At 41.4% G+C, this 543,781-nt stretch overlaps 6 protein-coding genes across 7 annotated transcripts; 4 read left to right on the top strand and 2 right to left on the bottom strand.

Annotated features, from left to right (window-relative positions):
- Positions 1–87,807: 87,807 nt before the first annotated feature.
- ADSS2 (adenylosuccinate synthase 2) lies at positions 87,808–125,154 on the bottom strand. The gene is made up of 13 exons (XM_084203152.1): positions 124,846–125,154; positions 110,335–110,437; positions 107,821–107,889; positions 107,038–107,088; positions 104,749–104,815; positions 101,567–101,674; positions 101,215–101,296; positions 99,396–99,522; positions 96,478–96,632; positions 95,912–96,036; positions 94,815–94,912; positions 90,085–90,234; positions 87,808–89,264 (listed from the first exon to the last, which is right to left on the bottom strand). Exons 1-13 carry the CDS (start codon positions 125,005–125,007, stop codon positions 89,212–89,214), a joined length of 1,350 nt encoding a protein of 449 aa, XP_084059278.1. The 5' UTR covers positions 125,008–125,154; the 3' UTR covers positions 87,808–89,211.
- A 20,412-nt stretch (positions 125,155–145,566) lies between these two features.
- Positions 145,567–160,663, top strand: DESI2 (desumoylating isopeptidase 2). 2 transcript variants are annotated; one of them, XM_084201560.1, is made up of 5 exons: positions 145,567–145,982; positions 152,512–152,584; positions 154,477–154,570; positions 155,070–155,211; positions 157,059–160,663. In XM_084201560.1, the coding sequence occupies exons 1-5, from the start codon at positions 145,944–145,946 to the stop codon at positions 157,290–157,292; spliced, it is 582 nt and encodes a 193-aa protein (XP_084057686.1). In that variant the 5' UTR covers positions 145,567–145,943; the 3' UTR covers positions 157,293–160,663. The 2 variants fall into 2 exon arrangements, with proteins under 2 accessions (XP_084057686.1, XP_084057687.1); XM_084201561.1 differs by lacking the exon at positions 145,567–145,982 and adding an exon at positions 146,508–146,703.
- Positions 160,664–178,180: 17,517 nt separating this feature from the next.
- On the top strand, positions 178,181–181,805 carry COX20 (cytochrome c oxidase assembly factor COX20). The gene is made up of 4 exons (XM_084203050.1): positions 178,181–178,391; positions 179,867–179,981; positions 180,148–180,211; positions 180,671–181,805. The coding sequence occupies exons 1-4, from the start codon at positions 178,359–178,361 to the stop codon at positions 180,810–180,812; spliced, it is 354 nt and encodes a 117-aa protein (XP_084059176.1). The 5' UTR covers positions 178,181–178,358; the 3' UTR covers positions 180,813–181,805.
- Positions 181,806–192,488: 10,683 nt separating this feature from the next.
- On the bottom strand, positions 192,489–205,745 carry HNRNPU (heterogeneous nuclear ribonucleoprotein U). Its single transcript, XM_084203726.1, has 14 exons — positions 204,867–205,745; positions 203,950–204,061; positions 203,756–203,829; positions 201,242–201,381; positions 199,568–199,667; positions 198,381–198,493; positions 197,726–197,989; positions 197,342–197,461; positions 196,596–196,724; positions 196,058–196,226; positions 195,281–195,520; positions 194,843–195,045; positions 193,760–193,831; positions 192,489–193,338 (listed from the first exon to the last, which is right to left on the bottom strand). Exons 1-14 carry the CDS (start codon positions 205,597–205,599, stop codon positions 193,285–193,287), a joined length of 2,523 nt encoding a protein of 840 aa, XP_084059852.1. The 5' UTR covers positions 205,600–205,745; the 3' UTR covers positions 192,489–193,284.
- Positions 205,746–225,564: 19,819 nt separating this feature from the next.
- On the top strand, positions 225,565–254,580 carry DRC8 (dynein regulatory complex subunit 8; the record flags this gene model as incomplete). The annotated part of the gene is made up of 8 exons (XM_084202647.1): positions 225,565–225,743; positions 232,580–232,638; positions 243,651–243,723; positions 247,410–247,482; positions 251,534–251,613; positions 253,237–253,279; positions 253,380–253,446; positions 254,444–254,580. The coding sequence occupies 8 exons, from the start codon at positions 225,565–225,567 to the stop codon at positions 254,578–254,580; spliced, it is 711 nt and encodes a 236-aa protein (XP_084058773.1).
- A 20,436-nt stretch (positions 254,581–275,016) lies between these two features.
- On the top strand, positions 275,017–543,090 carry KIF26B (kinesin family member 26B; the record flags this gene model as incomplete). Its single annotated transcript, XM_084203673.1, has 15 exons — positions 275,017–275,079; positions 275,335–275,736; positions 359,848–360,381; positions 384,838–385,004; positions 444,216–444,399; positions 483,670–483,876; positions 485,440–485,533; positions 487,630–487,892; positions 490,521–490,704; positions 494,520–494,679; positions 522,667–522,829; positions 523,855–527,287; positions 539,895–540,097; positions 541,095–541,245; positions 542,790–543,090. The coding sequence occupies 15 exons, from the start codon at positions 275,017–275,019 to the stop codon at positions 542,936–542,938; spliced, it is 6,357 nt and encodes a 2,118-aa protein (XP_084059799.1). The 3' UTR covers positions 542,939–543,090.
- Between the last annotated feature and the right edge of the window lie 691 nt (positions 543,091–543,781).

The following is a 543,781-nucleotide window of genomic DNA, read 5'->3' as shown; positions in this document are numbered from 1 at the left end:
TGGACATGGCTCAAGACAGGTGGGCTGGGAGCCAGAATGAAGCAGGACTGACTGGGTGAAGGAGTCTGGAGAGCAAGAATGGGCAGCAGTGAAGAAAAAGTGGTGGAGAACTGGGGTTAACAGGAGGAATGGGGTGAGGAGCCCTGGTTGAAGCCCCTAGAAACAAACACCTGAGAGAGGAACAGGGTCAAGGGCTATAGGGGTCAGGCTAAGGGGAACTGAGACTTTAGTTTGGTCCTCAGCAGACCTTGAGGTCCACCACAGACCTTAGTGTGCACCTCTGCTCTGCCCCAGCCTCCCCAAATGGGAGGGAAGTGAAGCTGGGCTGCTGTGAGCAGTAGATCATCCAGCACAGCTGTAGCAATGCTTGTTTTACAATGTGATGAAGAAACAGTTAAAATTAAATTTCTCCAAGAGCATTTTTGGTGTGAAAGAGGAAGAAGGAGTAAGGAGATGGGGGGGATGGGGGGTTGGTCTGCCAGGGTTTCATGTTCTACCGCAAAGGCAGCCCATATGGGTAGTGGAGAGACTTTCCTTTATTGCTGTTTCTCAGACACTGCTGGCAGAAAATGTGCAAACTTATGTCTTAAAATTGGACTCTTTGGTGGACCACTGAGCAGCTCAGTATAAAAGCTGGGGTGGGAGGGGATGCCACCTCTGCAGCCCTGGGATTTTGGAGGGCTTCTTGCTACATGTGTGCTCCAGAACTGGCCATCTATGTGGGACAGTTCATTTTTATCTCTCCAGGTGATTTGATAAAAGAGAGCAAGACGCAAAACAAATCAGAAAAAAGAAGAGTAAATGAACAGTTCAGGGAAGCAAGCGAAAATTGTCCAACCTTTGTGAAATAAGGACGTTCAGGAACACGCAATGTTTTGTGAAAGATGTGGATGATCGTCGACATATGTTTTAAATTTAATTTTCACTGAAAAATATTATCTGCCTGTTTCAAATAATACAACATATTGTGAGTGTAAACTATTTCATCTCTGTAACTCAAAGGCTAAAGCCTACAGCTCTTGCTCATTCCTTACTCAAATAACACTCCTACTTACTTATGGATAAAGAAGAGATTAAGAAAGGGAATTGAATGCTTCATGGGCGAGAAGCAGGCCCAGATCTGGGAAATTAATGGTGTGTACTATGTGAGGTTAGGCTTGTTTTTTAAAGAATGGGCTACTCTGTTTGAAACATGTCAGAACTTCTTTGTGGTTTTTGCTTTCTTCAGGTAGAGTGAAAACTAGCAGCTGGAATGGGAAGATGAAATGTTGAACCAAAATGGCTAATTCTCTATTCAAAAGCAACAGGTGGCTTGCTGAAGGTGGCAGAGGCAGTTCCTCTTCTAGCTGGGAACTCATTTACTGGTTATTACATCCAAGAAAGCAATGTGCTTTGCACATGTAACCTCTCTGCACTTTAACATCCCCATCTGTAAAAGGAGAGCAGCTAAGCACAATACTCAGTTTGCTGAAGCGCTTTGGAGTCTCCAAATGAAAGCGTTGCATAGATACATCAGCGTGTGTGTGTGTGTGTGTGTGTGTGTGTGTGTGTGTGTGTGTGTGTGTGTGTGTGCAGCAAAATATACACACATATATGTGCAAATACACAGATGATGGGGATTTTTAAATTACATGTATTGCATATTTACTCTTTATATTTATATTTAATACAATTGTATACAATTGTATCTATATGTATTTATATTCAATTCCAGTTTCACTCATGTCACCTCTGTATAAATGCTCCTTTCAACCTATGTCTCACCATCTTTTCTAGATAATTTTAAAGTACTAAAATGTCTGAGTACATTATTCATTTCATGCAAAAGTCATCTCTTTGAGTACAAACTTAAAAATGTCTAGTTGAAAAATGCTTAAAGGAAGAAGAATTTTAATAGCAATAAAGACTGATTTCACTAAATTCTGTGCTGTTTTGATTACAGAAAAGATACACTTTCAAACAGTATCACGTCCTTTCTTTTCTCTGCTAACACTGAACTTCCTTGCAGTAGCATCAGGAGATTATTCTGTAGGAGATATTTCATGTTTTCTTACTATTTTAAACCAATTTGATTGTATTTGAAGACGTGTCCCCTACTCTATTTACATATGCAGCTGTCTCTGAAACATGAGTGAATTTGGCTAGCTGCTTTGGGAATAGGTCATGCTCCCACATAATTTTTTTTCTTCAAACTAGTGTATTTTTCATCAACGACACTTCACAACAGGGAAGAACGGGTGTCAGGTTTCAGTCTCATATGTTCTGTAATTTTACATTCTGTGGCAATGCCCACGGTGCTGGAATAATTTGAAACAGAACTACAATCTTTCCAAGTTTTGTAGAATAAATGTTTAGAATTGGTAAGAGTTTTGAAATGCAAATGTCAATTTTTTTTTTCAAACAGTATGTGATTAATTCTTACAGTACTAACAATGCTTGCCTATGCATGTAATCAGTGATGGGGAAGGAGATAAGAAAACTGCAGGTAAAAGAAATGTGGGTACAATTTTGGACAGTGAACCTGCAGTGCTCATTACTTAAAGGCTGAGACCCAGCTCCTAAGGAAGTGATGCCAAGTTTGGCAATTAAAAAACATTTCCATATCCCTGAGCTCCCTGGAAAAATGCTCCCCAGGACTGTTGCCATAAACCCAGTTCTGCCTCACCTCCATGGAGTAACTGCTGCAGACAGGGAGAACACAGAAACCAGCCTAGATGGAGTCTTCACAGAAGGACACCCGAGGACAACCTTAGCATTAAATTGCTAGTCATCTGGGGTCATTGGCACCAGAACCGCTGTGGTTCCATCTTCAGTCAGGGCTGTGGAAGGACAGGGAGGCACAGGCAAGGTGAAGTCTCATCAAGAGCTTTGACTCATCCCATTGTACTTAATTTTTCAATTAGAGGGGCTACTTGTACCTGCAAGCTGCCTCCAATCCTCTGGCAGCAATGGAATGGGCCAAGAGCATCCAGCACTGATGTCTTTTCTACCTGGTAATCTTGATGAGAATCACCACATAGGTGGGGAGCCTGATAGCCCTCGTCCTACCTGCAACAGCTGGGTTTTACTCCCCTGCACCACCTGGCTTTGCTTACCAAGACTCCAGGAAAAGGAGGAGTCCCCTGGCTCCAGCTGCCGTGTGGGTGGCCGGGGAATCAAGCTGTGTGCTAAGGACAGGTGATGCACAGGCTGCACACAGTAGAAAGACAGGAGATGAAACAGGAAGGGCAATAAGACTTCCTGGACATGAAGCATTGGAGTGGAGTCCCTGCTGTCCATGTGCTGTGACAGGTTCAACCACAAGACTGGGAGGGCCCAGTTCTAACACAGATGATGTCCAGAAAGTCCAGAGGATCACAAGAGGCTTGAAATGCCTTTTTAGCTGGACTGCTGCCATCAGTCTTTATAGGGAACACGGAGCCATGGACATGGCTTTCATGTCAGAACTCCTTTTAACTTTCCTTCCTTCTCCTGCTTCCTTCAACTGCAACAGAAGAAAGTATCTCCCACTGTTGTTCAAATAACCCCACCATGGTTTTGGTAGCAGCTGCCACCCTAAAGAGCCCCCTGTCATATCTTCTTGGGAAGAGTACTCAGCCTGCAAAAGCCATTAGCTCACATCTAAGCATCCTGAGTGCTTGTGCTCTCTGGAGACACTGCTGGGACACCTTCCTCTCCTGAGGGACTGCAGACAGCAGGCTATTACACACAGAGTGAGGAATGCACCAGTTCCTCCACTGCGCCGAATCTTTCCATTCCTGTCCCCTTTCCCATCCCTCACATTTGGGGATCATGCTTAAAACAGGGAAGCAAGTATGAAACTTGCTCCTGGCCCTCCCATTTGCATTTGCCAGTACAAAAAAAAAGTGAGGGTGGGCGTCAGAAATATACAGATTTCCACCAAATTTCTCTGGATTTCAGAATTTGTTTTAATGCTAATTCCATCATAGTCTGAGAACTTCTCCATTTAATACTTACTATGGCTGTAAAAACAAAAAGGGCCGTGTGGCAGGCAGAAATGTGACCTTTTAGTCTTTCTCCCACAATGTTTAAATAAAAATATTCAATCATATCTATGCAGACTGCGAGCCAGTGATGGGTCTTGCTGTGTCTGCTCCAAGTAGTGACTTCCAGAGGCCACAGCTGGAGTCCCTTCTTTGTAACCAAGCTGCTACACAGCAGTAAGCTTGGCTCTACCTGAATCTTTCCCCTTGGAGATGATGCCAGTTAACACAGCTTTCAAACACAGAGATCATCATCTGTAAATATAACATTTGTCATCTAAAGGCATCAAAAGTCCTTTATTTTTCTTGTAAAGGATGTTCAGTGTAAGAATCAAGAGAAATACATTAGAGATAAGTTGGTATTATTATCTACAAACATTAGCTTAAAAGAATAATCTTGTAAATTGCTAGCTGTTTATTTTATTGAAATCCATTGCAAATGTATCCCAAACCATGCTATCTATATGAAGAAGATTATAAATTGCTTTTTTTCATTTTAAGTTGCAAAATTTTGCATTTTAAAGTCCTTCAATGTGTTATTTGGGGATTTATCTTGATGACTTTCTTGATACTTGCAAGGAGTAAAGAATCTGTCTCTGCTTGTAAAGAGAAAGCAGCTCATGTGACATGAAGCTTTGTCAAATGCATGAAAAAGCTGCCTGGATTAATTACTCTACTTTTGCTAACACTGAATGCAAAATTAGTGATTTCAACTGTTTCTTTAAAATACAAAGAGGGTGAAAAAAAAAAAGGTTCAAATATAATACTGCTGTAAGTCTAGATCTACATGACTACAGTGTCATAGAACAGGATTTAACTGAAAAAAGGAGGAGTTCTACGTATAACTACAGACATTGAAATGTCTTCAATAAAGATATTGTAGTAATATAGGTTATTTCAAACCATAATGTAAGTGCAGGATAATTTAAATTAATATAAAAGATCCTTTGGGGGTTGTATTTTTTAATTGCAATTACACAATGAATATTCGATACCCATATTAGGTATATAACGAGGATTAAAGCTATATTCCCCAAACAGAGGTTTAATAACAATGTAAACTACTGAGAACTTCATTAGGGTGGCTAAGGTATTAGAAATTAGATTTAAAGGTGGCCGAGGGGAAAATCAGAAACTTCAAACACCTCTCGTAATATAAATTGCAATACCTAATATAAAACATGAAGAATTGATGCGAGCCTCGATCAAAGTGCTAAAAAGCTGCCTTTGAAACCAAGCCATCCCCGAATGAAAACCCTGTAGCTAGAGACCCTGCCCTCACCCCGAGGATTAGCGCGTGAAAGCCCAGCTCCGGTGGGAGCCCTGCACAGGGATCCACCGCCGGCCCCCTGGCCGGGCTCCCTCCTGCAGCTGCGGAGCGCTCGGAGCGGCTCAGGGCGGTGTCGGCGCTGCCAAGCATCCCCGCCAAGGCCGGGGACTGCACCACAGACCTTCTCAGCATAAGCCCCCACAGCTTTCGCTAAAGAGCAAGTCTCTTGGGCTGAGAACAAGAGCAGACTCCCACTGTACTGCGCAGCCGAAGAGCACGGTGTGCGATGCTCACTGACCTGTGGGTATATTATGTATTATGCAGAGCATTTGCATTTGCTCCTTCTCCCCGAGTCAGCCGTGAGTCAAATACCTGCCCTGATCCAACAGCAATGCCACTTGCCCAGGGCAGAAAGCTCAGCCACTGCAGCTCCCTCTCTGGGAGGGTGCTGTGTACACTGCATTGTGCCGAGGTACCAAACACTCTCTGTGGTGGCAAAGCACAATCCATCCTCTGTCTCATCCCATTTTACAGAGGCAGTTGCAATGCCTAAGGCACTGGTGCAGAGTTGAAGCAGAGTTGAAGAGCTGTGAGGTCCTAGACTTTTTTCCTATGGTTTCAGTCATTCAAAATGAAGGGTCACAATTTTCAGAAAAAAGACCTTCACAAAAGTCAGTCTTTGGGATCTAGACAGCTATTAGAAAACACAAAATAATTAACAACTCCCCTAAGGTTCAGTGGCCTTTCCAAACTCAGGCTACATATTTTCATAAATATGCCTGCATGCCAGCACCCAGCGTCAGGTGCCTTCCTCTGCCCATCTCAGGTCAAACAGAGCAGGTCACCTCCTACCAACCAGAAAAGTCTTCCCCACCAAAAACTGGGGACTCCTGTGCATCACAGTGAGGCCATAGGGCACACATTCCCACCTGCCGGAATCCCATCCTGCAGCAGGAGTTCCTCCTCCAGGTATTTCATGGTGGGATCAGTCTTACAGTAAATAATTATTCCCAGATGCAAATGCATCCAAGGTGTCTCACAGGTTGCTCCCCTCTCCTCTGACAAAGGCTTTGAGGCAGCTCACATCCCTCAAACACATTTTCTACCACATAAATAAGTCTAAGTACACGCCTGTCTTTTCATGAGCAGACAGTGTTATTTCCAGCTGCAGCAGTTTGCGTCACTTGACTAAAAAGCTAAATATACTTATCTATACATCTATATGTATAGATGTGTGCACGCATGTGAGTATATACATATGCTATATATGGATACATGCAGATCTACATGTATGCAATTGTGTGTATTTATGCATATATTTATTTGTCTGCCTTCACCTGTGTGCTGGCCAGGACAGGTCATCCAGAGCATGCATCCTGTCTTGCCATAGCAAATAGCATCATCTGGGCCCTGCCTGTCATGTGTCACATCCAGGAATGAATTATATACCTGCAAAGTGCAAAGCAGCGCCTTCTCTCAGCTCCAGTTGCTTTTGTTTTTACTTCTTTATTAATCATCTTCCGCTTATATGTGGGAGAAGATTCTGATGATGAATATGTGTTAAATAATTTGCAAGCATTCATTTTTTTGTCCTGGTTTTCCGATGTACCAAACTGGCATAAATATTGGCAAAATTTCCTTTAATCCTCCAAGGGATCCATGCCTTGCTCTCCATCCTGAGTCCTAATCTCTCTAATATGTTGTTGGGTCAGTTATCCAAGATGGAGTGCGCATATCCTTTCCTGATTAATTTTCTTTCTCTTTCCTTTTTGCCAACATTGCCTTTGATGGGAGAATTGCCCCCTCCCTCTCCACTCACCAGATAAATCTGCGTCCCACCCTAGACAGAGGGGAGAATGGATGGCGTAGCTAGAATTTTTAGACATGAAGTGCTACCTTTGCGGGTCTCTAATTCACCCTTCCAAGTCTCTTAATTGCCAACAGAGGTCTTTTTTCCTTCTCATAATGTACAAAATGATCTGCCCTTTTATGATTGCCTTGAGAATATCCCACAAAGCTGACGGTGAGGGAGCAGATGCCTCATTCAATTCCAAATAGAAGGAAATCTGTTGTCTCAAATAATCCCTAAATTCAGACACTTTCAGCCAGCTATTATCAAGAGACCACATTTTAAGAGCAGATGTGTTATTAAGGCTGAGAAATGTTATGAGTACTTCGTGATCTGACAAATGAATTCAGGCTATCCAGCATTCCAACATTTGATCTTTTAATAAGTCAAAAAATAAAATGGAAACTGCTGAGTTGGGGGGCGGGGGGGGGGGTGGGGGAGTGGGGGGGGTGGGGCAGTCCCTTCCACAAGACACTGACCTGGAATTTTAGGGCTCACATTTTCCAGACAACATTGCCAGTGGATATTCAGGGTGCCCGCTGCCTACACCAATACATAATTTCTTTCCTGTGATGGCTCGACCTCTGCCTTACGAGTCAATCTCATGTGTTTGCCACCCAGATTTGTTCTGCACACCCATCCAATGAAAGGGTTCATTTGGATACAGCGGCATTTAGAGGCTACTAAAAAGGCGAGTCTGGTTCTCATCTCACTTTGGCGTGTGTGACTGTGCTGCCTGCTATAGCACTTCTGCTTCCCACATGTGTGAGAGAGCTTAGACACAGGGCCGGGGTCGTGCCCAAAGGGCGTGAACAGTCCATAAAAGTTTCCCTTGCCAACCTAACAGCTAACTTGCATTTCACCAGGAGGCACATAAAAATTGCTGAAACCATCTTCAAGGGGTGTCTGGAGAAAGTGCTCATTTTCTCTCCTCATGTCGAGTTCCTCCCTCCAGCTGATGTTTGGGCTGGTGTCCTCAGGGGCAAATGAAACCTGGCTGCCTACATGGGCAGCAGGCAAGGAGTGAGCAGCACTGCAGTCTCATGCAATGGGGAAGCCCACAAGCAAATGTGTGCAAGAAAGGCAGGAAGGCACAGGGTAGGAGGTGCCGGGGCAGTGCCGTCTAGACAGCAACCAAATGAGCAGTCTGGGTCTGTGGAGAAGCGTGCGTGGCTGTTTACCTGGCTGCAGTACTTCAGCTCACTCGTCGCTGGCACTGCCCACAGAACAGCTTGCTGTGGGTTACTTGGCTCCAGGCTGGCACCAGGAATGTTTTGTCCTACTCACAGACACAAAAGTGAGGAAGTCTTTCCCTCACCACTTAGTTGCTGGGTTTGGTAGCATTGACTTCACAGGTTCCCCTTCCCCTTCTGAGTCATTTGAGCTTCCAGTACTCTATAGCTGCTATCTGGGGAGAAAAGCAAGCTGTGACAGACATACTGAGCCTTTCAGCACCCACAAACTCTCTGCTCCTCTTTGTGCAGCTCCAAGAGTATGAAAAAGTTTGCTGATTTTGAAAGTTTCCACAACTCTGCTGGGGTCTCTTTACAGAGAACTGCAAGTACATGCCACCACTGTCAGTGTGGAGATCAAAAAGCCATGGGTCTGTGAAGGTTAGTGGTTTCTCCAAGAAAGAAGTACCAGAGTTGGAAATCAGACTCTTACATCACCTGGGTTGCACTGCCACTCAACAAAACCACAAAATATGCAGAGTTCTTTCTGTTCACATGTCCTGGGCTACAAACTAGATATTTGCAGTGGGAAATCCTCAAGAGAGGAACGCATACAAATACCTCAAAAAAAAAAAATTCAGCTAACAACTGCATAGCCAGGGACCATCCCTTGATCAGGAAAGCTGCAGATAAAACTTTCAGTAGTGCCTAAGTGACACGGGTGCTCAGACTAAAAATACTTTTGTACACTTCTGGGATTCCTGCTCAACATTCCTACAGAAAAGCTTTCAGATTTTCTTCAATTCCCCCTTTGGCATTTTCTATTAACTTTGACACTTGCAGATTTGAGGATGGAGAAAGGGACCGAAGGTGACAAGTGAGGCAGGGGTGGAATGATCTTGGGGAGCCTTTAGAAATGTCTTGCAGCACCCACATCTCTAGTAGACTGGATTTACCAGCAGCAAGAACATGCTGCATTAGTGCAGGAACCAAAGCCAAATGCTGCTCAGACATGCCATCTGCAAAAAATAATGATGCCCTCCTCCACACCGTTCTGGGATTTTCACTTCAGTTTGGTCACTGAGCTTTTCTGATCAATAGAGAAAGCCTTCTGCCTCTAAGCAGGTTTGTTCAAAAAGCATATTTTGACATCTTTTACTTCTGAGCTGGGAAAGAGGCAGCCTGCATAGAAACCTAGTTTTCTTCACTCAGATGTACCACATTTTAAATTCAGAAACAAAGAGATGCACATGGATAAGCGAAAGCACATCTTGCAGAGATCATCCAAGAGCTCCTACATTTTTCAGACTACCACCATAAGCACAACTTGCCGACCACTTCATCTGAGGGAGGAAATGAGAAATTATGAGGGTCACCAAGCACTCCATGTATCTCCACTGCTGCAGTTATTTAACGAGATGTTTATGGTAGTGACGACCCCAGGAGAAGGGACGTGCTCCTCCGTGGGCTCCACACGCTACACTGCCTGTGCACTGAGGTGGCTCGGCCACCACGGAGAGGACGGGTTAGCAAACCCCCCCAAACAGAGACTGTTTCCCAACAGCCGGGACTGGGGTGTTATCCTCATGTTTGTAATTCTTTTTCACAGGAAGATTGCAATGTGTGGGGTTTTTTTTTTCCTTTCTTTTTAAATGCACATTTAGTCTGAGCAGTAATGCAGGAGATCTGAGGTGCTAATATATGATGTGAGGAAGGACTGAAGTCTCCTGGGGGGTGGGGGGGGCGGTCTTTTGGCAATGACTTGACTCAGTGAGGGATTTGAATGAGGAATGCTACGTGCATCAAATATCACTTACAGGACACATGCATGCAAAGGTGAAATCTTGGCTGGTGTACAGAGGGAGCTTCCCCTCTTCACAGGGCTCCACTCATGACCCCTTTTCCCCATCCTTGGGATGCTTGTCCCATCCTGGTTTCTCCATTCCTCTCTTCTCAGCAGCCACTCAATGCTTCCCCAGCAAATTCTTCAGCAGGTCAGAACTGCTGGTACACGTGGTGCTGCAGGGACAGGACTGGCACACATCCAGGTCATATCTCAAACAGACAGGATTTAATACGTGCATGAGGCTGGATTTGTGGGTGGGGGTTAGAAAAGCTATGATTTCCAAACTGGATTCCTTACTCCTCAGGACAAGCAATGATGCCAGGTTTTCTGCTGCAGACGAAACCGTCATGCCGTTGGCACAAGCAGCCTCACCAGGTTGTACCAGTTCTAAATCAGTTACTAAAATAAATAGCAGTACTAGTTAAATTACTTATTTCTGGTCAGAAAATGAAGACGAATTAGCAAAACCAAATCAAATACAGAAAAAAAACCATCCTGACATTTTAAATTAGGACTTTTTTTAAAGTCGAGATTCTGAAATGGAAAGTAAAGGTTTTAAAAAAGCAAGCGGTAGACATTTTTAAAAATGGATGAGCCTACACACACTAACTTTCCCCCTATATTCTACTATAATAAAAGACATCTCTGTGATCAAAGCTGATTCCATCAAGGGTGTTACAATAGGTGTCCTTGTAGCCTGCACATACACTCTTCACAGTATGAAAGCACAAAATCTTTCTAATTGCTTTGGAGGTTTACAAATGCTAGACTGCTTGGTCAGTACTTATCTGTAGGTTAAAACCAGGGCAATGCTTTGATTGCCAGGCAGCATATTTGACAGACAAGTTGCTTTTGGTTGCCCAGATGTTTCTGGATAGACCTGAGGAAGGAGTATGTGGAAAAGACACCTCTAGTCAGTAGGCTAGATTTCCTGCTCAACATGTTTAGTAGCATCACAGAATCACCATATGGGTGAGGTTGAAAGGACCTCTGGAAATCACCTTGTCCAATCCCCCTTTTCAAGCAGGGTCACCTAGAGCTAGTTTCCCAGGACCATGTCCAGTTGGTTTTTGAGTATCTCCATGGATGGAGATTCTACCACCTCTCTGGGGAGCCTGTGCCAGTGCTCAATCAACTGCACAGTAAAGAAGTGTTTCCTGATGTTCAGACAAAACCTCCTGTGTTCCAGTTTGTGCCCATTGTTAATGGTCTTGTAACTAGACACCACTGGAAATAGCCTGGCTCCATCTTCTTTACACCATCCCATCACACATTTGTATATATTGATGAGAATTTCCTCTGAGCCTTCTCTTCTCTGGACTGAATTGTCACAGCTTTTCAGCCTTTTCTCCAGCCCTTAATCATCTTTATGGCCCTTGTCTTCATCATCTTTGGTAACTCCATCTTTCTATTACCCTGGGGAGCCCAGACCTGGACACACAACTCTAGCTGTGGTCTCACCAGTGCTGAGGAGAGGAAGGATCACTTCCCCCAGCCTCAGGGCAACGCTCCTCCCAGTGCAGCCCAAGATATTTCCATCCACCTCTGCCATAGGGACCTGCTACAGTTGAACCAGGAATCTATCAGGTGCCCCAGGTCCTTTCCTGCAAAGCTGCTTTCCAGCCAGTGGCCCATGTTTGAAACACATGGAATGTTAGCAACTCTAGCAGGCAGTTTGCTGTGTTTAGAAGGGTTTTCTCAGTCATAATGTGCTGTGACACCTTGACTAGGCAATGTCCTCAGCAGTAGATATGCAGGGTACACTGCTCTCTGTAGTGATACATAGGGACTCTGCCATCAGTAGTGGTCAGAATTAAGGTTCCCAGAGCTCTAAGACCAAATATTTCAAGTATATTTTGAAGTATCTTGAAAACTTTGTCTTAGTTTAGAATTTCCAAACTGAATATGAAATAGACGCAACATAGGAGACTATTTTTTTCCTTGTAGTACATATCTGCATTTACAGCCTAAGTGTGTTAATTAAGCTTTTGATATACAATTTTTAGGGATTCCTTTCGCTACATTTTCTTCAAAATGGTCTTGGGTAAATCTTGCTTGTGAAGGGAGATCATCTTTATTCTAAGCAGAAAAATAAGGGGGAAAAAGTCTGTTCTGTGAAAAGCTTATGTGCTCTGCAGGAGTTTATTTGTGGCAGTAACAATCACAGAAGGAGTTCTGGGTGATAAATATGTCCAAGCCTTCAGTGGCAGATCTTTATCAGTGCTGTAATGCTACACAGTAATAATGCTCTATTGTCAAAGCATCTGGATTTTCCCATGGGTGGTGTTTCTTCATCTGTGAACTCCAAATTACACAAACCCTGTGGCCACTTGTTTCAATATGCAATAAAATTTGGTGACTTTAAGGCATATTTAAGGTATACACTTCCCTGAAATTTAAAATTTCAATGTCACTACAGTACCACCCAAAAGTCAGAGTGCTACGGCCACTATAAGTAAGAATACTTTTAACTCTTACGGCAAGGAAAACTTAGATAAGTATCAGAAAAAAAAAAAAATCTTTACTTTTTAAACTTGCCTGTTGTCAGGAAGGCAGGCCTTTCCAACACATTTCTAAAAATAAAACAAAATATCTATCAAAAGAGTAAATCTATACATTCATAAACCTATGATTATTAAGGTCAGTAGATGATGCTAGGATGATAGAAATTGCTTTTTTTCCCCAGCAATATAAGTACATTGTTATAATGTCCCATCTCTAGAAGTACACTAATTCCTTAAAAACAATCAGTTGTAAATTTGAATATAGCCAAATGCTGTAGGGAAAGATTTTATCTATGCATTATTTCCCAAGATTGCTCCCTTCTCTTTTTCTCTTTATTCCTGGTGATGGAAGACTTGGTGCAAAACCACACCAGGCAGGAGGACCTTTCTGCACTTTACCACAGACTCTGTATTGCACTGGGTTTGCACCTTTTTTGTGTGAAGAGGAGATCTTGCCTTCACAGCTTTGCATGCAGAAAGGCCTGTCTACAGCAAATCAAGTTACAATTTTGAGCCACATTCTGCTTTCCATGTTTGCATAAAACTCCCACTGACATGAATAAGAGTGCTGTGTATATCATGCTGTGTAATAAATAGCATTCAAAACAGAACCTATGCAAAGCTTTCTCACTGTTTTGGGCTACCAATTTATCCTTGTATTTACAGAATATTGATGTAAGCAGATGCCCAAACTGCCTGTCATTTTTAAAATATGCAGAGATGACTGGTGCAGTGGCTACTGACTACAAAAGCAGCACAAAGTTTCTGGGGCTGCAGTCTTGCTGGTCTCTCTCCCCTGCTCCCCCAGGACCTGGCAGAAGATGCCCTCACCCTGACTCAGCCCCATGCACACACACACTCTCACTGGCAAATGATGCACAACTGAGCTCACCCTTGCCTTCACTGGCACATCAATGTCCTCACAGCTCTGTTGCCTCTAAACTGGGGACGGGGGAGGAAAACGAAGCACAACTCCTGATCTACCCAGTTTTATGTGGAGGGGTTTAATACAGCTCTGCCTATTGAAAGGAGCAGATCCTTGCTGCTCCCTCAGGCTGTGAACCCAAAAGCAGAGCAGCAGTTTCCACAGTGATCAGACACAACAGAGCAGTTCTCTCTTCCCACAACATGTAGACCTCTGACTCTTCCATATTTCTAGCATCAGAGGGATGACTTTCCTTTCTCCCATCAACAAAGTTCTCCCAAAGTTTCCAGGTCTTAATAAGGCAATTGATGAATAGCATCAACACAGCATAAATCAAATGCTAAATATTTATGCGCCATATGAATCTCAGGAAGTGCTATCATCTTTTGTCTATCCATTTCAGAGCCTCAGCATGCCCATTACTTGTGCAAAGGGGGACAGAGAGAAAATTAGTAACTAAGCTGGCTACAAAAGCAGCCTTCCTCATAAAGGTCTAATATGCTTAATGAGAGGAAAGCAGGGCACACCAGATTTATGTATGGAGATTGTCATCAGTAAGCACTGTGCCTCAAAATGTAGGGATGCCTCTGCTAGGTATTACACCCAGCTTTCTCAATTTTTGTGAATATTATCCTTTGATTAAAGTTCTCCCTGATCAGTTTTGGCCTGGGGCATGAGTTCATGCCAGCTGCCACTCTCCCCTCCTGGAGGCCAGCACAACCCCCCAGTACACTGCTGGCACCTTCCTGTGCATTGTCCTCCACAGGGGATGCCAGTCCTGCCCATTCTTGCCCAGCTGGGAGTGGCAGGGCAGGACTGCTCTTCCCAGTTGTGGTGCACTCCCAGAACAGAAAAACAGAGAAACCCTTTTCAGCCTGGCAGCAGGCAGCACTGACTAGTGTCCTCCAACCCTTGACTTCTTCCCAGCCAGCAAAATAGAATAGCTTTGTGCCTGCAGTCCATGTGTGTGTGTTTGTGTGCACTTGCATGCCTGGGTGCATGCAAATAAGCTTTCCAAAAGCACCCTGTCCTCTCTGAGTGTGCTTTGGAGGTGTGCCACTCCACAAATATTGGAAAAGCCCTGTGGAGCTATTTATTTTATTTTTGAGCATTGCTAATATATGATGACATCATTTCCACACTTTGCAATTTTCCACAGATGACTTCTACATTATTTCATGTTGATTATAAAACCATTTAATAATGGATTTAGTAGGTTCCAATAATAAACAGAACTCAGATGTCTTGTGAAGGGAAATAAGAGGTTCTGCTGTCTTGGGGAAACCAGAGGAGGCAACTCCTAAAAGACATCTGAATCCACACTTTGTACTGAGGAAACAAGATTGCTGAGACAAGAGCAAAAAAACTGCATCTGGTAAATCAGAAATTAAAATTCAGTTCTCTGCACAGAAAAAGGCACTTTCAAGTCAATAAAGTTTTGGCTAAACAATACCTGCAGCAAGGTACCAAGCAATAACAGTGTATCACGAAAGGAAAGATAGTGCCACACAGTTGTAATGCTGTCATCGGTGACACCTCAAATTTTAGCAACTGGACACTTTCAGTTAGTGACTTTTGAGTGATAACGGGCCCTCAGTTGTCTGCACAAAACTGGTTCCCATAGAACTTTTTCATATCCAAATGTTTACAATTTTAGCTGGTGTGGATGTGGCAAATAATTTTGGAGCCAAAGAGACATTCCCATGCATTTCCATGAAAATAAGTCACTTTTTGTATGTTTACTCGGAAAAGGATGAAAAATATTTAGTGATTTTCTACACCTCACTTATTGATTGCACAGCTAAGAAATCTGACATTTGTGAGGTGTGTTTGGGGAATAAAAGACCAGCAAATTCCCAGTCCTATTTTTTGTTTTGCAATTTTGATTTTTGTTTTTGAAAGCAAAAGCACAGTTTCTAATTTTTTTTTTGCATATTTTAATGTGAAGTGTTGACCTTAAAGGATCTTTTAGGATGCATGAAAATCTGCTTTAACTGGTAAACAACAGGGGAAGACAGAAGTATACTAAAAATTAAAGAGGGGATAATAATGATTGCAAGTGATTTTGGCCAGCTTTGTATTATAAAAACTGCTCACATCTTTACATTACAAAATCATGGGTTTGGCATCTTACAGCTGTGCCAAACATTAATGATTTGAAGTTAAATTTGCCATACTGTTCAGGTTGATTGATTTATTTTTTTGGGAAAATTTCTGATCCGTCAGCTTTGGCTTTTCCAAGAACAAGGTTTGGGAAAATATGTTGTTTTGCCCAAATTTAAATGTTCTGGCAACTTTTTCTTGGAACCATTGCATCATTCCCATGCTTTGAAGCAGGGCTTGAAATCTGGCAGGGGTTTGGCCTTGACTTCAGGATATGCCTTGTATCACATTTCTGAAAAATCCACCTAATTTGGCCAACACATGCTTTTGAGAGAAAACCAAAAATCTCACTTCATAGCTGCTCAGCAGATACTCTCTAAATGTCAAACAGATAAAGACCCCAAGAATGCCACTGTCATGGTCCATGTTCCATCTCATCATTATCTCCAAGAGACAATAGAGGCTGAACATGTACCTCTCCATGAAATAGCTGAGCATGTCTGAGGCCAGTAGTACAGGAGCAGAAGCCAGTTTTCTCCTGTAACAACTCTTCTAGGCTGAGTTAGAGCCAGCACTGAGAAGAGGGGCCATATCTGTAGTGTACAGAACTTTAACCATACAACCGCTTAAAATGATGGACTGGCAAATATATCCAGCTTCTTGTAGGTGGATGGGTACTCATCAGGTTGCCACTCAACTGGCTTCCAGAGGGGTGGGCAGAGGCTCTGCCAAGGTCTCTGATGCAGTTAACTGGGGAATTGGGACTGCAAATGACAAAACCTTGAGCATTTCTGCTTAGTTCGCTTATTGCCTTAGTGACACTCCTGGTAAGTTTTGTTTAAGTAGGAGGCTTCGAATGCAGAGGAGACAGCAACTGGAATGAAGATGGCAAAAGGGATGGAAAAACTGAAACAAGGGATCTGTTGACCTAGAGAGCCAGGAGAGCAAGAACAACTAGGGTTGGGATTAGCTGCACAAGCAGGCTGAGAACTTCCAGAGGCAGGAAGTGAGCAAGCACTGGAGACAAACTGTGGACAGACAATGGGGTCACCTGTGTTGCTGAAGCACAGGGAAGGCTGGGTCTTAGGAAATGGTGAGACTAGTGGAAGTGGAGAACACAACTAGGGAAGGAAGACAAATTTGGTAAAGGGATTACAGAGGATGGTCTGGGAGCAAGAACTAAAAGTCCCAAAGTGGAGGTAGATAGGAGCACCAGAACTGGACAGAAAGCTCAGGAATGCTTAACTAGGCCTGTTGGCCAGTAAGAGAAAAAAGGTGTAGACCATAAAACACAGAGCAAGTTGTCAGGGAGAGACTGGATCCAGTGAGGTAAGGAGCTAAATAAACTTAAAGCCTAGAAGGCATGAATAGGGAGCAGAGAGGCTGGGGCATAAATCATTTTGAGGGCAGGAGCCCAAACAGGCCAAAGCATGAAGAGGAATGTGCAGACCAACCAACAAGCGGCAAAGGGCACTTCTTAGTGACTTTCCCACAACATCTGAAAAGAACTGTATTGTTATGAGGGATCCCAATGGATTCCATTTTGGAGAACTGTGTTGTCAGAAGAGCACTGTCACTGAGGCTTTCTTGATATGAGAGACATGGTAGCCAGCATGAGGGAATTCCAGTTTGGATTTCGTTATGGTGTGCGCAGATCGATGGACTGGAAGTTGGCGGTTGCTGAAGGACATTTTTCATGACCTGAATGCACTCACTACACCAGAGACAGTATCTCCAGTAGTACGTGTACTTGACATTTGAGAAGGGCTAATACCTCAGGGTGATAAGAAACGTGAGGAAAGCTAGGAGTAAAAATTTGCAAAGACACCAAGAAGGGTGTGTAAGAATACAGAGGTCATTATATGGTCAAGTGGTCAAGCTTTCACAATTAAGAAAAAGAAGGCAGATTTGCCTGACAACTCACTCCGTTTGCAAGGCAGAGAGGAGTCATAACTTAGGGGGGAAAATGCAAATGGAAGGGCAGGAGACAGCAAACAAGCAGCATTATAACCTAGCAAACTTAAAAGTAGATCCCAAAAGTAGATCCAAAGAGCGGAGGAAACAGCAGACTGAGGTCAAGAGCATTTTATTTTATATAGTGGAAGTTAAAGAAATTTGTGTTAGCCTTTTATTGGGGAAGAGGGGGGGGGATGCCAACCTTGTCAATAATGCAGAAACAATGAATATTTTCATTCTACTTGGGAAAAAATACAGCAACATATCAGTACCAAATGAAGATATTAAAGGTCTTTTCAATGTACAAATAACTGAAGGGTATACTAAATGACTCCTAAAGAGTTTAATATTTTAAAATCAGCTCTTCTGGAAACTAGCATGCAAGAGTTGTATAAAATTTGCTGAGAGAATCTCTCTGTCACTACTATTTTTGGCAAATATTTGTATATTGAGGGAATCCCAGAAAGCTCCAGAACATCCTACATTATATAAGGCAAATCATTGAAAGCAAATTTTCCACAGTGAATAGATGATAAAAGTGCCTACTACAGTCTTTTGTGTAGAACAACCAAGCTTTCACATGCAGGTGGGAGCCTGTGTGTGAAGCACAGAAAGTCCAGGAACCCCACAGGGGCCACCTTGAAGAACTGGAACCCTCTAAGCCCCCTATATAATCCACCATCTATAAATGGGAATAATTCCACCTTCTCATCTCCAAAAGGTTATTGAAATGTTACTGAAAGGTTATTGAAATGATGCCTACTGACACAACATTGGTAAGTATGCTAGAATCACAGAATGGTCTGGGTTGGAAAGAGCCTTAAAGATCCCTCAGCTCCAGGTGTCCAGGGACTACTTCCACTGCACCACGTTGCTCAAAGCCCTGTCCAACCTGGCCATGAACACTTCCAGGGTGGGGCATCCATAACCTCTTTGGGCAATTTGTTTCAGCGCCTCATCACCCTCAGAGTAAAGATTTAATATCTGATCTTAACTTACTCTCCTTCAGTTCAAAGCCATTCTCCTTTGTCCTATCATTACATGCCCTTGTAAAAAAGTTCCTCTCCAACTTTCTTGTAGGTACTGGAAGGATGTTATTAGGTCTGCCAGACCTTCTCTTCTCCAGGCTGAACAGACCCAGCTCTCTGCCTGTCCTCCTAGGACAGCAGAGCCTTCAGGAAAGTAAATTGCTCCATTTCACTGGGGTCTGAGCAGTATTCAGTGAACAAGGCATGGGGTCTTGTACTGAGCACAGACCCAGTATAAATAGCTGCTTGTTAATTGAGCACCACCTGCTCCATGAGCTGGATGAGGCAGGGGTTCTGTGGGACAAACGGTGTAGGATCATGCACGTGTAATTGAAGACTGCTGCAAAATGTGTAAGCACAGAGGGGCCAAACTGCACCTCCACAAGCCAGCTTGGTCGTGGCTTTTTCTAGTTTCTCAGTGTTGATTTTGTCACCCTAGTAATGATCTTTAGCTGTGGTTTGTATAATGTCATTATGCAGTCTTTGGTAAAGGACTGAAGCTGATGTGGCATTGTGGAACTCAGTGGAACTGCTTTTAATTGCTTCTGAAACATCACTGGTGTGAAGCAAGACAGGGTGGAAGCAGGAGTAGACAAAAGGAATTGCGAGACCTCTAATACCTCAGAACACATTCATTGAGAAAGTGGAAAGGAAAAAGAAAAAGAAAGAAGAAATGCCAAATGCCATGCTTGCATGCAAATGCAAACAAACCCCTTTTTCTCTCCCTAAGACCCCAAACTTTGGGGAATTTTGCCTTCTGATCATGGTTCTAGCTTTGTGACTCAAGCATCATTCTCCAGATCTGCAGTGTATCTTCCCATTTATCTCTAACTAAGACAATTTCTGAGTCCTATATGAGTCATAAGTGTGTTTTATATAGAAACCAAAGAAGGTTCTTCCAGTCTCTCAGTAAGATATGCCGTGCTGCCAGGGAAGCACTTTTGGTTGTTCTGACGAGCAATTGTGACTGCTCTGAATTGCCAGAAATACTGTCTGAAGAGCAAAAGGATCATTTGCCATCTAAATCCAAAAGGGTTTATAAGGCAATCTTTGTGTTGCCTGAATGTGTTGATCCCACCTTGCAATCACTGATATTAGGCTTTGCAAACTGGCCAGATCCCAGCGGGTATAATTTTCAGGCTGGCTAACTCGCAGGGTTCGAGTGATGCCACTCAGGGGCTCAGAGCCAGCGGAGCAGAGGGGGCGGCATGCAACACACGGGAAGGGGTCTGAGTCAGGGCTCCTGAGAGCAAGGAGACCTGCCTCCTCTCTCCTTCCTGCTTCTGGAAACCACTCCTCGCAAGCCGGGTCCGCTCACTGACAGCCACCTACCCTGCAGTTAGGTCCTGTCCTTTCTCAGCTGAGACAGGAGGGACAGGTGGCCCATGCCGGAAGCAGTGGCTGCGGCACAGGAGCAAGGGGGGGTTCCTGGTCCAGAGCCCAGAGCTGCCATGTGACAAACAGGAGGCCAGGTATTAACAGGTGGGTGAGAAGACAGGGGCTGGCTGCCTGCTCAGGGAAGCGGCCGTTTTAAAACCAAGGCGGCAAGGATCACAGGGAGAGCATGCACGGTGGGGAGGGCATATTTTGAAGAGGAGGAGGAAGGAGCTGTTTTGGAATTGGGTGTAAAGCCATTTGTTTGGAGGAATGCCAGGGTAACAGTAGGTGCCCAGAACAAACGCGCGCAGCCATCCCAGCACTCAGAGCCTGCATGCTCGTCCTTCGCAGTACCTAAGTAGGTCAGCCCGTTTCTTCAACCTTTCCTCTTCCCTTTCTCACTTGCTCTCTTTGTGGGAGGTGGTGGTGGCGGTAGCAGAGGGGCTACACCCGTTTTCACTGATTTCCAACACTGTCTACGTGTGAACAAGAGAAGCGGAGAAAAGCTAAAGCTGCTTTCTTATTAACAGCTGGTGACAGTCCCTTTACACAGTGCGTGTCGCATTTCTTAGCCGAGGTAGAAAGGAATGAAAGAGGAAGACAGTTATTTAAAGTTTAACATTACAGATGAATTACAAGGATATTCTGAGGCTCACAGTCCCCCTCAGCAATTCTGCGAGCCCTAAGGCTGGCCCCGCCACACCTTTGCAAGTGCCTATTTTAAGCAAGTGTGCTCATCGGGTTCGGGAGGACAAGTGCTCCAAGTAATTCTGGGATGCAGGTTTCGCACCACAGGATGCCAGCGGGATCCAGTGAAGGTTATGGACTGTCTAGCCTGAACTCCATCTGTGCCCTGAAGTTTCCTCTTGGCTGGGCACCGCTGAAGGACCAGAAGCAGCCAGTAGGAAGCAGTAGGCACAGGGGCTCTTGGGGAATTTAAGCCATCTGAACGTGGCACTCAGTTTTTTAAGACAGCGTTTTTTTAAGCGCTGTGAACATATTGCACCCAATTATAATTGCATTATGTACTCTGTGCCGTGCTATGAGTGCATGCCTCCTCCTAGCTATGGAGGGGCAAATCTGACATACATACAACAAGTGCTCTGTTTTCTCCTATGTAGCTTCTTCCAGCCTGTGTATCACGATAGTATTTGCATGCCTCCCAGTAGGGCACTGAACTGTGTGGCTAACATCTGCCACGTGTTGTTTGTTCTGTCCTCCTCTCCCAAGGAAGGAGGTGAGTGTAGTGGAGCATCTTGTTTTTGCAGCACATTTGTCTGGCTTTTGCTTTCCCTGCATGCAGAGCTATGTATTTGCGTTAGTAAAAGTAAGGACACAGAAATGTGTCCTGCAATTGAAAATGCCTTTATTTCAATAAGGGGAATTATGGCTAATTAAGTCAAATTAAAAAGGGAAGGCAGACTTGATTTTCCTTACTCTCAGCATACTCTGTTTGACAAATGGGTCTTAACCACAGATGACAGTATTAGCTTCAGCCTTTCAGACAAGGAAATCTTGGCTGCTATTCCCTCTGCCCATTTATCTATGATAAATTTAAAGACACATGTTCCCCCTTCCTGGACAAACACTTTTCAGCTGTTGGGGTTTTTTTTAATCTAACAGTAAAATCTCTTTACATATGTCTTTTTCTCCTTCTTTGAATGGGCAGCCTTCGATGTGATACCCCCTGTGGATCTTGCCATACAGTAACACTGGCTCTGGGCACAGCTCTATTCCACGGCACTTGGGGTCTGCACCTGGCTTAGTGGCAGGGGCACTTCTGAAGCCTAGGAGCCTGGCTTATATGTGCTTCCATCTCTAGGGCTTTATTTTAAGTATTTTCACCTTTCTCTTATGCTGGAGTTCATTAACAATCCTTACCCAAGCAAATAACTAGTATTAGTCAAAAAACTAATTCTAGGGGGCACTGAAACATACGACAAACTGACTTTTTGAAAAGAGAGGGAAAATCTGTATTTTGCTAGAAACTAAAACACCGTCTTGAGCCCAGAGGTAAAGTCCTACATACTGGGTTGTGTGTATTCATGTTGCTGTTAACACTAAGCAAATTTACACGTTTTCCATGTGTACTTTAAGATTACCTTATTTTGAAGTGTCAGAGTGGTAATTTCTTTCCCTTAATTTCCTGTAAAATGCTCAGTTTCTTATAATCCTTGCCACTGCCCTCCAGGGCGCTCTCTCTCATCCTGCACTTGCTGGCTTGGTGTTAGGACAAAAAGCAAACGCGGGTTCAGGAAAGCATTATAGGAAGCAAATAGTGCCTTTAATCCTGGAGCTGTGCCAGCCCAGCAGTATCAAAGTTGAGCCTTCCCTGACCTCTGTTCACGGGGCTGTGCGGCGGTCAGGAGCCAGGCTGCAGTGACGGGCCGGGACTCGGAATGCCCGGGGCACGTGTGCTGGCCAGGGCCGTGCCACCTCCCGGGCGCCCAGCATGGCATGTCGCGTTTCTGTGCATCCAGCGCCCATGAAAAGACTGAGTCCTGGGCTTTGCATGAACGTAAGACTGCCGTTTCCTCTCCGTGGCTGATACTTGAACGATAAAGTGATTTTCAGAGGAGGCAAAAGGAGTAGCAGTGAATACACTGAGCAGCAGGGCAGGGCAGTAGGAAGCTCACCCTGCAGTTTACCGGGGCTGGTAGGGCAGTGGGCGCTGAGGCCGCCCGGGCACGCTGCAGGGTGTGACACGGCCTCCTGCACCAGCCCTGTGCCCCTGGGACAGCCCTTCCCGACTGGACACCGCTCCGGGCACACTGGGCACAGCCCCGGCCGAAACACTGCCCAGGCTCTCGCTGGCTGCCCAGCCCAGCTCCGGCCGAGGGCAGGAACCAGCACCGCGCTCGGAAGGGCTGGATGGCGTCCACTCCTCGCCGCCTCCCCCACAAACAGTTGTTTGTCTTAAGTTGAGATTTTTTTTTTTTTTCCCTGGGGCTGCCACAGATTTTCCACCTCCGGGGCCAACCAACGGCCAGGGAGGGAGGCTCATTAGTGGCCATGAGGGCGGCCGTCCCTGCCCGTGCCAGGCCTGTCTGCTGAGGGAGGCGGGCGGCAGCTCCGCGTAAAATGCCAAACAACCGTCCTTGTTTTCCTTGGTTGCCAGGGTAGGAGTTGACATTGTCCCCAGCGGAGCACAAGGACTCCCCGTGACATGGCGGGGACAATGGGAAGGTATGTTTTCTTGACCCGCTGCAGGAAATCCTGTGCGTCTTGCCGGGGAACGCAGCATTTTCCTGCCCTGTCCGTGGCCGGGCTGTGGCGCCGGGGCTCCGCAGCCTGCTCGAACCCGCCGGGCTCCGAGCCTGTCCCGAATCCAGCAGAGCAGCCCTGCCGGGAGCCGGCTGGGCAGGACAGACCCTCCCTCCGGGGCTCCAAACAGCCCCGAGCTTCGCAGCTCCTACCTGCGGCCGTTCCTAGGGGCCACGCTGTGCCTCCTGGCTGGAGCAGAGCCCACCGCTCCCAGTCGGCAGCACTGTTGCTGTTGATTAACTGATTTGGGTTGTTGTTTTTCTTTAAAGAAACAATTCAGAAAGTGACGCATTACTTCTGCCTGTGGACAGAGGGAACAGCTGAAACGTGGGAGACCAGACTGCAGCTGTGTGACTACAGTTTGGGGTTTTTTTGCCTCTCTTTTTTTTTTCTTTTTTTCTTTTTTCTTCTTTTAAGCAACACATATTTTAGTGAATAAAAATTACTGATTCCTTCTGCTGGTGCTTTGGACCTTATTTACTTCCCAAGGTGGTGGTGGTGGTGGTACTCACCAGACTGTCTGTGAAAGGAAGAGTGAGACAACAGGAGAAGCCATAACCTCTTTGCTACCGGGAGGTGTTTAAACCACGGCAGTCACCCTGCTTGGCTTGGCTTGGCTCCCTTGCCCTGCTCCACTCATGCATCCTCATGTTCTCCTCTCCTCTCGGTCATCACTTAGGGTCCTGTCCTGCAAAGCAGCCTGACTGCCACAAATGATTGCATCCATCGGGGGGATGGGGACATTTATTGGAAGTAAATTTTCACATGGATAAATTAGCCTCAGAAGGGCTTCTGCAGCCCTTTGAAAAAACCTCACACTCCAAGACCCATCAAATGTTTAAGAAATATGTGTGAAATGGGAAAAAAATAGAACAAAACAATGTTTTTTTCTATACTGTGGCACGCACAGAGGCAATCCCATTAAGACTGGGTGTCATCCATCACAGAAACTGATTAGCAAAAACTTTAAATAACCGATTTAGTGGTAGGTCCAGGGTAGCATTTTCACATGTTTCTCCTTTTTTCCCCAAATTCCTTGCCAGGCAGTTATGAACAGGGGTGTGCCCAAAAACCTGGTGTAACCTGTGTGCAAAATTGATGTTGTGAAAAGGCTTCATTTGTTAAGAGAATTCATCTGCAAAAGCTACTGGGGCTGGCTGGAAGTCTCCCTCTACCTTTTCCTTTTTTTTTTTTTTTTTTTTCCCTTTGGAAGAGATGTGGGAAGAGCAACATCTCCTGGAAACATTTGTTCTGGAATCATGTGATTCCTTGCACTTCCAAAATAACCTCCCTTACAGAAATGCCTGCAATGGGTTCATGCAGTTGGAGCAAGAGGAACACCTCCTTGCCTACACACTGTCTCCCAGCAGCAGGGCAACCTGGCAGCTACCACAAGCATAATCTTACCATTAATCTGTGGATCAGGGACACACACAGGCACAAGCTGCTCAAGAATGAGAGTGCATGTTAGCAGGACCTCATGTAAACAACTCCACAGAAATGATGTGCAATGTGCCAGTGGAACATGGGAACATGGGAAGCTTTAATCATGCCTCAGGTGGGGCTGGCTTCTGGTCCAAGGGTCAGAGGACAAGGAAATCTGTGTTGCCTTTCTGGACATCAAGCTTTAAACCTAGCAGTGAGAGAGAGCAAAGGAGCTGAGACTTTCTTCAAGCATTTCTACTGATGTGGTGTACCAGAGAACATCTTTTGACATACCGATGTCTGATCATCTTCTTCTCCAGCTGTCCTTCCTACGGACTCTTTATCCATCCCTGTGCCCAGAAGATGCAGCACCTCTGGGAGGAAGTGTTTGCACAAGGATCCTACACATACATTTGGGAAGAGTTAGAAATGCTGAGAGGTTTTATGTGGCTTTTTGTCCCCCATCTGGTGGTTCTTCCCCTCTCTGCATCTCCTCACTTGCTCTCATTCCTCATCTGTACTTTGTCTCCCTCCGCACTGTATACCTTTGTTCATAAATCCCTGCCCTTGCTCTCTCTTTCTCAGCCTTTCTGCCTACTTCTGTAGTCCTGTAGCCTCTTCCTAGTGCTTGGAAAATGAATGTAAAAACTGCAATCTCGACAGGAAAAGAAAGCAAACAGTTGCAATAAGCAACTCTTCTTCTTGGGAGCAGTCTGACCAGTGAGTCATTCTCAGGGCTTTTGAAATGACAACAGGCATCTCCTGCCTTTGCTGTTTCTGCCGCTGTGTTCCTCACAGCAATGCTTACCAGCCAGTGGAGAATGGGGCCCCCTTATGCTTGGTGCTGCATAAATCATTTTCTTTAGCCTGGGGGAAAAAGAAAAAAAAACCCAAAAACCTAAAGAAGATGAATGCATGATTCAAGGATTTACTGCTCAGATTGCTTTGGGGGTCTTTTATTCCTCAACCTTTCCTGTGTTTCTCTCCCAGGCTGCCTCTCCTGCTGGCTTAGCCCTTAACCCCATCCCATCACTCTCTCTTATGTCTGGCTGCCCCCATCTGATTTACCTTCCACTTCACTTTGTCCCCTCCTTTGTCCATGCGCATGCTTCTCCTGCTGTCACTTACTCTCTCTCCCTTGTGGCCAGATCCCCTGATTGCCTTCTCCATTCTGCAGTACTGGGTAGCTTTTCATCACCTTGCTGGTGGAATCAAGAGATGCAAAATATTCAGTGTGAGGTAGACACTGAATGGTTAAAACTTGGCAAAGTTATAGAAAACTGAAAACAGGCTCTCATAGCAGAAAGTGTCAGGTACCACCAGCTCCAGCTAAATTAAATTCTGTCCCTGTAGTGTATATGCACAGAGACATTTATATTCATATTTTTAACAGCCTTCTAAACTCTGCAGTTCACTGACAAACCCTTCATGAAGCTATCATTCCTTTTTTAACACCTGAACTTTAAAATGTCACATATAGCATTTTAAAGGACAGGCAAATAACCAAGGAAACATCCTAGCATGCATTTTGCTTTCCCTCCTTCTGGTTGATCTAAAGTCCATGGAAATCAATGGCAATCTTTCCATCTAGTTCAGCAGAGTTCGCAGTCGGTAGGTTGTTTCCTCCTAAAATTTCAGACAAGAATGACCCCACACAAATGTGGGGTTTTTGAGTTTCCTTCTACTCATGTATCTGGCAAGACTGATGTGCTGTCAAATGATCTTTTCAGTGCTAAATATACACCATTAACTACTAATAAAAAAACCCCAGGCTTTAAACATTCAGCTCCTTTTGGCATCTGTACAGAGCATTCCACTTGATCTCACAAGATGTATGGTTTGCACTAGGATTGCAGTCACAGTTTTCTTGTTAAAGCTGTCAACCATTCCAGTGTCTATCTTTACAATGCAATTCAAACCTTAGTTAGGAAAATAGGCAGTTCTGCTTGAACTATGATATTAAGATCCTTTAGCAGTCCTTTTCTGTATCCATTTGCGGGATACAGCTCCTGTTAAAACTAGGTTGCAATGTGAAAACAAGGGAGGCAAGAGGCTGATCCCTTCTGTTTGAGACACTTCCTCTCAGTGGCAGAGAGTCTGTGGACATTTAATGCTTCCTTAAACATGCTATTTTTTGGAAAAAAACCATTTTGTTAGAACCACTTACAAGGCAAAACTTCACTGTCTCATCTTGTTAAAGTTACAGAGGTAACTCCAGGACAGAACAATGCCTTTTGACTGTCCTAAAATCAGTAGAGAAATTCTCTTGAACTTTAGATGATTTGCCATAGGATTGCATTGGTATCAGGCTGGACTCATTAGCAGATATTTGTTAGTGACATGGGAGAGATGGAATTGAGTTGATAGTTGTTTTCTTGAGAGAACTGATCCTCTTCTAAAGGTGAACGCCCAGAGCATTTCTGACAGGCTAGTAAAAACCGTCAGCCAATATTGCATGAAGTAACTCAAATGTAATGACATAAAGCAAAGAGAGAATACAGGTATGGGATAAACATATGTCTTCTAATGCTTAGGCTCCATGGGGAGCCCCCTTATCTGCTTCCATAAGGCGCCTTATTGTGCTTAAGTAATGGGTATTAGAAGCCAAGCAGTATGTTACATCTCCTCCTACATGGTACATTCCCATACTGCCTAGATACATATGAATCCTGCATGTCACATGTCATTACATTTTCTGAGACTTTATCCCCATCCATGCTAAAAATACACAGAGAGAAAGAGAGAGAGAACTTCAGTGTAAGCAACAGATACTTCTGCACAGACCCTTGGCAATTCCAAAGACTGAGAAATTTACACACGTATTTATTATTCACCATTGTTTGAGGAAGAGCTTTTGTGAAGACAACCAGCCCTAGGGGTTTTCATAGCAAGTGCCTTCTAGGGGCTGACACCCATCCCTTTCCAAGCTGGATATACTCAAGTGAAGCTCCCTTCACCTGCCTTTTCATCTACATGGTGGCCTGATTTTTTTTCTGAAGTGCTTAGTTACAGAGCCATTCCTGTAAAAATAACTCCAGAGCTATCCATAAATACTCTCACTCAGAAATTCCAAGCAGTGAACAAATCTGTGAAACTCGTGACCTGCTGATGCTCTGCTCCTCTGCTAGCGACATACAGGGACCACAGAGCCCCGAGCCTGCTGTGGAGATGAGCTACCTTCCAGCAGCCTCTGCACTGCCACCTCTCACCTCTCCTGTCACACAGAGAGGGTCCCCAGTGCTCAGCCACCCACCAGCAGTGTGTGGTGGCCTCCAGGAGTCCACGTTGCCATAAGGATGTGAGGCAGACCTCTTGGACCAGACTCCACTCCCCTCCCCCCAAGGCCAGGAAAATCATTAGCGGCCTAAAACCTCGCTCTAGCGGCTTCATTGCTGGCACTCTGGAGCTGGATTTGGTCTCCATATGAGAGACAGGGGAGGAGCAGTGGTCCCCTGGTGACATGTGTCAGGCAGGAACATGGCACATGCTCAGAGTCCCCCCAGTGTCCCGGGCTTTTGCACTTCTGCGTGAACAGCCGAATGGGCAGACCCCTCCTGCTCGGCTGCAGCAGATGGAGTGGTGAGGCAGGCTGCGTGTCTGCAGGGCTGGGCAGCAGAGCTGTGCTCTCGAGCTCCAACTAATGAAGCTGATTTGATGAGCTGATTATTCTTGTGTATTAGTGCATCGCTGACATGGTGCTCCATGCTGTACCAGACACAGAAGGAAGGGTACAACATGGGCCCCCTACTGAGCTTTCCACCTAGGCAAATGGACCAGCCGTTCCAGAAAGACAGGGTTCTGGATGACGAGGAGGAGACGGAGCCCTTCTTTGTAACAGAGCACTGCAGCTCTCTGAGCTGGAATGTAGCAGCATTCCTAATTTAGATACTCCGGTTGAATTTTAAGTGGAAGTGAACAAAACATTTGAAAAGCTGTCCCTGTTCTCTCAGCAGGGAGATTTCGAGAATTTTCTGGGTTTGGGGGAGAAATACTGGCACAAAAGCAGCCAGTTTTCCCAGGTAGAGATGTGGTTCCTGGTAGCAAGCACAGGCTTTCTAGATGTGATAAATGTAAACAAAGAGGGGTTGGTTATCAGTAGGTGATTCATGATGGGAGGGATAATGATGAATAGGTGTTATGACAACAACTGCTCTGCAGCTGTAGCTCTCTCTTCTGCCACAAACTGCCAAAAACTCACCAGCTTTCTCCTGGGACCTTCTAATGGCAGTAAACAAGGCTTGACAGTGTCCAACACAGAGGGTACACAACTGTTGACCTCCTCATGGCAGGGGAAAATTGGCTAAACAATATTAGGTCTCTGGGTTTTTGCAGACAGCAAAACATCCCCCAGAAAACATTCTTCCTGGTTTACATAAGCCATTAATTATGTTAATAATGTTTCTACCTATGCAGTTTCTCTAATTTTAGCCCAATATTCCTTCCTCAATATGCAAAAAAATTACCCTCTGGGAACACAAGGATGGCTTTTTATGTATTTTTGTTCATTTCTACTCCAAAATGAACAAGAACAAGCCCCAGCAGGTTTTTTTTTTTTTTTTCAGGCAGAGTGGCAGTTCTGCTCTTGCTGAATCATCTGTGACAATGATTAGGCAAGAACACAAGAATAAACATTTCTTGGCAGCCAGGCATCAATCTCCCCTACAAAGTACCAAACCCACCATTTAAAAATCAGAGGTAGAGTTTGAAAAATGCTGCTCTAGGTGACTTGGTCTGTGTTTGGCACAGTGAATAAGCTGTGCTGGATTTGGGGAAGCTCAGCACAGTCCGGAGGAGGGACCAGCTATACACTCGTGATCAGGTGCTTCAACAGAGCAATTGTGTAGTCTCCACCACAGTATCTGAACACAGACAGAATAAACAGGAGAGATTTGCTAGAGAGTCCAGTGTGAAGCTGAGTGCATACAGAGGTCTGCTGGAAAGCAAAACTGACATAATGGTAGTGTTGCTCATAGTATTTATGGTTTTGTATATATTTGAATATCTTTTCCAGATTCCTTTGCTTCAAGTGCCTTATTCATGTGAGTCCCAATGTGGGAATCTTCTGCCTGTCAGGTCCCCATCTCTGTCATTCCTCATTACAACAGTCACCTATGAGAATAGGTAGAGAAACAAAAGGCCAGATGCACAGCTGCACAGATGAGTGAAGCACGCTGCAACAAAGGAGAGCAACTCTCTTTGGACATAACTAACATGTGTGAACTTGCTTGACTGTTTGAAATCCCATTTCTTGTTGCCTGTTCTCACAGCTATGCTGAATTTAAAACATACAGTGTTTTCCAACTATGTGTCCTCTTCGTCATAAGGCCTATTTAATCTCTATGCTGAGGCATTAAGAAGAATGGGGATTCAGGGAGCAGAGATGAAGAGGAAGGAGTGGGGGTTATGGCAGAGAACTTCAAGCTGACTTCCTTTCTCAGTTCTACCAGAAATTTTCCTGCTCAATGTTGGATATGCCACTTCACCAACATGTGCCTCAATTGGGAAATCTGTCAAATTATGAAACCTGACAGCCCACACTATAAGGTCTTGATGGGTGTCTTGATGCATATTTGAGAGTTTCTGAGATCCTACTTAGGCTAGCACCATAGAGAAGCTTTTAACTAACCAGGCTGAAAAGGAAGCAGAGGCTCTGAGGTCTGGAAACATCGCTCTGAGGATTCATGCCTGGCAAAGAATGTCAGTGCTATTGCCAAGCCTATCCTGCTGAACTTTCTGTAAGGTGACCCTTGTTTCTACACAATGGCAAACGTCCCATGAAGTGTGAAAGATGACTGCTATTTACCTGCACCAGATTTCCACTGCAAACCAAAGTACTCACAAACTAATATTTTAGAGAAGTCATGGGATAATGCAAGGAGTGAGTTCAAGGGAAAATTCCAGTTTCCTGTACTAGTCTCAATCACTCTTTCAGACATTGTAGATCCAGTGGCTTTATAGCTGGATAGTTATGTTGCACTGAAAGGCTGGGTTTCCTACCCAGTATCTATAAACTAGAATTTCGTTTGTGGCAGAGAATCACTGGACACTACCTTCCTACCTTGTGCATTGGAAGCTGAGATAAGAATGAGGTGCCCAGACAGAAGCTGAGATAAGAATGAGGTGCCCAGAGATTTGCTGTCCAGGGGTCCCTCTGCTCTGCAAGGGGATGGGATTGGATTGGGCATACAGTCAGTCCTTATAACTCCATGGTGCAAGCCTTTCTGGCTCTCTTACTTCTGGAAGCAGAAGTCTGGATTACACAGACAGTCCTCTGGCTCAACAGCTCTGCTGCCAGTCCTGAGCTGTTGGCCCAGCACAGGACCTGCGCAGAGGAGTCACAGAGTCAGAGCACACCTCCCCTGCAGAGCCACAGTTACCACCTGCCTATGATATGATCCGGGAGCTCTTGCTCCACTCAGCTCCTACTATGTATGTTGTGATTCCATCTTAAGAGGATTTTGATATGAAGTTTTCTGAGCTAGGGAAGTTGGCTGTCTGCTACCTATCTGTGCTTTTGTGACAGTGATGGACCCCAGTTTTCATGCTGGACAGAAAGTGATAGATAGCTCCAGGAAACTCTCTTATCTGAGGCTTATTTAACTGTCTTATGAAATTGCTGCCCTCCAGTCTATCTGTCCATTGCCTTCGTGGGTTACCTAAGGTGTGTCTCAGTGAGGTATCTCAGGCCTCATCCCAAAGCTTTGGTAAGATAAAAGCAGACCTGAATATGCAATGCTCCCCACAGTGGTTAATAAGCTGGGGATCCCGTGCCTTGTCTCCTTGCACCTTCAGCTAGGCATTTCTGTATGCTGTGGATCACTCTTCCCCTCCTTCCTCTCTAGCTTCTTTTCTTTTCATCCCTTCCTTGAGGGATGAATACATAAGTCCCGATTTTTAAGGAGTTATACAACACATAGAACAACACCCACACACACAGTGTTCCCTGGTCCATGCTGGAGACCTCTCACTGCTCCTGTAGTCCCTTAATTCTGACCATCCAGAAGCACCAACAGCTTGTTCTGAGTCAGCTTCCTCTACCATCATCACATGCAAATTAAACATTTTTTTCTGCACAGCCCATCGAGAATAACATGAGTGCTTATTTTCTGAGCCATGCTATAGCTGTCTTCTTGGTAAAGCACAGACAGTTAAAAAACCCAATCATGCTCACTTTAAATGACTACTGAAGGAATGCCTAATGGATAAATTGGGCACATCTTGGCTGTGAAGATGGCACCTTTCAGCAACATCCCATAATGAATGCTTTGGGAGTGATGACCTGGTATGGTGGTAATGTGAACAGCTTCTCTCAGTTACACATTTTATGACAGGATCTGAAGACTGACGAATTAAGAATATATTAGATATCAAATGCTTTTCGGATGAGTTTCTTAGTACAATAAAATTTGAAGGCAAGCTGGTAGAGTGCTGTGTAATCTACAGATATTTATGAAACAGTGAACAAACCTAAAAGGCTGCATTTCTTGAATGTGATTTGGTAATTTTCTAGCAGAGTTACAAAACAGAAAAGATTTGCATTTGGATCATTGTTTTGAAGACTTGTTGCTTACCTAAATCTTGAGCCAAACTGTTTCTGGCATGGAAGCTGGGTGGGAGAAAATTCTCCTGCACCCTGTTTGCACCCCCTGTGCCCTGCGCTGGGGATGAGGTGTTGGTGAGAGTTGCCAAGAAAATGAGTGGCAGCATTTGGGGATAGAGAGGCAGAAACCTACGCCAGGACACCTGGGAGGTGCTCTGATCCAGCACATGCACCTCCCTGGCAGGGTGAACAAACATATCAGGAACAGACTCATGCCTTGTCTTTCCCTTGTCTTCTTCATTTCCCCAAACCCAAGTTTTGTCTTACATGTACAACCAAGCCCTAGAAAAGTTTGCTCTGATACCCTAATTCTGAATGTTGTTTTTCTCTCTAGGAAAGGAGGGCAAACACAATACAGCATGAAGGAGACTACAGCGTGAGTGGGGTAGAAGCTTGGGTAAAGAAGATTAATGCTGGAGAGCTGTCTAGGAAGGGGCCGGCATAAATTCTCAGAAAATTAAGCATATGCAAGGAGTAGCAGACAGTGACTATGGGAAAACCTGTCAGAACAAAGTAGCAGTCTTCCACTTTCTCCTACCTACTGACACAGCCAAACGCACAAGAATGGGGTTGGGGGTTGTTCATAAATAGTCTGGCTGCTGTTTGTCAGAGGCAACAGTTGAAATGTCCGTGCACAATTGCTACTTTAGCATGTGCTAAAAATGACAATGGCATCCAGTGGCAATGGCCCCGCTGAGAACTGTCGTTCCAAGTCACAGTCATAAAACTACTGGTGGGTGGTCTTCATCTCCGTTTGTCCTCATTATCATTTCATTGTGTTTCTGTGGCCCACTGCACCATGGCACTCCCTGCATTTTAAAGCATTTCATTGACGGGGCAGTTTGACATTCATATTTATATGTCCTTGTTGTATTGCAGTGGTTTCTTCTATTCTTGGGGTCCAAGCCTTTTGTGAAATGGTGCGAGGAAGATGTGTATTCAAATCTTGGACCAATGAATTGGGTATTGTCAGGAAATAACAGAAAGTATTGAGGATTTAAGCATCCAGGACCTTATCCTGCTTCTGAGGACCTAACAGAAAGGTTTTTCTTGCCAGGGACTGAAAGCAGGGTTGTGGAAGAGGTCAGATGGGCGGCACATACCTGGTTTGGGGTTCAAGAGCAAACTCCCTGGGTTACAATGTTAACAGGAGGCAGTCTGCTCTCCCTTCTCCTCTGCCAGAAGTGCAGAACAAAGCTCCTATTGACTCCAAAATCAGAAAGTCCAAACCCTAATAATATCTCTTTTATTTCCTAATTCTTGTTTAATATGCAAGACAAAAGCTAAGCAAAGCCTATATGCAGTTCTGTGACTGGGCAAAGCTTGAGCTGTAAAAGCAAAATGCTTGCCAAACCTGTGAAAAACAAAAACAAGAGACAGCTTACACAGTAGAAAAGGGGAAAAGAAAACAACAAAAAACCCAAACAAACTACTGAAACCTTAAGATTTACTTCAATTGTTTTATTTGTGCTCTTGGCTGGTGGCTCCTCTGCTTCAGGAACCGGGGCCAGAGCAGAGGATTTGTCCCCTGCTTCCCTCCCTTCCTCAGGCAGGATGGCCAGGGGCACCACAGAGACCTGACGCGTGCTGGGCTGCCTTGCCCTAGCTGGAGAGCTGAGTAAAGTGGGCAGGTGTAGAAGGCACGTAGGGCTTCTGCCATTTTGCAGGGCCAACATATACATGGCTGGCTTGCTGTGCAGCACATACCCCCATTCTGCATACATCGGGCTGCACTACACGGCTCTCCCGACTTTCCAAGCTTTGCTTGTTCCAGGCACATAAAGGAGCAGCTGCTGCTCATGTGTACATGCGTTGTTGCCCAGTGAGGAGTTGAGGATGTTTCTTGGCAAATGGCAAGAGCCTTAAGTATGCAGGTGAAATGCCACGGAAGGGAAATGAATAAGATAGGCTATAAATGTAAGGAGGGGTTTAAATGCTCTATAGATGTCTTCAAAGCACAGCGAAGCATGGCTTACAAGCCAAAGAAAGAATAAAATACCTAACATGGGTTTTCTGCAAATCTTCCCAAACAAAAAACTGTCCGTGGGCAAGAAATCAAGGGGATCGACCAATCTTCTCCAGAAGTTCCTCTTCCTGGACTATAGTTTTTATACCTGACCACTTTCTCAAACCATTAGCGAGAACGCCAGAATGTTAGACGGGTCCTCTTAGCCCTACAGGATCATAATTTCCTTCATTACCTAGAGAATAGGAGCATGCAAGAAAAAGTGTGCAGGCATCTCACGTTGCTCTTCCAGCATGGCTCAGTTCTGATCTGCAAGCTTTCAAAGCAGGATTCATCCCCTGTGCTCATTCAGCCCTTGGCCTCAGCAACTGGTGCCAGAAATGAAAGCAATGAGAGCCAAGTGGGATGACAGCTTTTGTACTGTGCTCTTTGGCCCACTAGAAACTGGACAGCGAAACAGCAATAAAGATGCCTTGCTCAACTGCTGTGCCTGGATCCACAGCAAGCCACCAGCAGTAATAACTGAATACTCTACTTTTTTACTTGTATAGCAAAGACCTGAGATGGGGGAGGTGGCTGTGGACACACGTCTCCGTGGAGCATCTCTGATATGCTCTAAACTCAGGGCAGGACATGCCTGCCTAACCCTCCTCTGTGAGACAGCGGCCATGCCCAACAGAGCTAGCAATAGTGATACTATTGTTTAAATATTTTTTGCCATGGTTGTAGCACTTCTGTTGGTGGGTGATTGATGGACATGCTGGAACTGCACTGAGCATATCCATTAAGCTTTTGGTATATTTTTACTTTTGGCTGTCAATGGTTTAGACTCATGATTTTCATCCTGTGCCTTATTTATGAGCTGTTTGGGTTGACAGTCTCCTATTTGCTACTCACCCCTCATTGAGCTGATCACCTAAAACACACAGTACCTTGTCTGTTTCTCTCTGGGTAGGTGAAACTTGTCAAAGGGAACAGTAAACAAGGAAATACCACAAGCTCATAAACATTTGTGGGTTTTATGTCAATAAGAACATTACAAAGAGCAACCAACCACTCTGACAATAGTCAACGCTCACTTCCTTGAGGAAACAACCAGAAAACACAGCAAGAAATGAGAATTCAAATAGCATTTAAGCAAATATTCACCAGTCCTGTTTTTCAGCACTTAACCTGCTCTGTTATTTGGACCCTCTGTCTTTGGTCGTGTTGGAGTCTTTCTTGGAGATAATATTAGCTTGTATTTTTAATGCCAGTGGGTGATTTCCTTAAGAATTCTATTGCTACTCATGCAGAAGAGGGGAGAGGTTCCCATTAAGGAGACTAGCTGATTATTTGGTTATTATTTTGATCTGTAATGTATGCTTTTAACAGCCTAAAATAGAAATTAACTTTAGACAAGGGCAAGACCTACATGTAAGAATGAGACCTGACATTTGAAACTTATTAAGCACTTTAATTTAAAAGGCAAGTTATTTCATCAAATGCAGGTAGCTTCCTCCCATATTTGGAACTGCACAGATGCTCAAGCCTTTCACCAGACTGGGAGTATAACTCATTTTAAAGGTGAATCGCTTCCCTTCTTCAAATAACCTACAAAAGAGAATCTGTAACAATTTTGTTGTGATTTAACTTTTTTACATTCTGCCTTGATCCATTTAAGAAAGGCTGCAAGAAAATAAGATTGTTACAAAGGATTGTGAAAAGATGAATCTTGGAAGAGACTTCACAAGAAAGACTGCTGCAAATCATGTGCAGAGACTGTCTATAGACTGCAGGGTAACATGTAAAGGCAAGAATCCTTCTTCCTAGGTACAGAAAAGACAGGTTTAAAAATGGAAGCAAGGGACACCAGAAACACTGCTGCTTTGAATGTTGTGTTACGTTTAGCTGGATTTCGTGTAACACTATGTGTCGCTGACATGACTCCTTCAGCATATATTCATAGGCATAAAATTTTCTGCACTGGTATTTTACACTCAGAATAGCAAAGAGAAAAATAGGAACACCCTTTTGAAAAAGTGTTGCTGGGCTTTTTTACTTTAATTTTCTTTTGTCATTATCAGTACTGGAACTTCTGCCTGTGGATCCTGTTGTAATTAGGAGAGGTTTTGCTGTGCATTGTCCCCACTGCCTGGCTGGCTGCTCAGAGCTTGCTTAGAAGCACTCAGCAGGGAAACAGGGTCATGTTGGGAATCAGCACCGACAGCTGTGACCCAGCATTGCCCAGTATCTGGCATCACTGAAAGGGCCCGGTTGTAGGCGGGGGAAATGCTCTGTTCCCCAGGCACTGTCACCTGTATTACCGTATGTACACTCTGATAGGGAGCCAGCAAGCTCCCCTGCTCCCTCCAACCCCATCCCACCCACTTTTTTGGGATGCTGGTCCCTGCATATCCCCTCACTCCATGGAATTGTTGCTTCCCGAGAGAATCAAGCTGCCTCAAATGCACTCATCCCAAGATGTCTGAAAGCAGCACGTCCAGCTCTGCATGAGGAGGTACAGGCACTGAAGTCTGGGGTCCAGGAAGGTTCCTTCCAAAATGCTAGGAGTCACATCATGTTTTGAAGGCTTAATTTGGTAATTGGGCATACCCCCCTGGCCATCTGTGCTGAGCAGTATCTGCACTCCCTGGCTGGGCAGATGCATTTGGCTCCCCCCTGACAACAGCCTTACACCTCCGATGAGGGAGCACAGCCTCCCCACACCCTGCTATCCCCCCACAGTCTCCAGGAGAGGCAGCTCTTGCCAAGAGGGGGTTTGGGTGCCCAAATCCAGGCCAAAGGGTGGCCAGATGGGGTCATGGCAGGAGTTGATAGCAAATACAGGAGGCAGATACATCACTTTCCTAGTGCACCCTCCCAGGCTTTGGGGATCTTGGGTCAGCGAGGCAGGAGGGCTGTGTTCATAGCCAAAGCTCCCTCAGTATCCACCAAGTCTCTGATTTCAAGGCTTTTCTTTGAGGCCTAGGCACCATTCTTGTACATGGCTCCAAAACAGCATTGAACCTCAGCACCCAGAAAAAACAAGGAGTGGGTTTTTTTTCCATACAGAGGTTTTTGGACATATGCTTGATGTAAGACTGTTGTGTCTTCAAAATTATCCCTCTGGAAGGAAGGGGAAGTGAGTGTGGGAATGCCTAGATGGTCTGAAAAAACGTTCAGTGTTGTTTTGATACAAGTGGCCGCATTGCATTTCATTCTGGGAGGAATATTCATGGCTAAGCTCTAAGCCTCTGATTTATAATGGAAATACTGATAGATCCAGATCCATTTGCAGATGCTATTATAATGTTTCATCCTGGGGAGGGGAGGGGGAAGGGAAACGGCCTCCTTCCCTTTTCATTTTAAATATTGGTACACTCTGATATTGGTTTCATGAAGCATTTGGATGGGTCCTTATTCACAAATGAATAAAAATGAGTAAAGTCCTCAGAATCAAAGGTAAGCCAAAACTGGCACCCATAAGCACAAGGCAACCCAGAGAGCCCATCTGCAGCCAAACCATGCAGCAGACCCAGACACAGCTTAAAGGCTGGCAACAAGACCGCCTGCAGAATCTGCCAAGGAACCAGATGCTGTTGCTTCCCAAGCTTGGCATGAGGGTTCCTGATTGCCATCCAACAAAGAGGAAAAAGAGGAATGATATAATGTGGTGGGATAAAACACATCCCACCTCAACCTCCTTTATTGCTCATTGAAAAAAAATTGTGGAAGATACTACTGGAAATGTATCATTGTTTTCAGAAATACATACATTAGCCACAACAATGGCCTTGCCAAATGGGAAAAGAAGGAGCTATTTAAATGTATGTGCCATTAAAAAAAAAATTAAATCTTCATATGCTGTTTTGGGTATGGATGTCTTTGTGTCTTTTGTTAACTGTTACAGTGATAACCACTAAAATGAATACAAGTGTGGCAAAAAACTTCCAATTTTTTACAGTAATATTTGAAAATCCCCTGTCTCTGCACAGCTGTCTAGATCAGATACACCACAATGATGGCTACTGAATGTAAAGAAGCCAGGATTGTAAAATGAGGTGCAGAGAAATAATAAAGGAAACTGTAAATAAAGATATGTGATGAGAAAGACATTATGAAAGAAAAGATATATCAAGGCACTCTACTGATAAGGGCTCTGCTTTTTCTTTAGTTGCACAAGTCTGTTGATGTAACTTGATTTCATTGGCATCACACCTGAGGAAAACCTGAGTAGATTTGGCCCAGGCAATATAAAAAGAAGTCATGAGTTGTGTGGCTGTGCACCTGAGGATATATAAGCCCATGAGGGCACCATCAAAAATTCCAGCAGAGAGAAGGAAACAAAATAAATAAGAAAATATATGCAAAATAATATGCTTCAGGCAGGCAAAAAAATAGGGAGCAGTATAAAAGTGATGTAAAAGAAAAAATAACAAAATACTCATAGTTACCTGAACAATAACAGCTGTTATCATTACTCTTATCATCATCATCAAATCATATTTTGGAAAATAGCAGGTGCTTCCACAAATGATCTTTCAGGGCAGCTCAAACATATTTACAAATTCAAGTCATTTTTGCCAGAGACTTTCAGCTGAAAGAAATGCATCAGAACATGGCAGACAAACTAGTCCCATAATTTTCATTGTTAGCTGGTTTAGCATAGTCAAAAGATTCAGGCACCTGTTAAAAAAAGACGAGGCTTCCTACAAAATCAAGGACAAGGGATCCCATTTCATTCAATAGCACAGTGGTTAGAGCTGTCAGTGAGGACAAGGAGATTCAGTTTCAATGAAACCTGTAGGGTTTCACATTTCCCACATCGGGGTGTTGTCTGAGCAGGGCTGTGATGTGGCTTCACATCTTTTCTGGGCATGGGAAAATATTGGATATTAAACATGAGTCCTCCACGTTAACAAAACTGTTCTGGCTGCTGTGATACTGGCTCGCTTCTCTCCCATTCTGTCTTCCCATCTTTTACATCCCTTACTTTTAATTAATATTTTTAATTGAAATCCTTTTATTGTAATTGTTTCAGCTTAGGAAGATGTGTCATTTTCTTTACCTCATTTATATCACTTTTATATTTTTTTTTTTTAATTCTTGTCTGTTTTGGTTCACTCTAACTAATTTTAATTCTTCATCAAATCAAATTATTCATACTTTCAAAAAACACATTCAGTAAAAACATTCAACAGATGCGCAAACCTTTTTACACATTTTCAACAGGTTAAGTTAAAAACATGGTGAAATATGAGGTATGGAAATATGATTATTGTAAACAAAGAATTTAAGATAGTGAGAAATATATAGTAAGTGTTACATACTAAGGGATATAAGGTTATTCTTGGTGCATCTAATTTCCAAATACATATTTATATTTACAGAGCATTATATGTGATAAATTTATTTTATGTGTAGAATCCCAGCTGTTACAAATTTAAGTGCCATCCATGTTTATACACTGGGAACTGAAGAAATGTGCTACCATGACAAGGTGCATCTCAAATGGTTTCTCTCACCTTTGCACACCACTGGGAGATGTTTCCTTTTCTGGAGTGAGATAAATATTTAAGACTAGTAATAAGGAAGGCTTTGGTTTGAAAGGCTGCTATGTGTTTTTATACCTGTGTCTGTGGCCTAAAAAGTCTTATGACACATCTGCTTCATGCTGAGTATAACTCTCTTCTTAGAGGACAGCACTGCCTACTGAAGTAGCATCATAATCATGGTATGATATTATAGAATGAATTACAGCATTACAGAAAACACAGGCACTAATGAGTACTGAAGACTGTAAGCAGCATTGCCCGAGACTTTCTATTCTAAAATCTTCTTTTGTTATATTCCGACTTGGCTGAACATTCACCATTTGAGGTAAAATTTTCCATGATGCTTGGCTGTCTCAGGCTGATAATTACAGCTCTTGTTTTGCTAAGTTTTACCAAAAAAAAAAAAAAAAAAAAAAAAAAGCTCCTTTCTTAAATAGGGCCCTGTTCTCCTGTGAAATGAGTTCTTACATTAATTGACTGGCTTACGACTTCTTTGATGGAAGAAACAGGAAAAAATATCAGTTCTCTGAGATTTGATACCAACATGGTGTGTCAGCAAAATGTCACATTACAGCTTTGAAGAAGCAATCAGGTTGGTCTTGTCCCGCAGAGATGGAGTGGCAAAGCCCCGAAATCCTGCGCACAGACCTCACTCCGGGCCGGTGTCCCTACCTCCCACTCCCTCACCTTTGCCTACCCTGGGTGCTGCTGCCGCTTGCAACACCTGCCCTTCCCAATTTGGAGAGTGGAGTCGCCTCCCCAGCTTCAGCCCTACACTGAAACCATGGGAAATCATCTTTCTCTGGGGACTACGGTCAAAGTGGCCTTCACGACGAGCTCCCCTGTGCTCCTCCAGCCGCCCGGACCACGGCACGGGGCTCAGGGAACAGCACCGTGCCCGGGGCTCAGGGAACAGCACCGTGCCCGGGGCTCAGGGAACAGCACCGTGCCCGGGGCTCAGGGAACAGCACCGTGCCCGGGGCTCAGGGAACAGCACCGTGCCCGGCTCCCGCAGCCGGAGGAAGTTGCGGGCCGGTGGTGCAGGCCGTGGAGCCGCTCCCCAGCCCTCCCTGCGACAGTCTGCTGCTCGGGCACAGCGAGCGTGCCGGGTGCCGGAGCTAGTCCCTCCGCCGAGGCCTTCTTGGCCGTGGGGGTGTCTCCAGCCGGTGGAGCACCTGGAGAGCTGGCGGCCGGCGGCAGCAGCTGTGGCAGAGCGGGGCTGGCGAGCCAGCAGGCCGGGCGGCGAGCGGCGGGGGGCACCCGAGGGGCCCCGGCCCCGCGAGCAGAGGGGAGAGCAGGCTCCGAGTTATTAACAGCTTCCCTGGAAGCCGAGCCGGGGCCGCGGCCAGGGCAGGCAGCCAGCCAGCCCAGCATCCCGGGAGGCTTCCTCGGCTGTCTTCGCCCACCTCTTTTGCTCCATCCAGTGGTGACGAGCCATCTTGGAGCCTCCAGGCTTTGAGAGTGAAGCCGAGGGCCACAGGGTGCCTCAGCCGCCCTGCCCGAGTTTCCTGCAGCCCTCAGAGCAGATGCCCCAGCTCCTCCCCGGGTACCAGAGTGCCGGGAGCGCATGCAGCCCCGCTGTGCATCCGTCAGCCTCACGAAGAACGGCGGGCTTAGGGCTCCAGCGCCGCTCCGACTGCAGGACAACATCGCTGCCTTACAGACCCGGCTTTTTGTCTGACCAGCTGCCTGACCAGGCTCTCCCTGGGGTGGCTGATTTCTTTGTCGCTTCTGGGGTGAGGAGAGCAACAGGAGCCGAGGGCAGGAGGGGCTCCTTCACTTCAGTCTGAGCCCAGCGGGGAGTGTTGGCTGCTGGAGTGATCCTAGGCCCCAGGTTTCCAGCTGTGTCCAAGGTGAAAGCAGCCCGCAGGGCCCCTCTACTACAGCCAGAGCAGCTTGTCAGGTGCTTAAGGTGCTCATCACTAAGGGCAGCATTTGGCCTCCTGTCATCTGTTTGGAATTTTCTCTTTTTTTATTTTTTCCCTTCTTCTCTTCCTTTTTTTTTTTTTGTGTGTGTGTATGTGTGTTCCTTTGTCATTCATGTCTATTTTACCAACCAGCAAACCTGTACTCTCACAATAATCTACATGTTGCCCTAAAAGGAATGCACATTGTCTCAGAGCAGGAACCCAGCAGCGAAGAATACAAACCTTCATCATCCCCCCTCCCCATTCCGTCCCCTCTTACCCAGGGGCATTTTGATGCCACAGGATAAAAATAAATAAAAGCAAGTACTTCCACTTCCTCGGAGCAGAGCTGATATGGCACTAGCTCACTGGATGAGAGCAGCTCAGACCTGAAACGCTTTCTTCTCTGTTGGGATCACAGCTTGAGCGTAGGCTTGTTGTGTCGGAATGGGCCTACTGTACCCAAACATCTGAGCTTTCTCCAGCTCCTAGAGGAACATTTTATACTCATTATACATGCAGCAGAATTTCAAAATATGTCCCTGGGACCAGAATGCGGGAGGAGGACATTAAAGGTTAGGAGGTAGTAGGGGAAAAGCAAAAGGAGTGAGTAATTCAGAGTTGTCTGATAACCCTTGGAGCCTTAGTCAGAATTAACCACATTGAGATGTTGTGAAAAGGGGAGATGCGCTACTTGACATATTGCTAACAAAGAGAGGCTTTCATTGCTTTAGGTAGCTTCTAGAAGTAAAAAGCAAAGGATCAGCTCCACATCCCAGGTTTCAAAATGTTATGATCTAAGCATAGGATTCATCACTGCCACCACTAAGAGATCATACATCCTGAAGTGTCATGAGCCATCCATGATTTGTGTCATTGCAGAGGATGATAAATCACTGCTAAAGACATAACAAGCAGCATCATCACTGCAACACAATACATCATGATGCATCAAGATCTTTGCTAGAATATTATTTACAGTTAGCAGGGGCTTGGAATGGCAAAGCAGAAGCTGATATTAATCTTCCCTGCATTGTGCCTTTGTGCACACTAAGGGCCCTCCCTGCCCTGGGAAAAATGGGATCTGTAACACTCGCTGATGCAATAGCCACTGATTGCATACAATGGGGCTGAGAGGGATTTTATATATAATCGTGTGTGTATATATATTTATGGAGAAAAGGAGCGACAGCAAGAGCAAGCAAAGTCCCATTCTTCAAAACTTATGCTGTTCAGAACCCATCTGTAAATGCAGACGTGTTAAGGTCTCTGTTCCTTGCAGTAACCTTGGGGAGAGAATATAGTCATAAAGCTTGAGCAGACAAGCGACTTACTTGTTTTCGAAAAAGCTCCAAAGGTCTGGAAAAGTCTTAGGAGTTCTTCCAGCTCTCACCCTATTCAGCACATGCAAAGACTTAAGCAAATTAAGCTTTACGCCCCAAACTACTTTGGGAATCACTTTAAGGGAGGCACAATTAATGTTTGGGGGGGGTTGCCTTGAAAATAAAATTATTCTAAAATCTCATACCCCTCAAGGACCACACAAAACCCCCCAAACCCAGACAATTCAAACTTCTAAAAACTACTAACAGCTATTTTTATAGGAGACTCTCTAGAAACAGACTCTCACTCTGTCAATCCAGTCAAGTGTTTCTGAGGCACTGGGGGTTGTGAGTTATTTCTCTTTCTTATGCAGGACATTGCTGATTTAGGTCACATCAACAGGACTAACAGTTCCATTTAAAGAAATGCTGAGATGGATAGAAAGTTGGGTTTTTTTAAAAAAAAAATCCCGCTGGAAAGAAATCTGCATTTCTGCTGTTGATCACCTTTTTGACAACAACGACAAAAAAAAATCTGTAGTGCTTTACAATAGTCTGCCCAACTCCAGCCTTACCCTGTCAGTGGAGGAATATTATCCCTCTTCTGCCATCCTAAAGACAAAAGACACAAGTAAAGTGCCTTTCAGTTTTATATCAGTTACTCATCCTGTGTTTGCTTCATGATGTGAAGCTGAACCCTCCCACAGACTTTAATTGAGTTAAATCATTGCCAGAACCTTTTAGGCTCCCTCTCGCACACACTTCAATGTGTGCATCTCTGATGAGGCATGTGAGCAGAGACGCGCTCCCAGGACATCTGGGCAGCAAGCCACCTACCTGTGGGCTCTAAATATTTCCATGAACTATATTTCACTTGAACATTTCTCTCCTGTTTAGACAATCATCAAAGTTGGGGAGGGGAATAAGGAGGAGCCATGAGCAATTTACTGGAATATATACAGGCATTCCCCAGATTTCCCATCCTCCTCCTTAATTGGATATTATCCCTCATTAATGACTCTGTGAGAGCCTGTAGAGTACTAATTGTCTGCAGTTCCTCTCTCTGTCCCTCCCCTCTCTCCTCACAGAAATTAGTCTTTTGTTCAAGTTCATGAAGTTTAATTTCTGTTCCTCTCACTGAGATGGGGAGCACATCCAACCTTTGTTCCACCAGAGCCCTCAGAACTTAGTGTCACCTCCCTGGGACGTTTTCTTAGGATAAGGGGAAAACCCAAAACCTCCTCCTCCTCCATTATGAATCACCAAAGCCCAGCTATGGCAATGCCCTCACAGCAGTCCAGCACAGCTGTGACCCACTGCCACCTTGAGCACCCACCATGTTCCTGTTTTGCATCTTGGGCAGGCTGAAACCCAGGAGAGTCAGAAGTTATCTAAGCCTTTAAAAAAAAAAGGCAAAGGCTGCGTGAACACTTGCAGCATGTCACCTCCATTTATCTTTTGAGGGGCTTGTGTTCTTTCAAAGTGAAACAGCTAATCCCAGAAGAAAAAACAAACAAACAAACAAAACATAAAGGTCTATTAATCAGGGACTGATGTGAAAAACAAATGGTTTTGAATGGCTGAATTATTTTGCATTAATGGGTGCCTTGGTAAGATTTTGGCTGGTTTTTGGCATTTTTCTGACTGGTATCCTGGTAGGATATTTTAGGTCCATATATCTAAAGGATGAAACCCAGTAAGCCTTCCCCTGGCACTAGCAAATCCCCTGACATGATTTTGGGTGTGATAGCCTGTTTTGACTTACAGTCTACTTGGTAAGGGCCAGGGAGCGTTCCTGCCATTGTCCTCCTCGTTGCTCTGGAGATGCTGGTCCCTCAGGCTCGTCCTTGTTAGTCTGCAACGCTGCCAGGAGCCATCGGGCTGTGACCCCAGAGCCTGGCAGAGCCCCACCAGGTCCGGCCATTCCCGCAGCCCTGTCCCGGCATTACAGGCACTCAGGGAAATGGGTGTCCTTTCTCTTAGACCTTATCTGGGATTTCTGCCATGTCTGTGAAGCACAGCCCTCCTGTCCCAGTTGCTTTTGTGACAGGAATACTGAAGCCAAAGCCTGGGCTGTGTAGGGAGGCAGGGGGACTTCTGCTGGTGTTTTCACCAGAGTTAAAGTGGCACTGTCTGCTTTCTGCTGTCCTAGGCACCTGCTAGCAGGAATCACAGGTACAATACCTGTGCTTACATTTTCCCCTCTCCTGTAACTCTCCTGCTGCTACAGCCAAAATTGCTGCTGCCTGCAGCCAGCACAGAGTGATACAGACCTTGGCAGTACACAGGGAACATGACTCTGTCTTTTAACCACTGCTACATAGGGAAGCCTCCCTTTCCAACAGGCATCAGATGATTTGAAGGCAATTCTTCAGGAAGACCTTCTATAACAGGAATCACAACTTGAAATCACAACTTGAAATCACAACTTGAAAAAACAGCAAACCTTTAAAAAAAAAATAAAACCACAGAATTGTTTGCTGCCTTTCTGCTTGCAAAACCAAACAGGTGAAGGTGATGGTAAGCTGTTTGTCCCAGGAGCTATAGGCTCTCCAGACACTAAGTCAGCCTGAAGTGGTTCAGTGCCCAGGTCATCCCAGGACACTGACAAGGTGAAGGCAAATGATTTGGCTCCCATCCAGAGGCCTCATGTTTCAGGCTGGTCTGTCAGGGAGGTCCTGCCAGTGCCTCATGGCTATCCATCCGTTCCACCTCAGCCAAGGTCAGCCCTGCCTAGGCTGCAGGCACACCTGCCACTTGGTCCCTGGTTTCCAGCCTCAGCATGGTTCCTGCCCCAGCTGCCAGGTCTCCATGCCTAGTGCTGAACAGGTCTCATGAGTCTTCCTCCTTGCCTTCCAGCCCCTGGCCGCAGGGTAACACCACAATCAGAGCACTTGCAGCTGCTTGGGCTTCATCCCATGCTTCCTGGGATCTGTCTTCTCCCCAGACTCTCATTCTTAGGACAGCAACATCTAGGCTGACCATTCTGCTTTTGCCTCATTCAGATGTGGAGAGAGCTTATTTTTCTGAAGATGACAGACAGAAAGGCAGACCTTCCTCGCACACATACCAGCACTGCCTCAGTTCCAGAGGTTTAGGACACCTGGAGCAGGAGCATTAGTGTTCCTCACTCTCATCCTGAGAAATATAGGACAACAGAGACTACACAGTGGTTAGAAACTCTGCTGTAAGGTCTGACCCATTTTTGTCCTCCGAAAGCAATCTAACATCTGCTCTCAGTATTTCTGTGTGCCATTTCAGAAATATCTTTGGAAGAGCCCTGCTAATTCATGCCCTGCCTACTTTCAAATCGTATTATTTCAGACTCTAGTTTATATATGCTTGGGGATGGATCTTTATATAAACTAAAACTTCCACTGAATATTATCTTGGGCATAAATTCAGTAAGAAAATGGACTTGCACCTGGCACTTAATTCTCAGCTTGGTCCATCTGTCCTGCAGATCCTGCTGCAGCTAAGTCAGAAAAAATCTTTGTTGTTCTGTGCTGAGGCAGTTTTTTTGGAGGCAGTGAGAAGAAAGGGCTTAGAAAAATGTCTCCCAGTGCTCCTCGACCAGTGTAGGTAGCAGGCAAGCCAGACCCGTGGGCTTGGTGGGGCAAGGGAAGAGAAGTAATGGAGATACCAAACATTGCTTCAGTGTCAAGACCTGGAACTGATGAACACAAATCCCTGTGGTTAGCCACCAAGGGAGTCTCTTCAGCAATGCACAGTCAAGAGGCAGAGGGGCTTGACTCCATGTATCAGGGGCTTTCATGGCCTGGAAGAAGACAACAAAATCCTTGTAGATCCCCTGTGCCAACATGAGGTCTGGGAGGCCTGGTGCCTCTCAGGGGCCGCTGCTTAAACTCTTCTCTTGTTTCTGAGTGAGAAGTTTTTGTTCTGCAGATATTATCTGCCAATAAATATTCCTCTAATTGGAGACCCATCAAAAACGCTGGCTCCGCTTATTTTAGAGTCCATGTTTGACCTTTACCACTGTGAAATACTTCTACTGATATTCCACCAGAGGCTATAAAACATCTGGCCTGACTGTGCACCAAATAGCTGGAATTTTCTAGCCATTTCAGTTGGTGGCATTGACCCCAAGCAGCAATTTATCTGCACCATTTATGAGTCCCCTGGAAGCCATGGGGACTGAGATGCTGAGGGAAGCTTGATCCATTGAGCAAGCCCAGTCCATGCCTGGGAGAATGGAGAAATCTGATTTTGAAGGAAGAACTCCAATATTACATAGCGTAATGCAGCAGCCTTCAAGGCAGGGCAGTGAGATTGAAGGATGTCTGCCCTTGCACACACCCTTCCCGCACCATGTCCCTGCTGGGTGGCAAAGCAACGGGAAAAGGCAGGAAGAATGTAGATGGCCAGGCAGGGTGACACCAGTTCCCCCTCAGAGGCTGGGTTTCATGGCCACTGTGGCTATGCCCCTGCCCCTCCAAACCTCTCTCAGGGGCCCTGAGCAGTACAGAAGGGAGCCAGGTGCAGGGGTTATTTACTCAGACAAACAAAAGCCATGAGTCTGGGCAGGCCTGGGAGCAGCAGTGAGGAGAATGACACCTGCGTGTCAGCAGGTGGGCTCAGCTGCTGCAGTGCTGCGCTTGCTGCAGCTGCAAAAGGCACATCACTGCCTTGGCTCAGGACACCCCCAAAACAGGCAATCAGCAGATGGTGCTTTGCTCCACACCCTTGTTATCTGACTCTGTCCCTTCCCCTGTCTCTTCTCCACAGACCATGGGGCTGCTGGCTGGTGAGGCTGGAGCAGACTGGCCATCATTTCAATGCAATTTTCTTGGAGAGCAAACAGCACTTGACCTTATTCCTCTCTTGGTGGGCTGCCAGGAAGGTCAGCTGCCCAGCAACATTTTTGGTGGTGGCAACCATAGCGGTGAGGCATTGCAGTATCTTCAAACTCACATCTAATTCCCTGAGCGTTCTGCTACAGATGAATAGACAAAAGACCTCCTGGGCAGAGAGGGGGCCCCTGCTCCACCAGAGTTTGGATTTTTCACTGTCAGCCAAGCAGAGGGTCCAAACTCCAACAATGAGCTCCCTACTCCAGACGAAAAGCATTTATAACCTCTCCAAGCCAGGCTCTGGCAGGGCAATACAAACTGTAAGCTCCACAAGTTAATGACCTTGAAAGTATCCATTTATCTTGGCCTTTCCCCCCAGCTTGAGATGCCACAGAAAATGTGAGGCTTGCTTTCTTCTTTCCTTTATTTTTTTTCTTTTCCTTTTTGAGCAAGAGGAATGAATATTCAGGGAATTCAGGCAATATGGAAATTGCTCAGTCTCACCTCTGGCTGGAGCTCACCACTGAGACCCTAGTGGAAATCAAGACTGAGGGACAGTTGGTCCTCCTGCCCTAGAGGGGCAATCGGTGGCAAAGGGACATCACTGCTTTGCCTCCATTACCTGATTGCTCCAGACTGGCTCTTCCCTCATTAATCTTCATATTAAACAATATTTACAACCAACAAAACCCAATCCTTTGAGCCCATTGTTCTTATTCACTAAAGGCATCTCCTTACTTGGTGTGATGTGACTGCCTGAACTGCATTAAAATCCAGACAACAGGTTAGATACGTCCCTGGAAGAAATGAAGCTGGTACACCATAAATGTTATTTCCTCAGGGAGAGCAGTGACTCCCTGGAGTGTTTTACTTTTCAATGTCGGTGTCTGTTTTCTATGCATTGCCACTGTATGGAAGCCATTGCCTGCCACAGCAGGGTGCTCCCTTTTTTATGGGATATACAACTTGGGTGTAAAATAATCCCACATCATTTCCTTTGGTGTTCGGTACAGACAGCTTAAAGTGAAAAGGGAAGTCACGCAAAGCAGCTGACAGCGGGCACAGGCAGAAGCTGCTACTAGGAAACATCCTTCTACTTACAGGGGAAAAAAATATTTGCCAAGATATTTTCTGATTGCTGAATGTTTTAGTCCTCTTACAGATGTGGTGGGATACGACCACTTTATTTGCAGATATCCTGCAGCAGATCTGGCTGCTGCTCTGCAGCACCTGCGGGCTGGGGCCTGCCTCTCACCTTTGTTCTCAGCCAGTAGAGCTGTGTGCTGGGATGAGCATTTGGGCTCCAGAGAGAATCTGCTGGCTGCTGCCTTTGAAGCAAGCACCAGCTCGTGTTTCCATTTTAGGCATACATGTAATGTACATCTTTGCTTACTGGGCACACTGCAATGCAATCCAGCCTCAGGAATTCTTGGCTTCCCTCTGGATTTTGATGACTTTATAAAAGGTGGTGTTGCACTGAAGGGGTCCATGGTAGTCATCTCCTGACTCACTGCCAGCAGGATGGAGACTCATGATGACTTAAAGAATAGAAGTTTTATTCCAGTAGACACACACCCAGAGCTGCCTGCGCAGTGCCATCACTGGACACGTGGGTGGAGGACCAGACCAAGGACACAAGACTCAGTGAGACCCTGCATTGCAAGTAAAGGCTTCCCATGGCTCCATGGGCCTGATATTTGGCGTGGTTTATTGGCAGGCCAGGGAGGTTGAGCCAACTCTTTGTACTTATCTGTCCCACCTCAAGTGCCTGGCTCCCCAGGATCAATGGATATGGCTCAGTTGGGCAAGATACTTCATCATCAGCAAGCAGCTAAAAATCTGAAAGTGTTTAGGGAAGTACTTCAAGGGACTGGCACAACCAGATCATATTTAGCTTGAATGTAACTATCAGAGTCAGGCTGCTTTAAAAGTACCTTTATGATATGCAGTTTTCTTTAAACTTTAACTATTTCTTTAAAAATAAAAATCCCATCACAGTAAAAGAAATGCCAAAGCCTTTTTGAAGCTCCTTAACACAGTGAATAAGAAATCAAGAGTTGATTTACATAACAGAGATATACATACGTATGTATACGTGACTGTACATTTGCATGAAAAGCATTTGCAGAGAATTCTAAAAATAGAAGACATTTCAGAGGTTTGTAGGCAAGCAAATCTTTTATGTTTTATTGCTTCCCTCCAATTAGTAGTTTAAATTAAGACCTAGTCCTCCTGTCTTCTACAGTCTGCAATCCAGTGAACCACAGATTTTCCTACAAACACCTCCTTCTAATTCCTCCACTGAAGGAGCAACCAGGAACTCCCACTGCTAGCAAAATGAAGGTCAGTAAAGGAGAGATGCCTTTGTCTCTAATCTTGCAGTTCTCCTAAAATGAAATTCACCCCTAATTTGGAGGGCAATTTTCCTCCAAGGAAGATAGGAAAATGATAATAGTTCCCTGTGAAACACTCACTATTTTAAGATGAAAATGTTTGGACCTTTGAGGTATCCTGGCAGAAATGAGAGGAGGTTGGAAACCAGCTCTTGTGAACTGTGTGCTCCAAATACTTGAAACGATGCTTAACCTCAAGCTTAGGCATACCCTTACTGAGTCAGGTGGAGTGGCTCTCCTGCTTCACGCTAAGCGTATGTTTAACTGCTCCTCTGGGTCAGGGCCCCAATTAGCACACCAAGATCTAATTTTATTCTCAGTTACAGCTGCATAAGACTATATTAAGCAAACCACCTTATACCAGTTTAAAAAATTAGATTAAGCTTTGGCTCAGGGTAGAAAGGGAGAGCATGACACAGAAAAAGGTATCTTCTTGGATGTTACTGCCTCTCTTATGTCCATACCCTGATAGCTCTTTGTCCTGTTAAAACACCTCTGCTCCAACCTTGTCTCTCTCAGACCAGTCTAATTTCTTCTGCAAAACAGCCTCTCAGCAGAAATTGTTTGCAAGCCAGTAAGAAAACGCCGTGACCACAGATCCCCCAATTCCTTAAACAAAGCTTGTTAGCCAAAATCTACACAAATCTATTGGTAAAATGCATGTGCTGTGCTTGTGTCCATGAGTAACCACATTACTGTCACTGTAATCTCTATTTCTTCATCCTTCTCTTCTCCATCAAGCCCTTTAGATCTTGATCCCAATGCTTCAGACACCAGGTCATGATACTAAGAAGTAAAGCCCATTGACTTCAGTTTAGCTTAAGTGTGTTCCTACAGCCCCTGTTTAGCAAAGCACCCCTTTTCGATGAGCTACACTAAATTATCCAGAATTACACTAAATTATCCACTTACAGATAAATACATGCTTTGGTGTTTTCCTGAGCAAAATGAACTTAAACATGAAATCAAGCTTATGACTGAGAATCTTATCCACCCAAGGTGCAAGCTCTTTGGAAGATCAGCCTTTAAATTTTGTGCACCCCAGTAGAGGCAGCTGCCTTCTGCATGGCAGCTTCCAAGTACCTCACACGCTGCTGGATCTGCAAGCACCAGCCAGTGATAAAGTATTTTGTTTGCCTGTCATTTGCACCTGTAAAAGTCAGGGGTAAATCCAGGAGAGACTATTAACAGGTAGTGGGATGCTGGCCAGTTTAGGGCTCCCAGCTTTCCTGCTCACTGGGAGCTGCAGCAGGACTGGGAGATCCCCTCAGCACAGCAAGGCCACCAGGTTTGGCCAAGGGCCCCACAAGGCTCAGGGTTGGCTTGGCCAAGCGTGTAGGAGCTGGTATGTGTGATGCAGTGTCAAACAGGCCCCGGTGACTCCCACTATGGCTGAGAGATGATGAATGCCCAAGTTAAAGCTGACATGTGGTTTACCCCAATCTGTAGCAGAAGCCACTCTGATTTTTAAAAATATAATTTTGTCTTCATACAAGGAAAGTAGGAAAAAGCAGCATGAAGAGAGGCACACTTTAGGATGAACAAAACAGAGTTCTTGTTTGGAGCACTGGCAGGAGCCCAGCATCGCTCAGGGCCAGACACTGGGGTCAGTCTTGTCTGGCTGTCCCTGCCAGGGACAGACAAGGAGCTTTACATTTTATTAAATATGGATCATTTCTTTTTTCTCTTAATGGCTTACCTTTTCTTTTTTTAATTTTTTTTTTTTTGCAACTGGCATTTGTGGTTGTGCTATGCAATATAAGCCAGAGGGTTTGTAGAATTACTGGTAGGACAGCATTGATATGGCAAGCCAAAAGTTTGAAGAAAAATTCATGCATGCAGGCTCCTAAATATGGATCTACATGGTTATTTTCAGCCAGAGTCTTGCACATCCATAGTTCTGGGTTAGAAAACATAAGCCCTAGGTGAAGTGCATTTGGATGATCTCTGCCATCTGATGTGAATGAAGACCCCTGTCACAAAGTCATCTGTATGACCTACTTGCTTGTCGCCGCTAAGGAATTGTCCAGGACTCATGTAACAACTTCAAACTCAGGCACATTCCTCGAGCTGTGTGAGGAAGCTTGCACATTGCCTGACCACATTATATCTGCCTCTAGGCAGTGTTATCACTCCTTCCCTTCCATATGCTTAAGCAGAATTTTTACAAAAATAAATGAAATACATATGTACATTATGCAAAGAGTGTTCTTGAGCCGTGCTATATTTGGTTTTGCATGATACGTATCCAGCGTGTAGACCATTGGCACTCGTTTTTTAACTGTTAGAGATAAGCAGAGTCACAGTAAGCTATAAAAGAGTGTAAAATATGCAGGGCCTGATTCTCCGGCTCGTGGAGGCCCCTTTACATCACGCTGGCACTGCACTGGAGTCTAAAAGCAAATGCACATGTGACTGGAATCCACTTTCAGGCCCTTTTATACTGCCAAGAGAGCTTAAAGTTGCCTGAATTCAAATGAGACTCAGATGCCTGTAGTACAAGCCAGTAGCCATCATTAAAATCTTCATTAATGCTGCTGCCCCTCTGCCCCCCAGCAGTGGGGTGAGCAGCAGCAGTCGGCCCTGGGCATGAGGCAGTGCTGGAATATTGGGGAACACTGTCCCTGTCACTATTCCCGGGGGTATGGGGGTGTTCCTGTGACCAGACACAGGGAGATGGATGCAGTGGGTGCCACCACAGGCAGGGAGATGCAGGGACAGAAGAACAGGGTGTGCATGGGCGGCTGAACAGAGAGGAGTTTGTGGGGCTGAGCACCCCACTTTTCCCAGATGGCTCCATGTCCAAACTGGGATCCATAACGTCTGAGTCTCCCTTTCCATGGCTGGTTTTTCTCCCTACAAAGAGCTGACACAGAACAAGCTGTATGTACAAGTGCAGGTACACCCGTCCTTAGTTTTAATCATTCAGCGCCAGCCAAAGTGGGAGGGACAGGAAGGCTCTGCCACCTTCCCGCTCTCCCTATGGCAGCCGCCTCCACCTCGGCCCAGGTTGGATGCAGCCACCCACCGTGCAGGCTCTGGCTCTGAGCACCTCGCCCCAGGGCCCAGACAGCCGCTTCTGCATCCAGGAGGGAAACCAGAGCTGCTGGCTCGTGACTGGCGTACAGATCACCAGTTCATGACTCTCTCCCGTGAAAAAAAAAAAAGTTGGTTTGCATTTAAAGTGTTAGGGGAAAGGATTTTTTTTCTTTCTTTTTTTTTTCTTTTCCAATCCCCAAAGTCACATGGCCAGACTATTTTAAACATTCCTGGCTATTCCCCCATGCACCAGCTCCCTTGGCTGGCACTGGGGTATTCTCGAAGCTCGGGTAGGAGAGTAAACTCTGCATGTATAATTTATCCATTGTAAAGGATGCAAAATCTACTGGGAACAGGAGGGGATAAGAAAGAGCGAAGACACTTGTGGATGCCAAGAATTCCAAGTGCCAGACCTTGCTAGCGCTCTTCCAAAATGGAGGGTCCTACACGGCTCCCGTTTAGCTAGAGCTGAGCCTAGCCTTGCCTGCTGTGTTGAGATTTGGCAGGCTGCAGCTCGCCATTGTTGCGAGCTCTCATCCAGGCGGCGGTGCCAAGCCTTCCCTCCGGCTGCAGCCCTTCCAGCGCGCGCTAATCCCCTAGTATCTGCCTCTCCCAGATCCAGCAGGGACACCCCTCAGAGCTGGGGAGGGAGAGGGGAGGGTCCTCTCTGCAGACAACCCTTTCCCAGCAAGCTTCATGAAGAAGCCCTATTTATTAACCCTAACAAAATGCCACTATCAACATAGCAGTGACATTACAAATAAGTAGGAGATCCACTTGCCCCTGGCTCCAGAGCTGGGCAGCTCAGTGCTCACTCTCTCACCAGGGAAAGCAAGGATGTCACAGTGAATCCTAACTTCTCATGCAATCTTTGGTTTGCAGTTTCTCCTCTAATAGCCTGCCTACATGGTGAGAGCTCATAGAGACACAGGCATGCCCAGCTATCCCATGGACAGTGTCAAAGTGGATGCAGCCAGTGATCCCAGCATTCCCAACAAGAGCAGGTTAGAAGCTCTTCACTACCAGGTGGCCCCACAGCACTTGAACCCCTCTCCCCTTCATCACCCGCACCTGGCTCAAGCACAAGACACAGCTGTCCCTTCCCTTCAGCAGAAGCCCTCAGGGCCCATGAAAGCTCTCATTCAGGGCAGGAGCCACAGCCCCCAGGCAGCCACAGAGGGAGCACCCTGCAGCCTGCAGTCCACAGCTGAGGCCAGCCCTCCCTGGGGCTCAGCCTTCGTAGCTGTGGGGGCTCCAATGCCATGGTTGTGCAATTGCTGAAATTGTATAGGTTTTCATATTTAACCCCATTCTACACTGGCATTGAACTGCATTTTGCAAAGTGTGAATTTTGTAAATGCAGTAACTAAGTTCTAGATGCTGTCCCCGCACCTTGGCTGCCATCCCAAGGAAATTCCTGAGGGAAGGGATGCAACAACCCCCCACTGCATCCCAAACTCATTCAAGAGCAAAACGGGGTCCAAGGCACTGGGCCCTCCTGCCGAGCCCTCTGCTTATTCCTGCAGAGTGGTCTGAGCTTTGTGCAAGGACAACAGGGTCCTGCCTATGGAGTGGGAAAGCATGGGCTTTCTGGCACCCCAACACAGGGAGGCAAAGAGCCTGCCATGGGTGCCACAGTGCTGTGGTAGCTCCAACCCACATCTGGGCTACATCACAGCAGCTTCAGGAGCTGGAGAGGAGCACTCACACAAATGACCCCTCTGCACCATCAAAGCCCTTGACCCTGAGCAGGATGGAAACAGCCCATGTGAGTGATTTTCAGAGAGGACTCTTTGTGCAACAGAGGTATTATCTCTGAGCAGGCTGTGCCCACCTGCATGCACAGATGTTTAAAATTTTAAGACCAGAGTGCTACTGATCTGACCACAGGGGTTGGAGTTGGCTTGAGGCAACTCCAAGGCATTGATGGCTTCCCTACTGGAGGGGCAGGAGATCAGTTCAGCCTCTCTCTCCTAGCAGGGCTAAAATCTGCCTTTTCCATCTGATGTGATCCCTACCTCCCCCAGCAAAGCATCTGTTTTTTTCTAGCACCATCACCACGATTCCCTAGCTACACGTGAAGCTGTGGCTTTGGCCACATCCGTGCTCCATGGGCCTGCTGTCAGTGTGTGTCCCAATGTTTTAGACAGTCCATGGGTGTCACAGGTGGAGTGGGAGCTTCAGACAAAGTTTAATTAAAGAAGCCCTGCTGCTGAATCACAAGGGGCCAAGAGGACCTCCTTGCTTTCTAAACTCATTCTCAGAGAGAGGAGCTTAGGGACAGCTGGATCTGATTTTAGCCTCAGACTGTCAATGGTTTAAACTTTATAACTTTGCCCCACAAGTTTTAATGGTGGCAAATCAGATGTATCTATAAAAGATGAGTTATTTATTAAGACAAATGAACAGTCTGAAGATCTTAATTAGAATTACTTACTACACAGTATAAAAGCTAGGCAACTGTGGTATAACATAAATGGTATAGTGCAATTAAAGCAATTATATTAAATCTAGCAATAGAAACATTAAGTTGAGGTTGATGTATCTCACCACACTTCTCTTTGTGGAGTACTTCTTCCTCTTTCTCTCAATCCCTGAGAAGCAACCATGAGGAGATGTCCCAAAACTCATGGGAGAAATGCCACACTTCCCACTTCAAGACAAGGATGTGGAAGAATCTAACTTGTATAAAAGTAGACTGGACTTTTATAGCCTAAAGAAGCTGGCTGTGAGTCATAGGCCTCCAGGTCAGTTTAGCAGCTTATCTGTCAAGTCTCACTTCAAAGGGGCAGATGTGTGTTTGAAGCTGGTAAGCCAGGCCAGCCTTTTAGCATATTCAGCACCAAAAAATACCACTATGGCACCATGGTAGCGCCCCGTAGAGAGCTTGCATTGCTTTGTCTTCTGACCAGATTCCAGGCCAAGCAGATCAGCTTTTTCAGGGCAAAGCATCCTGCTAAAATGGGAAGCTGTGCTGCAATTGAAGCCATGCTGCACCCCTTTACCCCTGCACACGTGGCCCAAGATTTACCTCAGTGCCTGCCAAGGTGCTGGTGCCAGCGTGCCGACTTTCACCCTGTCCCCAGACAGAGCAGAGAGGGCTCCCCTCCACGGGGTGCCAAGGACAGTGGGGGGATCCCTGTCCCAAACACCCCTGCAGGGCTTCCCTCCAGCCTTGCTGCTCTTACCATGGCACTGGGAAAGCCTTCCCACATGCTTCTGCCCAGTCACTTCAAAGATCTCAGCTTAATGTCCCCAGCTTGCACTTACTGTGGGAGTCAGTATTCCTGGACTACCCATGTCTGTCCTGTGCTTTCTGGGGAGGCCAGGCAATGCAAGAAAATTATTCTTTATTGTCTTATTTCACTTTGATAATCTGCAGTAAATCTATGAACTAAACAGAACAGCACCTCTGAGGCTAAACTCTGTAGCAACTTGCCTTAGTCCAGCTTCCAGTGGGACAGAAAGGGAGGCTTAGCAATTAAAAAGAACTTGCTCCATAAAGAAAAACAAACAAAAGCAATTTGAATGAGTCACACAGCCCTTTTGAAGGAAGGCAGTCTGCATCCTTCAGGAAGGGCAAAGCACTATCACTGCACAGCCTGGCTGAACCCTTAATTGCAGGCTATCAGGTACCATACATCTCCAAACTTTCTGAAGTGCAGGAGGTGGTGTGATGGGAATGGATAACACACCAACAGCACAGGCTGGGCAGAGTAATGGAAAGACAATGTGTAAGTGCTTGGCTCAGAATCTTCCTGTGTATCCAGGCTGAAAGGCCACAGTATGCAGGATGTCAACAGAGCATGGCCATCCTGCACAAGGTGCAGGGGGTTCACAGATAAAGCAAATGAATTTCATCTAATGGTTAGAAGCCAGCTAACTAAACTTATAAGTTCCCTTAGAATTCCTATTAGTGGCTTATGAGAAATCAAAAATCTCCAACAGCCTCTTTAAAAAGGAAAGGAGTAACCAAAATTAGGAAGGAGCAACCAAAATTACAAATTAGACCAGTCTAGAAAAATATGCATTTGCTTGCTGAGTCAGTGGAAGCCAATTGAGCATCTTGTTGAGCAGAAAACAAACATCATCTTGAGAGATTCTCCCAGATGTTGGTTAAAGTTGACTCTGTAGCAGGAGCTATTGATATCTCAGTTGTAACTGCTTATTGTACAAGCTGCACTTCAGAAAAAAACCTGCACTGTGAGTCCCATGAATACAACTCATGGTAAAAACAGCTCTCAAAGGACAGCCTCTAAATAATGTCCACTCCAGGCTGGTGAGGGCAGCCTCACCATCTTTGGGGTCAGCTGGCCTGGGGAAATCTGTCCCATTGTGCAAGCTCTGGTGGGTTTTGTCCAGGCAAGATGCAGAGGGGAGCAGCATGGACAGCCCTCCAAAGCACAGACCCTCTGCCGTCACCAGGGTCCCCCCCAGCAGGACTCTGCAAGCCTGGCTTGACAAAATACACGAAGCAGGATGGGGAGTGCATGTTTGTGGAAGGCCATCGCAGTGAACAGGACTGGAGACTGTGTGATCACAGCAGCAGCTGCCAGGGAGGTCTTTGGCCAAAGCCCTCATCACCCTGTGGAACTCTGCAGCACCCTGGAGCCCTGCAGAGATGGAGCCAACATGGAGCTGGAAAACAGACATCCTCATCATTGTCATCTTCTTGGGATGCAAATATCACGTATGTTCATTCCCAAATGCACAAAAGGAATATTTACTGGTTGCAAAGCCCTTGTTGTATAATGTTTGACTGACAGTTTATAATTCCTGTTGAGTGATAGAGTGTTATTCAGATTTCCTATGCTACTAATATGCTTTAAAAACCCCCACATTAATTGTCTTTAACTATAACTTTGTATAATTTTAATCCATTATTTTTTATTTTGCCAGTTCTGTGCTGTCTCTTGCCTCTTGGCAACATTCATTGCAACCCACTTTCCATTCTTCTGCTAATGTATGTAAGTCCATGTAACACAAACACCAACATTCCCAGACACATCATGATCAATGTGAGAGTGATTAAAGTGGGAAGGAAACCCTGAAACCCATTTCTCCTGTTGGCCATTCCTGAAGGCCACTCATGCTGACATCCAGTGTCCAGGGAAGACTCCACAGCATTTTGTCCCTTATTGGTTGGTTGCTATCTTCATTTATGTGTGTGTGCAAACATTCATATGTAGGCACACTTCACACATAACCCTCACAAACATATTTCTTTAGAAATATGTACACATAACTTCAGTTTTGTTCCTTTTTAATTGGGTTGGGCATAACCTCTAAATCCTTTGAGCTTAGGGATTTGGGCATTTAAGAAAATATCTTTCAGCAACAACAATTAACATTTTTCTTGTTTTCTCTGCCAGGCTATTCAGCCCATAATCTCTATCAATGTAAGCACCAAATGTCCCTAATTAGTACTGGGTTTTAACTTTTCTTTTTGCACCAAAAAAATGAGGTCATGATCATCTGGTACCTAACCAACTGCCAGCTTTTATTTCCATTATTCATTTCTCCATCTCTCAGGATGGCATCCAGTGGAGGACCCCTCTGGGAGCAGCAGGGCCACCTGACTCAGGAGATGGTCTCTTCCAATGTCCAGACTGCCCGCCTCCACCACAGGCATTCCAGGAGAGGACCTGCAGAGGCTTCCCTACCCTCAGTCATGCTCAGCTGTGGCCATGCCAGTTCAGCAGTGTCTGTGGGGCTGCCAGCACTCACCTGGTTTGCAAGGCAGCAGCAGACACCATGTCCAGCCCTTGGACCCTCCATGCCCTCCCTGGCAGAGTAATCTGGCCCTGAGGATCTTGGTGGGAAAATTTTGCTGCCTGCCACCAACTCCCCCAGCAAGGCTGCTTGCCTCGCTGTGCTCCAAGTGAGGAGGGAGACTCCTCTCCCCTTTAATGCCTTGGCCACAAATATCTGGGGGCTGCTGGGCAGCTGGCAGGCACTGGACCGACACCTGGGTGCCAGATCTGTCCAGCTGTGCCCGTGACACACCATCCATCTGGAGCACTTCTCACATGCTGCTGTCAGTTTCTTTCCCTGGGGCCAGCTGGGAGGGGAGACCGGGTCGGTGGGAGGGAGGGAGCGACAGTGAACTTTTATAACAATGCTTTGCATCCAAATTTATTCCCTCCTGTTGTCTCCTTGCACTGGGCAGGACTCACGGCTATTGTGACCCGAGGGTGCCGAGCCCAATGGGGCCAGGTGGTGCTGCCTGCTCCCCCCAGGGCCTGGGGCTGTGTCATAGAGCATTCCCGGTGGCTCTTTCCAGGGAGCTAGGGTTTCCCATAAAGATAATATGGCTGAGGTCCCTGGTGCAGATACCCAACACTATGCATGGCTCAGGCACTCCAGGGATTCACTGTGTGTTTTGTTTTCCCTGCCTCGCCCTGCTTTATTCCCAGGACAGTCAATGCCAGCAGCAAAACTTTCCCAGACTTTGCAAGGGCAGCTGTGAGCTCAGGGCTCTGGGTGGGCAGCATGGGAGAAGCAGACCATTGCTCTGAATTAATTTTGGAGTCTCACATTCACTGGAAACTGAGACCTACATTATTTTCCTCATCTTCAAAGACTCACAGGAAATGAAACAGTGCTTGAGCAGTAGTGTGCTCTTGGAGATTTGATGGAAAAGTTTTTTGTGACTGTATTGAGGGTCTCTGACCCACCACCTGGCACGCACAAGGTCTCTCTCTTGGCATGTGCCTCCCAGGGTGGCCACTCTCTGAATGTGCACCTCTCACTTGGGCACATGTCCAGGCAACTACAAAGGGCCTAGCAGAGAAAGGAGGATACTCCAGAAAAGTGCAAGATGTGGATAACTTGGTGCGAGCCAGGCAAGCAGTCACAGCGTGTACTGGCAGTGTCACCGTGGCCTTGCTTAACCCCTCTCGGAGCCAGGCTGGATGGTAATTAAAGGGATGCTGGGTGCCAGTGAAGCTGCTGATGTTACTGCTGATCTGGATCAGTTCAGTGGAAGATTCAACAAAGAAAACACCCTCAGCTTCCTCACTGCATTTGCTGCAGCAGAGGGGTTCACCCCTCACTGCCATGACCCACCTGCCCACCGCTCACCCCACGCTGTCCCAGGTGTTTGCTGGCACAAGATCCCTGGAATGGACAGATGGGAGCAGCCAGAGCAGCACTTAAGAACCTGCTCCTCCCCTGATGGGAATCCTCAAGTCTCCAATGCTTTTCCACAAACTCATCCACCACCCAAAAATTCTGCATCCTGCTTCTGCTTTTTCTTTGCAATCAAAAGGCAGGAAAATTCCTCCTCCTACCACCCCTACCCTGAATGGAAAAGTTCCTTCCCCCATGTTCACTGCTGCACTTCCCAAATGCCTTTTGCTTTCCTGCTTTTCTTTAAATACTTGCCCCAGTTGTCTCGTGTGGGTCAAACATGAACTCACTGGTTCCTACGTCATCGTGTTCCCAGCTCAGCACATCCTTCTCCTCATTGTCATGCAGAGCATAATTTTCACCTGTATTGAAAATTCAATATTGGGAGCTTTTAATTCCAAAGATTTTGATTTTTCAATAAAAAAGTGAAAATGAATCTCGGCAGGATTGCAGCAGAAACGTTGCAAATGAGCTGGTCACATAAGGCAGAGAGGGAAGAAAAACAAGGAGAAAGAGAAGGACAGAGTGAAGGAGAGGAATACACAGAGACTGCCCTTCCAGAAAAGAGCTTAAATAATTCAGGTGAAAAATATGACCAGCAGCAGTGATGAAGGGTTTTGGGCTGCTATGCACAATCCAATGGAATACAGTGCTGCTTGTGCTGCTTGCTGCCCTGTGAGTTGGCTGGACCGTATCCCACTGCCTCAACATCCCTGATCACCCTGCTTCCTTCAGTGCTCCTGTGCCAACTGCTCAGTTTAGGCCTCTCGTGTATCAGGGGCCCCCCCCAGATTTTGCAGTCATTCTATAGCATGTCTATAAGTCCTTGTCAATATTATCCTCATTAAATAGGATGGAACTTTTCTAACAGGGTTAATTGGATTGGTTAAAACAACAGAAAAGTGGTGTTTAAAAAAAAAGAGTCTAATAACCAAAGTTAAATATGGGCCTTCTTCCCCTATTATTTCGAATAAAATAGCTTATATTAAGTATTATTATATTTCTTTTTGGTCTTTATAGCTGGAAATCTCAATGGATGAAAGGGAAGGTGTTAGTCCTTCGTTAGCCATGAATACATTTTTTCTCCTAGCTCTGGTGCATTACTGGAGACGTCTCCTACCCAGATGAAAATCTGAAGTCTCATCCTTATGTGGACAAGCAGAAATCAGCTTGTACACAGCAAGGGTAAAACACTGCTTCACCCTTTTGCAGATGAATCCCTGATCCTGAGAGCTCTGCACAGCCTCATCCCTTCCCCCAGACACCCACCCAGCCCTCCGTCTCTCCCTCCATTCATGCTTCCATCCCTCACTCCTCACTGCCTCTCCAGAGTCACCTGGGCAGCGACTCCTGTGGGTGCCTCCCCCGGGCTCACATCCAAACTCTCTCTCTGCTGCTTGCAGATTCTTTCTGCATAACATCTCTGAGATATGGCCTTCCTTACCCATCTGTACAGCTAAAACTCTTGTCAAGACTCTCAGCATTTCACATCTCAATTACTGTAAAATCCTTCTCCTTGCTTGGCAAATGCAGCCTCATCCAGCGCTTCCTACTCCATCTCCCTGCCCAGCCACTACCATACCCGCCAACCACAGCTTAAAATCATTTATGCTCAAAAGGATCGCACACAAACACCTCCTGCAAGTTATTTTTCTTGCTGGCGATCACAAAACAACGGCGATGGCACACGCTCCCATCTGGATGTAATTTTACAGGTGCAGCCCTTGATGTTAGGAATGGTGAGCAGGAGCTGGCTCACACTTCTCACGTCACACCGAGATCAAATAAAGCACCTGGGGCCAAACTCGGCCGTGAAGTATCCCTGCCTCCAGTTCCTGCTGGGAATGCTGTGAGGGCGCTGCCTGGGGCTCAGAAAGGCCCCGTCCCGCAGTGGCACGTGCCACCCCCCAGCACTGCCCTGTCTCCAGCCCTACACCCCCCGACGCCTTTTGCCAAGTGCGAGTTGCTTCCCACGGATCGGCCCTTTCCCGTACCGTGTGTTTCATACTTACAAACCCTTTTGCTGTTGCTCTGTAGATTCTTATGTTTTCCTCCCTCATCCTCTCTTTCCTGAGCTGCTTTTCTTCTTCCTTCTCCTCCTGCAGCTTCTCTCTTCCCCTCCAGCTCCCCTCCACCTTGTGAGGAAGCCTGGAGCTGGCTCCCACATTTCACTCCTATTTATTTTCATGTCTGTGTGACTTTTACTTGGTGTTTTCTATTATGAAGATGACAGCAAACTGAGAGCTTAAACAAATCTGGCTTTAGGTGCTTTAATGAAAAATTAACAGGTTTAATACTGGCTTCAGCATCAAAAGAAGAACATAAATGTTTAATATTTAAACAATGCATCTTCACAATAATTCCATCACATTTCACATGGAGAACCCACAGCAAATGCCTGGGGTAAAGCAATAAAAATCCAAAACTGTAACACTATTTACTATTTTAACCATGTCTTTCACAGTTTATACATTACTCCTTTACAAAGAGAACAAAATAATTTTTTAATGACAACTCCCCCTGTCCTGTGCCACTGCAAAAGGTAAGAATATTAGATTTCAGATCACAGTCCTGGCTTCTTAAGCCTTTTTAAGACCAAGGATATGAAAATCTTATGCAAATGAGTTGCCCTTTAAATGTGTCTTTAGGAAAAAAAAAAAGCAACAACACCTCACTGAAGAATGATTGAGTTGACATTTCATCTACAGCACATGCTGTCCAGGTAGAGGTCTCAAAAAAAATCTTCAAATGATGAAGAGTGGCTCCAGCACCCAGAAATTTGTGACATCTCCCCAGACAACTGTACTAAAAGGATTTCTTGCCTTAAAATTGACCTCTGCCTTTTGCAGTGGTCAGAGCATCACCCCACGTGTGTCTGAAGTTGCCATGGCCAGGAGCTCCTTTCCTGGAAAGGGCAAATCCATCGAGAGTGCCGGTTCTTTGGGGCAGATGTTGATGGTGACACCTGGCCTCAGGAGGAGCTCTCTCCCCATTTTCCCTTCAGCTGAGGGACAAGACTTCTGTAAGCTCATTATTTATGAATAACCTTTTGACTACACGGGGCTCTCCCTGATACAACATAAACAACTTGAGAAAAAAACACCTCACAAAGGAGGAAACAACAATTACCTTGTATTGCCTGGATAGGCTTCAAGACACACCCTTTGCACATAAAATGAGAATGATTTCTTAAACTGAGATTATTTAATTGGAGAAAAAGTTCTCACTTCAGTAAATCTTCATCTATAAAAAATCATGATCCAGCTGCATAGGAAGAAAACAAATCACATGCACTGTAATACAGAGGAAAGAATCTACAATGCTTCCAGATGCGTATTACAGGAAAATAATTAAATAGCAGCCCTGGTAGGAGACATCATGTTTGAAGTTGATAAAGAAGAAAGCTCTGTTGACGTGCACCCAGAGATAAAGCAGAGGAGGAAAGCACTTAAATATAAAAAGTAATTAAAGAAGTTATGTGTCTGCCTTGATCGTGCTTCCAGAAAGTTTCTGGGTCATCTGTCCATGCAGTTTTCCTGCTTCCAAATCTAAATTCTGCAGCATAACAACTATTAGACAGGAAGAGCTGGACAGTGAAACAGGATGCAGACAAGGCTTCTGAAGCCAAGACAAGAAACATCTCCTGACAATGCCGATTAAAATGTCTCAGTGCCCTTTACCCGGCACACGTAAGAAGGCAAGTGCATCATTAGAAAAACCCTGGCATGTGACTTGCTCAGGCACAGAGCTGGGACCCCTGCTTGCACACACCCCCTGCTATCCCATACGCCATGAGGTCACGCGCTAGGATGTTTTGATTCCCCAGGTAAAAGACGTTAAGATCAAGAATGTTCTTCTAAAAGCTGCCACGTCCAGACAGTCATGGAGTATGTGTGCTGAAGGTTAATGTTGTTTTTAGTCATCCGTCTTCCTGGAGCAGCTTGGAGAACTGTTTGTATGAAGCCTAATAGCTTCCAGGTGTCACCCCCCAAAGTCCTGATGTCCCAGCACAGCCAGAGTCTTCTTGCTGATGGCTCCCACACACCCTCAGTCTGTGAGGCTGCAAGCAGTCAACACAGAGCCAACCCCTTCCACTCCTGTGCTCTGCAGCATTACCCAACTGCCTTTTTGGTTCTGCAGCTTTCTGTGATACCCTTCAGTTTTCCACAAACTGGGAGCGCTTCTTCCTGCTCTTCTCCCTGCGAACTGTGCCCTCCACTCCCAGCAGAGCCGGTTTCCCTCCCCCAGGCAGGCTGATGGGCTCTGGCTGGGGGCCATTTTGGCGGGGTGGGAGGAAGCACCCTGCTCAGATCGCAATCAAGTGGAGAACATGCCGTCCTGTAATTATGCAGTTGTGCATGGCACAGCGCAGAGGGTCCTGCAATTCAGACTGCAGCTGCAATTCAAATCACAAGTAAAATGAGTAAATTTTTCAAGGGGAAACAGTGACACGCAAGCCCTGGCTGCACGATGCCTAATTCCACTTTCCTTGGCTGCGGTTTATTCCCGCAGCAATTGCTGCCCCATCTGTGAGGTCTTCAGCAGGAGGAAGACCTCACGTCGAGGAGCTCAGAAGGGCAATGTGGGGACACACTGCGATGCTCAAGAAACTTGCCTCTGTGCTGAATGGCAGTTTTGTAACAGGCTCAGATTCTCGACGGTCTGTGTCGCATTCTGCAGCAGTGTTACATGTGCAAGATAAAGCCTTTTAACTCAGCTTTCTCACTTGTTTCCAGAAATTTTCACTTGTGGCAAGTACTATGAGAGGGAGATGCTGCTTCCCTGCAGGGGCAGGTGATACCTGCTAGTTTAGGACGGTTTCCATTAGCATACGAGGCCAGGAAAATGTCAAACTAGGAAGGAGAAGAGAAATGGCCTCAGATGCACTCGCTGCACTACTCTGGTAGGAAAAGCATTTACTTCATTCAGTTGCTTGTCACAGCTTTTTTGTGTTGGAGCCATACACAACTATGCATTTTGTGCCAATTTTTGCACACTCTTGCAGGCCCTTCACCTTGGGGACAGGAACCTGGACTTGCTGTTGGTGTGCAGCGCAAATAAACAGGGTTTTATCCAAGAACTTCTTGCTGTTTTGTAAGTTTGCAAAGAGCTTCACATGAAAGCCTACATTGTTTTGAAGTGCTAGACATTTTCCTGCTCTAAAGTTTCTAACAGGGAACTTCTGCTTGGTTTTGGATTCAGGTCTTGTCGGTTCCTTGGCTGCCAAAATGACTTTTGTGAGGCAGATAAAACTTGGAATAGATCTGGTTCAACCTTTGCAGCCAGCTCCTACGCCTATGAAGTTTCTGAAACAAAACCCAGAGTCTCTGCGGGAAGGAAAAAAAAAATTCCACCTCCAGCACTTTCGATTGTGGTTCAGTTCTCAGTCGGGTTTTATAGTTTGGTCTCGTCGCAGCCCTAAAATCGCCCAGCGAAGCCCCCTTTTGATCCGGCCATGGCTTTAATTCTTTTTCCCTTCGGAGCCGCGAGCCCCTGGCAGCGCGGGCAGGGTGTGCGCGGCGCTAACAAAGGGCCGAGCGCGGCCCGGGGCCGGCCGGGAGCGGGGGCAGCTCCGCGTCCCGGCACCGCCGCCGTTCCGCGTCCGCTCGGCACGGCGCGCCGGCGGCACGACCGGCACAACACGGTAGAAAAGAACAAGAAATAAAAATACGAACACAGGCTAACGCCCGGGGTGCTGACTCGCTTCGAAAGCCCCGTTCGGCCCCCGCTCCCTCCGCACGGTGCCCGCTGCCCCGCTCCGGCGGAGGCTCCGAGCGGAGCGCTCGGCGCGGCGGGAGCGGGCGGTGCTCGCGGCCGGCGGGCGGCGGAGCGGAGGCTCTGCCCCCGGGGCGGCGGGGAAGGGCAAGGCGGCGGCGGGGCCCCGGAGCTGCCGTCTCTCGGCCCCCGCCCGCTCCCGCCCGGCGCGGTCCCGCCGCCGCCGCCGCCGCAACCGTGAGCGGCGAGGGACCCCTGGCGGCCGCGGCCGCTCCGCTCCGCCCGCGCCGCGACCCCCGCCCGCCCCGCTCCGCTCCGCCCGCGGCCGCGCTGCCCCCGCGGCCCCGAGAGGGGGGAGGGACCCTCGCGGCCCCGTGAAGGGGTGCGGGGTCGCCCCTCGGGTTGGTCCCTGGCCTTGGACGGGAAAGGACGAACAAAAACAAACAATAAGTGTGGCCGGGTGCTCGTGTCAGCCCCTCGGGGATGTCCCGCCGGCGCCCAGCGCTCCAGAGGGGTCTGGCACGGCAACCGGGAGCCCAGGGGTTCTCTGCTTTTCTCGCAGAACCGAGCCCTTAGAGCCCCCCTCGCCCGCACCCAGCGCTTTCCCGGGGGCGCGGGGGGCGTAGGGGATGCCCGAGTTTGTGTCGGACCGTGCTTTTCTCTGCAGGGACAGAAGGAGAGTTGGTGTTTGGGCAGCTGCTGCTACTTTGCAAAACTTAAAACATTCAGCCCGTGTCCAAAAAGTACAAAACATGCCTTTGTATGTGTATGTACAAATAAATATATATTATAAATATATAGGTATATTTTTAAAGTATATTTTATATGTGCATTTTAATATGCATTTTAAAGTATGTATATAAGTATATATATACATTTAATATATTATACTTTTTAATATACAAAAGTATATTTTATATTATACGTAATGTAAAATATACTTTTGTATGGGGGCAGCTTTGAAGGCCTCTTGGCTTTTTCCCTCTGCAGTTCAATAACATCTTGTGTGCTTATGGCCTTCCCTGGCCCTTTGCCTGCCCCTGCCCTTGCTCCCTGCTGCATCCCCCTCCCTGGCCTCATCCCATGCCCACAGGGCTATGTGCAAAGCAGCAGAAGAGCAAAACCTGATGGGTTTCCCTCAAGGAAAACCAAAAGTAGCCTTAAATAGTAGAAAGGTTGCATTTGTATAACTCTGCACACAAACTGCAGAAGTGATGCTGTGGGAACCATCCCTTTCCCTCTTTCTGGCACATTCATCACCCCACCATGCACCAGCACCTCGCTTTTCCAAAAGCACAGCCCAAGACTGAGCCACAGCCAGCCTTGGCATGGGGAGCTGATGCCACTTCCACCGAGCCTTCAGCAGCGAGCAGCCACCACTTGTCAGGGATGGTCAAGGCACTGCATTCCTTTGCTCTAGAAATGAGGAGAGGGAGGGAGGACACGGTAATGAGGAAAGACAGAGGCAGTTTTTGATGCTGGCTGGAAGCACAGAGGGAAGTGGCACTCACAGACGTCTGCAAGGCAGGGTGTCACCCAGAGAGGTGCTGCTTCTTGGCTCAGCAAGCAGGCATTTGCTGTGCTCACCCTTTTTCTGGGAAAGGGCTTTTAAACGAGACCTGGGGAGCAAATATGCAGGTGCTCTTTGTGGAGGTTTCCCTGCCTTGCACAAGGATCAGCAGCGGTGTTTGGGCACCCACACATCCATGGATGGCTCCTGAACAAGCAAGAGAGGGGTTTGGTGGTTGTCCTGTGGGACCTCAAAGTGTGTGCATCTTGAGATTTGGGAGCCTGAGGAAAGCAGCAGCCTGGCAAGAGTCCCCAGCTGGTTTCACAAAACATCCAGCAGAGCTGCAGAACCAGCAGCAAATGCAGTGCCAGAGCTGGTGCACAGGCAGATGTTCTGCATCCTGGGCCTCTGGGCTCTGCCACTCGCTGTCTCTGCCCCTTCCACTCTCCCTACAGTCCAGACCCAGCCCCTGTTCCCTTTGCCCAAAATCTCTTTGCCCAAGATGACTGCCTCCCGAGCTCAGCCTGCAGGCAGTCAATGTTTGCCCTCCAAGGCAGTCATGCCCAAGCAGGTGTTGAGTACACTCTGAAATCACCACACCTATTTCTGGGTGTTTATGAGCTCTTTTACCTCTTTTGTCCTTCCTCTGCTGAAACATCCAGCACTACAATAAAGCTATTTCTGATTCTTGCTCTGTGTCTCCCCTTGCTTGAGTCTGCCAGGACTCAGATGCTGATGTACAAATGCATAACAATGTTATATTTCTTTTTTTTTATGTGAAAGAGAACTGGGAAAATCACCTACAATACAAAGAGGGGTCTGTTTTTCTACCATACAAGGTAATGTCTGCCTTGACCTGCTTTTTTTCTTGGAAGCCTGAATGGATGACAGAGGAGCTTGTCAGACTGGGACAGAAGAGAAAAAAATCAAGTGAAAATTGATTTGCAGGGGTTACTTAATCATATTTTTGTACTTTTCATTGTGCTGCAAGCTTTTGTTTATATCTGCATATTTCATCTATTTGGGAGATGCTGGAGATACGTGGCAGTCCTGTTGATGCATCAGTTAAGGACAACGGTGACAAGTGCCATGCTCTCTGAGGTGCCCTCTGAGCTTTCCAAGACAAGAATCAGTGTTCCTGGAAAATGAACCTCAAAAGGAAAACAAATGTTGTGACTGGGATACATTTTTAAATTTTACCTAGAAAAATAAAAAATGCTTTGCCCTCATGGCCATATATCATGAGCAATGAAGCAAGGGTGTCCTTTTATTTTTTCCCACAGAAAGCTGCCTCCAAAACAGGCAAAGAAGAGCTGAAGAACCTAAGTATGGAGGAGGAGAAGCAGAATTGTGCATGCCAATGCCATTGCACCCCAGTCAATCTTCCCACAGTTGTACAGAACGATGCAGACACACACACGTGGCTGCCTCTGAGCCAAGTACATCCTGAGTTATGCAGAGCCCTTGTGTCCTCCCTGCTGTGGAAGCTGTGCTGGACCCACTGTGCTCACGGCCTGAAAAACATCATCTTAAACACAAGGCAGCAAGACACCTCCTGGGGCTGAAACTTGCTGGAGACTCCTTGGGGACAGGGACCTGTCAGCCACCCTGAGGCAACACCCCCCAGGATCAGCAGCAGACAAGCAGAGGGACCATGTGCAGGGACGGGCCTGGGGTGGAGTCTATAGACCATTCCCAAATCGGCAGTGCCAAAACCTGCCAGTCTGGGAGGATAGGCTCAGGCTAGGAGATGAGTGCAGGAGGGGCATGGCATGAGTGCATGAGTGCAGGAATGAGTGCATGGAATCCAGGAGAGGAGGTGATGCCCGAGGGTACTGCAGACCAGAGAACGCAACCGAGACGTGATCTGCACACCGACACAGGACCCAGAAAGATTGCATGGGAGACTGGGTGAATTAGGAGGAAAAAATAAGTCACTGAAGGGCCAACCCGTGCCAAGTTACCAACAGTGGCTCCATCCCTGAGCTGCCAAGCAGTGGGCACAGGGGAAGCATTGCAAGGTAGGTGCTTGCCACCTGTCTCCTGGTATTGGAGGGACAGGCTGGAGAGCTGCGTGGACCACTCTGCTCCTGCCGGGGCAGCGCAGCACCTCACAGGGCCGGCACCACGGTCAGGGAGGAGCAGGGAAATGCCATCACTGGAGGTGAACAGAGCCAGCCTGCAGGGGAGATAGCAGTGGGTGAGGCTCAGCCTGCGTCGTGAGGGAATGCTGGGCTCCTTGTTAGCTCCACGTTTTCCTTTCCTCTCCCTGCTGGTGTGAGAAAACGCACGCTGCATTTGTCCGGCTGCCAGGAATATGGCAGCTCAAGCACCATCTTGTTAGCTTTGCTGTGTGTCTTTTCCCACAGCATTGCTTTAAATAATGAAGGGAGTCATGATCCACCAGCTGGATTAGACGTTATGAACTTATCTGGCTCAAATCCAATGGTGATATATTTGGCCTCATTATTTTATGCACAAATGCCACAAAACAGCGCAAGATTTTTTTTTCCTAAATACTCTTTTTCTTTTAGCACTGACATTTCTCTTATTTGCATTAAGATTTGCAATGAACAGCCTGTGCCAGACCAAATTTGTCAGATACTTCTGCTTTTATGGATGGTTTGTTCCAGGAAATCAGGGTTGGAATTGTATGCCCTGACCTCAGGGATAGGTCAGCGAGTACTCCCATGATGGAGAACATCTTCTCACTTTCAGAGACCTGCTGTGAGAGAAATGGTCTAACTGGTCTAACTGGGTCTTACTGGTGACTACATCATGGTGCCATGGCCAGGACATCAGCTCAGGAAAATTGAAAATGAGGTCCTCATGTGATGGGGCTTTCAGCAAGCATCTGAGCTGTAGAGGGAAGATAAAAACATTCAGCCTTCTTTATACTCAGAGGCTTCCAAGACATTTATTAAAATGTAGGTCTAGATGGAAGAGGTGGGAAGTGCTGTTGCAAGAACCACACCCATGCTGCTCGCCAGCACAGGGACCCAGCAACGCCCGTGCAGGGTGACTGATGCAGCGGGGCAGGGAAGCAGACACACAAGACTTTCTATCCCCTGCTGTGGGAATCAGCCCCACATCACTGGGAGATGGAGACAGGGCAGGTTTTGCAAGAGAGGACAACAGACTGCCTGCAAAAGCCAGAGATACAAGATCAGAGGTCAGGGATGGATGAGAAATGCTTTGAGCACACAAAGATTAGAGGGCAGAAGCCTTCACTGTGGATGCTTTGAGCTTGTAACAATACAGATCCTACAGAGTCTGGCTATACCTGAGAAGCATGAAATTGCTCCAGACCAGGCTCTTGATATTCTAGCAAAGTAAAATAAAAAATTCACAAAGAGATACCTTTGCTATTCTAGCAAAGTAAAATAAAAAATTCACAAAGAGATGCCAGCCACCTGGGATGTAAATGCCCATCAGCTTCAAAATGATGATTTCTTAGTGATAAAAGTTCAAGAAACGAGGGTGTTGTGTGGGATGCTTTACCTAGCCATCCTGGCAAGATCACGCTGTGTTACAATTCAATTCAGCCTTCAGGCAATGCACTCCCGCTCTGCTTCCAGAACCAGTCAATGTCTGCTCTGAGTATTTCATCTGACAATCCAGAGAAAACAGGAGATTAGAGAAGCAGAAACCTACAGCATTTAGGGGGGGGAAAGAGTCTTTTTCCCCCCCTTTTGTTTTGTGTTTCATACCGTGTTAGTCCTGTGCGCACCATTGTGTTGAGTCTGCTGTTCGAAGTAGCTTCCCAGAAGTTAAGACCAAGTTGCTGAGAATCTGGAAAAAACATGAACACGATGAACCTGAAAAGCAAAATCAGGCTCTCCCCATTTTGTTTTTCATTAAACAGAGAGAGGGAAGAGAGTGCTCCATGTATTCAGCCGTTCAAGTGCCATGTACTCAGATACCGTCTGGGTGAGCCGAAGCATCGCTCTGCAAATATTGACAGTCTCTTCATTTAAGCAAGAGCTCTCAGAGTCTAATTTTAAGTGCTCGTTTTGTCTATTCCTTGATAAAAGTCAGGCAATTAGGGGAAGAACAAGCCTGAGTGTGGTATCTCTTCCAGACATTTCACCCCTGTACCACAAAGCACCTACTCATGACACGGCTGCATCATTGCTGTTGTCAGAACCAAGCTTCCTCCCCCAAAGCTCAGCTCCTACATGGATGTTTTAGTCTCCCACATGAATAAAATTATTTAAAGTGAAACCTAGAAGTGCATTAATTTTGGGGGGTTTTTTTTGGCTAATCTTTTGGTCTTTAGCACACTCTGGGACATTTTACAACCTCATTAAAATGCCTGCTGAACTAAAGATTTCTTCTCAAGTCGGTAAGTGCTGTTCCCAGGCACTTCACAAACCAGAATGACACGTTTGGATCTTCTGAATTCACTGTGGAAAAATTCCCAGCTCTGGGACAACATGCAGAAACTGGTTGATTTCCTACAGTTTAATAACATTGGAACATTGGAAAACTCTGGGCAGGAAGAAGATAATGCCTCTTTCTTTCAAGGAAGTCAGGAAGTGGGATTTAGGAAGCTGGAGTGTACTTCCACCTGCACACACACACCACCCCCCACCTTGAATGTGCTCAGAACGTGGGGGTTAGCCCTGCAAAAAGCACCACTGGATGTTTAGTGGCCACAGGTGGCCGGGGTTTTGGCTCCACATCATTTGCAGACAGTTCAATAAAAGAAAGGCCAGTGAGCTTTCTCTGCTGGGACAGTCCCTAATCCCATGGCTCCTGACGTAAATCGCAGGCCATCTGTGCATTAAGATGGCCCTCTCTCTTTTCCTGGGTTACAGAAATGAGATACAATAATTAGATCCTTTGAGCTGAAAGGACACAGGGCTATGCCTGCTCCTTGATGCAATGATATGAGGCGACAGGCAGAGGTTTCAGCAGCATTTTAAAGCCACCAGATAATCAATAGGGAGGCCGAGGAGGAATGGTGGGGTTTGCAGCTAAACAGATAAGGTGTCGCATCACGTTTGACCTATTTCACAGCATAAGCATCACTTCTGCCCCAGTTGTCTTTTAAAAGATATCAGAGGATACTGCTACCACTGCAGAACTAGAGGTGAACATCATGGTCATCCAACAAGGTGTTAAATGGGCTCCCTCAAGGGTTAAATTACCCATCCCCAGTGCAATGTTCTTGTAATATTTCTTTAACACTGAAAGCAAAAACAGTCCAGTGGTTCAGTGGTTCAGGGCAGACTGTCAGCAGGGCAGACTGTCAGCAGGCTTCTGCTTTCACATACCCACTGGTCTACCCAGTCAGCATCAAGTGTGTTTAGGTCCCTCCCAGGCAGCCTCATCCCTATGGAAGGATGGGGCATCCCATTCCCACCCTCCCACAGTCACTACAGGCTGACTATTGCCAAATTCAGGCCCCTGCCAAGCTGCCAGACTGGAGCAGGCAGGCCCAACAATGCAGAGTGCAATCCTCCCAGTTCACCTTGTGAAATGAATCCTTGCTACTGCAGGGACAAAGCCATGCTGATCAGCAGGTATTTGTGTGTCGGGGTCCTGCCCCAAAGGGGGTGTTGGCTCACGAGCCTCCTGTCCCAGCACCTGTGGAAGGCCAAATGCCATCACATACCTCCAGGGAGAAGTTGCTAAGTCTGAACATTCCAGCCATTATCCTGCAAGTGTTGTGCTGGAGGTATAAGGCCACTAGGTCAGTAATGAGGAACCGGCCCAGGTTCTTCATATATGGGGCAGGAGGCAAAAGCAGCCTCAGGGGCAATTTTCCAGGTTGTCCCACTATCTGAATGGCTGGCGCTAAAACTGTCCCCCAGTTTTCATGTTTCAATGTACAGAAATACACAGATGATAGGTGGATCTTGTTCCCAGTGAGGGCACAGATCTGCCTTGGGTGAAATCCACGAGCATGCTAGAGAAGGACCATCCCTGACTCGGCACAGAGTGCTTTTCACCACTGGGACTCCATGCACCAAGTAATTTCCTCCTTAGCAAGCTGATCTTACACTGTGCTTCCAGGATCTCTTGCTGCAGGGCAAAGTCAAGGCCTGCACCAGGATATTTAGAAACAAAGGCAGCAATTTGTATCCCTCCTTTAATGAGCAAAGCCTTCATGCCAGATTGAAACATGAATTACATGGCTTGGATCCTCATCTGGCATTTAATGAGCTCTTCTCCCAATCCTACTGGCCAGGAAACAAGAATTTGGGGTATATGCTGTTTCACCTCAGTATCTGATTCATGGCTAGTGGGACTAGAAGTGCCTGAAGAGGATTTTCAGCCTCTCTGAGCCCCTAGCACATGGAGAGAGGTGAGGGTGGCAAGAGAACCTTCCTTCTGCTTTCAGGTTTGCGCACCTTTCCACCCTGCTCTCCCATGCAGTCTGGGCACTGCCATCCAGTGCAGTTCAGGACATCTCCTCATGTCCCCTCAACTCCATCCTGTCCATTTCAAAGTACACAAACATGTTTCAGTCCCTGGAGGGAGAAACTCATGGGAATTTCAGATTCAGTTTGAGACTAATTACAAATAAATGCTGCTGGGCAGATGAAATTCTGCAGGTTGGATCGGCAACTTCATGTCCTGCTCCTGAGTTACCTCGAGTCTAATGTGCTCCCTTTAGCAATTTCTCCATTTTGTGCTGCAGAAGGCAGACATCTGCTGCTTCAGTGTTTGTAAATCTTCTTTCTTCATGGCACCTGCTAATGCTGCTCCTGAGGTCCTGCAGGTCTGGGTTTTTGTTTTCTTCTCAGGTGCCCATTTGGACCAAGGAACCAAACTGCAGGGACTGAACATCTTTGAGAACATCACCTTCCTCAAACTGGGCAGAAAGTTTGGGACTCCTCTGGAGGGAGCTAACAGGATTATTGTCTTGGCCTTGTTTCCACATGAAACAAGGTTAAATAAAAGCCCTGCAGATACAAATGTATGGAAGTGTCTTTCAGCCTTAGAAGAATCCTTTGCCTGTCATCCCCAATACAGCCAGCTGGCGCTCTCACCCCTCCTCTCCTACTCACAGAAGTGTGCCAGACACCGAGACTATGACCTGTGTCTCTCAGGACTAAAATAGTCTCAATGTTTAGACTTCCTTCCCAGCCACCGTGTGTCCCTAGGGGGACCATCATCTTATTTTACAGTAACAGATTAGTTCCACCTGGTTTTCAAGTTGCTTCCATTTCCTGGGTCCTTTCCCCTTGCTGCCACAGCCAGAAAGCCACACAGGTTTCTCTGGGGTGGAAGCTGACTTCTTGCACCCTTTGTTTGCTCCTGCTTGTGCCTCCCTGCTCCCCCTCCAGCATGGAGCTACTATCCTAGCATCTTTCCATTCTGTGATAAGGGCAGCATATGTCTGGATTGCATATTTGGATCAAAGATCCAAGCTGTATCTTCAGGAATCGCCAAGAAAAGAGCACTCCTCCATCCAGCCCGGGTGTCGCTTCTCCGCCCTGCTGCCAGAGCGTGTGATTTGAGCGAGGCACCCACCTCACACCACCCCAGGAGGGCTCTGCACCAAAGTTACGCTCCTGCACGAGAGCTGAGAGCCCCACAGCGCTGCTCCTCTTCCTCTCTGGGAGGATCAGAGCCAGCCTGGCCCCCTCCTTCGCCCTTCCTGCAATGGTGGGTGTTTGTCCCTGCTGTTGTGGGGGGCAGACCATCTCCAGGTGTGCCCAGGTGACTGTCCCTCTGCAGAGCTCTGGGACGTTCTGCCTGAGTGAGCCTCGGAGAGCAGTTTTCCCAGAGCCACTGTTTATGTTAAACCACTTACTCTGTTATCTTCCAGAGGGAAATTATTTTTTTTTCCCCCGGATGAAGAACACTAATGCCATTAAAATAATAAGAGATTTGGAGCATCCCCCTGTTTATAGAGTGACATGCCACAGTGACAGGCACAATATAAATTGCTAAACACTGAGATAACCAAACACTTAGGCTGATGAAAAAAACCCAGCATTTTTCCCATTCCAAACTCTTTAGAGTAATCTGATTTGACCTCCAGCACAATGCATACTTTAATGATGCCTGAATAATGACTAGGCAAGGAATTAACTCCCACAGTGGGTTAATGCACTCACTTTCACCCAGAAGACCCAGGCTCAAATCCCAAATAAATCAAATGGATTTGGTGATCTCATTCCAGTTCCTCACAGTCCTTTGTTCACACTCTGTGATTTGATAGAGCCAGCCGTCCCTGCCTGCCTCCTGCAGAGAGGGACTGGCCTTTGGGGAGCAGAGATGGTGTGGGTTGGGGCAGGTGCAGTAGCAAAAACCAGCAAGTGCCTCTGATGCAGGGATCACAGCAACTGAGACAACAGGGACAGGAGTAGGGAGGGCTTCCACAGATCAACAGTGTTGCCACACCACTTCCTGGGTATGGGACATTAACTGCTGTCAAACACCTTGATGTTAAAAAACCCCATCTTTAACTGCATGACTGGTGCTCGAATATGAAGTGCCTCAGTGTGACCAACCACAGGTTTGTCTCTCCAGGTTTACACGTGGGAGAGTGAACATAATTCACTTAGACTCTGGCAGGGTCGAGGGAAGCCTTCAGTAGGAGCCTGTGCTGACAGTATTTATGCATCTAATGAGGGTGGTAGTGTCAGCAGGGTGGGATGAAACCATGCACCTATCAAACAGGGAACATGGAGAAAAGATATTTTTCTGGTGTCTGGTTTTCTGCATTACTTTTGTGATCATTGCTAAGGTCACTTGGATGACAATGGAACCTTTGGGTGGCATTTCCAAATCCTGTTACCAAAAGCCAGACTGCTGGCACCCATACTGGAGCCCACAAAATACAAGCTGTCTACAGCTGTGAAAATTCCATCACTCCTGCCTAGGCACTCCATCTTTGTTTAAAAAAAAAAAAAAAATTGAAAGGCTGCTTTGTTTTCTTCTATTTTTTTTAACTTTTCCTGCCAAGACTGTACCCAAGGCACAACGAGTAACACCACAGACAAGTCCCAAGGAAATAACTGAGTGAGAATATCCTATTACCTTTCCAAAAGTGGGCAGCAAAACATGAATGTTGATGAAACAAAGGCAGCTTATCCATGCAAATGTAACTGGTACTAAAAACACCATGTGTGTGCTCCATCCCAAACACGACAGAAAGAGAAACATTAGTAGGTTTCCATGAAGTCTGATTCAGCATGGAAATCTGAAATGACTAAGTGCTTTTTAAGAGATTGACATGGACAAGTTGTAACAAGTTTTACTGTGTTTCTCTCCAAGTGCCATTGACTGCAACGCAGAGGCCCCCAGAGGGATGTGAAGAGAGTTTGTGACAGCTGAGGAGCACCAGCCGGTGAAATCCTGGTTACACCAGCAGCCATGGAGGTTGTGCCATCATTTAAACAGTGACAGGATGTCATCCCGCGCTTTCAAATTCTCAGTGCATGTATTAATAATCCAGTCTCTGTGACGATGCCCATTACTGAAACACCAAGAAAAGAGTTTAGGCTTCAGTTAGGAAACCAGAGGGATGTTGCTAGCGCCAAGCAGGATGTCCTTCCTGTGCCGACTTGACAGAACATAGAGAGAAACTGTATTTCACATGTGGAATATACAGGACAAATCAATGCAGCTGAATTATGAAGCCCCAGTGGTGTCTGCCCAGTTGAGCAGGCGCAGTCCTCAGCCTTTGTCACATCAGTCCTATTTATTAGCAGTGGCAGAGGGGGTGTGCAGGGAAGGCTCTTTTCAAGCTGTAGCTCAGCAATTCATGCTTCTGGCCTTAGCTCAGTATTTGTGAGCCGTACCTGAGGCACAGATGCTCTGTGCTGACTGGAGTAAATGGAGGCACAAGGGATACCATGGCCTCTCCTCCTGATCCCCAGGAGTAGTCACATCTGGGGAGCAGAGCTGGGAAGCGATCCCAGCAGAGCACCACCCTCTTCCTACCTCCTGAATGCCAATGGCTCTTGCCTGGGAAGCGCAGGGAAATCCATGCTGCATCTCCACATATGGAAAACCACATCCAAAACCACATCCACTCTGTTACAGCTCACCACCCTAAGCCAGCACAGCCAGTCACCAAGCTCTGGTTACAGGCAGGAAGCAGGAGCTGGTAACCACTGAGGTGGGCTGGAAAGGTGGCAAAACCCCAGGGGTTTGTGAGACTCAAGTGAACCCACAAACACCCTGACCTCCAGCAGGGAGAACTCTGCCACACTGGGAAGTCCACAGCAGCTCCCAGGAAGTGACCCACGGGAGGTTGCAGCAGCAAAGGATGCGGAGGCTTTTAGAACGCCGCTCAGACCGGCAGGAGCGGATGGGGTCAGCCCGGCTGGGCAGCCAGAGGGGACAGAGAGGACACAGGCTGGCAGAGGTGCTCCTGCCGGCCCACAGCGATGAAGGCAGGAAAGTGCACGGCGAGAGACCAAGAGAAATTGACCCTGCCGGTGCACCCGGCACAGGCACCGGGGGCTGCTGCTCGCACGGAGGCCGGGAGTCAGGAGAGGCTCTTCAAAGCCTTCCTCTGCCAGGAGGGTTTGCGGCGCTGGGCTCAGCCCTGCAGCTCGAGGTGCAAGCCCGGGCCGATGGGTTCGCGGCAGGGCTTCCTGAAGCTCTCTGCCTCCCGAGGGATTTCCAGAGGCCACCAGGGCCAGGTAGGCTGGCAGCCGGGGAGCCTCTGCCTTCGCCCGTGCCCCCGGGACAGGCACCGCGCCCTCGGGAGCCGCGCACGCCGCTCTGTTTGCGCTCCCGCTGTTTACACACACGAATTTAAAGCATCTCCCCCGGTTTCTCCGCAAATTGCTGCATTCAGATGAAGTGGCAGCTGCTGTAATTAAGACACAGTTAATTACATATCCCCTTAATTGCAATGATAGGATTTTGTCAATTTGGTAAATAAGAATTGTTAGGTTTCTTCCGGCAAGCGCAGCCTCGGCAGGGCTCAGATGCGGCTCCCTTTGTCTGCCGGCCCCGGGCAGCGGCGGCCGCGCTCCGGTGCCAGCGGTGCCCGGCTCGGCCGGGGCTGCAGCCGGCCCCGAACAGCCCTTGCATGGGGCGGCGGGGAAGGGAAAGGCTGAGCCTGACATCCAGTGCAAGCGCGGCGCTGGGAAACTTCGGGGGCAGGGCGGGTAAGTTGGCAGGAGAGGCAAATTTTCTCAATTCTTTCTTTTTCCTTATTTAAGAGTGAAAAAGATAATGGAAATGAGTTGGATTCCTGGAATCTCCCGCTCACCTCCTGCTGGGCACAGACCATGGATAGCTGTCAGTACGAGTACTGTCACAACCTTTTAAATTCCAGCTCTGCTCCCAAGAGTGACTACAAAAAAACCCCTAAAAACCCTCTGCCTATTTCTTTATTTACTGTGTCTATTTTTCTTCCTTACTGACTGTGCTGAATTTGCGAGTTGTTCTCCTAACTGGCCTAGTCCAGGGCCGGCTCGAGCACATGCCCGCTGTCCCTGGCAGTTTCTGGCTCTCACATCCTGTGCAGCCCCACAGCTGGCAGGCTGCTCTTCCAGGGACAAGACTCCACCTGCACCAAGATCACCACGTTGGTATAATTTTGTCTGAAAGGAGAAAACAGGAAGACAGAAGGGTTGCTAAATGCCAGGGCTGAATCTGACCATCATCACCTGTCTCTGGATGAGAGCTGATCTGGGCTCCCGCAGGAATGGCCAGAGCCTGGAGTGAGCAAAGCAGTTGGCGTGAGAGACCCCTTTCCTTCTTGCTCTGGAGGCTGCTTGGTGCCAATGAGATGTATGTCCCTTTTGGAATTTCTGTTTAGTGATTCAGTACACAGAGCTGTCATCCATATTAATTAATGAACCGTGGTTGACTGAACAAGTATGTTCAGAGTGCTTGCACACAAAAAGGAAAAAAAATCATCTAACTGCAGACAATTATCTAAGATTACCCTAGACTTAGTAGTTAGCTATGATTAGCTAGAAATTAATGAAAATATTTTTTATTTGCCTCCCAATTCTTCATCCAACAGGCAAACCCAACCTTCCCCCTCATGGGAAGCAGCAAGCACCACCTTTAGATGAGCAAAGCAAACTGGTTTGGCACAAGGCTCAGCAGCCACAAAGCAAAGATCGAGATATTTTTTTGACAGCATTGGCACAGCTGTTGGGATCAGCTCAAATGGTGACATATTCAAACTTGTAGGATGTTTTCATAAGCCAGCAAAGGAATGTGGTTAGATGAAACTGCTTTGGAGTAGATTCAGACTTGGTCAGGCAACAAACAAAAAAATCACACCTAGAAAGTGATTCACCTTCAAACAAGCAATTCAGTGAATAGGTCCTGTTTTCATACAATTCAAATTTTTCATCAGTGAAGTCAGCAATGGTAAAAAGAGTGTTCTTAGTAAATATGCAGGTGATGCAAAGCTAAAAGGAGCAAAAAGTACATTAGAAAACAGGGTAAGAGTTCCAAATGATTTTAACAAATTAGAGAAATGGTCTGAGAAAAATAGGCCTCAATGCACTAGGGCTGTGGGCAAGTTTCTACGTGTAAGCAAAAAAAAAATCAATAAAGCAAATGCAAAATGGACTAGAATATGAATCAGCAAAGCTATGACATTGAAAAGCTGGAAAACATCATACCACAATCCATAATTAGATTTCCTGATACAAGATACTTGATGCCATCCATCCCTTACACTCACATGCAAACATCAGTGCACAAACTGTGACCATTTTCAGATCCCAACTCCCCAGGGACGGAAAAAAATAAACCAAACATACCGCCTTGGACATCTCTAAAAGTGACCTCCAAGCAGAGCCTCGGAGAATTGATTAGGCTGAGGAAAAAACTGGGACACAGCAAATACTCAAAAGAGTGCTGCAGGGAAAAAAGGCAATAACCTGTCCTCCCTATCCATAGCAAACAGCCCACAGAACAGCAAGGCCTAAACTTGCTGAGGAGAGATCAAATGGCTGGTAGGAGAAACCCTCCAAGGGTGAAACACTGGAGCAGATTAACACAGAGGGCTAAGAGGTCTCAGGGTAAGAGGTTAGGTCTGTCACTAAAGGCAGAAATCCTCCTCCTATCCTAGAACCTCATGGTCTCTCCTGGCTCTAGGACTCTGTGCTTCAGAAGAAAGCAAAGCTCTTCCTTCTTCCCTGCCCCACCTTGTGTTTCCTGAGGTCTCCCTATTCCAGTGCTGAGATGTAGGTCGTAGCTCATATGACAGAAGGGTGCATAAAAAAATCCAGACTCAAATTACACCTATGCTTCTAATTCCAGAAAGGTTAAAGAAAGCTTTACTTTCTGTCTACAGCTAGTAAGATGGCCTGGAGACTATGTCCAGTAAGACATCAGAAAAATATTTACCCTTTAAGACCCAACCCTAGGCTCCCTCCCAGATCTTTTTTATTTTCTCACCCTTTGACTTTCTTTAAACTTCACTCAGATCTAGGAGTAACTTGAGGAGAATGCAACCTGAGAACCAGCAGGTACTACAGTCTAATTTAGCAAAGTGCAGCAGCACTCAGTATGGTGGCTCAGGTGTGCAGGGCACAAGTTTCCAAGTGATTTGTTGACAGACCCTCTCCCCTGTCCAGCTCTTAGTCTCCCAAGACACCACTCTATTTTGTTGTGTGTATAGTCAACTGCAGCATTGCTAGTAACCTGGCTCAAACAGCACTCCAAAATGCACTCACAAGGCTGACACCTGTGAGACTGCTCCCCTTGCCCCTTGAAAAGCAGTAAGGAAAAGAGGAACTATCACAAAGCCACGCCTAGTGAGGCAGAGGGTCTTGCTCCCATCAGCTTAGCAAGGCAAAGGGAACCCCTGCTTGTACCTGCAAGATTTGCCTTTCCTGATCTTTATTCCATAATTTATCTAAGCCTGCATGGACCAGGAAAGGTAAGCTCACATTGCAGCCTCAGTCTTTGCCCAGGTCTGTAAGTAGAAATACCACCTACTTAAAAAACTTTACTGGTATGGCCTTCCCTGGTTCTCAAAAGCAGTACAGGCTTCATCCTGGAAAAACAATTCCTTTTCAGCATGTGAAGTTCTTTAAACTTCAAAACCAAGATTAGGTTATTTTTTAGTGGTTTGTTGTTGTTTAGCACAGCAAATAGATTACAGATGGTCCTGCAATTTTAATTGTATGGCTGTGGCATTTGGACCTACTGCTTCCCCTTGAGTGCACATGCTCCCTGCAGGTCCCTACATGAAGTATTTAACCTCTGCCTTAGGTTCCTCTCCTCCAGTGGGGCTGTCTGTTAAGATTGGAGCCACTCTTGCTCACAGCATGGTGAGGATTTTTAATACAGCAAAAAAAAGCTTCTGAGATTTGTAACTAAAGTTCTATGTGCAAAGTTACAAGAGAAAGATGCAACTCAAGCATTCTAATGGCAAATTTAAAAACTATTTCTGGATGTATATCCAGGGTGGAAGATAAATTCTGAAACGAGAGCCCTTGAATTGCACACCAGGAGACAGGCAAGCAACCCAAAGTTTGGAAGAAACCATGTAGATTCTGTAGTAGACACAGTCACTACTGGCATTCTCTCAGGTAGCTGGGCTGGCAACCTGAATGCATGACTCCAGCTGGAGGAAGGAAGATGCAACCTCCCCCTCTTCCCAAAGATGAGGGATGAGGAATGCTTCCCGCTGAAGCCACGCCAGGGTAAAACTGGAGAAGAATCACCCCCAGGGACGAGCTGGGGAGAGGAGAGGAATCTCTGTTGGTGCTGCTGACTATGATGAGGACAACAGTTGTGCAGAACTGGCTGACAGGGATATGGAAATGTTGGTAAATATAACAGTGATTCTCAACAGCTCATATTGTGTGTGAGTGTTGGAGTTGTCACTTTTGTATGTTGTATAGCTACATTTTCCAAGATTGACTGAAATTATCTAAAGCATGAAAATACATTCTTTTGTAGACTGGATTGGATAAGGAGTTTTTACATCGTGCTCTGCAACTAAGTGGAAGATGCAGTGGTCTTAGTTTCAGAAAAAAAAACTGAACTGTGGATGTGTTCAAGGAGTTTCTAAGATGGTTGTGTCATGATACTACTCAAAACAATACTCCTACTTAAGATCTCTGGTGAGAACCAATTTTAACATCAAACTCCTGGAGCTGCAATATTAATTCACACTCCAGTGAAGTAGTTGCCATGGAATAGCCAAAACATAATTCACTGACTTTGATGGGCAACAAAACACAGAAAACATCTACTTTGTTTTCCAAATACTGGTGAGTCAGTGTTTTACACACAGCAGCCAAATTTCACTCCTCAGGAGGTAGAATAAATTATTACTTAATTGTGACAAACAAGCAGACCATATCAGACCATGGATATAATTAATCAGTCTGTGAAGAAATTCTGCCTTGAGTCACAGAACAGCACATTTTTGTCCTGAAATAAAATACTCTTTCAATAAGTCAACTGGTTCCTGCATTAGTTTCTACTCTAAGACCTGCCACTAATATCGTGCAACTCATTCTAGAAATTCCCATGGTCTGCAAAATTTAACCTTTTGTAGAATCTTTACTATTACATGCAGACACTGCTTCTTTTCTTCCTGGGGGATTCCTAATAGGCATGCTATCCCACAGTGAATTTTGCTATCAAAATGGAGATTAATACATTCAAGCCACATAAGCAAATTATTTTAGACTCAGCAGCAGCTCCTTAACAAAAGCACAAACAATCAAAACACCCAGATATTTTACACCAATGCTTGTAGGAATTTGGCATGTTACACTCTGCAAAAGCTAAGGGAGTTTAGCAGATTTTGCCCCAGTCTTGCCACTAGCCTCCTAAACCACAGAGCACACACAGTATGTGCACAGGTCAAGCAGTCAGCTAGTTGCATAAAAAAATCCACTGAAAATTCTTAGCATTTCAGAGCAGTACTTTTTTGAGGGGAAAAAAAAAAGTCTGCCCAGCTTTTATTTCTTATATTAAAAAAAATGCAATAATCTGCATAAACTCACATTTTTTTCAACAGAGGCAAGATTTTGCCTTGTTATCAATGTCATCCCTTTATTCATTTTTAAGTTCTGTACTGGGACAAAAATATTTATTTTCCATGACTGTTATTAAAAAAAAAAACAAAACAAACACCTTTTACCACAGCTTGAGTGGGCTTCTTGCTCTCTAGTCTGCTGCTTGTACCTTCACTTCACTATCCTCTATTTGCTTGCTTCATCAGCTCAGCTGTTCATCCTGGAAAGGATGTCTGGTTTCTGTCATGGGCAGCTAGGATGGCTCCACAAGTCACATGCATCCAGAGGAGCTCCAGGGTAAGTCTGTGCATCAAAGTAAACCCATGAGACCTGTGGAAAAAGCCTTCCCCCTTTTATGCCTATTGTGGTCAACACTGCAACAACTTCTAGTGATTTTTTCATTACTTTGATCTACAAAAGGAACAGGAGAACCCAGGCAGAGCAAACCAAAGCTACATTCAAATATTTTTGGCCGTACCAGGAGTGCTGCATGGCCTCAATTTATCATATATTTGAGAATCTAGAGTGGAAATTGCTGCAAAAAAATCTGGATTTTTCTTCTCCCCTATGAAAATTTGTTGTATTGCACATTGACTTCAAAGTGTTTGATGAGAAAAAAAGGAGTAAAATGTTGTGGGCCATTTATTTTGGGTAGTCAAGGCTTTGAAAATTCTTTTGATACAGAACTAATGCAGTTAGTTGCTTGACTGCAGAAGGCACAATCCTTATTGGGCTAATTACAAGTCAGATGGAGCCAATTGAACAATACTGAATTATTAAGGTCTTACTGTACATTCTCAGGCTGTTAATATCTATTAGATTACAGCTGCATTATACTGAGTGCTCATTTCAGCAGGAGATTAGAAAGTACATTTATAATTCTGGCTACCCTTTGGGTGGATCATGGTATTTACATACCATATGTCAGCATGAGATTACAGAATGATTTATGCTTTTTGCCCAGACCTTTTGGTAAACTGCAACTGGCTTTGTAGTAAACTACAAAGCTGAAAACGCCCTTCCATCCTGACTCTGACAACTCAGCTCTCAGGAGAAGACCACCAGGGACTGGTACAATCACACTTCATTCAATGCAACAACTGACTTGCTTTTCTCAACACAACTGAGTGATCCATGCTGGTTTTCCTGTGAGGGGCACAGAAGATGAACTAGGGAAGTGTGCTTCACAATTAAAAAGCTAGTCCTAAGTTGCATGCAGGGAAAAAAAGTGAATAGTCATCTCATGTTTTGGAAAAAAGAGCCAACTACCAACACTCAGGTACCCCAGTTCCTTCTGTAAGAACCAGACCACCTTCTGTAACCACCAGACAATAATTGTCAACCAGGGAACAAGACAAGGAAAACCATCTGTACTTGGGCAACTGTTATCTAAGAACAGTTACTCAAATACACTATTGATAATTTCAGGAGCATGCATCAAAAGAGCTGAAGAGTAAGTACCTGGATGCATGCACAAATAAATTAATCAGTGAAAAAAATCTAATGGAGTATAAGAAAATACATTGCTTTGAAACACTTGACTAGTGATTCCAAAGTGGCAGTGAAGGACACTGGGATTTAACAGTGTTATCCGTCTAAAGCTGAATGGAAGATATTTGAATGTGTATATTGCAAGGTATTTTAAAGATGACATGTCAAATGAGTTGTTACACTCTGATCAACAAAAAATGGTGTAAAATTTTAAGTCAATAATGCATCATCTGCCAGGCATGCATGGCAGTCTATACCTTACCTTCAGTATGTAAAGCTGCCAAACACCAACAGTAAGTGTGTTGATTACTGTACCACCGGGTTTGCTAAGTTTCACTGTTTCAGAGACTACTAACAGTATGGGCAGGAGAAAAAACTCACCTGATTGCATTGTCTTTCCTTCCCAGCTATTTTGTCCTTTACTTTTTCTAAAATAGTCACACCTTTGATTATGTTTGAGTAAGAGAGCTGGATGTGACAGCAAAAGGAAACTATCATCTGCTTTAAAGCAGATTTCCAGGATGATGGTAGACAAAAGCAGCATGACATCAACATCATGTCTGCCCCTTCATCTGAAACTTTTGTCCATTAGCTAGCTGCATGTCAAAACCCAATTACACGTGGAACACAAATGGAAAAGCTAAGCAGCAGAAGTATCCCTCCCTTTCCCTTATTTAGTTAGTAAAGGAGGCTCACTAATCTGTAGGGACATAAGGGCTATTAATGCTGCAGTACAGCACAAGCCTGGAAGATTGAGCCTCGTAAATATTTCAGTGGCAGCAAGAAGAGAGTGAGATCAAAATACCTTGTCTGTCATCAGCCTTGTCTGGTCTAACAGGTATCTGTGCCTCCTGTAAACATCCCATTAGCAGGAGGGGACACTTGGAGGAGAATCAATTTCAACTACTATCTTATGCTGCCATCCTCTCTCCTTACATGGCAGTGACTGAAGAGCCTTCAGAGAGAGAGAACACAGAGGAAGGGCCCCAGAAATAGATCCTTGTCAAAATATGAAGGTTTTTCTTTTTACCACAGCTTACTACTAGCCTATGACAGATCACAAAAAGCCTTTTGCCAATGAAGTGGGGAAATTCCTTTGAGAATTAGTTCAAGTCCTTTCTTGACTAATGAAGTAGCAGGGAAGCAGAACACAGAATTTTATCTAGAGCTACAAAACTATGTGTGTCTTCAAAGCCATTTACCTTCGCCCCTGCTGGACACAGAAGTGAAGGTAAAGTATTAGGCTGCTGTTCTCTTCCTTCTTGCTTCCACAGGTGAACATGAAGTTTGAAAAAATCCCTGTAACTTATAGTATTTGTTCCCACCACACTCAGGTTGGTGACAACTTCCCATCTATTTCCCCATCTGTACAAGTGAAATAAGGGGGAGAAAAGGTAGCATCGGAGGAGGGGGAAATTTGGTAGGGGGTATAACCATTCTTTGACGCAAGGTAAGTGTGCACCAGTCTAAGAATTCACTCCAGGAAAATTCAGACTAAACTAGCATCCAGGGACAACATAAAACACTTTACAGATGCCAAGTTTAACCACCTGAAACGGAGAAATTCTTTGTTCCAGGTCATGGAAGTAAACACAAACCAAGAGATCCTAGACCATATATATCCTGGACCAGTATTGGTAGGAGAATGTTCACAATTTTCCAGGCCTGCCCTTGAATGGAAGACTCAAAAGAAAAATCTCAGCTGAATTAAAGAGACAGCAAAAGAGTATAAATCAGTATTGCACCCAAAGAAATTCTGTTTTGTTTCTTTCAACATACTGCACAAATACTTTGTATCATTTTAGACTACAGCTGTATTGCTCAGAAATACTGCTGCATCTGGCAATATGAATTCCTACACTGAAAAACAATCGTAGTTTGTACAGTGGGGTTATAACTGTGAAAAAATCAAAACCTTGAACTTGAAGGTCTCTGCTTGGCAGAAGTGAAACACAGCTCCCTGGATGTGTTTTATTTATTCACTGACTGTAGAAGGAAACATGCCCTCATTTATTTATTTATTCACTTATTGAACCAGCTAGGCCCACAGTCTTTGGCTGGTAGTTTCACTGACAGCACAAATCGCCTTGGTGCCTCCTACAGCTATATGGGAACAAGAATACTCAGTAATTATTACCTATTGTTCACATTGCAACATCAATTCCCTCAACCGCCTAGAAAAAGTAACTTTTATCCTTCTAAATAAACACTGGAATTTACATTTCTTACAGTTCTAGCCCTCCTTCTCTCCATCTGGGAACTAGGAAAATATTTTCAATTCAAGATGTCCTTTAGCTAGGGAGGGATGGTATGGTTCTCTCCTGGACTGCAAGGCTGACAGCAAAACTAGAGCTTCATCTTCTCCAGGGGGAAAAAAAAAATGTTTTTTTAAAAAGCAAGATCAGCTTGCTTTTTCATGCTGATGAGAATGATCTTTACATGCAACACTGATACAAAGGTTTCTCACTGTATTTGCCAATTTTCTAGCATTCTGTGGCATCCACCTCTTTCCTCACATTATGCAAGTAAAATACAGACCCCAGTAACTGCTCTGTCACATGCAAGCAATTCAATAGAAAACGCTCCTTAAAAATCAGTTGTTTTATCCTTCAACCCTCCTGTCTCTCCTCTTATGACAAGCAAGTTTATTTTGCGTCAATTTAGAATATAAAAATTGTGCTAACCACCTCAGCAGCAGCATAGTCCAACAAATTATTCCATTTCAGGTAACATGTGCTTACTCAAGACAAACAAAAAGGCCTCATATTTTATTTTGCATTAGAATTTTCTTATATTCATTCATATATTCTTATATGCAGCCAAAATCTACTAAACTAAATCTAAAACTATTGCCCCCCCGATACAAACTTTGGTTTAGGAAACAAAGTAAGTTTTATTTGAAGTTAAAAAGAAGCACATGAACACTACAGCACAGTGTGTAAAAACAGAGTCATTCTCAGTAATCTGCAAAGGGAAAATATAATTACTGGCTTGTTGCAAAAAGAAATCAGATTCTTTGGAATAGATAATAATGGTTATAAATTTAAATAGTTCTGGAACATTTCCACATTTCCCAAAAATAATCCAAAATATGTCAGATGTCTTGAGGTGAACACTTGTTATTTACCCCACAACCAAAGCAAATACATGGAATACATTAAATGTTATTTCTACAGCATCTTCAACTTATAAATACAGATATGTCTGCACTTTGGTAATCCTCCAGAGAAGGATCTTCAATTGACTCTGAAGAAAGGAATTTAAAAGGGCATCAAAATGTTAGACTTCTCACAAAATATAAATATAAACCCACTTAATTAGAAGAACAGTTTAAGATACGCGCCTTGGAAGCAGAGAAGCACAGAGTTTAAAATGCCAGGAAAAGAAAGAGTAACATTATAAAACATTTAACTCAAAATCAGAATGGTTCTTTAATAATTGCAAATGAACTTTTTACAATATCAGTTTTTTAACCTTCTGGGCACACTTCCGGGTAAACACTTGAGTATCCTCTGTGAGTTACAAAGAGTAAGTTTCCTGTGTTATACAGCTAAAAAACCTGGACATTCATAACAACTTGGCATCACATCTTCTTTTAAAAAAGAGATCACACAATAATTTAGACAGCATTTATAGCATTATAAAATCAGACTCCCCCTCTTTAATCACTCACAAGACCAGTCATTAAGAATACAACAGCTTTAGGAATACAAATAATGAGGATGTAAAACTATTTGTGCAAAACTGCATTATTTTTACTGTCTAAAATTTCAGGGAAGTAACACCGCCAAAAGCAGAGAGAGGATAACAAAGACAAACAGTCATGAAAGCAATGCTACCTTAGATTTTCAAACAGGAATTACATTATGAAGTAAATATTATGTAAAGAAAAAAAAATCTGATGGCACCTTGAACAACAATGAGAAGTGTCCTGGTAATTGCAGTTGAACGGGAATTGATACAGGTTCTTGTTAAGAGTCTCTTTCAGGAGTAGCAATTGGTCTGGGGGTATCAACTCTAGCATTTCTTCCCATGCAAAAATCTATCTTTCCAACATCTTTGCTTTGCGGGCTACTGATGCATTTAAGAATGAGCAGTCTTTTGAGGAGTGTGCTTTCTTCCATGCATCTGAAATCTTTAAAACAGCTGGATCATTGATTCCCTGGATTTCCCTACTCCAATCCATTTAACTGCAGGAGAGAAAAAGCATACTTCTATTGTAAGTAATACAAAGCAAGAGTGGATTGTATCTTAAGATACAAACTCATCTTCTTGAGCACCACATTTTGAAGAAAAACACAGCATATACTATTCAGACATTTAGAAATTATAACTTTGTCTGTTGTTCTCAAAGAATACATGGACAATTTCAAAAGTAGGTATTCCTGAAACTGCTATAATAAATTAATAACTTTTACAAATTTTAAGATAAAGGGTAGTTAAAAACTATCAGAAAAGTAAAATTTTTCATCCTGGCTTTGGATGGAAACACAGGATCACCTTTATTAGGGAGCATCAAGAAATGTATCAGTTCAGGAATATATATGCACTCTCATATATAATTCAATTCTCAATGTATACTGTCATACATACTCATGTATATTTATACACATACATATGTATATACTCTTAATATATACCCTCATATATAATTCATCATACTAATTAATAACCCATAGTGCCACTGACTTTATGATCATAGCAAAACTAAACCCCGATTATAACCAGTCTAAAAGACACTTGAACAAGCTATGAAAAAAAATCTTAATTGAACAAGAACTATAGTATAAGCCAGAGAAGGAACGCCTATTAAAACTTCTAAAAATTTTGAGTTCAACAACTAAATAAAAAGTAGTAATACCATAATCACCAGTGGCACCAGGTACATCCCAATAAGCACAGTTAGAAACTAGTTTTCAGTATTTTGAGTGTTCATTAATACAAAATACCAAACAGGTTTCATGGAGCAGGAATAACCCAGACAACAAGAAGAAAATCTGTTCTACTCACCAGGAACACCCAACTCCATTTCTATAAAACGAACATAGTTTTGTGCATTTACAGGCAGCTCATCAAACGTCCTGGCATTTGATATGTCCGTAACCCATCCTGGGAGTGTCTCATACTGAACCTCTACTTTGTTTAAGACTTCGTGGTTGGCTGAGAAGCAAACAGAAACAAAAATTTTATGTCCATGGATACTGTGTATTCTCTACCATGAAACACTAATGAGGTGTTACCTCTTACACAAAGAGGTTTGTTGGAAAGGTAATACAAGCACTGCAACCACTAAAGTGTTGGGGGTTTTGTTAATATAAGCATAAGGGGAAAAAAAAAATCCAGTAACTACCTGGACTTAAGACTTCAGGAATTCCAGTGCTCAGTCACATGCATATATTTTGCTGAAACCACAATCTTTTCAGTTCAGAAAACAACTTTTCAGGGAAATAATTCCCCAAAATGTTCTTTTTTTTTTCTGAATACTGAGAACCAGATCCCTCTTCATAAGGGAATTGTGAAAGCAAAATTAAGAACCAGTTTGTAAGTATCAAGCAGCTAAAACATATTTTAAAATGGCATAGGAGTGTACCTTTTACTAAACATGGTCGTAAGATGTAGTTAAGACTTAACCGACCTCTGATACCCACAGACCCTTTGCCCCAAAACTCTGCAATGAATTTCTCAACCAGTGTGGAATCCCACAGAATGCATGAACAGTAAGTGTTCTCTCCTTCTCAGAAGAGAAGCAATATTTTGTCCTTCATTTAGTAACTTGCTACAATGTTGTCCTTTAACTATGTATCCTGTGATGATTTCCAGCACTGAAAAACATGCTAGGCATACTGTTCTGGAACTGAATCACTCCAGTAATCATTTGAACATTAAGTCTTGGAATGACATAGGACAGCAAAACAAAGGGCTTAAATCTGAAAATGATCAAAATATATTGATTTCAAAATGGGAGGAGTCAGGCATTCCTTCTTGCCTTCATGAAGAAGAGGGCATAGTAATTAATTTATGTAGGCTCTGTGTCTCAGTTTGAGTCACTCCTGCCAGGACAGCTCGTCAGCCTGGGAAAGGGTTTGATGTGCAAGAGGTACAGTAGAGGTGCAAATACAAAACCAAATGCTAATCCCCTCCAGCATGTGTGTAGCCAACAAACTCAAGCTCAGCATGTTGAACAATTTGTCCTGATGCAGGCAACAGTTCGACAGCAGCAGTGTTGTAAGGACAGCCTTAATGGACTAGGCATTTTGAGAAAGGCTGGAAGAAGACCGCTCTGCTGCCCTTGAAGTCTATAACAGCAAAGAAATATGCAAAGTTTTGGACCAAGGTGTTCCCAGGTTAACGGAATCCTGAACCAATACTCATGGCAATGAGAATAGACAGGCACATTAAGGATGTCTGGCTGCAGAAGCCAAGGATAAGCACTTTACTGTCAGAGGTAACAACTGAGGTGTTGTCTGCTACGCAGGTGACCTGTACAACAGAACAGATGCACTCAAAGTGCACAGCCACAAAGTGATCTCCAGACAGTGCAGATGGCTCCTAGCCTCCCTCTTTCTGAAGACGGAAAGTGAATGAACATCTCATCTTGGATGTCCACAGGCCTTTGAAGCCTCCCTGCTGAGGTCAGAGGGAGACTGCTGAAAGCATTTGGTATTGAACGGTCTAATACTGACTACAATCTTCCATTAGCCTGTATTCCTTACCTCCCCCTAAGAGAGAAGAAAAAGAAGGGATGCATCGCTTGATGTTTCAAATGATTCTTTAATTTTGTCCCAACAGGTGTGATAAATATGATGTGTGGAAAAGACAAGCCACAAACTGAGCTCAGTGTAGTAGCAGATCTAGTCGCAATCTAGATTTCTCTCAGCTTTTCACTGCGATTTTCCCTCAGTGGGTTTTAGGGTTTCCAGAATATTCCTTAACTGCTTAACTATATAATAGACAGAGCAAATACAATGATATTATAATTTGAAGAGTGCTGTGATGCTACTTCCAACTCAGAAAAAATATCTCAGATCTGGGACCTTGGAACCTTTGTAAGAGAAAGATCCTCCAGCAACTTCCAGAAACTGAACATGAAAACAGTCATGTAGGTCAGACCAAAGGTACATCCAGAACAGTGTGCCAGCTCTTAAACCTATAGCAAATGCCCAGGGAAAAAGTGCAAGAAAAAAAAAATTAAAAAAAAACCAAACAAGCATGAAAGTAAAGCTTGTCCAAAGCAATCTCCCAATTCCCTAAGCATCTGTGTTTTCAAACCTTTTAAGCTAGAAGTTATGTCCCTCTGTGCTGAAATCAACTGATGTCTGAACTCGAACAGGAAGCATTAGAGAACTAGACAATAGCTTTTATATTATTTTTTAACTGATTGGCTCAAAGCTAGCAGGAAGTTCTGTCTTCCATAAACTCCTATCACTGGCCAGCAAAAGACTACAGCCTCAGTAACACCAACTGAAGGCAGCCATAAATTCACAAAACATTTTAGGTTCCTGCTTAAGAGGCAATTATGAAATGCACACAGAAAGCTAAACTAAAAAACCCTGAGTGAGACTCATATGATTCTCCAATCCAGGTGGAAAAAGGAACAAAATATCATAAAATGCCATGCTTTTCCTGAGATGGTGGGTATTGTCTGTGATTCTAATTTAGAGACAGTCATTTCACAAGAAGGGTAAATCATGAACATCTCCAAGACAGTGGGAGGGTAGGAATGGGAGAGAGAAAGAAAAAGTCTGCCAGTGAGAGCTTCCCAGACTAGTTTTCTACTAAATTAAATTCCAATGTCAGTGGCACCTTTGAAAAAAAAAATTATACAAGCACACAGCATGCAGAAATGTAGACATCAGAAACAGTCTAATAATGGTCTGCAAAGCACAAAGTGGGAATTAAGTTACCTTTTGTTTTTTATGCCAGGGGCAGGGGTTAACTGCAGCATGTGTGCTGAAAATGCTGCCAAATGTTGAGGAGTATAGCAAAGAGAAGTGTGGAACATAGAGGCACTGTGAGAGACAGCATCTTCCAGCTTACCAGAAGTTCAGCTCAAACTCCTTCCTGACGCTTTAAGGAAGACAGCATGTCAACAGCTTCTACTAAAGTTCTACCAGACTTCTTAATTGTTCATACAGTAAAGAAAAATACAGGCAGGTGAGGCACATTGTGCTGCTATGACAGACAGCTGTTACCTAGGGGTATACAAGGAACAAAGTCTGCTCCCTCAAGAGTTGTATCTAACAAGATTCTGCCCTGAGACATACAATGAATGGAAAAAAACCCACAAATTACTGACATTTTAGTACTTACATGGCCACCTGCTTATGTCATCTTTAAGGATGGACTGCCAGAAACGGTTTTCCTGGCTTGAGCACAAGATCATACAACAGGCTACAGCAAAAGCATTTACTGAGTAGTTCTCAATTCAAACCTCCATTACGTTCAAAGGCCATTTCAAGTAAACACACATGTCCCTAATGTTTTGATACGAGTACCAATCAGGTAATATCTGAATCTTAAAAAGGGAAAAGCATTCCCTGGTTTAATGCAAGACAAGTACTAAATTTCCTGAATCAACGTCATTCAGCTTGCATTCAGACTGGAACTAACACTTTTGTTTGAAGACTCTGGACAGCAAATCACTTAGAAAACTCCCACAAGCACACAGAGAAACAAAAGATTGTTTTAAATACCTTATGAATTACTCTTAACAAATATGTGCTATTTTCAATGCCTAGTGGCACATCATCACTTATTCCTTTACACATAATTACATCTTTGTACTACATAAATCCTACTGTGAGTTGTATCCAATTAATATAGTTGATCTCCTCACCCACAAGAAGTTCTCTCATGATGATGATGATGATGATGATATCACATGAAAAATTGTAACCTGTGACCAGCCTCTAACCCTCAGGTACCAATAAGAATGAAAACCAAAAAGCCCAATCTTTAGTACTGTTTTATGTTCTTCCTTTCTTTCTGCAGTATGTCTAACTATCACAAACTGAAAACGACACATTAAAACACTATAAAAATGCTGGCTTGTGATATTTGAATATTTTAACATGCAGGTACACTCTTAAAAGTAAAAATGACCACTGTCCTCCTCAGGAACTACAGTTTCTATCATGCTAAACTGATGTATATTGGTCATGCATTAGAAGACAGTCTTGCTTTCACCTAAACTAGTTGCTAGTTTCTTGCCCCACCCCTTGTCCCTCTTTTACACTGTGTAGCTTTTGTAGGTTTTTGGCTGCTCCATGACTCACTAAAGGGAAGTGAGCTGTTAGAAATGTAACAGAAGGAAAGAAAAACTTGGCCTTTCAACAGAACCAGTTCTCTTTTGGGGTTCACTACAAGCTTAAATGAAGAGCTGGCCTGCTAATACTGGGCATCAATACAGTAAGGGAACAAGATAACAGAGTTTAGAGTATGAAACAAGCTTCCAATTTAGCTTGAAGGTGATGCAGGCTGTATAAAATAAAAAGGACAAGTAGTAACATATATAGCTATTTGAATCTTTCTAGTAGATTAAATTTAGTATTTGGTACAGGTATCTTTAGGGTGCAGATACTGGTATGGTGTAAAAGATATGTCTGGTGCATGTGAAGACATTAACGGCTTGATGCTGAAGTAAGATACTGCTCTTGTAAGTTTTACAAGTAGAAGGCAAATGCATTTAAAAGTACATTACATTTCACCAAAATCTAACATTTTTTAATAAGCAGTCTTACCAGGAAAATGAGGTATGATTTCGCCATCTAGTTTGTATGCAACACCAACTTTGATTTCTGGAAATACATCCAAGATATCCAATTTGGTAAGTGCCAATCTATAAAGAAACATTACTCTGGTTAAACAAGCTCAACAACCCTTGAATCTTATCACATTGCAAAAAAAGAATCAAACTAACTTGATTCCTGTAACTAATTTTATTTCTTAAGAAAATATCTCATATGGCACTAATCTGTTAGCTGGTCTGACTTAAAAAAAACACCCCAAACCAAAAAACAAACAATCTCTGAAACAAGATGATAGCAACAAAAAAAGGATTAAACACAGTTTTTCTTGCATCCTTCGGTTTAGTACTACATGAAAATGCCCAAAAAATCAAAGAACAGGTATTCTCCAATTGAATGAATTTGTCTATGGCTTTAAGTGTTATAATTTTAATTTTTGAGGATGCTGCCAAGATACCAAACCATTTAAGATATAACTATTTAAGATGACCATTTCATTGCATAATGCCTGTTGGTGTCTGTTCCTGTCCTCTGCCAAATGCTCCTGTCCTACAGTGAAGGCAGAAAAATAATCAAACACTGGCTCTACAAATACCTGGCTACATCTTATTTAAAACAAAACCCACAAAGAACAAAAAAACCAGAAGTATTTAAATACAATATGTATTTACACTATTTGATCTGCTAGAAATTTTATACCAGTTTGCTTCAGGCACCTATCTTTCATTTTGATAAACATCCCAAAGACATATCTATATTTTTACAGATCTTACACATACTAATGGAGACACTGATCGTTTCCCATCTATCTTATTTTGAATACAAGTTAACAAAAGAAATCTCCATAAAGGAGAGAAATCTCCATAAAGGAGAGAAAAATCTACATCTATGAAAATATCAAATGTAAAAATGTAAAAATATTTCATGATAGGAAAAATGAGGAGCAGCTAATTTATCAAAATATCAAAACAATCAACAGATCAATATTAACAGTGCAAATGTTACTAACTGGTATATGCACTATTTACAGTAATCTACAGCATTTCATGATTTCCTGTCAAGTTGCCAGCAAAGCTCAGCAAACAACTCACGCAGTAAATCCATTAATCATATAGACATATCGGAGTGAGACAAGGTCCAGCCAGCCACATCTTCTCTTCCTACCAGTGGTAACACCAAACTCTTTGCCTCTCTGTTGCAGCAATTCTCCAATTTCCTAACAAAGAGTAAGACACATCAGCGTGTGGGGTTCTTTGATTTGCAACACATGATGCAGGCGTTTACTTAACATTTTACAATACATTGTAAATTACCTTTAAAGTCCTTCCCCCAGTTTTTCACAATGCTGTCCACTTGGATGAAGACAGCAATACAAAATGTTCTTTCTAATTCAAGAGAACAATTTTTAGACAAATTTGCAAATTTAGCAAAATTTGTTCCTGGTCTAACCTTCTATTCCACAGAAATGTCTAAGAAAATTGCCATCATGTTTGGCAGTCCTGTAAGCTCAGTCTAGAATCAGAAGATTGAGACATCCAAACACACTGTCACTTACACACCTGCACTTAACCATTGCTAACACTGACTTGATGAAATTCAGACAAGACACACCAAGTTATTTCACCCAGCAGGTCACACCTGAGGCTGTAATACTCACGTTATCCTGTTCTGTAGGAAAGGCACCAATTCCAACCCTGGTTGTGTAGGCTTTCACAACCCCGTACACTTCCCCGACGTTCTGTGGTGGCATGCCCAGACCTGTGCACACACCTCCAACTGTGCAGTTTGATGAAGTCACAAAAGGATATGTGCCTATTAAAAACCAAAACATTTGGTTTAGAAAATTATTAAAACACTGGGTTTAAGCTGTTTTTTCAAAAAATCTAACCTGGCGAGAAATACTACTTGCACTGCACTTACCTAGATTTTACAACACTCAAAACACACTATAAATGTATTTTACAGTCAAGAATATATTCAGTAAGCTCTTAGCTTTGTATGTACATTGTCTGATCCACCTTCACTGGAAAAGGTAGAAATCTTACTACTTACTTCAACTGGTAAAAATGGACTACATAACAATTCTGAATGATGGTACCTCACGTAACAACAAAAAACTGGAGTAAGACACCAGAAAAATATGCCTTGCTTTCTTACACTAAATAAACTCACTAACTGAACAAAGCAAAAATTTGAAGGGAGACTCTCAAGAAAACAGTATTAAAATATTAGATAATGGAGATTTACTATTTTTAATTTTTGGAGGAAAAATAAAATACAAATGCTACAAACCAATCAGCACATAATAAGGATAAGAAATTGCAATGAAATGCAGAGTTCTGGAAAGAACAACTTTGTTTGCATAATCAAATGAAAAAAGATCATTAAAAAAAAAGACTACTGGAATACAGTCTAGTAGTATACAAGTCTGTCTCCAGTTCTTCAGCTGTCATTTAAAATGCAGCCTGGACTGCAAAGAAGAGACTTGAACATCTCAAAATCCTTAGGTTGATACCATTTTTTATTAAGTAGTGGCAAATGAAACTGAGCATGCCAGTCCCCAGCTGAATTGTGAACAAATACTTCATCCTCACTATAACCACACATAAGCAAGATACTTCTACCTGTTTTGTCAGACTTTTTTTGTATATCTTTTGATATGAATCAGATAGGTAAGATAGGAACAACCAAAACAAAAGTAACCAAAAGCAATACAGTTCTTTCAGCAATATAGACATCTTTACAAAGTCAAAAATCCTTCAGAGACTGATCAGTGAGGTTTCACAGATTAGCTTCAGGTATCTCAAATCACTCCAGAGACAGATCCAGGCTTACAGGTGATACGTAACAGCAGTTTGCAAGCATTAATCAGTTTTTAATCTTAGAACACAGTAGTAAAACTTTTCTTAGTACTGACAGGTGAATATAGCTAGTGGATGTCAAAACCAGAGTCAATGAACAGTTCTTACTCACTTTAACCTCCTAGTCTGATATATTTACATTGCTTTGTCATTACTCTGTGCTTAAAAACATAGAAGACCACACATCCCACACCTGCCCCCCCATTCCCAGACAAATGCACATGTGAGCTTTTTTATAGGCTCCAGGAAAGTGGGATGGACTGCAAGACTTGGCATTTACTATCCTCACAGCCAACAGACACATTCACAAAACTCACCTCAATATTAAAACTTCTATGCAACAAAGCACAGACAACAGCCTCATTCAGAATGCTTAATAATCAAACTGGCAACACCAAACCTTTTGACCAGGGCTTGCTATTGTTAACACAAGTGTCCAATCCACAGATGGTATCTATCTATGGAGAGCAGATTTTCTTGTGTGTTTGGGTCTCTCAGCAGAGGCAGGAAAAAAATCAAACTAATCTGAACAACTCTGTATGTATTATAGACATACCTGATGTGTTTCAGACTGCCTGCAACTCCTATTTACATTAAATCCAAAATACTCACCATTTACAAGAAAACAATCCCCCTTGATAGACTTTTTTGCAAATATCTCAGTTTTGCATCAAAGATTTCTCTGTGACAAGCATATCTAAAGACTTCTTTCCTCTTTATTTTTTTGTCTTGTAAAAAAAGGATGTGTCTTCTAATATTCAATTATTATGAGAAAGATTAGTCTCTGTAAATATAAGCACCAAACTAAGACACATCTTACTCTTAAAATAAGAGGCTTTCAGACTGAGTATGTTTGAAAATGCCCAATACCACAACTCATATTGTTTGAAAGCTGAGTGCATACCAGTTTCATAATTGTTTGACAGCAGTCCTTACAGGCTTCAATTTCAGGTGTTAGCATCTTCCTAACAATAAAAATGATGCCGTTACAAGGCCAGTGAGACTGAAGAAAAATGTGACAAAATGCAGGAGCCAATCACACAAGCTCACAGGGGCAGATTATCTGTTGTTACAACACAATAACCAAACAATCATCCTATTAAAAAAAGCTGCTTCTACTACCTAGAATGTTCTAATTTATTAGCAAACTTAGTGTTTTAAGAAAAACTGCATAATTTTGAATATCAAATAATCTTTTGGGATAATCTTTTCAGTCTTTCCTCATTAGCAATCCAGATTACCAACACTTTTCCCAACAATGTGAAACAACGGAAAACTGAGTGTTATCTAAAGACTTTTTTTAAAAAGCAAGCTGATTTTTCAAAAGTCAAGAAGTATTTTGCATATATGCTTTGCCTCTCAAAGCTCTCCATTTTTATTCTCAAGTGATTTCCACAGATGTAAAAAATGGTGAGTGATTTCATTTACAATTTAGAGATGCTGAAGTAATAGCTACACTCTAAGAGGAGCTACTTGATCTTTAATGTCATTCAAATTATTACTCCTGGGAGAGTCTACAGCTTTTTGAAATAATTTAATTAACAACCCACTCACCCACCCCTGTATTATTTCCTAGTCATAGAGAGTGCTGTTCTTCCAAAACAAAAACCACTTCTGCCATGAGAACAGCTTATCACAGGAGAGTTTATATTTAATGTTCCCTTTTCACAATGCAAGTGTATATCAACATGTGTCTCAAAAAGACCATACCTACCAAAATCTATGTCCAGCAGTGCTGCATTTGCACCTTCAACTAAGATCTTCTTTGGTGGTCCATGTAAAGCCTCATACATGAAATAAACACCATCCCTTACCATTGGTTTTACTTTTTCCATGTAGCCCTGAATAACACAAAAGACTATTGTATAGTATAATTTCATTATGATAAAGGCAGCCAGAGTAGAATTGCTATTGTTCCCTCATAAAAATGCTCATATTCCTTTTGAAGAGGAAAATCAAACAAAGAAATGTTAAATATGCCATAATGTGAACAAAGGGAGGAAGAATATGAACCTCAGATTTACACAACAGATATGTACCCTCTCCCTAAGAGGAAAGAAAAAAGGGGGAAGGATGAGGAGGAAAGAAAAATCCAAACTTTTGAATGCTTTAGAAACATTCAAATCATGAGTATTATCACTCTACTGCATTTGGTCTTCCATTTCCAAGAGTTCAAAATGTCTCCCCCAAAAACCTGCATGTAGGGAGTTCAGCTTCTGGCCATCTGAAGCAAACAAATGCACACAATTGTGAGCTATAATTTTTAAGTAAAAATGAAGTTATTTATTGGAATTCAGCATCAAATGCCTGAATGCCACTGAGTAGCTGGATGCAAGAAGCCAATAATGCTCAGATTATCACTTGGTACACAGCCTTTCTCCTTGAGAACACACGGAAGTTCTCATTTTAACAATTTACTCCATGTGAAATGTAACACTTTGCCTTTCAGAGTGGAATCAAGTGCATAAGATGAGTAATTTTCCTCAAGCTACAAATACGTGTGGTGTTTCCACCTTAACAAGGAGTTTCAGATAGTCCATAATCCTGAACTGCATTAAGCAAACGATAAAGTATTAGGAAGTAATCAACTGTAACTGGTTTCTAGACCTACAAACTAATAAAAATACAACACGTGCAACAGGCCTTACTTAAAGTAAAACAAACAGAAGTGCTAAGAACTCCCATATATTCTACTCTAGAGCTGTAAAAATCAAAGGTAAAGGAAGGATGATTTCTTTGCCCTGATTTTCTTAAAGAATTATCATGTAATTGTGTGTGCTCTCCCTGTTCCCCACACACCTCAGTGGTTTTAAACAATGTCACATTTGGTTGACATTTAAAGGATTAAAAAAAATCTCACACAGGTAAGTTTCTACAAAAAGCATGAATAAAAAGGTTGGGTAGAACAGTAAGACACCTCACAAGATTTTCACATAACTTGGATGCTGTGCAAATAAAACCTAATACCAGTGAGGAAACTCTCAACTGTCCCAATCTCATGGAAAACATCAAATCAGAATTCATTATTAACCACAGGACTAGTTTGCTAGCAATCAGGCTTCATTAGCTCTGCTGCTATCCGTAGAAAAATTTCCATTTTTCTATGTTGCTAGATAGTATTTTTTTAATGATTATTACTTAGAAAAACTATTTACTTCAATTCTTAACTTTCTGAGACAAGGGCTTAACATTCTGCTTTACAATGAAACATATGTCCCCCAACTACAATCCTGGTTTTTCTCCTAGACTGTATGTTTGAGTGAGTAGAAGTAAGTCAAGAAGAAATCACTCCATACAAGCCTTTTTCTTAGAATTCAAGTATCTCTCTTGAAAGTAAGTTTTGAAATGCTGCATAAAACAGAGCCAAGAATGTCCTTAAGGATAGCAGCAGACTCTGCAACACTGATACACATGGTTTCCCATGACACAGTCTAACTCCTCAGACAAGCACAAGCATCAGTCACACCAAGGGATTTGCACATCAGTAACTGCACACAGTGATTATATAATCAGAGAGATAGAAGCAGGCTTACCTTCAGTTTTTCCAATTCCCCTTCAATATCTATTTTTAAGGTAGGATATATTGCTTTGTACTGATTGGCTAACACTTTGAACCTGAAAGGCAAAAATGCTTGACTGAGGTTTTTGTTTGTTTTCTTCCCACCAACACTGGTTACATTCTGCATTTATTTGGTAATTTAACCATTTCAAATAATGAATTACAATAATAATTATGATTGTATAATGTAATAAAATAATATAATTTTTTCTTTTATTTTAAAAGAACTTTTAATTAAGAAAATTAACAGGAACCAGATGTAATTGCTTACACAGGGTACTATCCAGAAACTGAAAACTATGCTTACAACTGTGTACAGTAATTACCTCTCAGAAAAGTCATCAAAATCAGAAACAAGATCACACATTCTGAGTCCACTTCGAGCTGCCTTTGAAGAATATACTGGACCAATTCCTTTTTTGGTAGTTCCCAAACTTTGAAAAGATAGTAATAAAGAGTTATTAATATAAAGGTGGTTTTTCTCTAAAGCTATTACATCCTTAGCATAAAATGAAATGCTGTTAATTGTGAGCATTTAACCTTGTTTCAATCATTGAAAACAAAAGATATTTTTAGGATGCAATCTAGTGTCAGAATATCTGTTTATACAAGTAAATATGTTAATCTTCTACATACTTCTGTTTTTAAACCAATAATTTTTTGTACTTTAGTGAATGCTTGCATATTTATTTTTACACAATTCTAAACCTTTATACTTAAGGAACCAAATGTCAAGAAAACATCCTTCAGTATCATGAACATCTTTCAGTATTATGAAATAAACATCTTCCTAAAACACTGTCCTGAAAACCTAAAGAAACTAAAGAAACTCCTCCCTAAAGCAACACCACAGAGTATGGATTTTATGTTTGTGTATAAGAAATATTTCATTTCATTCTAAATACCTCAACTGAAGCCAGGAAAACAGAGGACATTGCCAAACATCCAAAAGTGACAAAGACACTCAAAATGCTCTCTCTGTGTTAAGAGCTCAGGCATGGATTTTCCACTGTAGCCGATTCTGAAAAACTGAAGTCTTTTTCTTACCATTACCTGCCCACTCTCCCTGAAAAGCCTTTTCCAGTTTAAGTCCTGATGACTTAAATATAATATATAAATATATATATGACTTAAATATAAAATATAAAACTTGCTTGCGCTGACTTTACTGTGAGAGAAGTACAGCTACTTCAGAGAATGGCTTCTGCCAGAGTCATGCTAAATAGCTATCAAAATGGAGCCAGACTGTACTCATCACAGGCAGATCATCAAATATCTTCCCCATCATGCTCAATACATTAAGTAACTTTTTAAGGAGAAGTGAACAGGTCTGCAACATTTTCACAAGTGCGCTATATGTTGCTAAGCTTAATTGTGCACCTAGTTTTAACTGGTTTGGGTTTTTTCTCCCCAATCAGACACAGATTCTTCTTCTGTTATAAATTCTGCATATGCAGAGTGTCCCATAGTTCTTCAAACGGCCTTTGAAGGTACCATACCATGACTCAATTCAAGAGGGCCTCCAGGTAAAGTAGGAGGCACAGGTCATATTGAAACTTCATCTTATGGAGTACCACTTGATATGCGAGTGAACAGAAATACAGCTCATACTAAGTATATAACTCCTTAGCAGTTTGGATTAGATTCAAAAATACCTTGGGAAAAAACTTCAATTCTTCCAGTTAGACTCAATACCAAGTAATTACAGGGAGTGATGTTTACCTCCAGTCAAAAAAGAAAAACCATTCTAATGAACTTTGCACCACACTGTATCCTTTAACCAGACCAGGACACTGTGGCTTAAACAACTGACTCTAGCCTCCACCCCAATTCACGCTCTCCACAGAGAGAAGGGTCCATTTATTTTGTTTCATTAAGACATACCAATTAACAAAAAAGTTGTCAGAAGACTGTACTTACAGAAGCTAAAACAACTGTATAAGCAGAATACAGTGTATTAGATTTTTAGACTAGATTGTATTAGGCTCTTCTATAATCTTTCTGCAATGGAAGCTACATGATGAGCCTTACTGGTGACAGTTTTTGAGCTACATTTAACCAGGTAAAGCATTCAGTTAAAAGAAAAAATAAACTTAATATTTCGAATGGCAATTCTAATGGTAATAGTTCAAAGTCTTAGGCACAAAAGAATTTTAACATCAACCATGGCATGTAGCCAATCTGCAATAAGATATGCTAGCAGATTATTTCAATTCCTTGCCCCCAACAAACAAGAGATCATCTTTTGATAATTCATGATAGCCTTTTCTTAGCCAGCCTGTAGTACTACTTTCCCCATTACAGTTGTTTAGCCTTAAAATTTAGGAGAAAATAGGGTAATTTTAACAAGCTTGAAAACTGTATATTGTAGAATATCAAGACCTCCAAAGAAAGAAGAAATTTAGCATTTTAAGAGCGACTTTAGGTTTTTTGCTTTGAATGTAACTTTTCTCCTAGTTTTTTTTCAAAGCAAATTAATTGGGCTTTCCCTAACAATCTTTAACAATAACCAATAGAGTGGTGCCTTCTCTCAAGTAACTGATTTGACTGACAGTGTTTTTAACTGCAAATATTGCCATATAGCAATTTTAGCTTGTGCTCCATAGATATTGAAGAATAGCTGATACACTCTGATAATAGCTGATAATGGCTCATTAAAATAAGAATATTCTTCCATATCTATCTATATGTTCTGTTTGCTTTTTAAATCCTAAACCAGCAGGTAACAAGAGAGCTGGTACAGCTCAGACAAGTGTGAAAATGATTCCTTGTAAAAATCACTGCCAAATTATCACGCAATGGCAACCTGTGTGAAGCAAGATACACCCAAATCAGACACTCTCTTAAAGCTTATTATCATGTATAAAACCTTTTTCAGATGAGTCTGTCTCAATTACTTTTCATCCATGTAATCTCCCTTTCTAGAAATTCTTCTAAATTTACTGTAATCTGAGAAGACTACAGCACTACAATGCTTCCCAGCTGTAGACAGGTCACTGTTCATTCTGCCAGCTTCTTCCCCAGCCCCAAGAACTAGTGAGCTACTTGGAAAGCACAAGTTAAAAACATACCAAGATAGTTTCTAAAAGGTTTGAAAGCTTTAGAAAGTCAGTAGCATTCTGAAGAAGACAATGTGAACATCCACATGCACCTCTGCCTTTCAGTTATTTGGAGATGCCAAAGGGGTTCTTCAATATTCATAAAGAGAAATACATTTATACAGAAACAAATACCTCCAGTAAACAATTATAACACTAGGAAGCAGAAACTGGCAAATTAACAACTAGAAACCTTTCCATAAGGCAGAATATAAAGACAGAGCCCTTTAATTAAGCATACAATCTTTCACTGGAAGATAAAACTGTAAGAAATAATCCCTGCATAGTCCACATTCAAGAGTCACATGGATAATTTTTTTTAACCCACTGACCAAGCAAAACAGAGATTCAATAAAGTAAGTCCTATTTGTAGAAAGTCATCCCATGTTTGACAAAATAAAACTACCTACTTCTTTCCTGCTTGTTCTTGCCTCTGTTGTTCTTGGATGCCATCAGCAGCTTGGTGAAAATCAAACACTAAGAAAATAAAATAACTTAAGTTGAAAATTTGTGTGAAACAAATTATATCAGCAGTGATTTCTTCAGACCAAGTCTGTTTACCAATGTAGAAAATAAATATACACACTGAAGAAAGGCAAATAAAATTACAGGCGCTTTTTCTTTCCTTTTACCGTTTTTCACAGGGAAGAGTTCTAAGTTTTTTCAGAGACTTAAAAAAGTGTTTATTTTGTAGAATATTTGCAAAGTGAGTATGCACAGAATAACTAAGCCATTTTGACTTTGTAGTGGCCCCAAAGAATATATGGATAAATGAAGAAAAAATTTTTTAAAACCCCAGAAATAGGATACACTAAAAAAAGGTCATACTGCTAAAATTCAGGTGAGACCTGAAAGTTAACATTGTCACCCATTCTACAGATTTCTTAAACAATTTTATGGTTTAGGCAACATCAATTAAAACACATTTGAAAACACAAAAGCTCCTACCAATGTCTTACGTCAACAGAACTCAAGTTCATAAGCCCTGATTGTGTTTTTAAGCATTATACTGTTATTAATGATCAAGATTATGCAAAGTATCCCTTGTATCAACATTTTCTCTACCATAAAAGAAACAAAAAACCAAAACAGAACAACAAAACTCAAAAGACACACATACGTCCACACACACCCCCCCCCCCCAAATCTTACAGGACTCACGTCAAATACAAAGATTGTTGGGCTGGTGCACAGCTTATAGGCTAACAGAATTAATTTAACTGGTTTTCTTAAGCACTATTTCCTGAAAGTTAAAAACTATCTACACATTGCACAGCAAAGACCGATGTAATAAGTATGTTAATCTCTCCAGAACAAGAGTGGTTTTCCTGTTTGCCTGACCGATTTGGCTTTGTGCTTATTTCCATACACTCCCGTATTTTAAAGAATTACATCATGCCCAGCAGTGCGACCCTACCTTTGGCTGGTCTGTTGTTACAGACTAATCATTCATAGATCAATACCCATTTTAGAGAAGACATTTTTATCATGGTAACAGACTTTCAAATTGTCATCAAAACTTTCTAAATAGAGGCATTATGAAAGCTCCTTTCTGTGAAGAGGTTGAATGATTATGAGTGACAGCCAGCAACTGGTCCTTTTTACTCACAATCTGTTTAATCATGAAAAATTCACAGCACTGCCATTGCAATATAATCATCACAGAACAGCTTTTCTAGTAACTGAGCAATTTCCAAATAATTCACCTACAGAATATCAGAAAAGATACTGGAAACTTAGAAACAATTATTCAAATATTTCAGTCTCATTAGTTACTCCAAACTAAAAACATATTTACTCTGAAATAACTGCCAATACATTCATTCACCAAGATATTCCAGATTGGTGTAAAAAACAAAACAAAGCAAAACCAAAGAAAGTGAAACCAAAAGCAAAATTTGTTTTCCCCCATGCTACAAGTTTTTATTTTATAAAGTCCTAAACAGTTTGCATCTTCAGAAAATGATTACCAGAGGCAGCAATAATGTTATAATATCTAAAGAGCTAATCTAAGGGATGAATTTATGTCATAAAGATGTAGTAGGAGTGGTACAGGAAGAGTTTCTAAAGCTCTGATGGATTGGACTCAATACTATTTCACTTCAGGCTTTGAACTGCAGTGCTGTCTGAAGCACAGGCTGGATTCAGTGCTTCACTGATGAGCTCCTCCCAAGGAGGGCAGCCATTCTCTTCATCCCTACAGAGTCCTTCCCACAAAACCTCCTCTAGGAAGCAAGTGGCAATTTCCTTGGTAGGGAGATCACTAGCTTCAAGTCACCCCGGGTCACCTGATTTCCCAGCAGAACCGTTACTGTCAGCAGCACCACTCTGTACCAAAAGGGGAACGAATCCCGAGCTAAGTCACGGCTCAATGCTTTCTGACTGCTCTCATCTGACTTGGAAAGTGAACCTGCTGTCCTGCCTAGGTGATACTTATGGAATAGGATTAGAAAAAAAAAAAAAAAAACACTAGAACATAAACCTGAGAGGGTTCTGAGTGATTTTTTTCTTTCTAGGACCTTCAATAAATCAAAGCAATCCAGGGAGACCTAATCCAAAGAAAAGTACCTATATAAAGAGACGGCTAAAAATTATCACACTTTTACCACCACAAAAAGTCCATAAAAAGCAAAAATTAACAAAACCAAAAGCCAAAAAAAAAAAGACCAACAAAAAACAAACCACAAACAGGAACTTACCAATATGAGCCCTGTCAGAAATTATTAGTCTCTTTTCCCAGCCTTCCAGTCCTTTAAAGGCAAAATGAAATAGTTTAAATTATGTTTTGTACAGCATTTTTGTCTTCTGATGTATAAAGTATAAATACTTTTCATGCTTAGTCTTCAGTCAATCTATTTTAAGACTGAGCAATCACATTACAGAGAAAAAAAAGTAATTTCAGTAATTAAAACTTGGCAACAACCTATAAAGCTGAGAAAATCAGACTTATTCTGAAGAAGAATTCAAGCTACTAGCTCCTCAATTTTAGCAAACAATTAGTAGCTCTTATGGTTCTGAATAATCTAGACCATTGATTTTCCCCACTTCTAGGAGCCTGCTGCCAAGCATGGCTATAGACATAACATGAAGTATCCAAAAACTGAGTTCTGAATCATGAAGTGATTACCATAGCACCTCTTTACATTAACATGGTCAAAGTGTACACCAATATTCTAAGAAGTAAAATGACTTTGAACAGGTTAACACACTTTAAAAAGCCATTTCATTTCTTAAAATCACTTTTTAAGCAAAGAAAAAAGTCTGCAGACAATTCAGATTGTATTCTGAACTGTACAGATTCCTTTTATCTGCCTTCCCATGTGGACTCTGGCACTTACAGCAAGACTACTGTCAGAAAGCAACAGCTAAAAGGAGTTGTGGAAAAATACATTGTATGTAACCTCTACACAGGTATCCTCCATCTAAACAATTTGAGTAGTGTGCCACAAACTATTTTAAAAGTACTATCTTCAAATTCTCACCTTTTCCTTTCTTTAAGTTTTTTTCAGCTTCTTCGAAGAGTCCTGGCAAATGAATTACAACACCATTTCCTGAAGAAAATCATTATATAAAATTTAATTAATTATGTTGAGCATGGGAAAAAATATTTCAAACAGTTCAAAGACACTTCATGTATTGTGTGAAGAATATTTTATTTAAGTTCTTTAACTTACTGCAATTTTGATTCTTAGGAATTTGTCTAAGCCAGATTTGTTCCTAAAGTATGCATTTCTACCTATATGCATTGAATCTTCCTAATAAATGCAACAAACTTTCTATTTAGACCAGTACAAACAGGAACAGAATTGTAGAATGGTCTGAAATCCAACTTCCTCTTTCTCATATCTAAAATTAACTTTCCTCTTTGTACTTCATTTTAATAAGCTTATTGTTTTCTAAAAGCTTGGCACATTATGAACACTAGCATCCTTGCAGGCACTTTTTTGCTGTAAACAGACACAGAATATTCTGTATGTAGAGGTGGGACTGTTAAGAGACTAGCAAAAACAACAGAGGAAAAAGCCCTATCAAAAGCAAGCTCACCTTCCTACAGCTGTCACATTGCTCAGAAAAAGACTACTAGTTCATACAATTAAGCAGCATTACTGAGTGCCTTGGAAGGAGCATTCTCACAGCAAAACTGAACCATCTTAAGGCCACACCAAACTCAGTAGATTCAAAGCTACCAGTAGAACATCTAGCTGAAGAAGGAATCTGCCATCCAAAACTATTTGCATATCACCTAATTTCACACTGATAAAAGCATTCTACACATCAAAACACAAAGTATTTTAAGACTTCTTCACTATTACCTTCATGATGCAGTCCTAAATAGGAATATTCTACTATAATAATCACCTTGCCCTTACCCTTTTTTTTTTTTTAACATACATGCTCTTTCAGGGGAATCCTAAGCCTTTGTTTTTACCTGAAAGAGATTTTATACATAAGGCATACCTAAAAGAATCTAGAAAAAGCTTCAAAACAGGCAAGACTAAAAGACAGAAGATACAGCCAAGAGGATTTGTCAAGGGGATTTGTAAAAAGTTCTGTCTCAACTACTTCACTGTTAAAGGATGGGGGCCTTCCTATTCAACCAAGTCTGCCAAAGAACACAAGGCAAATGGGCATCCTTTTTTTACTGTTTTCAAGTAATAACCTTAAGAAACACAGTACAGTAACATCAAAAGAGAATAGAAGTAGTATCATCTGCCTCAGTCCTCAAAACTAGGAACAGTTAACATCCCAAACTTCCCATCATCAACAGGAATCTATTTCCATGCCCACTGGCTCCATTTCTGTAGAAGTATTAGGCAGGACAAATTGATCCATAACTATCCCATTATCAAGTCACAATGTAACAGCTGAAAGGGGGCAATTAACCACCAAATCCCATCAAGTACAGATTTACTGCTGACAGAGTATACAGTCACTACCAGCTGCACTGTTTATGAATCAAGTAACTTGTGACAGAGGCTCTTCAGCTGCTCTTTAACAAACTGTCAATGACCACTTGCTCTTGGCATGTATACCAAACTGAAAGGCAAGACTGCAGGCTCAAAGCAATGAGATGCAGGAAGAAGTGACAGGAAAAGCATGGCAACAGAATCCTGAATTGGAGAAATACACTGTGTAAGGGACAGGAGCTCTGGGTATCAAAGGAGCAACATGGAAGTGCAGCTCAGTCATAACCAGCCTTTAGTGACCCAGAGACCCAACCTGTTTGGTGAAATAGCACTCAAGCACAAACGTAGTTATAATGGTGTGCACATGTTTTATGTTTACCTTCATTTTTAGAAGAAAATTCTATGGGCTACACCACATTATTAAGTAGGTTGGCCATCCAAGCAATTCAGAGGAAAAAACCCCAACCATGTAAGATTTGAAACAGGATTAAAAGGGAGAATGGTAAGAGGGTAAGTAGTTTTTTAGGGACAACAGACCAGATAGCCTAAACCCCTCTTCACAAAGCAAACAGATCACAGAACCTCATATCACCTAGTACCACCACTGCACTAAACCTTCCCATGTACTCTCCTGAGAGTACTTCTTTGTAAGAACTCAAGAGTGTGGAAGTCTTTTGGAGTTAAGCATTCATTTCACAATCCAATGGAAAAGAGAGGGAAGAACTATGGTTCAAAAAGTACTGGTAAGTACTTAACAGGGCTAAAGATTAAATGAGACTGGGGTATTCTGAGAATAAGAGATATAAATGGTAGGGAAAATAAAAGAGAATGGGAGAATGAAGATACACTGGGCAGCTAGCTGGTTTACATTGGTAGGATAGATAAGAACAAAGGTGAACTATCCAAGACAAAAGAAATTTCTGTAATCCCAACCTCACAAATGAGTACGGGCAGTAAACAATCTAGGCCTATGAAAAATTGAAGGAAAAGAATCCTGATCCTGTATGTTCTCAGATACATTTTGTTATTTTAATGTGTCAGAAGTCCGTAACTACAGTACTGTCTGTTTTTTAGAGATGTCCCACTTACCAATGAATGCAGTGACTTTTGGATTGATGATCCCACTTGGCAGAAGATGAAAGTCATACTCCACGGCATCCACAACAACTGTATGCCCTGCATTATTGCCTCCCTGAGTGGGGGGGAAGGCAGAAAAAAAGCGTTAACAGTTTTTTGACGCTAAAAACAAATGAACACATAGTACAGAGATCGAGTAAATTGGTTCCACAGTTTTCATTTCTGTTACTGACAAAAGAGCATTCAGAGACTTCCCAGGAAATCAGCCAAACTTGCTCTGTCAAATTGGACAATTTCAACATCAGTATTATGTGCCATATAGACTTTGGACAGTGTTTTTGTTCATCAAAGGTACAAAATTGTGGAATGAGATTAAAATATTTCTAAAATCATCAGATATAAATATTCTAGAACATGCAAACATTTCTAAAAGCCATTCATCAATTTTATTCATTTTCTGTTACAGTTATGGAAAGTATTAAGAGTGGAATTGCAACCTTAGCAAAGTAAAAAAAAAAAAAAACCAAAACACAAATCCCCAGTTAAATTGGGAGTATAAAACCATACAGCTATTGGGATAGGTAAATGTCATTGTCTGGCAACACGCAGGCATGTTGTTCTGAATTTTGGGTTCAGACGTTTGAGTGTTTTTCTATGAACAGTAACCAGTACCTAGTTCATTCTATTCCTTCCTGGTAAGAGAAGTTATGTAAGAGTACAAGTAATTTATGTTAAATACATGTTACATTAAATATGCTTTTAAGGGGTGAATCTAAAGACAACTAAAACAACTCCATCTTCCCAAGTTACCAGAAACTATTTCAAACTAACACTTTAGTAACACATAGTTACCAGAACTAGTTTTCTGGTAACACATAGTTACCAGAAACTATTTCATCAAACTAACACTTTAAACATTTCTAGCACTTTTCATTACAACAAAGAGAGCATTAAGAGATTCATTAAACTCTGAAATCCATCTAAAATACTAAAAGAAGCTTGTGACCAAATCTTAAAGACGGTCAAGAAAGGCTTATGAAACTAAAAAGATTACAAAACAGTTACCAAATATCCCCAGTTCTTGTTTGCTGTACTTTTGAAAATAAGCTTATACTCTCTTGTGACCCAGTCATTTGTGCAAGACAAGGTTACATACAAAACGGTTCTGTTTGTTATAACCACAGGAACATCCTTTAAAGGCTCCTCACACCAGAAGTTAAACAAACTGCTTCACAGAAAGAAAACCTTAAAGAAAGACTTTTAGGCTGAGACACCTTTCAGCACAAGACAAACTGAAGAAAGGCATTATATGAAAAGAAAATAAACTATAAGAATTATTAATCCATGGAAATATAAATCTGAAATATTTCAGAATATTGTATCACAGATGGACTTTTCTAAGCAATGCAGTAGCAACAGCTACTCACTACTTCTGCGACATTCACAAAGCATGAATCCAATACATTAAGCTGTATCTGACAGTACAAATAAAGAGTAGTTGTAGATATCAAACATTTATGCCAGTACACAGACACACATGCCACAGGTACAAACCTAATCTCACTGAAGTCAGTTATGAAAATTTTGTAATTTCAGCATTATTTATTTGAGGACTTGTGACCACTTCACCTCCTCTGAAAAGAGAGAAAACTTACTAACCTTCACCCAACAAAGAAAATGCCTGAGTTTAATAAAAAATAAATTTTTAAATAACATACTGCATAATTTTTTCATGAACTGAATGTTACCTTGAAGTAGCTGTAAAGATTTTTGGACGCAGATTTTCTCTGCAAGTGATCTGATTCCATCAGACAATGATAAATTTTCAATTCACAACAAATGCATCATACTGAACCAAGACATAAAGCAAGCTTTTCAAATCTACTCTTTTAAGAAAGTAATAAATGCTCAGGAATAAACTTTCTGTTCCTGTTTGCATTCTTTCTACTCAATAGCTTTAAAGGTTATTTAGCAGTCTACCACTCCACAATTGTGTTTGATTTAAAAGGATGTTAAACTACATTAGCAGATAGATAATTTACAATTACTTTTGAAATGCAATGCTGATAACTCCTGAGCTACTGCAAGTTACTCCAAAAGTAGACAATATTTTAAGAACTATTAAGTTATATACTTATATAAAATGCACTAGGTATTTTTTGTAAAAGACATTAATTTTCTACCTACTGTTTGAGAAGCTAAGCAAAACAGCACAGTTATGCACTAAAGTATCATTTATAGTCAAGTACTTGTGCTGAAAGTGGTAGTTACCTTCTTCCATATCAGATTCCTTCAAATTATTCCTTTCTATTAGATTCCTTGCTAATATCAGTCTCGACTTTAACATGAGCACTGAAGTGCTTTAAATGAAAATTCAATAGATAGGTCTAAGTACAACACTGAAGTACTGAGGAATTAGTAATTTACAAATGGGAAGACAAGTCCAAAGTCTCCCACAGCAGCATAAATAAACTGGACTAGTTGGACAAGTTAATTTCACATTTTGCTTCTCAATTTATTAAAAAAAAAAAAGATAAAGGTTCTCTTGTGTCATGAATGTCAAAAAAAGAGAAAGAAAAACTGACCACTCTAGAAATCAGATCATGATCAACAATAAATTCTTAGTGTCCTCAAGTATGCCAAGTTAATAGTGCCATTCAGACATGGCAACCTTAAGTTCAACAGCCACACGTGCTTGAACAAGGTGTACAGCATGCAGCCTCTCACTCTGCTGGTCACGAGAGTGTAACTGCTGACTTCAGGCACTGTCAAGATTTCATCTTTGCACTGCTGAGTAATGCCAAGGGTGTTGGTTCCACACTCACTAAAAAATGCCCCATGGCTGACAGAATAAAAATGGCATTTTACCTTCTAAACCTTGACTGTCCATGCAACAGAGCTCATGCTTCACCTAGAAGCAAACTAGTGGTATTTATTCTGCATGTTTACTGTGAGCAGCTCCACTTTAAGGGATTTTGCTAGAGACTAAAGTAGAAAACGTGTGACAAATCACCATCTTAAGCCATATGAATACCTCAAAGTTTCCAAAACCGTATTTTAAGATTAGACTCAAATTTGAATCTTAGAAATTATTGATTATAATATTATGATGCCCACAATGTGAAAAGATTCAATCCTGAAAGTGTTATTGATGGAAGCTGTCTGGTAGAATATTAAGTCAGTCCCCACACTGCTCTTGATGTCACTCTGTCAAAATGAGTCATTTTGAAAAGTATTTTTAATTTCAAACCCTATTTTAAGCGAACATTAAAGTAACAGCATGTCATGAATTCGATTTTCAAAATTCTTCTGCTTATTTACAGGTAAGCTCTACCCTAACTGCAGAAGTGCAAGCATGTGGTTACACAGTATGAGTCGTAATATTTTAAAATAATGGTTTACACTGTACACTTTACAGTGAACTTGCAGTGAAGTGTACACATGTTGTGTGCTCAGACATTGCTCAACACAGGTTTGGTAAACAATTCTAATTACAGAAATCTGAACTCAGCGTTCTAGTGGTGGTGAGGTAAAGGGGAGGGTTGTTTTTAGGTTATGGGGTTTGAATTTGTTTTGGGTTGTTTTTTTCCCTTCTCCAGATATTGATGTTAATGCAGGCAACTATTGCCGCTGAACATAATTTAAGCTTTAAACTGATTAAGTCACTCCTGGCTTCTGTGCTTTCCATCTGGATTTCTCACTCCACTTCCCTCATCCAACAAAACCAAATGGGATAAGCTAGGTCATTCAAACTAACACTCCTCTGAGTCACACGTTTAAACATTAATAATGGAGAACTAACTGTGGAAATTATTTTCACTATTAGTTAAACAAAGTTCATGTTCAAATGATATTCAATACCTTGCATAAAGCTTTTGTCAGAGGGAAATTAAGATATACAAGTAATTTCAGTCAAAATATACAGTCATTGAGGCTGGCAATACTCCCTAGCTAGCTAAATAAAAAATCAGTTTACCACGTCTCAGTAATCTTCTAAGTACCCAAACAACAGGACTTCTCTCCCATACATGTGAAAACAAACACATGTGTGCCAGCACAGGCAGTGGACAAACGTGCAGCAAGACCACAGGATGCTCTTGCTCGGTCTGGAATACACTACACACATGTAGCAGCGGCTTCCTTTGCCTTTCTCCCTGCACAAGATTTCCTTGGCTGAACCAACAAGTGTGCCATGGCCGAGATACTCAGCCCTGAGGGCAAGGCAACTCTGGATTTGCCTACAAACAGACCGACTGCACAAAAGGATTGATGGGGCTGAAAGATGACTTCTTATACATGAAAGAGGTAAGACCCCAGCAGCACTCTGAACAAAGAACTTCTCCACTGGGATGCCTTCTTCCCATTCTGCAGAACAGCAGCAGAGGAAGCCTTTTTCATCACAGAAAAATGAGTATATAGGAAAAGAACAAAGAACATAAAACCAATTCTACAGTTCTCTGGCAACAAAACAGCAACCCAAAACAAAGAGCAGTAAGAACCAGCAACAACCAATAACACCATGCTCCTGTCAAGGAGCTCACTCAGCACTACACCTGAAGTCCCAAGTATACTTCACTTAAATACAGTGCCATTTACTTTGACATCTCTATCAAGACATAGCACTGGAGTCTAAGCATACTTTAAGGTTTCTAAAATTGGATTTTCAGAAGTCAGCAACCTTCTTAGCACTAAATTAAGTTAAAAGCATTTGGTTTGTTTGTCTTCCTTCCTTCCATTATTTTTTCTCCTTGTATCTTTCAGCACAGTACTTGGAACAGTTCTCTCTCTGCTCCCGAACGATTTTCAGCAACCAAAGAATCAGTGCTTTCAGCAGCCCACAGCTTTATCAAATTACAATGTAAAATCCAGCTCAAAAGGGTGCCAGCTGGATTGGAATGAAAACATTTCCTTCCATTTATTGGGAGACACAGCATGAAAACCATCATGAATAACAAGCATGAACCTTTGCTGTGTGTCCCAACACGACATAAGCTGCTGAAGTGAGTCCAGAGGAGGGCCATGAAGATGAGGGCTGGAGCATCTCTTCTGCTGAAAACGGTTGAGAGAGCTGGAATTGTTCAGCCTGGCAAAGAGAAGGCTCTGGTGCAACCTTAATGCAGCCTTTCAGTACCCAAGGACCTACAAGAGACCTGGAGAGGGACTTTTTACAAGAGTGTGTAGTGACAGGACAAGGGGGAATAGCTTTTAACGGAGAGAAGGCAGGCTGAGATTAGATATTAGGAAGAAATTCTTTACTCTGGCGGTGGTAAGACACTGCAACAGGTTGTCCAGAGAAGTGGTGGATACCCTTAAAGTGCCTAAAGCCAGGCTGGATGGAGCTCTGAGCAACTTGGCCTAATGAAAGGTGTTCCCACTCATAGCAGAAAGGGGCTGGAACTAAGGGATATTCGAAGCCCCTTCCAACTAAAACCATTCCACAATTCTGTGATTTCAGTACAAGGATTTAGTCTAAGGACTTAGTTTGATGCTCTGATGAATGAACAATTTAAAATCCTACTAAGAGATAGTAGCTTTTTTTTCTCCTTGCATAATCTTGACACTATTAAATCACAGTATTTTAAAGCATTTCAAGGGAAATAGGGAAAGTAAGATCAGATAAGTGATCAATACTTAATCTGTAATATTTAAACAAAACCTGTGTAGGATAACTGAACATATAAACTCTTAAAAGGCATTATTCCAGTTTTACTAGTATGCTTAAATGACTTTCTTGAAAAAGCATGTGATCCCTGACCACTAGATAGTAAACTTGAAATATCCAAGTTATTCAATATGCAGAAGAGCTAAATTTACAGGAGACAGAAAGGTGCCCAGTAATACACAAATTATTACACTACTACTGGTAAGATTGACAGCAATCCTTGTAACAAAACCTCATACCTACCTGTTTTCTACAAACCAAGTTTTTTTTGTTTACTTTAGCTTGTTAAAGATTAATTAGCCCAAAAATCCTTCTCAGTGTATGCACCACACCCAAGAATCTGCATATTCAATTCAGATAGGTTGGTCAGTACTACACACAAGATACTATTCTAAAACATACCTATCCTGGCAAACAGGAACAGAATCAGTGACATGCACACAGAGGGGTCATAAGATAGCAAAGGCAGCTGCAAGCATTGCTCTTCTGGGAGCTGTTTGATAAACATTCTTTGAAAACACCCTTTTCACAAGAGTGTTGAACGCCTGAAAATACTAATTTGAAAGGGGAAAAAGTCATTATTTGCTAGCTGACATTTTACTAGAAACAAGCTTGAAACATCAATAAATCAAACAAGTGACTTCTGCTAGCCAAAAGCCACTATCAAAGCACCAGAAAGCAACACTCACCACAAACACTAGGCTTGCTCACCTGACACAAACACAACACTTACACAACACTGTGCCCTTGCCCACACAGCATCACTAGAAAAACCACTGAAGACTAATGAATAGTATCAAAGAGGACACACTTTAAACACATGGATTGAACAGTATTTCTAATAGGACATGTGTGGTAATTTTAAGGGTAATCAGTTCAGCACTTCCCCTGGCTATGCAAAATTACTTACTTTCTTTTGCTTTCTATAGCTTTTAAATACCCTAACTGCCAACATTTTGGGTAAAGAACAGAACAAAACTAGTAAAAATATTAATGCAAGCACCTGACTGCAATTTTACAATTTTATAGCTCTGAAGACTGAAAAATTTTTTAGAAGTGTAACTATTACAGAGTCATACTTTGGACCCACATTGGTAGTATGAGCAAATTTAAGGATAAGTTTTCTCACTTTGAACCTTCCCAAAGCTCTCTATATTGCTACATTCTGTCCATGCACAATAGCTTTCTAATCACATATACAGCATGGAGAAGAAGCACTGATAATAATATTTAACAGCAATTTTTCTTCCGGAATTGCCTTGTTGTATTAGTGAAAAGCCCCCAATGAACACTTACGTATTAAGCTGATTCACTGGACAAATAAGAACCAGCCTTTTTATTGGAGTTCTGTAAGAGCCTTATAATTTAATAAAGTTAATTTGACAAAACAGTAATGACTATGCTGGTCTTTAGAAAGGTGAACTGATGACTATTTAATCAACATTTTTGCAACATGACCTCAACTCCCAGGATTAAATAGAGATGCTCTTTTTAAACCAAAATATTATTTTCTTACTGAATTAAAATAGCACAAGGAAGTTCATCAGCTAAGACTTCATGTTTACAGTGCATAACCAGCCATTACCAAAACTCAGCCCATGGAACTCGACGTTACAAGCTCTGGTCTATTTTATGTGGAATGCCTTAGGAGCTCATGTGAAGCTGAGTTAAGCCAACAACTCATGAAACATGGACTCTCACTTCCCAAAAAGACTGAAAATTATGCAAAGACCTACTCAAATGCTTACAGAGACATCCTCCTGAACCGGAACACTTTTTCTCTGGTGACTTTGATCAGAGAAGTTCCTTGCTCCTCAGTTTGCAGCCAATCTCACTGGTTTGGCAAAAATGCATGCAAGAGACATCATGCTTGTCCTTCCAGTTTAAAGGATAAGAATTTGCAGCTCTTCCATCTTCCTGGCACATGGAACTCTTCAGTGAATGACTGAAGAGTCATTCACTGAAAGACAGTCCCTTTCAGTTTTAAATTCATTCTAGCTTAAACTTTGGAGGCTTCCCTTCCATTTTTCTTTCCTTTTTTTTTTTTCAAAAAAAAGTGCCAACAATCTAATAGGAAACATGAATGGACCAATTTCGATATTCAACAAAACCAAAAAGGAAAGCAGAATTCTTTTTCATAAACTGAAAGCAAAAAGTATGACTCTGCATTATAAGCAGAAAAAAACCCAACAAAACATTCCTTGTTCTGGAAAACATTTGTGCAGAGCACAAAGAGCAAAAATGAATGTGTGCCATGTGTGTTACCCAAATATTACATGTGTAAATAGAAGATGCAAGTAAGAAATCACTGCTGGAACACAAACATAGCGCATGTAAAATTAAGACAGAGGAACAACAATATATCTTTCTCCATGTTGAAAATAGGTATTTTATTTCCAGAGCACATCTTTGTTAGTCAGGAGCAGACCAGATGTTAGCATAAACACCAGAACAGTTAAATCCCTTCTGAACACATCAAGACAGTTCAAACCCCCTTTCCTACAGCAGTCCCACCATAGCTGCTAAGAATGGTCTGCATTACTACAACTTTACTTAGCTGTGGAGGTGCCTAGGAAAAAAAGACTGGAGGAAAGCAGATTGAAGTTGCAATTAACAGCACATTGTGAAATGGCTCTCTAAACTGGTACTAAATACAAGAGTATTCAGAGCAGCTTTGAAATACTGACATGTGCATTTAAGAGAACCATCTACCCAAAAAGTCTATGATGACAATCACTGCCTTTTCTTATGACATGATCATGCCAAGTTGTCTATCTCAAAAATATGATGCCTCAGGGAAGAGCAAAGAAGTCTTTCAAGTTATTTCCTCTAGAATAAAAATTAGTTGTCTACTTTAAAGAGATGTTATCTCATGCAATGTTAAGGAAGAAGCCATACACTCCTTTCAACTCTCTCCATCAGATGTGTGTGTGCATAATTTTTTCTACAGTTTACTTTTATTGCTACCACATTCCAGCATTCATTTTTAGCTCAGGGCAACCACTGTTGTTTCTGAGCTAGCTATCCAACTGACTGTCAAGTTGGGCAAGAAGCAAGTCAATGTTGCTTTGGCATCAAATGCTTGTAAACATTTTCATTTAACTCTTAGACAAAAAATAAAAAATATACCAAGAAAGCTGGATACTACCATTACTTACAAAAAACATGTGAAAGGTTGCTTTTTGCCACAATAAGATTCTGGGAATGCTGAGCACACCTTTAAAAAATTCATCAGTCTAATGAGGAGACACATCTGAACCCCATGATGTGTCCCAAGTAGACACAGCTTTGCAACTACTATGCTATTCACTTCTCATTTCAAGACCTATTGTCAAAAATATATTTTGACCTTAAGACTGCAAACCATCCCCCTTTAAAAATGTATAAAAAATTTTAAAAAACACAAGGTTTTGATATGAACTCATTTTCTCATATTGTCATATATTTTGTGATTAATTTCTATCTCTCTCTCCCCTCTCCATCCCCAGTGAATAAATAGCTAACAAACCCTAGTGCATAACCTACTCCTGAATTTCAGTATGAACAGCGGCCAGCAGTTAGCCATTTTCTTTGTTTACAAATCCATTCATGTTTGCAAGATCTAAACCTAGTTCAAGGAGCCATCATGTTACACATTTCATAAAGGTTTCTCAAACTTTGGCTAGACTTCAGAAATTTCTGAATGTGTAGTACAAGCGTTATTGCATCAAGAATGTGGTTTGAGGCAGAATGTAACAAAGTAAGAACACTGTGTTTTACACATTCACCTGTTTTCTCCTAACAAATAAAACATTAACTTTACTGAAGTCTATTAATCTTGAGACACTCCATCCATTTCTCTATACTGACAGAATTAGCTCTGAGGACTACTACAGAAAGGAGTTATTCAGAAAGACTGTTTAGAGATGATTCTGACCTTGTTTTACCTGACCTGCAAAACTTTATTCTGCTGTAATGCCTATATATGCTAGGTAGGAAACAGGAGTCATTATTGAAGTCCAGAATAAAGGCCAATCTATCCCTAAGAGATAAAAGAGCTCAAGTGAAGTAGGCAGCTAAGGAACAAGAAAAACATTCAAAGCACAGATATGTCCAGCACTGCATTGCTTCAATGCACAAAACTGCACCCATGTCTGCTACAGTCACAACAATATTCAAGAAAGAACATGAAAAACAAAAAGTTACTTTGGGAATGCTTACAGAAAACACGTTCTAAATGCATGAAGTATTACAGTAGAAACAAAAAAAATGCATTTGAAATCTTAATGAACTTCTACAGAGTATTGCATCTCAGTCAACAAACAAACACACTAAGCTTCTGTAGTAACAGGTAACAGTAAGATGGATAGAGCACTAAGAAATCAGTAGACAAGGTATCATTTGCTCTTTAGTGCTTTTAAGGCCTTCTTTGTTAATAGTGCAAACTTTATGAGCTGGAAAATCACATTTAAACTGTTCTTCTGTTTAAAATAATGTAGACATTGTGCGATTGTTTACAGTAATAAGAGATCACCTGCCCGTGATGCTTTAAAGTAGGTCTGTAAGCACAGGACTCACTGATGGGGCAGGCAAAGACGTCACTTCAGTGACTCTTTCCTCACCAGAACACACCACTGGCACGCTGCCAACCACGACAGGATCCAGCAGTGCACCCAGCACTTAAAGAAAGCTCTAGCTAGGCATCACCTACTGAATGCCTGAGCAGCTAAAAAATGAGCACCAACAACTACAGCTATTGATTCTGGTATTCTTAATTCTGCATGGCTTGCATAGGCTCTCAACTTAAATATTTTTCAAATGAGAATATTCAGAATAAATAAGTGTGCTTGGCAAATGGAAGATTAAAAAAAAAATCCCTTTTTTTTTTTTTTTTTTAAAGTAGCCATATAAAGATTAGTAAAGGTATCAGGCAGCATTAGTGTGAGGACTTCAGTCAGCAGCTGATCAATGGTAACCATTATCAATCGGTTATCAGCTGATTGACGGTGACTGTTTAACCCCAAGGATCTGCACACTGAAAACTCCTCTAGATGTTGCACTAGAGTTGTCACATTATCAAGCGATTAGCAGTGGCATTGCTGTGCACACTGCTGTTGGGCAGAGGAAAAGGAAATATGAAGACTCCACACACTACAATTCCAATGCATTTGTAGCTCAGAAGTAGAATCCCACAGCAGGCAGATCACACTGAAACCAGATGAGAAGACCTGGCAAGAAGCTGCAATTCTGCTTCGAAGTAGCAACAACATATAGGACAGAACTAAAGAAGCAGCAAAATGGTATTCTTTAGCATAGGGAATATGGCATAAAAAAAAGAAGTGAAAGCTTAGAAATCTTACTGACTTCTGTGAATTACATTCTCTGACTAAATCAACTACCTCCAATAGTAAGAAAAGGAAGTGACCAAAAACTTGCTGATGAAATGAGTGAAAGAGAATAGAATCAGTGCAAATATTACATTTTTTGCTGCATGCTGAACACTGGTAAACACCGGAGGGGTGCTGTTAATATAAGAGATACACAGCATCTTTTAGTACTGTATTTGTTTTGAAAAAATTATTATCTAATATAACTTGCTTGCATTAATTTCCCGTTTCCATCACTCCCACTAACAAATGAAACTCTGGTAATTCATTCCCTAACTTGGCTGCACTCTGCAATGGTAGGAAGTCCTTAATCAGAACAAGAAATGTTTTCCTTTAACTTTCCATTATCTGTGGAATTTACAAAACACATTGTAACCTTAAAAATTGCCAGGCATGCTGGCATCAAGGCTAACTGCTTACTATGAGAAAATTGTATCAATCAAATCATACAAAACCAAAGTTTTTCTGGTAATTATTCCTGAAGCCCCAATCAATTCTTGCTCTGTTTTACTGTCTGAACTATGATTTATGTGATAGCATGTAGACAGACCTTGTTCTTCGATACACTGAAGACAAGATACAGGTTTAAGTGCAAAGTCTCACCAATGTATTCCTTTTATCAATAGTATCATTCTACCAGAAACCCTCAAGAGGTAAATCAAGAACAATGAACAATTCCGATTTTACAGTGGAAGAACAACTACATACTTTACCTGTCATACAAACACGTTTGTATTAACTGTACATGAACCCTGGGCAGTATCTTCACAAAACTATCATAGTTGCCAGTGCAGTTTCAACTACATACATGCAGCTCCTGGACGTATTTTAATTTTAGCTTAGAATGCCTGCGGAGAATTTAGCTTCTTCTAACAGTTGTTTTTGAAACCATAATAAATTAAATTCTGTTAAATTCTGAAGCTGTCTTCTGAAAATACCATTCTCTTCCTCTGAGGACGAGACTACTTTTCACAACCTCTAAACCTAAGATAAAATACTCTAGAGGGTGCTGTTTGTAAGTAGAGTCATAATGTAACATTTCCTGACACACTCATTCAGCTAATTGCACCCAAGTAAGCACCTGGTCCCAAATGCTACAAGCTGGTTGATCAAATTGGAATCATCAGCACACATGCTGCTTAGAAGAGAAGAAGGTATGGCCACAGATTTCTGAGTACAACTTCTCGCAATGCCTCTACAGGCACCGTAAAACTAAGTGATAAGTCACATCTCGCTGTGGGGATGGGACCATTTTCATGCTCTGCATCTACCCAGAACAAAGGACAGTGAGAAGAACCCTGGAGTGTTTCTTTGCAAGTACAACACAAGTTTCAAAGACATCTTAGACCTCCAACACTTGTACTAATAAATTTTCTGCAAGAGCACTCTGGAAATATTTGACATATATCTGTGGGCATTCTAGCAACTCTGTGGCATGATGAACAGAAAGAACCATCCTGGAATAAGTAAGAGCATAACGGTGAAATAAGCATCAGAAGCTCCAATTACAGAAAGCTGATATTAGCAAGCACTAGACCAAGCGTGTGACTGTCTTTCTTTCTGGACTTGTACCACTAGAAAAAGCAGAAGGGTCAGACTGATTTACCAGCACTAACAAAAAGTTCACAAATATGCTTGTATACATAGCAAGAATATTCAATAATAATAAATTATTTTATCTTATCAGTGCCAGTGAAGGAGAATATTCCTATTTTCTCCTCTCATTCTGAGAAATCATTCTTTCTGCTTACCCTGTTCTGGACCTCTCTTCTCACCAAGGTTCTCTGAACCAATAAAATCCAGTTTTATTTACTAGAATAGTAGAAAGTAAATCCAACAAGTAATAGTTTGCTGCCACTCTAATGAGTTAAATCAAATTACAGAAGTGTTCAATTTCCAGAGCTAGTGCATGGGTGGAGACTCGGGGAGGACAGCCATTTACAGAAAGGGAAGAAAGGAGGAAGAAAAACTTCCTTCATCAGGAGCAACAAACTGTTAAAAATGGCAGAAGTTCATGGCTTGGGATATGGCCAAGAAATTCTAACTTGAGATAACATCAGAATTTTTCCCTTTTCTTCATCCTTTACACAACTGATTCAAAACAAGTAACAAACATATTAAAACATGGGCACACAGAACTTCACTGATTGCCTCTCTTGTCTCTCCTCCAAAACTTAGTATTAAACATACACATTCACCTAGGTGCCCTTCAAGTTCCAAGAACAAAGTCGTAAAGGACGAAGTGAGTCACTCTGTTCTATAACCCACAAAGCCAGGCAGTCATACCACAGTACCACATAAATTTTATTATTTAAAAAAAAAAAAAGAAGAAAATAAAATAAAATACCAAACAAAAAACCAGAGAAGTTGAAGAAAGAATTCATTTGTGAAAACAGCTATTCAAGAATATATTTGTTTACTTCAAAATGTAAATCCCTGAAGTTCAAGGTATTGACCTGTCAGCTCTGTAACTGACTTGTTTTTGAAAACACCAGTTTATATGCACTTCTCATTGGATAACAACAGTTCAGCGTTTGGATTCCTTGGGGAATGATACCCACTTCCAAAATATGTTTATTTAAGAGCAAATTTAATTTGCGCATTCAACAAAAGCACACAGATAACAATACTTACGTGAAACCTGCACATATTACAGGCATTTATGCTGCTCTATCTCTCAACTTTAAGAAAAAACCGTGTGTAGCTTCAGCTTACTGTGTTGTGCTCTACAGAATTACTATTGTAGAGATGCTAAGAAAAACATCTCCTCAGATCTGTGTTGTTTTAATGCAGGCATTAAGAGTATTTTGCCTGCAAGCTAGAAAAGGCTAGGCTTTTTTTTTTTTCTTTTTGGATGGAATAAGGCCTCCGTAGAGAGGGAAAAAATATATAAACAGGTAAATGTGGGATCCCATTGACACAGCAACGATCTTGGAGCGAGGGCAGGCGAATCATTTACCAGCCAGTTTTAGCTGAAGACGACCGAGTTGTGGCGGACTACACGAATCCCCCACGTGCATCCTACAACTCGCGGGCGGTTTCGCGCCGCTCCCGGCGCTGCGGCCCGGAGGGCTCCAGCCGCCGCTGCCGGGGCGGGATCCCGGCCCCGCGGCGATGCTGCCGGAGCCGCCGAGCGCGGCCCCTTCCCAGCGCCCCCCGGACACAAAGAGTGGGAGGCCTGAGGGGGAGGGAGGACGCGACCCCAAGCGCATTCTTCCTGCCGGGGGCCAGCTCTGGGCGGCGAGGAGGGCGCCTTCCTCTTCCTCCTCTTCCCCCGGTGCCGGGACAAAGGAGGCGCGGGAGGGCTGCGGAGCCCGGCACGGGGCTCTCACCAGGGAAGGCTCCGCTGCCCCGCAGCCCCCGGCCCTGAGCCTCCCCGGGCGCTCGGGGTAGAACCGGCGCGGTTAGAAGGGCCCGGCGGGGCCGCCCGCCTCAAGGTGACACTCGCGGCCTCCCCCGCGCCCCGGCCGCCTTCCCCCTCCTCCTCCTCCTCACCTGGCACCTGCAGACGATGTCGGCGTCCTGCGCCAGCAGATCCACCACCTTGCCTTTACCCTCGTCGCCCCACTGGGCGCCCAGCACGACGGTGACCCTGTTGCCGGGGCGGCGGGCGGCGCACTCGCCGTTGGGGATGCCGGGGCCGCCGTGCTCCGCCATGGCTCGCGCTGCCCGCTCCGGCGCCGCTCCAGGCACATGCGGCAGCGCGCGGCAGCCGCTCCGTTCCCCCCGCCTCCGCCTCCTCCTTCCCCTCCCCGCCAGGCGGGCGGGCGGTGCCGCCGCTGTCGCGTCCAGGTGCCGCCGCCTATCGGCCTGACCTGCCCCGCCAGTCCCCGCCAGCCCGACCCCTGCCCTCAGCCGGAGATCGCCGCTCGTTCGCGTGGAAAACCGGAGCGGCCACCGCCGCTCCCGGCCGCTCTTTTCCCAACCGCTCCCCTACTACGCCTCCCAGTTCCGACTACGTTACCCAGCGCGCCGCGCGGCCTCCCCCACGCGTGGCGCCGCGGGGAGCCGGGCGCGGAGCATGTTGGGGCGCGTAGTCCCCGCGGGCCGCACCTGCGGCAGGACGGCGCCTCGGCGGTTGCCCCAGGCGGCCCCGCGGCGGCGGGAGGCCGAGGCGAAGGGCGGGCGCGGCCATGGCGGGCGGCGGGGCCGGATGGCGCCTGTGCCTGGTGGCTGTGGGAAGAGGGCGCCAGGGCGGCGATGCCGTGCCCGTGGCGCAGAGGTGGCTGTGCCGCCCGTTCCCTCTGGGGTTCCAGCTGCCGCGGTCGCTGCGGCTCCTGCCGCGGGTGTCGGAGCTGCACGTGTGTGTGCAGTGTATCACAGCCTGCGCGCTTGGGCTTGCTGGATTAATGATCGTAAGACTATAAATTGAAGTTTGGGGGACGAAGGCTGAATATAAGAGGCCATTTTCTCCAGAGACACGGAAATATGGCCCCAGGCTTATTCATGAGGAAATAAAACAATAATGGAAAAAACCAGAGCAGAGAAACGCCTTCAGCATGCACACTCAGAAGTGGAACTGATGTCTCAGTGGCTGTTTTCATTCCTTCCTCCTTCATAGAACCAACAACCCCGAGGGAAGATTTTTTTCCTTTCTTTTTTCTTTCTTTTTTTTTTTTGGTAAAGTAGCTATTAAAAAGGCATAAAAATGGGAATGATGTAATAATTATTGCCAAGACAGTTACTCAAAGACCTGAGTCACTGAGCAGTCACAGTCTGCAGCTGTCTGGCAGGCTGTAGTCTTTGATTTTAGTTGCTTCTTCGTTCCTTCAAGTTTCCTCCAGCCAAGAAGTTGAGGATCTATAAAAGCCACTGGAGAAAAGTTTAACTATGTCTTGTAAAGCTAGAGAGGTATGTAACGCATAATTAAATACAATATTGACAGAGAACTTTTTTTTTTTAACAACTGGAAATAATACATAAATCCTGAATGTCAGTGCTAACAGATGCTATGACAAAGTAGTCAGTTCGGAACAAAGACATTGAGCAACTGCAAATGATGGGAGGCAATTGTGTGTATACAATTCAAGGAGCATAATTCCTTACAGAAACCTTATAGCCCATATTTTGTCTGCTTTTGCTAAAAATACAATATATATATATACAGTCATGACTTCTGTATCCCTGCACAGAGCTTGTGGAAGTCACTAAAAGGCACATGGAGCTGCTGAAGTAATTTTTCTCCAGTCTTCTTGACACAGTGGCAAACTTTACTCTAGTACAGTCATAGAGGCCATAGATCATCTCATGACTCCTCAAGAAATGGTCAGGATTGTTTCAGGATATGATTCTCCAGTATAGCTGAATCATATTAACACTTCACTGTTGCCAAAGCAAATATTACCTTGGATCTCAAAATAAATTTGGGTTCATAGTGTCCTAGTAATGGGGTGTTAGTATAATGTCACTTTCCAAAGAGTCTCAGACACAGGAATCTGTTGTTCTGCTATTTTTGTTTGGTGTAGGAGAGCTCTGATATTATGTTTTGGTATGGTTTCTTTTTGGGGAAGAAAATGATAGACACTTCACTTCCAGAAAACCTTATATTTAATAAAGATCAAGTTAATCAATACCGGCTGGTACTGCAATGTTTAGAATTTTTATGATATGATGTGGGTCCATCATCTGTCCCCTCTTCTTTGCAAACTAAATGGAGGCTTTCATTCCAATACTAAAAGATACTAAATATTCCTTATGGGCACGATTCTAACTAACTGTATTTATAGTATAGTTCCAAAACCTGGTAACTTTTGACCAAAGCACAAAAACAACTGGTGTCTAATGCCCTTTGTCAAAAACAGGCACAGCACTTGTTGTGGCTCATCTGGTGTAAACAAGAAAACCAGCAAGAACATTAAATGGGTTTTTCCTCTAACACACGCAGACTGCATTTGCTTTTTGCCTGCCTTGGTCAAGCTGAGCCTGCTCTGGGAGAGGTCAGGTGGGCATTTAGAGGTGTCACAAAACAGCAAGAGTTTATGTTAAAGGAATGAAGGAATGTAACTGCCTTTTTGGCATTTGCAAGATGGTATGTGGGCTTGCCTTTGTAAAACTGAACCCATGGAAGGAGTGTACCATGGTAAAGGTGGCGTTGTATCATCTTCTGAAGTGTTTACAGTGTTATTGACTGGATACAAAGAACTGAGGCAGTTACATTTATCACAAATTTCACACTCTTTTGGGTACATTCACGCTTTTCATCTGACTCCTTTTCCTGCCTCCCAATAAATGCAAGAGACTCAGGAATTTTTGATAAACACTAAAGAGAAGCAGTGTGAGATCTCCATTTCATTCAGATGTTTTAATGATATATGTGAAATTGTTACGTCCCTGTGTTTTCAATTATACTAATGAAGTATCCCACATATTCTGATTATGCATTTATAAAATTACATACCAAGTAGTTTAGAGGAGAATTTGGGTAAGAACTCCAGGAGTTCAGAAAATCAAGAGTGTGCATGAATGAAGGGAAAGTGCTGTAACAAGGAAGAATGCCAGCTGGACTGTTAGCTTATGGGTCAGAGTGTGCTATTTCTTTCTCCTTAATGATACATCTTAATTGTCTTGAAGGACTACTGAGTGATGTTAATACTTTTCTGATATGGTTTCTCCTACTGTAAGCAATTTCTGAGTCTCAGGAAAGATACAGATTGAAGAAATGACCCTTGGCAATGAAAATGTCAGGGCACATGGCCTGTGGTAGGAGTTTTCTGTTAGAATTGGTTCTGCCTGTGACAATGATGTAATATACAGATATTTCACAGGGAAGTGTTATCTACATTAAAACAGTGGTTGCAGAAAAGTAGTCTGTGGGCCACGTGGGCCATGGTAAGCTAATCTGCATGTGTTGTACAGAACAGTGTTAAAGAATAAAATTTTGACATTTTCCACTCATTAAAACATCCAGTCTCATTAGTCTCATTAAAACATCCAGTAAAAGATAAGTTAGTTTTACTTACTGATTAGTTACAGCATCTTTAGAGCATTTTCTTGTTTTAGGTTGATGTTAAGATGTCAGTGACTCACAAAAAATATTAGGTGTTGAAAACACTGAAGTAAAAAAAAGCCTGAGAATCACTGTGCCAGACACGGTTGGCATCTGTAGTATTTCAAGCTCTCCAGAATGCTGTCAGCCTGGCTTAGGAGGAAGAGACAGTCAGGACATACGTAATTTTATTTGAACAGTGTGCTAATGTAATTGATCCCTGCTTGTTGCCTGTTATTACTATTTTAAAATTCGTTTTTCCATTTAAAATTTCCCTTAATTGCTTTTGTTACATTCATTAATCTTTTTTCATCATGATAAAAATGAGATAAAGAACATTACAAAGTACTGGTTTTGTATGTTATCACAAATTATATATTTGGATGCACTAGCAAGTGTTCCTAGGTCTGTTTTTTTTGTTAGAATAGTTCCCTTATCTGGGTCATTGCAAGTGTCAGCTCAAGGGAGGGGAACACGGTAGCCCCAGTTTACACAGGCTTAATGTGTTTGAGAACAGCACCCTGAGTTCACAATCTCTTGAAAGTGCAACTAGGGCTGTGGGTAAGAGCTACTTACCCACAGAAACTCAATAGAAATTCAGTTTAGTTGTTAAATGCAGGTTAGAATAAAATTTTGTCTTTGTTAACCTGAAACCCATATACCCAAGCCTTGAAAACACTTAATTTCTCCTGCTACTAATCCTATCTGATGCTTTGGGCCATGATAGTAGGAGACTAAGCAGGTGAATGGGGCAAAGTGTGACCTTAAAGGCAGGTGATGAAGATGTGTCACCCATTCGGCATTCTCAGAGAGCTCTGGGGCTGGGAAGTGTGCCCTGCCAGCTGCCTGTCAGGGACTTGTTTATGGAGCTCTTGAAACACAGTCATCTTGTAGCTCCCCAAAGTGTCACTGATACTGCACAGTAGCCAGATTGTCTCACATACATGTAAGAAAAACTTGAGCCAAAAGCTTTACAAATATTTTTGCTTTTATGCTCAAGTTTCTCTCAAATTATTTTTTCTTTTTCTCTCTTTTTTTTTTACATTTGGTCCAGTGTGCTTATAAATAATGCTATAATCCTTCAGTCTCAGAGGTGTAGATTGTCTGTCATTGGAATGCTGAACTGTAGATATATTCTCTGTTTAAAAGAAATGTTAGTTTTTTCTCAGAATATCCTGAAATCTTAAGTTTTCAAGGTATACTAAAAATACATTCTTAGTCATCTTTATCTCATGCTAACGAGGATTAAGTATTTGTGTGTTATTTTAAAAATAATTTTAGTTCTCCAAAACCAACACTGAATTGTCCGTTTGCTGAGACTTACAGAGTAAAACAAAAATAAAGTCTGTGTAAATAAATTTGTGATCTGATCATTGTATACTCGTGATACTTTGGATGCAGATGTCTCTCACAGCACCATAGTCTGTAGCGAAAAGGAGCTCCAGAACTGGATGTGCTATTTACAAAATAACACATCTTTATTGCTAAAAGATTGTGAGGGACAACTGCCAAGTAAGAACAGAGTTTCATTAGTGCAGAGATGGTTAGATGAATCAATGAATCTAAGAGTTCTGATAGCCTTGTCTATTTTATATCAATATTAAATATTTTACCTGTATCCCTTTAGCATCCAGCTACTCTGTTTGCTCTACAGACCTAGTGGTGTCCCATACTTTGAGGACAAAAGGCAGCTGATTATCATGTGCAGCTGCAAAACCCCTCAGCTTTTGTAATGACCACTTTCTGTATTCTGCAGTATGATTAAGGTTTAAAAAGGATGTTACCAAATTTTAATCTTACATTAAAAGGGAGATAAAAAAAACATCATGCAGACATTATTGATATTAAGTAACAATGAATGCAAAAAATGTAAGGAACATCTCTTAATTTCATATTTTCTCTTACCAGATGAGATTGCTGAAACTTAATTCATGAACATCAAAACTAATTGATGCCTGTTTGTGTTCACTAACTCTCTCTGAGTTTCCAAGCATGCCCATGTGTTTGTAAATAGTCTCAGTGAACGCAAATGGACTATCCATGAATCAAAGGTTTTTCTACAAGTGATAATGTAGATGTATATGTTGATACAAGCAGATGTATATATTGATACAAGCAAAACATAAACTGATAGGAGTAGGAAGAACAGTGTATCAAAGCAAAATGTACTCCTGATCATTCTAATTTTTTCATGTGGTAAGTGATGGCAGCTTCACAGACAGGTAAAGTATTTTTCTTGTAATTTTTTTTTATAAACATGTAACAGTATTACTTTCTGTAGAAAATAACACATAGTATTGAATTATCTGATGTAAATAAAATAAAAATCTATCAGTTTGGAATCTATGATTTTCGGATAATATATATCTATATTCAGGTCAAATTGAGGTCTCCTTTTTTGTATTTTGAATTAAAATCCATAAGAAATTTCTGTACTTAGAACATGTCTAAAAATGAAGGATGTTAATATGTGAATTCAGATGTAGCACTGAACAAATCCACAGCTACCCATTGCCTGAGGTAAATCAGCACTTCAAGACAGAATTGCAGAGGGCAGCTCATGAGCAATAGATTACAAAGAGACAAACTTCAGAGAATAAAGTTGCAGCTAAAAAACATCTGCTCAAAGAAGTGGGAATTAAAAGTAACTGAAGAGAGGGTGCCACTGGTGTGGAGGGAGAGAGAATGCTCTTGAAGTGTGCCAGAGAAGCCAGGAAAAATGCATAGTGAAACATAAGAGCACATACTGTAACATAGCAAGGAACCTGGCAGGAACCCTGGCAGTTGTCAGTCTAGGAAGCCCTACCAGAGTTCTGATCACCTTGTACTTGGAAGCGTTAGGAAAAAGGAAAGGAAAAGTCTAATGGTTGTGAGACTGCTGAAAAAAGCTCCGTAGACTTTCTGAATAAACCCATTAGCTTTTATACTGCTGCTATCATCCATAGGGTTTGCTAGTATTTGGCTTGCTTTATTTAGTGAGGAGGAAAACATCTGTAATGCTAGTCAGGAGTATTTTAATTGAATACTTTTGCTCACAATATATGTATACAAAGTCCTGTTTCTCTAAACATAATAGAAATAAATAGCAGAACATTTATTTCTCATGAGTTTTGAACCCTTCTGATAATTCCTGTGAATTTAAAGCATCATGTGCTTGCCCTCAAAGCCATGTACCTGCTCTGTTTATTTGTACAGTAGGATAGTAAGCTCTATACTTGGGTTTTTTCTGACCAGGGTAATCTTTCATGCATTTGATTATTCTGTTACTGTTTGATCAGTGTTAATATTTTCTGAGAATGTCGTCCTAAATTTCCCAGATACTACTGTAGAAATGAACACTTAATTGCTCTTTTAAATTTTATTTTGCTGGAAGGAATCTGCTGAGCACAGTTACCAAACTTAAACAAAACATGATTGACAAGAAGCCAAAACCAGCCTTAATAGCAGCAATCTCTCATCCTAGAAGAAACAAAGATCAACTTTTTCTTCTTCCACTTCAGACACAGTAATTAAAATTACTTGTGTGTTTGCGTGATAACTACAAATTTAGTTCTGTAGTTAGAGAGGTTTTTTTTGAGCAAATATGAAGATAATCTGTAGTTACAGGGTCACAAAATCCTTAGGGCTGGAAGGGACCTCTTGAGATCATCCAGTCCAACCCTCCCGTCAAGCGGGGTCGCCTAGAGTAGGAACTTATCCAGGTGGGTTTTAAATGTTTCCAGAGAGGGAGATCCCACAACCTTCCTGAGCAGCCTGTTCCAATGCTCTTCTGCCTTCAGTGGAAAGAAGTTGTTCCTCATGTTGAGGTGGAACTTCTTGTGTTTTAGTTTATAGCTCCTCATCCTGTCACTGGGCACCACTGAAAAGAGTCTGGCACCATCCTCTTGGCACCCTCCTTTGAGAGGTTTAAATGCATTAATGAGATCCCCTCTGAATCTTCTCCAGACTGAACAGGCCCACCTCCTGCAGTCTCTCCTTATAAGAGAGGCTCCAGACTCCTCATCCTCTTTGTGGCATCCATTGGACTCTCTCCAATGTATCCTTCTCTTTCCTGTGCTGAGGAGCCCAGGACTGGACGCAGTGTTCCAGAGGTGCCCTCACCAGGGCTGAATCCTCTCCCTCAGCCTGCTGGCCACACTCTTCCCTGTGCTCCCCAGGACACCACAGGCCCCCCTGGCCATAAGGGCACTGCTGGCTCCTGGGCAATTTGTCATCCCCCAGGACTGCCAGGTCCTTCTGCACAGAGCTCTCTCCCATAGGTCAGTCCCCAGTCTGTGCTGGCACTTGGGGTTTTCCCCCCCACATGCAGGACCCTGCCGTGCCCCTGTGCCCTGTTATGCTGCTCTCTGCCCAATTCTCCAGCCCAGCAAGGTCCCACTGAATGGCAGCAGAGCCTTCAGGTGATCCATGACACTCCCCCAGTTCAGTGTCATCAGCAAACCGGCTGAGGGGCATCCTATGCCACTGATAAACAAGTTGGATAAGAATGGGCCCAGTATTGATCCCTGGGGAATGCCAGTGATTCCACACCTCCAACTGGATTCTACTCTGCTCATCACCCCTGAGCTCTGCCACAGTTCTTTAACATTGCACTGGAGGGGTGATTAAAACATGCTTCCACATTTTAAACTCTGATCACTGTCTACAACTTCTTTTTTCCAGTTTAACTGATGGATGAATTCTTGACCTCTTTTGAAGGCAGTGGATGATGTAGCATTGACTTCATCAGATTTAATATTTTTTAATTTAAATTCAATTTTATTTATTTAAATTAAATTTTGATTTCATGCAAACCTAATTCTATTGTATTTCTGATGTCCAAGACAGAGCAGTTTCCCTGCCTTTCCTTCACCCTTGAACCTTGACCATTCCAGCTGTAGTAAGGCTGCAGAAGACTTTGAGGCTCTGATTTTAATACAAGCAGCACTTTACTCCATCATGTTACAGAGAGGGATGTGTCTCCTCTGTTTGAGAAGTGAGCCTTCTCCTCACACAGGGCGCAACACAAGGTCTCCATTGTGCACTCTGATGCAACAGATAAACTTCCTTGAAAACTGATCTTTTTAATCTGATAACTTTAAATAAGGCAACATTTTCAGAAGTCATGCTTTCTTTAAATAGTATGCATTTTTGGTAAGAGAGAATCTGTGTTAGAAAAAACCTATGAAAAATGCCTAGAGTATGTTTAAAAATGAGAAACATCAGCAAATAAGGGTCCCTCTTTAAGTATTAAAATATTTATGCAGTGAAAACAACCAAAGCCAATGTGTTAAGAACATTATTTTAGACACTGTACATAGATCTCATACAAGCAGACTGATTTAAATTGTGTAAAATACTCAACAGCAATCTTTTTAATGATAATTTAAAGTAATACATAATTTACTATTTTTGTAGAGCTGATCCGCTCTCCATCAGTGAAAGCAAGGTAAATTTGAATTTGAATATATTCTTTGGCCTTATATCTTAATTTAGCTCTTCCATTTTTTTCCTTATTTTTATGGAAAACAATTTTGACACAAATTCAGGCTGATTATGGCAGACTTTGGCAGACCAACCCATTATTAATGTCTTTGAATTTCTGTACTTGTTTGAAATTTTTTTAATGTGTGTGGCATACAATGACTCTGATTAAACATTCTATTGGTACAGTAAACTAATATCAACTTATTTATAAAATTCCTTATTTCATAGCATCTGCCAAATTCAATATAAAGAGTTGATAACATACATTATTTCTTACCTCAACCCCTCTTTACGAAATTGAGATCATGTGGGAAAATATGAAAGCCTTCAATAGTAAAAAAAAAGTGTCCTTGCTAACAAATTGAATTCACAAGTAGTTTGCAGTCTGCTAAATTTATTGAACTTCACAGCTGTGGAGGCAAGCTTATATTCTTCCTGTGCAAGTTCTTCTACTCAGCCACCTCTGAGCAAGCAGCTGTATGATTACTCAGCTTGCCCGGTTCTAAGGATGGATTGCAAGACTCGGCATTTTGATTTGAGCAGATGAATAGGAAACCGCAGGATGCAAACTGTAGGATGTAAACTTGCAGCACGTCAGCTGTTTTATAAAAACTGCCTCTGTGCACATCCCTACACTGCTATAGTTCATGGGGAAGGTGGTGAGTCCATCCCACTGAATGTCTATTCCTCTTGCATATACCAAGAGATGGAAATACCAGGTGTTAGTCTTCATGACTGACACAGCAGTATGTCAGCAATGTGCCAGTCATGGAAGCATACACGATACACAGAGAAATAACAGCTCTGTAACATTTCCATGACAAATTCAGCAGTGACTAACTCCTCATCCTTTGCTGCAGCAGAACAGGCTGTATATACCTGCACAGCACACAAGAACAGAGAGACTGAGAAAGGGCTCCTGAGGGAAGTGTGATGTCATGAGAGGACAAAAAATTCTTCTGCATAAAGTCTTATCCTTTCCCCCTTTATTTCTGAGAAAGGAGGTGCTGCTTCCCTCACAGAATCCCCAGAATGGATCCGGTTGGGAGGAACCACTGTGGGTCATCTGGTCCAAGCTTCCTACTCAAGCAGGGTCATCCTAGACCACAGTGCATGCAGAGACTTCATAACCTCTCTGGACAATCTGTTCCAGTGCTCAGTTACCCACACAGTAAAGAAGCTCTTCCTCATGTTCAGGTGGAACTTCCTGTGCATCAGTTTCTGCCATTCTCCTGTCCTACTGCTCGGCACCACTGAGCGGAGCCTGGATCCATCCTCTCAGATGGATCTTCAGATACTCATAGACATCAATGAGGCCCCCTCTCAGTTGTTTCTTCTCCAGACTGAACAGTCCCAGCTCCCTCAGCCTTTCCTCATAAGAGAGATGCTCCAGTCCCTCAGTCACCTTTGTTTTCCTGAGGAGCCCAGAACTGGGCCCAGCATTCCAGATGTGCCTCACCAGGGCTGGGCAGAGGGGCAGGATCACCTCCCCTGACCTGCTGGCACTGCTCTCCTAATGCACCCCAGGATTCCATTGGCCTTCTTGGCCACCAGGACACACTGCTGGCTCATGGACAGTTTGTTCTCTACCAGGACCCCCAAGTCCTTCTCCACAGAGTTGCTGCTCAGCACGTTGGCCCCAGCCTGTGCTGGTGCCTGGGGTTATTTCTCTCCAGGTGCAGGACCCAGCATTAGCCCTTGTTGAATTTCAGACAGTTCCCTTCCAAATAGATCTCACTACAATTATTCCACCACAAGCTGAAATTATGTTACTTAAGAGAAAAAGTTAAACACATGCCATGTGACAATTTACCAGTTGAAAATGAAAATGTCTTATTGAAATATAATGCTTGTATACATCTTTATTTATTTGCTTTAGCTGTGTTAAGAAAAATAAATTTGCAGGGGTTTCTCTTCTGACAATACTGCAGCACTAACACAGGTATAATAAGTAAGGTGAAGCCTGTTACCTATTTCATAGAGACAAAATAATTAGTAAGTTTTAGTGATTCAGTGAAGTTTCAGTTTTTGTGAAAATTTTATTCAGAAATTTTAACAGGCAGTAACAGGACAGTCAAACCAAAGACTCCTCTCAGAGTTCCTCATACACCTGTTTGGCAAACTGTCAGAAAAAGGTTTAGGCAAAAGCATTGTGGAAGTCATGATCTGTCAACAACAGGAATGTCAATTTACTTGTTTAATTTAGACCTAGAATGTGACTACCTATTGTACAAGCTATTCTCTACAGATTGATATCTGAACTGAATGGAGATTCATTTAAGAGACTATTCCACATGGATTAGTTGTAGGGATTAATATGTCTAATAAATGTTGTTAGGAATGGGCTTCTGACCTAAACAATTAGTGGAAAGTAATTAGTATTTAGCACAATATCTGGCACAAGATACGCATCCATGGAATCACAATGCATTTTGATTTTTTTCTTTATTGCCATCATTACATCTTTTCTGGTTTTTTAACATTTCTTAATATCTTCAAGATTTAATGAAAGAGAAGAAAAATCTTCAAGATTTAAATGAAAGAGAAGAAAAAGATAGCAATATTAATTGTATTGTGAAGGTGTTTTTGCTGTTAGATAACTAGATGTTAGGAAACTGCTTTTGTTTTCTGTCTGCTGCTATGGAAAACATGCAGTGAAAACTGAGTGTTGTATATTCTGAAATTATTAAATTGAGTAAATATAATTTTAATGGTATGCCATTGTTCGAAAATTTATTTTATAATACCAAAGCATTTTCCAAGAATTTCAAAAAAGAAATTATGTAATAAACAGCCTTATCCTAGATGGACTAAAATATAATTAATAATAAACTTTATTCTACTGAAACAGTGTTCTCATAGACTGTGCAAACTTTTTTGGAATTTGAGGCAAGTATCTATTGTTCATATGTTATTGAAAAAAAGAAGTACTATTCTCAGGAGCATCCAAAATTGCGATACAGTATAATTTTTGGTTTGGTTTTTTTTTTTTTCATTGAATGCTACTTAAAATTGTTACACTTGCAACTCTGCAAGAAGCCAATGATGAGTAGGACCATGATGAAAGTAAGCTCTTGATGAAATGCCTATGTCTGGGTCTCTTTATTCTACTTTGAGACAACTTTGTGCTTCAATAATGATTTTGTAATTTTTCTTTTTCTTTGAAGACAGGTTGAAGACAGTATATGATGAGCTGTCATCTGCACATTTAACTGCCCTTTGTTTTATTCACCACAGAACCTAAACTTAAGTAAGCCTTTCTGTCAGTCCTAAAAAACTCACTGCATGGAATTATTCTACTTTCTTTGAATAGAGGCTTATGGAGGCAGAAGAAGCCAAGATCAAAAATTCACAGTTTTTACTTGATTGAGAGTTTATAAGAAAACAGAACAAAGCAGTAACTAACAGTGATGGGAACATACTAGGAGTTGCATGTAGCAAAAGTATTTGACACAAGTTTTGTGATCTGTAAAATTTTGTATACTACAGGCCCTCCTAATACAAAACTAATCCAAATCTATCAAATCTAATTTTTTCATGGGGTAGTGAGGATGTCTCTTAATGTGTATTTTACAAGGGGTTCTCAACTGCAGATGTTTCTTGAAGCATATTTGCCATCTGACCCTTACCCTTTTTGTACACTCTCTTAATGCCAATATTAAAATGTTCACATCTATTTTTTGTGGCTTTTCATACTTTTTATTAAGGAGTTTACTCTCAGCATGTAATTAATGCTATTTATTATACTGCAAGAAATGGGTATGATCTTTACTGGGATAAACAGTGCCATTTATGTAGGTTTGGTTTCCTCTCCCTCGGCTGCCATCTATTGTACCTTTCTGTTTTGTCACTAGATGGCAACATAGCATAACTCCAGATCAAAAGCTCCTATAACCAGAAATGGGCTTTTCCTATCCCGTTTTTCACAGCAGGGCATCAATAATTCACTTCCGCCCTTGAAATGGGAACTGACGCATTCTGGCAATTTCAGTAAATTGCTTCTTAACGGTGTGAGTTCTAGCATTACTTACTAACTGCTACTTTTTTTTTTAATGCAACTGAACTGCAGAATAATCAAGTCAGAGGAAATAAAACTGCCTTATTTACAGTCTTTTTTCTCCTACCAAATCCATTGGAAGGAGGAGAATCCATTGATTCATCTGAATTATCTCACATTTATTTGGTTATTTTGTGGAAATTTGTGGCCAGTGGCACATATGTTCACATCTAGAAGAGCAGAATTTGCGTAATTTCTGACTTTACAAATATTTTATTTATTGAGATAAGTCTGGAAATTAATATATGGTAGAAACACCTGAAGTGAGTTTGGGGTGAAGCAACTTGTATCCTTTAATCACATGCAAGAGACGCCTCACCATCCCTCTTGAGAGCACTGAGCCCATAGATTAATTCAAATTTTAGTTGGACTGGACTGGAAGATTATCACTAGACAAGGTATGAAAACTGAAATTTCAAGCTCAGTTTCTCCAGAGATACATTTTCCAGTGAAATGAGAGAAAAAGAAACAAGACTAATCTTAACTGAGCTACCCGGGGTTTTTGCTTTTGGAACCTTAGACTCAACAGTTTTGTTCAGTATTTGGTAAACAGTTTTAGAGGCTCTTAGGCTTCTTAAGTCTTCTCTGAAATTCAGCTTCTCAGGAAACTCAAAACAGTTTGTTAGAGTAAGAATAGGTTCTGTCCTGCATCACGTTTATTCCTGAAGCCATAATTAGAAAGCTTAATACTGAGCTGGATTGTTTGGTTTTTGAGTTTCTGTTAGCCCTGCTGCATTCTGATGTATTGAAACAGAATTCCTTGGGTCTTGATATTTCAACAAGTCATCTGCTTCAGAGATTATGGTCTTTTGTAGCCAGATCCATTATTATCCTATGTATTTAATGAGTCATATTCTGCCAACTGAAATTAAGGAAGCAATATTGGAAGGCTGTTAATTAACTTTCATTATCCACATTCTATTTTTCTTTGGAGTGTTTTCAAGTGTTTCAACCTCATAGGTTTCAAACTCACTCCAGACTTGATGTATTTGAGCTACCAGAGCCATGTTCATATCAATATAGATCCAAATAAAGTGGCAGTATGCTTTGTACCTATAACTGGGAGTATGACACAGGTCATTGATCTCTATAAGGAACCCATCAATGAATGTTTTAGTAGAATTCATTAATAATGTAGCAAATAGACCCAGCATGGCCAAGCGAAGCATATAGGGATACAGAATTACATAATGTGATTTGTTATTTTTATAGGATTCTCTATGTTAGCTGTTTAGCAAGCATACTGACATTTTCTGCTTGCAGTGCATTAGGGATGCATGTGTAACTGTCAGTGTGAAACATGCATAAACACACACACAGACAATGTGTAAGAAACTAAGAACTCTTCTTCAAAGATTTAGAAACTCCTGTTTTCAAGTTTGCTAGCCTACATGATTTATAATAAGCCTATTCTTGCACAGAGGTTGTCTCTTGTAAGTCCCATTTTCTTTTACTACTTATCAACACAAATCTTGCAGAACTATCACCTGCTTGGTGTATGCCTCAATATGGCTTGCTATTAGTTCTCCTTAAAATGCCTTCTTCTGCACACTGCTAGTAGCTCAGAAGAGGTTGTGGGAAAGGCAGGGAGAAGGTGTCTTCAGTAATAGTGAAAGCTGTATTATTCCATGGTGTTACAATGTTACTCAGCCAAGTCTTTCAGTCAGGTATTGTTCTCAGAGAGCACTGGGATATGGTATGCATGGGTTGGTAAGCTTAGCAGTTGAAGTCCAGCTGCAGGCAAATTTTGTTATTTTTCTCCCTGATTTTATTTCATCATCTGTCTGATGGAATTAGAACAGAATTTGGAAATAGTTGTGTACCACTGAAGGTGCAGTTCTTCCACGAATGTGACAGTAATCATGTAGCTGAATGTTTTTCAATCAGTTAAATTAACTGAGGTTCCATCTTTCCAGTTTCTTTGTTTATGTGCTTTTTCTTCCAGATTTTGAACACTCAACGGACCTGCAGTATCTGATGAAATGATAGCAAAAATGCACGGAAAGCAAACAGTACTTCAGGATTGTTTTATTTTAGATATTTCTTATATCATTCCAAGGCCCAAAAATCATTTCCTAGCCATGAAAACAATCTCTCCATTAAACCTGCAAATCTCTATGCTTCCCAACAACAGGGTTTTTTTAAAATGTTGGAATTTCCTACATAAAGGATGGATTCAGAACTTACACAGAAATAGAAGTACATTGTCAGGTGCTTTGACCCAAGGCCTAAATAACAATGTAACTGATGTGACTTAACAGATAATTGAATCAAATTTTTAATAAATGGTACTTCTTATAAGTGAGAAGCTAAGGAGTAAAACACAAGCTTCCCTGAAAGTGAAATAATGAATATGTTCAAGATCCTGGTGTTCATCCATCGATCCAGTGCAGGTAGATTATCTCTAGCTCTCATTTGACATTTAAGATGTGGATGGTATTCATTAAATGTCTGGATGAATCTATTTTAGATCTACTTTCCATGGATGTAATGCTGGTTTTGGAATTAAAAATGACCAGACAGCAACAAGTTTATTTAAAGAACATTTTGACATGAGGTCAGCACACTGTCTCTGGTTCTCACTGCATGAGCTCATGCAGCCATATGAAATCATTTTTAGGGTCACAGCTTAAATTTGTAAATGCATTTCAGTGAAGCTCTTCCAATTACATTAGCTGCAAATGTATCCCAAACCATCTTGATTTCTTAATGTACATCCTTGATACAAAATTTAAGATATGTTACTATTTACCCAATCACTGTGTCATTTCTCCTACAGAGTGGAAAACAAGTACTTGGCAGCATGGACACCTTCTTGGATATAATGAAACATTTAATAAAATAGGAAATACAGCAAACTGAATGAAGTTCTTGAATCTCCAAAATGCTGCTTCTTTATCTAGAGAGCTTGTTATCTATGACTCAGTCCCATCTAAATTTATGTTATTGCTGATCTACAGTGGCTGCAGCTCCTCCACTTTTTCTTTTTTTTTTCCAGTTTATAATGAAGATAAATCATTTTGGGGCTTAAAAAATTTTTACTTACCTGTTCCTTGCAGGTCTGTTACAAGGATGACATGCATAAATGCAACATCTTTTGGGTTGCTGTGGGACGATGCATTTACTCCACTTACAAAAACAGCACTGCTAATCTATATTGTCAAGTACTTGGATCAAAATCTTCTCTATCAGGAATTCTTCATAGGATCACTATTGTTACCAGATTATTCTCAGTTAAGTAGGTAATATTTTAGAGTAGTTATTTTTTTTAAATTAAGTGATAAAGTAATAGAAATTCCAGGTAGGAGATCATTGAAGATCATTTGATTTTTTAAAAATACAGCAGCAGAAAAACTCATTTTATTGCTCTGTTAAGACTGAAAATTATTATTTTTAGATTAACAGATATACCATGAAGAGAGTTAGCATATTAGAGCTATTTACTCTTCAGATATTGTAAGCCTGCATCCATATCAGTATGATTCTAATAAGAAAATTCTGGTTTACAGCCTTAGCATTTCTTACAGGAAGATAATTAGATAATTTCTGTCCGATTCTGTTTGACTAGAAGTTAAATGACATAATAACTTTGATTTTTGCCAACAGAAGGTGACTAAAATGGCATGATAACTTTTCAGTACATCAAAAAGAGATTATTTTGCAGTTTTCTGTCATTGTAAGGCATTGGCTTTTGGATTACAATCACAGAATCATACTGAAGATACGTGGAATTCCTAAATGGAACACAACTGTTACTAAGAAAGTCCTTTTATTCATTATTCTAGCCTAAGGAAACCTCATAAGCCTTTTCCCATGGTAATTGCTCTTCTTTACTTGGCTATTATAGGAAAATCAGCAGGTACTATTCACTCAACAGGCAATGGTATGTTTTTTGGCTACTTGAGTCACCTGGTAACTGTACAAAAGACCAATCTCAGTCCATCTCTATGAAGTTCAGCGGACCAGTGCTGGACATCACCACAGCCGTGTCCTACAAAATTGTTCATGAAACTTGACAGATCTTACTCTATGATTTTGAGCTGCTGTTCTATTAAAAAACCTTTCAGATGGTGCAGGACCATATGGGAAAAATCTCTCAGACAAAATTAGCCAGTTCCAAGGCCACGATAACTATGCATTGGAACAAAGCTTGCGAGATGAAGCTATCAGGCTTACTGGGCACTCAAGCCTTATCTACTGATACATTTCATGTGACACAGAGGCAGATCCTAACAAGGCAGCCTGGTGATGGCCGTGCATAGAGCAGCAGCTGAGGCACTGCAGACAAAGAACAAGAAGCAATCAGGCACAGTGGGGCACAACTGCCAGCCCAACCAGTGGCACTGCAGGCAGCCAGACCAAGGGTATTGCCAAGAGTATTTTCATAAAAGGACTTGTTAAATATTTCTGCTAATAACCTCTAGGTACCATAAAAAGGCATACTGTCAGTGCCATGAGAGGATGTCAAGGCACTGAAGTAATTTTCCTGTTGATCTTTTTTAAACAGAAGTCAGGGCTCACAGAAGACTCTACCTGACTCTTCCATTTCCATGTTGATTCAGCAAGAACCATGAGAAAAAAACCCATTAATCAATCTTCCAGTGTTCTTTGTTGAAAGGGTTTCTGCCACAAGGCCTCTGCAGCTTCCCTGGCTGACCCACAAAAGTCTTGTGTTACTACCCCTGGCATAGGCAAGAGAATTCTCTGTCCAAATGGGAAGACAAGCTGAGCCTTTGACCTTTTTTTCTTGTTAGACTGTGGGATGTTTAAAATAGAAGTGCACTTTAATATACTGTAGCTATAAACAGATCTGCATGACTCAAAATCAGGTCCAGCAACATACCTTACATGAGATAATGATTGAGCTTAAATGCAAAACCAAATTATTCAGGAGATGGAAGCAGGGCAAGCTAACAAGGGCATGCAGGGACAGAACTGGGAAAATCCAAGTTTGGTTGGAATTGAAACCAGCAAGAAACATGAAGGGTAACAAAAGATGGGTTTGTAGGTGCATCAATAGCATAATGAAGAAAATGGTAAAGGTGAATCCACTGCGAGGATCAGGCTGGAGATCTACGAACAAAGGATAAAGAGAAGACTGAAGTACTTAGTGCCTCCTTCCTTCCCACAGTCTCCATCGATAAATTCTGCTTTCAGTTTTTCCAGGTCTCCATTAACATTAAATTTTGTGGAGTTACTACTTACAGTATCAATGGATGCAACAGGGACTCCTTAGATAAGCTGGACATGCACAATTCACAGGATGAGACAGGATACCTTTGTGACTGCTGAGGGACCTGACAGATGCCATTGCAAAGCCACTCTTCGTTGTCTTTGAACAGCTGTGATGATCAAGTGGGAAAATGCAATCAATAACAGATGATTTTAAATGTTCATGTATTATCCGTGCCAGATTTCTACATTTTTTATAATCTTTTAAGTAAATTTGCAGAAACTGCACCTCTCTGTGAATCTAAGGCACCTTGGGTTTCTCTAACTTCTCATTTATGGCTGAAAATTAGTGCTTTGCTAATCCTGACTATTTCTGCACTTTTGAAAATGAAACAGAAAATAGCATTTGCCATAATGACAAAGAAACCAGACTGCTCTTTGAGCGTATTGCTCCAATACAAGAATAAAAACATGTCACTGCATAAAGTAAATGTAGCAAACATTGGTGAACAATGACTTTGGTTGTGTTCTTCTCTGAGATTTTCTGTGTTTCCATTAAGGGCTCAGGCACCTTGTTTTTCAGTTTTACAGTGCAGAAGTTCCTGGGTGCTTCTTTTGTGGTGACAGTGCCCACAACTGATCTCTGCCCCTCGAGCAAACAGCCAGACTGATCTCTGTGAGCATCCTGGAGTGTCCCCATACCATACTTCCTCACTCTCCCAACTACTCACATAAATGCAAACTGCTGGAACACACACCATACACAGCACAGCTTTCTGCAGTGTTCACTCATGCTTAACATTGCTTCTCACACCTACCTAATCAGTCTTTTGGCTCAAAAGAAGGATTTTCTTGTCTTTTGCAGATAACTGGAGGAAAAGATAAGCTGCATCACTGAGGAAGTCAGAGCTGTAATACTGTGTTATTCCTCTATCTATAAAGCCTAGTATTTAAATGGCAAAATTCAATTTTTAAGTCAAATAAATGACACTTGGGATTTATTCTTCACAGAACATGAAATTTCTCTCTCCTCTCACTACAGGCTACAAGTTATGTTTTCTTCTCCTTCTGCTTTACAATGCATTTTATAGACAGAAAACAAACAAGAGACAATGAAGACTAAATGATTTGTTACAAATCATTTGTTACAACTATTTCTTCCAGTGCATGCATACTGTTAGTTGGAAATGGAGCCCCTGCCTTTTCAGGTAAGGTTTTTAACCTCTGCAGATTTAAAAAACAATATTTTTCTCAGTATTCCTCAACATGGAAGCAACTATTTCCCACAAAAGTTTTCAGTCTAATAACCACAAGTTTCCTAGCTTTTAGCCAAAAGAGCAAAGAACATTACCCAATGGACTTATGGACCTGTCCACATATTTTACTGGCAAAGTAAGGCATTACTTCCAACCTCAGGTTCACACACAGGTCCCTCAGGTGCCTGAATTACATATTCTGACAATCAGGAGCCAGATGTGTTTTAAGTTTCTGTGACAGTACTCATTTCCTCTAACCAAAGATCACTCCCCAAAGCAGGAATTGCTTTTTTAATTGCCCACATCAGCTATGCTGTAGTACTCGAGGGACAAAGCTGTTCTGCACACAAAATGGAGCTCAGCAGCCAACTGGAATTTTAGCTAAGAGGGGCTAAACCCATAAATGTCTGCAGCCAGAAATGATGGTGGAAGCCAGGAAACCCTTGGGGTGGGAACATCCTCCCTCCTGCAGCACCTTTGTCCCAAGGGCACATCCACAGCCTACTGTGAGCAGCATCTTTTTTAAAAGTACTATGAAGGGCCACTGCTTTCCTTTATAAAATTGAGTCTGCTGGAAGAGAGAATGCTTTTTTTTTTCTTCTGCTTCACTCCAGCTTTTAACAAAAGGCTTTTCATTTTGCTGTTGCCTGACAAGGCTGTAGATGAAGCTTACACGGCAAGGTTACACTGGAAGGTGCCTGCCTCCTTAGAAGCGGCCCTGCCTTCACCAGCATCCACACGCGGGTTATCCGCAGGTCCGCACGGCTCAGACGTTCATTCTGCCGAGCCACTTAAAATTTCCGTTCTCCCCTGAACTCAGACGTGAAATGGCCGTGCCGGGGATGCTATGAAGCATCACACGGAACAGAGAACTAACTAACAGCTGTGCGGCCACCACACGGACGGGGAACTAACTAAATCTCTTCGGGGAACCAACCACTTTAGGCGAACGAGTGGCGGGCAGGGCAGGCGGGCACAGCCGGGCAGCCGCGCCGGGTCGGGTCCCCGGAGGCCCGAGGGAGGCACAGCAGTGCTCTCCGGCCGCCCGGGACAATGCCCCAGGAGGCGGCCGGGACGCGGCAGGGCGAGCACGGCCCGGGCAGGGCCCCGCGCCCCCAGCCAGGCCGCGGGGCGGCGCCGGGCTCGCCGGGAGCCGCATTCCCGCCCGCATTCCCGCGCGGCGCGCCGGGAGCTGTAGTCGCGGCCGTGCCGCTCGGCTCGGGCGCTGGGGGCGGGCTGGAGCGGCTCCATTTTGCGCCCGTCGGCGGGGCTGCCCGGCCGTCCCGCGGCCCGGCCTGGCGCCAGGCAGGGCGCGGCCCGCCCCGGCGCTTCTCCCTTCCCTCTTCCTCCTTTCACTCCTCCCCGCCCGCCACCGGCACCGCCGCCGCCACCGGGGTGGGGCCCGAGCCCGCTGCCCCCCGCGCCGCCCGGCCCCCGCTGCCGGCCGCGGGCTGAGCGCGTCTCCCGGGGGCGCGGCCCCGTCCCTCCGCGGCGGCGGCTCCATGGTGCCCGCCGCCCCCCGCCGCCCCGCAGCAACAGGCAGGACGAGGAGGAAGCGGCCCCCGGGGGTCCGCACCGCCCCGCCGCCGGCCTGAGCGGCGCCGCCGCCGCAGCGGGAGCGACCGAGCGGGCGGGGGGCGCCCGCGGGCCGCCGGCGATGGCGAACCAGCTGGTGATCCTGAACGTCTACGACATGGTGAGCCACCGGCACGGCGCGGCTCTGGGCGGGGGTCTCGGCCCCCTCCCGGCAGGGCGGCGGCGGGGAGTGGCCTGCCCTGCGGGGACCGGGGCGGCTGGGAAACTTTGCCTGCCCTTCCCGTGCCTGTCCCTGCGGGAGATGGATCCGGGGGTGGCAGAGCGGGAGAAAGAACGAGCCCGGGGAGGGGAGAGAAGGAGGGGGGAGGGCGAGGGCGGTGATTTGGGAGGTCTGACGATTTTTGCAGCCCCTCTGTGACCTGCGACAAAAGTTTGCCGGGTCGGGCCTTCCAGTGACAGGTGGATCCGCTCCCTGTCGCGGGGGAAACTTTCCCTGCCGGGAGCGTCCCTGTGCTGCGCTGCTCCCTCTGCTACTGCCCCAAAGCTCAGCAGCACGGAGGCCCTGCCTTTCTGCTCGAAAACCAGAAAAGGGTCGAGTTTTCCAAGAGGATGGTAGTTCAGGATAACCTCTGTCTCTACAAGGATAAGAGCTTTTTAGGACAGTGTCAATGAGGTGATTTTTTTCTAGACCGTGATTTTTGAATAGTTTTGTTGTGTCTGTGACTTGGTAGAAATAAAGGAATCGCTCCAGCTTGATTTGCAGCCGTGTATGAGCTCACCTTCCCTCCCTCCTGGATAATCTTTATGTGGCACCTCAGCAACTGTGGTATTGTCTTATGTTCAGCTGGAAGCTGCTCAAATGCCATGGTAACAAATGAGGTGTAAGTACCTGCATGGAACAGTAGGTTTGGATAAGTAATAAGAAAATATTATCCATTACTGCATTTCAATCACTGGAAATTAGAACGAGTGGCAGTATTTCTCTGACCAAGTTTTAAGTGTACTCATATAGGGACGGTAAGATGGAGAACTAGCTTCAGGTGACAGTGGTTGTGTTACTTAGCTTATTTTGGATTGGCTTTCCTACCACCACCATTTTAAAGTGAACCTTCGCTGTTTTGAAGGGGTGAAGGTATATAGTGTAGTGCCAGTGACTGCTGGAAGTGAGAAAATACAGCTTGTTTTGCTTGGGAACAGTCACATTCAAATGCTAAAATGTTTAATAGCAATCAGTAGGGATCTATCTGGCTTGAAATCAAATATTTTTACAATATCATAGCAACTAGCCTGATTTTTGTCATTATTTTCCTTCCCTCTAATACTTACCTCAGAAATCAATGTCCTTTTTTGGGGGGGTTTTTTGCCACTCCTGTGTTTGAGCTCTCTCTCCACTGAATATAGCCTGTTACCTTGACTTTGGTTTCCTTCATTATAGACAGGGAGGGGAGACTGGAGACAGGAACAGTCTGTTCACTGTGATTTTTCTGAGAGATGGGAGGAAAAAAGAAGGGGTCTTTGCTCACCTGGCTGAGCTCATATGTGATGCTAATATGAGAAAAGGTCACAGTGTGCCTTATTTACACTAGACATGAGGAGGGAGGGCTGCCTTGTCGCGTGCATATATATGACTTCTCTGGGCTATATTTGCTAGTGCAAATATATATATTGGGGAATCTCTTTTAGCATAAAAAAGATGGTTTTACATATATTAACTATAAATATTTGTACAAAGAAAGAAGTAGGACTTCGGTTTCGTGACTCTTACATAAGAATACCTTTGAAGTCAAGGCTTGACGCACTTCTGACTCACCAAAATGGAAGACCCACTGTTCTCATAAAGACTTGTTTAATTGTGCAAAGTGAGCCCACTTCACAGGCAGGCTGTGAAACCTAAACAGAGTGGTCTGACTCCTGTGTAAATGCCTGCCATGGCCTCTAAGAAACTCCATTCTCGCTCTGATGGCAGCACTGGTGGGGTGTGACTTCAGCATGCTGTTTCTTTTTCTCTTGTGGTAGTCCACTCTTTCATTCACATCATCCTTTCTTTTTCCTCCAGAGCTGAATTGCTGGGATCAGTTTGACTCCAGCCATCCTAAGAGGGCTGGCAGTTGACATGAGGGAAGTGAGGAAAAAAAGCAACAGGAAGGGTGTGCTCCTAAAAGCTAGTGTCATATTTTTCCTAAGGACACATTAGGGGGCTGTTGGTTATCCTGTTGTTATTAGTGGGATTCTGCCGCCATCGAGAATTCACATAGTCTCTGAAGCCACCATCTGTGGAAGGAACTTGCTCTCCAAAAGAAGCAGCCAAGCACATTTATTTGCAGATGTTTGATTACATGTAGGGGTAACTTTAATGATTGAAGCTGCACATCACCACAGATTATACGTAGTATAAGATGAAGCCACTAAGGAGAATATTTCTATTTCCTCCTTCAGTCCTGTTTGTTGTTTTGTAGTGATATCTACTTTATTTAACCATCAGAGAAGCAGTTTTCCTTCAAACTGATGAGAAAAACACAGGTCTGTGTGATGTCTGGAAGATACCTGCAGTGTACATCCGTCATCAAACTCCTCTGCTAAACCACATCTTAGTCCATTTGAAACTTGATTGAGACCAAAGCCTCACTTTCATGTTGCATAGCAGTTTTTACTGCTTGTGCAACGGCCTGCTAAAATCAATGGTACTGCTTTATTTGGGGCCACTAGCGGTGGGTGGAAGAAGGGAGGAGTCCTCTGTAATAGCAGTTTTGAAGTTCTGTTTATTCACCAAACCATGCCAGGTGTGTATTTGAGACATGAGCAGGTTTGCTCTTTGCTTCTGACATTCCATGTCACTCGGAAATGGGTTTGGAGGTGTTTTGTCGTTTAGGTTTGGGACTGGGCTTTTTTGTTTCTCTTTTGGAACAAGAGACCATTGTTATTCACCTGGTTGACAGAACCAACATTACTGTAATAAACAAACAGCTTTATTTTAGCCTGAACACAAACTGTGGCTTCATTTCCCAGGCAGCTGCTTAGGTATGCAGGGGAGTGCTAAGTGACCTTGCTGCTGTTGGAACGCCTTACAGGAGTGAGTTGGTTGCTTTTGGAGGGTATACCCTTCCAATGTCCTTAGTGCTGGAAAAAGCAAAAATCTTCGATACAGCCAGAGTGTGAGGGGGATGTGTGTGTTGCAGAAGAAAGTCAACTTTCAAGTACTGGTAACTTTATGGAGGGAGAGAAGCTTAAGGGCATATTTACGTGGTACAGTTCATGCCTTTGAACATCTTTTATGATCATTAAAAGGGTAGGGTGAAGGCTTTGATATATTGTGTTTTGAGAACTGGAGTACTTTATAGCTTCATTTTAACTAACTGCTATTTTTAGGAGTCTAGTTTTTTTGTGCCCAAGTAGTATCCTATTTCTTCCCTTGTCAAATAAGGCAATAACAAGCTAAAGTATTAATGTAAATGAAAGCTCTGAAGATATTTTTGAAGCACTGGGATTAGTGGTTTTTTTTCAATGCAGTGACATGACTTTATTGTGCACGTAGAAAAATATTTCTCTAATATTTTCCTTATGATAGATTAAATGTGAAATCCTGTTTTACAAGACTGACATGTTGCAAAATATTGAGGATATGGGATTGCACCATACTACTATGGCAAAATCTATATCAAGACTAATGGGAATCCAGTTTGTGTAATGGAAACAAGGATGTAGCATTTGGGATCAGTTTGGGCATGTTACTGAACCAGTGAGCTATACAGATGTAATTTATTTTGTAAGTTGTATATAATCTTTTCAGCTGCAGCCAAATTCATCACTCTTTGTTGCATTTGTCCTGCATTTCTTCCTTCAGTGAGATAAGGCATTTTGTTCAATGAGTAAATGGGACCAACCTTCCAATAGCTCATCCAGATTAAGTAATAATTAGATATAATTACTTTCCTAGGGGGAAAGTAATTCTGCCTCATTGAAATTCTTTTATCTTCAATTAACCTATTCTGTTCTTACTGGAAATATGAAGCAAAGTGCCAGCTTGCTTCAGGCACTTCTTCCAAAGCTGGTAACTTTGATTTTATTTGCCACCAGTGCTCGCTTTGTGCAGCGTAGCGAGCCCTGAGTGTTTAGGTGGCACCAGTGTGGAGGAGTGTGTGCTAGGAGGATAGGGGCAGGCTGTGCTGAGTACCTTGTTGGATCAGCTTTCCATCCCCTTCGTCCGCTTCTGTGCGGATCAATGAGAAGGCTTGGTGACTCACTTTTCTCTCTCTTCCCTATGCTTTGTGTTTGGTTTCATGGGGTTGTGGGTGGGGAGTACCATGAATACTTTTTTCCCTCATTTTTTCTGTCTAATAACCAGCTAGGCTTTATTCTATCCTGCTGCATGTGGGGTATCTTGTGTAAGTTTTGTTCTATTTTCAGAAAGCAGCTATAACCTTGCTTGGTTAACAGATCCAATGAGTACATGATATGTAGGTTGTTTGGAATTCAGCGGCCAAGTTCTGATTCTGGCCACAAGTGCCCAGGAGAGGAACAGACTAGAGCACCAGAGACTCTGTCTAGCTCAGTTCTAGATTAGGTTCATTTGGATACACTTTCCCATTAGGCAAACGTACTTTATTCCAGTGATGACAAACGGTACGTTGACTGTGCCTACAGTTTTGACTATAAATATAAACCTGAAACTATTTTGAAATGGTGAGCTGGTAAACCGTGGGATAGGAAGGGCTTCAGAACTGGAACACATTTATGTTGCAGTAGTTCTTCTATTTTCCTGGGGACTTTGATTTCACCTTGTGAGCAGAAAAAATCCTTTTTTTATGCTCACAAACCCACTAAGATGAGTAGTCTTCGCATCCTTCTCCTTTCTTTCCCTCTTTGTATTCTCCCAATATATGTCTTTCTATACAGTGTAAATTAATGCCAGTAATTCTGGATGTAGCTTGTTCATACAGACTTGCTCTCTGCTCTTTTCTGGGGGGTGGAAGGAAAGAACTGCTAAGCCCTTTAAATAGACTAAGGTGATGATTTAGTGTAGTCATCTGTACCCCACTAGCTAACACAGCACTACACTGACAAAGCTAGAAATTAAAGCAAATGGTAAAGTTTAGTCTTAAGCAGAATTTATCCATTGATCACAATTGAGCTTTAAATAAATATAAGGTGCAAAATCTGCCTTCTCTTAATTCATATTGACAAAATTTCCCACAGCTGGCTTGTCTGTTTGTAACTATTGGCATGGTGTGCTCTTTTTGCCATTTAACTTGTTTTCATTTTTATTAATAGCCTGTCAACCTGAGGTTTAGTGTATCATTTTTATTGGGAGACAAAAAGCCTTCATGCTGTAATGTTTGCGATGCCGCTGTAAATTACACACTGACTCCAGCCAGCACATCTTCAAGTGTGACACCTGCAACCTTTTATGTTTTTATCACTGGTTGTGCTGCATAGTGGCTTTGCTTCAGAAAACACTGATTATGTCAACAGGTTGTGTGAAGAAGATGGCTTCTTTTTTTCTGCCTGCTTGCTAAACCAGTATTAATTTACTGGGGGTACTGCCTCAGCCTGAATCCTGCCTGCCAGTTGACTTCTTGAAGTCTGCTTTGTAAAAGCTCACAGAGAGCTCTGGGAAGAAAAAATCCTGTTACTGGAGTAATTGACAAAATGATATTTTCCTTGTATTTTCCTGAGGTTTTTCTTGCTAGCCAATTTCAGTTTTAAGGACAACTGAGGCTGGTTTTTTTAAAGGCTTTGTTTCAGGTTCCTTCTCAAATTGTGTGTCACTTGAAATCTTTTAATGCTTGGAGACTTATACTTTGAGAGTGGTGATGCAGACAGGGAAAGAGTACTTTGAGGTTTTCCTTTATCAGAGTTCTGCATAGGTCTTCAGGGTAACAGCTTCTGATAGACACTTGCTGCTGCTGCACTTTCATAAAAGAAAAGAGAAAGCACTAAGAGAAGTTTCCTTTCTTTACTATTTTTTCCATTTTCTAAAAAAATTTCACTTCTGATTCCTTTTGAAATGCATCTGTTTTCTGTTGGGTACAATACAAGTGATATACTGGAAACAAGTGTCAGACCTCTGCAAGGGACTTAAGCCTCGTGTTTGGAACCCCATGCATCAGCAACCTGGAGGGAACTTGGTCTCTTGCATGGTGACCTCTAATTTAGTGTTCAAAGACAAAATATAAGAAGGTAATTTTGGTCCATCTCTGAGTATGTCTTGTGCTCATCTGTTCATAAGCAGGTGTGGTCATTACTGTTAATGACAGTGGGTGTGTGTATCTCACAGTCCTACATTCTGATGTACCTTGAAGAAAAATGTGCTCCTTAAAGTTACAGCAGTTGATTCTAGAATGTGTTCCACCTAATGGCAAACTTAACAGCCTACAGCTTGTTGACAAATAGAAGGTTGATCTGGATTTCTCCCAGGTTCAGACTCCTTGGCTGACAAACTTTGACAGCACTAAAACACTGGAATAGAACCTAATGGAATTAATTCGCTGCATACAGTTGGGGAATTTTAGTGACATTCTGTTCCCGTAAAATGGATTGTGCAGTTTACACTTTGTGATAAGGTTTCATACTTTGTGATAGGGTTTAATGCTTTGGATGTGGGGGGACACATGTCTGCTCTGAGAAGATAAATCTGTACTGCAAACTAACTAGAGTTTTGGGTTTGGTTTTCTTTTCTTCTTTCCTTTTAGTATTGGATGAATGAATATACTTCTTCCCTTGGAATTGGAGTGTTTCATTCAGGTATAGAGGTGTATGGCCGAGGTATGTACAAGAAAAGCATAACTTACTTTTTATTTCAGTAATACTGTTATTTTAAAAGCATTTTTCAGGTAGTGAGGGGAGCCCAGCTCCTGAAACCTGTTAATCTATTTTCTCATCTATTCTGCCTCTGGAAAAAGACCTTGTACATGAATAATGTGGTAGCCATTGTGCATTCTTTTGTATAAAGCTATGGAACTATGAAAAAGTGTGCAACTTATTCAGCCAGGCATAGACCGCTTTATTTTAGATTTTGAAATACTTTAAAAAACCTACATAAAACAAATGTGTGCTTTTGTAAAGCATGGTTGACTCTGTTCCTCAGTTTTCTGTCAGCACTTACTGCAAGGAGTTCATTTTTAACTACAGGAACAATAATCTGTTGCAGAGAGACACCTATAAGTGCATGATGCTCAGGAAAAGGTCTATTTCATTTTTGTAGGTTGGTTTGTTTTAGAGACAGTTTCTTTCAAAGGCATCCCATTCGTGCTGTTCATAAAAGATGCCCATGTGATAAATAACAGCAATGCTTTTCAATTTTGCTAAATAGGTTGTGCTTGGGTGCTACAGCCTCCTGGTCTGTTCAGGCCACTTGAACCTGCATTGCAGCCAGAAGGTGTTTCTGTGCACACCATAGCACAGGCTCAGGTCTGAGGTGTTTCTGCCCAAAGCATAATGACACTCTGTGGTGATGGTGTTGCTGAAAGTAGTCCTGTTAAAGAAAGAAAATCTACTGCTGTGTTTGTTGGGTTTTTTTGGAATGGGTTGAGAGGTGAGGGGAAGGAGCAAAAGGCTGGGCATGCACTCCAAAGACCATGCTGTCCAAAGTTGTCTTAAACTATGTTTCAGCTACTGTAATGGTCACATTGTATCTGATTTTGCAAGTGTTACCAGAGCAATAAATTGACAAAAATACCATGCTTATTGTTAAAACTTTTTTGGGGATTTTTTAAAAATCTGACCCAGAAAGACCTGACTCTTAATAGTGCTGTGCCTGAAACCCAGTTTTTGAGCTGTGCCAAATACATGTGCCTCCCTTCCTGTTGGGATTATAGCAGCTTTCTCATATAGCAGGTCATGCCCCTGCTAGAACAATGACTTGTATTTTTCCAGTCACATCAGACCTTTTATTTATTAACCTGTTGTAAAAAAGATTATCCACAAAACTGAGTGCTAGACTTGGGTGATGTGTTAGGAGTTTTGAGGAAAGGAAGTGTGAAGTCATGCTTAAAGCTTTTTATTACACTCTGGGTGCAGCGTGCTCTGTTATCTTACAGACACAGACGGAAGCTGCAGCACACCATGATACTTTCATGTAGTGTTAGTGCTTAAGCCAGCAGGTGCTATGTGCAGACTTGAGATGCATGCACTGGTTTACTTTCTCGCTCTAGTAAAGAACTTGTGAAACTTGTGAACTTGTAAAGAATTGAACTCTTGCAAACCAAGAAATTTAAAGAACCTATTAGGCCACTACGCACCGCCACACTGAGGACTGTAGTGTCCACTGAACAGAAGTGCCATCACACCTCTGAGGATGCAGTACTTTGAATCCCCAATTTAGATGTATGTAAGTGGAATTCTAAAGACAAGTATGTATAAAGATGTACAATTTAACTTGTAAATGCTCACTTATACAATGAAAACAATATGTACTTTCTGCAAAGTTATTCAAGTTAAACCTGTTCACTGATGTAGGAAATTTCCTGTTAGTTTTTACTTAGGCTGAGTAGTAACTGACAAAGCTATTTCCAGCTCATTTCATTTTCTCCCCATGTAAATAGCATGTCTGGTTGCTAGCTTTAGATCCTTGTGAAGTCACTTTCCAGTCAGTGATCTCTGCTGTTTTTTACTGTCATCAGATGCTGGTTTTGTAAAATCTGTGCTTTCTCTTTCAGAATTTGCCTATGGTGGTCATCCATACCCTTTTTCTGGAATATTTGAGATTTCACCAGGAAATGCTTCTGAGCTAGGAGAAACATTTAAATTTAAGTAAGAAAGATTACCTATTTTCTTGGTCTTTGAGAAAGCATATGAAAAAGACAATTTGTTGCATTTATTTTTGAGGATAGATGTATTGAATTGTAAAGGATTTCTGACTTTCTGAGAAATTCATGTGTTTGCATAGAAATGAAAAACAGACAGAAGTGATGAGACAATGAAGTGTCTACAGTAAAGAACTTTTTTTTTAGCATATCATTAAATTCCTGAAATGCATACAAATTTTGTGGACTTGTAGCTAACTTTTATTACTTACACAGCATAAGCAATGCAGTAACTTTTTCAAGGTGGGTAATCAGCAAGAAAGCATCATCTCTCATGATAAAGATGAAAGGGATGCCGTAAAATGAAATGGAAAGAACCTTTGTTATTCTTGGAGAACAGAAAGATCTTGCTACCCAGAGGGGAGTGACTTTTGATCAATGTATGAACAGTAGCCCACCTATATCATGGGAGTCTGATCACCTTCTACTCTCTGTTTCTCTTCTAGAGAGGCTGTGGTTCTAGGCAGTACTGACTTTATGGAGGATGATATAGAAAAAATAGTAGAAGAGCTTGGAAAGGAATTCAAAGGAAATGCTTATCACCTAATGCACAAAAACTGCAATCACTTTTCTTCAGCTTTATCTGAGGTAAACAAGCTTAAAGGTCTATAGAAAGGTGTTTCACAGGTGGTTACAGAGCATCATATCCTTTCAGTCCTTTGTAACGTTTGGTTTAATTTTCCTCTTCCTATCTCTGTTGCCTTGGGCAAATATCATAATTTTTCAGATTGTATTTGTGCTTATGTCCAAAGCACCAGATTTTGCTGCTAAATATCGTTGTTGTACATAGCTTGTGTTAGAGCAGAGGTGCATTCCTAAAGAGACACCTAGTAAATAAAGTATTAAGAAGATTCAGAAATAATTTTAGTTGTTTCAGGGATTGCTACTGAAGATAGAACTACTTGTTATTTTTATTTGTATTTCCCCACAGAACATCACACCGTAAATAATTTTCAAAGTTATGACCTTGTGTTAAAGAATAGCAAAGGCATTAAAGTTCCTCAGATAATGTTAATCTTCTGCTTGAGAGGCTTTTGTCAAGTTATTGCTCTGCCAGCACCTGTGTCCTGGTCATCTAGATACTTGAGTGGTCATGCAAAGTATCTGACCGAGGAGTCAAACGGGCTTTGCTTTTTTCCCCTCGGCTTTGTTGTAACACAATCAGTTTGCCAATATGATTGACTGCTTGATCATTCACATGTGTATCCACACATGGGAATGGGTCAGAAACAAGTAACCCAGGTCAAAGAGGGGAATGGAAACTTTGATTTTCATTGATAGTTGGCAATCTCTGCTTGACAGAATTTATTCTAATGTTTTCATTGAAACACTCCAAAACAAGTATGGCTGTTTTTCCCATGTGAAGTTTCACAGATTTTATTTGGGTTTTTTTCCAAAATAGTTAACGCATCCTTATTGTATAGCCTGTGTTTTATGTAGACTGATCTTCCAGTGGTAGTGGAAAATTTTATTGAGATGATGATTCATGTGCAATGCTGGTACAAGTAAGTAGGGTGAGACACTGACAGAGTTGCAGTTGGTGTGAAATCTGGCCTATGTGGCCAGGGTTTTGCCATACTCTTCAGCTGTATGGTCATATTGTTTCTGTTTTAGGTCTTTGTCCTATTTAGTGTTCAAATTGACTAAAAAGTGGGTGTAATTGCAAGTTAAATGCTGCTCAGTTACAGCAGAGTAATGCCCATGTTCTCCAAATCTGCACTGTAATACCAGAAGTGAATATGGAGGTAGTTAAGTAAAGTAGCTCACTCCTTGAATAGTGACAACAAAATTATTTAATGACTAATGTGCAGTTAAAAGAAGTACTTAATGCAACTTTATACATTTTTGAGGAGTCGAAGCCAGCTGTGCATCGTATAGTTTCTCTTGTTGCAGTGAAGCAAAGTGTGTGCTTGGCCTGTGTTGTAGCATAGTGACGTCTTGTGAAAGTCATCAGAGGCCACCACAGTAAAGAGCCTCATCTGTGTGTGTAACTCCATACAATTATAGTACTGACTCTCTCTTTCTGGCCACTTGATTTCAGCGTGCTTGTTTGTAACAGTGGGGTTTCTCCTGCAATTTCTGTTTCTGAGGAATTAGCACTGAATAGAAACCATAGCTTAACTATTTCTGTGCCTTTTACATAAGTTACTCAAAAAGAATGAACTGGTTAGGCTTTTCAGGACTAAGAAAATCATAGAACCAACCCTGTGTCCAACTTTCACAATGGAATGCAGGTGTCTTTATGGGACTTGGAATGCTGCCTTTACTGATGGAGAAGATTGTAGTGCAGCTAACTTGGGTGCTTCTTTGACTGGCATTTGTGATATGTAAACTGTAAGACTGCTGCAGCTTTTGCTTCTCCTTTACAGTACTGCTGTTTTGTTACTGCTGAATCCAGAAAACAAATTAACCCTTTCTTTTTCCTTCCCCCATAGATTCTCTGTGGAAAAGAGATTCCACGATGGGTGAATCGCCTTGCCTACTTCAGCTCTTGTATACCCTTCCTCCAGAGCTGCCTGCCAAAGGAGTGGCTAACTCCTGCAGCCCTCCAGTCTAGTGTTAGCCAGGAGCTACACGATGAGCTGGAGGAAGCTGAGGATGCAGCAGCATCAGCGTCCTTGGCGAGCTCGGCATCTGGGTCTAGAACTGGACGCCACACCAAATTATAAGTCCTCCTCCAAAGTAGCAAATACTTCAGAAATACTTTTGAAATACTTCAGTTTGATCTCTTCAGCAATTGACTTCCTGACAGAACATGAGAGCCAACTCTAGAACGTTGTTTTTATATGCAAAAAAAAAAAGCTCTCATCAACCCCTGTTTCAGCTCAGGATTATTTACGTAGTGAAAGGAATTGCTGGGAGAAAAGGGAAGGATTTTGTGTGAAGCCACCCTTTTCATTTTCACCTGTTTGGTAGACCTGAGTTAATGTAACATCTTGCATAAAGCAGAACTTAAATTATTTGTTTACAGTATTGTGTACTGCTGTTTACAAGTCCTGTAAGGACTCCTGCTACCATGGAAGAAGCAAGAATTTGAGTTTGATTTAACTGTTGGTATAAATCAAAAGCAGTGGTATGATGCCCTGGATGAACTTTCCCCTTTGTTTTCAAGATTTAAGGCAGGAGAACACTAAATTGAGGAATGCCAGAAACTGCTGAATACTATATATGTGAACAGGGTACTGTGCGCTTAAAGTGGCTGATGTAAACAGGTAGATTCCAGGATGTAGGGAGACTGGTTTGGTCTAAAATCTATTCCTAGAAGTATGACCTCTACATTAATGAAACTGTGGATTTTTGCACATATGAAGGGAAATTTCTATCTCATTGCAATGCACATCAATCCGTTTCTTTCTTTTTTTTCAATTCAGCCATTTAGTTTTCATCCTGTCTTGTGTCTTTACTTGCAGTTTACTTCAGGATTTAAACATGTCAATATCATCTGCTAGAAGCGTCAACAAATTTTTCACTTCTTTGCTTTACTTGATTTCAAACTTGTATATATGAGTTAGTACTTGTGTTCCTTTTTTATTTGTTTGTTTCATATAGTTTGGAATCGTGTAAAACAAGCCATTTATGGTTGGGGAATGGCCTTTGCTTCCTGCTGCTGATTTTGCTTCATTTGAGTTTGTAAACATTTGTGTTCTTCTTTTTTTGAGCTATAAATTACTGCCCAGTTGTGCATATCCGCACAAATGATAGAGAAATCCTAATTTATTTCCCCACAGTCTCTATCTGTGGCATTAACTTTCTTATCAAATGTAATGAAGAAAAACCTGAAAATTACTTATGCACCTGCGTGTTTACACAGCAGAACCCACTAATCTGCACACATAATTATATCTGAAGGTAAGAGATATTATTTTCTAAAATACAGAAGTATGTTTGCTGGTAGATTATAATTAGAGCTAAATTATAATTAGTGATCAGAATATATAATGGAATGCCTTATTCTTGTTCACTTACCAAGAGAATTAATTGTTCTTCCAATCATTAGTGTAAATTAGTGAGGTTCTATTGTGCACATAAGGCTACAGTAGCACAAACGTGAGAGAGGTGAGCTTGAGTATTTTGTAAGACTTGCTGCCTTAAACTGACAAAAAACATACCATCCCTAAACAGGATCAGCTCACAAAGAAGTGTGCATTACTAGAAATACGGATGATTCTTATGAGCTTTATTTACAGTCTTTTGCTGGGTTTCGTTTTTCTGTTGAATGAAATACTGACTCTGCAGTTTCTGCTGTTTAAAAGCAAAAAAAAAAAGTCCTCTTGGAAGGCAAAATGCTTCATGTTGTGAATGCTCCTGGCCATGGGTAGTGGTTGCTATTGAATCCTATGGGAAGGTGCAGTAGCTGTATCATAGTAAGAATTCTTATGGTTACCAGTTCCAACTTGTGTTAGAAACAAGTGGAAGTTTTTCTGCTGCCACCTGGGTTGAATCCTTCATCAGACAGACTTTAGGTTTTCACTTATCTTCTGTGATGCAGTGTAGTACAGAGAGAGATATGCTTAGTTCTGAGGAGGAAAATCAAGTGAGACTCTTTCTGGAAAGAGCGAGATAATAGTAAACGTCTCCATAACTGTATTTTGGTACGTGTTTTAATAATCTCTTCTATCAAGTGGGAAATGCTTAAGGCTGGTGAGTCTGCCACTAACTTCATTCTCTGTTTGATCTCCAGAAGCTGGATATACTGACCCTCCCTGTTGAGTGCTTTCCATTCTGAATTTGAGTTCTCCCTTCCTTCTTTTCCCTGTAGTGAAAATGAATATGGTGGTCTCCAGTCAACTCTCAAGCATTACGAAACTGAATCTCACACTACTCACAGCTCAGACAAGAGGCTGCAGACAGGTTATTTTGTCTCTGCTGTGCAGCTGTGGTAGGATGTGACTAAGTCTCTTGGCCGGGGCAGGTCCTTTATTTCAGCTCAGGGTTGAGGCCACTGATCTAGCAACGTACTGTAGCTTTTCCTAGGCGTTAGGAAAAATAAATAGAATGAATTTTCATTGCTACCTTTTATGTACCAAAATCAGCTTTTTAGGCTTCTGATACATCCAGAGCGCTAGGTCACAAATCTCTACACCTTCATTAACACACACAATTACAGCATGTACAATGCAAGAACATGACAGATCACAGCACAGTTTTTATTTAGAAGTAAAACTAAGACTATTTTTTATAAAGCAGACTGGAAAGTTTGTAACAAAAACATTCATTCTATTGTTAGCTGTACAGGTGAAAATACTGTCTTATGCTCCATAACAACTTTTTTCTGTTTGTTTTGAAACCATCCATTTGTAAATCCTGTAAGGAAACTGACACCTGAACCCTGAAGGTTGTTGGGTATTGAATCAAAGCGAGCAGTACTGTAACTTCAATCACGTGCTGTCAGCTCAGCCTCTGCTGGATGCCTGCAAGTCACCCTGCCAGTGGTTACTCTGATTTGTTAGCAATAGAGCAAGTTACCTTTCACCAGCATTACTGCCAAGCAGGGATTACTTTAGTCTACTAATGACCACACTGTGCTAGGACTAGAACACTTCAGAATGCTGTGAGAAAGCTGGACACCTGTGGAATCTTTTCCATCAAAACGGGTAGAAAAATATCACCACTTCAGGGTTCTGCTCTGTTTACTTTTTCATTCTTGTTTAATTTTCTGTGAGATAGTACTTTTGATACGTATTACATTGTTTAACTCAGTTTATTTAAATGCCATTTTCTGTTCAGCAAGCCAAAAAAATCCAATGTACTGTCAGTGTGCACCAGTAACTTCGGAGTGGCTTGGTAAAAAACAACATAGTTGCGTTACTTCTAAAATTTGCAATGCAATTCTGATCACTATTGATAGATGATAATTTTCACTGTTGGAAGTTGGTTACAAGCTGAATATTCACTGATGCATTTTTTGTAAACTTGTATTCAAGTTTACTCTACTACATAGTATTTGTATAAAATTCAAAGAATTTTGACTTTTGTTACCTGTACATGGCAACAAGTTGTCTAGCATCTTAAACTTAAATCCATCAGTTTATTAAAAATACTTTTATAAAAAAAAAGTTGGCTCTGTGTGTTACTCCCCTTGTACCTACACCTTGTTTTGGCAGTGCCCCCAAGCTGATGTTTGGTTTTGAGCAATGGTTTTGAAGGACAGTGAGACTATCCAAGAGTTTCCTGTAGTAATGCTTTAGGCTGACATGGGCATCAGGCGCTGCGGTTTGGTTTGTGTGAGGTGTCTTCCCCAAACATCCCAAGCTCTGGCACAGAGCTTGCAGCAGCCCTTGACGACATGCTTTGCCAGCACTGAAAGGTGGAATTTGCAAAGGGCAGCTGAGTCCATGTGTTTTAACAGCAGAGAGACTTTTCTGGAAGTTGAGGGCACTGATGAATGGGAGTGCTGTCCTGTGGCTGTCTGAGCTGGTGTTGTCCCTACCCCTCTTTCCCCACAGCTGGGAAGGGGATGTGTTTCACCGTGTTGTGCATGCTGAGCAGGACCTGTCTGTGTACGCTGCTGATGAACGTTGGCTAGGGCATGACCTATTGGAGAAGCTGTCCAGACACAGATGTGTTCCCTTTTCTGTGTTTCCCTAATCACCAGCAAACCTGCAAGAGAGTTTGAGCAACTTGCAACCTTGACAAAGGAAACTTGACAATAGTTCATCAGTTAAAACAAATGTGAGTTCCAGATGAACTCACTTCTGGCATCCAATGGCCAGGAGTGCCCATCAGCTTCTAGAAAGGTGATCAATACACAAAAGTACCTACTGCATTGTTTGCTAGTGGGTGAGTGGCTGCATTCAGTGGAGCTGCTCTTGAAGAAAAGATAAATGTTCCAAATGAAATTGTATTTTGTAAAAGTTTCTTTGGCCATACAGAATTGTCGCGCGGCCCGGCTTGATGGTGACAGTGTGGGGGCAACAGTCCCCCTTTTCCAGGGCTCTGCAGAATCCCAGCTACCAGTGGAGGCGCAGCATGGAACAAAGGACAGCAGCAGCCCGGGTCTGGGGTTGCACTGGGTTACTTTATTTGATGTTACACTCCCCGAGTCTTGGAGTCCCAGGCAATTAGCTGGGGGCAAACAACAGCTTACAAAGGGGGGCAGGTCTCAAGGGAGGATACAATGTAAGAACTGTGGGTGGAACGCAAGGCAGGGAATACAAGGGAAGAAAACTGCTTGGGATGGGAGGGGTTAACAGCTGGCTGTGGGAGGAAGGCTTGGAAACTTGGCAGAAAAGTAGCTAAGTAGCAAAGAGATAAGACACCTGGCTCAAGTGAATAACAAAGGCAGGTCTGTGTCCCCCTAAAACAGAGAAAAAACCCCAAAAGGATAAATCAAACAACAACCTGCAAAATAAAAACACAATGCAACACAGAAGTATATGACAGATTTGTCATAGGAACAGCTTTGCAACAGTCAGAGGTTTTGTATGGCTATAGCAGCTTAGTCCTGTCACCTCCCCCAGAAAAAATACATTCTTTCTCAGTGCTTCATACATTGCAATAGAAATGGCTATTGGACAGTTCCTGACTTTCTCTGAAATCTCGTGGTTTGATCTAAATCAGGTCATAAAAAAACTTCAAACTTGTCAATGTAACAACTTATCAGGGAAGCCATGACAGTTCTTTGGAAAAGTAGCTGTGCTCCACTGGCAGCTCCCATTCCTGCTGGGCTAGAGTAGGGATCCAGTATTTTTCACATGATCTGGTCCATTAAAATTAGCATATAATGAACTAAACCAGGATCTAGCCATAAAGAAATGCAAGATCCTTCACTGATCCTTGGGCATGACAGAGGCCATGGAGAGGGACATTGCTCATGCCAGAAAGGCTCTCCACCCCATCCATCTCTGAGCAGCAGCCTGGGACACATAGAACTAAGGGAACACTGCTCCTTCTGCATGTTATAGGTGGGTGGTCATCAGTTCTCCTGGTCTTTTGAAAGTTGTTGGTCCTGGAATCCTCAAAGCAGCAAACCTGCTGCACCTGTGGTTGCCTGCTGTGCTGCTTGCAGACCATGTGTTTGTGTGGAAGGGAGAAATCACTGTTGGTGTCTCCTGAATGAAGTGAAGGTGAAGGAGGGGTTCATGTGTGCCCTGCAGGAGCTATTGTTCATGGGCATTAACTCATTATTTCTTTTTAGGGAGCTGTTTTTACCTCTCTGTCCCATTTCACCTTTACATGGTCTGAAACAAGGCACCCAGACACAGAACTTCAGGAAGTTGGGGCTGTGTTGCTGACCTGTTCCTGCTGGGGCTCACAACAGCTTGGGAGGAGAGATAGGAAGGGGTACAAGCCGTTGTGGATGAGAGCAGCCTTTCCCACATGCATGATGCCAGCCCTGTCTGCTGCCCCAGGCAGCTGTGGGATAGAAGTGTGGGGATTTTCAAATGCACCCCTTGTGGGGCTCTGCTCTGGTCCCAGTGTGGCTGATGGTCAGTATGGGTCCTCCTTTACAGGGACACAAGTGATGTCAATCAGACACCCCCTGGCCAAACAGGACACAGACAGGTTTTCATCAGGCTCCAGAGAAATATGTCCAAAGTCCCTCACCAGGAGAGGATGGGGGCAGAGGAGACTCTCTGTTCCCAGTGAGTGCCTGAGTGATGTGGCAAATGCTCCCTCATGTTTCCCAAGTCGGAATGGTCATTACTGTTAGCTCAAGCAGAGCCAGGGCCTTCCTCCCAGAATAAGTATAAAGCCCTATTAAACCCACCTAATGACAACACAAATCATGTTGAACAGAAAATGTCTTGTGCTCCCTACTCAGGCTGCAAAGGCTTGCGGGTTTTGTCCTGGTTTTCCCATTCCTAATTTGCCTGTGGGAAACGCTGCCTTCCCCCAGCCCTCCCAGTGCCAGCACACAATAGATGCTTGTTTTTTGCCTGGAAGGAATTGCTGAGCCTTTAAATAGCTGGAATTTGGTTTATTTTTCTTCTGTACTTCAGCTCATTCATTACTCGGTCATAGCATCCTAAAAGTGAAGATTTCCAAAAGCATTGGCATTTACCTCCTTTGTTTTGTTTTGGGTTTTTTTACCACAAAAAGATGCTCTGCATCTTGAATTTCATGCACCAGCCTGGTGTTAGTGTCACTAACTAATCTTGCAGCAAAATGTCAGCTTCCAACAAATTAATTCACATGCCATTAAGCAAACATGGACTGAGTAGTGAGGACTAGCAAGAGCTGATGGCAGCATAGCTGGCTCAAATGCAGCTGTAAAGGTCAATTATTTTTTATGTCAGAGAGACTTGGAAAGTTTAGCAGAAGCCCTGTGGAGGCTGTCCAGGCTTGCTCTTCCCTCCAGCACTCTGGAGTCGAGGGCAGAGAAACACCTCAGGGAGTGCCCAGCTTTTGTGGATGCTCTCATCTCTGCAATTGCTTTCTTTAAGCTGCTTTGCCCTTCCAGGAGCCTCGTGGCTTCTGTGCATTTTAAGAGGTTTAAAGGAAGGAGAGACTCCATGCCTCTGCCCGTGGCTCCCTGCAGAAATGCTCCCCCAGTGAAATGCCACACTGTGACATGCACCCAGGGATGCCATGCTCAGCCCATGCTTTTGGAGAGTAGGGATGAGCATGGCATGGGAACCTGCAATGCATCCTTCAGACAGGCAGCCTCTAGCACCTCTCCAGCTGGCACTGAGCTTCAAAGGTGTATTGATTGGTGCTAATATTGCTGTCTCCTAATGAGAAAGAAAAAAGGGCTTTTTAACTAAATAAACAGATATGTCATTATTTATTGATAATAAACTAATACTGCAGAATTAAACTAACTACAAAGTGGAATCTGTTCAGAGCTTGACTACACATCTTCCTGGTCCTGGCCTGTGGCATGACTTACTTATTTGTACAGCACTTCCAGAGCAGTCAGCTCCTGAGAATCAAGTTTTTCTCCCTCAGTCTGCCCCCTGCGATGTTCAACTTCCAAATTGGTCTCTGAGGATTTGCTTTTTACCTGCAGACCAGGTAATCCTGTTGGTCATGACACTCTTCCCTGACTGTGTCATGAGCTGATTTATACTTCTTCCTTATCATCTGGGGAGGTTTACTGAGAATGCAGTTTGAAGAAATGCAACCAAAAGCTGCAGCTGAGCCCAGGTCAGACAAGTGCTCTCTCTCTGCCCAAACACACAGACAAAACTACCAGTCCTTGAAGACTGTGACATAGGTTTGTGTCTTCTTAAGGAACACCACAGGGAAGAGGACCTTCACCTGGAGAGCAGATATTTCTGGTAGTAGTTAGGAAGAATTCCAAGAACATTTGTAAATTTAATGCAATGCATATAGGGCTTTATTATAAATATACATCTTCAACAAGTTGACCTCTAGGAGTATTCTAGCAGCAGTGGAATAAGTGAACAAAGTATGTGAAGTAAGTGGGTTGGGTGGTCAAAAAGAAAGGGACATGTGCACATTCAAAGCTAACCACAAGTCTTTCCATCACTGCTGAGGCCTGCTGGGATGATACAGAGGTGGGAAGGGGGGGTGAGAACATCTACAGCCCCTTCTTCCCTCTGCCCTTCTCCCCTGGGTGCAGGACAAGCTGCCCTGAGAGGCAGGATGGGGTGGGATGAGGAGGATGTGCAGCAGCCAGGAGAGACACTGCACTCAGGCTGCTGCCAGTGGAACAAGCTGAAGCCTTTGAGTCTGGGCTGGTCCATCTCACAGCAATAAGCAAAGGATGTGCATGGGCAGGCTGAGGGAAGCCCATCCACCGGGGCCAGGGAAGGACAATCAGGTCAGCTGTCTTCTTTCCTATGCATGCTGCCAGTCGTTTCTTGGTTTCCATGGAAACTGGCTGCTACAGAAATGATGTTATGAAAATGACTTCGGAAATTTAAAGCTAACAGATTTGCTTTGCTCTAATATGAGAGACTCATCACTATATTGCCCTGCGTGTGGGGTGAAAGCAGTTTTGGAGAAGTTGCAGGTACCCCAAGACAGCCTGCACCACCTGCCCTGTGCCACTGACAGCCTGTGCAGCCCCAAACCCCAGCCAGGGGAGGAGAGGAGGAGGAGGAGGAGGAGAAGGTGGAGATGGAAGGAGCAGAAACTTCAGATCCCCTTAGCTCCTTACTGGTGGGTACAGCTCACACCAGCACAAGAGGCAGCGCTGTTGCCATCTCCGGGGGAAGAAATTTATTTTTTGCCCTGCAAAGTCCAGGCCAGCATTAAGGCAGCAAATGCACCAGCCATGTGTTGAGCATGTGTTGAGATATCCAAGAGGCTGCAAGGAGACTGTGCTGCAGCACCTTGAGTGCAAATAGTAAAGGCAGCAATGGTGGCTTAGAGACAAGTGCAGCCACTGTGAGTCTGCCTGTCCCTCTTACCCAGGTACTGAGCAGGGCACTCTTTATTCAGTGCTTGCTTTCATCCACAGAGTGGTCAAACATCAGACTTGTTGGATAAGCCTACTCTTACATAAGTTGCTCTCAGAAATACATGTATTATTTAATAAACCAAGGTCATGGCTCGCTGAGAAGCTCTGTAGCAACAAAGCAAGCCAGTCTTTGATGGAATAATTGGCACAAAAGCATGCAGAACTTAAAAAGCTTAACTCTCCCTCCATGTTATTAATTACTCAATTGAGTTTCATTTGGAAGGAGTCCATGAAAGTATAAAGAGGTATTTAACCTAACAAGAGAAACTCTACAGCCCAGGTTAGGCAGTGTGGTGGAGGCCTGTGGTCGAGGATGAGGACCAGTGGTGTGAAGTTCAGCTGTGCCCACCACAGCAGTGACCAGCATCTCCCACAGAAGGAGGCAGGACAGATGCATACAGCCCTGTGCCTGTTCAGCTTAGTGCAGTGCTTGCACCTGCAGGTAATACCTTCAGCAGAAAACAGCCTTGAATAATAATCAGGCAATCACAAAGATATCTGGAAGCAGATGCCATTAGGGTGGAATTAATTTCTAGCGTGAATTTTGATGTTTCTAGAAGTTGATCCAACATTTTACAAAAATGTTGTCAATAACACAAATGCTGAAGGCAGCCAAATCAGACATCAAACTTTTTATTTTTTAAGTCCTACAAATGACAGTTGATCATAGCACTAAAAAACAAGTGTTTGTAGTTGAAAAGTTCATTGGTACAGTGAGAGCTACATGATCCTGGTATCTTCCTGTGAATATTTTTCTGCATCTCTGCTGCAAAATCCTCTCAAAATGACTACACCAGGTTACCCATGACCCAGTTTATGGGGAGACTCCCTCAGCAAGGGTCTACAAAACTTGAGGATATAAAACTAGAAATCCTGAGAGCAATGTATACTCTGTTGTGGAGTGTTTCATCTCCTTATGTAATGTTAAAATGCATCCATGCAGGCCTGAGGAGTATAAACACTAATTACTGAAGTCATAAAGAACTTTACAGTACCACTAACAAGAAATTAGATACCTCTTAATTTAGAAGCAGAACTTGATGGTCTGTAATCCATCAAAGGAGGAACAAAGCTCCACAGAAGACAGATCTGGTGTTTCATGGGAGAAGTGTGCAGCTCACAAATGCCTGTAACCACAGTGTTGAAGACACACAGCATGAACAGACATGATTTGCTAATGACCTGCTTTTACATCTAAGTTTAGCTGATCAATAAAGTGTTTAAAAGAATATAAGGGTCACTCCATGGAAGAGGACAGCAAAAGAATAATGCATTATGTGATATTAATATATATATATATATAAAAGGTGGTGATTAAATGTACAGAGAAGGGAGCTCTGCTTGGGCTCTTTGGCCTCAAGCTGCTGGACAGGCAGGGCATGATTCAGTTACCTACACACTAGCATTGGCTGCCTCTTGATTTAGTACATAAGGTGTTTTCCCAGCTGATTTAAATCTGTCATGGGAGTAAGAAAACACTCATACCTGAAAGGAGTTTGTTTGGCATGGATGGAGTTTTCAGGATTGATTAAGCTTGCCGTCATTAGCCTTTCCCAGATCTGCTTCAGAACCTTCCTCCCAGCTCATGTCAGAAAAGGCTCAGATGTTCTTTGGAGCCTTGCCAGAGAGGGTAGAGGCTGATGTGGGGGAATCAGCTTTCCAGCCTACTGCCTTTCTTCCTGGATGAGCAATTTATCTCAAAGCACTCCACCTCCTCTGAACACCTCTCACCCAGGCGGGCAGCATTCCCTGACAGAACAGCTCAGTGGTTTTCCTGATGAGTTTGCAAAGTGCTTGGCTTCGCACTCCAGCTGGTCCAGCCATGGCTCAGCACTCAGGAGCTTCAAGGAAAAGCACAGAGCCATGGTGCAGCCTAAGTGGTTGGGGCCAGAACAGAGTCAGGAGATGGGTCCCATAGGTCCCACAAAGCAACCAGAGGAGCCAGGTTCTGTATCTGACTCAGGCTAAGGAGGAAGCTTGGCCAGAAGATAAGGAGATGTTCAGAAGACAAGGCAAGAGCCTGGACAGAAGAAAGGAATTCAAGGAAACTTCAAAGAAAGACTGTCTGACTTGTAAGAACCCAGTGAGTAAAGGATAGAACTTTTTTCAAAATCTTTATTCTATATTACAATGTTTAGAGTGTTGTGTTGTCAGTGTTAACTCCTTTTCTGTTCTAACAAAACAGCCTTGGACAGCAGTGTGATAGAAGGTGGAGAACAGCAGCACACAGTCAGTTCAGCTCAGTACCCTGGGTGACTCACCCACCCCGACAGAGACAGCAACCCTGCCAGCTCAGGGGTGCCAGTCCATACCTCCTCTGCTCTCAGTGCCTCAGGCTGCCCCTGAGACAGCCAAACTCTCAGATCAGGGAATGAGTGCCCACATCTGACTCCCAAATTGTTCAACCGGTCCCTTTTTATTCAGCCAAACACATCAACTTTCAAACCAGTCTAGAATTTGCTTGACCCACAGTTGTGACAGGAGTGGAGACTGCAGGTTTCAAAGTTGGTTCCCAGTGTCCCTTTCCCACAGCAGCACATAAAGTATGGGGAAATCACCCAAAAGCCCTGTGCAAATTGTTATCTGAGAATCTGACAAATGCAATTCAATGACACAGTGATAACTGAACTCTATCTCAGATCACAACAAGGGGCCTTCTGATAGTGTCACTGAACATTTCCTCTGTAGTTTTGTCTTGCAAACCAAGGTGTTCCTTCAGCTCTGCGGTGCTGCCTGTGCAGCTGCTGTGCCACAGCACTGAGACTCAGCATCCTCAGCACTGGGAGAAGAAACCAGGGCTGGCAGATACACACCCTGAACTGCTGCAGGTGAGTCCAGCAAATGACATATACGAAATCTGTCTATCCTGATGAGTGTTAAAACAGCACAGGTTTTTGGTTGTTTGTTTTTGGTTTTTTTTAACGGACTCATGCATTTGTGTTCTCTCTGAGGGCAATATGTCTGTGAGGACTTCACTTCCAGGAGCTAGCAGAATTTTCCCCCAGATGGAAGTTCCTTGGTCAGTAACTGAGGCAGAGACAGAAAGGTATGAATCATGCAGGAACAGGAGGAAGTTTCCTTGGGAGAAGATTCCTTCAAACCCTTCAGTGCAGAAGCCACCAGCTTCACCTCTGACCTTCACCTCTCTAACCTTTATCAAATTTTCCATCTGTGGCTGTTGCTTACAGAACCATTTTCAAGTTTCTCTAAAACTTGTTTTTCCCTCAAGAATTATGCTAACAAACTTGATAAATTTGAAATTATCAGTAGGCTTTAAGACTTTGGGAGGTTAGTGTTTTGCTAAAATATCAGTGAATGTGCATTAAAAGGGATTCTAGAAACTTTTTAGAAACTTAGCTGGTTGATGATGAAAAAACTACGTTTAACCAACACTTACATAAATCTGCAGACTCTGGACTACTTGCATCTGACAGAGCTTTACAAATAAGCTGCAATCAATTCACATGACATTCTTTGTAACTACAATTTGAAATTGTCTAAGAATATGAAATTAACTGAAAAAGCAGCCTTTTGTGGATCATACAAAAAAAAAATTAGCACTTTCCTTAGCTGAAGTCTGCACGATTTTGTCAATTATCTATCTGAGCTCTGGATGTGAAATCAGTCACTTAAAAGCCCAGTGACAGGTGACAGATTGTTCTTAGCAGACACACCCCTAGTTACTAAGGAGCTGATGGTTTCTGAGGCTTAGATAAAAACAAGTGCTTAAATTCTCCTCCTCTGAATGCACAGCAGCTCTGCATTTTCTTGGAGAAAGACCTAATAAATGAAATAGTGAGGCGTTTGGGGATCATTCCATGATTTAACTTAAAAATAAGAGCATAATGCCTGAGATTGTTCTTAGTGAATGCCCTTTGTCCGAGCACATAATTATGTCAGTTATAGATAAGATTTTAAAGAGATCTCTAATATGTTCAAAATCTGAGACTTGCCTGTAGTTAAGTTGGGAAAAAAACTCTGAACAGCATTAGTTTTTTCATGTTCATGATGAGCATTTGAAAAAGATGGGGGATTTAAGACAAACTGCTGTATTGCAATGATCATCTTGAGTGATGAGTTTAAAGGCAAACAAATGTAAAAAGGAAGCCATAAACTAGGAGAATGCACTTACTGCTCCCAAGCACAAGAATGAGATGAGAATCAGGAGGAAGCAACACCATTATTCAGAATTATACTGTCAGAAGCCCCTGTTAGTGCTCTGAAGGACCATTCATCACAATAAGTCCTCCTTTCTCTTCCTCACCTGAGAAGTGGCCCCTTCTGAAGCACGGGGTTTGGTGATGGTTGCTGTCGAATATTTCTGCCAACAAAGACTTTTTCCAGACTGGAAGAACAACTCACCAGCCACCTCTGGCTGCTGTTAGCCTAATTTAGCTTGAGCAGAGAAAAACCAATCTATCAGACATCAATTTTAAATAGTTTGTGAGTGATGTCATTAAGCACGTGTTTAGCTTCTGCTCTTGTTCCTGCAGAGATACTGAGAAGGCACGAATCAGACATGCTGGGAAAACAGAACTATCAGCATGGGAAAATGTATGGGAAAATAAACCCACCAGTATGAAGGAAAAAACCCTTCTGTATAATTCAGTGGCCCCTGAACAGATGCCTGTGCTCAGTAGGTCTGGTCTGAAACTCAATTTAGGGAGGAGGTGAGGGCAACAGCACCGGGTCCTACCCTAGGGAGACTCTGGAAGGCTTCCCCAGCAGCATTGCTTGGCACACGGAGGGGAATGGCAACAGTTGAGTGCAGAGAGTGCACACAGACACCCCCATGTCCATCTGGGAGCAATTTCCCCAGCAACTCAAAGAGCTCCAGTTGTCCTACTACTTTCCAAAACCTCAGAGCTCAGGTTCTGCACTGCACATGCTGTCCCGCTTCACCAAATTCTGCTGGCTGTCTTGCATCAGGTGCTCTCTACAGTTAATGATTTTAGCCCAGCTCCCAATGCTTTAGGCAGGAAACCAGGATCCTCCAAAATCAAAATGTGACAGAAGGTTGTAGCCCTCGGTAGCCAGCCACCAACAGACTGACTCAGCCTTCAGCCAGGTCACAGTGAGGCATCAGGAAAAGAGCAAAATATTGGATCTGAAAACACCAAGCAACAAGATATGAGGTATTTTTAATCTCTGCTGCTTCTCAGAAAGCAGCAGAAACCACACCAGGTAGAGAAATATTTATATGCTAAATTAACACTCTCAGTGTGCAAGACATGAAGTCATTCCTGTCACAAACAAGAAAAACCTTGAATTCTTGCCAGGGAATCTGGACACCACAGCAGGACACCTAAGGTGCTTGCAAATCTGGAACAACTGTTTGGAAATAATATGTTGTGTTTGACTTTGAACTCTCAAATCTCATCCTTGCAGACTGCCTGTTTCTTGTGAGATCCTTCTGAAGCCATGTGCATTTTTTTTCCTTTACCCCTTGCCAAAGGTGTGTTATTTGTGTAGGAGATCCTGCCCTAGCAGACTGAAACCAGCCTTTGTAGCATGATGAAACAACACACACTGACTTCTCTGACTCTCTCCATGTATGTTGGATGGCAGCTGTCTCAGGAATATACTCTAACTTCCAGTGGAACAAAACACCTTACATGTGGCAGGGTACTAGCAGAGAGTCAGGTCACTCGACATGTGGGGTGGGCATAAGCCAGTGAAATATACTCTAAACTTGATTACAAAACTAAAATAAAACTCACAAACTCCTTGCCCTCCCTCACCCACTAAAGAGTAAAAACAAAAGGGAAAAAACCTCAACAAGATATAACGAGATCTACCTGATACCTCATAATTTTTTGATACATGGCATGGCTTCTGAACATCCTCTCCAGTTGTCTGGTTTGAGTGTCTACTTTGATATGCTCTGCTCCTTGAATGTGACTCCTCTCTCCCTGCATGCTGCTAATTACACATCCACCTGAATGGCATGCAAAACACATCACCAGAGTGGCTCCTGGCACACCATCTCTTTTCTCTCCTAGCCTTCAGTGATGTCACTGTCTGTGTTGTATCACTTTCCCTTCTCTGGGCTTTAGCCTAATCTTGGCAGAAATGCAAGAGCACCAGTGAGTCATGCAAAAATTTAATTTATCTAGTATTGGATATATAGGGAGAAGTGTAAGGACAGAAGAAGCACACCACGATAACTCCTCAGAATACCCTTGTAGCTTCCAGTGACTTGTGCTGAGGGAATTCTTATGTCTGAGAGGGAGCCCGAGCATTTAATAAGCTTCAATATATTTTTTTCCCCAATGAATTTTCTAATTTTGTTGTGCTATTTAAACAGCTTATTTCTAAATAAATTTCATACTCGTGCAACTCTTTCCAGTTTGTTATGAATTCTCAGAAACCACATCCCAAAAGAAACAATTACCATACAAATACCTTATTAGCCCTAGTCTTCAGTTTTCCCTCAGGAATTAATAAAGATTAAGCCTGACACATTCACATGACAGATGTGGAACACGAGGTGCAGAGTTTGTAATAACCACCCTCCACTCTCTTCGTGATAGAAACCTCTGGCCAGCCACTGTGTTTTGAAAAATGAAGATGTGAAATGGAAGGGGAAGTTTTGAAGTAAGGTTAGATGAACACGTTAGGAATGAAACAGGGCCAAAGGAAAGTAGCTCTGAGGCAAGAAAGCAGTTCCTTCCACATCTTGTGCCTATGACCCTGTGGTGATGAGGTCACCATTAAAATTTGTGTCAGAAGCAGTTTATAACTCCCAATGTCTTCAGTTAAAAAAAAAAAAAAAAGAAAGAAACAACAAGTTCTTCAAATAAATAGTACCATCATATGCTTGGATTACAGTGACATACAAGAAAACTTAAGTGTCTGTTAGTATTTGCCAGTAATACATTTAAGACATGCTTTACAGATGAAGTAATTTACATTATATGAAAAAAATTGATTATTTAAGGAAAACTGCTCTACTTTTAGTCAGAAGCATCCTTTAGTCCAATTTATACTAGTGAGTCAGGAAATTTTAAATCTAGCTCTACATCCAACAGTATAGCTGCAATTATAACCCTCATGTTTTATATAAGCTGCCTTTTTTAATATAAAACCCTCTTCCTTTTTGAATCAAGTGCCTAAATAACATAAAGAGATTAAAAGATCTGGCAGGAAAAAATAAAGCTATTAGAAGCCTGCCCTTATTTCCTTGGCTTTCAGAGGAGTACATTGAATTAAAATCTCTTATGTGTTGCAGATGAAAAGATCATTTGTACCAGCAGTTAGGAATAAGTTAGGCAAAGTCAACCTACAGAAACAATCAGCAAAGCTAACCCAGAATAAAACTGTCACGCAGTTGAAAGTTAATTTGCATTAACATTAATGCTTGGGGGGAAAAAGAAGAGTTTTTTTTAAATTCAATTGCACGAACGTGGTTGCTGACTGCCTTGGCAACAAGCAGCCTGCACATACTCCTCGTGCCTGCCCTGACCCCACAAGGGTTATTCTGACATAACCTACAGCACAGTATCTCTGCAGCCATCATAATAACAATTTACCCCTCAAAAAGCATCATAGCATCGCAGAATCACAGAGTACCTTGGGCTGGAAGGATTACTAAAGATCATCTAATCCAACCCCCTTGCAATGAGCAGGAGCATTTTCAATTAGATCAGTTTGCTCAGAGGCCCATCCAGACTGACCTTGAATGTTTTCAGGGGTGGGGCATCCACCACCTCTCTGGGCAACTTGTTCCAGTGCCTCACCACTCTCATAGGGAATAATTTCTTCCTAATATCCAATCTAAATCTACCCTCATTCAGTCTAAAGTCATCACTCCTTGTCCTATCACAACAGGTCCTGCCAGAAGGTTCCCCTCCAGCTCTCTTGCAGGCTCCCTTTAGGTTCTGGAAGGCTGCTCTAAGATATGCTCAGAGCCTCTTCTTCTTCAGGCTGAAAAACCCCAGCTCCCACAGGGTGTCTCCATAGAGGTGCTTCAGCCTTCTGAGCATCTTTGTGGCTCTCTTTTAGGCTCACTCCAACAGATCCATGCCTCTCCTGTGCTGAGGACCCCAGAGCTGGATGCAGCACTGCAGCTGGGGTACCACGAGAGCAGAGTAGATTAGAATTCAACCTACTGGCTGCTCTTCTTTTGATACAGTCCAGGATGCAGTTGGCTTTCTGGGCTGCAAGTGCAGCTCAGAAATACGTAACCCCAGAACACATTATTCCTACACACTTGCATTCAGTAACATAATGTTCTTCTCTGGAAGGACAAACACCCTCAAGTGAGGACATGAGTGGAATAATCATCCTCTTCATGGCTTCTGGGAATTCTAAGTACTTCTTGCTTTCATGGCTAACAAAATGGCAACTGGTTACCACAAGCAAATGCTTCACTGCTATTTAAGTAGCTTCAGGGTGACCATGAAGACAAAGCCCCACTGGACATCTCCAAAATTCGCCTTAAGGCGTGATTCAGCTGCTAGCCCGGGAACCCAATGGCCTGCTGCTACCTTCCAAACATCTTCAACAGGGCAACTTCTTGAGTCCCTTGATGTAAATCAGCATTGCTCTCAAAAAAGCAGCCTGTTTGCCCCCACATCATGGCCAGTAAGCAGCTTTTTGTGTAATGCTAACTTTCAGCTGCATCAGGTGGCACAGCTGGTGATACAGAGAAGGCAGGATTGCACAGCAAAGAGGAGGAAGGCCTGGACCACCTCTGGTGCCAGCAGCCCACCTTAGAAGAGTTTAAGCTGGTACCTACGGATATGAACAGGCAGAGCAGCCTCTGCTTGCCAGTAACAACTGCAATGGACAGACCAGCAGAGCCTTTGCAAACGCCCTGGGCAGAGCATGCAGCCCTTGGGAGATGCTGAATTCATCAGGAGGTTTAGTTCTCTGTCCATGGTGGCCATCAACCTAAAGGGGTTGTCATCCACACCCTCTAATAAATGTATTTCTATTTCTTAGGACAGGCTGTCACAGCTTTTGCAGGCAGTTGCTTTTCCACAATGCTACATAAACACCCTATAGTATAGGAATAACTTACATGGCCAAGAGGTGCTAAAGGTAGGGAATTCCACCCTTGTGTGATGGTTTCCTCCTTCTAGGGAGTACAGCCCAAAATTGTGTCAGAAGTGACAAGACCCATGTATGTGGGAATCAGAGCCCTCAGTGAAGTCCTCTGATGAAGGAATAAGCACTGGAGAAGCCAGTGAGCCAGGTTCATGTCTGCGCTGTTGTGACGTGAGCACTCTCTGCTGCTTCATGCCCTGTACATGCTGGCCTCTTTCCTGCTCCTGGACTGACAAGAGTTTTGCCTGACCTAACCTTTAAACACAGAGGTGAAGGGCGAGAGAACAAAGATGCTCTCAAAGACCAATCCAAACCATTGACCAGCTGTCAATTTCAGGTTGGAGAGGCATACAGCTAAGGATGCTACACCTTATTGATCAGTGCTAATAAAAATAAGAACTGCATAATCATAGGAAAAGTTCAAACAGCTGAGAGCAAGTGGCAATCAGCACACCATGATGGATAGAACTGACCATGCATAGGCAGGTCTGCCAAGGGTCTCCAGCTCCAGTCAATGTCATTAAGGAAACAAGAATGTTTAAATATCTCAGTTGTGTCCTTTAGGGTCAGAAATTCAAGGCAGCAGGTCCAAACTTGCATATACAAAATGCCTGGCTTCCAGAAACAGCACGGTGTCCCTGCTAATGGAGAGAGGCATGCACACAGGGGCTTTTGCTGTACCACCTTCCCTGTATGCACACTGGCAGAACACAGTGGAAGATGCTCTGGGATGTGCCTCTGCTGGGCCAGGTGTGCCAAGGGTTTAAATAAAAGTCAGTCCAGCTCTTGCAGGAAGTCACATTGGCAAGGCAGTGGGCATATTCCAGCAGCTCTCCCATTCCCTGCGTGAACACCCTTATAAAGTACCACATGCCCACAGAGTGTCAACCTCCTTGATCAACTTGCAGGCTAAAACCTGCATTTCAGTGAGCCAGAAGTAGCTACCCTCATTTTTATTTGAGCCCAGGATGTGAAAAAGAAGACCCTAATCCCAGAGCCTTCAGAGCACACAAGAGTAAAAGCAGCAGAAGGCCCACACTTCAAGAGCCCTGCCCTCCTCAAGTGCTGGAGGACATCACCCCATGCCCTCTGCACACCCTGGCACCTAAGGGACCCGAGGGAAAATGGCTGCATGCTTCAGGCCATCCCAAGTGTCCCTCTTCCTTAAGCTAAGCAGGCTCCAGCATCTTCACTCATCCAAAGCACCAACAAGCAGCCCTGTGTACTTCTAACTCCACAAAGGGTAATAGTGATCAATTTTGGAGCAGCTTCTGAAGGACAAGAAGCAGAGCTGTGAGGTGCAGCAGTAAAGCAGGGTAATGGCCAAGTACCAAGGAGAGGGAGAAAAAAATAGAATGGTATTGTTTATTGCAGTGTAATTTGTGAGATCTGGGTATTTGGGAAAAGCATAAATGACACATAGGAGAAAACCACATACTTCTCCTTAGCCTATTCTTGATTATCAGACAAAAGAGGTTCTATTTGTGTACTTTGCTCTCCACCATCTTAATTCTTGCAAAGCAAAAAAGATTCCATTCTTTTCCTTCCGTTCTTTTCCTTCAAAATATGAGGTGCTGTAGGCCAGGCCACCTCATTAGCAGTAAAAGCAGGGTCTCTTTTTCACCACTGTGCCCTTGTTAATCATGTCAGCACTCTCTTGGGATTTCTTGCTACATTCCTCAGTATTTGTCACTGCTTAATTTTTAAACCAACTAAAATACAACTGGACATTACAAGGATTTCCAAGGGCAGATTATGTCAATAATTTTGGGTTTTGCATCATATAGCAAAGGTCCTGTGTTTGCATCTCTACATTAATTTTAAAAAGGCCAAACTACTCACAATTCGAGTGCCTCCTACTGATCTTTTTAAAATGGATAGCAAATGTTGAATCAGTGTTCTGTGAATTCAGAGCTCTGGCTGCAACATCTACGAAGATGACAAAACAGGGATAGATTGGGACTGTTGGGAAGGATTGAGATTTGTTTCTAATACATGGGAGATTTAAAAGAGCTCATGCGAATACGCAGTAGCACTTTTCAGCTAGTGAAACATGAAAATTGGTTGTGAGAAAGTACATTGTTTCCAAAATCCCACAAACACAGGAAAGACAAAAAGCAGTAACAGAATCCAAATGGACATAAATTTCAGTGTGTAAAAAAGACCATTTTATTTAGCATAGGATTAAGAAAAAACCAAGCACATAATAATATTTAAAAAGATCTGAATTTATCTCATGCCTCATAAGTCAGGACACACTATTTTTTAGATCAAAGAGCAGTATTACACATTTCTCATTCTTGTTATACTTCATTGCTAAGATAGAAAAGGTTCTAAATTGAATCTGCCCTGTAATTCGCTACTTAGAGCCAAGTCTTCTTGCAGCAAAATATATTTTCACAGTATCCTGGAGAACTGTACCTCTGTCCTAAGTCACTTAGCACTATTTACCTTTTCTCATCCTTACCGCAGGTAGTTACACACACCTAAGGGGTAATTTCCAGCATGTCCAAGTGATTTAGCACAGGCTTTCCCCGCTAAATCAGGCTGAACCCGCTGCGGTTGTGTCCGATGCGGCTCCGCACGGTCCCCTCACAGGAGGCCATTTTCCAGAGCACTTCTGAATCAATTCTTCCTCCACCTCCTGCTTCCCGCTGCCACCCGGGGCCTTTTCGCCCAGCTGCACAAGTCATCTTTTCCTCGGCCCATTCCAGCACCCTGGCACGCTCCCCTGACCTGCGGTGGGGATACACATCCCCACATCCATCAGGCTGGCCACGGCGCGCCAAGGATCCCGTAACTTCCTTGTCCCACTAGGTGCTACCCACTGAGCGCGTTTGCACCTCCCAGCCCCGTCGTTTCTCTTTTAGCTTTGAACAGCAGGGCTCAGCCCAACCGCGGCAGGGCCTATGGCGCCCGGTACGCCGGAGCGTGGCCCGGCCGCGTGTTCCCGCCGGGATCCGCGCGGATTCCCGGCGCCGCCCTCAGCCCCGCCCGGCCCGGGCGCGCGCCCGCGGCGGGGAGGGGGCGGGCGGCGCGAGGCGGGGGCGGGGCGGGGCGAGCGCCGGCGCCCCGCCCCCCGGCCGCGTGCCCGCGCGCGCGCCCCCCGCGCCGTGACCCATTTCGCCGAACAAAGGATTCGCGCTGGAATCTCGCTCGGCGCCGGGACCTAAAATGGCGCCGGCGCGCCCGCCCCCGCCCCTTCCGCGGGCGCCATAGAGACGGGGCGGGCGGAGCGGCCTCCCCTCGGTGCCGCTCTGTACGCGGGCGCAGCCCCGGCTCGCTGGTGCGGGCGGGAAGGCGCTGCCGCGGCATGGCGGGCGAGGGCGACTCTGAGCCGGGGAAGGTAATGGAGGGCGGGGGGGGGGGCGGTGAGGGGCCAGGAGGAGAATGAGGATGATCATGAGGAGGAGGAGGAGGAGGAGCTGCACGGCACACGGCTGCCCGCGCTGGGGACACGGGAGGTCATGGCAGAGCTGCAGTGACCGTGCCCCCAGCGCCCCGCCCCGCCGTTCCACCGCCCGAGGAAATAGCCGGGGAACAATGCACGGAAAGGCAGGGCGGAGCCGGGGCGCTGCAGGGCCAGGTGGGCGGGCGGGGTCGGGGCTGTGTTCCCCCGGGTCCCTCCGCGGGACCTGCTCTTGGTGGTGAGACTGGAGGGTTCGTGAGGGCGGCCGTCGGCAGTGGTCAGAGACATAACAAATGATGCCCAGCCTGGCAACAGGTGAGACGCTATTTTAAAAGGATGCATCACGCTGCGTGGATGTGGCAGGGATACTTCCTTAGCCAACAACAGCAACATATCAAGTGACTTCTTCCATGTGAGAGCGCTTGAAATTACTCATTAGGAGGTTCGACCAACATGGACTACATCCTTTCTGTCTCACTTGTACACAGGGACAGTTGATGGCTGTCCCTAGGGAACATGGATAAAACTAACGCTGGGGATTTCCATGCTTGCCACCCCCATTACCACAGTTACACAGTGACTTCTCTCACAGAGTGTCAGCTCTCCACAAGTAGTTGAGCCCTGTAGTACTCCATCTTCAAAATCTACTTTGACCAAGTGGAGTACCTTCACAACAAAATAAAACAATCACCTTTGATGAATTTTGCTGCAGTTGCATAGGTGATTCATCATGTTCTAATGATTTAAGCACAACAGACTGAAACGTATTTTCACACCATCTCTGACCAAAGGATTGACAGCAGAAAAATGTGCAGGGGTTACTGAGGGGCAGCTGCCTTGCCCCTGACCCATGTGCCCAGCCCCTGCCTAGACATAGGGTAAGGTCATTAATTAGTTAGGTTTATAAATATTTGTATTCAGTATTAGGTTCAATGCTCAATTCTCCAGTAAGTTAACTTTTTCCAAGCACATTTGCTTGCTTCAGGTACTAAAATTACATGGCATGACTAACTGCATACTTGATTGAAACCTTCCATCTTTGTTGTGATGTAACAAAAATCCTGGATTCGTAAGGGTCTTCGCTCTTCTTTTTTTTTTGGGGAATGTAAAAGTAAGAAATTAAGTAGTTCATTTGTAATATTCAGTGGAAAGGATGGATCAACAGTTTTGTGCAAAGCTATATTATGTAAATTAATAGTTAACTCTTCCAAAAACATCCCTGATATATCTGTACCTGTTCACTTTCGGTCATCTGTAACCCTGGATGCAGAAAGTTCTCAACTAGTTATGCTTGACTATTAAGATAAGAAGTCAGTTTTACAGTTGAGTTGGCATCAAAGACTTCTGCAGAAATGATTTTTTAAATTTATGGTTGTTTTTTTTTTTTTTTATTGTTTTGTTTTGTCTTACAGTCCTTTAAACTCTTGGGATTTCTCGATGTTCAAAATATCCCATGTGCACGAGAATCAGTGCTCTATGGCTCCTTGGGGTCTTTAGTTATGGGTCTTGGACATTTTTTAGCAACTAGTAAGTACTTACTCCTTTTGGGTTTTATATATATATTTATTTGCAAGAATATATATTTATTTGCAAGAAAAAAAAACTTCTCTTTGCTGTTAGGTGTTATTAATAATGGGAAGTCATACAAGTTGTTTTCTCTGACTTTTCAGAAGATTTTTTGTTTTTCTTTCAGGTAGAGTTAAAAGATCTTGTGATGTTGCAGTTGGTAGCTATATTTGCACAATGTTAGGATACTGGTATGTAAAATTCTTCTTCAATTTTGACAGGCCTATGTTGGCTGAATTGTACGACATGATCCCTGTGTTTCAGTTTTCAGAAACAGTGTTTCATGTTGCTTTTGAAACCGCATTAAAAAACCTGCCTAGCAAAGCGTCCTTTTCCTTTTCCCCAAAATAGTTGTCTTCTTTAAAGGAAGACATTTCACTGTGTTTGAATCTTTATGTTTATATATATATTTTTTTTAATACTTCCTATTGTTTCTTGAATTCTAAGCTATCAACTCCCCCACTTATTTCCATTTTTCTTAATAGTTTTTTCCTTTTCATACCCCATCCTTGTGTCCTAATTCCAAAGGCAGCATGCTTAATTTTACTAGCAATGTGGTTGCAACTTTTCAGCTGCCTGAATGACTTTGGCTCGATCCTGCTACTCATATAAAGCAGGGAATTGTGTTTCATTTTCATCCTCTCCTCTAGGTTTTACTGCAGGTACAACTTGGCCCAGCAAAGGATCCGGCAAAGAATGCTTAAAGAAGGAATGAAAAACAGAGTTTTATTTGAAGGCAGTTATCTTGATCCAGAAAAGAAACAAACTGGCAGTGAAAGAAGCGATTCATAGGTTGCTCCGGAAGAGTTGTGGTTTAATACATCTTTGGGAGAAGGTGGTCCAAAAAAAAGTCAGTCTACACTGCAAGCCTGTGAGCTGTCTAAAACTGGTAAATCATGGTTTTCCTAGCAAATCTGAGCAGGAAATTCATCGTGAATCTGTTAAGTCGGTACAAGCCTTGCTTTGTTTCATGTATGTATGTATGTGACTGCACGCATTTGGAATGACGTCCTGTTAAACATCTGGGAGCTGATGTGTTCTCTTCAGGGTCTCAGAGGATTAACGACAGTGATTTGGGACTGCTTTAACTTCCATTATAAACAGAGTGTGGTTTGTTTTAGCAAAGTTGTAATTACATCTCATTTAAATACAGGAAAATATTTCCATCACCTGTTGAGTAAATGTGTTCTTCAGTGCTATTATTAACACTGCTGTTTGTGAAACAGGAATATTTGAACAGTAGGAGAAGGCTTTGCTTGTGCAAAGTGGGTGATAGTCAGCAGCCTTTGTAAGATTTCAGCTGCAGGATAACCAGATAACTTACATACATTGTGAAGCTGAAGGATTTCAATCTTTGTTCTGTTTGAAACTATGACTAAAATCACACTTCAGAGCAGTCTAAACTATGTAATTAAATAATTTTTTATTTCATTAAAAATCTTGCAACTTAAGACACTTCTCTACTATTTGTGGAATCATATTCTACATTATTTGTAGGTAGCAATGCTTGTTTTTTCTTTCATGTTTTTCTATAAAGGCATGTTCTACAGTGATTTTTCACTTAAAAGAAATATCAGTACGTAATGTCAAGGAAACCATCTTGTTTGGAAATACAGTGTTAGGTCTAATAGCATATTGGTAAAAAGATGAGTGATGACGTCACTCACTTGCTTCTGCCTGCATGAGTGACACAATGTTTTTATTTTTTCATATAATGATTTATGGTCTATTATGCTGTAAGCACTTTCTGGTCTAAAGGCATGTCACCAAGCAAAAACAGTTCTTTTCCCCCACCCTGTACTTAGCCTGAGAGAGATTGTGATCTGTTGTTAACTCACATTGGTGCAGGGAGGTTTGAAAATCCAGATGTAAACAGCAGTATTGCTCCACTTATTTATTTGGAAATATACTTGAGAGCACTAAACAAACATGCTATTTATGCTGAGAAAATTAAACTTTTACCCTGTGTGGATTAGCTTCTTATAAGAAGAAAACAAACCTATATACTCTAATTCCTTTTTGCCCCTCTATTCCTCGTGTTTGTTCTGAAGGAAACAGATAAATTTTATTGAGGACATTGACTTCAATATTTTATATAAAAAGTCTTCAGAAGAATTAATGCAATGAAACACTTACTGTCCTCACTGCAAATTCTAAACTGAGAAGTTCATTGGTAGCTAATTCAGAAGAGAAAAATGTTTCCCCTGGTTCTGTGCTGGCTGGGGGGCCAAGGGGACGTGGGAAGCTTCTCCTTGGGGTGGAAGCTGTTGCTTCATAAAGCCCTTGGAGCAGCAGTGGGAAACTGAGCGAGCCATGAAGCTGGTCTTAACAAGCTCCTGTTTTTAATACATGGTTGAGTTCTTTCCTATCTGACCTAAGAAAAGAAAGTGCAACCTAAGCAGGGGGTCTTTTGGCTGTGAGGTCATAGGTCAGCTGGGGGGTTTAGGCAACAAAAGCACAGGGATGAAAATTTACTCTTTGGCAAAGAGCAGTTGTAGAGAGAGAAGTGAAGGGTGTTTTGTGCTGATGGGAAAGAAGTTAGTGTGTGTATAATGGCATCCTTCAAAACACACAAATGCTGTGACTGGTGAGAAAGTAGAAACAGCATAATGATACCGTGTAAGTAAAAAAAATCTGGGGAAAATTGCAGCATTAATCCTCTCTGATGTTAATTGGTGTTGGTATAAGTTACTGTATTTAAGGATGTTTGCCCAATAGCAGCTTAACCACAATTTTAGCAGTAACTGTGAAATGCTAGATGTATTTGCATTGCTTAGATAACCCATCCAATACTTTTGCTTCACTGTGCAGAGTGTAAAATGAGCATGCCAGATGTTCACAGAAAAACTGGGGAAGATGCAGTGTGCAGACAGCCTGGCCAGCACATTGGAGCTTCAGTGTTTACTAAGACTTGAGGTGGAATTAACTGAAAGTTGAGGCCTTTACCGAATAGGGCAGGGCAGAAATATAAGACAAGGAAGCGATGAGCAGGACTCTGTTGGTGTGAAAGGGGGGGCCTGCAACAGCAGAAGGAAGAAGGCTCATGGTCAAACATGCAGGGGAAAAAGTCTGGCATAATTCCTTGAAGTGCTGGCTCCAGCTGCTTTTGTGCCAGCTATGGAGAGTGAATTGAAAGTGACTGATGGGTTACCCAATTAAAGAATGAGAGACAAGATAAAACAAAAAAATCTCAAAGCTGTTGGTTGTCATAAATTAGGATACATTGACAAGAAAACAAATATTTCTGTTATTTAAGTAATTCTGACAGTTGAAAACAATGGCATAACTATATTTTTTTTTTTAAATTAGTGAGTTATATCCCTATTTATCTGTTACTGCTAATTTCATAAAACTTAAGTCATTGGTGGAAATGTGTAGCACACCTCTGTATTTTATTATCAGACTTGAAATGTAAAAGAATTGCAGCTAATGACAGATATGATAGTGTTTGCTTTGCTTTGTCTAAATTAAAACTTACCAGACAGTTACTAGGATGGAAAAGAAAAAAATAATTTTTAAGATGTTTGGTTTTCAGCCCCCTCAGAATAAACCATGAAAAGGGAGAGAATGAAGTATAGCAGCTTGAAACCCTAAGTTGTTAAAACCCTGTCTATTTCACCAACAGTCACATTACTTGGTCACTGAGCAGTGACTGACAAGCAGTTTTTATTCCTGAAGTTAGGGAAATCCTTCCTTAATGCAATCTAAACCACCAGCAAAATAGGGAGATGGGTTTCTGGCCCCATTGCTCCTCCACACCTTTCTCTTCCTGTTCCCCGCTACTGCGGGTAACAGGAACTCTGGGAAAAGGCATTTGCAGCCTCCTCCAGCAGGAGCGCACACTTGGGACTCCGGCAGCAGCCAGAGGCCACTTGTGCAAGGTGTGTCCTCCAGGTCCTTCGGGAAGGGAAGTCGCTGTGGAAGGCACCTGGAGATCTAAGGTTAATTGCCAGCCCCATTCCCAGAGCTGCCACGTGATCAGGTGCCTTCGGTGCCTCTCACAGGTGCAGATGTCCTTCTTCAGCCATTGACAGATGCAACAGGAACTTTTCTGAAGGTGACAGCACAGGCAATTACAGCTGCCATCCCAAGCTTGTGGTTTGCCTCTTTACCCAAGCAGAGATTTTAGGGAGATGTTGGCCCTCTCTGCATTTTGCAGGCTTTCAGACTGTGTGTGTCACCAGCCACCCCAAGTCCTTGAGTGCTGCAAAGTAAAGGTCATCTCTTTTCACTGAGCCTGGCTTTTGGTAGGGTTTTTTTATTTGCGTCTGGAGGAAGTACGTTTGTTATTTCTGGTATAAGCAATCCAGGTAACAATGAAGTACTGTGTGAATTCAGCTGTAATGAGCTCCCAAGCAAAATATTTTCTCCAGCTTAGTAGACTAATTCTTGTTCCTATCCAGACATTTAGCTCAAGTGCTCAGTGGTTACCCATGGAAGTTGTTTGCTGCTCCATTTAAGTCTTGAAACAAATACATTGTTCTTGCCTTGGATAACTGATCAAAACAAAGTTTTACAGTATATTCAGATGCTCAAAAAGATGATCCTTTGATTTTTTTTTTTTCCGTAAGTGAAGAACCAAGAACTAATTCCATATCAGAAGTGGAACTGAGTTTTAGTCAATGTGACTCGAGGCCTTGGAACAGATAACTTTATTACATTTAAAATTAAAATATTACATTAAGCACATACAGCTGCTAAACCTTCAAACGGTGGTGGAGGAGGAGGGTAATGAGAGGTAGAACCTTGGATGACAGTTTGAGGAAAACACAGACTTTTGTTCATGGCTAACAGCACCTTGACTAAGGGTAGGTCCCCTCTTTTTCACACACTCCTTTGGTTTTTTCCTGCTTGAGTTCATAGTTTGCCTGAGAGCCATCCAGCAGGGGGTCGGTCTGCCTGTTCCTGCAGGAATAGGTCATGGCATCCTTATGTCTGCTTGTTTTCAAGATTAAGAGCAGTTTGTTCTGAGGCTATTTTAATCCTGCCAGCTTCTGTCATCTGTCATGAGCAAGAGTGCGTCAAAACCCTCAACTCTCCTGAACATGCCAGGAGCCCTCTGGCAGTACCTAAAATGTACCATGGGAGTGGACAATTACCATGGCAGGGATCTTTCTCTTTAGACTGGTCACAGCTCCAAAAATACTCAGATTGTATAGTGATGATCTAGTGAACAGAAACAAAGATTCCCCCTTTTCCTGCTCTGGAGAGAAGGAAGCATATGCTTTGCATATTTTTTAAACTCCTTGTTTATTTTGTCAAATGCTGTAACAAAGAGCAGCAGGTGTGCTCTCAGCCAATGTGAGTTTTCTCCCTAGACAACAGATCCTCATCTCTCCTATTGATGGCAAATGGCTTGTGATAACTCTGGTGTTCACAGTGTGCTTTTATCCATGACACATTTTGGCCTTCAACCCTGCATATACATGCATGGCAGGTCTTTGGAGTTCACTTACAAGCTTTACATCTCTGGCTGATATTCATGCTTTCTGTCATCCAGGTCAAGGGTTCTTATCACCTTTACCTTTGCCAGGTGGCCACAGTGAGAGATGTTTCTCCACCATGTCATGGTTGTGACACTGCACAGATGCTGTGTGTGGAAACAGGATGAGAGATGCCACCCAGCTGCCACTGCTCTGTTATGTTACTTAAGCAATTAAAGGGAAGCGAATACCCCTCCCTTTCAGGAAACGTTCAGGCTCTGGCTGAGGTAGTGGCAGTATCTCTGAAGAGGAAAAGCCAATAACAGGTTTATTACTGGACTGGATACATTTCCACAAATGGCTGTTGCAGGAGTCCTTCACAGAGCAAATACAGAGAAAAAAAATTGTAACAGCCTGTTCCTCAAAATACAGGGATAAGTTCCCTATTCAGACCCCCCAAAGAAATCTGGAGCTACCAGTGATTGTTACATGCTGTGCTGATAACGCTTTCATCCAATATTTAAGGCCCTTGCGGGCTGTCCTGAGGCAGCACTGGGAGGCCATGACAGAACTTGTTTGACTCGGTTTCTTAGCTCTGATAGTATCCCAGTGTCATATTCTTTCATTACTGCCTACTGAGACTCCCAGATGGATAAAAAGAACTCAGCCTTTTCTTCCTAAACCTCACAAGGTCCCCTTGAACCAGTACCATGGAGGGCTTCGTACACCCACTAACAAGCACAATGGCCCTCTCCTTCCAAAAAGCCAGTCAGCATTAATTTCTACTCAGAAACTTCTCTAACACTATTCATCCTTCTACTGGGGACGCCATACCTCAGCCTGTACATCTCTGTCACCCACACCTGTGCTCTCCAAGAGACTTCTCTGGAGAGCACCTGAGTGGGTCACAGAGTGGCCACCTGCCAGATGGCCAGGCAGCCGCTCCCTCGGAGCACTGCATGGTCCCAGCAGAGCGAGGGATGCCCCTGCACATGGCTCTGTGGAACACACACGTGCAGCCACACTCCCCACGCTTCAGGAATGCTGTGAGATGCCACAAACCACAGCTCTGCGTGAAGTCACACACTCCTGGTATGGCACCAAACCGGAAAAAATTCAGAGGGGTTTAGGTAATGATATAGCAGCAGCACGGTCCCTCTACCGACGGCCTCCTGTGGGATCCATGCTAATTGGAATACAGCCACCATACAAGGAGGAGCCCATGCACTCCCTCCCTTCCCCCACCAGCCCTGCAGTTGCTTTCGGCACTGTAATCTTCCCTGGTTTGTTCTGGAACTAGAGAGGGATACTCGTACTTGGTAAATGATGGACCTTTCATGGCAGTAAGTGCCTATAAAAACAAGATCATTCCTGAAAACTTTTCTTCATTGTCTGCACGAGAATCTGCTGAAAGAAACGGTTGGAGTCTCTCATTTCCCTTCTGCGGGTGTTTCCTTAAAGGAAAAAAAATAAAAAGGGGCTGGCCGGCTGCCAGGCTGTGGAGGCACATAAATATCCTGGGGCTGTGCCAACGCAGCCGCTGAAGCAGCAGCAGCAGCAGCCCCCCCTCCCAGGAATGTCCGGGAGCCGCTGATTTTCAGGAAGTGTCTCCCGGCCTCCACCACCTTCTCCATCGCCAAGCAGACTGTGGAGTTTTCTCAGTGCCAAGCAGGGCTCGGCGTGCAGCCCTGCGGACTGGAGCACTGGATCACAGTGATTGCTCCCACCTCCTTTCCTTTGGAGGAAGCAGCTCCTCTTGCAGCCACGTACGGGAACCAGCCAGTCATCCCGAGCTTTGGCAGCTGGTGTGTGATGCTTGGTGGGCTCTGCTCCTTGTAACAAAGGGGCAGGCAGGTTCATGCAAAAGGTGTGATTGATGGAATATCCTAGGTCTGGGATCCAAATACCCAGATGGTGACATTTAAATGTTGTCTTCGCTGATGCTTAAGTGTTGAAGTAGTTCTTACTGAACTATCACAGCTGCTTTCTGCAAGGTCTCTCAGACTAAACAGGGCAAACACACAAGACATTTAATTTGCACATGTAATTTACAACTAATGTTTCTTTTTGAGGTGCTTGTCTCACTATTTAACAATAGATTCGATTTTATTATTGTTGTTGTTGTTTTATAGGGCAGCTGCTTCCCTAATGGGGTGTCCACTAGAGGCTGGGAAGCAGTTAGCTGAATCACAGCCCTGCTGAAGAGGATACGACTTACAGCGGCTGCCAAGTTGAATGTGGGCCAGGAGAGTGTTCGCTCTGCAAATAAGTCAGCCTGCAGTCTGGGCTCCATCATGAAATATGTGGTCAGTGAATGCAGAGGTGCACTTATCCACCAGTACTGACACTGCTGAGCAGTGCATCTAATATTGCTGCCCAGCTTTGGGCTTCTTGCTCAACAAGGATGTCAAAAAAATATGTAGAGACTCCAGTGATGGGCTCCTAAGCTTAAGGCCTGCCCTCTGGAATGACAGTGGAAGGAGCTGGATATAGTCTGTGGGGTGAACTAATAAGAGCCAAGTATTATCTGCAGGACAGTTACAAAGATGGAGCCAAACATCTCCTGATAGCTGCAGGAGATGGGGCAGGGGCATTGGCCACAAACTCCAGCTTGGGGGCTCCAGGCCAGGCAGGAGGACAGGCCTGGTTTACTCTGAGGGCAGTGCACTGGCCAGCCCAGAGAGGCCATGTGATTTCCACCCTTTGCAGGTTTTCAAGCATCTCTAGACAAAGCCCCAGCTGACCTGAGCACAGGTGCCAGTCCTGCTGCAAGTGGGAGGATGTCCAGAAGCAAATCTCTGTGATTCTGCAGCCTGCAGAGACACAGAGAATCTGCAAAACCCGAGATAGGAAAAGCCCGCTGCCATGCAGAGGACAGCCTTTTTGAAGAGCATCCCTTTTTGCCTTCAGGAATTGTTCTCTCCAAAGCAGCGTTCCCAGGCTGGGTGGGAGGCCCCAGAGCATTGTTGGTGCTCTGGCAGCAGCAGGGAGCACATAGCAGAGAAGACAAAGTGTGCGGCGTGTGGAGGTGCCAGGCTTTGGGTGAACAGCCCTGCTGCTCACAACCTGCATGTGATGCTGCATGGGGACTCACCTCTGGTAGCTCAACTTTTCTCACTCTTGTTTCTCAGCAAACCTCAAGTGTTTCAGCAAACTCGAAATGTGAGCAAACTCCAGGTGTCACTTCTTTCAGAAAATGACATTACAAGTAAATACCTCCTTCGAGACTTACTCATTTCTTTTCCTCCCCTCTATGTCTTACCCATAGTTTTGATTTAAGTAACTTCTAGGAGTAAAAGTACTCTGTAGATCAAAGATTGTCTACTAAACCAGAAGAGAGAACAAAAACTTGCTCTAAAGTAATACTTGCATATCAAGTCACCCACAAGTAATTGTATTTCTAGGTTTTTTACACTTGCCTTTGTTTTTTTTTTTGCTATTGATGTTGACAACATGTAAAACATTGAGCATCTTTTTTAAGCTACAGCTAAGTTTACATAGCAACCAACATAGCTGAATCCTCCTGCCACTCCCAGCACTGGCAGAAAGACAAACTAAGGCAAGAGTCACATCCAAAGTAATTGCTGGCCAAGTCCTGATTTCAGCCAGTTCCCTGTAAGGGCTGGCTCTGGAGAGGCCTTCTGTGCTGGAAGAGATGGCTGGTGCCCAGCAAAGCAGAGAAGCTGCACAAAACTAACCACTACTCTGCCACTGTTTAAAGAGAAGGCCTCCTTCCTCTCTCTACCTGCATGGGGCTTTGCCTGGGATGAGGATGTGCGTGAGAGAGGCGCTGCTCTGACTTCACCACAGCCGAGCTGTTACACACCCGAGTTACAAAGCTGCTCTCCACTTGTTCCTCAGCAGCCTTTTCTGACATCCTGGAGCTTTCCCCATCTTCCACAGTGCTTTGGGCCAAGTTGTCTCCAGCTGTACTCACTCTTCCCTTGCTAGTTCACAAATACAGCGAGTGCATGCTTCTCTGCTTGGGAAAGCACAGCCCCTGGCAGCTAACATCTGCAGAAGTGTCAAAATATTTCATGTCTCTGCAACTCAGTTTGATTTCTTGTGGCTTTGCCTGAGATTGCCCTGTTAGAAAGCATTGGCCTAGTTTTTCAAAAGGTCACGGGCAAGGAAACTTCCTAATCTTAAAATATGACTTCATCACCTATTTCTATTAAAAGCAGTGCTTGGAGTGTTGCAAGAAAAAAAAAAATAGCGGCTTTCACCATGAGTAAGAATTTTTCTTTCAATGCAAGTGGCTTGGACTGCACAGACATAGCCAGCAGACTGATTTAATTCATTCCACTGTCAGAACAAGTGGGGACAACGTCTAAAAATCTTTTCACTGCTGAGCTGTCCTGCAGTAGGCACTGAAAGGAGCTCTGTACAGGTGCCACTCACACTGAGCTCGTACACACAGGTGGCAGCACTGCCGGACTCCCGGTGCAGCAGAGGAAGCAGCCGAGCAGAGCGGAAAGGCCAGCTCCGACAGCAGAGCCGGCTGTGGGGACAGGGATCTCGTAGCCACCCCAGAACTAAAGCGTGCCCCTGATGTCCCACAGCTGTTTACAAAGTCTTCTCACGCAGGACACCGCCCCTCGCCGAGGCCGTGGCGTGTCGGGGAAGCACCTCCACGTACACAGCGTGTATCCTAGCGACTGTTACCAGCAAAGGCAGAAATACAGCTGGAGTTTGTTTGGTTGTTAAGCGGGCGCTTCCTCCCGGGACACGGAGCACAGCCCTGCCTTGAGCCTGCAGCTCAGCGCGCACGGCCCCCGCGCAAGGCGGGGCGGCCACAGCCTGCCCAAGGATGGATGAGGTGGCAGCAGCTGCATCACACAGGGCTGCAAGGAGAGCACCGCCAGCAGCGCCGGCACTGCTGCCAACAGCTGCACAGGCACCACGTGCCATGGTCCCCACGGCACAGAGCTAAGCCCGAAGCTATCCACATTTGTACTCTGTTAGGAAAAAACCCCATCTGGGGTAGGAAAAGCCAAACCCAGTTTGCACTCCAAAAGGAAAAGCACCCCAAAACATGAGCCCAAATCCCAGTGTTGTATGCCGCTATCTGTGCCACCGCCACCAGCAGCCCGGCTGCTCTAATCCAAGTACCTTCCTGCATGTAAACAAACCCTCCTAAGCTGCAAGAAATCACTGAACGTGACAGATGGCTCAGCCCTCTCGTTTTGGCAAAGTACAGCTGTGCCCGCCTCACCTTTCTGTAGCCACCAGCTAAGTTTCATACTGTCCTTTTTAAATGCAAACTGGGGGTATTTTACTATTAGTGACTCTTTAGGCAACTGCTTCTCTATAAAAGCCATTTTCACGTGGCAAAATAAATCCCTTCTCTAGGAATATTCAGAGCTACGTTAATTGTGTGGGCAGACCCAGGCTGAATACACGGCTCCATGCAAGCGCTGCTCTCCACTCAACTATGACAAATCAAGAGCAGGATGTACGTGGACTTTTCCACCCCCTCTCTGAACTACACGTGTCCCAGGTACAGCATGTGCTGAAGCTTTTTTGAATTCTGCTCCTCAGACAGTGCTGAGCTTACCAAAACAGCTTTTGTTGGAGAGGAGTATTTTTCATAGAAACAGGATACTCCTTTTTGAGTGTGAGAGTTGAAGCATCTCACGTGTGGCTGTTTTGTTGGGGTTCGTTTTAAACACCATAGAGCAAAGAAACTGAAAACAAAACATCCCAGACTTTTGAATTGAAATACAGGCTTTACAACCACATAGTAAGTGTAGGCTCTTATATTTTAGTTTAAGACTATATCATTTTATAGAGTACCAAAATAAGCAAAGGATCAGCACTCCATACAAAGTGTTAGTTCTTGTGAGGAGGGTAGAAGAGAAATGGACTTTAATTACACTAACTTTTTTTTTTGCAAGTCTAAAGAAAATTCCATTTCAGCAAAACATATTTGGGTTTCAATTCCCCAAATTTCATTAAATAATGTTTCTTTTAAGACAATTTACATTTTTTCTCATTCAAAGTAAAGGGATGATTTAAAGCACTATTAACAAGGAGGTGGTGCTGTTAATGTTTAATGTCAATATGCAATGGCATCTGCTATAAAGGCTAGAAGAGCAACACAAGCTTATTTTTACTTCTGAAGACTACTAGAAATTGACTAACACTGGAGAAAGGTTTCAAGCACAGCACACGACTCTAGCTCTAGGCTGCTGCCAGGAAGCCTCTGCTAGTCCATACACTCCCACGGGGACTGCCAGCACACTCCAGGGCCCTGATGGCAGCAGTGCCACGTGTTCTCACGCGTGTACCCCGTGTCCCTCTTACAAGGTACATCTTTTCCCTGTCTTATGGCATTAGAATGCAAGTTAGCAGCTAACATTGCCACTACAATTTTACAAAAGCATAAAGCTGAACAAAATAGCAGTTAAAACAAATTGAAGCTCTCTGTTAAACTCCATGACAATCCTTCCTCCTATCCTACTCCCTGTTCAAATCCTTCTCCTGCTCCTTCCCTAATGTCTATTTTACAATAAAGAGGTTAAGTGGATTTACATGATGCAAGCGCAACTCAAAGACTTTTGCCCTATACATAGAACCATGTAAAACTGTGAATTATACAAGTGATAGATCTCTAACAAAGCAACCACCAGATTTTTTAAAGAAACACAAGTATTTCAGCATGTACAGTAATGAGTTTAAAACTGTCCAACATCGTTGCTTTCATACATTCTCTTCCTCTTTATAGCATTAACGGGATTTTAGACCTTGATGGCGACAATCCCAAACAAGAGTAAAATGAATTTATTTTATTGCAAACAAACGTCTAGAGTTAAACTTCTCCACCCACTTTCTTTAAAGAGAAAAGGAATCAGCAGGCTAAGGAGATACACCCATTTGAGAAATGACATGATTAAAAATTAAGATATAAAATGGGTGACTCACAGTTTCATTACCTTACAAAATGGTGGAGGTAACTACTACAAGCACACTAGGTATACAGTATTTTGTGGGGAAAGAGTTATACAGACACACAGCTAACTTCATATAGATCCCATTAGACAACTGGATTTACAACAAGTTTTGTTTAATAAGAAATGGGCAAAGCCAGCTTCTTTTCAGAATCAAAATGCAGAACAAATGGAAAAAAAATTATGGTGTTGTACCTTCACAAGTTTGAGCCTCCACAAATAAAGCAACCGAGTTTTACAACTTTAAGAGCTTCTACATACACTCCACCATCACTATTTAGCCCCAGGTTTCCTCTTTGTCCCCAACATCTTATTGAGTTCCAAATGTTACAAAAAAGTCCTAGTTATTGCCAGAAACTTTTGCCTCCCCCTCCTCCCCTCCCCACCCAAGAGCTTCATAGAGAGGATGGAGTGTAATAGGGAGCTTTACATAATCTCATGGTATTTGAGGGCTACTAAGATGCCTCCATACGAATCTGGTTGCTAACATTTCTATCATATTGTGACATGACTCACGACTGTTTCTTAGAAATTGGGGGATGGGGAAAAAGGAGAAAATTCTTTAATAAAAAGACACCAGGTACAAAGCAACGTTTTACTTTTGTTGTGGTAAAAAAAAAGTCACATTTTACAGATAAAATGTAGAACCCTGAAATACTGACACATTCTCTTTTCGTGCACAATGCTGAGGTTCTCTTACGAATCACTTTAAAACTGCAATTAAAAATGTACAAAAAAAGAAAAGAAAAAATCAACCCACAAAGCTTCTAAAAAAGGAACCCGCAGGCACTTCCTCTTGTGGAATGTTTAAAAAGTTAGCCTACTAAAGAAAACAGTCGACTTCTTGTGAAGGTTTTGGAGAAATATGTATCAGTTCATTTATTTGGGTATTCAATAATATCCTTGGTGATAATGCTGACTCCATGGCTTCTGACCCCAGAATTGCTGCAACAGATTAATAAATAGTTAGTTTTAACCTGCAATCACATAATGGTTAAGTTTCTTACTTGGAGAAAAAAAAAAAACATTTAACAAACGTGTAGTTCCCCTGGAACTTGAGAAGATTAAAGTCCTCTCCAATAGCAGCAAGCTCCTGAACAACTGAAGGCAGTTAAAAGTTCACTTCACAGCAGTAATGTGAAGCCAAGTACTACATACCATTAAGAACATTAAGCCACAGCTGGTATTTGATATATCAAGACCATCAAGGCAGATCAAGTTTTGCACAGGAAACTATTTATAGTGATATTACTTAGCAGAAGAAGATTTTGCTATCCACTTTTGACTATGCATCTCTTGATTTTAGTCAGCATTTTGCAACATTCAAGTTAACAATAAGTAAAAAGGTAAAGTTGGGACTACTTACACCCTGCTGCCACTGGTTGTAGCCCTGAGATTGGTTTTTGTAGCCACGATTATTTCCCCTTCCTCTGAAGTTCTGCAAGAGGAGAACAGTTTTTAACTTCTTTGTCTATATGCATTTTTTAGCAGTGTCCTAATATCAATTGTTACTACCACCAAAACATCACACACCATATAGAAGTATCAGCCTCAGGTTAATAAAAAACACACCGCCAAAACCACTAGAATACCAAAAGCCTCCTTCCTCCCCTCTAAGCAACTGCTTTGTAAGCACAGGGGCAAGAACCTCAGAATTAATAAACCAGCTCAAACTGTTGTTGCCTGGTCTGGAAAGCTGGCTAATCCAGTTTTGACTCACCCTATTTCCAGCTGCTAAATGCACCAGGACAACTAAAAATACAAGAGCTTGTCTATTTTTAGTTAGTAAAGGCTGTAATTGCTACAAGGATATGTTATCTGATCAGACAAAAGGATATGGGTCACACAACTGAAAATAGACAAGCTAGCCCACAAAACTTCAACAGAAGTTATGGTACAACAAAGGGACATTGATACAAGTAGATAAAATTTTGCTTTTCCCGTTTGTCATTATTAGGCAAACCTGAGCCATGTTTACTGGCTTGGGCTCCATCTGCTGGCTCTTCAGTAATCCCAATTTTGTTTTTCCAATACTTCCACCGATATTCCATCAGGTAAGATCTAGGCTTGTGTGTCTTTATTAGTTGTGTTTGACACCAGACACCAAAACAAAGACTGTGTGGAGAGCTATTTTCAGAAAGTTCTCTACATGTTTGATAAAGATACACTATGACCCTCAGGCCAAACAACAGTTACTATTATTGGGGAAGAAATACACAAAAAGCCAGAGACCAGCCTTCACACACATGCACTAAAAATCTTCATTTTTAACAGGACATAGGTACAGCCCTAACATGAATCCCCTGCATCAGCAGTTGTTACACAACATTCAGAGCCCTGGGCACATGTAGCACCACAACCAAGTTTGTGACTCCTCACAGGCACCAGAGCTGTCAACAACATCCAAAGTACTGTAGTTCAACTAGTCAGTCCCCCCTCAAAGCATCACCTGGTTGTAGTTTCCCCTGTTGGGCATTCCACCTCTGTTATAGTTTCCTCTGTTTGAGTAGCCACCTCTGCTTGGAAAGACAGGGCCGCGAGGATAGGGGTAGCCAATTGCTCCGCTGCTGCCACCGCCACCACCGCCACCTCCACCACCTCGCTGAGGCATGTTGCCTCCCCTCCTGTTGTATCCACCACGATTGCCAGGGACTGCAAGGGAGAGAGAGTTACTTTAATCAAGTCATTGTTAAGTCTTATGTATTTCCTACACCAAGATGAACAGCCTCTCATTTGAGATGGACAATTAACTATGCACTAAAATGTTGTTAAACTTACTGAAACTGAGATCAAGGTTCCCACTATATAATAATTGCAATTAAGTACTACAACCTTTTTCCCCAGCAGCAGCAACTTCCAGAAGTCACAGATTTATTTCCAGGCTCACCTCCTCCTCTGAAGTTGCCCCGCATGTTGAATCCTCCACGTCCTCTCTGACCCCTATTAAATTGATTTTTATTGCTCTTCTTGTTCTTCTTTGAGCCAGTGTTCTGTTTCTTTTCTGGTGGAAGAGCTTTCTTACTTTCTTCTTTATACTGTTCCAAAAGCTTCTGAGCTTCTTCTTTTTGCAACTCTACATAGATTATTTCATCAAAACATTCTGCTACCTCTGGCAGTGTGAAGTTCCCTATAATTGCAAAAACACTGAGTATTCAGCATCTACATTCAGCTATAATTAAAGCCGCAATTTAACCACCTTTCCCCATTCTTCCTCCCACCCTCTGCATCCCCTCAGCATAGGGACAAAATTACATAATCTCAGCATTTAGGAAATATAACAGTGACAAATGAAATAAACAGGTCTTCATGGAGTTGCCAGTACTGTTCCAAACCTTGAAAACATTCTGCCTATCTTTTTTTTTTTTTTCTTTTATAAGCCTCCACTCAGAACACCAGTTTCTGCCAAATATGTCACGTATATAGGGCACTTTATGCCAAGACAGCTTTGTGCATCTGCATGAAGCGTATCACCGTAACTGAGTAGTGTTAAGGACTGCAGCAGAGGGAACACAATATAGTGTTATCCTACCAAGTTACAATAGTCTTCCAGTTTTGTATAAGTACAACTGTTTAAGATAAAGTGGTTTTTTAGACTTCACGTTTACTTAATCCTTTAAACAGATACTCAGCATCCTAAAACACAGTATAGGATTATGTTCCATGCCTTTCATTTTGAGAACTGCATGCTCTGGAAGATCTTTTCCCTCCACCTCTGCCTTCTTTTGTGTTCTTTGCTTGTAGTCTTCATCTTTTGGGCAAACAACAACTGCTTTGCGCTGGAAGCCTGCAAACAGGCACATTTTTCTCCTCTGCGCAGCTGCAGACACATTTGTCTGAAAAAAATGCAGTAACTTACTACACGTAGCTGTCATTGTAAGAGTTAAGGAAGTCAACTTATGGTGTATAGACTTCACCTCTACAAGAGCTTGCAATGAAGTTTACAAATAACTGGACATAAAGATGCTGCATAATGCAAAGTTACGAGCTCGTATCAATGTGTTAAAACACTTCCTCCCACATCCCATAAATCTAGAGAAGTTCAGACAAGCATTTGTACTAATAACTCAACTTTGTGTCCCCTGAATGAGTAGTAAGTCAGTAACTGAAACAACTGCTATTATAATATAACTTTAATCCCAATTAATTACTACAATACAGCCTATTAAAAAATTTCCTTAACAGTTTTTCACTGAAGCTTCTACCTGATCCAAAATGAAATTCCGCTTCTTACGAGCTGCAATCTCAATGAACTTTCCAAGACACTGTGGAGCTCTCTGCAACAGTGTGTTAAGTTTTCCAGTGTCTGCCATCTGACGCTTAAAACCTGCAACCTATGGAGAAATTTCCCAGAGTCAGTCAGTGTAGTCCTGATACATGTGGCTGACATTCTTTGCTAAATGCTTTCCACCACACTTCAAGTGTTGTTCAGTTCAAGGCCACAACTGCTGCAAACTCGTAACTGAAATTCTCAACCCTCCATAGAATGTAAGAGATTTATAAACAAAGACTCCACAAGAACTGGTACATTCAGTTTAAGGTATACTCATCACAATACTAGTTCCAGCTCTGAGAACAGTGATGTGTAGAGAAGTAGAAATACATTCAGCAGTCAGCAACAGCTGACTATTTCTTACATTTTACCACAGAAAAGCTTCTGAATCTTGCCATGTGTGAATTACCATCTAAGCAAGGGAATAAAATCTTTACACAGAACCATTAGGTTGGGAAAGACCTTTGAGATCAGTGAGTCCAACTAACAACCACTAACACCACCTTGTCAACCAGACCATGGCACTAAGTGCCACAGCCATTCTTTTTTTCAATACCAATGGTCATTAGCTAACTAGCAGCCAGCTTCTTTGATACCAAAGAACCCCATGGTAGCCAAAGACCCTGGATTTACAGCAAGTTTTCAATAGATCAAGAAATAAAATATCTTATCACTTACCATCATTTTGTCCATAATAGTATTTGTCCCAAGAATATTGTATTTTCCAGGATTTGCTGCTGCATGTTTGGTAACCCATGTAGTCTTGCCAGCTCCTGGCAAGCCAATCATCATCACCACCTATGACAAAAAGTCCTGTATTTGAGATACTAGTTCAAAGATTTTCTTTAATACACAACTTAGCCCAGCAAGTCTAAAGGATACTGAGGGGGGGATGTGGGGGTTTTGGGGGTGGGGAAGGTAGTGGTAGTGAATAGGTCACAAGACACTAAGTATTAAAGCTCTCCAACAAAAATGTCAGAGTGATGTGGAATATTCTCCTTAACTCTAACCATTTCCATCCATGTGCTTTAACAGCTTTTGATATCATCAGAAGAAACTTACCTCACAATCCTTCTTTTGCTCAGGTCCCTTTGGTCCTCGGACCCTATCCTCCAGGGGGACCTTCTGGATGAAGGTGTACTCTTCAGGTACTGGGAAGTAGGGTTCCTCCTTCTGACCAAAGTTAAACTCAACCGCACAGTTATGGCAGAGAACATGTGGAAAGAGTGGTCGCCCATCAAGAACTTCCTTGCTTATTTTGAATGCAACACCAAGCTCTTGTCCATTCTTGGAATATGAGAGTTCCACTTCATCACCATCAAAATTCTGTTTTTCAGACAAAGCATTATTTTGGATAAAATTAACTCACTTTATACAGTTAATTAGTCACTTCACTCTACTGGCTATGTTCACTCAACTTCTGTAACACTGTTATTTCATAAGGAACTAAAACCAATTTTCTAATGAGTCACTGTCAATGATCAATTTGTTCAAGATCTGATTTTTTGTTAAAAGGCTTTAAAAAACATTTGTCCATGAATATGAAATTATGTTGCCAGCAGTCACTGTTAGTAATAGCTGCTGTTTCTACTGCCTGCCTATGTTAACTTGTCTTGTTCCCATGATTTTATGTATTTGCTTTACTGCTTCTAACACCAAAGCAGTCGAAGAATTCAAGGATGCTTTCCCTCACAAGAAAATAAAAGTGAAAACTTACAGCAAAACATCCAATCACATCATTTTCATCAAACTTCTCACCAAAGTCTTCAGTCTCACAATTGCATGTCTTTATTCCTTTTAGAGAATAACCGTAAGAAAATTCTTCTTCACCTGAAGGAACAATTTAAACTAATTACAAATAGGCTTTCCCATCTAACCTTTTAGACATAAATCACCTTACAGCTACTTAAATAAGGTGCTGTTCAGAGTATTTTTATTAATGCCAAAACATCTATGACACCCCCCAACAGCTACACAAGCTCATTCTTCTATTCAACACTTTCACTTGAGATAGAACAGCAGTGCTTCCTCATCCCTGTTTGAAAGCTTTATGCTGCTGGTTCCAGATTTATGCTCTCAATAAAAGCTGAACTGTCAGATAAAGACATGAACAAGTATTGCAAACTGTGAAGACCTGATTACGCACTGGTATACTTGCTGTAACGCAGTCAGAAAGGCTTTCTGAAGTTAGTCTCCAGGAGCACTTACCCCTCCCATTTTAAAGGGAGTTTAGCAGACAGCCTATGCAACAGCTGAGGATGAAGCTGCAAGGAACAAGCTAACAGGAAGTGTCAAAACACAAGGACTCAGGTGCAACTTAAGTAGAAAGCTGTTGCTGATGTCAGAACACACCAACTCACCAATATTTTCCCCAAATATGTGTTTCAGCAACAAGTTATAAATATTATTATCATCATCATAATTTTTCATATATATATAATGAAGCTGAACTTCTTTCTTTCCAACTATTTTCAGAAATTAGGATTTTCCCACCAAGCAAAAAAAAAGATAATGTAGTTACCATGGGTTAAATTTTATACCATGCACTACCCTTTAAAAGTAGAGGAAAGGGCAACTCCCCCTTTTCTACTTTTGACACTACATGAAAAAGACAAATCCTTTATCTTGTCAAGTATTTAACAATGTTCTCCATAACCCATACATAATCATTGGAAGAATTACTTCTTAAGTTATGGCCCTAACCCTTACATGTCTGAATACTTAATGACTTTATTTGGTCCTAGTAATGAACTTTCTCACACCACATCCAGAGAATGACTCAAATTAAGACCACTTTTCACAAAACACATACTACAGTCACTAAGCTTGTCCCCCCACTTCAGGAAAAAAATTTTAAAACTTCAGCCACATCAACACAAAAGCAATTAAACATTTAAGTCTTACCGAGCAACATTCCACTTGTGTTCAGTGACCAGCCAACTCGCACTTCATGTATGTCAATGTCTTTTGTATACAGATGTTTAACAGGAATCTTTTCTGTAACCTATTTTTAAATTATTCAGTAAAAGGTAAGCAGTATTTATTATACACTAACAAGATGGAAGAACAAAAGGTAACATTTTGAACCTTTACACTTTGGTTAAATCTTTGCAAAATCTAAGTCATCACCTTCAGCAAAAATAAAACATGCTTGAGAATATGAAACCACAACTAGTGACTAAACGGTTCTATCTCCTAACTTAGCAATGAAGATTGAAGATACCATAAATCTTCACCACTTTGTCACAGCAGTCCCTGTCAGTGGTCAAAAACCTTAAGTCCTTTTGACATTGTATTAAAATCACAATCAATACGAATATTTATTAAAAAAAAATCCCAGAGTTTACATGAAGTTGGGATTAACAGTAAATTACTTAGCTAAGAAAATGTGCACTGTATTAATAACCCGCTTCTTGGAGGGAAAGTATTACACTGTCCCCTTTCACTGTGAGCAGACTTCCTGGGCAAGTTGCCAGCTTCTGAACAACATAACCAGATTAAAAAAAAAAGCAACAAAAACACCCCAGAAACCCCAACAAACCACCCACTGGAATATACATGCAGCCAGCTGTTTTTTTAACTGTCTTTAGAAACTTTACTAAAAGAAAATGAAAAGCCCATCAGTATCCTATTAACCCTTGCAACTATTCCAGTCAGGTGACTGAGCTGAAACTCATTTGAAAGCAAACAGGACAATAAATAGTGACATAAACTTCACTTCACTGGCCTTCCTAAGTTACAGGTATCAACAGACACAGAAATCACTCCATGCAAAAGGCTGGATAATGGGATCACTACCCAATTCTCATGGTAACAGTTACATCTGAAAGCACTGGAGGAAGAGAACAGATTAATATACACAGGCCCATCATAAGCAAAAAAGCCTTTAACATTGCTAAGTAAAAAAGGAATAAGAAAAATAAATTCAAGCCTTGTGGTTTTGTTCCTCTTCCATTAACAAGCTGGAGAAATCCGTTTATTAGAAGGCTGATTGCTCTTTGCCATTCTTACCCTTCAGGAGAACTCTTGCTCTCAAAATTCAACTACCTGCTAAATACTCACACTCAATGCATCATGTCAGAGTAATGATGTTGAAAGGGACCTCTAGAGGTCATCGAGCCCAAATCCATGCCTAGAGCAGATTAAACTCAAAGACTAAGCAACACCACAAAGGACTGTTAGGATAATTTATATTCCTTTAAAAAAAAAAAGTCAAGCTTTCTGTAATCTTCAGAAAGCACAAGCAAACTTCTGAGTAGAGAGTATAAAAATACTTTCAGTGTTGATGCATGAGATGACATATAGAATTAATGATTAAAAAATAAGACCAAAAAGTCTCATATTCAGAACAAATGTAGTGTTTTGTGGGTTGTTTTAAAATTTCTGGTTTTTGTTTGTTTGTTAAATCAAAGTTCTTATAAAAGAGAAAACAGTTTTGCAAACTGAGCCATCTTCTTTTAAGAGAAGGCCATTTAAGAGTCCTGTTTACATCAATTAGTTTCAACCAAGTCCAAAAAATGTGACAAGTATTAATATTACATTTAAGCATGCAGAAGGCTCCCATAAACATTAACTCACCTTCATCTCAAAGCAGACTTTGCCTTTAGAAACTCCATAGGAGGCTCTCCCTCCAGCCCAAAGGAAAGCAAAGCTTTCCATGGTCAGGGAGGAAGCACTAAACCGGTCTCTTGAGATTTTAAAATGCAGGTCACAGTTATCTGTTAATATAAAAATTAATCTGTTTACTCTGATTACAAAATTAAGTACAGGTGTCCAATTTTATGCATTAAAGATGATGCCAGATTTTAAGAGTTATTTTAAAGACAAACTGCCTGCAAGTACCCAGGACCTTTCAGAGAAGCAACATGTCTAGATGGAACTGCAGACTGAAACTCAGCCAGAATCTTAGGAAAAGCTAGCTAACAAGTCATTTTCAAGGGGCCATCTTCACTTCTGTCACACAAATTCCCTCTATTTTTTTCCATCTCCTTAAAAACCCCTAACTTCTACCGTATCTGTTGGACCCTCTCTCAGTTACCTCTTTCCACCAATTCTGAGCCATCTGCATTGTGCTCTCCAGTACCCTCTAGAGATCTGATTCTGAAGCAGTCTCACTGCCCAAGCCCAAGCCTAAGGGCTGCTAAGAAGTAAATGAACACAAATGTTTTTACATAAGTACTGAATGTAGTCTTTGGTTAATACAGTCAATTAGCAAGTCAAATTAGATTATGTCTATTAAAATAAAGGCAGTTAAGTCAGATACAGACATGCTAATCACAGAAGGTGTGCTAAGAGAACCTAACCTAGTTCAGCCCAGAAACACGACCTACACACTGAATTCACCTATCACTCCACGAACCTAAGCAGAACCATGGTTTTACAAGCACCTTCAGAGCTGCACACCATGAAATTGCAAATGAATCTCCCAGTAGGTTTCAGAAAAACAATGCCAAATGGTAACAAGAGGTGCAGCATGCAGAATTCCCCAGAGCAAGGAATCCACAGAAGCAGCTCCAAACCTACTTGACAGTTACAAGAAAGGAGCAAAATGAGCAATCAGTGAGGAATTCTGCTCTGGTATAAAACCTGCAGGGTGCCAGAATACACTAAAATGCAGCCTGCCCTGTACTACTGGCAACCCTTATGCACAAGATTTTGTTTTGTTTGCATACAGCCATCCCCAATTTCAAAAATACTATTAGTGATCCAAGTGTCTTCTCATCAGTACTGCTAACTTGTATTTGTAGAAAAGCAGATCATACAGAAGAAACCCACCTTTGCAGGCTACCTTTAGAACAGGAGATGAGAAACAGAATTTGAAGTTACAGCTTCTTTGTAAGACACAGGCAATAAAAAGCACTTAAGAGTGGCTAAACCTCTTACATGTCTGGATCACTATCCAGAAGAGAGTGCCAATTCGTTACACAATTCAGCCTTACAGCTCTCTTTGAATCTTATCTCTGAAGAGTCTGCCAACACTTTAAATCAGAACTTGTCCAGTAACAAGATTTTCCGCTAGAAAATACTATTATTACTAGAAACAGTAATAATGAAAAGCAGCTATTTACTCAGCTATTGGAAAAATCCAAAGCTCCCACAGAAGTGGCTACTCACCAGGTTAGCAGCTAGAAACTTGAGACTTAGTTAGCAAAATGTCAGGGATGGCATATCCAGCAATTTACGTGACTGTAAACTAACACCTCCTTCCATTTCAAACCATTTCTTGTGGAATAAAACCACCTGAAACTTCTAACAAATATACCAGACAATGCCAAAAGTTAAACTTTCCTTCCATGGCACTGTAAGAATCCAACAAGTTCAAGCATTACTTCAAGTTTTCTAATATTGTGCTGAGTCCTTATACTTACCCTCAAGAACACAAATGTCAACTCTGCCATAATGGAATGTTACAGCAATTATGATGTTTATAATCTGCCTCAAAAAAACCCCTGTTTGCAGGCACTTCTCAACTTCTGTGCTCTGCTGACCAAGTCTCTCTGCCATCCCACTTGGACAAACCACCACCCAAAGCCCACACACTCTCAGGTTACATGAACGGGTCATTTCTGAGGAGGCATTACTAGATTTTGTTAAATTTATTAGAAGACAGAAAGAACACTCCACTGGTCAGTACCTAAATAGGGGTACTTATGCAGGAAGCTCACTGTATTTTGTATTTCTCAAACTGTATTTTGTAAGCACTTACGCTGTTGTGTCTCTGAGCTACCTGGGCAGTAGTGCTGGACAGCTGCTTCATCAAGCTGTCTGCAGAGTGTTCTATGTGCACTCTACACTTACCCACTTAAGCTTCCATACCAGATTAAGTGTTTTGGTTAAGATTTCTTCACAGAACTGTCTATCACTACAGAATTCATAGGAAAACCAAGCTTATTACTGCTAACATACTCATAGCCTTCTGTTCTTTTCTTTGCTAAAAATGGGTGGAAATACAGTATTTTTTCTTGTTTTTTTTAAGTTACCTGGTAATGAAAATCAACAAATGTTATCCTCCCCGTCTCAGAAAGTGTGGCATTAAGATTAGAAGCCTTAACACCACATCTTTCCAGAGCAAAGGAAAGCGTGTTTACTCACAAGTATCAAGACAAACCACTGTGTCGTCAAAATGTTCATCTTCTTCTTCAACAGGTGGTTGAGGGGACTTGGCCCTGAAAAAATAAAACCAAACAAAACATAATAAAGCTACATGCATTTTCACGAAGTTAAGAACAACACTTCTGTACTCTATTCCTCATCACAAAATGCTGCCCAGCACCAATTCTGTTTACCTGCTGTACTTGTTTTCCTCAATGTATTCAAAGTATCCCCGGCCATGGTCTTCACGCGGTCTCTTTACTCCCCTCTTCTTCTCACCAGGCTTTTGCTCCGTTTTACCATCTCCTGTAACAGAAGCAATGATTTATTTAGATTAAGTTTTAGTTTAATTTGGAATAAAATCTATATCATGGTTTCGACTTTGCAAACTGCAGCAAGCTACAGCATGAGATAAGCAGTAACATCTTAAAAAGGAATTTTACTATTACTAAGGTAAAGCCCTGCATGTTGAATTTTCACGGGAGACTCAAAACTTGCCGCCAATCAGAAATGATTTAGCAAACGGAAGTCCCCACGCAGCAGCCAGTACGGCCCTCAATGTTATAAGCTTCACTGAAACCATCCCGAAAAAAAAAAAAGAAAAAAAAGAAAAAACCTAAAAGGATAAAAAAACCCTACTGACCCGCCGCGCCTCCAAACCCGCAACACCCGCCCACCACGGAGGCAGCGGGACATTGCCAGCCTCTCGCAAGGGCACCGTGCGATCCGCACGACTGCGCCTCCTCCCGGCGGGCCGCGGGCGGGAGCCCCAGGGAAGGGATTCCTCCTCCTCCTCCCGCCTCCATTGTACCGCCAGGCCTTCCCAGCGCCATCCCGTGCGGCGGCGGCGCCCAGCCCGGAAGTGACGTCAGACGCGCCCCGCGCTGCTCGGCGCACAATGCACAGCGCGCCCCAGCGGCCCCTCCGCCGCCCCTCCTCCCGCGCCCCTCCCCCGCCCCCCCGCCGGGGCAGCACGAGGCGCGGGGCCGCCAACGTCCTCCCGCGCGCGCCCCGGAAACCACCCCCCCCCCCACCCGGGCAACCCCGTCATGGCGGGGGGGGCTGGGATTAATGGGCCCCCACCCCTGTTCCCGCCGCCACGCTCACTCACCCCCGGCGCCCTGCGCCCCGGGGCGGCCGCCTCCGCCGCCGCCTTCCGCTTTCTTCTGCTGCTGCTGCTGCTTGGCGGGGCCCGCCGGGCCAGTGGCAGTGGCGGGCCCCGAGGCGCCCCCAGCGCTCTTGCCGGGAGCCTCCTTGGCGGCAGCGGCGCTGCGCGGCGGGAGGAGCGGAGGGGGCTGCTGCGACTGCTGGGGCTGCGGCGGCTGCTGGTCACCGTGGCCGTTGGCGTCTCCGGCCGCGGCCTCCTCCTCGTCGGCCAACTCGTCCTCCCCCTCTTGGAAACCCTGGTCGTCGCCGTTCTCATCCTCCTCCTCCTCCTCTTCCTCCTCCTCGCCGCCCGCCTCCTCCTCCATGGGGCCGCCCCCGGCCCCTGCCCGCTCGCCGTTCTCCTCGCCCAGCTCCATGGCGTCGCCATCGGCGGCCTCCAGCCCTTCCTCGTCGTCGTCCTCCATGGCGGAGGCCGCGGCCTGGCCGGGGCCTCCCCCCTGGCGGAGCTGCGCGGCGCCCCCACCGCTCTCGGCCGCCTCCCCCTCCACGCTGCCGTTGCCGGGCTCGGCCGCACCGCTGGCGGGGCCGCCCCCGCCGGCCTCCTCCTGGTCTAGCGCGGCCTGGAGCCGCTCCATGAGCTCAGCCTTGAGGCCCTTGTCGGAGAGGCGCCGCTTTTTCAGCTCCTCCTTCAGCTCCGACACCTTCAGCTTCTTCACGTTCACGGGCGAGCAGCTCATGGCGGCGGCGGCGGCACTGGCGGCTCGGTCCCTGGGCGGCGCGCGGGCGGCGGCGAGCAGGGACAGACGGGCGGCTCTGGCTCTGCGTGCGGTGTGTCGGTGCCCCGGCGGGCGGTGGGTGCGGGCGGGAGGCGCGGGGGGTTCGTGCGGCTGCGGGAGCTGCGGAGCCGGACCCGCCTGGCGCCAAATCCTTTCACCGCGAGCTCGCGAGGGAGACGCGCCTCGCGGGGCCGCGCACGCACCGGCGCCGCGCGCGCGCCGCCCCGCCCCCGCGCACGTAGGCCCTCCCGCGCTACCGTAACGACCGCATTACCGTAAATACCCGCCCGAGCGCCCCCCGCCGCCCTCGTCCCGGCGGGTTCCTCGGCGGCCGCTCGGCCGATACGCCGCTCCGGCACAATGAGCCCGCTGCGAGCCACCCCCGGTGCCAGCCCCCGCCCGCTTGAAGCCACAGCCCGACCGAAATGCGCCCCCGCCCCAGGGGCCCGCATTCCTGCCACAGCCTCGCAGCACCCTGTCCTCATTCCCCTGGCTCCTCTGCGCCCACGTCGGGCCTAGTCCCGCACGGTTTGTTGCGTACAGGCTTTGAAAAGGGGCACTGCTGCTCGAAAGGGTTCCCTGGCACAGCCTGCTAACTCAGTTACGTAAGGGCAGGAGCGGGGCTACCCCGTTCCCGCAGCACCGGGAGGCAGGCACGGGGCTGAGCCTCGACCAGAGCCGGCGATAACAAAGGTTCTCCAGTGCATGAACTCCTAATGTGGAGCTCGGCAAGGGGCTAATCCGCTCACCAAAACTGCGCAGCTTTCCCTCTTTTTTTTTCCCCTGCCTCCCCCTCTGCACAGCGTTAATATGGGGCTCTCCCTAGCCACACAAGTTGTACAGTCATCGAATTTTGGATTTTTCCAATTCGGTCAAAAGTAATGTGAAAACAAAGAGTGGAGAGGATTTCACATGAGCAGAAAGGCAGCGTGGATCTTCAAGTCAGCTTCCTTAGGGAGCCCAGATAAAATTTTAATTTTCAATTGCAGGAAAAGAAATGCAAGTCAAACGGCCAGAGGATCAGTATGGAGTGCAACAGAAGGGAAGGTGTGTTGGCACAAAGTTGCCTTGTGTTGGTACAGATTGCATGGCCTCCTGAACCAGAACAAATTATGTTTACCTGCCCCAGAGGAAGGGAAGAGAGACAAGGAAGTCATCCTGTTTGAAGTGTGCAAGGGCCCTTTCACACACGTACACACACACTGCTCTGTCCTCAGTCAGGCTACATCTACTTGGAGAAAACTCGACTCGGTTGGCAAGGTTAGCTGAACCCAGCACTCCACAACAGCTTGTTGGAACAGATTCAGGAAGAGATGCAATATGTACAGATGAGAATAAAGTTGCCAGAACCTTTCCCTTACTTTAAGGTCAAGTTAGTAGATTTTATTTCAATCCAGTAAGTCAGAGTCACCTCAACAGCAGAAGAAAAGGGTAAGAGTACATCAATGCGAAGGAGAGGTCAGTGTGTGATTAAGCTGTACCACTCTAAATCATTGCCTTCGTCCATTTCTTCATGAAAGAACAATCATAGCTAGTCTGCTGAGGGACTCCTGACATATACTGTTCTGCCAAAGTGACAACAAAATTAAACTAGTTAATATTGGAAGATTACTGACTGAAACTTACAGATAATTCTGCATTCATTTGGATGGCATTTGCCTATCCAACCCTCATGTTCTTTTTATTCTTTTTTTTTTTTTTTGGTATGGTAACAAATTTAAACAGAAAATAAATCAAAAACTCTGGATTATCTGAACCTCAGTCAGAGTCCTGTGTGTTTAGACCTTGATCTTGCACAGGGCTTTTCACATGTTGAATGAATGGGAATATGTGAAATATGTTTCACATATTTCTGGAAGAGTTTAATCAACCACCATGTCTGATAATCCCTCCCACCACTGCAAACTTTATGGATTGATAGATTCTTTTAGGCCAGCTTTGTATCCCTAAGCCTTGCCTTAAATGAGCACATCTGCACATATTGACAGTGCTTCTGTGCTAGAAAACACCCTCATTCAGAATCACCTGAGAGTTGCAGTTGTCACATGTAATCCCATTCCTAAACGATGTCATGTCTCCCTACTTCAGTAACATGCTCATACTGCTTTATACTCCTGTTACCATGGAGAAACAAAACAGCTAACAGCTTTGAGGCACATGGAGAGATTCCTTTCCCTAAAGTACCCAAGCCTGTATATAAAGGCACAAATAGATAAAGTAAAAATCATTTCCCCTCCCCTCTCCCCCTTGAAATTTAGCACTTGAGGCAATTTTAAAGTTACTACAGCTGTCTATTTATTAAACCACTTAGAAGGATAAACTTATTATTTTTAAAGGAGATTAACTCATACCATCATAATAAGGGTAATGCTTACTATCTAACCACACACTTAATTACACTACCAAACAGGTGTAGCAAGACTTTTCAGACTACAGTTATGTTACCTGTTATTACAGAAGTGAGAAATCCCAGTTAATTTTCAGATGTCAGGTGATTCAATTGTAAATAATAAATAAATAGTTGTAAATAATCATAAAGCTACGTAAATAAAACACACACATAACTGAAATAGATGTGTATCTTTAATGACTGCCTCTCAGTGTTAAAAAAACCCCACTTTTTCTATATGTAAGTTAAAATACATATTTATTACACATCTGTCCCTGGGAAAAATCTCTCTTAAGATACTCTTTGAGTCCTGTGTTTCAAGAGTTTGCCTTTCCCTTATTCATACTTTGAAGGAGAAAAATGAGTTAATGATGTATGCTCTCCTCTTTGCCATACCCTCTTTTAGTTCAGATACTGAGTGAATCCTCCAACTCTGCTTTTCATAGAACATGCAGATAGATAGATGGCAGCCATATCAAAAATGAGTGTTTGGTAATGCAACCTCCTGAAACAGGATAACACTAAAGAAAAGCACTTTAAGCTTTAATGTGCAAAGCTGCTACTTGTATGATGATGGCCATATGAAAAACAAAACATGATTGCTGGTAACCACAATACTCCTCTATTAAAATTGCCTTTTTTGGTCTCAAAATCTATTGAAACATAATCTTCCTTTCTATTTAAATGAAAAGTGACATGCCCCCATATATAAAAGATGCAATCCTGTACACTTTTTATCAATCATATAGCATTTTCTCCTACCTGTGTTACTTCCTAACCTAAACTGTTTTTCTCTCCAAACCTGTCTTCCCTCTCAAAAGTAATTTCCAAGTCCTCTGGGACTTGGCCCTTCAACAGATCAGTTTCTGGTTTCCCTCATTTTTGTTTGTTCTCTCTTAGACTTCAATTAGTTGCTCTATTCACCTATAATGTTCTTTCCATTATTCACCCTTAGTCCTTCCAAATCTCTCTCCTCTTTCTGTTTACCAAGAGCAGAGACAAAGAGGTAACAAAAAGAAGAGGAAGCTTTAAGGAGGGCATTGAACAATCACAAGAGTCCAATCCCACCTGGGCTTTGAATCTTTCCACACATCTTCAGTATTGCAGGAGGATCCAGGCATTTGTGTTTCCCTGTTCTGCTCTCTTAGAGCCTTGTCTGTCCTGTTCTGGCTCCTTTTGTTGCGCTTTACCCTACATCTGACCATCACAGTATGTTCCTGGTCTCTTTTGTATGTCCTTAATCCATCTACCCTCAATTAATATTGCCTCCAGATTTCCACATTCAACACACCATTACTCTAAAAGAGAATATCATTATTGAAATACTCTGCTGCCTTTTATGCTAGCAGGCAGTGTGTGGAGTGAGTCTTTTTCTTTCTCCCTTTTCATCGCTGCTCATGAAATACTCATTGATCATTACTAGACCCAATGAGAAATTTTCAGGCATTTTTAAAGTGCTGATTTGTCCCAAGTGAGGTTGCATGACTAACGAGCAGTTCTGATGATTTCTTAGCCCCTATTTATTTATATCCATAGGTGGGTCTATCTTAGTATCTGTCTGCCAGGAGGCCAGGAGTTTGTTTTGGAGAAATAGCACTGTGCTCCTCATTCCCTGAGATGCACTACTGCTCACCATTAGTGTCAGGATGCTGAACTAGATTGACCTTGCCTTGTAGTATCTATAATCTCTTCGTGATATTTTAATATCAAGGGAGTTCAGTCTCAGAAATGAGGAGGTTGTATGCCAAAATAAGGCCTATTAATTCCACAGGAACCAGATTAGTTAGGTCTGACAACATCCCCAGGACCTAAAGGGTAGTTAGTGTCTAATTACAAGTAGATCTGTCAGGGTTCAAGAGACTGAAATTCAGGTTTCTGGCACTGGTTTGGTTAGCTAGTTCTCCTCAGAAGCACCTTTTTCTTATTACACTTTTTGCCAGCTTTGGGCCTGCAGGTGAGCTGTCACTTCAGAGTCAGTAAACAAGTCCTTTTTAAGACACTAATGCTATTTTCTTTTCCTCTGTGCTGGATGATGTAGCTGAGTAATCCCACCAAGCAGAAGGAAGCACTGGAAAGCTACACTGGGACATCACATATCCATGACCCGTGTTTGTCACCCTCACTGACCCCATACCAGAAAGAAGCCCCCTTTTCCCATTTCCAAGGAGTTAACTTGTTTTGTTTAACAAAACGATCCAAAACCCAAGCCATGAGTTTCTGAGAATTTCTTGGTTCAGAGCATTCAATGACTCACAGTTTCTAAGCCTGGCCTTGGGAAAAAAGGCTGCATTCTCCAACATTAAAACCAGGATTCATTTTGGCTTTATTCAGAGCCATACAGAAGTTTATTCACTACACATGTCTCAAGTCCCATATGTGAACTAATTCATAAGAAGATACTTAGCTCCATAAATCAGACATCTGCAGTTCCTGGAGATTTTTTTGGTAACTTGCCACATATACACATTCACTAGAGTGGAGCTGTGAACTCTGGAAATTTAGATAGACTAAACCCCTCTGCACAGCAGTCAGTCTATGGAAGAGGAGGTAGCATTGTAAGTCAGTTTCTAAAAATATCGTTCTCCAATGTGGAAGAACCATTTCAAGGGAGTATCAATTAATCTCTCTAGGGACTATTACAACAATCATAAGTAGGTTTTAAGGTTGACTGTCAGATTCAGTGTACCTGAAGACACATATGGTCAGGATATGTTACTAAACCAAATAATGAAGACAGGACAAATCACAACTGGCTGCCACAGACCAGCTCTTGCCTAATGCAACTTTTCTGTTCAACCTGACTTTGAAAATACAGCCCCCACTGATGTCCAGATAACCACCTTTTGGGGTTGGTTTACTGTCTGGTACTAAACGCTCTTTGTAGTACACACAATACATGCCTACCATAATTTTACACTTAAAGAATTTTACTCTTTAAGCTTCTTCAATGCATCTTTCTCCTTTCCCTCATAAGATGCTCTTGACAAAAAAGAAAAGTCACCACACACTTTTTGTGGCACCAGAGTACTGCTAGCTCTTAGACCATCTCCTCTGTCCACTCAGTTCACAGTGGAAGGCCATGCTAAAAAACCCACATAAACCTCCTAGAATTTTTAAGAATATTTTATGGCAACTAAAGGTACTACCACGGCATGCCTTAAATCTGTGATAGGCAAAGCTGAGTAAGTGAACTATTTTAAAATATTCTTTAATACATGTTAGAATGCTTTCAAGATGGCCACTTCTGTGTGACGCACATCTGGAGCCCAGATAGATAGATGGACCCCGAGTAGCTTTCCCTGTTTAGGCACTGCCCTGGCACTCCTACAAGGCAGTTGTTACAAAATCCTGAGGTCTGCTAAGCAGACTCCAAAGCACCAAAAAGTATCTTGGAGAGTACAAAACTGTCTTTCCTCACAGTCTTGGTTGCAGATCTCTTGGCTTTTACCTTTGGAAGCAGTATCCTAAGTCCAGCTGCTTTTCTTTTAGCCCCAAATGAAGCTCAAAAAAGAACAGGAAAACTTAACTTTAAGATTGAACACTACATCATTTTTAAAAGGAGGATAAAGAAATGAGGTCACAGGTTTGCTCAGTTGATTCATTTTAGGAAACTGCATTAGTTGCGTTAACTTCACTGTAGAATGCTCTCTGGAAAGAAAGCCATTTTGTCATAAACTGCTCTTTAACCCACTCTGCTGGAGCAAATCTGCTCAACCTTTCTTTTTTTTCAGGCTGAAGGAAGCCAGCATCATTTCATATAAAAGATTTAGCAACAGAAACTTTTTTGACAACACACTAAAGCAACTGCTAGCAAATAACTATAGGTAATTTCCTAGGAAAGCATAAAAAAACCTCAGCAAGTCTCCTACCAACTCTCTGAGAACAATTATTTGACAATAAACAGCAGAAGAAAAGCACTGTCATGTAACCTTGATGTTCCACATCCATAGGCTAAGAATATTTCTGGGAGTCAGCCCTTCCAGCATGTATTGTGAATCACAACCAGGTATCCCATCAGGTCACGTTGTTCTGAAGGAACAGTGCCAGTAAAGTCAGGAGGGTCAAAACTTTTCTAAGGGCTTTCTGTTGTAAAGTAGCTAATCTGAGAGTTAAGAAGCTCCTAAACGATCCAACTATGATTTTCTGATAGGAACATAAAGCTATCCTTTCAAATAGCATCAGGCAAACGTGTTTTGAGCAACATCCTGAATTGTCAGTATTTGCAATCCGAGGCTTTCTATCCAAAACTTTTCCTGTGTCCCCAGACCCATGTGACTGCTGAGTTCATTACGGGGTCAGGGCCTCAATTATATTCTGGATTTTATGACTTCTTTTTCATACAAAAAAAATAGAACTGCCTGGCAGTTCCTCTATGAGACTAGCCATCTGCATTTGTTTCTCCTGCTTCACATACCAGCAAAATAAGAGATCCTCAACAGCAAAAGTTAAGAAAGTAAGAAGCAAGGTGAACACAGCATGCCTGTCTTAACAAATAACTGTTTTAACAATCCTATTATCATAGACAGGACAGTGTTTCTGAAATAAGATCTGTGTGACAACAGTGTGCTTGTCTATCATTTACAAACTTGAAAAATTTACAGCCAAAAGTATCATTATAAAGGAGTGAAAACAGACATGCACTTCAAGTACAAATCTCAAACCTTCAAAACAGAGAAGAGGCAGATTGTCCATGCTATCTAGAAAGATTTTTTTTATCACCAGTATGTTCCACATGGAAAGTCTCAGATACTCTAGTAAAAAAAAAACCAAACCAAAAACTAAAATAACCACAAAACACTTGAAAAATAAGCAATTACATGAAGAAAAGCTCTTATAACTGATCAGCTTTAAAGAAAATTAATGCAGAGCATTCAGATGGCAAATCTGTAAATGAATGCTTAAACCCAGCTTCTTTTCCTTTATCCTCTCTTTCTTCTCTGAAGCTGGTCTCATCACAAAAGCCAACATTTTTTTTAACTCCATAGTAACTAACTCTAGGCATCCCTGTCCAAGTTCTTAGGCTTAACAAGATGAGTTTCTACCTAATGCCATGGTTTTGCAAACAGCAATAAATCCAAAGAAAGTTTAAGTCCATTGTTTATTTGAAGCATGCTTATCATGAGGAAATATTTCTGGTAATATTTCCTTTTGTTCCTTTGTACTTCTCACTTGCTGATTTATAGCTTTCCCTATATTCTTCTTCCATTTGTATGTATCTCAAATGCTTTCATATACTTGAAATACTTTATCATAATGATGCAGAACTTTGCTGGAACATTGAGAAATCTGGCTTGAACCTGACCTGCGCTGGCATTGGATCGCAGCTTGCAGCAGCCCACGTGAAATGAGCTGAAAATCTCCGTCTGCTGCCGAGGGAATGAGGGCTGCTTTGGAGAACTCTACCCCAGATAACCCCCAAACTGACAGCCTGGGAAGGAAGCGAATGAACATGGGTGCTGAGTCACTTTTCACTTTCTTTGCTGTGAACAGGTAACTAATCCAAAGAAACCCATTTGGATACTCAGCAGAAAAACTTGTGAAAATACCCCTCCTTCTCTCATGCCTTCCTTCTCCTCTCCCCGACACACAAACTGTTACTGGTGTGATGGGGGGGATGATGGCACTTATGGACCCAGGGACAGAGCACTTTCCTTTGCAAGGCAGCTAAATGAAACCCTGCAGCAGCCAAGAGCTGGTAGGCACTCATCCCCCACAGCCAGCAGCGCTTGGGGCCCCATCTGCTCGGGAATAAGCACCTGGAGACCAAAGGTACCTCTGAGCCAAGGCTGGAAGAAGTATGCAGCCTGACACAAGAAAGGGAAGAATTTGGTTGGGATGTATACTATGGCTTTACTGGGAGTCTGTGGCTTTCAGTCAGAGGGCAGGAGGGAAGATAGTGAAGTGCAGGAGCTGGCGCAACCCGCCCGGTGTGGGCTGCAGGAGGGCTGGTGGAGCAGGAAGGAGCCTGCCTGCACACACACACACACAGGGCTGGGCTGTCAGCTGCCTCATGCTGGGATGCTACAGGGTTTATTCTTGGGTAGTATCCAGAAGAAGTTTGAATAAAGCAAAGTTTAAAAAAACATTTAATAAATACCAGTGGTAAACACTGTGCTCTTCTAGAATGTGTTCTGGATTTTAAGTATTTTTGTTGAAAATTGAAATTTGCTTTCCTTCTTTGCTCAGTTTACTTACTTACTTATTACTTTTTCCTTCTGAAATCACTTCAGAGATTCTGTTAATTCTAGAGAATATGAAAACTGAGAAAACTCCTTAGAAGGAAGAAAAGAAAATTTATGAAACGGTGTTCCAATTAGCAATAAGGTTGCTTATTGCAGGGCACCAGGATCTCTTAAAACCCTATCAGCCTCTTTTTCAAAATTAAAAGGTTTAAAGCCGGGTAACAGTATGTTGGCTTTCCCCTTTCTGCCCTTTAGGTCTTTTTGGAACCACATTTGTTAGGATAAAGAAGTATTTTCTTTCAGTACTTTTAACAGTCTGATGTTTTATCTGAATTGGAAATTGCATTTCATTCCTGTCTTCTTTTTTTCCCCCCAGTCTTTACTGTGGCTGCATCTGCTGAAACTGGGGGTGTAAGAGAGGGAGAAGTGTGATTTACACTGGTGGAGCTTACTGCTGAACTCACTGGTGTTGTGTGAGGTAAAGCTAAGCATATATATTTGCCTTATGATTGGGATGGAGTATGAGTATGTGCCTCAAGACTGGGATTTTTCCATTAGCCATTTAGGTCTGCTGATATTTTGTATCACTAGATCATCCTCCTCTCTGCAATTTTTGTTTGTTTGTTTTTGGTTTTTGTTTGGACCCTCCCCCCCCCCGAACTTAAAGGTTCTTTATATATCAGTCTGACAAATAGAATTTTTCTACCTGACTATCTATATGGAGTTTTACTTTCATTTTTTCATTTTCCCTGATGCTTCTGTTTCAAGTATTTGATTGTGGTTTTTTTCACTTCTGTTCTTCATTTTTGTTCTATTTTTAAATCCTCTCATTTAGGTTTCATTCTAATTCTTCCAATAGTAATATCTCACAGATTCTTTTCTTCCCAGTGCATATTTCCATCAGTTTTTCTCAGCAGATAGCACGTATGCTCTCTCCAGCTTCCAGAAATTAGCACTTTTATTCTTGATTTCCAAGTGACAATATAAGTGATTAATTCCGTGCAATTATTTGTGATCACAAAGTTGACTAAAAAAAGGGCTCTTACAAGCTAGATTTTTCTGTGAAACTTTATGCTTAATATAAACCCAACTCTTATCTGCTGCAATCCACTAGGCCATTGAAAGATGTGGGGAGGATGGAGAAAAGGATTTGGTAAATGTTCTCTTCAAAACAAAAGATATCCTTCCAACCACTGAATTGCTGCTAATGGCACTGGCCCCTTCAAAACCAACCACACCTTATGCAGATAAGATGCCAGGCCAGGAGCTTTGTGTGATCTGTGATTGTGAAAGTCCCCCCACCTCCAACTCCTTTCTAACTCCGATATTACTGAAGATTGTCCCTACTGAGGAAAAGACATGGGTATTTATTTCTTTCAAAGTCTCAAATCAGACATTCTCCTCTGTGTTTCTCATTTCTCAAATCTATAGGGAAGCCAATGGCTCTAGGCTGATAACTTTATGCATTCATATTTTATGTCAATGAATACAGGTTGGAAAATGATAAAAACAGAGCTCTGAAAATCAGCTTCTTGCTTCTACTACCAAATGCAAGTAATTCACAAGGACAACAAACCTCTTTTAGTCCTTTCTGGGATTGTGCTGTATTTACTGAGGAGCTCTTCAGTCACTCTGGGAACAGGACTTCTGAAAATATACTAAAAAATTGGCTGCTAGAGTTGTTTAGGAGAACAAGAGGTTCTCAGACTTCTGAAATTTTAGATTAGAAGGATCATGTGTATCTCCATGACTACCAGATCAGTTCATGAGCATCCTGGCAGATTTCTGGTAGCCATTTTGGAAGGTCTCATAGATACACTGCTTAATGAAAATACTACTGTGGCCATGCAGGCTGGCTGGGGAGACCAAGAGAGGTTGGACCAAATGACCCCATCTGTGGTCCCTTCCAACCTTAACTACTCTGAAGGCTGTAAATATTTGACCAGGAGTTAGAAGGGAGAACATGTTACTGCACCATCTTCTTATTTGATCCTGTTAGACTTGCTGGTGTCAGGGCTAGAGATCAACAGTGTGGTTGGTGTAGTGTCTTGGGATCTGGTGATCCCGGGTCTGACTACGGTTCTGTGAAACCTCGACTTCTAGCATGCACGTATTTCACTATGGGAGGAGGAAAAGTGCTGGTGCCACTGAAGGGAAGGCTTCAAGTATTGTGTCTGCTTCCAGAAGCATCTTTGGATGTTTAAAGAGGCACACAGGACACAAAAGAAGAACCTCTTCAGAATGCTCAGCACTTGGGTATGCCATCTGTACCTTCAACGCTTCTTGGGTGCTCCACGCTGCACATAAAAGACAAACTACTTGCAAAGGGGATGGGGAGAGAGAAACAAACACTATCTTAAAGATATTCTAAAATACCCAACACTGATACTCAGCTTACAAGCAACAGAAATATGATACAACACTTTTCAGGTGGGGCACCCTGAGCTCTTGGAGGCTGGTTCTTAATCTGGTGAACAGCTGCACAAGAACATTCACTTACATGTCTTGGTCTTTGACAAATGGAGGTTAAAATACTTATACAGGCTCCCAGTTGAGGTCTGGTAACAGAGAACCCACACTTATGAATTTCAGTGGCAGATTGTCTCTAGTTTAGCTACAGTGGTTTAAGATTTTATTGTCCCAGCAGTGGCACTGTTTGAGAAGTGACAAAATGGGGTTGTGACCACTCACTGGGCCACTGCTGTGTTTATCAATTTAAATTATTAAATATGCTGTGCTGTGTTGAACAGCCAAGGTGAGAAGAAAGGAGGTGGAAGGAGACATACCAGGACATCCACACCCATTGTTACTGGGCTCTTCCATTACAGACTGAGAGATGTGAGCTGGTAGTGGAAGGTAAGGTCACTAAGAGACATTATTGCCTCAAACCACTGCAGCAAGGTTTGGTCTTCAGGCCTCCAGAATTTGTGATTTAGTTAAAAAATGGACTCTGTCTGGTTGAGTTAATCTGAACTGACAATAACTCCAGCTTTCAAGGTGTTACTGATATATACAGCAATGCCAATAAATACTGTTGTATCATGCAAGCATATATAAACCAGATAAAAACTGTGTTCTGTTTCAATATATATTTCAATAAGCAATTAGAAAAAAATAATTATCTTGCACTGCAAGTGGTACCACTTTTAGGTTTATTTCCATAGCCATCCTGCTCCTGAGGGTAAACCATGGTGCTAATGAAATAGAACTGGGAAGAATTTACCTATCTAGGGTTTACAGACCCAGAGTTTCAGATGGATTATTAAACTTGTATTTCCACATTGGAAAGTTCAGTTAGCAGGTAAAACTTATGTATATATTAAGTAGTCAATTTTTACTATTCTGTGTAGTCTTAGACATAACTTCCTTAAGTGAGGAGGCCATTGATCACAGCTTTCCTATAAATCTTTTTATGTTGGAATAATCTTACTTACTGACCTGTGTGTGATCAGTGTGCCTGACAAGCAACTGTCTCATCAGCAGCCATGGCTTAAGCAGTGGTTGCTCCCTACATTACACTGTGCCATGTCTTTATGTGGCTATTGAGCAAATGAGAACTCATCTCACACCATAATAACCCCTTAGTACTTTGTGGCCAATTTGTATTTCCTGGGTTATTTTCCAGGTTGTTTGTCATTTCCCTGGTGTGGTTCATTGCACGGTTTCATAAATTCTTAAGTGATATAGCTCTGAATGTCCAAACCAAAGACAATTTAAATGGCTTTATCAGGATGCTTAAGTGCCTCTTCCTGTTAAGTTTCCTTTATTTGCAGCTATCTGCGGTGTCTGTTAGAATCAGTTTAGCACTTAGCACGTTGCAGTTGTCCCTGCTCCTTAGGGCTCTGCATGTGATAACTGCTTGTCCTTTAGTCCCCCAAGGCTAATGTCCTTACCATGGACATGTTTTCCTTTGCAAACACTCGCCTCTACCTTGCTGCTCCCACCTAGCCATTTCACTCCAACAATCCAAATGAGGTAACATAATAAAGCTACAGTTATTTGGAAATGATGACCAATGCACTCTGTTGTAGGGATGAAGTTTCTTTTCAGAGCTGAAAAAGGGATTATATGTCAAAAACCACTGTGTTATTATTTTGGGGTATTTTTATCCTCTCAGATCTGTCAGCTAGTCTAATAAATGATGATGATTCTTTTTCCAAACCCTGCTTTTGCTTCCTTGGTGCACCTTTATGTGAATGGAGCATGACTGCAGGATAGTTCAGCAGCCATGTGAGTTGGGAGAAGGCAAAGCCAGTGACGGAACACAGGCCCCTTCTTGGAGATTGCACCAAAAGTGTCAGGCTGCTCCTCAATGGCAGGTCTGTGTTTCCTCAGCCCCTGTCAGTTGTTCTTACACTCTCCTTTTTGCCACACTGGCTCAGCTCACAACCTGGTAACCACAAACACACAAAAAAAGTATTTTCTAGCTGAATCAGTTTTCTCCTCAGATCCTTTCATGGCTGTTCCTTGGGCCATGGCAGAGAAGGTGATACAAAAGGAGGGGATGTCTCTGCTTGTCCTGGCACAGTGACACAAAAACTCACCAATCCAAAGTATTTGTTATTGCTCTTAGTTTGAGTTACTGTGTCTAAATGGTGCAGTAGACAAACACTTCCTATTTCTAGATTTATGCCATATCTAAATAGTTGGACTGACAAAATTTGCAAGTGGAGGAGTGGTTTTGATAGCTTATTTTCTCAGCTCCCTAGAATGAAGTATACAGCAAAATGTCAACTCTTTCTGGTAAAATTGGCTGAACTTCAGCTTTTGACAGTCTAACAGGCTATTGTGGTATGAATATTTTATATTTATAGCCAACATGCAAAGTCTCTGAGCACAGATTAGATTTTCATTAATACAACTATATATCTTCTTGCCACAGTGCAAAGTTCCCTATCCCTCCTGGGGGAATCAAATAGGAGTTCAATTTCTTTCTTATTCTGAAGGTATAGAAAATATTTCTAGGATGTCTCTTAGTTCTGTTTCTTTTCCCCTCTCTTAAAATAAAAAAATATATTTTTATTTCAAAGCAACTTTCATTTTACAATAGTAAGTCTGTACAGGAAGTCTACAAAACATACTCTGTGCAGTATCTCTAGTTAGATCAGAGTTAACTTTATTTAAATATGGAAATACATTTTGATATCTGCAAAGTTAAAGCTTATGTTTAAGTAATAAATGAAATTCATGAACCTGGAAAAACAAGCTAGCCATGCAATTAGTCTTTTGAATAAAAAACCACTGAGATGAATGAGAATTAAGGTGGTGCTTATGCTATAACACGAGGCTTAATCCTGTGCCATTTGTGTTAGTGGATATGAATAAATTGTGAATTGAGATCAGTCCCTCAGACCTTAACTTTATTCCCACTGAAATTCTGAAGTTAACCTGATCAGGTAGTGGGGTCAGACTTGTAAAGTAAAATCCTGAACATGGTAACGGGACTTGTTATGGAAGATGATTTTTTCCCTTACTATCCTAGTGTAGATTTAAAAGGATAGTGTTACATCAGTTACCCAAACATTATCTTCACAAGCAGATGGTCTAAATTTTTTTTTAATAAATGAAGATTTGCATTCTGAAGAAAGTAGAATAATCAGAAGTGCTCCGATTTTCTATTCCCAGGTTCATTTTGGTTTTGGTTATTACTACCTTAGTGAGTACAGCAACATTTTCATGCCCAAATAATCTTGACAGGTGATAGAAAAGGAAGTAGTTGTGCTACTCCTGAGCTAGGAAGATTTTTCTAAGTATTAAAAAGTACTATATCATGCCTCAACTGATCAAGGGCCATATATGAGCATTCAGATGTATAACCTTTAGTTCCTTTTCTCATCCCAAGGTTAACTACTTCCGTGTCATGGTTAACATCTTTGTAAAATGCACTTTGGGCTTATTTATCTCTGCTATGGCCTTTATACTCTTAAATTGCATGTTATGATATAGCAAACAACAAAGTAAAAGCTTTTTTTTAAAGGTTAGCTCCACAGTATTGGTAACATGAATATAATTCCATTATTCAAGAGTCCCATTCAATTGCAATTGTCGAAATGTCTGAAACCTTGAATTTGTTTTCCTCACAAATCTGTATTTTTAAATAGTTTCTAGATAACCACATTATCAGGGGAGCTCCCGTAAATATTAAGTAATTATCAAGTAATCTTTTGCTTTTTCTAAGATCCTTCTTGATCCTAAGCAAAATGAACCTTCTGGGACATGTCAAAACCTCTCTCTTTGAGTATCCTTTCTTCTAATGAGGCCTAAAGCAGGTGCTCAGTGGAGAACCACACAAATAACTATCTTAAATACTCCGTCTCTCAACCTCCTACAAATGGTTTGTGATTCAAAGATCTCCTGAGCTAGGGATGTTATAAAGTATTTCCATGTCTTCAGCACCACTGACAGGTTTTTCTTCTTTTCTTCGCAAGTGTGAAAAGTCAGTGATTTGATATTATGTTATTGGGGATTTTTTTGGCATGGTATTAAAGCATAGAAGGAACTTTCTCAAAAGAACAGAGAAAGAACAGAGAAGGGAAGAAGGAGTTTTAACAGCATTGATGATCCCAACATCATTGCTTTTGCTTTTTGTGAGAGCAATTCCACTGGCATTTTCTTGGTACTCCAGAAATCCCTCATTTCCAAATTTCAGGCTGCTGGTTGACACATTCTAGGCTCCAGAGGAAGGTCTTGGAGGTGGAATGTCTACATCTGAGGAAGGAGGCTCTCTTTGCCCTTTTTCAAGGGGCTCTTGAGCTTGGTTCAGCTATCAGTGGTGAGCCCCTGCTGCCTGTGGAGCACGGGGAGAAGTACTCATGGCAACCCATGTTGCTAGGCAGATGGATGATTGTGTTTTGTTCCTGCTACCGTGTTCTTGGGGATCCTGGCTTCACTTCCAGATATAATTAATGGTAATAAAGTCTGAAGGTTAAAATATATGGATCTCTAGGGCCATTTCTGTGCCTGGGAGAGATGGGGAACAGTATCCTGGCACTTACACATAAAAGAAAGAGCTTTTTTCTGGTGCAGCTCTTTAGGCATAGTCCCAGAGGCCAAGCACTGCCAGCAGTTCCTTGACATTGAAGAATATTGCTGCAGTAAAGAAATGCTTCCTTTTTCCTAGCAACTCATTTTAATGTATGTTCAGTCACTTTTCCTCAAATGCAGCTTTGTTGAAGCTGGACAGGAGGAGCTGACCATCCATAGGATAGTAGCTGTACATGAGCAGTAAGAGATATTTGCCAGGACAGTTCAAAAGCCATCCCATGGACTGAGAAGGGTTTGAGATGCTGCTATCATCAGCATCCTTCAAACTTGATTTTCTCCTTTTCTTCCTTCAGTGTTTTACTTATGGACTCAGACAGACACTGAGCTTTTTCCCTACAAAAGAAAATCTCACCCTTCCTGACTTCCCCTCTACTTCTTGCTCTCTTCTAATTGCAGGGTCCAACTTCCTGGATGTGCTGATTGAGATGCTTGTCAGATACTTTTCTGAGTTTCTTAATAGGGCAGAACACTATTCACTTTTTGATGGATTGTATTTTTACTACCTCTATGACTCATATTTGCTCTCAGAGAATGGCAGAGCCAGCACAAGGTAGAAGGAAGATATGCAGCCACCAGGAGGGAAGGAAGGAGAAGACTTGGATCTTCCCCTTTCTGCACTGGTGAACTCCATATGTGTCAAGGAATCATATGCTCACATTTTATTTAAGAGGTCAGATTTTGGGCTTCTAGGTTTATTATTTATATAAAAAATTAAGCCAATTTATACACTTTTAAGTATAATTTATGTACTTTTTGCTGTTCTGTAGGTGAGAACAGGAAGAATTATCTTTTTGAAAGAAAGCAAAATTATGACAGGTAAGGTTAATACAAATATACCAGCAGCCTGGAAGAGGTCAGTGGTAGAGGAAATAATGGAGGGCATGCCTGTATGTCTGTCTCTGCCCACTCTGTTAGGCTTCTCTTCATCTACTCCAAGCATAGGATCAAAGCCTGCAGTTACAAAGAGAACAAGCCAGAGGAGAAGCTGTCTTCCCCTCCTACACATGAAGGAAAAAGGTAGCTGCTCTCTAGTGTAATTTACCTAAATTCTGTAGGAAAAGATACAGTATAGGCAAGGAACGACAGAGACTTTTTCTCATTTTTATCTGGTTACTGTGTAACATTTGGTGAACAGCTAATGTTTAGATAATGCTCTGTTTTGAAGAGTCTGTTTCTGAGTCACTGAAATCAGCTGCTGATCCCAGAGGAAGAGTGGAATGAAAGTACACTTGGGTCATTCATGTCACATTGGTGAAAAAGGGTACAGTGACATGGAAATGCCTGCTGAACAGCACAGCTGTACCCCTTTGGCTTCAGACGAGCTATAGGTAAGAATCCTGCCACAAAATCATAGTTATCCACCTACTTTCTCTGTGAAGGACAAATTAATAGGCTTCTTTGTGCCTTCAATTATATGGTCCCCAAGGACCCACAGAGAGAGTCCTACAGTGAAGGCCTTTGGCAAATGTTTGGAGCAAAGATGTGTTGAGATGCTTGCAGTCCCGAAGCCATGGGGGGACACAGCTCTGTAGGATGTTATTAGACCTCCTTGAACTGCTCTCTCTTACATCACTTCTCCCAGTTTAGACCTGTTTTTAATGCTGAATAACATTTCTGAACATATGCATGGAAAATATGCAAAATGTGTGATAGGACCCTGATAGCTGAGAGGAATGTATGTGATGAAATAAGGAGTGGAGGTAAAGGAACCTTAAGTCTGTGAGACTTCAGTGGATTCACGCTTTATATCAATGATGCTGGATTCTTTTATAATTTTCCTGAGATATCTTCTGACATTTTTAAAATGAAAAATCACAATTTAAAAAGGGTATGTTCTCTTCAGAGGAGCTCTGTAAAGATCTTGCATGCAGCAGCTGATATTTCAAGCTGTTGAATTAGTAGTTCTGGGTTTCCTTTTGTACTTGTCTGTGCCAAAATGTGATTAGTTGTTTCAGCCCACTCATACCCTTGGTTTGAGGTATCTGTGCATGAAGTTAAAAGAGAAACAGCTATATGGTTCAGGTCCATATATCAGGTATTTGATCTGCATTATAATTGTTAACATTTTTTTCCCTACACAGATTTTTCAAGGTACATTGCCAGGAAATTTTAAAGCAGTGAGTTCTCATTTTGAAGTGCTTTCTCATTCAGTATTTTGTTCTGCTCCTGGAGATAGGCAGGACACCGAAGCTTGATGCGTTAGGAATTGGGAGAATAAGGACATTTGGCTGCAAGCTGGTGGAAGCAAAAGGAAGCTCCAGGCTAGAGTGGACAATGCAAATGAAGTACTTTGATTTACAGTAATTGTCCTGAGTGGGATCTCAACAGCACAGGCAGGACAAATTTCAGCAAAATGCTGTTTGCTGAAATTTGTATGAGCTCTGAGTCAGTGAAGATTCTGTAGCCAGGCTAAAGTTATGAAACTTAACAAGTTTGATACGAACATCCAGGATTTGAGCAAGGCCTTTATATACTCACAAGAACACGTTCCCCAAGGAGCTATTCTAGCAGCTCACGAGGGCTAGAGCCAGCAGCTACAACAGGACGTAGATGTTGTGGTGTAAATGACATGGCATAGCTGTGCTACATTGCACGATTTCCCCTTTCTTCATCAGCTTTTACACACTGCTTTTCTTACCATCTCTCTTGGAGGACACAAAGGTTAGTGCCTGTCAATGAGGAAAGCCAAGTGCAAGCCCTGGAGAAATTGCTGGGAAGATGTTAGAGGTGGATGCCCAAGTGGAATTACTCTCTTATCATGTCCCAGTTGCAGTGACTCACTTCCATTCAATATCTACTAGGAACATGCAATAATCTCAATAAATATGCACAATATGCAATACTTGTATTTATTTTAAAACTCAGAGTTGTTAATGTTTTGGACATGGATTTGTCATGAAAACCTGAATAACTACAACAGGATTTTATTAGGGTTTTTGAGGGATATGTAGTAAATACTTTGAATTAGTGTAGCATTTGTAGAAGAGCTATAAGTGTCCTATGATGAATGATGTGGAAATCTAATGCTGGGCACAGTATTCAAGAACATGAAATTCTACATTTGGGGTGGGGAGGGAAGAGGTATGAGAGGTCCATCCTTGCCAAAACAATGTATTTTGCACTTTTCTCCAGCTTAAAACATGTGACTGACCCACCACCATAGATCTAAAATCAGGAAAGACAAGTTTTCTGTGTGGAAGGGTTAAGGGAATAAGAAATAGGACCCCTGTAAGACTGAAAGATAAAGTTTTTTTCTTTTGCTGCTGCATCCTCTAAATTCTTCTGCCATGCTATTCTCACCAAAATTTCTGTTAGCAATTTGAGAGGAAACAAATCTGTACTCCTGTAGTCAAACATGTAGTTTGAAATATTTAATTACTTTAATAAACTAACTGCTCAAGTCAGTAGATAACCTTTCAGAGGGATCAGCTTTGCTAGAGAGTGTAATCAGCTGTTTTCCCAACAGAGTAAAGATGTACTCTCTTGGGTATCTATTATACCCTCTTTACTCTGAGCCATGTTCAATAAAAAATGCAAAAATAAGTGTCTGAAAGGCAAGTAGCAAATGTTAAAATGTTCCCAAAAAGTGATTTTTTTTTTTTAAATCAAAGAAGCTCTGTTTGTGCTCCATGTGGTGTTTTTTTTTTTTAAATTTCAGGCTTCCATGAATACTGAGAACATCATTAACTGTTTGTTTGAGAGGTTGAATTGAGTGTGCGAGGACGAGTCATCCACGCGGGCTTTGCAAAACTGAACATCTGACAAAGAAGCACCTGCTGTAGTGAGGACAAGGTTTTAGCTCTAGGAATTTCATAAATATTTATTTTCCAGGAATATACGGTTGCATCTAGCCAGATTATTATTATTTGTATTTTTTTCTACTTTCGCAGCTGTTTTGGAGTCAGAAGAACCAGGCATCGCAAGCCTGTCTGCTAAAACTCACAGCTAAATTTAAACCACACGGTTTTATTTAATATCACTAAGACAGAATATTTTAGCTGTTTTGGCGTGATGGCATTTAGAATAAAATGTTCTTTCACTTCCAAAAGCTCAGACACATGTAAATCTCCGCAATTGCCGGGGAAAGCTGTATGTATATCTAAGAGAAATTGAGTCCTTTGCAGGGGCAGGTTGAAGGGGTTCACTCGATCGCTGCCTGGAAGGGCGGAGGGCTGCAGCCGGGCCGTGCAAGGGGCTCGGACACGTTTTCCCCTCCTCAGCCCGGCGGCGAGCGACGCCCGACACCCGGCGCTGTGAGGACAGGGCCCGAGCAGGCCCGCGTCGCCATGGCGACAGCGCGGCGCTGCGGCCATGGCCGACGGGGAGGAGGAGAGCGAGGGTAAGGCCGGGACCGGGGCTCCCCGCCGGCGCGGTGTGCGGACGGGCCGGGGCCGGGCCGGGGGACGGGCGCCGCCGAGTGAGGCCCGCCCGCCTCAGGCCGCGGGCGGTGGGAGGGGCGGCGGCGGCGCGGGCAGCCTTGGCCGGGGCTGGTGCCGGGGGGGACACACGGACACGCACCGGCGGACACAGACACCCCTATACACATACTCAAGTGCATACATACATATATATACACACACTTGTGTGTGTATTGCGGTCTTCGACATCCTCACAAGGGGAAGAGGAGACACTGATATCTTTCCTCTGGTGCCCAGTGACAAGACCGGAGGAAAGGGCCTGAAGCTGTGCTAGGCAGGTTTAGGTTGTGTATCAGGAGAAGGTTCTTCACCCAGAGGGTGACCGGAACAGCTGCCCAGGGAAGTGGTCACAGCACAGCCTGGCAGAGCTCAAGAAGCGTTCGGAGAGTGCTCTCCGGCCCTTGGTGTGATCCTGTGCAGGGCACGGAGTTGGACTCAATGATCCTTGTCATCCCTTCCTGCTCAGCTCATTCTGTGATTTTAGATATGTACGTGCACATATCTGTTCATGCACATTGTGCATGGATGTGGGTATGTAGGTGTATATGAAAGCATGCACGCGTGCATATTCACACAAGCAGAAATACACCCAGTGACTTCCCATCCCATCCACGGTGGCCACACCACTCCCTCTACCTCAGGGGCTGCTCTGCAGCACTCCCTGCCACAGGGGTGCCACCAGCTGCCTGGTGGTGCTGGCAGCCTTATGGCGGTGCTGCCACCACACAGGGTGCGCCCAGGCTGGATGGTGACACGGCTTGTCATGGCATGGGGTGGCTGCCAGGGCAGCTGGGATGTCTGAACCTGTTGCTGGCTGATTGTGGCCCCTCGCAGTCGTTTCTGGATGCATTGGTCTCTTTCTGCCAGAAAAAAGGGAATGTGCTGCTGATAGCACCGTGGCTTATTTTTAGAGGCCACTGTGTTCTACTTTATGAAGTGTTGCCAGAAATTCTATTTTATAGGCTAGAGGTAATTCCTTCTTCAAGGATATTCAAGTATCATTTCAAGGAAAACATATTTTCTGTAAAGCCCACAATATTGTGACTTCTGAAATCCATCCTTTCTGTAACTAAACTTGCGTGTGTTGCAATAGTTTGAAAAGTCTGAACATTGTAATTGAAATAATACAATCAATTGATTATTTAATATTTTTTAGGAAACAATATATGCTGCAGGAAAGTCTTGTCTAAGTGGTTGCTGTGGATGGTGCTAAATGACTAATTTGATTTTTGTAGAAGCGTTTCTAGCTGCACTTTGCAATATAGATATCTTGAAGAAATTAAACAGTAAGACATGTAGCTTCCTTCAGGACTGCTCTTAAAGTGTTTTATTTTTTATACTGGTTTTAATTTTTGTTTAGTCATGTGGAAGCCTATCTTTTGCATCTTTCTAGTGGTGCAAATGAAACTGAGGCACAGTAGCAGAAGTGGATAGAAATGATAGGATAATAGCCTAGAAGTCTGCCAAACCTTCTGAGATGAGGGAAGTAGTATTTGGAAGCCTGGCTCCATATATTTTGGGTACCCATATGAATAATATTGAGATTTTGTGCTGTTTTGTCAAGCCACAGCCAGAAACTCTTGGAGAAGGAAGGTCCTGGGTTTTTGATTGCTTGATTAAAGACTTTTAAGGCCTTTTTTTTTTTTTTGTAGTTTCAAAATGAGTATTCTTTTAAAGAAGTTTAATTATTGTATTACTAAAGACAGACTCTCTTGGTTTTTTTTAATGCTTCATGTTTTTTTACCATCCTATAAAACACTATTCCCAGTAGAGTTTTAGATGTCATCTTCTAGAGGAGAATTGTAGTGTCATCCTAAACTACCTTGACCCATAAACTCCATCTCTGGCCCAACCAGTGGATCATGGGAAGTGACATACTGGACTTTAGTTTCTTATCTGTTGGATGGGGACAATAACTCATGTCGCTGGGACAGTAGCTTCCATCACTCACAAGAATCCCAGCCTGCTATTAGGCAAACCTGTTGTTTATTGCCTTATAAAGGTGCTTCATTACTGTAAACATGGCTGAGGACAGCTAACAGTCAGTGTCTCATTAACAGAGGCAATCCCTTAGGATTAAGTCACTTATGCCACTTCAGAGTTGCTATTAGCCTTCCTGCTGATAGCAGTTAGAGGGTTAATTAGGATTCCCTGATTCTGGATTCTCACATCCATTTTGCTTCCCTCCAGCAAGTACTCCACATCTACGCAAGCTGCAGGTTTAACTTTATTATGCTTCAAAGTAATACCATTAGTTGTATTGTCAAATAATTAGTCCTTAGGGTATTCCTCATGGTGCTTTGCAGAACTGCAATTCCACCAGCTTTCCTGGAAAGGTTTCCCTTAGGTCCTATTATTTCCAACTTCAGTCTTTTTCGAAGTTGAAGTGCCTGCTTAAATGTTTTACAGATATACATGATGTACACAAGGAAAAACAGTGGGAGGCCAAATCCTGCTACCTCTTGTATGTGTTACTCACATCAGTGAGTAACATACACATTACCCTCTAGCTTATGCAAAAGTTGCAAATAAAATCTTATATGTGCGTTAAGTATTAATGGGACCATGCCCATACTGTATGTAGCTGCATGTTTTATGTCTGAATTTATATACCTACATTTGTGTTTTCAACAATGTTTAATGTTTTTTCTCCCCACCCATCTGATTATGCTAGAATATTTATTTAATCTTTCACTTTTGTACATTTGTCTCTATCTTCCCTCCTATCATTCGGCTTCCTTCCCCTTTTCTGCTACTTAATTCAGTCTGTCTGTTCTTCCATTTGCTCTCAGATACTGTCTTTGTAATTTGACATAACATGTCAGATTTTCTAAGTTTTGATACCTCTGATCTCAATACTGATGTTGCTAGAACCTGAAAGCAAAATGTCAGACTGGTAGTGCCTCAAGTACAACTAGACTGAAGACAAATTATTCTTCATCTGGGATTTAAGCAATCACATGAAAGTACGTAAAGGAGAAAACGCTTCAGTGTTCTTGTATCATTATGGAAATGTTATGTAATTGATCAGTATTAGAGATTTTCAAAGACCATATTCTTTGTGCCAGATAGGGCATATTTAAAATGCCATTAATAAGTCATGAATTTTAATCCAAAGGAGAGTATATTGAATAGTCTGAGCTGCTACTTCACCCACTTACACTTGTATGGAACCAAATTGTGGATAACAGGTGTCCCCAGAAAGTTGCATGATTCTGCTGTGAAGACCTATGGAGAGTAACAGTTCTGCAAGGATGGTTTTCTCTAGTAGATTAGTAGTTGTTCTAGGTAGCAATTTGTAATCAGGCCTCACAAAACCTCTTCGTGCCACGGATGAAGACACACCATCATATGGATCTTGGGAAAGAGTTCTCACTCCTATTTTAGTATGTAAATACAGTAACAGTGTGTTCAGTCATACATACATGTCTGCTCTTTGCCTGCCCGAGTTTGCTGCCTGGCATAATGGTGAAATCAGAGATACTGGAGGTAACATTTGGGAAGAACTAGTTACGCATTCAACTACTACCCTCTTTCAAAGCAGCAGAGTTATGCCTGTATCACCTGCCCTACTGAATCTTCCCGTGCCTGGAAGGAGGATCTAAACCTTCCTGTCCACATCACCTCATCTGGTTTGCCTGCCTTTTGTGTTGCTAGAGATACTGAAAATGTGCTATCACTGCTCATTCTGTTTTAATGCTTTGAGTCAAAGCTGAGAGAGCCTTGTAGCTGCTGTGAGCACAGTAGGCAGTCATAACCATTAATTCTGCTTGGAGCACTCTTAATTAACATGAAAATTTCAAACCCGACACAGAAAAGCACTTAAGCTGTGCACCGCTTTGGGGAATCCCACTGAAAGGGATGATACACATGATGTTGAAGCATAAGAGTTCTTTTAAGAACTTCTTATACTGAGGATTTTAAAATGTATTTTTGAGAGTTTTACAAATGAGCACCAGCATTTGAAAGGTACAAAAGCTCTGAATTAAACACAATAAACCTTCAGGCTAAAGTAGTCCATCAGACAAATTATCTCTAGTTTAAAAAGTGGCAGTGTTTAATTTATGGGGAAAAAATACAAAATTAGTATGAACTGTTAAAAATAAGTAGCTTTCATAGGGGTCAAGCAAGAAGTATTTCAGCTCTAGAAGAAAATCTGAATATATGAGATTACTTAGAAAAACAGTGTGCAGTTTTATCACAGTAGAATTTATAGATGAATGTGGAAGGATAGAATGTAAGAAAATAAAGGTAGTGCAGAAGGTAGTCTCACACCTGAGGAGTTGCAGCTGTATTAATCATCAAACAGGCCATAGGTGTGTCCAATAAGAAGAGTGCTACAAAAGAGTGAGTTAGCTGGCTGTGAAGAGAGTTGGGGTTTGTTGATTGTGCTGTGAAGAGAGATGGAGTTGTTGGCTGTGAAGAAGGAGGAGTCAGTGTTGTGAGGAGCTGCCCATGAGAAATCACCGAGAAGGTTATGGGAGCTATGCAATGACAACAGATGAATGCTCTGAATATCTTTGTATCCTCTTGTTGACATTGCTGTGAGAAATTACATGAGGAGAAAAGTTTCTAGTCTTTATTAGACTGTAATGCGGTTTAACATGCACCCTGACATCAATCCGATTTATGTTTTAATATTTGTACTTATTTGGGAATGAAACAAAAAATAAATGATGTCAATCTCGCATGGCAAACACAGATTGTAGATCTGAACCTCTTGGCTATACTCCCACAGCAGAAATTGATCTCAAATAGATGTAGAATAGGTAATTGCAGATTGACAGGTTTCTTGTTTCTTGGTGTGTAAAATGGCAGAAATTTTTCAGTTTGGCTCTACTTCTAGCTGATTTAGTGCATAAAAAATTGGATGGTGTGCAAAGAAAGGCTTTAAACTTTTTTGCCTTTTCAACAATGCCAACCAGTGAGCTTGAGAACTCCCACAAATTATCTTTCCAACAATAGTTAACATGTTATTAAGAATTTCCATGTCTGCATACTAATTACTGAGATCTGTGGTGTTGGGAGGTTTTTTCCAGCTTAGCAGTACCTGTATTTTGTGCGAACAGATACTGCTTTGTTGCTATTGGCAATAAAATGTGTTGGGTAAAAGATTGTGGAAAATGGTCTTTTGAATAACAGAAATGTGACATGAACCTGTTGTCACAGCCAGTGTTTAGTCCCCAGCTGGGAGGTGGCCATGCAGACAGGGCTGTTGGTTACACCAGTGCTCTGCCCTGACCAAATCCTGCCATGGGGTCCAATTGTACTGCTGCTGTTTTCTGCCTTAAGACAATGGCTGAGGTGGGGGAAGAAGCTTAAAATAGCTCCTACCCATCTGTGAGGTATCCTGAGGGAAGCTGCAGCAGTGATGTTCCAGCTCAGCCTGTGCAGAGGTGGGCCTTGTTCTCAGCATGGCAGTGACATGGGAAGCAAATGGGGCAGTCAGTGAAGGGCTTGGAGTGCTGCAGAGGTGGCCAGAGAAGTGGTGCTTGCTGATGCCCAGTGGGAAGGTAAAAGCTATTGGCACAGGGAGGGATTGGAGGTCCCACACCAACCTCAGGACTATGTGCTACCTGATGGGTCTCAGCAGGATTTTTATAAATGGCCTTAGGTTGTCAATGCCTACCTTCAAGAAAATACAGACTCCCAGCTTTTTGGAAATGCATTGTTTTTGCTGTTCAGTGTTGCATAGGGGTGGGTAGGATGTGACAGCCTTATGAATGAGACTGGAAGGGATTTTCTTGAATCCAGTCTAGGGCTGTAGAGAGGCATAACCTTCAAATGCTCTCCAAGTACATCTTAAAAATGGTGAGGATTATTGTGTCACTGGTGTAAGTCACTGGAGTTTCTGGTTCTGGATGGTCAGGAAAATTAGAAATGAATTCTGAAGTTCATTTTTGAACAGCTTGTGCACTTCTTTTCCAAGTTTGCTAACTTTTTCCTTTAGCTTAGCCTGTCTGAAATGATGAATGCCAGAAGTGTCTTATTCCCTATTGATGTTAAATGTATGTGTCAGTTGTCAGCTGAAATGCTGTTCAAATTCAGAATATTACTCTTAGGTAAACAGAAAATTGGAGGTTTGTATTCATTCATAGTATGTAAAGGAAGTGATTTAGCACTGTAAGTGATACTTTCAAGGCAGTGCCTTAAAAACCAGGCAGCTGCAGCAGCAAACCCCTCTAATTCCTTGCCATTTTGTTTCACTCTAACAGTCCTCCTTTGCTTGGACAAAGACAGAGTACTTCAGATAGAATTGCAGCCAGTCTAGAAACTATTTTTTTTAAACCCATTTAAGACACCAAATTGAAAGGTTTCTGATTTATTACATAATAACAGCCTGTATTAAGTCATTCTTAAACCCCTCACTCTACCATTATGTTGCAGATTCAAAAGAACATTTACATACGGCTCTGTTCTAGTAGCAGCACTGGGGTACTGCAGTTAAACTCCATAATGTCTAATGTTTAAAATAAATTACTTCTCAGATCCAGTTGATTCTGGTGCCTGGTTCTGGACCACTTGAGCAATCAGTGTGCAAAGGCAGTTCAGGTGGAATATTCAATTTACAAGATATTTGCTGCTGCCACACATGCAATCAAGTGTGCATTGTCAGTGACAAGTGACATGGTTCCCTGTTGGGACTGTCCCATGTTCTTGGCAAAATGAGCTGCTTTAGTGGGTCCCAGAGCAGCATGTGCGTTGCCACATTTTGGTGGAATTTGGTCTGGTGCATATGTGGGTGTCAGAATTGTCCTTTGCAGCTCTGCCATCTGCTTGTGGGGCCAGCACTGTGGAGAGTGCAGGAGAAATGGAGACAGATGAGAGATGCCTTCTGTGACTGCACAGCACAGAGGCAGACCTGTTCTCTGCTGGTGTCACAGCCTATGGAAGCTGTTCTTTTTCAGCTGCAGCTGGAGATACAGCAAGACTCAGCATCACCAGGAGAGCTATATATCCTCACAGGGTAGGTTGCTGTTGGGGATGAAAGAGGATGTAAGTATGGGCTAGACATAGCTCTTTCATTATATCCCAGGTGTGGCTGAGATGAGGGATATAGAAAAAATTGCAATGAGATTACTGTTTTTGCCAGCTCTGAGCTGCCACAAGAGTGCTGGCTGGTGCAACTGCCGGAGTTGTAATTTCAGGCATGTGCGAGACATTCCTAATGGAGATTTATGCTGAATTTATCTCTGCCTTGTGAAAAGGGACGCTGCATGCAGCTGGTATTGACTTAAAAAAAGTATCACTGTTATTCTTTGCAGGCTAACTAATGTCAAGTGCTGACGTTTTTTCCCTTCACTGAAGGAAGGACAACATCATGAAGTATAAAATAATCATTGCATATTACCTATGAATCACAGGTGTGCAGAAAGCAATCCAGATCTCTGCATAGAGTGGACTTCCTTGCTTTCTTTGGATGACTGGAGGCACATCACATCATCTGCTTCACATCTCTTCAAGAGCAGATCTTTTGTATTAAAAGGATTTCCCCTATCATTCTGCAAATTAGTGTGACAAAACATGTTTCACTGCCCTCTGTGTTGGCTGCATGCAATAGCAACAGTTTGGCAAATTTTCAGTGGACACTAGGTAGCAGGAGAGCTTTGCAGTTAGAGCTGGACCTGTGCAAATGACCCCAGGTTTTGTGAAGTCAGACTTAGATGCTAGTTGACTAGCTGCAAAATGAGGCTCTGCTTTGCTGACTGAAATTCAGGTCATAATTGAGACCAATTAGGTCCAATTTGGATACATGATTCTTCTTAAAGAGTCCTTATTGGGTGCTGCTTCTAAAGTAATAATCTGCAACAGTTGTGAGGACTGTGAACAAGCAGTATGGCTGTGGCTGACTGTTTGGGAAGAGAAGACAGGCAGGGCCAGGTCCTGAGAGCTGCAATGGAACATTTCATGCTATGCCTGTATTGTTGCTTTAAAAATGTTACAGCTACTTCTGGCATAAAATATTTGACAGCTTATCAGATGAAAATGTGTGTCACTGTAATCCATGAGTCAGGAGCTTTTTCTGTCTTGTAATACCACTGTAACTTTCCCATCCCAGGGTCTTGAGGCCCGTGTCATCAAACTTCCTTCTGAGAAGTGCAAAAAGGCTAAATGGGCCTGAGGAAAAAAGAATCTGTTTCAACATTTGACCAAATACTAGCGTGAAAAAAGAAGAAACTGGCTTTTCTGCAAGGTCTCTGCAACAAGAAATGCAGAAAGTGTGGGCAAGCAGGCTTGTGTGAAATCTGGGAAGAGAGAAATCCCCAGGGCAAGGGTAGGTGCTGTTGTATTATGAAAGATGCTCAGGAGGACTGCCAAGTGCTTCTGCTGTAAGTAATGATGACTCCAGATTCATTCAAGCTCTAAGAGATTATCCCTAATTTTTATTTGAGGTTTGAACTTACACAGAGCAGCCACTACATGCATTCCTTCTATTTCCCAGTGTTATGTATTCTCCAGAGGGTATAGACAATAAGATGTACGTTATAGTTCATAGCATGACCCTGCACTATTTACAACAGGGGTGAGGTGGCAGTGGGTCACAACACAGGGAATAAGGTGCTTAAGAAGATCAGGTCAGAGTATTAGCTCTCACTGTTGAGTATTTTAGAGCTCAGAAAGGTTTTGTACTCATGGTGATAAAAGTCTTTAAGCTGTAGCTACAGGGAAAGGTGCAAGACTGAGCTATGAAGTGACACAGCAAGGTGCTTGTCACTGGATATGAGCTGTGGTACACTCAGCAAGGGACCACGGGGGATGGCAGGAGGACCTCAGGTCTGCAGCACCATGGAGCAGGAGCAGAGCAACGATAAATTGCAGTAAATTGGAGCTGGAGAAGGACTGGGTATTTGCTTGTGCACTTCCTTGCTGCTTAAAGGAGATAATCACAATAATCTCCCTGCCCAGTGCCATCCTGGCTGGTCAAAACAGAGAGCAGAAAACCTTCCTCTGCAGCTGCATATGTGGGAATCCAACTTGCATTGCATTTTCTGGTGGAAAAGTTTCTGCCCACTATCACTAGCAAGGTAGTGGGTGATAACCTCCACTGGAACATTTTCCCTGTAGATGTAAAAGGAATACTCTAGAATGGCTTAAAAATTGCTCATTAGAAAATGTGTCAGAATGTCTTGCAATTTTAACTGCCAATGGGCCAACTTTTCTGATTTTTTTTTTTCCCCCCTGGACGTGCTGGTAGGCCCAGAACACTTAATCAGCAGGAGAATCTGGAGCTGTAGCCAAGTTCTACACACTTTCAAGAGCTGGGCTAGCCTGTCTCAGCTAGGTGCTGCTATGGGCCACTGCCTGGGCTTGTGACAGCTAAGGAATCCCTGCCAGAGTCTGTCTCATCTTAATTGCTTTGACCTGGAACACGATACACACAGCATCCCAGATGCATGGTCATACCAATAAGCCAGCCACTGCACCTCCATTTCTCCTCTTTGGCAGATGTGGATCAAGTCACAAATTCATTCTGTGAAGTGCAAGCAGGGACTCCTTCCATATCATCCTACCAAACAAACAAACCAAACCAAAAAAACCTTAACAAAGAACGCTCACCAACCAAAAAAAAGAAAAATCACTTGCTCCTCAAACCTCAGTGCTTCAGGTTTGAGAAGACTGAACTCCATCACAGTGTAAGCAGGTAATATTCCTTGATCATGTCCCAGGATTGCAGGCTTCTCTGCTGATGCTTATGAAGAATGATGGTTCAGTATCTATCTATCTATCTATCTATCTATCTATCTATCTATCTATCTATATGCAGATATGGCATGTCTATACAGATTGCGTACAGTAAAACATCAGGGCATATTTAGCTGAGCTTTTTCTGGGATACATGAGGTGCATGGATTGATATATACCTGTGGTGCATCAATCAGACTAGCTGCCTACAGGGGAATGATTTTTCCCTGTAGTGTAGTTCTCAGGACTGTGTAGATTGAGCTTGCCCTCACCAACAAGGTGCTCAGGAACTCTTTGAGCAGACGGAAGAAAGGATTTTCTTCCCCTTGCCTGTAGGGCTGGCACGTGAAGAGAGCCAAAGATACAGAAAATTGTGGTTCCAATATACAGAAAACTTTGTTTTGAAGCAAGGATCTTCTGAGGAATTTGTAGAGGTAGCAAGGTTATCCCTCATATTTTGCTGTTTTCCATTCTCATAGGCAAATGCATTACCTGTAGAAAGCTCAGGCAGTGGTTGTAGTACCACTGGGGCTTCATGCTGACATACTTTGCCGTCTGCATCCCCTGGTTTCAAGAAACACAGAATTGAGAAATGCAGACTGAGGACAGAGGAAGCAAACAGGATTCTGGTCAGGACATGGGAGTCAAGTTTAATAGAGCAGCTGTTGAAGGTGTTATATCATAATGACTCAAGGCAGACAGGACTGAGGCTACAGAGTGATCTCTGTGAACTGCTATGGGCCCAGTCAGCCCAGCACAGACCAGGGAAAATAATGGCATCTTGGAGGAACAGCCAGAAGTGACACCATTAAAGTGGGCTTGATAACCAACAAGAACGTGTACCATGAGGGAAAGAAATATTTTTCCTGCTGCTGAACAGTCGTGTCTGATTCAGAAGTGAGAGCAGTAGACATGATTGTCCACAACTCCAGGACCTTTGGGGAGAGATGATGGGACAAGAACTTTGTAAATGGTGGATATTCCCTTTCAAATGAGTGACATTTTAGTATGAACTGTGTTTAGGGGTAGTGTGAACTATGAGTTTAAACACCTTTAGAAATTCGAGGTGATGGAAGATGCTGACTATGGCTTCTTTCCCTGCTTGATGTGGCATTCTTCGTATCCTCTTTTGTTCTATATTACAGTGTCAAGTAGTTTAAGAATTTTTTGAGCAACTAGAAGCTTGACTGCTTATCAAGGCTGCAATAGTTTCTACACTTTGTTTCTCAGCAGTTGAATGAGTTGTTAATTGCCCTATTAATTTTGTTCATTTTGGTTCCCACATGTATTGAAATATCTGAATCTATGGTAGATTAGAATGCAGTGGCATTTAAAATGCCTTTTACTGAGCAGTCAAAACCCAGGGTAACATACAGAATGTCTTGTTTCATCAGGTAAAAAAGTTACTGACTGGCAACTTGTAACTTCAGTAGTGGCTGCCAACTGACTAGCACAAACTAGATATTTTTTACAAATTGATGTATTATTACATTTTAAATGTCAAGGTTGAAATGCACAGTTGCTTTATACTGCTTTAATGAATTTTTATACTTCTAAAGGAAGTAAAGATATTTCCATTGTGCTTGATCTGAACTCTTAGTTTTTTATTGCTATCAGGATTCTATAAAATTATTTCATTTTTGTAGCCAAAACTGGAGTCAAGATAGTGCTTTCTTTTTACATCACTATTTTGCCCACATTACAATTATCTTATGTAAAGGAAAAATTATCTTATGAAAGGAAAAAATTGTGTTTAATATTTTTCTCTCAGAATATGAAGTAGCTTTTGCAGTTAACTTTTTCCACAGCCTTCGTCAGACTGACAGCCTGTATTTTAATATCAGACATCAAATTATTTACCTGTTTTTTTTTAAAAGTCTATTTGCTGTTGGAGGTTTTTTTATTGTTGTTCACACTAGGGGCCGTGCAAAGATCATTCTGATGACTCCACTCTGAAGGCTCTATTCTATCTGTTTATAAATATAGTCCCTTTATTTTTTTTCTGTTAGTTTTCCATAAGGCAGTTACTGTGGTTGAAACAACCAGGTAACTTTTCAGCTCTCACTTGTACTGCCGTTAGGGGAAGAGGTGTGACAACAGTGTGAGGTGATGCTCTTGGTCCAAGGTTGCTCTCATTCACAATGATGGGTGCAGGATTTTGGTTTTGTTGATTCACACTGGTGATGGGCTTTGCTTCTCATCTGGATACCTCATGGTGTATGCTGTGACAAACATAAGCAATGGGTAGCAATGACCTGGCTAGTTCTCAACAATTCTGAAAAACATGAAAGAAAAAGCTTTTGCTGTTCTTGAGATTTCATTTCTGCTCCTTTGCATTTTTAGGAATGCTTGAAGGTGACCTCTGTGTAAACCAGTTAAATTTTTTTTTTTCCACGCGGACTAAAATTCAGATTGCCTGAGTATAATCTGTGATAGCATGGGATGCTTCTTTTGTAGGAGAGAAAGCATTATCCCTCTCCTGAGTCTGCAGGCCATAGCTTGCATCGCCAAGATGAAGTAGGTGATACAGGCAGTGAAGACACCAGCTTGGTCAGTTCTTGGGACCTGATATATATGAAATTTCACAAAGCTGTGTATATTACTGTTCACATAATCCGAATGTCTAAAGTCAGGTGACAGACTTCCCATTGGTGTCATCAATACTTTGCATCAACCTGTTTTCTTTAGAGTGCTGTTCAGGAATATGTTTACCCCTTCTTGTTTTTCCTCAAAATCTTCTTGATTTGTCTTTTTAGAATGTAGACTCTTCAGTGATAGCATTTCTTAATTACTTAATTAAGAAAAGTATCACAAGACGCAATTTACCAACATTGTGTATTTTGCAAGCTTGCAGCTTAATCCTATTGTTCCTTTCTTTTCTGATACCTAATATATTAATATCATACATGCTACTGCAGATACAGAGTAGAGAAGACAATATTTCTCTTACCCTGATATTTTTAGAGCATGGCATACAATTGCTGGTTCAGCATATGAAGCTGACTGTACATTTAGCTTCCTCTGAGAAGGAATTGAGAAGGTCACTAGAAAAAATTTAATGCATGCCTTTTCCTCTACAGAGCAGAAGGATCTTACCAATAAGTCAGATTCAAGTGGCCTCAGGATGGTTTTCTCCATATTCCTGTTCCTCAGTGATTTCCTTAAAATAGCATGGTTCAATGCTGTAAGGTTTTCTTCTTTGGGGTGGGGCAAGATTTCTGAGTTATTTTTATGTCAGCCAAGCTCTCCACACTTCATATGAATTCAACCAAAATGTTTGTGGCAGGATGCTGATATCATCAACAATACTTCATGTTATGAGACCACACTGGCTTTCCTTTTTTATTCTGGAGACTCCATGCCTTGATAAAACTGATGAGCTTATTTGAGAATGTTTGAGAATTCACCTATACAGGTGGTGTTGAGTATTGTGACAGCTGTTGAATATCTTGACCGAGGTGATGGTCTAGTTAGAACTTGGTTAAAAGCGTGATTAAATCTCATAAGAGCTCATTGATAACCTCCTCAGAGTTTGTATTGTGAAGTCTCTTAAGTCTCTTGCTGTTCTTTATGTTTGAGCAAATATATATGCTACGTTTCTTCTCATTAGACCTTCTGTCAGTTTTGGAGGTGTTTGTTGGTTTTGGTTTTTTTCCCCCCTCCCCCAATTCTTATGCCTCTATTTCTGTTTGTGGTTTTGGGAAGGATTCTGGGAGAGGTCATGTGAAACAGTGTCTGCAAACATCAAAGGCAAATGTGTTTTGGTTTTTAGTTCATCTCTTTCATCCTAAAAGCACGCCAAGATTGGCCATAGGAGTCTTATGGAAGTGTTGGAATAAAGTGGAGAGGGTGGTTAAAAACAATAAGTTGCTTCTGTGAGCAGAAATGGAATGCTGACAGAAGTTGAGTGCAAATTGCAGTGGATTTAAAGGTGCGCATCTTTTCATGTGGCTGCCTGCACAATCACATCCTCTCCATTACCTTCTTAAAAATGTTCCTTTTTCTTCATGACAGTCTTTGTAGCTCATTCTCAGTTCAGCTGACAGGACCAAGGTTGCTGTCTACTTTTTTGGCTGAAATAATGGCTAGTGGAAAAGACAAGGAATGGTGCTGGAGTATAAAGCCACTGATAAGATTTTATACTTCCAGCTGATAAGCCCTAGTTACAGGATGGGGAAATCTACAAAATAGCTGTTGATAACAGCACTTTAAATAACACTGGAATAACAACATATAAATGAGTCTGAAACTGTCACTGAGTTGAGGTTGCCTGGTTGTGTCCCTTGTCCCTTCAGACTGACAAGTTCCACAAGGCAGGCCCACATGAGAAAGGGTTCCTGTTGGTAGAGACCTCAGGGGTTTCCTCACACCTGCCTGTAGCCACAGCATAATACTGTGGAAAGAGGATGGAGTAATTAATAATTAATAAGATATCCACATACATATAGGAGCTTAAATATAAAATTGACAATATTTATTAAAATACATCTAAATGAATTTTTATTAAGATTAATGTTCCAGGTGTGTGCAGTAACACTAAGTAATAAAATCAAGTCCACCGGTACTTTTACAAATCAATCCTTAATTTTACCTTTTAAAGTAGCATAAAAAGAGTTTAGAAGTGTTTCATAGTGTGTGTAAATAGGTTCATCAGGATGCATTGGGACTAAATCTTTTCCCATGAGCAACAGACAGATGCTGCTCCCTAGCATTTTAGGTGGTTGTTTAATGCTGAACTACCTCTTATGATAACTCATTTTTTCTCTTTGAAATGGTTTGTTTCCTGAACCATCAGAGCAACTGGCCCCTAGGAAGAAGGCAAGCTAATACATTAAGTGAATGGTAGAATCTAGCAAATTGTATCAACTAGAAATCCCTTTTAAAAATTCTCATTACTCAAGAGTCTGGCAGAGCCACATCTAGCTAAGCGGTTTCTGTTCCCTACAAAGGCTGAAAGTGTGGTTTTTGAAGAAGAAATGTCACAACTGAAGCAGGTATTCTGCTTAAGGGCTGGCTTCAAATGGGCCTCAGAGTGCTGGGGAACAGTCCGGACAAGCTGAACAGGGACAATTCAGTCTGCAAAACCATCAGAATTCACTTGGGAGTCCCAGCTCTCTGTTGGTCTTACTTAACTGGCAGTATCGAGAGTTTTATCTAGTTCACACTAAACAAAATGGGAAAATAGCAAAGGATAGTATAGCAAAGAAAACTTGATAGTGAATACATTTTCAGTTAATGTATCTGAGAAATAGATTTTTTTCTTCTTATTGCATATGTGATAGGAAAATAAATTAGGATGGGACAACATTGACAAGTATCTCAAACATTTTAACAGCATAAAAATGGAAATAATACATCATACCTACAGGATTTCTTTGAGGGAATAAATAGATGTAGCTATTGGAATCCTTTTTGGCATGCTATATTTCAATGTTTATTTAAGCCATTACAGGCAGTGAGATAATTCCATCCTTGACACCGTATATTGTTTTCCTAGTTAGTAGAATAAGTGAGTGAAATATTTTTCTGTCAGAATGTAGGTGTTTCTGTTCTGAAAAACTGCTAGAACATTGTCCATGAAACTTTCATTGTTCTACTTGTGGTGGAGAGTCTGCTTGTACAGAATGATTTCAGTACATTAAAGCACCACATCCACTGAGTTAGCTGTGTGTCTGATCTCTTGGTGCTCCTCTTGAACAGATAATTTTAAAACTTTACCCATTTTTTATCCTAGAGTTGGAATCCATGTACTTTTCCCTCACAAAGAGAAGTTGAGAGTGAATTGTAGAATTTTTCAGATAAACAGCTTTGCCAGCCTGAACTATGTTGAACATCTATGGCTTTCATTCCTGGAGGGAAGACAACAAATTTAGCCAGTAGCTTATTACATGTTTACCCATCTCACAGAGAGTCTTTGAGAGTGGGCAACAGTATATTATGTTTTCTTCCAGGGATATGGCTCTTAGTCACGACTTCCTCTCAGTTCTTGGAAGAGATAGGATTATCTGGTACCTAGGGTAAATCAAGTTCATCTCTTTTCTTTATCAGGCCTCTTCAGAAGGTAAGACTGAAGTATGCGGTTTTCATGGAAAAGAGCTTGGGAAGGCTGCATGCCTACAGAGTACCAGCACTTATAATCTCTCCCTGCCTTCTCTTGGCTAATTTTTATTTCTATGGAAGTCTTGTATATCATGCCAAGAATATACAGCTATAAATATTCCTTCAATGTTTCTCTATTGCAAGTTGTAGTGTACAATTGAAGTGCCTGACATCAAGAACTAAACTCTGAGTCTATATGGGAGACATGATACAAGACTCTTTGAAATAACCAGTAAACAAAACCCCATCAAATTTAGTACTTTGAGAGTCTAGGGACTTTTCCACAAGGAATCAGGTCCACTTAGATTTAACTATGGGGTTTGGGTTTTTTTAGTAATTAAATGTGGATTTTACTGGCACATAGGCAGAGAAGAGGTAGGCATTATTGTCAGGCTGTGAAAAGAGTACAGTTTGTCCTGTGCCTGGGGACTGCATGGGGCTCCTCACCCTCAGTGAGCTCCAGTCTTCAATCCATCACACACATACCTGCCCATGCTTCCATCAGGGGCATAAAGTCAGGGAGAGGAATACAGGATATGTTCCTACTTACTTTCTCTCTTTGTGTATCCTCTGGGGACTTCAGTACCAAGTACAGATGGAAAGCAGCAGGCAGCTGTAGCTCTATGAGGGGATGTGCCTCTCTTCTACTTGCAGAAGAGGTTCCTTATATCTGGGTCAATCCACTACTGTATTGAAGTGCTTGTAGCCTGCGATGGGCTGGCCTTGGCCAGCTGCCAGGCACCCTATGCAGCCTCTCTCTGCCCTCCTCAACTGCACAGGAGGAAAAAACACAATGAAAAAGCTCATGGGTCAAGATAAAGAGAGGGGGGTCACAAAGCCAATTCAGCGATTTTCAATTCTGGTACCCTTTGTCAGCAAAATGACATTTCTGTCATGAGGTCAAGAAAGCAAATGAAAAAAATAAATGCACACTACAGCCCCAAGGGTTCCCAAACTATTGGGATTATAGAAGACTAGGTATGAATTTGTTATGCCTGTAGAAAACAGATCTGGTGACTTAATGCTGGCCTGAGATGCTCAACAGCACTTAACACCACATCAGCTAAAGAAGGAAATGTATTGTCTACTAGAGGAGAGCTTTGTTTTACTTTTTCTATTGAGAATACAGAAGACAAGTATGAAAATGAGAAAACAAGTGTCCCTCATACCAATCTCAGTTTGGCTGTCATTCAGATTTTCCCTCTGGAATCTCTGTGGATGCTTGGGGGCTAGCTTAAGAAATGCTGCCTCCTGGGAGCTGCTTTGCAAAACAGAGTTTTGGGCTGTGTTTAGCCTCAGGGACCAAGAAGTCAACTTCGTGTCCTTTTTCTTCCTATATTCTGTCATTTGGAGTCAAACTAATAAATTGTCTACCAGTTCACTATTTTTTTTTTACCCTGGCTTTCTTGCCAGGGAGATTTCCTTTTGAGATAGTCCCACTCCCCTCCTTATATTTTTTCTTCAGAATTTATTTCCTGGTTCTTAGCTTGCCCCAAGAATGCAATTTCTGGCTTATGTGAGATATATCTGTGATAACTTGTGGTTCTTTTTTCCCCATTCTTTGAGATTGAGATACAAAAAGCAAATGCAGCAAATTACTCCTTCTCTTTTGCTGAGATTGTCCTTCCTTTCCAAACTCTTGCTATGAATTATTTACCATGAGCCATATTCACAGTGCACAGATCTTATACATCTTATCTCTTTATCCCTGGTTCTCAGCTTTTCATGCATTATGACTAACTGAGTGGACATGAGAGCACTTATGTTTTCCTGGATGCAGGAGCCTGGATGAAGTGACTCAGCCCCATCTCTGTGCAAGCGTGGGCCAATGTTTGCCTTGCTCCTTCCACTGGCCCAGTGGCAGCCAGGGAGGGCTCAGGTGTGTGGTCCAGAGCGAGCTGTGGCACACTCTGGGCAGGGTCCACACCTGGGCAGCTGTGTGTTCATACAGCTGAAGCATACCATTGCCAGCAGACTTGATGTAGCTGCAGAGCCATAGCAAGGCAATATTACTAATATAAATGACAGATCCTGCATTTAGAGTGGAGGTTTTTCATAACTTCTGCTTTTTCAAAGTACCTTTTCTGTCTGCTCTTTATCAGTTTTGGTGTTTCTTCTGTCATAAGTCTCAAATTGGAAATATATTAGTTGTAACAGCTCAGTAAATCATTCTTTTTCTTATGTTTCTTTTTGCAGCTGAAACTCAGAAAAAGATTATAGAAGCTTTTGAGGTGTTTGACCGTGAAGCCAATAAAACTGTGGATGTCAGGTTTGTAAATATATTCACAAATATATTTCATAATCTCAATAGAGATAAACAGCTCCCTAAACTGCCATCTGCTTTACCAGAAAATGTAATAGAAACAGTTCTTTTGGCCCTGTTTGGACAAGTATGTTTGTAGTGGGTTGACCCTTGGATGGATGCCTAAAAATTCCTGGATGCTTTTAATTCTGGTATTTTTAAAGTTTGAACATTTGACAGCGCTACTTGAACTTAATTTTAACATAAACATTCATATCCTTATAACTTATGTTATAAAATGAATAAACCTCATGTTTATGTCTCAGGGAGCAGGTTGTGAGGTTATAAGCTGTTGTCATGAAAGTTTACTGGAGAAGTTTTTCATATTTACAATTACTCTTTCCAAAAGAATATCCTTTTAATTATAAATCAGTTATTGATTAGAAATGCTACAATGGAGTGTGAGAACTGGTGAAATTGTTGTCATTAGACATTCTGCATAAAGACAAATTGAAAAACATATTTAAATGTTCCAAACAGCTTCTCTACATTACAGAGAGGAAAGGGAGGTGCAAAGTATTTGTGATGGTGGTAGCAATGCATGCTTACTAATAACTCTAAATTTAAGAAATTGCAGGTATTTCATAGAAGTGATGCTTTTTCAGCTATACCTGATGGGGAAAATATCAGGATATGTCTCCATACTCAGTATAGTTGCTGTTCCCTTGTCCGTAGGACTCTGTAGGGTGGGACTGTTCGCAGGGGTCACAGGATGAGGGAAGAGATGAGAAAGTTGACTTAATGTTCAGAAAGTTTAGTTTATTCTTTTATAATATATATTATGTTAAAAACTACACTAAAAAAATAAAAAGATTTTATCAAAAAGCTTAGCTAAGAATAAAATAAGAATGAATAACAAAGCTCAGACTGACTGAAACAGTCTGAGACAGGTGGACTGGGATTGGCCATTAATTAGAAACAACCACATGAGACCAATCACAGATCCACCTGTTGCATTCCACAGCAGCAGATAATCATTGTTTACATTTTGTTCCTGAAGTCTCTTAGCTTCTCAAGAGGAAAAATCCTAAAGAAAAGATTTTTCATAAAATATCATAGCTACAGTAGGGTTGAGTGATCTCTTAAATCTCTTGGTCCGTGCCCAGGGAGGAGCCTGATGCCCGGGGCTGGGGCTGTCCCGGTGCCCCCTGGTGCCCTGCTCCTGGCTGGGCAGTAGGATGGGCCCTGGCTGCCTGGCCTGGGGCAGAGCCCCCACCAGTACCACCCCCAGCCCTCACTGCATCATGGCATTGTTTGGCACTCACTGCTTGTTTGTTTGCCAGTTACATCTGCAGTCTTGGCTAAACAGCTCTAGAACTTTCTCCACTTCTCACTCCATTATATATGGATATACAGCTTGGGAGCATGTTACAACAATGAAATGATACAAGTGGACTCTTTGAAAAATGTATTCATTCAGATAGAGAACATCCAAAAGTCTATTTAATGTAGTAAATGCATGATTTCACATTAATTTTTTTTTTTTGTAGTACAGATACAGACAATGAACAAAAACTTATTGTCTAATTATTTCTGGGCTCATATTGCAGGGCTGTACCACAAATGGGATTATTAATGGCTGATTATCTTGTATCAGAAGGTGGCAGCACAGCACAATTCTTAACCACAATTGTAGCTGTATCAGTATTAATGCCTGAAATATCAGATATCTGTGAAGAATGAAAAATGATACTGGTTTGACAGGCCAACATTGGTATTCCATGACTCCTAGTACAAATTAGTAAGAAATAAAGCATGAGGGAGATGGTATTTTTTCATGCATATTTCATGTCCCTCAGTCAAGGACTTTTGTGATGTTGCAAATCTTGTCATTGAAAGTATTACATGCAATGTGAAAACCATGACCCAAAAGTTTCATTGCATCTGTGTTACAAAACTTGTACGATCATAACCTTGATTTTAACCATAGTTTTCGTATTCTAGTAACTACACAGCAGAAACTGCAGCTGCTGAACTAAGTGAGAGAAAGGGTCAGGGAGCAAAATAGTTTCCTATCAGGTCCTTTAAACTCCATGTTATTACCAAATGGGTCTTGACTTTTTTTACCAGAAGCACTTCAAGCAACATCCTTGTGCTGTCACGCAGGCAGACTGCCAGATAGAGCATCCAGCAGTGCCAGATTTTGCAGACTCTTCTAGGGTCTGACTTACCTCAGTCACATCACAGTTCTGCTGGGTGTGAGTGAAGTGAGGCAGGGGGATGATGGCAGCATTCCCATCCCTGGCAGTCTGTGAGACCAGAAATAGTGTGGGACAACAAGGAGGCAGGATTTGTGTTGGATGTGGCTCTGGTGGAGGCAGGGAATAGTTACAAGTAGCTGGAAAATGTGAGGGAGTGCAGGAGTGAGAACAACAAATGCAATATTAATACATACTAGAACTGTGATGCATGGACAAGGATTATGTCTAAATGAGTGATCTCCCTGAGGCCATTGGCCATTCACCCCCACAGGGGCAGGGCCATTTGAGTAGATAGTTTCATTTCAGAACACATGGATGCGTGGGATTGGGTTTTGCTCTGTAACTAGTTTTGTGCAGCCGGCCCTTTTCTCTCCTTTGTCTATTGTAGTGCTTCTCACATGTTTTCAGTCAGAAGGGGAACTCCTTGGGACCTGTCTGAGGAGGTCATAGACTATACATATAATTTTACATATGCTTGGTATGCTACATTCAGGGCCTTACTGTTGTAAGAAGATTTTACAAAGATCATTCCTCCTTGTATTTGCCATTTTTATTAGGTGATCTGATTTTTGCACAAAATGGAAAAATTTACTACTGGTCAAGATGAAGGAACCGCAGAGGTTTGGATCACGGGAACCACCAGCACTGTGAATAGATATTCAAATGTGCTTAAATTTCTGTGTTGCTGAATTGAATTTTAAGTCACAAGCTATATTAATGCTTCTGTTATTTTGTTTTTAATCATACCACAAGTCTCATTAAAGCTTTATTACAGCCTTACAATAATTTTATTCCTAGTCTGTGATGTTGTTCATCTTAGACTACTTTGAGGCATTGCCAGTTTGGTCAGAATTTTATTTAGAGCCTCAGAACAGCTGCACCAGGTCCAGCAGTAAATGCAAGCTATGAATATATTTACAGCATAAACAGAGTGGTGATAAGCCACTTTGTGGCTCTGTTTGACTCTCTGAGAGCACAGCAGGGACATAGCGGGGCTGCCTTCTTCTTCACCCTTTATATTGTTCTTTAATGCAGTAAGAATTTGTATCTTTATAGCATTTAATGGAAGTATGTATTTTATTTGTTACTTTGCATTTCAGTATTGATTGACTTGCATCTCCAAGGGATTTGTTAACTCCATATATAGACTTTACTGAAAATAAGCATTACAATTAGAGAACAGCAATGTAAAAGTAACTTGCACACAGTACAGTGCAACACAATAGTAAAGATTTTTTTGGGGAAATTCCAAGAACAATTTCAAGGAGCTTCAGAATATTTTATGTCTGAAAAAGTAGACGTTGCTTACTGAGACATCATCTTAAAATTCCACATAGATTTTCTTGTGTGCTTTTATGTGCACACTCCTATATGCAAGCTCTGAATTGGTATCTGTATTCCCAAGTCTTATATTGCAGTCTTATTAACAAAGATGTTTTCCCTTTCCCCCAGGGAGATTGGTTCCATTGTCAGGTCACTGGGTTGCTTCCCAACTGAGGCAGAAATACAGGAACTGCTTGCAAAGGTAAATGTTTAGATCCGTTGTATTTTTTTCTGTCTTCAACTGCACAAGTTTGGCCCTTCTGCCTTGATGAATGGGAAACCTAAACTCTTTTCCAAGATGTTGGAAGTGTCATGGAAGTTTCCAGCAGATAGACAGTCTTGTAGGTTGCCCTGAAGCAAATCTTTAGACTGATGAGGTAACAATGTTGATGGGTTAAAATGAGGAGTCTTGGACTTTTTCTTACCCAAAGGGGGACTATGACACTGTGACAAGGTGGAGGGATATTTATAGAAAATGGAGGAAAAATTGTCTGATGAAAAAGAACGTCCTAAACCTCAGTCAGATATCCAAACTCTAATCATCTCATTCTTCTGGACATGCCATGGAAACACATTGCAGGGTTAGGTAGTAAAAATTAGTTTTTGAGCAGGTGTTAAAATTATACATCGCATTCAAAAAATACCCAGAGGGAAAGCCTGCCGTTTTTTGATCTATGTCCTGTTATTGCTATCTTATAGCCAGACCTTTCAACATTCTGTCCTTCATGAGGGCTTTCTCAGCCTTGAGATTTCTGAGTTATAGGTGAGAATCTTTTCTTACTTGATTGCTTAAGCTTGTAAATTGGGATTCAGGATGTAAGACATCACAAGACCTAGTGGTCCTCTCATTCTCCCAGTGATAGGCAGTGGTAAGGTAAAGAAATAATTGCATTTCTCCACAGTCTTTTCCTACACTAATTTTTGTCTCCTTACATCATGCTTGTAATAGAAAAGTGGTGTGCTGGTGCCTTGGCATGACGTGGTTAATAAATGGGACAAGGAAGTGGGAAAAAGACTTCACATTCTTTTTGCAAATGGGCATGCTGCTTTAAGGAGTGGACAGTGCTGGAGCTGAGAGGTGGGGTAAGGATTTTTATCCTTTTCACAAGAAGGTCAGGATACTGGGAATTTATGTCTCCTACTGTTTTCTTCCTGCTCCAACAAAAATTTGGATAGCTGCAGTAGTAGTCTCTCCTCACTAGGCTTGTCTGGCCTCTTGTAGATCTGAATTTAGTGTGAGAAGTCTTGCACTAAGTCTTGTGAAAATAATGCAGCTGCTTCAGATGAGGAAGTGCAAAGAACCACTAGAGGAGAAAGCTCTTTTAACACAATTCTCCAATCTGTCTGCTCTGGTTCTGTACTCTCAGAACCAGATTGTCCCAGCTCCCACTGACAAACAAGGCAAAATGGAAAGAGAAATTATGGTGCTTAATATAGATGATATTTTTAGTGTCCCACAGTGACTTTTCTTAACATCAAATGAACAGTGCAACTCCTCACTGAAGATACAGATTTGAGAAATGGGGCTGCTTTGACAACCCCGTTCAAGTCCAGGGGAACCAGGGGAATTAAGGACCTGCCTCATCCTTTGGAAGAGATTTGGCTTACTTTTCCCCCCCCCAATTTTCAATGTTACTCAAAAAATATGAGATAAGTAATACATAAAAAGTAAAGTGCATTGTAGCCACAAGGTAGAAGATTCTTGAGATACAACAGTGTAACATGTGTGAAAATGCTGATTGTAAGAATATTAAAGCACAAATACTGCAAGAAGAAAGAATACATTCAGAGTGATGGTTAACCCTAAAGAACACTGCACTGGAAAATAAATAGCAAATAATGTTTCATGGGGCCTGTAAATGAAACTTTGGCATAGGTTTAGTACCAGAAGAACACTGTCTTCTTGTGGAACCCTTCATGTATTATGATAATCACAAACATATCTTAATTTATGTATGATGCCACTATAATTGGCTGTGGTAATTTTATCTTAATCTAGGTAAGGTAAAAATTGTATCTGTTAGCCAGTTTGTAACCAAGCTATTTCCAACCAAATATAACCAAACATTGTTGCTCATTGCGAGCTGTGTTTAATTTCTGTTTCTCACTACTTGTGTCTCGGTCATCTCATCTTCCTATTAGCCTTATTGCTAAACTTGCACATGCTCCCATCACGTTATTCATATCTGCAAAACCAGCATTCATATAATTATGTTATCTTATGAATTATTGTATGGTGTTTCTTCTATTGCTTTATACTCAATTCTGTACTTAATATCATATCTCTAGGCCTACTTACAAAGATAAGATTAAATGCTAAATCTAGAGATGGTGGAAACTTACCTAAGGGTTACTACAATGCCTGGAGTTCGGTACAGCGCTCTGCCTAATAACTATGGAAGATGTTTTTGTTGCTTTGTGTTTCAAGTACCCCAATGTTATGGCTGGGAGAACAGAAATACAAAACATAATAGGTGCTACAATACAGTTGTTATGGGAGCTGTGGATGTGCCCAAAGGAAAGAAATCGAGTGAAACTCATAGAGTCTGAACAAGCAAATACTGTTACTGTGAAAAGAGGAGGAAATACAGAAAAAGAAAAACAAAACGAGGTGTAGAACAGGAATGAGCATGAGGAAGAGTAAGAAGTGTTAGAAATAGGATTAATTTTAACTGTTCAAGATGCTGCTGGATCTATAGAGACTCTGAAATGGAAGCTGTTTGTTCCACATCAGAGGAAGCTGAGGTTGCTGATCACCTCCCAGGACAAGGTTTTGCCAGGTACTTTGTTACACCTTTTCAATCAAGCAAGCAGCAAAATAAGTGATTTTGTAATGGTAAAAGGTTCCATTTGGTTTAGAATGAAGCACACAGCATCTTCATTTCCTTGCTGAAGATCCTTTCTGCTAGGTTCACGAAATAGAAGGGAAAATGTGTTTTTTCAAGCCAGTTTCCACTCTAAAGCAGCAAGACGTGATGGCTGTCTTCTCTTAGCACCCAACCCCCTTCCAGAACACTGGAAAAGAGCATGCAGCAGCAGTTGCAGCTTTCCACTTAAGCAACTGGATGTATCAGGAACTGCCCCAGCTCTGACCCAGCTCCCAGGTGGAAGATTCCTTACTAAGTTTTTTCTGGCTCAGTTAGAAGATTTCAAATCAGTGCCTGTTTGAGTTTTCTTTCAATCTCAGCTGTGTCTCAGGGGGCCTAGCAAGGTGTTGCTGCTGCCAAGTGAGACCTCAAGGCATGCATCCAGTTTCAACACAGACAGGAACAGGCTAGCTCAATTAACAGGGCTCCTTTTTGGGAGCAAAACTTAAAATTTTCAGGGAAGGGATGCACCCCAATGACAGAGCGATTTTTACCACTTTGCTTATCTCCTGTGGAAGTATAGGAATGCAGTGAGAATGCTGCTAGAAGTCCCCAGTGTTTTGGGACTAATTTGTTTGCTTTTTTGGGTAGCACTTTATAGGCTGCCTTATGGCTGTTTTGGTCCTGACTCAGTCTGCCTGCCTCTCCTGTCCTTCCCCTGACAACTCTCTTTAACTTTCTTTCATGAAACATGAAAGCAACAAATTCCATCATTAAGGTGCACTTGACTGGAGCTATAGCCAAGCTATCCAATTAAATATGCCCAGAAACATCTTTGGGTGTTGAAGCCAGCAGGCACAGAGCAGCTCATGCCCACCCTGGTAAATGCTTTATGCAGAGGGGCTGCACCAAGCATCCTGCTGGGGAAAAGTCCTTAAGGTCCAAGCCAGGATCTGCTGGGGGAAATGTTGGGTGGCACAGTTCAAAATCATGCCAAGGGAATGTGCTCATGGTTTGCTGTAATGAATGTTCACATTACACTTCTTGGGAATGCTCCAGATCCTGGTAGACTTTACTAGTGTGACTTCAGCCTGAATGTTTAAACCTCTGCTGAGTTATTGTGGCAGATAAGATCAGTTCCTCGGTGTCTGGTTCCTTTGCATGAATGGTTTTGAAGCACAAGAGGGCAATATTGAGTTGCTGCAAATGTCTAATAGGAGACCTGTATTTTCCTGGGATATTAGCTCTTCCTTGAATCTCTTTCTATTTGATCACAAGCCTTTCACTCAGATGTTATGATGCCATGTGATATTAAAGACCTGATATAAATATTCAAAGTCTAATGCTGTAATTTTAATGCAGGGACCCCCCCCCCCCCCTTTTCTGCTTTTTGGGTTAGTTTGCTAATGAGTCATATACCCTGCCACACTTAAATTTTGTTTTTAGATAGAAGTAGAAGAACCGGGTGGATTCGTTCATCTGAAAAATTTTCTTCCAGTGATGACAAAAGTTCTACTTGACAGAAGGTAATGGAAAGTTAACTTTATGTGTCTGTAGTTTATTCCAGACTGACAGGGTTGATTCTGAAAAGCATATCTACAGAAATTTTATGTAACTGGAAAGAGTATAGATCTTTGTCATTTAAACTCATTTTACATTAGCTATATAGATTTTGTTTCAAAATTAGTTCATCTACATTAAATTATGTTGTACTGATGATATAAATAATGCCAGCTTATAACCATAATTGTGCTAGTATGTAGCTTTTGTATTCTAATTGGAATCAGAATTGCTATTCAACACGCTTTGTGTAGCTCTGAAATATTTTGTATGCAAATTAAGGTCATAACTATTGCTTTCTCTGAACGTATGAGTTACAGTTACTGAGAAGCACAGAGTGTTACAGTGTATTCTAAGTAAGTTGTGTAAACAAGCTTCATATTCGTGTCTTAAAATGACTGCCAGGTACAGCTGAATGTATACAATTAGCACTCTAAAAGACTGCTGACCTAGAAGTGGTCACATAGGTGCATAGAAGTCTTTGCACATACACAGGGGCTTGTGCTATTTTGACATTTTGCACTAAAGCAAGGTTATTTACAAGGAGTTTATCTTTCATTTTAAAGATGGTTATCAAAGCTTTTGAGAAACTCAGTCTTGTCCAATCCTGAGAAATTATTTTGCACACAGAGGGCCTTTGATAGGAGGGTGTTCTACACATGAAGTAGCTGTGGCTCCTCACCCTTTCACAAAATGATGCCTTGCTGCTCTGTGCTCTCCTCCTTCTCTACACTCCCTTAATGCAAATTCAAACACACACACACACACACACAAAACACCCCCTGCCCTCTTTCCCCAGGCTAGTGCAGGCTTGTCAAGACCCACTTCATCTTTTGGGGCACTGTGTCCATAGGTCACTTAAGCAAGGGTACATGAGATTTGGATCATAAAATCCATGGCTCCTTCTTAGCACATTTGATTTTTAGATAGTGAAAGACTGAGGCGGGTCCAGGCAAAACAGTCAAGCAGTCAACCTCCCTGGATTCAGCTCCTTCTCTTTAGTATTCTGGGGGTTTGGTGGGAGCCTGCTGGGATATGGAAAGTCTCCATTGCTGCACTGAGCTCGCTTTCCTGCTCTAAAATCAAGCATGCATATGCATGCACAAACGTGCCCAGTTCTCCCCTCTCTCTGAAATTGTTAGTGACAGACCTTTTATAGCTACCAGCCTCCTTTGCTCATCATCAGCTCATTAGGCTGCCCAAGTCCCACTAGGTGATCTGTTGCCTAGCTACCAGCCTACCTGGACAAAACTTTGTTTTCTTGGTTTGTCCATTTCTGTTCAGTGCATTGACTTTGTGGAATGATTCATCTGTTGCTGATTCCTACTAACCCACCAAGCCAGCCCAGACATGCAGAAGACATTAATCTGGCTCCTCAGCACAAAGGAAATTAAACAGTAGTACAACAAAAGATGTAAGAGTTAAATATATGGACAGTTCCAAAAGGTCAGGCTGCAATTAAATGTTTGATAGACAAAACTTAGTAAATTCTCATGGAATATAAGCCTTCCTTCCCCTTAGTACTCGTATTTAATTTTTTCAGAACACTGGCAAGCAGTAACTTAACTTTTCTGATTCCATGGTTTCAGATTCCAACCTATTCCAGAAGATGTTATTCTACATGCGTTTGAGGTCTGTACCTCTGTAAATATTCAAGTACCTAATTGCTGGGAAGAAGTTGCTGCTTTTATAATAAGCTTAAAACCACAAGATTTATTCTTTTTCTTTAAAGGCTTTGGATGAGAATAAATGTGGATATATTACCAAAGAGGACCTGGTCACGCATTTGACTGGAGAAGGTAACATGACTTCTGTAATATCAGTATTTAAGTAAAAAGCATTACATATGTATATGGCACCTTGAGGTCCTTACCCTGCAGGCCAAAACCTGCAGGAATAGATACATTGTCTTCAAACAATGCTGTTGCTGTGATGAGTGCCTGCAGACTAGGACATTTCACTGGTCAGTGATGCAGGGAAAGAGCATTTATCTGCCTGCTTGCAGACATTATAAAATAGAGATTTTTATTCTTATCCTTATTTGTATTTCAGTCATGTCTGGATATTTTGTGATTCTGTGCACACCTCTGTGCTCACTAAGTATGTGACTCTTTTGCTGTCCTGTAAAATTGCAGCTTAGATTTCTGGATGTTTCAGTGGTTTCAGTTCTCATTCATTCTTACATTATCTTGATCTTAATTCTAGAACCGCATGCAAACAAAGAGATTCAAAGACAAGATTGAAGTTGTACATTCTGTAATCCTCAATATCTCTTGAAGAGCCTGCTTTTCTTGTGTGGCTGACTCATGCCCACCTGCCTCATGTTCAAAAGGGTGTGCAGGTTTTGTGCAAGACCTAGCATCAGATGGTAACCTGGTTCTCTGAGGGATGAAGTAGGCCATCAACAGCTTTGAAGAGAAAAACCAGAATTCTTTCATGATGTGAATACAAGTGTAAGGATAGCCAAATGAGAGATAATCATTCTAATGTACACAGGAGAAAAATGGATAAAAATGGTTGTTTCAAAATTCATGGCAGAGAGGAACAGGCTGTTTTGGTGTCTGTGAACTAGAAGATCAGATAGATCCAGATCCTCTGTCTCCTTCCTTTTAGACTGGCTCACTTGGTGTGCAGGACTTATATTAGCAAAAGGGGAGGAATAAGATACTTAGTTTTGTTCTTTTTTCCTCTGTGTTAGACTCAAAAGGACATCCTTTCAAGTGAAAGGCAGCTAAATTTGCCTGTTCTTGAAAGGATACTTACCAAGATAAAATGTTATTCTGTTCTGTCTTTCAGGTGAGCCCTTTAATCAGGAGGAAATGGAGGACATGCTTTCTGTTGCTCTAGATCCAGTAACAAATACTCTTCACTACAGAGATTACCGTATAAGGCTGGTAGTAGATGAAACCAAGACCTTCCCTTTTAATGGCTGAGATGCCTTTTGGTAACAGCACCGTGGCTTGACAGATAGTTGAAATATGTATTTTAAAGTATAACAAAGCTCAGCTTGTGACTTGGTGCTTGTAATTAAAATTAAATTTGTGTAGTTATGTTTCCTTGGGTTCTGTGTGTGTTATATAAAAATATATTCACACCTGGAAAAAGAGCTCTTGACAGAAATACTGTGTAAGGTCTGGACAAGAAATCATGGAATTTTGTTGGAAAATAGCAGGAAAAATAATGTTAATGAAGTCAAGAAATAACTTTGATTGCTTTTTAAAAACTAAGAGAAAATGAGACCTGTGAAAACATGGAATAAGCAGGTAAGTGAGTGTCTTAAGGTGACTAATACTAGTACGATGAAGCTTTTATGTTTAACTGTAGTCCTTTTTTGTGCTTAAGTAATAAGGTACCAGGTAGGTTGCACCTTTTGAAATAATATAATAGATCAAATAAACTTTCTATAATTTCTGGTGTTTTTCAAGTATTTGTGTTTTGTTTACCAAAGGCAATTGAACTTGACCAGTTTATATTACTAATCCACTGACATGGTACTTTACTTTTATTTTAAATGTGCAGGGAACACTCCAACCATTTCCATAGTCAACCTAATCCTTGAGAACATTTTGGTTACTATAGGCAAGGAGCAGTTCCCCTTTTGTAACCAGTTTGAAAGTCAGCAATTTCAGCTCTTCAAAACTTAGGATCACAGAATGAGAATTTGATTTTCATAAACTGATGAAGCACCATTTTTTGAAAGATATTAGTGTAGAATGGATGTCTCAGCTTTACTTGCTAGCAGGCCACCATAGACCTTACAGCTCTTACTTCTAGTTTGATAATTTTCTGTTACTGTACTGCTGTTCTTTAACTTGAGTTCAAGTTCCTTCCCTTTGAGTTCTTGTTGTACATAATTTTGTGACATGTGACCAGCAGCTGATGAGGTCTCAGGTTGTAGGAGATTCTGTGTTTTGCTCCTCTAGAGTAGCATCTTGTACTTTGTACTCCACCCCATTTCTGTTTTATTACTTTCTATCAAGTTTGCTCTCCTCCTGTACTATGTTCTACCTCTCCTTTGTTCCATCTGCATAATCCAGCTCTGTGTCGTCCACCACCTTCATCAGCTGATGAATTCTGGGGAAGACTGACACAAAGAGGCACTTAGTGCCTTACTCCCTGTTATGCCTTTCTAGTGGCAGCACTGAGAACAGAGCCTAGGACCCCTCCTCATATCAGGTCTTTTGTCCTACCCATTTGTTTCCTTTGGGCTGGAAGCTCAGACAAACTGTTTTCATGCCCAGCTAAAAGTGACCTGCTGTGCTTCACAAAGAAGAGATTAGCATAATCTAAATGGGGTGATGGAAGCAGTCTGAAAGAGACCATTTTTTGATTCACTTTTCACTTCTCTAACCCAAGTTGTCTTTCACTGATACTTGCTTAAACAGCCAGACAATGAAGAATTTATGCAGGTAGACAGCATTTGCACAGTTCTAAACTGCATCTGGGAAACACTGTTGCCTGCTCCTAAGACTCTTAAGACTCTTCAGCAATGCACTCTGGTTAACACATTTACTGTGTGTTCCAACTTCATTGCCAGTAAGAAGGAAAGCAAACGCTATCATTAATAGGGGAAGATACAAGGTTTTGAAGATTAAAGCGAGAACAACAAAAGCCTATTAAGAAAATACATTTTCATTAGCCTTCTTCAGTCTCTCTTTCAAAGCTGAAATTATTTTCTCTAGATGGATCTTTCTTCCAGTTGATGTGGAAGTGTGTTATACTGGATTTCTGACACAAGGGGTGTGAGTACAAGTTTCATTCATATGAAGTCTTGGAGTCCTTGTCAGTGTCATCTTGGATATCAGCAGAAAGATGCTTACTTTAGGATATCATTTCATAGCTCCCAGTGCTCCAGAGAGCACAATTTATTTCTAGTGGTGTTTCCCCAGAGGCTGTCTCAGCTGTTGCTGTGTCAAATCAGGATGTCCACATACAATACTGTTACAATTCATAGTGCAGAGAGGAGATTAACATGCATTCTTTTATAATAGGAATAAATTTTTTTGCAGTCCTCAAACACAAGGAAAGAGGGTATTCTGGCAATGAAAAAGTGGGATTGCGATTGTGTCTGAATTTATTGTACAGCAGCTCTTCCAGTTCCATTTTCTTACACCCATCCCCAAGAAAGATATGTGCAAACAGGACAGACAAAAGCAAGATGCAGTCTTCTCTTTGGGCGTAAGTAAGCAAATTTTATTGCCCAGAGAGTTTCCAAACTGGGGGTGAAAGAATTGTCAAGAACCAATCTCAGACTCTGTAGGATCCTAAAACCTGAGTGCACTCTTCCAGCTAGGATCAAATAGAGTGATCTGACAGCAGCTGTAGCAGCTTGCCCCATGGTTCACCCCAGAGGAGGCTGAGCAGTGGCCACACAAGGCTGTTCACTTGCCTGTGCCCTTCATGACTTGCCAGCTCATGGCCACCCATTTCCCCATGGTGGTGAATGAATGCCTTGCTTCTTTGTGCGCCCTGGGGATAAGCAGGGACCCCTACTCTAGGGAAAGGGAGAGGAGACTTGGGGAACCATTTTGGTGAAAATAAAACCCATCTTTGTTTCTAAATTTGAAGGGAAAATATATTACTTTGTCCTCTTCTTTGAGGTGAACAGATTGAACTGCTGAGTGGTCTTGAGCTGTCTCTTATTACATGCCTCTCCCTGCTGGCTCTTTTGCCCCTTCCCTCAAGATCAGGGACCAAGGTAAGGGACTGGAACAAAAGGAGAAAACTCCAGGGAGGAACCTGGATTTCACACAGCCAAGGCATTGAAGAAACTGGGCAAGTCAGAGGGTTTTTTGACCTAACTGAAGGAGGGAGAAGGAAAGGAACTCATTATCCAGATGTAAAAAAGAAAACAAAATTAAAAGAAGAAATCAAAGGAGCAAACACTGGAAACCATCTACATGTACAGCTGAATCAGCAGGCTGTTTACATCACTGCTGTGAGTTGTAGGCTGGACAAGACTTTACTTGTTTAAAATTATAAGTAGGTTCAGCTGTGCCAGGGCATATCTGGTGTATAGTGTCTTATTGATACTGTGGAGGAATTCTTCTAACTGCTGAGCTTGTGCTTGGGAGTACAGCTGCTCATATTCCAGGTACTACATTGCTTTTTGTGTCTCCTTCATCAGCTTTGAAGTTGTTTTTCCAAACCTTCTTCTGTCTGTTAGTGATAGTCCCATATATAATCACACCTGAAGACCTCCACCAAAATGCTAATGGGCCAGCATTGGAGCTGGGATTCCAGGGAAAGAACCGGGCTGTTCATCGGTGCACCTCCACCCGTAATATCACATAGGTAAGAGCCTGTAAAATGTTCAGGCTCTTAGCTCTGTTTGGGAAATAAGAATTTGCTATGTTTTTCTCTTGTTTCAGTTGGTCTTTTCTCTTGGTTCTCTTATGTGTCATTTTGTTAATACAGTTGCGTGATATCTTACGAGGATTGAAAATGCAAGAGAGCTTTGCTCTGCCCCACACTCCTGATGCGCTGCTGCACTGTCTGACAGCTGCCTGTATCAGGGTGGGATTTATTGCCAAGACTTGTTACCACTGAAATCAGCATGGGCAAAGCCTTCTGCACAGGCAACAGGAAGAGCCTGGGCCTTCGGTTTCATGGGGAAAAGTGGCTGGGGATGCTGGAGTTCAGCCAAGGCTGGGATGGGCATGGGAAGTTAGGATGTTTTAAGTCCAGTAATACACTTATAATTGTGTGAAAGAGGGAGAGTAGTCTTGACCATTACACGAGGTTGGCAGACAGGTTTCATTTTGGACTTCGTGAGGAGTATTGGAAGGTCACACAGTCTCTTGCTACCTGACCTTTCCATGTACAAAGTCAGAGGAATTACAAAGAATAGGAGACAGGGAGTATCAGTCTTGCCTACTTGTATTGCTGACTTTTTGCATCACTAATTCTGTTTGCATGGTGTTTTGTACTATGATGATCTGATTGAAATCAGTGCCTACAGACCTCCCTGTAACATAATTAATAAAGTTCTCAGCCTTCAAGTCTTTTGTTCCAGACTGTATGTTCAGGTCTCAACTTCTAAACAGGTCAGTCCACATCAAGTATGTTTGTTTTTCTTTGCACACAACTCTTATTTCATAGTATTTCATGCCATGATAGGTTTGACTATAAAACTAACTATTAAAACATTTGCTCTTATTGTTGGAGGGTGTTTTTGGCAGGTCAGTACTAGGCATGGGGACTATGCTGATTTAAAAGCTAAAAAAGATGTAGGTTGAAACAAAGCAGATTCTCCCATTTAACCTATTTTGAATCCCTGGGGCTACTGTTTAGCTTAGTGTAGTTCTGAAAGCCAAGAAAATGTTACTCACTATGCTCAAAAGATTGATCACAGCATTTGTGTCCTGAGGCCCAAATCCTAAAGCTCTTATTCAGAGAGAACTCCCATTGACTTCAAAGGGAATTCTGTCTACAGAAGAGCTTCAGAAATAGTGATGTACTGGCTCACAAGGCACTATAAAAACTATTTCGTCTCTTTAAAGAAGACTTATCTGTCAAAGATCCACCAGAGGTGTCCAACCAGCTGCAAGTCATGTCATTGAAATGACCAAAACTGTAAAACCGTGGGTGTAAGTACTTAATTCTTGACTATAGTAATGCAAGCAAGAGTTAGCAAGAGTCAGCAGTCAGAACTTTTCCATATTGTTGAGTACAAAAAGTGAAACTAGGCATGCTTCTGCATGGAGATGTAAAATTATCTTTTCCTGCTATTTTCCTGGAGACACTGCAGTCTTAAAAACATACACATGTTGCTTCTGTATTTTCATATACTAAACCAATTGCTTTTATTCTGTGCTCTATTTCTTCTAGAAGCCTTTTAGAAGAGGCTTCCTTGTTGCAAATACCTGACTAAATTGTAGCATTAAAAAAATAGTACAAAATAAGATGTTTCAAATAGAAAGGAAAGCCCTTGAATATTTGCCGTCAACAGCAGTCTCTTTCTTGCCAAGATAGAAGCATCCCCCAGTGCAGAACAGGTCCTAAGATTTGCCTTATGGTGTACAGCCATGTCTGCCCCTGGACACCACCCTAGTGATTAAAATAATCAGAGTGGAGTTCTAAGGGTTTTTAGAGGTGTGGTTTTGAGCTGATAATGCAAGAATTTGAAGCTGTCTGAGGTCTTCCACATCTGTGAGTTATTCAGGTTTTATGCACTACAATAGATTTTACAGATAAGGCTATATTTTGGTCTATTTGGAAACTGGTAGCAAAGACTGAAATTTTAATCCATAGTAACACAGCCAGAAAAAACTCAGTAGTGCAGCTTTAAGGACTTTGTTCCAACACCTATTTTTTGGAACACCTATTTGCATGGTGAAGTTGCACTCAATATTGCAGGGACAAAACTAAAAACGCCCCACCATAGCCAGTTTTCATGTGGTCTTTAAGCTGTTGCCTTGAGAAGCAATGCCATTCTTCAGAGCTCCCACAAACACAGACGTGCCCTGAAATTCAGCTCAAATTTAATGGAAAACTGAGAATCTGTCTCTAGTTCTTCATGCTTTGTCAAAGTTGCAGAGTTAGATTGTTGTGCTAAATATGATGGTTTACTATCATTGAGACCATGAGGGGAGAACTTTCTGAGAAGTTGTATAACTAGGAGTGGGAAGAAGACCACTCTAAATACAGGGCCCTTGACTCAATCCATTCAAGACAAAAAGAAGGCAAGAAAGAAGGCAATAAGGGGAGAAAAATGAGAGAAAGAAAGGAGCGAAAGAAGGACAAAGAAAGAAAAGAAAAAGAAAAAATACAAGAGCTCTCCCAGAGCCATAGTTTGTTGGTGTTCAGGAAATGTTATAAGACATGTCTATTTTCTCAGGATAGCTATTATTCAGTGTACAGAGACTGGCTTAAGCCCCAGATTTAGCTGTTTGGATGCAGTTTGTTTCCATTGCTTGTCTCCTCTGGAGGCACAATGCAATGCTGCTCTCATTGACCTTTTTATTACAGTAGCCCTCCAAGGCTCAAATGGGGAAACCCCGCAACAGTTTAGTCTAAGATCATCTAGCACAAAAAGCAGGGGACACACAGAGTAAACACAGTTACTCCTTTTATAGCTATTTAATTACAGCTTTTTTACTATTTATATTAAAAAGCCATGAGTTTTCTCTGTTGCTCTTTTGCCAAGACAGGTTTCTTTTGATGTCACACCAGAATACATCTCCTGGAAACATATGTAAAAAAAGCACTGGAAACAGAGGTAAAAGAAACTGCTGAGAGAATGTATGCATTGGCTTTATTACACCAATGTGAAGAAAGAGCTTCGTCCTTTTTCCTCATTTCCTATTGACAGTGTGCATTGGGATTTCAGGAAGATGTTCTCACAAAATTCTTGTGGCTCTGATGGGCTAGAACTGAGTAGCCATGAAGAAAAGTGGCATGTTGAAATGTGTTGTTTGTATTTTATCATGTAAAAGACTGAAACTTCTTTTTCCGTCTTTCAAACCACAAAGGAATGCAATATCTTTTGGCAAAGTAGTACAACATGAGATGCACTTGTTGGTGATGTCTCTGATTTCCTCTTCAAAAATGTACTACCTCTCCAGCATAATTAGTGGATTAGTTGGAGTAGGGGATCTGACACCAGAACTTAGTCTTCAAAACAGCTAAATGAACGCTGGAGACAGTAGCAGATACTGCAGAGCTTAAACCCCCTCCTCTCCCCCAAACTAAGAGAGAAATCTCTTTGTTTCTAATTGCCAAGGGTAAGTTCATCTGACAGAGATGATATAGCAATACCCAGTGAGAGGAAGAGTTCCAGTGACAAAAGGGAATAATGATAACCCTTTCTTTCGGATGTGATGGCAGTATTTTAACAAGGGAATCTTCCAAGCTCCATAAACTGTCTTTGTAGCATCCTAATTTCAGAACCTGGACACTTGATGCTGAGGAGAAGGGATCATTTAATGTTCTGAGCAATTTTTATACCCACAGACATTAGTCCCTAGCTGTGGAAGAACATTCCCTATGTAAGCCATGCTAGCTGGCCTGCAGTAGCCAGAAACTGTTGCTGCCATAGGAGGCAATGTCAGCTGGAAGCATACAGCTGGAAAATGAAGAGAAAGTCTGTCCTGTTTTCTCAGGATAACACAGAAGTTGAACTTCATTGCTCACACCCTGCCTGTTCTCATGGGGGTAGCAAAGGCTTTACAGTGATCCAGACAAAAGAGGAAATGCTGAAGAGCAAAGTGCAGACATTTGGAACATAAAGTTAGAAAAGGTAACCTACAGGTAGGTGTGTTGGACTCTTACACCTTTTACATGCAATGTTCACCCCCAAGACAGATAATGTCAATCAATTCCTGTGCTATTATATGCTTACAGAAACGTGAGCACAGGAAAAACATTTGAATTTAGAGAAAAAAATACACAAATCAAGATGGGAAATAAAGTCCAATTTGGTGATGAGGGCTTGCCAGATTAAGTTCCTACAAAACAAGAAGCACCAACACCTGCATTCAGAGACTCAGTAAAAGAGTGGCTGCCTGGGCTAATATGAAATCTTCAGGAGCTCAATAACCATGGAAACCTCAGTGAAAGGAATGCATCTTCAATAAAATTCAGAAAAGAGAAGAAGAAATGGTAACTGGAGAACTGTCAGAGGCAAAAATACATGTACTTCCTTCTCCAGAGATGCTTGTAATACAAACAGGTTTTATTTTTAAACAAAAATATTCTTACTGGCCTCTATAGGAAACTATTTGGTGCAAAGGCTTTCTAATATCTTTTATACAGTTGTCACATATCTGCATTTATGAAGGCCTTGGTTTTAGAAGCTTTTGGACAAATTAACTCTCAGTTTTCACTTATAAGAAATAAGGAATAATCTGTCTTCCTCACTTCTCTCAATAGCTTCAAAACCAATAAAAGCCATCTAAAAGTAAGTAGCTCTGGAAGACTACACAGCATGCCTTTCTAACTTGTATTTAATATGTACTGTACTGTCCCTTATTAGGAGCAAAGTTTGTATTAGTGCTGTTCAAATATGACTCTTATTTCTATACTCAGTGAGGTCTGTGAGGGACACTGTCAGAAACTACAGATAAATAATGGTGGGGAAAAGACCAGCTCTTTGCATCAGTTAATGAATAAAGCTCAGGGAGCAACAGAAGAAACAATGCATTCACCACTGCTAAAATTTAACTTTGTAACTTACCTTTCAATAAAAATTCATAACAAAGACAATAAAAATGGCAACAGAAGAACATTCTTCCCCTTTCTCTATTGTCATTTCCTTCTGTTTGTTCAGCACTCATGTGTATCCAGCTGAGACCAGTAAGTTCACTTTCCTTTTGTAATGATCTTAACCAGATATAAACTGTAAGGTAGAACTCTGCACTAAACTTTTGCTTTGTTGATGAAATCATAAAGCCTTACAATATTTGTTAAAGGACAACAGATAAGATTCTGTTTGCCAAGCATTTTTTCAGGTGGTAGCTGGATTAAATAAATTTGTTCAGAAGTGGCTGTCTTCAGTCCCTGCTGATCAGTGAGTGTTCCTCTGAACAGCTGTTCCCCACCTAGGGAGGAAACCTTGCACTGTCCCATTACTGCCCCATATCAAGGAAATTACATTCATGAGAAGCCGGTTGCTGAGAGTCACAGTCTTCTTGCTTAGGGTTGTTAAAATAAACTAAACTCTCCACATTCATTGCTGCATTACTACAATAATGTTACCAATAACATGAATCTCCCACAACACTCCATAAAGGTCCAGCTTTACCATCCACTAAGTGTTCATCTCATAGAGATGGTAAAATTTTCATCATCTTTGCCCTTCACACTCAAGGTATTTACTTTGTACAGATGTACAGAGATGCCTCGGGAGACGTCAGGAAGGGGTCCCAAAATTCCCATCTCCCAGGTCTTTGTCAAAGGGGCTCACAGTTAATGTGATGTTAGCAAGCTCTGTGTCTTCTGTGTTCGCATCATAGACTTTATTTTCATACAAATCTTTAGTCAACTGGTTATGTCCCCATAGAGTGGGGTCCCTGTAGGTTGAGAAGAAATTGGTGTCTTTGAAAAGTGTGTATAACTGAGCTACGTGTGCTGAGTCTGGTTTGTACAATTAAGTATTTTCTGGCCCATTAATACCTGTATTGTTGAATGCAGACTAGAGCTGTTGCTAAAAGGACCTGTATATTTTGGAATAGAGGACAAGTACCTATACCATTTCAGCTGTTGTATGTCTAGCCAACATCAATGTGAAAAGTGCAAATTGCAGTAGCCACAATGTCTTTAGCTTGGAGCCTAATCTAATGGGTTTTTGTAAAGTCTGTGCCTTGCTCGAGCAGTTTACTGAAGACAGCCCTGGGGAACATGGCTAATGTACCCAATTTCATGGTACTGTGTAGATCTCTCATTGCTCTAAAACCTGCAACCTGTATTTCTTTTGAGTTCTCTTTGCCTGTCTTGATTCTTGGAATGTTCCAGACACATGCCCCTAGGGAACCAACAGTGCCAAACTGCTTTCTCAACTTCTACCTGTCCTCACACTGATGCATCAGAAGAACATAATTATTTCCTACATTGAAGGTCTGGGCTGTGCCTTCTTCAACAGTACTTGGATGGGTCAGAAGTTCATATGCAAGAGCATACTTTAACTGCCATCTTCCTCCTCCTGGAGGGAATGCCTCATTCTGCAGGGATTCTGGTGGCATCAGCTGCATACTTTGGATGCCTGCTACTTACAGAAATCTGTAGATTAGGCACACACTGCTACATTCACAGATTATAAATGGTTTCCATTTTTGCAGAACAGTACTTCAATTACTCATTAATTTGGGCTCTATGATCCACTTTCCTGCATGACCAATCTGGTCCGTGAGTTAAAGGAAGCTGTTCCCTTGTAAGCAGAGCTTGTTAGGACAAATTCTTCATTTTTATTCCCCTTACTGACATCTTCAAGATGGTGAAGAGAAATTAAGCCTGAGAAGCCAGAGAGGTAGCCCGGGACCTTCCTTACAACAGATGTGATGTCAAAGTGCACCAGCAAAAAAGTCCCATTAAGATGCTCCATCCTGGCACCAGCCATGTGGCAGGTATTGTGAATAAGAGAATGAAGGCCCTGTTTAAATTTAAAGAACTTCTTACCTGCTTGAAGAAGGCATGCAGAAGAATTTTAGGACTAGTCTTGTGCTCCAAGGGAAAAAAAGTTCTTGTGGTTGTGATGTATGGAAATTATCCTCATTTACTGAGACAAGAGCTGTAAGGTTTTTGTGTTTTAAGGATTGCTGTTATCAGTATCCCATGTGGCTAAATCTTGAAAAGCAGTAATGAGTATGCAGGATGTTTGGTTTAGTTAGCAAACTAACTTAATTTATGTAATCCACTAAAAAAATACCCCCTTGTTCTGTTTGCTCAAGGGACTGTGAATGTGAGCCCATTATTCAAGACTGAGGACCATTACTGTTAACACTTATGAGAAGTGTAAAATAAGTGTCTATAATGATTTCTTGCTTCACTTCTTAAAGTTTTAATATCTCCTTAGTAAGTCTGAATACAGCTGTAATGCCTAATTAACCCCAGCTTTATTTCACAAGTCTGCTATAAACAGAAACTACAACAAGTGTCAGGGCAGGTAGGCAGCCTTTACAGTAAACAGTTCGGCTTAGGAGGAGATGTGCATGTTTTTCTTTAAACACAGAAAACGGTAAACACAAAGTCACCCAAAACCCCACACCTAGCCACCCACTCACCCTTTGCCAGACTCCTGACTGTTGTCAGGACCTTGCCCTGCAGAAGCATACCAGATTGTAGCCTTCATTTTATTGCTATTTGCATGGCAATTGTTAATCCTGAAGCTGCCATATGGCCCTGGCTGTCCATTCTTTTTCCAGATGGACTTGAATTATAGGCAGCAATTTTATCTGCCTAGTTTCTCAGAGACTCATGCAACAAAGATTCTGCAACTCATGTGGACCCCCACTGATTAGTTAGCATCTGAGCACCTTCCTGAAACACTTCTTTAAAAGATTCTAACCTTCCTTTTGAAGTCCATGAAAATTTGTTGCAGTCAAACATGTGGAAGAATGTGAGCAACTGGACAAGCCTGACATGCTGAAAAAAAGGTAAGTCTGTCATCTACACTTTTTAGAAAAATATGTTTGCTTTCCAGGTAGGTTTGAGAACCACCTTCATGAGACATCAACCTTTACAAGTGAAATTGAGGGTGGCTGACAGGATAGGCTCTATCTCCACACAGGTTCTCCAAGTGCTGTGTGGCATCTAATAGGAGAACTTTCAACTTTAGAAATTTGACAATACTCTCACTGGTCCCTCTGGAGCTTTCTCTGTACTTTTAGCAACAAAAAATGTTTTCTCTGTGATAAATACATTGTCTTGAATCCCAAATAAAATGAAGATTCTCCAAATAATACAACCTTACACAAACCCCTCTCTAGCAGGTGATCCTTACATCAACTGTCATCACTCCTCTGAGGTAGAGAACAGCTTTTCCTAGGGAAAAAAATCAGAATCAGTACACTTCTTTTTCTGTTTTAAGTAGGCCTAGCATGCTACAGAAACACTCAATTTCTCTAGAGATCTTCCACTCAGTGGTACTGGTTCATTTATTTATCTGTACATAGACACAGAAGAACACACGCCCCAGGACTGTAGTATCTCTTCCACCTAGAAAGATATGATCCTGGCACTGACTAAAGTGTAAATAACATGGGAGCAAACACCAGCCTCTCACTGCCAACAAGAACACAGATAACACAAAATCCCCAGTCCCAGGCTGCCTCCCCAGCTGCACTCCATTCCCATTAGTGAACAACGAAGCCCTGGCTTCTCCCAGCAGTATGGAATAGCTCCTGGACACATTCACAGACACAGAGATTTACCACTTCCAGGGCAGAGATTCCAGCTCTTTTGGGCCAAAGGCATGCTTCAGTTTGTAGTCTCATTAGAGAAAGATCTGTGTGAACATACTGGCACTCAAGGGTTCTCAGTAAATATCAAAATTATCAACAAGTGTCTTCACTTAGCAATGTTTATCCCAGAATATTGGTTCATACTTTCAAATAGGACCAGCCTCAGCTGTCACTGCAACCCACCACATTTTTCTATCACATACCTGGCTGCTTCCCAAAACTCCTTGGTCACAGAATGTCATTGTGAGTCTCCTACAGCACCAGCCACTTCCAGGCCCTCACCCAGCTTGTGCTAGGACGTTTGGAACAACTGCATTACTGTAAATTGATGTTGTTGCATTGTTACAGATCAGGCATCATGCAGTGGATACAGTGGTGAGGCTAGCAGTGGTTAAAATGCTCAATAATGCTAATTGCATGGGCGAACATTTCTTTAATATGGACAAGACTGAACAACCAAATTAAAATGTAGGTGATTATAAACACTCGAGCCTTGTCTATGCATAAAGAGACATCCTGATGGGTCTGGGAAAAAGGCAGTGAGGAACTGTGCAGGCAGAATAAGAGGGTTTTTTTTTCTTTTTCATTGCAATTTTGTATTTTTTTTTTTTAATTTCAATTGTTAAACTGTTCTTACCTCAACACATGAGTTGTCTCACTTTTACCTTTCCAGTTCTATTTCCCATCCTGCTGAGGGGGAATGAGTGAGTGGCTGTGGGTTGGTAGATTGTTGGCTGGGGTTAAACCATGACAGGCTGTTAGATAAAATTGGCTTTTTGAAACTCATGGAGCTTTATGTCTGAACATACAGCTGGTGCTCTCCTGTTCAACTTGCACATGCTCACATGTGTACAAGCTAAATGAGTGTAGCCAGTAAAAGGAGATTTACATTCAAAGAAATAACCATCAAGGAGGTCATCCTGATTTCATTAAGGGAATTTGAACTTCCATATTTATGTTAATCTGGTGAAACTTTCATAAGCAGACAAGCTCTATCTAAAGAGGACAAGACCTAGTTCTGCTGAATTTGGCAACGTGGGGTAATGCATTCCACTCTGCCAAAGCTTTCCAGCAGTAGGAAGAAATACCCATCAGTTTCTGCCAGTCCACCTCGGAAGCTGTGTTTGTCTTACTAGCTGCCTAGGCATGGGATTGTTTTCCCTCTGTCTGACAGAATAGTTATGGATCAGAAAAAAGCCACATCACGCAGCTGCCCCATGCTTCTGTTGCTTCCAGGGAGCACAGCTTGGGACCACAGACAGAGAATTCCATAAAGCTGTGAGTATTTCTGCCCTGAATCTGGGCAGGAATTCCTTACCCCAGCCTGTCTGGGCACACAGGCTGTTGGAGTCAGCTCCTGCACACTGATGTCTGTACTAAGTGACAAATCTGCTCTTTTGTTTAAACCTGGAAGAAGTCCTTGTACACAGCAAACTGTGTTCACCTGGAGCACCGACTTCAAGGCTCCATGAGCTCTGATGAATAGGGATGCCTTATCCCCGGCTCTCCAGGGCTGTGCTGCCAAGTCTGAATACCCCTTGATGGGCAGACACAGAAACTGAAGTGATCTGGGTCCAGTCATGAATCCTCCTGGATTTTCCTACTGGGTTACTCATGCAGTCAGAGCAGGAGACCAGAATGCACTGGAGAAAAACTCATTGCAGTAGACAGGGAAGGGCAAAGAGAGCTCTGTACCTTTCATGGCCAGTGAGCTGCAGCCACAGGATATGCAAGGTCTAGCCATGGCTCTGCTTCCCCAGCTGCACGTGAGCTGATGAGGAGAGGGATATAGGGACCAAATTGTGTCTTTCAAAGCAAACTACAGGTAGGTAACAAAGAGTTTTGAGGAAAATGGCAAGCAGATAAGCTAGTCATCAGCCCTCTGCAGTTGCTTCATAAAGAATATAATCAGTGTGGAATGATCTACTGCAAAGAGAAAAATGGAACAATAAAATTTTTGGAAATCTGCAAGCTCTGAGGCTCACTTTTAACCCTAAACTGTGGATAAAAGGACTGTATGAAATGTTTGAAGAGGAGCTGAAAAAGAGTTTCAGATGAAACAGATGCTCTGAGATCTGGAGTGCCTCCTGTTATAAAAATCTCAGGAACATACTGTGGTGAGACCTCTGACGCAGCTTATCACGAATGTAATTCTCTGTTTCTTAAGCACTGAGTTGAATTAGTTCACCTCATGTGAGCTGAGGGGCAGGAAAGAAAAGCCTGCTGCCTTCTACATCATCTTTCATTTAAGGCATTTACACATTCAAGACTATGATAGACTAGTGCCTGTGATGCCAGCTCTGTAGCTGATCTGCACTGCTATAATTTACTTCTGCAACAAGAAAGGATGCAGCATAAAAATGTGATGATATAAATGCTCTGCTGCTTGTTTCTCAAGGTTGCTTGGTCACTTTGCTATGCCATGGCTGCTTACCCCCTTCCACACCATCTGCCCTGTGTCCCTGGCTCCTAGGGTGAAGCAGGCACACACGCTGGTTTGGCACTTGATACCCTCCTTTGTCTGCTTTCTCACTTTGGCACGTGCTGGCCTATATTCCTCCTATTAATGCTATTATTTGCTAATACCATTAATACCACCTTCTCCCCTTTTCTGCCCAAAGATATTTACTGAAAGCAATTCTTTTGGAAGACATGTTTTTCCTTGGTAGCTAGAAGGTTCTTTGAAGAACATTTAAAAGAAATATTTTGCCCTTTAATATCTTCACCTATGTCTCTGTGCTCAGTGAAAATTGCTAGCAGCATTCCAGAGCCAATTCCTGGCGATTCAGGAGGCCCATAGAGGCAAGCAAGTTTTCTAGACAAGAAGCAGCCCGTATCTTTCTTCATTAGAGACTGTGACTGGCTGTTGTTACTCCAATGATTTTTTGCTCTGTTGCTGTTCTATGTAATATCTGCATTGCTAGGACTTGGTGCTTTGCAATTTATAGGTACTCCCAATTTTTCAGGCTTGTCTTTAGTTTTGGAGTTGCAATGAATACTTATTGTGCCTGAGAAACAGAAAATGGGATTCTGTCAAATTTCAGTATTTGAATTTATGAACTTAACCAAAATTGGCTGCATGCCTGTCATTGCAATGCATTCCACTGCATAAAATAATTGCAAACTTCTCCATGCAACCCTGCTCTATGAGTATATATATGTGCATGACACTGTATCCTTTATTACTTATGAAAAACACATCAATATTTTATTAATAAGCAGACATTGATTTTTACTGAGAACATAAAGATTTATGGAAGAAGGCAGAGCTGTGTGGCAGAAACTATGACAGCAGTTTCTAAAAAATCTATGGAATATTTTACATTTGAAATATAGAAAAAAATTCCATTCAAAGTGAATCCAAATAGACAATCCTTTGTGGAAAATAGATTTCTTCTGGTATTGAGCACAGGTGAATTTTAAAGACAGCTGGTTTGAAAGAGAATGAGACTCTCTCGAATTTGAACACAAGTGACTTCCTTTTATTTTATGGAGCTATTCAAGGAGGCTCTCAGTGGAATAAGGAGAGTAGAGGCTAACATCTGTGCAATGGCTCTGAGGCAAAAGGACTGCACCAAGCAAAGAGGGAGACATAGCCCTGTCAGGAGCACAGGAAGACCCTGCTGTTGTTTGCTGTAGGAAAAGGTATACTCAAAGTGGAATGATCTGGGTCTGGTGGTAACAGAAGGAAGCAGAAGCTGTAATAAAGACAGCCTGGAGGGTTCCCTGTCTGTGCTACACCACCTGGAACTAGGGGTTCTAGCAGTGACTGGGAAGTACTTATTTTCCAGTGTCAGTCTACTTTTACCCTGACATGGTAAATCTTGGGACTGATGTAGAAAATGTGGTATAGCAAGCACCCCAGCAGACAGCTCATACAGAGGAAATGCCCAGCCTTCATTGTCCATGACATCATGCTCAACAATTGTCAAGAGCAAGTAGAGAAGCACCCTACAGACATATACATCCCAGATACTATGGAAGGAACATTACCTATAGCACCAGAAGAACACATTTGGTCCATCCAGCTGATTTCCTCCTGTACTGCATGCATTAATAAACCTGGCAGAATACTCAGACTGTGGTGATGTGTGCTTTGCTCATGTGGGGGCTATACAAAAGGATAAAGGGACCTGATGTGTTTGAAGTACTTTGCTTTTTACTGAAAAGGCCCTATAGTTTGGTAAGGGGAAGAGAGCAAGAACTGGAATGGTTTTAGAGATGAAATATGTCAAACTGAGAAAGTTCTTGTGATTTTATTTGTAGCTCTTAATAATTAGCTGTTTCTATCTTCACAATTAATTCTTTGTCAGTATTACTACAAATGCCTTCAATTTCCTCACTGTCCCCCAATGGACTCCAGCTCATTAATATGCAGCTTTAAGCAAGTATCGGAGCTGTCACGCATTTCATATCTCCCCTAGGAAGCTTTTTAAAATTGTGAGTAAGACCTGATACTGAGACTTATTAGCACCAAACCTGGAAACAAAGCTTCTGTGCAGGAAGCGATGACTCTTCAAGTTACAGTTACTGTCACCTTTTTTATCCTGAAATTTATTAAAAATGTGAATACCTCAAAGCACTTCTTTGATGCAGCCAACATTTCCAGCTCTTAAAAACTGCTGTTTGTGGATAGAACTGGGCTTGTGCCAGCATCTCAGATTTGAGTGATGAAGCTGAACTTCTAGGTCAGATTTAATTGCACTCACACTGAGAAATACTCAGAAGAAATCTACTGAAGGCAGCAGAGAAATAGTACACCATGGCAAACACACTGCAGTATGATGGAGAAACTGGAAGGTTTTATACTTGTTAAAAGACAGGTCATAACAGTCCACAGATGTGTCATACCTAGATTGAGATCAAAATCCAGCCACAATGCTTTGAGACCAGCTTTAGCTTGAACCTCTGACACTTAAACCTGCATCCAAGGGCTTTGGCTCTTGCCCATTTACTCATAAATGTCAGAAGAGCCCCATGTTTTCATTTCTGTCTCAAATTAAGAACAACAATCAGTCTAACTTCTGAACTGCTAGCATAAATGATTTACCAGGACTAAGGTTAAGGCAGATTCCCATGACTACTGGCTACAATGACAGAAGAAATGCGTAGGCTTGAGAGCTGTGGAGCTGCCTGCCATTGGCATGTTGGGGATTCTGCTAATCACCTTTCATTAGTGACATATGTAGTGTAAGGTTTTTGTAACAGGAAACCAAACTGACTTCCACATTAGAGAGCCTAAAGAGAGAGAGAAAGCCATCTCTCAATGCTTCTCAGAGAGAAAATTGTTAGCCTAGAGAAAGGGTTATTAGCAGAGCTTCTGCTGGATTGACACTATTGTGTTCCATACTTGGTTCAGCATGAAATAACAAGAATGGGAAAGGTTTTAGCAGCAAAATATCTCAAACTAGAAAATTTGGAATATCTCTCAGCTTCCAAAATTGTTTACAATTCAGTAAAGTCTTTCTTGAAAACCAAAGTGCCAGTAAATACTGACACCTGTCAGGAAGGAGAGCTGATGCAACAGCAACAGAGCTATTGACCAACAAAGTTATAAACCTGCAAGCTGTGAGAGGTGCTCTCCAAATGCACCTTAACATTTCCCACAAACGTGAGACATGACGAAACGCAAATTTGCCACTGAGACTCGTAGGGCTCAAAGCTCTATTTTAGCATGTCCTGAGGTCCTCATTTCCTGGCTGGAGGTGTTCTGCCTTCTCACCAGACATGACCTTACTTCTCCACCTGGAACCAAACTCAGCCATGAGCTACGGACCGAGAAAGCCATCCTCCTCAAGATCCTGCTACGTGGAAGGCATCCGTTTCCGTCCTGCTGGGCTACTCCATCTGCTCCAGCACCCCTTCACCCGCGCTGCTGGCAGGCACCCTACCGGAGCCGTGAGTGTGAGCCCATCTCGTTTGGGATGATGCCGGAGCCCTCACCCAGCCGGGCTCTAAGAGTCCTGCGGAGAGCTCCGCCTGAGGAGAGGCGCAGCCCTTTGCCGCAGGCGGGGGTGTGTCCCGGCGGAGCCGCAGGCAGGGGGGTTCCCCGGAGCAGAGGCAGCGCCGCGCCTGTCCCGCTCCCGCTCCCGGTGCGGCCGCCGCTCCCGCCCGCGCGCTGCCGGCAGAGGGCGCGCGCCGCCCGCCGACGCCGCGGGGCCGCCTCAGCCCCTGCCCGGCCGCCTCAGCCCCGCGCCCGCCCCGGGCCGGGGGCTCCGAACTCGGCGGGCGGCGCCGGCCCGAGCCCGGGTCCTGCCGCCGGCGCCGGGGAGCAGCGCGGTCACTCAGCCCGCCTCGCCTCCCGCCGGACGGTGCCCGCCCCCCGCGCTCTCCCCGCCCGGCTGCCGGGGGCCGCGGAGCCGCCGTGCCCCTCTGCCCCGCCAGCCGCTGCCGCCCCGGCCCTGGGTCCGTGCGGGGAGCGGCGGCCGCGGGGCTGGCAGAGCTCGGCGTCCCGGTCCCGCCCGGGCCCGGCGCGCCCCTGCCCGCGGCGCTGGCGGCAGCGCGGCGCTGCGCCCGGGGCCACGGTCCCCGGCAGAGGACGTGGTTAGGCAGGCAGAGCTGGGGAATTCAAGGTCTGCCGGAAAACGAAGGAAATCTGCCAGCTCGGCACCGGGACTGAGGCCAGAGAACGAGCAGTTGTACACCGCAGTATGAGCACTAGCCCCAGGAGCGCCGCGGGGCCAGGGGAGGCTGTACAGCTCTGTGCCGCTGTGGGCTCGCACGGCGTTTCCCTGCCTTACCTTGTCATCCCTCTCACGTCTGCCTACGGAACAAACCACGGGATCTCCGCATGCGGATTTATGTGAAACCCATTCACATGCAACAGCAGCTGGGGTGCACCTCCTTTGTTTGCCCGTTCGTTCCGCTTTTTGGGGTCACCTATGTAAATGCACAGGGCACTAATGATGCAGCTTGGCTACCTTGGATGGCATCACTTGTGGCAGCGTTAGATTAATGCTTTCCTAAACACATCACGAATGGCTGTTCCTCTCTCAGAGTGACAACATAGCGAAGTAAAAACACAACAGAGCATCTTACACATCTTTACTACGGGTAGAGTATCTGTAAAGACATGCAAGCACTGGGAGATTCCTTGCTCAGCGATTCAGCAGGCTGGTTTTGTTTCTCATGGCTGTTGTGGCCCAGGTACACTAGGGATGCTGGAAGGATGCATTTATATGGAAGTAACAATAGGAGGTTGGAAAGGTGGATGCAAGTCCCCTGTGTGTCCTGCCCTCCCAGTTGCATCGACCTATCCATGTTATGATCCTATCAGGGGATCTGGCATTTAGCTCTTTATTGCCTCCATTTCTGAGAAAATTACCAACTTGTTTTGAGAGGGAAGATTTATTAGAGATGATTTTTCTATCTACAGGATTTGAAATAAAAAGGGATATGTAACAGATACACATGAACAGCAAATGGAAATCGTAATTAGAAAGGAAAGATTAACAGGGACACAAGTCTGTAGAATTTCATTGTTAAGAGATCAATTTATTATGCCCTTGACTGCAAGTTAAATTAATACACGTAAAATTACAACATGGAAAAGCGATGCCAGTGACTGTCATAAATACGGCTTGCTTTTCTTTCCTAGTTATTTAGGGAGGATTGGGAACACTTGTGAAATCACGTTCATTAAAGCCTGAATAGAGGCAACTAACCAATAACTGCGGTGGAAGCAACAAGGTTCTCCCCCCTCCTCGCACCCACCCGCCCTTTTCAAGAACGAGGGGAAATCACAGACGTCAATCAAGAAATACTGCAAAATAAAATGGACCCTCCCGGCAGCCGAGGCATCGCGCAGAGCAGCGGTGAGGCTCTGGCACTCTGCTGCCAGCCTCCGGTGCCGCCAGCCCTGCAGCTCCGCCGCTGACCGGGGAGCGCACGGGGCTCCGCAGCTCGGGTCTTTCCTTCCCTCCCTTCCAAAACTGTCAGGCACAAATGGGCAGGAGGATATTGGCTGCAAGGGGCGCGGAGGCTCCTCCCAGAGCCTGGATCCCGATATTTTTGGAGGATTTCTTCTAACTCAGTTACAAACCTTGGTGAAGGGAACAAGTTGCCGCTGTAGCGGAGGCAGAAAGCGCCTCTGCTTGAGGGGAGCGCGGCTCTCGCTCCTTCTTTCGCCTTCCCAAGGCTGCCTTGGATGCTTTACCTCACTTGCACTAGGATGAGAGCTGTGCTGCCTATTGGGGGGGACGGTTCCTGATTTGGATGTTGCTATTTTTGTGAAAACAAGGATTGTAAGGGAATGAAAGGGGAGACAATGAAGAAAAACCGACCGGGAGAGAACCCCAGCCCCAAGCGTTTTCCCGAGAACTGACGGGTGTTTTGGGGCTGAGCGATCCCGTCGGAGGCGGCGGAGGGAGCAAGCCTGCCCGCTCCGCAGGGGACTTCCCGGGACCGGCTATTCCCTTCGGATGCGGACTGGGAAACCTGTAGGAAATTCTCCCGCCGCCCAGCGAAGCCACCATGAATTCAGTGGCTGGAAATAAGGAGAGGATTGCGGTCACAGCGCGGAGCAGAAAATATGGGGTAAGTTGTCGGCGCCGGGTCGGTTCGGAGCGGTGGTCACCACAGTGCCGGGGCTCCTGCGGCTCCCTCCCGGCGGCTGCCGGCGATCGTCCCCCGGCTCCGCGCAACTTCCGCGGTGCGGGGCGGCGGCGGCTCGGGGAGCCCCGCGGAGGCGGGCGCGGCGCGGGAGCCACAGCGGGCGCGGAGCGTCCGAGCGAAACTTGCCGGCGCCACCGGGCCTCCCTGCCTGACCCGCTGCTCCTTCTCCCGCTCCAGGTGACCGACCCCTGCTCCCCCACCAAGCCCGCCGCCCCCTTCTCCCCCGAGAGCTGGTACCGGAAGGCGTACGAGGAGTCCCGGGCAGGCGGTCGCCCGGCGCCGGAGGGAGCTGGCTCTGCCCTGGGCTCCTCTGGCACTCCGTCCCCCGGCTCCGGCACCTCTTCGCCGGGCTCCTTCACCGGCTCGCCGGGACCCGCCTCGCCCGGCATCGGCACCAGCTCCCCCGGCTCCCTGGGCGGCTCGCCGGGCTTCGGCACCGGCTCGCCGGGCTCCGGCAGCGGCGGCGGCTCCTCGCCGGGCTCGGACCGCGGCGTCTGGTGCGAGCACTGCAATGCCCGCCTGGCGGAGCTGAAGAGGCAGGCGCTGAAGCTCCTCATCCCCGGGCCTGTCAGCAGCAAGGTGAGCGTGGGGCCGGGGGAGGCGGGGAGGTCCTTGTGCCCTGTGCGGTCCCCGGCAGCCGCCGGGGCTGTCGGTCCCCTGGGTTCCCCTCTGCCGGCGTCACCGCCGGGCGCTTTGAGATTTATTTGTGTTCTCCCCCTTCTTGGTCTTGTTCCCTTTTTCCATCCCCTCCTTCTGCTTCACGTGTAGCAGCGTGCCTCCGTCTCCGGAGGGCTGCCTGGCTTCAGGAGCATCTGTGATAGTTCTTTCGGCGTGCTTTTCTCCGTCTTTCACTGTATTGGCAGTGATTCTGTGCTATTTCCTGAGCTTTTTTAAATTTTTTTTTTTTGGTGGTGGGGGTGAGTAAGGGTGGGAATATTACATCAGAGTTACTGGTCCCTTGCCCTTTTGCTATCTTTGATTCCTACAGGATGGATTTTCAAATCGTCCTTAGACTTGGCAGCCGACTCAGTAGTGAGGTGTGTACGTATGGTCTGATGCCAGTGGTTTCTACTTCCATTGAGGGAGAAACCCTTCTGTAGGTCCGGGTTCACACGAGGCGTTGAAATGCTCTGTGAGCCCAAAGGTCACTCAGTGAGGTGGTGGCAGACCATGGCATTGAACCCAGTTCTCCCAGGTGTCTTTAGGCAGAAGGATAGCTTGGTGATGCTTCTCTTATAGAGAAGTGTCAGATTTTTTTTTTTTACTCCCCATAAGACTTGAAAATACTTGAAGCTGCTGGACTCTGAACGTTGGGTTGAATAATCCTGTGCTGAAAGAGGATGTAAGCATTGCTGACATTTGGTCTCACATTTTAAGAACTGACTCATCCTGAATACAGTTGGAAACCTGCTTCCTGCCTCTCTTGGGGTGTTTGGTACCTCCAAAGGCATAGCCTGAAATTCCTTGGTTTTGTTTTGTTTGGCTTTTTTTACCTTTTTGTTGTGGATATAAGATTAAGGCTAACCGCTCTAAATGAGTGACCAGCAGCCCTTGGCTGACCTCATGCTACTAGAATAGTAAGCATTGGGTTCCTCCATAGCAACCCTGTGAGTGTTGTATTGTGAATGGTTCTGCAGCTCCTGGAATGTAGTACAATGCAATTTTGTTTGCCTTGTTGGGTCCAGGTACTATCAAATGATAATATTTACTCTTCCACTTCAAAGAGTTTTCATTAGTGGTTACAATAAAGAGGTATCATGGAAAAGAGCCGACTGCTGGGAGAGGGTCCCTGGTATTACTGTTGTGTTGTACTCTCCATGATTTATTTATGTGCTCTTTGAGAGGGAGTTGGTGCTCTCATGAACAAAAGACTCAAGGGCTGGTTGTTACCTTGTCTCAAGAGCTGACTTAACTGAATTATTCATGAACAGGGAAAGGTGGATCAACCAAAATTAATAGTAAATTTAACCATTAATACATGGTTGATTCACTTTAAAGTGGCCCTGTACCAAAATCTTGTCAAATTTCAGGCTGTGAGATTTGACAGTAACTACCAGCTGTGAGTATAGGTGGGAAATTACTGATACAGATATGGGAGACATCAGAATAACTGAGATTAGGGGTGGAGGGGAGGATGCAACTAACATCAAGGCATGGTGTTAAATAGAAATGGACTGATTTTTGTCACATAAATGTTTGCAGAGGTTTCCTTTACTGCAATAGTGATTGACATTCACCATCCTAGCCTTCCTGAGAGGTTACTGTGGTGTTCCTGCTGCTATTTGTTCTGCTGTTCATTTAGTTTAGCTGGTGGTGTCATACAGGCCAGTCTTGATTTAATCAGAAGCCTTTCAGCCTCCTTACCTATGTTCTTTTTTGCTTCTTATGCCTCCTTTCCAAACCTTCCACTTCTCTGGGGGTGCCACTGACAAAAGTGGAATGCTGTCCAATCTGCATTTAGGAGTGAGGGAGGAGGCACAAGTAAGGTGGTCTCCATGGGCTTGGGTGACCCTCTGCCCTATTTGCTATGCTTCGTAGTACTTGCAGGCTCAGTCTTGTTGAGGTGCTCTTGTTGTGAGTTGGCACACGGCTCCTTTCTGTGGTGGGTGCTGCTGGCTGTGACTGATTGCAGAAGCATCTCTTTCTCTCATCCTTTCTGGCTTGTGACTGCTAGGAACTTTCTGGGCTTGTGATTTTTGCCTTCAGCAGGTGCTGCCCAGTACAGTGAGGCTCTGGACTGGATGATGTGGGACAAAACCATCATGGCTGGTGCCACTGACTTCTTTGATTAGAGTATACTCTGGTGGTCTAAAAGTTTGTTTTTCCTGGTGTTATAGGATGGCCTTATTAGTGTCTGCTTTGAGGAGAGCAAGGTGCTGGCATGAGCTCTGCTGGTTCAGTCAGGGCCTGTGAGCTGCCTCTGTGTGTGCCATAGTAACACTCTGGGAGTCCCTTCTAAGGATGAGATATACAGGGTTTCTCAAAAATATGGAAACCTGCTTGTGTCTGGGGAAAACTGGCTTTGGTTTGGATTAAGACTGAAGTCTAACCACACTGTGTTAATGTAACTGGCATTTTTTCAGGGTCCTTGAGGTCTGTCCTTGATTGCTGCTATGGAAATAGGGGTTTTTTGAGTGTGGAATGGATCCTGCCACTTGAATTAAATGGAAGAAGGAGCAGATCATATTCCTGATTCTGGGTATTCCCTCAGAACTTGCAAAGCATTCTACAACTCAAGACTCTGGTGTCCATAGGACACAGCTAATTGATGATATTCCTTTATTAGAACTATTAAATGAAGCATTTAAAATGTCTGTCATCTTTTAGTCAGTCAGGTATGACATATTTTCTCTTGTTGCTGTTGAAGACAGCCTAGTATTATGGTATTATGAGCACTATGGTATTATAAGTGCAGTCTGTAGCACCTGTTTCCCATTTATGCTGTATTTAGAAATGCTCATCATCTGGTATAGTGTGTGTTGCAGAACAAGCAGAATATGAGAGTATCTGTGTTTTAATGTGTATCTAGTAGCAGATATTGGAATCTGCAGTAACCTATCCAAATGTGAACCTACATTGATATTTCTGACAGTGTGCAGTCATGTAAAGGTTTGTATATATCTGTCAAGTGTAATAGTGTGCTTAATTGCTTCATAAACAGACCAGGCTTTATGCATGAAGCTATGTACTGAAGCTTTTCATTTGATTGAGAAAAGGCCACACTTAAGCTAGAGCAAACTGCTTCTGACTAGGCCATTGTTGGTGTTGCAGTGTTTAGCTTTCCATTCTAAATAGAAACATTCTCTCCTAATACATCAACAGGATGGAAACTTTGTGGTTTGGTTTGTTTTTTTTTTTGTGAGGCACGAAGGTGAAGAATATGTAATTATAGTTATATTAATTTATTTTAGCCATTTAAAATGCCAGGTTCCCTGCCAATAGCAAAAAGAATAGTGCTAAAAGCTTATTGTTTCTTTTTCCTCCTCTTGTGGTACAGATGTGACTTAATGATGTTCAGCAATTACGTGCCTAGGAGGGGTTATATTTTATGTGAATTAAATCTTATTGTAACCCCCAAGCGAAGCAGGCCTGTGGGAATTGACTAGCACAGGTGTTTGATATAGTTGCACACTGCAGTTTGGGACTGAGGGCATCTTGGAGCTTTTGGTGCCTGTTGTTTGTGGGGTTTATGTTGCATGATGATAAAGATATCTCAAATTACTAATACAGTTTTTTTTAATGCTAAGCTTTTTCTTAGGCTATATTTTTAGAAGAGCATCAGACAAAGTTCTAGCATAGAAATTTATGGCATCATATTCCCAAATTTATGAAAATTTCTGCAAAATCAGTTTGCTTTGAATTCAAGCCTGTGATATCACCTGTCTTCAATGAACACCTCACAGGCATCTAACAACTGAAGAGTTGCTATATTGATGTGTAACAAATTATGTGTGCTGATAATCCATGGAATGTTTATAAGAATGCTCACAAGCTGACAGTTATAAACTTCTTAGTACGTGGTTCCAAAAATCCTGAATACAGCCTTTAAACTGAGCAAATTTGAGTGTGTAGACATGAATTGCTGCCTGGGAATATTGTGGTTGGGTCAGGAAATAAGGGTCTACTATAAATGGTAAGGATGGATAGCACTGATGTTGTTAGGTGGTTTATATTGTGGAGCTCCCCTTACCTAAAAAGTCTGTGCTTCTGAGAATAAGAATTGGGTAAATTCTGAGCACAGTCTTTTCCAACCCTCTGAGCACAAGAGGGAAAGAAAGAACTGGCATTCAGGGTATAGCTTTGTTTTGGGTTTTTTTTCCCATTTATTGGCACTATCAGATTTTTTTTTTTTTTGCTTATGTATTATTGAATTAGTCTTATTCAGTGGTCAAAGACTTGACTCATAATTATTAATAATGAAGAAAGCCCTGAAGGTGATATAATGAAAAATAGGTTTCTGTTAGCTGGTAGCTACTTTAGAAATATTCCCAGTAGAGACAGGACGGTAATAAACCCTTCCTCAAAGCTTAGCAAGTGGCAGAATAATGGAATTTCATTTCTACCCAGACCTTTAATTTGTGAACAAGCACGGCCAGTCTGTATAGTGACTTAATTCACTGTGCAAAAAAATCTCAGGCACCTAATCATTTCATCCCAACTCATTGTAATGCAGATAGGATTATTGCATTAGAAATGTGATTTTAAATGGCCTGAGGCAGTAATTTGTCAGCATTTGGGAGGATTAGCTTCATTAAAGTTTAGGCAACAACAACCATTCTTTTGTGTTGCATCACAGGTCACAATACCAAACATTTGGCATAACCCATCAGTGAATCTTCTTACAATTGTGTGCTTCCTGGGAAGTGGGGAAGCTGAGCTACTTCACTTGCACTGGAATTCCAGCTGCTTGCAGAGGTCTAGAGGAGGCAAATGGATATGCCTTTGCTGCTGATGAATTAATATAAGCCCTTTTCTAGGAGCAGCTGGAAGTCTTGAGGCTGCAATCCGCAGTGTCAACATGTGAAATAATATAACTATTTCTTTTGAGCTTGCAAATGTCTTTGAGGTAAGGGTGAAGATGCTGTGTGGTAAAGACTGCTCTTCAGGAAGCTGTCAAGGCCATTAGCTCTGCAGCTTTCTCTATGGGATGAAAAAGGCTTGTCATTCCTAAGTGCATTGGAAATTAGAAACTGGCCTATGGTTATATTTCATGAATTGAAACTATAGTGTTTCCCATCAGAAAAGAAAACACTTTTAGACCACAGATAGAGCTCTTGAGGGTGAAGAGGGAAGTACTGATGAAGTAAATCTCTAGGGAGGAGAATTTTTTTTTCTTTTTTTGTGCAAAGACTTGGCTGTGAGTCTGAAAACATCATGTTCAGAAATAGAGTCAATGCTGAGTCTTTAATTGGCCTCTTCATGCTAGGTGATAAAACGTCTTCAAGGTGTTTTATGCATGCCATGAATGCTGCGCTGATGTCCAAAATCACCTTGTACCTTCAGATAGTCTTACATTTCCTTAGAAGTGAATGTTGTGCCATCCGCAGAAATCTTGCATAATAAGCATAGGACTTTGGCATATAGTTTTGGAAGGGGAAAAGGAACAAAATTGTCCATCTGAGTTCTCCAGACAGTGTTTGAAAAAATGTCACACATTACCAGTGTGGGCCATGGGCATGTAATGGGAGTCACGCTGGCATCAGCAGATTATTAAAACATTGCAGGGCTGAAAGACACGGTGGTTTTGCCACATCAGCAGCACATATCCTTTGACATCGTGTAATTGGGATGCTTCCAAGCTCTGAACCTGCAGCACCACAATAAACTTGACTGTCATGCTCTACACAATGATGTAGTCAGAGCTGCAGCATTCTATAACACGAGGTCCACGTGTCAAAAGCACGAGAGATGTTCTAAGGTAAATTGCTAGCTTACATCTTACAAGTGTCATCTGTGGCTTGAAAGGCATTGATGTCGTTAAAATGGAGGAAAACAGGCATACACCTTCCCCTCCTGCCACTGAATAAATTATCCTTAGCCCACAGTATCTGTTGCTGAAGCTGCAATTCAAGAAGTATCCCAGTTGCAGAAAGGAAGACTGTTTATCAGGGGATTGTTACAAATTACAGCTTGCTTAATTCAAATTAAACACACAAAGTAGTATCCTAAGAGCAGGAAGTTTAGGAGAACGCAATGACTTGTATTGCCCATTTTTATTTTCAATTACTTTCTATGCAATCTTCCTACATTAAACCAGGTTTGGTTTTGTTCTTTTTCCTTTTTCATAACTATGAGCCTAGTGAAGCTGCTAAGAATTGTGTTTGTCTCTGGCTTTGAAACCTAAGATATATAATCAAACTTAGTACAGACCAGACTTTTTTTGTGCAGTTATAATATCTTGTATCATCTACAATCAGGATATGAATCTGCTAATGCTTCTTTTCCCTCCACTCTCCTGCTCAGAAAATTTTACAGTGTAGGTTAATATTTTGATGAGACAGTATTTGAAGTTTCTTTGAGTAAAATTAGATTAACACAAGACACTTCATAGAGCACGGGAGAATTGACTGAACTGTTTTGAACTTGTCACAAGGGCTGAAACTCTGCAAGACACACCAGAATCTGAAAATTCTTTCCCATGTATAACATGACTGTTTCTTCAGTCTGGATCTGAACCTTGTCAGACTAGTGACTTGCATGAAATTGACCTTAGTGAGGGCATTTGGAATTCAGGAAAATGACGAGGATTTAATTTAGGCCACAGCTCCATGTATGATATGGCTCTAACCAGGGAATACTTGTGTACCTTCAAAGCAGCAGGCATGCTGCTCTGGCAGAGCAGGTCTAAGACATCCTGGCCCCTTGTGGGCTTCCCATGTGCCTTTCCTTTATCCTCTCCATATGAAGGTCATAAGTTAGCATCACTGCAGGTTTCCTGTGTGAATACACAGTGATTGCTCCCTGCCTTAGTTCTTATAAAAATGATAGATAGTTCAAACACATTCAATAATGCTTCTTTCTAAACTCAGATCCTTTTGATCAGGGAGTGACTAGATGTGCTATTACAGCAGCAGATGCAAGGAGCCAGTGATCTCTGAGAAAGCTACTGATGAGAGCAGCACAATGCATCCAACCGTAGCCTCCATTGTAACTGGAGTACAGAATACAGGGATTACTTTACAAAAGAGGCAGTCAAAGAAAATATGGTACCAGCTATACAAAAGAATCAGTCTTAAGGAATTGGTGTGTTCAATTGCAGCTTGAATTTATTGCTGTGGTGTCAGAATTCAATTTTTTTAATTTAAAATAAAACTGCATGGTAAGGCTGTTAAAAACTACTTACTATTTCAGTGTTGGTATACTTCTTAAAAATTATTTTTGTCTTCAACTGTATTTATTTTTGTCTGTCATGGTTTAACCCCAGGTAGTTGCTTGCTGTCTCCCACACCAGTGGGACTGGGGAGAGAATGGGAAGGGTAGAAGCTGGAGAACTCATGGATTGAGATAAAGAGTTTATTAAGGAAATCAAAAGCCATGCACAAAAGCAAAACAGAACAAGGAATTAATTCACTACTTCCTGTGGGCAGCCATCTCCAGGAGAGCGGGGCCCCATCACACCTAAGGGTGACTGGGGAAGACAAACACCATCTTTCCACTTGTCTTCAGCACAAAATGCTATCCAAAACACAGCCCTGTACCAGCCACTGAGAAGAAAATTAACTCTTCCCCAGCTGAAACCAGCACATTGTCATAAGGATCTTCTGTTCAATCTGTATTAAATCACTTAGTGTGTGGTTGATCTTGATTTTTTTTATATAAGACATTTTCTGTTTTATGGGGGGAAGGAGAAAAGACTTAATTCTGAAGAAACTTCAGACTGATTTCCTCTTCTCAGCTTTTGTCTGAAACTCTATTTGGTAGTAGTGTTTGTGGGTTTGAAAATAATAAATTGCCCGGGAAATTCTCCTCAAGAGACCTGAGGAAACCAATGGGATATTAAGCTAGATTTGGTTTGCAATTCACCATGAAAGCAAAGGCCTTTCCTCGGAAGGAACTGGACACTTCTAGACAAAGCACTTGTTAATATGAAATTTTTGTATTGCATGTTTTAAGTTGTTACACCTTTCTATTAAACAAAGAAGGGCTGAATCTTCTCACTTGGTTGCTCTTCAAATAAGAGAGCTTAACTTACAGGCCACATGGTATCTGCTTTGTTAGTGTCTGGTCAATGATCTTATTCAACAGATTTTGTGATTGAGGAAGAAAGTGTCAAATGTCTTTGAAAAATTACTTTATTCTAGTAAAAACTGATCCAAGCCCAATTGAGTGTGCATCTGGAAAACACTTTAAATTTCTTGCTGGTAGTATGTGTCAAAGGAACTGTGTATACTGAATGGAGGATATCTGTATCCAGTGCAATATGACTGATGTAAAACATCCATCTAGCTCTAGGAAAGCTAGCTTCCTCTTCTGTAGGAAAATTCTTAATTTGGAATACAGTCTGTATTTTGGCTTCCAAATTGCCTTCAAGTGGAACTTGCTTTATATGTATATGTTCCGTACAAATTTGTTTTGACCTGTGGATTTCTTATGATCTATTAATAGCAAGCCTCTACTCTATTTCCCTATGATCCCCACATCATATATAGTTTGATGTGATCATTTACTTGCACCTGAGTATTCACAACAGCTTCTCTATTCCACAGATTTGCACTGAAACAAAATTCTACTCACATGAATGTTTGGGGAAAAGCAAATGAAAGGAGACTTTGATATCTACCACAGTAAATATTTTCTTTTCCTGAAGAAAATGTGAAATTTCACAGTGGTTTGGGGGTTTCAACTTTGTTCAGAACTGTCTGAGGAGACCTGCCTCAGGATGGAGTTCATTTTCCCCAAGTTGTGCATGTTTCATTCCCTCTTTTTCTACCACCCTCAAAACTGACTGAAGATGAATGAGGATTCAGGAATGTAAACCCTCAGTTTCTGTGGGGCCTCTGTGTTGTCCTAGTGGGTATTTCCCATTCCTTTTATCACAGCTGTACTTGAAGGTGTGGGAGAGAGTCCTGCAGTGCTGAAGAGGGTGGTTGCTTGGAGCTCATTATTAAAAGCAGGGCAGAACTGGCCTCAGCATCTTTCTGTCCTGGTTCCTGTAAGTCACCTGGGCAAACTCCCATCTTACCAAAGCCAAACTCAGACTTTATTATGCTGAAGTTATTCAGGAGAGCAGACTTCTGCCTGCTAACTGATTGTCTGGATGATTACATGCTACTAGTTCAGTTGGAAAGTTTTATTTTTCTGCGCCTCTTGGTTAAATGAACCTCTGACCTGTTAAGTGCTAAATGCTGAAAGAATTACCTGTTTATTCCATCCACCTGATGGACTCCAGCAGAAAGCCTAGTGGGCAATAAGGCAGCCTTAGCTTTAAGCAGGCGCTGAACAGTGAGGATAGAAGTCATTACTCTTCATTCCTCTATTAGTTTCACTGCTCATCTAACAGTGATGGGCAAAGAAAAACATTATTATCCTATCCAGCAGCCAAATGCACCAAAGTGGGAGTGTGGCTCGTGTGTTTTCCTCTTTCCTAATAGTATCATTAAAATTTAACTAGTCCTCTAAATCATGTTAGTATTCCCAGGGTTAATATGCTGAGATTGCTGGCAGCATTCCCACAGGAAGAGTTAACAGTGGCTGAGGCTGTGTGGCTGGCATTTGTTGCTCAGAGGGAGGTGTTGGGACTGGGGAAACCCTGGCACCAGAAAGGCACAATCAAGTCTTTGGTGACAGGGGCATTTACAATACACAAACATATTCTTTGCTATTTACCTCTCCCTTTCCACTCCCTCCTTGCTTTTCTCTCCTCATTAGCCCTAAATCTGTCAGTTCATCTCATTTACTGTTGGATTTCTAATGGAAATTCTTGACAATAAGCCTGCATATGTGTGAACCTAGCAGGAAAGCATATTGTATGTGCTGTATGATTTAAGAGATTGTTAGACCATAGATGGCTTTTACTGGAGGTCGAGGAGGCTAACCAAGTGGGAGATGCAATTAAAATGGCATTTGTTAGAAAGGAAGAGCTATCTGTCTGGGCAGACTGAACATGGGGAAATGATGGGTAGCTGGAAGGCCATTAATGATGGCTTTGTAAGCAGCTCGGCAGCATGGGTGGTAAGCCTAAATCCAGAGCTCTACTTTTAGTATGCCTAATAAGACTTCTTTTTTTTTTTTTTTTTTTTTTTTCCTCCCTGAATCATGGATTTTACAAAAATTCTCTGGCTTTTGGGTTAGATTTAGAGGTGGGTGAAAGAAATTGTGGTGCGTAAGAGAAGAAATTGGCTTTTGGGAGCCTTCTCCGTCACCTTGAAAACAAGGCTCTGCAAGATTTTACAGAGTTGATCTTTGTAAAGTCATGGATTTCAGTGCTCTGGCAAAGAGGCTGTTTGGTGAGAAATAAGAGATGGGGCAGGCAACTCATTGAACTGCTTTCTCATTTTAAATGAACATTTGGGATCTGCTTCTTGTGAGCTCTTGACAAGAGCTTAGTTGTTACAGGTATTTGATCACATCTCTCCTGGTTTTTTTTTTTTTTTCCTCCCACTGTTGAACTGTTCAGTGTTTGGCTTCACAATAATTGTTAACAATTTTCAAAGTTGCAAGGAGTGGGATAGGCACTTAAGACAGGTTGCCCAATACATTTTGGTGTCCTAAAAAGACATGAGCAGCTGTGAGTATAGAAAGGGCTCAGGGAGAAATATGAGAGGAAGAATACAAGGTGTGGAGATGGAAATGAAGTGGGGAATGAAGTTAATCCAGGCAGCAAAGCAACAGTGCTTGCATGGGACAGGTGACATGCTCGGGAAGCAAGGAGAAATGGGTAAAAAAAACAGTGTTCTGTAAAAGCCTGACCTCACTTTAAAGTCTTGCAGAAATTATGCATATGGAGTTTTCCTTAAAAAAGCTATCCCTAAAATTTATTGTCTCTCTTTCTTAAAATACAAACTAGCAAGCAGCTAGAAGAGTAGAAAACATTAACTCAAAGTTGTTTTTGGTTTAATGCGCTTAGGTATTTTTCATTCTGAAAGTTATTTTTTATCCAAAGGCGAAGGTGCTGGTGTATCCTGTGATTTAAAGATGTGACTGGCTTTTCTTTGTTACATCTAATTGATTTGTTTCTTCTTTTTACCAGTCACAAAGACATCTATGTTCCATAATGTCAGTTTGAGACTTAGTATGAAATAGGAATTCAGTTCATTGCACTAGCAATTTTACCCAGCATAACAAATAAACAATGTATGTTTTAGTGCATCAACAATAGGAATGAACTCCGTCTCGTTTTTCTTTTCCCTGTGCCTGCCTCCGAAGGGAAGAATGTTTGATTTCCAGATTAATTTGAATTCTTATAGTGTTAAGCCTACTAATTCTGTAGTGTTATTGTACTGGACACTCTAAGGCATGATATTAAGTAGCAGTATTTGTTAATACTTTAAAAGCAGAATAGAATAGACTTGAGGTGTGAGAGGACCGCTGAAGGTGAGGAGGGGTGTACATGAAGGCTGAATGCACTGGCACTGATGGCTCTAAATCAAGCACTTTAGAGATTGAAGTGCTTTAAATTGCCATCCTTCTTTGTCAGTCCTAGTTACTTGGTTCTTCCTAGCCCGGTCTGCTACTGTCTTCCCTGTTTAATATTCCACTTAAGTATAACAAGAGATGAAACATCCAAGATGCCTGTATCCTCCAGGAGTCAGCACTACTGATGGGAATACTTGTGTTAGCTGTTTATAAGCAATGAGCTAAACAGGGCTATAAAGAGGAGAGGGAGCAGGAGGGAAACTGTTGTGACTTCTCTTAATTTGCTGTTCTTTTTATCAGCAAAGGAAATAAATTTTGTAGCTTTCCTACTCCAAACCCATGTGCTCTGGGTAATACAAATTGTTTCAATAAGCACACACTGCTAAGGCCTAGATAAGGGTTATTTCTGTGCCTGAAATATCAAGGACTAGAGTGTGCTGTGTGGAAAGCTGGTGTGGAATCAGGCTGCTGAGGAAGCTGTGTGTAGTAATGCGCATGGGTGACACTGATAAATGGCTCCTCTAAGCAGGCATCTGCAGCAAATTGTCACATTGAGGCTTCCCAGCATACCCTAGACCTCTGCATGAATGAAATCTCTGTTGTGCCATTATTTACCCACCTCCATATGAAATGAGAGGATAGGATTCATTGCTTCAGTGCAGCTTTTATATGAGTTTGCTCTCTTTATGTACGTATAGATTTCTTTTCCTGCACTTTCTGCAGCAATGGCTGCAGAACTCCTGGTGTTCTCTCACTGTGATTAGACATACAGCTTTCTGAAATGGATAAAATGGCTTTCAGGGTAAAGATGGGTCTTCTACATCTAAAAACCTAAAATGAAATGTATTTTATTTATTCTGGTTTTTGACTAGATGCATGTATAATTAAAGGTAAATAATAAGCATGGTTTGGTTTTGTTGATTTATTTTGTTTGTGGCTGTTTTAGTAGAGGTTGCGGTGGCTGGAAAAGGGAAAAGCTTGGATTGTTTTCCTTTTTTGGTGAGTCATAATTACTGTCTTCAAAAGGCAGTGAGATAGTTTTCAAATCTATTTTGCACTGAAGGAAAGCTTCATCTTCTCATTATTTCCAGTTATCACTGGACATCACTGATTCATGACAAGAATCAGAGTTGCTTTTTGCCTTCCTTCAACACACTTGTTTTTTTTTTTTTTTTTTTTCCTGTCTTTGAGGTGATTTTCTAGGATAACTTATCATTGAAACTCTGGTAATTTAAGCTTTGATGGGAAGGTCTCTTGAGATCAGGGTAGAATTTCTGGCCAACCTAGAAAAAAAATAGGCAATTTTTTTGTAGTTAACATATATTCCCAGTATATAAAGATCTTGATAAGTTTCCCCCTCTTCTTAATTCCAGCCAATACATCAAGCTTCAAGACTCTAAGCTGCTGTGAATTTACCTGCAAGGGTACAAAATGATAACCTCTGATGCAGCAGCAGCTGTGTCAGGCCAGAAGGACTAAGCACTTACACAAAATTTAGCTACTGGATTACACTGGATTACACTAACAAGCACTTTAGCTGAAGTTTGCCTTCACGGTGGTGTGCAGAAATCTGACAGGGAGTTTAGGTGCAGCTGAGGTGAGGATGGATGTTCTGTCCCACCACCCTGCTGTGGTGTTGATGGCTGTCTCCTGCTATCTGCTCCACCCTGCTGCTGTATCTCTCTTATATTGTTGCTTCATTATTGGAGCCCTTAGCTTCTTGCTGTTTTAGCCTTTGCCTTTGGGCTATTTCTGTATGTCTTGCTGGATTTCAGTAAAAATGTTGAGTGTTTGCTGGTGATGTGGAATGGGACTTTGCCCAGATAATTTTCCATAGGTAAAGACCTTTTTTAATCATTTGGTGGAAGAGGACAGATGTTCTTAGAGGTAGTTAGGTGGTTTGTAACAATCAGATGCTCACCGAAGTCACAGGATTTCATACCACTGTGAATATTCACACCAATGTGCCCATTACCAAAGTATGTTCATAGATCTCATCTGAGTGTAATGTTTGCCTCTTCTGTTTTTACAGCTGAGAAGAGTTACAGAGCAATGTGGTGAACTTATTAGTTGCATAAAATGGTGTCTAGAGTTCTCACCTGCTTGTGATGTTGACTATTAGACTTTTCCCTTTTTTGCTAATGTTGGTCATCCCATTCTCCAGCAGTTCTCTGCTGAGGAGGTGTTGGCTTTTCTGACTCTGTACAGAGAGGGAGAAGGGACTTACAGTTTGCATTTCAAAGCTGTCAGCCTTAAAGGAATTGGAATATGGCAGTTGAATATATTGTAACTAATTACCCAGGTGTAACAAAAATTTATTTGGAAAGACCTTGACTTCTGATTCTTTGTCTGGTACCAGAAATTGGCTGCTAGTTTAACAACAACAACAAAATTGCTAATGGGGTTTTATGTGTTTTATGTGATTCTTTTTCAAAGGTGTGTTTATTAATTCTTTCTTCTTACCTTGGACAGTTCATGTCTATGAATAATTTAATTGTCCTTGGCTGTTTGCTGGTGTGAATGGCATGCTGTTAAGCATTTTGTATTCATGTAGTATTTGTTAACGTTTGGTTTGTATTCTGCCTGCCTCTCTGCCTTTCCAGAGATCAAATGGATGATGCAAGACTTGACAGCATATAAATGCTGTTAAACTGCATCAGGAAGAACAGAAAAGGAGGCCGTTGTCATTTAATTAGTTAGAACATTAATTGGAATAGATTCTTCAGTATTTTTCTTTTCAGTGGAAAAGTAAACGTTCGTGTGTTTTTCTACTTTTTGTAAAGTTTGTAATGAGAACATGTCTAGAATTTACAAGTAACAATTTGTATTGGCGTACATGATATCTCAAGTGTGTTCCATCTCTGTTTTCTTTCTCTAGACATTCTTTTATACTGACATTATTCACAAATTTTAAACTGTTAAAATATTAATTTTTGGATTTTAATTCTTTGTCTTCATTGAGGATTGTATTTCTTTATCTGGTGCTGTCAGGATACTCATTGAGCAAAAAAAGGACATCTATACATTTTTGTTTCCATCCTTTCTGATCCAAACATAAGCATCTTTATGAGGTATTTATTAGATGCTGTTAGTAACCCCCATGAGCCTTGGGTTGAGACCCTGAGAACAGTAGGCAAAAAGCACACTGAAATCCTGTTGTCTGCAGTTTTGCCATGTGACTGGGAAAGCAGGTTAAAACTTTATTGCAATTCTATGGAGTAATCTCACTGTCTCTTTCTGACAAAGTTTCATCTCTCAGAAAAAAACCCATGCTAAGAACAAGAAATAAAAATATTTTCTATCATGGGTTAATTGTTTAATGCCTTCTTTCCTCTGGCTGTTATGTTAATAGTAACTTTTAAGGGTAATATTGAAGTTTATCATCCATGATTAAAGGGTGTTGGAAAGTATGTTGCTGCTCTAACAGCCTTCACTTTTGTAGCTATTTTTCACAAGTTCTCCAGAGTTCCTCAAAACTGTCATGTATTTCTTGTGGTGCCTACCAGAGTCCACTACGTGTTGCTGGGTTTCATAAAAATGTTGCATATCCCTTCAGGCAGCAGAGGGTCTTTTAAGTTGCTTCTGTTGGTGGCTGCCTTGAATGCAGAGGAATAATTTCCCCAAAGCCAACCCCAGTGTTGGTTAGCATGTATGTGCTTTCTTGGCCTTTAAACTCCTGCCCTGCAGCTCTGGCTGGTGGGTGAGCTGGGCGTCAGTGCTGCAGTGTCCCCCGAGGGAGGTGTTTGGAGACACCGTGGGCAGTGCTGGATGTGCTGCCTCTTTGTCTGTGGAATGGCTTGTTAGGCTGGCTTTAATTTGAACCATCTGTGGCAGCTTGCGTGCTCTGTTATAATACTGTTTTTATGTCAGACCTCCAGTGGCATGCTGTGAGAGAGCTGGAGACCAGCATGGGAATTAAGGTGAAAAATCCACGGGAAACACATTGCAGTGCACGTACAATTAACTGGAAAATAATTATGCTCATTGTTAACTGTACATCCTGCACCAGACCCCATCAGTGTTTTTATTCTGTCAGCTGTAGTGACTCTGAAATGGCAGGGTGTAAAACAAGGGTGAAATGCATCTGTAGTTGTTCCAGTGCTTGTTAAAGGCCACCCTTCTGTTGGGTGAAGCAATATTGGCCTTGGTGCTTCCCTTTATCATTGTCTCTTGAAGGATCCATTCAGGCAATCCGAGACTTGTTACAGCGCCCAAAACATAGAGTTCCTAATTGGCTAACAGCTCTGTCCTTTCTTTACATACTGCTGTTTCCCTTCCTGTAACCAGGAAACATACTGTATACCTCTTCCCTTTAAAAAACTTCTATGCTTTTTTAACCTCTCTACCCCATTTTCTGTTCTCTTTTGATAATTTTATTTTCCCTAACTAATGGCTCACCTGGACAGGATTGCTGCTGGCTCTGTGATTATAGCAATTAACTCTAACCCTAAGGAAATGGCTTGCTGTGTTGCCTGGCAGCCAGGGTCTGCAGGAGCTGGTAAAAAAGAACAGATCACACTTCACTTTACTTTCATTTTAATCTCATTATTGATTTTTCAAGGAAAGCAGCTTACCGTGAAGGATCTTGTCTGTTTTCAGGTTGGCTAAGTTATTCCAAAATCTGCTGACTTGACTAGTTTTTCAGAGTTGCTGTGAATTTCTTACAACTTATAGCAAACCACAGTGGGTTTGGTTGCTCTGTAAACAGGGATACTTAACAGGGCTAAAGGAATTGAGGACTACAGTGGGCAATACTGTCATAACAGTATTTTCTTCTGCATGTTAGACTTGATTCTACAGCGGTGTTTAGCAGAGTCTTAGTGTTGTCTTTCACTTGGTGGTATAGAACAATGAAAATCCAGTTTTAAGTGAAGTTAGGGCCTTGGGAATAAGGTGTTGTCTTTAGCAAGCTTGCTCACACATGAGTAACTAACACCAGATGTGTAAGCAAGAGCTTTGAATGTTGGAATTGAGCAGTGTGTGTGTGTAGGTATCTGAAAGCAGGCCTCACTCTGTGCACCAGGTGCTATCAAAGAGCACCTCTCAACTAACATCAGAGGCAATAATGTGAACAAGCTGTCTGAACTGGGGTGGCATGGCACAATTAAATCTTTGTAGGGTTAACCTCAGCCTGCTGAATTGGCTGTATGAGAAGTAGATCTGCCTACAAACAAACGCAGGGCTAATAAACCTACGACTTGTTTTTGTATCTCCATAGCCCTCATAATCATTCTCTTGCCCAGATGGAAAATTCAAACTGAGCTCACAGTTACTTAGTCCAGCCTCCACTTCAAAGCAGGGTAGACTTCAGTGTTAAATCAACTTGTTCTGGGGCTCATGCAGTGAAATGGTGAGCATCTACAAGGCCAGATATTGTACAGCCTCTTGTACCCCTGTTGCCCTTGCTTTTGCAATCCTGCCCTCTCAAGTGCACATTCTTGCCCTGTCTCATGCCACCATTTACTTTTCTAATGTCTTGGTGAACTTGTTAGGGAGCTAACATGGCAAAATCAAATGCTTCCCCAAACTCATGTTACTGGCAAAAAGGGAGCTGAATGTATTAAATGCTGCTTAGTAAATCAGACCTTGTTTCACCTATGATCTCTTTCAGTCTGGAGGTATTTGTGTTTTCTAGAGCCAAATTTACACCCAGCTGACTGCTCATCTTATATCACTATACACAAGCACTATGATTCTACTTAAAGCCACTGGCAAGCAATTTTTTTTTCTTTTCCCCCTCTGTATATGAGTGCATGATGAAAAAACATGCTCGTAATTAGAGGGGAAAACCTTAGCCTTTTCACAAACTACAGTCTTGGTTATTACACTTCTGCTAGCATTCCTCATGGTATTTTGTTGGGTTTCTATTTTTTTTAAGGTGATAGACAATCAATTTAAATGAGAATGCCTATCCCTAGAATTGGTGTGAAGGCAGTGAATTTGTATGGCAATGCAAGTAGATGGGCAAGAGCAGTATTGACAGTAGCAATTTAAATGTAGTGTTTCCTGCTCTACTGATGTGTGCTTGTGGGTGACCACTTGCAGTGACAAACAGTGCATTATATATAATCTAATCAAAGAAAGTCTAAAAAGGAAAAAGGTGCTTGAAGTCCATAAATGGGTCTTAGAGACACATCTGAGTTCCTCCTGCACATGCTGAAAAGATGGAATTTAACCCTGCTGAGACCAAGGTGTTTGTGCCAGGCTGTACTGGTGTCCTTACCAAGCAGTCCAACACAGCAAGCTTCTTTTCTGCAGCTGTACAACATGCAGATCTGCGTGTTGTACATGTCTTTACCTTGATCTGCTTTTCTTGTGGCTAAGCAGCCTTCTGCCTGCCTTTGGGAGGGAGTGTGGCAAAGGTGCATGGGGCTTGTCCAGGTTCTCTGTTTCTGGTCAGCACAGGCAGTGAGCCATTAAGATCCTCTAAAGCATGTCCCTGTGCTGTTCAGGGCTTCAAGCCTGTGCTGTTGTCTTTCTCTTAATTCAGCTGTGGTGGAAAAAAGAACTAAGTGCAAGTCCCTTGGCTGTTGCTACCAATCATACTTTGGGCTTTAGTACAATACAAAGGTGCTTCTCCCTGTTAGAGGTATTTAATCAAGTTGGAGGAATCCTAGGAATAGAGTAAACATTGATTGAATTCCTTTGCACTTCCGTTTTGTTAACATTTCTGTCCTATACACCCAGTAACTGTCTCAGCTTCCCCTCTTTTAAAAATTTTTTTAAAAATTACAGCTATTTTGAAAACTTACAAAAAGACCCAAAGTTTGAGTAATCCTCTTGGTAAAAATAAAACCATACCTCTAATTGTCAAATTTTAAAGAGATAATGCGACTAACCTGGCTGCCAGACACTGAGCAAGTATCCTTTTAATTTCAAATGAGTCTGAATTTGGTCTACCCTGGTCTGTTTCAAGGCACAAATACCAAAGCTTACTTATTGCACATGTCTCTTGGGCCAAAAGAGTAACTAGGGAGGGGCAAGGTAGAAATGAGCCCTGAGCTTTCCCTCTCTGAGTGGGTATTGGTTTTCCCACCACTGCAGAAACACGCATGTAAAGGAATATGGATGCTAGGTACCCATTTTTTTACCCAGGCAAATCCTCTAGAGGCTGGTTGCCTGGGTTTGCTGGCCAAATTGACCGGTGGTGTTTGGATTCCACAAGTGGCTGCTGTCTTGTGCTGTGAGACCTTGGTGAGCATGTGTGATGGAGAAAGAAATGGCCAGAGAAGAAGGAGAAAAATCCACCCCAAGTTTTAATTCATTGCTGTCAGTTTCTAATGCCTTTTGAGCTGCCTCCTTGTAGCAAAGGGAATCCTATTTAATAGAAACCTTTCCATGTTCAGACAGTTCAATTATTCAAAATGCATTAAGACTTTTTAAATATCGGGACAACTTCTAGTAATAAATACATTAGTTCAGTTTTCAAAGTGCACCCAAATAATTCACAAGTATTAATGAATTATCCTGCAGGCTTTTGTCTGCCCTGGGGGATATGTGACTGGAGATCAAAGGCGTGGAGGAGTGAAATGACTTGCCATAGTCACAGAGTGTGATAGTGTGATTCCCAGGACCTGTGTTTTAATGACAAAAAGCAATATGTCACAGTGAATAGTTCCTAAACTTTTACATGGAAGCTGAATTTTTTTTTTACAGTAGCATAGAAAAATCTGATGGCCTTGAACAAACTGTGTTACCTACAAATTATTTTTGCCTTTGTTTGCCCTGACTCCTTTGTGACTCTACTAAGAATGTAAATTCTCATTGGGAAAAAAATGTCACTTGTACAGTGCATGGCATAAGGGATCTTCATACTTTTTAGTTATTGTTTTTAGCTGTTGCCTCTAAGTGCTACCAGAATGTGAAACATAAAAGAAATATAGAAAGATATTTTGTGTAATGTTATTTCAAGTTTTACTAGCTACTCCTGCTCTGTGGTGTTGGCTTTTTTTTTAATACACTGCATATAAATGCACTGACAAATTTAAATTAGCCTCAACAGTAATTTATGGTTGGATCGGGATCCACTCTACCCTCGTGTATCCTGTACAGAAAGAACGTGTTAATGTCACAAACACTTCCTCTCTTTAAGGGCTCTGTAGTTCTAAGCAGCATGGTTGCCTGTGTAATGCTTGCTGACACTCACAATTTTGTCTTCTAATTGTAGCAGGGGAAAATACAACTCCTGTCAGAGTCAGTGGTGGGTCAATGGAGAACAAAGGCAGCAATCAATCCATGGTCTAATTAAAGGCAATGGTGCCAGGAAATGATAGGGAATTCAACATCCTGACACTCAAACTTCCCTAATTGGACTACTGTTCTTTATAAACTGCCCTGTGCCCCACTCCATATTGCCCCAGCTATGATATCTCACTCTGTGCTGAGTGTTTTGCTTTGCTCTGGAGTTCAAGGCAAAGCTGGATAGAGGATCGATTAGCGATTGCTGTTGGTTTATGCTCTTTCACTTCACTCTTTTTGGTAAAGGGTCAGTTTCTGAATGATGGTTATAAGCCAGTCTACACCCTACCATAGTTGTTAAGCTCACAAAGAGGGATGAGGTAGCTCAGAGAGGAGTATGATAAAGGCTGCTGCTGTTCTCAGGCTCTTTAAATGAGAGAGCTAATAGGGGAAATGGTACTTTTGGATGTAGGATGTGACTTTGGTTCATTAATGATTTCATTTGAAGTGATGTAGTTTCTGCTTGATGAGATTAAAGTCCCTCTGAAGAGCTTCAGACAGGAAGAGGAGTTTAAACAGCCAATATTTCTGACCAAGAAACAAAATTGCTTTCTGCATCCATACATGTATTTCACACATCTGATGAAGTGTAGCAGTTGCTGCAGGAATCTGAGGAAAAGTCTTACAAACCCTTTATGAGTTCTCTGTAAGTGTTAAGCCAATAAATACATGTTAACATGAGTTGTGCAGTATGCTCTAGTTAAATAATTTTTAGCTAAAGTTAAAAAGCAGATGCTCCTGCAGAGCAGCTTAAGTGCAGACAAGAAATCCTAATGGAATCTTCAGTAGCTTTGCAGAGAAATATGTTTTGAACACCAGACTAATTGTACTTCTGCAGAAATTTCTTCTCCAACACTTGTCTATTGGATGCTTCTGTACGACGGTGAGAAATAGTTAATTCTTTCTTTCACCTTGAGGAAAACCTGCTTTGGAATGTAGTGGAATTTTAGTCTGGAAAAAATATAAAGATATTTTTTTCTGGACATGAAGATCTACAGCAGGGGACAGGGAGAAGATTGTGGGTGGTAAATTACAACATGTTAGGGTTGCTATACAGTTGACGCTACCATGCTATATAGTTGATTTGATTCTGAGTTTTTGCAGTTTTATCACTCCTGCACACCCCTCCTCAGCTGTATAATAAGATGTCATAGTACAAGATAGTCAACAGTAATTCCATGAATTTCAGTGGAATGTTGCACATATAACATTGTTATGATACAATTAATGAGAGATACCTCTGCCTGAATTAAGGTACAAACGAGACCAAATGTTGAAGCCAATAGTAAAGATTTTAATTAACAATGAATGTGGAGTAGAGAGAAACAGAAATGTAGGGTAGGTAGGGAGAGAGAGAGGTCAGTCAAGTAGAAGATGGTCAGCAGCTGTGGATCTGGTGGCATCCTGGGTCTTTTCTTTCATCCTAGACTTCTTGGTGGTGGGGATCCTGAGGTTGTTCAAAGTTTTTTGCTATTATTACATTTTAGCAGAGGAATTTAATGCTCATTGGCTACACAGTTCTGTAATGCTAATTGGTCCGCATGTTCAGCTTTTCTCTTCTTTTGGGTTGCTGGGTTTCTAGGGTCAGTGGGTGTGAGTTGGTGGTTGTGATCGCCCCCTGACAGAATTACATTTTACCCAGTCAGAGCTGATTCAGCATAGTTGCTGAGTTGGCTTTTCTTATGGCTCATAAATTCTGCATTTTTTTCTGTCCATTATCAGTAATACATTCTTCTTCCCCAGCTTTGTTAACCTCCCCCTAGGTCTGAGATAACACCTAGACAATAGTACTACCTTTAATCCCAAGTTCCTGCTGTGGGGCCTTATCTTACAGTCCAAGTTCCCTTCTGTGCTTATCTCATGGCAAAGTCCTTCTGTGGCCTTAACAGTGTTTGAAATGGGCAGCTGTACTCTCTGGGTCCCCATCCATATGCCAGCATATTTCTGAAGGGCTGGGCTGCAGGTTAGGCTGTGGCACTGGAGTGCCCCTGGCAGAGCTGAGCCAGGAGCCTTCCCCTGGGTGAGCTGCCCATCAGTCAGTGGAACATGTGCTTGTTCAGTTTGCTCAGGAATGTGAATGCTGTGTAGATTGAACACGGGGATGGTTCCCTGGAAATGAAATGATTTGAGATATTTTTGTTTTCTTTTCAGATAAATTGCAGGAATTATAACCACATCTGTCTATCTGCTCATTGAACTATTTAAGTGAGCTACCCCTATAACTCTTATTTCCTGAGTGTTTTTTATCTGGGAGTTGGATGCCACTGAGTAAGAGGTATTCTTCATTGTGAAGTGGAATGACCATTATAAAACAGTATTTAAAATACAGATAAATGCAAGCTATGCTGTTTGTGTTAATAGTGCATTTTTTTTTCACTCCAGAGTCCTGTAAAATTTCAGGGAAAATTTAATTTTATACATAGATGAAATAGATCTGAGGTAACTAGATAGTCTCTGGACACAAAAGAGGCCAGTCTGGCTTTTTCCCCGTGTCCGCTGTACCTGACTGCAGCATAAAGTCTTCAGATGAAAAGGCATTGAAGGAAGCACCGAGTAACTTTTTTTCCTGTTTTTTCGTAAAAACTGGTGCTGATGACACTTCTAAACACGTTTAAATTATGCAAGTCTAAAAGCAACAGAGCAGTTTTTTTCTATACCAACAAATTTGACTGGAGTTGTTTTCTAGTACCTAATCACAGTAATGAAAGTTAATCCAAGTTGGAATTTCAAACCATTTGAAGAATAACTAATAAACATAACTAATGAGTGGGCTCTCTGTGTGTGTATTAGAAAAAGGGTTTCTTTGCATGCTACTTAAAAAACTTGGAAATGTCTCAGCTGCCTGTTATAGGAGGTGTGGAAAACTCTCCACAGACTTGCCTGTCTTCTAAGCAGCCCAGCCTCCTGCAAATTATACACCTTGCAGGGAAGCATTATTAATTCCAGGGGAATGGCCTGTGGCACCGAGCAAACCTGTTTATAATCCTTCAGCACTCTGATATTGCCTGTACTCCTAACAAGAAGGATCCAGAGGCATGTAGACGGGGAGAAATGGATCCATATTTCAGTATGGGTAGTATTTTGAAAAAAGAACAGCAACTGTTCCCTGTTAAATATCTGCAGTTTAACTCTGTCTAGTGGCAGAGGAATTTTATAATTTTTGCAAATTAAAAAAAATAAACCTAAAAATTAATAATATATCTACCTAACCAGCCAGTTCCTGAAGATGGGGGCAATTAAAAAAAAAATCTCCATGGTATTCTGATAAACTAAGTTCTTTGTCAGATCCATGAACCTCCTCTCAAAAAAAAAAAAAAAAAAAAACCAAAAAAAAAACCCAAAAAAAAAACCCCAAATTTGGTAGGGGGAGGGAGGCCAAGACAAATCATAATGAAATTATAATGTTGTATCCCAGGCTGTCAAAGGCTGGTATGTCATCATCTGTCTTCTTAGGCTGATGAGTTTATTACTGTTTTTGTGTGCTGTAACAGATTGTGATGTACTGGACCTAATAGATGCATATTATATATATGGATCTATTATATATATGCATCTATGTCTGTGTCTATATTTTGTGTATTATGTATACATATAACATATATATGTTATTTAGCTGAAGATCTAGCTGAGTAGCAAGTTTCTTTGAGCAGAAGGACCAGCTAAATTCTGAGCTCTTTCTGGTTGGCAGGTCAATAACACAGCTCTGCTTCTATCTGGCAAGATAAGTTTTCCCCAGCCTCATTCTGTTTTCCTTCTGTGCAGTGTGTAGGAGATGGATTTGAATCACAAGACTGGCTGGTGTATCATACAGAATGCACCCCAAGATACAAAGCTGTGTAAATTCTCCTAAACTTGGTGCAGAGAGTAATGGTGGAATAAAACAGTTTTTGATGAGTAGGTTTTTGGGTAGACTTCAGAGGGTTTGTCAACCTCAAATGGAGAATTTCTTCTGGCTTTTGAGCTGATAGAGTACTTCAGTTGCAACTGAATTTTTCTGGTGCAATAGTTCAAAGGCATCCAGATTACAGCTAGTCCTTGTTATTCTTTATATGCTTGTAATATTTATATGCTAATTAAATCAGAAAGCCTTCTGATGAAGTGAAGATTTTTCATCATCAATCTGCATCTGAGTTGCTGCACAATATTTGTTTGATACCTGCTATTGTTTTATGGTATTAGCAAGAGTAATTCTTTCAAAGAGTCCAGCTGCTTTCTGCTGCTGCCAAGTCACCAGTTGCGCTTCAAATTGCACTTTGAATGTTCATATGAAAGCGGGGGTTGTAACTGAGTCCTCTGTGGGCTGGTGGCTGTTTACCCCCATTTTGGCCCTGAGTGGAAGTGGGTAAATGAGAAATTTTCAGTGGCAGAGTGTGTCAAGTATGGACCAAGGACTTTGCATGCCAGTGCTTGACCTTGTGCCAGATGCACATGTTGGAATGATATTCAGACAGGGTTATTAACTTGTGCCTACCTTCTTCTGAAATGTTCTTTTTGAATTGGCATCACTGACAAAATTGGTATCTTCTTTCTCATATATATTCAGATTTCCACTGCATGCCTCCTAAGCTGTGGCCATCCCCGAGCTTTTAACAACTCATCTGATTACAATAATGTTTCTCCTTTCAGTTGTTTTTGCCATTAAAAATCAGTATTTGCTGACACCTCCACAACATTCAAAGCTGAAATTCATTGGTGTGAGCCATGAACACTTGATGTCTGTCAGATGCAGCAGGGCATTAATTACAGGAAAATGACAGGCTCCTTAACAATGTTGTTATATTTTGAAGGGTGAACTTAATGTTATCTAGTGTCTTACATGAGATTGTCTAGTTCATAATAGGGCAGGTTAGGGGAAGAAAAAATACAGCTCATTGAAATTGTTTATGAAAGTTTGTGCACGGTGTCATGTTATTTCTTGCTTCATTAGTATTGGTTGAGTTGTCTTCTGCTCTTTTTTACCTTTTCGTGCCTCTTGGGCAGACTCCATCATGTTGGCTGTTGTATTTCATTATTTGCATCTTATGCTGAACTCTGTCTGTGGGAAACAGAGTCTTGTAATGGTGTGCACTATGTACACAAAAGTAAGGACTGCTCCCTGCACTGTAATGACAGCAGTGACACTTAAACTAAGCAGCCTTTCTGAGGGGGTTGCTCTGAGTATGTAGCCTCTTGCTTGTGGTATGGGAGGGCTGTTTAATGATGTTACACTAGTAGTTATTCACCCAGGCAGTTTTCTCTTCTGAAAGATTCCTAACACTTCTAAATGCTGTGTAGCCCAGAAGAGGGGCTGCCAAGCTTAAAATGCAGCGTCTCTGTACGTTTCCAGAGTGTGCAGGAAAACCTGTAGAAGGATTTTAGGACTGAGGCAATGGGATGGAAATAAGTTTCACAGAATTTCCATGAAACTTTCTACAAATTCCAATGCCTGAGTTTCATTGCCTGAAGTACCAAAAGCAAAGAACCTATTCTATAAGGGCCACAGGAAACTTAAGCTGGTATGTTTTCTACAGAAACCTTCAGGTGAAAGTTGTTAAATTTCAATGTGTTGTGGTTAAACCGTAATATCACTCTAACTTATCACCACAGTTGTAATAGCATAAATGGATTTGATGATTAAGTCAACATGAATGATTTGACCTGGTAATAAAAAAATAATTCTAAGCTGTAAACTGTAAGCACAGCTGCTTATTCTGTTTTTATTGTAGAAGCAAATGTGGGATAAAATGTTGTTATATGCATAAAAACTTCCCCAGGTCTCTGAACTTTCAATGAGTAAAGCATTGGACAGAAAGTAGAGATGCTTGAAGAAACATTTTCTTTTTCATTTCCTCCAGCAGCAGTTTTCATGACTATAGGGCAGTTTTACCCTGCAAGGGTTATTTAACACCTGGATCGTTATACCGCTGTAACTTCTAGGATGTTTCTACCCAGAGGCAAGAGGAGGTAACTTTGGTAAATGGCATATAATTCTAGGTCTTGCATCTTTCACCCTACCCTGTGCTTAGTGCTTTCCTCTGTAGACACAGGTGGAGACAAGCTGTTGGCTGAGAAATAAAGGATCATGAAATGCTCTCACAGGTTATTACCTTGCTTTCAGATTAGCTAAAACTGTCAGCACAATCAAACCCTTCTGCTTGTGCGGTGACAGCCCTTTTCTAGGGATTGTTTTTCATGGTCAGTGTGTGCGGCTGATCCTGCAAACAATTGAACTGGCAGGGTAATTCTCTGTCAGTGTGTCTGTGAAGGTAAGGGGTTCTTTTGCTGTCAGTGCGAGTACCAGCTTGCCCTGCTAGCAAGCACTTCTATCTGGTCTTCCTCCTTCCTTGCTGTGGTGCCTGAATGTGCACAGTTAGCATGGTGTGCTTTTCTTGCAGCATTGCAGTTTTTGCCAGTTTTGCTGGCTGTGGGCTAGCTCTAATGTAGGGGCTTTCCATTAAGCACCAGGGGGCTGATCTGTGTCCCCATATGTGTGTCAGCTTGGTGCCCTGCGTTCAGAGGCGGCACTGTGTCCTGGCATGTGTTTTGTTGTTTGGTACATCAGGAAGGTGTGTGGTCTATGTGTTACTCCTATGATGCCAATGCACAAGCCCCCTCTCCTGCTTCTTGCTTTGTGAGAACCAGTGCATGGCACTTCAGCTAAATTCTGTAGTCTGTGGTCATAGCAGCATGACTCTCTTCAGTCTTTTAAAATCCACGGTAGGATGGCTGTGTGAGGAAATCCTTGATTTGTCAATAAGAAGACCTTGTCAAGGCTTGGGCACAGCTTGGTTCTTAATTCTCTGTGGTCACTTGGGCTAGAGCAAAATGAGTGCACAAGGGTGGAAATGATTATTCCATATTTTGTCTGACACAGCCTAATCCTAGTGAAAATGTAAAGTGCAAGGCAGCAGGGAGCACAAGGTGCTCTCAACTTGAGTAGATTCTGTCATCAGTGTGTCATGTGATCACATCAGATTTTAATACTCAGACCGGCTGTATTTTCTGTTGTTTTCTTTCAAATGTCTGTAAAATAGAGTTTTGTTCTCGTGGTGTGTTGTTGTTGTTGTTCCCCCCCGAAATCAGTGCTGTGCTGACCTTAACACCTAGTCTACTGCTGGAGAAATTAAGCAGTAGTGTCTGGAGAAATTCCAAATTCAAAGTAAGTTTTGCTTGGATGAGGATATCAGCATTTAGTCCAGTGGGTACGGGTATAAAATAAATACTTTGGAGAGGTCATGTGAGCCGGGGATGAGTTGCCTTTGCCTTTTTAAAGGTTATTTCATGTGCAATGCTTCATCTGTGTGTAAAACAGCATTAAGTGCTTTACTGCTGTTATGGTGTGAACAGTAGTAGAAGGGAATTACAGGAAGGGGTAAAAGGGAGTTTTGACCTGCTGTGAATCCCTAATCAGGTGTTGAATGAGTGACTAAATATTAACACCTTTCAGGACACTAAGCACTTATAAATTCTGCCTTAAATTCCTGTAGGGATACTTGGCATGGAGAAGGCAGAAGCAATTTTTTATCAGGGTAGGCATGCATTTGAAAAGGGTTTGTTGATTTGAGAGGCAGTGCCTAATCAGGTGCAATGATGAGCTAAATTTCTAGTTCAAATGCAGCTGTATGTGGGTAAAACTGAACAAACGGTATTTTCTGGATTTCATATTGCAGGTGTACCCCACTTCCAATTTTCCCTTACCAGTAGAACTGCCACCTAGCAAGCCCCTCAGTGGTGGGCTGATCCTAGCTGGAAGGTCAGCCCCTCAGAAAGATGGTGATGAGAATTGAAGGGCAAAAGCAAGGAGGAAATGCTTGTGGGATGAGATAAAGACAGTTTAAAAAGGAAAAAAAAAAAAAAGGTCTCTCCTCACTTCCACACTGAAAAACAAGCCATACAAAATATTGTAGTGGGTTCTTTTTGGGTAATGTCTTGTATTTGAGGGTTCTTGTGGGTACAGACTGCAGATGCATGATTTGTACAGAAAGTAAAGGTGGCAAGTGTATTGCCCATCACTTTATATCCCCTTTAAATAGTAAGTTGTGACTTAACCGTTTACTTTTTCCTTATTTTAAGTCTTGTAATTCAAGCAGCTCCCATCACATTTCTAACTCTGCTGTTGGATGGCAACCGAAGAAATAGGTACAGCCAGGTATCTTCATCTGTCCATCTACTCAGGTAGCACAACTTGTGGAAAAAATAAGGCATGTGGATCTTATATTTCTGAACCTCTATATTGGGAGGCACAATTTTATTTTTATAGCCAAAACTATGTGAAAAGCAGAAGTAAAGAAACAAGGCCAAAGTCCACATTAAGTTAACTTAATTATCTGAAGGTGCTGAAAACTTCTGTTTTAGATGAAGTTCTAGACCCACTCTCACTTGAGTCCTGACTTTGAAAAAATCTGAATAACAAAATTATAATTTCCATTCTTCCTCCTGTCAGGGCTAGCTGCAATTACACAGAAAATACTGAGAGTGCCTGTGGGCTTTCTCAGCATGCAAAATAATCCTGAACTGTGGCCTGCCTTTAAAAACATCAAATGCTATTACTGGAGAGCCTGTATTCTTCAGAATAAGCAAGAGGGCGTAGGAAAGGAAGAAAAGGGTCAAATTGCCTACAGCAAGTCGTGTGCTTTAGGTAGTGATGGACTGGCAGGTTGTCAAAACACAGACGGATGTGTCTGTAATGTATGAACAACATGACATCAGAATGAATGAGTGGTGCTCTGCTTTCCAGCCTCCTTCCACCCCGGTCGAGTCATTAGCTGCATTGCATAATTTGTGTGTGTGAAACATTTTATAAAGTCACTGTGGTACTTGTCAAGGTACCTGTCATTATCGCCCATGCAAGGCAGTTATTTTGTCTGCTCCTACTTTGGTCCGTCCCCCTCCCCTGGGGAGGTACAGCACAGCTGACTTGGATTTCAGTTTTAACTGGTGCCTGAAATTGCCCCTTCTGAAAGACATTGATTGACTTTTGGTGGGAGCTTTTTGTTGTTTATTTTTATCTTCAACTTTTCTCAGTTCTCTTATAAAAGTGCTGTACACTTTTGCTTAGAAACATGTCTATTTTATGGTTTTGGTAGTCTGAAGAAACTCTGTTGAATGTGTCGGCCTCTTAAAAAGTACTTAAACTCATGCTTATAAAAACAAATTTTCATCACTGTTAAAATTTATAGGACCAGATTTTTATCTCAGAAAATTAGCAAGGAGAAAGTGGAGGAAGACTCCCCACATTCTTTGATGTGTCAAGTTGTATCTGTGAGGAGGGAATGAGTGGCAAAAGCTGGGAAGTTTCACTGCTGATGAAAGCTGGACACAGGAGGTGAGTTTTCTGGTAATGTTTGCTGAGTGTTCTAGGACCTTGCTTACAGTGGTATTGTTAAGAATAAAAGATACAGCGAGACACGCACACAGAAAAATTGTAGGCAGATTTAGCTCCACCAAACTTTCCAGGTTTAGTTACCTCCATCTTTCCACTCTGGCAAGTTTCAGGTGTCACAGGCACTCAAGAATAGCTCCTGTCAGTGATGTGTCCCATGTGTATGCAGGAGATGGTGAAGTAGCCAGCTGCTCTGATTTGGGTCTATGCTTATTTCTGTTTTTCCTCTTTCTGCCTAAGCGGGCATAAGTCACTGCAAAAAAAAAAAAAAGGACTGGAATTCTGCTCCAACTGAGGAGATTCTGACATTGCAGTGTATTAAAATCAGAAATAACTGGGCTGTCACTAACTTTGTGCCTCTAAGGCTGATGTGTGCCAGTAGCAAACAAGGACAAGGTGGGATGTGAAGGTGTGTGTAGGGTCAAAGGGAAGGATAAGCTGTGGGGATCTTCAGGGAGAATGAAGGGACTGGTGGAATTATGATGCAGGTGGCCTGGAAGCTTGAAGCATAGAGCTAGGATGTGTGGGAGAAACACTGGGTTTGGATGTGGGTTTGGGGGACAGGAAGAGGGGACATCCAGGTTCTGTAGGGTGTTTTCAGCTGCAGGTCCTCTGTTGGCCTCTGCCCAGACTGCTGTGTCCCAGACTGAGCTCTGGCTCCATTTCCTGCAGGTAAAAGCAGACAAGAACAGCTTGTGGCACAGCCTCCAGAGTAATCAAGGAAATGGTAATTGGTCTCTTGGGTGAGCAGCTGTGCAAGGCTGCAGGAAAGCTGTTTGTTGCTTTTGTCCCTCCAAAAATGCCAGTCCAGGGATGGAGTGGGGAGGGACTGCTTGTGCTGCTGCAGAACCAGTGTCTCATTTGCCTTCTGCAGAGCAGGTTGTCAAGGTAATTCACAAATGAGTGTGACATGGTTAATATTATAAATCACACCAGAAGATTAATCTTAAGAGTGAAAACTCAGCTACAAAAAACATCTTAATTCAAAACAAGGCCTGAAAGATGCATGTCTAGAACAACTAGAATTTGTTTAAGGAAGTGACCCATTGCTGTTTGAAAATGCTGTTCTTGGTCTCTTAAGAACATTTACTGATCTTCACTAGCACACACTCTTCTCTGAACTAGCATTTTCTTTTTCGAGTGTGTGACACTTCTGTGTTGGTGTGGTAGAGCTCCAGATCTCCCCTGTAGACAGAATGGTTTTCTTGGCAATCTGCAGTGCAATTATATGTTGAAGCATGCAGTGAGAGACTACTTTTGGCCAGTGATAAAATGACAATGATTGCACATAATTGCTGAAAACAATTTTGAATTTTATTAATGAGATACTGCAAACAACATCTTGTAGACTATTGTCTCAGTTAACAGCCAATTCGTAAGAGTTAAGTGTTGTGTAATTTACATTTATTTCCCCTATTTGTATTGAAATGACACTTGCTGTCCATAATTACCCATCCTGCAGATACAAGTTGTTGCCTTTCGGTTGCTGTTTCTCTAAAAAAAAAAAAAGGGGAAATAAACACACAATTTAGAGTCGTATTGATTAGTCTCATCCAGGGTGTAAGTAGGGTTTTTATTATGCATCTGTTTCTCTACATTTTGGGAAGGCTAGCTGCAGGCACCAAGAATTATTCTAATAAAAAATTGAAGTGGTAAGGCTGGTCACAGGGAAAGGGTTTTTTTACCCAGCAAGTGGGAAGTTGTAGGAATCTTTCTGGTCCAGATTCAGCAAAGATTTACATCTATAACATTCTATATCCTGCTTTAATTAGGACTATATAAAGAAAAATGAATAATGAATGTGCAGTTAAAGAAAAGGAGGAAGCAAAGCTTAGCAGAAAGAAAAATTCAAAATTGTCATGTCAATTTATGGTGTGGTTTGGCTCTGCTCCTGGGAGGAACAAGCATGTAGGAGTGGCAGGTACAATGAGGTGTTTGTGGGAATTCTTGATCTTGTTACTTACATATCAAGCAAAGTGAAGGGCATGTAAATTCCACCTATCTGGTGAGAAATGAAAGATTTCCTTGTGTCTCCTGCATATAATGAACAATTTCTCCCCAAACTTTGATGTTACTGTTTGTTTTCGTGGTCAGGTGGAGGGATAAGTGCTGTTGATTCTTCACATGTCGTGATTTTGGGTAGTAGGGCTCATCTGCACTCCCCCCACTCTTTCTTCCTTTCTCTCTTCCTTGCAGGGAAGTTATGCATGTACTATCTTTAGTGAGCCTGGTCCAAATTAGTATGAGAGTTCCTCACTGATACTGAAATCAGCTCACCTAGGTGAATTCCTACAACCTGGCCCTGTTCTGGGAAGGAACTGGGATCTGAAGTTTCTTGAGGTCCCTTTCAGTCTGAGGGATGCTGTGATCCTGTTCTGTGATTAATGCATGCTTTACCCCATTGTTCCAGTGACGCTGACTCCAATCTGAGGAACAGGAATTACTGTGCTAGGTTATATGTAATGCTTATCTTCTTTTGCAGCATTCCTTTAGCAAGCTGGTTTTAGGTTGAAGCTCTACTAGTCATCTGGGATCAAAACATAGGAAAAACAGTTCTCCAACAGAGCAACAGAGAAGGCTTTCCTTCCCATAAGTATTTTCAAATATTATAGGTTTGAGGAAATAAAGTCTATTGCAGGAAAATGAGGGAAAAATTAACAATTCAATTCTTTCTTGCTTTGTTCATCAACGCTCTGTGTTTTGGGATAGAGGAAATGCTGACGCAAACATAGGGTTTGGGGCTGATTTTCTCCCCAGCTGTGCCAGGTTTTATAGAAATGCATATGACTGGGTGATTTCTGGTTTGGGTTGGTCTCCCTTCCATCAATTGCTGCCATACCTGGGGAGGTATTACTGCCAGTTTCCTGCAGGTGGTGTTAAGTGTTGTAGAATGTTTGGTCCCACTGCAAGAGAGGAGGAAGAGATGCTTCAATTAAACAATTAATTCTTCTGTTGTGAATTCTAATGCTTACAAATGCCTACCTAGGGCTAGTGGAACTCCATCCACAGACTTGATATTGCCCTCTAGGTGAAAGAGCATGCAGCAAACTTCTGACAAGGATCTATCTTGATTGCTGAGTCTTCTTGAGATTTTTGTCTTGTGGTAACTAAAATTGTGTATATTTGTACAAAACATACATGTCTAAATATTACCATAAGGAGTAGTATATGCAGTAATTCAACTCTTTGCTTAATCAAATAAATTATTATCTTAAAAGATACTTCTTAAAAGATACTTTTTCAGAGGGAATGCTCTGAAATTCATCTTCTTTTTTCTCACTTCCTTCTGTGATGCACAAGTATTTCACTGTGCAGCTCTTGTCAACAGCACAGTGTAGTAGACGGCTGAATTTCTTGCTTATTTGATGAATTACAGGAATGTTTCCACAGATGCTACCTGGTGCAATTAAGAAGGGAAGGTACACCTTTCTTTGCACTCTTCATTTGTTGCTGCTAGCTTTGCCTTTGTGCTGAGTTGCTCAGGAGGAACAGAAATATGGGATTCAGAAATGCACTTCTCAGAATAAAAGTGTTCCATGTAGTTGTTGCATCTCTGAAGCTGATGATAGAAGATTGGTTCTGAGGTTTTTTTTTTGCCTGTAAATGTATGTGAATAAATTTGTTGATGATTTTTTCATTAGGGAGGTCTCCCAATGGTGAGTTTAACAGCTCTTGTCCCTTAACTTCTCCTTTAAACAGGATGTCAAGAGCAAATAGATCTTAAATGAGAAAAAATGTTGGTCTGAACTGGTGGAAAGAATGGGGTGAAGCACAAAAAGCTTGCAAGCCTGATTACAGGGATTAGTTATTCAAACACTGAACTTATTCATTTAATCATAGTTTCCTTCATCTCTTTCAGGAGGCTGCAGTAACCATAAAAATGAAGGATTTCTTTCAACTTTGCAGGTAGCAGCACTGGAAGTCCTTCAGCTGGTTCAGTCAGTTTTTGAAGAAACAATGGTATTAAAGAGACCTGTAATCAAACAGGCCTGTAAATAGTAATCACTGGGTAAGAAATTATGGTCTCTTTCAGACACAGGGAGTATCTAATTAATCCCTGAAGCTGTGGGTGGGCTAGAACTTGCTGTGATGTCTGGAAAATGGCACCTTGGGTGTACATGGGCAAGAGAGCTGGGAGATTAATCCTTTATTAAAAATAAAAGCAAACCCCAGAAAATTCAGAGGACCCCCCCCCCCCCCCAGCAAAATACAAACCATAGTACTTTTTTTCTCCCCAAGTTCACTTTCAGTGTATAATTTGTATTCAGTTTCCTTTTGCAGAGGTCTGCCTTGATCAGTTTTTGGGAAGAGAATGAGAGCCAGGTGCTGACATTCACAGCCTGGAATATCTGTCCATCAAGCAAGCCTTGGATTGTTTTTATTTGTAGCCATTAAAGGCTATGCATAGTAAGGATGGAGTTGTTGTACTTGCAGAGGAATGGCCTTGTGCACAAGGCACCTCTGTGATGCACTTACCTTAGTGTGAGGTGGATTGAAGCCTTTCAATTTAGTTTTGACTCCTAAATAGAGATGTGTGTGCTTGCCTTAATTGCCCTACTCTCACCCCCCCTTCCCTCTTCTCACTTTCCCCCCCCCCAAAATCTTAATTTTGAGTATTCTCAGGAGGTCTGTGGAGCCAGAATGGCTTGTCACATAGAAGTTAACTGTTTTTGCACACAACTGATGTGTAGAATGTGAGTCTATATGTTATACAGAGAAGTTAATTTTTCTGTTTCCAAGAATAACATTTAGTCACAGTATGTAATGTCTTCTTGCCACACTTGAAAAGTATTTCACTCTTAAAGGTAGAACATCTTATTTGTAAGACAATTTCAGCTGTGCTTGCAGTTGAATGTGAATGCAAGATGAAACAAACACAGGAGAATTCAGTTCCATTTGGGCAGTTGTTTACTGCTCATTCTTTGGTACATGGGTTACTTTTTTGTGTCTCTGTGGGTAGCATTTAAAACAATTCCTCAGGGGCTCAGATTTGCAAATTAAGCCAGTCCCAGTGATGGTATGAGTTTGTAGTGAAGTAGGAAAGTGAATAAGGGCATTGGGATTCAGGGGAATATATTCTCCTTAGTCTTTGTACTGTCTCACACATACACTTACAAATCAGACTTTCTGCCAGATAATCCTGCTGTACAATTCTGTTTGGGGGAAAAATTGACTGCTTGGTATTATTGTGCTGATTGTACAACCTGTAACTGTTGCAACACTAAAAAATAAAAAGTTTAAAAAGTTTGGCACTAAGGAGGAGATACAGCATCTGAAAACAAAAACCAGCCCAGGATAGAGACCCCATCAATATGCGCCATTCCAAAAACAGGCTGGTCCCAAGAAATGAGGGAGTTGCAGGATAAGACATCTACTATGTCATCCATGGCCTGCATATGCTCTGTCTGGACAGCATAAAAATTAAATTTCCAAAAACTTGTGTTACACTTTTTTACTATATAGTTAATGGTTTTTTTTCATTATTTCATAGACTGTCAAGGTTTTGTGTGTGGTTTTTCTCAGTGTGGAGGTTCTGTGAAGGCTTGGGATTGCTATCATGAGGTAATATGTCCCTTTTCTAAAATCTTGAATAACAAGTCTTTCAAGAGTCTAAATCTGTAGAGCAGAGTTGATAGTAAATTCATTCTCCCCTATTGAAGCAGTGCTAACTGTTTTTCTGATGAGGGTATATGCAGAGTACATTTTCCTGCCTGTTCCTCTGATTTGCTGCCCCAAGGGAGTCATGGGACCTTGAAAAAGGGATTTGATTACGTGAGTGGAGGAGAGCCTGACCTTCAGATGGCTCACCCTCCACAACTGAGGGTGGGGAGTTAAGACTTTAGGCATATACTTGAGGGAAGAGAGATGTGCAAATCTTGCTTAGGGAGGCAAAACTCTTATGCTTCATTACTGTTTTATCTGAAGGAAGCTTGATGGTTTTGTCCCTGCTGTTTGATTCAGGAGCAGTAACTGATGTGGGGGACAGAGTAATAGGAAAGAAATCCTTACAAAAGCTTTCTAGAAGCTGACATTTCATTCTGGGATTTTTTTTCTGTCTGGCAGCAGCTGGCTTGCTAGCTTGCAGCACTGAGCTCTGGGTGTTACAGCTACCACCGTCTTTCCAAAACTCATCCTTTTATTCTACCTCATCTCCTGTAGCCACTGATGTGTTTTGTGAGGTACAGGGGTGCTCACAGTTGCTGCTAATGGCTGAGAAGTGAGACATTTCTGGGGTGCTAGGTGTTATCTAGACATAGATGATGCTTGAAATGAAACTTTGTGATGTTAAATCCAAATGATCATTAATCTCTGGGCAGTAATCCTCTCTGCCTCAGGTCACTATTGTTCATGTGAAAATGAACACGTGAAACATGGTTTTCCAGGCATGCTTTTATGTGCCCTTCAGAGGTGTTTTGATGCCAACTTAAACCACATCATGACGCTTAATATCTAGGTGTCTCTGGAGACTTGAAACCCTCATGGTTTCAAAAATGTGATGGAACTATTTATGTCTGAGTATTTCTGTTCTGCCTGATAGCAGCTCTCTCAACATGTGTTTGGGCCTAGGCTGTCAATCTAGTTGTCAATACAAGGATCAGCTATTATTAACTTTCTGAAACTACATACTCAAGCTTTTATAATAAAGTGTGACTCAGAACTTAAATCAGGTTATTGTTGCTATTGCCTGGCAGAATGATTTCCCAGTCTGAGCCTATCAAACATTGTGCTTCTCAGACAGCAGCTTGAAGAACAACATCAAAACAGCAGGATGAAAGTGATAGAAAGTGTTGGACTCTTTCTTCTTGAAGTGCTGCAAGACTGCTGCTCAAACACTTGTAACTCTTCTTGAATCTGAGGGCTTTCTTTTTCCATTTACTGGATCAATCAATTTTAGTTGGTGAAATAATGAAATGTCTTTATTTGGAAACAAGAGAAATGGCGTTGCATGTTAGCTGTGGCCTTTAAGGTGCTTGTAATACTTTTCCTGGACTGATAAGTTCCCCTAAGTCTGCAAGTGAGGACAGTCTTTCTTTCATACTATGCTCATGTAGTACTGGACTGTGAGAAAAACGTTATTGTGCCATGCTTCATGCTTTCCTAGCTTGATAATGAGTTACCAAGAACTATTGATCAAAAACATGCTTTTTTTTTTCATCCAGCTGTGTGCTTCTTTAGCTGTAATTTGATATAAAACATACTTCAGTAGTCCACAAATGAAATCTGTGGTACAACTCAATTATATTCAAGCAGTTCAGTTGTACATCTAATCCTTTTCTGACATAATTTAAGTCATATATTGGTTTAACAGTATTTGCTTTCTGTTGACTGTTGTTATTCCCTACATGATTCAAAGTTAAGTTTTCTTCTTTCATTTCAGTATTGCTATGTGTATCAAAGCTATACTGACCATCCCTTTTAATCTCTCCCTTTCTACTGCTAGTAATTCAGTTTGTCCTTTTGGGACTCTACCTATGAAATGTTACAAGGGAAGATTTAAAATAATTCCATTAATGAATTAATGTATGAATTCTTAAAAATGACTTCATTATTTAAGTATTTTTGGTACATCTGATTAAACCATGCCGGCCTAAGTATATAGTCTGTACCTACTAAAATTAATTGCTCTTTTTTCTTTTTTTTCCTATCTTAAAATCCTAGTTCTTAGTTCTTATTAAAAATAGTGCAAAGCCCAAGGTAAACACAATTGTCTGAGCTGTGCCATCAGGTATTTCTTCACATTCTCTGTTGGTTAATAGAAGACTTTCCAACAGTAATGGATTTGTCTATTCTGCATCTTTCTACTTCTAGTTATTAATCTAACTTCCTTATTGTAACTTTTTATTTCCCTTGGTGGTTGTTACTCATGGTGTGCCTATGCCTTAACCTTTCTGACTTTTGCATCTCTCCTGCTTGTATGTGTCTCTTTATACTCACTCCTATCAATGTATCTTTGTACCTCTCCTTTTTTGACTTTTACAGTCCTGAAAGGGCTCTTGATGAAGCTTTACTGAGCTGCTGTTATATATCTTGACTTTCATCCCCAGAAGAACATTTTGCTGTTGGATCTTTTAATGCTACTCTCCTATAGAAAAGAGCAGCTTTTCATTTTTCCCTGAGTTGCTTCCTATGGGATCGCAAACTCCCTTACCATCTCCTCCCCTCCCTATTCACACTCATTGTTGCAGAATCACTTCAATCTAAAATGCCTTTTATGCTTAGTCTGGCAGCTAGGGGCATTTGTTGCAAAAGGGGTTACAAATGTGATCACTAATTTTGATATAATTGACAAACTAGGATGACTAGAGTCTGAAGGAAACTTGAGACCAGAAGGGTTTATGTTACTCAAAATCAGATTAAATATCTAGAAATAGAGAAACTCTCATGCATCAGGGACAAATGAACCTCTAAATGAATTGGTATAGAAGAGATGGATGGACTATTACTGTGATCAGATACAGCTATTTCTGTGCTTGGCTGATAACCTGAGAGGTGGCAGATGGGTGTATAGCCTGTCAGAAAGGGGGAAGAAAATTTCATCTTGCACTGTCTGTCAACATGTGTGTATTTTGGGGATAAGGATTAAATAATTGTAATAAACATCAGTGTTGCAACTGGCCTTGGTAGGGAATTATGTATTTATGTGAGCTGTGTATGGGATCAGATCCAGTATCTCTAATGGCGGTGTCCATGGAGGGGAATTTATTCAAGGTTTGGGGAATTATTTTAAATCTACCCTTGAAACATTTCGTATTGCTTATAAATGTAATACATCCGCACGTAGGTGTGGGGACAGATAACTGAAGATGCAGTAATTTTAATTTTCCAGTTGTTCTGCATTTGCCAGCAGGATTGGCTTCATGCTTAATTGTCCCTTCTATGATATTTGTGTTGTAGGTACCTGTAGACATTTGAGCACAGAGAAACTGAGATTGGCTCAGTTGTTCCCATGTCTGTGTTTGTTAACTATGGCAAATAGGGATGGAAGCTTCAGCCATAAGGTTGCTCTGAAGTTCATTATTTTATCAAACTTTCTAATGCCAAGAAAAAGCAGCAACTTTTGGTTTGTGTTTCTGTGCTGGTTTCATTGTTTTTTTCTTTTGACTGTTTAAATCATATTCCCAAATTTCTTTTTCTCTGTGTGTGTTTTCTGTGACTTGGTATAAAGTACATTACAGACTTTGGAAACTAGGGAATCATGTTCCACAGAAGCATTGCTTGTTTGTTTTGTTTTGGGATTTCAGTTTGATTTCCTTATCAAAGCAAAATGCTTTTCCTGTGTTAAGCATGTTGCTGTGGATGTGAAGGGCGCAATGTGTTTTAAGCATGATCCAGTGTGAAGCAGACAGACCACCCATTTTCAAAACGTTCCAGAGAACAAAAGATATTCATACTGACAGATCACATGTTCTGTCATTGTAACACCAAACTATTAAGTAAAACTGTCCCTCAAGGCAAAACATTTCATTTATTATGCTTTGAATGAGTATCTTGTTTATTAAGACGTACTAAGTAGCTAAATCCAGATTGTACTGCAGGCAAGGAAAATTGATTTATCACAGCTCTTTGTTATTGGGCGCTTTATATTTAGTGCAATTGTCTTTAATTTTAGACTAAGGACGATATGTTGAAGTATCAAGTCCTGCTCCAGAATATGCAATTTGTTGTTTTTAAACTCGCTCACTCTAGAAGCTGTGGTGATGACTGACAGTGCATGCTTGCAGGAACGAGCAAGATGCATGAGCAGCATGTGCACACTTGTCTTTACTGGAGCTCTTATATTGGGTAGGGAAAAAACTTGGGGTTCTTAGACACTGGATCTTCTTTTGAAGAATGAAAATAGGTGTGGTCATACTGAATTCTGCTTATGTAGTCTCAGTAAGGGTCATTTGGTCAACATGGACTGTCATTGAAAGACATGAGGTTTCTTGGTCTGACATTTGTTTCTTTAAATCATCAGAAGAGATGGGAGGAGGAGGAGGGGAAGGAGTAAACTGGAGAAGACAAAGAAAGGAATTCTGTAAGGCATGGGAAGTCTTTGAGAAATTATGTGCTTGTGAGTTATTGTGGAGGTGGGAGGCAAAAATGTTCTCCGTGTCAGCATTTATATCTATACACAGGATTTTGGTCTGGCAGAAGGGGCTAAAGCTCAGGGAGACAGTGGGCACACCAGAATTAGTGGTAACAGTTAAGAATCAAAAGAAAGTAAAATCCCAGCTCCAGATGGCCTAACCTTGTGCAGTGCTACTCAGTCATCTTGTGGGGACACATGGTGCTGATTAGGCTTAAAACTGCAAATAACAGGATAAATTGACTGGCTGGTTGTAGGCTGTTTATGATCCCTAGTTTAGCAAGATTTTGTTACCTCATCTGAAAAACATCAACTTGGACAATCATGTCTAAGGCTTTTGGGCAAGGTTTTAAGGAAAGCCAGTGGTAACTTTGCTAACAATATCTCCTCCCCACTCCCAGATGCCTCCAATCTTCCCATTCTCTCTTTTTCTTGAGAGAGGAGAATTACTTACTCTTACATGTACTGTAGCTCTTGGCGTGCTGGAACTACTCGTGGGTTTTCATCCAATCTGTGGACTTGGTCTCTGTCCTCTAGATTATTTGAATTTGTTTTGGGCATGGCTTTGTGATGAGCTGTACCACTGAGATTTAGTAGTAAAACCTTCTTTGATGGGCTGTTAAGCTGAGAGAGCTGCAGTGATGCTGAGCCTCATTTCCTCCATCTGTGAAAAACTGAAAAAATGGTGGAATGAAATATTACCTGTCTTGTTTCAGAGGAATTGCTAGCAGCCCAAGGAAGCTGTGATCTTTAGATGGGCTCTTGAGCAAGTATGTAGCACACCTGCCTCTGGCTTTAACTGATTTGTCTAAAGTGTGATACAACTGATGATGACGGTTTGTATCCCTTGGTTCTAGAATAGGAACAAGGATTTTCTATGGAGAGAGGATACTTAGAAGTCCCTGTTTTCTGACAGCTAGTACAGCCACCTCAAAGATTGTTGTAGGATCTTTGAGACTTGAACTGAAGTTGCTGTGTGTTGGAATCTGTTAATGCTGACTGGGATGTGCTGGGTTGGTACCTTGCTGTGTAATCCCCCATGACACCTGAATCATCTGACTGACCAGGAATATGTCTACAGCAATTGTGTGGAAATGAGGAGCACGCTCATTAGAGAATACTAGCAGGCTACAGCTTAGCTTTTCATTCAAGATATTTCTCTGTAGCACATGTGTGTTTTATCTTTCTCATTTGTTCCCTTTGGGAGGGAGGGAGAGGGGGAGAGCAATAAGCTACAGAGCCTCCTGAATCCAATTTATTTTTTCTCCTCCCCTTTTGAAAGTCTTATTTCCCCACTCATTGCAGACACAGGCGTGTGGTCTAACTACGAAATGGATTGTAGTCAATTCTGCCATCTGCTGATGATCTCTTCTGGCTGCTTGCCAGCATGCTTGTAATATGTAGCTAAATCCAAATTAGCTGAGGACATCAGTAGGATTTGGCCCACGCTATTGGTAAAGAGAGGCAAAATGTGGCCTGGCTTTTGATAAAACAATTATTTTTCTATTACTAGAATTATTCTTTGTGTTCTAAATCAGCATTCACAGGCAAGAACTGAGTTTCTGTTTACAGCTTTATTAACTATGTCATATTAATCTCTTAATTACTGCTGATTGCAAAAAATGGTAGCTAGCCAGTGTCTTGAATTTGAATGTTGTCAGTTGCTGGGAATATGGGATTTCACATGTTGGTGGGGAAGTTAAACCTTGCCTGAGTTTGTATTGGGACATACCAAGCTTACTTCTACTGTAATGTGGAAACAGATAAGATTGCAGTGATGTATTAATTGTCTGCAGATGATTTGGTGAGGGGGCTTCCAGCAACAGGGTATCTCACAGTGTTTGTGGTTTTGTGGGGGAAAACTGAAAGAACAGAGTGGAACTGTATCCAGCTGTTGATTTGTATTTGCATTCCTAGTACTTGTGTTGCCCTGTGTCCCTGTTGCATGTATCCCAGCACCAAAGGCTCCCTCTTGGGCCAGTCTCTTCCTATCCATTGAAAAACAGAGGCAACAAAAATGAGAGCAAGCTTACAACGAGCTTGTAGCAGTTAACTTACAGAACATATAAAGATACAATACTGAAAAAATCTCTGAAGATATTCCTCCTTTATTTATTTCTATATTAATTTTTCCTATGAAAGAAACTTACTGTGACTGCAGGATGAAGATGTTACTGTGACAGGCAGGATGAAGATGGTCTGAAATCAGGTATGTGATGTTGGTCATCATTTTTTAGGACAGGCTGGTCACTGGAGGAAGGGGAAAGTGACTTCTGGTATATTGCATATCAGACTGAATTTGAAGTGTTTTGCATCTTCCTCAACATGATACAGTGAGTTGATTAGGGCAGAAGTTCTAGCTGGGCTGTGTTTCTGGTGTAATATTTTTTACATGGTACTTCTAATGCTATGTTTTAACTCCTTTTTAGTGGCTGAATATGAAACAGCAAAGAAATGATCACTGAAGGTTTTAAATCCTCTGCATGCTGGGCAAGTAGAGTGTGAGAAGGATTTAAAATAAATGGGGAGTATGTGATATTTAATAATACACTGTACCATAGAACACGCTTGTTAAGGAATCTGTCCATGAGAGCTGCTGAGAAAGTGATATCTTTTAGACTTGAATTCCCATGTTTTGTCTGTCTGGCTGCCATGTTATTCTTTAAAGTATTGCTGATAACACCTGTCTTGGGACAGCTGAAGCTAAGACCAGAGATGTTCCTTGATGCTTTTCCTTTCTTTTTTTACACACTGCAGTTTCCCAGCAGAGCATCTGGAAACTCAGTGACACCTGGGAGCTTTTCTTTCCTCTGCGCTCCTCTGCAAGTTGCACTATGGCTTGGCCTCCATTCCTACTAGGCATGCTTTAGGTATAGATACCAAAGATTAGTGTAAATGCAGAAGGAAGGCTATAGAAAGATCTGAGTAGGCCTTAGATAATGAAAAAATAATTTTGAAATTTTAGCTTTCAATCCTGGAGGTCCTTAAGTACCTACATTGTTTTGCGTACCATGACTAACTGTGCAAAAAGCAATGGGCCTCCAAAGACCCTGATGCAGAGCAGAGGAGAGATGTTATGTGGCTTCAATCTGCAGTATGATTTTGATCTGTTAAATGGCATTTGCTTTGCAAACAGGCTCTCCATCTTCTTGCATCAGACCATGGTTTTTAACTGAAAGTCAGAGAATACCTGGTAGTTGAAGTACAAAGAAGGTGAGTGTTTTTCACTAGCTGTGGTTTTCCAAATACACTTTGTGCTTACTACTTTACAGTTCTAGATACTCCCCCTGTTTCCCTTTCTTGACTGGAGAAGCAGGAAGTTATCCATTCATTAACAACATTTCATATTCTCAGTCAAAAAGGCCAGGGATGAGGGAATGGGTATGAACTGAAGAGGTTCTTGGGCTCTGCAGTAATACAAGCTCTGGCTTGGATAGCTGCCAGCCACTGGGGGTTACAGTGCTGTGGGAGGGGAAAAGGGGTAGGTATAGAGATTTATTTAGCAGTTAATTCAAGTGGCTTGTAAGCTTTTGAATGGTGAGCAATCAGCCCAGTAGGGGAGCTCTTCCACTGTGTCTCGTGATGCGTGCTTGCTATTAAGTGTTTATAACAGAATGAAAGCATGTTGTGTTAAAACACTGGGTACTTAACAAGCAGCATGCCCCTTGGCTAATCCAGCAGACATCCTGTGTTTGGCTGGAGAAGTAGAAGAGGTCAGCATGGCCTTTCTTTTTTTAAATCATGTTGTTTAAATTCTTGTTGACCTCCATCTTCTTATGAAATAACTGAAAAGTCAAATCCCCAAATTCAGCAGCTTTTCTTAAAACCTTAAGTGGTTCACTGGCACACACATCGAGGGAGAGGGCATCACTGTCTCCTTGCCAAGGCAGTGTGCACAGGCTCTTGCCTGAGCAGGTGTTTAGAAGGAATAGATGACATACACAAAAGGGATCAAGTGCACCCCCAGCAAGTTTGCAGATGATACCCAGCTGAGTGGTGTGGCTGACACTCCTGAAGGATGCAATGCCATTCAGAGGGACCTGAATGAGCTTGACAAGTGGGCCCATGGGAATTTCATGTGGTTTAACAGGACCAATTGCAAGGTGCTGCACCTGGGTTAAGGAAGCTCCTGGTGTCAGTACAGGCTGGGGGATGAACAGAGAGCAGCTCTGGGGAGAAGGACTTGGGGATGCTGGTGGGTGAGAGGCTGGACACGACCCAGCACTCACAGGCCAGAAACCCACTTGTATCCTGAGCTGCATCAGAGAGGGGCCAGCAGGGCAAGGGAGGGGATTCTGCCCCTCTGCTCTGCTCTGGTGAGACCCCACCTGCAGTGATGCATCCAGATTTGGGGTCTCCAGCTGGGAGCATTGGGATTGTTCAGTCTAGAAAAGAGAAGGCTTAGGGGTGGGTGACCCAATTACAGGCTTCTAGTACCTGGAGGGCGTCTACAAGAAAGATGGGAAGGGAGTCTTATTTACAAGGGCATGTAGTTGCAGGACAAGGGGTATGGCTTTCAACTGAGAGTGAGTGAAATTAGAAATTGAGAAAAAAATCTTTATGGGGGTGTGGTAAGGCACTGGAGGCTGCCCAGAGAAGCTGTGGGTGCCCCATCCTTGGAGTTGTTCAAAGGCAGGTTGGATGGGGCACTGAGCAAGCTGATGTAGTAGAAGGTGTCTTTGTCCATGGCAGGAGGGTTGGAACAGGATGATTTTTTAGGTCTCTTACAACCCAGCTATTCTATAGTTCTATGATTTTTTTTTAAGTGACTTTTAAGCAATTGCGATTTGTGCCTTTGATTTATTTATTTCTGGTTTTAAGTACAAACTTTTAAGTTTGTCTTTTTATTCTCTTCTATGTCTGCACTCTGCATTTGTGTTGGGAATATTGAGTTTGAGTTATCTTATCAAAGCCAAGCTTGAAATGTATGATCTAGGATGGCAAGAGGACACATTAACTGAAGGTATTGAATCTTAGCCAAAGGTGTTTTATCTACAATTTTAATTGTATGGTTGTGTTAACTGAATGTAAATAAAATACTTCTAAAGCAGCCTGACCTAAACCATAATCTCTTCTTGGCTGTTGTCTATGGCTGTCAGGATAGGTGCTGGATATGTTTGGGATGCTGGAGAGTTGTAATGTGCTTTATGATGCATTTTAGTGTCAAAGTGAGTGCATGAAATGCTGTGTAATTGTACATCCCCAAAGATGGTTGCTATGTAAGTTAAGAAAGACAGAGTAACAGGAGAGTTCTCCACCTAGGAACTTAAAAGGCTCTTAGATGTGATTAAAGAGGTGGAAAATAGTGTGTGTATTTTTTCTGGTTTGTTTATTTTGTCTGGCTAAATCTTGTGAACTCCTTCCTGCTCTAAGCACACTGTAAAAAGCAAAGAATAGCGGTCAACCCATCATGCATCTCCTGTGCTCAGATGGGGAGTTTAAAAATATTTTTCTAGGCTTTCCATCAGTTGGCTCTAGGCACAAAGCAATTCTTTAGCTTTAAGACTGGTGTTTAAGGACTGTGGAGAGGAAAGGGGCAGCATTCCAGAGGAAAAGGGAAGATCTGTTTCTGCAGAGGAGTGGCCCTAGTGCAAGCTGGTCTTACAGCTGTACATCTGCCAGAGGAGTGCGTTGTGAGGGAGGAAATAGAGCCTGATGTCTCCTGCTTCAAGATGGCAAATTGCAGTTTTGCTGTGGAAACTGGATGGCAAGTCCTGAAAATGTGTGAGGCCCTGCCAGGAGGGGCACCCTGACTTCTGAGACCATGGCTGCACCAGAATCTGTTGTCTGGTGCAGGTAAGGACTGCATTTTCCCCAATCTTTGGAAAGCACTATTCTTCAGTGAATACTGTGTGAAATCTGCTTTTGTTTAGATCAGCTATACAAGGGAATAGCTTTTTTTGCAGTCCTCAATTTTGTTCATGATACAACAAATGTTTTGTGCTTCTACTAAATGCAAATAGACAACAGATGGGTGTCAAGCCTTCCACCAGTTCCTGTGCAATGTGAAGATGTGTTCACAGCTGCCACAGCAAGGTACCAACCATACAGTAAAATTCTTAACAACCCTCCAGTGTTTTTAAAAGAAGCATCTGTTTCCATCATATTGAATTGAATGTTTCATAAAATTAAATAAAAAGAAAAAAACCAATCCAAACAATAGTTACCAAGCTCAGTCTACTTTTTTTTAATCCGTGGTAGTCAAATACCTTCTAAAAGTAATTGGTACCAGTTGTGTCTTGACACTCTTTAGCCTCTGGAGAGGTTATTATTAAAAGTATTTTCAGAAGATATGGCAGCAGCTGTTAAAGTTTGTTTTCCTTACAGGTAAATGAATGTTTAGCTGCAAGAAAGTCAGTCCAGGATTTCTGAGCCAGAAGAATCTTGAGTGTTAATAGCAAGAGTTGTGAAATAGACAATCTCTGAAATAATTCCAGATCATGCCAAACATATTGAACATTGTATGTAAACAACAATATTTTCCTTGGAGCTGGATCAAAGCTCTCTTTTCTTCTGTTTTAAATAGCTAAAGAATAAACAGGTTAGTGACTAAGGATTGACATTCATTTTAGTAATTCCAGGTCTGCTTGATTAGCATCAGGCTTCTTTCTAGGCTTCACATCTTTTCATGCTGGGCTACCAAACTGTAGGATGTATAGGTTCTGCAACTGAGTTTTCAAAGTGGCAAGAGACAGTGTTCAGCAAATAGGATTCTGAACATCCACTTGCAGGTAAATATACTTTAAAATAAGCTAACAGACCTCAAACCTTACAGCTGATATTCTGCTGTACTGAATAATTGGTCCCTTTTTCTCTGTTGGTTCCTTGCTGATTCAAAATATTTTTCACTAATTATAGATTTATGTTCTTTAGAAACCTTTTCTAGGAGACTTTTCTGACAGTGTCTTTCACAACTAGAAATTAATGAGACTTTATTAGCTATTCATTCATTATTTACATGGTGAGGAGCTTGAATATATGGTAATAGAGGCCTTGCATGGTCTGTACTGACTAGCATGTGTGGCTTTCCTGTAATCTACTTTCTGCCACAGAACAAATGGCAATGGCACACACTTGGGTCCCGGAAACCAGTGCAAAGTGTTTTCCTGTGTGAGTGGAGACCCCCATGTCTGACACTGCCAGCAGGAGGTCTTCCCATGTTTGTTATCTATCTTCTCTCAGGTGTCTGCAGGACAGATGTGCAGTGCAGCCTCCACATGCTGAGGCTCAGGACAAGCCTGTTGTAGAACAGATGCTGTGGAAGTCACACAGCGCCACACAGGCACTCCTAACACACATGCAGAGACTATTCCGAATTGGTATGGATAGTGCCATGTAGAGCCAGGGTCAAAACTGGAGCTAAGAGCTGGTGTAATGTGGGACAGCTGCAGTGGCCCCTCACATTAAAAAAAAAAAAAAAAAAAAAGTGCCTCATTCTTTTTCTGTATTAGTAAGAAACGGAAATGGGACATGCAGTAGGTTGAACTGCACACAGCATCTTCATTGTAAAGTTCATTCCACGTCAAATATTGGATTTATCTAGACTTTTTAATTACCTAACTCATTGAGAGATTGTTCTCCCAGCACCACCACAGCACCAATTCACATATCTGGTGTTTTTTTTATCTTTTCTTCCTCTCTCCAACCTTCCCTATCAGCTTTTCCTTTTTTAGGGAAAACCAAATGCCAAACAAATTAAAGCAAACCCCACAGCTGGGTTTAGCCCTTTTTTCTGAAGCAAGTCTGGCATGCCTTCTACCTTTGAGAAACCTACATGTTCTGCAGAAGTCTAGGTTATAGATTTATTTTCTTGTCAGCAATATATACTGTGGTATTGTGGACTGTTGGTAGTATATATAGATCTAAATGATCAGCTGGCTGTTGATTATATAGGAAAAGATTTAGCTCCTCCTGTCTTAGGAACATTGGTATTGACTACTAAGCACAAATATTATTTTGATGCGATGATTTTATTTAAAAAAAACCCCAAACAACAAAACAAACCAAACCAAACAAAAACCTCCAAAACAAAACCCCAAACAAACAAACCAACCAACCAATCTTTATTCCTAAGTCATCCACTGTTACTAGTTACAGCACTGGGGAGCATCAGGAACTAGTTACTATCCCAGAATGCCTATTGGCATTTGAAAAAGCAAATCTCTCTGGAGCAGTTATGTGTCTATTCCCTTTTTCTAGAGTAAATGAGATGGTTTCTCTTTCATTATTAGATACAGGAAAAGGTCATAATTGCAGTGATAGAACTGGTTTTTAATGCATTTTCTTCCACCACTAAAGAATAGGAATGCTATCAATTTTAAGTCAATTGTAAGTACCCATGTATGTACTCTATACTTGGAACATGTCCTGAAGATAAGTTTGGCTTCCTGAAGGGAAGTGTAGGGATCTGAGAACTGATTTACAGAGCAGACATAAAATGAGTTTGTGTGGTTTAAGTGTACTCACAGTTGTTCAAGGATATCTGTGAGATGGTGGCACTGCCTTGTAGGGAAAACATCAAGCCGATTAAAAATGTGACTCGTGGCATTCCATAAGATACTCATATTTGTTTAGGAGAATTGCTGTTTGTAACCTCTTGAAGAAGGAGTGATGAGAATAAAGTAGAAGAAAATATAAAGGTCTGGGGATTTTTTTTGTCTGAGTTGAACCTGTGAGTTTTAGGTATATTTTTTTTAAAATCAGAGAGCACTCTGACTGTATTGTCTTTACAGACAATTCAAAGACCCTGCATGGAGCTTTCAGCTTGAAAATGAAGTAAAGTTTTGTTCTTGTCAGTACCAACTGTTCTCAACATAACTACAGGCATGTGAGAAACAGGATAATAAGAAGCTGAAGTCAGTTATTTGAAATTATGTTGTTTCCTTCTATGAAGTTCAAGAGTTCATAACATTCTTGAGAAAAGTGTAACAAGCAAAAGATGTTGTACATAAGTGTGTTAAGAAATAGTAAACTTGGAAAAAGTTGCTTAACTGGTATTTTCAGGGTTTCTTTTGCAGTTTTCTGACCATAGCTGGAAATGTTTATCAACATTTGATTTCAGTCATTCCTGCTTTAGTGGCTCAAAAACTGCTTACTGCTCATGTTTTCCTGTCCAAGCAGAATGGTCCACAAATGACCATTTATTGCAGGTCCCCCAGCTTGTGTGTCTCCAGGTTCCTTTGACTCCTCCTTCCAAGCTCTGAATCCCTCTTTTGTGTGTACCAGACAAGTTCCAGTTTGAGTTTTTGCTTGACTCTTTCTTTACCTTTCATTCAATATTCATGTGGGCAGCTTGACTGGGCCTCACAACTGATTTGTGGGAGTGGAAATACATGGAGCTGATTGGGATATGTCTGAACTGCCCTGGCTGGGCTAGCAAGCTGGGGAGAGGGGATGGTACCATGAGTCAAAATAATTCTCAGCAGAAGGTGCCTGTAGATGGGCTCTGTGTGTATGGTAGGAAAACTACTTAAACCTCAGTAAAGGATTCTACTGAGTTGCTATTTATAATGGCTTTGGTAGATTTAACCTTGAAATTTCGTGTCTGAGAATGTGAGGCTAATTTGTAGGATTGAGAGAGACTTCAATGACCCCTATCTTAACTCAGCTGTCAGAAAGACAGATTAACCCCCTTCCAAGATCTTTCTTATCATTCATCACTTCTGTTTCAGTCTGAGAGCTCAACTACTCACTTTCAGTTGCCCACAAACATGCTGCTTGTGTATGATAAGGAGGCATTTGTTAAATCATTTTGGGAAATGAAAGCTTAGAGAGGTAAGCTAATTTTGGCAACCTTTTGGTAGTTTTCTTCCCTTATTCCCAAAATTACAAGTCATTTACAATATCCTGGCTTACTTAAAAAGTTACAGTAGTTCTTAACATGAATGAAATATATGTCAAACAAAATTGAATTTACTCTTTGGATATTGCAAGTCCAATACATATTCCTTCAGAAACTAAGTCTAATAATAGATATAGGAGTAGAAATAACTTGTAAGGTTCAATTCAATAGTTGAATGTCCTGCACTGGTCACTATAGGCACTTGTGGGATAGTTATTTGCATCTGAAGTTGGGAAAAATAATTCTATTGTATGTAACTTTTATTTCCTCTGTTTCTCCCTTGCTGGGAAAGACCTGCATTCAAAAATAGTTCTTATTTTGGGGCTGAGTATTGCTTGGGTTTCTCAAGGAGCAGAAGTGGGTGGAGGTGGGTGTTTTGTTTTGTTGCTTTGATATTTTTAGGGGTTTTTTGGAACGTTGACATTTTTAGTACTGCAAAAATGCACTTTTTCATACTAATTTCTAGCAGCATATTAAAGTCTGGTTTAGATCTCCCTGACTCCATGCACTGCCTCTTTGTCTTTGTACATTTTAAGTGTGTGTGAAGGTACAGTTTTACTTCTTGCTTCTCTGGTAAGGAGGCAAGCTGGGAGTTGCTTTGTTCTTCACTGTAAGGCTGATTCTGAGCTAACAGAGAGGGAAGCTGGAAGCAGCAAAGTTTGTGTGTAGAGTTTACCACATTTAAACCAGTGTAGGAAGAAAACAGATTCTCAGAAACTAATACCTGAGTGTATTTGTTTCAAAGTTGAGTAGTGAGAGTATGGTTCAAGCAAATTACTTGCTATGATCATGTGTTGCTCTTTTGATGCATTGGAATAGAAGCTCGGAAAGACAGTTTAGAAGAAGAGTGAGGTTATTCAAGCTTAAAAGGAAAAATTCTGTCAAGAAAAATGATTCTAAGAGCAGTTCAAGGGAAAAAACCAAAACATGAAGGATGAAATATTACAGAATTATAATGCTGTAATTTTAAACTTATGGCACAGGCTCCATTTCAATCGTTGTGCATAAATTTTAGTCCAGCAGTCTGCATATCATTTATGTAGACAGCTTTTCAGTCACCCGAGTCGATTTCATTATCATGGGATAACATTCTCTGTTCATTCCATTCACTTCCAGATATTCCATTTTAAGTTCCACTTAGCTTTACAGGTAAACTGCAAACTGTATGTTTCATGATATCTCCTGCATGCTTCATGCTTTACTGATTTCTGTGGATCTGCTTGCACAGATAAGTACTTGGCTGCTTAGGTGCTGCTGTAGGGAAGCCCAGAGCATTTGGTGTTTTGGGCTTCAGACCTCAGCCTTCCTCTGATGGACTTACTGGGATGTGAAGTTTTGAAGTCAGTATTCATTCTGGGTGTAATTTCAAAAAGAAAAAGTGAGAATTCCTGCTCGTAAGTTTGAGAATATTTTAGAAAAAGCCCTGAACCTTTCTATTTTAAAGGGCATGATGTGTTCTAAGAGACTTGGCACTGTAAAGATGCAAAACTACTGTGTTGAAAGATTGACAGGCAAACATGTCTGTGAAAATGGACAATCGACAGAACTTGCACGGGACAAAACTTCTTCCCTGACTTTGTTATTAAAGGTCATAGGTTGTTGCTCAACCACTTTTGTGCAGTGTCCTCCCTTGTAACATGAATCAGAGAATAAATAATGTCAAGAGCTGTTGAACTGGTGACTTATTTCCTTCTCCATAGTTCCAAGCAGTTGCTTTTGGGCTTTTAAAAAATTTTTCATTGTTTCCCTTCTTTAGTATTTGAATGCATGAGCTTGTTTTGTTTATTAGCTCTTGAATCTGGAAATTATTCCATGTCACAGAGGCCCCAACTTGTACCTGACACAAGTTTAAGAAGAAAGGAGAAATATTTTTGCCTATTATTGATGGAGACTTATCTCAGGAAACTGTTACTGGAAGCACTTTTAAAGCAGAAAAAAATCTTTCAACAACTTGATTATTATAATGTCAAGTACAAGAGTTGCCAGGCCTTCAAAAATCAAAAGACTGACATGATAAATACCAACTTCCATAATATTTTAATTTTAAAAAGTACCTTGAAAATGTTGCTGTTTATCAGTATCTGTGTGAGGAAGAGGGGTGGGCATAGGTTCAGAATTTCTGCAAGTTTGGTACAGTGTCTCTAAAGGAACCTTTACTACCTGCTGGTAGTGCCACCATGTTGACCCCACACAAGTTCTAACAAATGCTGTTCTCCCCTGCAGCCACCCTGCTGCCCTCCCAGAGCTGCTGAGGTCTTGGGAAGGATGAGTAGCAGCTGGTGGCTCCTTCTCTGGCAAATGGCAGGGCTGAAGGGAATAATTTCCAGGTAATCTTCCCTGTCCTTTCCCCCCATACCTGCTCTGTTGGACAGAAAAGAGGAATTTTCTCCCCTTCTGCAAGAAGGAAAAATGCACTTCCCAAAGCTTTGACAAACTGGCAGGTACTACCAGATCTAAGTTTCTCTACTGTCTTGTTGTTTAAGGTACTGTATTTTGGAGTGGTTTTTTTGAGGGTAAGCTTAACAATGTGAGTGCTTGAATGAATAAAATAGCTTTAAAAATCATAGGACAACTTTGCCAAAGAAGTGTGACAGCAGGTAGAAACACTGATGTATTTTGCAGTTACAGCAGAGACTGTTCCTTGTCAGTAGCTTACTCTGGTTTCATGATTAGGAGGCTATTAAGTGATTGTATAGTGCTTTTTAAGGATTATCAGATCTTTGGTTTAACTTCCATTAGAAACCAAACCAAAACATACCCCCAAACAGAAAAATCCCACACCTCCAAATAATATTTTTTCTGTTTCACAAAGAAGCAATTCTGTTCGATAATTGAACCATTTTTAATTTAACTTCTACTTTAAAAAATACTTTTTGTGCCTTTTTTTTCCTCCCTCCCCTAGTTAAGAGCAAAGTAATGAATGTAGCCAAGACAATTTGACCAGGTTTCCTGGCCCAGATTCATTAATAAATTGGTGAGCTAGAGAGTCAGAAAACTACTATGGGAATGGGCAAGGACTTGAGGAATACCAAGGCAAATCTTTGATTATTAACATCAGGTGTGACAGAGAAAGAAAAGTCAATTTCTGAAAAAGCAGTTCCACCTTTGACTCTAGGTTTGGTTTTGCCTCTTACTCACTGGAGATGATGGTTAACTCAGTCTTAAAAGGACAGGAATGATCAGATCTAGCAGAGAAATGGTGTTTGTGTGAGTGTGAACACTTTGTTCTGTCTTGCCTGTGGAAATCTCTGCATGCCCTCCCCTATTGTGCTGCCCCCATATTGCTCCATGTCTTCTTTAGTGCCTGAATAAACCTGGTGCTTTAGAGCATCTCAAGATAATCAGGCATCAGTCTGCTCAGTGATTCCAGACCATAAACATAATTTAAAGGAACAAGAGAAATCAAAATGGCCACATTTCCCTTGAAATATAAATTCTGAACCTGAATTTCCCATCAATGTGTGAGCCTTGGTGTACACACATGTAGGTACTGTGTGTGTGTCTTTGTGTTATATGTATGTTCACAAAATTATCAAATGGATAAGAACAACAATAATATGTATATTTTGGAGTCTGAGCAGAATTACCCACAAATGGAAGATTTGGGGATTTTTTTCCCATTTGTTTGCCATTAGTGGGTATTTTCAAGAAAACACTGTGTTCTAATGAAAACCTAGCAGTTGGTTTTTCATATGCATGCACATAATCCACTCAAGCTATTCCCTATTCACCTCATCCAACTCAGCTCCCTCCTTCCATTTAGGAAATTCAGCATTCTCTAAAGCCCGGATAGGGGTTATCAATCATGTTCAATATTAGGTTACTTGCAGAAGAGAGTCATTACCTTTAATGTGTAATAACTGTGCCATGAAGATAATATAATAAAATCCAAGAAATGTAATTTACAAAGGCTTCCTGCTCAAGCTTAAAAAAAAAAAGTTATAATCCCATCCTTAGGGTCACAGAAAATCTTGTTTATTTTATTCCTTCTACTTTGTTTGTGTCTTTTGGGGCTTCTTGCAGAGTCATGCATCATCTGCCTGGCATGGTTCTCAGTGTGGGTCTGCTGCATTCAGATATTTCTACAGAAACACCCAAGAATATTGGTGGTGGTGTACAGCTGCTGTGCAGCACAGAGAGCAACCAACCCTTATGTTGGATTGTGATTGTAATGGTCCTGCTGAAAAATCCTACCATTTTGTAGATTACAGGGAGCAGGACTGTGCTGTACTTCTGACACAGGTGTGAATGGTGCCCAAATGGAGGTTCTGGAAACTTGGAAAAATACAAGCAAGTTTTTTATGGTCAAATGTGCCCCCAGGGAAGCAAATGGCTGTTTTTCAGAGTGGCTTCAGTGGGAGGGAGGGTCAGGGTGTGGAGTTGCTGTTGCTGCTTTGTACCTTTTCCTTTGGCTTTGTTCTCCAGCACTGACACACCACTGTGTCTGGCAGTCCTTCTGAAAGGGACCAAGGTAGTGTCAGCCTTAGAAGGCAGGAAAGTAATGAGGAAATAAATAGCAAAGAGGACTTCTGTCTTGGGAAGAGAAGTTAACCTGGTTATTTCAAGAAGCCTTTTGTAAGAGATTCCCTGCTCTGTCTGGATTTCTTAGTAACCATTTAATGCAGTGGTTCAATAATTTATTTATTTATTTATTTATGTATTTTAAATCTGGCAGTGGCAGATCCAAGCACTGCAGTTTTAGACTTGAAGAGTGTTCCTCTGCTCTAGAGATGATGTGGCTGGTAGTTGTCTTTGAATGTGAGAATCATTCCTTTTTTTTTTTCCCCTCAGCGCCTTGGATTAAAATTCTGACTCAGTTGTCAGAATAATCTCTTCATTCACTTTATTGGCAGATGCTTACCATTTCAAAATATTAGGTGAACTGTTCATTTTAATTTTATTTCACTATTTTTTTTCTCTATTGGGTACCTTCCCACAAGGCTAAATGGTTTTATACTTTAATTCAAATTTCAGCAACTAACAGTTTCTACTAGTTTGATAAATTCAGGTTTCAGTGTTGGAGTTTTCAACAGGGACAGGGCTTCCATGAACCATTCTCTCTAGAGTTAAACATGGTAGCCTCCAGTGTGTCTTTTGCTGTGATATATTTTGCTGTTAAACTTTTAATGTGGTTCTTATTATTTTCTGTTGGAATATGCTTCCTCCTGCTGTTGTCTCCAGTTGTACATACCTTGGAGAGCAAAGCAGCCTTGATGGGTAAAGATGGCCTTCTTTGGATTTACTCCTCACTTCTTTTAGGTGCATACTTCTAAGCAAGGAAACAACCATGCTAACTGAACTCACGTCCCTTTTGATCTAAAATTATAACTAAGCAGTTGGAGTTTACAGTACTGGTTCTCAGTTGTACTAGCAGAGGTAGTCTCCAATGTTTGAGAGGGAAATTGAAACAAGAGCTAGAGGGCTGCTGGGAAAATGTCATTGAGGATTTTACCCCAGAGGAGGACACCAGAAAGCATGGACAGCTATCCAAGCTCCTGAGCTACTCCTGCCTGGAGGCTTTGGCCAGGTTGTGTGGTACCAAGGGGTCTGAGGTAGGTCCCGCTGGGCAGCAGTGGACTGTTAGCAAAGCTTCTAACAGTTTTTCCACTTCAGCTCACTTGAATATTCAGCTCTGAAATGTGATGTTTCAGTTGGCAATATTAGCAATTCTGCTTCTTTAACAGTCCAACTTCAGTACAGTGGTATGAGTTTATAATATTACTAAATAGCTCTATATGTAAATAGTTTGAAAAAAACATGAAGGAATTTGGATTTTTCTCTCAATTGGAAACAGCTCTTTTCACCAAAGCTCTTAAAAAAATAGCTACCGATTAAAAATAGAGGCAGCTGAATATACAGAAAGCTTTCCTCTTCCTTGTGTTTCTTTCCACATATGCAACCAAAGCTCAAACTCAAAATTTCCATCAGGTTAACTTGGTCTTAACAATTCTCATGATATTGATGTTTCTTTGTCTTTGGACACTGAAATAATCCAGTAAATGTGCTCTCTGCTTAAGTGCAACTTTAATTTGAAAATCACATCCATAGCAGTTCTCGGAAATCCTATTTGGAATTACTAAGCATGATTGCTCATGCTGGAAGTGGTTTAAAAATTCAGTCCAGTCAGATACCAGAAACTCTTTCAAGTGACTTTTCCAGCCAATCTTTGTTACACAGCACGGGTTAGAATTAGCCTCTGCACATCAAATATAGTCAACATGCTAATTATTCTGTGGAGCAGCAATCTTGACAAAACACTATGGAATAAATTCTAAAAGAAGAATGATAGCTGATGTATACTAAAAAAATGTGAAGTAGATTTGTCAAATTGTATCTGTTGTGAATTAGTGTCTTGGCTTGAATTAATATGAGAAAAGTATCTAGAGACTATTTTCTGGAACAAACATGTTGATGCAGTGTCATATTTGATCTTTTTCTTAATACTGCACCTATTGCTAGTCAGCACTTGTTAGAAGTTTCTTACTTTGGCAGCCTTAAAAATTTCTCTGAAACTCCAAGGGTCAAACTTTGTTTCTCCCTGTAATAAAATGTTGCACAAGTGAGATAGTAAATCTACATGTATGCTTGTGGTTGGCTATCAGATTTTGCTTAACTGGAAACCACATCTGAGTAAGCACTAGCCTTTGGAAAGATGGCAGCATGTTGTGAAGCTTGACCCCATACTGGAGGAGTGTGTGTGGACAAATCAAGATAACTATTTTGCAGTAAATTAAACAGGGTTTTGGCTAAGGCTGCATTTCCTTTAAAGGTCTTACAAAACATTTCTCAAATATTGGCTTGGCTATATTCACTGCTCTTCTCAAAAAACCAAGGCAGCATGGCCTTAGTCACACATCACTTCAGTTTGTTCTGGGCATTGCCAGTATGCAGCTGGAGAAGATGCCTTCCAGCATATCCTGCCTGCACCTGTTTGGACTAGCATTGATTTGAAAGATAAACAACTTAAAAGCTGTCAACCATCCGAGGGAGCTCACCTTTTTAGATTAAGTCTTCTGAACTGGTTGGAGATCCCAGTGGCTGGTACTCAGGCACCCACCATTCCCATTTGCTTGAATGGGAAGCAAAAATCTGTCAGTGAAGCTTCAAGCTGGTTGGAGGTGGCGTGTAAAAGTCTAATCTGAGAGTAAATCTTGCAGCCGATTATGCAACTTCCTGCATTGTGATTTCTGGCTCATAGCATCTTTCTGTGGAGGTTTTCTGTGAGCTGTGGGTTCTCCAAGAGTACTGAATGTAATCACACACAGCAAATTTATAGTAACACTGCAATTCAGGAGTGATATCTCTCACTTCAGTACTCTTCTTTTGAGAGCGTTAAGCTCTAAAGTGAGAGATGCTGTTGGAATACTCTTGAAGTGTAGTGGCAACTGGGGATCTCTGCTCTGTTGACTCCCATTTTAGCTCTGATTATAGTAAGGGCTAGGAAACAAGACAGATGTTCCCAGTTTAGATCTTAAATCATTAATAAGAATGATTTGAAATGTGCTTTGCTAAAGAATGCCAGTCTGGAGATGTATCATTTTATGTGTTGTTGGAGAATTTCCCCACTTTAATGTGAGTAGTTTTCAGTCGTTTTTAATATTGAAGTGACTTGTAACAAAAATATTTTTATGTTGAACCTTGTAAATAATTTCGCTTAAAGGGATGTCTCATTTTCTTCAGGTTGCTGCTTTTCACTATAAGACTGCATAGCAGTGGATAGTGTACCTTTTTTTTATTTTTTGTGGGATTTTACTTGTGTGTGAACCCACATAACAAAACCAAGGTTGGTGTAAAACTGCATAATCCTTGTGACCATCTATGTGTCTGTGGGGTTGTGTGTTTTGCTCTGAAATGGAAGGGACTGTAAAGTGTGTGCTCTACTCTTCTAACTTGGCAGCAGGGTGTCAGGCAGGAGAGCCTGTGAACCTGAGGAATAAATTTTTTGTCTGAAGGGAGAGTAGATCTAGGGCTCCTACTCCTTTGTTCTTTTAATAGCAGCCTGCTTTTGTTTTGCTTTAAGAAAATGATTCTGTGGTCCGTTTACTGCGGCCAGAATCTCAAGCAGGGAGAGATGGTAAAACCATCTGGTCTGGTGCTCCAAAACACAGTTTGTTTGGGTTTGTGATTAAAAAAATCTGAAAATACACTTGCTTAAAGAGAATACCTTTTTCTTTGGACTCCCAATGGAACTGCAATGGCTTGAGCAAAGCTAATTTATTTCCATAATTTAACCTTGTGTCTATTCATTATGGTTTCTTTTAGCTTTGTTGTTTGATAGTTTTGCACAATGCTAGTTAAAATCTGACCTGGGGATAGAGGCATCAGTAGTGTCAGGAGATGTAGGCACAATGTAACTTATCATTTCTTTGGTTACCCTTGACTGAACTGGTCACTTGATTTTTCTGTTGCTAGGTATCTGTGGCTAGACTTCTGTCGAATGTATATATACACACAAAATGGTTCTGCTAAGCCAAATTTATTATTTTTATACAGGTCTATGTAATGTATTAATTCATTGTCTTAAGATCACAGATCTTAAACATATGGAGCATGCTTAGTATGACAGCAGAGTGTTAACAAATTCTTTTTTTTTGTCTTTGATAGGTTTAAATTTGACAGTGGTTTCTGAGCTGTGGCTCACAGCATACTTGCTAGTAGTTAGAGGGGAGCAGTAGGGTTCTGCGGCAATGACTGTCTCCAGCTGCCACTCACTTAGGAGAAGTGATGCCCTGTGTAAATCTGTGGTTCCTATCATCTCTGGACTATCACAAAATGATGGCTTGGAGAGATGTACACTTTGTGCAATAGGAGGTGGTAGGGCTTGTGTCTTCAAGTCCGTTCCAGTAGCCACGTACTGTTCTGTGAAAGCCTTTTGGAAACCTTGTACTGCTGCATTTTGTGTTTCTTAAAAAAATGATAATAAAAAAAGTTCTGCGTGTTTCATCACAAGATTTATTTGCGCTGTTAACTGCTGTGATGAAAGTGATCCCTGAAGTCTTCAGCGCAAGCTTGGTAACAGATGACTTTGTCAGAGCTGTATATTGGATCTGTTATAAGCAGATGATATATGACTTGGTCAGATCATGTTTATCTTGGATTTCTGTTTTCTAGTAGTGGAAATTTTGTTACACAGTCTTTCATGTGATTGTTTAATAAAGACAGATAAACCAGAAGTATGTGAAACACATGCACTAGTGTGCAACAAATACTAAAGGCCTGAATTTCTCTAATTTAGAATCAAGCTTTTAATTTAAATCTCTTGACAAAGGACTTCGTAATTGTCAGACAGGAAAATGCTTGCCATGTATTTTATGCTGTTTTTTGTAAAGCCCCACAGTTCCTTTTAGGCTGATGGATCCATTTCTTCTGAAAAACCGGTCATGGATTGGTCCTGGGCTCCTTGCTCTCTGTTTCTCAGTAGCGGTTGTTTTTCACTGGACTTGTAATGGGCACTGCTTTGGCTCTTAGTCGCTTATAGAAATGTAACAAAACAAGAATAAAATACTAATTTCATATTCAACTTTGAAAATTTTCGTTTTCTTTGTTTGTGTGGCTAGCCCAAGGGAAAACAGCAGAACAATGTTTGTGAGCCAGGCAAATTGGATTTGTTCTTTGAATTTGTGAAAAAAAATACTTGGGTATTGAACAAAACCAGTTACAGTACCTGACCTGTTTATGGATTCACCAGGGTTTTTTATGTACTTGATGAAGCAAAGCTTGGAGAAACAGATGGAAAATATCTTGGGAACTGGAATAAATATAGCTTTTGGTAGAAACCAAAATGTGATTTGATCTAGTAGCCTTTCTTTTCTATTATTTTAATTCTCAGTATTGCATTCAGGGAACAAAATAAGTCTTCCTGTGGGTTATTCATCACCTGTAATTTTCCATAAGTGTTTCTCAAAGTCTCCTGGAGTAACTATTTGTTTCATGTATCAAAGGAAGTGAGATCAAATCCTGTTATGGTGTTCTTTTTCATCAGGTTAACTGAGTTTTCTCATTTTAGAATTAACTTATGGGGGGATGGGCAAAAAAAAAGTAATATCTTATCAGCAGTTTCTTGCATATTCAAAATTGCATCTTGCAAAGACGAAATTAGGAAAACCTTAGAGAAGATGAGACATGAGACATCCCACAAATATTATATGCGTGTAAATGTGCTCCATGTGAACATTACTGTTAGCAGGCTCAGGCAAGGAACCTTGCCTATGCAATAATGTGTAGCTCCTGACTCTAATCCTCAAGCTGTCCATTATAGAAGCATTTCTATTATTTCTGTTGCCATTGGAGGGAAAACTGGCAATGCACAACCTCTCTGATCCATGACTATCTGGGAACTGTTGATTTCCTTTCCCCCTTCCCTATATAGTCAGAAATACTAAGCGATTTTTAGTTAAAATGAACTTTTTGTGGGATAGCGCCATTGTCAGAGGAAACTTGATGTGGAAAGTTCTTGCACAGCCTCCATAGGGAAAGCGTTTTCCTGGAGCCTGAGGTGTAATCTGTGGGAAAATAGATTCTTGAGGAAAAAAAATGCATTGTCAGAGTATTTGGTTGAGTGTATTGGTAACTTATAGGTTCAAATCATGTTGCCTGAGTGAGGCAGAACAGTCATCACAGGACTTAGGAGAAAGTTTGCCATTTTAGAACCATTTTGTATGAGGAGGTTAAGCTTCTCCATGGGGAACTGAGTGTATTGCTTGGTGGTTGAGACAGTGGTATTCTGTGTAAGAGTTTGATGGTAGGAAACAGCCTATGCCTTACACAAACATCCAGAATTTTGTGGGGTGAGGACACAGAAGATAGAAGAAAAATACTATATTTCATAGGTATTTATAGCAAGAATTAAAGTGTTCTGACTCTTAAAATCTGGAGACATATTCTCATACCATCTGATTAGCAGTGGCATAAAGACATTGTCTACAACAGCACACCAGATTTTGATGTCTGAAACGTAGTTTTGGCAATGCATTTCCTGTGGAGCCCACTGCTCTGTAAATGGGATTGCAAGCTCTGCTCCTCTGCATTTGTCCTCCAAGCATTTTGGATAGCCTTTTTTGGTGGGTGCCTTATAGATCCTAGAATCTCTCAGCAGGAAGTTGTGGGAGAAGAGGTTTCAAAATAGGGTGGCATCAGCAGACAAGTAAGGTAATTATTTCACTATTAACCAAACTCTTTGGTTATTGGCAGCAACATGAATTTATCACTGACTTGGAGTTGCTGTGTCCTCTTGGAAGTCCCATTCTTGGGAAGCACAGCAGCCTAGATTTGGCTCTGATCACTCTTGTACTATTCTTGTGGTTATGAGAGAAGTCAAAGGGCTGGCACAGAACATGTAAAGCAGAAATAATTTTAAAGGAGCTGAATACTGAGATGCATGCAGAATGGTGCTGGTGGGGTTGAAATTGCAGTTTCACTGTGGGAGTCTTGTTGAGTTTTCTTAGTGATTTGACAGCTGCCTGTTGCTGAAAAACTGGGGCAAGGCCCCCTGCCTCTGGAGGCTGAGGTATATCTGCAGGTGGCTGGGCTGTGTTCTGCATGTGGTGGAGAAGAGGCTCCAGGTACTCTCTCTTGGTGCTGCTTGCAAAGTACCTACTTATCTCAGAGTTGAAGGTAATTCACTTCTGTTTTTAAAAGTGAAAGTCTTTTGCTGATTAAGTTTGTGGGAAGGAACCTCAGACACTGGCTTTTAGTTAAAAAAAACAAAACCAACACCCTTTTACAGCTCATCTTTTTGTTTCAGAGACATGTTTTTGTACCCAATTTTTTCTTGCAGTTGACAGACAATCAGGAGCTGCCAGATGCTAATGAAATTGTAAGGGATGGAGATGCTGAAATGGCATCCCTTTGGTACAACTAGTGTATTCCAGGGGCAGTCATAAATGCAATCTATCAGAAGCAGGGAGCCATTTCACTCTAGCACAGATGGCTAAATGCAGCTGAAAGAGAAGAGGGGAGAGGATAAACCCCCCCTGAGGGCTGGCAGGGGACTTGTGAGCATTGCAGCCTTGCAGCTGGGGTATAGGATAGGGCAACTTCAGAGATGTGCCCTGGCACAGATAATGTACCTGGGTGGGATTTACAGCTCTGTATTTGTCTGCCCAGGTGTATGATGTTCAGTGTTCTCTGACAAGGTGCCTGGTTGAAAGTATTTTTATTATTTAATTTGAACCTTTTGTTTTTAAGTGTGTGGGACAGTGTATCAAGTACTCAAGTAGCAGAGCTACCACTATGGCCAAATTCAACTAAACTGTAAAGCTAAGAGCTTGAGGGTCCATTTGTTGTCTGCTGTATTCCATTATCTGGAGAGTGGTGATTTTTTTTTTTTTTTTTTTTTTTCCTGTTGGGTGGCTGAACTCTGTTTGGGAAGAGCCCAGGGCTGCAGGTATCATGGTACTCAGTAATAGAAGCTCTGCAAGTAAGAATGGGGTGCTGAGAAACCTTGGGTGCTGAGCTGGCAGTGAAACTGTCCCTTAGAAAGTGTTGCAGCTTGCTTCTTCCTGACTTGTAGTAGCTCTTCTTTTCTCAGCACCATTTAGGTTGCCCCCGTGCTATATTTAAAGAAATGGGGGAGATAACAATTTTAACTTCTGGCTTTTCTGATTGTGCTCACTGTTCATAAAGACCTGAGGGTGAGTGGAATCTTGATTCCTAGTGTTGTTATGGGTCACCCTTCTGCTCCTTAATGCTATTGTTCCTGCTCTAGTGTGGCAAAGACGATAGGCTTAGGTTGTAACATGTCTAAAAGTGTGGTGCTTTTATCCCTGTAGCTAAATATGCTATTGCATATAGACAATTTCAGTTTTAATTCTTTCTCATCAGATATTCAGTGGTGACCCAATATTCAATAGCATTTGTGGGTGTTTTTCCCCCCAGTATACAGTATTCCCATGTTTTTTTCCCATCTGAGTATTATCTAGACAGGCTGTTTCTAAAATCAGTTCTGTACTTTGTCCAAGATGTAGGCAGTACTGGGTTGTAGGCTGTGTATAAAGATGCTTATGAAATGTGGGGTTTTCTTCACTCTTTCTAAATGTATTCCACTGTGAAGTTGAATTATTGAAGAGCTGCATATAATCTGAGAAATTACACTTGAACTGTAGAAACAAAATGTGTAGGAGATGTGGGCCAGTTGTACAGTCTGTGCCCAGGGGGCCCAGAAGGCTGACGGCATCCTGGTCTGTCCCAGCAGTGGTGTGGCCAGCAGGAGCAGGGCAGGGATTGTCCCCCTGTACTGGTGAGGCCACACCTCGAGTGCTGTGCCCAGTTCTGGGCCCCTCACTGCAAGGACATTGAGGGGCTGGAGAGGTCCAGAGAAGGGCAACAGAGCTGGTGAAGGGTCTGGAGCACAAGTCCTGTAATGGCCGAGGGAGCTGAGGGTGTTTAGGCTGGAGAAAAGGATCTTCATGAGAGATCTTGACAGTCTTTATGACTGCTTGAAAGGAGATTGTCGTGAGGTGGCAGTGGTCTTTCCTAGTAAAAATTGACAGGATAAGAAGAAATGGCTTCAATCTGTGCCAGTGGAGGTTAGGCAGGATATTAGGAAAAGCTTATTTACAGTATTGGTTGACAAGTATTGGAACAGGCTCCTCAGGGAAGTAGTTGAGTTGCTGCCCCTGGAGCTGTTTAAAAGATGTGTGAAAATGATGCCTAGAGTACCCGGTTCAGTGGTGGACTTGGCAGTGCTGGGTTAAAGGTTGGACTCCGTGGTGTTGGAACTCTATGGTCTTAAAGGTGTTTTCCAACCTAAATGATTCTATGTTTCTAAACTCTCTGCTAAAATCTGGATCAGCACTGTGGCTGTCAGAAACACGTTAGTGAGGGTGAACATGTCATTAGTGAATTTCAGATCAGAAATTCACTAGTCTTTTAGGTAGGTGCTGAAGTCCCAACAATTCTAAGGGCCCATTCTATGAATTATGCTAAAGCCAAAGCAGTTTCATTTTACTGGAGAACCTTGCTAAATTGTTAATCTGCTGCTCCTGAGAACAGGAGTGAAAGAGGTCCATTCAGGAAGATCTATTGCTTTCAAGGATAACCCAAAGAAAATCAATCTACAGCCAGCAGATAATGCCACTTCCATGTTGTTTGGAACTCTGTTTATTGCAGAAGTTTAAGCCACACTGGTCTGGAAATTGCTGTAAATTTTCAATTTTACAGTAATTTTTTTTGTTTCTTTTTATATACACTAGTGTTGTTTGCATTACTGTTTTTTGATTATTGTGAGGGTTTTTGTTCTATGGGAAGATGTGTTTGTGTGTTCTTTGCATTTTTTTCTTCTTTTATGCTCTTATATAACATCTGTATTGCTTGGTATTGTGCTTTCACATCCCAAGGAGCCCTCATCATTTCATAAAGCAGATTTGTGTGAGAGTATTGTTCATTTCAGAAATCTATATCTAATTTTAACATATTTACAGTTTTTGCTGTATTTTTTTCGTAATTTAAATGGCTTTAGTGTGAATTAAGAAAGTACAAAGAACAAACATTCAATTCCCTGATTGTTCAGTATTAACAGAATAATCTTGAAAGCATCATCCTACCCTAGCTGAAGACAACTGATGCCTTTTATAGGATTTGGAACATATGGATTTGGTTCTTGACTCTGCAGAGGCTCTCAGTTTAACCTGGTTGTGCTCTCTGGGTGCTCCTTGGGTATAAACACACCTACCACAGCAGTGATAGATTCATACTCTCATGAGAGTGATGGTGCTCCTTTCCTATACCTTTCATTGATTAGACCAGAGAGGCAGGAATGCCTGACTGTGCTTTATTTACCAATATTTTACCAAAGAGAGTCCAAGGTTGATATTCAATCTGTGAGCTAATGGAGAAAAAAAATTACAAGCGTGGTGTTCTTCTGTCATCACAGGGGTGCTGCTGCACTTCAGTTATTCATGTTGGTTATTCCAAACACTTTCAAAGGTATGTTTTTTGGAATCGCCTTCTGGTCATTTAGGAGCTGCATGAGGCCTGCCCTAAATTACCCCATTACCCTTTGTTCTTTTGAGTAGTAGATGGAATTATTCTTTAGTGCCTAAGCTGATTTAAAGGACGAGAGCTAGCAGAAATCAGATTTCTTTTGAACTTAAGGTGAGAGTAAATTGCCTGTTTGTGATTTGTATTTGACAGCACTGTATAATTCTTCAGAACATAAACATGTGCTTTATGTGGTGATCCTAAGAGCCCCTTTATCTTGGTGATGTTTTTCAAAGTGAAGAAATGGTCTGAAAATTGTAAGGTAAGAGTCCAAACTGAAACAAAGTGACATGGTCTGTGGAGTTTATCTGGTCGTAGGCTGATTCATCAAGTTTAATCCATGCTCCTTTTCAAACTGCCTGTGGAAGTGAGAATGTAGTTTTTCTTTAATGCTGTATCATTTTGTGAAATTTTCTCACAATTTGTGACTACTTTTCTTTTCCTTGTATTACCTGTGACCTTCCCTCTGCATAGATACTATCTGGAGTGTTCATATGGAGCATCCATGCTTCTGGGAGAATGCAAGCAAAGCTGGTCCAAGCAAAGTCTTTGCCCTTGTGTTTAGGGAATTTCAGGATGTTTGTACTAGGAATCCATGTAAATAAATCACCAGCAACAATTTTGCTTTTTCAGTGGAGAAAATGACTTGGAATGTATTTCAGTATTTTAGCCTTGCTAAACTGCATGCAGTATAATGCTTAGTCAAACCACTTGATGCGCTTAGGATATTTTTATAATCAGCGAAGGAAGGCACAGTCCTCAAAAGGTGACTTTACCAACTCAGACACTCTTAAAGGTGACCTGTTTTCCTCCTTTAACTGCGGTGTGTACTTAGGCTCAAGTGATGTCAGAGTCCCATCTTTTTATACGGCTTTATCATGCTGTCCAAATGCTGGTCAGATACGAACTGAATTGAAATCTCTTGCATCATAGTCTCTTTTCATGCCTGATATTACCTTTGGATATATTGCTGTGAGGAACTGTTAATACTCTTGGTTTTGTCTTTTTGAGATATGTGTAATTGTCAGCTTTTCAGAATAGGTTGAAGTTGTGGTACAGGACTATGAAAGTCACAAAAAATTCAACTGCAGTTGTAACTGTGTCCCAAAGTCTGCCAAGTGTGTGGACTCCTGTAATTTAAAGATCTGGTTCTCAGATTCCACATAGATTCTTTAGACAAAAAGTGTGCTTGCACCAGCCAAAACTGGTTCCAGGTATTTGTCTTTTAGTAGCACTAATAAAATCTTATCTCTGAAGTAGTTGTACTTGTCATTGAGAGATCCCTAAATGAGGGATCCTGACCTTATCACAGATTCCAGGTCAGGGAGGCTAATGTTTTCTATGCTGAACTTTTTATGTGATGAATGAGCCTTTCCTTGGTCAATAAAGTTTCAATTTGCTGACTATTTTGATTTTCTTTTCCATTTGTTTCAACTGCCTGCCTAAATTCCATTTGCACTGGCTTCTCATCAGGTTGAGGTTTTGGTCTTGGGCTAACAGCCTGCTTTGTAAGATGTGCTAAGTCTTATGTTGGCTGGAGAAAAGTGGATATCTCATCAGCTCACTGAGGGAGTCATGGTAGGGGAAAAAAAATTAATACACTCCTTCGACTCACACTAGTGCTAGTTGATCTGCAAGATCTGGCTTTCAGGTGGGAAAGCCAGATCTTTTGGGTGCTTTTAGTTTTGTGTTTGATATCATCTCCCTCTGTTCCCTCATGGCTGGGCTTTGGTCACTTGTCAAGCACAGTGATAATCTGTATGGTAACAGACAGAAGAAGGACTTGGTGTACCCTTGCTTGTCTCTGGGTTTGTGAGACAACTTTAGAGAGGCCAAAGCAGAGAACAAATTTTTTTTTTCTTAATTATGAGTGCTAATTCACTGGAGGAAGTAGCAGAATTTGAATGATATCTGTTAGTGAGTCTGTATTGCATGGAACATAGCTTGGGAGGGCATAAATCTGTACCTTGAGTTTTTGTGTGTACCTTAAAGATTTAAATTAGGCTTAAAAGGTGAAATGGCTATGTGTAAAGAAATGTGCAATGTGCAGGAACCTTCAGTCTGATGCATTTCTGCTATTGCAGAAGAATTTCTGCTACTGCTCAAGCCTAGCTCCTTGGCAGTGCAACCTGCTCTCCCCTCTGTGCAATGACTTCCAGTGAAACACTGCCAAACTTGGAGTGCTCAGTGAGTGGGCTTAGCATAACTGAACTATTAATTAAAATTCTGGAGTAGAAACTGAATATCCAAGGCTAGTCAGAGTGAGACTACAAAAGTGCATATTTTTGATTGAAATATGGCCCTTGTGCACCTAGCTTGAGGGTGAGTCTTGGTAGAATTCATTGCAAATCTCCCTGTAGCCTGTTTCACATACAAAGTAATTTCTTTGATTTGGTTTTCTCTAGCTGAATATATTGTGACTTGTGTGGTCGACGTCTGTTGGTCTAAGCACCTGGTATGTCAAAAGAAGTGTTCATATTCTGTTTTATTTGCTTCTCCATCTGGATAGAAGATGAAAACTAACAGTTTAATTTTAGAGCTGAAAGATGATTTCATACTGTAGTGGTGAGTGGAGTAGAATTCAGGCAGAGCAAAATGTCCAAATATCCACTTTCATAATGTCTGCTCAATACTGTTTGTGTTTCACTTCAGTCAACACCCTCCATCTATTAATGTTTCTCCACCATACCTAAAAAATATCTGTTAAATTTTCTTTACATGCACAGCTAAGCTAGCAGGATGTTGTTTAGTAAAAGTTAAAATCTTGAGCAGTAGCTCTTTCAAAGTTAGACCTTTTCAGATTATGCCTCAGCTGAGAGGTGATCTTCAAAACAACTAATGAATAAATGGATGCTGAAGAAAAAACCCAACTAACTCAATGGTATTAATTTGCTCAGCTATTTGGTCAAAGGTTGCTTATGGAAGGAAAACATGGTCAAAGACAATGTTCCAGAAACTTGCTTTTCTGTTTGCTCCTTTTGAAAGAGAAAAATAAAATGCTCCAAGAACCAAATTTTTATTTATTTAAGCTTCTCTAATTTTAAATGAGAACATTATTTTATCAATTTTTCAGAGGCAGTGGAAAAGGGAGTTAATTCTCGGCATGCAGTGATCTTCTAGCTGTGTGCTGTGTTTGCTGATAGTTGTTTGAAGTGCCATATACAAAGAAATCGTATGTTTTATGGAAGGACTCCTTTTTAATTAAAACAAGGCTACAAAGAAAGTAAAGTTGTTGCATGTTTCTGCAGTACTTATAGATGAGTGAGGAGTAAAGGAAAACTTTGGGACTGTGTGTGGAGGGAAAATGGAAAGATGCAGTCCTGAAATTCAGTACTAATGGAATTAGTGTGAGCAAGACCAGGCCTTGAGTATTTTCAAGGATATACAGCACTTTAAAGAACTAAAGACCTGCTCTTGTTTTCTGACTGCAGTAAAAGTTGTTTATCATTAGAGGCAAAAAATTGGACTCCTTCTTGCTCTTGCAAGATTTAGTTTCTTTTGGTTAGTATTATGCGTTAAAAAATCTAATGTGTTTCAGATTAGGGTAATTTGAGGTTTTGGATAGGAGCTCTTTAATAAACATAATCAAGAAAAGATGTTCCATGGAGTAAGTTGCATATATCTGTATTTGTAACTGTGTTTTACTTCCCTGTCTGCCCCACCCAACCAATACCCAGAAGAGTTTATATTTATTTTTAGTTTTACAGGGTTTCTATTGTATTTTTTCTTGCCACTTACATATCACAGTGGTATCTTGACTTCTGAAAAGATTCAGGCAGCTGGAAACCTTGGGGAGTTCAAAGGGGCAGGAGAGTGTTGGGGGGAAGGCAGGGAAGGGAGAGGGGGCTGGTTCAGCACCCACAGCTCTTCATCTGTGTGGTGCCTCTGTGCTCTCTGAGAGCAGAATTGAGAGGGTGGCATTGCAAACATCTGAAAAACTGAATTTTGTACTGTCATCAAAGCTCAGTGCTCCAAGTCAGGGAGTTCTTCAGCTGTGAGCAGGGTGCTGTGGGTCTGCAGCATGGTTATCCAGACACCATGTGTGTTGGCCAGGCCTTTGTACAACTCTGTGGTACCTGTGACACACAATTCCCTCACGTGAGCTTTTTCTGCACATAGGACTGCTGTAGTACCATTTAAAATTATCATCTGGGCTGTTTCTTAAACTATTTACTTGTGGTTTTAGGTTTGTTTTAAAATTACATGACTTTTGTAGAAGGCAAAGGGACAACATTTCTTTAAGTTACTGCACACTCATGGCTCAATTAAGTCCCTTTACAACCTTGTTTGGCTGCATGAAGAAGCACTGGGTTGCAGACTACTGACTTTACCCTAAAACATTCTTTCTGTTTTAGACAGATGGTGACTTAGGCAACCTGTTTTATGGATTTATCTCATGAGTGATGTACTAAAGCTGCAAATGAAATGTGACATAAGAATCACTTTCCTGAGATGAGACCTAAAGACATTTTAATGCATTGAATCAAGAATAGGCTTAAGACTTAAGGCAGTGTCCCAAATCTGTCAGCAGGACCATAGTTGCTTCCCACCCAGGCAGAGCATGTCCCAGGGCTGCAGGGCACTGTTCTGCACGTTTGCTCCTGCTTTGCAGTGTGCCACAATGTTTTTATTTGAGAGCAGACTTTATCATACGAGTTCTGAGCCCAGTTTGTACGTGTACAGTAGGTGATTTCTGCTCTGTCACTGTAAAGGAAGCCTGAGGATTCCCTCATTTGAGGAAGTAAGGAAGAAGGACTTTCAAAAGTGGTTGCTGTGATGTGTAATGGCTGTGTACAAAGATGGGGAATCTCTAGCAATCATTTCCCAGATGGTGGCTTGAACATCTGTTCTGCCAGGTACCATAGCCCACTCAGATCTGGATTGCTCCAAAAGAAATGAGGAAAAATGTAAAAAGCTTCCAACTGAACATCAGAAAACACTTTCACCATGCAGGTGACTAAGCACTGACTCAAGTCAGTGCCCAAAGAGGTTGTGGAGTTCATTGGAGATGTTCAAAAGCTGTTTGGACCAGACTTGGTCCTCAGCAGTCTGTTTTAGGTGGTCCTACTTGAGCAGGGAGGTTGTATAGAGATCACCTCCAGGGGTCCCTTCCAAACTCAGTTGTTCTGAGATTCCGTTTCTCTGCTTCTCTTACTGAATAGTCTACAAGTACTCTTGGATCAGCCAGAACTGGGCACCTGGGCAAGTGCAGTACATGAAGTGCATGGTTTTGCAATTTGTGTTTGGGATTGATTTTGCAACAAGGAGTCAGAATTATTTATTCATTTTGTTGCAAATTTCATCTTGAAGTTAAAAACGCTTCTAAATGTCACTGAGAGAAATAACTTGGGCTATCTTCAAACCTTTGAGATTTCTTTTTGTATTGCCCTCTGAGAGCTGACTTTATATGCTATTAAATAGCAAAGGCACTTTTCTGTGTGGATTTTTTGAAAATACCAACATGGGCATGAGGAAACTAGCCATAACAAAGTTCAGGACAGAGGCATTTCAGTGCTTTATTTGTGTGGAAGAGGGCTGCAAACACCTTATGTCTGGCATTGCTGCCAAGCATAAGTGTGAAACTAATTTCATACGAAGCCTGGCTGGGAGCAGGGGCAGAAGGTTGGGTGGGGAATGAGAGGTTCACATCTGTTGTGGAAGATGGCGTAGAATGTTCTAGCTGTGCAGGTATAATTTTCCCTAGAAATAAAATGAACTTAAGTGGTGTATTCAATGTTTGTTTTTTTAAGAAAAGCCATAAAAACTCTGAATGTATACATTCACGTGTCAGATTTCATTAGTTGTATTTGCACTGGATACCAACTGATGTCTCTGTAACCCTTCCCTTTTCCATGTCCCTTAAGTTTTGCATAATAAATTCAGAAAATGCTACAGAAGTGGATGCCAGAAAAGGTCTCTGGTGAAATTTTGTGAGCATGCCAGAAAACATTCTGTGGATGGTAACTTGGGAGAGTAAGTTAAATTACTAAATGCAGGGTTTAGTTGAGAACATGAAAGGCATTTAAAATTAGGGGAGGGAGTGGGAGTTGAACTTCCCAATAACTCCAGACTGCCAGTCCCTCTGGTAATCAGTGGTCCTCAATGGGGACTCTGTAAACATTAATGAAACAAAAAGATCCCAGTGTTCTAGTATCACATCTGGAAAACCCTAGAAGACCTTATATGTAGCTTGTGTAGTGTTGATGATAAAATAAGTTCAGACAGATACTGTGAGCTGGAGCCACAGTTCTGGTTATTAATATCAAACTGTACAAATGGCTGCAAAAATAGCTAAAATATTTGTAATAAAAATGTCAAATAATTTGATTGTGCAGTGCAACTATATATCCAGCTGCAGAATTGAATTTTTTTATGGGTCATTAAAAAATCTACTCCACTTTACAACATACTAGGTGGAGCCACTGTATGCTTCCAGAGTGGTTTGTTGGCATGTAGGAATCAGGTCCCTGCATGCAGCTTCCAGCTCGCAAATGCAGTTTGTTCTTTCTATGGGACACAGCTTGTGTTCATGCTAGTTTGAGTACTGCAGTATTCTAGGGTTCTTCTGCCTGTGTTACTTCCTCATAAGAAAAAGTAAATACAAGCTAAGAGTGAATTATTGCAGGGAGTCTCTAACTTTTGCTCAGGTCCTGAGTAGAAGGGCTGACAATGGACAATCTGTTTCATTTTTGTAGCATATTAATTACTTGGTGGCTGCTTCTTTCCCTTTTTCTCTTTTCCCATCTGCTGCAGTTAGCTGGACTTTGGGGCCACAAGAGATGGCTGCTCAGCAGCACACCTTCTGCAAGAGCAGTAGAGACTGTGTCTTATCTTGCCATGCAGGAAGGTGGACAATGCAGTCTCTGAGGACATGAGGGTTTTAAACTCCAGAAGGCTTCTCTGCTGAGTGGTGTGGCCTAAAGAGTGCAGCTGTGTGGAGAGAATGGTCCAGCTGCCTTAGCAGTCTGAGAGGATCTAATGATCCTGGCAGAATAGCTCTGGAGCTTAGAACTGCAATAGACAACCTCATGCTTGGCAGCTTTTCTTCGCAAGGTTGTTTGCTTCCCTGACAGGTGTCACTGCTTGAGTCCCTGCTGCTCCTCATGGTTTATCTAAGGGCTGTAGGCACCAAGGTCTGGGGTGCAGACACTGCCGTGGGAGCTGGCTGCCGTGGGAGAAGGCATATGAAGCCTAAAACCACACCTGGCCTAAAACCACAGTGGCACCTTTAATCACTGCTGACCTGCTCAGGCTCCTTCAGCCCCCTCTCAATCTCATCGCAGCTCTTCTGCTCCAGCACTAGGAATAGAAGTAGTGAGATTTGATGATAATTCAAATTATGCTCCTTAGCTAATTCATTATGCTCCTTAGCTTGTGCCTCATCTCCTTCAGAGAAGAATAATCGCGGATGGGAACTGTCTGGGTCTGCCTGGATCAGGAGGAGTGAAGTTGTGTATGAGAGATAAATAGAGACCAGTAGTAAAATGGGAACCAAGCTCTGGAAATGAAACTAAGGAAAATAAGGTAATGCAGTGGTAGGAGAGTTTTCTCACAATTGTTTTCTTTCTGTAGCTTTCAGCTATTCAGACAAAAATAAATTTAAGCCAGTAAAATAACAACTCCTTGTTTCCCCCTTCCTTGCACTGTTTTCCTTGAAGCATCTTTCTCAGATGATGTGAACACTATTGCCTTTGTTTAGCTGTTTTTTAAAAAAATCTAAATCCAGGTGTTGGTTTGTCAATAAATAACAAAAAATAAGATTTTTTTTTCAGGTTGCATGAATTATGCATGTGTGTAGATTTTAAAATGTATTTACTTAATCAGCGGTTGCTGAAATTTGTAGAAAGTACTTTAAAAGACCATTGTGTTACTCTGCTGATTGTAAATGGTTTTTATTTTAGAAGGTATGTCTAGATTTTCTTTAATTCAGTTTGATTTCTGAATCTAAGACCTGAATCAGTAGTGGGGAAATCTGGAGCTTGATTTAGAGAGTTACTCTGTAGATTAATTGTGGAGGTGCCCTTGGGGAGAGGGAAGAGCAGTGCCATAGTGGCAGTGATTGTTTCTAGAACTATTAGCTTTGTTCATTCAGAAGTAATTCCCATTTCTCTATTGATAATGCTGTGACTGGGTGCACAAGCAGTCTTGTATTAGTCTGAAGTCATGATCACTGTCTTTTAATCTTTACAAAAGTTGGAAATCCATACTCCTCCTCACTGGTTAGAGAGCTTTTCATCTGAAACTGTAACTTGAGGTACATTGTATTTTTGTTTAAGGCTGGCTAATGTTACCAGCCTCAACTGGAATTTTTTTCCCCCTCCTATTTTTTTTTTTTTTTTGTGTGTGGCTCACTTGGGGACTATTTGGAAAAAGATTTGTAATCTTAGCCTTCATCAGACCACACAAGTCAAGAGGCTGATCCCCTCTTGGGCTTGTCAGCAGTCAGCTTAATCAGGACAGAGCCTGAGCTGTGGTGGGAATGGGTTGGACATGTTTTTAGCCCACACTTGTAGATCAGTGTCATGGGAGGCCAGCAACACTGAGCTGTTTGGCAGTGAGGGCTCATTATGTGCCTGTCCCCTGTGGTCCCTCAGCAAGGGCTTGAGGCTTCTGTTCACAGTGAATGGATGTGGGGAGGGGCGTGCTTGGCCTCCTTCAGCTGTGAATGCTTTCATTGAGACCTTGGTGAGAACTCTTTCCAGCTGAGCCCTGTTGCATCCTTCACCATTTGAATTGCTTGGGACTTTGTGTGGGTGCAGAGGATGGGCTACAGGCTGTGGCAGCCTGGGGTTTCACAGTGTGAGTAATTTTGAACAAACCCAATAGTTCTGCACTGAAACAATGGCTTCTTTTTGAGTTTGTGTTATTCTTTTTTAATAGGTGGCAACAACAGGAGGTTATTAGCTGTACTCCAAAGCTCTCCTAATCTGTCTGTAAAGATATATATTGAAATGGAGCACTTACCAGCCTGGAGAAGCACAGTGGGAAATGTTGCTTGCTTCTGGCTGTGAGTGTTCAGAAGCAGCAGTGGTCTTAGGGGACTGTCTGGGGCCCACAGGATCACATTGTACCCTATACCTACCTCAGCTGGCTTCAGATTCATGAAGGCTTCTTCTATACCCACCTCACCAGAAGCCTGGCAGCCAGGATGGGCTCATCAGCCTCGGGATCCAAGCTGGTACCTTCCCTCAGGGCAACCTTATATCACACAGCTTGAGTCAGTGCTGGTGTAGTAGGTGCCTTCTGGATCACTTGGCACAGAAGCAGCCAAATTCTGGATCACTTGGCACAGAAGCAGCAGGTTCTGCAAAAGCCATGGTGAGTGGAGTTGGAGCTCTCTTCTTGTCATGTAAAGCCACACTCAGCAGCCCGACAGCTTCCATCCTGACCGCAGCTTCTTGTCTTCCCCACACATCTGCCTGCACTCACCAGCCCCTCAAAGCCAGACTCTATCACCTACTCTTGGCACAAAATACCAAAACCTGTGCAATGCCTGCCTCAGCAGATGCAGGCAGAGTCTGCTGAACTGGAGCTGAAGCATGTGCTGAAGTATACACACGAGTTTATAGTTTGGGTAGAAAGTCACACACTGACATAGTGTAATGAAATTTAGCAGGTATGTTTGCAGCAGACTTAAGAAAAACAGGCTGTGTGTCATAACACACTTTCTGCCATGTGTGTTGGCACCCCAAGGCTGGAGAAAAGAGCTTTGCCTGGAGAAAAGGTGTCCTGTGCATGGCAGTTTGTCCTTGTGCTGTTTGTAAGGGAGTCGTGACAGAGTTACTCAGTTTGCCCTGAGAGTAGTTCAGAGTTCTGTTACTTTTAGGAGTTTCTTCAGGATTTGTTTTTTTTTTCTCTTTCTTCCCCTTGGCATATTACAAATATTTATACTGTGCTAATAAAATATAAGCTGATCTTGCAACTGGAGTGGAAATCTGAAAACAACTTCGCTCATGAAATTATTCCCAACTGAAAAGCTGAGGTGTGTTCCTGCCTCTTGCCCTGTATCCTAGGTGGAATAAATATTCTTTCATGGCTGCTTTAATGCTTTTAGATTTGGCTGCATGGAAGTTAGGGGCACATAACACCTTCAAAGGTAGATTTTAACTTTTCTGGTGCATTTTAGTTTGTTTTCATATGTCTGTAACATTTTATGCAGGCATAAAAATGGCATCAATATATCTAAACTGATGTATATGAGAAATCTGTAGAATATGATGAGATCAGAAGTGATAAAGGAAGTTACATGCATATACGAATTTAACTTCCAAAGAGAAGTTTTTGATGTTACACCTCATTTTAGGTGTTCCAGGGATCACAGACAGTAGTTATAAGTGGTTTCATGTGCACAAAAGAAATTAAGCAAAAACTAGATCATTAACAAGGTCTTAATATAACTGTGGTAGTGGAACAACTATAAATACAAAACTATATCTGGTCACTGTCTGGTATTACATCACAGCTGAGGAGCTTTCACAAGCAAACATAACTCATACTGAGATAGTGTAAAACTGTTAGAATTAAATTTCACTGGGTTCCACTGGGATTTTTCTTTTCTCAGTTCACAGTATCAATAAAAACAAACCCAAGTGCTAGTAAAAAACCCAAATAATATTATGCACGCCCAAAGTGGTGAGTATGGTGTCAATTAACCTGAGCTGGGATTCATGTGCAGAGTGAGGTGGTGTCACAGCAGAGGGGTAGGAGAAGGGTTGGAGGTTACCTGCTGCTTTTGGGAGCTATGCACCTGATAAGCCTGGTGAGCCTAAGGCTGGACTCCAAAAGGCTGTGCAAGCCAGGAAGGGAGCATGGCCATTGTATTGCTGGCAGGAAAGGAATAGGATGGTGGTGCTTTTCCTTCTCTGAGGTAAAAAGGGGATTTCCAACAGGCTGAGTCACTGAAAGGTAGTTTGATCTTGGACAAGATGGTGAGAGTTTTCAGAGTTCTGATGCAGAAGGAAGCAGAAAAGCCCTTCTGTGAGTGAATGGCTTGGGGTGAGAAGGAGGTGGTAATGAAACCCTGCGAAATTCTGCTGAAGGGGAAAGATTTGGCAGTGAGACTGTGAGAGCCTGTATGGCTAGACAGTAGGGGACTATGACTGCCTGTGGAGCAAGTGCCTGTCAATAACTGGTATGGGGCCACTATTTAAAGCAGCAGGCCACTGCAGGCCTGGTATGTGTCAGGGAGCATGTTTCAGACGGGTGGTGTCAAACCTCAATGTTGCTTACAGGATGCTCTTATGCAACTTCTGTCCATCCCAAATACGTAGCAAAATAGCATAAAGTCTTTTGGGAAAGCAGGGTGGCATAGAACTCATTGATAGGAAAGTTGTGATCTTCCTTCTAGGTCAGCAATTGTTTAGCCCATCAACAGACCTTCAGATTGCTTGTGTCAGAAATTAGGATAAAAAAATTCTTTCAAAGGTCTTTGCCTCGATTTCTTCTCTCTCCCTCCTTCATCCCCTTCCAGTCTCACCATCAGCTTCAAGTAGGCATTTTGTCTTTTTCTCCTGTAGTCTAAAGGATTGTACAGTCATCTTAGAACAGTTCTCAGCATCTCAAGATCTCTTAACTAACCCTACAGCTTTCTCAAGGCCTAGTTGCTTGATCCTGGGTGCATTCCTATGAAGGAACAAACTTCTAAAGAAGTGTAACGGCTCTGTGAGTATTGAGTTGCATGTTTAGTCCAGTTAAAAAATAAAAAGCTGATGGAAGTCCCCAGTCAACAATATTAGTGTGAGATGTGACTGCCACTGAGTGGTAGGAGCAGGCTTGTGTGCAGCTTGAAATGCTCTGCCTGTACAAGGATTTGAGAACCAGTGCAGAGAGGAGACTCATTCCTATTTCCAAATTACATATTCTTAGCAATGTTATCTATCTAATGCAAAGCTGAAACAGAAGAGGCAAATACATTTCAATTTTTCATGTACTTCTGACTGTGGATGTGCATGGGAAAGGCTTCATCATTACTGCAAAGTTGTCTTTGTGATCTCCTTTCCCAATGGTCAGGAACAAAGTTTTTTTTTCCTGTTTCTTAGGTGGCATGCAGATAAACTCCTTCTGATTTGAATAAAGTAGGCAGAAAATTACTTCTACTTGCTAAGATAAGATTTCTTGGGTTGCTTGGTGTTTTCATGTTCAAGGACATGAAAGAAGATCAGTTTAAAAGTGTGAATTTCAAATGGCCCTGTTAAACGGCAACTCTTCAGGTTTTAACTGTCCATGATTCTGTGCTAAGACTTGCAGTGCTCTAAATTCTAATCACTCCAGATCCTTGACTTTTCCATCTCCTTTCCAGTCAGGCTGAGATGGGCAGAAATCTGATAGCAGCAGAAAAGAAACTGGAAAAGGGAACCTGAAGGAATGTTGCTTGAGGAGAGGATATTCAAGATGAATGAAAGGTAGCTTTGCTGCACCTCATTGGAACCTGAGCGTGAAGTGGAAAGAATGGTAATATTCTTCCCAAAAGTCACATGATTTAAACAGAAGAACACAATAACCCAAAATGAAAAGGAAATTTTGCAAAGGCAAAGTTCTTTATCCATTGTACAAGCCACCAACAACTGTATCAATATATTGACTTTTTTCATTTTTTGGTCATTTCTTCCCTTCCAAAACAGTGGTCTTGCATGCAATTTAAAGATAATAATGCTCCTCAGGGAGGAGAGAAAAGCATAAGGTGAACTGCATAAATGGTTTAAAAAAGCAGGATACAAAAGTTAGCTGAAGAGGACCAAAAGGTTTTGGTTCTCTGATGTCTGTCAATTGTAGATGTGCTGAATCTGAATAGATTTGTTTACGAAATTCTACGTATTGAATAGTTCTTTTGAGATTGCTAAATCATTGAATTAGCCCCACAATAATCTTTCTAATGATTGATGGCTTAAAATAAAAGATTCTTATGTTTGAAAAGCAGTTACAAGTGGTTTTAACTTGCCACAAACCTCTTTTAAATCAAGTTAACAGTAAGCATATAGGTATCACAAATACTGTCCTGATCTTCTCATTGAGTTACCCCAATTCAAGCATGACAGCTTTTTGAGAAGTCCCTGGTTACTGTGTTAATAGTTGCTCCATGCTGGCATTTGTTAAAGAACTCTAATGCTTTCCTCTCAGAAAAAGCAAGCTGAACTTTAAAAATTTCGGTGTGTGTCAGAACAAGAATTGCTACTGTAGCTTGATTACTCAAAGAGGTTCAAGGGATCTGTTGATTAGTGGTCATCAAGGCTTCTAATAATAGAGAATTTTGAAAGGATCAAAGAAAAACTAATGTTATTCCAGTATTTTAGCAGGTCTGGCCCATGTAATCATAGGTCAGTCATGCTTTATGCTTATCCCAGATGAGTTTGAAAGGGTGGGTAAAAGGATATAAACTGCACAGAACAATGTCTTTGGTATCAGAGGGATTTTATGGCAAAAGGGTATAATATCTGCCACTGTGGTGAGGAGTGAGAGTAACATTCGGTTAATAAGGCTAATAGTTTGTAACCTCATGAGAGACATCTGATCCTGACGAGAGCTGGGTCACATTTGTGGCTGGACCTCCATTGTGTGAAGAGGCAGCAATAACCACTGGCTTCTGAGAGGTACCTGGAAACCTGAGCAAAAATGCTTCTGAAATGTCTGGCATGACACTAATTGCTTATAGCAATGATGCACAAAGGTATCAGGGGATCAAGGTGAACAATCAGTTGAACACAAGCTCATAGTGTGCTCTGGTGGCTAAGAAAGCAAATGAAATCTTTCCATATCCAGTCAAGAAAGTAGAATGCAAAGAAGGGACAATAGAGCTGCTGCTTTTTCTAGCATAAGGGTTGAGTTTTCTGCAATTCTGAGTTCGTTTCTATTCTTTGTTCTATCAAAAGGGTGCTGACAAATACTGCCCTTTCAGCAACAGCTGAGTTTGTCTGCCACTTAACTGTAGAAGAATCTTCCCTCCAGGAGACCCTATTATGGTGTGGCTAGAGATATAGCAGAGCTCTAGACAACTGCATAGCAGAGCTCTTTGGTCAAGACTTGGATTTGCACCACTGAATGTGTATTTAGATTTTTCTGCTGCTGTTTCATCTCTTCTTCCCAACCCAATTAAAAATCTGGCTGCTGCCTAGCTATCGAATGCTAACACAAACACCTGCGTGCCAGATGTGTACAGCTGTTAAGTCCGTCAGTGCTGATCCATCAGCAGAGCCATGAGCCAGTCCATGGAGCAATTAGAAAATGCTTTTTTTTCACCTTTTTCTGTCCCATTTTTAATCCTCCTATTTTCCCAGGGTTCTCTGTCTTCTGCTTCCTGCTGCTGCGAGTTTGTAAGGTGAGCCCTGCTCAGACTTTGTCTCTTTCAGATAAGAAAACAGCCTAAACCAAAGGAACACATTTTTCTGGCTGCAGAGTGGCTGGTTAATACTGACAAGTGTTAAATTATAGAAGTCCAAATGTCAGTTGTATGTGCCAGCTCAAGAAAAACACCTTGAAATACAAATGTTGTGAGGGTTATACCAGACAGGATTAAGACTTCATTTTTGAATTCCCTCTCTTTCTGAAAAGAACTGGTCTCCCAGATGTATTTTGGAGATACTGACTGTAGGACAGGGTGTACTCTCATTGCCTTTTTGAAACGAAAGACTCAAGTCAGCAGCAGAATGTTCAAGTTTGACAGACAAGAATGGCAGCATTTAAAGAGGTGAGGCATAATAATACTGTTGAGGTTTTTACTGCAGTTGGTTAGAGAGTGTTTTTACAAGGGCTTTCTGGAAACAGGCTAATGTAAAAGGCTTTTTCTTATTCTGCTATGCTTTCCTTATGACTGCTTTCTCTACTGTCCTCAACATGGAGTAACAGTGGGGAATGTTGCTGCTAGGGAAAGGAGAGAGTTTCAGGAGGAAGAGAGTGAAATAAGTTCTTTTCTAGTAGAGGAGATGGTTTCATTTGCTCAGCTGGGAGTGATAATGGATGGCTTATTTGAAGGTGCCATGTTGGGTGTGAGGGGTGACTTCTGTGGAAGGGAGGGTAAGGAGTATGGTCTTGCCCAGAGAAAGTGTCAGCTGCTGTGTACAGAGCAAAGAACAAGGGAGGCCGCCTTACTGCCCCCTTGTCTGGCCCATGTGCAACCTTGGCTTTTACTTACCAGACAACTACGTGTGCTAGTGGAGATCCCGCCAACTGAAATAATTCAGGTGATTCAATCTTTACTGAATGAAGTGAACTGATTTTTATCCAAGAGCTTCCAGCTAGGTGTGATGGTGCAGTGCTGCTAATTTAGAGTCATAGTGTTTATCCTGTCATACTTATTTGAAGAAAACCTCCCACCAACTTCAGTATATTTGGACTTACTTTTGCTTTAACAGAAATGGTGCCATTGTAATCAGGAGGAGCTGAGCTGTTTTTTCAACTGTTTGGCCTCTGGAATGCTACAAACAGAAAATCTCTCAAATGTAGCCTTAAAGATACATTTAAGTTAGGATGCAGAGTCACTTGGAAAATAGCCTAAGTGTCTGAAAAGTAAATTGCAAATATAATCTCTTTATTGAGCTGGAAAGTACATCCTCAAGAGAAAAAGGAGAATGGAGTAGATTTTTTCTTTTTTCCTTTTTCTCCTCCCCCCCCGCCCTTTTTCCTAAATAGAGACCAACTGTTGGCTAACAACATTGTGTTTAGATCAGAGATGTTTGCACAGTCATGGAATAATATGGGTTTTTTTTATCAAGGTAAGGCTTCCTTCCTACTGAGGTTTCTTAATTAGTTCTTCTACACCCTGCCTGTGGAGTGGGAGAATCTGGAAAACGTACTTCCTGGCAAGAACTTTGATCATTGCTTTCCTCTACCTCTCCCCTTACCTTGTGTGATGGATTACATACCAGCAGTCATTTCTGCATGGACCCCTTCAGAAACAAAAGAACTCCATGAGTCTTCTGTGAGCATCTTCAAGCAGAAGCTGGCCTCTGTGATTTAATTTGTATTGACTGCTTTGTCTTTCTGTGAAGAGCAATGAGTAATATTGGTGTTGAAGAACACAATTTGTTCAAGAAGGTCTTGAGATCCATTTTATATTTGATTTTTCTCTGAGGTAAAGACATAAGGCTACCACGTCTAACTTGCATAGGCTGTCATTGACTGAATAAAATACGTGTATGCATTTTATGTGTGAAATCTTAGTGAGTATAACCTATATTAGTATCTGCCTGCTGTATGCTTGCAGAAGTGTTGGATGTGTATGAGGTATTTGTATATGAATCTATGATCTAGGTTCCATGCAACATGTAAAAGTGCAGATTGTTCATCTTATTTCTTGTCTGTCTCTGTGTCCACCAGCTGAGCTTGTCCTGCTTTCATTGTGTCTCCTTTGTGTAAATGTATGTGTGAAACAGAGGGTGCTTCATGCTGGAAGTGGTTGTTTGCTTTCTCTCTTGAGGAAGATGGGCTCTAAGCTGGGTGGCAGGAAGGAAAGGATTTATTCTCTTTGTCATCTGCTTTCCTAGTGAAGGAGTTAGAACACTGTGAACACTATACAGCCAGGTGCAGATTTATGAAGGGGTATGAAAGAGGTGGAGGATGCTTCTGCATTACCTTGTCATACAGCAATCATGAAGCTCCTTCTCCCCCATGAAGTCAGGACCGCATTTACCCTGGTAGAGCTGTTTGTGTACTTCTGTGTTTCTTAACTAGTGCCCATTCTCTGTGTATGTTTTCACTGGGGAAAACAAGAACTTCTCAGCTCACCTATGATAGGTCTCTAACACACAAAATTTCCTTCTATCTTCTTTCTTTCCCATGTGGGTTTTAAATTCAGGAACAAAGACAAGAGATTAGTCACTATCCTGGTGTTTACTTGACCTTGAGGACTCAAAGGTAATGTGAAAAGGCTTCTTGCAGAATAGCTCAGTGTGCACTCTGTTTAGTTTGCTGCTTGTCTCGTGCATTTATGCAATGGTCTGTTTGTGGCTGATCTCCTGAAGCTTTCAGACCTCTTACATGCCTTCATTTGTTTATTATAGTAATAGGAGTTTACAGTAATGCTGTTTATACTAAAGTTGGGTAAACCATTGCAGCGAGAGGAGAAACCATCATGAACCTTTGCCCTGAACTCAAAGCAAACTCTGTTGTGATTTTTAAAGTTCTGTTTCAGTTTTCAGTGTCACTATGCTTTTTTTCCGTCAGGCTGGAAATGAGTGCCAAAATATAAATGGTATTTTCAGTGTCAACCTCAGGTTTCATGAGCAAATCTGCTCCTGTGCCAGTGAGTGTGGAGTTTCTTAGACCTCATATGTTTCACTGGAGGCTATAACCTTTTTCAGCTCCTGCTGCTCTGTGCAGCTGACTCAAAGCATTTATTCAGTGAGGCTTGCCAATCACTTTTGTATGGGATGAGATATTGGTTATTGAACTAAAAGCATTCCTGGAGGAATGTGTGCAGATGACTGTTTGCAGATGAAATACAGAAACAACAAGTGTAGTGTATCTGCTCTTCGAGCAAGGGTATAAGGGTTGTTCAGCTGTGGCCTCTTCCCTGCTAGATATTTTGTAAGGCTGTCAGACACTTCTGTGAAATTACGATAGAGCTGCCTAGTGCAGAATAAGGAAGTAAACTCTCTAGGCTCTATCAGTTTTGTTTTGAGAACAAACTGTGACTAATGTCCTTCTGGAAGCTGAGTTTATCCAAATTCATTAGCTGTCCCATAGACTTTTCTGTTTCATATCCCAGATTTGGATCCAGTATTGAGCTATCCATCTAGTGGATTTTGATAGATTAGTAGGGCCAATCTTGGGAGTAATCAAGTCAGGTTGTGTCTGTTTCTTCTTTCTGCTCCTGAGGAGGAACAGTCTGCCTTCTTCTCTCCCTCCCTCTCTCTCTGTGTTTATTGTTGTGTCACAGAACGATCTGATGTTTGTTTTAACACTGAGATGAAGCTGAATTCACTGCTGTCCAGCACTCTTTAAAGTTGGTGTGCTACTTGAATATTTATATCATGCTGACATTTGCTTATGTTAGAGAAGGCTTTATTTCCTTGGAATATTTATCACAGTATCCAGAAATTTCCATGTTCCAACTGCTGCTGGATCTGAATGTTGTATATAATTACCTGGGTCCAAGCCCAGTTGCTTTGGGGAAGTTACTTTCAAAGAACAGCAACCACCTCTGTGGCACTTGCTAGCTGAAGGAAGGATTTTTCCTGCCCTGATGTGGAGCAGCCTGAAAAGAAGACTCATACCTCACTTCACCTATATAGGCAGCTTTGTCTAGCTCATTATGGGGAAAATAGGGAATCATTTCCTGGCACACCTGGCATCATGAAGTGGATGCCAGATCTGATGTGATCTGTTGACCTAGTTATGGTCTGGGGTGGAAAATGTGATTTGACATATTTTGCATCCTGTTTTTTCCCCCTGATTTCCACTGGTCCCTTTCCTGAAGGTTAATGGGGAAGGGTTGGTGCAGAATCCAGTTCCTGCCTTCCTGACACACTTTGATGCTCTGACCCCCTTTGTGTGTGGAATAGAAATGACCAGCTTGAGGCTTGATCAGACCTCAGCCTCCTGTTGTTTCCCATCAGCTTATATGACTCTCCTGGGCTTCTGTGGCTGGAACTGCTCTTTTGCTGCTGTGCATAAGGAGGCACTGTGATTTATGAATCAATTAATCACTGCATGCTGAGGAGCTGTTCACGGTAGTTAAACAGTGAAAATAAAATGCTTGAGTCTATAATAAAGACAGATCATAATGAATATGACCCTCTACCAATGAATTCTCTCCCTCCCTATGTTATGTCCCCTATCCCCTTTCCCAGCACAGCCAAATTATCAAGACATGAAATTTGTCTATCTCAATGCATGGGGTTCATCAAATTACTTAATTACTTGGTAAGAGTGCTGTCTATTTGTGGGGTTTTTCCCCGTCACACAGACATGCACTCTCTGATTTTGCTGCTAAAGCTGTTAAAGCCACAAAGATGAAGAGAAAAAGATTCTGATACTCTTGATTTTAAAACTTTTTGACTACTCATAAAAAAATCCACCAGTAAGTCTCTAAAAATTAGGGAGGGGCAGGTGAAGTCTGTCCTGCCTGATCTGTAAAACCACGGGAATGTGGTGTGAAAATTCCAAGACATATTTCCATCAAATAGCTGTCACTTTTTGCTCTGTGCACACATCATAGCTGTTTCTAAAACTGTGTGATACTGTAAGAACCAGGCCAGTTTGGTGACAAGCCTGCTTTAAGATTGCTGTTTGGCTTCACAATTTGCACTTCAGTGATGGCAGTCAGATCAGGGTTCATGTTGCCCTGTGGGCAGCACCACTGATGTTCAAATATCTACCCATGAGGTAAGGCTATGAGACAAGAGGATTTAAGCCTGATTATGTGGTTTTGCATCAGAACTATCCTTTCAAATAAGAAAATAATTATTTACAGATTATTAACTCTATACATGTTTTATTTTTTAAAGAAAATTTTTACTTTGATGTTATCAGCAGACACCCAAAATAGTGCTAGAACTTTCATTAACAAAAAGGTGGTTTGTTTTCATTTTCTTTTTTCTTTTATTTTTTTGAGCTGTAAAGTATGTTCTTGGTGAATGACTTGATCTGCTATCTATCTGTTTTGAATTCTGAAAAGGATTTTTGAGAGAGTGATGGCACTTTTTTTTTTTCCCCTGCTGTCTTTGAAGTGTTAAATTTTTGTTGCAGAGTATTTCCTGGGTTTTCTGAATACCAAAAGCTGAGGTTGATGAGTAGATGGATTTGTGAACCTTGCAACAAGTCCACTGGCTATAGTGGAACTGCTCTTAATCTCACCTATGTAACTAAGAGCAGATTTCATTCAAGCCAGAAATTAGGTGCAGTGGTGTGAAGCAGGTTAATTCCTTTTCTCCGCCATGCATTGAAGCTTGCAGTGGATTTATAATATTTGCCACTTATCAGTAAAAGAATTTTTCCTTTCCAACACAATCCAGTTTCTCAGTTTTGTTCAGCTCTGCTGCTGGCATATGTTGACTATATCTAATGGCCTCTGTTTGCATTCTAAGCTTATCTCATAAATTTGCTTTTGAAATGCAGTTATAATGTTTCACTGTGGTGACTGTGGTTAAACATTTCTCTCCTGTCCCCCCTTACCCTTCTCTGTTTGATTTTTAGGACCCAGGTTTCTCATCGGTGATTCACGAGAAGCTCCAAGTTCCCAATACCATTCGTAAGGCGTGGAATGAGAAGGACAACAGATGTGATGTTTGTGCCACACACCTGAACCAGCTGAAGCAAGAGGCCATTCAGATGGTGCTGACCTTGGAGCAAGCTGCCAACTCAGAACATTACGATGCCTCACCAGGCTCTCCCCCACCTCTCTCCAACGTCCCCACGTTGGTGAGCCCCCGGCACATGGGCAGCCTGCAGCCCAGGGACTGGGCGTACGTGCCTGCTCCTTATGCTCCATCTAATTACACAGGCTTTGTTGCCAACAAACACAGCGGAAAACCCAACAGTCTAGGAATTGGAAACGGGGTGGAGAAAAAAAATGGCTCTCCTGGACACCAAGCCAAGGTCAGCTTTCAAATGGCCACCAGCCCCAGCAATGGTAATGTTCTCAACTCTGTGGCTATCCAGGCCCACCAGTACCTTGATGGCACCTGGTCTTTGTCAAGAACGAACGGAGTCACTCTCTACCCCTACCAAGTAAGTATTTTCAAGTAACAGAACATACTTGTTTTCTTCCCACTAAGCTGGCAGGGGCATACTAACACTGTTTGTTCCCGTGGGGGTAGGAGTTGAGCTGCCTGTGTGAGTGAGCGCTAGGACAGGGAGTGCTGTAAATCACTGTCTCCCTGATAGGGGATTGAGTTGGGGGAGACACAGATCAAAAGCAGTATTAATGAGAATACCTTCTATGAATTCAGCTGTTACTGATAGCAGAACCCAGATGTTATTTTTAACGCCAGAAAACTAATCATACAGTATTTTCAATTATTTGCTCATGCAGTCCTCACTCACTTTCACTCAAAATACACAGTCAGAGCAACAGCTGGGAGCCAGCCACACTTGGTTACTCCAAGAGGAAAATGTCACTAGTGCACCAGTGATTTCTGAGCTGGTATTCAGGAAGGATCTTTTATTCCATCCTCTGTGTGTGTGATAATTTGGGTACATAGAGCAGGCACTAACTTCTTTGACATGTTTTAGGTTCCCTACATTCTTGATGCCAGCAAGTTCAATGGGTCCAGTAATCTCCAGATTCTAGCAGTTCTAGGAGATTTTAATGTACTTTTCAGCATGTTCTTTTCCTCCTCTTTGGTCTATTGTTTTCTAGTACACCACACCTGTAAACACTTGTAGAACCCATCCCACCACAAGGCCCTGAAGAAGCTTTTTTTGTGTGACAGAAGGTGGGCTTTCTGACACACCTAGCTTCAGCTGGTGGGATTTTCAGAGTACTCAAGCACTTTCAGATTGTGACATATGCCTGTTCTTCACAGGTTCTCAGAAATGTCCCAGCTAGCTTCCTTAGGCACGTAAATAACTTTGAAAGTTGGTCTTTCTACTAAATTATGAACATATTGCAAGATAGATCCCTAAATTAATATTTAACTTCTATTAGTATGACTAACTGATATTATAGCCAGAAAAAAAGCGATATTATTCATAAGCATTAAGATATTGTCATGCACCAAAGCAAACTGGGTAAAACCAGAAATGAAGTACAGTTATTTTATCTGGAAAATATGTGACTTTATGCTTTTGTGGATTTATGCTCTACTGAACCTGAATCATTTTTGAGTAGGTCAGTATGTGATCATAGTTTTGATCTAAGAAAAAAAATGTGATCTATGTTTCAACTAAGGAAAAAAAAAAAAAAAACCTAAACAAAGAATGCAGCTTAACAAATCTGAGTAACTATTATTTTTATTGGGAATTTTTTTTCCATTTTACTGCATTCACAGTCTTTTAGGTTCATGTTCTGTGAAAATGTGGGGTTTTTTTACTTTTTATAATGTTTGAATTTCCTTGATGATTAATTTTGTCTTAAAAATATTCACTAAGACACATCAGTCTAGACACAGAATTGTCTAGACTGATTCTGTAGTTTGGGTCCAGTTAAATTCAGGACTCTTCCCTACCCTTGTTTTTCAATAACCTTGAAATAGAAAAGATTGCCTGCTCTCAAGACATCTCTCAGCCAAAAAAAATCCAAAGCCAACAGAAAACTCAAACGAAAGCCCCAACTAACAGCAAAATAAACAAAAATTTATGAACCAAAAAAACCCCCAAACAAGCGTAACAATGCTGGTCTGTGTTAGAATATGTTGGTTGTAAGTTTCATATTTTTCTTTAAGATTCTACTCCCAAATGTTAAAATTCTCACTGTAGTCAAGTTGCCACATTTAAGTCTCCAGCTGAGAAAAAATAATGTTTTTTTCCTTAAGCACACTAAAAGGATGTGTTTGTTTACATAGTATCTGTGTTAGAGTGGGAATTAGTCAGATAAGAAGAAAAACTTCGAAAAGTAATTTGTTTGTTGGTAAGATGCAAGATTTTCTTTTTTTCTGCTTTTGTGTGCAGAAACCAGTCTTACTTGCTATGCATTTTCAAAACATTTTAGATCTCTGTCCCACATAAATACATTTTTGTTATGCACTTACGGTTGCAAAACTCTGCTGGGGAAGAGCACGAGGAAGATGAATCTGTCATCTCATCTTAATTAGAACCCTTCTTGATTTGGAGGTGAATTAAAAAAAAGTGGCACTCACCTACTAACTTGTGAATGTCTATATATTAAGTTTTCTTGCCTTCCCTTAAGAATAGTGATTAGAAAAACTTCTTTGTGCGTTAGCTTAGAGGAGTAGAAAATAATTTCTTGTGATAAAAAGCCTTGCACTTCACACAGAGGAGAGCAGTACCCTTCCACATCATAATCTTGTTAAATAGATGTCCAGAGAGAAGTCAGTTTCATGGCTCTAGACTTAATGGCACCTGTAGTAGACATCTCCCGTTGTAAATCAGCTTTTGTTAGACAGTCTGGATAACTTGAAAGAAATGGTTGAGTACCTTGAAAACTGATTGTGATGTCTTCCTTGAAGTATCATGAAAAAAAAGAGAAGACATTAGTTTGAAAGTGATGCTCTGTGGCTCAGAAGTGACTCACAGCAATTTTAAGCACCAAAAAGTATTCCTACAGTTTCAAGTTGCAGGCTGTTACTCTTTTTTTAGCGTCTTCCCTACCAGACTGCCTAAAATTAGAACCTTGTTATGGGCAGTTAATTACTACTTTTGTTTCAGTTCCAGTAGAAAACCAATAAAAATAAATGAATATAAAAGGGAGTGTTTTGATATTGTAAAGCTGAACTGCTGCAGTAGTTTAGGACAAGTCTTAAATGCCACTATTTTATTAATTTTGCAGACAGAGCACTTTCCAGTGAGGAGTAAGTAAAACAAATCAGAATTTATGCATTACCAGCTTTAATAATGAATTATGTGTTTAAAATCTGAAAAAAAATGGAAGTGTACCAGATTTAACTGACAATGTGTGTCAGATCTAAAAAGTTTCTAGTAATTTCATGGATGCATTATTTGAACTAGTGAATGGAGTCTTCTAAGAACATCAGAGGAATAGCTGCTAAGAATTTTTTAGGCAAAACTGATCCTACTTGGAGCTTAGGAGATGGTGTAGATGACTGCATCAGTTCCCACTGTCCCTGTTTTATATGATTTCATATTTAGGCACTCCTTGAAACAGAAACAAAAGTCTGGTTCTAAAGATCTGTGAGGTCCCCTAGCCCTGACTCAAAGCAGGCCGAGGCAAATATTGGTAGTAGGTACTTCTGCAAAACAGGGAATCAGAGGCAGGGAAATGGAATTGATTGGTCTTAAACAAAGAGTGTGGCCTATTAAAACCCTTCTATGGAAACAGGAATGCTGAAATGGTCAGGGTAAAACCGACCTCTTTCTGTTTCATACATGTAGGAAAATACCAGCCACAATTTGGTAGAATTTGATTCAGTCTGAAAATAGTTCTCTTTCCATGCTGGTCAGCAGGTAGCATTTGTATGCCTCGTGGATCAGACTGTTTTGACACTTGTAAAGAGTTCTGTGGATCTCCCTATCATTCAAAGGGATTTCAGTCCTTCCCTGCTCAGAGAAAACTCTTTAAATTGTTGAGGTTTTACCTGAGAAGGCTGTAATTATTTGTGGAGCTGCTGGTGTGAATTACAGGATACCACAGTGTTAAGTACACTTTTGTTAGTTACCAGTGATAACTGAACACTTCCAAAGAGGAAAAAGCCTCTTTGGGCCTGGGGTGCTAATGTAGGAATGAAAAATCCAAATTCCTTAATGAAATTATTGCTTCTTGTCATTTTCATAGAGAATGCAATATTAAATTTAATGCATAACACTTTTATTACTTTATTATCACAAGCTGATAAAGTAGCCAAAACAAAAACACCACATTAAAGAATAAGATTTGAGTCCTTAGGAGTTCAGACTGATTCAGGGTTTGCTTTCAAAGGGAAAGGGGTTGATAGTAGTGACTAGATTAAGCTGGTTGCACATTTTCCTGGAGTCAAAGCCTCCAGTTTTTACTAAAATGTTAAATTGCCTGCTTGGCTCTCATGTTGGTGTGCCTTTAAACCAACATCATGGTAGTAACTTCATCATGGTGGTAGCCCCAGAACATAAAACAGTAGGCATTTCCTTTGTCTTCTAGTTACCCTCCTGGATCTGCACAAGAATCTTTCATATCTTCAAGTAGATAATTTCAAAAGGCAAACAAAAGGAATTTAGCACAGTGTGTTTGGTTGATTTGAGCGATAGGAAGGTCAGAATGAGCCCAAGAACTGGAAAAAGTCAACAGTTCCAGGAACAATTTAGGCCATACAAGGGAATGATGGGTAACAGAAAATGTGGAGGCTGATGTGGGTGAGCACCTCCTGCTCCTGACCTGGAGGCTGTGAAGTTTGCTTTTCGTAAGCAACAAAACAGTGCATGCAAGGATTTGAGTAGGGGCATTGTGAACAGAACATATTCACAGAAATAATGTTCCTTTCTCCCCAGCACTTAAAAAGACTCTTTTCACCAAAAGTTTGGAAAATTAGATCTTAAACTACTGAGAGCCTCTTGGCCTCAGGCATAATGATCTCAAACCTATTCAGAATTATAAAAAGCTTTGTTTGTGTACAACTGATGAAAGCCTACAATATGTGCTTTCTGTTACCTCTTTATGTGTAATGTGTGTTTAAAAGAACAGTTCTCTGAGAATGTACCAGCTTGTTCTGGAGCATTGCTGTGATGAATGATTTGTTTGGAGTTTACTTAGGTCGTGGCTGTCATATAACACATCAATTCCTTCAGGCCCAGGCTTTTAAAAAGAAACTGGTAATGATTGGATTTGGGTGCAAGATGGAGAACCAATACCTGTGCGGGAGGTATTGCCATCCAGGATTTTGATTCAAAATTTTTTCCAAACCTTCGCTATATAATTTATTTCTCTTCTGTTTGCTGGTGCTTCTATTGCTTCTTAGTGTTCAGCAGAATGAAGATAAAATGTTAATGATTGCTCCATTGGTGCCAGGGTAATTTAAGTATCTTCTAAAGGATATAATGCAAGGTACAGAAATCAAGTTACATGCTCCATCTGCAGACCAACAGGTGTCTTCTGTAATTATGCCATGCTTCCTAGAGCCGGACCTATTTCACCAAAGCATCTTAGCAGCAACAAAAAAAGAGATTTGTATACTGACCTTTCTAGTATTGTGTTTTTCTGTAACCACACACAATTCCCTGAGATACCAAATGCTGGAGGTATTTTGCCTTTGTGCAGTTAGGCTTTGGTCCAGAATTTCTGGGATGGCTTATGTTTCAAAAGCAGTTCAGTCACCACATGTATGAGACCCATGTTTGACTGTGATGGCTCCCTGAATGCAGTAAAAACCCTTTTGTTCCTATTACGGTGAGCTCCTGAATGATGATGCTGAGCAGATGTATGCAAATTCTTGCACTGATTTTTTTTTTGTTTTTCATTCTGTGACCTGGACTCTTAACAAAGTGGCTCCTTAATCAGACTATATATTGAAAGTGCAAGAATTTTATTTACAAAGATTGTTTGACTGGGCCAAGAAACAGATTGTCAAACAAATTCATTGACACTGAAATTATATCCTTACTTGATTATCTCCATTGCCCTCTTCCCCCCCCCCCAAGCATTAGTTGTTATCTCTGAAGTAGCTTTCCTCGGGCTAAAAGCCTTTTTAAACCAAGTCACTAATAATTAGATATGACCCCACTAAAGTCAGTGTATGTCATCAGCTGACATTTTGCCATGATTGTTTGATCATCCAATTTGTATATTACTGGAGTTGGCTATTTGTATTTCATTCCTCCTGTCTACCCCTTCAACTAACAGCCCAGTTGTATACTGCTTTTCTAATATCCAGGCAGGAAACTGGAGTCTATGTGAACTGTAGGTGAGGTTTATTTTTTTGCGTTACTCCGGCATGATTTGATCTCTTACGGCATTTTTATGCATGGCTTAATGACCTTAGAATCATTACTTTTCCCCTTCATGATGCTGGGGTGACCGAGGGAAGAAAGAGGTAAAGGGTATCCCATGGACTGAAAAGAGCTAAATAGGCTTATCCTGCGAATATGAAAACCCCGTGACTCAATTGTGATGTGAGGAAGAAATCTGGACTATTATAGGAGTGAGTTAATCCTGCAAATTAGTAAAAGCCAGAAGATCACAATTAGTGAGGATTTGTAGTCTTGGTTTCCTTCCCTGCTTGTAGCTTAAGGATTTTGTCCATGTGAGACTAGTTTCATTTCTTAAATAATAGCTGTGCTGATTGCTTGCATTAATTGAAAAAAAATAGAAACTGAGAGGAGGTGTTTCAGCAGTGAGAAAACTGATGTAGATATGGAATAGAGAAGGGGGAAGACAAACTGATACATTGAGTCAAAATTGCCGTTTTATTTCCTATGATGTAAACAAGGTGGCACAGAACTAGAGAGAAAAATGGTCAGCTCCTGCTTTATTTCATAGTTTGAGGACACAGAGAGCTAGAACAGCCAATTTGGAAATTAAGGGAAATACACTTTTTATGCAATGTACAGTTTTTTGGAACTTACTAGAAAAAGTATTAAGGCCAAAAGCTTAGGAAAATTCATAAAACGATTATGGGCAATAAAAAGGTTCCTTCTTTATGGTATTAGGATAAAAAAAGTCAGATATAAATTGCTACACAGAATAAGGTATTTGATATCTTGTGATCTGTGGAGAAGGCACCTTTAAATCCATCCAGTATGTAGGTAAGGACTAGAGTTTCTGAAACTGTCACTGAATCTTGCTGGCACAGGTATTACTGGGTTCTCTGGGAGGAGGATACTCAGTGCTTAGATGAACTCTTTGTCCCTCTGTTCTGAAAGTGGGTGAGAGGTGCTGTGTTTTGGAGGGAGGCCTGTGATAAACATATCAGTGAGAAGTGCTTTTCCAACAGTGTCTACAGCATTTCCAGGGTTCCATGTAAATGTTGTACTTATATTTCTTACAATTGGACTTGCAATTACAGAATTGTACTTAAAATTCTGTACATTTCAGAATTATTTTAACTTTTTTTTTATTCCTTACTAAAGTGTGCGAAGAGTCTAAAAGTTCTTTTGGGTTGAATCATTCATCTGAGAAACATTTTGGTCTTGTGGGTGATACTCCTGTATTTTACTGATTTTTCATCATCTGTTGCAAAGAGAGAGGAAAAAGCAATGTACTAAACCAAAGGCAACTCATTCTAATTGAGATCAGAAGGAGGGAATGACAAAGGAATTGGAAAGCAATTTTTAGGAGCTTCCCTTTAAATTCCTAAGGGATATCACTCAAAAAAGACACAAATCAATGTACTGTCTCATTGACTAAGACATTGGCTTCTCACATTGCTTTAAATAAATGGGACATAGAATTAAGGTTAGATTTAGAAACACTGTATTTTTGTGCCTTTTGTAGAATTCTGTTCTTTGACTTCTTCTTAGAAAAGTATTTGAGATTTTAAACATGGAGAAGTATGTTACTATGCAAAAAAATAAACTTACAAATCCTTTTGCTTTAATACTATGCTGTGCTTGTAGGAAGTAATGAAAGCATGGCTGGAGACTCGTGTAACTCTGAATTGTGGTTCCACAGAGCCATCATGTAAAACCACTGTTTTCTTTTCTCTAAAGTGCTTCTGAAATGGCATGAGAGAGGGAACATCAACTTCTTGTTGGGCCAGTTCGCTTTAATTCAGTAGATTTGAGTTAAAGTGGTTGGTTCTCCACTTACATTCCAGGGCACTGAGGACTTAAGAGATGGGTGTTGTCAGACAGAACACATTTGGGACCAGACCCTCTTCTGTCTCACTCCAGGATAATGGCTTTGCAGCTGACATGGCTACATTGGTGTGATACAGATAAGACTGAGAGCAACATCAGCCCTGTAAGATCTGATCAGCCAGAGTATGACAACAGCTGTGGTGATGGGAGAAAATATGGCATCTTGCACTCAAAGGGGCCTCCACTTCTCTTTTGGGTTTGTGAATGGGGAAGCTTGTTTTCTCCATGCTCTTCTTGTGTCACCCTGCTCCGAAGAGTCTGTTGGAACTCTTGACAAATGAAAGCAGAAACCTGATTGTCCAGCTTTTTTTGAACTTTGAATGTGTCAAGATGTGTTTTATGAAGTAAAAGGAAGTATTGCATCTGTACAAGGGTAAGAAAAAGCCCCTCTTAGTTAATGAAAACATCTTTTAAGAAATTGCACTTCACCTTTCACTTCCACCTAACCTCTCAAACAGAATTCAGAGCTGCTCCAAAGGTTAAAGGAATGGTAATGAGCTTTCATCTTCCAAGAGGTTGGTTGTGTACTCATTGTGGCTAATGTTGCTGGCAAACCTCAGCAGAAGGATCTGTAGTTCCTCCTTGTATGAGAGCATGGAAGTTACCATCGCATCTGTCAGTCAGGTACCTGAGGACTTGGGTTCTATACACCAGGAAAATCTCAGGTGTGACTTGTAGATGTGAGTGTGAAGTGACTATGGTGCAACCAGTGCAAGGTCACAGTTGTGTGTGTTGGTGTGTGAGTGAAATGTTTCCATTGTGAAAGCTCTTTGAATCAAATACATGCATCTGTCAGCTTTACTTCAAATTGATGCTTTTTTAGCTTGGGAAAGTGGCATGTATAAGTGCATATTAAATATTTGCCTAAATTTATGTAAAGGCTAGTGGGAAGGGCAGAAAAAGAATTAAAAGTTGAAACTCTGCTTGATGAAATCACTTCTGCTTCCCTGACTTGCTGTGGCTGCATGCTCAGTGTCACTGGATGATTATAAAACACCTGTAATGTGAATCCTGCCAGTTCTTTACATCAAGGCTCTTAATAAAAGCAGAGTTTAGGCTTGTTTTTTTTTTTAACCCACTTTTTAAAACATATAGTGATATACTCTTTCCTGTAAAAGATAGATGACAGATATGGTTTATTATTACTTTCCTTCCTGACAGGTTTCAGGCTGCTGGAGCTAGGCAATGTAGCTGGATTTAAACACAAATCATAAGCACAGTCATCTCTTTGTTTTATTCTTGTATATTTTCTCGGTTATTGCAGTGCCACATAGAAAATGGAAAATTAATTCAAGTGCTATTAAAGAAATTATAGAGAGTGCATCACAAGAAAATGTAATGAGATACCATCACTGCTTAATTGATCAGTCTCTGTGATCCCTGAAGACTTCGTGTGAAGTTTGTTGCCAGCATGCAGGAGGTAGAAAAGGATGTGACATGATTTGTAATTGTGCGATTCCGATACATCACGGCAGTGATCGGAGACAGGACTGACAGGGAAAATGCACTCAGAAAGATTTGTCTGCATTTGCACCAGTTTCTACAGAAGTCATTTTGAAGAGTCTTGCAATTCTAGGTAGGTTTAACTGAGGCTTAGTTTGCACACTTTTTGAGATTTCTAATACTTTTGCTTTGAAGTAATGTAAACCAAAAATAGTATTGTTTGCTCTGTCCAGTAAATAATATAACAAGACCCTATTCAAGTGACTTAAGAGAACAATGCAGCCAAAGGTTCCTGGCCACCTCGCTTCTTTGACAAATTACAAGAGCATCAGAGGGTGTCCTAAAGCTTATCTATTTTATTTTTCTTTTAGATGTAAATGCTGAATGAGGGATCAAGTTGTTTTCATGCAGCTGAGTGCTTTGGAGGGAAAAATCTAGTTCTCATGTTACTGGCTTTTCATTGTTTTCCGTCCTTAGTCAGTCGTCACAAGGGTCTTTGCCTCTGTAATCCTAAATGCCAGGATATGCCATTTGCAGCCAGGATTTAGTAGTGATGCTTATGATCTCCTGACTGTTGTCTTGCACTTCAGAACCTTTCTAAAGATCCTTTTAAACATTGCCACAGCCCAGTTTATCAAGATTTATTCCTATTTATGTAAAAGTGGATGAAATGCAGGCACCTGACCTGCTTTAGTTCAAGGTTTTGGAAAGGGGCTTGAGAGAGGGGTGCTATGTATGTGCAGATTATGAGATTTTTCCAATCTCAGTGATGTGGATTTCTGTGCTTCCTTTTCCATTCACTGCTCAATCACCTTAATCATATATTAGGAATATTTGCTACTTCTCCCTGCCATCTCAATGCTTTGTCTCTGAAGCAGGGACAGTTGGCACCAGTGCAACGGGCCATTACTTCTGTGGCCTCTAGGCATTTTATGATTCAGTGAATATGAATAATAAAGCACCTTATTTCTCCTCTGTTCTCCGGGGAAGGTGATTTCAAGTGTGGCAGTGGAGGATTATTATGGTTTGATTTCCTTTTGAACATGAGAGAGTGGGAGGGCACCTCTAAGTTATAAACACATAACAGAAATACTAGAAAACAACTGTTTTACTCCTCAGTGTCCCCTTCTATCTGCTGGAAAATTTTATATTATTCATGACAAAAAAAAAAAAATCTTTGCTAATGCTATTGCTGCTAGTTTTCTTTTGCCCAGTTTGAATACATTGAGTATAAATGTCTCTTCATAATTTCTTGAAGAATCTTTAGATGCTACGTCAGAAAGCTAAAGAACCTATCAGTAGGCACAAGTCTACTACAGCAAGAGTAGCAAGAGTTTGTGCTTAGGCCATTAGAGAATTTCTTCCCAAGACTTTTTAAGTCTTGCAGGGACATGGAGTGAGGAAAAATGAAATTTTACAGGGAAACATATAATGTAAACCCAGTTGTATTGGTAAATATAATATTTTGCAGACTTTAAAGTCCATATCTCTAAAATGAAAAAAAATTCTTGGAGGGAGGAAACAAATTTTATTGTGCTGTGCTGTATATGTTTAGAAGTGGATGTACAGGAGGGTTGAAGGATATGCCTTAGGTGGCTGCTATGCAGCCTGTGAAGAGATGAGAGAATAACCTTTTTTCCTGTTACACTCAGGACAAAAAGGGCCTTCTTGTCATTTCATGTGTTGAGGTTAGCTTTTTCTGTGCCTGCCTGAAAGAATCAATATCAGAGTGGATTATGAAACAGAAATCATAAGGGCTCAGAACAATTTAAAAAAACATTGGTAACAGAAGGGACTGACTAAAAATATCTTGCTGGTTGATTGTTTTTTGTCTTCAAATACAGCTTGAGCTGGAATTTTTATCAACTGTGCAGAGTTCATCCACTCTGCCTTTTACAACAAGCTGCTACTGTGCTTTCTGAGAAGAAAAGAAACTTGCAAATAAGGACTTTGCTTTAGTGGGATTCACTTGAAAGCGTGCCCTTGGGAAAGGAAAAGACTGTAGAAGTTCTAAATTGACCTCTGAAGTTTTTAGGTTTTAGTACTTTGAAATATATTTTTTCAAAAAGCTCCTGAGTCCAGGATATATCTTTCTTGTTTACTCTGCCTTTATTTCTGACTCTATAAAAGTAATTTCAGGAAATATTAAAATCCTTTCATTCTCCTACAGTAGTCTGTTTTTCCTAGGGTGCCTTACAATAATGCTTTTTTTGCTGGAAAGATGGAAAAAATTAGTTTGAAAAAGCAATATTTTTTTTGTTGGGTGTTTTATAATCAGCTATTCATGGTGGATAAGACTGAACCCTTTGTGAATGAACCCCATTGTCCATAGGGGACACTGCAGTAGCATCAGCAAGCATTAGCTCCAGAAGGCTTGGTTGTTATCCTGCATATGTGGTACTGCTCTACATTTTGGAGCTGGTTCATGCCCATCTTGTCCTAGAGTAAATGTCTGTGCAGGATGCCTTATGAAGTGCCTATAGTAAACCTGGTGAAGAGACAGTGGGACCTTTTACTTCAGTTAAACAGATTACAGCACTATACTTGCGCTAACCTGTGGTCAGTGATCCTTCTTTAGACGTGTTACTAGTGAGCAGCAAATCAGTCCATGATGCTCTATTTAAAAAAGTAATTAAAATAGAATAAAGAGTTCCTTTCAAAAATTAATTTCAAAGTAGCTTCTGAAAACTTTGCAAACCCACTAAATAAAATGGAGGGGAAACATTCAAAACAGTTCATGTGCAAAGAAAAGTTCTCAGTGCAATAAGCCAAAATTAAAACTGAAGATGACAATGAGACATTTATTGCAGTTCAGAATAGTTTACTAGAGTTCAGATGGTGTGCTTTGTTGTTATTATATTTGAATTTCATTAAATACATTTAATTAAATCTGTTGCAAATCTGTTTTATCCCCAAGGGGCCAGTTAGTATAATCCTTCTGTTTGCTTACAAAAATATCAACCAATTGTTCCTGCACTAATTTTAATCACTGTTTATTTTTAAACAATAGTGAAGTAATTTTGTCTGTTTAGTTTCTTGTGCAAAGTCCTTGGAGCAATGAATTTTTGTTGTTGTTTGTGTCCTGTGTAGAAGAAAGTTTGTATTCATTATCAGAGTGTTAAAAAAAAAGATAAAAAGGAGAAAAATAAGTACAACTGTGCCATTTGAAGTTAGTTTAGGCTGACTTTAAAGAGAAAGAAATGAATGTCGTTGTTAAGACTTGATAGTATACTTCCAGGCAATAATAAAAAGGAACAAATTCTACTAGTAAAAATTAGGAATTAATCCTACAAGGATGCAAAAATTTAAATAATGACAAGAGTCTTAAATAATTTACAAAGCACAAATCTACCTGACATTAATGTAGATCAAAGACAGGCAATAATTTGTAACAAAAGCTGGAAGGGCATGCTGTGGATAGGTACTGTGAACAAGTTTTGCTGTGAAAATATAAACACAGTGTAGCTATGAGTAAAGAGTAAAGAATTGCGAGTATTTACTGTGTATGCTGCATTCCAGAGTTAAATGCATTGGGCAGCAAGATGCATAAGACCTTGCATATGACTGTCTTGTATTTGTCTTCTGCAGCACTTTTCCTAGGCAGCAAATCATACACAGTCATTAAAGCTGTGTGGTGTCTACCCTTGGTTTGATCTGAGTTCTGTTTTAGAGGAAAAAAATTCCTGATGAGTCAGGTTGTTATTTGTCCACTCAAAATTGCCATGATAGGTTATACTGATGGAATTTGAAAGAATATAATCTCTTGAGGAGTGATTGCTATTGTTAGTGCTGCATAGTGCTGAATGGATATTCAGTTGTTCTCTCTCCTGCATTTTCAGAAACAGCTGTAGAGCACACCCAGAGTAAAGCCTGTGCCCCTTTCTCTCTCTAATTAATTTTTCAGAATGGTGCAGTTTTGAGAATATGCGTGTCTGTTGTCTGTATCTCCCAAATTGATCACCGATTTTTTAAAAATCCCATCTGAGAATAGTAAAGGAGTTATGTCTCAGCATTTTCTAAAAAAGAGTAATTTAAAATCAGTGATGAGAGCCAAATATTGTTCTTCATCTGATCTTATTCAGCTGGTCAGTGGAGATGGGGATTGGTATTAATTACCCAGTCTGCAAGTGAATGTGCACAAAATTAAAGCAGAGAATGGACAGTTGGCATGTTTAAAGTTCTTAGTGTACAAAGGCCCTAAGGGGACACGTGGGAATGTCATCTTTGTACTGTAAAGCTGTCATAGTGAAGATGGATTATGATGGTTCCTGCAAACCAAAATGCAAATTGCATATACTGGGGACAGATCATTGTGTGCACTTGAATTAAATGCTAGGTCAGCTTTGGATAATGTAGAATTGAGTTAGAGCCTGGAAAACGGTGCTTAGCTTGGATTCCTTCAAGGCTTGCAAATCTAAGTTTGAATGGAATACATGACAAGTTGCAGCAAATGAGAGGAGACAAAACCACGGTTAGCTTGGAAAATGGGAGTAGGAGCATATGTAAAAAGCTGAGGCTGTTCGGTGCTGTGTGTGAAAGATCCATCCCATTCCAAGTGGAGTGCCATACCGAGTGTATGTCCTGATGGTCACAAGTTGATCCATTTATGTCACTGAAAGGGAACCAGAACAGAGAGAGGCTCACTTACTAACGATTTAGTATGCACCAACTAAATTTTTATCTGATTAAGTCAAGTTGAGGATGTGCTTCTCCTCTTTTTTTTTTTTCTTTCATTAGCTGAGAGGGCAATAAATCTAGAGCAAACAGAAGACAGCGTAGCATAACTGAGCCCCTTGTCAGCCTATGGAATTCACCCCAGGAAATGGCCTCCAAGTCAAATGCTTACAGTTGGGTGATTTTTATGATTGCTAATAACAGCTGTAGCTATGCAAACTAAGGTTAATAGGGCAACCAAATGTATGGCTTAAGGCATTCACCTTCAGAGCAGGAAGCAACTGTTTCTGTCCAGTTCCTGGTCTCATTTGAAGGCTCTTCTGGAACCTTTCAAATTCTTTTCATGTATTCCTGTTAAAAGTTATAATTGTTGCTGTAATAAATTACTTTTAAAATGTTAGTAGGATTTTTTTGTTATTAACATGAAAGAAAGATGTGTTCATGTATTGTGACAGATTAGAAAGACCAACATTGTTAAATTTATCGAGGTCACTCCTGCTGATGCGCAACTTCTGCAGAACAGTCAGGTTTTTTTTCTTTAGCAAAAAGAGCTAAAGACTCCTCTGGAAATGAGACACTTTCATGGCTGCTCCCATGAGCACTGGGCACCCGATATCAGCTGTTGCCCCATCTTCTCATTGGTACAGTGAAGGAAGGAGAGTCTTCAAGGGACTATTCATAGTAGGGGGACAAAAAAGGGCAATTTGGTTGTTGTGGTATCTGCCAGCACTAATACGATTAAACTTGTGTCAGCAGTTCATAAAAAGCTGATAGTCATGATTTATTTCTGATGGGGAAGCCACTGGAATGGTACTAGTTTCCAAATAGAAACTTTCTAGATCCCTGGGGGTCAAACCCATGCTCCTTTCCATGAGCAGGTAGGTAAGAGACCCGCCAGGTGTGTACTGATCTTAAACCCCAAAAAAGGGGGGGCTAAGATCTTGCTCACCTTGAGGTGAATATGTGCGTGGACTGAATCTGCATTATGCCACATGCTTATGCAGCAATCATTGCAGGAATCCCTAAGCCTGTCAGATGATTTTTCCATGCTCTCAATGAAGTAGTTCTCTCTCCTTGTATTTTTGTGGTAGAATTTAACCATATGTCTTTACTTAAATAACAACTAATGATTCCACCTATGTGTGGATAAACAAGTTGTGGCTTTTATTCCTTACTCTCTTGCTAGCTACAGAAAGAGGTTCCTTTCTGGGTCAATAATGCCATTTAAGTTAAGCCCACATGCTGTCACACTCTGGTAGCTTCTAGAGCTGTTCTTGTCAGCTGACAAGTGAAAGGTCAGTGTCTCACAGATTGTTGTTTGTGATGAGGAAAGAGCTACAGTAAGATTTGAACTTCTTATGATGTCTTGACATTGCTGGCAGTTGGTGACTGATCAGAGAAAAGAAAGCTTGTTTTCATACCAAACGCATTACTCCTGCGTGCAGTGCAATAGAGCTGTGCCTCAGCTTCAGAAATGCAGTCACTTCATTTAACTGCTGCCCCACGTGTACAGACAGGAGTCAGACATACTCATCTCTCGATTGCTGCACCAGTTATTTTAGCACAATTAGCCTGGCTGCTGAGGACTCAAAAGGTGGCTGATGCAACAAGGGATTACAGTGAGAGTGCTGAATCTGGATGTATGAAAGCAGCTTTAACTGAGTCACACAAAAGAAAGGCATTTTCTCCTGTAAATTGTTACTAATCTGATAGAGAATAAGTCACAGTGCAAAAAGATCTGATTAATTTCCAGCTGCACAGCTTTATAATGCAGCAAGATATACAGGTAACAAAGAGAATTAATGACTTCATAAAAGCAGATTTTAAAAAAACTTCTGAAAGCTATAGGCAGCCTCAGCTTTCCGACAGATTGATATGTTATTGCTGTCTTCTTGACGAGAAAGGAAGCAGTTTTATTGTGTTGCTGCACAGTGCCTTTTTTTGCATTGCTAAAATGCTTAGAGACACAAAATTGAGAACAGAACCTCTCTTTGCTAGCTGATGTTCCTATTTTTCATTAGCAGAGTTGGTATGGGAATATGCCAGCTGAGAAACCTTACATTGCTGTTCTGTCAGCAGAGGCTTGGCTGGTGGAACTTTGTGAATGAGAGGCATACGTGGGCCTGGCTGGTGGTGCTTTACTCCAAAGGGATGGCTCACAGCCCTCCAGGAGTCTGCCTGTGGCAAGTCTGCTTCACTGAGGGCCCTCTGGGGCAAGGAGGACCTGCATATTTACACCCCAGAATGGCTATGCAGCCTGTAGCTTCCTTTGGGAGAATAGAAAAGGCTTGCACAATCCTGAAGGGGCATGAGAAAACTTGGAGGGTATTGAAAAAGTTCTGATGGCTCTTGTGGTTTTGTAACAAGGTAGAGGCCTTACCTTTCAGAAAATAGTTTGATAATTAAGAAGCAGCTAATAAATAAAATTTGCATGCTGTGTCACTCTGATTGAAGGAGTACTGCAGACTTGATTCTACTTCTGTACAGGAATTGAGTTCACTTGAGGTAGATATCCTGTCCTGAATTCAAGATGTGTTACCTTGTCATAAAAGGAAGTCTGGTTTGACAAGCAGGACATCTCCTCACAGAGCCATGCTGGCTGTGACCAATGACTGTGTTGTCTTTCAGGTGTTTTGCAATAACCCCCAGCATTATCTTCCTCATGATTTTACCATTTCTCACTGAAGTGAGACTGAAGAGCCTGTAGTCACCAGGGTCATTCCTTTTACCCTTCCTAAAACTGGGACAGTGTTTTGAAGCTTTTGGTCAATCAGGACCTCAGGGATTTCCAAGACTGTTCAGCAATCACGATGACATCAGCCATCCACTTGAATAGTAGTCTTGGATAAATCCCACCAGGTCTCTTAGAAGGATCCAACTGGACAAAAACTCCTCTTCTGTAAGGCAGAACTCTTAACATGTAAGAATTTGAGGAAAGTGTCTTATGGAGAAGGAATCCACTATTATTTGGATGCTTGATCAGCCTCTAAGTAGCTAGTCTGCAGAGGCTGAGACATTCAGCGATTTGTGGCAAAATGTTTCGTTTAATGAGCTCTTGAGTGTGCCATGGAACTAAATATAACATACAGCTTCGATGGGAAGATGTGCCCATGCCTGCAAAAATTTGGATTTCATCTGTGCTGAAGAGTGCACTGGATCTGTGTTAATAATAATAGTGATAATGATAGTCATCATCATTATTATCTGCTTTATAGAGGGACATGGGAGGTGGCTGCAATAGTCAAAAGTCATCTTTCTTTTGGACAGCAGGAAGCTGGAGGTTGCAATTAAACTCTCCATGCTGTCATGGTAACTAATTTATGTTTAAATAAAAGTAGTTTATGCTAAATCATGACTCTGATTTAATACAAAGCATAATCAGCATTCTTACCATCCCAGTGATTACCTCTTTGAAAAACCTCACTCTTTCTAAGGTGCCTTGTTTTGTGTTTACCCACAATCTGTGCTGTTACAGTAGCCCCTTCTGCTAGATCAATATATCAGATTTTGTGTGCAAGTTTGTGTAAAGCAGGAGCAAAGTGTGCACAAAGATACTCTCTAGAGTTTCAGTGCTCACAATGAACAGTGCCTTGCCTTCAGTAAGCAGCTTCAGGATGTCTACATCCAAGAAAGAATTTGAATGCAGCAGATATTATGGGTGTCCTTTGTCAACCTCTTTCTCATAGAACATATTCTTTTGACAAGGAAAGGGCTATCAGGATCTGCTGTCTTGCTCTTGTTCAAACAGAGTCTGTATCAGCAGTTACAGTGGTCTCTGGCTATAGAGCTGCTCAGTATTTTACTGGGAGAGAAAAAGGTCATACCAAATGGCAGAATGCTGTATGTCAGTGCCCTTAGCTACAGGAACTTGCTTACTGATTCAAAATTATTTTTTTTCTAAAGGTGAACTTTGTCCTGAAAAAATTCTTTAAATGTATCTTCTGTTGTAGTGAGTGATTTGTGAGAGATGCAGAGTATGTCCTTGGTACTCTGTGGTGTATTAAAAGATGAATGACTTTGGAAATCACCACCACTTTCAAGTTGCTCTGATTGAATGGTGTAATTGTTCCTTTTTGCCCTGTGAAGGATGTGTTAATAATTTGATAGCTGTGTGGGCAGCACAAGATTTCTCTTTTTCTCTACCCCTTAGCCCTTAAAATCCAGCTTCTGTTTAATGGTAGTTCAATAAACACTCTACCAGCTTTAACTCAAAACATTTAAAGCTGTATTTAACAGGGGTATTTGAAACTGACCCATTATTATTTATCTTTCCTATTTTCACATGCTAACGTCTCTTTACAACATGGTAAAGTTATGAAAATGAAATCTAACAAATGTCGAATTATCTGCGTTTGTCCTTCTCTCTTATACTGAGTACAAAGAATCCTAGCTGTTATCTCATCCTTTGAATGCCACCAAACTTAAATTTATGCTGCACTTTTTTGTTACTGCACAGAAATTACTGCAGAATTTCTATGTTAGGTAAAAAGGATGAAGTCATTGTTACCAGCAGGGCTCAGAGAAAATTGCTAGCTTGTGGGAAGAGGGCCTACTACTTACCGATAAATTCCCTTGGTGAGAAATGCCTTTTGCAGGTGAGGTAGAATTCCAATATTTTCTTCATTAACCTTCCTTCTGAAGAGACTCAAGAAGTGTCAGCTCCTGCTCTGTTTCTTTTCTGATGCTGCTTCCTATAGGCAAGTTACTGTAATTCCACTGACAGTTTTAGTGGCTGGGAAGCCACTGGTGGCTGACAGAAGACTTCAGGTTTTTAATCTCATTCTGCAATCTACTGTACCAGCACATCAGACAGTGAACTCTTATGCACTAAAGGAGGCAGACAAATTATTTCAGTTTTCAAAATTAGTTTGTAAATTAGAGTCATGCCTCAATGTTTAAGAATTAGTAGATCAAGCCCAGGAAAAACAAGGCTGCTTAGTTCTTGAGAATGATTTGGTTTTCCATGCATATGTCAGAAGAAGGGTCGCATGCAGGATGTACTGTGAGTTGTGCCTCCCACTGCTTGTTTCATCACTCCTATACACCAGAAACCAGCCTCCTTGAGCCAAATGGGAAGAATAACTTCATCTTGTTGTGACTGAGAAGAAACTGATGACCAAAAGGAGTTGGTTGGAAGGTAAAAGATTAATATTGTAGAACAGCTGGAGTGCCTGATTGTGCGTAATGGAAAACTTGGTATTAAGTTCTTAAGCTTGGGTTATAAACAGGTTTACATTAATTTATGATGTATTTGGTATGCACAGCTTTGAGAGATGTATCCTTTAGTGCTTCCCTCAACTCATCCTTAAAAGACGAGTCTTTCAGAAGAACTTTTTTCTTGGTTAATGTAGACATTTATTGTCTAAAATAACCCAGGAAGTCATTTAGTCAGTATTTATTGGGTGGAAAATTCAGTGCTGCTCTGAATAAAGAGTAGATTGCCGAAGAAGACATTCATGAGTGTATGTGTGTTTATGAAAGAGAGCTTTCTGCCTTCAGTTTCTTCTTGCTGGTGAGCTTCTCTACTGAGGTTAGGAATTCTGGACACTAAGAATTGCTTTATAGTGAACTTGAACACAGATTTATATTTTGAATTTACTTTCAGATATGGACATATTTCACACATTTCTGTGCATTCACTTCATTCGTTAGTTACTGATGTTACCTAGATTGTGGGGATGGTCCCGAATGCTTCTCTACCTCTAAAGCAATGGATATTTCACATTTTTCAAAAATGCTAACTTTCATTTGTAAGGTATGCATAGGTAATTTCAGTTGGGAGTCCTCAGTTAGGAGTTTTAGAAACATTAATGAGCTTGGCTATTAAATGCCCTTATGTAAATATAATTAACCTCATACTGCACGATGGCAAATCTTATGCACAGAGAGACTCTGTAATTGGAACGGGAAGAGAATTTATCCCAGCTCACACCTGTGGTTTAACTGCAGAGCCATCTTTTTCCTATGAAGTACAGAATTTAAATCATGATTTATCTCCAGCCCTTGCTGTGTAGTGTCAGAAAGCAGAGAAAGAGGAGGTTAATGGTTGCCTTACATTTATGAGACAGAAGAAAAAAATGGAGCCTTGGGAGGGATATCTGTCTTGTTCCATGTGCACTTAAAAGGTTTTTATTGAGGCATGAAAAGTTGCGTTGTTTCATGCTTTGTCTTTTTGTTGCTTATCCAGGCAGTGATGTACTGCCAAAAATTCTATAAAGGAATTTCTCAAAATATATCCTATTAACTGATCTTAAACCTCATATATATGCTATGTGGGTACTTACAGAAAAGAATTTAGGAATCAAGTCCTTTCCCCCTTAAATGCAGAAACAGCATCTGCTAAGAGAAATGGTGACAGTAAAAGGGCAGATTTCCATGAACTGTGCTTTCCAGGCATAAGTTAGTGTGGAAAAAGAGATAAGTAAAAAAAAAAAAAATCACCTGAATTTGTTAGTGCTCAAAGAGTAATTTTAAACTATGTTTTTTGAACCGGCATGTGGAAAAAAATTCTCCAAGAGCTTTGGAAATGTCTGTTCCATGAGTATTTTTCCTTAAATGCATGATATATCCTGGGTGATTTACTCAAGTTTGTATATGTGTGAACTTCAGAAAAGAAGGCCAGAAGAGAAAGAGTTAATTTGATACTGTGACTTGAACACAGAATAAATGAGATGGTAAGATTGCCTCCAAATCCCACTCTTCAGTTTGGCTTAATAGCTTGAATGATCTCTACACTCTTAATCTGAGAGACAAAAGAAAGAAATGCAAAATAACTGACTTGAAGTCACTAATTTTTGGATATGTGAATAATCTGGGTGGCTTTCTACCCCCTGCTTTACCTATATGTATTGGATTCTGGGGCTGCTTTCTACCCCCTGCTTTACATATATGTATTGGATTTTGGGAACAAATGAGGATTTATCAGTCAAATATTGTGGGCACATATCTGAGGAACTCAGCCTGCAGATTGACCCACATGTACAAATTTGTGCAGTAGAAACAATACTCTGGAAAGTACTGGATACATAAAAGGTTCACAGCCTGGCACAGAATTTGGCATGGCACCACCTTTCCCTTTGTTTCCACATGACCAAAGGGATGTAAGGAAAAGACAGCAACAGAGTGACTCGAGCTCATTCAGACAAAACCTGTTAGAGGTTATGAGGGTTGCAGTATCACAAGATACTTCTGTGGCTCTTTTCCTGTGTAACACAAAGTAGTGTTGCAGGCTTCTCAGATTAAGAATTAGAGAATGAAATTCAGGTTAATATTTCAGTTTTCGATGCGTCTAGAAACATTTAACTATTGAAAAAATCCCACAATTGTAGAAAGTAAAAAGTGCTAAAAGTGGAGATCATTTCTAGGTTAGGAGATCCTGAACTATGGCTAGGACAGTTCTTATTTTATATTGGTTTTTCTGTGTCTTAGGTATGTTCCCATTTTGGTATCCCTGTAATATGGTCTTGACTAAGAAGTGTCCCTGCTGAGGAGAAGAGTAAATCAATGGACCACAAGGACAGACATTATGTACGTTTGGAATTTGGTTCTGAGAGAGTTCCTGCTAAGAAGCAGATTTTTTTGCCTAGGAAGTTTGCCAGCATCTGTAAGGAAACCAGCCAGTGTTGTTGGGCCCTCAGGATCAAGAGGGTCCTTAACAAGCCCAACACTGTTTTGTGAGTGTCTATCCAGGGCATCTCTAGGAGGGCACTCAGGGATGCTGCTTTTTGCAGATGATATGTCAATGTGAAGAATTTTTTGTTCACGTTGTTTTCTGCAACAAGGCAAGGGGTGTGATTGAGCAGGAAGGAGAGCTCCTGCCTGTCCAGCAGGCACTGGTCGTCAGTACCATAGAGATGTTTCAGAACTTGCAGTTTGAGCAGCGGACCATCCCGGTAGTACTTGGGCTGTTGTGTAGGACACATGATAAAGCAGCATTTATATTATATTATTTTTATTACTGAAACTCCTACAATTAGGAAACAACCCCATTCTGCATCTGCCCATGCGATTACTAAAATAAGTATTATTTTTTTCACTTCTCTCTGTTCTATTTGTGGTACTCCACAAATACAGAATGTGTGAATATATTTGATTACTTCCACCTTCTTCTTAATTTTGTTTGTAGTTTACAATAAGTAAATGTCACCTAAATAACAGGCTTTATAAAATCTTCATCTCTATTTATTAAAAAGCATTAACATTCTATTTGCTGACTATTATATACTTCTCTCTGAGTTCATAGGTGAGGGGCAGTGGTTTGTATCTTTCTAAAGGAATCTCATGTCTCTTTGTTAAGTGATTATTTTGGAGTGCTTGTGTTTAAGAACTACTTATCCAAAAAACTCAGAAGCATCTAGACAATTTCTGGGAAGCTTGAGAGTGATACTTTCAGCAATGTGCACAATCAGTTTGAGGCATTTTGTTGCTCTGAAGTTCATGTTAGACTTGTGGATGTGGACGAGGATCAGCAGAAAGTCTCTACAATTGCAGAATCCATGTTACCAATGTGACATGGCTTTTATGTTGTCCTAAACACCAAGACACATAAATCCTTCCCTGTTTTGCAGTTGTCTGAAATGCCTCTCTCAAGTCTCACCATCTCACAACTTCAGGGGACCTGCTGATGCCAATAGAAGTGTATTGCACTGGCTGTGGAAATTCATATTTGGAGCTGCAAATCTTGATTTGGCAGTAGATGGGGAGGTTATAATTGCAGCTGAGATAAGTCAACTCACCAACTTAACTGCTTTGCATTTGCCATGAGAGTAGCAGCTCCCAGTGACCTTGCCAGCAATGGTAATTAATTAATGATGATCCATCCTGATGATATATATTTGCATTGGATGAACGAAGATGAGGCTAGGTTTATATCTGTACTCCTCTCTGAAGGGAGAGTTGTCTGTTTAGTAGCTCCCATGGAAGGTAAAGAATTTGGTTTCAGGATAATTGAAGGGGACAGAGCAGAATCTTGTGTTAGTTCACTGCAAAGATAAATAGCTGAGTTATCAAGTACTATGTGATATTTAAGGAAATATTGTTTAGTGAATTCAAGAGAGCTGGGTGCCCCAGGTGGACATACATAGGGTAGCAGGACACTGAAGAACTGTCTGCCTGCACACTGGAAATGTAGGGAGGTATTCTGGCAGGCAGCCTAAATTCCTGCATTCTACCAGTAGTATGAGATGATTTAAGTCCAGGTCTTCGTCTATAGCCTTCTGAGAGCACTGCTCATTCCGTGTAGTGAATCCTGTAAATTGGAATGGCTCAGCATGGGATTAACATGATGGGGGCACTTTCAGCAATCTTCTGGTTCCTCATAAAAATAGAGAGGCTAGTTTAACATTCCTGTTCTTGAAGTATTACGGTTCGTTGGTCTAAAAGTATGTAAAATAAGGATAAGCACTCAGATTATTTTAGCTGTAGCAGAATGGATAGCAATTTTCTGTGAGAGAAACAGAGGTTGCATGATAATTGGCCTAAAAAATGTTGCCATATCATGTCTTCTTTCCCTCACAAATAAAAATCAGTTATTCATCTTTGCTTTTAATTACTGAAATGTTTAAAAGGTAAAATAAAGCAAGCCTAAGTGGAAAACTAACTGCAGGATGATTTCAAATACTTTTTTTGATATGCCTCACAAAGATGTTTTGTTGTTTTTGTGGTGTTAAGTAGAGGTCTGAAATTGAGCAGGTGAGAGACTACCTCTTGGAAACTTTTTGCAGGGGGAAGGAAGCTGTGGATGATTGCTGGCAATAACCTGAGAGGATTCTTTTTAGGCATATGTTGCAAATTTGTGACATGCATTGGTGAACAGAAGCTATTTGTCATGGAAATGAGGGAAGGAGGAAAGGGAATTTGTTAGGAATTGTATGAAGTATGGGAGATGACATGACAGCATTGTAAATGCATGCAGAAGAAGTCACGAAACTGAATTCAAACTGTTGAGGAGTTGCCTCGGTAGAGCTTACCCAGCTTTCTCTGAAGTCAAAGATCTTTCAGTTGATCTGAGAAGAGTTGGGTCAAGTCTGATGGAACTCTGATTCTTTTCAGACAATGAAAGGCTGAGATGCAACTTCCAAATAAGAAAAAATGTTAGATGGGCCATCAGAAGAATGAAATCACATGATGCTTAAAACCTTTTAAGAAAGGCAATGAAAGTGAATAGTAATGATCCCAATTTTGCAGAGAGTTGACAAATTGTCTAAGGTCCCAAGGGACTCTCTCCTAGGCTGTTGAGTTTGCTAGAGAAAGGTCAACAAAAATGTTTAATACATGAGAGATGTGTTATTTTACAAAGACAAAAAATGTTGTCCTTTTAATTCCTCCCCCCACCTCTTCTGAAATAAAATATACATATTTTGCACAAATCTAATCTGTCTTTCTTTTATCTTGAGGTAAGACCAAGCAAGGATTATGGTTTACTGTTTCTTTTCTGTATGGATGGAAAACTGTATACATCATTGACATTTTTAGTGGTGGCATAAATTTATCCCATTCGTTCCGATGCAGACAAGGTTAGAGCTGAGCTTAAGTACTGTAGATTAGTGTGAAAGCAAAGGGAGTGAATGAAGTGCCTCCATCTGCAATCCAGAGGCATTGCTGGATAAGGAGGGGTCAGCCAGTGAGTTTTAGCTGATGACACTTCTGCTTTTTTTCTGTCTTCAGATATCTCAGCTTATGACAGAGACTGGTCGAGAGGGCCTGACTGAAGCAGCACTGAACCGCTACAATGCAGATAAACCCTCCCTGTACAGCTTCCCTGCTTCCCAGAGCACATATGTTGCCAGTGAAGTATCCACAGGCACCTCGGTGGCAGCATCGTTTTTTGCCAGGTAAGAGAGATTTCTCAGATTTTCCTTTGCTGGACACATAATTTCTTTTAAAGGAGACAACTCCATAGTGAAGAAGGATATAATGTCAAAACATGGGTGTAGATACACATCTATCACAAACTTGCAGGAATTACCACGAAAATACTGTTTAATCCAGCTACATGCATTTATATGTAAAATGGGATGACACTTCTACCCTCTTCTGTAAAATATCTCTTCAATGCTTGATTTGGGTTAAAACATGATTGCACTCCTGGAATAGCCCTTGACTTTGTGACATATTTAGAGGGGTGTATCCCTGAATGAGAAGGGCCCATCCAAGTAATTTCCTGAGACAGGCAATTGACTATAGAGCTAACTGGAGGTGGCTAGTTCAGTTTGGTGGCAATCTTCAGACTTCTTTTTGAATTTTACTTCCATCTAGGGAAATTATCAAGGTTTCACTTTCATATTGAAAAGTTAAGGTTTCTGATTTCAGCTTCAGTTGCTGCTGTTCCACTATATTGACCTGAGAGTCTAAATTCAGCCTTGGAACGTGCGTTATGATGAATATTCAGACATCATTAAAAGAAATTGATGAGATAAGGTTTAATTTAATTTAAAAAAATCTTATGGCTGTCTTGATTAATTTGTTAGTAAAATGTTTTGTAAAATGGGCATATCAGCTAATAAGTGAAATATCAATTATCACTAACAAAAATGGTTTTTTGTACAGAAATGTGCTATTTACAGAACAGAATCTTTTTAGCCCAGTTGAACCCTTATGTAACAAAAGACATTGAAATAATCCTTGTATTTTAAAGCTTTTTATTAATTAGAAGATTGACTTGGGAAGAGTAATGAAATAACAGGAGAATAAACAATTATTATAGCACTTCCAGTCCAATTCAGTGAGAGATCTTGATTTCAAAACATGGAGTGAACTTTGAGTGAGCGCCTCAAGCACTTTCTGATCAGCTTCCTTCCCTTGAGAGAGCCAAACTGTTAGTAACTCCACGTGCTTCTATTTTATTTTAAAGATAAATGGAAAACTTATAAAGTTGTTGGACTCCATAAATTTGGAAAAAAGATTTTTCCTCTTTTATTTTTCCTCACCAACATGAGGGCTGCAGGCATTTGATCAGTGTCATACAGCAAGTGAGTCATGTAAAAGGATTAAGTGTAGCATTTTAGAAGATCCAGTTGTTTGAGGCAACTCTGCCATTTTTTCTTTGCAGATGAGATGCTGCAATAGCAAATGTGAATGATGATGACAGTGGTCTTGGTTTGCTGCCCTTTTCTGTTTAACTGCAGGCAATTTAAATTAAAATTGCTGAATGTACACACATGGTAATATCTAGCTGGAGTGCAGATTGGGATTAGCACATATTTTAGCATGAATTGATTTATGAAGATGACTTAACTCATTTGTTCTTCATTGTTTCATTTTTTATGCTGAGAGAATTCATTTGCTCTTAATATACTCTGCTGAAATGTAGGAAACTAATTAAATTTACTCAAAATCCCTAGTGTAAATCATAGCATTTTAAGTAGAACTCTGTTGTTTCTAGCTGATGTTGTGAATTCTTGGGTATGCTTGGTCCAGCAGAGCTCTCAGGTTTAGACTGTTTATTTTTGAACTGTGCTTAGCAGACAAAAGTGCCTGGTTTAGTTTGGGGTATTGCACAATTAGATTAATATCACTTATGTAAGTCAGTTTTGTCCTGGACTTCAAATTACATCATCTGCTGGCGATTAAGCAGCAAATTCAAATCAGTTGTTCACTGCTCAACCTTTTAACAAGAAAATCGCCAAGTTGTTTTCCTAACCCAAATCACTAATTTTTGTTTTGCGTCTTGTGTGTTGATTTGCATTTCTGTCAAGTTGTGATAAGAAGTGGAGGGACCTACTTGTACATGTATTTATAAAACGTGAAGTGGAAGGCAGTGGTTGTTTAGCTCATTAAGATGGTGTACTGTTTATAATGGTGCACTGTTTATAATGTCAAACTGTCCTTTGTACTGGACCTATGAATTCTGAGCTTTTGCTTTTTATGGTTGTCAGCAGCACATGGAGTAGGGACTACCAGCTATATATGCTTTTTTTGAATGTGTGTCACAGACCATGTTGTCACAGTGAGTAAGTAAGAAATTATTACAAAACCTGAGAAATTTGCCAATGTGAAGTTGGAAGTTCAGAGTTGAAGAGTAGAACCTATTTTTTGAAATTTGAATAATGACCAATAGTATTTCACTCTAACTTCCCTAACAAGCAAAGCAAACCTCAGATGAGGCTCAGATATAAGTCATCCATCAACAGGAAAAAACCCAATTAACTAAAATACTGTAGTACGGAGGAAATGTCAAGGCATCCATGGAACTTTTGTTGTAATGACTTCAGAAATATCAGGCGTGGATTACTGGGAGCTCATAACTTTTCTGTTCTCAGGCACTACTAGTTCAACAGTGACAGTCACTTGACTGGCCTATAGCTGGCATTGAGCCACGGAGAAGTACCCTAAGGCCACAGTGACTCTCAGTGTTTTTAAAAACCAGGAGACTTATCAGATATCTCAATAATTGACTGTTAGGTTTCATGATCTACAGCTGACAGATTTCCAAAACAGCTAAGAGGGCTGCAACTTCTGTGAATTGTCATTTGTTGGGATATTGCTGCAAGGGAACTTATGACACATCAGGATTCCCATGGGACAGTATGTGAATGCTTTAAAGGAACAGACATTGAAAACTGTCCAAAGTGCTCAGCTGGTAGGCTTATGAATATTAGATGATACAGGTATGAATAATGAATTTCTAATGGTGATTCAGACACAGGAACTGAATTCAATCAATTGTGCTTTTAGCGACAAGCACTACATTTGCCTTTTTGTTTAGGACTATCACTCATTTTTGTCTCAGATATGCTTCAATCATGCTAATTTAGCAATATTCTTGTTTCTTACCAGTACACATTCATGATGAGAATAATTCATTTAGTGAATGTGAAATAGTGTTAAGATTCTTTACTCATAATGAATCATTTAAAGAGCATTTTAGAAATTTTTTGCATGACTTAACTTCTGCCTCCAGTTTGGGTCTTTGTCCTAAGAAGCACAGCATTTTTGGGCCATTGCAGCCTTAGGTGTGACGGCCTCTTGCCTTGTGTCCTCCCAGCACCATGTAGGAGTGTGCCACCCCAGCTAATGGATTAGTAGATTCCTTGCTGATACTGCTGAAGAACTGAGGGAAGGGCCTTCTGTCACTTGTTTCCCTGGTGTCTCTGTGAAGCTTTATCAGGCCAAGGAGCATGGTAATTTTATTCCTATCTATGCTGATTTCTACATGGAGAAAACTTCTGTGACTGACTTCAGCTTTGACTCACTACTCTGTAAATAAACCTGCCCTTCTGAATACAAACTTTCTCTTGTGTCTGGGCTGTAGAGTTTCAGTAGTCTCTCTGAGGTGATAGCATCATGCAGGAACCAGAAGTCAAAACTGGACCCGAGCCTTTCTGTTGTCCGTGGCAATACCTTAAAATTTTTGGGATCTTGGTGCTGTTCCTTGTTTTCCCCATCACAGTTGCTTTATTAGAGAGGAAGAGCTTTGTTTTCATCAGAACGAAGGAGAGACATAAAAGCCCATTTCACTTGAGATGTAAAAAAAGGTAAAATACTTGACAAGAAGGAGATATTTTTGAATACTAGTCTTTAAAGTTGTTTCCTATTGCTAGTCAGGAAGTGTAACAGTGTATTTGGAACAAAAGCCTGCCTCAGTCTGAAATCAGATATAGTCATATTTGGATTAATTGAGCCTAATGGGAATATAGATTATCTTGAAAGTAGCCTGAAGAAATCAGTTCTAGGGATCATTTTCATGTCTTTTTGCAACCAAACACTGAAGAGGGCCACACAATGCTACTGTTGTAGATGTTGCAAGGCATGTTTTTCAAACGGAATGACCAATTTTTTAAAAAAACTCTTTTGTTAAGACAAAATAAGAGTAGAAAAACTTAGTTGCATGTATAATGCATACACAGCTACTCAGTGTGGGATAAGCTCAACTTACAGTTATCTTAATTCTCGGAAAAACTGCTGGTGACCCTTTCCCCACTCATTCCCCATCCCTTTGTGCTATGGCAGCAGGAGAGGAGGAGATGAGGCAGTGCACTGTGGCCAAGGGGTACAGTGAATGTTGTGTTCACAATGCTGCTGAATATGCCACACATTTTTCTTCCATTCCAGAGAATCCTTTTTGAATATTTAAAAAAATTCTCTTGGAACTACTATCAAGTATGAAGCTGATATGAAGACAATATTTGTGGGGCCCTCTTGTTAAAGCTGCTGTGCTGTTTTGATTACTTAGCACTCCAGAAACCCTGGAATCTCATACTTCCCCGTTTTTGCATACATGTGGAAAACTTCATTTAATCCCACAGCTTTTGATGTTTGCTGTTTTTCCTTATAGTTAGTCTATACAGTCTTTGTGTATATGTCTGTTTTAAAGCTCAAAGGAATCTGGAAACACAAGGGCTTTCCCTTAAAGACTACTTTGTATTGTAGGCACACCATTTTAATGTCTTGTCTTGAGTTTTTTTGGAGGTCTGGGGCAAGTTTACAAGAATAAATTTTTCCTGGCATTGCAACAGAGAGTTTGTCAGAACATGCACAGGAAAAACAGGTAAGAAACAGAGGCAGCAGCTAGTAGAGAAGGAAGTGGGTTGAAGAAGACATTCTTGTTTCACTGAGCCCAGCTTTGGCATGGGAATGTTCACAGGAGAAACACTGGATTTATGTGGGTAATCTCTAGCCCACACAAGGCTGTAACCCGTGTAGCTGAAGCATGCCACTGGCAGATGTGAGAGCCAGGTCAGGAATCTGCTGTTGATACTCCTGTGACAGGTGCAGGGTCACATCAGGCTGTATAGGCACATCCAGGCCATGGAGCTGCAGAGGCCTCAGAGACCTCTCAGGAAAGAGGCTGTGAATATTGTGAAAGCTGCCTGTCTGTGCCTTTTAAAATAATGTTTTAGTCTGAACAGCAGATGACTCAAAGGATAGTGTTTCTTCATGCTGAAGAGGGGTGGACCCAGTTGCTCTTTCAAGCCACGCAGTGGTTCCCTAGTTTGGATACTGCTTGGGAAGTTCTCGATATTAAATAGCTGTCACCTCAACATCCTTAAGAGAAAATTCTTTTCTGAGACTTGGGTGAAAACATGCTTTGGTTTCTAGCTGTCTGAGCTATGCAGAATCTAACAGGATTTTCTTTCATTAGCTGAACAAACTAAATTTACCAGTTAAATCGTGGTCAGATTCTTGGGATGTTTTGAAAAACTATATATTAATAACTCTAATCAGAATTTCTGACTCTTTTCCCTCATCCTTATCAGATGCTGCATAAGAAATACATAAAAAGACTGTTAAGATAAAAGATCCATAGACTATCTTTCAGCAGGAATGCTGGCAGCAAGTTTGGAAACATCTGTAAATCATTTCACAAATATTTCTACCTTCAAAGCCTGTCTTGGGCTAGCTTGTGGGGGAAATTTTAATCACAATGATCTCAGTCTTCCTGAAAGACCATGAAACGTTTAAAATTGGCACTTAGGTTTGAGTGCACAACTTCAGTGGCTGATTTTTCATACTTGCTCAACATTCCTCAGTTCTGCAAAAGATCTATGTTCATAGTCACTGCTTTTCTGTGCTTCTTGTTGCTGTGAGAGCCCTAACTAACAGGCTGTTTCTGCTTTCTGTTATTGGTGTTATTATGTGTATATAAATTAAATAGTAGTCAAAAGGGAATTGTGACTCTCATGAAGTGAAAGAAATCTGGCAGTTGAGGCATAAGGAATACTCTTTTTCTATGTTCAGTGTAAACAAAATTAAAATCTCTTGGTGAGAAAGACCATGTGAGTTACATGCAAGAATAGTCGGTGTGGAGTAGTGGAGATCTGATATGCAGTGAAAAAATTAAGACTTCAGTGCCACATCTGGAAGAGGGAAAACAAAGGTATTTCAATGATCTCCCAAACAATCTCCAGTGACTTTTTTTTTTCTTCAAAGCTGACACATTTCCCATGACACTTTTGTTTGAATCAGTTCATGCCATTTGATTAAAAAAACCCCCAAATGCTTAGCAGCAAGATTCCAGAGAAGGTCCATTTCTAACAAGAATTGTGTAGGGTACATGTCTGAAATAATGGTGTCTGAATCTTTGCATATTACTTGCTGCCATTATTTAAGCAAAAGTTTAAGAAAATGTATACACCCTTTAGACCTGGGTTGGAAATCTGGTTGAGATATGTTTAAGTTGCCACTGGACTGTGAACAAAAGTAATTTAATCTTTACACTGATTACATCCACTATATGTTGGGTGAGCTTGCATTCACATCTTAAAATACAGATAATAGACCCTGATTTTTAAAGAGGACTTGGGGAGGCACCCATGGAGCTATAAAAAGAAATAAGCTAAAACTACCCTGGATTATTGTAGAATACTATACTTGCAGGGGTGTGCCATCTGCTTTGCCTCAAAGCATGTAACTGATGAAAAGGATGTAAATCATCCTCATGTTCCTAGTATCAAAGTAATCCACCTAAGGTAAACAACTCTGTATGTTTAAAGTTAACAAATGTAGTTTTCTGGTCTAAGCATATTTTAAAAATATATCTATTTAGAAGAATCTAAAGGAAAAGATTACTATCCAGGAACAAATTATTTACCATTGAACAGAGAAACTCAAATTCCAGCCCGTGAAAGGTATGCTACTTTGATATTATGTCTTTATTGAAATATGCTACACCTGCTTCTGCGTGCTGCACGAGTTGAGTGTTTTCTGACCTGCACTTGCCCCACATATGGCTTGTTTTGTATTGATGGTAATGATAATCACTAAATAATGCTGTTATTGAATTAGTCATCAAGTTTTGCAGCTTTTTGTGTACCTAGCCTTTCACAGTTTTGAGAAAATTTGCCCCTTTCCTCCCCTTTTTTTTTTTTTTGTAAAGTTTTGAGATATAATGTTTCTCTGTGATGCAATGAATATCTGGTTCTGTAAAGCAAGGACACATTCTGTGGAATTTTTTCTGCTTAAGAGATTATCTTAAAATGGATGTCTTGTCTCCTAAGTATAATTCATTATGTTATTTTTTCCTGGTATATATTGCCTAAAACCCAGAATCCCAGATTTTTTCTGATTCCTGTAGGAATCAGTGGTGTTTAGTTATAACCTTTTGTTTCTGTAAATGCATATTTTGCACCATTTGAATTTTTACTTAGATAACAAATTTGACCTTGTGTCTGGAATTCTTTTGCCCTATTAATTTTTACATAATCAGTTGTGTTCAGTTTTTAAATTAAAAACTGAATTAAAAATTGCATCTTTGAATATAATGCATTTATATGTACTTTTCCCTCCTTTTTTTTCTAATGCTTATTTTCTCAAGTACAAATCCATGAAAATGCACGGTAACCAAAGACTCATTTACCTAGTAAGCAAACCCCTTCTGTTTCTCTGAGATCCTAGTCAACAGCTGATTATATTACAATGAAAAGGGCCAGTAATGCAAACACCTACTTAATCTACTTCATGCAATGTAAATGCTTTGTAGAAGCTCTAAGTGTTACGTAGCCTCCATCAAGGCAGAAGGAGGTAACCAAGACACTTCCTGTCTTTAGTAATTAGCAATGGCCTTTGTACCATGTTCTGAGATGTTCCCTTAGCTTAAGGTTTGCCTTGTCTATTTGTACCCCACTGATTGCTGCTGTTACAGATAAGAGGCTTTAGACCCGTAAATAACTGTGCTGGCCCATTCAGCTGCAGCTCTCCTGCCTTAGATGCTGTGTACCAATAAATGCTTTGCATGCGGGGAAGAGAGTGGGATAATCTGGCACTGAGGCCCTGATTATTTTAGTGGTTTGTTGAAGAAGGAGGTAATTTTTCATGGATTTGTGTTCCTAATCCTTCTAGGTAATTTCAAGCATTGATTACAAAAGTACCTAGGTGTATGGAAGCTGAATTCCTGCTGCTCTCCATACACCTTGCTAAAGCAGAGGTAACTTCTTTTCCATTTCTTGTCACATCTTGTGATTTCCTGCTGATTTCAACAGATTGAAAAGGGGGAGGCTAGTTAAGCATGGGTTTTGTCTTCTAATTTCCAACAGGGCTTCTTGAGTGCCAGAATGCTTGCTACTTGAACATCCATTCCCTGCATTGATTTAGGAAAACTTAAAAGGAACTAAGGCTATTTCCTTCTTCAACATTGGCTTTCCCTGAAACCTCACATGTACATTGAGAAAAACTGCTAGCAGCCTATGCAATAATCCCTCAGCACCTGTTACCAAAGACTCCTCGTGTTCAATCTTGCTTTTTACTCTTAGGGCAGTGGAAGTGAAAATGGTCAGCATTAATCTTTTGACTTCTAGTATAGTTGTGACTGCCAACCATAGTATAGGAAACCTCATGTTGATTTACTGTTTTGCATATTTCTTGCTTCCCTTAAACCTTGACATAAGAGTTCTGATTTACAGTGTCTCTATCTTGATTTGTGGGATGAGAAAGATGAATTGATGTAGTTGCACTGTCTATAGCAGAAAATTATATGCACCACCAGTTGGTTTTTTCTCTCTGTTTTTAAAAACATCAAAATAACCTTTGCTCAAAGAGATCGTAAATCCATAGTAATGAGACTTTTTCCTAAACATCTGGAAGTTCAGAGTGGCAAACTCTTATTCTGATAATTTCTTTCCTGTTACAAGTACTCTTTTAGTGCTGCCCCAGCAGCCTTGAAATTCAGCTGTGCTTTACCTTGTCTGTAGCATTCTCTATCACATGCTCAGTCAGTGTTTTCTGAACCTTGAGAGCAATCTGTTCAAGTGCTGAATGACTAGCTTTTCCTTACAATTACCAAGGAATACAGGCCATTTTCGTTTTCCTTACTTGTAGAATAAAAACCCAACAAGAAAATGTGCTGAAATGTTGAAGTATCTGTTTATTGCTATGTAATCTAAAAATAGCTGGCAGCTGCCATTTGGGCTTGTATATATTCATCCCTGTGATGTGCTTATAAAATATAAGACCACAGTGCACCTGTATACATGGCTAGGTGGCTCATAGCAAACAGAGATTTAGAACCTTTTTGCTCAGCTGTAAATTGAACATGATGCCCATCTCACAGCTGCTGCCAATTGGCATATTTCGGTCAAATTCTTGGTCTCTTCTGAGTTATTTAAATTCAGGAATGCATGAATGCATTGTATGCAGGACAGGGACTCCAGAGCTTTCTGCCACACATCTTGATTTGACAGTACTGGTTGCCTTTCAGTTGACAGACCAGTTAAAGAATAAATCAAGAAGTGAATGTACACATTCATAAGTAATTACAGGAACATTTTGTGGCAACTAACAGCCACAATTTTCCCTGTGAACTCATTTCTTGAGATTTTGTGAGTTTGCAGCTTTAGGAATTTTTGTATGATTGGGGAGTTCTAGAGGCCTTTCCTTCAAGTGTATTTTCTGTTGTTTAATAAAGAATTTTCAATGATACCTTCGATCAAAGTGTTTAGAGGGTCTGTCTCTTCAGCTGTCTATTTTCAGGAAATCAATAGAGACTTAATTTCCTCAATATCTCTGTTCTTCTGGTCAAAATTGGGCCGTGGATTCAAATCTCCTCTTAGGGTATAGTCAGAGATTCATGTAGATTGTGTATTAGTACACTTTTTTTCAAATAAGGCTAAAGAACTACTGCTGCTAACTAGTGATGTAATCTTTGGTTTTGTCAGCTGAACAGTCATGTGAAGAATGAACCAAGATAGTTCCTCTGTTTTGAGAACTACAGCAAGAATCTCTTTGGATCTAAGAAAGAATGCTGAGTAAGTTAAAGCTGTGGAAATCTAGGCAAAGACAGAAAATACAGCATTAGCAGAAATTACAGCTGTTTTTTTTTTCTGAATACCTCTTTGTACATCCTTTCCTACAGCCGCATCAGCCTTCTATTAAGACACAACTGCTTTAATGAGCTATATATGTTGTGGAAATACCTGATTTGTTGTGCTAGGTGAGAGACGCTTGAGTTGTGGTTGTGTCCAACTACTTATTTCTAAAATCTGCAAGATAGCACTGTTCAGAGATTCCCAAGAGCCTCATGGCCTCTAGTTCAGATCACTTAATTAGCCTGTCTTTCTCTTTGAAACTTGCTTATTCTGATTTATTTTGGTTCTCTCAATAGAGTTTGTGCTCCAAAGCTAGCATTTCTATCAGCCTGAACTATTTGCTCTCATGACTGAGATGCAAACCATCAGGAAAAAAAAAATCTTGAATCTCTGAGTTATGAGCCTTTAGATTGTGTAGGGTTAAATTTCTCTCTACATATGAAGATCAGAAGTAGACTTGCCTAATGAAAGCTGAAAAAAGTATTCCTATGATTCCACAAGTTAAAGAGAAACCTTTTATATTACAGAAGTCATGAAATAATGTTGAGGGCTTATAGAAATAAGAATGCATGTATCTTTTCCATCAAGCAGTTCATGGAGATGGGACCAGAAGGAAGGAAAACAAAACTCTGAAGAGGTAATAGAAGTATTTCACTAAATCATGAAATTCTGAGAACACCAGGGAGGTAATATGCCACTATTTAAGTCAATGCTACCTTTATTGCCTCTTCAAGAGTTTAGCAGAACTGTCTAGGTCCCCATAAAACCTACTGAAGGAGGTTGATGGAGGGCAAAGAGGAAAATTCCTATGATGGGATACAACAAGAAAAAAAATATTGCCAATGAGTTTAGGATTATGGAAAACAAATGTTGGTAATACTGTTTTGAAATGTTACTCCTGAGGTGATTGCATGTTCAGTTAATAAAGTACAACTGATACAATACCATCTGGATATATCTCACTGAGCTGTTTGGTTTAACACCCTGTGAATTCTTAATTAATACAATACAGCAATATGAAACAAACTGGGAATGCATTAAATAGATGAAATTAGATGAAATTCTGTATCATGTTAAATGACTTTGCTCCTGCTGGGATTCAGTAGAGGTACAGAATTCCATAGAGCACTAAATGGAAAAACATTGTTAAACCTTTCAAGTGGTGTTGGGAAGATGGCTAGCAACAGTGATCTGTGCCAGCCACAGGTGTCAAATGTAATGTCATAAAGCCAACAGTAAAGAATATCGACCATACTGATGGAAAAGGGACCAGTGGACTGAGAAGTGGCTATTGGAAAAAGATCTGTGTCATGATTTCAGTTGCATATGAGCTTACAGTGGGACACTGTGGTCAGGAGGGCTAATGCAACTCTCAAATATCTAAGAACATATGAAGAGAGGCTCTGAAGAGTTAGCTCTGCATCAGAAGTAGATAGGGCCACAGGTAGAATACTCTGTTTAATTCTGCTGTCCACAGACAAGAAGGATGTTGAAAAAATGGAGAAGGCTCTGGGAAGAGGCCCTCAGATGATTAACAGTTTTAAAACCATGCCTTCAAACAGCTTGACTTTAGTTTATCAAACAGATTTACAGAGAGATGTGTTGACAGTGTGCAGGGAACCTCTGCAGGGAACAGAAACGTGATACTGAAGGACTTCAGTCTAGCAGACAAAAGCATGTCAGGATGTAATGGCAGGAAGTTGGATCCAGACAAATTCTGAATGGTAATGAAATGTGCATGTTTAGGAAGTACATTTAGTAAAGGGCAATGACCTGCTGAAGTGAACACGGGTAGCAAACAACAAATAGTTTTCTTTTAGAGTCTGTTTTTAAAATTAGAATTGATATTTGGAAAAAAAAAAGCTGAACCACAAATTGTGTGGGCTCTAAAGCATTTCATGTAGGGAAGATCCATTGCTTTTGCTACGTGGGAATCTGCATTAGAGAGTTGTAATTGTTGCACTTAACAATCTGGGAAGACATTCTCACTTGTGTGTGAAGGTGCAGCAACGAGGAAAAGTATTTTTTCTGCTCTTTCAGACAGCAACACTGTAAAAAAGCATGAGAAAAATTTGCCATGAAGAAAGGAGTAAACAATTCTTTTTCTTAATTTGTATAGGAATGATTTAAAAGTAAGTATTTTAATTGTAAGGGTTTTTTAATAGATGAACTTCAGAGGGTTTTGCTTGCTTGTTTCTGTTAAACTGCCGTTATCTATTTTCATTTTTGCGCTTTTATGCAACAAGATGTGGAAGTCTTTGGTTTTTTGTAGCTTCTCTGGGCACGCATCTGCTGTAGTGGTGCATTGTTTTCCTGTTCCTTTGAAATTCTATCTGTTTCTTGTCTGTTACAGAAAGTATCTCAGTGTATATATCATTAGGGGAAAAAAAAGCAAATGCCTTCTTAAAGTTATAAAAATTTTGCTTCTTCCTTTGCCTCATGGATTGAGTATGTCAGTCAAAAAAGGTGATGGTTGTTTTGCTCCTGACACAAGTATATGCGCAAAAATCATGAGAGTGGGAAAAGAGCATCCTAATATTTTGACATATAAATGAAGAGTAGAGTTTAGCAGCAAGAGCTGAAATAAAAGCATATTGTATCTGAAGGCAAATGCTTCAGGGTGAATGTCTATGCTTGAAAATTACTGAATTGGAAAAAAAAGGCAAACAAAAAACCCCTACCAAAACAAATCCCAGCTGATGGCTCATAAAATCTGAATAAAGTCCTTCAAGGGCTTTTTTATAGGAAGATAGTACTTTTTGTATGCATAGTTATGGTAGCATCTGGTTCCCATCTTTGGGAATTCAGAGGCTCCACAGGCACCGACACGCTGTCTGCTGCAGAGAAGCTCTACAACACAGATAAATGCTGCAGACAAGTGTGCAGTATGTAACGTGATGTAATTGTCTGCAAGCTGGAAAGATGTTGGGGAGGAGGCAAAACTTGAATCAGTAAATTTTGATTAACATAAGACCTAGGAGCACCCCTGGCATAAAATTTCCATTGTTGACCTGTGAAGAGTGGACTGATAAGCTGGCAACACCTGAGTCAATAAGATTAATCAGTCAAAGAAGGTAAGGTAGGCAAGAAGTGCTGGAGAGTTTTCACAGAGCCTGTGTCCTTCACAGAGGGTTCAAACAGGGGGATCAGTAAACTAATTGTCCACAAAGATGAGCAGAAAATACAAAGGGCCTTTTATGAATAATCTTACTGAATTTAGTATCAATGAGAGAGGAAATCAGAATTTGTCTCGGGTATTTCTGGCTCATAACATTTGTCCTTCTAAAGCTGCCTTCTTTCTAAAAACAGTGTGTAAGTAGTAATCACACTATTCACATTATGTGAAACTGTAAGAGTAAGTAATTAAATAAATAAGTTTATTACACATTGCTGACATCTAGTATCACAGAAAGCAAAATCTTCAGATTATCTTGAACATGGGCACAAACACAGCACTGAGTTTTTTCATTTATATTGTGCTCAGCACATTGTTTTCACTTAATGAATAGTAGAAATGAGAAAATAGAGAGAACATGTAACAATTTTGCTTCTCTTATGGCCAGTGATGGACTCAACCTCAAGGAGAGTCAAACCCAGTATGCCTTTGAGTACAACTCTGTGCTTGAATGAAGCTTACCTTCATGCTAGGACACAGCTTACACACACACACACACACATATATATACATGGAAAAAGTGATAACATACATATGTTGTGCCTCAGGTAACCACATTATATTGTATGAATGTACTGGAGCTGTATAGTGACCAAGAGATTTGTGCACTTCTTCAGGAAACTGAAGAACTGGGTTCTTGGCATCCCTGAACCTGAAAAGAGTGAAAAACAACAGCTCACGCAACTCAAAAGAATGTCTTTAAATACTATGCAGGGGTGGAATAGGCCCTTTCTCTTGTATTAACAATAATGTCAGGTGAGAATGCTTCACTGTGGAGGGAGGAGGGCAGGATCCACAGGGCCACTGGCAGTGAGTGAGAGATGTACCCTTCCTTAGATGTGGAGAGCAGGGTTCAGCAGGTGCTGTAGCTTCAATTCTTTTCCTCCAGCAGCCACATCTAAAAGAAAAGAGAGGTGCTGGCCCTAATTGGTGACTTTGTGACTAAACCCAGGAAGAAATTTGCGGCTGTGACTCCCTTTTCCACACAGGTGCCTAGTTTTGAGATACAAAAGAGCTGTGGTCTGGGAAAAAGAGATAGTTTCAGAAATGTCTGTCTTCAATGCTCCCTGTGGGTCAGTTTATGTTTGCAGCACAGGAAGCTGGGGTGGCATTAAGCCAAGTGCCTTAATCTTTGTGTATAGAAATTAGGTATCTAACTGAAGTTTTAACTTTCCCATTAATAGAGTTGCTAAGAAATTGCCATGCATAAGGATGGCAAGTTCACCTAGGCTGAAATTTACACCTGGATATGAGGAGTATGTACAGACTGAAAGTTTCAGGTTTAGCTTGCCCTAAAAATGACAAGTACCTTGTGCATGCAAAACAGCGTATTCCTAAAAGAAAGAATTTAAGATTGCTGAAGAGGTCAGGTTTCCAAGAGCAGTGAGATGAGAATAATTCAGAACCATTTTCAAAAACTATTGAAGTTCTTATGAGCTTAAGTTACAGCGGCTACCACTGGAATCCAGACACCTGCAGACATAAGTAAGTTCTGAAATGGTACCTGTGAAGCAATCACAGCTTTTTCAATACTTTCAGGAGACAGCTCTTATAGATGTGTTCTGACTCAGATTTATCTCTGGTTTTGCCATAAAACACTAGTCTTGTATTTTGGAAATTATGTTTATATTTAATTCCAAACAAATCACTACACTTAAACCCCAAACACATTATACATTATGTTAGCTCCAAGGGACAAAGCCCTAAATGAAAACAGATCCTTTTCTTTTTCTTCATGCCAGCTCTTTGTTTAGCAGTATGGCAATTGCACATACATATTCCAGATGTTCATGGAAACAAAATTCCACTTTAATTTACAGCAGAATCTGGTTTTATCTCTTGCTGGCTTTGTATTTGTCAAAAAAACATGTTTAAAACCTTATATGAAAATATCTATAGCAGTATTTTGCATGCTTCTTAAAAGGTTTGTAAAATCACAGAAAAATTCTGATTGGAAGTCATACATGGAGGTCAGCTTGTCCTTCCTGCTCAGAGCAGGTCCAGTTACATCAGGTTGCTCAGGGTGGTGTTTCATGGAGCTTTCTATCTCTGGATGGACTTTCTAATATTCTGAGGCCAGGTTCCAGTGCTTGGCTCTGCTTGTGGTGGAAAAAGGTGCCCTTTATGTATAATTTGGTCTTCCCATGTTGCAGTTTGTGTCTTTTGGCTCCCATTCTGTCCTTTTGCACCTCCAAAAGGCATTCTGGCCCTATCTTCTCTAAACCCTCTCCTCAGCTGTAGACAGCACCAAGAGCTCCCCTTCACCTACTCAAGATTGAGTAAATCCTGGTGTTGTGACATCTCTTCCCACATTGCATGCTCCAGCTCCTCACCACCCTGGATGCTCATCTTAGTAAACAGAGAGATCATTGTCTTGTTGGAGAGAATATCACAGAGGTGTGCCTTCAGCAAGGTACAGGTCTAGATATATCGACTGTTTATTTGGGAGCTCCATATGCTTTGCAGTTTAGCTTGTGCTGGGACTAGACTTAAAAATAATGCTCCAAATCTGAATTTTGAAATTCAGCTTTTGATCTCTGACCCTGGCTTTATTTTCCTTTGCTTTTACGTGAGCAATGCATAGTTAGGAGAGACTGAACTTATTAAATAATTGGTAAGAAGATGTGTGATTTCAGATGTAGTAATTTCTGTAGCTAGTGTTTTATTTGCTCTTTTAGTAGTGAATATGGGCAATACTGTGGAACACCCATGGCAGATCACTCATATTTGCTTTGCAAAGTCCTTGGCTGGAAGTCAAACAGCCCTGACAGCTGAGCCTCTGTTTCACATGCTCAGGAAATATTAAATATTGATGTTTCTTGGAAAAAGCCATCATTGCAGATTGAGCTGATTTGGGCACCACATGACTGTGTAGGCCACAGAAGGATTTTTCCCTGGAGAGCTTTTCCAGGCAGGCTGCTGCTGTGGGCTTCGGGGGATGAAGGCTCAGATAATGCCAGGTCTTGTCAGGTGCTGCCAGGGGTGGGTGACAGGAGTGGGTGGCCAGCGCCGGTCCCAGAGCGCAGGCAGGAGCAGCCCTGGGCATTGGGCTCCTCCCTGGGCTCAGGCTGAGGCCAGGCAGGGCTTTGGGCTTGGCTCAGCGGGATCCACGGCAGGCACAGCTCTGGGGAGCTGGAGCTGCCGTGAGTGTGGGGCTGGAAAGGGCTGCAAAACACCAGCGCAGGCTGTGCAAAGGCTTCTCCCTTGTGAGCTGCCTCATGGGGCCTCGGCACTGGCGGAGCTAAAGTTTAGCAAAGCCTAGGATTAGGATTAGAAGGTGTAAGCCTAGAGCTGCATCTGTCATGGGGCTGCAAAGAGGCTGCAAAAGCATGGAGCAGTCTGCGGGAAGATTTCTCCCTCGGTGATTTGTAGAGAAATTTGGCTGAGGATCATGTTAGTACAGGGGATGAGAGGAATTTCTGCATTGCCTGCAAAACTCACTGTACTGTAAGCATCTACCAGGTTCTCCAAGCAATCTTGTGTTCATAGCTCCTGGGAAACACACCGGTACATAGACCTGTCTGAGCTGTAATTTTATGCTGAACTGCTCAGTTTGTTCAGCACTCTTTATATTTTATACTGGAGCTAGTATATTTTCAAATTTTTTTGACTCCCACTGTGGAGGGTCATCAGAGATAAATACAGGAGTGACATTCATCTCCCTAGACCTTATCATATTGGCAACTAACTAGCACTGCTTTGTTTTTCCCACTGCTTCAGCTACTAGGGAAAGGAGGAATAGAGAAGAGTAATTCAGCCCAGGCACAATTCATTTTGCATACAAACCACAGAAAAACAGCAGCAAGTGCTAAGTATATTTTTTGAGTTGAGTGCTAACTGTTTATGTGTCTGTTTGTAAACAGAACATTTCCTTCACACTCATGTATTTGAAGACACAAAGATGGTACTGGAACATGTAAATACATATTTGTCTATAAATTATCTTCAGGCTTTTCCTCCTAAGTCTGGGTATCAGAATAGGAGTTTAACTGCCTGATCAGTCTCTCTTGATCAGTCTCACTTGCCATGGTAAGCACAGGAAAGAGAGTAAGTTCAAAGTGGTACAGTGTTCACAGAATGTCCCTGTTCACTCTTGCTTCTCTTCTTCCTCACTTCCTTCAGGACAAATTGTGTTTGTGCTCACCTTTGCCTTGATGCAGGACATTTGCATGTCCCCATATACTGTGAGGCTTTACAGTCTTGTTCTCCATCTTCTCCCCACCCACTTCTGCAAGGAGCTCTCTGCTCTGCCAAGTGGGTCTGAGTTGCTGTGTCAGGACTGGGCAGGGACCTTAAAGGCAGATGGTGTTTGGTTTTGACCCACAGCTTCTACAATTGAGTTCTTTACTGGGGTTTTGAAACTTCTCTACCATTTTGAAAGCGCACTGTTGCTCATGGTGATCCAGTTATGCACTTGGCAAAACAGCAGCATATCAAAATTAATAAAGACTAATTAATAAAGAATTAAAAGAAGGCAATGTAATTAATGCCAATCAGCATGAACCTGTGGAAAATAGCACTTGTCAAAATGACTTGTAATCTCATCAAAAAGAAATATCAAGTAGAGTTGATTAAATATAATTGCATTGACGAGAAATTGGTAGTTGATGACTTAAGTCTACTGGGTGTGTAAAGACAGGCAAAGGCTAGGAAGGAAAGGCTGAGAGTTGAAATAAGGTCTTTTCTCTGAAGACAGTTAACCATTACAGATTGAAGACTGGTAAAAGCTAATTAATGGTGATTTCTATAAACATGCAATGCAGATCTGTGCTCTGTCATGTAAGAGAGCAACCGTGGTGACCAATTGCACAAAAAAAAAAGAGAAAAAACAATTACATAGTTGCATATTTGGTTGCTGCTACTTCTTCTTTACATGATATAGTACCTTCTACTACTAATGCACCATTTAAGTCTGTGGAAAGACATTGGTCAGAGTATGACATGGTGTTCAGGCTTCACCTCTTTGAGAACAGGTACACAAAGTGTTTTGTCTTAGCTTAAACTTGAGTGAAATTGAGCTGGGAGAATCATGCAGGTTCCTTTAGGACAAAGTTCCTACCTTTCTATGCCCTTATTCTAGGGTTTAGAATAAGGGCATAGGGTTCTACGGTTCATAAGGGCATCCTAGGGTTCAAATTTTAGGGTTTGTAATTTCCTTCTGGCTAGTTTCCTACATCATGTTTTAGTATCCCTTAATCATCTCAGTTGCATCAAGGGAAAAAGTAGCTTTTGAAATAATCCCTTTCTTCCACCTTCTTATCCAGTCCTTGCCTACTTAGTGTGGTGCAAAAGGGACAGTTCAGATGATTTTTTTTTTTAACTTAAATCCCTTCCTCAACAGAAGTAGTGTCCTGAGCAGAATCTTGTCTTTAAATTAGTGTGAAGCCGGTTACAAGACCTGCCAAGAACAAACAGGATAATTGTCTGCACAAATTGCAGACTGTCTTAGTGTGGCAAGAGGAATCTGAAACACAAGCTGTAATGTTTAAATATACCTAGTGATAAGCTTGCTTTGTTGTTTTGTTCTGTGTGATTGCCTTCTACTAAAGGCTTCTGAGAAAAAGGAATAAGCAAGGCATGCTCTTGGCTGTGCTTTCAGTCCTTTGGCAAGCTCTGCCCCTTAGTGCCACACCACTCAGGATGGTGGGTGTTAGTGTTTTTTTCCCCCCCACTGTGATAATATGTATGCCTTCTACTTATCTGTAATATGAGCAACCTCATTCAAAAGTTCAGAGAGAAAAATATTTGCCTGTCAAACATTTTATCAGTTTTTGAAGCTAGAAATAATGCAAAACCTTTCTTTATTTTGGTTTTAATAAATCTGACAGACTGAAGGCTCTCAGAAGTATTAAGCCTATTTTTAACAAGGCTCTTCTGCTCCTCTCAGGTTCCACATTGTCCCCTACTTTGTCTCCCTCTGGTTCATACCTGCATTATCCAGTTATCACAGATTATTTGTGACAGTACATGGATAAATATTGGAGAGTGATCCAGTTCCCCCTGAGACCAATATAAGTGCTTAATATGATGGAGGCTGGGTCAGGTTCTTTGTAAGGTGTCTGGTAACTGTTGGGTGATATTTACCACTTTTGAAGTGACATCAACAGATGCTGCACTTCTTTGGGAAAGATAACCTTAGCTCATGTCTTCATCTTTCTGGACTAAGTTTATTTGTGGAGAAAGAAGGCTTTAGCTCTACAGAAACTTTTTAAAAGAGCACTCTGTGGGGCATAGTTGATAATTAACTTGATGCCAGACAAGGTAGTTTAGATAATAAAATAAGAAGAACTCATACTCATTAACTCTATATTCCTATTAAAATGAAATTTATTTTCTCCCTCTCTTTTTCTTTTTGGCATTTGGGTTATAAATTCTACACAATGTCATGGACCACTGGACAGTCATCTGAGTGCAGCTTGCTCTGAATAAATGATGCTGAACAGCATTAGGCAAGTCTTGTTCCTCTACAGAGATAATTTTTAATTTAAATTTTGTTTGAACTAAAACCAGGAAAGGAACTAATTAAAATTATTAACAGGTATTTCAGTTGGCATAATCTGTCAGTTAGAAAGAGAAAAAATCTATCCGCCACAGAATGTTCTGGCACCATTTGTACTGAAAGCCTTTGTGTAAAGGTCTTGATTGACAACTGGAGGGGGAAGGAGTTACCTAATCAGTAGTATCAAATCAATACTTTTTGCACAGTGGCATTCTGAATAGCATTAGGGGAGCTTCGTTCTCTGTTAAATAAATGTTAGCTCAGTGTTTTCTTAATGCATGGTTTCCATCACATATATTTAATGCTGTTGACATACTTCTCTGTGTTCTGCTCCTCCTAAGTGTCCCTGAACCAGTGGCCATGGAAACTCTTACCTGCGGTACATTCAGTTACCTCCAGCACTGCCTTACTAGGGCTGCTTGCTAATGAGCATCATTTGCTGGTTCATTTGTACAAGGTCATTCTTAATTTCCTTCTGGCTTCAATGCCAGCTCAGCATTGAAGAATCTCGGCATTAACATCCCTTGGGTTTTTTTTCTTGGTCTAGGAGAAAAAAAATTGAATATATACATATTTAAATATAAATAGTACTTTGTTTAGCATTTAGCTGATGTGTCATCTTGCCACTTTGTTATTTATTTATTCATCCTGTAATTATTGAAATATGAAATTTTACCAATTTGTGGCTCTGCACTTCATGTCTGGGTCCTTCCTGTATACATCCTATTTCTGCAGACAAGATCTTAAAAACACTATGGATTTGTTACTGTCTTTCTGCCTGTGGGCTGGTGTATGGTGCACAGTATTATTTGCATATGATTATATAGTTCTGCCCTCGTTGTTAATACATTAATTGTGTGTCATTGTTCTGCCGATTGACAGAGCCCTATCTGGCTTCAGCTCTTTCTGAGGACTGACCCAGCAGCCCTGTCTGGATCAGCCTGGCGTTCACAGAGCCTCCCCTGCAGTGGTGAAGGGACTGACTGAGCAGCAAGAAACCATGGCCAGAATTGCTGGATAGTTGAACCTGGTTTGCTTTTCAGAAATGTGCTATCTTGGAATGAAGACTGAAAATACTAAGTCCCATTTTAAGGCCCATTAGCATTATGGAACCTATAAAGCCACATGAGAGAGAGGTTTTTTTGACCCAGACGTGCCAGGTTTCTTTCCTCAGGAAACATATAACTGTGTGCACACCTGTTGCACTCAAGCAGGGGGCACAAGGCTGCTCACTTAACCCAGAGCTCTCTTTGGCACTGAAAAAATGAGTCACAAATGACACAGTTTTCTTTCAGCTTGAGAACTGTAGGTTAGCAGTGGGAGAATATTCATCTTGTGAATTTGAAAGCAGAGGTAATTTGCTCATGGTAAGTGGAGGACAGTTAAAAATGCCTCTTTTACCAGCATTTCAGAGTGAAAACTGCTGGAGGATTCAGGGTTTACCCATCTGGATGATATGCAAAGAAATTAAGTGGTGCTTACAATACCTTGCTAACTTGCCCATTTGTGTATAGGATATTTGTTTGATGGTTGTTTACTGGGCTTCCTTCTCCAGTCACTTCAGTGCCAACTCAAAAATTACTTATGCAGCCATTTAAAGGGAGTAAGAAACTGCTTTAGGAAATTCAGTCCCTAAACAGTATTGTAAGTAGTTGAGTAAGACTTGCTGAATCATCTAGTTATGACAGGATCATGGAACTAATTAGTAATTCTGTCACAAATGACACAACAGCTGGAGAAAGCTGAGAAACTGGTTTTGCATTAAATATTTCTTATCCCTAAACCTGAAGTTTTATGAGGTGATCAGGCTCAGTTGTCACCACTTTGTGAGAAGTAGAAATGGTGGTTCTGAAGCAAAGAGAAAGTCAAATGAAGGGTAATAGTAACGGTTTTATTGGATCTGAAGGGAAAATGCAATTATACCTTAAACCCCCAAAATTTTCAATTTAATTAGTAGCAGAAACAGATTCATGCCTCTTGGCATGTCCCATGGACATTCATTGTAATGTTTAGTCAGGGATATTGCACTTTACAGCTAAACAGACTGTGTACAAGAGAGTGAAACTTGACTGGTTTGTGAAGTTACTGCAGAAAAACGCCCAAAACCCTTGACAAAGAAAGGGACATATTTCAACGTATGCACGATGTCTGTTAAAAAAAACAAACAACAAAGCAAACAATCTATGAAAAACACATCATATTTGTAAGGATGGACAGTGTCTGGAACAGAATATCTGATGTACAATCTGAGTTTTAAAGAATAGACATGAAATGGGAAAAAACCTGCAATGTGCTGCTGCTTTTGTCCTGTTTTCTGTCTGCAGATGGTGATGGAATACTTCCACAATGTACACACCACCCCATTCCAATCACCATCAAAATAATCAAAAGAAGCATTTTACTCCTTTTCAAGTAATGATTTGGAAAAAATCTTCTCTCTATCCAGAGGTTGTCTAAAGATTTACTTTAAATGCCTTTAGGAAACCCACAAATATATGAAGGACCAAGCCATAAATAATAAAAGCTGTGGTTTTTCTTCAGAGTAATGAGTCTTTCAAAGACAAAAAGCAATTGCAGAACAGTGGCTTGTAAGTACAGAATACCATGTTTATTTCTGTTTGTAATGGTTGCTGTCTTAGCACAAAGCCATGTTAGCAAAAGTTGATCAAGCACCAAAGCCAGTGATAGAAAAGAGGAGGGAGTGCAATGCTTGAGTCAGGGAAAGGGAAAAAAAATGCTTAAAATCTGCAGTGGAAGGTGCTGAGGGCAGTTTTCTGTCATGCAATGCCCAGTGTCAAGACGATTGCTATGGGTAATTTTGCAAGGGGGGATCCTTTTATTGAGGCCCAGCTACTGCTGCCAGTCATAGCCACCCCTTGGTTTTATTGGGCATTGGAGAAGCATCTTCTCTCTGGGAGCACAGGTTCACTGTGATCCAGAAGTAGCCATTAAGGATATTATTCATTCACTCAAAGATAGATAGTAAGGAAGGAGATAAAACATTGAAAGGTCTCGAACTGTTCTTCCTGAGATCTTCTTCTTTCCTTGCAAATCTTTTAAAGTTAGCTGCTTATCCTCCTACTCAGAAGACACAGTCCAAGCTGCTGCACTTGTTCACATGATGATATTAGGATCTTGCTTAGGCACCTAGTGCCTTTTGTTTCGAGCTCTCTCTGTAGATCAAAGTTTTTCATACATTGACTTCCACTGCATCCTACATTCTGGATTTTCTGAAGAAAGGAACCTGCATCTGAAGAGACTGGCATTTCTTCAGTAGGTAGCTCTTTTCTCTTGTTTTACTAAAGAGCCTGATGTTCTTTCTAAAAGTACCTTATCTTTGGTGTTTTCTTCCCTGGCTTCTTGCACCTTACTGCTTCCCCTGATTTACTTCTGTAGGGACAGATTAGTTGCTGTCTTGATCTACCTCTAATGTAAAGCTGATATGCATAAAAAGAACAGTGATCTGTCACCCTCGTTCTTTGCAGGACACCTATGGAGAGATATGCTTCCTCTATTAGTGCACTCTGTAAAAAAGAAGTGACTTTAAAGACTGAACAGAGGGCTCTTGTTAGCTTGAAGAGTTTGAATGCTTGTATTGCCCTAATTTTCAGTACTTTAATCAGATAACTCAACAAATTTTAATGTAATTTTAAAAAATAAATGAAATATGCTGTATTACATATTTAGTACTTCTCTCAATGACAGCTGTCAGCTTAAGGCAATTGAACAGTGACAACAAATCATTCTATCAGCCTGCTGCAAGGTGGTGCCATTAGATCTTTGTTGCTGGAATTGTACATGAGCTACAGCACTTGAATTTCTGTGTGAGCTCATGCCTTTAGTTCCCATTGAACAGACAGGGATATATCTGCACTGCCTTTGTGTGTATCATATCTTGTGGCTCTCAAATGTTGCACTGGAGAATCTGTGTTTGTGGTGTTCCCACTCTCAACGTAGCATAAGCATGTTTCAAAGGTATAGGAATTAAAATCACTTTTTTATTGTACTTCTTCTGTGACTCAGACTCTGCATGCATCAGGTACTATGTATTTCATATACCTCAGTCTACTGAAGCATGTACTTTAAATCAAGCACATGTTGGAGTTTGTAGTTGGACTTTAAAATGTTGAACGTGTACCTTAGTGATTTCTGGACCTCGATCTTTCAATATGAAAAGTGTTTATTTCGGGTAGGGAGGGGAGCACCAAGTAAAAAAACACATCAAGTAATGGATTCACAAACACTTGTTTTTGTTGTGGTAAACTTGTTTGAAGGCCACCCAGAACCAGGTGAAAAACAGCAGGTAGAAAGTGCATATCTTTGAAATTATGTCAAGCCATACTGCCATTTCATGTTTGTTTAAGGTATGTGAAGAGCTAATTTGGCTTTATAGACTATTTAAATTAGATTGAGTATAATCTGTGCTCCCAGCATTCACAGAAATGCCAGCATGAACTCTCTAGATAGGGATTAAGCTAGGTCCAGAGAATTTAAATTGTATGCTTTCCTCCCCATTAGAGCAAATTTTACTGCTGAGTAAAGGGGAAATATGCAGACAGTGTGGAACCATGACTTTAACATTTGAAAATCAGAGAAAGAAGTAAATATGGAGGCTAAATTGCAAAGTACATCATAGAACAAAATAACTTGATGTGCTGACTCAAACTTTTGCACTGTTCACCTGTTCCCAGTCAGGACTGCAGGCTGTCCTGGTTGTACATAACCACAGGAGAAACTGGATATGTACCAAAGCCCAGGAGCTGTTTGGCTTATTGGCATGAGTTCTACAGGGGCACCACAGGAGGCAGCAGGAGGGATACAGGGGTAAAAGGATGCTTAATTCTTGTGGAATGAGAAAACATCCGTGAAGCTTTTCTGGGGGGAAAAAAAGGCTGATAAAACCAATACCATCTTGAGTATTTGCTGACATTATGAACTTTCATACCATCCTGTTTTTTTTTTGTTGTTTTTTTTTTTGGTGCGTGTCATGGTCTGCTGCTGTCCCAGTAGGGGTATTTAACAAGTCCTAGAAAAAGAGAACTGTGTTTGTGGAAGCTGCTGTGCACATTTGGTAGAATGTTAGGATGGAGAGGCAGAACAATCAACTTGTCGACACACAGCATTAGGCAAAAACAAAGTGAAGATAATTTTTTTTTTTTGAAACAGTGTGAATCTTTTTATGGGCAAGCTCGGCTGTAAATGCTTTTCCTTTTACTTCCAGGATGTCTGCTTTTGACCATGAAGGTTTCAGAACAATCTCTGTAGTACAGTATAAGACACAGTGTCTGCAAAGTCAGCGCTAAGAAGTTGGTAATCCTCCCTGAACTGAAGTCGTACTGTGTTTGTGGTTAGCACAGCACCCCTGCTTTACATTTTTTCCTTTGTAATATATGCTCCCCTGGATTTTGAAAAAATGTTGCAAAAGCTTTGAAGATGGATAACACAATTTCTTTTCCACAACACCAGGAGCCTGCATTGTGGATGGAAGAGGCAGTGAAGTATTCCAGCAGGAAACATGTTTAGTGGATAAATGGACAGGAGATCTGTTCAAGTGTATTTCTGAGAGCTGTCCAGAAGAAGGAGCCTGATAATGCTGTAGTACTGAGACTGTATCAATGCACTACAGGGCCCTCTAGTTCTGGTTGTTTGCAGTGGCTGTTTTACTCAGAAACCTCATAATAGGACAGTTGTTCTGGATAAGTCTATAGAAAGTGCCTGTACTGCCCCACAGGTTTTATGGTACTCAGCCTTGAGTGTTCAGCAGAGACCCTGTGTGGGCTAGGCCAGAAACTCACAGAGAGGTTGCTGAAGGTTGGGCTGGCAGTTTCAAGCACCAGAACCAAAGCTGTCAGATGCAATTTCTTCCAATTACAGGGCTATATAGTAATTTTAGTCACAATTTATTTAAAACATAACTTAAAGACTGAAGTTTGATTTGTAAAGTCAGAAACTGAAATGAAAATACTTGATAATTTTGTCAAATTACATGAACACGTCAATTATTAATGTAAGCAGAACAGACATGTAGACATAGAAAAATATACTCGTACACTAACTGAATTATTCCCTTCTGAGTTCTTTTTGGTGGGAAATCATACAAGGTGGAATGAAGTCTTGGAGTGGAAATCAAAGAAATGTCAGCCTGTATGATTTGGTATAATGGCACCAAGGGAGCCTGAAGGTGTCTCAATTTATCATTTGCAAGACAAGCACCTTGCATTTGAAATTAAGCAGGGGAGCCTTCAGAAATGTTCTTTCAACAGCTCCATTTCAGCATTTGTAATTTTCATAGTGTACTTGAATTCCTTTAAAATATCCTTTGGTTGCATTGACTCACAGCTGGTCAAACCTACTTTTCCAACTAAAAAATGAAGCTGAAAATCCTCTTCCCTGGTCTCTTCAACTTCCTACCTAATAAAAACCACTGACCAAAAATTTTCATTCTTCCTTAAGAACTTTCTCTGATTGAGACCCATAGAATAAGGGTCAGCATGAATACCTCTATATTCTTGCCTACTCAGTATTTTCTTATGCTAGCATACCTCATATCTCATTGTGCCCTCCTTTGCATTGGTACTTTTCCATCCATAACATTTTAAATTCTTCATTCATTTAGTTTGTACTTTATCATTTCCTATCAGCTGCTAAGGTGCAAAGAGTGAACCTTCAATCACAATCACAAGATGGGCTTTTCCCCCTGCTTCCCCCCTGCTTCTCTCCTGCCTTCACCTATGCTGCTCTTTATAAAAACCAACTAAAATATGAAGCTTAAATGAGTTATTTTTCTACAAACCTGCCACTGCTCTTGTGCACATTCTCATCTTAGATTGCTGCAGGGGAGATCTGGGGTATTTGTTTCATTCATTAAAAAGTCCTGAAAAATTTGATGGAGGGCTGTCTCCTATTCATAACTTTCTTAAAGTAGCTCATGGGATTTATTAGGGTATATGCCTCTCTGCTATAGAATTCAGTAACTTGCATAAATATTTTTTGAACTCTCCTATGACCCATATGATGTTTAGAATAATTTTTATACAGTTTGTTTAATTTCTTTCCAACTTTATTGGTTTTATCCTTATTATATTTGATGGGAATTTCCCATGAGAAGAGGGAAAAAAACTCAATGAAGTATGACTTGAAAAAAATACCCTCTTAGTTGTATACATTCTTTGTCGAAGAGATGAAGAACTGTGTCCTTAATTGGTAACATAATAAACTGATGTATGTGCCTGCATTCTCTTAGGTTTATACTGTATTTGGGAAAAAATGTGAAATTACAAACGTTTTTCAAAATACAAAAAGCTTACTAAAAGATTGAGTAAAACCTTTTTCTTTAAAAAAAAATCATTATTATAACATTGAGATGTCTGCACCATTTTTCTCTGCTTTCTCTACTTTCTGAGATTCACATTTGCATGGTATAAAATATGCCATTTTATAAATAATATCTACTTTGTAAAATAAAATTTTATATCAGAGTAAGTGAAACACAAAACAACAATACAGACCATAGCCTTGTATTATTGGTATGACTTACTCTTTTCTATACATTTCAACATATATAGAAATGTAGAGTGCCTTTTATGAAAGTGGTGAATTTTGTTGTCTGTTGCACTTTTTCTTCTGAAATTCTGAAAGCACAGCAACAATGTCTTATTGAGCTTGAAGCTATTACTGACTTTTAAAATTTAATCAGTGCTTTGGGTTGTGGATGGGAGCACAAAAGAAAAGTTTGTCATATGGTCCCTCCATCCCTTGATTCAAATACACTCTGTCTCCTGTACTGGTGGTTTGTATTGCACCTCTGTTGTACATTCAAGTAATGTATGACCAAGCTATGGCTCTGGAGCTGTAAATACAGTCTTTTCTGTTAAAACATTTTTCATATATTTGTCCATTCCAGACAGTGGTATCTGCAATGCCATAGTGCTTTTCATTGATCTAGGGTATGATAGTATTTTAGATAACACCAATATAAAAATATCATTTGTTTGGCTTTGCTTTCATTTTAGGAAATGTAATCTAGGGTTGTTGTAACTTCCTTTGTGTCTTGGCCATTGTGCAAAGCCAGTGATTAGCCTGTGCATGTGAGCTGAAGAAGAGATTTGAACTGTAAGAGTGGCTTTCCCATATCAGGTTTAGAATTTGCAAGGCAAACCACAGTATCAATTCCTGTGATTCAAGATTCCTTAAAGTTTTCAGGGCATTCAACAATTTTAAGACCTTATAGGAACATATCTAGTAGAGGAAAACACATAAACTTCTCCTGTCTGTCTGTGTTTTCTGATTATGTCAAAACTCCAAACTTTGTTCTTCTCAACATAATTATGCTACACATAGGTGGTGTTTTCATGTTATTTACAGTCCCTTCAAGTAAGAAAGTTGGACTTCATGGCAAATTAATCTGGAAGGGAAATGAGGGAATTTACAGAACGCTTAACATCATGAAACTTTATGAAATCTACCGGTAGAGGAGAACATTTAGATTGAAGAACATAGAAGATACTAATGCAGTAAAAATACAAAGGGCAGTTTTGCATACATCCTGTATGGAGCAGCCAGGCACAGAAAGATCAGCAGTTCAATGTACACACCTTCTCTAATGGAAAAGGTGGCTTTTGAACAAAGAGAAATGCAATGACTGTAGGACTACCAATATTTTAACATGGGTCAAATGGGAGACTGAAATGAAAATATGCCTGTATCTCTGCTGGTTGAAGTTCTTTCGTCTTGGTCTTTCTCTTTTCACAGGGTTTTGTTTCTGCCCCCTGCATGTTAAGCCTCAGTAGTGCAGTACCACCGAGGATGTGTGCCATATTGCACTGCTTGCATTTTCAATCTCATTATTCTTGCATGATCAGAGAAGCCAGAAATTGAGTTGGAAACCTCAAGGGCCTCTAAAGTGAAAAGTCAGGCAGAGATGCTAAGGTTAACACTATTAGCTCTGTCTGCTTAATTTAAAGTTCAGTAGCAGATTATCTTTTACTTCAGCAGTGTCAAAATCTTCATTAGAAATGAAACTATTGATAATGGACGTGTGGCAAACAGTCTGTGAACCTTACCTAAGGCCTGTTTATCTGGGGCAACCACTGGAGAGAGTAAGAGAGAATTGCTTTGGCTGGCATTATGATGCATGAATGAATTTGAGTTGGTACTTCTGGGGAGCTGTTGAAATGAGGCTGTGAGGAGGTGGGGGTAAAGAGAAGGAAATGGTTTTAGAGAAATTATGCTTTTCAGTTGCTGGCATTTCCTTTTTCCTTAAAACAAAGAATTTTAAAACTGGACAAAAACAATAGGAGTCTAATGTGGAACCAGTGTCCAGATGCAAACACTGGGATCAAAGTCGGTCCTGTTCTGTGACTCTGGATGAGTTTATGTGATTTTTCTGAATACAGGGATGCTATATCTCTTGGAGCCTGTGTTTTAAAATCCAGCTCCCCAGACCCCCAGTATCATATTTATAGCTGGCAGCTAGCAAGCTTAATCTTACCTGTTCAGGTATTTTATCACCTTAAAAACAAAAGAACTAGAAAACACTCCCAAACCAATGAAATCCAAGCCACCCTGAACATTAAAGATGAGAATGAAGGAGCACAATCTGTTGGGGCTTGACATGATGGAGCCTTCCCAAGCCTTGGTGAGCGTGTCATCCCACTGTGTGTGCAGAGGCTTGCAGACAGGCTGGCTCTGTCAGCTCTGATAGCCACAGCATTTGCTTTTCCACCCTCAGCTGCCGATTCACTCCAGTGCTTTTTCATCAGATAATTTATTTAAATAATGCTAACAGACAGGTGGGGAGCAATCACTAGGAAACCTCTAGTGGCTTAGATGGGCAAAGGGGGATTTTAAGATATTTAAGGAAGGCAGATTTTAGTTAGAATCACTAACCACTGAATTCATAGGAAGTATACTGCCAGACAATTTTCATCATGGTTTTTTAGTGTCTCTTCTATCTGTGGTAGATCCCTGGTATGTATTAGCAACAGCAGGAGATCCCCATTTTCCCTTAGCACAGACTGTGCTAGTGAAGAAATTCTGAACAACGGGAAATGCTTTTTCAAAATAGTGAGTGGCAAGAGTTGAGTATGTGATTTGGATTTCAATTCTGCTCCTAAGGCTAACACTGCTACTAGCTTAACAGGAGCATTTCAATATAGAAGTATATAGAGAAGAAAAGGGGTTTCTTCTTCTGAATAGAGCAGTGGAGTTGGATGAAAGTCCTGTGGAAGTTTTCTGTGATTAGGTGTGTAATTGTTTTAGACACTGTGAGAAGTAATGGCCTCACTTATTGTCATTGCTCCTTGTTCTTCAAAATCAGTCTTTCACCCAAAAAAGTGAATTATCTTTGGAGTTTCAGAGATCTAGACTTACTATTTTTTTCTCCACTAATTGATAGGAGCAAGAAAACTTGTAAGATTCATGAAGTCCTTCTCTGTATGCTTATGTTCCCAGAGAAGGTTTGCCTACAAATGTAGCAAAAATATTAACTGAAGCCTTGTAACTTGCAGGGAGATTGCTTGTTCCCGTAGCTTGTAGCAGTGTGAAGCAGTCTGAGGAGACGACAACCCACAAAGCAGTCAAAAATCTGCATCCAAAAGCTTTATCATATCTTGTTACTGCCTAGATTGTGGCAATGCCCGTTCTTTTTTCCAGGTACCTGTGACTTGGTGGAGTGTCTCCCCTCACGTAAATGAACAAGATTCTACCCCAAGATCAGCCTGTAGATTTCACCCATCATTTCACAGTGCTGCCTTGTGTCTTGCTCATGTAATGGATGTGCATCAGGCCACATGACAGGGAGATGCTTAGAGCCCTTGAGGGGAAGAGTGGACAGGAGCTGGCTGATGATGCCAGAACAATTGATCTTCTGCCCCTGGCTGAAGGCCCTTCAAGAAAGCAAGGGTGGTAGGAAATCATCTGCAGGTGGATGAAATATCTTGACAACTTGGTCCTTGCCTGCAGTCTGTAGGCGTGGTACCTGCTGATACCCCAGGAATCATTCTTTGCTGAGGCTTTTTGAAGTTTCTGGATTGGTGGCAGTGGTGTGATGTTGATAGTGCTGGTGATGAATAGAAACACTATTTTCTGCTGAACACCTAATATTGTCAAAGGTAAGTTCAACAGAAGTAATGTGAATGCATCTGATCTACTACCTGTTAACATATTGAGTGCCTTGTGCATGTTGGCAGTGCTTTTGGTGTTACTGCCAGCAGCTTCATTATTGCCAACTGACTTTGTTTTAGAGCCCTCAGAAAAATACCAGAAATAGCTTGTGGCTCGTGTCATTCTCCAACTCCATCACAGCAGAGACAGGCTCCTGCCCAGCTCTGGGACAGTGCTGAATTCGAAAAGCTAAGTTGTTACATTCTGAGGCATCTGTGAGCTCATGAAGGTGCAAAAAGATGCTGTAGCCCCAAGTGACAGAGTGGGTAATTGCTTCATGCTTTATAAGCATGGTGATTGAATGCCTAGGATGTTAGCTTTGCTGGCATACCACTTCCTTTATTTGTTTGTTAAATAATTAATTTTTTTTGTTGCTGTATAATGTGCACACAGCTGGGACTACTAGCCATTTTCCAGAAGTCTTAGCTATGAAAAGAAACCCTTTAATGAAATTTGAAATTAAATTTTTCCCTTTCCATTGGCAAGTATTTCAGGTTTTTCCATTTAATTAAAAAAGATCCCATGTGTAGAAAGGGAAACACTCTCCATACAAATGTGTTCAGTCTGTTTTGTTGTGGACCATATATAGAAGATTCAATGTTTTTTTGGACACAGATAATTTCTTTTTAAAGTTATGAGGTTTTAATCAATAAAATATCTTAGGCAAATACTTGAGTATGTTTAAATGAGTGTATAGTGCATTTTACGGGTCAAGCCCACTAAAATTCAATTTATGGTCATCTTTTGTTTTGCAGCAGACACTTGTGCTTGTTGGTAATGTCACCTTTGATTTGGTTTACATGCATATTAAATAGCTACCTGGTAACATATGTGTCCCATCAATGTTCTAAGTAGATGCACAGAGCTTAAAAATGAGGCTTAGTGCTGTCAGCCTTAGAAGACTGGAAGGGACTTCTGCAATGAATGAATTTCTTTTCTCTAATGTATTTAAACAACACATGGTATCTCAACAGAAGGTGTGGGCTCATGATGATACCTGCTGAGTAAGTTTCTGTGGCTTGTATTATGCAAGAGGTCAGAAAGGGTGGTAGGATATGCTTTTGACTTTTGACTACAAAAACTAGCCTCCTCAGAATATTACTGAACTCTTCCCTTCTATTTTGCAGAATTTCCTAAGTTAGGCTTGTATTATTGCATCCCACTGTTTTCATACAAGCTTTAAAAAGACAGATTCAAGGACAGACTGTGCTTTGAAAGGAGTGTTTGTGTGCTTTTTATACATTTGGCAGTTGCCATGGTTAGTTAGTGTCAGCACAACACAGTTTACAATCTAATGAGCTATTTTTGAGAAAATTCATTAGCTACAGAGCGCGAGTTTGTGCATATGAGCACATCCCAGCACACAGCCATTACTCTGGTTACATGACCCAAACATCCAGTTTAGTGGTCCAGCCTTCAGTGAACCAGCCTGCTCCGTAATGCATACTTGTTCTGGAAGGAATAACATTGTTGGCTGTTTTTGGAAACTATCTGGCAGTAAGAGAAGGTGTTATGTAGCTTCTACCAGCATTTGACATAATTCTGTGTTATAGTTGTTTCTCCATTACACAAGATAAGAGGGGAACTGCAACACCCTGAAAACCCCGAATAGTGCAGTACTGAGGGGAGATAGCTGAGTGACCATTATGCACAGCCAAGCCATTCACAATTTGAACAGCTTTGTGCTAGAGCTACTAATCAAATGCTGACTCTGTGGAGCAGAGGGGAGGCCAGGGTTATTTGCTCAGCCAGAGTATCCATCTGTGCTGCTTTTCACTGTAGATAAGACTGTTTCCAAGAACCTACAGATCGAGGAAGCATTTCCTGAGTGGCTCATGTGGAGGAATGTCAACTTGAGTCTGGCTTGTTAGCTCCAGGTGTCCTCCTGTGGCTGCTTCCAGCAGCAGCTGATAGCTGACCTGTGGTTCAAGGCCACTTGTGGTGGATGACAATGAGTTCAGTGGAGCTCCAGGGCTTGTAACTTAGGCAGGCCTGGGATCAGGGCAGAATGCCACTGTGAGAGTCTCTGTATCAGTGCTGCTGTTGATTTGTCATGGTTAAATTGTCCTGAAATACTGATAGATTGACTGAATTTACAGAGTGGTGACTAAGCACTAGAAGGTTTGGACTTAGAAAGCTTGTTTTGTTGCTTGAGGCTAAAGGAATTAGTCTATTAACTGTGTAGAAGAGGTAGATTTTAAATTGAGCCACTGGAAGGAGAGATGTGATCTTGTACTTTAAAGCAAATGTAGTACATAAAAGATTCCTCAATGGACTTTTTTGTAGCATACCTTTATTTCCAAAGCAACTGTGAACAGGACTTGTCTGAAAAACAATGCATGTAGATGTCTTTGATGAAAATTTAAACTTTTTATTGCTTTTATTAGCAATAGATTTGAGATTTTATATTTTAAGGTTTTTTTACAGAAGTAGTAACATTTCCTGCCTCTTCCTTAAAATAAAGAAAGCAAAACACCCAAAAAAACCCCAACTCCCCCCAAACCTATAAAAAGAAAGATTTTAAACAAAAAAAATGATGCTGGAAACCAGTTGGAACTTTACCTCATCAGAACATTGATTTTTTTTTTTTTTCCTTAATCTTTTATGTGGGCTAAATTCTCTACCTGGTCTAGGCATTACTGATGGTAGAAAGCTGTGTGTGCCTTTCATGAAGGAAAAATTTCTGGTAGAAGTTCCCAAATACTTTCAGTTCTTGAAAGTAAAATTCAGTGTCAGAACTTTTCCACAAGAATTGTTTTGACCAACCATGCTTACAAAAGACATTAAAAAAATGGTCCTCCCAGGAAGAATTTCCTTGGCATTCCCTGAAATGGAATTCCCAGGAAACTGGAGGCATTGTACCAAATAGTGCCCAATTTCAGTGAAGGGCTAAAGAGCCCTATTTTTAGTCTCTCTCAAATACTTGAAGAGAGCTTGTAGATGTTAAATCCCTGATGCATTAGTTATTCCTGGCACACCCAGGCTGTTCTGGAGAACATGCCCTTGGTGAGTGCTGAGGATCTTACCAGTATTGTTTCAAGGGTACAAATTGATCTGAAATGAAATTTCAGGGCATTTCTCCATATGGATGTTATGGATTGTTCCACTGCATTGGCAAATTGGGGTCTAGCGGTGTAACTGGAATTCTGTAAACATAAATTAGTGTCATCTTCAGAAAGAAGCAGAGCTAAGTGACATATTTTACTGAGTATTCCTTTTAGATCTAATGTAATTTCAGATATTTGTAAGATTAAAATAGAGGTCTAATATGATAGTGTCTGTAAGTGGCTAGATTGGGTGCTTGAGAGCAATTAATATTGAGGAAAGTCTTTCTTGTTATTATTTTGGTCTGAGGGAGGAAAGACCCTCTCAGATTTATGCTTAAAGATACCCCAGAATGGTAGTATTACTATTTCACCAATCATTTAAACAAAAATCAAACAGTATTTTTAAATTTGAAAAATTAATAGTAATACAAGGACTTAAATAAATGTTGTTGTTTTTTCCACCTTTTTCTTTTCTTATCATAGCTTGTTGTCTGTGAGCTCTCCATGTCCACTTGAGTAGATCCCCACGTAGTTAAGTAACAGAAGTAGTCAATCCTGCTTCAGATTTCATCTTAAATTAACAAAACAGATGATTATTTTATGAAAAATACATAAAAGAGAAGTGAGCAAGCAAATAATGATGTGCATCCCTCCAACCAGTTTCCCTAGTTCCCTTTCCACAGTACAAGGGTTTGTGCTGTACATCAAGCACGATACAAGAAGAGAGGAGACCTGGGAGCAGGGCATGCCAAGGTGACTGAGAGAGCCAAGGACTGGGAAGTGAGTTTTGAATTTTCTTTATGGGGTTTCTATCAAGCAGAATTCTGCTTAGTGCCCTGGCATGCTCCTGACAGCTCCCCAGATTCTGCTCGTTCTCATCACAAGTTGGTTTCTGCCATTACAAATCCAAGAGGAAAAGTGAAGCTACTGATTGAATGTAAAGGCTTTCTGACTTGGCTCAGAGCTTATTCCAGGGCTGCTCTGTGTCCACTTGCAGGCCATAAGCAGGAAGGAGTTTTCTGTTTACAAACAGTGCATTTGGCTGTGCTGAGGCTGCCCATTTAGGGAAAGAAAGAAGGAGAGAAAGAAGGAAAGAGAGAAAGAGAGAAACTGAAAAAGGTAGTGTCATGATGTATTTGAAACATTCAATGGTATGTAATCCATCAAGGCAACTGCGTTAAAACCGCAGTAGGTTATGCTGCAGCCTGAACTCACTGGGCTTGCTTGGTAGGCATATTGTCAATGGAAAAGATGCAGAGCTGTTTTTAATCTTTAAAGCAGCAATTGTTTTCTTCTTCTTAGATTTACTGTCTTAAAGCTCTGAAGAGTGCAGGTAGTATTTTCAAGGTTAAACAGTTCTTGTTGTTTTTTTACTTTGTTTATGGATCCCAAAAGATTGTCAGGGTGTTGCCCAAATGAAGGATAAGTGCACCACAGTCAGCTGTGATTGGAAAACTTGAATCTGTCACAGAAGACTGAAACTTTATGAGGCAGGTTTTCAGAATACAAAATAAATAAATAGGTTCTATCTGTCAAAGCTGTTATTCATTTAAAGAAATGACCGGAATATGAAGATAAAACTGAGGGAAACTTGTGCTTAAGAATAACATTATTGCAGATTTTATTTGACTTTGAGTAGTTTTACAGTTTGGCTGTCTACAAAGAATGATTTTGATGATGCAGATAATTGCAAATGGAATTTTTTTGCAAACTTTTGGCAAATCTCTTCATGCACTGTGCATGGATTTTGCTGCTGAAAGACTTTTGCATGTGCAAAAGGAGATCATGATGAAGGATTTCTGTGTGAAGGAGTTTCTACAGAGGGGCTGCTCTGGTTTCCTGTTTTGGGAAGGCTCTGCAGAGAAAGTGTTTTCTAGCTGTGGATGCAGTATGCATTATAACTTCAGCAGATAAACTGTTCTGGATCTGGCAGATAATGGCAGCTCAGGTGGGCAGCAGGGTGCTCAGTGATGAATTGCATTTTGACACTCTTTCAGTGCTCCTTCATGATTTCGCTCTCAGTGAGTTGCTTCTATTTGCCTCTATTGTGATTTCTCATTCACATCACTACACATCTTACCCTTTCTCTCTTGGTGTGCTCTGTTTGTCTCCTTGCCTTTTGCATGTCTCTAGTGTGGGAGGCTCTGTGTCACTGCCATCCCAGATGCCACGGTGTCCCACTCACCCTGCATTTCCTCTGAATATTCCCTGATCCCCATGCTAGCATTGGCAATCCAAACCTCAGAGGGACTGGACCAGAATGTGGAAAAGCATCTATAGCTAGTTCTGATGTTTGGAAAAGTTCCTTGGTTAGTTTTCAGTGGAAGTGGGAGTGGAAGTACTAACTAGGATAAAAATCAGTGATTTGGTATGTTCTTATTCTTGGTGGGTGTGCTTATGAGTAAATATTTGGTTGTCTAATGAAAATTAAATATTTCACTTCTTGAGATGTGGACATACATTTGATTAAGGAGCCAATATGAAAGGAAATAGTTTTGAGTCAGAAAATGAAAACAGGCTTTTTGGAAAAATAATTTTTTATTTATAAAGGGCAGCAGATACTTAGAGCTGGTTCTGAATCGGAAGATGTAGAGAAAACCTGCAGGTGCAACTAAGAACAGAAGTTACAGCCTTGTGATTTTCTGCAGGTCTCTGGATGAGGCTTTATCAGTAGTAAGTAATTTGTATGTGTTGTGGTTTAGCCCCAGCCAGCAGCCAAGCCCTAGGCATCTGCTCACTCTCTCCCCCACCAGTGGGGGAGAAATGGGAGGGATAAAAATGAGAAAACTAGTGAGATTAAGAAAACTTGAGATTAAGACAATTTAGTAGGAAAAGCAAAAACTGTGCACACAAGCAAAGCAAAAACAAAGAATTAATTCATCACTTACCATGGGCAGGCAGGTGTTCAGCAGAGCAGGGCCCCATCACAGATAACACTGACTTGGGAAGACAAACAGCATCACTCCAAACATCCCCCCGCCCTTCTTCCCCACTTTATATACTGAATGAGATGCCATATGGTCTGGAATATTCCTTTGGTCAGTTTGGGTCACCTGTCCCAGCTGTGTCCCCTCCCAGACTCCTCATCAGTGTGGCTGTAGGACAAGCAGCAAGGGCTTTGGCTCTGTGTAAGCCCTGCTCAGCAATAACAAAAACATCTCTGTATTATCAGCCTTGAGTTCAGTTCAGCACAAATCCAGAACATAGCCCTGTACTATCCACTGGGAAGAAAATTAAATCTACCTCAGCTGAAACCAGCACAGTAATGCAGGATATTTTTACTAAACCACCTACTGTAATTCTTGATCTATAAGGAAGCTAAACTCCTACAAGCATCAGCTTAAGATGGGAACCTAATGAAGATGCTCTCAATGCATTTTAGAATAGTTTCTCTTTACACAGAGGTTAGAGGTACTGTTTGGACAGTTAAATCAGATTCATGTGATTCAGCATTATGTATACACCTAATTGTTTTCTATGGACTTCCCCTCACTGGAGTTGACATAAATGTGAATTTCTGTACAGATATGGGAAGACAAAAGAAAGTTACTGATTCAGCATTTGGCTAATTATTTGTTGCTGCTGTCAGAACTACCTTTCCAGAAGGAACATAACTGTGACTTTTGCCCTTGGGCTTCTTTCTGAGTTAGAGCATGTCTGTGCTGCCTGAGGGGTGCCCAAGGGTCCTCCTCTAGCTACATATAAAGTCCTTTTCCAAACAGCACTTTTATCCTTTGAAACTCAGACAATATAGTGAATTGTGTAAGGCCAGTGAATTCACTAATAGATCAACCCACTGAGCAGCTAGACTCAGTCTAGTCATACAGTACATCTGCTGTTTTAAATGAAAGGAATCCCGGAATGAAAATTGTATCAATTTTAATGAAAAGCTCCTAAATAATGTTATCCATAGACTGTAGTTAGATTTGTTGCCTCAAAACAGTGTCTCCACTGATTGTTGCTACATTACTCATTGTAAAATGGCTTTATTTTCCTATAGTCCTTTCAGAATGTAAATGAATTTAGATTATTATAATTGTTTGCCTTAGATCCTGCCAATTAAAAATGAAGAAAGACGGAATAGAAGTATTGTTTTGCAAGTGACAGATATCTTGCACTGCCTTAGGTTGCATTTCTGTTTGTTTTCCTAATTTCCTATGAATACAGTTTTGGTTTTTTTCTTTCTTTTCACTTTTATTTTCCATGGGGATTGTCAGCAGAAAATTTGCATCTAATTATTCAGGGATCATGTTCATGTCATGGGATGCCTTTCTTGCCACAAAGGCTTGTATAGGCTCTCCACAGTACTTCTGGCTGGTATCTTCCTAGCCCTGGAGTTTTTCTATTCACATCCCAGTTATGTTGTTGAGTTGAAAGGCTAAAGCAGCCTCTTTCACTAAAAGGTTTTCAAGATCCATAAACATTAGCTTTTAAGTGGCTTGACTGGTGGACATGAGATGCTGTCCATACCCAGACACAATGCAAACTGTCACAGGTCTGCTATGGGCTGAGCTTTAGGACAGCACATCTGAGGAGCCCCGTGGTGGCCACACTGTTACAGCACTGCCCTAACTCACCAGATGTTGCTGTGGTTGTGCTGCCACATCACAGCTGTGCTCATATGAAGCAAAAACAGCTTCAGCTAAAGAAGCAAAGGACACATCCTTGCAGTATGCAGAGCCCAAGTAGGATCAAAAGGTCAAGAGTTTCTGCAAGATAGGATGTACGCTGGTATGTCATCGCGTGGCAGAGTTGGTGAGTTAAGCAGCAGTTGTTGCAGAACAGAAATAACTTCTGGATCAAGTTCACACTTGTTAATTCCACTGTCCTCTCTATAATGAGCAGCTTGTGGCTTCTGAGGAAATGCAAGAAATTCTGTGGGAGCCAGGCATAAACAGATCTTCTGACTCCTAGTGGTTCATTTGGGTCTGGTTCAATCCATGCATCATCAGCTTGGCCAGTCACGTGGGGCACAGTGTGTTCCTGGCCAAGACCAGCTGCACACTATTGGGAAATATTGTCATGCAAGTCCTCATCTGGGTTGGAATGGCATTTCTTCAGCAGTCTGGATTTAGTGCTGAGTTTAGTAGTTTAGTACCAAAGTTTGCCATTATAGTACTTCAACTGCAGAGAACGTGTTAAGCTGTAAACAGCCTGAAACTAGATTTCTTCCTGTTTCATCTTTATTTAATAATGGAGTTCACAGTAGATTTTCAGCAAACACATTGACCACAATTTTGATAGGAGTGGTGAGAAAAAAAAGCTCTAAACTTTAGACAGTACAAAAAAGTAAATTTTGGAAACAGCCGATTTGTTTTTATTAACAACAAAGGCCAGAACCTTTTTTGAAAGGACTTCTGCAACTTAGCCAACTTCAGTAGAACAATTGCTGAATAAATCAGTTCTAGATTACAGTTTGCCATATCATATTTAACAACAATTCCAGTCAAATTGGATGTAAACTTTGTAGACATGGAAGGTAGGATCTAAAAAAGCCCAAGGAGATTTTTTTAGAGGCAGACACTACTACACGAAAGAGAAAATGTGACTTGAATCTGAAGGGAAGTCAGAGGTCAGTGACAGTTGAGCACAGGCTCAGGATACGTCACTGACATTTGAACTTTGTAATATAAATGATCAGGACATTCAGGTTCCTGCTACAGAGAGAATGTTATGCCAGCCAATGTTATTTTGTTGATCTTTTGACCCATTATTTAAATAGTGATGAGAACATTTAGGGTGTCATTGGAAAACAGAGTTCTACAGTGATGTAATCAAATCTCCTCTGAGCTTTATCACCTTTCTGACATTTTCTGAAGTCATAGCACCTGGTAAAAGATATGTTGACCTGTCAGTTAAATTTGGATCAAGTAAATATATCTTTAGGTAGTGTTTCATCATTTCATCCTAGTCAGAGATTGTTATTTTAGTAGCTATGAACACCCGTGCACAAGATACAGTTCCTATACTCAGCCCAAGCTGTTCTCCAAGAGTGGAAGTTGTTTTTCTGATAAATGTTTTCTATTAACCACCAGGGCTGCTCAGCAGATGAGTATTTATGTCACCATCTCTCATCTTGTCATGCTTGTAGTTTGCCTTCTCTTGCTGCTTATTGCAGAGGTCTCTGACTGAGCTTCATTTATGTAGGTGTGTGATAAGGCTGTGGGAGAAATGGGGCAGAATGCACCTTTGCCTTCAAAGGCAAAGCAAAGAAGTCAGTTCACATTCCCTGCCTCCTCTTTGACTCTCTAAAGCATCTCATTGCCAATGGGTAGAGAAAGGGATAAGAATTTGTTTTTACTCTCTCAATGTATGCTGTAGCCACTGAGAAGGATTAATTCTGTGGGAGGTGAGATGTACCCTATGAATATTTGCTGTACCTGCTCCCCAGTCTTTGCCTCTATACACGTCTTTTGTGTCAGTGGGATTCAGTGTCATCTCCATAGCATTTCAGACCCTTTAGTGGTGTAAGCCGAGCCATTGATACCAGCAGTGGATTCACATCATTTTGGTGAGGCAGTGCCTCACTGAATACTCAGAATCAGTGTTTTTGTTAAATACTAGCCAATTATTAAGGGCATTAGTTGCATCAGGGTGCTGCTGATATTTTCTAAAAGTCAGGGGTTTTTTTGCAGCCAAAACTTACTGAAAAGCACCCATGGTGACAAAATCATTGAAATTCTAAAAATAATTAGGGCAGTAGTGAGACATAATTATACCTACCTTGTTATTGGAACTGAACTATGCAGTGCTGAAAATACCATTCTTGGAAAGAAAATTCATTCCTAAATATCAGTCTCTGAATTCTCAAACGTATTTGCTTGAGCACCATATGTTGTTAATAGTATTTAAGCCAGATTTTAGGTATTTAGATGCTTAACCTCCAGTAGCTTTAGATCCTACTGAAACTACACAAAAAAACCTTTTAAAACTGGGCCCTTTTATTACTGCAGGAGTGAACATTGTACTAAACCTTGAGAGAGCAATGAATTTTAAAGAAAAAATGTATTTAAGAGAAGTGAACACAGTTTGAGATGCAGGCGAAAGCCAACTCTTAATCCTATTTGTGGGCTTTACTCCAGCTGGGCTAGCTGTGCGTGTCAGGGAAGCCAGATTTGGCATTGGGAAGCAATAACACTAAAGAAGACATAGGGATGGAGAGATGCAGTATGCAAGAGCTAAACTGTATTCTGTATTTCTGGGAACACTGGGATGAGGAGAGCAGAATCCCTCTCTACAGCGTTATGATGCAGGAGCGTGGGGAATATTGGCTGCAGTGTAGTGAGAGAGATTGGGAAACCAGGGAATTCAGGGGAGGGGATTAAGAATAATTAACGACTCCTAATAAAAGGACTAAATGATATAGTTTGGCTAAGTGGTGACTAATATGGCCTAAGGGATAGAACAGCCCACAAATATCTGAGGGATGGAACTCCCACAAAGAGAGAGAAAAATTATTTAGCATAAAGAATGAGTTGTAGCTATAAGTAAATGGAAGAAATCAGACAAAGAAGAACCTAATCTCAATATTGGGAACAACTTCCTGAATAAGAGTTCAGTTTTTACCCCCTGAAATAATCATCCTCAAGAAGTGTGGGAGCCTAACTTTTCCCTGTATTAAACACTTGGCTGTAAAAATACCGTACACACAAGACTGGAGCAATCTTAATCTTAGTGTGAGGGAATAGAAAAGGTCTAGGTGTCCACCACCCCTATGGTCTCTGAAGGAATAACACATCCCTGGGCCTGTTTTTCTTCCCTGATGTTTGGACGTTTTTTTCTCTGAGGAATCAGTTTAAATCCCAAAGTATATTGGCAGAGATACCTGAATAGGTGCGGCTGCCCTTGTGCCATAGGAGGCTGGCCCTGGCTGCTTGGGAGTAGCTGTGCCAGGGAGGACATATTTTATTTATTTTATTTTATTTAATTTTAAAAAAATCTGGTAGGAGTCTTCTGAACCACCAGCGCATTGGATACCTTATAATATATATGATGGTAAATTTTTTTAATTGTTGGATAGGTCTTTACAATTTTGCTTTGAACAGAACCTCTTCTGTTGGGGCTGCACTCAAACACTGTTTCTACCTGGAAAAGACAGGAGCCTCAGGGAAATTGTAAACATCATGCAATCCTTGAGACTGTTCTGTCCAAGGCACAGCTGTGTCTGAGGAGCATGTGGCTTCCCCACTGTCCCTTAGTGACATATTCCTGACTCTGCTTTCAGTCACATCCCCTTTGTGCTGGTGCTGCCTCTGGCAGTGCCTTTCTTTGGAGCAGACTGCAGTGTGCTTGCTGAGTGTGCTGTAGAAACGTGGCACTACTGGGAGCTTACACAAATGCCATTACTGGAGCTTCTTCCAGCTGTAGGAACATGGTGCAGTGTTGCTTGGGTTGTCTCTTTGCTTCCAGGATTGCATGCTCCACTTGTTCTGACATTCTACCTCTTGTGCAAACATTTATACTGAGGCCACCTGACTTTATAATGCTTTAACATCTGAATTTTACGCAGGTGTAAACAAGTAATGAGTTTGCAAGATAATGAAAAATCAGGCCTGAGGTCCTCAGGAGCAGGCTCCATTGTTATTTGAATAAGTAGACATGCAACAGTGATTTTAAAATCTCAGGAGAGTTTTTGCAAACATGCTTAAATCAAACTGCAGTTACAGAAATTAAATTGAAAGCCATGTTATGGCAACAGCTGGAAGGAAGATCAAAGAAAGGACCATGGTGGCACAGAAAAAGAGAGCAGCATAGAGAATCACTCATCTTCGTGCTTCTGGCTACATCTTGATTTCATGCTACAGTTTACTGACCTCCTTTCCCTTTCCTTCTGGGTGTTGTGCCAATGTAACTCTTTGTGGGTCAATGTTGTAAATTGGATCACTGGTAGGCTAAAAAGGCAGCCCTTCAGGGGTGTGCTTGCTCTCCCAACATGACAAACCATGACCAGCAGGGCAGCAGAGGGAACTACAGTTCATCTTGGCTGTTACATGTGAGCCTTGGCTTTTGAACTGAAGTAATTGGACATGCCTTTCCCATCAGCTGTTCCAACAGACAAGGTTTGCATCTATACAAGAAAGATATGTGCTATGTAAATTATTATTAGTATGTTATTATTGCTATGTAAATAATATTTAAATCATTGCATTACAGAGGTAAAAATTGCATTCTGTGCATGTATTTATAAAGAAACAGGTAAAGGCTTGACCTCGTCAGCCCTCTGCAGGGGAATTCTTGGGTTACTGGTTAAATGGAGTCCCAGCAGGTGTTTGCATCTCTCTCTGCCTCTCCCAGTTACACACATGCTGTGTGTTTTGCTCTTTCATAGCCAGTCCTGCACATTGGATAGCACAGAAGAAAGAAACAGATGCAGATTCTCTCAGAAAGCTGCAGGGAGAAGTTTGCAACATGCTATTCAAAACCTCCTGTAAATGAGAAAAGTATTGCTAGAGTGGGTACCTTGTGGGGTGGGAAGTTACTGTGAAATTCAGTCAAGACTCCTCCTCAGATGAAGTCTCTTAGGCAGTAGTAGCGTTTGCCCAGGGAATTGTAACTCTGCCATTCCTTCCAGCTTTGTGCCAACTCTGTGGATTTGGGGAACTTCATGTCCTCACGTCCCTACTGCTGTCCTTCTGTGAGGGAAACTCCAGCTCTAACTGGGAACATCTGAGCAAAATATTTTGTTATCAGACAGAAAGAAAAGCTTCTTGCATTTGATTTTCTAACCATAATGTAGTAATGATAACAATGGAATGGAAGGCAATATAATTAAGAGGATTATAGTTTTTTGGATGGGCAGCTGGAGGAGTTTATTACCTTTGCTTCTTTTATAAGTTTCAATATGCCCATTTAAAAAGTATTATCAAAACAACATGTTTCCCTGGTTTAGACATTGGTCAGTATGAAAAGTTCCTAACACTGCACTATACAGATGCTTTTCATGAAGGGTGAGTTTAATATAGCATGCACAAGATGTGCCTAAATGGGTCTTTCTCTTTATGAGTCAGCATACCAAGAACTAAATGGATAAAAACTTGTAAAGCATTACATTAACATGTAGTAATATTCAGTTATTGCAAGTTTCAACATAATTTATATTTTTATTAGCTGACCTAACTTTCATCCTTTCATCTTTTCTTCTGCTATTTTAGCAGCCTGTTGTGGATTAGGAAGCTTTTAGTTTTGTATCTAATGGGGATAAAGAGTGGTGCAAATTTCAAACTCTCCATGAACCAGCTGCTGTGAAATCACACAGAAGTATTTGGAGCAAAACTTAGATTTCCTGAAAATTTGCCCCAGATGTGCTATGCACAGTTCATCTTAATGCCTAAATTATGTCTTCTTTCCTTGAGGTTTGCAAAATTTCTGTGTGGCATTGCTTTTCTGGATATGAGCTATTTCTGATCTATACACCTGCACAGCCCTGGGAGAAGCAGATGGTGATTGGTTGGAGTAAAGCTCCATAAACCTGGATAATGTCCATATAATTCCTCCTTTAATTCTTATCAGGCTAGTAGAGTAATGCAATATGAATCACTGTTTTGGTTTTGTTTTTTTTTTTTTTTTTTTGCTTGAAATCAGATATGAAACTGTCAAAATTCTGGTTTGAATTAGACACAACATTCTTTTCAACCAGTGACAATTTTATTTCTCTTTCCATCTATGCTAAAGCTTAAAAAAATATGTATGTATGGTTTTAAGACACAGAAATGTTTCACTGGTCTTAAAATTCTAGTATGTCCTTTCATCCTAAACACTGCCTGTGACCAAAAGCCAAATTCTAACCCCTAAACTAGAAACCTAAGAAACTGAGGATTGCATCCTGCCCTGTGTTATGTGGCTGTTCTTGTAGAGAGAAAAGGTAGAGAAGGTGTGTTAGCTCTTGGCAGCAGTAGCTCTGGGCACCACAGTAGCACCTGCAGGCTAGGCTGGGGTAGTGGCTGAGGAGCCAGCTGGTGTACCACAACCCTGACCTGTCTAGTGTTCCTTCTAAGTTGTACATGGACAGCTGATGCTTCACTCTGTAGTTTTTAGTCAGAAAAACTCTCCTTTGCCAAGCAGCCACCTGTCCCTTGCCTCCTTGAGAGTGTGTTTTCCTGCCCTGAAGAATTCAGCCCATGTTAGTGGTTAGTGCCTGTAAATACCACACACTGATCACCACCCTCTTGTTTGAGCTTGCCATTAGCAAAAGAATAAAAAAAGATCTATTTTCCCCTTAGCTTTGGAATGATTTAGATATTATGTAGGCTTCATCTCCATGGCACTTTCTTCCTCTAATTCAACCTGCAAGGCTTTATATAACCAACATTATTACAGACTGATTAAAACCAACAATCTTCAAATGGTGTCACATACTTCTTTATACTTCCTTTGCTTGTGGCAGTGCGACAGACGGTGTTCAAGAATCCAGAATAACTGTGCTTGTTTCCTGTTATATAAGTGCCTCCTTAAAATAGACTGCTGAGAGACTTTTTGAGTTGGTGTGTCTTTTTTTCTTCCCCCAACCAGCTTCACAATATCACTGTGCTGCCAATGTGACTGCTTGTGTTCTTCTGCTATAATCTTATTTAGTCTTGGTAGAAAAGAACATGAAAACAAGTTTGGTTTTGTCATTTCATGTTTTCCTGTGGCATCAGATGGAGAAGGGGAAATGGCATGGTCACATGCCCTGTATTTATTCTCCTTTAATTACTAAATGCCTTGCTCTTTGAAGTTCTCATGATAGTGAGTTTATCTGCAGCAAAGGCAGCCAGCCTCTCTCTGCATGTGAGCCAGTTTTACTCCCAGCCAGGTGTTCAAGGGCAGATGCAATTCAGTCAGGCTTGAAAAAATTCTGTATCTTGCTTGGTAAATAATGATAGTGTAATCATGTCTTGCCCTCCTAACACACATTGTGCTAACCCCAGTTTAGCTGGCTGCCCCTCCAGCCAAATTTCCTGGGATTCTCCTAAGAATCATATTGACGAGCTCCACACATGAGCTGGTTGCCTTTGTTCTAACTTTAGGGCTTTCTGTTGTCTCCTTCTTGAAGAGAATTAATATTTTGTGCTTCTTTTTCTTTCGGCAGCAATACAGGGCATAGGTCATGGTATTGGATTCAGTCCTCAGACAGGAATTGCATTTATAATTCGGAAAATGCCTGTTCCTGATATTTGTCCAGCCCCTTAAGGTCCCATTAGTCTCAGTAGGAGCTAAAGGCATGCATCACATACCCCAGGAGATGCCTGGGTCCTCACAAAATTGAACTTGCAGAGGAAATTTATTATACATTCAGAAACAAGTGACCCAAGACTGGCCTCAGTGAGTTTTGGAGCACGATTGTATCTCCAGAGAGTGGTTGAAACTGCCCCTTACATTATTGATTTGAATTTAATGTGATCAGAGTGTGTCTCCTTGCAGTGTTAGATGTGTGAAATATAACCATGCAAAAAGGTCCCACAGATACTCTGTTTCTCCTGGTACTAACTGAATCACATAGTCCATGGGTCTTCCTTCCATACCTTTGTTTTCAGAGACAGGTATCTAGAACAGAAAATATATCCAAAGGGGACTATAAATGCTCTCTAGCTGGGGGAACAGAATAGCAAATAAAAGTCTAAATTGGTGCAGTGGGCAGGAGCTAATCATAAAATAAAGACTGTAAAAGCACCCCTGAGTGGGCATTGAACTGTTGGTGACAAGCTGAATGCTTTTCATCTGCCTGCTGTGTTTCTGATAGTACCTGTTTAAAGGAATAGGTGTAACCAGACAAAAAGAAAAACAGGTGGAAAATAGCTACAAGAGAACATAATAAAATGAAGGAAAAAGGAAGTCAGTGATATTGATGGCTGAAAGGGAGTCGTGGCTGGTGGCTTTGTCTGGTGCAGGGTTGTGCTGTCCCAGCTCAGATGCGAAGCAGTGTGATGGTTTTTGCTCACGCTAACAAGGCCCCAAGTTGGTTCCCTGTTCTGTGCTCCACAGGGCTTTTCTTCTTTGGTTTGTGCATGCAGGACTGGTGTGGGCATTGATCTGTTCAGGGAAAGTGAACTTGGCTGTCTTGCATGTCTGTGTTCATATACATACAAAGCAACAATTTTGTTATGGGGCATATTTCTTCTTGCCAAAATAATTGCATCAGTAGAGCCGCTCTTGAGTAAATGCAAATTTATTATTAGGTGGTACTTTACCTTGTATTTCCTTATTCCCCATGCTGTTTAGCAATAAACTGACCAGAAGAAATACCTTCACGGTAAGAAGGCCATTTGCTGTAACCATACTGTTGAAATTACAGTGGGATAACTTATGTTTACGCAGTGGTAAACAAAGTGCATTTATGTGGCTTGTCTGTCTATATCAGCCTTGTGGGGCTTTTGCTTTGTGGACACACAGTGTATGCCTATAGCTTTACCACTGAAGCACTGTATCAAGGAAAAGAAGTTTCTATTTAGAAATCTATTATGTCTTATGGCATAAAAAGGTTGTGTAATCAGCTACTTCAAGCTAAAGTACTTTAAAGCCCCCTTGCTCCCCAATATTTGTCAGTCTTCTGAGTTGTAACATTCATTCTTGAATGACTGCTTGAATGAGGATATTTCAGTGATGCCCACAGTTTATGGTGATATTGCAAGTGGGTAAAACAAAGGATCTACTAAAAATAACCTAATTTTGGAGAGCATGACCTCATGTGTGGCAGTTTACAAAACTGCAGAGCACCACTCTTTACTGCGTGTCTAATGGGTCCTGGTAAAGACAAAGGACTGGTGTTAAACCCTGTGGCTCAGAGAGAGGGTGCAGGGGGAGTTTTTTGGTTGTGAGAAATCCAAGTGCTACGATACACGGATATCTGCAAAAAGCCTTTTAGAGGGAGCTGATTGCAAACTGTGTTTGCTGGGTACTCGGTCACAAAGGAATCAGGGTGGGAGCATGAAGGAACAGTCTGCTTGAGGCTCCTCAGAGAGCGCTACACAGGTTTGTTATGAGCCCAGGAGGCCTAAACTGATAAAGCTAGGCAGCTTGAATAAGTCCCAAAGGGATCAATATCTTTCAGATTGAATTAAATTTTCATTTTGTTCTGAAGCTTCAACAGAAATATGTTTCACTGTGAAGGAGCTGGAGAATTCTGTAATTCAAAGAGGCAACCCCAGGCATGCCAGATCGGTTGGTCAGCTTAATTTTAACTACATTACCCAGTCAATAAGGCTTCCATCCTCTCTTGTTTAAATCAGCTAAAAGAATTTCAACCAAGAGCAGAATCTTGTGATGTTGAAAACGAAATTCTGCATTTTATTTTCTGGCCAGTTTAGGTTATTTTAAATGCCCAATATGCCAAATGTGTGAATGTGAGCAAATTTCCAGAATGGAAAATAATGACTTCTCTTTCTGCAAATGCAGGGTGAGGGAGCATTTGGGCTGCTTGTGCCTTTCTGCAGGTAGCTGTAGGAGGGCAAAAGAAGCAGATTAATCTCTCTGTTATCTTCTGCTCTGGAAAGCAAAGTATATTCATTTTTTTTCTGTATGCAGACAGAGCTCTCTTCTTCTCCTGTCCTCTGTCTGGTATAAAAGAAATACAGTGAGAATTACAGTTTGTGTCTTATTCTTAGATGGGCCCATGTACATTTTAAGAGTCAAAAGATTTTTCTGCATAATGTTACCCCTTGTATTTGTAATATCTACCATGGGCCCAGGAGACTCAGAGACCGCAGTCCCTTTGGTGTCATGGAAGAGCAGACAAGATCCTTGCTAATTCCTCTGATATTCCTCCCCCCTGCATGCCTCCCTCTCAGCTGTATTTCAGCAATATTGAACAGGAGTTACTGTCACTTGATTCAGGTGGAACAGAGCTGCAAATATTGGTGCTATCAACAATTCACAAAAAAGATCGAGATCCAAGTAAAATCAAACAGAAAATACATTTTCCTGCCTTTTTATATGAGACACGATGAGTTTAGAGAAACATTTTTGCATAAAAATGTTGAGCTGTTTTAAATAACTTATCTTTTCACTTCTAGAGGTATTTTCAAAAATTTACTTTTGCTGAGAAACAAACTTGTTCAGTGTATCAGTTTGTCCAACTATCTGAGAAGTGCCCTCAGAAATAAAAATTAATTGGCTGAAATTTGAACTGGTTATAAGCAGAAAACTGGATATTAAAGGCTTTACAAGTCATAAATTCTGCTTTTCTTTTTTTCTGATGGTGCCTGTGCCACACATCTGTACAGTTCAATTCTTCCTGGCAATGCCTTACTACTCTGTGTGGTGTATTTAATTTAATGGTTTTTTTGAATTTCACTTTACTGGAAATAGAAAAAAAAGAACAAAAGGTTTGTTTTAAAAATATCACCAATTGCCAAGACTAATAGTGTTTTCCAGTTTCATAATTTTTCATAATCATTTTGCAGCACGATTAAAGTAGGTTAAATATTAAGGTCAGCTCCCAAAGGAGGTGGGGTCCAAGCCAGCAGAATGCTGAGCATTCCTGCAAGAGGCTGAGCACGTGGGACTTCCCCTGCAAATGGTAGGATATGAGGACATTTAGTGTTGTGTAGAATTACTGCCTGAGTCTTCAGTAAGTAGAGAAAGTCTTATCACAAAACATTGAAGGTGATGTGGGTCAAATTTGTGTCAATTTTTTTTCTCAGCAGGAAATGTGGATTTCATTCAAGCTTAATTCATCAGCTTCTGCTGATTAGCTAAAGTCCTGCCAGAAAATCAAGAAGTTTTTTTTAATCTGTTTTGGCTACAGCCTTGCAAAAAATAGTAGCTATTACCTTTTTCAGTTTGGAATTGTAGTTTGACATTTCTCCATTTATATTTAGATTAATATTCTAAAAATTAAAGCTTTAATTTTGAATTTCATAAATCTCTGAGACTGATGCCAAGTGATTCTGTTGAAAATTTTCAGAGAAAGGACATTCTGAAAGAAAAAAATACAGATTTGCATTAACTTTTCTTTCATAACATCATTGGATGATGGAGGCTGGAGGGCACCTCAGGATGTTTCTATGAACTTCCTCAAAGCAGGCTCAGCTGTGAGATCAGACACATTGCCCAGGCCTTTACATGTTTGGGTCTTAAACTTCCCTAAGCACAAAAACTTCACAGTCTTGCTTGGCTGCCCTCAGGGTGAAAAAGCTTTTCCATATACCATGTCCAAACTCCTCTGGCTTCAACATATGCTCACTAGCTCTTGTTCTCCTTCCATACCCTGGTGTGGAGCACAAGTCCATCATCTGGGTACCCTCCTGGCAGATTCTGGTGGGGATGCTGTTAGGCACCTCCAAAACCACCGGAACTATTTGTGTGGATGTGCTGAGAAAATCTAGATTAATTTATTATTTCCTACAATTCATGAATTTCTTTGTGCCTCAGCCTGTCCCTAGGAAGGTGAGATTTTGGGACTGGACTGATTTTAGTCTGCTAAGAGGAGGACCTCAGGCTTGGACTGTAGCATGTTATTTATAGTAACTGTTGTAGTCTCCAGTAGCTGAAAACAGCTTGTATCAAAGAATTATCACCATCTCATGGTGGGGGCTTAAATAAGTACAAGGCAAAACTAACAGGAACTCTTAGAGGAAATATTTTTTACTACGATAGGAGATGGCTTGTCAGAGCTGGGCTTAAGTGCATTGAGTTTCAATGCATCTGCGTTGTCAGAATAGTTTACCATTTGTATGCTGGTGTTATTTTAAATGTGCTGACCTCAGAAATATTGATGAGGCAAAACCCCCTGTAAAATATACCTGCCTTTTAACCTTTTTATGGTTCTGCCAGCCGGAAAGTTAAACAATGACAAAATGGACTGTGAATCTCTGTGCTGGCTGCTTTTTCTCCTGGTGTTATGAGAGGTTTTTGCTGAATGGGACAGATATGAAACAGAATAGCTTTCTGCACAGTATGTGGTCAGGCTTTAGCATTCAAGGTAATAGAATAACTGTAATCGTATAAGCTCCATAAAACTTACAGCTAAAGGATTTTCTTTATGTGATTTTGAGGACTGTTATTAAATGGCCAGTGGTTTGTGGGCCCCACATTGCAAAGTTTCTGTTAGTCATGTTTTTGAGCTGTCATGACTGCTCATGAGGAGAGGCAGCTAGGGGCTGACAAACCAGGAGTCCAGTCCTACGGCTTGGCATTTCTTGTGTTAGCTCAGACATAGGGAAAATCTGCCAGCTATTACTTTGGGAGCTTTCACGAGACGCATCTCTACATCTATACCTTTGATATTTTACAGTTAACAGCTGTAAGGTCTGTGTATATTTCCTGTTGCACACAATAACACTGCAAGGATAAAACAGTGCACGTCTTCTTCCTTAGTACTTGGTGGCAATGCTGGCACCTTGCAAAATAAATTATCAGTATAAATAGACAATACTTCTTAAGACCCAAAGGCTGAGCTGGGTGGAGCCTGTTTCTGGCCCTTCCTTGGAAGATACTTGAGCCCTTGCCCTCACCTCTGTGTGACTGAAATAAAAGCTACTCTGGTCTGAAAATGGGTTGTCAAGTAACCATGGTGGTAGGTGATAAAAATATTTGAAATAATTTGAGATATAGGAAGTATATCTGGTTTTCTAAACATCTTACTTTATTTTATCCCAGTATAATGGGTCCATTTGCTTCATGCCTTAAGCATGCAGTGACACATATCCAATTGATCCTCAGAGCTTTCCAAGAAAAGGATAATGTGAGTACTGTCATCTAACTAATGTTTTTTAATAAAACCTTTTCTCATTGAGAAAAATAAGATTGATTAATAGCAGAAACAACCTTTACCCACTCTTAAAAAAAATCGACTAGTTATTTCTCTTTGTTGTTGGATTGCTCAGCATTTTTTCATATGGCTGGGTTCTTCTGCTGGTTACCAAAATCACTCTTTTTTCTCTAAAAATGAAGGTTGATTATGTGTGTTTGCAGTCAATAACACAGCAGAAAAGGTGAATCTGGTAATTTTTATCATCTATGTGACCATTACCTTGGTTGATAATGTCTGAAATTTTGGAACCAGACTAAAAAAAGAGAATGAGGAGAAAAAGAGATCAAAGTAATCAGAAATTATCTTTCTCTAAATGTATCAAGATGTTGAGTCAATACATAGTTTTCTTGATAGGTACTCTTGAAGGACAGGAGTTTGAGCTCTTGTAAAAATTCCAAATTGGAGTTCATTTGAGTTGTTACGCTCTTTGCCAACATTACCTTTATGCATGATGCTAATGAATGATTCTGTTGCCAAAGGCAGAAATACATCTGTCACCAAACCAGAGTTTTCCAGGAACTTAGGGGTTAGATAAAAAGATCTCTGCTGGAATATAGTGCCACCTGGTAAAGAGAATGCTGTGAATCAAACAGGAATGACATGAGAAGGGGTTTCTTCCAGGTCTTGTCATAGCCTTCTCTGAAACTGGGAGTTTCCCCTCAAATAACAGCTGTGTAGAGTGTGTCCTCTGTCCCACAGTACAGTTGTGTAGAACTTTGAGCTTCTCATTAAGCTTTTGGTCTGCAGGCGTATTCCTCGTCTTTGTTTTGGTGCAATCCTGGAGCAGCTCTGTTGCCAGTGAATTTACTCAGCTTCGAAGCTGATATAAGAATACGCCTGTGCTGTTAATTTCACAGTTTGCCTGTGTGCCTCAGCTTTTATAAGACCTATCCTGAATAAAGTTTGAAGTCCTATTTTGACTCTTTTAGAATTAAATAAGTTAAAAATAATGAGTTTCTTGGCAGTTACAGTACAGTTCCTGGGGAGAGTGCAGTCACTAAGGCACTGTGGCCAAAATATCTGAACTGCCACCCAAGATGTGAAAGATTACAGCCTGGGACAGCTTTATTGTTGCTATGAAATTGAATGCATGCATAAAAATAAAGAGAACAATAAGGGGCAAGTGTTTACTGGGCATTAGAGACATGTTTATTATACCTTCTACAGAATAAGCAGAAAGCTCAAATTATCTCCAGATTTTAAAGGCATTGTAAAATAATTAAACACAAATACAAAGAATCTTACTGGAACTACAAATCCTGAAAATGTTCCTCTGAGGATTTTTATTTCATTCCTTACATATCTTACTAGGCTGCAACACCACAGCCCTGGGTTTGGCCACCCCGAGAATTAAAGTGGAATAAAGTTGTTCTGAATCTTGTTTATAGCTTGTAGCTTCCTGTTGGAAGGCAGGGAAGGGGGATTGAGAAGGGACATGGCAAGCCAGCTGCAAGATTTATCACTCTGTCTTTTTGCTCTCACTCTGGGTGAGAAAAACTGTTCCATGTAGAGATATGAGGAGAAGCTCCTGGAGGCTGTTCCTGCTTCTTGAACAAGCTTCCCAGGTGGTACTCCAGGATCACAGCAGATGGTGGAGGGGTGGCAGAGAAAGCTGTTAGCTTGTGGGCTAAACATCCTCTAAAGCATCTTTCTGCTCCTTGCTTTAGGAGATGCAGGGTAAGGCACAGAGGAAGCCCCAGCTCTCGGCCAATTTGTTGCCCTCCAGATAGAAACAAGAGATTTATATGAAACCACATTTCATACCACATGCCTCAGATTTTAAGGCTGGGAAAGACCATGCCATAGTAATTCAGGCATATTAGCCATGTCAAATAAGTATGATTTAAAACACCCTTGGCACAAGCCCATTTAGGAGGTTAAAGCAGTAGCAGCCAAGCCAAAATAAATGTGAGGAAAGAAGCAAGAAAAGGGAAAGGAAGAATGCAGACAGGGCAGTGGCAGGTGTGGGGTCTCCCTTTTTGGTGGTAATTGTCAGGACAACCTGGCTGTAATGTCACCTTACTGAGCCTGCATCACCTATGCAGGTGAATGGAAGAAATAGAATCAATTTTGGTTAAATTCAGAGAAGGTGGGTTAGATCCCTGTAATCAGAAAATGTGAACATCCCATTTAGTGCACTCTGTCCAGTTTGTATGGGTAGCATATAGGTGTTGTAATTCAGTAATGAAAGATCCTGGATGAAACACTGTTTAGTGACCCTGTGTGACTGAAAATCAAGACTGGCTTTTCTCACAGAAAAGGAATCTGCATGGTTTTAAGTTTTCTGTATCCCATTGGTTTTTACCTTCCAGCTACATGAGGACTTTTATATGATATGAGGACTCATTTAATATAAACATATTTACCCAAAGCAGAAAACACACTTGGAAACCATGTTGGCAAATGTTTGAGTTGGAAATAATCAAAACTAATGGCAGGATTCCAGGATACTTTTGTTTGACGTTCTATCAGTGTTGTGGTTTAACCCAAGCCAGCAGCCAAGCCCCAAGCAGCAGCTTGCTCTCTCCCCCACCAGTGGGACTGGGAAGAGAATGGGAAGGGTAAAAGTGAGAGGATTTGTCTATATCTTTGAGATAAAGATAGTTTAATAGGGAAATCAAAAGTCACACACCCAGGCAGAACAAGACAAGGAGTTAATTCAGTGGTTCCCTTGGGCAGGCTGGTGTTCAGACATCTCCAGGAGTGCCGGGCCCCATCACACATCATGGTCACTTGGGAAGACAAACACCAGCATTCTGAACATTCCACCCCTTCCTCCTTCTTCCCCCCACTTTAAATCCTGAGCATGATATGGTCTGGGATATCCCTTTGGTCATCTGGGGTCACCTGTCCCAGCTGTGTCTCCTCCCAGCCTCCTCACCAGTGTGGGTGGCTGTAGGACAAGCACAGAGCAAAGGCCTTGGCTCCGTGTAAGTCCTGCTCAGCAATAACAGCAACAGCTCTATGTTATCTTCATTGTGTTCAGTACAAACCCAAAACACAACCTCAGATTTTAAAAACCAGCCACTGGGAAGAAAATTAACTCTACCCCAGCTGAAACCAGCACAGGCAGTTAACTAAAATACGACACAGATTATGTTTTACGTTTGACTTTACAGTCAAAACTTCTGCTTTTTTCTACAGGAGAAATTATGTCTTGTGTTAGGAACAAAAGGAGAACCTCCATACAGCTGTTGTTTTGAGGGTGTGGCTGGTTAAAGGTGTCTTTCACTTATAGAGGCTCAGCCTGAGACCGTAGGATACGAATGTCTCATGCTGGGTAACCAGCACTGCTGATCACAGATATACAGGTCTGTTGTATAACTGGTGATATAGATGCACAAATATGCTTAGGGAGTTTGCTCAGAAGACTGATTTCCAACTGAAACTTCCATCTCTTTTACAACATGCATTAGGATACAGCAGGCAGGGCAGTTTTGGGTAAGTAAAGGTTTTAATTGCTAGGGAAGGTCATTAACCTGCTTTGGGCTTGTCAAATCAAGTGTCGAATCAAGGCTCTGGTAAGCTGTCCCTTGCACAAATAAAGTTCATACCTTACTCCCTGAATGGTGTACCCAGCCAAGAATATTATTATAAAATGGATTGTATGTCTCCAAATAAAGAAGAAAAACAGATTTTTAGTTTCAATTAGAATTGTAAGTATTTACAATAAATTAATACATGGCTGTTTAGCATCCCTAGCTTGTGAGTAATTTCCTCTGTGGAAAATAAGATATGAAAATGAAATTTCAGTTCCTATTTTGACAGAGAAACTGATATGCCAGCTCAGGAGCCTCTATGATGGAATTTTTTTTTCAAGGGTAATAAGTACTGGATGCATTTTAGTGTAGTATGAACATCCAGTAAGGAATAAATAATTTTTAGAGATACACACCTTAAGGAAATCTCTTCGGATGTCACTGATGATGGAGTGTGTCAGTCAGTGTTACTTATCAATAATCTTTACTGACACAAGTGTGAATTATATTTTAAGTATCCACCTAATGTTCCACCTCCTTCTGATTCTAATGAACCTAGTGGGCCTACTGACCTCTACTTTGACAGTCCTAAAATTTTAACTTTGTCTTGCATAATGTGCTGCTGAAAAAAAAAATCTTTTATCAAGCAAAACAAGCATCCTTTGAATTTTATTAGCACTAATTTAGAAGCCTGGATATGAAAATCCCAGTCTGCTTGTAAAGTTATAAGGGGGAAAAAAATCATCATTTCTGCATAGGTGGGGTATGAAAACAATTCTGACTGCCCAAAGGTATACATAATTAAAGTTTCATTTTAAAAAACAAAAAGCAGAGAATATCCTTTCAAGGAATTATCTCAGTCTTTGCTATGCATCAGGTGGACTTTCAAAGCAGCTCCCCTTTCCTGCCAGGGCAATGTATTAATTTTATTTGGATTGAACTTTAATCAGCTTTCTAATGTCCCTCCTGCAATTTCGACTCGATCTTGTGATTATTTCCTCTGCCAGAAATCTTGTAAGCCTTCAAAAAGTCTCCAGCTGCTTGTTTGCATCAGGACTCTCAGGAAAGAAATAGTCCAAATTATCTGAAGGCGTTAATCCAAAGTATATTAGCTAAACTGGATTAAATATGCATTCATTTGGAAGGTAATGCAGTAAAATGACATTAAAGACAGTTCTGTTGTGAATGAGTATGCTCACACAGTGGTCTAATGCAGTTTAAATTATGCCCTTCGAAAATTGAATTTGGATCAAGTTCCTTGTGTGTCTCTGTGGACACAATCCCTACCACAGCCATACCACACACAGTGGGGAAGTGGTTTGCAAGGCACTGGAGCCCCCTGCACACTCCTGCATATTCCATAGCTGATATCACTTGGCTCAAGGGGGAGCTAATACAACCTGGAGTATGATCAGCTTATTGTCAGTACATAAAGCCGTGCTGCCATCACTGCCATCACCATTACTGCAGCACTATGCAGAGTCTCAAGTGGAAATCAGAGCCCTATTGTACTAGATATTAAATGAAAGAAATAAAATAGCTGGCTGCTGTACAAAGAGCAGAGCCCCAAGAGCTGCTGGTGGAGCTGTGCAGGCTGTGAGCTGCACTGCCCTCCGGTCTCCCAGGGTCCAGCCTGCTGCTTTCCCTGAGGAGCCTGGTGATCCAGAGAGTCTGCATCAGAGAGCCAGACCTCTGCCTTGCCTGGAAAGGTAAAATATGTAATTTCCTAACCTCCTGTGCTAGATCAGAGGGCCAAATCAGTGTCAGCTGGTATGACCAGCTGTGTTTGGAGCCATGCTAACCACTCAGGCTGAAGGATTTTGCTCACTCGAATGTACTCACAAAGAAAGCCACGCTTTTTGTGTCATATTGCAGCCTACATGTGGTTATACTATCTTTCTCTTCCCAATTAAATACTCTGGGAATTACCTGATGCTCACTGCCTTTTTCATCTCCTTCAAAATTCAATCCAGTCTGATAGGGCTTGTAAATGTACTTGTCTAGCCTGACATGTATTGATTTCTTCTACTTGGGGAAAAACAGAGAAGAAGAAAACATAAACTTGTGAGAAGTAGTTCATTGTTTTTCATATATTTTGCCAGTCACAGGCCAAAATTATAAGGAAAGTGCATATTATTACTTTTTGCATGGAAAAAATGTATGCAATCTCAAATGTTATAACTGTCAAATTATAATATAATTCCAAGATTTTGAAAATGCCAGGTATGTCCAACAATGTGTTTTCTTTAAGAAAAGGTTGGCTGTGTGCTTGGTTGGGTCAAGAAGTGGTTTGTATTACACTGTCAGCTTTGTAAAAAGAACAGCAAATTCTGGAGGAGCACTTAGCGGCAAGAGGGATAATGGCTCTGTCAGTCAATTCAGGAAACAGCTTTTAGGAAATATATTTATACCAGGGCATGAGTCAGTGAGACCAGATAGATGACCATAGTGGATAGAGCCCCTTCCTATTTTTCAGACTAGACTAATGAGCTTTTACACATGGGTAAAGCTTTCAGTATGTTTGACCAACACTTACATTTTCAATTGTTGAACATAAAGTACAAGATTTCTCTTAAAATAATTTTATAGTGAAACTAAGATGTACAGAAGATCTTGATTCAGCTTGATTCATGGACAACTTTATAAAAGTGTTAGTGGTGGACAGTGTGGAAGCTGACATTATTGAATCCTCTCAAACCATGGAAATATTACAAGGAAAGGGAACAATGGTTTTGACCAACACATTTTGAGTGTTTTTTCTATGAAAAAGAAACTGTATGCTTACATGAGAGGGACAGGTTATGGACTGCAGTCTTTAGTTCAGAGTTAAGACAAAGGATAAGGATGTGGTACAGAAGCTTCTGAGCTCTAATTCTGAATCAGGTCAGTTAAAATCTCCTAGTGTTTTTCTTTTATTGGAAATGAATTTATCTGGAAGTGCTTTGCACTTGTTGTAGGCTAAAAGAATACAGCCTGGTGGTGCACACAGTGTACTTGTGAGCAGCTGCCATATGGCAATGTCATACCAAGCAGTGATTTGTCCATGTGTCTGAGACACCTGATACAAACACAGGTTACTTGCATATTGAAATGCGTGCATATGCACATCTGTGTGTATATCCAGTCCTTCTTCCCTGACTCTTCTGGGGGAAAATATGTCATTACTTTTGAAAGTTTTGAGTTGGGTAATATAAACTGATACTAGTACAGCTAAAGCTTCTTAAAACTTAGAAGGATTTAGAATTATTGGTCTTGAGTGTCGCACTTCAGCAAAGCAAGGAGAGCTACTGTCAGCACAGATTGCTTTATACATCTATTAAGTCCCAATTTGTCTGCCAAAGCAAACAAAATCGTTCTGTGCATCTCTCCTTTGAGTTGGTACTCCTGCTGACCTGCTCTGTTTAAAGTGCTCTGTTTTGCAAGAGGGAAACCATGGGACAGCATGATTAATATTGATGCTATCCCTGGGCAGTGCAGGATGCAAAAGTGTTGGAACAAACCAGCTGTAACAAAGATTTGAATGTTGCATTATCTCTCGAAATAAAACCCTTTGCAAAGTAAACGTACTGAATGTTTCTCCTTCGGAAAAGTGTAGCTTTTTCATCAAATGCCATACAAAATTCAGCATTCTTATCTGAGAATTTTCTACTAATAAAAAGAGTCTTCACTGCTTCCCCTGCTTAGTGGTTAGTGCAGCTGGAGTTCTTATGATTGTCTCCATCTCATCGCAGACAGCAGTATTTTCATTGGTCAGCATTTGTTCAGCTTTGAGAGTGGCTTATGTTTTAAGAGATGATAAAAGTTCTGAACAGCTAGTGCAAGGCTTCTTACACCTCAGCAGAGTCACTTGGGCATTTATCACCAATTAACTCCGAGCACAAGTATTTATTTTCTAGTCAGTGACCTCTGCATGAGACACAATTCTGTGTGAACCTTTCATAATTTTAAAACAGAAATTGCTGGTATAGCTCATTGATTTGGGTTTGGAGTTTTCCTGTAGGCTGAATTGTTTCAGCAGGTAAAATAGTGACAGAGGCCTGATTGTGACCCTGCTTAATGAAGACTCTAAATTTGGAGCAACTTTGTGTGGACTATCTGGATCAATGAAGTTAAAACTGAGAACCTATGTAAATAATAACCTGATAAATATTTTTTTTTGTTCTTGTTAATGAGTTTGAAGTTGTTTCAGCTTACTATTTTTGTTTCTCCCACAGAGCTGCTCAGAAATTGAACCTGTCTTCCAAAAAGAAGAAGCACAGGCCTTCTGCATCATCAGTTCCTGAATCTCCTCTCTTCTCTACCTGCTTCAGCAGTATCCTTCAGACTTCCCCACCCCCTGCACCACCATGTTTGTTGAGGGCAGTCAGCAAAGTGAAAGACACTCCTGGTTTGGGCAAGGTAGGCCTTGCAATTATCACTAAAATACTGATTTTCTTTGGGAGAAGATTTTATCCTTGTGAAAAACATTAAAGGAATTGGAAAACCATGACCTTTCTCAGTTGGTTTTGCTGTATCTGGTCCCTAAACGTGTGTAAAAAGCCTAAAAACTTGAGTTAACTAATGCAAGTGAATTTCTGATAATGTTGAGTTAACACAGACAGACCTAGCTGTGCAGCAGTCACACACTTCAAAGCCCAGCTACACTAATCCACCTGCCCTGGGTCCACAGTGCTACTAGGTGGAGTTAATGTCCATCCTGCCAGGAGGCAGAATCCATTATCCATTCCAATATCCATTCTGGGTTTTGGGAGTAGTGTCTCTGTGGCTGTGTATAAACTGCATAGTGGTTGCTTGCTATGGTATATTTTGTGTTCCTGATCCCTTTGCTTTCCAGACTGGTGTCTTGGCTGGACACACTGTAATTTGCTTCTGGCTTATGTCTGCTGGCTTTCTTCCAGTACATTTACCTGAACAAAACCTGTGCTTTTAATGATAAATTGCTCCTTTTTTCTTCTGTCATGTTATTTCCTCCCATTCTGCATAATCATTCCCTCTTAAAATGCCGTTTAGGTGCACACTTACGTTGAGGTGGTGGGGGAGGTGGGTATATAGTTTGCTGTTGCTTTGTAGTTTGTCTGAGTGGCCCTTCCCTTTTTCTCTGTTACAAGTGGAGAGCCTGGCATAGTGCATCTGGGAATATGAGCATGCACTTGCTGAGAAAAGCAGTTTGCTCTAATCAAGGTAGTTTCTTATGCAAACATCTGTGTGCATGTATTTTCCATATTCCTTGAATACTAAGCAGTGACAATGAATTTGCTGAAAGTTTTTGTTTAGAAGAGAAATTGTAATGTGTGATCTAGGACTGCGGAGCATAGGGTGGGCTTCAGAACTTTAACTGCTGATTTTGGATACTTTCTTATACTGTGCAGTTTCAGGGTTTCCTTTCAAAGGATGATGGTATTACTTTCATGGTTGGTTTAACACCTGTTTGAAAAGAGATTCCCTACACATGGGGCTCCCTTCCTTTCCTCTGGCCTGGTAGGTGGGAAGAAATGTAGAAATCTGTCATGACCTTATAAAACTTGAATAGGGATACGTGTTCTGACTTTAGTGGGGGAAAGAGGAGTAAACTTGAACTTGTTCCTTGTTATAAGAAGTTGCTACAGAATAGATTAATAGTAGAAGCCATCCTCTCAGGAGTCTTACTTTTCCATGCTTGGTATGGTTTGCATCTGAATAAAATTCCAGTGAGGAATAATCAAGGATGTGTTCTTGGAAACAGGGGCTCATCTCCCATCTTGGATGCATCAGCACTTTTCCTGATCATTATTTTCACATGTGCCAAGGGAAGGATCCACACACTGAGGCACAAACATAGCTCTGTCTTGACATTCCAAGCTGATTTGAGCCGTTCCTGTTCCTCTCACTACTGGTTTCCAGTGGAAAGGACTTGGGAAGCAGTTTTGCAATATTCCCAAACAGACCTGTGATTTGCTTTTGTAAAACCATGTACAAGAACAGGCTCCAGGCTTTCCAGCTATGTAAGTAAAACTGAAATTTTGGTGCTCACATGATGAAGGAGGATTTTTTTTTCATTTGGGACTTACTGTCCCAAAACTATCAGAGCATATAAATAGCTAAGAGGTTTTAACACATTGACACACATGCTTCTTCAAAGCAGTAAATCAAGTTAGATTATTTCATATAATCATACTAGAGAAAGTAATTTTTTCTGCATTTCCATTAGCAAAAATATGTCTAACCTGCAGTTTCTGGAAGCCAGTTTAATTTTTCATCTTTTTGGTTTCTTTTAGGAGTCACCTTATAATTATGACCTGAAGCTTGTATACTTTCATCAAAGTTTCCCATCAGTTTGCCTCTGTAGCACAATTTTCAATTTAATATGTCAGATATAGGTGCAAGGCACAATAAGTAAATTACTTCAGGATAACAGTGTAATTTATCTGTCAGACTGGAAAAACTTTAGATGAGGTAATGGAATTTCCAGCTTATTTGCTCTTAATTTTCCTTGTTTATGTGTTCTATTTAGTTAGGTTGGGATATATTTTGATAGGAGTATGTTAAAAGCTATTACTTTTCTCTGTATTTTTTCTCATATAGTGTTTTCTTAAGGGTATAAATTTATAATGTGAACCTGTGAGGAAGAAGTGGGTTCAGGGAAGCTAAGCATTGTTTTCAATAATTTAGGGTTTTTTCCTGGTTTGTATTTAAATAGCATTTTACGAGTAATCTCAGTGTGATAAAACTCTATTTTACTTTGAGTTTGAGTGGGCTGGGTAATTTCTAATGTGAAAAATTGTTACTGGAAATTCTGGTTCACCAGAACAGGAGGGATGGCCTTTGCCAGGGATTGTGGATTTCTGAAACTCCAGGGGACAGCTGCGCTCAGGCTGCCTGGAAGGCAGGCTCACTCCTACAGGGCTGTGAGCCCTGGCACACATGCAGGGAGTTACTGGCTTGGTGTCAGCTTGAGATCTGTCAGTTTTCCAGGGGAGATGGGTATACAAGATGTGAAGGATAGGAAGTTGGGTACATCAAAGCTTAGACTTTCAGGGTAAGTTTAAGTTCACAGTTTTCTAAAATAAAATTGCAAGCAAACAGTTGCTATTTTATATTTTTGCTTCTACTAGAAATTTCAAAGATTCTACTTCCCATTGCAAGATTAATGACAATGATTTATTTAAAATTACAGAATTTATCTTTCATGTGTAGGCATATAATTTTTTTTAAAGTTAAAAGAGGAAGATCTGCCTATCACCAATATATTTAAATGTTAGTAAGCAGCTCATTTAGGATGGATATGGGTACAATCCCCCACTGAAACATCTAAACTGATGAAAAGGGTTAGAGAGTATATATTCAGGTTGCATGCCTCATACCTATTCTTACAAAATGCCTTGCAAATCAAAACTGTACCATCCTGGACTTTGAAAGAAGTATCATTTGAAAACTGAAGTTCAGCTTCACAGAAGGAAGAAGATGATATTAATAATGGAATGGTAGGACTGCATAATCAGCATTTTACTTTGATGTTAGATACACCACTGAGCCTAGCAGAAGAACCACATTGTCAAAGAAACAAGTAAAGCATCAGATTCTTTGTTGCACTCATTTCCAAATAGCTCTTCCTGATGCTAAATACAAAAGTGTGACCCTATTGTAACTATATTAACAGGAGTGCTTTTAGAGATAATGATTTATCTGTGTTCTTTGGATTTAGATTTGCTGGTAGAGGGAGATGAGTGGTTGTGTGGTATCCTCACAATCAGTTCTTGAGAGTTTTCCTTTGAGCTGAGTGTCCAAAGGAAAACCTGTTCCATAAACTGCAACAGCTTGAGTATCATTTCTTCTCTCTCTGCTGTCTTTGGATCCTCATATTCTGAGTAACAGATTGCTTTTACTGAATTTATCCAGAGAGAGAGAGTGCTTCTGTTCTGGATGGCTGTACATGAAGTTTCCCCAAATCTCAGTTTTCTGAAAGATACTCCTTAAGTCTGTGGTGTCCTTCCTAACAACAAGCCAATAACAGAGCAAAAAGGTATTCTGTGCAGAAACAACAAATTATTCCATGCCTGCACTAAGATGTAACTGTACTGTAAGGCCATTCTAGTAAGGCTTGCTTAGATTTGCTCCCCAGTCTGCTTCCCTCCATCCTCCCTCTACACCTCCTCTTCCATTTTCTGTCAAACAGAATCAAAAGTAAACCAACACTTTTGATGAAAATCTGAAGTGTTCTTTCTGTGAAAGATGTTGTTTTGCTGAATCCCACATTTGACATGAAAAACAGCTGGAATGAAAAATTTTCTGCCAGCCTGAATAAATAGGCTGTTTTCAGGTGGCAGGGGGTTAGGATAAATGGATGTGGTCTCTCTGCTTTCTTTCATTTATTATTTTTCTGTGTGTAGTCTTATAACCTCTGTCAGTGAGAGATATTTATGTTTGGGCAGAGATTAGTTTACTTTTCCTTATGTATATATATATTTGTTGTTGTTTGTTTTTTTTTTTTTTTTGGTGTGGATTTTTGGTACTTCTTAATCTCAAAATAAAATAGCAATGCCTGGGCACTAAAATCATTCCTATACACAAGGTTTCTACCAGGGAGAAGCAAGTCACCATTGAACTTTCTTCGAGTAGTCTTTTTGACCTATTAAAAGAACAAGTGTAATTTGTGATTCTGTTTACTTTTTATTTTTCTGGAGCAGCAGCACTCTTGTTTGCAGGGCCTAGACCTGTTTTGCTAAATTATGTGTAAATTCAGATTAAATCCCCCGGTTTCTGTCCAGAGCAGTCATGATCTCACTGTAGGAAAGAGGAGCAGACAGAGAGATGGGAAGCAAAAACAAACAATGAGGTGTTATTGGTTATCTTGGTAGTGATATCCTCAGCCCATCAGCAGTGTAATATTAGATACCCCTCCTCAAGCTGATGTAGTAGAGGAGATTTATTAAAGAGTAAATAATTGATTGTGCTGCAGGTGCTCCCAAGGAGCCCTTCCCAAGTATGTAGGACAGGGTTGGAAGCGGCACAGGGAGGGGGTTTGAGAGTCTGGTGAGTGAATGAGAGATGTGGTAGCTGGTAGCTCATCAAGCACAGGGCTGAGCATGGAGTGTGGCTGGGAGGGGCCTTCAATGGGAGCCAAGACCCAGCCAAATGGTTGGAGTGGCAGCAGGATGCTGGCAGTGTGATAGAAACTCCTGAGTCATGCACCTTTCTCCCAAGGATCTGTGTCATGCAGTAAAGACAATTCAGCTAAAAATAATTTTTCAGTGCCTGGCTGAAGATTCTAATCTTTCATCACAATAGAGTATTTGATTGAAATAAGCCCAAAAATCTACTATTCACTTTATACGAGTCTGCAGCTTACCTTTTTCTCACATTGATTTACATAAAACTGTGTGTGGAAGCAGCAGAAACATTTTATCTGACCTGAAAATGTGTCTACAAAACCAACACAGAATTTGTCAAAAGTAACAGTGAAGAAAGGTCTAATGCACAAGCAGTTCAGGTTTGTGAGCAGATTCACAACTTGTGTTTTGGCTGGGACAGAAGCATATGCCAATGCTTTGGGCTCACAAGCTGCTAGTATTTCAGCTGTCCAATGCCTTAAAATAGTTTTTGTTTACTTTTCACTAAATCAGGCAACAATTATTGCACTGTCTTTGGCATGCTTTAATCTGAGCGATATAACAATGCAATAAGGGTGTTAATAATGAGTAGCTATTATATTGGCTATGGCCTGTATAAATCATGGTGTGAATACTTCTTGTCAAAAGATGTTTTCAGTAGCCAGTATCAGTGCAGGGAAGTAAAGAGATGTTCTTACCCTTATGTGATTTGCAAAGTTGATTTGAAGGAAACAAAATTAATTCACATCTTGTTTAAGTCCAAAAGGTACAGGAAACCTCCCTTTCTACTATCAGAGTTTTCATTTTAATATGCTGATTGATGGATGTCAGGATTCTTTTGGTCTACATTACAATTGTCTTACAGTTTTGTCTACATTTTTGTCGTACATTGAGTGGGAATTTGTGAAAACCTGTGCTATGGTCAGCAAAAAACCCCAGCCCAACTTGCAAAATATGTTCTGTATTTCACTTCACTGCCAGCCATCTTTAAGGTATTGCCAGAAAGAATGAGAAGAAGTTCTCTTTCCTTTGTAAAGCAGAGATCCTTCCTCTGTAAAGCTTATCCTTGGTGTATAGGGACAAAAGTTAACGGATAGATGACAAAAGTGATTTTAAACCCTCTATCACAGAAAACAATTTCTGAGATGAGAGCTGTTTTTTTGCCCCCCAAAGTTACCATGGCTACTGAAAGGTGAGAGGATGACCCCTTGAGGCATTTAAAGGAGACATATGTGTTCATCTTTGTTGTCAACATGATTGTTGTACAAATTAGTTAGTTCCACTTGGAATGAAATCCAGGTGGCCTTTTGCCCTCCAGTCAGACTTGCTCAGAACTGTGTTTTTCCTCACGAAATGTACTGTTTGGATCTGGTAGAAGCTTTCATGCACTTTGCTTTCATTCCTGCTAGATGGGATTTTGTAGGAGGAGTTTTAAAATCAAGCTGCTTTAAGTAAAAGGTGAAATTATTAGACTCTGGAAGAATTGCTGTTAACAAAAATCTCTTACCTTCGTCAATCATGTTTTTTATGAACAGTTAGTGCACCTTTCTCTAAAGTAAAGCTTATTCTGGATTTGGAACTACTGACCCAGGCATGCCAGAAGCCTGTCAGATTACATTTTGGTTGACTTGGAGGTTTAAAGTGCACTTTAACATGTATTTTAAATAAATTTATATGCAGTCATGTTTTCCATGATTGAAAGAACAGCTGTAACTGTTGTCTTTGCTTTGTGAAGCTTCTAGAAGCTGCTACTTCAAGGGAACTGGCAGCATTGGAAGTGCTCCACTATTGTAGGCACCTATCTTTCTCTAACTTCCTTTGTCTCTGCTGATTTTCCATAAAAAACAAAGCCATCTTTCAAACTAGCAGACATCTTCCTCTTCACTGGTGGGGAGGATGGTGGGAAAACTGCAGCAGAGAAAATGAGGTTTTCTAGAGAGTAACTTAGTCCTTAAGTGAAACTCTTTGCTTTGGGGAAAAAAAGATCTCTTTCTCTATATAACACAGAGAAAAACTTGTATCCTAATCTGAGTACCAGCTACTGGTGAAGGCAAATATGGACAAGAGACTGTTGCTCAATAAATTCCTTTTTTTTCCTCAAAAAATACTGAAATGTCTTCCCCTATAGTGACATCTTTCTAGATGTATTCAGAAATTGTACTGATGGGCTTGTGAGCACAAGAGGTGGTTGGAGGAGATTTCCAGGTGGAATTGGACTGGACTCAAAAAAGATGAAAAAGGCTGTACCTCAACTCACTTTGATGGCATTTTTTATTTATGTGTTAGAAGAATCAATCTTTTCTGTATGTCTTTTATCATACATTTCACCTGGGAAAAGAGCTACAAAGTCTAGTTTTATATTGTTTACCTTGGTCTATTTTGATGAATTTTTCTGTAACATTGGTGAACAAAAGGAAAATTAGCTTGCTCAAAATGCTTCAGGCTACTAGGTTTTATATGTTTCCAAGCGATTTTATTTATCCAGCACCTTCTACAATGTCATATGACTTTATGCCCAGCAATCTGTAAGTTTTATGCCAGTTGACTGCTTTCTTTCTTCAAGTCACTTAGTGGCAGGAATGACCATGATTTGAGGGCTCCTGCCTGGCTATGGGCCTTCTACACAAGGATAACATTGGTCAATTAATGTTGATAACTTAATGAAGCTACAGAAACCTTTACTCTTGCCCACTTTGTAAGTACAGTTTCAAAATATTCTCTTATTATGGAAATAGTATGACGATACAGTGGCTATGTATTTTAAAGTCTCTTAGACTTTGAAGGACATGCAATTTGAATGAAAATTACTGGATTTTTCTAGAATAAAAACCCATTGTTTTTAATACTGATCTCCTGCAAGTTTTTCTGAGCTACTGTATTTTTATTTACTTTGCTTTTTAATTTAGGTGGTATTGCTGGTTGATATTTTGAAGTACTTTGATAGTTCTGGTTAATAACTTCCATTTCTTTTTTAAGGCTTTCACTAGTACTTCTCAAAATGCCCCTTTCTTTTCTGCCCTCTCCTCTGCATCTCACCTCATTAAATTGATTTTTAAATTCATGACAAAGAGATTAATATAAATTAGAAAAGTCAAGATGACAGAAAATGAAAATTTCACGAGTATTTCTCATGCTCAATGCTGAAGAAGGAGTTAAAATACTGGATAGTTTGCTAAAATACTGGACCATGGTGAGTTTTCTGAGATGTTAGGCAATAACAGGCACTGTACTTTGAGCAGTCAGCTTTAGACCTTATTACAATTCTTTTTTCTTTAAAATTCCCTAAAGCTCTTCTCCTCCCAGCCTTTTTCTTTTGTGTTTGACTCCTCTCAGCACGTGTCAGAGAGCAGTGGTGCGGGCGGGATGGTGACGCTGCAGGAGGCTCTGCTGTAGCACTGCTCTAACATCATGGGCTAATGATGTGTCTGAGCCTCTTGGTTCAACTGCAAGGTCGTTCTGTTTTTTCTTTTCTAAGGGTCTGGGCCTTACCTCATTTCTCTGGTACAACATTGACTTCAATAGATAACTAGCTCAGCTGAGTAAGAGCCAATGTGAACTGCATTTTAATACAGAGAATGCCATTAAAATGTATCTCTTCCTATTCATGCTTTCCCCATTTTTTGCCTTTTCCTTTAGGATTCAAATCCATTTTTGGGAATATCTCTCTATTGTCATTTATCCATTTCTTGTACTATTATGAGGAATGTGTATCTCCATGTTTCAAGTAATTGTATTCCTATGTTTTCCTTCATGCTTTAGTGCCACCATTCTTGCCACCTTAGGATGTAATTTATGCTGCTAGCTTAGGTGATCACTACCCTTCTGATCCTGGCTATTCAAATGTATTCCTCTCATGGAGAAAGGGAGAGAATTGGGCTGACTTACCTACCAGATGTCCCTCTCTTTTTCAGTTGATCACATAGACAGCTGCCTTAGAATGAGATATCTGGGTTACTTGAGATATCTGGCTCAAGTCAGGTGAAATCAACCTCTGAGTAGGAACAGAAGCTCTTCTTGTGTTCTGCTCAGAACCTTTAATAGAAAACCAGCTGCTGAGATACAAAAAACAAGGTGCTTGCAGAAAGTTCTAGGTACTTTGACCTCTTCTCAGATGGAAGTCTGCATCCTCTGCTTTGTACAGCACCCAGCTCTGGCTGAGCAGATCTGCATGCAACTGAGCAGGTTACATAAAGCAGACAGACCTTTGTGGAAAAGGACCAAGCAGACTTTTCCATATTTGGCCTTAGGCAAATCGAAGCAAAGCAAACTGCTCTTTATTGAGTAAAGGACTGGAGGTGATCAGTTGTACTTCTGTCAGGGTGGTTCTGTAAAGATGATCCTAATGTGCTCACCTGTTAGATTAGAGCCTCTGGCCCTTGGATGGCCAGATTTTCATTGCTGTCATGTGACCCATAAATCGCTTCCAGGGGAAACTCCTTCCTGGAAGTGTAGGCAGCGTGGCTTGGGGTTTGGAAACATTTTCATTAGTGGATCTGCATTCCTCATAACCAAATGCCATTTTGTTTTCCAAATGAAAATAGGCTTTATTTTCTGTATTGTTCCCAAAGAGATTAGCAGTTAAATTATCTTTCATTGGATAGTGAGATATGAAACACCAGGTATGAAAAGTAATACTTCAACAAAACAGTTACTGTTTTTCACTAAGAATCTTTCTCTATAGTAAAGGAAAAAAAGAAAATTTGACAAAATCATTGACCTGTTTGATATGACAAATCAGGAGGTATGTCCATACATTTTTAAAGCCTGTGAGGCTCAAAACCTCTCCTGTAGCACTCAGAAGTGAGAAATTGAGTGGGTGCACCTGTGATGGGTGTGGATGAACAGGTGTTTGTGTAATTCTCACTATACATGAGATATGTATATTTGCATCTATAAACATATAGGTATATATATGTCTTTGTGTATTCATCTCTTCCTCACCAGTGAAGTGGAAATATAGAGGAAAAAGCTATATAAGGACTTTTTGAGGAAATTATCTGAAAAAAAATTGTAAGGCTAACTGGTTGTAAATTTGCTTTTTTTTAATAAATGAGTAGTTTTTTTAAAGACAACTCAACATTCCCTTACGATATTGCCATTAAACTCACAGATTTTAATCCAGACTAATATCCTTTTTCTGGCTTAGTTTAATCTTCCAATACAATACATTATCTTTTTTCTCCTATGTGGTGATTGAAGGTGCTTGTACAAATAGTAGCATTTTAACATAAAATTCTCTAGGTGTGTGGGAGAGTCTGTTGTGTTTTGGTACATCCCAACAGCTTTCACCCCTATTAATTGCTGCTGGATTTTTCCACAGATCTGTTCAATTTACAGTGCTCATACTGAAGGAGAAACAGGAAAAGATGTGTTGGCAAAATGGGATGTGTATTAAAATGTCAGGAAGAAAGCGGTACATAAACCATTACAGCATCACATATGCCCTTACAGAAACATAGATGTGGGAAACCTTAAAAACTGTTGATCCTTTCTTCCCTGCCCCCTTTTTCCCCACAAAAAAAATATGACACATGTACTTCAAACCATATGGTGTGAGAGTAGTTAGCTTTGCTTTAATACCTTACCCTTTCTTTCCAACATTTGGTATTACTGGAGCTTCCTCCATGTACAAATCTTGATTTGCAATAGAAAGCTATTCTTGACTAGCTTGGCTGCAGCACCTGAGCCCAGATTCTGGAAGCAGCATGACTAGAAAAGCTGCCCTCCCTTTTCTACCCACTCTTACTAAAATACCTTAAATATTGCCCATGGTCAGCCCTGAGGAGCCGTGGTGAGGTTGTGCTGGCATGAGCTCCAACAGAGGCACCTGGGGCACGTCTCTCCTGGCCCCACAGAAGGAGAGGGCATTGCCCTGACTGATAACAGCGTGTGCACATGTGGGGGGCACAAGGAGGCCCAGGCTGCTTTGGGGAAATGGAATACCAGCTCAGGGGAGGAAATGGGATCCCCCCAGGGCCTCCTAGTCTGTGAGCAGACGGAATCGTGAATCTCCTCACCTTGGAAGGAGTTATTTGTCATAAAGACTGTTATGCTGTGCAAGGCATTGCTGAAACAGAACACCACCAGGCTATTTCCTATCTTATCGGGGTATATTAATAATGCAGTAGTAATAACAGAAGTACAAATTAAAAATAACTGGATGGGCAGATAAGCAGAGTTCTTGAGTATAAGGATATTGGGATTTGCTTCAAACAGTTAATTGCAGCATAGGACATAGAGGGAAATTTGCCTTTATTATTTTCTTATTCTTCATTTCATCTCTGAGAGCATTATTTCTTAGGGCTTCACATAGACACTAATAGGCAGAATATTTCCTCCAGAATTCAGACTGCTCCTTTTTTATCTCCAAAGTAATGAAGTACCTTTTGCTAATGCATCCAATTCAGTAGGGATTAATAATGCTGAATAAGAAGAGTATTCTGGTTATTAGCCTTCCTCTAAAAACTCTTATTTTCTCCTCCCACTCCCATCCCACAGTATAAAGGCAGACAAGACACTACAACTATCAGATATTTGGGCTTCAGGACAAATGGATGCAATTATTCCCTGAGGTTTGTGAGCTCCTTCTGGGTTGCAGGGGCATGAAACACCTAGAGTCCCTGAATTTCTTGAGGTGTAATAGTTGGTTGGGCAAAGAGAAATGTATCTCATTCTCTAGCACTGGATGATTGTGCTACCCCCAAGTCATGTTTTGCACTACCTATATCTGTCAGTCACTGACCTGTCAGGGCTCTATCAAATTTTGAGGCATCTGCATAATTCTTTTCCAGAGAATTAAAATAATAACTCAGAACTATACTTTGGTCCATTGGTGGATACCAAAATGTGCCTTACGTAGGGCATAGACTGCTGTCACTTTGATTTCAAGTCCTATTTGCTAAGCAATTGTCAGGACACTAAATCCTGCTCTCAGTGAAATAGTACTGAAGCTAGTGCAATGCACAGTTGTTTCACACAGCTGCAACTGAGCAGCACTGGCCCAATGAGAGATAAACCTATCAAGGGAAGACCATTTGATTGAATACCCAATACATTGGTGGAGCAGCAGCTTAGCAAAGAACTGCACCTCACAGAAAAATTCTTTTTTCCCCCTTTATTGTTGAGCTTCTTTTATTCCTGTGAAATAGAAGATTGTTCACCAAATTCTCTGTCCCCCTTGGAAATCTTTTAACACTACACTACTAAGTAAACATGTCTGTTACTTAGTCCAGGATTAAATGACCTGACAAAAAGGAGAGAGCAGAGCTGTAGTGTGGGAACAGCTGCACTGAAAGCATGGGTCTGCTGGATGATTAAAGAACAATGAATAAATGAATTATAATTTTATTTTTTGTACAGATCATGACCAGCTGAATAATATGTTTGGAAGGGAGTGTGTGCCCTTGGGCTGGAAGAACACCACTGAGGAATGTGCCAACTTGGAAAAGCAGTCTGTGTGTGAGTGGGCATGGGTGTATGAAGTGTTATTGGCTGCAAAGTTGGATCCATTCGTGTAACCTTATAAAAAGCTAATCAAGGAAATAAAGTTAGTGTGGCATCCAATACTGACTCGTGCTTTCTCAGTTGCCGCAAATGGTGTCTTGTGTGAGGACTGCCTGGAATCTGATGGTGACCCTCTAATGTGACGGTGAAACTAAGGGTCCACAGCCACATCAGAAGGCCAACAACCCCTGTTGAACAGGGGAGTTGTGGGGTCAGAGCACAGATATAGGGCAGTCTGCCTTGCAAGAACATAAACTTTGTTTATCTATTTCGCAATGGCTTTTGCATGCTTCTTGCTCTAAACTTTTGGATGCTAAAATTATTCAGCTGGTAATGATCTCTACAAAAGATACAATTAAAATTAATTTAGTCATTTTTCTTTAATCATCCAGCAGACCTGTGCTTCCAGTCCAGCTGCTCCCATACTGTAGTAATTTGCCCTTGACACCTTCATCCTTACAATCTGTGCCCCTTGATCATCTCCTTCGAGGAGTTTTTGCGTCTTCCTCCTTACTGGCTGAGAAAAATGCACACAGCCTTACAGTGCAACATGCTGACTTCTTTTGATGTAAATTATTTTAGTCCAGTTTCGTAATGGTTGTTCAAAACTCCAGCTGATAAAAAACTCTTAACTGTGAACAGTTAAGAACTTGTAATTGATTTGATTTTGATACTTTCTGGAGACTTAACCTTTCTTACTTCATAATGAGCTGTGTTTTAGTAAATTGCAGAAATGCGGCAAATAACTAAGATCTGAATCAGAAGAGGAATTGAGTATTTGTCATGTAAATGTTACCTTCTGAAGTGAATTTCTTCAGAACTAGATATCAATACAGATTTTTGATTAGAAGGCAAAAGGATGTAAAGCTCTGTAAGGCTGACTGCTTTGAGGAACTCTATGAACCAAATTCAGCTATGACTCTTACAAGCAGGAGGCAAATACTGTTTCATGAATGCTGCTTTTCTGCTGCTGTGATTTCAAGAATGGAAGTATAAATTGCACCTGTTTTTGTCTTGCTCTGCAAGGCTGGTAAAATTGCAGATCTGCTGCCCTTGTTTCCACTCAAAACCACCACTCATGAGAGCAACATGGTGGGGTTAAGGATTATTTAGGACATCAGTTCCTGCACAGTGGGCAAAAGTCCCTCTGGCAACTACTTGTTACTGTGTATTCTGTTCTTTCCTTTCTGAGAGGGATGCTATGCTGGAGAAATCAAAGTTTGAAAGAGGCCATGGGATTCTGTTTCATTTTAATGTTTCTTATTATATCCCAAAATGGAAGCAGAATGGAGAGATAGGTGTTAAAAATCTTCTTTTAATAAACTGATATTTTCAAAATTCAGACAGGTAGAGATTCTGAGCTGTGGAGGGAAGGCTGTTGGTGGTCTCCCAATGAATAGACAAATAGATCAGAAAACCAGTATGTGAGTTAGCAGTCTTGACTGAGAACCCAAGATTAAACAGGCACTCACAATAAACAATTCTTTTGCCCCTTGAAATGGCCCTAGTCAAATACAGCTGAGTATGTAAAATGGTAAAAAAGGTAAAATGATCTGGATATGGGTGCCGTACCAGATCTGTTTAGAGAACAGAATTGTCAACATGGCAACTTCCTAGTTTTAAAGTCACTTCATTAAAAAAACCTGACAAACTAAAAAAACCCCAAAATAAATCTTCTTTTATGCATATTGGGCAGGCTGACCCAGCAATCATACCTTCAGTTCACATCCCAGCCTGTGCATGCAAAAGTCAAACAAAAACACCTCTGTCATGTAGTGATGCCTTTTAACTTGCACAAACCAAATAGCTGCCAGAGACCACATCACTTCCAAGAGTGTGCAGGACAAGGTGGAAGGATGAGGAGGATTGTAGACTGGCAAGAAGAGCTTCATATTAAGTGAGATGTTAATTTGCATTTGATGCTATTGAGCTTGAAAAATAAGGGCTGTTGTAACCCCATAATATAAAAATGCTTTTGCTTGTGCTTCTTTCCTTTCATAAGGAAGCCAATTTGTCTCTGTGTTTCTGATCTTAGAGATAAGACAGATAAGGAGAAGTGAATCTTCCTGTCAATTCAGACTGAAAAAATCCCCAGCTTTACTCCTACTTCCATCTTGACATGCCTTTGTCATCATGGTTCAGATCTGGTCCCTTTGAACAATTTCTTTTGAGCAGATGTTAAAATGTCAGAAAAGAATGAAGGAAGACAAGTAAGAATGAACTGGAAATTCTTAGACCTTGCCTGACTGAGAGCTTTGCCTCCACAGAAAATACACAACGTGGTAGATAAATCATTATTGCAGATGAAGCAGCAACTTTTTTGTTGCTGTGTAAATTGCTGTATTTTGTCAGTTATACTCACCTGACCCTTATACTTAAGGATCTGTAAGGAAGTTACTTGTAATTCATGGGTTTTCTTTCCTTTGAATTGTCAGTACAAGCAGTTGGACAATGCTAAAAGAATTTAACTGATAATGGGAAGGTAGTGTAATTTCATGTAAATCAGATACAGAATGCAGTTTAGAGATTAAGGTAGTGTATTGTGATTATGAAGAGTTTTTTAGAAATAATTCTTCCTTTTCCTTGACCATGTGAGTTTTTTCCTCTGTATTTAATAGAGTGGATGAGGATGTGCAGAGGGCAGATAGGCTAAACAAGGGAGAATGATCAGAGCAGTATCAAAAATGTAAATGGACGTGCACAGGGACCGGTGTGCTGTGCTCATCTTCTTTCTTTTGTTGTTTTTAGCTACTTCATATCACAAATACACAATTTTTAATGTTTTTTTTTCCTTTGTTTGGTCACAGAGAGGTTACAAGGATGCTTCTGATGTATTTACATTGATTCTGCTTTAAGTCTCTGAATATTGTTCTCACAGGATGTTCATTGCTCTATGCTTCTGCCAGACAAAGAGAAATAATTTCCTACTGAAAGATTAGGTGCTTCTAAGGACTAGCCTTTTAGAATAGTGTCTGCAGTCAGAAAGACTAATTGTCCAGATGATAGACATGCATGGTTGACTTTCCTCTTTATGCAGCCTAGATTGAGACACGATGAGCCAGAGCATGCTGCTGGCCTTTGCAATAGATAATTTTGTTAGAACAATGTCCTTCGGGAAAGGCTTTTATACAGCAAGGATGACAAGTGTGGCAAATTGCTTCCAAACCTCAGACCTAGAGGCTTCTCTTTCTGAAAGCTGCCAGCCCACAGTACAGCAGTGCTATGAAGCTGGAATTCAATAGCTGTTTATGCTGCTGTAAAAGCTGTCACTTTTTCTTCCCCAAATTTTTTGTGTACTTGTTTTCACAGGTCCAACAGGTTTGTGAGGCCCAGAGTACACAAAACCAGAGCAGGATCAAATATGGATTGCTTGTCCTTACACCAATAACAAGAGAAGTGATCACCTCCTGATGGAGTGATATAGGTTACTAGCTTCTTTTCATTCCATTTCTGATATACAAATTTTGCCTGCAGCTTCCTGCCTTATAGCTTTTTGCTTTTTATATTTTCTATTTCTTCTGTTAACTGACATCAGCTGCCAAATTCTATCCCTTTGCATTTCTTACACACTTCACAGTAGTTGCACCAGCGTGTATTTTGAGGTGTGCTGGCTTTCTGATCTATGTATCTTCTGAGGTGTTTGACAGTGAAAGGCTCTTGTTCTAATTGCTTACAGTCTCATGAGCAGAAATAGTCTCTGCAGTGAAATAAAGAGGCAGGGCATCATTACCACAATGGGTGAGAGATCTGAAAGGATTTATAGTCTAATTTTAGTTCATTAATGACTTTGATACTTAACTCTTCCAGCCTGCCCTTTTCATTAACTGTCTCTAGTTTTCTGGACTGCAATACCATTCCTACACTGCAGAATTCAGCCCCTCACTGCAGCTTGCCTTATGCCTTTCTTTCCAAAATATGACCTATCCATGCTGTTTTGCTTACTCCCACATTTTCATCCTCCAACATTCATCTCAGGGCTGCTTTCCCTGTTGGCTCCTTTTTTCAGAATCTGACTTTTCCTTTTACACCAGTCTCTGTCTTCACTCCCGTGAGCTTCCCCCAGCAGTCCTACCAACAATACTCTAATAAAAGTGCAGGAAGATGCCTGAAACACAGCTGAAGACAAGACTGAGTAGATCAGGGCAAAGTTCTGTGAAGTCAGCTCTGCTGATCTATGCTCACATCTGCTTAAGATCTAGTAGTGTTTTTCACCTGATGCATCATGCCTAATTTTTTTTATCGATGGAAGAAGTAGAACTTAGTTTCACTCCGGTTATGTGAAGAGGCATACAAAAAGCTGTAATTGGTGCAGATGTCATTACTGCACTATCAAATGACTGTATTAGCTGGTATTTGAGATGCTGCTTGCCAGAAACAGCATCTTAACAGAATTACCATAGACACAACCTTCACATTCTCTTCTCACCTGCTCAGATAACGCTGCTGTTCACAGTGTGGGCCAGGGTGGTGCTGCCAGCTCCCCATTACCCTCCTTTCCTGACCTTTCTCTGATGCCTTGTAACATGAGGATATGCTACTATTTCTCCCATAATGCTTTTTATTTCTGCTGATGCCATGAGCTTTATTGTACCTTTAGGAAGTATTTGTATGTTATGAATTATGTTTTACTCCCATGCTGGTTTCCGTTTTCATAAACAAGTCTTACAAAAATCTCTTCATTGGACAATTACATATAAATTTGATCCTTTTGTTTTCTTCAGAGGGACGATAAGGTAAATGATGGATTGCATTAATAAAAATATGTATATTGCTGCATATAAAGCGGTCCCTTATGGTATAGTATACCTCTCTTCTGTTAGGATCAACAATGTGTTGAACAAGGCATTCATTTAGAAAAGGGGAAAAATGCCACCTAGCCTGAAAGCTCAAGTACAGAGTTAGTACAAACTAAGGGTTAGCGAAGCATACAAGCACTCCTTTGTCTAAAAAGCATTCCAGGGAGAAAAGGCCAGAAACAACCCACCTGGAATGTGGAAACTTTGGGACCATAAATGAAGAACCCCTTTTTCATTTTAGCAAAGAGTGTGGCTAGAGGTATGCTCATTATTTTTTAGTATGCTTGCCCAGAAAGCAACTTAAAAGGTTCTGGCTTATGCATACAGTGAGATATGACAAAGTTCTCATGCTTTCCTGTTAAATGTAACCGTAGGTGTTGTGCCAGGATGCATCCTAGTAATCCTAGAGCAATCCCAGGCAAATCTTGGCTCTCCTAGCCCATTCCTCCACCCAAGAGAACTGTTGTCATGTGAAATTCAAGTACTCCTGAAATGACTTACCATGTCTGTTACATCATGTTCCTATTTACAGGTCTCTGGAGGTTATCAGCACCGTTAATTAACGTGTCATGGATATTCGAGAAGTTAATATCACAAATCAAAGTATATTTATACTGCTGTTTTAGAAGTCAGAGAGCTAGAAATGTGTACATATTGAAACAAGAAAATCCTCATCATTCAGGGAAAAAAATAACACTGGATTTTCTGTCATTAAACTGACATTTACTGCTGTAAATAATAGTGACTGCTAAAATCTCTTGGCTTCCCCAGTGTATAAATCAACCAAACATGGATTAACTAGTTTCCTCTGATGTGGTTTACGCTAATCCAATATCCTCTGATAACAGGAGAAGGCCTTTAATTGGAACATTTTGGTTTCCCTTCTGTGTATGCTGTGGCTTCTCAGAAAACACTCTTTAGCTTTGGTCAAGTAAACTTTAAAAATCTGTTACCTGAAGGATGCCTGGGGTCATCAGTGAAGGGCTTTTGCTGGGACCCTGGGGCTGGATGCATGTACCTCAAAATTAACTTGAACACTACCAGAAACAAGATGTACAGATTGCTCCTTCCCTTTCTTCAGACTGGAAAGTCTGCAGATGGGTAGTACTGCCCCATATTCTGTCCCCCATGTGCTTCATTTCGCATGGGAATGACATGAGGGATAGTGGGGGCTCTAGGCAACTCCTGGCCTTCCTTTTGCTTTAGCACTACCTTCCCTTCCTGGTTGCAAGAGCTTTCCATGGTCCTGCCAGCTGTTGCTTTTGCCTGAGAGTTTTTGGAGTGGGGCATGCTCCTGCTGCATTTCCTTTGGTCTCGGCATGCCTTTATCACAGTGATCCCATCTGGGTGGTTCAGGGGGAATACAGATTTCCCTGGTATGCTGCTCTACCTTGGGAGCCCCTTTTATTGTAGGTACTGTGAGAATATGGATTCAGTAGCTCAATGACTTTGTTGTGCTGCTGCAGAGAACTACAGAAACCAAATTGTTCTTTGAGGCTGACAGGCAGACAGACCAGCAACAACATCTGAGTTGAATGGTTTCATTTTCATGTTTTAGCAAAAACCAAGATGAAAGTTATTATAGGTGACAGTACTGGAAGCCAGGTTCTTTGGCAATATCTGCACTTTCACCTTCTCTAGATGTTGTTATGTTCTTCAGCCTGTTAGCTGTTTACTCTCTGTTACTGTCACATTTGCTGCTTCAGTCCCTTTTGGTCTTCTGATTTATAGCAAAATTATTAGGGGTTTGTGGGAAAGACATGGGGAGTCAAAGAGGCTGATCAGGAGAAGCAGTTGTTAGTTACTTTGTTAGCATACAGGTGAGCTGGTAGCTGAATAGCTTAACTGAAAATTTTGTGTAACAAAGCAGAAAACTTTTAACATGAATGTCTGAAATACTTCCGAGTTCTTGCTGAGGGTGGGGAAATACTTAGTGCCTTAGACCTAATATATTCTCATATATATTCTCAAGAACCTCAGAAAGTAAGTCTTACATAACTTTTGTTTGGGATTTTTTAGGATTTTCCCTCTGGGAGATTATCTGAGCCCTTAAAAGGTTGGTGCTCCCAGAAAACCAGGTTGTCTTCTATTTAGGAATTCTGTAGACTTTCTGTACCTTGTGGAAATCAACAGCTGGTGAGCAGGGCTGCAGTGCCAGGGACAGGAAAAACAGTCACAGTTTAGTGGGGTTTAAGATTTAAGCAAGGTTGTCAAATCTTCTAGGATGCGTATAGGACTGACTGTGGTTGTACCTAAGCTCCCCTCTGGCCAAAACTGCAACTCCCAGTTTCAAAGCCAAGCGCCACGACCTCCTCGCTTTCTGGCCTGCTGACTGATGTTCTGACTGGCTGTGCCTGTGCTGGGCCAAGGAGGAGGAGTGCTGCACCTGGAGCAGTCCATGTTTCCTGGGCTAGCTCTGGGCTCCTGCACTCGCGAGTGGATGTGCAGCTGTCCCACGCACACAGCATGCTGTTACGTGACTCGGCACACGGAGTTTCATCTGCCAGAACAGGAAAAGGATGAATCTAACCTGACACCTGGTTTTCCCTCAACAGACATTTTACACCCTCAAGAGGTGCATCATACCCATGTGGGTTTTCTCTTGACTACTGAAGTACACGCTCAGAGTCCTTCACCACATAAACCAGTTTTATACATCATTGTGAATTTCCCTTTGCTGCAGAAAAGTAATGATTAAAGCAGATGAGAATCATAGGAGGAAGAGTGAGAAGAGAAAAGGAAGTTGCATCTCCGTCTTAATGAATATTTTTAAAGAATATCCCAGGCAGAAAAATATTGATTTGATACACAGTAATTTTGCAGTGTAAACAATAATTTCAGATGAACTCATGTTAAAAATGACCTCTCAATTTTCTAATTTTTCTTTTTACTTTTCAGTTAAAAATAAATTTGGAACATTTTCAGAAGGCTGTGTATGAAAGTATGAAAACTCACAGCTTGGGGGAGAGAACATTGATTTTATCATTTTCTATAGAAACATACATGCACAGACAGAAGCCAAGTCACTGAAATAGTCTGTGACAAATGCCTATGTAATTAGATTAGCCTTTGGCCTGGCAAACACTTCATAAAGTTCTGTTAATACAATGTGAGAGAGCTAGTAAAATAAAGAGGAATTTATCATGGGCCGAAATGGGAAAAAACCCAAAGCAACCCTATTCCTTTTTAATTTCATGGCAGTGAATCCACTGGATAAATGTGCTTATTGGTTAGTCACAATAAGGGTGTTAAATTGCAAATGCTCAATTAGCAATCTCCATAATTTTTAGAGCAGTATTTTAAAAATCTTTACAGCTCTCAGATGAGGCATATCTCCCTTCCATCATGCACTGAAAAAATGCTTGTTAGTGGCAGTTGTTTTTATCTTTCCCATCAGTTTGTTCAGTGTTGTTCATCTGCTTTTCTAGTCTGATTTAGAAAATAAGATAACATATAGGAGAAGGTTATGATCCTTTGACCTGAGGAAGCAGAGTCTGGGCTGTGGCACAACACATGGGTAAGAGGGCAGAAGCTTTGGCAGAGCACAGCAAGGACCCACTTCTCTTCCTATTCCTCTGAGGGCAAAAGGAATTTTATCACTGGCCCTAGTGGCAGCCTTACTGGGTCTTTGAAGGCTTTTGAAAAAATCCCCCTTCATTTCTGATTACTGTTCTCTGCGGTGTCACTGGAAAAGTAAGCATTTTCTGTCAGTGCAAAAGATGGCTCCACGTGAAACTTTTTTACCCTACAAATTAATATTATAGCACTTCTTTTGTCACCATGTGGCTGTGAAGAAAGTACAGCCTCATCCATTAAATACAGCATGAGTTTGTTATGAATGCAGACAAAAGGCACAGTAGGTTAATGCAATAGTTTACCTCTAGACATCTGGGTTCACACCCTTGCTCAGACCTTGTGTAAAATTGAGTCTGTAGTCCCAGAAGACTCCTTAGCACACCTCATTCACAGTATTCGCAGTACTCCTGCAGGTTTTGGCAGGTTTCCATCTCTGTCCAAAAGGACTTAGGACTGGAATAGCATTAGAACTTTTCCAGGTGAGAAATGAAGAGTGCTGATAGAGAACTGCAAGAAAATTGCTCAGGCTCTGCTTGTGGCAGATGAATAGAAATACCATCGATACCATGCAGCGTTTTTTGTGCTTGTTGGGACACCTTCACAGTGCCATTTGTTCCAGACAAATAGAGTTCAGCACCTTTTTGCCTTCCCTGTGGTGGTGGGTTGATCTTGTCCAGTTGCAGAGGGGAGTGGTAGAGCAGCTTTGGTGGGCACATGGCATCCAGTCCAGGTGAGGGCAGCGCACCTGTATGCCTGAATGATACTGCAAGGAAGGTGAGACCCTGCAAGTCCCGGGATTACTTAGCACTTAGTCTTTCAGTAATTTAAAGAGTAATTTTGCAATTTGTTTATGAATAAAATTACTATGTTGAGTAATGCATTGCATTTAAAAAAATCCATTGAATTTATCAGGAGAGAGTAATATTTAACCCAATTATGTCTTGGATTTATTGATTGTCAGATGCTGAGGGCAGAGAGATTAACTTTTCTTTTCAAGATACTTGAGCTTCTTGCAAAGTAATAATGGTATGTACCTAATGAATCACAGCAATTTGAGTTGTAAATAAATGTAAAATGGAGTGGAGGGAACCCTTGAAGGCATTGAGCACAAGTACAACTGCAAGGACATCAGGTAGATCCATTCAAACTTGTGTACGTGCCTGTCTGTAACAGGCAAAAATTAGGTCAGTGGTCTGTACAGTCCAGTCCCCTGATGCCTCTATCAAAGGCCATTCCTGGTGGAGTAAAGGACATCTTGAACTCAGTTGTGTGAAGCAGCATTGGCTGGGAAAATCAGAGGTAGGATTCTTTACTAATGGTTGTGTACAATTACGTGACATGGTGTGGTAGGAGATTTGCTTATTTATGCAGTAGTGTGTATTGCATATTGAAGGGAAAGGCTTTATAGTAACATTCTTAGAGTTACTTCCCCTGATTGAGAATTCAAAGTGAACATGGGATGTTAGAAATAGAAAAGCCAGCTTCATCTTGGTTTAGAGAGCCTGTATACTTCTCCTCTACATTTTTTTTCTTATGCAGAAACTATTTGCAAAGGGTTAATAATGATTTCTACATGTTTTTCTAGGTTTATATGTGAAAAGCATTCCTAATTTTTCCTTGAAAATGTAGATTTAGAGCAATACGCCATCTATGTCTACAGAAACTTCAAAATTTTCTGTTCAAAAATGTGTTGACTTTTAGGCTGGATTTTGGGGCTATCTTTTTCCAGAAACAAAACTTACTTTGCTTTGTGTTGAGATAATTTTTTTTAAGGGAAAATATAGTGTATGTTTGTAGACTTTTCCCTGAATATTCATTTTTAGAGAGAATAATGAAGTGTAGATTAACTCTGCAAAATGCATGTTACAGTACTTCAAAAAGATGACATAATTGGGTGATTTGAACTCTTTGTAAATATCAATTTGCTCAGTCTTACTTTCCTCAGTTTTATGGAGTCTAGTGTACATATTTAAAAATTGGTTGGTTTTATTGTTCAGATTGGATTTTCTTAACTCTTTCAGCATTTAAGTGTTTAATACATGCCCAGTGAGTAGGTCTGGTTCTACTGAAGGAGCAACTTAGTTTTTAATGTAATTTTTTTGTTTGTTTATTTAATGCTTATATTTCAAGATAGTTGCTCCCTGTCAAGTTATGCTAGTTGCCAATATTCATCTAATTGGGTTATTTAAAATTGATGGTTGAAAGTGGAACTAGTGATTGAGCTAGAAAATAGCTGAATTTTTTTCCAGTCAGTTGTTGCTTGGTTGGTTTATTATTTGTTTTGGTTTTATTTCCTCCCCACAAAAATTATGTTTACACTAATCTACAGATATGGAGTATTTTAATTTCATATTTATTTTTTGTTTATGTAATGCATCATATAAGCTATATTTTCAAAGTATTTTTTAAAGTCAGAGAGGAAAACACTGTTTTTCCAACAAAGAATTTTTAAATTAATCCAAAATAATTTCAATATTTCTTGAAAAATCTTAATATTTTGCATGTTTTTATTTCTATTCAAATAAAACAAATTTTTTTACCTGAAAAAATAGAAATTCTGAGGTTTGAGTCTTTAAAGATGTAATTGAAAGTTGTCAAGTTAAAATGTAAATTATTTTCTGTAACAAAAAGAGCTTCAATTGTATATTTCAACAAGATACAGGTTTTCAGTTTGGGTATGTTTGAGAGTTCTTCTTAACCAGGAAAAAAAAAAGGCATTTTGCAAAATATGTTGCCTGATTTGAGTTTGGCATTTTAACTTCAGGGAAATAGCAGCTATGTTGTAGAAGTTCAGCAGGACAGGCTTTGAGTTCATCCCTGGCTGTTGAGGGCGAGGGGGCAATGTTTCCATGCCTTTTGTGGGTGTTTGCAGCAGTGAGTGACACAAGTGAGTGATTTGGTCCAGCTGTATGGTCTGGAGACCATAGGATCCAGAGCAGCTTCTTTGCCTACAGAATCTACAATTTCTTAAATGGGCTGAGGTTTGTTTCTGTCCTCAGAAGTTTTTAAAGGTTATTGAAATTTTTGGGTTCAAGTGGATTTTTCTTTGAGGCTCATGTTAATACAGCAATCAAGATACAATCTGCCAGGTATTAGGAATTTCTCTCCTGTCTTAGGCCTATAGAAAATCACAGCATACTGAACCAGCAAATAAGCTACCCCTTTCTAAAGGAAATCATGGGAGAGCCAAGGCAGCTGATTCACAGAGCAGAGTCCTTGTAACATATTCAGGCATTGGTGTACCTTGTTAATGGTAGACACTTTTCTGCCAGGTGAGCTAGTAGGAGGGATTCTGAGTTGTTTTTTATCTGGAAATCACTGTTGATTAAAGGCATTTTTTTCCTCATGCCTTTGTCCATCTTGTTCCTTGCAATGTTTTGGAATACATTTCAGAGGATGCTGCAGTCTGTGGATGCTCGTGCAGCAAGAGACGTAAATTAGGCTTACTCTGCATGTCAGTGAGCTATACAGAAAAGATTTGAACCGTAGACCACAACAGTTTGGAAAGAGTTATTATAATGTGTCAAGTCAATAATTCACATTTTAGAAAAGCCCACAGATTAAATTTACAGTTTGGATTAATTTTACAACCTATGAGACCATTAATCAGGGCTATGTAAGGTCTTCTAATGCAGTTTTATATAATCTGTATGTTTATGTTTTGACATGATGAATTGTAACATCGTAATTAAAATAATATTAAGAGGTTTACTGAATCCCACAGTATCCGGGGACATCCTGAGGTAGCCACTCCACTGAAAATGTGCCTTGTTTTCTTTTATTGCACACAGAATGGGGTAAGTCCTGGAGCACCTTGGCAGAGACTACATTTCTTGAAACATCTATACAAATCTGTAAAAATTATTGACAGAATGCATTTCCTTTACATTACATGCCATACATTACATAAATTTTCTTTTCATATGCAATGTTACCCTTACCAAAACTTGTATTGGATATTTGCTAATGTGCATTCACCTGCAGTCAGGTAATTTAAAAGAATTTAACAAAATTCAGTGCAGCATTTAACAGAAATACAGGAAGAGCAATGGTGCAGACAAAGTAGTCTGTGCACCATGACATATCACCAGTTATTTGCTTTATCTTATGGAATAATTGGAATCAAAATCTAGATGTAAGTATACCCAAAGTTGAGATGCACACTGTCCAAAGATCTATATCCAATTTTTCATTTGTGTAGCATAAATGCTATATAAGAATGAAAGATACTTGACTGTTAGAAGAAACTTGATGGTTGAATAGGTGAGCACAGGGCTGCATGGTTTGTAGCACTGACAAATGAGTGTTGCTGTGAGGGAAGTCCTTAAATAAGGAAGGATTAAAGTACAGCTTCAGTAATGGACATCAGGTGATAAAGGCAGCTTTAGACATGCAATTAAGAAACCAAGTTGTTAATTTTTCACCTTAATAGTTGTCATAATGCCTCTTACTGTACCGCAAGCTTCCCAACTGGACAGATTTGTGCTCCTTTCTGTCTAAATGTAGTACTCTCAATTCCAGGAACTATTTGGAAGGTTTAATGTACTGAAATAAATGAGGAAAACCCATAATTTTTTCAACCAAAGTTGATTCAAGTGAGGGCTTTGGTTCCACCAGTGAAAATCTAAATATTGTTGTGGTTGGCATGACTGATTTGGATTCTGGCCCAGCTCTGGCCACACTGGCTTTCTGTGCTTCTCACATTTCATACTGATGTATATGATCAGTCTGGCTCAAGTAATTTCGAGACATACCCTTTTCAGGTTTAGTGGTATAAAACCATCCTTCACCAGACAGACAGGCAGTAGATCTCTCTCCTTCCCTAACACACAGTGCTGATTTAGGATCACGTTAGATGTGAAGTTTGAATATTTCATCAAATTTCCTTCTGTGCTGCACGTTAAAAATGGCTCTGTAAGTGTAATTTGTTGTGGTACCTTCTCTTTTATCATTCTGATATATTTTACTTTGCTTATTTGTTCTGCCTATGCTCTAATCTATTGTGGGAAGATGCTTTTTATTAAAAAAAAAAATCATCTTCACCCCCCCCCCACGCCCCCTTATTCCCCTTCATTAATCTCTTTATTTTGTGATGAGTGATAAAACCTTACAAGCATCAAAGAACGTTTCTTTCCTGATACTAAGCTGCAGTAGTGACAAGCATGGAGGATGAATTATCTTAACATGAAAGATCCCTTTGTTGCTCAAGAAAAGGCTGGTTGCTTCAATCATTTGTGAAACCTGTGCACCGACTGCTACTTTTATAGCCATTGTCTGGCACACCGTGCCACCAGTGACAAATAGCAGTGTCACCACAGAAATTGTCGTAGGTGGAAAAGCACTTTTTGAGATGGATTTAGAAGCAGGTTAATTGGTGTGATAGCTAGCATTATCTCCAGTAGTATCAACAGAGCTGCAGGCTCTCTGCCAGAATCATTGCCCACCGAAGGCACCAAGGCAACCAGAGTGGAAATCTTCAGATTTTAGAGGAGATGAAGCAGCCAGCTCTGTCACCCAACTCAGAGAGAGAGATGGAGCTATAGAATTGTGACCTGCCCACCCTCATCAAGGCTCTTCACTTATTCTTATCCACCACTTTCTGCCTGCATCAGAAAAGAGAAATCAAATGGCCAGTGTAGCTCAATCTAGCTCAAAGTGAAGCCTTCTTAAGCAGTTCCTAGATGATCAAGTGGCTGATCTTTAGAAAGTAAGATTACAGAACCATTGCAGTCCCCATTCTGCTGCATCCCAGCTACAATGAAAGGAGCCTTGCTTGGATATGTACAGGCCAGGATGAGATTATTCTTAGCTATTTAAATAACATACCTTGGAAACTGATCACACTGTACTCAGGATCTGACATCTTTGCCACTTAATGTTTTTAAGCCATGTAAGGAATTAACTTCATTAAACCTCTATTTTCATAATCTTTCTCATGTTTGTGAATTGGGATTGTAGCCCTTAACTATTGCTACTCTATATACTTCTGGATGAGAATTTTCAGCAAAGGAGCTTGAGTTACCTTATGCTTCCTTGTTAGACCGTTTGTTAAGAAATGTAAAAGCTTTCCAAACCAGTAAAGACTACTGTTCCTTTGATACATGCTGCACCTAGATATCAGGAAGAGATAGAATGCTTACTCCTGTCTTGATTTGTAATGTTTGCCTGATTACCTTGTTAATCTCAGATTTTGAAACTCAAATACAAATGCACTTTCGCATTTGTTTGAAGCAGCTCAGCCTGTCTAGAATTACAGCGAGGATTGTTTTAAAGGCGCACCTGGAAACCAAGTTAAAATAATCCTGTGTAACTACCAACTTAGGAACAAAGTACTATTGTGGCAAAGTTTTATTTTAACAAAACTCTGGTAAAAACCATTGCATTCATACTCAATAAGTCCTTATTTTGTGGAAAAATCCAGTTATACTCAGTAGAAAAAACATATTTTCAGGACTCAATGATGTATGTTTTTATAATTCTTGTGGACAGCAGCTGCAGGCTATCAGCCTGGACCCTTGATAAATGATTTTGACATTTCCTGCAGACACTCCTCATGAAAAAGGCTTTTTTATTTTTTCTCAAATGTTGAATTCTGCATTATTGATCAGGTGCCATTCATTAAAGGCTGCTACTTGCTAGAAGAATTACACAGTTCCTAAGTTACAGCAGAATGAATTACTCTGTTGACAAATAGCAGTATTAAAGGAATGTTAAGGTTGCATGGTTTAAGCACTCGGAAGTCAGAAAATGGCGGTTGAGGTTGAAGAGGATAGAAATTTTGCCCGAATTAAGATTGCAGAATTACAGCTGAGGGCATGTAGAAAGCCTGCTAGCAGGCACTGGATATTAATTTTAGGGCAAGTGGTTGGTTACTGATCTATTCACAAATACTGCTGCTATTTATTGCAACATTTAACAAAGCAGCAAAGAGTGGATGAAATCATGTGGTAGGGGTCACAAGGCAGATGGCTCTTCACTGGCTGTTTCTCGTTGCTATAGAGTTGCATTTTTCATGGAGGGGGGTCAGTGGCAATGTTATGCTATTATACTGCAGCTGAGGGTAAGAGAAGTTAGTGGCTTTCTGTGACATGAGACAAGTTCCATTTGTCAAAGTACCATTTGCATTTAGTTCCCATCAGGGGCTCCCATTCAGTTTTCTTTCTATTGTTTTTGTTTGTCAGCCTCTCTTATTTGGTGTATTTTTTGTTCTGTTATGTTTATGTTTAGTACAAAATAAAAAGCCACAGGAAAGCAGTACTCTCCTGTAGTCCTGGTTCTGTGATCAGTCAGGCCAGGATCAGTGCTAAGCAGAGAGTAGCATCCTCATTGCCTGCATGCCTGGATTTCTTCCCATGGGAGCACAGGATGCAGTGGAGATGGCCTGTACTGTACCTGGAGTCAGACGTGTGCCCAGGAGCCAGCATCACAGAGTAATACACAGAGATCCTTAGAACCAGCACTGTAGACTTGGCTAACACATGCCTGGGTTCTTCCAAATATGTCAGAGCATCCTTGTACCACCAGAGGCTGTGTTTGCTTTTGGGAACAAACTTGCTCAGATATATGACTTCCTTGGATTTTATTTCCTTAAGGGGTAAGTGTCAGGCTGTAGTGCCTTCTAGAGGCTACTGAAAATCCCAACATGATGTTCACTACTGGTCAGAAAACAATAGAATGTCAGGACTGGGGAAAGCATTAAAAAGCCCAAAGTCTGAGAAGCACAAGCAAGCAGAGCCTTAGCAACTGGTTCTGGAAGAGCTGGGAGAGGCAACTTCATGTCTTGTATGCACCCAGGGGACACTCTGTGGGGCAGTTCTCACCCCCCCTCCAAAAGGAGTGACAACATCCCACAAGTGGCACTATAAACATACCCAACCCCAGTGATGTTCCCAGGGCTGCAGATTTGATTTAGACTAGAAGCTGACTCATTGGAGCCTGTGGCTCTCTCCTGATAATATGTATTCCTCCCAGTTTGAGTCTTGATAGGATGTGAGTGGCAGGTGAGCCATACAGGTATTGTCAAAGCACAGTTTGGGGGGGAGCAGAGGGATGGCAGTGCAGCCCACCCCAGTGGGAGGCTCATGGGCCAGAATGTGGGATCACTGTTGGAGATGGTATATTATGGAGTTACATGAATGTTCAGATGCATCTTGTATGACCTTGTCTTCTAGTCTCTTGTTCCAGGTGCAATAGGTAATTCTGTTTGTTTCCAGAGAATGCAGAATCAAGCCCCCCCAAAAAAGTCTGTTGCAGGGATTTCTGTTAAGGCTCAAAAAAAAAAAAAACAAACAACCACTTTTAATTTGAGATAATGTATAGCATTACAAATGGATCTCATTAATTCTGAATGGATGTTAGGGCTCTGAAGTTATTGTGCCTCCCTGTACCACTGCCAAATATATAAGCATGAGGGTAGCATTAAATAGGATACATGAAAAAAAAAGTTAATGTAATATTATGTTTATACCCTTGTAAACATTGTAGCCTACAGTTATGGGATAAGGGGAAGAACCAGAGTTCAGGTAGTCTGTTTAGGTAAAACACATTTTGTTTAGATGATTTATTTACTCTTAGGCTTTATTTCTGCCATTGAAAATTAAGAATAATTGTAAATATATGTCAGAAGACTGCAAAGCCCTGAGGGATCTTCAGGTGAAATGTTCACTAACAATAAAGATCATATCATTGCTTGAACTCAGGTCTTATAATTTCCTTTTTTCCAAATTTAATTTTATTGCTGGTTTTTCCTAACTAAGGTCAAATCCTCATCTCATGTACTTCTAGGTAAATGAGGAACTATTGCTGAATTCAATGACACTATAATGTATTACATTCCTCACTAAAGCATCTAGCTCTGCTCCTTGAAGTTTCTACTGATTGTTTCATGCAACATATAATGCTGGAGGCTGCTTATATTCCCTCTGGAGACTGGATTTCTCCTCTGAATACCCGAGCACTTATTAGATATCTCACCTATATTGCCTAATATGATGATCGTACCCCCTTCCATTTACATAGACTACCTTTCACAATGTGGCCCTGTGCTTTGAGTTTTTTTACCTCACTATGAATTCCCAAATTTCTAGTTAGAACAATCCTTTTATTTACTGTCTGTCATTACCAGCTGCCACTCCAAAGTTTTACACATCTTTTTTTCCGCACTTATATGCATTAAGCTGCAATTTTTCACTTCTAGCTTGGTTTAAATAATGTAAATCCTTCTTGTCTGATTGTATTGCTGCTTGTTATTTATGATGCCATGGCGTACGCTTTTATGTGCAGACTGGGGAATCTTCTTTTGTATGCAGTCATGGAGATCATCTTTATAAATAATGGAAAAGCTTACAATTGTGATTATACATCTCTTTGCAATACCTGTATATCCTTTGTTTCTCTAACACTGAAAAGACATCTCAAAGACATGTGAAAGGGAAACTTTGTCTTTTATCTGCATTCTTTCCATAGAAATTCTTGTTTCCTTAGACAAAAAAACAGAGCCTTGTTCATCTTGGAATTCCTCATCTCCTGAGAATATATAATGTGAAGCCCTCAGTGCCACACTTTAATTAGTGGTAAGATGACCTGCTGCTTGTACTTACCAAGCTGCATCCTGTGCACCTCTTCCACAGCTTCACCAAAAGGGAAACTGGGGCTTTAAGAAATAATATAGCAGACATAATTATCAAGGCACGTGCTTGAGATATTGCTACTGTTGATACTGCTTCTGCTTTCTATCAACACCAGTCCTTGTGACAGCTGAGGCAGTTCAGTCATGTTTTGCTGGAAGGGCAGGTTTCTAAGAGGAAGCTTAAATAAGCAAAGCAAAGTTCTCTTCAGTCTTTGTGCACAGCAGCAGGATAAGAGCATGGGCTATGAGAAGGAGCCAAGTGACTCACCATTGCTGTCTCCCTCCTCCCCAGGGGGCTGATGGCAGCCTTATGCAGGCAGCAGGAATGACAGCAGCCTTGCCATCAATCACCAGAGCAGAGAAGTTCCTTTAGAGAGCCTGCCTTGCTGATGCTGCAAATGTGTTTAATGGGTTTGCCTGATCTGTCTGTAGGATCTGTATGTATCAAGCCAGGTTGGAACAGAACAGAGCAACATATGGCACATCACATGCTTGGAAGGCCACTCCTGCACAGATTGAGTTTCTTGTGTTTAACTTAAAGAATGCTAAACATGGCTAAGCTGTGCAAGGATCTGTGACTGGGACAATTCTGTGGCTTAACGATGGCAGGCAGCTCAGCCCCACACAACCTCTTGCTCCCTCTCTCCCAGTGGGATGTGCAAGGGAATCAGAAGGGTAAAATGGAAAACTTGTGGGTTGAAATACAGACAGTTTAATGGAAAGAGCAAAAGTTTCATGCACAGGCAGAGCAAAATAAGGAATTCTACCACTGCTTCCCATGGGCAGGCAGGTGCTCAGCCATCTCCAGGAAAGCTGGGCTTCCTCACGTGTAATGGCCATAACTCTGATCATCTCCCTCTTTCTCCTACTTCCCCCAGTTTTATATGCTGAGCTGCCATCCTGTGGGGGATGTCTTTTCAGGTACTTGGGGTCATCCCTCCCTACTGTGTCTCCTTCCCTCTTCTTGTCCACCCACAGGCTACCTGATGGCAGGGTGACATGAGATGCTGTAGGGCCTTGATTCTGTATAAGCTCTGCTCAGCAGTAACTAAAATGTCCCTGTGCCATCAACATTGCTTCCATCATAAATCCAGAACACAGTCCCATACCGCAGCTACTGGGAAGGAGCTAAGCCTGGTACAGACTACAAAATAAATTTAACAGGAACAGGAAATATTCCTGGGCACTGGCGCACAATCATCGTAATCTTGCATTGTGAACAAGGTCCCTGGCACGGTGTCGGGCACTTGTATCTCCCAAACAGTTCCAGGCATGGTTCTTAAATTAGCATGGGCAAGGGAGCATCTTGCAGACTGTTGGATATGGCCATACCATAGCAGAGGACAAGAATTACAGGGAAAGCTGCCAGTTCTCCATTTTGTGCCAGGTAAAAGTTTTTATCTTGTTTAATTTATTACATAGATACTGTGTGTCTAAAGACCCTTTTGAAAAATTTGTATTAACTAGGAAGAAAGGAAGGGGGCAAACCCTCTAAAAATCACTGAAGTGAAGGGAAATACATGCTTGATTTTGAAAGGTACCAAGGAAAAGATGAGATCTTGAAATTCATGGCAGTGAGCTGTACTTGTCCTGGGCACAGAGAAATTCTCATCAGAGTGGGGGAAGCAGAGTAAATTTTTGCAGTAGTGTGTTGGAGCCAGTAGTCAGTGGGTGCATGCTTACATACCTGCAGATCCACTGCTGCAGGGAAGACAAGATTTGCCAGCTGATCCCATGTTGTTCATGCTGGGATGGTTGAAGGCTGTTTTGGCTTGTTCAGTTATGAAAATGCCACTCTCAGTGATGTTTAAAGAGTTGGTCCCATCATAAGTACAGGTATATGGAGAATGTCACAAGCCAGGAAAAATCCTCCTCCTGCCCAGTTATGCAGTTCTGAAACACAGACTTACCTTAAAGACATCATAAGGATGCAAAAGGAAAGTCAGGAACCCAGTCTGCATGTGGGGAGCCTTGAAAAAAGACTAAAAAAGACTTTTCCTTCATTCCATCACTGATGGGACGATCCTTATGTGTTTGATTTTTTTTTTTTTTTTTTTTTTGGTTTTGGTTTGGTTCTGGAGTGGGGTTTTTTTGTTGTTTTTTTTTGGGGGGGTGGGGGTTTGGCTTTAAAATTAATTTTTTTACAAGTAGAAGGAAGTTGCAGTGCTCTCTATTAATTTAGGATCTAGTACATGCTGAAGTAGAAGTGTTGGAGCTGAATGGTTGGTCTGATGCATATGCCAGTTTCAGACAGTGTTGGTGGTCAGCATTGTCTTTCAACTGTACCAAACCATAGCGACAAACTCACAGCAACTGCTGCCACGAACAGTACAGGAAACCACTGAGCCATGCCCTGTAACCTGAGAATATTTCACACCAGATTTTACTGAATTCATTATTAAAGTTGCATTGTCCAACTGAAAAAGTGTGCAATCACGATAAGTGCACATTTTTTGAATAACATGATTGGTGTTTGGGTACAGTGTGCAGCTGCTACTTCCCATTATTGCTAGAAGTCCAGATTACTTCCACTGCTGTACAGGGTGGCGTTGATGAGCCGGTAAAATTTTAGCAACTATACAAGATAGAAACAGAGGAACTGTTGTAAAAAAAGAAGAGACCTGCATGCTCTAGTGCTATTGCTTTTTCAGTTATTTTCACTGCTTTTCCAAAGCATCAGTATCAGCCATTTCCACAAACAGCAAGAGTGATCAGGCCTTCAGCAAAGCACTGCTGAAGCCTAGGAGAGTTACCTTTGTGAAAACAGAAAGAGATGACAACAAGGCCTGTTTGCACATGCTTCCTGACCAGGTTACACTGGCATAATTCATCCGAGTTTATTTGTTTGTGTTTTTTTCTAAATGTTTTTTTCTAAATGTGATCATTCCCTTAAAGCAATGTCCACTCGTACAATCCTGCATTTGTTGCATTCTAGGTCAGTCTGCTTATCTTGACCTCCTAGATTTCATGTTAGCATGATCAACTAATTGTCTCATAATCTATAAGAAAAATCCTTTAACATACTTAACAGGTGGTTTTATATTGTCTGAGCACAGTAGAAAGGCGTCAAACAAAGCCCTTGTGCAAAAGCATGTATGTGCACAAGCATAGGGATGGCCTAGATTTTCTTGTGCTGTAGTACTTTGCAGCTGGCTACAGCAAAAATGCATGTCTCACACCATTATTTACAACTGTAACAGTGAGAAATTACAAAACCTACTCTTCATTAACCTCCAATAAGGCTATTCCCGCAGCCAGTGATTGCTATTACATTGATGGAGTGCTGAAACAGCTCAATAGTCCTGGCTGGCCTGTCTCTCCTGTGACGGCACTGCAGCTCCTGCCTCCCACCACTACCCAGAACACATCCAGCAGAAGCTGCTCAAATGATTGATGAGAAAAGCAGCTCATAAAGGCAAGCACAGTGCCTGAAGCAACAGCTGTCTAGCCCTGTCCCTGCAGTAATTAGATAAATGAACCCCAAATGAAATCTTACAGGCAAGAGTAGAAGGAAGTTATAACATCCCCAGTGTGGATCTCTGCTTGTGTTGCCTCATTGCAGTCTGTGTTTGTAGCTGTTGGTGGGTGATACAGATTAGACACAGCTTTACCTCTCCCGCCTCCCCTGCTCATTTTGCTGCTGGTCCTGCAGACAGACCCCTGTGGGCACAGGAGACATGGCAGTGTCAGTGCCTGGACTCTGCTTTCTTTTTTTTTATTTCTTTGGCACCAGTTCTACTTTGCCAAGTGTGCTGAACTTTTGTCCTTCTCCACAGAGTATGAACATAACAAAAGGTCCGTGACAGGTCACAAATTGAGTTTATCTGGGGAAAATCCTGCAATTAGCAAATTCCTTCTTTGAGAAATAGTAGGTGTGTTTATAGGGATGCATTAGATAAAAAAGGAGAAAGAAAAATGGTTCAGGCAACTGAAATTTTCATAGGGTTGATTAAAAGTTTTATGCTTATTTTTACAGTACAGTAGCATAAAGATAATACAGCATTTCCTCTAGGTTTTCTCTTGATGCTACTGAATGGTACCCATGAAGGGACCCATCATGCCAATAATTGCTGTTTCGAGAGAAATTTATGAAAAAAAATTTATATCTTGTATATGCTTTAAAAAACTGTGTATACAGTTGAAATACACACATGTATGTGTAAAATAAGTGCATAGACAAATACGCACAAAATAACCCCCAAACTAGTTGAGGAAGCCTGAACACTACAGTTCTGATTCTGCTTTTATTTGTGGCATTTCACATCTGGAGTAATATTGTGGAATTCAATGACTGTAGAACTCATGTAAGAACAAATCATGTCTTTCAAGGCAGCAACTGAAATGCAAGGAAGTAAATCTGGGTACTGTTAGATTAAATAGTTGTCCAGTGAAATACTGTAAACTCATAAGAGAAAACACATTAAAAAATGCTACCAGCATGAGCAGACCTAAGAAGTGAAGTTATAGCCTATATAGGATGCAGCAGTGATGCAGAATAAGTGACCTTTTCTTTTATTTTGTCTCTCCACTCCTAAGCTAGAGTAATTCTTGCTGAGTTCAGCCAGATTTGCATGGGTGTAACATTAGATCAAAATTAGGCCCAGGTTGTTTGTTTTACCAAGGGTGCATGTCTCAGGAGATTGCTTTCATGTTTCCCCATAGGAACAGTCAGAGGTGCATCCAAGGCTGGGCACTGCCAAGACCTGAGGACTGGAATTCAAATGAGAGTTTCTGGCAGACTGAGTGGTCCCATTAATTGCAAGTGGTGTCTCTGAGATCCTTCAATTACAAGAGATTAGTGGGAAACTGTAGCAGTGGACTGAAGGAGTAGTGACACATAGGAAGTGAAGCAGAAAACCTTTATTATTTTTAAAGAGAAGTTCAATTTATGCTTTACTTTATGCTTGCAATTTATATTTAAATATTCACGTTCTTAAACTTCACTCTTCAGTTAGTTTCAAATTAACCATACTGTATTTCTGAGTTCCCCAGAGCAGCACCATCATCTTCAGCCTGTCTGTTCCTTAAATTGAGCTGAAGTCTTTTAAGTCCAGTAAGTTCCTCTCCTATCCCCATAGCTGGCTGAGTTACATTTGCCCATCCTTGTGCTGCCTCTCCTGTGGTGTTGATTTTCAGGGGCCAGCACAGACTCTGAGCCTCCCCTGCTAGCCCAGCTATAAATTGCACGAAGGACTGTGAAACAGCAGAGCAGGAAGCTGTGGTCTCCCATAATTTCTACTGCTGTTAGTTGATTTACTCTTGTCATAACTACTGTTGGGAAATGCTTTGCCTGAATTCTTGGATTTAGGTTACAAGCATAAAAATGTTTCATAATTGGGTGTGGAAAAAATGGCTATTCCCAGTTCTTTGAGGCCAGGCAGTGACTGAATCTCAGTGTGTCTGGCAGTGAAGTAAGTTGTGACTCTGCCTCCTGTACAGTGTGGACAGGTGGACAGACTGCACCAAAAGCTGAGTCATACTACATTTGGACACAGCCATCAGGAGGGGTCCTAAGTCCCCACTTTCAGGCTGATTCCCTGACCACAAGCTTGCCTGTCTTCTCAGAAGATATATCTGGCTCAGATGTTTTAAAATCTGTTTTGGTCTGCCTAGTTTTTTGTGCCACTGTTACATATGTAGTTCTGAATGTGTTTCTCAGGACAGAAGTTTGCCAGTGTTTTGCCTGCCCATCGGGTTTTTGTTGGAGTCATAGCTCCCATGGAATATAGGGGACATACAGTCTGTACAGATGGGATCTAATTGTTTTCTCAATTAATGTAATGTAAATCAAAAGTAATTTGAGAGGATTGCACGAGTGTGAAACTGGCCTGGAAGATATTTAAGTGCCTACAAATTAGCAAATGAGTTCAAATAATCTATTGTTACTACTTGAATTCTATGTCCATGACACTCATGTGCCTAGCTTCATGTTGGCATGTGTTTTTGCTGGAGACTGTCACACAGATTTGTGTGTGTGTGTGCTATGGACTTTGGGTCAGGCACTGTGCTTCCCAGAAAGACCATTTTTATTATGCTTGGAGCAAAAAGAATAACTTTAGGCAGCCTACAATGTAGGCACCTACATCTCAGGTAAGCTTTTAGGATGTCTGTTGTGTTACAGCGAAAGCAAGAGGTATTTGTGGACTTCATCTGTTATGAAACAGAATGTGCAAATTTGGTGCTAGAAGTGTCTGTTCCTCTCTATTGCCTGTAAAGGGGTCAGACAACTGACTCAGATGGAGACAGCTCCTGTAGGCCGGTCTAAAAGGAGGTGAGCAGAATTACCTTTGATGTGGTGTCCCAAGGCACACAGATGTCTTCATGATGAGTAAAAAGTGGTCCAGCTAAGAGGATATCCACGTGTAATCAATATAATATTCCTCTGCCATAATACATATGAACATGGTCTTTTCCAACCTACACTATTCTACGATTCTGTGTAGACATGGCACTTAGGGACACAGCTTAGTGGTGGACTTGGCAATTATATGTTAGCAGTTGGACTAAAGATCTTAGGGGGTTTTTATCCAACCCATGTGATCCTGTGAACCATTAGGTCTCAAAACAAAATCCCTAATGCACAGAAGTACAAAGGTTTATGGCAATAGCATTATTTTTCATGAGAAAATGTCTATTTTGGGCAGTATTGAGGAACAATATATGCTGTTTGACAGTTCCTGGGGCTTCTGAGTTGAGCACTTTTTTTTTTTTTAATAGAGGTTCATTCCGTTTATCTGATGCTAGTAAATTTTTAGGATTTCAGTTAAACTGGTACTTTACTCGTGGGAAAGAAGAACCTGATGTCTTAGCTTCTATCACTATAGCTGTTGGAAGTTAGGAGGATTTGCAGTATTCCTTCAGTAAGAAGTGGCAGGTATTAATCTGATTTTGTGTGAACAGGTTTAAATCCGGACCCATGCCAGTGATATTATACCATAACAAAGCCAGTGTAGCTTCTGTTAACACTGCAAGCCCATACAGTTTGAGGCCAGGAAGAATTCTTAGACTGCTGGTATATGAAAGGTTGTTAAATTTCACACACTGTGCATTCTCCAAAACCCCAAAGAACTTAGCCCAGAGTATTCTGTTAGCTCTTCTTTGCACACAAAGATCAAGGATCTGGAGGACATGGTTTCACAGCAGCCAAAAATACACATAAACTTAGAGGGAAAGAGCTTTTTAAAGCATGCAAGTATTTTATTGAAAGTAGTTGAATAATAGGATTTATTTTGTTTTCCAGCAGATCAGTCTAATACTCGTGATACTGGTATCTACTTAAAAAGAAAGCCAAAGGCATATGAAGTTAAAAATAGGAAAACAGCACAGGATTGATACTGCCCTTTGTTTTCCTGCTCCACATGGATTTATAGTTGTGCTCCCTTCCTTCCCTGCTAACTTGACCAGTGCTTCCCTTCCGACCTTCCAGGAGACCTAGGGGTGGAATAAACAGACCTTGCCCGGTTCATGTGGACTGACCGGGTGGTTGGCTGCTGTTGTCCTCAGTAGAAGTCAGATCTGCTTAGGGTTGGGTCCAGAAGAATGCCTTTGGCAAGACATTAGAGGTGGCTTTTTACAGTTAGAGGTTATGTTTCATAAGCAGCTCAGCTGAGCAGGAGGAGAACACATTCCTACCCAAGCAGTGCTTTTCCTTTCTTCCTCAGATATTTGTGTAAAATTGAAATTGTGTGAGCAGATTTGTGACTATTTCATCATTTAATGACAACTTGTTTTGCCAGGTTAAAATACTGGAGTCAAATTACCCATTTGACTCACTGTCAAACAGAGAAGATGTCACAGAAATACTGATTAATACCAGTTATTCTCTGGTCTCATTCTGTTGTCTTCAAAGGACATTTATTTTGACACAAAATTAATTTTCCCAGATTTTACTTCTCAAAGCAGCTGATTTATTTGCATGCAGGATGAGCTTGGGCCAGCATGAGATGACACCTACATACAAAGGGCACCAGTCTCAGTGAGACCAACAGGAGCTGCAGCCCAACTTCAGAGGTTACAACCTCCTCCCGGAATGCGTCTGCCATTCCAGCAGCAGATGTGCTCCCACCCTGTGCTGACATGACCCTTTGGGGTCATTTGCATGCTAAACGTGGGTGGGTTTGATAGAAGTGACATGGGATTAAGGAGCATTAACATAAAAGTTCTGTCTAGTTGGTGTGAATGCCAATGTGTTCTAGGAGAAAGTTTTGCAGGTGTGACTAGAACTGGCAAAGAGGTGATGTTCGCCCTCTAAAGTCAGGAGCTCACGTGCCCACAAGTGGTGAATTTATGGGGAAAACCAAAGCTAGATTGATTATCATCAGTTTTACTTATAAAATTGCTTACCAACTCAGCTAAGGATACAGAATAACCTCATTAAATCTATGAAGATTTATTTTTGTCTCAGGAATAGCATCTTATTATGTAGCTATTTAATGAGTTGTGAGCTAACATGTTTTAACAAATCTTTTATCGCTTATTACATTCTCTGCCTTGATGGTAATTTCAAAATCTGACCATTAAGATGGGACTCTTTTCACAACTCTTTGATGACAGCAATCAGAACTGTGCATTTCATCTTTGCTTTTGGATTAGAATTGCAAAGGTGTAAATTATAGATCTGCCTTTTATGGGCTCTTATTGATCAGGCTGTTTCGTAGAAACCACAGCAGTTCTGAAAGCTTAGCAGTCTAGAGTATCTTTCAGCTTTCTTAATTGGGCCACCAGGGTACGGTTAATTTTCAATTTATATTGAGAGTAAGACAAGGTGATGTAATACTTCCTCATTGTACTTGAGTAGCCTCGACACTAAAACACCATGATGTGCATTGTAATTCTCAATACGCAAGTTGCTTGTTGTAATAGGTTGAGAGTTCTGGCTTCATTCACTTCATAGTTTAGTACAAATTCTGCCTAATACTTCCTTGTATTCACTGTCTTCCACTGAGACACTAGCTACAAAAAGAAAATATGGTTTGGTCAAGTGTAGCTGGAAAATTCATTCAACATACCAGTTGTAGAGCAACCAGTGAAACTGCTGAGACTAATGAAATGTGCTCATCTTCTGTGTGTTTGCTGACAGGTCAAAGTCATGGTGCGCATTTCTTCCACGCTTGCCAGAGACACGTCTGAGTCCAGCTCTTTCCTAAAAGTTGACCCCCGCAAGAAGCAAATCACTCTGTATGACCCGTTGGCCTGCGGAGGTCAGAATGCTTTCCAGAAAAGGGGCAGCCAGGTTCCACCCAAGATGTTTGCTTTTGATGCAGTTTTCCCTCAAGATGCATCACAGGTAGGCCCTGTATGATCGGAGGAGTTATCTGAGCAGCAGTGTGCACCGGAGCCAAACTGATCTCTGCTGCAGCAGTAGTACTTCCAGTGGACTTCTACCAGGGCTGAATTTGGTCTGCCATGACCATCAATAATGAATTCAGTTTATGAAATTTTTGCTGAATAATGGTGTGCTTTCATTTTTCTTTACTGTAAATAATTTCTCCTGAAATGATACATTCAATAATAGTGCTAAATAGCGCCCAATAGGAAAATCCTCAATATCAACAAGTTATGTGTATTATAAAATATTATTGTTTGGATGTGATCAGAACTACAGTTCTCTAATGCAGTCCTCTATTAACTAAGGGATCAAGGATTATTTTTACAGTGTTCTACTGTACTGTTTGCAATAATAAGATGGGGGTTTTAATCCACAGGTCTTTATTAATGAGCATATATTCAGGTTTCTTATCTTTATTAGCCTTTGGTTTGATGAACTATGTTGCCCAAATGTCATGAAGACAGTAAAAGAGGAAAGTAACATTACAAAGTAACATTGCAAAGTATAATTAGAAAACAGTCGTGTAAGACTGGCTCTGTATTCATAAACCAAAAAGAGGTAAGACACAGGGCCATCTAAATTACTGTCACATAGCTGTGTCATTAGGTCACACCCTCACCCAGTCTTGGTCTAAGCACATTGCAGCTAGCACATTGCAGACTAATGCCTGGATGCAGTTCAAGGGGCTGGCCTGTGAACAGTCCCTTTCTTGGCCCATTTTATTTTCTGTGGTAGAGATAGTCTAGAAGTAGCCATGTAGCAGGGTGCATTTACTTGATGTTGTCAAATGCAAAGTGCTTCCCATCGAGGCCTAAACTGAGAATTCTGATTGAGTTTCATCCACTGTTGTTAAGCAGTTGCTGCAGGAGCACTGTCAACCATTCAGCCTCCTTGAACCTTGAATCCAGGAATGCCTGGGGTAAATTTCTGTGTTGTACTCATTAAAATACTGCTGCAGTCTTCAGAATGGAGTCTAGTACTGTAAAAAGCTGAGAAGACTCAAAATAATGTTGGGTCACTCAGCTAATTCCAGAGGCTGTTTGTTCCCTTTGCATTCCTTACCCACATGCTTGTGGAATTAAACTCACTCCATAACTGGGCAAATAATTGAGCATGCAAAAATTCCTCAGTGTTGTTTTTTAATCAAAACTGTATTTTAAAATCCCTTAAATAGGCATTTCTAACAAACCAACTACACCCCCTTACAATATGTGTATTTCTTCTAACGCCACAAAGGGATGTTGATGGATCAGCGAATGAAACTTACTTGATCCAGAACACAAGTCCTGCTTCATGTGCTTACACAATTAATGTCATTACCATCAACAGCACAGGTCACATGAATGACTAGAGCAAGATTAGATTTTTTGATACTTCAACATGATATCTAGAGCAGGGAAGACATTAGTACCCCTTTTCGGTGAAAATAATTATTTTCCATATTATTGTTAATTCTTCTAGCTTTTTTCTTTCTTGTATTTTTATTCTTTTCTTTTTCCTCTCCCCCAAAACCTGTGACAGGCTGAAGTATGTGCTGGGACCGTGGCCGAGGTAATCCAGTCTGTGGTCAATGGGGCAGATGGCTGCGTGTTCTGCTTTGGTCATGCCAAGCTTGGTTGGTATTACTAAGTTTCCCTACTCAAGCAGCAAAATAAATATTTTTAATATAGGATTGCTAGTCTTTTAGGTTAAGGAAAACAAACTTTTATTTGTCTGTGTATATTAATTGTATTTGAAAGTACCTGTGCATGGTCTTGTACTACATCTTCACCTCTTGCTTACACATTTATTCACTTTTCTGATTGTGTAAATGTTGAGCAGCATGCTCTTTGGAACAGAAGTTACCTTTGAATTTATGCTTCATTTCAGCCCTTAAATATTATAGCAATTTTGTCGTTCATTGTCTTCAGTTGTTAATGAATGGTCCAACAGTGACCTACAGTTTTCCAAATGTGCTTGGTTTTGGTGAGGGTTTGCCGAAATGCCACTTTTATCAAGCTACGTACTATGAGTATTCACTCAAGTACTTGATGTTTGTGACGGCACTCTTACGGAGTATGACTGGGCACTCAAACAGTTTGATTTATACTCTATTCCCTGATTAGACAGTTCACGCATTACTGACCTCTTCTTGCTGTGTCTCCAACAAGTCTTATTCTAATGGGTGACTGAATGTTACTGATGGATCAAAACTCACACTTTGGACATGCTTCAGTAGCATTTCAGGTATTCCCAGAAGGACAATAAAAAGGAGGATCACCATCATTAACACACTATTATTTTGACATAACTGGATTTTGAGAGTAATCATATGTTTTTTTCATGTTTATCTAATTGTATTCTGGAAGTACTGTCTCTTGAATGAAGAGGGGTTTATTGCATGTGTGCAATGATTTCCATTCTTTACTGTCTCAAAAAACCACAGATGTACAAATATAACTTAAAAGGATAATTCAGTTTTGTAGGTGGTAAAGAAGATCAAGCTGTATCAGGCCATGATTATACCAAATCATAGGCAACAAAACCTGGAGAGCACTAAATGCTGCAATACAGCTAGGTCTGGTACAATGAACGGAGCAGGTTGGTGTTCCAGTTACACCAGAAGGCCCCTCTGCACCAGGCAGGAGTGACACTAGGATGAGCTCTGAGATGTGACCTGCCAAACATTGCAAATGTTGCGTTTGACAGGTGAGATGGGAAAGGAAGCAACCAGATAACAGGCTCTCACAAGTGCTACACATCCTTTAGAGAGGTATCCTAGCTAGGCTTTTGCTGAAGCACGAGTTGGGTCTCTGCAGTTGCTTTGCTAACTGTACCACCACCATTCCACAAACCATGGACTTACCCAGACCTTGACAGAGACAAGTGCATAGAAGTATTTTTTTCAGTGATTTTTTTCCACATAGATTCAACATAAGAAATGAAACAAGGTAAAGAAGCCACAAGTACTTGCCTGAAAGTATGTATACCGTTATCATTTGGCTTATAAATTTAGGAGCTTTAGAAAACTCATCTAAAAGCATTATATGTAGTGACACCTAAAGCAGTTTAAGGTAGTACTCTGTGTCTGTTCTTAATCACCAAAGTTTTACAACAAAGAAAAGCCAGATCTATAACTGCAGAGTCAAAAAATACCTAAACAGGGAATGGTTTTGACCCAGATGAAATATTAATTGTAGTGGACCCACTTCTGCACTAAGTGATCACACATACCTGATTGGTTTTGGGGTTGTTTTCCTGAATGAAGTTACATCTGTGTGATTCTGGGATCAGGTTTCTGTCAATCTCAACTCCAGCATTTGAAATACAATCTAGTGCTTTGAAGTAAAATGGAATTGAAAGAATACCACACTTAGAGTATTCAAAGTAGAGGTGCTCAGAGACCATGGCACTCCTGCTCTGCTCAATTCCTTCCATGATTCAACCACATCAGATGCTGCAGCACCTGCAAGGTGAGGCTTGCAGCTCCCTGCTTGGGAATGGCAGATGTCAGGGGAATGCATGAGGTAATGATTTTTGAAAGAAGCTCAAGATTTCATCTGGATTTTCCATGTCCTATTTGTCTACCTGCCTGTATTTTCCCATTGCTGACTGTCCTTGTTGTTGTGAAGTTGTTTTCATGAATGCTGTACAGGATAATCTCTTTTGGCAGAAGGCTGTCAAGGTCCTGGGAATGATGTTATATTTTCTTCATCCCCCCATTCCTGACAGGGAAGTCATACACCATGATTGGGAAGGATGATTCCATGCAAAACCTTGGAATAATTCCTTGTGCCATCTCGTGGCTGTTCAAGTTGATTAACGAACGCAAAGAGAAGACAGGAGCACGCTTCTCGGTCCGGATTTCTGCAGTGGAAGTGTGGGGGAAAGAAGAAAATCTGAGAGACCTGTTGTCAGAAGTGGCTACAGGCAGCCTACAAGATGGCCAGTCCCCAGGTGTCTACCTTTGTGAAGACCCCATTTGTGGCATGCAGGTGAATCCAAGATTAATTTTACACTGAAACAAGTAAACATGACTTTTTTGGTTTCTTCTGGAGCTATTGAGATGGTTCAAATTCAAGAGTTACCCAGAGCATAGAGTTTATAGACTTGAAAGTGTTTACTTTAAAACATGCAAGAACTTTATGACTTGCAGCTGCAGGGCCATCTGCTCTCCCGGCCTAAATATTTGTACCTCTGGTATAAGTGATATAGAGCAAGGGCTTGTGTTTGCAATAAAATGTGAAAACATTCAGAGCAAACAAAAATTCACCTCATTCTTAAAAAAAAAACAACCAAGAAACAAAAGTGTGATCTCTCTTTCGTAAAACAACAAGCTAAAATATTTACTGCATAAGTTGCTGTAGGCCATTAATATGTCTGTTTATTTCTTTTTAAATGACATTATTTATAGCATTTGCATTAGCAGAGTTGTAGGGAGCATTAATTGCTACTTATTAGTTGCTGCCAAGAAGTAAATTCCTGAGCTGGGCAAGTCAATAAAAACTCAAACTCTTCTCCAGTTTGGAGTTTTAGCAGGAATGAGTAACTGGCTCATCTATTTTCTGGTAACTCTGAGAAATTCTGAGCAGCCCTATTTTTTCCCTTTTTTTTTGGGTTGAGGGGAAAAGGAACCTATTCTTTCATTTTGCTTTTTGTGTGGGAGTAAATCTGCTTTTTGTATGAGTAGATGAAGAGGGGGCAGAAGAAAGTGATGGAGCTTGAAAACATTCTTTCATCCTGAAAGGCAAAGCCTGCTTTTGTCAAGAGCCCTGCTTATTCCAGGATGGGGAATAGAGGGAGAAGGGAACAGACCTACAGGGTCATGTACCCTGTATCCACCTCCAAGCATCTAGAGATCATGACTCAAATCCACACAAGTTGTGAACTGTGAGATTTTAAACAGCAAGTAATAAGTTTTGTTTCTTATCTCTTTGTGGTTTAAGCTTTTTAGGCATACTTAGGTCATATTTACCATTCTTTTGTATTCTACCTAAGTTGTGTTTTGATTTTAAATAACAATAAGGGCTCTCATTTTCACTTAACTTCTGACTTCAGTGTTTTACGAAATTCTTACTGTATCACTGGAGTTCTCACCCTCTGGTGTCCTGTAACTGATGCAGTCTAGTAAATATGAAAGCCTTGAGTCTGCACAGTTCCTGTTGGAGTGATGGATGGTTCACTTAAGAATTTGCACACTGCACGTGTTACATAACTGTGTCACAACCAGCAGCTCCTTAGTGCTTAATTCCTTACTAAGGTATTTTAGCACAATTTCAGCACAATAGCAATAATAATTAAAAAAATTCATTATGGTAGCTTATTTTCATATAGATACAGACAGTACAGCTATATATACAAAATTAATTATTTTAGATCAGTGAAGAAGAGGTAGCTCCATGAGACGCCTCTGCAGTGTGAAAGACTGAATTACTTTGCAAGGAAAGAAACCTTTTCATGCATGCTTACAAGACATTCTGGAGTCATGTGTCATACACCTGAAGTCTCCAAATCCTCAGATGAAGGGAGGATATTATATTATAGCCATGCAGATATGCAGAATCAGCAGTGTGTATAGCAAATAAGTGATCACCATATGTCATACTGTCTGTCACTGGACCTTTCCAAATATGCACATTTTCTTGTTGCTTACATTAGTGAGATCAGCTCACAGACTGGCCTGCCTTCTGCTGACCTTGTTAACTCCTTCCTTTCTCCCTCCCTCTTTCCTGAGAGAGCTCAGCCTTCAGCTGTGTCACTGAATCCTATGCACAGCCTCAGCTTTATCCCTCCTCAGACTGGATAATGGTTGCAAAGAGAAAATAGAATTACTGTCTTTTGGAGAACTTAACTGTCAGCTATATAATATAGCAGGGGAGCAAACCCCATGAACAGGGAGCTCCTTGCTGTTTTTATGCCAGACAAGACAAATACATCCTATGGGCTGTGGGCCAGTTCTGTGTACTGCCAAAACTAATGCCATCAGATTGCAGTCTCGTGTCCCATCCACAGACAAACTAGTCGTAGGTGCCATGAAACATGCAGGCATTCCTAGTGTTAGGAGGGGTTAATAATATCTGCCCTCCTATGCTGTCTGTCACTTAGAAGAGTTGAGAGCAGGCTGGTGACAGGGACCGAGGTCCAGCAAATATAATGTTTGTGCATTACCTGCCTTCTGTCATTTAATGGATTGCCCTGGCTTATGAGCCGGCACGTAACAAACTTGTGGTATGAAGGGGCAAGGAAAAGGCTTCTCTTCTGGGCTGCTCCTCATATGGCATGGGGCAGAACACAAGCTTCAGTCCTGTTATTTTTGAGATTTATCTGTGGACTGCTTCCTTCTAACACTTCCTGAAGGTGTTAGAACACATAGCCCTGCCGCTGCTGTTGAATTTGGGATTGACATGTCTTCTGCAATTTTTTTCCCCACTTCTAGCCATGTGTGGAGGGCACGCTACTGCCACTGGCAGTGTCAGGAGGGTCTCATTCCACTGGGCACCTCCTCATGTGTGGTCCCAGTAGAAGCCAGTGTATCCACACCACATGTAGATTGCAGGAAGTTGTCTGGTGGTGCTTACCTGTGCGGGAGTTTCTCAGCCCTTTCTCCCTGGTGTTACCTGCAGCTTCAGAACCAGAGCGAGCTGCGCGCCCCCACGGCGGAGAAGGCCGCCTTCTTCCTGGACGCCGCCATCGCCTCCCGGCGCAGCAGCCAGCGGGACTGCGATGAGGAGGATCACCGCAACTCCCACATGCTCTTCACGCTGCACATCTACCAGTACCGCATGGAGAAGAGCGGCAAAGGCGGAAGTAAGCTGTCCTCTTGCTCCCCTCCGCCTCCTCCAAGCCTGCCTGGAAAGTGGGCCTTCAAACAATGCTCTTTAGTGGTGAAAGTCCCCAGAGGTCTCCATTCACCGTGGGGTGGGGCCATTCATGTAAGCCGGCTGTGCAGGGCTTGGTGAAGACCCACCAAAGGCCATTAAAGGCCACTGGGGATTATTACCTTCACTCGTCAGTTTAGTTGCTCTTGTGAGACACTGGCAGTTCTCAGCCCTGTGCAGGCTTCTGTATCTGAAAATTAAAAATAAAAAGGTGCTTTTCAAATTGGCCTTTATTATTATCTTTACAGATAGTGTTGAGGTCATGGATTAAAATATTGTGGTGACTGGAATTCCTTGCCACCCTTACGTTAACTGTTCCTCTTCGGCACCTAAATAGGGCAGTGTGTGTGGAAGCTGATGCTGGCAATCCATAAACTGGGAAGCAGATGTTGACAACCCATAAACTATACCCTTTCTTGGAGATACATGATATTTTACTTGCTGGCCCAGCTATGTGTGCACAAAAGGACTCTCGTGGTTCTTTGTAAAGGGTCTGGATTTTTCAGATAACCTTGTTTCCTCTCTTTGTCATGTATGCTCTCACTGGCTTGTGTCTTTACTTCCATATCCCAGGAAAAGGTGCTTCCATGTCTAATTTTATGTTTCTGTAATTTTCAAAGCTTTCTTTTTTTCTCACACCATTAATTTTTTTATTATATTTGTCTTCTGTTTCAAGTCTCCCAAATTGTTTATGACTGAAGATATACAGAGAGGGGGTTTTGTAAGTAAATTCCAATGATAAAAGATTTGTGTAATGTAGGAAGATCACTGAAAAAGAAAACTCTGACATTAAAAATAGTTTTTCCAAATAATTATTTCTTTACAGGGAAAAATGTTTGAAAGAGACCAGAGAAATCTTCTTTAAACTCATGGGCTTAAGCAATTCTGCAGAAACAGCATATGTTTCAGCTCCTGGCTCTGCATAGGTTATTGGTAATAAGGAATAGATTGCAGGGCATGATGTGTAGTGGGTGATCAGCACTGCAGTATTAACGTCTAATGTTTAAATAAAGAAAATTTGCACTGAATGTACTTAGAGGAGAAAAAAACCAAAAAGTTCCTCTAAATGGAAATGCAGCTTGCATGTATTTAAGTAATAACCCCTGTGGAATTGGCAGTGAGAAATCTCAATTAACTAAAGATTTATTAATTAACCACCCTGCGGTGGAAAGGAAGACAGTGAATACTCAAACAGACTGGTTGATAGGAATAAGATGGCTGATTTTGAGGGAATAATTATTGCAATTATTTAATGCTCCATATTTTTACTACACAAAAGTACATGCACGCACAGTCCTTTTCTTCTACTTTCAAATAACATTAATAAAAGGGAAAATATTATTGTCTTGTGGTTATAATTTCAGAAAAAGAAGGTATGATCCTGTTGGATAAGAATAAGGCATGCTTTGCCCACTGCCTCTAGTTATCTTTGTTTCGTGGCCAGACCATCCTCCTGTCTTCAAGTTCCCATATCTGAGTGGCCTTACAAGCTAGGCAGGGTCAGATCCCACTGATAATTGAATGAGGGGGAATTCCAGCTGCTCAGAAAGGGCGCCTAGTGATTATCACTGTCTCCTGCTGTAATGAAGGACTTCTCTGAAAAAAACCCATGAAGATAGTAGAGATATATAGATTCCAGTAACAGGATTAAAAAAGGACAGGAAGAAAGGGGGGAAAAAAGAAACCCAGCTTCCAAAGGATAAGAGATTAAAGGGCTGGCTAACATGTGATTTTGGTAAAAAATGACTCTTAGAATAAGGCATTGGTACTGTACTTACCTCCTTGTTAGATTCATTACCAGGAATGTCATGAGGCAGGCTTAGCACCATTGAAATAAATGACATTGTGGCAGAACTGGATCACTGTCATTTTTCAGCTGTCAGCTGTGCAAAGTCTCTGTGACCATAGAAAAAAAACCCAAGTGTTAGGATGTTCCACTTCTTTTCTCTATAGTAGCCAGGCACATTAGTGAACAACTTGCCTAACAAATAGCTTCATTTTCAGATTAATCAAGTGGATCTACAATCTTGAAAATATTACTTCAACATGTAAATTAAATACAAAAGAAACAACCAGTAAGTGATCTTATTCTGAATTTCCTCAAGTTGTGTAATAGGAGTATATGTGGAAACAATATGACAGTATTTGAAAGGTAGTGATTTCTTTAATTTTCTTTTGTTTCCCTGACATCTGGTAATCTTAGCAACAGAAATATTTATTAAATATGATTCAGTAAAGTCACCTACAGTCATTTACAGTAGCAACTAAATGCATTTCTTTGTTTTTCTAAATAAATGATTATGAGACACTCAAGTAAGGAGTTCCAGCCTTCTGAGAATAGAGATGTTAGAGCACTCAGGGACTCTTTAAGGGTTTTAAAGACTCTTAGAGGGGGGACAAAAGTCCTCCATGATCAGTTCAGAGGTACAGGTGCTTTACTAGTTCCCCAAGGCAGCTTAACTTTCTGCAGTCAGTGCAGAAACCCATAGTGTCTGTGGCTACTTTCTGGTGAGAGGAATACATAGAAATCCAGTGTTACCTAACTCCTGTCAGAACTGAAGAACTAAGAGGACTTTAAGCAGCAGACGTAACTGTATTTTAACAATTGTTGGCAGAGATACTGGATACATTTTGGAATATTATTCACAAGTCCCAAAGGAGGTCATCTGTCTTTGTTCATCTTCCTTCTTTTTTCTTACCAAATGGGCAAGTTGAGATCCTGTGTCAAAATGGCTGTGAATTAACTTGCATAGAGTTAAACTCAGATGTGAAAGTATTAGCGCTGCTGTTTGAGGTGTGTTTGTGTCCTCATAAATTGCTATTACCTCTCTTACAATTTAGTGATTCTGTTCTGCACCTATTGAGTTAAGATCCTAGAAATAAATCTGCCTTTTCCTACAGACTGCTTCTAAACTAACTCTTGAGAATGGGGAGGAGTGGTCCAAGATCAGATGCAAAAAAGTCAGCTAGAAAATTGTTCTGAAATAGTAGAGAGCTAGAAGCACTTCTGTGAAGTCTACATAGTTCCCATCCTGGATTCATAAGGAAGAACAGATTTTTAAAGAGAGCAAATGTCTATTAATCTTGGTGTTTCAATGGCAGCATATTTTCACTCTGGAAGTATTGTGCTGATGCAGAGTAAACAAGACAAAACCATAAAGATCTATTGCTGGTTTTATAGAAACTGTTATGAGAACAGAGGTGCTACCTCACAATCCATCACCAGCACCTTGGCAAACTTCTGAGCTGAAATGTTACTGTGAAAGTATATAGACTTGAGGAAAAGTTGAACATACCACAGATGCCACAGTGTCTTCTTAAGATACAGTATTCAGGATGGGAAAAATAAGAGAAGTATCCTTGCTTACTAAGCAGGAATTCCCAGCCTGTAGTTTTCCAGACAGAGAAACAGTAGTGACAGTGACAGAAACAGAGCCAACTCAGGTACAGGCTAATAGAGCTATATTTAAAAAAATATAGTCACATTGATGACTCTCACAGAGTTAAGCTTGCAGGAGCAAGCGAGTACTCAGCAATTTTTAAGCAGGTTCAGAGTAGACAGCAATGTACAGCCATAAAGGCTGACACTGCATTAGCAGGACCCCTACAGACATGTCTGCTAAGGGGAATTAGGGAAGGCTCCTGGGTTGTTTCCCCTTTACAAGTCATGGTGAGACTTTTTCTTTGCTGGGAAGCTGCTTTTGGAGGCCCACACTAACTGTCTGCTTTCTTTGTTTGTGGCAGTGTCTGGAGGTCGCAGCCGCTTGCACCTTATTGACCTGGGCAGCTGTGTGAAAGTGCTCAGCAAGAGCCGCGAGGGAAGCTCTGGCCTCTGCCTCTCCTTGCCAGCGCTGGGCAATGTCATCCTTGCCCTTGTCAATGGGAGCAAACACATCCCATACAAGTAAGTGCTGCTCTGGGTTGTGCCTAATGAGAGGATGCTTGAAAGCAGTTTGTCTGTCTGTGCCTGAGGCAGATTTGGGTAGGGAGGAAAACGGTCTGCTGGGGTCAATGCAGCCCTCTTGAGCCATGGTAAAAGCTTCCTGAGGTTCAGTGACACCTTATCTGACCTTACACCTGGTAGCTACACATTGTGTTTGACAAATAGGTTTCAAAGGAAGAAGGCTCCTGAAATAGGACCCAGGTGACTGAATGATCTTAAGGTTTGAAGTTCAACACATTAGGGTTTTGTTTTCTGTGGCTGTTCAAAACTTATTTTAATGTTTCAAAGCATGTGAGAATGTTTCATATTTGTTCCAAGGAGAGGAGCATTGCTGCCGTAATGCAGCACTGTAGAGAAAATGATTACTGTATGTAATTTGCTTTTTTGGAAATATATGTCACAATGAGCATGCATATTTGTCATTAGATTCCTTCTGTGACCTAATGTTACTTTGAGGAGTTTTTTGCATTATTTAAATCTCAGTGTCAGCTTTTCATATACAAAAAAGAAGTGAGCCCTATTTGCCACAATAAACAAGTGGCCATTACTACTACATGGAGCATCTGGGAAACAAAAAGGAATTGCTCACCTAGTGGGTATTCCTTGTGCTCATTTCTTGTCATCACTTTCTCTCCCTCTGTGTCATGTGTGCAGGTCTGAGAGGAAGCTCAGATTCATTTCCTGGTCCAGGCAGTCATGCTGCCTTCCTATTGAGAAGTTCTTGATTTTGTGGGCAGTATTGCTTTTCTCTATGCTAGATCCTAAGGAGTAGCAACTAGCATCATAGGAATGGCTTCCAGTAGCATCTTGTACTCAAACTGCCAATGAATGTCATCATTTGTGAAGGACAGGTGTATGACATCAGGAGTTAGGAACAAAAGGATGACATGGAGAATGAACCAAGTAATCCATAGAGCAATATTTCAGTCCATGCATTTTACCCTTTTTAGCATTTAAAAAGCTGAACACTTGATTATTTACACATGTCCATTCAAGATAGCTTCTTTGTTTTTGTCTTCATTTTGGCAAGTAAAAATGAATTTGTATTGGTTATAATCTGTTTCTCTTTGAACCTTTAGTTTTAAAAATTATTTGGTAGTCTGGACTTAAAGCATGCTTTCTGGAAATATTCCCATTCTGGAGCTTAATCAGGCTGGAATTCAGTTAATGACTAACCAAATTTCTATGTATAAATATTCATTAAATGCTTCGTGAATCATGCACCTTGTCATAGCATGAAAATACCTTGAATTCTGCACTTCACAAAGTGTAACTCAGGCAATGCTTATCACAAACCTGTCTTTCTTGCTGTTGGATTTTATGGATTGAAGTGAAGGTCACTGGTAGGAATACAAAAGATAATGTTAGTAATGCTGACTAGGCTAGAACTAAACATACTGGGAATAGTTACCAAATAACAGCAAGTGTCTTTCCTGGCAATGACTGTCCAGGAGAAAAGCATTACCAAATACATCTTCTAATTGCTGTGTGTTCAATCTCTTTTTGCTGTGACTCCCAGCTGTTGCACTTCTGAGCCTACACAGCCAGAGATGTCAGCATATTTTCTCATCAATGTCTGTACTGCTGAAAGAAGATCAAAGCTCTTTTCAGGCCACAATCCCCTCTTTAGTTCCCTCCTAATAAGAATTCTTCCTAATCAGAAGATATTATAGAGTGTAGAGAAGTGGTTGGTCATCTGTAAATCAGAGTCAAAGTCCTGTTTGTAAGAAGGCTTTTAAAATATAATTTGAAAAATATACGGGCATATTTTGGAGCAAACCATTTCTTCCTCTTGCTGGGAAGAATCCAGAAAACATCTTTTCCCACATGTGGTTTATTCCTGAGCAATGGAAATAAGAGTTTTGGTGGCTCGATGAGCACTCCTAGCTCAGTGATATGGCAGTACATCTGTGTCCTTCCCCTTGGTGGAGATGAGAGGAAGGAGAATCTGGATGCATGTGCTGATTGCAGAAGAGGCTCAGTACCCCACAGAAACAGATGATATGTGTTCAGTGGCACCTCTTGTTTAGAGCACTGACTAGCCTTTAGCTGGGGTAATTCTCCTTTCTCTAGGGGGTGTTCTCTTTCACTGCTAAGTATAAAATTATGTTTTTGTTAACTGCCTTTTTGAGTGGGATCAAAGGAAAACAATGGAATCATTTTTTTATGTGACAGCTCTGCACATTGTGTGTGGTCTCAGTAAATTTCCATAGAGCAGCAGACAAAATGGAGCATCTTTTCAATATCTGAGCTATTAAACAGCCATTAAGTATTTTATGGCAGCCTGTCAGTAGCCACTGCATGGCTTCCTGGGAACCTGGAAACTCGCAATGCATAGTTTTTCTCTGACGACAAAAATGTGGTTCTCTAAACTTTGAGAGGCTGCAGGCTCTTAAATTCACTTAAGTTTTGTATCCACCTTTATCTCCACAGGTAGTAGTTGTAGGGAAAATCTTGTTCAGATTCATAGCTGGTGTAAGCAGATGCCACTGCATTGCCTTCAGTAGTGTCTGTGTTTGTGCCAGGGATGAATTTGCCTCTCCACCTGCAGTCTCTATGAGAAACACATGCTGTTTTTCAGCACATGTTGCTTTTCTTTAATTTTTACCCACAAGGCTAAGCCTTGGAAACCATTCAGTTGGAATCTTTCTCCCTTGGGAAGAGCCCCCCATACGCTCCCATTTTGGGAATAATTACAAAGATTTATACTAGCTTTAGCAGGAACTTGTTTTCTGAAGTTGTAAGAAAGCAATGTCGAAATTCTGAGATATCAAACAATATGATTTTATATGGTTTGGGGGCTCTTGTCTTGTATTCAAGTCAAATTTCACATGGGTCTGAAGATGGGACAAGAATCCCTACACTGGCAAATACTTGCAGCTAATGAGTGACCAGACCATGATTTCTGGGAGTTTGTATATTTTTTTATATATGTACTTTTAATCTCCCTCTAATCTCTCAGTGTCACTATTATTGTCACTATTTCCAGACATAGTTTGAACCTTAGTAAGAACGTTGTTCTGATTGTATGAACAACATACTATATTGTTCCATACCATTCTTCCAGCTCAGTATCATATATAAAAATAAAATTTTTATTTGACTTTACTACATTGCCATTTTATGTCACCAGTTTCTTTTGCTCTTGAGGTATGAAGAAATCCTTCAGAAGATTGGGCAAGAATTATTTTCTCCATGGGAATGTCAAATGTCTACAAAAAAATTGGAAAGGGGCACTTGCAAGCTCAAGGAAGAGCAAGCGAGTCAGTGACCAAATATGGTTGGGCTTGGATCTGCTACAGAAGGGTTTTGCTAAGATGCAGTAATTGTTAGTGCCATTTTATGTTTTTAAGAGTATTTCAGTTTTATGTCAGTGCTGTATTATCTGCCTCTGATTTCCAAGATGAATGTGTTTTAAACCCTCAAATGAACACCCATTTGCACAAACTCCAGATACTGGTTTATATCGCTCACTATTCAAAAATTACTCCAGTTGCTAGGCAACATGGGTGGTGATAATTCATGGTAATGCTGTTTTGGAAATAATCATTTTTATGCATTTTAATGACTGTGAGAATGTAAGGAAACTGTTTAGAAAAGTGCAAGGCTGTATGAATTTCTCTTCCAGAAATTGTTGCTTGTTTTATTTAATAGGCTTCTCCCTTAATGTGCTCTCCCAATGTGCTAGTGTTTCTAGAGGCATCCTATATTTTCAACTACATGCTTTGCTTATCCAAGGAGAGAATCTTGTCTGTAAAATGGATGAGTGTGAGTTAAAAGCATGAATTTTATTCTTGGCAGTTCTGTTTTTCTGTCATATGGTTGCATTTCCTCCCATGTCTTAATGTTGATATTGCTTTATTTGATCCTATGTGCAGAAAATAAAATTATATTAAGTGACTGGTGCAAGGTTGCACAAGAGGCTTCATGGCAGAGCCACTGTGTTTTAAGATCTAATCTGGTGTTTAAAGCATGGGTTAATCCATTCTTTCTTTCTTTCTGCATGACCTTCAGAAAATAATTTATTCAGGTGTTTATTTCTTTATTCACATTTATAAAACTGAAAAAAATCAAATAGGATTTTTAAAGGGCATTCAGAGTTTGCAAAAAGCACTATATACTTTTTCACTATTGCTAGGACTATTACCCTATTTTCCCTTTTCTTTAGAGTTAATGACTCACATAAATAGTCACAATGTCATGCAGAATGTGAGTTTTTTTGATCAAATATAGAATATTGTTACTTTTAAGTAAAGAGAAAAGGGAAAATGTTGGTTTACAGTAGTGGTATACTAGTTTAAAGAAAGAGAAAATATCAGATATTTTCTTTAAGTTGTGAATTAATTATTGAAAAAAAAAATGAAAGGGGGTTTGGATGAATCCAGTACCTCAGTTTCTTTTCTTAGTTAGATGTGGGTATATATCTGCAGTTGTTTCATCTTTGTAAAAATCTGTGTTTGAGAAGAACTGAAATGCCAAGTATCTTTTGTTTATATGCATTGCCTTTGCATTTTTAGCAAGAGTTTTATTATTTTTCTCAGGAAAGATGTTAGGATTTTCAGGAGGATGTTAGGATTTTCTTGGGCAACAATTGTTAGTAGTACTGGAGATTTTACCCTTATTTGTGAGCTTGTACAAAGTCCTAGCTTTGTGGGATTCACACAACCATGTCTGCTTACTAGGTCTAAGAATTTAATGGCATTTGAACTATGTGTCAAATGAGCAATCTATTTAATGGTTACTTCATCTGCACCTGAAACTAGAATTTTTTTGGTTTTTGTTTTTCATTAAGAAACTTGAATAACTTTTACCTTCCACTGCTTCAACTATGTCTTCTATTCCTTAACTTTTGCACTCCTCAATGAGAATATGGAACAAAGATCACAGCCTCAGAATAAATATCTGGTGTGCTCTTCAGAATCTCCAGTCTTTCTGTGTTAATTTAATATTGAATATTCTAGAAGTGGATGAAAAACTGTTTTGCTGTTTTACTTGAGGAACTGTGAGAGCAGAAGAAGGGGGGTAAATGAGGACATGAGAAACAGCTGAAACAGAATCACAGGGCTGGGAAATGGTCTAGAATGAATGGGAAAGCTCCAAGAGACCCTGAAATTACATGTAGAGGAGACAACAATCCACAGAGATTGGGAAGCAAACAAGGAAGAAGAAATGAGCCCATTCAAAAAGAGAAATAAGCCTAAGAAATACCCCTGAATGATCCAATTGTAGGAGAGTGTAGTAGAGTGATCAATGGACATTTTGTTGAATGTGAAATAGTTCCTAATTAGCTATCAAAAACATGGTTTTCTCAGGAACAAAATAATTTTTCCTTGATGTTTTCAGCCAGGATTATGGACTAGAACCTTGGCTAGCAGACACTGAAGCCACTGTAGCAATGCTACCTTGTCCCAATGGAGGACTGGCCTTAGGCATGTGCCCTTTGTCACTGGGCAGGTGCAATGCAGTTCACTGCAAGAGCAATGAAACTCCATCAGCATGCATATAATGAAAACAGCATGCATACAAGAAGCATCTGGCAATTATATTAATCTTTGGGGTTTTTCTGTATCTGACAGTTTACTAGGTTAAATTTCTGGCATTTTCCTTCTTTATTCCAGGGAACTATATAAAATAGGTGGAATTAGGGATGCATAGTTTGTGAATGTAGGAAAACTCCCTGCATTTTGTTAGAATAATTTAATCTGCAGTTCAGGAATATGCAGATGATGGGTCTGCATGCTCCAGCAATTGCTGTTGTAGTGTTCACCAACAATGCCCTTTATTGTAGGATAGTTTGTACAGCTGATGGTGCAGATTTGAGCTCTCTCTGCATACATCTTACAGATCTGCATACATCTTTCATCATCAACTTAATGAGAGAGAGTAAAGAGACAAAATCCTCAAAAGAAGAGCTGCGGTGGAGCTGCCATTCCCCAGCTTTGGGTTTTCAACTCAGTCCTGCCAGTCTGGCAATGTGACAGGAACTGGAGCAGCAGTGTCTGTGAACGTGTGTAAGGGGTGTAAGTGGCTATGTTGCATTCACTGAGCTTGAACTCCTGTTGCACCAGTTTTACAACAGACCTCAGCTGACAAGCTCCATTCTGCACAAGCATTCAACTGAGAAGAATCAGGCCTCATGAAGTGTCTCTCTGAATGCTCTTTGAACCACTCAGCGAATTAGTACTTTATGGGTACTGTAAGCTGCAAATAATGATGGACTGCAAAATGAAATGAGAAGGGAAGTGCTGTGGTTTATGGTCAGACTTAACAGCAATTACTAATTGCATTTAAATAGCCATTCCTATGAGCAGCAGATAGCTGCATCACAGAAGGACACTGCTTTGGTCCTGGGCCAGCACAGACGTGGCTGGTAATGAACAAGCAATCCAGTAGCGTGCAGTTATTCCTGAAATATAGCTTGAGTGGAACCCAAATAGGCCATTGTGGTAATTTCATACAAAAATTAATCTGTACTTAATTCATTAAAATGTCATTTTGAACCTTTAGTCGGGGTATCTAGCAGTTTATTCTCACCTGTTCCACCATTGGTTCAGGCTCAATTGAACATTAATACATTTTCTCTCATGGAAATGTGGTGATAATTCATTTCATGTATAATTGAACAATTTTTAAATAGTCATATCCTTGGAATAACTACCTCTTGTACAATGCAGCGAATTATCAAAAAGCATGTCATAATTTTTATTAGACTTATTTCACATTTTTTGTTATCTCCAGTTTCATGAAAAGTTGCATATGGATACGATGTGTTAAATTAAATTTCATTTCCGCATTGATCCTTCTTTGCTTGTACAAAATCAGTGTGACTCAAGACCAAAAAGACATCCCACTGCAGCAGACCAAAGAAAATAGCTTTTCTATTTATCTGCCAGTATATAGCTGCTTCTTTGGAGTTGTGCATCTCATTGCTAAGAAAAGGTTACAGACTGCAGAGAACTTAAAAGACAAGCAAGAAGAATTATGAATGGTCTGAAATGAAATGGTTACTCACCTGGAAGAACACTGGGACAGAAATAAAGCCTTATAGCTTGTAGGGAAAAGGAGGCCTTTGAGAGAAGAGATGAGAACTGCTCTGTAGTGTTTCGAGAATGTGAAAACACCCAGGAGAAGAGAATTGTGTCTGATGAGAAAGTGTCAGAATGATTTCTTATTTTAAAGTAATGATGTGGAGGAATATAAACTTTAAGGCATGCTAACAGGGACCCCTATTAGTGGAATAACTACTAAAGAGCTGAAGCGAACACTTGGTAGAATCATTTAAAAGCAAAATAAACTTGTAACTAACAAATATCCATTAACAGTTACATAATAAACTGTTTAAAATGGATTAGGGGCTAGGCTTATGCAATTTCAATGCAGAGTTCTGAGTCCAAATATTTGACAAGTTTCAATATCTGCACTTCCTTTTGATAATTTATCTTCATCCTTGATTGTCAAGTGTCTGTGGATGGCTGGTAGTTATATAAATAAACAATATCATGTGTTCTAATGTGTCTAACAGAATCAAATCTGCTTTTAGGAGCCTGAAAACCAGTGGTTGGATGGGTTGTTACACTTTCATGATGTCAAAGAAATACAGAAACTTTCAGTGGTGTGTTTCTCGAGACCCTACCCTAGCAGTCCATTCCTGTGCCAGATGATTTAAATGAGTTAACAACTTTTTTCCCTTCATCATTTAGTTGTGCATTTTTTTTTAAGGTCTCTTTCTCTTCAAATTGCAAAATCAAGTTCTCCCAGTGCTTGGTCTAAAACTCTATGTAAATCAATGGAAATCTTTTTATTGGGATTTGGCTTAAACCCACAGATTAGAAAACATGCTTATATTTAATTAGATGAGATAATCCGCAAATCCTTGCTAAGGGATATTTCATGTTCCATATTTGATGATTAGCAGCTTATTTGTTGAAAGAGGCAGTATGTGGTTAAGTGCTACCTAATTTTGAGTTTATTTGGAATTGCGAGGGACATAATTGATGGAATTGGTGAATGTGAAAAGTACAATCATCTATTGATTGGTTGCAAATGGGTCTGTGACCATGAATTTGAAGCTCAAGAAGTTTATGCACAAACTTGCCACACAAATGGGGATTTGAGACTACTGAAGTGACACAAGCAGGACTATTTTTTTTCCTCTTCAGTGTATAGAAGTAGTATTTGTGACTTTAAGTTAAGAATAGACATAACCTTTGCTTACATTTTCTGGGCAAATACTTGAACATTTTTTCTTCAAACATCTTCTTTTCTTGGACTCTATTTAGACATCACCCTCTCAAAGGAGTGACAGGCCCTAGAAGATTTTAAGAGAATTGTGTGGTTTAAGTGGCGGGCACTTCAGCCAGTTTGCCTTACTGCTTCAAGAGTATTTGAATGACATTACAACAGCAAGATGTTGTTTTACTGAAGTTTTTGTTTTCATAACACATTTGAGAGTAAAGCAATGGAGATAATCCTCTTGTGCTCTTCAGATACAAGATTCTGCTGGATGATCAAAGCTTTTGGCTGGTGGTTGCCTCCAGGTCTATACACAATGAACAGATGTGGATTTTTAAAATATGCATTGACTTTTTAGATTTAAGCAGGCTGGTTAGAACTGTCTTCTAAAACATGAAAATTACCTATCTCGTGCTGCAGGATGAACTTGTTAGATTATTTTAGTTCTTGAAATATTTTTTGTAAGTGCCATCCAAGTGATATGCTTTCTAGCAATATCTGACAAGACTCAGTAAAATGAATATCAGACAGCAGATTTAACTGTTTTATCTGTATTGTCTTTTAGCTTTGTTTTGCCTTGTCATCCCATCAGAAAAAAACTGCCCTACCTGCTGCATTTAAAATTACTACAATTTAAAATGATTTTCCAATGGGTTTTTTTTGAGAGATGGAATTTACCAAATTGTTCTCTCCCCATTCCTTAGTTCATGCTCTTGATCAGAAACAAAACCTCAATCTCTTTGAAAATCAATGACAAAATGTACGTCCACACTGTCAGAAATATCAGTCCCAGTGGCTCCCTTTGGTGCAGGTGGTTCCAGAGAGCAGCAGTGGTGTCTGTTTTGGGCGCTGTTACAAACATGGCTCAGCTCAGACACAGCAGAGAATGAAGGAGGGGGGCCCTTACAAGGTGAGCCGTTAAAGGCACATCATCATCTCTGTGCAGGTGGGACCTGAATCTCCTTGGAGCAGTCTTTTAAGGATTGAACACAATTTTCATGTCTGCCTCCAGCTATAAATAGAGTAGCAGAATCTTTTGTGCTCCTAGACTGTGCTCCTTCTCCCTTGCAAACAACAGTTTTCACAGGCTCTGAGTGAAGTGTTTTTAAGTTACATGCTTATGCAGGAGGGAGAGAACTAGATGCAGCATCCATATCTGCTACACAGCTGGCATGTCAACATAACAAACAAAAATATTTTCAAAGGTATGGTGTTGGAGAAATAACTGCACTTATTCAGAGAGAGAGTTTTCTAGGAGCTTTGTGTTCTCAGTCAGATCATGCCAATATGCACCTCTTGAATCCTGGACATCCCTCTCACATGTGGACATTACTGGTGTGATGAATGGAGGACTCGTGTCACAGGAAACTGAGAGTAACTGCTGTAGCTGTAGTAGTTTGCATTGAAGTATGAACTATGGGGGAGAGGAGGGGATGATGGAGGATCAAACCTGAATAAGACTTGACTCTGAAAATATGTATAAAAGAGAACCTGTTGGCACCCTAAAACACTGTGCTCCAGTGAGATTTGTGGTTTTTTCTGCTAATGTGGAGTGGGTTTTACAGAAAAAGTGAGGGTGTGCTTTGGTAACTTTTAGAGTCTTTGCATCATAGGGAATACAAAATAAGACTGTTAAGCTGGTAACAGATTTTCTGTTCTCTTGTTAGGTGACTGCTGCCATTTTGGATGGCTATGTGCTGTGCAATGGCATTGTAATCAGTGGCTTTTATTGGTTTTGTGCTACCTGTGATTGCATTCTGTTGGAGCAGAAACCAGGGCACATTTCTTTGTGAGCTCCTTTGCCTGGAATCATTTGTGTGTGTGTGTCAGACATAAAAATCAAGTGTGCTGCACAAGTGGTAAAGTCCTGTGTGTCCATTTGCAGGTTCCATGTCTGTTCTCCTCACACCCATCTCAGTGCAGGGAGCCTCATGGCCATGAGGATGTTGTTTGCAAGAAGTCTCTGGCTGCTGTGAATCTGAATGTTCATGCTCCCAGGGACTGGCACCTTCTTCCTAGCAGGGCCAGGCATAGTCCAGGCAGGGACATAATGCTTCTTAGGCATTGTAGCAGAAATCACCTGGTCTCTGATGGTATCACAGCTATGTATGTTAGGTGTATACTCTGAAAATTGGAATGGCTTTTTTCGTCCTCCCAAGAAAATTAATAGTTCCTCTGAAAATGCTGTTATATCACACCCATGCAAAAGAGAGTATAAAAAGATATTTTATTCCATTGGCCAGGTTCCATCCATCAACAGTGCTTTTCTCTGGAGTAATACCTGATTCTTTTGAGGAATCTGAGCCTCACACTAATAGCTGTTCTGATACCTAATCATTGGGAAAGCTGCTGTTCCTAAGCATATTGCTCCCATGGAAGACCAGAGAACAATAGTTAACTGAAGAGAGTAAAAAACCCCCACCAGATCTTTTCCACAGGCCACATTTAGATGTGGGCTATGAATAAAGAATGTTGTAGGCTGTGTATGAAGCTAATATTCAACTTTAACAGTAATAGTGTGGGTATGTGAGAGTCATTTTGGCCAGCAATTACTTATCTATTTTATGCATTAAATAGCTGTGGTATCTCTCTATTGGAACTAAACTTAATTTCAGAACAGACATAACTTTCTTAATAATTTTGTGTTCATACTCATACGGATATGTGTTACCAGTGTATTGTTTCACCTTAATTAATCTCTCAGAAATAAAAAATACCACATTTTCTACTAATATCTAATCTGTAATCCACATTAGCTACTGAATTCTGAAGTCTTCTCTGATTAATTGTGCCACTAGCTGAAGCTTAATATAAGCTCATTTTTAAGACTCCATAATTTGAAAGTATACTTCTTCATTTCACCGGAAGCCAACAAAACAATGTTACCAATGATTATTGGCATAAATACAAATAGACTTATCTAAAAAGGAGTTAAATATTCTATGATGACATTGTAAGGTATATGCTGCTCATATTATATTTCACTGCATTTTGCAATGCCTGAATGTGTGAGTAAATTCTCCTTGGTTAACCTCATAGTATGCAATAGGTTTATCTGTACAGGGCTTTTTCCTTCTGGCTCTTTTATTATAGTGAAGGAACATCTCCCAACCCTGTGGTCTGGTTATGCTCATATTGAAACATTTCTGGCACTTAAATTTGAAAACCTTTGCATATTTATGTACTAAATATTCTTTTGGGAGATTTAAAAATCTGGGCAGAGTGGCAGATCTTCACTCCTCTTGCTGTGCAGGTTCCAAGAAGGGCAGTCATAAGGGATTTTTGCTCCTTCCTCAACAGGAAGAAAAAAATATCTACTGCCATATTTAGGAAAAAAAGTCCTGTTTTTGGCATATTAAAGACCTATTGTCTTGAGGTCAGGGCTGGATGAGTGTTGAGAACATGCTAAGCAAAATGTGCTCTGCCATTATCCAAGTTTTGAATTGCACCAGTACAGACCAGCAATAGATGTGTTTGAGTGGTTGTTTTAGAGACATAATTTGGGGGTTTTTAGACATTAATGTGTGATAATGTCTATTTTTGACTCATTCAGCATTGGAACCAGTGAACATAGGAAACAATATTAGTATTGTTGGGTGAATATCACAGTCTTCAGAAAAGAAACAGCCCAGTGAGACAGCAGGAGATGAAATAGCACCTAAATGTGATCATGTTCTGCTTTTCAAGTATTTCTGTCATTGCTCTCAATTTTTTTTATATTTGTTATTAAAAATAGGACTTTTATATCCCATGATGTCCTTAATTTACACAAGTTTAGCAGAGTATGTATCAGACACCTTTTCATACCTGATTCTACTTATGTCTTTCCATCTATAATATTTTCTACTCAGTAGCAAGTGGTAGCATTATGAAACATAGTGTTCTTCTCCTTCTGCATCTCCGTGTACTTTGGAAATGACTTTGACTTATCATAGAGTTCTGGCAAATAACTGTGCAGCAGTTACTGTTGCAGCATCTTTAGTTTCTCAAATACTTTCATAATCTCAAGCAGGTGGGGGAGAAGGAGGCAGGAATAATTATAAACTGCATTTCTGATTCTGGGACATTCCAGGCACTCAGCCCCCCATGTTAAGTCTTTTGGAGGCTTAACTGGCAGCAGGCCTGCCTGACATCTCCACAAGGCACCGTGCACAGTGCTGTGACCCCATCTCTGGCAGGTCCCTTCTTCTAGCAGCATGCCCCTGTTGCAGGACACGCACAAGAAACAGTGTCTTGACTGCTGTCTCAGTGACTGTGCTCCTAAACATTCTCTCATACTATATATGATATCGTGGGGGAGGTCAAGATGTGTGAGGCTTTCACCCTTTCCTGGTTTCCTTTGTATTTGCCAGGTTTGGAATGGAATGATATGTACTGCTGTCCTAATTGATTAAATGGCATCTATCATAACATAAAGAGATCAAACAGAATTATTTTTTCTCCCATGTTACCATTTAGAGCTCTCAATTCTTCACAGATCATTAGCATATAATTTTCAGATGAGCTGGCCAGTAGGTCCCTAAATAAAAATTAGTAGAAAAGATTAGTTAGGAAATCTAGACTGGTAATGAGCTGTTGCACTATAGTAATGTGATAGGTTTATAGTTCATATCTAGCCCTAATCAGTGCTAAGTGCGAGTTGTCAGCATTTGATAGCTAATTGGTGTTTCTTGGAATTACAGTGCAACAAAATCACTGAAATGAAAATAAAGTTTTTCTTTAGCTATGACAAGTTAAGGGTTAATTATAAATGCTTGGGTCAAATACACCTCTTAGCTACAGTATATGCAAATGAGCTGCACTGAGGGAAGGTTCATGGGCTGTCAAAATTTCTCTCGTCCCTTTCGGGTAATTATTATTTTTTAAAAATTGGTACAGTAGTGGCTTTGAAAACAGAAAAGGCCATTTAAGCCCTTTGCTACATATTTAATATGTCATACAACACAAAAAAAGCCCCTTAAACCTGAACTACTGAAGAATATTAACAATACAATGACAACTTGAACTCTCGTAGCAGCCCTTTTCTTAATGATTTTGTTTATTCTTTGTTCATTTTAGAACTGCTGTCCTCCCACAGAATTAATTGGATTTAAAGTCAAAACCTGGATCTGAAAAATTATAAGGCAGGAATAATCTAAGCCACTGGATAGAAAGACTTAAAAGCCTGGCTAACTTGACATCTGTGAGCTGAGATTTTTTTCATTGCACAGCTATAAATAGGTGGCTCTAATCACTCTCATAGTGCTAATACGGGAAATGTCCCGTCTGTCCGCAGTAGCTGCTGGTGGGAATGACTGCTATGCAAAATGTACTTCTAAACTGTGAACCCAGACAAACTCTGTGAGCAGAACTTTCTCTGACGTGGGTGCTGTGAGAGAATTTTAGCTACCTCTTGAGAGGCTAAAGCATACATGGTCAGACAATCTCATTGCCAGTTATCCAAATGCATCTTTTAGTTGGCTGCTAAATTGACCATTTCCAATCAGATTTAATGCACAGGCCTTTAGATGTGAGGTCTGAGCAAGATTCTTGAGACTGAGAGAGGGGTGGGGCAGCAGCAGGCTGGGCTGTGAAGCTGTGATGACACTGCTCTGTTGCATGCTGGTTTGCCAGCCAGCTGAGCCAAATGCCAGGCAGCATCCATGAACCAGCAGGAGAGAGGACAGAGCTGCAACTGAAGGTGAGTTTGGTTGTGGCAAGGTGTGGTTGAGGGGACAGCCAAAGTATGGAAAATGGAAAAGCACAGGACACAAACTGGGAAACTAGCCTTCATTTCTTCCTCTGTTCATTGAACAACTTGTTCATTTATCCAGTTCCTCACCATTTGAAATGCAATTTCATGAATGTATTTTCCTACTGAGTAAAACTCATACAGTCAGCAGACAAACTTCTCTGTAAATTATTTCCTGTGTGTGGAGGAGGAGGGGGAAAAGTAGAGCAGAGCAAAGAGAGGATTTAATGAATTCCCTGCTAAATCATCTGAATTAAATGGTCAACTTTTGTTAGTGCAATAGCTGCAAAAGTTAATATTGAGATGTTAAGAAAATCTTGCTCCAACAATAATTTGGTATTATCATTCAGATGTGAGAGGAGCAAAAGAGGAAACCTTGAGTTGAAACTCACTTTAAAGTAAATCCAGACAACAAATACTGCCTTCTCAGATGGTGAACCTTGAACTATCTTGACTGTTCCCAAGAGCAGGAAATCTGGAACAGATGTCCGTGAATTTAAATTTAACCCTCTTTTCAAGATGGGGATACATTTGGATACAACCTTCTGGATACAGCCCTCGCCCTCTGTTCTATGCAGATGTGGTACCTCATGTCTGGGTGAAAGAAATATAATCTCTGTAGATCTGAGTCAATGCCTGGATTGGTGTCCCCTGAGAATTTACTAGTTAAGCTGAAGAAGACAAGGAGCAGTAAGATGCATCAAGTAGTGAAGACTGCAGAGACAACAGTAGCTAGCATGGAAATGGGAACTATCAAACTAGAGGGAAAGCTGCTAGGGAAGTTCTTCAAGGACCAGTTTTAGGAAAGGTTTTATTTGGTGTTATCATCAGCAGCCCTGGCACACTGAGCAGGAGCATGCTACTCATAGTGACTGCTTACACAAAGCTGAGAGCCATCATTTGTACAAAGGCAGATCAGAACATCAGATAGGAGCAGCTGTGGGACCTCGAGGGCTGCAGTAATACAAATGGCAGGGGTGCCAGGGCTTGCCCTGATGGACTGCTGATAATTTCTGATGCAATCTGGGAGCTCATCAGCTAGAAAGGGGATGGGGGTGTGTGCTGATTTAGGCATTTTGGCTGATGGTCACAGGTGTCCGCAGCTAAATTAACGGTGACAAGGTAATGAAATCGGAGGAGATACCAGGAATGACAGCAGAAAAATAGTAATAGTTATGCAAGGGGCCAGCAATTCCTCTCCTGGGTGCAGTGCTGGTCTCTCATATAGATGAAGGATGAATTGAGACTGAAGCAAGCACAAGAAAGTCTGGCAAGGGGAGTTTTTCACATGAGAGAAAATGAAATTAATTTGGCTTGCATAACCAAATAGAGTTAAGGGATAGAGAGCACGAGTCTGTACATGTGGCCAGGAGCATTCCCATCCCTGGGGAGGGAGAGCAATGGAAACAAAATAGAAAAGTAGTTGGCATGCCACTACTAAATGGAAATGTGTGGGGTCAGTGTTAGAAAGCCATAATATTTTTAAGGATAGGTTTTCTAAATGCTTAAGGAGGATTAGATTGTTCTCTCTACTGGGTAGAGGCAGGAGCTAATAATTCAGTTTCTTCTCACCCCATGCATCACTCTGCTTTGATGCTGTCCCATGGGGCTTAGGCTCACAGACCAAGCAACGCATTTCTTTCCTCCTTCTCCCTCTATGGTGGTTGTCCCTGTGCTGCCCTTACCAGAATTACTGTCTTTCCTCTTGGCCTCTCTGTGTACCTCTCCAGATGTATTGGCCAGGGTTGGGTTGATTGAATGCTGAGGAACTCTTTGCTGCTCCTTGGGAGGTCACAGCAGGCATGCAGAGGGGATGCAGGAAGGAGGCTGCAGAACTGGGCTGTGAACCTTTAGAAGGCAATTCTAAGAACATAAGAATGGCTGTACTGATTCAGGCCAAATGTCCTTATAGCATCCTGTCTGGCTAAATTCAACAGCAGATGCCAAGGATAGAATGTAAGGTTAAAATAAGTACTTTGCCAAAAAGTACTCAAGCCTCAATTATTTTCAGCTGTGGGAATTCCTCAGTATCAGCAGCGGCTTTGTAAACAGAAGTAGGACCTTCCAGGAACATTGTAAATGATTCCAGTCTGAGACTTTTTAAAGACAGTTAAAGTTTGAAAGAATCTTTTTATGAAAAACTGGTTCAGCTTACCTCTGAAATTTTGTTTTAGTGCTTCTTGGATTTTGAACAGCTAACTTTAAGAGAGGTCTTTTTTGTGATTTAGAACTAAATACATACAAACTTCAGTATCGTATATTGCTTTCTGCCACTCACAACTCTGTTCTGACTATCAGCCTTGTGGAGAGGCAGCTGTTAACATGGAAATATTCAAATTTATAGTGGTTTTTCTGAGCAGAATAGATATAATGGGCTCTAAAGCATGTCCTGGTCACCTCGGGTAAAACTGCAAGCAATTGTAGTAACATTTCTTACTACAAATGTGACAATTGCTAACCAGCAAGCTTAAAAGAGTTCTGTTACTTTCCTTTCCTGGGGCAGGCTATGAAAAGATCTCAAAGTGTCAGATATACAAGAGCCTATTGAGAATCTTGTCTAATCAATGTTACTATAGTGGGCAAAATAAATACCAGAATCCATTTAAAGGAGGAGTGAGACTTCAGATAACATGAAAAATGCATGTGCATAACTTAAAATTTTAAATTGCTGCATGGATGAAGATAAATATATTGAAGCAGCCTATCTCCAGTTGGGTTAAATAGCAAATATATACATTAAAAATATTTATATACCAATTTTGCTACTTTTACTTACAGCACATAGAACTTGCATAGCCTGGAATCCCTCAGGTTTTATTTAGGCTCCTCTGTGAATGAAGTATGATGGAGTGTGAGAGATATAAAAGAATCAAACATTTATTTTCCTTATGCCTATATTTATAGATGACAGAATTCCCACTGCCTTGCACCAGCTGCTAGATTTGGTCCCATGCTGCCAAAACTGTCATCATAAACCTGCCTGTGGTTCCACAGTTTAATTTTAATGCCATGTATTTGACGTCAGAAGGGACTGGTTTCGTCTTTGTCTCATGTATCCTGTCACTAAATCTATAAAAACCCAGTTCACATGATGATGAAGCTTATGGGAGCTTTTCTGGAGATTTCAGTGACAGCTGCGTTTGGACCACAGTGCCAATGGATTTCAGTTAATATAATCCTAATTTTTGGGGCTGGTTTGTGGACTCAACCAAAATGCAGGCACAGGCAGGAAATTTTCATCTCTGATCTTTATTTGCCATGCAAGTCACCATCATCACTGCTATTGCTCAGCCTGTCTCATCACATCTCTAAATCAGCCAATTGTGCGAGTAGCTCGGCCCATCTGTGGAAGAAAGTTTTGGCTGTCTGATAGCCATTCATTTTAATGTGAAAGGAGTTCTTGGTGTCTCTTCACTTCCTCACAAGGTCACCCCACCCGTATTGACTGATGGCAGTACAAATATAGAGGCCAAGGACTTGCAGGCCAGAGAGTGCTCTGTTCATTAGATTCTGCAAGCATCATTGCACGTGTCTAAGAAACTTATTTTGACCCTTGAGTAGTAAAGTAAATTGAGACCTTGAAGTGCAATTGGCTTTCAGTCCTAGGTTTTGAAAGAAATAGGTGCAATGGACAAAGTCAGCTTTCTTACTCTTCTCTAAAGCAAATGGATGTGTAAAGTTAGATAGCTAAGTCCATACTTACCCCTATTACTTATCCCAAGTTTTAGAAAGAGCGTTTTGCGTGTTGTCTAAGACCTTACGTAGTACCTGTACATGCCAATACATTATTCCTAAATGGAAATAGTGGGTTTTTAGTTTGTAGTTAGTTTGGAGCTGAACAACTGAGGCTGGTATGTGTCTGCTGGAAGATGACATTATAAATTCCTCTGTTTCGGAACTTACTTCACCTGCTTAATTCCCATCCTTAGCAGATTTCCTGGCTGCTGTAAAGTTCATCTTCCTTGACAATGGGCAGGGATTGCTTCTTTTATCAGGTCTTAGCAGTTTCACACACCTCTGTGAAGCAATTTGGAGCAGTATATGAAAAGGAAATTTAAAAGGTATTACACTGATTACCAGAAAAGGAACCATGACTTGAGTCTTCTGACTGTATATTTTGCTTTAATGCTGATGGTTTCATATTTTTACTGCTTTTCTTTGGGTTTTGGCAGTTTTTAATCAGGACCCAGTATCATGTAAGTTCTTTTTGTTGTTGTTGTTGTTGATCTAAATGAACAGTTTTGTGAGCACCAGCATCAAGAACATAATGTTTCTAACAACTTGTCTCTCAGTCTGGCATCCAAAAAGGTGTAAATACTGGCCAAAAATAGTCCTGTGTTTGGGAATTTCTCTCATCTATGTGCTTTCTTTGATGCATTCAAGAGAGGAATTGAAGGCATTTGTCTCATTTTGTGAGAGCATAAATAAGATTTCTCTCTATCCACCCAGCTGCTAATCCTTCCAGCATTTACAGAGACTTGCTATCTTCAAACTTTGCATATTATTTTCTCAAACTTCATTCAAATTTGTCAAGAGCCTAGAAGTTTATTGCTGAAGGTGGTAAGGCAACCTTGTGTGCAGGTGCAGAGGCAGTATGAACTCTTGAGCCTAACTTTCTTTGGGGAATACATCTAATGAGTGGTATAGATGAATTGTTTCATTTCCATATCATTAATGACAACCAAAGTCTGCCTTTTTTCCTTCTTTTTTCCCCTTTCCACATGGGAGTATGTGCACTTTCACTGCCCTCTGCTATAATGCTGTGGGCTGAAGGCTCTAGGAGGTTGACATATAAAACGTTACTTATCAAAATGCGGAGTGTTTTGTGGAGTGACCCTCCCAGTTTCCTGGAGATGTTATCTATTTACACAAGGAGCAGTGCCAAGTGGAGTGGTTTCTAAAACTGAACAGCAGTCAATTTATTTTCAGGTACCACTCCATTTGGGATTGCAATTAGAATAACTAGAGCTGCTCTCAGCACAGGAAACTGGGAAGGTCATGCTGCCAAATTGTTGGCATCTTGATGAAGGAGTGTAAACTACTGCTGTCGCTACTGCAGATCAAATGAGCCTAAGCAGAATGAAGTAATTATGAAACCCTCCCAAAAGATCATGAATATTCATGTATCGATTGCAAACATTTGACGTTAATTTTCGTTTGAAGAAATAACCCTGGTATTTCAGCCCTGGGCCCATCGGAGTGCTCGCCCCCCTCGCAGCGCGGAGCCGGGCGCTGTTTGCCGCGGCCGGGGCTCCCGAGTGCGGCAGCGGGCAGCTCCGCCCGGGCAGCGCTCCGAGCGGCAGCCAGCTGTCCCCTGCTGTCCCCGCTCCGAATTGCCACGGGGTAGGGCCGAAATGGTCCCCGAGCTGCCCGGCGTGAGGGTAAGGAGGAGTCAGGCCGCTCTGGCAGGCAGGTGCTTGTTGGCACCGAGAGGGGAGCTGGGGCGGCCGCTGCCCTGCCCTCCCTGCAGCGGCTGCCACCGAGAGCGGCTCCTCAGCGTGCGTGACCCCGGCCTGCGACTGGCAGCAGCTCGGCTCCGGGAGCCGGGGCCTCCTGACAAACAAGCCCTTTGCTTGGCCTCCTGGATGCAGAGTGGAGAGCCTTGCTTTAGTCTGCTCGCTGCCTGGCCCTCGGAAGGTGGCGGGAGCCGGGGGCAGCAGCGCTGGAAGGAAGGATGCTGAACAAAGGAGTGTGCCAATGCTGATGCAGGGCCGGTGGAAATGCCATCACTGGGTGTCTGCTCTGCTCCTGCTCATATTAGCCACCCGGAGGGGCTGGTGGGAAGGTGCTTTCCAGAATGTGTCCTCAGCAGATCGTCAGGGAATGTTCCTGCACGTTTTTTCTTGCTATGTGTTTCCCCCTGTGACTGCCCTAGAGGCACAGGCACTGTTCAGCTGCATTCCAGCCCTTCCCTTCCCAGCACTCCTGCTGGGGACAGAGCACAGGCAGCCCCGAGGAGAGGCAGGCAGGCTCCTAAGCTGCTCCAGTTGCTATTCCAGAGCAGCTATGTTGTCTTCTCATATAAAGCAACTAAACCATACAGATAAGCTGAGCCAAACTTGTAGTTGCCATAATACTTGCAAGTAAGGGAGCCAAGGAAGGAGGGACATGGGGAGAGAAAGGACATTTTCCATCCCTTTATTAGCGTAGCTTGGTAGAAGTTAGCCTAGCCAAGTGCAGAGTCCCTAAATTATTTGAAATCTGGATCATTATTTAACTGCAGGATTTTTTTTCTCCAGTAAATCACAGTCTACTTATTGAGCATGTTTCCTTAACAAGTGGCACTGCTGATTTTGGGGAATCTGGCTTTAGCTCTAACATAGAGTTGCTGAGCTTAATTAGCTCCCTGGATTAACTGAGTTGCTGTTTTTCAGCTAGAATTTATGAGGAGCTGGCACTGTAATGAGATAGACCACTAGGATCCTTTTCGTTTTACTTATCTCTGAGCTTTTTTTGGATGTTTTTAATGGCTGCTTGTGAATGGTGTTTGTTTCTGTGCTGAGATTTGAAGTACAGAGGGGAGAGGGATCATTTTTTCTGCTTACAGTGTAGTCCTCTCTGAAATAATCACTGGCCCTCAGCAGAGCTGTGCTCCTAACCACCTCCTCTCTCCCACCCCAAAACCTGCACTTACTGTGACTTTAAGCTACATCTGGATCTCTGAGCTCTCATTAGAGTAACACACTGAACTGTAAGTAAGGATATATGTGTTCTGTTTGATATAGCCAAAGTGCAAAGTACACCTGAACCAAACTACATAAAATTCACAGGGCTGGGGAAAAGACTGAGAGGAACTCCTTTCTCTTATTGGTTGAATATTTGAATGAAGCTTGTGTAACTTCTGCTCCACTGCTGGCACAAGGCAGAAATGAGATGGAGAAAATGTCTTTGTGTGTCTTCAGAGCTAGCGTGGTGGTGCCCAGCTTAGAGCTGGGCTGGCACTGTCCTGCATGGCACTGCCATGCACTCTTGAATAGGTATAGGTCAAAGTGGAGTTGTGTGACAGAAACAGCTTTACTGGGAGACAGTTCTATTGTGAGATCAGTCAGCAAGACCTTAAAAAAGTGAGGAACTTTTTTGTCATTTATGAATAACATACAATAACTTGCCAGTTTTGTGGACTGTTTAAGCTTCATCAGCTTTGGAGCAACTTTTATATAAAAGTTACAGCTCTTGAATGAGCCCGTTTATGGTGAGAGGGGTAGTTCCCTGGCTACTGGGAGAAGAAGCCAACTCCCATCTTGCTACAGTCTCCTTTCAGGTTGTTGTAGAGAACACTATCTTCCCTCAGCCTCCTTTTCCCCAGGCTGAACAACCCCAGCTGCATCAGCCACTCCTCATTTGTGCTCCAGACCCTTCCCCAGCTCCATTGCCCTTCTCTGGACATGCTCAAGCACCTGCAATGTCCTTCTTGCAGTGAGGAGCCCAAAACTGAACTCATTTGACATGCAGCCTCACCGATGGGTTTCTGTCCTTCTGTCTGTCACCGATTTGCTTTTCTGCCTTTGGTAAAAAAGAAACAAAAGATGCTCTTTTGTGCATCTGCCACACCCTCATGGGTTGTCACAGGCACAAGGATTATGAAATTTTCTCTTAAAAGACAACAGTTGTAAGGGGAATCCCCCAACGACTGCTGTAGTGTCATATCCCTTCCAGATGTGGAAGTTTCCTGGTGCTAAACCTGAGCACAGTATCCCCTCAGCATAGTCCTTTCAGCTCCCCCTTCCCCTCTGCCATGAGCACAGGGTTCTGGGTTGTGCTGGTGCACCTCATACACGATAACTAACTGCAGTGGCAGTGGAAATTTCCACTGTGCTTCATTTCCCCTTTAAGGCTAGTCAGTTTCCACCTGGAGCAAGTTCATTGTCTCCCCAATGCCTCGTTTCACCAGGTGAAGAATTCCCCAGGTTGAAGGTCCAGCACGTTACCCATCTTTCTTCAACTGCCTCATTTTGTTCTGCTAACAAAGCCAGGCTTACACGGCTGAACCACCGAGGGCTTTATCTCCCCACCTGGACTCATTTTGCCTGTGCCTACACACATTGCTCCTATTTCCTTTCTCTCTCTCTCTATCAAAATTATTAACAGAAAGGGAAAACGTAACTAAGCAAACTATACTGGTTCATGGTGAACTCAGCTGTTACACACCTGTAACATCCACTGTTGGGCTTGTGTTTTTTGAGCTATAAACTGTCCTTTGTAGAGATTATTCCCATGTAGTAAGAGCCAAAACCCAATATAGTCTTTATGTGGCTCCTTTGTAATGTAAACATTTATTGCTGTGAATAAAGCAGTGCATCAGCTCAAAGGAGCAGAGTTAAGACATTATGATCAAAAATGACTGTCATAGTTACTGAGGTTTTTTTCCTTTGACATACCTCTATAAATAATTAGATTACAAGACACCTGAGGGCATACATCATCTGATGCTGTAACCATAACACCTGGAGGCAGTCGACAACTTTCTCCTTTTGGCCAAGTGCCTAGGAAGACACTAAGGTATATGATTAATAGAGAGCACAAACACGCTGTCTTACACTTCCTAAAAGCTTAGCTCTACTATTGTATCGTCTCCCTTGTGGAATGTTATTGTTCCTATTTCTGATGGTGCTGCTGTTGTCATTGAATAGCCAAAATCTGCATAGTAGTGGGGTGACAGGAAGGGAAAAAAAAAGAAAATATTTGTTATTAAGGTGGTTGGGGGGGGGGGGGGTGGATGCAGCAAACAAAAGAAAGTATTTAATACAATTGGGTAAATAATTCCACTGAATAATCATTATTCCAACATTTCAGCTGTGTCTTCCTCTCCAGTATTGCCTCCTTTTTGTGAAACAATTCTGTTTGCGTCTCCCATACACAGAATGAAATGCTGGGCAAGAAAAATTCCTGTGAATTTCCTGAGCACAATATTTATTCTTATTGCTTCATTTTCTATTCATGAATTCTATTTTGCAGCCCTACACAAAAGCAATTACCGTTTGCCTCTTTTCTATGTAGCTCACTTTGAACACAGATTTTCTTAAAGCTGGAGGACCTGGCAGAGGAAAATCCAGGAAGGCACTGACCATTCTCTGCCCCCTTGCCTGGCCTGCCCCTCACCTGGCAGCATGATATAGCAGCCATGCCAAATTACGGCCACATTTTGGGATTCCTCTGCTGAGTGTCAGTGAACAGCTTGGGGAGGAACTTCAGTGGAGAGAGAGGCCTTGGAGGTCAGGCAGAGAGAGTGGAAGACGTTAATGGGAGGAAGAGGGGGAGAAAAAAGGAGTTTAATACTGGAAAAGTGTCTAGCAGTGATGCTGGAGAATGACACAGTTTGATGTAGCTGCTTATACCACTGCAGGATGAAACTGAGCTGCCAGGCTCTTTCGGGGAGGAACTGGGGTATGGGAATAAGAACAAGCAAAAAGGTTAGATGAGGAAAGCCCCGGCCAGATGCTGATAGATGATTGTAGGATTGTAGGTCTGATCAGAGAAGAGCGTGTCAAATAGGATATGAGCACACAAGAGCACAGCTTTTCTACAGTGCATGAAAGGAGTGTGTTACTCCCAAATCTTAGTGTTTTTCTACAGGTAGCAAATGTTAGAAAACCCCCTAGTAAATTGTAATTCATGTTCTCCTTCTCTACTGCTTGTCCAAACAAAAGGTGTTGGCTAGCTGCTGCTGCCAGCTAGTTTGGAAACTGAGACTATTTTATACACAGGAATGTTCCAAGCTTGCTGATGTGTCATTGAAGTGTAACCAACCACAAATCCACATGAAATTACGTAAAATATGTATAATGAGTGCATATAGAGCCTAAAATCAATTGCTATAGGATCAAGAAATGTCAAAATTATTGGGCTATGTATATTGTGTTGTCCTTTCAGGGCTTTCCCTCCATCCCAAAATATAATTTTTTTTCAAGGCAGATAAAGGACCTGCTTTAGACATGAATCAGGACTGTATGGTGATGTGGTCATTGTCAATAAACATGTGGAGGATAGGATGGAGGAGTGTGGAAGAGAAGGGAGGTATTCTGAAAGAACTGATGCCACCTTCAGATTAGTTCTGAAAATCTGTTCCTAAAATTTTTAGATGGGCTACTAATTGTATGTTCCTGTTTTTTGGGGGATCCTGATTTGAGAACCAGCACCCCATTTGCTGTTGAGGATAAGTCAAAGTTAGCTGTACTTTGAATATGAAGACAGTGTAATGATCAATACTCTGAAAGATCTGTGCTTCACACCAAACACCTATACTTAATGAAGTCTTCAATGTCTCAGGTATTATCAGAGGAATTTATGCCTCACCTCAGAGGCATTCATCAGATACTGCATTGATGAGCTCCACAGGGAAAAGAAAAAGTTATAAAGAGCCTTTGAAGAAATCGGTCATTCAGGATTCAGATCAGAGTTTTTATAGTTCTAACAGTAAATAAGACATAAATCCATACATTGCAAGACAAGGATTAAAAGAAAGATTAAATAACTTATGGTTCAGTAAGCACTGTTTATTCTCTGCAGGGTTTGAGGTAGTGCTCTAGTGGAAAAATAGCATCCAGTGACAAAATTAAAGACTTTGACTAAATGTACATGGGCAGCTGGGATTTATGCAGTGTCTAAGGACATGTATCATGATATTACATGCTTCATTCTTCAATGTAAGATTCTGTGTTGTTTGAAGTTGAGTATAACTAATCATTCATGAGGAAGGGAAATACAGATCTGTATAGGAGGAGCAGGAAGATGTACATCTTTCCTTCTTACTGAAAGGAAGATGTACATCTGAATGAACTGAGGCTTTCTGCCTGGCAGTCTGCACGTCTGTATCGTGCCTGCTGACACACATTGTAGAGATACCCGAGTTTAGTCTCCTGCCCAAAGGGCTCTTGCCTCTGGACTTTGCTGGGGTACAGCTTTGCATACTTTATTTTTGGTTTTTACCTATGTGGGATATATATGAATAATATTTAGTAGCTTTTTTTCTTTAGCCATGATTGTCTAGCAGCTAGGCAAGAAAAGGTTTACAAGTAAAGGTAATGTATTTTATTAGAACAAGTCATGTAGTTAGAAAAAAGTGAGGTGACTTTGAAGTACTGAAAAGACTGCAAAATTGACTTACTGATATACAGGCTTTGGAGTCTGAAATGTGGTATCCTGGCCCCACCTTCAATTTCATATGTGTTTTATAATAATCATAATCATGATGGTTTAGGGTAAATTTCCTAAACTATAAAAACATTAGTGGATGGGATAGAAATACATTTAAAAGGAAGACAGGTATATAAAATGGAGTTATTGTACTGCTCTGACCTATAATTTTTATTACTTTTGGAGCAGAATAGAAATACACCATTAGCATTTCTGAAGTTCTCTTATTTTCCATGAAGACATTGATGCATTTCACTCTGCTGCCATGAGAAATCTTCTGCTAGCCAGCCTCTGCTTAACCCAGTGAGCAACATACACCTGGGAGAAGCAGACTCTGTAACTTTCTTCAAAATTTCCTGTGTCTTAGTTTAGGTTGCAGAGCCAGAGGATTAACAAAGATCTTGCTTCTCAAAGCCTTTTCAATGCAGAAGTGCAGATCTCTTTGTAAAACTTCTGCTTTCACATAAAATTTTGCTTTTTCAGATAACAGCTCACAAATGACCTAATGAAATAATTCACAGCTATTCATTTTTTTCAGGCAGAAATACCATGCCAGCACTCAGAGGAACTAAGCATATACTTTGTGTCTCACGCTGACTGCCAAGCAGATTTCAGTGAGACATCCAGAATGTTTTACCAATATTTTAATTGAAGATGATAGAGCGAGTTAAAAATTAGGCCACACATTTTTGGTTCTTACATTTTCTATTTTCTTTCTTTCTTTCCTTCAGCAGTTAGTAGGTGAGAGTTATTGTGAGAGGTCAGTGAACCCTGAACAACTGAACTTATGACAATATCCAGATTTGACAAAAATCTTTGTTTAGTGACTTTCTCCCTCTTTATGTTATTTTTCAGTGTACAGTAGTGATGTGAGGCTGGTTATTTGGTTATTTTTTCTGGGTACAAGGTGAAGTTGAGAGTCAATATGTAGCCTATGAAATTAGAAATGAGTGCTAGTTGGTTTTTACTGCTAGTTTCATGCTTTAATCCTTAACAAATCTGCCCTTTAGTTCCCATCCATGTCAGGGGATGAATTATAAATAGACATTTCTTCAGTACTGTTATTCTTCTTGCAAATGGATATTTCAGTACAAGGCAGATGGCACAGATTATTTTATATTCCTAATGCATGTATCTCTAGGAGAGCCACACCTCAGTGCTGATGCTGGCTGCATGGATTATGCATCCTCAGGAGACCAACATGTTTAAAATGTATTATTTTGCACTTTCCCCTGTCGTCTCATGTTTTGCTATGATAGAAGCCCTGGCAAATGAAAGGCTTGTTATTGATTTGTGTGGAGATGTTAATAATTTCTGTGTTACTCTGCATTGGAGTGGCAGTAACTGATGTACAAAATTTGACATCTTAATTATTCTGTGATGGAAAAGAGGGACACTAACCTGAGACACAGCAGCCTATTACCTCTGGATCTGTGGATTGAAAGCAGCCTTAGGTCAGAAGTGAAATGAGTGAGACTGTCTCAGTATAGTCTTTATAGGTGTTTGTTTGCTTCTCAAAGACACTAGATGTCTTCAATGCATCTGGAGCAGATGGAAGCAGAAATCCTGAAACAAAAAACCAGTTTTATTTTGAGTATTTCTAGTCAAGCTGCAATTGCAAGTACTAGAAGCCTCAGGAGATAAGAGCCCTCCAGAGCTATTGCATCAAAATATGCAGCCTAAATTATGTTGTTTATTCAATCAAAAAGAGACGTCCAAGAGTTTTGGTGTTTGCCCATCAGTCCCATCCAGTAGGCATAGCTTCAATTCCCAGCAGCTGCAGCTTTACACAGAGTTCCTGTGAGCTGGAAATCTCGAGTGAGTGAACAAGGACGCACATGCACCATAGGTCATATGCAGATATTTTATTGTGAGCCCCAGAAATCTGATCCGTAGCCCCTGATGGTATCACCATCATTACAACAGTGAATGCAGTTCATTTAGTGATAGATAAATATCAGGCTGTTGCTGTCTTTGCTTCCAGCTGTATGTAGTCATCATCCTCAACCTTTAGCATAGGGGAGGCACTCTTCAAGACAATGCCATTTCCCAAAATACCAACCAGATTACTTCACACAATGGAGCTAAAGGTCTCTTTAAAAATTATATATTGTGTGTTTCTGACTACAGGATTAGATGACCACCTCAAAAGTATTATATATGCATCATTATTCTGTTAAAATTCATATTCTCAGTCCAGTCACAGACAGCCCCACAATAAGGCATCAGCATTTCAAAAACTATCTGAGGCTGAACAATAGAGTAAATGGCAAGAACAGATAATTTGATTTCTGCCTCAGTGAAAGAACAGATCTAATATGAAAGAACAATTGTGTGAAGTTTGAAGGCTTGATTGGTTTGTATTTTACCAGCATCATCCAAAATTGACTTCAGTGGCTTAACTGTTACTAATATTGAGTTACCCAATGCCCTAGAAGGCAACAAAAAATTGTATTCTGTAATCTAATCCAGTACCCTCTTGTCCTCCAGAGCTGGGCCAGGGTTTGTCTGGGCACTGTGCACTTCAAAAGAGCAGCAGTTTGATGTTTGCTGCTGTGGCTCCTTAACAGCCTCCAGCGCTGGTCTGTCTCTCTCTGTTGGCAATAGTAACAATGGAGAAGGACTGAGGCAAAAAGGAATCAGAAAAGGGGCAGTGGGAAAAGAAGTTTGAATTGTAGTCCAGGGTCTTTCAGCACGCTCAGCTGCACAATGTAGTGCAAACCTGAGGGAGGAAACTAATTAGGATTCCATTAAAAAGAGGAGAAAATATCTTGCCAAGACCCAAGTTACATCATGATGGCCAAAGCAAAACCTTGCTGGCTAATGTAGCCTTAATTCATTTTATTTTGCAGAGACAGCAAGCTGACCATGTTGCTCCGAGAGTCTTTGGGGAATATGAACTGCCGCACCACGATGATAGCTCACATTTCAGCCGCCGCGGGGAACTACGCTGAGACACTCTCCACCATCCAGATTGCCTCAAGGGTCCTCAGGATGAAGAAAAAGAAAACTAAGGTAAGACAAGGTGTAACTCCCTTCTTATAATGACAGAGGAAGGAGGAAGAGGGATCCTTAACTGGGTGGAGCAGAGTGTAACAAAATCAGTAATCAGTTCCAAAGGGTATGGGGTATATGTTCCCAGTCCTAGGTAAGTGTCAGAGTGCAATATCAGAGGGGTAAATGCTTCAGCTTCAGAGACACAGGACTAAGTTCAGACACATCTGTTGTAGCAGGTTTGTAAGCTGACCTTGTTTAATAATATAGCTGTCAGGGAGCATTTATTTTCCTTTATACTATTAGTGCTAAGAAGCAAAATAAAGGCAGAACTACTGTGTCCAAAGCCAGCATTGACCACCTTTTTATTCCTGTTATTTCTAAATATGGGTGATAGATTTTCCAAGTAGAGTGAGATGGACTATATCCATTTTCATGTTAGAAAGTTCTGGTTGCTTCTGTGCAACTTTTGGTGTGAATTGGATAGAATGAGTGAATTTTATGCATTTCATTTTAATTGGCAGACTGACAAAAGCTTTGTTTGTCAATTGATTGAAGAGAGGAGAAACAAATGAAGGGTTCAGTCCACACGCCATCAGAGCACTGTGCCTCCAGAGACCTCTGAGTGCACATTATACAATTCCACACACTGGTAGTATGGGGTCATATGTAATCAGTTTTCTTGTTCCTCTTCAAATACACAAATGTACTCGTACACACAGAATCAGCAAAGCCTTTGCCAAATACCTGATTTCTTTGGCCAGGCTCAGTTAAGGGAGGTATCTTAATCTGTATTTTTGGTATGTTTTTTTGAAGTCTTATGATTTTTAGTGGGACTCAGAGCTGGGGCTTTGGGTTCTCCATTGAACATAGCTATGGGCTGGCTCCAGGGCTGTGGTTAAGCAGAGCTTTGTGCCTTAGTTTAGAGATCTCCCAGTTCATATGTGATCATGAATTTTTTGGGTATGCAGTGTTGTGCAAGGAGCAGCTTGCAATGCTGAAATGTCATAGGCTCTCTCTCTCTCCCTCTTTCTCTCATGTTGCAGTACACATCAAGTTCTTCTGGAGGAGAGAGCTCTTGTGAGGAGGGCCGGATGCGAAGGCCAACCCAGCTGAGGCCTTTCCATTCGAGAAACACTGTGGACCCAGACTTCCCTATTTTGCATTTATCAAGTGATCCTGATTATTCATCCAGCAGTGAGCAGTCCTGTGACACAGTGATTTACGTTGGCCCCAATGGCACTGCCCTCTCTGACAAGGAACTGACAGATAACGAGGGGCCCCCTGACTTTGTTCCCATAGTTCCTGCTCTGCAAAAGACCAAAAATGAGGGCAGGTTGGAGGAAGTTAGTGAATCAGGGCCCAGCACATCTGAAAGAGACTGCCTGAAGTGCAACACCTTTGCAGAGCTCCAGGAGAGACTGGATTGCATAGATGGCAGTGAAGAGACTGACAAATTTCCCTTTGAAGAGATGCCTGCTCAATTTAGCTCAGACCAGATGTCTAAGTGTGCTGTCTCAAGCCAGCTGGCAGAGCTTAGCCACTTACCAGAGTCAGATAAGGAAGATACGATGCCAGAATGTCAGCATCCTGATAGAGAATCCAAGGAAAATACAAATACAACACCCAGCAAAACTAGGAGAAATCACTCCCCTGTTCCTTCTGGAGCTCTTACCAATCTTTCAACTCCTTCTTCTCCCAGGAGTGTAACAGGCAGCTCTAGTAAAGAGCTTAACTCTTGTCAGTTAGCACACAGCACCAGCTTGCAGAGCAGCAGAGAAGGGCTCAACACCTCTGGATTTGTGGAAGGCAAACCTCGGCCAATGGGTTCACCCCGGCTTGGCATTGCAAGCCTCTCAAAGACATCTGAGTATAAGCCCCCAACTTCTCCTTCCCAGAGGTGCAAGGTCTACACACAGAAAGGAGTCCTACCCAGCTCCACTCCCCCACCAGCTCCCCTGAGCAAGGATGCTGCCATGACATCTACTGAATCTTTATTACAGCCAGAAATCCGGACCCCACCAGTAGGCATGAGCCCTCAGATTATGAAAAAGTCAGTGTCATCCAACAATGGGGATTTTGAAGAGACTGTTCTCAATGAAGATGGGCAACAAAGCATTTCTCCAGAATCCAAGAAAGAGATTCTGAGCACAACCATGGTGACTGTGCAGCAGCCATTGGAGCTGAACGGAGAGGATGAGCTTGTGTTCACCCTTGTGGAAGAGCTGACCATCAGTGGTGTCCTTGACAACGGGCGCCCGACCAGCATCATCAGTTTTAACAGTGACTGCTCTGTGCAGGCTTTGGCCTCTGGCTCTAGGCCAGTCAGTATTATCAGCAGTATCTCTGAAGATCTTGAGTGTTACTCCAGTGCAGCTCCTGTCTCTGAAGTCAGCATCACACAGTTCCTTCCTCTTCCAAAGCTGAGTCTGGATGACAAACCCCAAGATGATGGCAGCAGGCGCTCATCCATCAGCTCATGGTTGAGCGAAATGAGCACGGGCAGTGACGGTGAACAGTCGTGCCACAGCTTCATAGCCCAGGCGTGCTATGGGCACGGGGAAGCCATGGCAGAACCCCCTGTCTCCGAGTTTGCAAGCACCATACAAAGTGCCAGCATGATTTGTGTAAGTGACAAACAGAAGTCAGTGACTGACAACATGCTTATAATGTCGGAAATGGGGGAGGAAGCTTTCGGCAAAGTGCCACCCATCAAAGGCTGTAAAATATCAGCTCTAGGCAAAACTACTGTCACAATCAAAAACACAGCAAGTCTCAGCAGCTGTGAGGGCTATATCCCAATGAAGACGAATATTACCGTGTATCCATGTATTGCTGTTAATTCCTTCAAAGCCCAAGACACTGATGATGCTGTACCGGCTGTAACTGCAGACCCAAAGTCTGTTCATCCCCATGATGGGAAAGAATCCATTGCTAAGAAGGTTATCAAATTTGAAGACCCTTGGTTGAAGAGAGAAGAGGATGTTAAAAAGGACAGCTCTGGGAGCAGTGACGGGCCAAGGCCTGATACAGTCACGGTTTCAGCCAAGCCTGAGCACAGCACAAAACAGTCCTCCGTGGACAGGTTTAGCACCAGTAGTGGGGACACCTCTATTTCTCCAGGATCTGACAGTCTAAAAAGGATTGTGGATGGGTGTGAGGTAGCACCATCCAGCTCTGCAACCCAAAGTCCTGTTCATTCCAGTGATGGCTTGAAGAATTGTAGCCTTCCTCGAGGGCTCCCAAAGGCAAGCAAGGTGGAGGAATCTGACAGTCATCTCCATCCCACTTTTACTGACAGCAGTGGAATCAGTTCTCCTGCCCTCCCCCAGTTTTCTAAGGCTAGTCTTGACAAGAAAATGGCATCTCCCAAACACTGCATACTCACTCGTCCCAAAGGGACTCCTCCTCTGCCACCTGTGAGAAAGTCAAGCTTGGATCAGAAGAACAGAGCCAGCCCCCAGCACAGTGCAGCCAACAGCACCACGAGCAGTCCCTCCAGCCAGCCTCTGTCCTTCCTGGCCAGCTTCCCCGAGGAGCAGAATGCCAAACTAAAAGGCCCTGGCATAGACAGCAGCATCAACAACAGCAGCAGCAAGCTCTTCAGCGCCAAGCTGGAGCAGCTTGCCAGCAGGACCAACTCCCTAGGTAGGTCCACAGGAAGCCACTATGAGTGTTTGTCGCTGGAAAGAGCAGAAAGTCTGTCCTCTGTGAGCTCCAAAATGAGCCCTGGCAGAGACACCACCATGCCTAGGGCTGGAAGGAGCCTCAGCCGCAGTGCCATGTCCTCACCCACCAACTCGGGCCTCTCCCAGTCGGCAGGTGCCTCCCCAAAAGCCAGCCAGTCAAAGATCTCTGCTGTCAGCAAGCTCCTGCTGGCAAGTCCCAAGGCCCGCAGCCTCTCTGCCTCTGCCACCAAAACGCTCAGCTTCTCCACCAAGTCTCTGCCTCAGTCCGTAGGGCAGAGCTCCAGTTTGCCCCCGAGTGGGAAGAACATGTCCTGGTCGATGCAGTCCCTCAGCAGAAGCCGGGGCTCCAGCCTCGCTTCCAAATTGCCCCTTCGAGCTGTCAATGGGCGGATTTCAGAGCTGCTCCAAGGGAGCGCCAGTGCCAGAGGCGTTCAGCTGCCGGGGAGCCCGGAGACGGACGAGCGCGGGAGCCTTCCCGGAGATGAGAAGCCGGCTGTTCACATGCTGCCCTCACCTTACAGCAAGATCACCCCTCCTCGCAAACCTCACCGCTGCAGCAGCGGCCACGGCAGCGACAACAGCAGCGTCCTGAGCGGGGAGCTGCCCCCTGCCATGGGGAAAACAGCCCTCTTCTACCACAGCGGGGGCAGCAGTGGCTACGAGAGCATGATGAGGGACAGCGAGGCGACGGGGAGCGCCTCCTCGGCGCAGGACTCCATGAGCGAGAACAGCAGCTCTGCCAGCGGCAGGTGCCGCAGCCTCAAAACCCCAAAGAAACGATTGAACGCAGGTAAGCTTGTGGTGGTGGGAAAGAGGGACGCGGACCAAAGCAGATTGCTACTCAGGGGTAGGCTGGCCCTGAGGGTGAGCTAGTTAAATACCAGTTCCACCTCTTAGCTGAGGAGCAAGGGCATGGTGAGTATCCGAGGCTCTGCCATTTTTCCTTTTGGAACATTCACTAATCCTGTGTGGTCGCATTGCCTTTGCAGAGGAATCTCCTCCTGACCTCTTTCACTTCAGTTTACTTCAAATGAACAAAAACTGGTTAGTTTTGCCAGTGACAGCCACATTCAAGTACTTATTTATACAAACCTACTTCTGATTTGATTCCAGAAAGGTGCCTTAATATGCATATTTCACCAGCCCAAGACCAGAGTCTTGCTGAGTGGCTGTATCTCCTGTGAGCCTGCTTCTGCACCTTGTGTGCCCAAAGGTGCAAGATGCCCTACATTTGAAACCATTGTTGAGTTCCTTCTCCCCACACAGGAGATGGAACAAAAATGTGTCCATGCCCCTTGAAAGATGTTCTGCTGTACTTGAGACTCTTGCCTTTTGAGTTGTGGCTCCTTTTCCCAGAAATTTATTGATAATAAATAATAGGTAATATTATGAACAATATATGGGAACTACTGCACTGAAGCACTTTCAAATCTGAAATTTTTGTCATCATGGAACGGATTGGGAAGATTTCATCTTTGTTCAGACATAATCCCCAGCAGCTTCACACTACATCAAGACTTTTTAAATTAGATAGCAGGAGCCTCCTGGGTCATATCAAGAATCTGTGCAGGTACCTCTTTCCACTAGAGCAAGTTTCATAAAGTTGTAGAACAGGGATGGGGACCATTCATGAGCTGGTCAGCTCACATTTTTCCTGGGCGCTGTTTTTCCAACCTGTAGTGCAAGTCCTGACTAATCTATCTCTGAAAAAAATTCAGGTTGACATTGGACCTGGTGGCACAGGTATGTGGAATATCAGTAGCTACTTATTCTACAGTAGCTGTGTCTTTCTAAAATGTGTTTTTCTCATAACATTCCTAATTCACCAGCCATTCCACTTGCTGTGATACTCCCCTCTGGAATTCATTTCCAGTGAACAGAGTAATGTATAACTCTCCCATTCTTCATGCTCTTGACTGTGGTAGCAAGAACATGTGCAGCACAGATGTGAATGCAATAGATACTCCTATTAAAACAACAGCAGAGCTGATTGTACCTGTTCAGAGGATGCATCTGAAAGTGATCATTCTACATAATGCAAACCCAGACCAAATGACTGAATATTATTTCTGAAGTTAACTTTGCATCTTCTGAGAAAATCTTTTTTCCTAGCCCTTCACTTAAATGGTAATAAACTGATTTTCCTCTTTCTGAGGAGCTCTGTCTCTAAAAACCCCTTTCAAATATGAACTGTTATTATTAATGACTTGCAAAGAGGAAAAGGATGATTTCTGTCTTGTGAAAAAGGAAAACAAAGCTGTCCACAGAGATGGCATTTGTGGGTATAAACTGACAACTTGATTGTGTCTTGTGGAGAAGCTGCCAATCTAATATGGACTTTTTCCACAGGTCATTTAGATGGAAAAGTTTATCAATTTCTGTGCAAAAAACAGGCAGTTGTGCAGATGAGGGAACAGATTTGATACTAGAGAATGTCCCCCTTACTCCCCCAAGGGAGATATTTTAGAAAAAAACTCAGAGAAAACTTCAGACAGAGACTCTGGATTCTTTAGACTCCAGAGTTCATCCCCAAACTGAATGACTAGAGGACCAATATTTGTTTACTCTGAGGCTCACAAAACTGCTTGTTTTATTTCACTTCTCTCTGCTTTGATAGGACATTGGAGGCTGGACAAGGCTGGAAATATGAGTGACAAAAGCATTGTCTTTGTGGTGTTCTAATTACAGACAAGCTTCATATGTGTGTGTTGCATTTTATACCAGGGTTATATTTTGGCTCACAGATTTGGCTTTTGATAACCCCTGTGCAGGACTAAACATTGTGTTAGTGGTCATGAAAAGGGAGTTGTGAAGGAGAGATCTGTTTGAGACTCAGGTTTAAGATTGTTCTTGTAGCAGTCTGGAGGACACACCAGGAAAGAAAAGGCCTTGAGCCTACCTGGTAGAACACTGACACTGGTTTGTCATACAGTGCAGGTATGCAAAATTATCAAGTGATGGGGTGAGTATGAGCCTTTCATCAACAGGGAACATGAGGAGTCCTAGCTTTGCTGCTTTTTTACTGCTGTGTAACATTTGACCTGTCTTTTTCCCCAAATACATCTTTTTCAGCTGGCCAAGAAATTAATCTCTTTATTCTAATTGCTGGTGTGAGGTGGTTTCTCTCTCCTTAGTCAGCAACATTGCAATTATCTGCCTGATGCTGGACATGAATCTCTGGGGTGGAGGGTTTTCAGTGAAGGGCCTGTCTGTGTCCTTGGAAATTGCCTGCCCCAGTGGACTCCGCATAGCCTGGCACATTGACCTCCCTTAAAGTAATTTACAAAGCTTCTCTCTTAATTCAGCATGTCACCTGATGTGGAGAGATTCTCAGTGTATCATCTCTGATACTTTACTTTTGAGAGTGATTCCCTATATCAGCAAGTAATTCATGTATTGTTTGGAATGACTTGTGTATAAGTGCAACCTGGGGTTTTATGGAAATTAAAAACTCAATTTTTATCACCATCCCTATTTCTAGCAGAAAACCACTGCCCAGAAATTAATCAGGCTTCACTTTCATATAACCCAGCTCCTGTTTGCATTTGGTCTGGCAGCAGTGAAATCATAATTCTGTTTCGATGTGTTTGATAATAGTATAATTTTTCACATGTCAGCAGATTTATGATGGCATAAAACCAGGATTATTACTTCAGTGCAGGAGAACATGAAGGAGGAGTTAAGGTGTACGGGAGAATAGAGCTGTTTGCAAATGTATTTTTGTTGTATAAGGAAAAAATTAGAAGTTTTGTAATCTTTCACCATCTGTAGCATCTCCTTTCTTATAGTGTGAATGTTATCTCTTAAGGAACACTTTTTAATGAAAAAGCTAGCACACAAAGGTTCTGAGATCTTAAAAGACAGATATTATTTTAATACAAAGTGTCAAGAGCATTGGACCTTTCCTGATTTGCGGTCACAGATCCACTGTGCTGTAATGGATATGGCACTATAGATATGCTCATTTCAGGTCAGGCAACCTTGTCCACTTTATTTATGATTATTATTAACAGAAATGCTAGCTGTCAGGCACGATCAACATGAATCAGCCCAAGGCCCCTGTAAAAGGAGCTATAAAGAGTCTTTAAGAGAATCACCAGAAGATCTCACAATTACTTTTGAAGTTCTGACACATTGGAGAGACATCATTTTTCCTTGAGATTAAGATCTTGTCTTTCAGTGCTCTTAAGTGCATTATTTGTATGTGTAGGTGCTTCTGCCCTGAATGTCATACATGAAGCATCAGACCTACCCTGACAGCTTTTGAAGGATAAAGCTAGTTCATATCCTTCACTGTTAGCCTTAGGTTAATTTTTGGGCTCTGCCTGGGTACCTGTACAGTTCACAGACAGTGCAGTACAAAATTGTGTATGTACAAAATTAGAAGAAAAAAGTAATGAAAAAAATTCCTTTTGCATTCTGGTACCTATTGAAAAATCATGTGTTGGCCTCATGAAGCACATAAACCTTTCCCCCACAGCTAACCTATGTATTAATAAATATTCCCATTTTTCTAATATCTAACATTGGTTCTGTAACATCATGTCAGCATATATTGGCCCAAAGTGACTGTTTGTGACAGAAACAAACTAGCCCTGATCTATGGCTGTACATTTCAAACCTTTGTATAGCTTCTCTTTAATCCACACTCTGGTGTGTAAGTATTATTCCAGACCCCATTTTAAGATGGTGAAATGAAGGTAGAGAGTGTTACCGACTTGCCTAATGCCCTCAGCCAAGTGAGAGCCAGATCCAGGGTTGAATTACAGGTACCCTCAACTCCTAACCTCAACCACAACTGACTTTGCCATACATCCTCCTCTGCCCTTGCTGAGCAATAGAAAAGAGAGTTCCATTTGCTATTTTCTTTTTGTGGCAGGCCCTTCTTCCTTCTTTGCCTGCAGTCATCTGTACAACTGCATTGTACTTTGATTTCTTTGTTCACTCCATTAGCCTTTTCCTGTGAGAAACAATTGGCATCTCAGCCATATTTCTGTCTCTGAGTCCAATCTCCTCTGTCTTGGGTAGGCAGTGCTGTCTTGAGCACACTGAAGTGTTAGGGCATAGTTTGTGCAGTTACCAGTTGCAGCAGTTATTTATTATTTTTTAACTCCTCAGAAATTCCAAGTGTGGTGGCCCAGTGCCACTCTATGGAAAGGCAGTGATAAGGATGCTTTTATAAAACATACTCCTGTATGTGATCAGGAAGTGCATTCTGGTTGAACTTTAGTTTTACCAAAGCTCCATTTGTATCCCAGGGGTGCAACAGATATGAGAGGGAGGCAGGCAGGGCAGCAAATTAGGGCTTGCAAGATCTGTGTTGTATTCTCTGGTGTGCTGCTGGTTCGCTGTATCACCTTGGGCAACTCGTGTAATTTCTGTGTTCTCTTGTTACCAGCTCATAAAAGTAGATAATGCCGGTACAAAAAAAAAAAAAAAAAAAGTAATAGCAAGGTCCTTGGATCAAAAGTGTTATCTACCTGCCTTTTGCTCTTCTGGTTTGATTTTAGCATCTTTTACTGAGTTTGGATGTATGTAGGCATTGCTTTAAAATAATTCTCAATGCAAAACATGACTGGATGATTTCAGAGATGGAGACTTGGTGTTAACTCTGGGTCTGGCCCACTGCGAGGTAACAGCAGAGGAAGAGTCCAGGCTCTAATAAGGATTATCCAGTAAAGCCAAGTCCTGTTTGCATTTTCATGTCACATGCATAAATGTGTTGTTTCCAGATTTTTCTGCCCTCTCCTACATATATTTACACGTTCCTGTCCCTTACAGTGTTTCAATAATCTCTGTAAGGAAACCTCCTTCCCTGGGAACAATAGAACAGGAGAGGTTCTGAGATAATTCACTATAAACAAGGCATTTTATGGAGATTACACTGATCTTCCTGAAGCTGTTTTCTTTCCTGTTCCCTATGAGATAGGGTTGGATACCTAAGAAAGTCCCCATCCCATGTAACATTGAGTTAGACCTACAGGCTTCAGTCTGTCACTTCTGCAGCCCTCTGTTGAGATAGGAGAGACTTCTGCTAAGGAGTGTAACCCTTTGACTCCTCTAGTTTTGAGGCTGTTTGGAGCTGAGCTTGAGCTTGGAGCTTTGCTGGTGCTGGGGCTTCTGCCAGCAGCAGGGTGAAACACTGAGGGCAGTGATCTGTGGCCCAAGCAGGGCTGGGGGAGCAGAAGGTGAGCAGCGGCCATTGGGTGCTGGTGGGGACCCCTGCCTTGCAGCTGGTGTGCACAGGCCCTCTCCTGGGACTGGGGCATGAGAAAAAGATGTGAGACAGAAGGAGGGAGCTCAAAGACAGCAGACTTTGGGCATAAAGTCCTTCTCAGTAAAGCACTTCCCAGTTGGGTCAGTCAGAGCCACTGGTACTTAACATTTTTCCGATACTGTTAAGTATCAGTGAACATCAGAAAACAAAAACCTAAGAGATATTATTGAAAGTCAGGCCAAGTAGAAACAAGACTGGGGGAAAATTAAGGTTTCCAAAGGTTGAATTCCTGAAGTTTAAAGCTATGCCCTGAGCTGGAGCTGCATATCTCAGAATCTGGAAAACCCTGCATTTGTCAGTCCAGGATGGGATTTGTGTGTGTGTGTGTGTGTGTGTGTTTGTGCACGTGCCTTTCATCTTCTTTGCATGGGGAACTATCTGACTACAGGTAATTAAAGGTTCCTGCTGCAGCATTTGATGACATTCATAGTAAAGTTTCATGACTCCTTGCAGCTCTTTCTTGGTACTAACTTTCAACACCAAAGAAGAGCAAATTGCTACATGATTTTAAATGCTTTAATAAAAAGACAGACTGTTAAAGCATGACTAATTATCTACAATTGGCCTCCTTTTTCCTCATGCTAGTGTGCTCTGGGTTTCACTGATGGGATGGTTTTAAAGATAGAGATTTAGAGGTTCCTGGAAAACCCTGAAAACTCTGTATTTGAACATATTTACTCTCTTGAAGCACTTAGCTCCTTCTATGAAAGCAGCAGAAAAAGCCAGAGGCTGAATCTATGGGCTGTAAATTATGAAAGTCTGTCTCAAACCAATATTGCAAAGCATCACATTTTGAAACATGGCCAAAATGATAATGACGAAACAAAACACCAACAAAGAGAGTCTGAGCTTTTCTTGTTGAATCCAAGTGAAAAGGAATTTGGTTCGTGTTTAGACTGCCTAGGGCACAGTGTGGGGAGCTGAAAATTGCCCTTTGTATCAGAAAGCTGTAGGGCACCTCCAGCACTTCTACTTTAACTTGCTTACAAGTGATGGTAGCTAATTGATATCCTGTACTATGCTTTTACCATGACAAAGGATGTTTAGAATTAAATGAGTAAATGCTGTTTGCATGCAGGTGACCACTTCATGCATGTGACTTGCTGACTGGACAGGCCTGGGGCGGGTAGAGGGAGGGGAAATGCAGGCTTCAGCTCCAATTTTTTTTTGTTCATTAAAACAACAGCATTGATTTTCCCAGGTCAAAGCCAGGCCATTTCATGCAGCAAATCTGTGTTGAAAGGGATCAGAGTAATCATTTTTTACACGCTTGACTACTGCATGCCAGCACTGAGCTTTCAGCCACATGAACATAGGAATGATTTAATAGAGGAAGTGGCAGCAGGCTATTGTGCACGGTGAAGGCTCCATGTAACATGCATGACTGACTCGCACACCATTAGGCTGGGTGTAAATAAAACCTGCTCCTGACACTGCCACAGAATTGGCTCACTGGAATGCCTCCACCACTGTCCTGGTGGGAGCTAATGTTCTGGCTTTAGAGCCCTTCCCCCTCCAGACTGTGCCTTTGCCATCCAAGCGACTGGAGCAGCTCTTCAATGCAGTACCGTAGTAATAATAGCCACCTTCTTAAATAATGCCACAGTGCTGACAAATGCCTGTTAAACCAAAATCCAGCCTGAAGAGACAGAAATGTTTAGAAGAGACTCTGGTGGGTTTTTTTTTGCTAGGAATTATGGGTGATGTGCATCTTCCCTGGAGCATCTCCCAGATTACTTGTCAACCTGCCACACCACAGGAGGGCTGCTTTCTGATCTGGTTTCAGCAGTGCTCATTCACCAGCTCTAAACTGCCCTGAAAAGCTCCTTGAACAGTAAGACAGTAATTCAGAAAGCAAGGTTAAGAAATAAACTGGGTAGCTAGAAATGAACTCTGTTGATAGACAAAAATTAGAAGTTGGATATACATCAGTGTATTCCTTATACCAGTACAGAAACAACATTTCAAGTATAGGTGTGGGTGGAATATTATAATAAACAAGCATTACTTTATTCCAATAAACAGGAAGCAAGTGATTTCTTGCCTCAAGTGTCCTCGTACTTCTTATCAATTCACAACAGTGGGCTTGCATATCTGTCAATACAGAATATGGCCTGAATTATTTTACAGTGAGATGGACATAGAAAATTTTCTTCTGAATAATGGATCCTCTCAGTGTATCCTATTCCAGGTATTTGGGTGCAACATGGTCCTTTCTATGCAGTCTGTGTAATCTGAGTTGTGAGGATGAGTGATTGTTGTTCGGATTTTCTGGCAGTATAGACCTTGGTTCTTTGGTATTTGGAGTACTGACCTCAAGATGGGAACCCTAAATACCTCTGGTGGAATCCCCACATCATCAGAGGGGCCTTCCACTTGAAAACACTGGCAATGACTTCCCCTTCAGGAGGGGAACTGTGCACACTGTATGAAAATCCATGGAATGAATAGCTGTGTGCTCTGCACTGGCAATAAAATGAGCTAGGAGGAAGGAGGTCAAAGGAAAGGGGAGGAGTTGGTTCAGTCATGGACAATTGACCATAAGGGCAGATCCCACTAGGAAATAAGGATGAGAGGCGAAGTCAGCATCACATTTTAGACTCAAACAGAGCAGGAGCCCTGTTGTCAGACAGTGTGGAGCAGCAGAGGAAAGAGGGTAGATAATCTCTGCTAGTAAGAGAAGCTTGATGCTACAACTGACATTGGTGCTATTGCTGTTGGAGCCACAGAAAGAATAGCTATGGGGTACTGCTCTAGTTAGCCAGGTCTGGTCTTTGTAATTTCCTTGGACAGTATGGTGAGAAAAACCAAAATGCTGAGGAACGGGTTCTGTACAGAAGGGCAATTTTGCATCTCATAACATTAAATGCTGTGGGGAATAGCTTTGGCTGCACATCCTGCCTTTGAGCACACAATATAAACTTCTGAAATGTTGTTATATCAAGTTACAGTTTCATTTTCTGTTTGAAACACCTTGAAATTTCTAGTACAGCAGTTGTTTAGCATCCCATTTGGATGGATCCTGCTTTGAAGAGATACGTATCACACTGTTTTTCATTAAGATTTTGTACTTGCAGTTTTTGCCTTTACCTTTTTCACAGAAAAGATGCTCAATCTGGAATGTGTGCTTGGAAAGAAGCCTAAGGGGAACACTCCAAAATATACAGAACTTAAGCAAAACCAGACTTTTTAGAGCTTTTGCCCTGGTCAAAACATATTTTTATGAGCACACATCCTTTTGCAGTTTGGCAATTTTGCTGAGGTCAGTGTGCCTTTTTATCCTTAAAGTTACACTCACGTACCTTGGTCTGTATTTCTCATACCTTAAGACTCCTCTGGGCTTACCTTTGCCGAAATATGTTGTAGCTTCAGTGCCACTCTTCAGTCAGATCTACTTTCACACTGCATGCCCTGACTGCTGTGCTACTCTCTTTATCTTAAACTTAACCTGGCCAAACCTTAACCTATAGCTTCTTAAGGTAGAGCAATAGATCTGTTGCAAAGGCAAATCTTATATCCTGTGTACTTTCATGGCTATTTCACAGCCTGGTTATTCATACTCAAGCTAGGTTCAAGAGGGGTTATTCTGAGAGTGGGTAAATTCAAACTAAGTGAAAAACATATCCTTCAGGGCATTTAGCAAATGACATTTTGCTTTACGTACTGCATGGTCATAAATGAACGTGAAGTTATTTTACCCTGGGTTCATCTTACTGTGTTTCTTTCAGATTGATTTTTGGTATAAATTCCTTTTTTGAATGGAGGAATGAAGTCTGTTTACATGGTGGGAGGGTCAGCCAGTTTGCCAAGGTGCAGAGGTGGGAGGGTGCTGAGGTCTGCTGCTGGTGAGCTCCCTGGATGCCCACTTTCTTCATAAGTCATACATAGGGAATAGAGGAGTAGTGTGGTGTAACTCCCACAAAGCATGTTATTTATTATAGAGTCAAAATTTATGAGATCCTAACTCCATCAAGTGCACCCAATAAATTTGGGACTTCAGATGGATATTTTCTATATGAATGGAAAACTGCATTAATTTTAAAAATTTAATTGTTGTGTGTTGTTAGGGATGAGAAAGCTGTCATCTGCTTTGTGATATTCACCTCAAAGCTCTGCTTAGGCTGTATCTCCTTACTGATCCCAATTAACGTAAAATAAGATAAAAACCAGAGACTAAATGGAGAGGTCAGTGTCAGGAGCTTCCTGTCAAATGGCACCATTATTTTCTGTACCTGGGCTAATAAGCAGCCTATTAATCGGTGCATGTTTAGAACAAACTAGATCCACTTTTACCTTACTGGAAAGAGGAAGAAGATATTTCATTTTAGTTTCTCCTCAAAGCACTCTACACCTCGGATAAATCATCCTGAGTCAGCATTCAAGGTGCAGATAAACAGACATCTCTCTTTTTCTTTCTCCTCTGTGTCTCACACAGCTGTCCCCCCTGGAAGTCCCGTGCAGGTCACCTGTGTCCCAGAGGAGCCCTTGGCAGAGGGTGGCAAGGAGGCTGTGTGAGGCATCTCTGCCCTGCTGCATGGCCCCAGTGCACCATGAGCTGCAGCCTGTCCTGTTGTCATAACTCACAGGCAACCCAGACACGAGCTCTGGCTAGAAAAACACAATGAGTTAATGTCTCCTGCACTGCTGCACTCTCAGCTGTCCCTCTCCCAAGGGCCATGTGCTATTAAATGAAGCCTCAGGTTGGAGCCCTCCTTCTACATTGCAGGCTTCTGCTTCCCATTGAGCCAAATGGATATGAATGGGAATAAAATGCAAAAAAAAATCCCATCATTCCTCGTTCATGCCCCAGCAATCTTTTTTGCTTTATTCAAAGTAGGACCCTTTTGCTGTTCTTGTGGCAAGATGCATTGGAGCCATCCACCTGCATTTCTAGAGAGTCTTAGACTTGGACTTTGACTCTGGCTGGAGACAGAGTTTTTCCAGTGGGGTGGTTTAAAAGTTCTTCATTACACAAGAAGGTGGTTTTAACAGCCACAGTAGGGGAAAGAGGAAGAAAATCAAACATCACGGAAAAAGGCACTTAGTTGTAATCCAGCCATGCATGGAGATCTGGGCAGAAGGAATTTCCAGTCTGCTCAGCTGCTTCCTTGAAATGCTAGAGCTAGTCTTAAGGCATGTCGGGAAAGCAGATGTGAACATTACTGTGGGGCAGAAATTAAAAATAATTACCAGCGCTGGGTGCATTAAACAGAAGGTCAGATCTGATGCTTACTGATATTGCTGGCTCTAGAAGTTGTCAAACAGCTAAGAGATTGTATTTACACTCAGACAAAACTTGAGAAACTGCTTCTGTAAGACACCATGGCCAAAAGCCTCAGAAGCATTTAAAAACTTATTTAATGCCTGAATCCTTTTAATCTTGAGTGACACTAGGATGATACTCAGGACCCTTCCCATCTAAGCAAGTGGAGTACTTGTTTCCCAGGGGGAGCTGAGCCTCTTTCAGGATCTCTCCCTGCATGTAATAAAATTCAATAGTCCCCCATGCTCTCTCACCTCCCTTCAAGTATGCAGCTGCTCCCAGCATTTGGTCACTCCTCCTTTCTAAGGGCGACAGGAGTCACCCTTAGAATCACAGTTTCTTGGGGCCTTCCCAAACTGTCTGTCTTCTTGTTGTCAGTTTTTGGCTATGGTAATGGGTCAGGTCTTGCTTTTCCTTTTATCAAGATCTGACTCTTCTCTTGATCAGGCAGTTTAATCTAGAGATTAACTGAAATGCATTCAAGGTAAGGGAATGCTGACATTATCTTCCAGTGGCTGGTACCAGAGAACTAAAATAACTCCTGCTTGCTGGTATTTGTAAAGCTTCATTTGTTCTGGCATGAGTTTTTTTGCTGGGCTGCAGTTTGAGCAATGAACACAGCTATGATAAGTGTCATAGGATGGCAATCTCAGGTTGTTTGGTATAAAGGGGCCATGTAGAGCTCCGTGTCTACCCAGAACTCTGTCAATCAGCTCCAGCTGTGCTCTCTTTTTCCTGCATTGGGTTATCTCAGGTGTATCCAAATCAAAGCTCTGTAGACTAGGCTTTCCAATAGATCATTTTCATCCATTTTAAAGCTAGAATTACTTAATTACTTGTCTCTAACACAGACCTACTGGTTTCTAGCACAGATTATTGTACTCAGAAATCATGGGATAAGATGTGAATCGTTCTCAGTCAGCACAGAAGCAGACTCCCATGAATGAAACTAAGCAATACTTTCTTGAAAATCCAAAAATTAGGCAATCAATAGATATTTTGGGGTTTTTTTAGCTTTTATTGCAGCAGCAAGTTGACAGACATGTTGAAATTATTTACATTCAAGTTTCAAGAAATGTAATGTGGGAAATTCCTAGAAATTATTTTATCTTATTTTAAAGTAAAATCTGCACGATCATTCAGCATCTCTTCCCTGCTGGCTGGCATCACTAATGTATTTGGAGCCAAGAGAACCAGTTAATAGTTTCATTCAAACTTGCTGGCTCCAGCTTTTGTTTTTGGCTTTCCCATCCTTTTAATTCCTGCTGTTTCTTAGGGAAGACCCTGAGTCAGCTACAAAACTTTTAGAGTTTTTTTTTGTTTTTTCCAACCACGCCATTGCTCTGATCGTAGTAAGCCAAGCAAGAAAATGCAACCTGTTGATTTTTTTTTTTTTTAGGTTTTTTTTTGGTGCGTGTGTTTTTGTTCTTTTTCCCAACAAACTTTTGCCATTACACCAGAGACATACAAAGGACATGCTTGTCCTTTGACTGTAAGGGTCAGTAGCAGTAAAGAGATAGGAAAGCCAGGCTGGAGCATTTCCATCCTGCTGGCTTGGGTCCTTCATTGGCTGAAACCTAATCAATGGGGAGCAGACACAGGCTCTGTCAGCTTCAGGGGATGTGTGCCCTCTGAGTGCCAGATCCTGGAGTCAGGCACCTCGGAGCACTGAGGGTGTCACTCATGGAGGGTGGGCACTGCACATTGCAGCTACAGCTCCCGTGGCCTCCCTGGGTTTTCCTTACGTTTTCTTCTGTGTCTGAGGGGGCCAGACATACATCATTTGTAGACTTCTCTGCAATGGAAAGGAGAAGCAATAGCTGTGCTAACATGCAGTGGCACTTTCTCCATTGGCAGGTTCACAGAGGAGGAGGCTTATTCCAGCGTTATCCCTCGACACCGCCTCCCCAGCAAGGAAGCCTGCCAACAGCCCCGGGGTGCGCTGGGTGGATGGGCCGCTGCGGAGCGGGCAGAGGGGGCTGGGGGAGCCCTTTGAGATCAAAGTCTATGAGATAGATGACGTGGAGAGGCTCCAGCGACGGCGAGGGGGGGACAGCAAGGTGAGTGCCATCCATGGAATCTCCTGGTGGGTGTAAATTGCAAAGGTCAGCACCTAAATCATACGACTGGGAGGAGTGTCTGAGGTTCAGTATTTTAGAGTAACGATGGATTATCGACTGCATTATTATTTTAAGGCATTTTTTCTTCCTAGCCTCTGACACTTGTTGAAGCTGTTTGTGATGTTTGGATAAACTTGTTGGAGCGGGGTTTCCACTGCACTTCACCCACAGAAGATTTGTTTACAGAGGAGATTGTGAAATAGTATTGAGACCTTCACATAGGCGTGGATGAAGATATTCTGTTATTGGAATTGTTTCCACACTAGCGAGGGTAGCCCAGTCCCCAGATGGTTTCATTTGCTGCACGTCTTTGTGGCTGCCACCCCTCAGAAGTCGTGTGAGGCCAGGCTGGCTGTCTCCAGGACTGCACCTCATGCTGTTAGTGTGCTCCAGAGCTTTACAGGAAATATATCTTCTTTATTAATGACTGTGAATTGCTAGAGCTTTTCATAACATACTCCCTTTGTTTAAGGATGTTTCAAATTTGATATTGCTACCAGTTCTTTTATTTTAAAATATGACTAATGCATTACTTATGCACCAAGCACAGGGGTGTATTTAGGCTTTCAATACAGCAAGCAATGGATTTTCTACTCCCAAGAGCTTAGATTTTCTTCGCCAAACTGTGGGGAAAAAAAAAGAAATGTTTTCCTACAGTTAATCTAATTTCAAGATGCTGCCTGGTATTAATTATTATGGTTTATTATTAACTACCATTACAAAGTTTCCAAAGCTCACTGATGGAAAACATGAAAACCAAACAAAAGCAATAAAAATAAAGCAGATGATGGATGATTTCATGCAGTGATTCATAAGCTTCCAGAATAAATGGCTCATTGTCGGTATTATTGATTGGGAGAACATCTCACTGAATGGACCTGTGCATTTCTTCTCCTCTTCACCTATTCTTTCCCTGCTTCTTTTTCCTGGCTGGCAGGACGTGATATGTTTCAATGCCAAGCTGAAAATCCTGGAGCATCGCCAGCAGAGAATTGCTGAGGTCAAGGCCAAGTATGAGTGGTTAATGAGAGAACTGGAGGTGACCAAACAGTACCTGATGCTGGATCCTAATAAGTGGCTCAGTGAATGTAAGAGCATTGTTTTATTGCCTGAACCCATAGGTTTCCTTTGGTTTTTTTTAATAGGGGAGATGGAAAGAAGCAGAAATGTCTGGTAAGAGTGAGATGAAAGCTACTGTTTGTAAAATAAAATGAACCAACACAGGACCTTAGGGCAAGCTTTAGATTGATTGTCTTTCAAGAACTAGTTTCTATAACTCTTATTAAATGTTAACAGTAGAACTGAACAATCCTTTTTGCCTGAGAGCTGAAGGTTGAAATGGTACAGTATTCTAGTGGTAGATGTTGCCATTGGTAGATTAGCGTTCACGTGCTTCAGTCCACAGCTCCTGAAAATGAGATTTTTTCTTTTGGCCTCAGATCACTCAAACATATGAGCAGTATTATAAATCTGTTCTTCTACCACAAAATAACACTGTGGAGCAAACTTGTCCCTTGGCAGCAGTGGGCTTACATGAAATGAAATAAAATTTGGCCCATTTTTTATAACTATAGATGTGTAAAGTTCAGAGAGCTTAAAGGGCATTCACATTCAAATGGAAGAAGGACCTCATCACCTCTAAGGAAAAAAACATAAAGAGTACTGCAGTACTTTTACAACAGTTTTTAGTATTAGCAAGCAGATAAGTTCATATCAAAGAGTTCTAGAAAAAAAACCAAAATGTGCTAAAGTTTATTTAGGATAATTGCAAGTGGCAAAAGGAGGCTGGCTGATGTATTTCCTTACAGCATCCTAACTCTTCCTTTAACAGCTGCTTTAAGTTGACACCAGATTGGCACATTCTGCAAAACAACCACAGTATAGGTTTCAGGAACACTATAAAGGAATAAGAGTTAAAAAGAACAGTTTTAAAGAGAGAGAGAATTTGCTATGCACTGCTGTCCCCTTACTGTGTGATACCTTTGTTTCTAATTCCAATATGGTAAGTGCAGAAAGCCTGAAGTGTTGCAGGGACATCAGGAACCAGACATGATGGGCAGTGCTGGCTCAGACAATGTATCTCACACTTGGCTTCCATGGAAGCTGCTGGGCATTTGTGTTGGAGGGATTGATGTGTGTGCCTTCCCTTGCCCTGCTGGAATGGTCTAGTGGGAATCACATGGAATGGGGAGAGGTGTGAGGAACAAGAAGCCTAGAGGTTTAAATTCCAAGTTCTGAACTCAACAAAGGGATTGCCCTCCCAGGAGAGAGCAGCTATTTAGAGCTCTTTCTGATCACCAGAATGTGTGAGAAAGTACATGCTTAGTATTCAACAAATGCTGGAGGAGGATGGAGCATGGCAGAGGCATCTGCAGTTCTGGTGAGGAGGGCAAAGCAGATCGCTCCGGAAAGCATCCAATGCAACTGAAGTGTATCTTTCACTGTGGGCAAGCTGCTGTGTCATTTTAATAATCATTAAACAGAAAAGGCAACTTTTAAAGACAATGGCAAACCAGAGGTAATGTTGTATATAGTACTGATGAGTTTGAAGACTTGCATTAGCTCTGACTCTCCCACCAGTCATCACTAAGTATGCTCTACTTTTCCTGTCTGTGTATTTTCTTTCTCACAGTTGATCTGGAGCAGGTATTTGAGCTGGATTCTCTGGAATACTTGGAGGCCCTGGAATGTGTGACTGAGCGTTTGGAAAACCGTGTCAACTTCTGCAAGGCCCATCTCATGATGATCACCTGTTTTGACATCACCTCCAGGCGCCGATAAAGGATGAACCTCAAGAGAATTTCAATGCACATCTCTGCCATCCTCCTTTTCCCTTCCTAACAGCATCCCAAAGACAAAAGAATGAGGATGAAGGTTGGAGTCAAGTCTCAGCTGTGTGTATGAGAGATTCGCTATACTATACAGTGGAGTAGTATTAATAAACAAACAGAATAAGCATGGAAAATGGAGATAGAAGGTTGTTGATACTCTTAGCCTAAAAGAGCACTTTGTGGAACCTTTTAAGGACATGTCTGTAAATAAGAACTGCTGGCAGAAGACACTTCTTTCCCTGCATTTGCTGAGGAAGGAGGAAAGGTGGTTGTGGGACTTCCATTGAGAGGTTCGTTAAAAGAAAACCTATCCAGAAAAACTGTTCAAGTGCCTTGCAAATCTTTGTTATCCAAACATTTATGTTCATACTTTATTGTGTACAGATGGTGCTAGTCAAGAAAAGAAAAAGGAAAAAAAAAAAACAAATACACTTTTGAAATGTATTTACAGCTTGTTTTTCTCTTGGTGTTTTCTCCTATTTCAGACTTGCTGTTTCTAAGTAACTTGTGTTTGTAGAGATATTTCCTAATCAGTACAACATATGAATAAATGTTAACTGTCTTTTCTTGTTACCAGAGTAAGGCCACTCAAAGAGAAGTTCAGCTTTCCCAGATGACACAAACATATTTCTAGCAGAGAATAAGGTTTGTTTAAATGCTGTTCTGTACTTTCTTATATGCTGGAGAACACCATCATTTTCCCAGCCTGTAGGTTTTGCAGTGTATGAGAGAGAAGTGACATTACTGTGAAGTAAATATAATTTCAATTTGATCCAGCGCCCATAACTTGTTT

This window comes from Fringilla coelebs (genome assembly GCF_963513975.1).
Source record: "Fringilla coelebs genome assembly, chromosome: 3".
NCBI classification, from domain to species: domain Eukaryota; kingdom Metazoa; phylum Chordata; class Aves; order Passeriformes; family Fringillidae; genus Fringilla; species Fringilla coelebs.
This window is presented reverse-complemented; position numbering and strand designations above follow the sequence as displayed.

What these genes read in the sequence shown, in the direction of transcription:
- DESI2 (XM_084201560.1), top strand. Translation starts at nt 145,944, where the DNA reads ATGGCGAACCAGCTGGTGATCCTGAACGTCTACGACATG. An exon ending in TCCTGAACGTCTACGACATG is followed by an intron (nt 145,983 to 152,511) that starts GTGAGCCACCGG and finishes CTTTCCTTTTAG; the next exon opens with TATTGGATGAATGAATATAC. An exon ending in GGAGAAACATTTAAATTTAA is followed by an intron (nt 154,571 to 155,069) that starts GTAAGAAAGATT and finishes TTTCTCTTCTAG; the next exon opens with AGAGGCTGTGGTTCTAGGCA.
- COX20 (XM_084203050.1), top strand. Translation starts at nt 178,359, where the DNA reads ATGGCGGGCGAGGGCGACTCTGAGCCGGGGAAG. An exon ending in TGGACATTTTTTAGCAACTA is followed by an intron (nt 179,982 to 180,147) that starts GTAAGTACTTAC and finishes TTTTTCTTTCAG; the next exon opens with GTAGAGTTAAAAGATCTTGT. An exon ending in TGCACAATGTTAGGATACTG is followed by an intron (nt 180,212 to 180,670) that starts GTATGTAAAATT and finishes CCTCTCCTCTAG; the next exon opens with GTTTTACTGCAGGTACAACT.
- ADSS2 (XM_084203152.1), bottom strand. Translation starts at nt 125,007, where the DNA reads ATGGCGGAGCACGGCGGCCCCGGCATCCCCAACGGCGAGTGCGCCGCC. An exon ending in AAAAGTCACTGCATTCATTG is followed by an intron (nt 107,890 to 110,334) that starts GTAAGTGGGACA and finishes GATTTTCTTCAG; the next exon opens with GAAATGGTGTTGTAATTCAT. An exon ending in GGGAATTGGAAAAACTGAAG is followed by an intron (nt 99,523 to 101,214) that starts GTAAGCCTGCTT and finishes TGTGTTATTCAG; the next exon opens with GGCTACATGGAAAAAGTAAA.
- HNRNPU (XM_084203726.1), bottom strand. Translation starts at nt 205,599, where the DNA reads ATGAGCTGCTCGCCCGTGAACGTGAAGAAGCTGAAGGTGTCGGAGCTG. An exon ending in AGTGGTTTGTCTTGATACTT is followed by an intron (nt 201,382 to 203,755) that starts GTGAGTAAACAC and finishes TTATATTAACAG; the next exon opens with ATAACTGTGACCTGCATTTT. An exon ending in GGGCAACTTCAGAGGAGGAG is followed by an intron (nt 195,046 to 195,280) that starts GTGAGCCTGGAA and finishes TCTCCCTTGCAG; the next exon opens with TCCCTGGCAATCGTGGTGGA.